General features: G+C 44.2%; 3 protein-coding genes across 12 annotated transcripts; 1 reads left to right on the top strand and 2 right to left on the bottom strand.

The window, feature by feature from the left end:
- Nucleotides 1-161,343: 161,343 nt before the first annotated feature.
- On the bottom strand, nt 161,344-208,305 carry CDC7 (cell division cycle 7). Its single transcript, XM_068239823.1, has 11 exons — nt 208,121-208,305; nt 200,364-200,438; nt 199,065-199,200; nt 195,654-195,747; nt 189,373-189,515; nt 187,651-187,876; nt 185,948-186,031; nt 184,899-185,071; nt 181,994-182,076; nt 164,732-164,881; nt 161,344-161,803 (listed from the first exon to the last, which is right to left on the bottom strand). The coding sequence occupies exons 1-11, from the start codon at nt 208,140-208,142 to the stop codon at nt 161,436-161,438; spliced, it is 1,554 nt and encodes a 517-aa protein (XP_068095924.1). The 5' UTR covers nt 208,143-208,305; the 3' UTR covers nt 161,344-161,435.
- On the top strand, nt 208,154-474,707 carry HFM1 (helicase for meiosis 1). 10 transcript variants are annotated; one of them, XM_068239814.1, is made up of 40 exons: nt 208,154-208,446; nt 237,546-237,649; nt 249,341-249,425; nt 251,636-251,742; nt 256,126-256,402; nt 265,506-265,714; nt 266,213-266,254; nt 275,088-275,158; nt 277,694-277,826; nt 287,682-287,833; nt 295,025-295,102; nt 297,517-297,678; nt 300,778-300,978; nt 301,061-301,149; nt 305,007-305,050; nt 306,955-307,056; nt 309,918-310,063; nt 320,551-320,645; nt 329,208-329,341; nt 331,755-331,802; nt 342,232-342,312; nt 374,092-374,183; nt 374,280-374,386; nt 387,163-387,210; nt 393,595-393,692; nt 393,775-393,906; nt 397,384-397,469; nt 398,997-399,080; nt 407,769-407,926; nt 408,696-408,799; nt 414,235-414,363; nt 417,196-417,285; nt 426,235-426,353; nt 433,746-433,825; nt 447,698-447,801; nt 451,734-451,952; nt 463,731-463,833; nt 466,769-466,859; nt 469,211-469,320; nt 472,962-474,707. In XM_068239814.1, exons 3-40 carry the CDS (start codon nt 249,367-249,369, stop codon nt 473,017-473,019), a joined length of 4,242 nt encoding a protein of 1,413 aa, XP_068095915.1. In that variant the 5' UTR covers nt 208,154-208,446; nt 237,546-237,649; nt 249,341-249,366; the 3' UTR covers nt 473,020-474,707. The 10 variants fall into 10 exon arrangements, with proteins under 10 accessions (XP_068095915.1, XP_068095914.1, XP_068095917.1 ...); XM_068239813.1 differs by having other exon boundaries at nt 237,546-237,639; XM_068239816.1 differs by having other exon boundaries at nt 237,546-237,565.
- Nucleotides 350,256-356,981, bottom strand: LOC137521264 (uncharacterized; the record flags this gene model as incomplete). Its single annotated transcript, XM_068240263.1, has 2 exons — nt 350,256-350,321; nt 355,461-356,981. Coding segments are annotated over 2 exons (1,587 nt in total), but the record flags the coding sequence as incomplete, so codon positions are not given.
- Nucleotides 474,708-514,145: the final 39,438 nt, after the last annotated feature.

Genomic DNA, 514,145 nt, shown 5'->3' on the forward strand with positions numbered 1-514,145 from the left:
GATTGCTATTACACTAAGAGGCCCCTCCATTCCTCCCACCCCAGCCATCACACACTGATTGCTATTACACTAAGAGGCCCCTCCATCCCTCCCACCCCAGCCATCACACACTGATTGCTATTACACTAAGAGGCTCCTCCATCCCTCCCACCCCAGCCATCACACACTGATTGCTATTAGACTAAGAGACCCCTCCTCCATCCCTCCCACCCCAGCTGTCACACACTGATTGCTATTACACTAAGAGGCACCCCAGGGCCCCCAACACCTTAATCTCTAGTTATCTGGCTTGCAATCACTGCCATGTATCCCCTTTTGTTATTTCTCTCTGCTTCAAACACATTGGGGGAATGATAGCTGAGTGAGTTGTGCGCCCCTTCCTACACTGCGCCCTGAGGCTGGAGCCTCTCTCGCCTCTGCCTCGGCCCAGCCCTGGGGCAGAGGAACAAAGAGGGGGAGGGAGAGACAGCATCAGATGGAAGAGAGTGCAGAGGAACAGAGAGAGGGGAGGGAGAGACAGCATAAGATGGAAGAGAGTCCAGAGGAAAAGAGAGGGGAAAGGAAAGAGACAGCATAAGATGGAAGAGGGGGCAGAGGAACAGAGAGGGGAGAGAGAGAGACAGCACTAAAGCACATGTTTACAGCTTTACCAGCCTACAGCCTAACCAGCTTTTAAAGAAAACTAGAATCAAAAGAGCAGGGCACATTCTACCAGTTATAACAGTAATGGGAGTCTGCACACAGGACAGGAAGTTTTCTCAGCATACCTCCTCTTCTGCCTGTGCATGCAGCTTATCATCTCTGGAGCAGAAACTTCCTGGCTCCCGGAGCTGTGTTGATGTCTTGTGCGGGGGGCGGGGCTCCAACAGGACACTTCACATTCTTCTCTCTGTGACTGCATCTGCCCCCTTGCTGTCTTGCTCCAGTGTCTGTGTGCAGCCAGTGACAAAGGTAGGGAGTCAGACTGTCGGGGGCATAAGCTGGCTGGCTGCTGGCTCCTGGTTTGACTGGCAGGGGGCGGAGTCAAAGGCTGGGCCACACGAGGTAAACACTTTACCCGTGTGGCTACTGAGAAGAAGGGGGGGGGGCTTTAAAGGACGAGCCTGGCGGAGAAGAGCAGTATTAATTGCTCTATTGGCTGGGGAGAAGGAGGGGGCGTCTATGGAGGTGGAGGCACTGCTGAGCACATGGGGTAGCGTGCCGAGCACCGGAGTCGGGAGGTTATATTATATATTTTAAAAAAAAAAACATGGTCTCGGTAGCAGCAGCGGGGGAATGCGCCTGACTGCCTCATGTCACCCCAGGCAACCGCCTATACTTGCCTGGTGGGTGAGACGCCCCGGCTAGTGACATTGCTGACAAAAATGCCCAGGCTCTGTACCTGTATAATTTTAAAACTTTATTGGCACATGCACAAATATTGCACACCAAGAAGGTATAAAACCCTTACGTATAGGCCCTTGGTTCTGGGACCCAGCAGCTGTATCAAGCATATTGAAATACACAGGACACCGTCCACCACCACGCCCAACCAGTTTCATTTCCAAAAGCTTCCTCAGGGCTTGCCTAGCTTCTTGAAGTGCAATATTTGTGCAAGCGCCAATAAAGTTTTAAAAGTATACACTGATGGTACCAATACACGGTACAAAAAAACATTCGATTTCCCCGTTTTTTCGACCAAAACAATCAAATTGAATGAAAGTTGAAAATATTCTTTTTTTCCAATCAAAAAAAATTAACAATTATCCCGTTTTTTCTATAAAAATCTGATCAGACATGTTGGAAAAATCTTTATACTTGATCTAACAGAATAATCTAACTTAATTGTCTAATAAAAAAAAAAACAATAAAAAAAATTGTACCATGTAGGGGCACCTTTGGAGGTCATTCTCTCTTTCATTTTTAAAACATATGGCACTATCCTGAATTAAGCCCTGGAAGTATATGCAGGCCCGTTTCTAGGGCCGTGCGGCCCGTGCGGGCGCCCTGGGCACCGAAGGAGTTGTGGGCGCTGTAATGGAGGGGGGAGTCAGCCGCGGGGAGGGCAGCCCGACCTCTCCCTCCCTTCCTCGCCACGGGCCGCCCTCCGTGCTCCCCCCTCCGAGTCTGACTGCAGGGAAGCGCTGTGTAGGGAGGGCAACTCACCTCCCTGGTTCCAATCGCCGCCGGTCTCCTCTTCTCTTCATAGCCGCTGATACACACGCTGCTTCCTGTTTAGCTGGAAGCAGCGTGTGTATCAGCGGCTGTGAGGAGAAGACAGAAGAGGAGACCGGCGGCGATTGGAACCAGGAAGGTGAGTTGCCCTCCCTACACAGCGCTTCCCTGCAGTCAGACTCGGAGGGGGGAGCACGGAGGGCGGCCCGCGGAGAGGAATGGAGGGAGAAGTCAGGCTGCCCTCCCCGCGGCTGACTCCCCCCTCCATACTGGGGGCAGCTACCTATCTAACCTATACTGGGGAGGCACCTACCTAATCTAACCTATACTGGGGGGCACCTACCTAAACTAACCACACGGGGGGGGGGGGGCACCTACCTAATATAACCTATACTGGGGAGGCACCTACCTAATCTAACCACACGGGGGGGGGGGGCACCTACCTAATCTAACCACACTGGAGGGCACCTACCTAATCTAACCACACTGGGGGCACCTACCTAATCTAACCTACCTAATCTAACCTATACTGGGGGGCAGCTACCTAATCTAACCTATACTGGGGGGCAGCTACCTAATCTAACCTATACTGGGGGCACCTACCTAATCTAACCACACTGGGGGGCACCTACCTAATCTAATCACACTGGGGGGCACCTACCTAATCTAACCTATACTGGGGGGCACCAACAAATCTAACCACACTGGGGGGCACCTACCTAACCTATACTGGAGGGCCTCTACCTAACCTGTATTGGGGGCACCTACCTACCTAGCCTATACTGGTGGCAACTATACTGGCTACCTATATTGGAGGCACCTACCTAACTAACCTATACTGGGGGCACCTACCTATCTAACCTAGGCTGGGGGCAACTATTCTGACTCCCTATATTAGAGGCACCCACCTAGCTAACCTGTACTGGGGGCACCTACCTTTCTAACCTATACCGGGGGCACCTGCCTATCTAACCTATACTGGGGGCAACTATATTGGCTACCTATACTGGAGGCACCTACCTGGCTAACCTATACTGGGGCACCTATGCCTGGCTACCTATACTATGCCTAGCTACCTATACTGGGGGGACCTATAGCTGGCTACCTATACTGAGTGCAACTAGGCATGGCTAACCTACACTGCGGGCATGTATACCTGACCCTCGCCCTGGGTGCATTTTAGTCTAGAAACTGCCCTGGGTATATGCAGTGGATCTGTGTGTGTGAGAAGTGGAGGAGACCAGCAGAGAGAGTAGTGGCTGCTGTTCTGTTCTGAGCCTGTTTAGACATTGTGATTCGGGTCTTTCATATCCAGTAAAGATGGCCATACACTGGCCGATTTGCCATCAGATTCAATCAAAAGATAGATCCCTCTCTGATCGAATCTGATCAGAGAGGGATCATACGGCCACCTTACTGCAAACAGATTGTGAATCGATTTCAGGTGAAACCGATCACAATCTGTGGAGCTTCCGCTGCTGCCGCCCCCCCCCCCCCCCCCCCCCTCTGCATACATTACCTGTTCCGGCCGGCGCGAGTCCCCTGGTCCCCGCTGTCTCTTCTCTGCCTGGTCCCGGCATCTTCTCTGCATCGGCTCCTGGCTGGCATCTTCTCCCATCACCTTCCGCAACACATCCGGCATCCGCGTATAACTTTCTGTCACTCCAGTGACAGCGGAAGTTCAAATAGAGCGCCCTCTATTTGTACTTCTGCTGTCACTGCAGTGACACAGGAAGTTATGCCGGATGCCGTGATGCGGAAAAGATGCCAGCCGGGAGGTGACAGTGGTGTGACAGCGGGGACTCGCGCCGGCGGAGCAGGTAATGTATCTCTGCTGTATTGCGTCGGTCGTTGGGCATTCGAACGCCGCTATCGACGCACTCCGACCCGCTGGCGACCAAGAAAAATCTTCCGCACGGATGGATCAACGGGAGTCGACGGGAATGATGGATTTCGGGCGGAAATCCATCGTTCTGTCAGCGGTGTGCGCGGCGATTTCACGGCCGTTTCGATCACTGTGATCGAAATGGCCGTATTTCGGCGGGAAAAACCTTAGGTGTATGGGCCCCTTAAGAGTTTCCATTATCTGGTGTGGTGGTGGATTGTGTCCGTGCTGAGGTCTTTTGATCCATATATGAGGAAGAGTTCCTACTGAATTAACTAAACTTTGGCTGTGATAATATTTTATTGTAGTGTGTATAGCGCGGATTGTGGTTTCTTTTTTCTGTAAGTGATGTACTGCCAGAGGATAAAAAAAGGAAAGATCACAAAACTGGAAAATAAGGTGCATTCCAGAATTATACAAAAATAGCTTAAAGAGTAACTGTTAGCCCCCAAAGTGAAATTTAAATCTCTATTGCAATGTTTTATTTAGTATTTAAAGAGAATCTGTATTGTTAAAATCACACAAAAGTAAACATACCAATGCGTTAGGGGACATCTCCTATTCCCCTCTGTCACAATTTCGCCGCTCCCCGCCGCATTAAAAGTAGTCAAAAACTGTTTTAAAAAGTTTGTTTGTAAACAAACAAAATGGCCACCAAAACAGGAAGTAGGTTGATGTACAGTATGTCCACACATAGAAAATACATCCATACACAAGCAGGCTGTATACAGCCTTCCTTTTGAATCTCAAGAGATCATTTGTGTGTTTCTTTCCCCCTGCATCTCTCATGCACTGAAGTTTCAGGCTGCTCTTTTCTTCCTGCAAACAGCTTTGCCCTTGTCTGTAATTCCTCACTATGTGAAAGCCCAGCCAGCTCAGAGGATGATTTATCCAGCTTGTAAAAGATAAGAGAGAAGAGAGAAGCTGCTCTAATCTAAATAACACACAGGCAGTGTGCATAGAGGGGCCTGGAAGGGGGAGTTCATAGCAGAACCACAACACTGAAGAACTTGGCAGCCTTCCAGACAGAGGCTGACAAGTCTGACAAGAGAGAGATAAGTTGATTTATTACAGAGACTGTTATAGTACAAAGTGCTGCAGTAAGCCAGAACACATTAGAATAGCTTTTGGAACTTGTAGGATGATAAAAAACAGGATGCAATTTTTGTTACGGAGTCTCTTTAAGTGAGCCAAAAAGCCAATGCAGAACTTAAAAATCAATCTAATTTTTTTTACTATGTAGCCTTTTGCCCAGAGCAGCTGCCGCCGAGTCACATGTGAGAGAATCACATGTGAGAGAGATGCACGGCGGCGGCTGCTCTGCGGTGGCGGCGCTGGAAGTGCTTCCGCTCTCTCTCCGTGTCAGAGCGGTCAGCTGTTTGATGTGAGAATATATCGGCACCTGGTCCTGGGGGGGAGAGGGGGTCGGGCAGACATAGGCATGCTCTGCATGCTCATCAGTATCTGATATGCGGCTTTGCGTCCGGAGCTTGGGCAAAAGGCTACATAGTAAAAAAATTCGATTGATTTTTAAGTTCTGCATTGGCTTTTTGGCTCACTTAAATACTAAATAAAACATTGCAATAGAGATTTAAATTTCACTTTGGGGGCTAACAGTTAGTCTTTAAAGGACCACTATCGCGAAAATTGTAAAATGTAAAATACAGGTAAACTGTAACGAATGGTGTCAGCACACAAAGTGTATCTGATTATTGATGATCTGAAGTATAACCAACAATACAGATGTTATACCTGATTATATGGTGATCTGCAGAATCACCAATAATACAAGTATAGCTTGACACAGGACACCTAATGTAGTGTGAGTGTTTGGTGCAACAGTAAAAAAGGTTATCTCCTGAGGAGCGGGAGATACAGACACTACTGCAGCCAAGGATTCCCTGAAGAGCAGGGGATTGGACTGCACTGCAGCCAGTGGACACCTGAGGTGCAGGTGGCCTCTGACTGTGTAGACACTAACCTCCTTAAGAGGAGGAGATGGAGATTGTACTGCAGCCAGGGATTCCCTGATGGATCGGGAATCAGACTGTACTGCAGCCAAGGATTCCCTGATGGGCTGGGAATCAGACTGTACTGCAGCCAGTGGACTTCTATGGGGTAAAGTCCCCTGACTGGACTGTAAGGCGGTCTTCCTGCGGAGCAGGCAGCCTTTACAGCTAATTGACACCTAGAGAGTTGGTGTCACAAGGAGTACAGTGAGGCTGCTCACCCAAGGGACGAGTGACAGCCAGAAGGGTCATATAGGCCAGGTCGGCAACACACAAGCAGATAAAGTACAGAGACAGAAGACTGATAAGGTATCCGGGTACAGGCAAGGTTGGCAATGGGTAGACAGAGAGGCAAGGTACCGAATCAGTAAGCAGAAGAGTGGTCAACAAAGCCAGAGATCATAACAGTTAACAGTATAGCACATTCCTAGTCTGAGGTGTGAGGTCCTTGGTCTCAACACCTGGGAACTAATCTAAAGTATAACAGTACAATAATACAATAGAGACTAAAGCGGAATCTGGCTAAGTGTGAATTCCCAGCTCCAACTGGTTCTAACACACTGTAAGATCTGACTGAGGTCTGAGTGCTCACACGTGAGTATTCGCGACGGCAGACAACCTGCAACTGACAAGCAAGTCCTATATATACTTACAGCGCTCCGCAGCGCCGCCCCAGCCACTAAGCCAAACCAGAGTCCAGCTGGGATCAGCTGATCGGCCTGATCAGCTGATTCCCCTTCTGCTGGCATAAAGGTACTGTTGCCTGGCGCGCGCGCGCAGTTCTCCATCTGTGTGCACTAGAAGGACCAGGCGAACCAGTGACATGTTGCTGCGGGGAAAAGGCCGCCGGCTTGGACGCGGAGACAGCCGCCCTGCCGCTTGCCAGCGCGGCGGTATCTCCGCTATTCATTACAGTACCCCCCCGAGGAGTGGACTCCGGACACTTCCCACCCGGCTTCCCAGGGTGTAAGTCATGAAATTTTTCCACATGCATGCGACAATGCGGCACCCAAGTTCTCTCCTCCAGACCATACCCTTTCCAGTGGACCAGATACAGCACAGAATTCTGCACTAAGCGAGAGTCTAGAATCTTCTCGATCTCATACTCAGGATGGTCATTGACCATCACGGGGGGGGGGGGGGGGGGGGATCCACGTGCACTGCCGGCTTCAACAGAGACACGTGGAGTGATCTCACACCTCTCATGCTGGCTGGGAGATCAATCACATAAGTGACATTATTAATCTTTCTGGTCACTGGGTATGGTCCTATAAATCTAGGTCCCAGTTTGGGTGACGGTTGTTTTAAAGCTAAATGCCGAGTCGATACCCACACCATGACCCCTGGAGAAAACTTCCACTCTACAGACCACCTTTTATCTGCCTGTTTCTTCTGAGTCTGGAAAGCTTTCCCCAAGTTCCTCTTAACCATTCCCCAAATTTCCCTCAATGCTCCTGCCAATCCTCCAAGGCCGGAAATGGGGTAGATGCCACAGGTAACGGGGCAAACTTGGGTGATCTCCCTGAAACTACCTGAAATGGGAAAAATCCAGAAGAGGAACTCTTCAGATTGTTATGTGCAAATTCCGCAAATGGCAAAAATTTTACCCAATCGGACTGTGCATCTGCCACATAACATCTGAGAAATTGCTCAAGGGACTGGTTAACTCTCTCGGTCTGGCCATTGGTCTGTGGGTGGTAGCCTGATGAAAATGAAAGGTTCATACCCAGCTGATGGCAAAAGGCTTTCCAAAACTTCGACACAAACTGGACTCCCCGATCTGACACCACATTCTCCGGAATGCCATGCAGCCGGAAAACGTGCTGGATGAAGAGAACAGCCAACTCCTGGGCGGAGGGGAGTCCTTTCAATGGAACAAAATGAGACATCTTACTGAACCTATCTACTACCACCCAAATGACCGTCTTGCCCTCAGACCTGGGGAGTTCTCCTACAAAATCCACTGACAAATGAGTCCATGGTTCATTTGGCACTGGTAAGGGTTGTAGTGTACCCACAGGTGCCTGACGGGAGGGCTTGCTTCTAGCACAACTGCACACTCCCTCACAAACTCCTTACAATCTGTTGCTAGTGTAGGCGCGTAGCTCTCCATCTGTGTGCACTAGAAGGACCAGGCGAACCAGTGACATGTTGCTGCGCGGAAAAGGCCGCTGGCTTGAACGCGGAGACAGACGCCCTGCCGCTTGCCCACGCGGCGGTATCTCCGCTATTCATTACATAAACGCATACAAATAAGAAGTACGTTTATTCCCGAGTAAAATGAGACATAAATTACAGACAGAACCGACAGCTTTTGAACTAGCCCATCTCCTCATGGGGGATTCTCAGGGTTTTAATTCGTTTCAAAAGTGAATGGCAGTTGCTCTCTCCAACTGCTAAAAAAGTGTGCAGTGAGCACGGAGGCTGGTCAGCATCATTGTATAAATCCTTTTCGGGTAATGTCTTAATATAGAATTAAAGATTTTGCTGAGTATTCCCCATGAAGAGATGGACAAGCCCAAAATTTGTCGGTTCTGTCAGATTTCTACTATTTACTGTAAGTGACAGAAACATAGGGGAAAGTACTTTATGGCTCATTTTACCCTGGAAGAAACACATTTCTCATGTGTTTATGTTTTACAAGTATTTTAAATGTTACAATTTTTCGTGATAGTGGTCCTTTAACAACTTACAGCTATAAAATAAGACATAAATTACAGACAGAACCGACAGCTTTTGAACTAGCCCATCTCCTCATGGGGGATTCTCAGGGTTTTAATTAGTTTCAAAAGTGAATGGCAGTTGCTCTCTCCAACTGCTAAAAAAGTGTGCAGTGAGCACGGAGGCTGGTCAGCATCATTGTATAAATCCTTTTCAGGTAATGTCTTAATATAGAATTAAAGATTTTGCTGAGTATTCCCCATGAAGAGATGGACAAGCCCAAAATGTGTCGGTTCTGTCAGATTTCTACTCAAGGGCGTAGGGCCCTTGGTCGCAGCGGTCGCCTTGGCGACCGGGCCCGGCTCCTGAGGAGGCGGGGGAGGGGCCCGGGGGGCCCATCTCCGTTTGGAGGGCCATGCGGCCCGTGCGCGCTGGTAGGGGGAGCCGCAGCCACGGGGAGGGCAGCCCGACCTCTCCCTCCCTTCCTCTCCCCGGGGCCCCCCCCCCTCAGATGCAGAGTGAGCTGAGCGGCTCACGGAAGCGCTGTAGGCAGAACTCACCTCCCTGCGTTCCACTCGCTGCTGATCTCCTCTCTGGCTGGCTCTGCATAGATGCTGTTACACACGCAGCTTCCGGCTAAACAGGAAGCTGCGTGTGTAAGCATCTATGCAGAGCCAGCCAGAGAGGAGATCAGCGGCGATTGGAACCAGGGACGGAGGTGAGTTCTGCCTATAGCGCTTCCGTGAGCCGCTCACTCTGCATCTGAGGGGGGGGGGGCCCCGGGGAGAGGAAGGGAGGGAGAGGTCGGGCTGCCCTCCCCGCAGCTGCAGCCCCCCCTCCATTATGGGGACGGGGCACCTACCTACCTAATCTATTCTGGGGGGCAGCTACCTAATCTATCCTGGGGGGCAGCTACCTAATCTATCCTGGGGGGCACCTACCTAATCTAACCTATACTGGGGGGCACCTACCTAATCTATCCTTGGGGGCAGCTACCTAATCTATCCTGGGGGGCAGCTACCTAATCTAACCTAATCCTGGGGGGCAGCTACCTAATCTATCCTGGGGGGCAGCTACCTAATCTATCCTGGGGGGCACCTACCTAATCTAACCTATACTGGGGGGCACCTACCTAATCTATCCTGGGGGGCAGCTACCTAATCTATCCTGGGGGGCAGCTACCTAATCTAACCTATACTGGGGGGCACCTACCTAATCTATCCTGGGGGCAGCTACCTAATCTATCCTGGGGGGCAACTACCTAATCTAATCTAATCCTGGGGGGCAGCTATCTAATCTATCCTGGGGGGCAGCTACCTAATCTATCCTGGGGGGCAGCTACCTAATCTATCCTGGCAGGCAGCTACCTAATCTAACCTATACTGGGGGGGCACCTACCTAATCTAACCTATACTGGGGGGCACCTACCTAATCTATCCTGGGGGCAGCTACCTAATCTATCCTGGGGGGCAGCTACCTAATCTATCCTGGGGGGAAGCTACCTAATCTATCCTGGGGGGCAGCTACCTAATCTAACCTATATTGGGGGGCACCTACCTAATCTATCCTGGGGGCAGCTACCTAATCTATCCTGGGGGGCAGCTACCTAATCTATCCTATACTGGGGGGCAGCTACCTAATCTAACCTAATCCTGGGGGGCAGCTACCTAATCTATCCTGGGGGGCAGCTACCTAATCTAACCTATACTAGGGGGCACCTACCTAATCTATCCTGGGGGCAGCTACCTAATCTATCCTGGGGGGCAGCTACCTAATCTAACCTATACTGGGGGGCACCTACCTAATCTAACCTATACTGGGGGGCACCGACCTAATCTAATTTATACTGGGGGCACCTACCTATCTAACCTATACTGGGGGCACTTACTTATCTAACCTGTATTGGGGGCACCTAGCTAGCCTATACAGGTGGCAACTAAACTGGCTACCTATATTGGAGGCACCTACCTAACTAACCTATACTGGGGGCACCTACCTATCTAACCTACGCTGGGGGCAACTATTCTGGCTACCTATATTAGAGGCACCCACCTAGCTAACCTGTACTGGGGGCACCTATCTATCTAACTTATACCGGCGGCGCCTGCCTATCTCACCTATACCGGGGGCAACTATACTGGCTTACCTATGCCTGACTACCTATACTGGGGGTACCTATAGCTGGCTATAGGGATTTTGATATGTGTGTGCATCCGTCGGGTGTTGCCGGGGGAGGGGGGGCTGTTGTTGCCGGGGGGGGGGGGCCACATCCAGATTCCGCATCGGGGCCCAGAGGTTTGTAGCTACGCCACTGTTTCTACTATTTACTGTAAGTGACAGAAACATAGGGGAAAGTACTTTATGGCTCATTTTACCCTGGAAGAAACACATTTCTCATTTGTTTATGTTTTACAAGTATTTTAAATGTTACAATTTTTCGTGATAGTGGTCCTTTAACAACTTACAGCTAAGGATATTGATCAAACCTTGAAAGTTTTTGATACAAATTTCTACAGACGTCCCAACATTTTCTGATTACTTACAACCCCCTCTGTCTACATAAAGGTAGTGTTGGAACACACTGTGGTAGCATACCCTCATGAGCAGTATTTGAACAGTATGGTAATGTGTTGCTATATAAATGGTTAGAAAAAAGGCAATTAACAATGGAAAAGAGACAGACCATCACAACACTTAAAAGTTTAGGACTTTTCTACAGAGAAATTGCAAAGAAAGCCGTGCTGTCAATGAGTACAGTCTCCTTGACTCTCAAAGGGCACTCGGATACCAGGGTAACCTCTGCCAGGAAGAACTCCGGCAGAATAAATGCCACAACAGCATCAGAAGACAAGTTTCTGAGAGTCAAAAGCTTGCCTGTTAGGAAAACAAATGACAAGATGGCAAGCTTGTAAATATGGAGTGACCAGCACTGTCTCCATAATTAAGCCCCACTGAGCTGGTTTGGGATGACCTGGACAGAAGTGTGTAAGCAAAGTAACCTACATATGTGACATATTTATGGGAACTTCTGCAACAGAGCTGGAAAAACATTCTAAAGAATATTTGATGTCCTTTGTAGTAAACATGCCACAAGTGTGTTCCACGCTTATATCTACCAAACGTGTCTGTTTTGATGAGTTTAGAATACATTTTGGTTTCTACATGGATTCCACGATCTGTTTTTTTGTTTTTAACATCAATTGTTTATTTGTTCTATACTTTTATTTCAGAATACAATAAAACATTGAATTTCAATAAAAAAACCTGTTGTAATTCATGAGGAAGGTATGAATGAATGCTAGATCGTTAAAACAGAGGTTAGATGAGTAATGCAGGTATATTTTCGATCTGTCACTTTAAGCTACCAGTTTTTTAAGCACACAGCTATGTGATTTATTTACAGTTCATCAAGTTGATCTATTTTGGAAAAAAAAAGTGTAGCATTAGTAGTTTTCCAAAATCACTCCCATGTGTCCTCAAACACCAATTTATGGACCAGCTTACTGCCAAGTCCTGATGTACACGGGGATAAGCCTGGATTAGTGATAAAGGCATTGGAGCTGTATTTTTCTTTTTTCTTTTGTGGCAGGGGAGCTGTGTTTCATTATTTTACTAGATGTGTTCTAGTCTATTCCTTTAAAGGGGAACTGAAGTAAGAGCTATATGGAGGCTGCCATATTTATTTCCTTTTAATAAATACCAGTTGCCTGGCAGCCCTGCTGGTCTATTTCTCTGCAGTAGTATCTGAATAACACCAGAAACAAGCATGCAGCTAGTCTTGTCAGATCTGACTTTAAAGTCTGAAACACCTGATCTGCTGCATGTTTGTTCAGGGGCTATGGCTAACAGTATTAGAGGCAGAGGATCAGCAGGGCTGCCAGGCAACTGATATTGCTTAAAAGGAAATACACATGGCAGCCTCCATATACCTCTCACTTCAGTTCTCCTTTAAGAATGAAACAGTACAGAATTAAGGTACAGTGCCTTTCAAATTTGTCTTTACTATGAAATATGTGGGGAAAAGTATTTCACTTTTTTATTGCTGTGTCCCCCAGCTGAGATTTCTGGATACCCTTAAAAATAGAATAGTGAATAGATGTATTTCTATGTGAGGCAGAGCAAGTAACAAAATCAGGCAAAATATTGGGCATAACATATACTGTATTATGTGATCCAAGGCTATTTGTTATATGTTCACTCCCCTTTATTCATATATTACTGAACCAGAAGCCAACATCATTGCTCCTCATGTCAGTGTCATACATCATGAAGAAGATAAAGTAACTTACTAAGCAATCTCAACAGACTATTTCTGGTTTTGTACAGATATTACCTATAACAGGCAGATAAAATGGCATGGAGAGATTACCAATAAAAGCAATAACATGCAGATATCACCACTAACAATCAAATATTAGTGATAAGCAAATAATACCAGTGAGAGGCAGATAGCGATAGATTTTAGTAGTAGTAGTGACTGTCAGGAACCGGCCTGCGTATACGGTTCCCGACTGCGGTTTTGACCAGATCAAGCGGGGAGCAGCCTTATTCGAGCTAAAACAAGGCTGGGACCCCTCAGAACACCTCTCACTGCCACAACTAGCGGTTCGCTAGACACTTCCACTCTGCTGTCGAGTCCTCAGCGCACAATCCGCGTTTTCGTATTCGGGTCAGCTTTGCGCTTAGGCCGAATACGGGAACGCCACGCACCCACACACACACACAGTTGCAATCTTACACTGTAGTAAAGCAAAACCACTAACAGTCGTTCCGAACGATACTGTTAGCCACTCAGCTGTTGAGCTACTCGCACTGGCGTTTTCGTACGTTGGGTCAGCTGCGCGCTTTAGGCCAACGTATGTCAAACGCCCCACACACAATGCAATTACAATCTTATACGGTAGTGTCGCTCAATCATACAATCAGGCACGGACTTATACACACTTCAATCTCTTCTAGGCTATGAGTGTTAGTTTATTACAGCAGAAGTCAAGCTTATTAAATAATAATTTAATAATCCAGGAAAAAAAGTGGAACAATGCAGAACAGAATATATACAAAAGATTACAAAAATAAAGTAAAAAGTTACAAAGATAAAAGTTACAAAAATACACACAAAGCGATTTGCTTACCAAAATAAACGGGGAAATAAACGTACCAGCGTATCGATCTGGCGTTGTTGCGGGAGTACGCACTTTCTGGCCAGGAACCAGGTTAGTTCTAGCCGTGTGTGCTATCTCCAAGAACTACAAGTTGTGGCTATCCTAGCTGCTGTTTTATACTGTGAGATACGCCTGGAGGCTGCAACTTCCTTGGGGAGGGGAGGAACTAGTTTTTAATTAAATCTCAGACATAATTCTATTTCCAGGTAAAAGTCTATACATCAAAAGATTGTGAAGTGAGGATTTTCAATTCCAGGTGAAAACTTGATTAAGGCTTTTTCCTGTCTCCGTTTTTAAAGTCTGCAGAGATTTCCAACCCCTTCCAATAGATGTAATTTACAGGGTATAGTTGCACCTCCACCAATAATTCAATTTCCTCACAATGAAATAGTGTTTAACACACATGTCAACTTTTGGTGAAGAGACTCTTCCTGACTAGTCTAGAGTTCTTCACAATGCTTTAACAGCCTTCCTCAACAGAAGTGTAAATGTTTCAAGTGTCAATGACTTCAACACTTCACTTCTGCCATTGTCTGATTACCCCAGCTCTATTCACTGAAGTCCTCTTAGATGCAAATGTAGGTCTATTGACCCACACACACAATCACATGAACAGTCCATGAATCTAGCCTGGCATATCTACACCTTTGACATAACATAGCAGATATAAAAATGGGAAAATGAAAGAAATATGTTCCTGTATTCCTAACATCATCAGCCTCATAACTAGCTGCTATATTCCTGACAGTGACTGTTAGAGGGGCCCATACACTGGTTGATTTCTGCCATCAAAATATGGCCGACTCGATCGCTCCAATCGAATCAGCTAGAAATTGATGCAGCAGGAAGCATGATCGATCAATTTATGACCGATTTCGATCAATTTACTCAATTGGTCTGAACAGAAAATCTAGGTTTAGGTTGGCTGGCAGCAGATCAATGGCCCATAGAGTTGCATTGGATTGAATAGTGCAACACTGCATTTTGATCGATTTTCAATAGATTCAATTCTGAAATCTATTGGAAATCTGTTCCTAGTGTGTGGCACACATCAGATACATTCCTGTCAGATTTGACCTGACGGACATCTGACATAAATCTATCTGATGGTTGAATCTGCTGCACATTTATAAGTGTATGGGTACCCTTAGAATATGGTGGCTGGACAATGCAGAAGTGGGGGGCTCCTGTCCCTCCTCCTCTAGTGCCACCATGCCCCAGGTGCAGGTTAAAGATGACCTTGATTACCTTGACAATCAAGGTAGCCATACATAACTTGATTTTCCATCGAGAAATTACGCGATCAGCTTTTAATTGGGCAATCAACTACAGTGTGGTTGATTGAAAGTTGATCGACTTGTGGACCACACCACAAGTGATATCCTATGCAATTCTTCTTTAATGGTGATCTGTATATTGTTGTGTCTTAATGATCTGAAACCTAAAATCAATTCTGTGTCGATCAAAACCATGTGAACAGTAGCCGATTTCTTTACAACCAACCAATATCTTCCATCCTGTTGGATCGAGAAAATTGGTTGATTTGACCAGACATCGGCCAATTTCCATTGATCAAGCAGGGTGGAACATAATTGACAAAGTCAGTAACGCTTTGCTCACGCTCATGCTAATCTTTATACAAATATATTCACAGACATCAATCATCCAGGAACCACTGCTATTCCTACAGCTAGGTTAAAAGTCGGGGTCTTGGTACAAAAGAACACATTCTCTTGCATAGTCACCTACACCATGCAGAGGTACCCCAGTATTCGTACTGGCAACCACATGTATCAGGCAATCCCCGGACACTGGAGGTCTTGCTGTATGTAGATATGGGTTTTAGGGTTAAGGTTACTGTATTTGCAGTGGTAAAAATCTGTAAGGGCTATGGCCCACTAGAGCGCTTTTAGCCACTCTCTGCAATTGTCATGTTCCCCTGCGATTCCAAAAGTGCTAGTCAATGCAAATGGAAGGAACTCAGCCCTCAGGAGCGACTTACCGAAATAAGTAGCAAAATCGTTCTCAGTATTTTGAGAGTGATATTGGAATTGCAAGTGAGTGCCCAGTCTAAGTGATTTTCATACTTCACCATTTTATCCAGAACTGAAATATAAATAAGGGTCTTGAGATAATCATTTCTTTTTGGTTGGCCGGATATTTGTTTTTGTTATCCTAATATTTGAATGCCATATCTTAGCAACGGAATTCATTAATTGCATCCTGTAACCAGAATGTATTTTGCTTATTTCTTGTAATGCACTATGAACACACAGTTTCTCACCTGTTGTCAGATTCTGCATGTTCTAATACCTGCAGCCCCTTGCAATTGCCTCATCTAGGCCCAGAGGGCCATTATGCCTCCCTTGAGCATTACTGGTGTGAATTATCTGGTTTTTGTCTGCACTGACGCTTTATTTTGTGAAAGCTGTTTCAGTGTGAGTCATCCTCCTTGGAGAGCCCAGAAAGACCTTCACGTTACCAAACACAATCCCCAAGCTAGGGAATAGCTGTTCCAGAACAGTATTTATCCACATCCTGGTCTCAGAGCTGCGTCCCACACTTTTGACGTTTACAAGTCTCTTGTACAGCTTGGCATCACTCCATAATGTTTCCCATTAACACCTGCTTTTCCTGTTAAGCATAGGTCAGCATTGTTACCCGTTTGGGGTATTTAATATTCCAGGAGAGGATGACTGTTACTTTTTCATTTTCATTCTGCTTTACAGCTTTTATTTTGTATGCGCACAGCTGCTGTCAGATGGTCTCTCTGCTAAATATTCACAGGGAAAAAAAATGTGCCAAACTGCCTTGTCAGTTTGTTACCTCACCCCAATAAAAGCCTCTACAAGTTCAATTAATGTTTTTTTTTTTTTTTCTTCATGCCTTTCCTGTGATCAGTGTCTGGTATTAATGTACTATAATGTAATAAGAACATTTCTTCAGTTTTCTATCTTGTATGCTTCACAATATAACTGTTGAACTTGATATATAAACAGTACTTGCCATAGCTATGAAGGCTGTTATATGGACCTCCTTTAAATAAATGCTGTTTTCCTGACAGCAAATCTTGCTGGTCTTCTCTGCTACTTCTTTGGAGCAAGTATACAAATAAGGATCCCTTCCCTTGATACATAGCTCCCAACTGTCCCTCTTTTGGAGGGACAGTCCCTCTTTGGGAGCCCTGTCCCTCTGTCCCTCTTTCCTTCTCATTTGTCCCTCTTTCAGGACTTTGTCCCTTTTTCTATGTAAATATATATATATATGTTTCTACTAAAAATGTGTTTGATTGACTCTAAACTTTATTCCCATCCTTTAAAGGAATTTTGTAGGGGAGTCAGGGGAAAATGAGTTGAACTTACCCGGGGCTTCTAATGGTCCCCCGCAGACATCCTGTGATCGCGCAGCCACTCACCGATACTCCGGTCCCGCCTCCGGTTCACTTCTGGAATTTCAGACTTTAAAGTCTGAAAACCACTGCGCCTGCGTTGCCGTGTCCTCGCTCCCGCTGACGTCACAGGGAGCGTACTGCACAGGCCCAGTATGGTCTGTGACTGTGCAGTACGCTCCTGCTGACATCACCGGGAGCGAGGACACGGCAACGCAGGTGCAGTGGTTTTCAGACTTTAAAGTCTGAAATTCCAGAAGTGAACCGGAGGCGGGGCCGGAGCATTGGTGAGTGGCTGCGTGGGCACAGGATGTCTGCGGGGGACCATTAGGAGCCCCGGGTAAGTTCAACTCATTTTCCCCCAACCCCCCTACAGTATTCCTTTAAATTGATATATTACTAATTTTAAAATGTTAATATGAAGGAAAATGAATCAGGATAGAATGGACCAGTGTGGTTTGAATTATAAAACAACATATTTTTCTTGTGAAATCTTTATGGTATGTGTGACTAGGGGTGTGATGGGGCGTGATCAGGGGTATGACAGGGGCATGGCCCCTCTTTCTCATCTCAAAAAGCTGGAAGGTATGCTTGATATAGTTGTTCGAGGTAGTAACTCATTACTGCTGCTGACATCTCAGTGCTGTGTATTTGAATGCCAGTGCTGGGTGGTATAATCATAAAATAATACCACAAGGACCTGTGGAGCTGAAATGGAACTTTGCAGAGGACTAATCAGATTTGGGAGCTCCAAGCTTCTGGTTAATTAGATGCCAGCTCTCAAATCTGATTTTCCCATACAAAGTCCTAGTGTAAAACCCTCACAAATTTGAGCTCTCCTGAAATCAAAACTTGAGGTTTCTGATGATGTTTATGCTTATTTCTAGTGCTGAATCCCTAAGCCCCGGCAGTCAATGGGCCACTACATCTAGTGGATGGTGGACTACTTTGCTGCTACTGGCTACCAGATGAATACTATGAACAGATTGTGTAGTTAAGCTCTCATACTACATGGAAGTGATAAAATTGGCCAATCATTGGTCAATCAAAATTGGATGTGTGTATGCAGCCTAAGTCGTTAAACACAGCAGAGGTCAGGGCATGCTGCAACCAGACTTGGTCAGTCAGTATAGCAAAAGGTTGACACAGGTCATAATCAGGCTTGGTAGTTTAATACAGCAAAGGTCAAGGCAAGAAGCAATCAAGTTTAGCTGCTAAACATGGAGGCCAAGGCAGGTGGCAATCAGGTAGGTGAAGTTGGACAACAAGCACAGTCAAGTGCAGGCATGGTGAGTATCAGGAAAACATGAACTAAAAGTAGGCAGATAGCACCAGCAAGGCACATCCAGCTAACCACAGGATATAGCTAGCACTGGTCAAATGCAGAGAGGCCCTATATAGATTAACCTGTGGCCCCTGGTTTGAATTTCCACATATGTTTTATAAGCCAGTACATTTCAATTCTACCGTACTCCCTGACTGTTTGCACAGACACACGGCCCAGTATATAGCTTGCATGCATCGACATACATCCAACGTAGCCAAAAGGTCACAGCTATAGAGCACGCATATGCCCACCAGCCTGCATGCTGCAAGGATGCCACTTAGCATGAGGGTAAGATTGAGACACATAATGGCTCAATAACCTAATTACATAACCCATCTAAATTATATCATTAAAACTACCTAAAATCCCCAAATTGAGCTAGAGCCAGATGTCCTAGGCTACAGCCAAGAGAAGGTGAGTCACTGCAATATGAGATGAACTCAGCTCAGATTATACTGCATGCTGTGTAATGTCAAAGCAGAGGCTTGGATGTAGCTCCATTCACCTTCATGTATTTTCAAGGCTCATGCTGCCGTACTGAGAGTGACATTGCAGGTCCTACAATCTAAGGGTAGGGGTAGGGACACATTAGGTGGAAGTGTAACATAGGTGATCCTGAAGGGATTGATTTTGAGGTCTTGTTTAAAAGTGTTGTCGCGAGTCTGATGGGAGATGGGAGGGAGTTTCATAGGGTGGAGGCAGCTCTTCAAAAGTCCTGCAGGTGTGCATAGGAGTGGGAAATCCCTGGGGTGGTCAGGCGAAGGTCAGTGGAGGACCAGAGGGGGTGGGCAGATACAGGTCTGTGAACAAGTTCAGAGATATAGGTAGGATCAGTTTTGTGCACCGATTTGTAGGCCAGGCACAGAATCTTGAAAATAATCCTGAAGTAGACAATTGTAGAGCTTTGGGGGGAAAAAATCTTTAATACAATTTATGGAAATCTTCACCACTTTGCATTCAAACCTTGTTTCCCATCTATCAGAGCAGTTTTGACAGTTTAGCTATGTCTTTATTTAATCAGAAATAACTTTATCCCTACTTATGAAACAGAAATGAAATAGGTATATATTATTTTTTTCAAGACAAACTAGGCTTTCATTGTATGCCATTTTTTCCCTCAAATAAATTTGTTTTCTATGAATTTTAATGGGAAAACAAGGAAAAAAAATTGAAAAAACATTTCTCAGTTTTACCACTTCCAGTTAAAAAATAAAAAGTTCTACTAGATAAAAAACACAAATTTTGTTTGGCTATTCTTACCACTTATCACAAAACTTAGATTATGTTCCTGTCACAATTTATGGTGAAGATATTTGATTCTGAAATAATGCTACAGAGTGGATTTTTTTTACTATGAACTAAGAAAATAAAAGTATTTTTAATGGTAAAAATAAATCTCATTAGCTCAGGAAACATATATTCCCGTTCACCAATTAGTGCTGCATCAGATAGTGCCAGAAATGTGCACAGGAGCAAGCCCAATCCTGCACAGCACTGCTTCTGCTACAAGACGTATATCTACTGACTCGTGGCTTAGATGAAGTCACAGAGGATGTAGATATAATGTAGTGGTGGATAAAGTGGTTAAAAACACCTTAAATTTTAACCTGGATTAACTTCCAGGGTGCGCAAAAAGAGTTAAGCCTCATTATTTACTTAACCTTCCTAGTGTTAAGGACGAGCCTGACTCATCCAGTTTTAGTATTACTTACCTGCAGTGTTGCTGACGTGTGGGATCCCTCGCCGGCACCTAGCCACTTCCCTGCAAGCGTATTACCATCCTCGCGGCGATCTCCTCTTTTTCCTCTGTCGTTTCATGTCCCACAACGATCATGTCCCTCTGATGACCCTGCATGCACCCCCTGGTGTTAGACACAAGCAGCGTCATCACATCAGACTGCAAATTCAAAGAGCAAACCTACCTGAGGTTGCCCACAGGGCCATGAGCCCCTAACCTCCATAGGGTGCTGTCTGATATAAAAAATTGCTGTGTATTGTTTGGTGTGTGCAGACTGCAGAAGCAAAAGGGGAATCTGCTGGTGCACATGAAGTCAAAATGTGGACAGTCCAATACATATGTTATGTATGTAGAACAAGTATTTATCTACTTATATGTGTTTGTTTTTCTTGGAATAGTATGGCTGTCCCTGTGGCTTTAAGAGGAAAAAAAGAGCTTGAATTTTTTTGCTGTGTGAAAACTTACTTGGCAATACGTAAAAGGAAAGTCTTGTTAAGTAATTATTTTTCCTTGTTGCTTTATTTAAGACATTTACAGGCTTTAAAATTCACAAAAAGCATTGCAGCAAGAAAAAAAAGTTTAACCATAATAATAATTTGCAACGAATAATTGCCTTTGAACATTTAACAGTTTTTTTCTTTTTACACAAAAATCTAAATTGTTGAACAAAACCATTTTACACTGTAAAGAAAGTAAGAATTGATTGCATTTATTTCTATAATTTTGATAATTAATAACAGTTGTAAAGGAAAGTTGGAAGCAGGTGTAAGACGATGCCTGTTTTTGCAGCGTGTAGTATTATTATTTCTTTAATACATGCAAATAGGATTAATAAAATTAACACAGCCTACAGCAATATTTAAATAAAACCTTTGCTAGTAAAACATTCTTAAAGTGGTATGAAACTCCGCAATTCTTCTTTGCCCTCAAAGATTAAAAAATGTAGCAGAAAAGCATTCAAACAGTTAAACACAGCATCCAAAGAGGTGATAATATTATCTTTTGTTTACATTCCTTTGTCTGCTACAATTAGTATATATTCCTAGCTGTGCTGATAATTAGATCTCTGCTCTAGAAGCAGTGAGCTGAGACATGATCACTAGATTCTGATTCTGATAGATTTTAATATATAAATACAGCAACTATGCAATAAACTTCAATGGCTGCTTTCAGAGCAGATAAAGTATACTTTGAGAACTTTTAATTTGTAAACATACAATATTAATTGTGCACACAAGCAAATATAGTAACTGCATGGGTAATAAAAAGTAGGAAAACACATTTTCAATGAATGTTATGTCAGAGTTGTATCTCTCTTTAAGTCCTCACATGGATCAGATTGGACCAGGTTTGTTGTATGTTTAATAGTAGTAAAAATGTTTCTGTACAGTGTTAGCCAAAAAAATTATGTAGGTAGAAAAAAAACAAAGTCTTGTGTAAATTATACCTTTTAATGGCTATCTGATAAAGTTAAATTATGCAAGCTTTCAGGGATCTAGTCCCATTCTTCAGGCATATTTCCAGATGTTAGCTGGAGTAAAACACTGATGCAGGTAAATAGTAATTTTCGTGTACCATCTACATGTTTACTATTTACCTGCTTAAGTGGTTTACTTCAGCTAACATATGGAAATATGCCTGGAGAAGGGGACTAGATCAGATTTTTTTCTACCTACATACGGCGTAGCAATGGGGATAGCGGCCATAGCGTTGGGGTAATCAGCCGCTAGAGGTTCAGCTGCCTCCGGGCTACGCTGTCTCCTCTGTATTGCTGCTCGCACCACTTCCTGGTTTATTGCGAGAAGCAATACAGAGAAGATACCGTAGCCCGGGAAGCAGCTGAACCTCTAGCGGCTGATTACCCCGCCAGCGCTGGAGCTTCCTGAATATGCCGCTCTCTCGCCGCTGATGGAAGGAGGGAGGACCCCAGGTGAGGCGGGGGGGGGGATAGGAGTCGGGCCCCTACCCCACTTACTGCTCAGCTACCTCCCCTCTCACCCCGGCTACCTAATTGCCCACCAGGCTACCCTCCCACCCGGCTACCTAACTGCCCACCCGGCTACCCTCCCACCCGGCTACCTAACTGCCCACTACCTAACTGCCCACCCTCCCACCCGGCTACCTAACTGGCCACCCTCCCACCCGGCTACCTAACATACCTAACTGCCCACCCTCCCACCCGGCTACCTAACTGCCCACCCTCCCACCCGGCTACCTAACTGCCCACTACCTAACTGCCCACCCTCCCACCCGGCTACCTAACTGCCCACTCTCCCACCCGGCTACCTAACTGCGCACTACCTAACTGGCCACCCTCCCACCTGGCTACCTAACTGGCCACCCTCCCACCCGGCTACCTAACTGCCCACTACCTAACTGCCCACCCTCCCACCCGGCTACCTAACTGCCCACTCTCCCACCCGGCTACCTAACTGCCCACTACCTAACTGGCCACCCTCCCACCCGGCTACCTAACTGCCCACCCGGCTACCTAACTGCCCACCTGGCTACCTAACTGCTCACCGTCCCACCCGGCTACCTAACTGCTCACCCTCCCACCCGGCTACCTAACTGCCCACCCTGCCACCCAGCTACCTAACTGCCTACCCTGCCACCCAGCTACCTGACTGCCTACCCTGCCACCCACAGCAACCTAGCTGCCCACCTGGCTACCTATCTGCCTACCCTGCCACCCAGTTGCCTAACTGCCCACCCGGCTACCTAACTGCCCACCCGGATACCTAACTGCCCACCCTCCCACCCGGCTACCTAACTGCCCACCCTCCCACCCGGCTACCTAACTGCCCACCCTGCCACCTAGCTGCCCACCTAGCTACCTATCTGCCTACCCTGCCACCCAGCTACCTAACTGCCCACCCAGCTACCTAACTGCCTACCCTGCCACCCAGCTACCTATCTGCCTACTCTGCTACCTATCTGCCTACCCTTCCACCCAGCTACCTAGCTGCCCACCTGGCTACCTATCTGCCTACCCTGCCACCCTGCTACCTAACTGCCCACCCAGCTACCTACCTGCCCACCCTGCCACCCAGCTACCTAACTGCCCACCCTGCCACCCGGCTACCTAACTGCCCACCCTTCTACCTAACTTCCCACCCGGCTACCTAACTGCCCACCTGTCTACCTATCTGCCTACCCTCCCACCCAGCTACCTAACTGCCTACCCAGTGCAGTGCCTGCACCGCAAATAGTGTGCCAGCCTGCCCAACCACCCTCCCTCCAGGTAATTAATGTTAGCCCACTATAGACCTAACTACAGTGGAGGAAATAATTATTTGACCCCTCACTGATTTTGTAAGTTTGTCCAATGACAAAGAATGAAAAGTCTCAGAACAGTATCATTTCAATGGTAGGTTTATTTTAACAGTGGCAGATAGCACATCAAAAGGAAAATCGAAAAAATAACCTTAAATAAAAGATAGCAACTGATTTGCATTTCATTGAGTGAAATACGTTTTTGAACCCCTACCAACCATTAAGAGTTCTGGCTCCCACAGAGTGGTTAGACACTTCTACTCAATTAGTCACCCTCATTAAGGACACCTGTCTTAACTAGTCACCTGTATAAAAGACACCTGTCCACAGAATCAATCAATCAAGCAGACTCCAAACTCTCCAACATGGGAAAGACCAAAGAGCTGTCCAAGGATGTCAGAGACAAAATTGTAGACCTGCACAAGGCTGGAATGGGCTACAAAACCATTAGCAAGAAGCTGGGAGAGAAGGTGACAACTGTTGGTGCGATTGTTTGAAAATGGAAGGCGCACAAAATGACCATCAATCGACCTCGCTCTGGGGCTCCACGCAAGATCTCACCTCGTGGGGTGTCAATGGTTCTGAGAAAGGTGAAAAAGCATCCTAGAACTACACGGGAGGAGTTAGTGAATGACCTCAAATTAGCTGGGACCACAGTCACCAAGAAAACCATTGGAAACACATTACACCGCAATGGATTAAAATCCTGCAGGGCTCGCAAGGTCCCCCTGCTCAAGAAGGCACATGTTCAGGCCCGTCTGAAGTTTGCCAATGAACACCTGAATGATTCTGTGAGTGACTGGGAGAAGGTGCTGTGGTCTGATGAGACCAAAATAGAGCTCTTTGGCATTAACTCAACTCGCTGTGTTTGGAGGAAGAAAAATGCTGCCTATGACCCCCAAAACACCGTCCCCACCGTCAAGCATGGGGGTGGAAACATTTTGCTTTGGGGGTGTTTTTCTGCTAAGGGCACAGGACAACTTAATCGCATTAACGGGAAAATGGACGGAGCCATGTATCGTGAAATCCTGAACGACAACCTCCTTCCCTCTGCCAGGAAACTGAAAATGGGTCGTGGATGGGTGTTCCAGCACGACAATGACCCAAAACATACAGCAAAGGCAACAAAGGAGTGGCTCAAGAAGAAGCACATTAAGGTCATGGAGTGGCCTAGTCAGTCTCTGGACCTTAATCCAATAGAAAACCTATGGAGGGAGCTCAAGCTCAGAGTTGCACAGAGACAGCCTCGAAACCTTAGGGATTTAGAGATGATCTGCAAAAAGGAGTGGACCAACATTCCTCCTAAAATGTGTGCAAACTTGGTCATCAATTACAAGAAACGTTTGACCTCTGTGCTTGCAAACAAGGGTGTTTCCACTAAGTATTAAGTCTTTTATTGTTAGAGGGTTCAAAAACTTATTTCACTCAATGAAATGCAAATCAGTTGCTATCTTTTATTTAAGGTTATTTTTTCGATTTTCCTTTTGATGTGCTATCTGCCACTGTTAAAATAAACCTACCATTAAAATGATACTGTTCTGAGACTTTCATTTCTTTGTCGTTGGACAAACTTACAAAATCAGTGAGGGGTCAAATAATTATTTCCTTCACTGTACATATACTGTATTTTGTGGGGAAATCTGGCGACAATCTGATTGCATTTTGTGGGGAAATTTGGCGACAATTTGATTGCAATTTGTCAGGAAATCTGCCAACAATCTGGTTGCATTTTGTGGGGAAATCTGCCAACAATCTGGTTGCATATGGTAGGGAAATCTGTCAACAATCTGGTTGCATTTTGTGGGGAAATCTGCCGCTAATCTGGTTGCATTTTGTTGGGAAATCTGCCGACAATCTGGTTGCATATTGTAGGGAAATCTGCCAACAATCTGGTTGCATATTGTAGGGAAATCTGCCAAAAATCTGGTTGCATTTTGTGGGGAATCTGCCGACAATCTGGTTGCATATTGTGTGGAAATCTGCCGATAATCTGGTTGCATTTTGTTGGGAAATCTGCCGACAATCTGGTTGCATATTGTAGGGAAATCTGCCGACAATCTGGTTGCATTTTGTGGGGAAATCTGCCGACAATCTGGTTGCATTTTGTGGGGAAATCTGCCGACAATCTGGTTGCATTTTGTGGGGAAATCTGCCGACAATCTGGTTGCATATTGTGTGGAAATCTGCCGACAATCTGGTTGCATATTGTGTGGAAATCTGCCGACAATCTGGTTGCATTTTGTTGTGAAATCTGCCGACAATCTGGTTGCATATTGTGTGGAAATCTGCCGACAAACTGGTTGCATATTGTGTGGAAATCTGCCGACAATCTGGTTGCATATTGTAGGGAAATCTGCCGACAATCTGGTTGCATTTTGTGTGGAAATCAGATTTCCCCACAAAATGTTTGGGTGGGAGGTCCGAGGTCCGTGGGGTTGGAAGGTCGTGGGGGGGGGGGGGGGGGGGGCATCATTTTTTCTTGCTATGGGGCCCAGTCATTTCTAGCTACGCCCCTGATTGTATGCCTAATGAATAAGCAGCTGATGATTTCAATCACCTGCATTGCAAGGTTTATTGGTGATTTTTATTAATGGCTGTCGATACTTTGTTAAAGTGGACCTCCAGACTAAAAATGGACTCAGCAGCACTGAAAAGGCTTTGTGTTTCTTTAACAGTTTCACAGTATCAGAACTTTGTTTCTCTTATACAAGCCTCATTTTTAGCTGCACCGAAGAAAACTGCCCGGGCTTTTTTTCGCTGATGCTGTGCAAAGCATGATGGGATTTCTGATTTTGTTGTTCTTGTTCTGCTGTTTTGGTGCAATTTTTTTTTTACATTTCAATTTGACATTTGAAGCCTAGCCTAGCGTGTGCAGCTGGGAGGTGTAATCAGGACACAGGGTAGTTGGAACTGTGTCTCCTGCTCCTTGTCACCTCCTTTCAACCAAAAAGATGGCTGCCCCCATGACAAAGATGGCAGCCCCCATGAATCACAAAAATGTGCCTGTTCTTTTAAAACAGGATGGGTAAGAGATTATATTACCTATCTATTCTAATTAACATAACTAATTTAACTTGATGACAGTATGTTTTTTTAGGCTGAAGTTCCCCTTTAATCAGACCATTGTCTACTTTTAATTATTTTGGTTAACTTATTATTAGTTTCTGCATTGTGGCTTTTATTAGTAGAGATACATAAGTAATCATTTTGAAAAGTTAGTTGCATCTGTTATATTAACCACTTTTCTGCCAAGCTTTGGCCAGCATTACTGAAGATTAGCGTGACATTCTACAAGTTTATTACCAAAGTGTCAAGATAATTTGGGAATTTGAGTACAGAACAGCAGAACCTTTTGGCCCTGTACAATACAGAGGAACACTTTTTCAGTATGCCAAATGTGCCCAAGCCCTCCTTAAACAGTAACTAAAGTAAAACAAAGCCACTTACCTGTGGCTTCTTCCAGCACCCTGTAGTCCTTCAGGTCCCTCGCAGTCGTTCAGCTCTGCACCAGCAGTAGTGTCCCTCTGAAAGCTGGCCAACCAGGACAGTTGTGGGCTACTGCGCATGTACGGCCACGCCTCCTTGAATCACCCTCCCAAAGCTGGGAGCATTCGATGCATGCGCAGATGCAAATCGTTACAAAATGAGCAAGCGTAGAATGCTTCTGGACACCGATGTGCAATCGAGGAGGCACCCAGACCGGGGCCTCACATGCAGCTTTCGGAGGGGCACAGCTGCTGCTGAATGGAGGAGTGCGGAAAGACTCTGAGAGACCAGGGGGACTACAGGGGGCTAGAGGAAACCCCAAGTAACTTAAACTGTCCACCTTTGTTTCATTTTAGGTTTCCTTTAAAGCCAAGTTCACCCGTACAGATTTTTCATTGTTAGTAAAGATGAATATGAGTCTATTCCATTACTCACACAATTTTCATATTTGATGGAGCTGTTCCAATAAATTTCCTTTAGAAAAGACAGTGGTCATTAGGGTAGGAGTGCCTACTTCCCAGCTCCTCCCTGATGCGTACCTGTTAGGAGGACACCGGTGAGTTGTGCCAGGGTGAGCTGAATGATGGCTCTCCCTGCTGCCACTAAACTCCCCGGTGGCATTAAATACTATTCCCCCTCCTAGTTGTAGCAACTCTAGGCGCCTGCGGCAAAGTTACCTGCTTCACTCCCTTATATCTCATGTTGTCTATTTGATAATTGGATGGGGAGGAGTTTACACAGGTCTTTTGACATTAGCTAAGGAAGTCACTACTGCAATCCATTAAAAAAATAACAATGCACAAAACTTTGTGTATTGCAAGTTATGATATATTCCACACAGTTTGCATAAAAAAGACATAAGCCTGAACGATGGATTTAAGGTGGACATGGATTGCTGAATATTTCCGGCACGTTCAATAATTTTGATTACAACTGCTGTTGATATATCCCAACATATCTCATCAATACACATTTAGTTGATTTCAGTTAGCTCATTGACTAAGAGTATGGTAAGGCATGGGGCCATATCCTATTCAAGTTGATAAGTAGCTTGCAGATGCGAGCGACTTATCACTTTGCCATCGCATGAGGATTATCGGCAAATCCTATTGCCCATATCCTTCGCGCGATGGCCAATCGTTAGGGAGCATTACTCAGGTGAAAGCCTGCTCGATGCTCCCTTTTAGTGGGCGACGGGGAGTGAGGTTTACGCTGTGGTTCTGTCCTTCAGCACCACGGCCTCGCTCCCCACACAAATCAAAGTGCGGGGTTCTCCTCCTACAAAGTCACTGGACCTGACCGGATCCTGGGCGGGACAATTGGAGTGGCCGTTAGTTTTGGGGTAGCGCGAGTAAGTTAGTAGTAAATGCTACAGCAGTAGCGTGTCTACTTTGAAAATTTTACTTGCGCGGCCACACTAAGCTGCACTGCTTGAGCAGTGTAACTTAGTGAATCAACCCCTACTGATTTGTCTGTGAGCAGGATGTAGCCATCAAAAGAGCCACATCTGGCTGCCCCCAGCCATAGATTCCTTACCCCTGCTATAGAGCAAACGTTCACAGAAGATCAGAATTTTTACTCATATCAAGTCAAGCCTAGCCAGAGCAGGAGCATAACTAGAGGGGAGTGGCCCATGCAAACGCAGAGGGGCCCAGAGCTGTTTTCAGGCCCCAAATACTACCCTTCCCTTTCTCTGATACAGGGGACTATACTTCGGAACAAGTGTTTTTGTGGCTACACTTGTTATGGGTGTGAAGATCATGATGGCCACACTTGTTTTATGACCCTTGTAAGATGAGCACCAAGGCCATGAAGGGCACCAAGAGGAGGCAAGGGAAGGGATGTGAACATTGGGGGTTAATCAAAGTTTTGTTGGGGGCCCCTTAAATTGTAGTTATGCCACTGAGCCAGAGGCTTACAGAATTATTGTGGTGTGTTGCCCTTCCTACAGGAGAAAACATGCAGGAGAAACAGATTATGCTACTTAAAACCAGCGCATGTTAAGTTTGCATGCATATCTGCTTTCTACAAAGGTTTAGGCTGGTTTCACACCAGGACGTTGCGTTTTAGGGGACGTTATGGTCGCATAACGTGCCCCTAACGCAACGCCTGGTGCTCCCTGCTTTGGACGTCAGAGTGAGCCGCATTGTGCAGCTCACTCTGGCGTCCGTGATGCCGTGATGTGTACTCTTGGACGCATGCGGCATCACGTGGTCCCACCGGCCAATCGCCGCACAGAGCGGCCGCTCCAGGAAGTAAACCCTGCACGTCACTGAGTGCAGTGAATATTAATTAGCCATGTGCCTGGCCGCTCTCCGCTCCTCCCTAACGTTACTGAGCATGTGCAAACAGTCTAACGCGGCTCTGCCGCTTACAAAGTACTGCATGCAGTACGTTATATTATGGCGCAGCGTTACACTGTAACGCAACGTGGGCACTGTGAACAGCCCATTGATTTTTCATTGCTGTGCGGTGGGGTGCGTTACAGGCTGCTCTAACGTGCGCCTGTAACGTCCCACTGTGAAACCAGCCTTAAGCTAAGCAAGCCACGTACTGGCTGAATCAGTGTCTTCATCCTGCTCTCCAGTCCTGACCTGTACTTGTCCTAAAAGTAGATTACCCACCTGGGAAGAAAAGCTGGCTCACAGTGTGTTTGCTGTAAGTGCAAGGTCTGCTCTCTGCAGGCTTCAGCATCAGCCACGACATTTCACCACACTCAAGTTTTGTTGTGATTGTTTTTAAGATAACTTGACGGCAGGGAAGTTTCCATAGGGAAAATCGGCTTCAGCTAGAGACAAATGTGTATTTTCTCCAGAAATGCTTGAATCCAGATTATTGGAATTGATTAAAGTTCCTTCTCCGCAGCTTAAAACATTGTTATTGTGCAGTATCATAAATTAAACAGTACAGACTGTATGTCGTTTAGCCACTGTTCCATCAATCATTGTCTGTAATTTATGGGTAGCGAGTGTTCTGCACATAAACCTGTGGTGCACTGGTGGCTAAAGGTGGAGTTTGTGATTGGGCTTGGATTCCTAGTGAGAGGTAAAGGTTTCCCACTTTCCTAGTTGAGATGTTAATTCACTTGTCCTTTGTCTGACCACAGGAATTGGAATTAGCAGGGCAAACCATGTGTTCATTTTAGATCTCTAAGCTTCTCATTTATAGAGTAAGCCAACAAAGAAAAATAAAGTGCCAGGGTCCCCTACAGCTTTATTCCCCTCCTCCCCCAGGTATGGAAGTTGGTAACAAGCAGAGGAGGTTTCAGGGGTCATGGATGTCCTCCTCAGACAGACACACAGAACATTTATATTGTGCTTTTCTCTTGGCAGACTCAAAGCGCCAGAGCGGCAGCCACTAGGACACGCTCCATAGGCAGTAGCAGTGTTATGGAGTCTTGCCCAAGGTCTCCTACTGAATAGGTGCTGGCTTACTGAACAGGAAGTGCCGAGAATTCAGACCTTGGTCTTCTGTGTCAGAGGCAGAGCCCTTAACCAGTACACCATCCACTGTCCTCAGCTTTAGGTATAGTTCTTATGATGTTTAGCAATAGAGAGGTACCTTGCAAAACACTTCCTCTTTGCAAAGCACCATGTCGATTGTTGGTGGGTCCATTCCCTCTTAGCTCTTCTTTCCATCTACTCTACTGCTGCCTATACAGTATATATCTATATATGTTAACAACCCAAATGGGTTATGCAGCAGGGTGATATGGCTAGCCTATGATAGCTGTGGCAAGAAATTCCTGCTGTTGTTGATTGTAGACCAAAGGGCTCATTGAAATTTCCTGCCAAACATCAGCTATATCACTCAGTTGAGTTAGTAAGTATAGGCAGGGCTGGCAAAAGTATAGTAGTTAAGCATAAAAGCTAGTAAAGGACAGATAATTCACCTAGTTTGTCACACGCCTGAATGGAGAAACAGGGTTTGACCACAGTTTGCAGTAAACAGACACTGGAACCAGGGAATAAGGTGCAAAAATAATGATTTATTGAGAATGCACACATACAAACGTGAATGCAAATATCATGCAAACCCATGCACAGCACACAATATATACAATGACCCGGGAAAGCAGTGGTAAATATATATATACCACCCTGACTAACTATCTAACTAACTATATACAGAAAATATATATACAATCACAGTACAAAAGGGATCAGGCAGCATATCAGAGTCAGCAGGAGAGCAAGGTCAGCAACAGGTTATCAGAGAAGCACGGGACCAGGGTTTAAACAAAAGCAAGGTCTCAGACAGAATAAACAGGTTCGGAAACAGGAAGGCATACACAGGAATCAGGGCAAGGAACAGGAACCAGGGTGTCCAAAAGCTCAAACCTGGGAGCTCAAAGTTTTGGCAATTAGCAGAGGGAAGAGGCATAAATAGCCTTAAATGGTCCAAGTGATAACAGGATGCATGTGATGAGTTGCAGAATATTAGGGCTGCTCACAGTCCACAGAGTCCTCTGCTCGTGGCAGGGTCCCAAGAGGTGGCAGGCAGCAAACATCTTGGCAGGATGGACAGTGAATGACAAAACTGGGTGGGCAGGGAAGGGTAGGGAAAGGAGGGAAACAGAAAACAACTTTTAAAACCTTGGATTTCAGGATGCTGGAGTTCCCCAGGCAAGGAGGCAGGTTGGACAAGGGAATGAAAAACATCAAACAAGGCAGCGGACTGGTGGTAGGCATCAGGCAGAATCCAGTAGACAATTAATAGGGCCGCAGATAGCAGATACCAAACCTGGGTGGGCAGGGAGGGCAACAATCCAAGGCAAAACATGACTAGAACTAGTTGGACAGCAGGTAATTTTGAACTCTGGACAACAGGAAGCAGGAATGTAGCCCAGAGACCATCAGACAGAGGAACAGATAAAACAGGAGACTGGAGGACATCAGGCAAGGTATCAGGCTGGCAGGTCTCAGGCAACCAAGCGGACTGGCAGGCATCAAGCTGAACAGGAGACTGGTAGGCATCAGGCTGGACAGGAATTTGGCAGGCATCAGGCTGGACAGGAGTCTGGAGACTGGCAGGCATCAGGCTGGACAGGAGACTGGCAGGCATAAGGCTGGACAGGAGACTGGCAGGCATCAGGCTGGACAGGAGGCTGGCAGGCATCAGGCTGGACAGGAGACTGGCAGGCATTAGGCTGGACAGGAGGATGGCAAGCATCAGGCTGGAAAGGAGGCTGGATACCATCAGGCTGGACAGGAGGCTGGATACCATCAGGCTGGACAGGAGGCTGGATACCATCAGACTGGACAGGAGGCTGCATACCATCAGGCTTGGCAAGAGACTGTGCACCATCAGGCTGAGCACCATCAGGAGCATTGGCAACATATTGAGGACAGCGGCAGAAGTCTGTGATGGCTGGGCAGCAGCAGAAGTCTGTTAAGGCTGGGCAGCAGCAGAAGTCTGTTAAGGCTGGGCAGCAGCAGAAGTCTGTGATGGCTGGGCAGCAGCAGAAGTCTGTGACGGCTGGACAGCAGCAGAAGTCTGTGATGGCTGGGCAGAAGCAGAAGTCTGTGACGGCTGGGCAGCAGCAGAAGTCTGTGATGGCTGGGCAGCAGCAGAAGTCTGTGACGGCTGGTCAGCAGACTGGAAAACTTCAGGTACTGCAGCAGACAGAGTAGCTAAAGGCTGGATAGCTGTAGACAGGGTGGCGACAAGCAGGAGAGCTTCAGACAGGGTGGCGACAGGCTGGAGAGCTTCAGACAGGGTGGCAACAGGCTGGAGTGCTTCAGAAAGGGTGGCAACAGGCTGGAGAGCTTCAGAAAGGGTGGCAACAGGCTGGATAGATTCAGACAGGGTGGCAACAGGGTGGAGAGCTTCAGACAGGGTGGCAACAGGCTGGAGAGCTTCAGACAGGGTGGCAAAAGGCTGGAGAGCTTCAGACAGGGCAGCAGCAGACTGAATAGCTTCAGGGGTCTGGGCCATCAGCTGAGCACCTGGCTGGGCCGTTGGCTGAGCACCTGGCTGGGCCTTTGGCTGACACCCCGATACAGTCTGTGCGGGCTGGAGCAAAGACTGTGCGGGCTGGAACTGAGCCTGTGCGGGCTGGAGCGGAGTCTGTGCGGGATGGAAACAAAGTTCTGTAGACTGGATGCAAGTTTCTGCAGACTGAATGCAAATTTCTGCAGATTAAGGCAAAGTCTCTGCAGGCTGGAAGCAAAGTTCTGTAGACTGGGAATATGGCTCTGCAGACTGGATGCAAGATTCTGCAGGCTGGGAACAAGGCTCTGCAGACTGGATACAAATTTCTTTAGATTTGGGCAAAGTCTCTGTAGGCTGGATACAAGTTTCTGTTGATAAACAAATTGCTGGGTTGGGTTCTGCTGTATGTAAAATCTGCAAGAGTTGAGAAATGAAGGCTAGAGTTTGTATAACTTGTGCCGCAGGAACATTGCCTGGAGGCTGCACCGGACAGGAGTGTGTGGAAGGCTGCACCGGACAGGAGTCTGTTGGAGGCTGCACCGGACAGGAGTCTGTTGGAGGCTGCACCGGACAGGAGTCTGTTGGAGGCTGCACCGGACAGGAGTCTGTTGGAGGCTGCACCGGACAGGAGTCTGTTGGAGGCTGCACCGGACAGGAGTCTGTTGGAGGCTGCACCGGGCAGTAGTCGGTTGGAGGCTGCACCGGACAGGAGTCGGTTGGAGGCTGCAACGGACAGGAGTCTGTTGGAGGCTGCACCGGACAGGAGTCTGTTGGAGGCTGCAACGGACAGGAGTCTGTTGGAGGCTGCAACGGACAGGAGTCTGTTGGAGGCTGCACCGGACAGGAGTCTGTTGGAGGCTGCACCGGACAGGAGTCTGTTGGAGGCTGCACCGGACAGGAGTCTGTTGGAGGCTACACCGGACAGGAGTCGGTTGGAGGCTGCATCGGACAGAAGTCTGTTGGAGGCTGCACCGGACAGGAGTCTGTTGGAGGCTGCACCGGACAGGAGTCTGTTGGAGGCTTCACCGGACAGGAGTCTGTTGGAGGCTTCACCGGGCAGTAGTCGGTTGGAGGCTGCAACAGACAGGAACTGACTGGAGTAATGGATGCTGTTGGAAAGTATTTGCGTATTGTTTTATGGACCAATCTGGAAAACGGTAACAGGTTCTTGTGAAGTAACCGGACACTGCCATGACCAAGGTGTGGACCTGATGGTGGTTTGTAATTTTACAGGCTTTTTACTTTTTACAGGTTCTGAGCTCTGGACATGGTAAGATGCATAAGAAGGGTGAGCAGAAGGAAGAGAGTGGAAACAAGAGGAAAGGATCTCACACCACACAGCAACCAAAACAGAAGCAGATTCACACTTGCAAAGCTTATGCTTAATCAATGACTCAGTTGCATGTACACAGGTGGACACAAAACCTTACTCTTCTCACAATAATATTCACAAAACCTTCCCTATCCCTCTTCAGAAAATCAAATAAATAATCAATCAGTTCGGAGTCAAAAATAAAGTTTAATTGTTCTTTGCTGGGAGACTAGAATTGGGACTGCTTAACTGCAGTGGACTGGGAGTTCTGAACTAGGTGAGCGGCATTCAGAGGGTTAACAGAAGGTTTACCTAAGGGCAGGATCTCTGAATAGGCAGCAATTAAGGCAGCAGCTGGTTCATGCTTACAACATTTCTGATGCATTAAATTTTCCATGCCATTCTTACAACCTGAGACAAATTCAGTAGACTGTCTGGAATAGAATTCAAAGAAAGCACTTCTATCCCTCTTCAGATAACTATAGTACATATCTACCTGTTCAGATGTGAAATCAACATTAACAGGGTTTTTAGCAGGTAAAGCAGAAGCTACAGAACATGACGCAGAGACAATTCTCTGCCATGCAGTCAGCAAGAAGGTGGCTTTCCCATACTTGCATATTCCCTGATTGATCAGGGATTGGAGGGAATCTATGCAAGTTTGCACAGTCTGCTTATCTTTGTTTGAATAATGTGATGTCTGATGCAAACACACACAATGGTTATACTCACAAGGACGGGTCGCCTCCAAGGCAACCACTGGATAAGCAGGCGGGGAGAATTGTAACCTGACCCCGCTCAGGGTTAAGAAGTCGCTCTCTGTAGATAGAAGGAAATGGGGATACACCCCTCCACCAAGGGTGGACTAAACAGTTATGTGGTATAACAGAGGCGCCAAGTAGAGTAAAATTAGTTAAAATTGTTAAAAAGGGGGAAGTGGGTGGACTCACCTCCCTTCTGAAAAAATGGCCAGACAACGGGCAGGTTACTTCAAGTTTAAAGTAACATTTATTATGAGCTCCAAAAGTGCAACGCGTTTCACGGGTAACAGTCCCGCTTCTTCAGGCAAACAATTTTTGGAGGGAGCAAAGTCGGGTCAAGAGCCAGATATAGCGCCTCTGTGCCACATAATTATTGTAAAAATGAAGCACTTTTTTATTACATTATTTTCACTGGAGTTCCAATTTAAGTTTCTTCCTCTGTTGAGTTCAGCGTGCCACGCACTGTGCAGTGTGCTACACACTGCTCTCAGCAGAAGAAGAAACTTAAAGGACCACTATTACAAAAAAATGTACAATTTAAAATATATGTAAATGCATACAAATAAAAAGTATATTTATTCCAAAGTAACATGAGCTATACATTATTTTCTCCTATGTTGCTGTCACTTACAACAGATAGTAGAAATCTGACAGAACTGACAGGTTTTTGACTTGTCCATTTCTTCATAGGGGATTCTCTTTATTTAAAGAGGCACTGAAGCGAAAAAAAAATGATGATATTATGATTTGTATGTGTAGCACAGCTAAGAAATAAAACATTAAAGGTGGCCATACACTGGCCCGATTCGCGGCCGTTTCGACAGCAGATTCGATCCTGGGATCGAATCTGCTGCCAATCGTTCGCGCTAAATGCACCCGCCGATCCGATTTCCTCCCGGATCGCCCGGGAGCCAGCTTCAGGTAATGTATACGGGGGGGGGGGGGGGCACAGGCGGCAGGAGCAGCTCAACAGATTGTGATCGGTTTCAGGCTGAAATCGATTCACAATCTGTTTGCAGTAAAGGCAGCCATACGATCCCTCTCTGATCAGATTCGATCAGATAGGGATCTGTCAGCTGGTCGATCTAATGGCAAATCGACCAGTGTATGGCTACCTTAAGATCAAATACATCAGTCTAATTGTTTCCAGTACAGGAAGAGTTGAGAAACTCCAGTTGTTATCTCTATGCAAACAAGCCATTAAGCTCTCCGACTAAGTTAGTCGTGGAGAGGGCTGTTATCTGACTTTTATTATCTCAACTGTTCCTGGACTATTTACTTTTCCTCTGCTAGAGGAGAGGTCATTACTTCAGACTGCTTTGAAAGACTCATTTTGAATGCTGAGTGTTGTGTAATCTGCACATATTATAGAATGATGCAATGTTAGAAAAAACACTTTATACCTGAAAATAAAAGTATGAGAATATTTTCTTTGCTGCTAATCTTCTAGTAATTATTCATAGTACACAACCAATTCACTATATCATATTTTTTTTTCGCTTCAGTGTCTCTTTAATTTATGCTTTACAAAAGTACTCCCTGGAAAGCATCTAGAAAAGAATTTTAAAGGAATTTAAAACACATGCAAATAACAGGTTTTGGGTTAGTCCATCTCTTTATGGGGGATTCTCAGCATGGCCTTTATTCTTTATAAAGACATTCCATGAAAAAGATTTATACAAAGGTGCTGGCAAGCTTCCCTGCTCACTGCACACTTTTTTGGCGTTTGGATGGAGCAACTGCCATTCACTAAGTGCTTTTAAAAATAAAGAAAACCCTGAGAACCCCACCATGAGAAGATGGGCTAGTCGGAAACTTGAGAGATTGTGGCGCAAATCTCAGTCCCCAGAAGACAAACATGCCTTAAAGTGGACCCAAATTAAAAATACAAGATTTCAGAAATAAAATCTATTTTCTAAATTATAATAATTAATAGCATCCTTTTTTCGGCTGCATGATGACAAATATAAAATATTTTACATTTATTGGAGGAACCCCTCCCTTCCTTTCAAATTGCCGGCATTTTCCGGCAAACTGGTGGAGTAGATGGTGTCCGGCAATGGAGGAATTGCTAATGGCTGCCCCCAGTATAACCCTAGCTATGAAAAGAGAAGGGTGAAAAGCATGCACTGAAATTATCATAGGTTTGAAGGAGTGTTCATTTATCTTTGTATGTGTCAGAGTGGTGCAACTAAATATTTTTAATAAAAAAAATGTTTGGTTTGGGTCCACTTTAATCCTCCACTTGAAGAGCTACCAAAAGGTAATCACGGGAAAAAAATCATCCTTTTTTATCACAAGAGATTGCAAATGCAGTTAACAAACCAGCCCACCTGTTCCGCACAGTGGAAAAACTCTGCAAAGGACCTCTGTGACCAATTTGCCCATTTCTTCACAGACAAAGTCTCCGCTATAAGGTCCGCCATCCAACTTACAGCATCTGAGCCTAATATGGTGCCGAAGACCATTAGCAGAGACAATGTAACACCTTGGTCAAACTTCAAAGAAATTGATGAAGAAGTCACATCAAGCATCCTCCTTCACGTCCGCCTAACTACCTGTGACCTGGATCCTGGCCCAACATATTTCATGTTGAACTGCCCCGACCTGTTCGTACCGGTATTCCTAAAAATGGTTAACTGTTCCTTACAATCAGGCCTCTCCTCAAAAAACCCTCCCTGGACCCAGATGCAATGACCTGCTACAGGCCACGCCTCCCTTCGAAAAAGCCGGTAGACCCGGCGAAACATGTCAGGGCTGCCGGCGTGGTGTTAGCACATGACTGCCTTGCTCTGCCACCCGCCCACCCTCCGCATCCACCCTCTGCTGGCCTGAGGCACTTTTCTGACCTCCACCTGGAAAGGCTACTAGCTTCCTGCACACATGGGACTTTGCCATATGGGACTCTGCTTGATCATTACAGCCATCACAGCCTGCTATACCAGCATATTGGACCTGACTCCTTTACTGGATTCTTAATCACTCCCCCAGCCTTGGGCTTCTACACATGGGGCTGAGCGACCAGACAACCTTCAGGAGCTAACTGGACTCCGCATCGCTGTACCAGGATTGGGTATAGTATGGCTCATGTTTTATGCCATTCCTTTTGATCTGTGCTTGTTGCTACTTGCATTCCATCTGTCCATGCTGGCTGTGCTGTTTCATCTGAACTGTTGATTTGCAGATGCGATATTGGCTTTCTAGCCTCTGCTGGATGCATTGACTCACTCTGCTTCTGTTATCTGTACCGGCCTGCTTCAACCATCATTTTCCTATTACCCCCATTTTTTTACTACATACTTGTCTAGGCCTATTTTTTATTTGGGATCCCTGACCATACTAGGTGGTCTCAGGCAGTGGTGTGTTTGATGTGTGATTGGTGGCCGAGCGTGGCTTCTTGGCAGGTTACATTGGTGCTTTTTTAATATGTTTAATTATAACATTAATAAATTTTTGTAAATTTTCACTTATTTTTGGATTTCGTTATTTGTGACATATGCTTCCCGACCCTCCTTTTTCCTTATGCTGCTACAGACCTGTCTCTAACCTCCCCTTTCTGGACAAGCTAATTGAAAAAGCTGTTTACCTCCAGCTAGAAGCCAAAATCCTACAAAACAACAGTTATGACCCATTCCAGTCTGGCTTCAGGAAACACCACAGCACTGAAACTGCCCTCATCCAAATATGCAACCACCTGCTCATGGCAAGAGATAGAGGAGAGTGCTCGATCCTCATACTGCTAGACCTTTCTGCAGCCTTTGATACAGTTGACCATGACATCTTGATAAACAGGCTACAGGAATACTGCGGCATTGATGGCATAGTTCTTCAGTGGTTCCAATCCTTCTTGAGTGGCAGAACCCACAAAGTGTCTATGGGGCCCTTCCTGTCCACCCCTGTATCACTTAAGTATGGGGTGCCCTAGGGCTCAATCCTCTCTCCCCTGCTTTTCACGATTTACATGTTACCGCTGGGAAAACTAATCCAAAAATCTGGCCTGACATACCACTGCTATGCAGACGACACCCAACTATATCTTTCCTTCAAGCCTGGTGTAACAGACCCAACTCTAACTATAAACGCCTGCTTACGTGAACTACAGAAATGGATGAATGACAACTGGCTGAAACTAAATGCAGACAAAACTGAAGTCCTTCTGATTGGAGGGCAGAGCATGATAACAAAACAACTTAACTTGCAGTCTTCACCACTGGGAATAGCAGGCACGGATCTACGCAGCTCTAATCATGTGCGTAGCCTGGGAGTTCTTATTGATGGGGATTTAAACTTCAGAACTCAAATCTCTGCTGTGGTGAAATCATCCTATTTTCACCTGAAGAACATTGCACAAATCAAGCACATCATACCCCCAGAAGATCTGCCAACCTTAGTCCACGCCTTCATCACATCCTGACTGGACTACTGCAATGCTCTCTACATTGGCCTTCCAAAAAAGGTCTTGTACCGCCTACAGCTGATACAGAATACTGCTGCCAGACTGCTAACCAACCAACCCCGTCACTGCCACATAACGCCAGTCCTGCACTCCCTTCACTGGCTACCTATAGAATGGAGGGTCCTATTCAAGATCGGCCTACTGACATTTAAATCTCTGAATAATCTAGGCCCTGGATACATGAAAGATATGTTGCAGCTGCATAGCAATCCCCGCATTCTCAGATCAACAGGTTCTAATAATCTAGTCATACCCAGAGTCCACTTGGAAACTGTAACGGTTGTGGAACTTTCTCCGTGATCAGCGCACAACGCGTGCGCTGACACGGCAGAAATCCTCCACAAGCGTATATTTGCAGGCACCCAGCAAAAGGTGCTACGCACCCGTAGAGGGACAATTCCTGTCGGCAGATGGCGCTGGGGAGTGCAGAGGAACCAATCCTCTGTACCTCCACAAATGCCAGACAGGAATTGTACGAAGCACAGAGCGCAATCGCAAGAGAGGCGATTGCGAATGAGACGAGCAAAGGGGCAGGTTGTATGTGTGTGCGCCAACCTAGTCGCCACCCCGCGACAGTGCACACACAACAGCAGGTATGAAACAGGAACGCGATCGCGAGAGGTGCGATAGCCAGACGTGACACAAGGCAGATCAGGACAGAATACGAGGTTAGCAAAGGCACAGCAAATAATACAATGAGGAGATACAGAAAATAACAAACGCTAGCTAACCGCGAACACTGCACTCATTCGCAACAGTGCATGCGGTTATCCACGTGATAAGCACAATAGAGACAAGCACGCCTAACTAACCATTAAAAGACAAACATGAAACAGAGGACGCGAGCACTTGCTTAACGGTTACCTCACCGAGCCTCCAGCAAGCGTAGCAGACAAGACAGACACACGAAAACAGGGACAAGCGAGAGATAGGATCCACGGCACTAGCGAAAGTGGCTAGCGCGATCCAGGTACAGAGTAGCAGAACAGAAGGATCCACAGCACTAGCGGAAAGTGGCTAGCGTGATCCCAGGAGACAGAACAGAAGGATCCACAGCGCTAGCGAAAAGTGGCTAGCGCGATCCAAGGAGACAGAACAGAAGGATCCACAGCGCTAGCGAAAAGTGGCTAGCGCGATCCCAGGAGACAGAACAGAATGATCCACAGCGCTAGCGAAAAGTGGCTAGCGCGATCCAAAGAGACAGATCAGAAGAGATAGCTGGTAGCAACCGCTGCACCAGCTATACTCCAAGAACAGAGATCAGAACCATTTCCTGTCGACCACCGTTGGGACAGGACAATGACAACAGAACAAACAAACAGATAAACAATCCTAACTGCACTAGGGAAAACCTGCCTAGCGCAGATTCAGGAATTACTCTAAGCTGATCTTCAAACAGAGAGTAAGGCTGACACCCCACCAGGAGTGTTACATAGGACGAAATCCTTATGAACAGCCAAGCATTGTGGGAAAGACATAGTACTTATAGTACATGCCTCCAATGAATGTGGCCAGGCAATTTGCATGACAACGTATGCAAATTCCTCAGCAAGCACAAGCTGCAAAACTGACAGAAGCTCTTCTTTCCAGAGTCCTGCAGCATGCAAACCTAAACAATGGTCAAGAAGCTGCCTGCCTGCACAGGCAGCTGAGCAGATCATTACAGAAACTTTTGGTCCCAGAGCCTTCTGTCATGCTGCCCCTACGTTTTGTAACTCCTTACCTCAACAGATCAGGACAGCTCCATCCCTGGACGTGTTTAAATCCAGACTGAAAACCCACCTGTTCAGTTTGGCATTTGCAGAAATATAACTTTTGTTGTGTGAATACTTCATCCTATTAATTACTGAATCTGAGAGAGCCTAAGCGCTTTGAGTCCTATGGGAGAAAAGCGCTATAGAAATGTTATTGTATTGTATTGTATTGTATAGTCCAAAATCTGACTGTCAGTAATGTCAGTTCTACTGCTTACTGTAAGTGACAGCAACATAGGAGAAAAGTAATTTATGGCTCATTTTACTCTGGAAGAAACATGCTTCTTATTTGTATATGTTTACGTGTATTTTACATTTTAAGATTTTCGCGTCAGAGGTCCTTTAACCACTTCACCACTGAGGGGTTTTACCCCTTGAGCACCAGAGCAATTTTCACCTTTCAGCGCACCTTCCATTCATTTGTCTATAACTTTATCATTACTTATCTCAATGAAATGAACTATATCTTGTTTTTTTCGCCACCAATTAGGCTTTCTTTAGGTGGGACATTATGCCAAGAATTATTTTATTCTAAAAATGTTTTAATGGGAAAATAGGAAAAAATGTGGGAAAAAATCATTATTTTTCAGTTTTTCGGCCATTATAGTTCTTAAATAATGCATGCTACTGTAATTAAAACCCATGAAATGTATTTGCCCATTTCTCCCGGTTATAAAACCGTTTAAATTATGTCCCTATCACAATGTTTGGCGCCAATATTTGATTTGGAAATAAAGGTGCATTTTTTTCAGTTTTGCGTCCACCCCTAATTACAAGCCCATACTTTATATAGTTACAGTGTTATACCCTCTTGACATAAATATTTAAAAAGTTCAGTCCCTAAGGTAACTATTTATGTATTTTTTTTAATTGTAATTTTTTTTTTTTAAGTACAAAAATATAATAATTGGGGAGTGTGGGAGGTAATGAGTTATTTTTTTGTGTAAAACTAATGTATTTGAATATGAAAAATGCTTTAGGGTGTATTTTTACTATTTGGCCACAAGATGGACACAGTAACTTTTTGTTTATGCAACCTGCAAGCGTCGGAAGGACACTTGCAGGAAGTGCTATGAGGCTGGGAAACTTTTTTTTCTCCCACAATGATCGCGCTGCTTCTTATAGAAGCAGCGGATCATTGCGGGGCTTAGATCAACAAACGGGAACGTTTTTTCCCGTTCATTGATCTCCAGGCGAGCGGGTGGCGGCGTGCATGAGAGCGGGAGTGCGCGCACAAGCAAGCGGGAGTGCGGAAGGTAAGGATATCTCCGTCCCTGATGGTGAAAGGATGGAAAAAGGGACGGAGATATCCGTACGGCTGGGGGTAAAGTGGTTAAATAAACAGACCGATCAACATGGATTGTCTAGGAGAAGACCAGTAAGCTGCAGTATATGCTAATAAATGCACAGGATACCACAATTCATTGCAGTCTTATTAAATTAACTCCTTTGATTCCAGGCAAACATTTTGCCAAGAACCGTAAAGCAGACTTTTCTCATACAGTATTTATTTTCTCGCATATGTATTCTAAATTGGCATGTATAAATTGCTTTCATTGAAAAGTATACACTACCAAAATGTTGAATGTACTCTATAAAGCAATGTGGAAAATATGTCAGCACTGTATTATTATTAATAACAACAATATAATTTTGGCAAGAAACAATATGTTCCATTTGCAGCCTTGGCATTTGTGGATCACTTTGCTATGGCAATGAAATTTACATTTTAACTCCACACACACACACACACACACACATATATGTACAGTATATACCTTCAAGATAGCTTTGTCCATTTTTCTTCCAGAGATAAAAAGTATTAGCAATTTACCTGCTTTCATTTTTTGTCTATTTACCTCTGTTAGCTCACAAGGGAGCTACAGAGAGTTACAAATAGGTGTGCATGACGGATGTACATGATCAGTCTGCATGTATTTCAGCAAATAAAAATGGTATAATTAAAAACCTGCAAATGTGACTAGGCATAACTATATGCATGAACCACTCATTGCAGATATAAATGAGGATGCCAAAATGGAATTTTGGGATGGTTATGTCCACCAAACTCTGGGCTGTTGCTAAGGCTGTAAGAAACCATAATTTCCCATGTCAAGAAAACAAGCGCATCAATGTAGCACAATTTTACTCTATCACATCTGTAGTATCATTTATTTAACCAAACTGGAATTAAACTGTGTCCAGCTGCTAGAATGTCTTAGCCTAGGGCCCATTTACACTTATTGCGTTGGTACACAATGCATTTTTTTTTCTCCATAGCCCTGCATTATGAAAAAAAGCTTTCAGTTAAAACGCATATAGTGGGAACTGAGCCATAGGAAAAGATGGGCATTACTTTGAAAATCAGTTGTCTTTTAGTTATAACTGAGAGCATCTGATTAAGTAGAAAAGAACCCCAACGGTCCTGTCCTTGTTTTCCTATGGCTTAGTTCCCACTATACGCGTTTTAACTGAAAGCATTTTCACAATGCACTGCTATGGAAGAAAAAAAGCGTACCAACGCAAACTAACGCAAGCCAATGCAATAAGTGTAAAAGGGACCTAAGATGATTTCTCATTTGTGGGTGGAAATCCAGCATCTGTACAGGTGTTTCACACTGTCGTTTAGCTATCTGCTGTGGTCGACTATTAAATCACCGGTATGGATTACTGTTATTGTTTGTCACTTCTTGCTTGTCCACCACTTTGTGAGACTTCCATCTTCTCTCTCCACACTATGGAAAGCAGGCTGATGAGCTGTAGCTGAGCAGTATCTGTACAGTCAGCATTCCTAAAACTGTCACTTGGAATGGTGACCAATGACTATTCCAGGCAACTTAGCATCTGGACCGGTCACTCATACAATACAGCGGACATCCAGCATATAACACAGATTCAACCGATCTCCTTCTCTTTTAAATGTATAATTACATGCCAGGTCTTCCACATGTAAACAAGTCCCAGGACTCCCTGACTGCTGACTTCCTGTGCATAGCTCTGCCCCCAGCTGGAAACCACCAATGGGTTTTCTCTATTTCAAGTAGAGAAAACCCATTGGTGGTTTCCAGCGGGGGCGGGTCTATGTACCGGAGGTCGGCTGACATGGAGCCCTGGGACTCATTCACAAAAGGAATACCTGCCAGGTAATTATAAGTTACAGGAGAAGAGGTTCTGTTGAATATGTGTTATATGCTGGATATCTACTTTAACCACTTGAGGACCACAGTCTTTTCGCCCCTTAAAGGGAAGGTTCAGGGAGGGTGGGTAAAAAATAAAAATCAATTTCCACTTACCTGGGGCTTCCTCCAGCCCGTGGCAGGCAGGAGGTGCCCTCGCTGCCGCTCCGCAGGCTCCCGGTGGTCTCCGGTGGCCGACCCGACCTGGCCAGGCCGGCTGCCAGGTCGGGCTCTTCTGCGCTCCAAGGCCCGGAACTTCTGCGTCCCACGCCGGCGCGCTGACGTCATCGGACGTCCGCCGGGCTGTGCTGCGCAGGCGCAGAACTACTGCGCCTGCGCAGTAGAGCCCGGAGGACGTCCGATGACGTCAGCGCGCCGGCGTGGGACGCAGAAGTTCCGGGCCTTGGAGCGCAGAAGAGCCCGACCTGGCAGCCGGCCTGGCCAGGTCGGGTCGGCCACCGGAGACCACCGGGAGACTGCGGAGCGGCGGCGAGGGCACCTCCTGCCTGCCACGGGCTGGAGGAAGCCCCAGGTAAGTGGAAATTGATTTTTATTTTTTACCCACCCTCCCTGAACCTTCCCTTTAAGGACCAGAGCCTTTTTTTCCATTCAGATCACTGCAGCTTTCACGGTTTATTGCTCGGTCATACAACCTACCACCTAAATAATTTTTACCTCCTTTTCTCGTCACTAATACAGCTTTCTTTTGGTGCTATTTGATTGCTGCTGCGAGTTTTAGTTTTTATTATATTCATCAAAAAAGACATGAACTTTGTCAAAAAAATAACTTTTTTAACTTTCTGTGCTGACATTTTTCAAATAAAGTAAAATTTCCTATACATTTGAGCGCGAAAGTTATTCTGCTACATGTCTTTGATTAAAAAAAAAAACCATTCAGTGTATATTTATTGGTTTGGGTAAAAGTTATAGCGTTTACAAACTATGGTGCAAAAAGTGAATTTTCCCATTTTAAAGCATCTCTGACTTTTCTGACCACCTGTCAAGTTTCACGAGGTGCTAAAATTCCAGGATGGTATAAATACCCCCCAAATGATCCCATTTTGGAAAGAAGACATCCCAAAGTATTCACAAAGAGGCGTGGTGAGTTCATAGAAGATTTTATTTTTTGTCACAAGTTAGCGGAAAATGACACTTTGTGACAAAAAAAAAAAAAAAGTTTCCATTTCTTCTAACTTGCGACAAAAAAAAATGAAATCTGCCACACACTCACTATGCTCCTCTCTGAATACCTTGAAGTGTCTACTTTCCAAAATGGACAATTATTCAGACATACCACCAATTTACCCGTTCAGATCACCTCCATCACAGGGACTAACCCTACACCCACCACCTCAGGGGACACACCAACCAATACAACATCTGATTCAATCCCCATTGCAGTGAAAGACTCAAAGCCAACGAGCCAACAGCTCTCTATAGTGAATGACCCACAGAACAAAGAGGACGATGGGAACTGCTCACAATATAGTATTTACAACACCCAGGAATGCCTGACTTCCCTGGCCCACCTGGAGACTCCTAACCAGAACATAGACGTCCTTGACCCATTAATACCCACTTCTCCGGTTCTGGACAGTCCAAGCGAACAGTCAGAGTCTTTTTTAGACCTTCCATCGATTTTCACGAACCACCAATTGGACCCACTACATACACAACTCCCCAGCCCCAAAGCCTCCAATATTGTCTTACAACCGAAAAGCATGCGCAAACGACCCTACAAAAACACAGGAAAAGAGGATCAAGGGGAAAGGGGAAAAAGAAACAAAACATAACCATACCCACCAACTGTGAAACCAAATCTATCTTCAATCTTTCTGATTACACACTCAAAGAAAATGAAATAAAAGTACTAAGTAAGGGTCTGTCTTTTTGTCCCACTAATATGGCCCAATTAAGCGAACTTTTTGTAGATCTGAACACTTTTATACGTAAATTGACTCTAAAGAGACATTTCGCCATGAAAAAAGTAGGGGGTTGCAATAGACCAATTCTTACCCAAGACCCAAACATACCCATTGTGACTGTTAATGACCAGGAACTCCACCTTGAAAAATGTATAACAACTTCCCTTAAGGCTCGATCTAGATTTTACCCAACAGCGTCGAAAGGAAATTTTATAGAAACCTTTTATGCACTCACCCTTGAAGATCTACAAAAACTATGCCAGGAACACGATATGCCCCCAATGAACCTTACCCCACCTGAAAAGAAAGCCATTAATCATCTAAAAAACAATAAGAATCTGGTAATAAAAACAGCGGATAAAGGGGGCGGTATAGTCATACTCAATAGGGACGATTACATCAAGGAGGCACTTCGCCTACTGCAAGACCCTGTCAGTTACTGTATTCTCCCAGCAGACCCCACCACCATATACAATACGGCACTTAAAACCTTTATCAATCATGCCCTGATGGAAGGTGTTATCACCAAGGATGAAAGAAATTTCATACTTATCGAACAACCTACCGTTCCATATTTCTATCAACTGCCCAAGATACACAAATGCCTACATAATCCCCCGGGTAGACCCATTATATCCGGCATCAATTCAATTACCAGCAACTTATCCAAATTTATAGACCAACACTTGCAAAAACATGTACGAAAATTGGATTCCTACACCAGGGACTCTCAACACCTCATCAAAATACTAAAGGATCATGAATGGAAAACGAATTACACCTGGCTAACATGTGACGTCTCTGCGCTCTATACCAACATAACACACGAATTTGGTATGGAAGCAACTCAATTCTACTTACGATCAGATCCAGACATGCCGCAAAAACAAAAACTCTTCCTACTACAGTGCGTAGAGTTTATACTCACACACAACTATTTTACATTTATGGATACTACATACCAACAAATAGGGGGCACGGCGATGGGCAGTAGCTTCGCGCCAAGCTATGCCAATCTAGCCATGGGCCTTTTGGAAACCATATATATCCTGAACAATAACCCATTCAAAGAACACATTGTGTTATACAGACGCTATATAGACGATCTAATTTTCATTTGGCAGGGAGATACTACCTTCATTCCATCATTTGTCGAGTATCTCAACTCCAACAGGGCCCATCTTTCATTCACGTTCCAATATAGTAACATATCCCTTGAGTTCCTGGATTTGGTCTTATTTCATGACCACAATACTATCAAAACCAAAACTCATTTTAAAGAGGTGGATTCCAACAGTTATATTCACTTCAGCAGCTTTCATCACAAACCATGGACTACCAATACCCCCTATAACCAATTCAAACGCATTTACCAAAACTGTACAGATGTCCGAGACTATGAAATACAATCCAAAATATTAGTTAATAAATTCAAAGAAAGAAAATACCCCAAAAAGCTCATCCAGAATGCAAAACAAAAAGCGAAATGTCATCAAGAAACATACACAACACAGGACAGATCAGATATATCTAAATCCGATACCGTATTACGATTTATCACAAAATACAACGCCCAACATACAGCTATTAGAGACATTCTCACTCGCAGATGGGAGATACTACAACAGGACCCTTTCCTTTGTGAACTCATCCCTAGCAGACCCATCATAACATACCGCAGAGCACCTAACCTCCGCAGTTTATTGGCTCCCAGTAAGCTCAAATCCCACACCAGAAAGGACTATCTACCTGTAGGATCATCTGTGTGCCTCAAAAAACGGTGTCTAGCTTGTAACTTCATCACTACTACTGACCATGTCATATCTCACAGCAACAAACTAGTTTACCCTATACACAAACACATTAACTGCACCACCAGATTCGTAATCTATGTTGCCACTTGCCCATGTTTGATACAGTACGTGGGCCGCACTAGCCAACAATTCAAAGACAGAATAGGTCAACACAGACGCAACATCCAGAACGGACTGGCTACCCACAGCCTATCCAGGCATTTTGACCAGATTCATAACAGAAATGTATCTGAAGTATCCTTCATAGCACTGGAATCTTTAAATCCCATGGCTCCAAATGCCATTCAAACACTTAAAAACAGAGAGATGTACTGGATTCAGACACTCAAAACACTCACTCCTTTGGGGCTAAATGAACAACTTGAAAAGACTTTCTAATTTCCACCCCCACCAATGCCATTGATACAATTAGATGCACCTATAACTAAGACATTTCACAACAGTCGCTCTCTTTTAATTTTCATCATTATTTAATCTTTTATCTAATATTGTGCGTATATATGTTTGGTTTTATGTACACATGTGTACACACATATATATATGTGTATGTATATGTGTGTATATGTCTTTATATGCCCATTTTATATGCTCGCGTGTGTGTGCATGGGTATATGTGTATATGTATGTATGTGTATGCTTTTTATGTATATATGTATATGTATGTATATATGTATATATGTGCATATTTTTATATTTTACATTTTGGTATGTTTATACTTCCATTCTTAGTTTGCACCTCCTTATGTATATTGTATATATTTCTCTTACGTTCTTACTTGTCACCTGTGAGATAAAACTATAAACAGGCTGGTGCAACACACATATATACTACCATCTAGCATCATCGGCCACTAGAGGGAATATAGAGCTCCCTAGTGGTACACCAGCATGTGCATATACAGGCATGGGTAGGTGCATCACTAATTGCTCACATGCACATAGGTACCTTTATGACGATGGAGCTTGTATGTGTGACTTACAGTGTATGTGAGAGGATACATGAATTAGGGATAGTCACTCATGTGGTGACTACACATTTACACGTCCATAAGAACTCCCCCTCCCCTTTCTAACCCCCCCCCCTGCCTATTATGCCTTTTTATAATTTTATATAAAATATAAATAATTATTATCTCTTACCCTCCCTCCTTCCCCTATATCCATATCGAGTTATTTTTGGACCTATAATTCATCAGCCTCAATGGAGATAAAACAGAGACCCCGACCTCCGCATAAAATTGCCACATGCCCGCTATGTATATTCCCCTACCATATAAATCCCGTCAGTAGCGCCCTCTATATAGATGGCCATAGACCATTCCCTCTCCTATACGCTACAACTTCACATTATATCTATGGGTAAGCGTAGCCTGCCCACAATACAAATGGAGACACAAGCTCCTTGCCCTCACATGACGCATTTCCGCTGGGACGTACGCCCTACCAGCGGAAATACATAGCGTACTTCACAGCCACCCATACCCCGCCTCTTGGGAACACGTCATCTGTTACCCAACCAATGGAGGATATAAATCCATAGGCGAAAGTGGCGCCAAACTACAGCGGAGGCGCCACTCGTATCTGCACAGATATACTGGTAAGTCCTATTACTTCCTCCTTCCCTCTTATTTCTTCCTGACGGAACACCATCGCCACGGGTCACCGCAGTCATCCATAACCCCATATCCTGGTGAAGGAGCGTATGTTCACTCCTTCTAGGGGCTCATCATGCGCCCTAACGCCCTGGGCTCCCTATCAGCATTTCATTATAATCCTGTCACTGCATGCAGATGTGCATGCAGATGATGGATCATGTTAGCACACACCCATTAACACATGGGGGGATTACTACCCATATGATGGGGGGATCATCATGGCTCATGCATGGGGTATACACACATATATATACATATATATGAGACTCATGCTGTTATGCCAATCAGTATGGGGGCCCCGCACATGAATGTTGATATACATAGTACCCCATTTTTCTACATGCAATGTATATATTTCTTTCATATATTTGTTCATGTGCTTCTGGTTTTTTATGTCTCCTGTGTGCTCGCACATATGGGGACCCTACGTGTATATGTATATGTATGTGTATAGATGTATTTATAATTATGGATATGCAGTCATCATTACCCTATGTTGTGTAAATGTATCTATCCATATTTATGGACAAAGATTTGCATTGATGATCTTCTCTCTCTTTTTGCTTGCGGACTATGACATAGATCCTTTGTTTTTGTTTTTGTCTTTTTCTGTGTTTGCATTTTAGTTGCTCCTGCTTGTGTATATTTTCCTTTGCCTAAGGAAGCGGACTTGGGATCCGTGAAACGCGTTGCAAATATTTTGTTTTTATGAGGAGTAATAATTAAATTATATTTTACACTACACAGATTCAGTGTCTGTGCTCTTTGTTGGGTAGGCAAGTCCACCATTGCCTCCCACCATCTTATCATTTTAAATTTGATTTTTTTATCCTTCTGGCGCCTCCATATATTGAATACTTTCCAAAATGGGGTCATTTGTGGTGTGTGTTCACTGTCCTGGCATTTTGGGGGGTGCCTAATTGTAAGCACCCCTGTAAAGCCTAAAGATGCTCATTGGACTTTGGGCCAATGCAAAAAAGTGCCACACATGTGGTATTGCCGTACTCAAGAGAAGTAGTATAATGTGTTTTGGGGTGTATTTTTACACATACCCATGCTGGGTGGGAGAAATATCTCCGTAAATGACAATTTTTTTTACACACAATTGTCTATTTACAGAGATATTTCTCCCACTCAGCATGGGTATGTGAAAAATACACCCCAAAACACATTATACTACTTCTCCTGAGTACGGCGATACCACATGTGTGGCACTTTTTTGCACCCTAACTGCGCTAAGGGGCCCAAGGTCCAATTAGTACCTTTAGGATTTCACAGGTCATTTTGCTACATTTGGTTTCAAGACTACTCCTCACGGTTTAGGGCCCCTAAAATGCCAGGGCAGTATAGGAACCCCACAAATGACCCCATTTTAGAAAGAAGACACCCCAAGGTATTCAGTTAGGAGTATGGTGAGTTCATAGAAGATTTTTTTTTTTTGTCACAAGTTAGCGGAAATTGATTTTAATTGTTTTTTTTCACAAAGTATCATTTTCCGCTAACTTGTGACAAAAAATAAAATCTTCTATGAACTCACCATACTCCTAACGGAATACCTTTGGGTGTCTTCTTTCTAAAATGGGGTCATTTGTGGGGTTCCTATACTGCCCTGGCATTTTAGGGGCCCTAAACCGCGAGGAGTAGTCTTGAAACCAAATGTCGCAAAATGACCTGTGAAATCTTAAAGGTACTCATTGGACTTTGGGCCCCTTAGCGCACTTAGGGTGCAAAAAAGTGCCACACATGTGGTACCGCCGTACTCAGGAGAAGAAGTATAATATGTTTTGTGGTGTATTTTTACACATACAGATGCTGGGTGGGAGAAATATCTCTGTAAATGACAATTTTTTTATTTTTTTTTACACACAATTGTCCATTTACAGAGAGATTTCTCCCACCCCGCATGGGTATGTATAAAAATACACCCCAAAACACATTATACTACGTCTTCTGGGTACGGCGATACCACATGTGTGACACTTTTTTGCAACCTAGGTGCGCTAAGGGGCCTAACGTCCTATTCACAGGTCATTTTGAGGCATTTGGATTCTAGACTACTCATCACGGTTTAGGGCCCCTAAAATGCCAGGGCAGTATAGGAACCCCACAAGTGACCCCATTTTAGAAAGAAGACACCCAAGGTATTCTGTTAGGAGTATGGTGAATTCATAGAAGATTTTTTTTTTGTCACAAGTTAGCGGAAAATGACACTTTGTGAAAAAAAAACCCAATACAAATCAATTTCCGGTAACTTGTGACAAAAAATAAAATCTTCTATGAACTCATCATACACCTAACAGAATACCTTGGGGTGTCTTCTTTCTAAAATGTGGTCACTTGTGGGGTTCCTATACTGCCCTGGCAGTTTCTTAAAATTTCTTAAAATGACTGTTCAGGGGTATAAGCATCTGCAAATTTTGATGACAGGTGGTCTATGAGGGGGCGAATTTTGTGGAACCGGTCATAAGCAGGGTGGCCTCTTAGATGACAGGTTGTATTGGGCCTGATCTGATGGATAGGAGTGCTAGGGGGGGTGACAGGAGGTGATTGATGGGTGTCTCAGGGGGTGGTTAGAGGGGAAAATAGATGCAATCAATGCACTGGGGAGGTGATCAGAAGGGGGTCTGAGGGGGATCTGAGGGTTTGGCCGAGTGATCAGGAGCTCACACGGGGCAAATTAGGGCCTGATCTGATGGGTAGGTGTGCTAGGGGGTGACAGGTGGTGACAGGAGGTGATTGATGGGTGTCTCAAGGTGTGATTAGAGGGGGGAAATAGATGCAAGCAATGTACTGGAGAGGTGATCAGTGCTGTGGTCTGAGGGCGTTCTGAGGGTGTGGGCGGGTGATTGGGGGCCCTAGGGGCAGATAGGGGTCTAATCTGATGGGTATCAGTGACAGGGGCTGATTGATGGGTGATTGATGGGTGATCAGTGGGTGATTAGATGGCAGAACAGATGTAAACAATGCACTTTGGAGGTGATCTGAGGGTAGGTCTAGGGCAATCTAATGGTGTGAGTGGGTGATCAGATTGCCCGCAAGGGGCAGGTTAGGGGCTGATTGATGGGTGGCAGTGACAGGGGGTGATTGATGGGTGGCAGTGACAGGGGGTGATTGACAGGTGATTGACAGGTGATCAGTGGATTATTACAGGGAAGAACAGATGTAAATAATGCACTGGCGAATTGATAAGGGGGGGTCTGAGGGCAATCTGAGCGTGTGGGCGGGTGATTGGGTGCCCGCAAGGGGCAGATTAGGGTCTAATTTGATGGGTAACAGTGACAGGTTTGATGGGTAATTAGTGGGTGTTTAGGGTAGAGAACAGATGTAAACACTGCACTTGGGAGGTGATCGGACGTCGGATCTGCGGGCGATCTATTGGTGTGGGTGGGTGATCATATTGCCTGCAAGGGGCAGGTTAGGGGCTGATTGATGGGTGGCAGTGAAAGGGGGTGATTGATGGGTGATTGACAGGTGATTGACAGGTGATTGACAGGTGATCAGTGGGATAGATGCATACAGTACTCAGGGGGGGGGGGGGGTCTGGGGAGAGTCTGAGGGGTGGGGGGTGATCAGGAGGGAGCAGGGGCAGTTTAGGGAATAAAAAAAAAATAGCATTGACAGATAGTGACAGGGAGTGATTGATGGGTGATTAGGGGGGTGATTGGGTGCAAACAGTGGTTCGGGGTGGGGTGGGCGGGGGGGGGGGGGGTCTGAGGGGTGCTGTGGGCGATCAGGGGGCAGGGGGGGAAATCAGTGTGCTTGGGTGCAGACTAGGGTGGCTGCAGCCTGCCCTGGTGGTCCCTCGGACACTGGGACCACCAGGGCAGGAGGCAGCCTGTATAATACACTTTGTATACATTACAAAGTGTATTATACACTTTGTATGCGGCGATCCGGGTGCTAGTAACCCGCCGGCGCTTCCGAACTGATTGATGGGTAATTAGTGGGTGTTTAGAGGAGAGAACAGATGTAAACACTGCACTTGGGAGGTGATCTGATGTCGGATCTGCGGGCGATCTATTGGTGTGGATCAGATTGCCCGCAAGGGGCGGGTTAGGGGCTGATTGATGGGTGGCAGTGACAGGGGGTGATTGACGGGTGATTGACAGGTGATTGACAGGTGTTCAGTGGGTTATTACAGGGGGGATAGAGGCATACAGTACACAGGGGGGTCTGGGGAGAATCTGAGGGGTGGGGGTGATCAGGAGGGAGCAGGGGGCAGTTTAGGGTTAAAAAAAATAGCGTTGACAGATAGTGACAGGGAGTGATTGATGGGTGATTAGGGGGGTGACTGGGTGCAAACAGTGGTCTAGGGGGTGGGCAGGGGGGGGGGTCTGAGGGGTGCTGTGGGCGATCAGGGGGCAGGGGGGGGGGAATCAGTGTGCTTGGGTGAAGACTAGGGTTGCTGCAGCCTGCCCTGGTGGTCCCTCGGACACTGGGACCACCAGGGCAGGAGGCAGCCTGTATAATAGGCTTTGTATATATTACAAAGCCTATTATACGTTTGTCATGCGGTGATGCGGGTGCTAGTAACCCGCCGGCGCTTCCGAACGGCCGGCGGGTTACAGCGTGAGGGGGGCGGAGCCAGTCGCCGGCGGCTGATCGCGTCATGAATGACGTGATCGCAGCATAACCACGCCCGCCTCCGCCGATGGGCGTATTGCGGTCGTTTAGGCCCAGTCTTTGCCGCCGCCCATCGGCTGGGGGCGGTCGGCAAGTGGTTAAAGTGAACTAAGCAGCATTTTTAGCACCCAGGGCATCTCAATAACACATTAAATGTTAAATGCATGCCAATAATGTGGCTCATTACTCAAAAAATGTCATATTTACCTCTTCTTTTTAGCTTTTAAAGTTTAGAAGAGGCGTTTATCCCTTTTATTGTACACTTTAGCAAAGAGCAAACAAAAGCTTCCATCAGCAAGGGGGTGGGAACATAGGACACCCATGCTTCAAAGATTTTATAGAAGTCACAGATGCTATCTTCACACTTTCCCATCGATAAATAATGGGCAGCTAGAAGAGAAATGGGTAACATGGCAGCTCCTATAGCTATTAGAAACCAGGAAAAAAATTATGCTTGTTCCCTTTAAGGATAACCTTAAATACTCACATTTGGAGAGTAATATTATCTAACAGGTAAATTCTACATGTAGAGACAGATGCATGCATGGAACAAAACACACACAAAAAAGTCCAAACTAAAAATAAATAAATAAATAAATAAAATCATACTATTTGATTATTTGATGGAACCACAACAATATCCTCATCTGGTCTTATTTATTGTATACATTCAAATTTAAATCAAGATTTTGTAGACCAATAAAATTGCCTCATTAAATATTGGTTTAAATTTCAGTCAATGCAGAATGTGTAGTGGAGCATCCTTACATGGCTAGTAACTGTTGAAGTGTACTAAGTGCAGAGTATACAGTACGTTCTCTACCACCAGGTTGTCAATGGCTCCTGCATCCCTAATTAAGGCTACTATCAGCAAATCATGCTGGAGAGGGACTCCTAAGGCTCTGTTCACATTGAGCAGCACGTCGCTCCTGCACTGCGTTACGCTCCGTGAAGCGGAGCGGAAGTATCGTGCAGGTCGAGAACGTCCGCTCCGACGAGTGGAACGCAGGGAGCAGAACATAGCAATGTGAACTTTCCCATTGGGAAAGCATTGCTTCCGCTGCTACGTTCCGCTCATCGGAACCGAGCCTAAGTCCACAGGTCTTCTCCCTTCACTGATTCCCACCCACAATGACAATGACTTCCATCAGCTTCATGTGCTGCTTCTCTGTTTTCTGTGTTCTCTACTGTAGAAATCCTCCAATCTATACTCTGAGTCTCATTCTTCATTTCTTATACACATCTTCAAATCAGCAGTGGAGACCACTGATAGGTCAGCATACAAATTAGTGCAAAAGAATCACCCATCTTCCACCTGTGGTGCAGGTGCTAAAACTTCACTTTTGTCCAATGGCTTAGTACTTGGTGGCAAAACCCTTGTTGAAAATCACAAAGGTCAGACGTTTCTTGTAGTTGTCCACCAGGTTTGCACACATCTCTGGAGCTAAAAAACAGAAGTTGGAGGAGCACTCATCCATAGAAAGGAACTATTGTGTGCCCAAGCCTTGGATCCCTGTATCCTCAGAATCAGGGCCGGCCCGCCCATGAGGCGGGGTGAGGCGGGTTCCTCAGGCGGCAGGAAGTGGAGGGGCGGCACCAGATGAATGGCTGTGACTGAGCGGGGGGGGGGGGGAGCCAGAGCCGCGGTGAGGGCATCCCGACCTCTCCCTCCCTCTCCCCGGGCCGCCCTCCATGCTCCCCCCTCGGACTTTAGGCAGCAGAGTTAGCGCGCAGGGAAGCGCTGCTGTACACAGTCACAGCCTGTTACTCACCTCCCTGGATCCGATCGCCGCTCCCGCCCTGCTGGTCTCCTCTCTGCAATGTAGCCGCTGAAACATTACACACGCGGCTGCTTCCTGTTTACACAGGAAGCAGCCGCGTGTGTATCAGCCGGCTAGGCAGAGAGGAGACCAGCAGGGCGGGAGCGGCGATCGGATCCAGGGAGGTGAGTAACAGGCTGTGACTGTGTACAGCAGCGCTTCCCTGCGCGCTAACTCTGCTGCCTAAAGTCCGAGGGGGGGGCATGGAGGGCGGCCCGGGGAGAGGGAGGGAGAGGTCGGGCTGCCCTCACCGCGGCTCCGGCTCCCCCCTCCGCCATTATGAGGGGGCACCTACCTGGGCAAGCTACCTATCTATCCTATACTGGGGGGCACCTACCTAATCTAACCTGTTTTGGGGGCAGCTACCTATTTATCCTATACTGGGGGGCACCTATCTAATCTAACCTGTACTGGGGCAGCTACCTATCTATCCTATACTGGGGGGCACCTACCTAATCTAACCTATACTGGGGGCCAGCTACCTATCTATCCTATACTGGGGGGCAGCTACCTATCTAACCTATACTGGGGGGGCAGCTACCTATCTATCCTATACTGGGGGGCACCTACCTAATCTAACCTATACTGGGGGCCAGCTACCTATCTATCCTATACTGGGGGGCACCTACCTAATCTAACCTATACTGGGGGCCAGCTACCTATCTATCCTATACTGGGGGGCAGCTACCTATCTAACCTATACTGGGGGGCAGCTACCTATCTATCCTATACTGGGGGGCACCTACCTAATCTAACCTGTTTTGGGGGCAGCTACCTATCTATCCTATACTGGGGGGCACCTACCTAATCTAACCTGTACTAGGGGCAGCTACCTATCTATCCTATACTGGGGGGCACCTACCTAATCTAACCTATACTGGGGGCCAGCTACCTATCTAACCTATACTGGGGGGCAGCTACCTATCTAACCTATACTGGGGGGCAGCTACCTATCTAACCTATACTGGGGGGCAGCTACCTATCTAACCTATACTGGGGGGCAGCTACCTATCTAACCTATACTGGGGGGCAGCTACCTATCTATCCTATACTGGGGGGCAGCTACCTATCTAACCTACACTGGGGGGCAGCTACCTATCTAACCTACACTGGGGGGCAGCTACCTATCTAACCTATACTGGGGGCAGCTACCTATCTATCCTATACTGGGGGGCACCTACCTAATCTAACCTGTACTGGGGGCAGCTACCTATCTATCCTATACTGGGGGGCACCTACCTAATCTAACCTGTACTGGGGGGCAGCTACCTATCTAACCTATACTGGGGGGCAGCTACCTATCTATCCTATACTGGGGGGCACCTACCTAATCTAACCTGTACTGGGGGCAGCTACCTATCTATCCTATACTGGGGGGCACCTACCTAATCTAACCTGTACTGGGGGGCAGCTACCTATCTAACCTATGCTGGGGGGCAGCTACCTATCTAACCTATGCTGGGGGGCAGCTACCTGTCTAACCTATGCTGGGGGCAGCTACCTATCTAATCTATACTGGGGGCACCTACCTAATCTAACCTGTACTGGGGGCACCTACCTAATCTAACCTATACTGAAGGGCAGCGACCTAATCTAACCTACACTGGGGGGAAGCTACCTATCTAACCTATACTGGGGGCACTTATCTAACCTGTATTGGGGGCACCTACCTACCTAGCTAGCCTATACAGGTGGCAACTATACTGGCTACCTATACTGGGGGCACCTACCTAAGTAACCTATACTGGGGGTACCTACCTATCTAACCTATGCTGGGGGCAACTATACTGGCTACCTATATTGGAGGCACCTACCTAGCTAACCTGTACTGGGGGCACCTACTTATCTAACTTATACCGGGGGGGGGGTGCCTGCCTATCTAACATACTGGGGGCAACTATACTGGCTACCTATACTGGAGGCAACTACCTGGCTAACCTATACTGGGGGCAACTTTACTGGCTCACCCATGCCTGGCCACCTATACTCTGGGGGGACCTATAGCTGGTTACCTATACCGGGGGGGCGCAATTTTTACACCCTCGCCCTGGGTGCATTTTAGCCTAGAAACTGCACTGTTGCCGCCGGCCTCCGAGTCCGATGACTCTGAGCTCTGCGGCCTCTCCTGTCTCCTCCAAGGCTGCATGCTGGTGACGCTGCCTAGTGCCTAAGCCTGCTGATTTGATGGCGGCGGCTGCCGCCCGCTCTGCTGCCCTGGCTGCGGCTGATTGTCACGGTCAGTCACTGAGCAGCGAGCGCCGCCGACGTGTCGATAATGATGATAAGGCTGGCTGGCTGCCGCCGGCTGCCGCCGGCCGCCGCTCATGTTTTGTAGAAATATTGGGGGGGGGGGGGGGCGCCTTTACGATCTTTGCCTCAGGCAGCAGAAAGTCCAGGACCGGCCCTGCTCAGAATCCTCAGTAGTCAAATGTAGAAAGGAGGCTGGCACCACCAAAAGTAGAAAAGTAAAAATTAGCTCTTTATCCCTCCTGGCGGTTTGCAAAAAATCCGCCAGGGGGCAGCAAACTCTTTTTTTAAAAAAAAAATTTTTTCTTTTCATGTAGCGAGACAAAGTCTCGCTACATGATAGCCGCAGCTCAGCGGCATCCCCCCAGCCCCTCCGATCGCCGCCGGCGATCGGAGATCAGGGGATCCCGTTTAAAGAACGGGATCTCCTGGAGGGCTTCCCCCGTCGCCATGGCGACGGGCGGCATGACGTCACCGACGTCATCGACGTCGTGACGTCATTGGGAGTCCCGGCCTACCCCTTAGCGCTGCCTGGCACTGATTGGCCAGGCAGCGCACGGGGTCTGGGGGGGGGGCGGCGCGGCGAGCGGAGGCACCTAATCGGTGCGGAGCGGCGGCGATCAGACTGCACACGCAGCTAGCAAAGTGCTAGCTGCGTGTTGCAAAACAAAAAGTGTACAAATCGGCCCAGCAGGGCCTGAGAAATCCCCCTGCGCGGCATAGCCCGTGCTCAGCACGGGCTTACCGCCAGGGAGGTTATTGATCAGTCATAAAATGACAGCATGGTCAAAAATAAGGCTTATGCGGCGACAGCCCGCTGTTTCGAGCTGATTGGGTTCTGTATTTGTACCCCTTGCCCAATATGTAGACCGGTTACTTCAACCTATTGTTACCTCTCTTGCATCCTACATTAGAGATACTGACATGTTCCTTACCAAACTGAGATCACTTGACATCTCTGGAGATGAGACTCTTCTTGTTACTCTTGATGTCGAGAGCCTCTAAACCTCCATCCCTCACGATGGGGGTGTAGAGGCTGTAGAATGGTACTTGATGCAATATGCAGATATGTCTGAACCTCAGAGACAGTTAATTGTGAAATTGTTGAATATTATTTTGAGACGTAATTATTTTTCTTTTCAGGATTCCTTTTATGTCCAGCGGCGAGGTACGGCGATGGGGTCGAATGTGGCCCCGTCCTATGCGGGACTTTTCATGGGTCAGTATGACCCATGTAAGTGCTGGTGGAGATATATTGAATTTGTTGCCTCTTTACATTCTTGTTGTCCAGCAATTAGACTAACTGTACATGCGGACAGCTGTGAGGCAACTTTTCTCGACACACGCATTATTAGGAGACAGGATAAATTAATTACCGATTTGTATGTAAAACCCACCGATAGAAGTTCATTGCTACACTACCAAAGTTTCCACCCTCCCCCAATAAAAAATGCCATTCCAACCGGCCAGTTAAAACGTGTTGAAAAAATAGTCTCCTGTGATGCTGAGGCAGCAACTCAGAAGAATATATTGAAACAAAAGTTTTTGGACAGGGGTTATCCTGATAGGACCCTGATTCCAAGAAATCACAAAACTCGTCGTGATTTTAAGCAATTTCGTATGCCATTTGTCTCTACATACAACACGTGTAGCGAACTGGTTGGACGGGCAATTCAACATCATTGGCATCTGTTACAAGATGCGTTCCCTACGATACCTGAATTTAGGTACCCCCCATTAATGTCTTTCAAAAGGGCCCCCACTTTTAGAGCCAAGGTTTTCCATCATCGCCAGCCGAGGACACAAGTCATACAAAATAGACATGGTACTTTTCCGTGCCTCAATTGCCATCTTTGTAGCCATATAGCTAAGGGTGGGTCTTTCACGCATCCCACCACAGGGGAAAGATTCACGGTTAGACACAGATATACCTGTGATTCTAGTTAGTTCACGTAGTGTATTTAATTAAATGCCCCTGTGGATTGGGATACGTGGGTATGACCACCAATGCTCTGAAGGTTAGAATGTCTGGCCATAAGACGGCCATACGTGGCAAGGATATGACCCAGGCTGTGTCCAGCCATTTTGTTTCAGCCAGACACAATTTGTCCCAATTTAAAGTTCAGGTTATTGACAGTGTTCCGAGCAACTGGCGAGGGAGATTAAATAGACAGGATGAGTTGGCCAAAAGAGAGGCTTGGTGGATTAAAAAGTTGCATGTGATGGGAAAGGGAGGACTCAATAGGGAAAACGATCTAAGTTTCTGTGTTTAAATTTTCCTGTTGAACCTGTAAATAGTGATGCGGGATATTTACTATGATAAGAGGCAGCTGTTATGCTGTGCTAGGGGGTGTGGAACACTGGTTGGGAGCATTACAACTTTTTGAATACTTTGATATTTTTGCAGTGATGTGTTTTTCTTCTTCTTTTTTAGTCCCTGTGGGCTGATGGAGGGAAGAACATTGTGGCCTGGTGAGAACTGTCCTCTTTAGCTATGCGACTTCTTTGTGTATAGTGTTGTGCACTAGTATAAGGCGTGACTTGATATGAGTTACGCCATTTTTCGTGCACCCGGTAGGCATTTTTGCGTCGTTTTTTACGCATTAATATGGCAATGGTATGAGCAGTATGCGACTATGGTGTCCAGTATCACGCGTTAAGCGTCTTTTTGTACGCGTCCATCATATGGTTATGCGCCCAGGGGGCGTTTTTACGTCAGTTTGTACGCATTATTGTAGCGTTAGTAGCGGTATGCGGCTACTTCGCGTCCATTATTACGCATTATGCGTCTTTTTGTACGCATCCTTTTGATAATGCGTTTGGATGGCGAGTTATGACGGCTAGTATGCATTAATATCGCGTCTATGGGACGCGTACTATGCGGACGTTTGCACGCATATACCATACCATACTTTGAAGGCTGGGCTGTTGGAGCCTGTTCCTATTGGTGCATGTGATCTTTGTTTACAATGCACATCTTGCTTTCACATATGAGGCTTTCTCTACCATGCTGTGATGGGCTGCCTTTGGTCAGCTGACTGGGAGGTATGTTCTGATGACATCACACACTGCCTGTTCCCCATCAGGTCCATCCACACGCCCTTGCACTCTGATTGGTGCTTCTGATTTTGAAATGATTGGCTAATTGATGTATAGACCAGTATATAAGTGAGTGGTCATTGTTGCTAACATTTTATGGGCTGTTCGGCTTGAGAAAGAGCTATATCAGCTCGAAACAGCGGGCTGTCGCCGCATAAGCCTTATTTTTGACCATGCTGTCATTTTATGACTGATCAATAAAGAGCTAATTTTTACTTTTCTACTTTTGGTGGTGCCAGCCTCCATTCTACATTTGACATCTCTGGAGCTATTTTGTTGAATCCTCTTGGCAGATCCTCTCCAAATACAAAAGGTTTTGAGGCTGATGTTTGGCAACTCTAACCTTCAGGTCCCTCTACATATTTTCTATTGGATCAAAGTCTCGAGACTGACTGGGCCACTCTAGGACCTTCATGTGCCCCTTCTTGTGCCACTCCTTTGTTGCCTTGGTCAAAATACTTCTTTCCCTCACTGTGTACTAGTGTCTTTGGTTTTTTGTAGCAATATTTTCCAGTGCCAGCACCTGAGACATATGTCAAGTATTACTAATTATACTTTAGCTTTTTTGATTACTTTCTTTGCTTCCCTGCTCTACTCTACAATTGAAGGGAGAGACCACTACCAGAGGGCAGATATCACACCAATATTGTTCTATCGGAATCCAGCAGTAGAATATTGCTAATTGTAGCGATATTCTACTAGCGGCAATCCGCTACACCCTTTTTGCCAGCTGCCTTTTTTCATGTATGCTTTTTTAACAAGTGTAGATTCTAACTTTGTGAGAGTCATTATAGTGGACCTTTACTGTCTTGGGCAAAGCGAAGCTCCTCACACTGTTTTTCAATTACATAAAGATGAAAATGCAGCCTAGATTTCAGGCACTGAAGGAAGTAAACAAGATATCATTTCAAAGGGGTAGAGTGAGTTGAATAGTGTCTGGGGAGAACCTCGCACTGTCTGGATTCCTCCAGAGCTGTGTTTGTCATCAGAGGAACATTTTCCTTTGAATGTAAAATACGTCAGATTTTACTATTCTCTTTACAACTTTCTGTTGCTTAAAAAGGGCACATTATGCAACAGAAAACAATATCTCCATTTTTTTGCAGTGCAGTAAAATCTAATATTTATATGTCCATTTTTACATCTGATGTTTGTCTTTGAGTGCTATCTCAGAAGAAGTTTAGCGCTGTCCCCAGAGTTTTAGAAGAGATGTGCATGATGTATGTATGATGTAACTGATGGTGGAAAGAAGGGAGAAAGCGTAACGCTATAATTTCTCTCCACTACAGCTGTGTGCAGAACCGTGTATCTGAACAGAGCAGTTGTCTTTGTTATTATTATTTATGTACAGGTAATTTATGGTCCTGATGTGAGTCTGGAGGTTTAAATTGATTGTGAAAAAATAACATACTGCAAACATATTACTAACCTAATTTTAGGAATCATTCAAATAAACTTCTATTCCCAGAATATCACTATTAGCAGCAAACTGACACAACAGTACATTGCAAGCTAAAACTCAGATGATAACAAAAGAGCAGTACATCACTCTAGTGACAAAAAGTGGCCTAGGTGGTCAAAGGTTATTCCAGTGATGCATAGTTAAAAACCAGTGATGAGCTTACACTTTTAAAGAGAGTCTGAAGCCATAATTAAAATGGCTTTTTTCCTTATATATAGCAGGGGCATGTGTGCCCCCAGCTAAAACGCCACTATGCCGCGGCTAAACGAGGGTCCTTTCCCCTCCAAATCCCCCTTGTGCTGCCCGGGGAGCGCTTCCGTGTGAGGCGGGGCTATGAGCTGCAGCCCTGCCTCACACGTGTCTATCAGCGGCGGATCTTCGCCTCTCCCCCGCCCCTCTCAGTCTTCCTTCACTGAGAGGGGCGGGGGAGAGGCGGAGATCAGCCGCTGATAGACGCTTGTGAGGCAGGGCTGCAGCTCATAGCCTTGCCTCACACGGAAGCGCACAGGGGTAGCAAAATCTACGACCAAGTTGGTCGTGATTTTGCAGGGGGGGATTTGGAGGGGAAAGGACCCTCGTTCAGCCGCGGGATAGCGGCATTTTAGCAGGGGCACACATGCCCCTGCTATATATAAGCAAAAACGCCATTTTTATTATGGCTTCAGACTCTCTTTAAATGCAGTAATTTACAAGATAGGAAAATATGTATGGGTGGAGTAATGCAAAATCTGCTTATACAAACATTCTGCTTTAAGGCCCAGTGCACACCAAAACCGCTAGCGGATCGTCAAAACGCTAGCGGTCTTGGGAGCAGAGAGCCAATATTTGCCGGGTGCACACCGAGCGGATTTTGTATGTGATCTGCCGGCCGCATCCGCATCAGCATCCGCGTGGCTAAAGTATCTCTATGGGCTGGTGCACACCGGCGGTTTGAGGTTTGAAGCAAACCGCAAACGTGCAGCAAGAGGCACGTTTGTGGCTTGCTAAAAACCTCAAACCGCCGGTGTGCACCAGCCCATAGAGATACATAAGCCACGCGGATTTTCAAGCGGATGCGGCCGGCGGATCCGCCCAGTGTGCACTCAGTCTAGGAAGTTGTCAATAAAAAAGTACTGGCATATACTGCAGTTGGACAAAGTCAATGGTCATCTGTTCAAAGAATATCCTTTATTTTCTTACAAATGGGGTGTACCATTATGGACTTGGTGACACCAGAAGCGGTAATGTGGGTAAGGAGGACTTAGGACATACAATGAAAAAAAACACCATTCCTTGTTTATCTTGTGGAAAAATACAGCCTTCATCAAATGGGACCATATTTTTCCCCCTTCAGGGCAAATTGGTTCAAGCCTTGTAAGGGTTTTTCATGTTTATCTGCATCAACTAGGATATGTAAAGGTGCATGCTAGTGTTAGTGTTATGCCAGTACCATACTTTCTGGCTGAACTCGATAGACAAATGTTATTTTTCAACCCAACTAACTATGTAACCATGTAATGCATCCTCGTAAAAGGCAACAAAATATCAAACACCTGACAAGGGATGAAGACCTGACACTGGTTTAACACAATTTGAGAATCTTACACCTAAGAGAGTGTATTCCTGCTACCCCAACCCTCACTAACATTCAAGTGTGGGTAGCCTTAATTGCAGGGGTGACATTACAACCCCCTGTGAATCTTGTGGATCCTCTTTGCACCATCCAGCCCATCACACATGCTGCACTTCTATCCATATACTGAATGGAGGAAGTGGAAGAAGCTTGAGAGGTGGGCTGGCAAACCCCCACCATCCCCGCCCTTAACTTGCAGCACAGCCGACAATAGGGCTGTACCCTAGCTGCCTCTTGCACCTCATGCCATGGTATCACTCCCTATCAAAACATTGAATAAGGAGGTGGCTGATGAAGCAATATCCTTCTCCAATTAAAGTAAAGGAGAATGATGAGAGGTCAAAGTCATGCCTATTTCTCAGTGGCACTGTGGGAAGTTGGGCTGTTGTTAACACCCTCCATCAGAACGCCTTAGCTAAGAAAATGCTGACTGCTGTGAAATATGGTAAGTATAGGTTGGTTTATTTTCTTTTATTTGGGGGGGGGGGGGGTGCTTGTTTACTGACTAGACATGAAGATCATCAGGTGATGGCCAGCGACAAGAATTCTAGCTGTCCACTTTAAGTAAATCTGGCTACAAACCATGTATGAATTATATTTTACAGCTTGGTTCACACTGGCACGATGGAAAACTGATCCGTGTAAAAACTGATCTGTAGATTGCATTAGTTTTCCATCTCCCAAGCTCCGTTCCATTAGCGCGGGGTCATTGCAACGCATCCGTCAATCCAGAAAAACGATTGCACATCCAAACTTGCAGTCCGTTCAGCAGAGCGTGCAGAACAGATCCGTTTGAACGATACAATGTGAACGGATCCATAGATTAAGATTGGATCCATTTCGTTACAATCCGCAAACTGAACTTTTTGTAGTGCCAGTGTGGCCCAGACCTAACATAACAGTGTAAAGCAATCCTCAACAATGACTGATATTATCATTTATAACTGATTTACATTACATCAGTTTACCATGGTCACCACACCAGTCAGAATACTACATGTTTCTGGGTTTCGAAATGTTAACACTAAATGTGACCCTCTTAGGTTTATAGTATCTATAGCAACCAATCAGAATGGATATTGTACTGGAAGTAATCTGGCTTCAGAAGCTTGACCTCTGTGATTCACTGCACTTTGTGCATCACATTATTTATTGAATAAATCTGTACTTCATTTTATCCTCCTTGCAGGAGACTTGTCCTCATACAAACTCTGTTGTTAGCATTAGAATTTTGGCACACAAGTAAAGAAGCCATAATCTACTGGAGTTTTATGTCTTTGTACTAAGGTTAGTTAACTCTTTTTGTGTTTGTGTTCTCTGCTACTTTTCTTTATGACAACAATCTGGTTAAAATTTGTAGTGAGCTCTTCCTTTTGTTAGAAGAGAGTAATGGTGGATGTTTTTTGGATGGCAGCAAGCAGTATGATTTAGAATGGTAGATATAATGCAAACAATCTGTGCATGTGGTGTCAGCCTCAGCACGTCCTCTGCACACACATGGACTGTGAGTACACAGTGTCTACACTATAGCAGAGCATCAGCAGGTTTATTAGTAGCAGTCAGAGCAAACAGCAGTTTGGATACAGAAAGTGCAGCAACACTTAGCACAAAGCAGTTCATTTAGGTGCCCGGCGCCAAGCACCGAAGCTGGGCACCGTCATAGCAGCAATGCTATGCTGCAGGTCCCACGTAAGGGTAATTCGGAGCTCTGGCAGATGCCAGACCCCAAATTACTTCTCCCTCCGAGTTGCTACAACTCAGAGGTGAGAATAGCATTTAACACCACCAGGGAGTTTAGCGGCAGCAGGGAGAGCCGTCATTTGGCTCTTCCTGCGCCGAACTGCGCAGCACCGTAATTACATGCTAGCCATATTTTAGAAAGCAAAGTTAAAATGAATGAATGGTGAATTCTGCTTAGTTAGATTAACTTTTGTAACATATAAGAACAGGAAAAGATAATTATCATTGCCCATAACTAGTGTTGGGCCGAACAGTTCGCCTGGCGAACCTCTCTGGGCCTCTTACTACTTCCGGGTCGCAATGACCCGGAGTAGTACGCCTGCACTGCCCGGCGGGAGCGCGTCCTAGATCGCGCTCCTGTTGCCGGGCACTCTCTGCGCATGAGCGTGACGTCACTCATGACGTCACGCACATGCGCAGAGAGTGCCCGGCAACGGGAGCACGATCTAGGACGCGCTCCGCCGGGCAGCGCAGGCGTACTACTCCGGGTCATTGCGACCCGGAAGTAGTAAGAGGCCCATGGATTTAGAGATGTTCGCCACATCGCTACCCATAACATCCAGATGTAACCATGTTCATCATTTACTGATAGGTAAACCACTGGCTCTGCATCCTGTCTTGAAAAAAAAACAAATACACAAGACCTGATATATAATACACACACTAAATTTAACCTGTAACAGGAAATGTGTTTGTAATGTATTTATTGTACTTAGCATTGGCACCTTGGCACTAAGCACTTTTTTCCCCTGACAAAGCCCTCCATTGAGGGGGTGAAACATGTAGGATTGGTGTTATGGCTTATTTCCTATATGTACCGACAGTCATTTGACAGCAGGAAGTGAGGGGCTGATCCGTGTAGACAGACAAGTCGTGTGGCATATATATGTACCTGTGTCCGTCCCCCCCCCCCCCCCCCCCCCCCCGCAAGTGTTTACATATATTTAAAACAATACGATTTTTCATGTTAGTGGTCCTTTCTCATTATCGTAGGATAGGCCCTGTGACTTTGTGTAGAGCCAAGATCAAAAAGGGTGGCAGTAAGACGAGGAACTTAGAGCATTTGTGAGGACTGTGGATATTCTCAGATAGTCATCTTGTGAACTCTGCTAAAGCTATGTAACAAATACATTTAAGGCACACAAAAATGGTATTTATTTTTTGAAAGAAATATGTTCTTTGTGTACGTTATGCAGGTGTAGGGAAGCATTGACAGAAAAACGACAGGAAAGCTGCTCTTGCACTTTAAATGAAATTTCCATTTGGCAGGGAAAAAGACACAGCTCAGGAGAGAAGACAGCGCTGTCAAGTATTGCACATTAATTAGCATCATCACACTTTAGCACTTCTAATTTGGTGAGCCATTTCTACAAATGCTGCCAAATGGAGGAAGTTTTAAAACTAGATTGGAAAAGATGCAAATAAATAAAAAAATACACAGTAAAAGGTTGCAGTAATGCCAATTCATATGTTTTTTATGACCTCTTGGTGCAATATATTTGAGCACTGGCGACTGAAGCCATGAACTCACTGCAGTGCGGCGTGTAACACTGGCATACTATGATAATTAGTCACCCCAAACCTGAGCCATAATCCATCTGAATAATAAATACTCTGAGTTCCTAAGGACCTGAGCCCACTAACGCAGCTGTGCGCAGTTGTACGCAGTTGTGTCCGCTTTTCAGCATCTGTAACATTGATATGTTGCTGAAAAGCGGACACAACTGCGCACAACTGCATTAGGGGGCTCAGGCCCTTAGTGTAAACCTCCCTAAAATTATATTCCAACTCAATGATCTGATTGCCAACCTGAATGTGAAATTCTATTCCCTTTGATTGCTTAGGGTGAATGGGGAGGGGGCAACAAACCAGTTCCAAACATACAAACATAATCACCTATGGAATAGCCCCCCCCCCCACCAAGACTAATTGCCCATTCGAGAAAAAAAGATAGAACACCTTCTCCACCAGCAAATTTCAGTATTCCCACAACCCTCGAAAATTTGCTGGTGCAGAAAGCGAGAACACCTTGACACTGAAGCAAATTGTCTTGGTGGTAATTTAATGAGCCATTTCACTACAGAACACTGTTTTAATATGCCATATTTAAATGGGGAAATGTATGATTTTTGCGTTTTTAAGAGATACCGTACCTAGAATAGTTATGGAAGTTGTATCATTTGATTCGTGGTGTCTCGCTGAACATTTTGGTACCTCTTTTAAGGAGCTATGATAAGCCACGCCCACGTTATTAAACTTCTAATTAACTGAGTATCGTAAAATACTCGTGTCTAATGTCAATGAGACCAATATTTTCTGAGGATTGTAAATGTATTATTTTTATTTGTGTGCAATACACAGGGTCTGCTATATGAAAATGTCATATTTTTTGGACCCAAATTTCCCACCGAAAATAAAAACACACCCAAACTCCAGCGCAGGTTCTGCCTTCGGGTCCCGTCCTAAAATCTGGATCATTCAAAAGAAACAGGCTGAAATTTAATCTAAGTCCTCCATTTTACCATCGTATAAGGATTGCAAGCAGCTAGTCTGAGGACCTAGTTAGGCTGCCATCTTGTCTGAACTTTAATTCTGAAACAAAGGACTTTCTTGGACATCTCCCCTTCAACCTTTAAGTATCTATTTTCATTTGTTTTTCCCTTTCTATTTTATATTGGGCTATTCTTTTCTATAACTGTTACTTTTAATAATGTTCTGTATATATTATTTATATTGCATTCATAATAAAAATACTTTTCAGTCATTTTTTCTCAGCTGCAAACCTGCTTTCAGCCAGGCAGAAAGAATCCTAGCCTTTCTGAAGATTCGCTACCCTGAAAGATTGTGTTGTTTTAGCCAGAGTAGAGTGTATTAACATTTCTTTATTCCCATGTTTTAGATTCAGTCAGAGAAGCCCTCTGTCCTTTACAGAGATGGTGGCAGCAGATACCTGAAATAGTGTGTAGTTTGTGTTACTGTAGCTCACAAGCTCCCTTCTAGCCTGTATGCTGCTCAATTCCAGTGGTTTCAGTGTACCGATTGCATCTACGAGGTTTGATGGTCTGTGTGTTGAAATAGATTGGAAGGCATTGAGCTGTCCGGCCACTAGGTGGCGTGTGACACTGGGGCCTCCCATGTTCTATACCATTCAGACTCCTGAAGAACAGCCTTTCCTAATCAATGTTCTAATTATAAAATGATTGAGCATCAGTCATGGTGGCTGTCCATTTTAATAGATTTTTGCTAGATTTCTTTTTTCACCACTCTATTTTCTAATCCATAAAAATGAGGGGATGCTGTGTTTTCTTAAAAGGTATTGCTATTGTATCATGGAGTACAATAACTAACTGCAAACCAAATAGATAGCATACAATGAACTGTAGTACAGGTATAAGTGTTAAAATTGCCACTAATGAAACATATTTTACTATTTATTGTTCCAAAGCACAGAGACTTGTTCATATATATATATATATATATATATTATATATACAGTATATATATATATATATATATCATATACAGTGGAGGAAATAATTATTTGACCCCTCACTGATTTTGTAAGTTTGTCCAATGACAAAGAAATTAAAAGTCTCAGAACAGTATCATTTCAATGGTAGGTTTATTTTAACAGTGGCAGATAGCACATCAAAAGGAAAATCGAAAAAATAACCTTAAATAAAAGATAGCAACTGATTTGCATTTCATTGAGTGAAATAAGTTTTTGAACCCCTACCAACCATTAAGAGTTCTGGCTCCCACAGAGTGGTTAGACACTTCTACTCAATTAGTCACCCTCATTAAGGACACCTGTCTTAACTAGTCACCTGTATAAAAGACACCTGTCCACAGAATCAATCAATCAAGCAGACTCCAAACTCTCCAACATGGGAAAGACCAAAGAGCTGTCCAAGGATGTCAGAGACAAAATTGTAGACCTGCACAAGGCTGGAATGGGCTACAAAACCATTAGCAAGAAGCTGGGAGAGAAAGTGACAACCGTTGGTGCGATTGTTCGAAAATGGAAGGAGCACAAAATGACCATCAATTGACCTCGCTCTGGGGCTCCATGCAAGATCTTACCTCGTGGGGTGTCAATGGTTCTGAGAAAGGTGAAAAAGGTTCTAGGTGAATCCTAGAACTACACGGGAGGAGTTAGTGAATGACCTCAAATTAGCAGGGACCACAGTCACCAAGAAAACCATTGGAAACACATTACACCGCAATGGATTAAAATCCTGCAGGGCTCGCAAGGTCCCCCTGCTCAAGAAGGCACATGTGCAGGCCCGTCTGAAGTTTGCCAATGAACACCTGAATGATTAAGTGAGTGACTGGGAGAAGGTGCTGTGGTCTGATGAGACCAAAATAGAGCTCTTTGGCATTAACTCAACTCGCTGTGTTTGGAGGAAGAAAAATGCTGCCTATGACCCCCAAAACACCGTCCCCACCGTCAAGCATGGGGGTGGAAACATTTTGCTTTGGGGGTGTTTTTCTGCTAAGGGCACAGGACAACTTAATCGCATTAACGGGAAAATGGACGGAGCCATGTATCGTGAAATCCTGAATGACAACCTCCTTCCCTCTGCCAGGAAACTGAAAATGGGTCGTGGATGGGTGTTCCAGCACGACAATGACCCAAAACATACAGCAAAGGCAACAAAGGAGTGGCTCAAGAAGAAGCACATTAAGGTCATGGAGTGGCCTAGTCAGTCTCCGGACCTTAATCCAATGGAAAACCTATGGAGGGAGCTCAAGCTCAGAGTTGCACAGAGACAGCCTCGAAACCTTAGGGATTTAGAGATGATCTGCAAAGAGGAGTGGACCAAAATTCCTCCTAAAATGTGTGCAAACTTGGTCATCAATTACAAGAAAAGTTTGACCTCTGTGCTTGCAAACAAGGGTTTTTCCACTAAGTACTAAGTCTTTTATTGTTAGAGGGTTCAAAAACTTATTTCACTCAATGAAATGCAAATCAGTTGCTATCTTTTATTTAAGGTTATTTTTTCGATTTTCCTTTTGATGTGCTATCTGCCACTGTTAAAATAAACCTAACATTGAAATGATACTGTTCTGAGACTTTTCATTTCTTTGTCATTGGACAAACTTACAAAATCAGTGAGGGGTCAAATAATTATTTCCTCCACTGTATACAGTGTACAGTATGTATATATATATATATATATATATATATATATATATATATATATATATATATATATATATAAGCCAAGGGATGAGCAGCACAAACCGAATTTTATGCAATACTATGCAAAGCATGCACGCAGCACTGGGACCTCCAGTGCTGCGTGCATGCTTTGCATTGTATTGCATAAAATACGGTTTGTGCTGCTCATTCCTTGTCTTATGTTATTTTCCCCTGTGAGCGTGCATAACCACACCCATCTCTAGCACAATTAAGCATATAAATGAGCGGTGCTCATAGTTCAGTTAGTAGCTAGTAGAAGGTGAGGTGTTTTTAATTTCATTTCTCCCATTTAGCTGACCCCTGGGCTTTTGGCATGGTTCCCACTAGAACGTTGATAAAAACTAGCTTTTTTGCCTGGTTAGAGTAGGACTCACCAGATCGGGGACACTTTGGCGCAGTTGGTGAGCTTAAACGCGTTAAAGCGTAACCAAGAGCCCCTGTCACTGTTTTCCTGTTGTGTGCTGCAGCACCCTCTGTATATGTATATATATATATATATATATATATATATATATATATATATATATATATATATATATATATATATATACATTTTACTGCATCTTAGTGCAAAGGCCAAGTTACATCAGTAATGACGGCTCACCGTGCTGCCGCTGAAATTCTGGGTAGTGTTAAATACTTCTCCCATTCTGAGTCGTAGCAACTCGGAGGGAGAAGTAAATTGGGGTCTGGCTATTGCCGTCACCAAAATTACATTTAAAATCCTGCTGTGCTGCTATAGACATAATAACATTATTATTAATTATTTATAAAGCGCCAACATATTCTGTGACGCTGTACAAAATAGGAAAACAAACAAGGGGTACATAATGATACAGACAATGATATACATCAAATATGGACACTGGTACCAAATACAGAACTGGTGATTACACTGACAGATGTAGCATGATGAATAAAATGTATAACAGAGAGCAAGCTATTAAATGAATAACATTCCAAGACACAAAAGGGTGAGAGAGCGCCGCCCTTCCAAGCTTACAATCTAAAGGAATGGGGGGTAAACAAGTGCACCGTGCTTTGGGAACTAAAGTTATAGGGTGTTTATTAACATTTATTGTAATATCAGGTGGAGAGGTGGACAGAGATGGTGGAAAGATGATTAGTTCAGTTTTATTCATATTAAGTTTGAAGCGTGAAGACATGAAAGAGGATATAGCAGACAGACAGTCAGGAACCCGTGTTAGAAGGGAGTTGAGGTCTGGGGCCGAGAGGTACAGTTGTGTATCATCTGCGTATAGGTGGTATTGAAAGCCATTGATTAAGTTACTAAGGCCCTGCATGTAGATGGAAAAGAGGAGAGGACTGAGGACAGAGTCTTGAGGTACTCCTACAGACAAAGGATGTGGAGAGAAGGTCTGATCTGAGTAAGAAACGGTGAAAGACCTTCCAGAGAGCTAGGAAGATATCCAGGAGAGAGCGAGGTCCTTTATGCCTATAGATGAAAGAATCTGTAGGAGTAAGGTGTGGTCGACAGTATCAAAAGCTGATGACAGGTCAAGAAGGATGAGCATCGAATAATAGCTTTTGGATTTAGCTGTGAGAAGATCATTGGCCACTTTAGTAAGGGCTGTTTCTGTGGAGTGGATTGCCCGGAAGCCAGACTGGAAATGATCAAGCAGGGAATGAGCAGATAAATAATGGCTTAGTTCAGCATGAATAATTAATTAATAGTTCAAGTAATTTTGATGCAAATGGGAGAAGTGACACTGGGCAGTAGTTGGCGAGCACAGTGGGATCTAGTGATGGTTTTTTAAGTAGTGTTGTTACAACAGCCTTCTTGAGTGTGGATGGAAAATACGAGTGGAGAGGGATAGGTTAAATGGCGATATTAGGGCAGGGATGAGGAAAGCTGCAGAATGAAATGGGAGGGGATATGATCCAAAGAACAGGTGGTTTGATGAGATTTGGAGAGTAGAGAAGAGAGAGAATGTACGGAGAGTGGAGAGAAGGCAAAAAGAGAGCAATCGACTAGGGGGGTGAAGATGGGGTCTGGATGGAAAAACCACTTCGGATTTTGGCAATTTTGTCAGTGAAATACATTGCAAATTCTTCATCTGATAAGCATGAAGGAGGAGGAGGAGGGGGTGGACGGAGAAAGGAGTTCAAAGTGCTGAACAGGCGCTTTGGATTATGTGAGTGGGCGGATATGAGTGAGAAAAAATATGACTGTTTTGCAGAAGAGAGCATTTCTAAAATTTTCAAGCCTTTCTTGTACGAAATAAAGTCTTCATTTGAATTGGTTTTTCTCCAATGCCGTCTCCAACATTACGTCTATGGCAGTGCCCAGGTCAGGCACTATATGGCTGGCAGTGCGCACCATGAAAACCTGTCTCATTTCCTATTGCCTTGTTGATTCCCAGATAGTTTTCCTTTACCAGAGGTCAACCCAAGGACAAATGCACTCACACAGAAACTGCAATGGGAAACAAGATATACAAAGATTATTTATCTGTTTAAATGCTATGTATAGAATACCCAGATAGCTCGTTATCTTTTATCTTTGTGTCATAACAGTGTTGGTGGGATTTATAAGGCAACTTGCAGCTTTAAGACACATATATAGCATGTTAAATTATCCCAATACCTTTTATTTTAAAGGGAATCTGAAGTAAAAATAAACTTATGATATAATGATTTGTATGCGTAGTACAACTAAGAAATAAAACTTACCGCTAGCACAGATATGAATCTAATATTCACCATCAGTTCTCAAAGCGCTCTAGTTCTATCTCCACTGTACATGGGGGTGCGCCTACACCTTTAAGTATGGCAAATACTGAATAGTTGTTTACATTTATAGATCCAGCGCACATCCCCTTTATGTACCCCTATATAGACAGTTCATTATATTATATACAGTACATTATTCATTATTGCTGCAGCCCATGCTGTTTCTTGCTGCTATTAAACTGTGATAGATCCTCCACCAGATAACACCCAATTGGAAACAGATTCACCGAGTCAATAGTGACCACTGCTAGACTGGTCAAAGATCGCATGTACCCAGGATACCCCAGTGCATCAGGTCCTGGTCCAATATCAGTATCTCTGCTTCATACGTTCCACTACCTCAAAGTTAAAAACTTTCCATAGCGTGATACCGTTTTAAAATATCACACTCGCATGTCTCCAGGTTTTTCAATCGCATACAGTTTTATCCTACGGGCTCTCCCCCGATGGCCAGTGCTGGGCCCTACTGTGCTGCTCTTTGTATCCTGCGTGCGTCTGGCCAGCCGTTTGTGCCACACTGTGTGTGTCCTGCCAGCCGTTCCACCGATCAACTCCTGGTGCGTACAATCCCAATTAGAAGCATATACAGAGTGTAAATTGTAAACTGCAAATATTAGAGAATGACGCAATGTTATAGAAAAACAGCTATATAACTGAAAATAAAGACTCTTTTCTCTGCTACTAATGTTCTATTAATTAACCATACTACACATACAATTCATTATATCAGAAGTTTATTTTCGTTTTAGTGTCACTTTAAGAAGGCAAATTTATATTCCATGTTTTTGTTTTGTTTTTTAGTAAGAGGGCTTTTCAGTTTCTTTTAGCCCCTTATTCTTTTCTGGGCCACCAGGAGCTATCTAGGAATTCTGTAGAGGCAATAAGGAAATAGAAGAGAAGTTGCACCAGGCCCCCCATTGTTCTTGGGGACTACTGCCCAGGAGGGATTTCAGGAAAGTGAATTAGTGATCATGATAATGGATGGCTTTTTCTAAAAATACATAATACATTTTAAACTAAATATACCTCCCCCCTCATAGATATTACTGGACATGTTTTTCACATCAGGAATAACTTTCTGTCCATTAGTAGTTACATTTACAACCTGTTGCTCTTGGATGTTGACGTAAGCAGTTGGAAATCATGGATTCGGCCTGAAATTTGGAACAGCATGGAACTTCATCAAATCTGTTTTTGATCATAATAAATGAAAGTGATGTCATCTTCAGTTACAAATCTTAATAGATAAATAAGAAACTTCTGTAGAAAGACAACTGGAGATGATTTTCATTCTGTAAGAGGCAATGCTCACTGGAAAATATTAGTAAACAAAAGAGTTATTTTTACTCCATCTCTATTGTTCAGTCACACATTTACTATAAATTCTTGGGTTGAAGTTGGATGACATATTATTGGAGTGCTTTTTTCCAAGTCACATGTACATTGCACATGTAGGTAGTACCTTTGAAATAACCGTAATTCAGTCCCCTGACAAAGCTCATTAAAATCATTCTGGGGAGAGGATTGTGACTAAAGGCTTGTACACACATTCCAGTGAAATCATTCAAAATGAACGATCAACGAACAATCAACGAAGGCAACCACATTGTGTACTCTATTTTATACACACATGTTTAGCACATCTGATAACTGCAAAGAGAAAGTGCGTGCGCAGGCGGAAGTGATGTTCCTGCAGCCGCACTTTTCAGTATTGCTGTTATTATTTTTAATAGCATATATTCTGTCATACATTTTATTTGCTCCTTTCTGTTCCTTGCCTGAGGAAGCGGGTGAATGACCCACGAAACGTGTTGCCGATTGTATTGGCGTAAGAAATAACCAATTGTTCTTCTTTATTGATACGATACTGTGTGTCATCTGTGGGGAGGTAAGACCGCCTTATTTTCAAGCTGCTTTTAATACTGTATACAGTATGTTACTCTTTACTGGCGCCTCTGTATACACAAAGTTCCTGGATACATTGTTCATGATCTGATGATTTTTGTACACACAGTAGTCTATAAACAACAATTGTCTTCTGAAATGAACTGCAAGGCAAATCAGGAAAAGTAAGCAAGAATCATCAGTTATCGTTCATCTTAATGGTTGTTGGTGAAAGCATTGCAATGCATAATTTATCGTTCATTTTAAATGATTGAGATTGGATGTGTATACAGGGCTTTACTTACAGTTGCCTTGCTAATGCATTAAAAAGGCAATATGTGTTTTTTCAGTTTCCGAAGAACAGCCTGGCTACTTGTGTGAACAAGGTGGTCTTCTCTATAAAAGTATGCTTCAGGATTTTATATAAGGACTTTTATTTCCACCTATAATAAACAATTCTCTCGAGTGTCCTCCTTCTTTTTGTCTAAGCACACAAGGAAGTCATTAGATGGGGAGAGAAATAAATAAATTAAGCTTCTTGTTCTGAGCATAGAATGTGCAATCATTCATCAACTGAAGTAGTGATGAGCAAAAATGACAATATTCTTTTTGCATTCATTCTCATGAAATTAATGTTAAATTCCATTTTCGATCGAAAATGCCAGGGAAACAAAAGGTTTTTTTTCCCGTGTTTTTCACAAATTTTTGCTGAAAAATATTGATTTTTCACGTTTTAACTGTAAAAAAAATTGCTTTAAAAATATTTTCCCGTCTTTTCGCACTTTTTTGCAAATTATTGCTGTAAAATAGCAATTTTTTGTGTTTTATAAAATGCAAAAATGATCTGAAGAATTGTTTTGCTCAGAGATTATATTAAGAAATGATGTGGGCAGAAACAGCCGTATCAGTCTGACGACAGAGCGTACACACGCCGGACTGTCGCTGGCACGCCCACCCAGCGGGAGGCAACGACGGACTCGTCGTTGCCTAAAGTCCGGCGTGTGTACGGACCTTTAAGCTTTGACATTTGGTACCTCCAAGCCCATAAAACAACTAATTCTTTTAGCAGTAGGAACAAAAGCACTACGAATCACCATATATATTCTTGTAAAATGAAAAGCCTTTGCCTTTGTGGGTGGAATAAATGCATTAAATAACTTATCACTGTAGCCTCCCCACCTTGATTATTTAAGCCGAAGCAGCTGCAAAAACAAATAAAGCTCTGAGATGTATAAAGAGGTAGATAGAAACTCAAGAAGATGCAAGTATAGTATTACCTCTGTGTATAAGTTTCAAGGCCGCACATTCTGAATATGAATGCAGTGTAATCGTGGGTGTTAGCAGTAGGAAGAGTAAAGAGTCGCTACCTTGTTGCCTAGAGACTGTGAAAACTTCAAAACTTACACGATGAGTGGCTCTCAAGCACCTTTAATTAGTAATACAGTCCTTGATTCAAACTGATGAAACTTTATTTGTAATAACTTGACACTGTTTCCTGCAGCACAGTCCCAGCTTCCTCTCTATCTTTTGGCTTACATGCATATTTTTAACAGGAGAATGTATTACAATTTTTTTTACAACAAACAAGAGCTAAATAAAAAATGGTTCAATGTAGCAACCACACAAATACAGCTTTGCAGGGCCCAATTCACCAGTTAAACACAGTATTGAAGGTAACTAGCTATCTAGAAAGTGTTACCAAATGCAGCGTAGAGTGACATCAGGCCCTGGAATGAGGCGTCAGCAATGAAAAAGAAAGAAAAAAAGGGAGGGGGGAGATGGGAAGAAACAAGTAGGGAAGAGGGAAAGGTATAGTGGCTAAAGGTGCCCATTAACAGTACAATATTTTCCTCAGGAAATCTTTTGATCAGATTTGCGGGGTCAAAAGTAATCAAAAGGAAATTATCGATTCTACCCCCAAATTTAGAGGATGCATGTAGATGGCAGTAGTACAAAGCATTAGGATAATTGAACTCCCTGCTTGAGCACATTAAAGGACTTAAAGAGAAACTGTAAGCAAAAATGTCATCCCAATCAGTTGCGGATTCCCCCTTTCTCATGAGAAATGTATTCCTTTTCTCAAACAGATCATCAGGGGGCTCTGTATGCCTGATCTTGTGGTGAAACCCCTCCCACAATGTGATGTCAGTGCCTTACAGCACTGAGGTCTTGACATCACATTGTGGGAGCCTTGTTGCATTGCGGGAAATAACAGCTGTTTACAGCTGTTTCCAACTGCCAAAAAAGCAAGAATCATCTCCTTCCACTGACATCACCCGCCAGTAGTAAAAATATCAGCATGTGATAAATGTCAGAATGTAAATCAGGGAGAGGAAAGATTTTACAATGGGCAAACACTGACTAAATCATTTATATATAATTCATGTAAAAATGAAGCACTTTTTTATTACATTATTTTCACTGGAGTTCCTCTTTAAGGCCGTTCTTTAGTAGAGAAGTCAAATAGGCGGGAACTACCCTATAGAGGAGTCTGGGTGACCAGTGATTGGTGGCAAATAGTAGCAAGTCTGGCAATCATCCAGGTATGTATGGTAGTCCTCATATGTGTAGTGACTCTAGGGTGAGAGGCAGGTCCCCTGAACAACATACATTAAAAAGAGTTGCATGTTAATTTGGGCTCTGGCATTGCAGTTATTTGATTATCATTAACGATATTCAAATAATGGTTTACTGTCAATTAATTCCATGCTGCTATTCCCATCATTGTTATGTGTATTGGTAAATTAATCTGCTCCCTACCCATCTCCTAACACTAATCCTACTCTAACTACCCCTAACACTAACCTCTTCTCTGGCGCTCAACTTTAGCATTGACGAGTGCCCACCACCACACCCGAAGCCAAAATACCCCCACCCCTGTGCTAAGCTACATTATGGCTGAGCGTACAGCCCCACAGCTGATGCTCACCTCCGCTGAACATCGGGCACCGTTGACGAACCCCCTACTGGAGCCAAGAAGCTGCCCCACAAAGTTGGCAGTGTAGTTAAAGCTGCTGCCAAACACCGCTTCCGTTGGAGCCAAAGTCTGAGCAGAAGTGTGACGCTGAGCCAAGCCGAGCACAGACACCCAATTTATGTGCTTCACCCTGAACACCAGAAAGGATCATTGTTAATAAGAACCTAAGACTGCATTTTCAACATTGATTGGTGAATTTTAAAAGCTCTGAGAGAATCACCATCACACTGTGACAGCTCAAGCCACCAAGTGATAGTTTGGCATATGTGGGGCAGCCAATCCTCCTCTATGAATGGGGAGTTGTGTGCTCAGGGCTTTTCTTAGGGATTTTTTTCCACCATATAAGTTAGTAACGGTTTTGCAAACAAAACATTTCGCAATCCAGCTAGGTTCTTGACTTAATACAGTAAATATAGATATTTAGGAGCAAAGACCATTTTATTTATATTTATCCTGCCTATCTAGGACAGTGATATTTTATCTCAGACCGTACAGTTTCTATCAATGCTTTCTATCAATGGATCTATGTTGAGGGATTGATATTTGGTAAGATGTTTATGAGCCAGGACCCCAAGATACTTAAAAGTGTACAACCACTCTAGAGGGGAAGGTATTGTCCCTACCTTTGCATCAGGGTCAATTGGAAATTTGGAGGATCTGCTTCAGTTAACCCCCAGGGCTAAGTCATTGTTTCCTTTCTCTCTCTCTTTTTTTTGTAGTTTAATACACACATTCACCAGGTTTACTATATCGGTTTAGTATAACTGGCAAAATGTTGGCAAAATGTTTTCTACCGCAGCAGATCATTTCGGTGTGAGCTTTTCCATGCGCGGTGGATGGCATGGGCGCGACATGTCATGTCTATGGCCATGCAGCAGTGTATTTGGGTGCTGGACCCAGAATTACTTCTCCCTCCAAGTTGCTACGACTCGGAGGGGGAATAGTAATTAACATTGCCCAGAATTTGCGTGGTAGCAGGGTGACCCAACATTTGGCTCACCCTGCACCAAAATGACAGAGCATACACATTTTCTGTTGACCCGCAGTGGATGTGAATGAGTTAAATTGGTTGGAGACTTACTTACAATTTAATTTGATCACATCCATATTTTCTATGCATCATATTTTATGACCAAATTTAAATTGCTGGATGGATTTTTTTGTATTTTTTTAAAAAAAGAATATGTACTTTGTCTTACATAATTATATCAACATTCCATTCATAATAAGCAATTCACATCTGATTACTCAGGAACCATGCAAAAGCAGCCCTACTTTATGAAGACCATCCTCCATTCCAACGGCGTCACATGCTGAAAATGGCCATCGACCCAACCCAACATATGGATCACTCATTTTTCATAATGAAAATCTACCATATGTACGCAACACTTCACATTTCAAAGCTATGATATTATCACATGAAAAGTTTGCGTTTTCTCCATTTCAGCAATTCAATCCATAATTACAACTTTTAACTAAGCCACTCTCTCTTTGATTAAATGATCACATTAAGTCTTTGTATTAACCCCAGCTCAGGCACTCAATCCCTAATTAAAACCTTTCACTATTCCAGTCTGAGCATTGGAGAATTACAGGACTAGGAATGTCTGTAGTTTGACTCAATTCTGCATATATTCTTTCTTTTTTTTTTTAAACAAAGGTAACTGTCTAGGTCCTCTCGTCCCACCTTGGAATACAGCACATGTTATTTATTGAGTAGTGGAAGTTATGCAACTGAGCGAGCAATGCTTGCCCGGAGAGGAAAGATAACTGATGCCTGAACAAATGATAGAGTGATAATAGACGCTATGCAAACCTGCATGTTGCGATGAATAATATAGTGTGTGGAAAATACAGGAATGAAACACTGGATCTGCGCCAAGGTTGTATTTTCCCAATTTTTAAATGCATGTTTCAATAAAGAGCAAGTTGGATTCCCTTTGATGGGTCAACTGTGCGTGCAAAGCAATTACATCACGGCAGGTTAAAGGTGAGAAAACTGCAATCTCTCAAGAAGCATAACAATTAATTATACTGTAGCTCAACAAAAAAAGATGAGTGATTAAAAGAACAATAAAAGAAAATAAGTACTGTGGCCACTGCTTCTAATGTATCAGTTTTATCTCTTAGATTGTATGTGTGATAGGGCAGGGTCCTTGCTGTATAATCTATGCATAGGAGTGCTATTTAAATGTGAATAAATAGGGAAACGTGGTTCTTTTTTTTTTTTTTTTAGGAAAACAAAACGTTCCTTTTGACTACGGCAACTGGCCAATTGCAATTGGTCATAACAAAGTGAGAAGAGTACCGTTTTTTTTTTCTGAAAAATTTGGCTTATACATGTATATATATGGTAATTTGGATTAAGTTGATTAATTTACCTACCACTTCAATAGTTTGCTGGATGCATTCAACAACAATTGAAAATAGCCAATCAGCAACTGGTAACAATCGTTCCCTTTCAGATTATTTCCTTTTACTGTTAAAAACTCCCAAGTTTTTATTAAAAATCTAATTGTTTATTCATCAAGACATGATTGACCCAAAAATAGCTTACAATGTACTAGTCCACTAAAATGGATCAAACATCTACAACCACTTCAACTAATAAAATAATAGATTCAATACAGAAAATTATGTTTAAATGGAAAATACAAATTTGTAAGTATGAACAACTGACTTTTCACAGATTAACCTATTTCTTGAACTGGTGAGTTGAATTGGAATACACCATGTGTGAACAACTTTAAAGGGAATACCTCAGTAATTTATATTTATAAAAGCTAAGTTCATACATATTTTAGAGTGTTAAAAAGGGGCCTTTAAACACCTTTAAGTCCATGTACCAAAGGTAAATCAGAATCAGAAATGGTAAACCATTGTGTGCATACAGTACATGAGCCCTTTTCATACTGAAGTCATTTCAAAGAGGAAAACTAGAAAGCATTGGGTGAAAATAAAATATAAGTATTAAAGGCTGATAAATGCCAATGTTTTTTAAAATGCTTCCATTTTGTATTGAGGATAAGATTTTCTGAAGCACATGGTGCTGAAATCAGAATATTGATAACATATATTGGTAACATAACCAATACTGTATTATTTTTCTGTTAATGACTTTTTTCTTTTACATTTGTTTCTTATGCTTTCTGCCTAACACTAACCTTGCTACTCAAACAGTAGCCGAATGTTCCTGCCGATACGCCTGATACTATCCCAACACTTCCTATACTTGACAAATCTTCCTGTACTTCTTGCCAAACACACTGTGTAATTGATGTAAGGATTCGCTCCTCTCGGCCGCAGTATGGTCTGAGGCGACGATTGAGGTAGAGTCAGCTAACACTTAGCAGGGGTTTATTTTAATAATATAAAATTATAGTTTCTGACCGTGCCTAGGATTGAACCCTGGTCTCCCACATCAGAGGTGGTGAGCTTGACCACTGTGCAATGGTTAATACTCTCAGAAAGCTTTGCTGGTCAGCATTGGGTGGGTCAGCTGACCTGTTGTGGTCATCTGTTTCAGCTGATCTCACTGTCAGCTGATTTATGCCTGCGTGTGATTGGCTGCTGTATGCATGTGGCCGGCCACTGATTGGTTGCATGTAGTATATAAGTCTGCTGAGTGCTTCCTGTCATTGCCCGTGATAGCGTTAGCTAGTCTAGCTGCTGGGTGCGTGTATCCTGGTTGGAAAAATATTCTTTGTTGGATTACTTGGCTTTTTGACCTCTGCCTGATTTTGGACCTTCCTTGCTCGCTGCCTGAACTGACCCCGGAAACTCTCGACTACTCTCTTGCCTGCTCCTTCTGTACTGCGAATCTCGGATACCTGTGTTTGACCCCGGACTGTTATTGGACTCTGCTTTTGTTTCTTGTTTGGTGTTGGTGATCTATCTATACCCACCCTGCATTCAGCCTCAATATCTTGCGCCCTAAAGGCCTGGGTGTAACCGAAGTCGGGTAGGTGTTGTCTCTCACCTCCCGTTCAAGCGGGGACGCGCCACACAAGGCGAAGACGGCGGAGGTAGATTGGGACATTGAGGCTGATTCGTGGGTGGATAGGTTGCCAGGCCTTACATTATCACGGGCCACTACAATTATTATCATGGAGGAGCTCCAACGCCAGATATTGCTACTTACTGGAGCCGTTAACCAGCTTACAGAACGGGTTAATACTCTACAAAACCAGCAAGCTAATCTGCCGGCTCAACCTGTGGACAACGCAGGGTCTCTTCCCGCTTCGGTCTCGGGGACGTCTGCGGAACCAAAGCTACCACTGCCAGAGAAATTTTCAGGTACCAGGAGTCAGTTTAGTAACTTTATGAACTCTTGTCAAATGTATTTTCATGTCAGACCAATTGCTTCTGGTTCCGAAACTCAACGTGTGGCTCTTATCATTTCACTGCTCCAAGGGGATCCCCAATCTTGGGCCTTTGGCCTTCCACATGGACATGTGGCCCTTTCTTCTGTTGATGAATTTTTTAAGGCCATGGCAGTATTATACTCAGATCCTGATCTCTCCACTACAGCCGTTCAGAAATTAAGAGATTTGAGACAAGGCCGCAGACCTGCTGAGGAATACGCTGCAGAATTCCGCAGGTGGTCAGTCTCTACCAACTGGAATGATCCTGCCTTACTTGATCAGTTCCTGCTTGGTCTGTCGGAGACTGTAAAAGACATATTGGTCAGTCATCCAGTTCCTGAAACGCTTGAGGATGCTATTACCCTTGCCATTCGGGTGGACCGGAGAGTCCGGCAGAGACGCCAGGGGAGAACTTTCTTTCCTACCGTCACTTCTGTCCCTCAAGTCACTTTGCCCCCTGAAGAACCGATGCAACTTGGTTTCTCTAAACTGACTCCTACTGAGAAATTAAGGAGACGTTCTGAGGGTCTGTGTCTCTATTGCGCAGGCAAGGGACATATGGCCAAGGATTGTCCTGTAAAAAAGAGGCCGGAAAACTCCAGCGCCTAGGTGGGTCCGAGGAAACTCACCTAGGCGAGCAGGTACTTCCTCTTGAATTAAAACGCATTTTATTACCTGTAAGCATTTTTTGGGGTGACAAGTGTCATTCATGTGAAGCATTTCTTGATTGTGGTGCTGCAGGTAATTTCATTGATTGTTCACTGGCCACTAAATTGGGCATTCCTGCCTTGGAATTACAGGACAGGATCTGTGTGACTGCTATAGATGGTTCTCCTCTACAGGAGAATTGTCCGATAGCGATCACTCCAGAAATCTCGTTTAACCACTTGAGGACCTAGGGCTTTACCCCCCTTAAGGACCGGCCACTTTTTTTCCATTCAGACCACTGCAGCTTTCACGGTTTATTGCTCGCTCATACAACCTACCACCTAAATGAATTTTGGCTCCTTTTCTTGTCACTAATAAAGCTTTCTTTTGATGCTATTTGATTGCTCCTGCGATTTTTACTTTTTATTATATTCATCAAAAAAGACATGAATTTTGGCAAAAAAATGATTTTTTTAACTTTCTGTGCTGACAGTTTTCAAATAAAGTAAAATTTCTGTATACATGCAGCGCGAAAAATGTGGACAAACATGTTTTTGATAAAAAAAAAACCATTCAGTGTATATTTATTGGTTTGGGTAAAAGTTATAGCGTTTACAAACTATGGTGCCAAAAGTGAATTTTCCCATTTTCAAGCATCTCTGACTTTTCTGACCCCCTGTCATGTTTCATGAGGGGCTAGAATTCCAGGATAGTATAAATACCCCCCAAATGACCCCATTTTGGAAAGAAGACATCCCAAAGTATTCACTGAGAGGCATAGTGAGTTCATAGAAGATATTATTTTTTGTCACAAGTAAGCGGAAAATGACACTTTGTGAGGAAAAAAAAAAAAAAAAAAAGTTTCCATTTCTTCTAACTTGCGACAAAAAAAAATGAAATCTGCCACGGACTCACCATGCCCCTCTCTGAATACCTTGAAGGGTCTACTTTCCAAAATGGGATCATTTGTGGGGTGTGTTTACTGTCCTGACATTTTGGGGGGTGCTAAATTGTAAGCACCCCTGTAAAGCCTAAAGGTGCTCATTGGACTTTGGACCCCTTAGCGCAGTTAGGCTGCAAAAAAGTGCCACACATGTGGTATTGCCGTACTCAGGAGAAGTAGTATAATGTGTTTTGGGGTGTATTTTTACACATACCCATGCTGGGTGGGAGAAATATCTCTGTAAATGACAATTTGTTAATTTTTTTTACACACAATTGTCCATTTACAGAGATATTTCTCCCACTCAGCATGGGTATGTGTAAAAATACACCACAAAACACATTATACTACTTCTCCTGAGTACGGCGATACCACATGTGTGGCACTTTTTTGCACCCTAACTGCGCTAAAGGGCCCAAAGTCCAATGAGTACCTTTAGGATTTCACAGGTCATTTTGAGAAATTTCGTTTCAAGACTACTCCTCACGGTTTAGGGCCCCTAAAATGCCAGGGCAGTATAGGAACCCCACAAATGACCCCATTTTAGAAAGAAGACACCCCAAGGTATTCCGTTAGTAGTATGGCGAGTTCATAGAAGATTTTATTTTTTGTCACAAGTTAGCGGAAAATGACACTTTGTGAAAAAACACAATTAAAATCAATTTCCGCTAACTTTTGACAAAAAATAAAATCTTCTATGAACTCACCATACTCCTAACGGAATACCTTGGGGTGTCTTCTTTCTAAAATGGGGTCATTTGTGGGGTTCCTATACTGCCCTGGCATTTTAGGGGCCCTAAACCGTGAGGAGTAGTCTTGAAACCAAATGTCGCAAAATGACCTGTGAAATCCTAAAGGTACTCATTGGACTTTGGGCCCTTTAGCGCAGTTAGGGTGCAAAAAAGTGCCACACATGTGGTATCGCCATACTCGGGAGAAGTAGTACAATGTGTTTTGGGGTGTATTTTTACACATACCCATGCTGGGTGGGAGAAATACCTCTGTAAATGGACAATTGTGTGTAAAAAAAATCAAAAGATTGTCATTTACAGAGGTATTTCTCCCACCCAGCATGGGTATGTGTAAAAATACACCCCAAAACACATTGTACTACTTCTCCCGAGTACGGCGATACCACATGTGTGGCACTTTTTTGCACCCTAACTGCACTAAGGGGCCCAAAGTCCAATGAGTACCTTTAGGATTTCACAGGTCATTTTTGTTTCAAGACTACTCCTCACGGTTTAGGGCCCCTAAAATGCCAGGGCAGTATAGGAACCCCACTAATGACCCCATTTTAGAAAGAAGACACCCCAAGGTATTCCGTTAGGAGTATGGTGAGTTCATAGAAGTTTTTATTTTTTTGTCACAAGTTAGCGGAAATTGATTTTAATAGTTTTTTTTCACAAAGTGTCATTTTCCGCTAACTTGTGACAAAAAATAAAATCTTCTATGAACTCACCATACTCCGTACGGAATACCTTTGGGTGTCTTCTTTCTAGAATGGGGTCATTTGTGGGGTTCCTATACTGCCCTGGCATTTTAGGGGCCCTAAACCGTGAGGAGTAGTCTTGAAACCAAATGTCGCAAAATGACCTGTGAAATCCTAAAGGTACTCATTGGACTTTGGGCCCCTTAGCGTACTTAGGGTGTAAAAAAGTGCCACACATGTGGTACCGCTGTACTCAGGAGAAGTAGTATAATGCGTTTTGGGGTGTATTTTTACACATACCCATGCTAAGTGGGAGAAATATCTCTGTAAATGACAATTGTTTGATTTTTTTACACACAATTGTCCATTTACATAGAAATTTCTCCCACCCAGCATGGGTATGTGTAAAAATACACCCCAAAACACATTATACTACTTTTCCTGAGTACGGCGGTACCACATGTGTGACACTTTTTTGCAGCCTAGGTGCGCTAAGGGGCCCAACGTCCTATTCACAGGTCATTTTGAAGCATTTGTTTTCTAGACTACTCCTCGCGGTTTAGGGCCCCTAAAATGCCAGGGCAGTATAGGAACCCCACAAGTGACCCCATTTTAGAAAGAAGACACCCCAAGGTATTCCGTTAGGTGTATGGCGAGTTCATAGAAGATTTTATTTTTTGTCACAAGTTAGTGAAAAATGACACTTTGTGAAAAAAAACCAATAAAAATTAATTTCCGCTAACTTTTGACAAAAAATTAAATCTTCTATGAACTCGTCATACACCTAACATAATACCTTGGGGTGTCTTTTTTTTCTAAAATGGGGTCACTTGTGGGGTTCCTATACCGCCCTGGCATTTTACAGGCCCAAAACCGTGAGTAGTCTGGAAACCAAATGTCTCAAAATGACTGTTCAGGGGTATAAGCATCTGCAAATTTTGATGACAGGTGGTCTATGAGGGGGCGAATTTTGTGGAACCGGTCATAAGCAGGGTGGCCTTTTAGATGACAGGTTGTATTAGGCCTGATCTGATGGATAGGAGTGCTAGGGGGGTGACAGGAGGTGATTGATGGGTGTCTCAGGGGGTGGTTAGAGGGGAAAATAGATGCAATCCATGCACTGGGGAGGTGATCGGAAGGGGGTCTGAGGGTTTGGCCGAGTGATCAGGAGCCCACACGGGGCAAATTGGGGCCTGATCTGATGGGTAGGTGTGCTAGGGGGTGACAGGAGGTGATTGATGGGTGTCTCAAGGTGTGATTAGAGGGGGGAATGGATGCAAGCAATGCACTGGCGAGGTGATCAGGGCTGGGGTCTGAGGGCATTCTGAGGGTGTGGGCGGGTGATTGAGTGCCCTAGGGGCAGATAGGGGTCTAATCTGATAGGTAGCAGTGACAGGGGGTGATTGATGGGTAATTAGTGGGTGTTTAGGGTAGAGAATAGATGGAAACACTGCGCTTGGGTGGTGATCTGATGTCGGATCTGCGGGCGATCTATTGGTGTGGGTGGGTGATCAGTTTGCCCGCAAGGGGCAGGTTAGGGGCTGATTGATGGGTGGCAGTGACAGGGGGTGATTGATGGGTGGCAGTGACAGGGGGTGATTGATGGGTGGCAGTGACAGGGGGTGATTGATGGGTGATTGATAGGTGATTGACAGGTAATCAGTGGGTTATTACAGGGGAGAACAGATGTAAATATTGCACTGGCGAATTGATAAGGGGGGGTCTGAGGGCAATCTGAGCGTGTAGGCGGGCGATTGGGTGCCCGCAAGGGGCAGATTAGGGTCTGATCTGATAGGTAACAGTGACAGGTGGTGATAGGGAGTGATTGATGGGTAATTAGTGGGTGTTTAGAGGAGAGAATAGATGGAAACACTGCGCTTGGGTGGTGATCTGATGTCGGATCTGCGGGCGATCTATTGGTGTGGGTGGGTGATCAGATTGCCCGCAAGGGGCAGGTTAGGGGCTGATTGTTGGGTGGCAGTGACAGGGGGTGATTGATGGGTGATAGGTGATTGGCAGGTGATTGACAGGTGATCAGTGGGTTATTACAGGGAAGGACAGATGTAATTAATGCACTGGCGAATTGATAAGGGGGGGGGGGGGTCTGAGGGCAATCTGAGCGTGTGGGCGGGTGATTGGGTGCCCGCAAGGGGCAGATTAGGGTCTGATCTGATAGGTAACAGTGACAGGTGGTGATAGGGGGTGATTGATGGGTAATTAGTGGGTGTTTAGAGAAGATAACAGATGTAAACGATACATTTGGGAGGTAATCTGACGGCGGGTTTGCGGGCGATCTAATGGTGTGGGTGGGTGATCAGATTGCCCGCAAGGGGCAGGTTAGGGGCTGATTGATGGGTGGCAGTGACAGGGGGTGACAGGGGGTGATTGATGGGTGATAGGTGATTGGCAGGTGATTGACAGGTGATCAGTGGGTTATTACAGGGAAGAACAGATGTAATTAATGCACTGGTGAATTGATAAGGGGGGGTCAGAGGGCAATCTGAGCGTGTGGGCGGGTGATTGGGTGCCCGCAAGGGGCAGATTAGGGTCTGATCTGATAGGTAAAAGTGACAAGTGGTGATAGGGGGTGATTGATGGGTGATTGATGGGTAATTAGTGGGTGTTTAGAGGAGAGAATAGATGTAAACAATGGATTTGGGAGGTGATCTGATGTCGGATCTGTGGGCGATCTATTGGTGTGGGGGGGTGATCAGATTGCCCGCAAGGGGCAGGTTAGGGGCTGATTGATGGGTGGCAGTGACAGGGGGTGATTGACGGGTGATTGATGGGTGATTGACGGGTGATTGACAGGTGATTGACAGGTGATTGACAGGTGATCAGGGGGATAGATGCATACAGTAAACAGGGGGGGGTGGTCTGGGGGGGGGGGGGTCTGGGGAGAATCTGAGGGGTGGGGGGTGATCAGGAGGGGGCAGGGAGCAGGGGGGGGGGATAAAAAAAAAATAGCGTTGACAGATAGTGACAGGGAGTGATTGATGGGTGATTAGGGGGGTGATTGGGTGCAAACAGGGGTCTGGGGGGTGGGCAGGGGGGGGGTCTGATGGGTGCTGTGGGCGATCTGGGGCAGGGGGGGGAGAAATCAGTGTGCTTGGGTGCAGACTAGGGTGGCTGCAGCCTGCCCTGGTGGTCCCTCGGACACTGGGACCACCAGGGCAGGAGGCAGCATGTATAATACACTTTGTAAACATTACAAAGTGTATTATACACTTTGTATGCGGCGATCGCGGGGTTAACATCCCGCCGGCGCTTCCGTATAGCCGGCGGGATGTTGCGGCGAGCGAACGGTGACAGGCGCCGGCGGAGGATCGCGTCACGGATGACGCGATCGCTCCGCCCATGCCCTTAAATGGACCGCCGCCTCTGTGGGTGAGGCCGTCCTGCAGGGCTCCACTTCCCCGCCGCCCCTGTGTAGTGGGCGGTCGGGAAGTGGTTAAAGTTGGTGCATTGCATATTGAGTCTCAGTCATTTTATATACTGAAAATGCCTACCTGTTCTATGGTGTTGGGGTTGCCATGGTTGCAGAAGCACAATCCGCAGATCGATTGGACTTCTGGGCAACTTACTAGCTGGTCCCCCTTTTGCCATAAACATTGTTTGAAACTTGTTCCTTTGCATGGGGTTGAGATAACTTTTGATACATTACCTATTTGTTACAGAGAATTTGTTGACGTATTTTCTCCTCAGGCTGCTGACAAGCTCCCACCCCATAGATCTTACGATTGCCCTATTGATCTTCTTCCTGGTACTATGCCTCCTCGAGGACGTCTTTACAATCTCTCTGGTCCTGAAGATCGGGCTATGAGGGAGTATATCAAGGAAAATCTCAGTAAGGGTTTCATTCGTCCATCCACTTCTCCTGCAGTAGCGGGGTTTTTCTTCGTGGAGAAGAAGGATGGCGGATTGCGGCCCTGCATTGATTATAGAGGTCTGAATAAGATTACTGTTAAGAATAAATACCCATTACCTCTCATTGACGATTTGTTTGCCCAGGTCACAGGAGCTCGGATCTTTACCAAACTTGATTTAAGAGGAGCGTACAATTTGATCAGAATTCGTCAAGGTAAGATGCTTTAGAGAGCTCTGAGCTATATAGCTCAGAGCTCTGTCGGGTCCGTGCAGGACACTAAGTCCCCGCCGGCTCCGCTGCCCTCCCCGCCTCTCCCACATGTCACCCACATGTGGGTGACAGATGTGGGCGGGGTGGACAGCGGGAGCTGAGGGGACTTAACGTCCTGCACGGACGCGTAAGTGTATGCTGCGGCGGCTGAGCGGCGAGTGACGTCGGGTGCGGCGTAGTTACAATGTAACAAAGTTGTTACATTGTAATAACTTTGTTACATTGTAACTGATAGAACATTTCCGAGGCTATTTCGAGGGATCATTTATTTAAAGGGACAGGTAAGTATTAATGGTTAATTAAGAATATTAAAGGACTTTTTTCGTGGTTATGTTTTTTGTTCAAGTAAAATACTTTTTCTAAGTGTTTGTGTGTTTATTTACTTTTAACTCTTAAAGGAAATGGGTAAGGGGTACAAGTACCTCTATACTTATTTCTCCTGGGAGGGGGGGTGGGCATCTGGGGGACCCCTTTTTAAAGGGGACTCCCAGATTCCACCATGAACCCCCCCCAGGAAATCGCGGCCTCCACCTCCACCGCCCATCGGAGGTGGAGAAGAGCCCCTTGTCCTTGGATTGGACAAGGGCTCGGAGGGGGAGGGGAAAGCTTGGCTGCCCCTCCCCTTCCGAGACCCCCCAATCCATGGACCATGCGGGCTGGTATAGTCAGGGTGCGGAGCCCCACGCGGTCGGTGCTCCGCATTCTGGCTATCCCAGCCTGCATGGGGGACAATGGGTTAAAGAGGTCTGGGAGGGGGGACCCCACGTCGTTTTTTTTTTTATATTTCCCACACTCAGAACGAAGTAAGTAAAACTCTTCCCACTTGGGGGAATCTATGAAAATAATACGCTATTGTTACCTGTGCAAAAAAAACTGACATTTTCCGCATTTAAAAGACATTTTCGCCCTTGAAACTTAACCACTTCACCACTGAGGGGTTTTACCCCCTGAGCACCAGAGCAATTTTCACCTTTCAGCGCTCCTTCCATTCATTCGTCTATAACTTTATTATTACTTATCGCAATGAAATGAACTATATCTTGTTTTTTTCGCCACCAATTAGGCTTTCTTTAGGTGGGACATTATGCCAAGAATTATTTTTTTCTAAATGTGTTTTAATGGGAAAATAGGAAAAATGTGTGGAAAAAAATAATTATTTTTCAGGTTTCGGCCATTATAGTTTTTAAATAATGCATGCTACTGTAATTAAAACCCATGAAACGTATTTGCCCTTTTGTCCCGGTTATAAAACCATTTAAATTATGTCCCTATCACAATGTTTGGCGCCAATATTTTATTTGGAAATAAAGGTGCATTTTTTTCAGTTTTGCGTCCATCCCTAATTACAAGCCCATAGTTTATAAAGTAACAGTGTTATACCCTCTTGACATAAATATTTAAAAAGTTCAGTCCCTAAGGTAACTATTTATGTATTTTTTTTAATTGTAAATTTTTTTTTTTTTTTTAATTACAAAATAAAAAAAAATGGGGAGTGTGGGAGGTAATGAGTTAATTTTATGTGTAAAAGTCATTTATTTGTATGTGAAAAATGTGTAGGGTGTAGTTTACTATTTGGCCACAAGATGGCCACAGTAACTTTTTGTTTTAATGCGACCTCCAAGCTTCCTTCCGGAAGCTTGGAGGAAGTATAATGAGCATGGACACGTGAGTTTTTTCTCACAATGATCGCGCTGCCCATAGGAGAGCAGCTGACCATTGCGGGGCTTAGATCAACGAACGGGAATGGATTTTCCCGTTCATTGATCTCTGGGCGAGCGGGCGGCGGCGGTTTTACTAGCGGCGGGCGGCGTGTTTACGAGCGGGAGCGCGGGCAGCGTCACCGTCCCTGGTTTTTAAAGGATGGAAAAAGGGGCGGAGAAATACGTACGCGCGGGGGTAAAGTGGTTAAAAATCGATTTTCTCAAAAACTATAAGGTCTTTTTGAAAAAAAAAATGTCCTCTTATTCCCACTGATCCCCTTAATATAGCCTGGGAATTTGGTGTTCCTAAACTTTAAGCAGGCTTTGCTATTAACCGTTAAAGTCGGCGGGTTTTTAAATGTTTACATTTTTCCTTTGAAACTTTAACATCGATTTTCTCAAAAACTATAAGGTCTTTTTGAAAAAAATGTTTCCTCTTATTCCTCCTGATCTCCTTAATATATTCTCCAAATTTGAGGCTCTTAGCATTTAAGGGGGCTTTGCTATTAACCCTTAAAGTCGGCGGCTTTTTTATATTATACGGAGCATTACGGTTTAACGCGAAATTACGGTAGCGTTTAATGCGAAATTACGGCATGAACGAAACGCGAAATTACGCGTTGAAAATTACGCTTACGGTATTTTCAATTACGATTTTAATGGCAATTACGCTACTGTAATTTCGCATCGTAATCGCAAATTTCGCATGCGTAATTTTAGTAATGCGAACTTACGAAAATTTCAGCTCAACTCTAAATCTGCAACCACTTCCCATCCCTGATAGGCCTTGGACTCATGTGTCGATGGATTTTATTGTAGATTTACCTTGCTCTCAGGGGAATACTGTTATATGAGTAGTGGTTGACAGATTTAGTAAAATGGCTCACTTTGTTCCCTTGAGTAAGTTACCCTCTGCAAAAGAATTGGCAGAATTGTTTATTGTCCATGTTTTCCGTCTGCATGGTATCCCTGAAAACATTGGGCTTGATTCACAAAGCGGTGCAAAGTGTTTGCACGCCTGTGAAAAGCCCTTTATCACGCCTAAACTCAGTTTAGGAGTGATAAGAAGAAACTCGCGCGATGTCCCGCGCGCAAAGTTTTGCGCGCGTAGCGCACCGCGCTGCGCGCGCAGTGTGCCCTGCTTCGCGCGCAGCGTCCATTGAGCCCTATGGGACTTTGCGCGCGCAGCGCGGTGCGCTACGCGCGCAAAACTTTGCGCGCGGGAGCTTCGCGCGAAGAGCAGCACAAATCGGTGATAACTCAGCTTTGCACCGCTTATCACGCCTAAAGTCTTTTAGGCGTGATAACTGAGTTATCACCGCTTTGTGAATCAAGCCCATTGTCTCTGACAGAGGAGTACAATTCGTCTCGCAATTTTGGCGAGCATTTTGTTCTCGTATTGGTATATCATTGTCATTTTCCTCTGGATTTCATCCTGAGACTAATGGACAAACCGAGAGAACAAACCAGTCTTTGGAGCAATATCTCCGGTGTTTTGTATCTGATTGTCAGGACCAATGGTTTGAAGTTCTACCGTATGCAGAATTTGCTTTTAACAACCTTGCTAGTACCTCTACTAAAATGTCCCCATTTCAGATTGTCACAGGTTTAAATCCTAAGTTTGCTTCCCTATCAGGTACGTCTTCTGGGTTTCCAGTGTTGGAGGATTGGCTGTCACATATGGTTTCGTTATGGGACCAGGTTAAAAGAAATTTAGAGGTGGCAGTCAAACAGCAGAAAAAATTTGCTGATAAACATAGTTTTCAGGAATTTTCCTTTTCACCTGGTGATTTAGTCTGGGTCTCCACCCGTAACCTTTCTTTACGGCAGCTTTCTTCCAAACTGGGTCCCAGATATATAGGTCCTTACCCTGTAACAGAAAAAAATCAATAACGTCACCTACAGGATTTCATTGCCTCAATCCATGCGGGGAGTCAATTCATTTCATGTTTCTCTGCTGAAACCGGCAGTTAATACCATGATATCTGACTCTCCACCACCTCCAGTCGTTAATGGAGAACCAGAATACGAAATTGAAAAAATTCTGGATTCTGGTAAAGTACGTAATTCTTTACAATACCTTGTTGACTGGAAGGGCTATGGCCCAGAAGAAAGATGTTGGGTCCCAGCACGTCAGGTACATGCTAAAGAATTAATCCATCAATTTCATTTGAAATTTCCAGATAAACCAAGGTTGGAGTGTTCGTAGACCACTCCTCAGGAGAGGGGTGCTGTAAGGATCCGCTCCTCTCGGCCGCAGTATGGTCTGAGGCGACGATTGAGGTAGAGTCAGCTAACACTTAGCAGGGGTTTATTTTAATAATATAAAGTTATAGTTTCTGACCGTGCCTCGGATTGAACCCTGGTCTCCCACATCAGAGGTGGTGAGCTTAGAGATGAGCGTAATGACCTAATTACGATTTTGCGAAATTTCGCGTAATTAGTGTAATTACGATTATGGCCGTAAGTACATAATCGTAATGAAGAAGGATTTCGCGAAATTTCGCGTAAGCGTAATTTTCACGTAATTTTCGCATTACAGTCGTATCATGCCGTAATTTCGCATTAAACGCTACCGTAATTTCGCGTTAAACCGTAACGCTCCGTATAATATAAAAAAGCCGCCGACTTTAAGGGTTAATAGCAAAGCCCCCTTAAATGCTAAGAGCCTCAAATTTGGAGAATATATTAAGGAGATCAGGAGGAATAAGAGGAAAAAATTTTTTTTCAAAAAGACCTTATAGTTTTTGAGAAAATCGATGTTAAAGTTTCAAAGGAAAAATTTAAACATTTAAAAACCCGCCGACTTTAACGGTTAATAGCAAAGCCTGCTTAAAGTTTAGGAACACCAAATTCCCAGGGTATATTAAGGGGATCAGTGGGAATAAGAGGAAAAATTTTTTTTTCAAAAAGACCTTATAGTTTTTGAGAAAATCGATTTTTAAGTTTCAAGGGCGAAAATGTCTTTTAAATGCGGAAAATGTCAGGTTTTTTTGCACAGGTAACAATAGTGTATTATTTTCATAGATTCCCCCAAGTGGGAAGAGTTTTACTTACTTCGTTCTGAGTGTGGGAAATATAAAAAAAAAACGACGTGGGGTCCCCCCTCCCAGACCTCTTTAACCCCTTGTCTCCCATGCAGGCTGGGATAGCCAGAATGCGGAGCACCGGCCGCGTGGGGCTCCGCACCCTGACTATACCAGCCCGCATGGTCCATGGATTGGGGGGTCTCGGAAGGGGAGGGGCAGCCAAGCTTTCCCCTCCCCCTCCGAGCCCTTGTCCAATCCAAGGACAAGGGGCTCTTCTCCACCTCCGATGGGCGGTGGAGGTGGAGGCCGCGATTTCCTGGGTGGCGGGTTCATGGTGGAATCTGGGAGTCCCCTTTAAAAAGGGGTCCCCCAGATGCCCACCCCCCCTCCCAGGAGAAATGAGTATAGAGGTACTTGTAGTACCCCTTACCCATTTCCTTTAAGAGTTAAAAGTAAATAAACACACAAACACATAGAAAAAGTATTTTAATTGAACAAAAAACATAACCACGAAAAAAGTCCTTTAATATTCTTAATTAACCATTAATACTTACCTGTCCCTTTAAATAAATGATCCCACGCAATATCCTCGGAAATGTTCTATCAGTTACAATGTAACAAAGTTATTATGTAACAACTTTGTTACATTGTAACTACGCCGCACCCGACGCCACTCGGCTCTCAGCCGCCGCATACGCGTCCGTGCAGGACGCTAAGTCCCCGCAGCTCCCGCTGTCCACCCCGCCCACATCTGTCACCCACATGTCACCCACATGTGGGTGACATGTGGGTGACATGTGGGAGAGGCGGGGAGGGCAGCGGAGCCGGCGGGGACTTAGCGTCCTGCACGGACCCGACAGAGCTCTGAGCTATATAGCTCAGAGCTCTGAGAAGCATCTTTGTATTTGGGCTCCAAGGAGCCCCATTGGTCCTTAGCAGACCAATGGGGTTCCTTCAAATCAGAAGGAACCCCATTGGTCTGCTAAGGACCAATGGGGCTCCTTGGAGCCCAAATACAAAGATGCTTTCGAGAGCTCTGAGCTATAGCTCAGAGCTCTGTCGGGTCCTGCAGCGCAGACGCGGCGGCGGCGGCGGTGAGTGACGTCGGGTGCGGCGTAGTTACAATGTAACAAAGTTGTTATATTGTAATAACTTTGTTACATTGTAACTGATAGAACATTTCCGAGGATATTGCGTGGGATCATTTATTTAAAGGGACAGGTAAGTATTAATGGTTAATTAAGAATATTAAAGGACTTTTTTCGTGGTTATGTTTTTTGTTCAATTAAAATACTTTTTCTATGTGTTTGTGTGTTTATTTACTTTTAACTCTTAAAGGAAATGGGTAAGGGGTACTACAAGTACCTCTATACTCATTTCTCCTGGGAGGGGGGTGGGCATCTGGGGGACCCCTTTTTAAAGGGGACTCCCAGATTCCACCATGAACCCCCCACCCAGGAAATCGCGGCCTCCACCTCCACCGCCCATCGGAGGTGGAGAAGAGCCCCTTGTCCTTGGATTGGACAAGGGCTCGGAGGGGGAGGGGAAAGCTTGGCTGCCCCTCCCCTTCCGAGACCCCCCAATCCATGGACCATGCGGGCTGGTATAGTCAGGGTGCGGAGCCCCACGCGGCCGGTGCTCCGCATTCTGGCTATCCCAGCCTGCATGGGGGACAAGGGGTTAAAGAGGTCTGGGAGGGGGGACCCCACGTCGTTTTTTTTTTATATTTCCCACACTCAGAACGAAGTAAGTAAAACTCTTCCCACTTGGGGGAATCTATGAAAATAATACACTATTGTTACCTGTGCAAAAAAAACTGACATTTTCCGCATTTAAAAGACATTTTTGCCCTTGAAACTTAAAAATCGATTTTCTCAAAAACTATAAGGTCTTTTTGAAAAAAAAATTTTTCCTCTTATTCCCACTGATCCCCTTAATATACCCTAGGAATTTGGTGTTCCTAAACTTTAAGCAGGCTTTGCTATTAACCGTTAAAGTCGGCGGGTTTTTAAATGTATACATTTTTACTTTGAAACTTTAACATCGATTTTCTCAAAAACTATAAGGTCTTTTTGGAAAAAAAAATTTTCCTCTTATTCCTCCTGATCTCCTTAATATATTCTCCAAATTTGAGGCTCTTAGCATTTAAGGGGGCTTTGCTATTAACCCTTAAAGTCGGCGGCTTTTTTATATTATACGGAGCGTTACGGTTTAACGCGAAATTACGGTAGCGTTTAATGCGAAATTACGGCATGAACGAAACGCGAAATTTCGCGTTGAAAATTACGCTTACGGTATTTTCAATTACGATTTTAATGGCAATTTCGCTACGCTAATTTCGCATCGTAATCGCAAATTTCGCATGCGTAATTATAGTAATGCGAAATTACGAAAATTTCAGCTCAACTCTAGGTGAGCTTGACCACTGTGCTATGGTTAATACTCTCAGAAAGCTTTGCTGGTCAGCATTGGGTGGGTCAGCTGACCTGTTGTGGTCATCTGTTTCAGCTGATCTCACTGTCAGCTGATTTATGCCTGCGTGTGATTGGCTGCTGTATGCATGTGGCCGGCCACTGATTGGTTGCATGTAGTATATAAGTCTGCTGAGTGCTTCCTGTCATTGCCCGTGATAGCGTTAGCTAGTCTAGCTGCTGGGTGCGTGTATCCTGGTTGGAAAACTATTCTTTGTTGGATTACTTGGCTTTTTGACCTCTGCCTGATTTTGGACCTTCCTTGCTCGCTGCCTGAACTGACCCCGGAAACTCTCGACTACTCTCTTGCCTGCTCCTTCTGTACTGCGAATCTCGGATACCTGTGTTTGACCCCGGACTGTTATTGGACTCTGCTTTTGTTTCTTGTTTGGTGTTGGTGATCTATCTATACCCACCCTGCATTCAGCCTCAATATCTTGCGCCCTAAAGGCCTGGGTGTAACCGAAGTCGGGTAGGTGTTGTCTCTCACCTCCCGTTCAAGCGGGGACGCGCCACACAAGGTGAAGACGGCGGAGGTAGATTGGGACATTGAGGCTGATTCGTGGGTGGATAGGTTGCCAGGCCTTACATTTGAATACCTGTAACGATTGTGGAATTCTCTCCGTGATCAGCGCACAAGACGTGTGCTGACACTGCGGAAATCCTCCACAAGCGTGTAATTTGAGGGAACCCAGCAAAAGGTGCAATGCACCTGTAGAGGGAAATTCCTGTCGGCAGGTGGAGCTGTGGAGTGCAGAGGAACAGCTCCTCTGCCCTGCCACAGACGCAAGACAGGAATTGCACGAAGGGAAAAAACGCAGGGCAAGATAGCCCTGAAGGAGAGAGAGCAAAGCGACAGAGGGTATGTGTGTGCACCAATCTAGTCACCAACCCGCGACAGTGCATACACAACCATGAAGAACAGGAGAGAAGGCAATCGCCAAAGATGGCGATTGCTAACAGCGACACAAGACTGAATAAGCACAGATGAGGAATGTATGTATGTCCACCAATCTAGCCGCCACCCTGCAACGGCGGACATACAACAAAGGAAACCAAGTGAGAATGCAATCGCAAGAGAAGCGATTGTGAAAGAGGATGAGCACAGGGACAGATTGTATGTGTGTGCACCAAACTAGTCGCCAACCCGCGACGGTGCATACACAACAGCAGATATGAAGTAGGAACGCAATCGCGAGAGAGGCGATTGCCAGAGGTGACACAAGGCTACAGCAAGGCAGAGCATGAGAGTAGCAAAGGCACAGCAAATCATACAATGAGAGGATAAGGAAAATAAGAAACGCTAGCTAAACGCGAACACCGCACTCATTCGCAACAGTGCACGCGTTTATGCGCGGTCTCCGCGTGTTAAGCACAAAAGAGACAAGCACGCCTAACTAACCACCGACAGACAAACATGAAACAGAGGACGCGAGCGCTTGCTTAACGGTTACCTCACCGAGCCTCCAGCAAGCGTTCGTAGCAGACAAGACGGACACACGAAAACAGGAACAAGCGAGAGATAGGATCCACATCACCAGCGCAAGAGGCTAGTGCGATCCAGGAAGACAGGACAGAAGGATCCACAGCACTAGCGCTAGGCGAGTGCGATCCAGGCAAGACAGATCAGAAGGGGCTACCAGTAACAACCGCTGTTCAGGTTAGCACCCAGACACACAGAACGATTTCCTGTCGACCACCACAGGACAATTGCAACAGACAAACAAAACAGATAAGCAATCCTAACTGCACTAGGGAAACCTTCCTAGTGCAGTCCCAGGAATTACTCTAAGATAATCTTCAAACAATGAGCAAGGCTGATACTCCAGGAGTGTTACACAGGACTAAATCCTTATGACCAGCAAAGGACTCTGGGAAACATAGCTCTTTATACTGCCAGTCATCAAAGGAGGCAGGTAGGGGATTTGCATAACGAGTGTATGCAAATTCCTCAGCAGCAGAACAGACCAGAAACTTGTAATGGAAAGACAGGTCTCTCTTGCAGAGACCTGCAGCCCACAGACTAGAGGAATGGTCAAACAGCTGTTTGCCAGTGCATCCAGCTGAGCGGATCATTACAATACCCTTGCTGATAACCTTGAGCCAGAAAAAAAACACTCAGCGACCGTACCCGAACTCACAACAATCATTCACAATGGTTGCCAAAAAGAACCTCCTTGCAGTCTATAAAAGCTGGTAATCACATCGCTAAAATGAAATGCTTTGTGTTTGAATGGCCACTTAAAGAGGAACTCCAGTGAAAATAATGTAATAAAAAAAGTGCTTCATTTTTACAATAATTATGTATAAATGATTTAGTCAGTGTTTGCTCATTGTAAAATATTTTAAATCCCTGATTTATATTCTGACATTTATCACATGGTGACATTTTTACTGCTGGCAAGTGATGTAGCTGCTGCTTGCTGGTTTGGCAGTTGGAAACAGCTGTAAACAGCTATTTCCCACAATGCAACAGGGTTCACAGACAGGAAACTGCCAAGAATACGTACTCAGAATTTCTTTGGGGGTGGGGGTTTCAACACAACATCAGCCATACAGCTCCCCCTGATGGTCTGTTTGTGAAAAGGAATAGATTTCTCACGTAAAAGGGAGTATCAACTACTGATTGTAATAAAGTTTAATTCTTGGTCAGAGTTTCTCTTTAAATGTACACATGAACATAGCTGAAAGATTTTTTTTTTCGTTTAAGATTCTACAGGCGATAACTTTTGAGCACTCTCTCTTTGGTCTGCTGGCCAACTCACCTATATTTCGGGCAGGATAGAACTAGAGAAACACATTATTTGCTTTAACTCTTCAAGGACAACACAATGGCTGGGCTTTATCTGAGAGAAGGTTTGTATGACTATCAACATAGCAGGAGGCGTAAGAAAACATAAATCACAATAGCAAAAACGAGAGGACAACCAGACAGGAGAGCCTCATCAGTAATATTTAATAGTAGACTTAACCAAAGGATGAAAAAGTGAGAATTTATAAAGTGAGAAATTGGGGGCGTGGCCGGAAGTCCATGGAGTAGGACGCAGCAGCGGTGAGCTCCCGCTTCAGTACCCGAAAATAATATCCGAATACAAAGCCTGTTGGTTTCCCAAATGCACAAATCTCACCTGCAACTAGACAACAGCATCACCGACCACTGGGCCAAATTCCATGATGACCCGGCGTGGATCTGAGGCGGCAGCCAAACTCCAGAAGTTCAGGCTAGATGCCCAAGATGACGACGCCCAAGATGGAGTCAGCATGGAGGAAGAAGCTCCCCAGCCCTCTCTGAAGGAAATCCTCTGAGGGATAACAGCCTGCCAGGAAGCGCTCACCCACATTACCACCAGACTGGAGGAGGTGAAATCCAACGTCTCGCTACTCAGGGCAGACATGCAGACACTACGCACTAGAGTCACATCGGTGGAAGATCGTGTGAGCGCCATTGAAGACAGGGTAAAACCCCTAGAGCGATACTCCTCTCAAACACAGCGCAATGTCCGTATATTAAAGGAGCATCACGAAGACCTTGAGAACCGTAACAGATGTTTAAATATCCGCATTGTGGGCCTACCGGAGAAGGTAGAGGGAAATGCCCCTGAGAACTTTGCAGAACAACTTTTAATAGATCTATTTGGCAGATCGGCGTTCTCAACAGCCTTAATTATAGAACAGGCTCACAGGGTATCATCTAAAATTCCTGCTCCTGGTCAGGTACCAAGAACCTTCATCGTGAAACTTCTTAATTATCGTGACCGTGACGCCATACTGCGCACAGCGCGTGACAAGGGGGACGTTATACATAGCAATGCGTGCCTTTCCTTCTACCCAGACTTCTCTATTGACCTGCAGCGCCAGAGAGCACAATTCATCAACGCTAAGAAGAGACTGTGAGACATGGGTCTTCAATATGCAATGCTCTACCCCACGAAGCTGCGTGTGATTGATGGAGACCGCACTCATTTCTTCACGACTCCTGAAGCAGTGCAAAGCTGTCTAGATGCAAGGCCTGGCGCTCCAGCAACCTCTACAGACTCTTCCAAAAGCCCCTAATGGTTGTGAGTATGACTCTTAATTTGCTTTTTCCTTTTTGCCGCCTGCACGAACTAAATGCTGGTAGAGCTGATATTCCCTTGAAGCTGAAACCAAGGAACTCTTAAAAACTCCCTTCTTTTTTCCTCTTTTGAACTTTTTTTCTCTTTTTTTTTATGCATTTTTCATTCTTTTATTGTCACCAGCACAATATTTGTGGCTAAGAACACTAACCGCTCAAATCCATGCTGCAACCCCACGCGGTTTGGTAGTACTCTAACTGCTCGCACATGGGAACTGTGTTTGTACCCGCCAAGTCCCGGCATCTGCCGTCTGCAACACCGGATCACAAAACATGCCGGGTGATAACCACACTCCTATAACCCCTTGGCTTTTTATCCTTTTCGATATAATGTATATGCATCTTTATTCATATGCAATATGTCACTGTTTGTTAATGTATTGAATCTATGATCTAATGTGTCTTCACTGTTGAAAAATTTTTGATGTACGCCACATGGGTATTGGCGTGACGTCCTCCTCAAGCTGCGGGGTTGGGAGACGCCCAAACCATGCTCCCTTAATCTACTGCCCGATGCAACCCCATGCCCTGTCCATTACTGCCTACACCCTAGAGTGCTTCGGTGCTCCCTGCCACTGGGCTTCCTAATTACCTCTTTCCAAACAACTCCAGGGTGTCCCTCCCCCCCCCCTGCAGCGCGAGGGACATTTACGTGCATAGGTTGAATTTAAGTTACCTTAGATACAATACGCTATATGACCTGTAGGTTGCACTATCCCTGCCATGATGTACTCTCATTAGCTACACAATGGCACGCAAACAGTACAATATCTTCTCTTATACATTAGGTTTGATCTAACTGTGCTCCACCACAAATAGATGTATTGTTGTTCTTCAATCTAATAAGGTACCACAGGCATTATCTTCACAATGACACTGGCGGTAGCTCGCCATTCAGAAGTGGTGAGTTACAATCCCCTGTATCTTTCTTCTTTTTCGTTTTGCTTTTGTAATTTCAATGTCTGGGACAAGGACATATCTACGTTTTGATGGGTCAGGGTGGGATAAGGGGTGTTGGTTGTTTTTATTTTTCTTACAAGGTTTATGATATGCTATGTGTTCAGATAAATCCAAACAGTTGGTCATGGTACCATTTCCACTACATGCAAAACTACAGGGCAAAACGCACCCACCATAAACGTAGTGAACTTAGTAAATGGCATTAAGTAAATTGAAAGCCATTAGAACGTCCGAGGTCTAACTGACCCTGTGAAATGTCAGATGATTATGACTTATCTGCAGCGTCACAAACCAGACATAACAGCATTTCAGGAAACCCATTTTACGGGTGGTAGGGCGCAGGCATTAAAACGAGGCTGGATAGGCTGGGCCTACCACTTCTCCTACTCCCAATACTCCAGGGGACTCGGGGAGTTTCTTTACTCATCAAGAAATCCCTTATATTTCAAATACTTACAGCTAAAGAAGATTACTTGGAGAGATACATCTTCATACACTGCAAAATCTCTGGTATCCCCATGTTAATTCTTAATGTCTACACTCCACCTCCCTATAACTCCTCGGTCATTAAAGAAGGTGTTCAATTCATTCTTGCGCATCCCAGTGATTTTATATTATGGATGGGAGACTTCAATGCAGTATGCAACCCCCTATATGATAGACACCCTCCCAAGCAAGATAAACTCACTAATTTCGCCGATCTTATGTTAGAATTGCAGTATATGGACACTTGGAGTCATTTTCACTCGACTCAATCCAATATACGTATCACTCTGTCACTTATGCAGCCTCCTCCCGCCTGGACTATTTTTTCACCTCCCCTTTACTCCTGCAGGCAACCACGAGCATAGGTATGCTACCCAGATTAGTTTCAGATCACACGCCTATCTACTTAGAATTCACATGGGGTCAACAACCCCCTTTCCGCTTCTGGAAGTTAAATACAATTTGGCTGGATCTTATTACTTCACATGACCTAATAACCAAACATGTAAACAACTTTCTCTTTATACACAGAGAGGAGGAGGAGGAGGATGTGTCGTTGGTATGGAACACCTTTAAATCTTTTTTGCAGGGTGTGTTTATTGCGGCGGGTGGCAAACTGCAAAAGCGACACAAAAAAAACGTGAGCAAGAGCTGATACACCAAATTGATAATATGCGTAATTTATATTTTTCTAGTCGTGACCCAACTCATTTAGGAGCATGGTGCACAGCACTTGGCAACCACAAATCCCTCATAGAAGAAATTACCAAAAGTTAGCTATTTTTTAATAAACAGGCCTTTTTTGAGCAGGGGGAGAGAGCGGGAACCCTTCTGGCTAAAATTTCTAAGACATACACCTCCCCACCAGTAATAACCCACATTGCTAATAGTCAGGGAGTAACAGTATAAGGCAGCGCTGAAATCAACCAGACGTTCTAGCAAAGCTACAACTACCTCGTCTATCCACGGAACAAAGCACTAGACGCTTCCCTTTCAGTGGAAGAACTTAATACAGCAATTGCAAGTTTTCCCAACAAAAAAGCCCCAGGCTTGGACGGCCTCCCTATTGAAATCTATTAAAAAAAATGACGAGACCTTCACAAACGCATTTGACTCTGGCTCCCTTCCTAGCTCTATGCAAGAAGCTCTGATCATTGTCCTCCCCAATCCTGGCAAGGACTCTCTTTACTGTGACTCTTATAGGCCAATCTCCCTCCTACCAACAGATATTAAGATCCTAGCTAAGACTCTGGCCATTAGGCTACATTCAGTAATACTATCCCTTATTCATCTAGACCAAACAGGCCTTATGCCTGGCAAAAACACTGCTATGAATGTAAGACGCTTATGGACAAATATACAAGCAAGCCACCTTAACTCTGGTAATAGAGTAGTGGCCTCTTTGGACATGGCCAAAGTTTTCGATACAGTGGAATGGCCTTACCTTAGGGCAGTCCTTGCAAGGTTTGGGTTTGGAGAGACCTTTTGTAAATGGGTACACATGCTCTACGAGTCCCCAAAGCCAGGGTATGCACCAATGGCTGGAACTCGGAGTCCTTTTCTTCGGGACGTGGTACACGTGAGGGGTGCCCCCTCTCTTCTCTACTCTATGCCTTAGCTGTGGAACCACTGGCCTGCCACATTAGAGCCCACCCTCAAATCTGTGGTTTCTGCACTGCGTACACTGAGGAAAAGATAGGGTTGTATGCTGACGACACGATCCTCTACCTTGTCGACCCGGGAAAATCCCTGGCCTGTGCACTTGCTACCATTGAGAAATCAGGCTACTACTCTGGTCTTAAACTTAACAAAACCAAGTCAGTCCTTATGTACATAGACCAAACATCTGCTGATGCTGGCCCCTCTAACCAAGAGCTCTGCGTAGTCCAATCATTTAAATACCTAGGTGTCCATATAAGCCTCCCTCCACACACATATCTACACACAGATCTCCCTCTGTTACAGTTAGTCCAATCCAAATGTAAAACGTGGTCCAAACTATCTATCACAGGTAAAATTAGCCTAGTCAAAATGGCACTGTTATCCAAAATTTTATACATTTTGCATCAATCTTCCATATACATTCCAATGCACTTTTTTAAACGGCTTCGCTCACTTATCTCCGCATTTGTGTGGAACAACAGACGAGTTAGAATTAAGCACTCTTTGCTTATTAACCCCAAAGATATGGGCAGTCTTGCTCTCCCATCAATGCAACACTACTACCTAGCGGCCCAACTGCAACACACAGCCCCCTGGTTTGTAACTGGTGGCTTGTATAACTCTGAAACTTTGGGATATAGCTTGGACCACACTAAGGATAGCGCAGCTTTAGATATGCTTAAAGGAGTAAGATCCACCAACACTATTCTAATACAAGCTCAAGTTATACTCACCTCACAACTATGATCCACACACCCCAATATGAGGCAACCCACACCTCCCTGAATTTACCACAATACCAAATCCCTATTACTGGAAGAGAGAGGGTATATTCTTCCTGGGACAAATAGTAGACCAGGGGAAATTGATATCCATATCTAATTTAAAAAAACAATTCCCAACTTTTACTCCCCAACAATTTCGGTACACTCAATTGCAACATGCTTTTCGTAGACAATTCACAAACACGCTGGTTCGTATTGCTCCACACCCTCTCCTAACACTTCTTAAAAAAGGCCCGACCAAACACCTTATTGATGACCTATACAAGGAGATGGTGTCGTGCACTTGACCGTATGGAACCAGTAAAAGAAAAATGGTTGAAAGAGGGACTGGTATTGCAAAATGATGATTGGGGTGATGCACTGGAAGCTCCCCAAAAGGTCTCAGTGTGCATCAAAGATAGAGCTACTCAAGTGTACATCCTACATCAAGCATATCTTACCCCTGGCAGACTAATCAAATACAAACGAGGTGCCTCTGATATTTGTACCCTAAATGTGGTACCCAGTCACCCACATTTTTCCATCTGATATGGCAGTGCCCTCCAATTAAAGCCTTTTGGCTACAAGTAGTAAACTTTTAACATGACAAAATGGACTGCCCAGTAACTCTCGATCCTAATCTATGCGTGCTGAGTATTATATCATATGATAGTTTACAACCCAACATCAAAACATTTATTCATGAAACCCTATTCGCAGCTAGACAGGAAATTGCGCTTGACTGGTTAGCAACCACATCCCCCTCTTTTGCACGCTGGCAGAAAAGGCTAAATAGGGGTTTGCCCTATTAAAAACTGGTATACCAACACAGAGAAAAAAATTTCACTTAATATTATTATTAATTGGATTTATAGAGCGCCAACATATTACACATCGCTGTACAATAAATAGGATTACAGACAATGATAACAGGGGTGACAGCACAATACAGGTAATAGAAAATAGATACAACAATACAGGTAATTAGCAATAAGATACACAACACAATGCAGATAGTAATACAATGCCAGATTCACACTGGAGTGGTAGTGGTAAAAATACAAGTTCAAAATTCTGGGTAAAGTGCACACAGTCATATATGATACACAAGGGGAGAGGGCCCTGCCAAAGGCTTACAATCTAGAGGGAGGGGTTGGTGACACAAAAGGAGGGGTTGCATCATGAAGTTCTTGGGACAGGTGGAAGGACAAGTCTTGAACCCTAACACATTTACTATTATTAGCTGCAGCTGTATCATTTTACACCTCTGATTTTGTTAAACTACATCTTCGGACTCTCCAGCCTCTTACACTCCCAGCATGTACAAGCAATCGTATCCTTAATTGTGGAATGGAATCATATCCGCCTATCTAAAGTGTATATGCTGTGTTCTGTTTTATCCCAAGATTTTACATTTCAGTAACCCATTTCTGTAAGTCACTCGGTTTTGATGTAACGCCTACCCATAATGTTCGCTTTGATGTGCACCTGTAACATGGAAATGCCCACACTGTATTCTGTATACCATGACATTCCTTTTATTGATCAATAAAATGTTTTGTTTTTTCAAAAAAAAAAATAAAGCGAGAAATTAAAAGTTATGAGTTGATGTTATATGAGGTTACCACTATGCCCTCACAGCAGGGGCGTAGCTAGGGGGGGTCGGGGTAGGACACGTGCCCCCGGGCGCTAGGTCCCCAAGGGCGCCCAGCTGAGCTGCAGGGCTTTTTTTGGGGGGGGAGGGGAGCAGCGCAGAGAAGAGGGAGAGCTGTGAGCAGCGGTGGAGAAGGGGGGCCATCTCCTCCCCCCCCCCCTTCCCTCACCTTAGTGCTCTCCCTCCCTCACTCTCCCCTCCACAACTAATGTCCGGGTGGCTGGTGCAGCGGGCGGGACTTACCTCCGTCTCGCTCCAGCGCCGGAAGTTCGGGTCCTGCAGCCGCTGCTCTGGTCTGGACCAGACCAGAGTAGTGGCAAATCCATCCCGCGCTGCGACGAGACGCAGGTACGTTCCGCCCGCCGCTGCCAGCCACCCGGACATTAGTTGTGGAGGGGACAGCGAGGGAGGGAGAGCCCCCTAAGGTGAGGGAAGGGGGGGAGATGTCCGCCCTTCCCCACTGTCCCCATAGCTCTCCCTCCACTGCGCTTCTCCCCTCCTGCTGAGTGGACACCTGGCTACCTAATCTGGGGACATATACCCCTGCCGACATATACTCCTGCTTACATATACTGGCCACATATACCCCTGACTACATATACTGGGACATATACCCACTGACTACATATACTGGGCACATATACCCCTGTCTACATATACTGGGACATATACCCCTGCCTACATATACTGGGGCATATACCCCTGCCTACATATACTGGGACATATACACATGCCTACATATACTGGGACATATACACATGCCTACATATACTGGGACATATACACATGCCTACATATACTGGGACATATACACATGCCTACATATACTGGGACATATACCTCTGCCTACATATACTGGGACATATACCCCTGCCTACATATACTGGGCACATATACACCTGGCTACATATACTGGGCACATATACCCCTGGCTATGTATACTGGGCACATATACCCCTGGCTACATATACTGGGCACATATACCCCTGGCTACATATACTGGGCATATATAACCCTGACTACACATACTGGGCACATATACCCCTGGCTACATATACTGGGCACATATACCCCTGGCTACCTGTTCTGTGGACATCTCTACCCCTGGCTACCTGTTCTGGGGACATCTATACCGCTGGCCACCTATTCTGGGGACATCTATACTGCTGGCCACCTATTCTGGGGACACCTATAGACCTGGGGCTACCTATTTTTGGGGAACCACTGCTGTCGGATTGAGTGTATTTTGGGGAACTGCTGCCAGGTGAGGTGTCTACCATATTAAGGGGGCATTCTGCCTATTTATGTGAAATGCTGTCTATTTATGTACTCCATGACTGCTGAATTTGTCTTGTTGGGGGCCTCATGGTTACTGAATTTGTCTTGTTGGGGGCCTCATGATTTGTTGGGGGCCTCAAGATCGCTGAATTTGTCTTGTTGGGGGCCTCATGATTGCTGAATTTGTCTTGTTGGGGGCCTCATGATTGCTGAGTTGGTCATGTTGGGGGCCTCATGATTGCTGAACTTGTCTTGATGGGGGGGGGGCTCATGATTGCTGAATTTGTCTTGGAACATGCTGGAAGGTACATACTGAGGGAGGGTGGGTGAGCGTGAACCTGCTAACTTCCTGTACATTTGGCTCCACCCATAACCACACCCACATTATATGTGGCCACGCCCCTTTTTGGCGCTGCGTGCGCCACAGCCTTCACCTTAGGGGGCGCATTAATAGTATTTGTCCCCGGGCGCTGAAAGCCCTAGCTACGCCTCTGCCTCACAGACTTGGAAGTCTGGTCACCCTCTAGAAAGAAAGGTAAAATCTTGCAGGTGCCACCATACCCCAGCCAGCAGGGTCTAAGAGATATGCAACAGGTAAAACTACATGTGGGTAAGAAGCATCAGAAAATATGGTAATTAAAAAAGGCTAGAATTAAAGAGACACTGAAGCGAAACAAAAAATATGATATAATGAATTAGTTGTGTACTATGAATAATTACTAGAAGATTAGCAGCAAAGAAAATATTCTCATACATTTATTTTCAGGTATATAGTGTTTTTTCTAACATTGCATCATTCTATAATATGTGCAGATTACACAACACTCAGCATTCAAAATGATTCTTTCAGAGCAGTCTGTGAAGTAATGACCTCTCCTCTAGCAGAGGAAAAGTAAATAGTCCAGGAACAGTTGAGACAATAAAAGTCAGATAACAGCCCTCTCCACGACTAACTTAATGGCTTGTTTGCATAGAGATAACAACTGGAGTTTCTCAACTCTTCCTGTACTGGAAACAATTACACTGATGTATCTGATCTTAATGTTCTATTTCTTAGCTGTGCTACACATACAAATCATAATATCATCATTTTTTTTTTCGCTTCAGTGTCTCTTTAAAGAGGTCTTAACTCTATAGTGAAATTGCTGGTAAAAGTAATTGCAATGTTGGCTTACTTACCTATAGTAAAAGCCAACTACACAGGGGCGTAACTACAGGGGATCAGCCCATGCGATCACAGGAGGGCCCAGAGCTGTAAGGGGGCCCCATCTACTAACCTTCCCCTCCTCCAATACCGGGGACTATACTTCAGATCAGGTGTTTTTGTGGCTATACCGGTTATGGGTGTAAATATCATGATGGCCACACGTGTTTTATGACCCTTGTGAGATGGTTCCCAAGGCCATAAGGGGCACCGAAGAGAGGCAAGAGAACATTGGGGGGAGGGGGGCCATCAGTTTTTCCTGGGAAGCCCCATGAAATGTAGTGATGCCACTGCAACTATACCATTACCAAAGGGCTAGGTTCACAGTGGGACATTATGATGTATTCCCTGTAAAGCAGGAAAACAAGGCAACGGTATATGAAAGTTGTACCACACATTACCTGACTATTGCAATGCATACAGTGAAGCATACATCAATGAAAAGTATGCTTCAATGTCATGGTTGATGGACATTGACAGTCTTTGACGGTTATCATATTGCTGGATTGTTCCTGTAACTGCTCACGTACTTTAATGTTTATGATGTTGAACATTTTGTAATAAAGATTTCTATGAGTTTTGGAAGAAATCCCTGAATGTGCTGGTCCTTGTGGACTTTATACTGTTAACACGTGCATTTTACATGCAGTGTGTTGGGATGCTGCATGGAGTTACACTGCACTGTAAACATCGCACAGGTGATCCAATGCAGCGCAGCAAGCTGCGTTACAAATCAGTCTTTACATCACAATGCACCACAGTTAACTTAACCTAATTCAATTTGAACGCTTCTATCCAACACCTAGCTGGTTTTAAAAAGAGCTGTAACTTAATGCTCCAGCGGGTATCTGTTAGTTGTCAAGCAGGCTAGAGAACTAAAGATCCATACAGAGGTTACAAGTACTATATGCGGAGGTGTGAGTGGTGTATGTATGGTATTAAGTTTAGAATTCTTATACATGTTTTTTTTGTGTAAGCCATGACCTCTGCAGCTGCCCTGGGACTGATCAGGTTCCAATTGGATTATTACATATTTGGCCTTTAGCTTATGCTCTTTCTCCTAGTTTAAGCCTATTTTATCCGGTCTTAGGGCTGACTGTTCCCTAGCTGAGAATGGTTGATATGGCTGACAGATAGAGGACACAAGGGAAAATGTGTTTATTTCTTCTGACAAAAACACATGACCTAATTTTCTGATGGGCCATATCACTTTCCCAGGCAGCCCTGCATGTGCGGAGAGGCCACACAGGCCAGCGCTTACATCAGCAGCATTTCAGGCTGTACCTGCCTTCTTTCAAATATCACATTTTTTAGTAAGCATTACAAGAAAAAAAACAAGACGTTATCTGTAGTACGAGTATGTGTGATGCACATAAATAATCACAAGAGTGAAGCATTGTAGGTTGACTGCTAAATGAGCTGCACAAATAACTTGTGAAAAAAATGCAGTACAAGGATAAGGGGCAATTAAAGAGTCCGGACAAGCAGTGCAAGAATGTCTAATAAAATCTGAAAATGTATTTAAAGCATAACTAATAGTTAAATTATAAAGTATAAAAAAATACAGAAACTTCTCTCTTTTCCTTTTTTTACCGTTACTTTCAAACATGAATTTACATTACATAGCACGTGTTGAGTACAGCTGAGCATGACAGCAGTTTCACTTTACTAGCACTAAGGAATACCCAGACAGCTCATAAAGGGCTTAAAGAGACAAAACCGCTCTATTATATTAATATTAATCCATAGTTACATAGTTACATAGTTATTTTGTTTGAAAAAAGACATACGTCCATCGAGTTCAACCAGTACAAAGTACAACTCCAGCCCGTCCCCCACATACCCCTGTTGATCCAGAGGAAGGCGAAAAAAAACCCACAAGGCATGGTCCAATTAGCCCCAAAAGGGAAAAATTCCTTCCTGACTCCAGATGGCAATCAGATAAAATCCCTGGATCAACATCATTAGGCATAACCTAGTAATTGTAGCCATGGATGTCTTTTAACGCAAGGAAAGCATCTAAGCCCCCTTTAAATGCAGGTATAGAGTTTGCCATAACGACTTTCTGTGGCAATGCATTCCACATCTTAACCACTCTTACTGTAAAGAACCCTTTCCTAAATAAATGGCTAAAACGTTTTTCCTCCATGCGCAGATCATGTCCTCTAGTCCTTTGAGAAGGCCTAGGGACAAAAAGCTCATCCGCCAAGCTATTATATTGCCCTCTGATGTATTTATACATGTTAATTAGATCTCCTCTAAGGCGTCTTTTCTCTAGACTAAATAAACCCAGTTTATCTAACCTTTCTTGGTAAATGAGACCTTCCATCCCACGTATCAATTTTGTAGCTCGTCTCTGCACCTGCTCTAAAACTGCAATATCTTTTTTGTATTGTGGTGCCCAGAACTGAATTCCATATTCCAGATGTGGCCTTACTAGAGAGTTAAACAGGGGCAATATTATGCTAGCATCTCGAGTTTTTATTTCCCTTTTAATGCATCCCAAAATCTTGTTCGCTTTAGCTGCAGCAGCTTGGCATTGAGTACGATTATTTAACTTGTTGTCGATGAGTACTCCTAAGTCCTTCTCCAAGTTTGATGTCCCCAACTGTATCCCATTTATTTTGTATGGTGCTAGACCATTGGTACGACCAAAATGCATGACTTTACATTTGTCAACATTGAACTTCATCTGCCATGTAGGTGCCCATATAGCCATCCTATCCAGATCCTGTTGCAATATGACACTATCTTCCTGAGAGTTGATGATTCTGCACAATTTTGTATCATCTGCAAAAATAGCAACATTGCTCACTACTGCATCTACTAGGTCATTAATAAATAAATTGAAGAGCACTGGACCCAGTACAGACCCCTGTGGGACCCCACTGCTAACAGTCTCCCATTTTGAGTACGATCCATTGACCACAACTCTTTGTTTTCTGTCCATTAGCCAGTTCCCTATCCATGCACACAAACTCTTCCCCAGTCCTTGCATCCTCAACTTTTGCACCAGACTTCTGTGGGGAAAAGTGTCGAAGGCCTTTGCAAAGTCCAAGAATATCACATCTACAGCATTTCCAATATCCATATTAGCATTCACTACCTCATAAAAGCTGAGCATGTTAGTCAAACAGGACCTGTCTTTAGTAAACCCATGTTGATGCTGAGAAATAAGATTATTTTCTACTATGAAGTCATGTATAGTATCTCTTAGTAACCCCTCAAATAGTTTGCATACAACTGATGTTAAGCTTACAGGTCTATAATTTCCTGGATCAGATTTTTTGCCCATCTTAAATAATGGGTAAACGTGGGCTGTACACCAATCCACTGGGACTCTGCCAGTTGCAAGAGAGTCACAAAAGATAAGATAAAGGGGCTTAGCTATAACTGAACTTAATTCCCTTAGGACCCGAGGATGCATGCCATCCGGGCCAGGTGCCTTGTCTATTTTTAATTTATTTAGTCTTGCCTTTACTTCTTCCTGCGTTAAGTATTTAATATTACAGTTAGAAGATTGAGACTCTTCTGCCTCTGTAATTTGCAACAGTGCTGTTTCCTTTGTGAAGACAGAAGTAAAGAAAGCATTTAATAACTCTGCCTTAGCTTGGTCATCCACCATTGAGTTCCCACCCTCATCCTTTAGGAGTCCTATACAGTCAACCTTTCTTTTTTTAGAGTTGATGTACTTGTAAAACTTTTTTGGGTTAGATTTGATATCCCTAGCGATTTGATTTTCAGCTTCGATCTTTGCCAGCCTAATTTATTTTTTACAATTTTTATTGCACTCCTTATAATTGCTTAGTGCAGCCTCGGTCCCCTCCTGTTTTAGGACCTTATAGGCATTCCTTTTCCTCTTAATGTTATCCCTAACCTTTCTATTCATCCATAGAGGCCTTTTTTTATTCCTAGACATTTTGTTTCCATATGGGATATACATACTACAATATTGATTGAGAATAAGTTTAAAAGCTTGCCATTTCCCTTCAGTGTCCTCCCCTTGTAGTACATTATCCCAGTTCACCAAACTTAGTGCCTGCCTAATTTGATTGAACTTTGCTTTTCTAAAATTCATAGTTTTAGTGGTCCCGCTGCCCCGTGGCCTATCAGTCACCAGATCAAACGTTATCATGTTGTGATCACTATTTGCCAAATGTTCTTGAACCTGCACATTTGATACATTATCTGGTCTATTAGAAATGATCAGATCCAGTAACGCATTCCCCCTAGTTGGTTCCGTTACCATTTGAGTCAAGTAATTGTCCTGTAGTGCTGCCAGAAATCTGCTGCTTTTACCAGAATGGGTAGCCTCAATACTCCAGTCAATGTCTGGAAAGTTGAAGTCGCCCATAATTATGACCTCATTTTTACTTGCAGCTTTTTCAATCTGCTGTAGTAATCGTAGTTCTGCAGCTTCATTAATAAGAGGTGGTCTGTAGCATACCCCAATAAGCAATTGGCAACTTTTATTTCCACCATGAATATTTACCCAAACGGACTCCACATCTTCGCAATATTCCTCCATCTCATCGTTGAGGACAGCTGTAAAAGAATTCTTAACAAAGAGACAACCCCCTCCACCTTTTTTCCCTGTTCTATCCCTCCTAAACACATTGTATCCTTTTAAATTAGCTATCCAGTCATGGCTTTCATCCATCCATGTCTCAGTTATTCCCACAATGTCATAGCCTTTGTCATTCAGAATGAACTCTAGTTCGTCTATTTTATTTGCAAGGCTCTGAGCATTGGTTACCATGCACTTTATATTTTTACCACCACATTTACCAATTTTGTTTACACAAAATGGGCTACTTGAAGTTTTACCAACCTCCTTAATCTTTACACTGTCCCTCCCCCCTCTCCACCCCCCATAATGTTAGGCTCCCACTGTCTTTTTACCTTATCTTGTCTACATATTAAGACTTTATCCTCCCGCCTCCCCCCAGATCCTAGTTTAAAATCTCCTCCAACCGTTTAGCCATCTTCTCCCCCAATGCAGCTGCACCCTCCCCATTAAGGTGCAGCCCATCCCTGCTGTAGAACCTGTAGCCGACTGCAAAGTCTGCCCAGTTCTCCAGGAACCCAAACCCTTCCTTCCTACACCAATTTCTCAGCCACTTATTTAACTCCCTAAGCTCCCTCTGTCTCTCAGATGTAGCACGTGGCACTGGCAGTATTTCAGAGAACACCACCTTGGAGGTCCTTGCTTTAAGTTTATCTCCAAGTACCTGAAAATCATTTTTGAGGACCTTCCATCTCCCACTAACTTTGTCATTGGTGCCAATGTGTACCATGACAGCTGGGTCTTCCCCAGCCCCACCCAATAATCTGTCAATTCTTTCTGCTACATGCCGAACCCGAGCACCCGGGAGGCAACAGACTGTACGGCATTCACGGTTTCTTCGACAGATTACCCTATCTGTGTGCCTAATAATTGAATGCCCTACCAACAGCACCTGTCTAGCCTTAGCTGCACTCCTATTCCCTTTCTCGTTACAGCAGTCTGCCCCTTGGTTGCTAAGGAGCACATCCTGCTGCAGCAATGCTACTCTTGAATCATCCTCCCCAATATTACGCAAACAAGCATACTTATTAGTGAGGGACAACTCGGGACTAGCCTCCCTGCCACTTTTTCCCCTACCCCTTCTAACTGTGACCCAACTAGCGGCTACCTCTGCTTCTTGCTCCGACTTTACTCCACCCACCTCAACTTCACCAATTCCATCCAGTGTCTGGATCGTGAGATCCAAGCCCATCTCCATGTTGTGTATGCGTCTCAGTGTTGCGAGATGCTTATTTAGCTCTGCGACTTCCGCCTCTAACTGAGCAACACGCACACACCCAGGGCAACAGTAAACACCCTCAATCCGCTGATCAGGGCATGCATACATGTCACAAGATGTACACTGTACAGCATAGTCCAACATGATGACTATTGTGTGAAATTAAAAACAATGGTGCATGAGCCAGCCAGGGAAATTTTATTTAAAGTAAACTGTGGCGGTAAAAGTGGAAACTTGAGAGGGAGTGAAGTTCGGGAGTGGGTGCAGCTGGGGTGGTAGAGGGGGAGGGGTGGAGGAGGGGGAGTGAGTGAAGTTGGGGTGGAGGAGGGGGAGGGGAGGAGGGGGAGTGAGTGAAGTTGGAGTGGAGGAGGGGGAGGGGAGGAGGGGGAGTGAGTGAAGTTGGAGTGGAGGAGGGGGAGTGAGTAAAGTTGGGGTGGAGGAGGGGGAGGGGAAGAGGGGGAGTGAGTGAAGCTGGGGTGGAGTCCTCAAAACTTAAAGACTACACCACAACGTGTTAGCACATCCTGACCAATGCAAAGAACCGCAATATTGTTTAAAGTTGTTTTTTTTTTTTTTTAAGTCCTTACCTGCTTCCTCTCACCTCTCTGTTTGTGCCTGTGTTGTAACGCCTGTTTTTAACGCCTATGCCACTTGTGTCGAAGCCACAGACTGAGCAAGCTCAGTACTGAGTCCTGAAGCTGACCAAATACCTCCTGTTACAGCTAATCCCTCCCCCTAGCTAATTACCTGCCTGTTGCAAGCACACTAGAGAAAAAAAATGTACTTTTAAAAACTTTTAAAACTAACACTTGCTGCTAGATATCTGATGAACTGCAACGCACAAGCCTACCAGATTTCAAAGCAGCAAAACACAAATTTACAAACAACAGCAATATAATATAATCAGAGCTCACAATTCCCAGCAGTGAAGTGAAGTGAAACAGCCCTCCACCAATCCAGAGATTGAAGAATGATTGCAGTCTAAGGGGTGCTGTTCTCACTTGCCTATGGAGTCCCACAGGGTTCTGTGCTATCACTGTTACCCTTTGAAGTCTACATGCTCCCAGTGGACAAAATAGTCCAGACCTATGGCCTAGGATACTATTGTTACGCAGACGACACACAACTGTATCTTGTCCTTCAAGCCTGGCACACAAGACCCATCAGCATCCATCAATGCCTGTACAGAGGAATTGCACAAGTGGATGAACACCAGCTGGTTGAGGCTGAACTCTGACAAAACAGAGGTGTTGGTGGCAGGCGGTCCACACATGATGGATAAAGTCCAAAACTCTCCCCACGTCAAACTAGCAACTGGAGGAGATGCCATGCAGTATAAAGACTCTGGCCCATATGCAATTCACTTTTTTACCTGAGTTTTCTCCTAGGAGATAATTTTTCATCTTCAATTTAAATGAACTTTTTCGCACTTTGCAATGGAAAAAGTACCAATAAATAGGTGAAAAAGTACTGTCAAAATTATTTTGAGTATTTGTTTACTTGCTGGTGGTGTAAAAGGCATTTTATTTACAAGTTGGGAAAATATCACCAAGGAGAAAACTCAGGTGAAAAAGTGAATTGCATATGGGCCCCTGTGTGAAACCTGGGGGTGATCCTGGATGGAAAGCTAACACTCAAACAGCAGGTACCGGCTGGCGTCAAGTTCTCATTCTTCCATCTGAGAAATATAGCGAGAATCAAAAACCTTATATATCCCAGCTGAAGACCTACCTGCGCTGGTTCATGCATTTGTATCCTCCCGCCTGGACTACTGCAATGCCTTGTTTGTCGGATCCCTGGATAAGGTTCTGTGCCCCCTACAACTAGTACAGAATGCACAGCCAGACTCATAGCTCACACATTTCCCCAGTATTGCAAATTCTTCACTTGTTGCCAGTAAAATGGAGAATTCATTATAAGATCTGCCTGCTGACATAAAAGGCTCAACATACACCACATGGGACCCAAGTACATAGCAGATCCATTGGAACTATATGCCCCATCCACGCACACCCTCCGCTCTGCCAGCAAGATGAATTTGGTTATTCCCGGGATTAACTTAAAAACATTTGGTGCTCGGGCCTTTTCCCATGCAGCCCCTACTCTATGGAACTCACTTCCACAATCTGTGTGAGAGGCTCCTTCTCTGGACAGCTTTAACCTCCTTGACGGTTATCCCGAACTCAGTTCGGGGTAACCTGCGCAGGAGGATTTCTCAGGCCCCGCTGGGCCGATTTGCATAATTTTTTTTTTATTACAAGCAGCTAGCACTTTGCTAGCTGCTTGTAACTTCCGATCGCCACCGCTCACCGCCGATCCGCTGCAATCCGCCGCGCCGCTCCCCCCGCCCCAAACCCCTGCGCTGCCTGGCCAATCAGTGCCAGGCAGCGTTGAGGGGCGGATCGGGATTCCCTATGACGTCCCGACGTCCATGACGTCATCCCGCCCCGTCGCCATGGCGACTGGGGAAGCCCTGCAGGAAATCCCGTTCTGAACGGAATTTCCTGCTTACTCTGGTCGCCAAAGGCGTTTGGAGTGGGTGGGGGGATGCGCCGCTCAGCGGCTATCATGTAGCGAGCCCTACCTGCGCTGCCTCCTTGCCGGAGAAATTGAACCTCCTGCACTGCCTCCTTGCCGGAGGAATTGAACCGGCATGGAGGTTAAGAAAAGGCTAAAAACCCACCTCTTCTCCTGAGCCTTTAAAAATGCATAATGCAGGTCACAGCGCTTTGAGTCCCTAAGGAGAAAAGTGCTATAAAAATATTATTATTAAAAGCCATGATTTGCAGCAAAGAATGTAAACTTCAGCGCCCGGCAGGAGCCGCCATAAAAGGGTTAGGCACAGGGGGGTGTTAAGAGCCACCAGAGGGGATTAAGGGTGTTAGGCATTGGTAGTAGAGGGTTCTGTGGGAGAGCAAAGTTAGGTTTAGCCATGGTAAAATATCAGTAAAGATTCCAATTTTTCTATTGGAATCCAGTAGTAGAATATCACTAATTTTAGCAACATTCTACTAGCTGCAATGCCATGCGCCCATTTTTCATGTATGTCACCAATCTAACATACATATAGCCTGTTTCAGACTTAATGGTCCTCATTAGTGCATGGTATGGATTGATACAGCTCTATGGTATAGGGCTTGCTTGGACCAGTACTAAGGAATACCCAGATAGTTCAGTGACCCAGAACCAGCTGGAAGGTACAAAGAGCTTAAAGATACCAAAAGGCACTATATTAAAAGCAATTCTAAATGTAATTTTGCCTTCTTAAAATAGAAGTTATTTGCGATAATTCCGCTGTAAGAAAGCAACAGTGGTTTCCCGTGATGCATAACTCCCAAATATGCAAATCATCACATTACTAGCACCTCCTCTAAAAGAGAGTTACAGTAACAGGTACAATGGGTCGTATTCACTAAACTACATTAAAGGGGAACTGAAGAGAGAGGTATATGGAGGCTGTCATGTTTATTTCCTTTTAATCAATACCAGTTGCCTGGCAGCCCTGCTGGTCTATTTCTCTGCAGTAGTATCTGATTAAAACCAGAAACAAGCATGCAGCTAGTCTTGTCAGATCAGACTTATAAGTCTGAACCACTGAAACACCTGATCTGCTGCATGCTTGTTCAGGGGCTATGGCTAATAGTATTAGAGGCAGAGGATCAGCAGGGCTGCCAGGCAACTGGTATTGTCTAAAAGGAAATAAACATGATAGCCTCCATATACCTCTCTCTTCAGTTCCCCTTTAAGTGCAATAACATGCGTAAAGTCTTACTCACCATGAGAAGAGCATTGCATGTAATGTATTGCACTCTGCTCTACTCATGGTGCGGTACGATTTTACCCACATCATGCTTAATCACTTCACAACTGAGGGGTTTTACCCCTTGAGCACCAGAGCAATTTTCACCTTTCAGCGCTCCTTCCATTCATTCGTCTATAACTATCATTACTTATCACAATGAAATGAACTATATCTTGTTTTTTTCGCCACCAGTTAGGCTTTCTTTAGGTGGGACATTATACCAAGAATTATTTTATTCTAAATGTGTTTTAATGGGAAAATAGGAAAAAATGTGGGAAAAAAACATTTTTCAGTTTTCGGCCATTAGTTTTTAAATAATGCATGCTACTGTAATTAAAACCCATGAAATGTATTTGCCCATTTGTCCCGGTTATAAAACCGGTTAAATTATGTCCCTATCACAATGTTTGGTGCTAATATTTTATTTGGAAATAAAAGTGCATGTTTTTCAGTTTTGCGTCCATCCCTAATTACAAGCCCATAGTTTATAAAGTAACAGTGTTATACCCACTTGACATAAATATTTAAAAAGTTCAGTCTGTAAGGTAACCATTTATGTATTTTTTTTATTGTAATCTTTTTTTGTTATTACAAAAAAAAAATGGGGAGTGTGGAAGGTAATGAGTTAATTTTTAGTGTAAAACTGTTGTATTTGTATATGAAAAATGCTTTAAGGTGTAGTTTTACTATTTGGCCACAAGATGGCCACAGTAACTTTTTGTTTATGCGACCTGCAAGCATATTATTACTATTATTATTATTTAGTATTTATATAGCGCCGACATATTACGCAGCGCTGTACAGTGTATTATATATATATCTTGTCACTAACTGTCCCTCAAAGGAGCTCACAATCTAATCCCTACCATTGCCATATGTCTATATTATGTAGTGTAAGTACTGTTGTCAAGGGCTAGTGTTGGGCGAACAGTGTTCGCCACTGTTCGGGTTCTGCAGAACATCACCCTGTTCGGGTGATGTTCGGGTTCGGCCGAACACCTGATGGTGTTCGGCCAAACTGTTCGGCCATATGGCCGAACTAAGAGCGCATGGCCGAACGTTACCCGAACGTTCGGCTAGCGCTGTGATTGGCCGAACGGGTCACGTGTAGTGTTGGGCGAACATCTAGATGTTCGGGTTCGGGCCGAACATGGCCGAACTCCGAACATAATGGAAGTCAATGGGGACCCGAACTTTCGTGCTTTGTAAAGCCTCCTTATATGCTACATACCCCAAATTTACAGGGTATGTGCACCTTGGGAGTGGGTACAAGAGGAAAACAAATTTAGCAAAAAGAGCTTATAGTTTTTGAGAAAATCGATTTTAAATTTTCAAAGGGAAAACTGTCTTTTAAATGCGGGAAATGTCTGTTTTCTTTGCACAGGTAACATGCTTTTTGGCGGCATGCAGTCATAAATGTAATACATATAAGAGGTTCCAGGAAAAGGGACCGGTAACGCTAACCCAGCAGCAGCACACGTGATGGAACAGGAGGAGGGTGGCGCAGGAGGAGAAGGCCACGCTTTGAGACACAACAACCCAGGCCTTGCATGAGGACAAGAAGCGTGCGGATAGCAATTTGCATTTTGTCGCCATGCAGTCATAAATGTAATACAGATGAGAGGTTCAATAAACAGGGACCGGAAACGCTAACCCATCACAGATGTTCATTGTTCATGTTACTTGGTTGGGGTCCGGGAGTGTTGCGTAGTCGTTTCCAATCCAGGATTGATTCATTTTAATTTGAGTCAGACGGTCTGCATTTTCTGTGGAGAGGCGGATACGCCGCCGATCTGTGACGATGCCTCCGGCAGCACTGAAACAGCGTTCCGACATAACGCTGGCTGCCGGGCAAGCCAGCACCTCTATTGCGTACATTGCCAGTTTGTGCCAGATGTCTAGCTTCGATACCCAATAGTTGAAGGGTGCAGATGGATTGTTCAACACAGCTACGCCATCTGACATGTAGTCCTTGACCATCTTCTCCAGGCGATCGGTGTTGGAGGTGGATCTGCACGCTTGCTGTTCTGTGTGCTGCTGCATGGGTGTCAGAAAATTTTCCCACTCCAAGGACACTGCCGATACCATTCCCTTTTGGGCACTAGCTGCGGCTTGTGTTGTTTGCTGCCCTCCTGGTCGTCCTGGGTTTGCGGAAGTCAGTCTGTCGGCGTACAACTGGCTAGAGGAGGAGGAGGATGTCAATCTCCTCTCTAAAGTCTCCACAAGGGCCTGCTGGTATTCTTCCATTTTGACCTGTCTGGCTCTTTCTTCAAGCAGTTTTGGAACATTGTGTTTGTTGTACCGTGGATCCAGAAGGGTATAAACCCAGTAAATGGTGTTGTCCAGAATGCGCACAATGCGTGGGTCGCGTTCAATGCAGTCCTAGGCCGAAGAGGTCATAGCCTAGGGTCACAAAACCTGTTTATTTGGGCAATTTCAATGGTGGCGAGTCTGACGTACATAAATCGCAGCAATGGCAGTTAGCAACGTCTGAATCTCACGAAATGTCTCATGCAGGTAGAAGCCATATTGTTAGACTTGGGCTCCAAAGATGGGTTCCCTACATCTCTGCAAACCAGAGTTACAGGGCTCCAAATTTGGTAAAATCCCCCATAGGCTTTCATTGGGCCTCCTATTTACAGTTCCAAAATCTCACATCTTTTCAAAGGGCAATTACTCAGCAGTGGCAAATTTTCTAGCATTGTAGGGACCCTTAAGGCCCGTACTCACGGGCTGCAAAACTCGCCTGTCGCCAGCACACGTGAGCGTGTGGGCGACAGGCCGGCGACAGCTTCTCGCCAGGTCCCTCCGCGTACACATGCGGAAGAGGGACCAGCGGCAAGGCGGAAGCTGTCGCTGACGTTCCTCCTCCCCCCGCCGGAAGGTCTGTGAACCTCAATGGAGGTTGCTGTCGCTAGTCCGCGTACTCACGCGGACTAGCGACAGTTGCGGCGGGGGGGCAGCGGCGACTGTCGCCATGCGATTGAAAGTTTCAATCGCATGGCGACATAGCGACGGGCGACAGTTCGGGGGCGCGCGGGCGTGCGACGGCCCATACTCACGGGCGACCTGTCGCCGCAACACGCGCGCGCCGCGTGTTGAGGCGACAAAAGTCCCTCGTGAGTATGGGCCATTAGGGGGAACATGACTGGTGAGTTTCGGGCCCCTAGGCCAAAGAGGTCATAGCCTAGGGTCACAAAAACCTGTTTATTTGGGCTATTTCAATGGTAGTGATGGTGACGTACATCAATCGCAGCAATGGCCGTTAGCAAAGTCTGAATCTCACGAAATGTCTCATGCAGGTAGAAGACATATTGTTAGACTTGGATTCCAAAGATGGGGTCCCTACATCTCTGCAAACCAGAGTTACAGGGGTCCAAAATTGGTAAAATCCCCCATAGGATTTCATTGCCTCCCTATTTCACTTTCCAAAATCTCACATCTTTTCAAAGGGCAATGGCTCAGCAGTACCAAATTTTCTAGCATTGTAGGGACCCATAGGGGGAACATGACTGGTGAGTTTCGGGCCCCTAGGCCGAAGAGGTCATAGCCTAGGGTCACAAAAACCTGTTTATTTGGGCTATTTCAATGGTAGTGATGGTGGCGCACATAAATCTCAGCAATGGCCGTTAGCAAAGTCTGAATCTCACGAAATGTCTCATGCAGGTAGAAGACATATTGTTAGACTTGGATTCCAAAGATGGGGTCCCTACATCTCTGCAAACCAGAGTTACAGGGGTCCAAAATTGGTAAAATCCCCCATAGGATTTCATTGCCTCCCTATTTCACTTTCCAAAATCTCACATCTTTTCAAAGGGCAATGGCTCAGCAGTACCAAATTTTCTAGCATTGTAGGGACCCTTAGGGGGAACATGACTGGTGAGTTTCGGGCCCCTAGGCCGAAGAGGTCATAGCCTAGGGTCACAAAAACCTGTTTATTTGGGCTATTTCAATGGTAGTGATGGTGACGTGCATAAATCGCAGCAATGGCCGCTAGCAAAGTCTGAATCTCACGAAATGTCTCATGCGGGTAGAAGACATATTGTTAGACTTGGATTCCAAAGATGGGGTCCCTACATCTCTGCAAACCAGAGTTACAGGGGTCCAAAATTGGTAAAATCCCCCATAGGATTTCATTGCCTCCCTATTTCACTTTCCAAAATCTCACATCTTTTCAAAGGGCAATGGCTCAGCAGTACCAAATTTTCTAGCATTGTAGGGACCCTTAGGGGGAACATGACTGGTGAGTTTCGGGCCCCTAGGCCGAAGAGGTCATAGCCTAGGGTCACAAAAACCTGTTTATTTGGGCTATTTCAATGGTAGTGATGGTGGCGTACATAAATCGCAGCAATGGCCGTTAGCAAAGTCTGAATCTCACGAAATGTCTCATGCAGGTAGAAGACATATTGTTAGACTTGGATTCCAAAGATGGGGTCCCTACATCTCTGCAAACCAGAGTTACAGGGGTCCAAAATTGGTAAAATCCCCCATAGGATTTCATTGCCTCCCTATTTCACTTTCCAAAATCTCACATCTTTTCAAAGGGCAATGGCTCAGCAGTACCAAATTTTCTAGCATTGTAGGGACCCTTAGGGGGAACATGACTGGTGAGTTTCGGGCCCCTAGGCCGAAGAGGTCAAAGCCTAGGGTCACAAAAACCTGTTTATTTGGGCTATTTCAATGGTAGTGATGGTGACGTACATAAATCACAGCAATGGCCGTTAGCAACGTCTGAATCTCACGAAATGTCTCATGCACAAGGGCGTAGGGCCCGTGGTCACAGCGGTCGCCTTGGCGACCGGGCCCGGCTCCTGAGGAGGCGGGGGAGGGGCCCGGGGGGCCCATCTCCGTTTGGAGGGCCATGCGCCCGTGCGCGCTGGTAGGAGGGAGCCGCAGCCGCGGGGAGGGCAGCCCGACCTCTCCCTCCCTTCCTCTCCCCGGGCCCCCCCCCCCTCAGATGCAGAGTGAGCGGCTCACGGAAGCGCTGTAGGCAGAACTCACCTCCCTGCGTTCCACTCGCCGCTGATCTCCTCTCTGGCTGGCTCTGCATAGATGTTGTTACACACGCAGCTTCCGGCTAAACAGGAAGCTGCGTGTGTAAGCATCTATGCAGAGCCAGCCAGAGAGGAGATCAGCGGCGATTGGAACCAGGGACGGAGGTGAGTTCTGCCTACAGCGCTTCCGTGAGTCGCTCACTCTGCATCTGAGGGGGGGGGGCCCCGGGGAGAGGAAGGGAGGGAGAGGTCGGGCTGCCCTCCCCGCGGCTGCGGCCCCCCCCTCCATTATGGGGACGGGGCAGCTACCTAATCTATCCTGGGGGGCAGCTACCTAATCTATCCTGGGGGGCACCTACCTAATCTAACCTATCCTGGGGGGCACCTACCTAATCTATCCTGGGGGGCAGCTACCTAATCTAACCTAATCCTGGGGGGCAGCTACCTAATCTATCCTGGGGGGCAGCTACCTAATCTATCCTGGGGGGCACCTACCTAATCTATCCTGGGGGGCACCTACCTAATCTATCCTGGGGGGCACCTACCTAATCTATCCTGGGGGGCAGCTACCTAATCTATCCTGGGGGGCAGCTACCTAATCTAACCTAATCCTGGGGGGCAGCTACCTAATCTATCCTGGGGGGCAGCTACCTAATCTATCCTGGGGGGCACCTACCTAATCTAACCTATACTGGGGGGCACCTACCTAATCTATCCTGGGGGCAGCTACCTAATCTATCCTGGGGGGCACCTACCTAATCTAACCTAATCCTGGGGGGCAGCTACCTAATCTAACCTATACTGGGGGGCACCTACCTAATCTATCCTGGGGGGCAGCTACCTAATCTATTCTGGGGGGCAGCTACCTAATCTAACCTATACTGGGGGGCACCTACCTAATCTATCCTGGGGGCATCTACCTAATCTATCCTGGGGGGCAGCTACCTAATCTAACCTAATCCTGGGGGGCAGCTACCTAATCTATCCTGGGGGGCACCTACCTATTCTAACCTAATCCTGGGGGGCAGCTATCTAATCTATCCTGGGGGGCAGCTACATAATCTATCCTGGGGGGCAGCTACCTAATCTAACCTATACTGGGGGGCACCTACCTAATCTATCCTGGGGGGCAGCTACCTAATCTATCCTGGGGGCAGCTACCTAATCTATCCTGGGGGGCAGCTACCTAATCTATCCTGGGGGGAAGCTACCTAATCTATCCTGGGGGGCAGCTACCTCATCTAACCTATACTGGGGGGCACCTACCTAATCTATCCTGGGGGCAGCTACCTAATCTATCCTGGGGGGCAGCTACCTAATCTAACCTATACTGGGGGGCAGCTACCTAATCTAACATATACTAGGGGGCACCGACCTAATCTAATTTATACTGGGGGCACCTACCTATCTAACCTATACTGGGGGCACTTACTTATCTAACCTGTATTGGGGGCACCTAGCTAGCCTATACAGGTGGCAACTAAACTGGCTACCTATATTGGAGGCACCTACCTAACTAACTTATACTGGGGGCACCTACCTATCTAACCTACGCTGGGGGCAACTATTCTGGCTACCTATATTAGAGGCACCCACCTAGCTAACCTGTACTGGGGGCACCTATCTATCTAACTTATACCGGCGGCGCCTGCCTATCTCACCTATTACGGGGGCAACTATACTGGCTTACCTATGCCTGACTACCTATACTGGGGGTACCTATAGCTGGCTATAGGGATTTTGATATGTGTGTGCATCCGTCGGGTGTTGCCGGGGGAAGGGGGGCTGTTGTTGCCGGGGGGGGGGGGGCCCACATCCAGATTCCGCATCGGGGCCCAGAGGTTTGTAGCTACGCCACTGCTCATGCAGGTAGAAGACATATTGTTAGACTTGGATTCCAAAGATGGGGTCCCTACATCTCTGCAAACCAGAGTTTCAGGGGTCCAAAATTGGTAAAATCCCCCATAGGATTTCATTGCCTCTCTATTTCACTTTCCAAAATCTCACATCTTTTCAAAGGGCAATGGCTCAGCAGTACCAAATTTTCTAGCATTGTAGGGACCCTTAGGGGGATCATGACTGATGAGTTTTGCCACTGCTGAGCCATTGCCCTTTGAAATGGTGTGAGATTTTGGAACGGTAAATAGGAGGCCCAATGAAAGCCTATGGGGGATTTTACCAATTTTGGACCCCTGTAACTCTGGTTTGCAGAGATGTAGGGACCCCATCTTTGGAATCCAAGTCTAACAATATGTCTTCTACCTGCATGAGACATTTCGTGAGATTCAGACGTTGCTAACGGCCATGGCTGAGATTTATGTACGCCACCATCACTACCATTGAAATAGCCCAAATAAACAGGTTTTTGTGACCCTAGGCTATGACCTCTTCGGCCTAGGGGCCCGAAACTCACCAGTCATGTTCCCCCTAAGGGTCCCTACAATGCTAGAAAATTTGGTACTGCTGAGCCATTGCCCTTTGAAAAGATGTGAGATTTTGGAAAGTGAAATAGGGAGGCAATGAAATCCTATAGGGGATTTTACCAATTTTGGACCCCTGTAACTCTGGTTTGCAGAGATGTAGGGACCCCATCTTTGGAATCCAAGTCTAACAATATGTCTTCTACCTGCATGAGACATTTCGTGAGATTCAGACTTTGCTAACGGCCATTGCTGCGATTTATGTACGCCACCATCACTACCATTGAAATAGCCCAAATAAACAGGTTTTTGTGACCCTAGGCTATGACCTCTTCGGCCTAGGGGCCCAAAACTCACCAGTCATGTTCCCCCTAAGGGTCCCTACAATGCTAGAAAATTTGGTACTGCTGAGCCATTGCCCTTTGAAAAGATGTGAGATTTTGGAAAGTGAAATAGGGAGGCAATGAAATCCTATGGGGGATTTTACCAATTTTGGACCCCTGTAACTCTGGTTTGCAGAGATGTAGGGACCCCATCTTTGGAATCCAAGTCTAACAATATGTCTTCTACCTGCATGAGACATTTCGTGAGATTCAGACGTTGCTAACGGCCATGGCTGAGATTTATGTACGCCACCATCACTACCATTGAAATAGCCCAAATAAACAGGTTTTTGTGACCCTAGGCTATGACCTCTTCGGCCTAGGGGCCCGAAACTCACCAGTCATGTTCCCCCTAAGGGTCCCTACAATGCAAGAAAATTTGGTACTGCTGAGCCATTGCCCTTTGAAAAGATGTGAGATTTTGGAAAGTGAAATAGGGAGGCAATGAAATCCTATGGGGGATTTTACCAATTTTGGACCCCTGTAACTCTGGTTTGCAGAGATGTAGGGACCCCATCTTTGGAATCCAAGTCTAACAATATGTCTTCTACCTGCATGAGACATTTCGTGAGATTCAGACTTTGCTAACGGCCATTGCTGCGATTTATGTACGCCACCATCACTACCATTGAAATAGCCCAAATAAACAGGTTTTTGTGACCCTAGGCTATGACCTCTTCGGCCTAGGGGCCCGAAACTCACCAGTCATGTTCCCCCTAAGGGTCCCTACAATGCTAGAAAATTTGGTACTGCTGAGCCATTGCCCTTTGAAAAGATGTGAGATTTTGGAAAGTGAAATAGGGAGGCAATGAAATCCTATGGGGGATTTTACCAATTTTGGACCCCTGTAACTCTGGTTTGCAGAGATGTAGGGACCCCATCTTTGGAATCCAAGTCTAACAATATGTCTTCTACCTGCATGAGACATTTCGTGAGATTCAGACTTTGCTAACGGCCATTGCTGCGATTTATGTACGCCACCATCACTACCATTGAAATAGCCCAAATAAACAGGTTTTTGTGACCCTAGGCTATGACCTCTTCGGCCTAGGGGCCCGAAACTCACCAGTCATGTTCCCCCTAAGGGTCCCTACAATGCTAGAAAATTTGGTACTGCTGAGCCATTGCCCTTTGAAAAGATGTGAGATTTTGGAAAGTGAAATAGGGAGGCAATGAAATCCTATGGGGGATTTTACCAATTTTGGACCCCTGTAACTCTGGTTTGCAGAGATGTAGGGACCCCATCTTTGGAATCCAAGTCTAACAATATGTCTTCTACCTGCATGAGACATTTCGTGAGATTCAGACGTTGCTAATGGCCATGGCTGAGATTTATGTACGCCACCATCACTACCATTGAAATAGCCCAAATAAACAGGTTTTTGTGACCCTAGGCTATGAGCTCTTCGGCCTAGGGGCCCGAAACTCACCAGTCATGTTCCCCCTAAGGGTCCCTACAATGCTAGAAAATTTGGTACTGCTGAGCCATTGCCCTTTGAAAAGATGTGAGATTTTGGAAAGTGAAATAGGGAGGCAATGAAATCCTATGGGGGATTTTACCAATTTTGGACCCCTGTAACTCTGGTTTGCAGAGATGTAGGGACCCCATCTTTGGAATCCAAGTCTAACAATATGTCTTCTACCTGCATGAGACATTTCGTGAGATTCAGACTTTGCTAACGGCCATTGCTGCGATTTATGTACGCCACCATCACTACCATTGAAATAGCCCAAATAAACAGGTTTTTGTGACCCTAGGCTATGACCTCTTCGGCCTAGGGGCCCGAAACTCACCAGTCATGTTCCCCCTAAGGGTCCCTACAATGCTAGAAAATTTGGTACTGCTGAGCCATTGCCCTTTGAAAAGATGTGAGATTTTGGAAAGTGAAATAGGGAGGCAATGAAATCCTATGGGGGATTTTACCAAATTTGGACCCCTGTAACTCTGGTTTGCAGAGATGTAGGGACCCCATCTTTGGAATCCAAGTCTAACAATATGTCTTCTACCTGCATGAGACATTTCGTGAGATTCAGACTTTGCTAACGGCCATTGCGATTTATGTACGTCACCATCACTACCATTGAAATAGCCCAAATAAACAGGTTTTTGTGACCCTAGGCTATGACCTCTTTGGCCTAGGGGCCCGAAACTCACCAGTCATGTTCCCCCTAAGGGTCCCTACAATGCTAGAAAATTTGGTACTGCTGAGTAATTGCCCTTTGAAAAGATGTGAGATTTTGGAACTGTAAATAGGAGGCCCAATGAAAGCCTATGGGGGATTTTACCAAATTTGGAGCCCTGTAACTCTGGTTTGCAGAGATGTAGGGAACCCATCTTTGGAGCCCAAGTCTAACAATATGTCTTCTACCTGCATGAGACATTTCGTGAGATTCAGACGTTGCTAACGGCCATTGCTGCGATTTATGTACGTCAGACTCGCCACCATTGAAATTGCCCAAATAAACAGGTTTTGTGACCCTAGGCTATGACCTCTTCGGCCTAGGACTGCATTGAACGCGACCCACGCATTGTGCGCATTCTGGACAACACCAATTACTGGGTTTATACCCTTCTGGATCCACGGTACAAACACAATGTTCCAAAACTGCTTGAAAAAAGAGCCAGACAGGTCAAAATGGAAGAATACCAGCAGGCCCTTGTGGAGACTTTAGAGAGGAGATTGACATCCTCCCCCTCCTCTAGCCAGTTGTACGCCGACAGACTGACTTCCGCAAACCCAGGACGACCAGGAGGGCAGCAAACAACACAAGCCGCAGCTAGTGCCCAAAAGGGAATGGTATCGGCAGTGTCCTTGGAGTGGGAAAATTTTCTGACACCCATGCAGCAGCACACAGAACAGCAAGCGTGCAGATCCACCTCCAACACCGATCGCCTGGAGAAGATGGTCAAGGACTACATGTCAGATGGCGTAGCTGTGTTGAACAATCCATCTGCACCCTTCAACTATTGAGTATCGAAGCTAGACACCTGGCACAAACTGGCAATGTACGCAATAGAGGTGCTGGCTTGCCCGGCAGCCAGCGTTGTGTCGGAACCCTGTTTCAGTGCTGCCGGAGGCATCGTCACAGATCGGCGGCGTATCCGCCTCTCCACAGAAAATGCAGACCGTCTGACTCAAATTAAAATGAATCAATCCTGGATTGGAAACGACTACGCAACACTCCCGGACCCCAACCAAGTAACATGAACAATGAACATCTGTGATGGGTTAGCGTTTCCGGTCCCTGTTTATTGAACCTCTCATCTGTATTACATTTATGACTGCATGGCGACAAAATGCAAATTGCTATCCGCACGCTTCTTGTCCTCATGCAAGGCCTGGGTTGTTGTGTCTCAAAGCGTGGCCTTCTCCTCCTGCACCACCCTCCTCCTGTTCCATCACGTGTGCTGCTGCTGGGTTAGCGTTACCGGTCCCTTTTCCTGGAACCTCTTATATGTATTACATTTATGACTGCATGCCGACAAAAAGCATGTTACCTGTGCAAAGAAAACAGACATTTCCCGCATTTAAAAGACAGTTTTCCCTTTGAAACTTTAAAATCGATTTTCTCAAAAACTATAAGCTCTTTTTGCTAAATTTTTTTCCCTCTTGTACCCACTCCCAAGGTGCACATACCCTGTAAATTTGGGGTATGTAGCATGTAAGGAGGCTTTACAAAGCACAAAAGTTCGGATCCCCATTGACTTCCATTATGTTCGGAGTTCGGGTCGAACACCCGAACATCGCGGCCATGTTCGGCCCGAACCCGAACATCTAGATGTTCGCCCAACACTATCTAGGGCCACTTTTAGGAGGAGACAATTAACTTATCTGTATGTTTTTGGAATGTGGGAGGAAACAAGGAGGGCCAGGAGGAAACCCACGCAGACACTGAGAGAACATACAAACTCTTTGCAGATAGTGCCCTGGTTGGGATTCGAACCAGGGACCCAGCGCTGCAAGGCGAGAGAGCTAACCACTACGCATACAGGAAGTATGCTTGCAGGAAGTGTTATGAGGCTGGGAAACTGTTTTTTTATTTCACAATGATCGCTGCTTCTCATAGAAGCAGCCGATCATTGCAGGGGCTTAGATCAACGAACGGGAACGGTTTTTCCCGTTAAGTGATCTCCGGGCGAGCGGGCGGCGGCGTGCACGAGAGCAGGAGCACGCGCACGAGCGAGGGCAGCGCGGGAGGTGCGGATATCTCCGTCCTCGGGGATGAAAGGATGGAAAAAGAGACAGAGATATCCGCACCGCTGGGGGTAAAGTGGTTAAAGGAGTTAAGCCATTTTCTGTGTAGGTACAGTGGTATTCCTCATGGGTAGGTGCAGCAAGAAGACCCAGCGGCCTAATGAAATCTGTGTTTGTTTACATAATTTTGCTTATTTCTTTCCAAAATGATTCAGGTTTTGGACAAAACCAGAAAATATGAGCCAAAGTACCCTACATTCCACACTTCCTCCAACATAGATCTGAAATATCCTGTGAAGACATTTTGGGGTCGGATATCGATGGAATAAGAGCTTTTAAATATTATCACATAGATAAAAGTGTGATGTGCATTTTCCCAGATTTTTAACCATTGTTGAATAGTCATGGTTTTATTAAAACATTGTTCCCATGTGAACATGTACTTATGACTGCAGAATATATCTAATGGTGTCATATGTAACATTTCCTCACAATGCAAAGAATTTGTCCTGATTTTTTTCCTGAAATTCCTGTAATTGGGGATATTGGGGTGGGGGGAGGGGGTATTAAATCACGGGACAAAAACTCAACATAGTGTCTAACCCCACAGATAGTCAAAAAAAATTTCTGTAACTTTTTGACACTAGCAGGTAACTTCTAGAGTGATAGTTTCCCGATATTGCTACACCTTCATTTTAGCGAGGCCTTTTTGAATTAATACATATTGTCAACCACTGATACGTCCCATTTTTCTTTAAAGGTGCACTACAGTGAAAAACTGTAAAATTGTGCTAAGATATACAAATAAGTACATTTTTTTCCAGAGTAAAATGAGCCATAAATCACTTTTCTCCTATGTTGCTGTCACTTACAGTAGGTAGTAGAAATCTGACAGAAGTGACAGGTTTTGGACTAGTCCATCTCTTTATAGGGGATTCTCAGGGATATATTTATTTTCAGAAGCACTTAGTGAATGGCAGTTGCTCTGTCCAACTGTCAAAAACTGTGTAGCGAGCAGGGACGCTGGCCAGCATCATGGTTTACATTTTTTTCTGGGAATAACTTTATAAAGAATTAAAGCCTTGCTGAGAATCCCTTATGAAGAGCTGGACTAGTCCAAAACCTGTCACTTGTCAGATTTATGGCTCATTTTACTCTGGAAAAATGTACTTCTTATTTGTATATGTTTGCACATATTTTAAATGTTACAGTTTTTCGCTGTAGTGCCCCTTTAACTATCCATGTGGAGTAAAATCAAGCTACTGTCAAATTTAAAAATCCTATCAATTCCAGGTAGGATTGATTGTTTCTGCATACATATTATTCAGTTATATAAAATATTCCTGCAGGTCACTAGAGCCTGTTCCTGATTCATATGTGATTGCCCCTCACCCATTCCGTTGACTCATGCTGCCTTCTCTTAGCTTACTCAGCATTGGTCGTCAGATGCTGAAAATGGGGAGTGGTATGTTGCAATCAACAGATTTGATAGGATAAGATAGGAGAAAAGATATTCAGGGCAAGAAACTGCTTCTGTGTTGTCATTAAAACACTTTGGTTTTGGGGTGTAGCAGTGCAAAAGTCCACTATAGGGTTACTTTAGTTAAAGGCTTCAGTGAAAACCAGCAGACAACACTGCTTTATATGCATGCATGTTATATGGAAGACTGTTCTTTCCACGGCACTGCAATCTCTAATCCCTTTAAGCCCCTATTCACGTGTTAAGATTTTAACACCTAATTACACTGTAAAAATTAAAACCTGTAAGAAATAACAGGAAACAGACTTCTCAATGTATAACATCAAAACTTAACTATTAAATTATTTTGAATTATCTTTTGTATGCTGAAGCATTATAATCATTTTTTTCTAAAACCGTTCTTTAAAAAAAGTTATCAAAATCATTTTAGAAATCAAGTGGTAAAACTTACCAATTATTGGTATATCAAGTTTGGATTGGTGTATGGACCCCGGGTGTAAATTGTTATTCTGAGAACAGTATAAAGCCATACCTAGCCTGTGGCTTTATACTGTTCTCAGAATAAAGCTTAACGCAGTAGAAGTGGCCAGCCAAAGGAGTCTCTTCTGTGAATCTCAAGTCTGTACAGCCATACCCCGATAGATCCCTGAAAGATTCACACTGCCAGATAACCTTGGAAGACCATGAGCCCTCCTCCTATCTCCATAACAACAGAACATGTTGCTCATCTTAAAGAGAAACCGTGACCAAGAATTGAACTTCATCCCAATCAGTAGCGGATACCCCCTTTCCCAGGAGACATCTTTTTCTTTTCACAAATGGATCATCAGGGGGCTCTATATGGCCAATATTGTGGTGAAACCCCTCTCACAATGATGTAATGGTCCTGACAGTTTCCAGTCTGTGAACCTCATTGCATTGTGGGAAATAACAGCTGTTTACAGCTGGGTCCAAGTGCCAAAAAAGCAAGCAGCATCTCCTTCCACTGACATCACCTGCCAGCAGTAAAAATGTCACCATATGGTAAATGTCAGAATGTAAATAGATTTTATAATGGGAAAAAACTGACTAAATCATTTATACATAATTATAGTAAAAATGAAGTACTTATTTAATTACATTATTTTCACTGAAGTTCCTCTTTAAATCTAGAAATGAATTTGTACAGCACTTGGCCCAAACTGTTGCCCAAGGGATCTAGTAGAGAACCCTATGGCCGGCAGTCATTGTGAATGTATGCTGTCTATGCACTGTCTGATATCCCTGTGTACTGCACACAGATACGAGTTACTGAAATCCACTCAGCAATGCAAGTGTTCCCATTCCACAAGTCAGTGGTGGAAGCCAAGGATGCCTGCATACCACCAGGCATTCAGTATTGCATATGGTGCAAATGCAGAGGATGCACATGGCTGTAATACAAAGTGAATGATCAAACCTGTCTTTTCTGGACCTTCCAAAATCAGGCGTACACATCTAAACTGAACATGAAGGTCAGTTTCTGGGATGGACCACCCAATGCACAAGTCAGACACGGAGCTGGCAATGGGTCTAGAGCTGCAGATACTCAGTTGCTCATGGGTCTCTTTCTTGTGACAAATATAGTCTTTGCAAGCCAAAAACCAATAAACAGGGGACCGTTTGTGTTGTAAGTAAGGCAGGTTCTCACGACTCAACTAATACTTGGAAGTGTGGACCTCGGGGAATTTGTTTCACAGAGCGCATAACTCCTGACACTGTTATTAATGAGATATTTGATTGGAAAGCCTGTGAATCACACCAGAAACAATACATTCCCATCATTGTCCATAGGGAAATCTCTTGACATGAAACAAGCATTTTTATTTTGGAACGCAATGCTATTGACAGCATAGCACTTTGCTGCAACAATGTTTGTTTGCATCTTACTTTCAGCAGCAAGAAAAAATTAGGATAAACATTCAGCATAGAAAAAAATGTGCAGTTTCCAACTATGGTACATACAAGTGCCTATTAGCCCATCATATGTTTGGCTTGCTTTAGGAAAGCATATTTAGGGATCACCTATATAATTAGACCAAAATACACAACTGTCGCAATAGCACATATAAAAAAACACTTTAATGTTGCCATGGCAGGGTTAATAACACTGTACATTAAAATCATTAAAAACGCTTACTCTTACTCAGCGCGCTAGAGTACAATTACCAATGGCTTGTCAGTCTATGAGTGCAACGGTCGCCCAGCGTTATCCTACGCAAATCGTTCACACTGCTGTCATTATGGTCTATTGGTATTCCACCACCGAATGCTTACACCCCACACATTGACATGCAGCTTTCCCTTGTCTAGCTTAGGGGCAATATCAATTGTATGGATGCTCATGAAAGATTTTCAACTATGCAGGTCAGTTCCACTTGTAATATATACTTGGTTGTATTATGACAGCAAACAGCCCCCTTCATGTTAGGCAATCTGAACCTGTTGTATCGCAGTTCCTCTTACCACTCCCAACTCTCGGGTAGATCACCGTCTACTTGGCTCCAGCGGTTTCTTCCCCACGTCTGAGCCTTGGTCCGGATCGATGACTCTCGTGGGAAGTGGGGGGAGGGACCGCCTCCACAAGTCTGTGTTTTGGTCAGCACCATACACAGCCACCATGTGCAGGGAATCCTTGTCTCCCGTTATCGCTACTGAATTTTTCAGCTGCTGGTCTTGGCATTTAGCAGCATCAAGCAGTGATGTGTAAGCCGCGCGTCATGTTAAGGCCACGCCCACAGACCTTTCGCCCCGCCTAGGGGCTTTCTCAAGGCACGGATTGGCTTCGGAGGAAGCTCTCACACTCCCTCTTTGTACCTCCCGGTCACTGGTGCATTTCCTAAGGGGATTCAGCACTATGCAGTGTATACTTCATATATTTGTTTTTCAAAGCCTTACTGCATATATGTCTTTCTGACCCCGCTTCTTCTTAGATGCTATCTTGAGGATGAACATACACTTGATGTTTAAGTGAGACGATCTTCAAATTTACATGGGCCAGATGTTCGGCATGTTCGGCCCGAACGCCGAACTCAATGGAAGTCAATGGGACCCCCGAACATGCCCATTTTGGGGGCCCTATGGGGTCACAGGCATAAGGGGGGAGCATGCCCCGATCGCGGGGGGGGGTGTCAGAAATTCCCCCCACCCCCTCCGCTAGCGCTCCCCCCTCTGCCCGCTTCCCCATAAAAAAAGTTTAAGGCAAGTTAAATAGTACTTGGTGGCTGGCACTGGCAGTGGAGTGAGGAGGAGGAGGAGTCCGAGTAGCAGAGTGACGCGTTGAGGCCGGGCAGCGGGCGGTTCAGCGGTAGTACCCTTGTGGTACTTCCGCCCTTTCTCTGACCTCACGTCCTCTACGTGATGACGCGTACCCTCGTATGCAGAGGACGTGAGGTCAGAGAAAGGGCGGAAGTACCACAAGGGTACTACCGCTGAACCGCCCGCTGCCCGGCCTCAACGCGTCACTCTGCTACTCGGACTCCTCCTCCTCCTCACTCCACTGCCAGTGCCAGCCACCAAGTACTATTTAACTTGCCTTAAACTTTTGTATGGGGAAGCGGGCAGAGGGGGGAGCGCTAGCGGAGGGGGTGGGGGGAATTTCCGACCACCCCCGCGATCGGGGCATGCTCCCCCCTTATGCCTGCGACCCCATAGGGGGGCCGTATTGCAGCATGTTCGGGCGAACAGGGCCCTGTTCGGCCGAACAGGGGCCCTGTTCGGCCCTGTTCGGCGGCCATTCAGTAGTTCGGGGCGAACCCGAACTTAAAAGGCCGAACACCATCAGGTGTTTGGCCGAACTCGAACATCACCCGAACAGGGTGATGTTCTGCAGAACCCGAACAGTGGCGAACACTGTTCGCCCAACACTACCTGGGAGCAGCGCAGCGTTACCTGAGACACTCACACCTGAGACAGTGGATCAGAAGGACAGCCAGGTACTTTTCAATGTTTAAAAGGACCACTATCGCGAAAATATTCAAATTTAAAATATATGTAAACATATACCGTACAGATGAGAAGTATATTTCTCACAGAGTAAAATGAGCCATCCATTACTTTTCTCCTATGTTGCTGTCACTTACAGTAAGTAGTAGAAATCCGACAGAACCGACAGGTTTTGGACTAGCCCATCTCCGCATGGGGAATTCTCAGGGATTTCTTTATTTTTAAAAGCTGTGGATGGCAGTTGCTCCATCCAACTGCCAAAAAAAAGTGTACGGTGAGCAGGGTGGCTGGCCAGCATCTTTTTCAGGGAATGTCTTTATAAAGAATAAAGGTCATGCTGAGAATCCCTTATGGAGAGATGGACTGGCCCAAAACCTGTCGGTAATGTCAGATATCTACTCCTTACTGTAAGTGACAGCAACATAGGTGAAAAGTAATTGATGGCTCATTTTACTCTGGAAGAAACGTACTTCTTATTTGTATCTATTTATACATATTTTAAAATTTTAGCAACAGTGGTCCTATAAAAGGAAGGACATATGTCAGTCTCTCTCTTCAGGTGTCCTCCGAGGCTAGGTGCACACTGGGGCATTGTGTACCGTCAAAACAGGATTGCAGTGCGGAGGGGAAAAGTCACATTGTGCATTACCTATGCATGCAGTGAAACCATTTATGAAAAGGCAGACCTCAGATCAGCCGCCATACTGTAGCACAGGCTGGATAGCCATTAAAACTGAAAGGCAACACAGACTTCAGAGCTCTGAGGAAGCCAATTTACATTGATGAATCACGATAGCAGGGACCAGCAGCATCTTCATGGGTTAAGTTCTCCCCTTAAAGAGAACCAGAGACGAAGCACCCTCATGTATTTTATTACATTTATCAGTGGGAACATGACAGTAAACACCTATGCTGCTTTTAGTTTTATTCTCAGTCTAATCTATCTGTTATCAACTGTGATAAGAATCCACCGACTATTCAGTCGAGGTTTGACCTGGAATCATTATAGCTGAGTCACTCTTCTGTGGAGTCTTTTCAAGCCCAAGCCTTCCCCCTCCTGGATCAAATTTCATGCTTTACATACTGAGAGCTGTGATGACATGGGAGGGGTTGCTGCTGCAGGAAAAATCTCTGTCTAACAGACAAGTGTGGCTGTGTGATCTGTGTGCTCTGTCTGTGCAGCCTGTCATTATTATCTACTGTATGCAGTTTCATTACTATGAGAGACACTTCCTACAGGCAGCCACAAAGCATACCAGAGTATGAAGTTGAAAGCACACAGATGAAAGCCTACAGCAGCCCTGCTTGTCTATAGTCTCATATAGCCTAGACAGCACATCCAGAACACCTCATAACCTGGAAGCAGAAGAAATATGAGCCGGTGGCCATATTGGATATTTCCTGGAGCAATAATGGATAAATAGCACTCAAAAAGGCACACCAGAGTGGCGAAATTATCGGGTAGAGCATTTATTCTTTACAAGCTATCAACTGATATGTTTATTTTGTGTGAATCGTTCATCTCTGGTTCCCTTTAACAGCACTTTCCATTTCATAGCACACTTATCACCCATGCTTCTCTCACTCTCACCTATCCCCTTCTCACATAGAACCTTCCCCTGGTGGCGCCAAACCCTTAGGACCCCCCCCCCCCCGGTTGTGCCTAACCTCAAAACCCCCCAGGTGGTGCCTAACCCTACTCAGCTACCCCCTAAACCTATAAACCTAACCCTCCCTGGTGGCACCTAACCCTAATTCCCCCCCCCTAAAGCTACCGTCCTCTTACGGAAAGCCGTGATATGCGGCTTTGAAGGTAAAACTGGGAACCCGATTAGCAGCAAGAGGCACCATTTGTTGCAGAGAGGCTTTGCAGAAAATAAATGGCTTGCGGATAACTACATTGCATATCAGTGCATAGCGGGCGTGGTAAAATTGGGCTCCCTAAGGGCGCCTGCGCCATGTGCCCAAATTTCAATTCAATGCCACTGAAAGCATTTTTCATCATAGGCGCCTATTGTGGCACCATCTTTTCCGTAAGGGCTCCTGCACCCTTTTTTCCTGCTTTGGTTGCTCACAGTTTAAGGAATCTTGCTCAGTAGCCTTCATCTAAGCATGTTTTGGCACAAATGTTTTGCCCATGTTCCTGCTAATTTAACTTAACATGAGTCACATCTCATTTATTTATTTTTATGTTTAAGAGGAGCTCCCTCACATCACTTTTGGCCTACAAAAGGATAGAGAGGCGAAAAACAAAAATATAATTTAACTCTGTCTTTTACATACAGTATACTAGTATTGTAAAAAATAGTACCAGTTTAGAAGCAGAGACTGCACTCTATGAGACTATGGACTAGCTTTGTTTTGCAGTTCCATAGGAGGATTAACGTGCTGCTCGATCCTCTCTTGAAACCAACTTTCCTCTGTGCACCACTTGTTTAAAAAGCCACAGAAGCTCCGCTTCCTATCTTCCAGCCAACACAGAGCACCATCTTGCCTATTGTCAACATGTCCCTCTGGCAAAATTGCATTTTTAGACAAACCACCTGTCAACCAAAGGCATTAATAGCTGCTTCACAAAGTTGTCTCCTGGGTCCTTCCTTGCCCGTAAGTCTTGCAGGCAGGAAACCATTAAAGCTGAGGGGAGTAGTAAGCTCACACACACATTATATACATGGACTGGAATTAATTCTAGCCTGTGTTTCATTGCAGGGAAGGGCCAGAGTACGATCACTGATTGTCGTCATGGAGGACATAGGCCTTGATTCATAAAAGTTAGTGCGGTGGTTCAGAGAAGGGCGGGAAATTACCGCTAGTGGTAAATGAGGGTTTTTGCACTGAATTCATTTAAAAAATCCAGAGTGCGAGGTGATTGCGATAGCAGTCGGCAAGTGTGCGGTGTGTTGTGGAAAGCTGTCGGTATAATTTTCTGAGTGCGGTAGTTTACCACTGACTTCCTAATGACAAGGTGCATGCTGGGTAGAAGTGGGCAGTTTTAGACACACGTGACCTATTTTTTATAAATTATAAATATATAAATGTATATATACAGGGAGTGCAGAATTTTTAGGCAAGTTGTATTTTTGAGGAATAATTTTATTATTGAACAACAACCATGTTCTCAATGAACCCAAAAAACTCATTAATATCAAAGCTGAATATTTTTGAAAGTAGTTTTTAGTTTGTTTTTAGTTTTAGCTATTTTAGCTGGATATCTGTGTGTGCAGGTGACTATTACTGTGCATAATTATTAGGCAACTTAACAAAAAAACAAATATATACCCATTTCAATGATTTATTTTTACCAGTGAAACCAATATAACATCTCAACATTCACAAATATACATTTCTGACATTCAAAAACAAAACAAAAACAAATCAGTGACCAATATAGCCACCTTTCTTTGCAAGGACACTCAAAAGCCTGCCATCCATGGATTCTGTCAGTGTTTTGATCTGTTCACCATCAGCATTGCGTGCAGCAGCAACCACAGCCTCCCAGACACTGTTCAGAGAGGTGTACTGTTTTCCCTCCTTGTAAATCTCACATTTTATGATGGACCACAGGTTCTCAATGGGGTTCAGATCAGGTGAACAAGGAGGCCATGTCATTAGTTTTTCTTCTTTTATACCCTTTCTTGCCAGCCACGCTGTGGAGTACTTGGACGCGTGTGATGGAGCATTGTCCTGCATAACAATCATGTTTTTCTTGAAGGATGCAGACTTCTTCCTGTACCACTGCTTAAAGAAGGTGTCTTCCAGAAACTCGCAGTAGGACTGGGAGTTGAGCTTGACTCCATCCTCAACCCGAAAAGGCCCCACAAGCTCATCTTTGATGATACCAGCCCAAACCAGTACTCCACCTCCACCTTGCTGGCATCTGAGTCGGACTGGAGCTCTCTGCCCTTTACCAATCCAGCCACGGGCCCATCCATCTGGCCCATCAAGACTCACTCTTATTTCATCAGTCCATAAAACCTTAGAAAAATCAGTCTTGAGATATTCCTTGGCCCAGTCTTGACGTTTCAGCTTGTGTGTCTTGTTCAGTGGTGGTCGTCTTTCAGCCTTTCTTACCTTGGCCATGTCTCTGAGTATTGCACACCCTGTGTTTTTGGGCACTCCAGTGATGTTGCAGCTCTGAAATATGGCCAAACTGGTGGCAAGTAGCATCTTGGCAGCTGCACGCTTGACTTTTCTCAGTTTATGGGCAGTTATTTTGCTCCTTGGTTTTTCCACACGCTTCTTGCGACCCTGTTGACTATTTTGAATGAAACGCTTGATTGTTCGATGATCACACTTCAGAAGCTTTGCAATTTTAAGAGTGTTGCATCCCTCTGCAAGATATCTCACTATTTTTGACTTTTCTGAGCCTGTCAAGTCCTTTTTTTGACCCATTTTGCCAAAGGAAAGGAAGTTGCCTAATAATTATGCACACCTGATATAGGGTGTTGATGTCATTAGACCACACTCCTTCTCATTACAGAGATGCAAATCACCTAATATGCTTAATTGTTAGTAGGCTTTCGAGCTTATACAGCTTGGAGTATGACAACATGCATAAAGAGGATGATGTGGTCAAAATACTAATTTGCCTAATAATTCTGCACTCTCTGTATATATATATTTCTATATATATTTATTATTCTTATAAATTATCTAACTCTGTACGATTTCTAAAAACCTGGGTGATATTACAACCACCCTTTTCTCTGTATCCTTAAAAATTCCATTACATTAAGTTGAAAGGGCTCCATTTGTCACCTAAAATGCTACTGAGTAGAACAAACTCGCCAGGTCTTTGTTGGTGATAACAACACATTATTTATCACTTCTTTACTCCTTTTTTTTTCTCATGAATTCACTTCAGTTTACCAGACAAACAACGTTTTCATTACCGCACTATTACCGCATGCAGTAAAACATGCGTTAAAAACAGACGTAAAATTTTATGAATCCACTATCAATAACATACCATGCGGTAATTTACCACTTTGGCGATAATGCATGCAGTAATCGTTTATGAATTGAGGTCATAGGGAGTAAAGTTATTTGAATAGGGGCCAAGCAGTCTGAGGGTTGGTGGTGAAAATCCCTGGCCTACGCATTTACAGACTTGGAAAGTAATGCACATATAACAGCAGTTTACTGGCAACAGAACAGTTCTAAACAGTAGTGTTTCCTGGGGAGCTGAAGCTTAATCGTGATGGAAAAATGAAGCTACAAAAGACTGCCTACTTTGTGCAATTTAAGCCTTCATTTTTCCATTTTGGCCAGAGTACCTTTCCATGACTGTATATTACAGATGCAATTGCACCCAATCCGCATATATAAAAAGAGCTAATAGGATGTTAACACAGCCCTATAAACAAACACTCACTTACGCTGTCTTAGTATTTTTCTCATTTTAGTAGTTTTCATGGATATTGAGCTTGCATAAACCTTATTAATTAGTAAAACCAGAGCATCAATTCATACTGCGGTTAACATACTTCCCAGAATTAACAGTACATTACCAAGAAAAAAAATGAGGCTTAAAAAGATAAATAAAACAGGAAAGCCAGGTAATGATTCCAGCAAGAAAACGAGAGTGAATGTGTGATTAAAGTATAGGAAAACCACAAGCTGCACGAGCTGTGTTGGAGGAAACAATAAGTCTGTAGGCACTGGCAGACGCATAGGCCTGCCAAATTTGGCCTCTGCTCCTTTAGATAAATAACATTTCAGTGACGTGCTGTGCTGAAATTACATAAACAGCAGAAATTACAAAGATCTGGGCCCCAGGGTTTTGTGGGTTTCAACATCTTATGCAATCAATACTCCAACATCTGCAAGCATTTTTCTTTAGCAGCCTGTGCCAGAAAGAGTACATGATTAACATTACTTAGTGATGTTAAAGAAAATCAAGGCGAATGTTTGATTATACTGTAATAATCATTCTTTACCCGCACTGCCGATAAGGAGACATGTTTTCATAAAGTCACCTTATATGGAGACCTTGTAAGAATCAGAAAGCCATAAAGTAGTTTCATTTGGTGGTGTTTACATTCAGAAATCAGAAATAACAAAACTGTTTACTGGAACATAACCTAGATGCAAAAAGCTCTTATTTGGCAGGACATTGTTCTGATTCAACTTTCATTGAGAATGTTACGCCTTGTAAGGAGAAGTTATTGTTTTGCCCACAGCAACTACATGCCAACTGATTTCTAGTACAAGTAGGAAAATGAAAGCAGAGTTTGAGATACTGCCATGAGCAGCACATTGACTGTCATTACACAGAGGCAGGATAAAACATTCAAACCCCACCCCTAATTCTGCTTTCCCCCAAAAGGCAAAAAAAAAATAATAATAATAATAATAATAATGTTCACAAGTACCCTTTAAGTGGTCTGATAGCCAGCATTCCTACTTTGCGCTAAAAGATTCCTCACAGCTTGAAAGCTACTACCCCAGAAAAAAAATCTAGCAGAACATCACTGAAATGGTTAAACAAAGTACTTTCTCCTGCTATTCAGCTTCAAATCTGCATCCAAACTGGAGATAACAGTATATTTTTTACTTGTTAAACACAAATGTATCAACACTGGAATGTAAACAAACACTCTCTGAGAAACTGTCTCTGCTTCAGGCACAGGCAGTGTTCAGAATGGTAACAGTAAATTCGGGCGCCTGAGGCTAGTGGACAAATCGGGCGCCGCCATTCACTCCTATAATAAATATCGTTTAATGGGCGCCCGATAGGAAAAAAGGGCGCTGGTGAAAAATAACGTTTTAAAAGCGGCGCCCGGGGACTTAATGTTTTATTACTGCTTCTCATGATTACACATTATTTAATGATTTATACATTTTTAAATATTATTTTTAAACGAAAAACAGTACAATATTTTTTTTAAAACATTTTTAAACGAAAAACAGTACATTTTTTTTTTTCCTTACATTATTTTTAAACGAAAAAACCAACAGGGGGGTCTTAGGTTTAGGCACCAACAGGGGGGTCTTAGGTTTAGGCACCAACAGGGGGGGTCTTAGGTTTAGGCACCAACAGGGGGTCTTAGGTTTAGGCACCAAAAGGGGGGTCTTAGGTTTAGGCACCAACAGGGGGGTCTTAGGTTTAGGCACCAACAGGGGGTCTTAGGTTTAGGCACCAACAGGGGGGTCTTAGGTTTAGGCACCAACAGGGGGGTCTTAGGTTTAGGCACCAACAGGGGGGTCTTAGGTTTAGGCACCAACAGGGGGGTCTAGGGGTTAGGGGTAGGTACAGGGAGGGTTACTTAGGCACCAACAGGGGGGGTCTTAGGTTTAGGCATCAACAGGGGGGTCTAGGGGTTAGGGGTAGGTACAGGGAGGGTTACTTAGTAATTTTTTTTTTAAACGTTATTATATGTTTCAGTATTTAAACGAAAGATTAACGTTTTTACAATTGCCGATTTAATGCACATTATTTAATGATTTATAACTTTAAAAAACATTAATTTTAAACGAAATACAGTACAATACATTTTTAAACGTTATCCATGCTTATCGTTAAAAACCCGGCGCCCTTTTTTCCCAGCGCCCCTTTTTAACGTACGCGCTCAGAATAGCTCATTAGAATATTTTAATATATAATAAAAAGCCATTACAGAAAAAGAATAAAATGCAATGCTAGCTTTTAGGGTAAGAAAAACTACACTTCGGGAAACCTGTAATTTGTAAACAGACAATATTACGTGTGCAAATATGAAAATTGTATGCGTAATAAAAAGTAGGAAAACACATTTTTATTGAATGTTATGTCAGAGTTTCAGACCACTTTAAAAAGAACTCCACTTTGTGAGATTTATACATATGGTTATGTGAAACATTCTGGAGTAGAAATAGCCCCAAAATAACTAACAAATGTTTAATTCATACCATGTCAATTTTTATGCAACCATTTATGTGGCTTGTCAAATAGGACTGTATTTTCTGACAGCAATTCAACCTGGTGGAGGCTCACAAGAATGGTTTGTGACAATCCCTAGTAGGGATAGCAATGCTTAGGAAAACTTAGAGCAAATGTCATCCCATATCACTGCAGCAGAAAGATTACACTTTGCACTCTCCTCCCCAGAACAAGACCTTGGAATTTGGGATGGCAATGCCTAGATCTCACAGAGAAGCAGGTGATCAGCTGATAGATTTGTAAGGTTTTTTTCTCGAGCCGTCATACGGGACAGCAGAGTTCTGGGCCCGCCCCAGTCAATTAGTGGAAACATTAAAAAAAAAAAAAAAAAAAATGTATTAATAGCCCTCCCCCTCCCCCGGCTTCTCAGTTTCATTGTGGTTCTGTCCTTGAAACACCCAAGAAAAGAAGCTCTTATGTTTTTTTTATTTTTGTAATGTCCCACTAGTGGTGGGATAGATTCTGACCAGCAGTTCTTTTCCTTACTGATTTGTAGGTGTATGGCGGAGGATCGCGGTGCTGGGCTCTCTGGTGTCCCTCTGTTCCTAAACATTCAGGTAACATGAATGGAGCATGCTCTCTCCCTTGGCAGCATCTAGGGAACAGCTGTGAGCAGGCACAAGGGCAGAAGTGAGGTCAACAGTGATTCGCAGGGGGAGAGAGAAGGAGGAGAACCAGTATTTAATCAGAGACTACTCCTGGTGTCCCCGCTCCACACCGACACTATGGAGGGAGAAAGGAAAACAGATCCGTGGCAGAATCATGAGCGTAAATTGTTTTATTCCCAAAGCGACGAAAAGGAAGTAACTGACATAGATCAGTGGCTTAAATGTCTGAAATTAGGCACAATCTTTTTTCAGGGATGACTTTGGTGGCAAACAGATCTTATAAAGGTTTTTACCTACGCAAGTGCTTGGGGATGGGGAGCAACAACTCAGGGAAAGCAAGCTCAGGGCCATTGGTCCTCACATATAGCAAACAAATCCTCCAACTACAGGGAAATGAAAGCTATAAGTTTGGCGCTTTTAGAATTCCAGGATCTGCTAGTGGGGAGGCATGTCCGAATTTATTCAGACAACATGAAGTCTGTAATTTACCTGTCAAAACAGGAAGGAACCAGGTCCCCAATGTTGATGAACCTGGTGACAGAGATTCTAAACTGGGGGAAAAAGTATCTCCTCTCTCTCTCAGCTGCTCAAATTAAAGGAGTTCTCAATTATCAGGCAGATTTTCTCAGCAGACAGCAGGTGGACCAAGCAGAGTTGGAACTCCACAAGGAGGTATTTGATCTGGTGATAGACAAAATTTGGAGTGCCAGAGATAGATCTCTTTGCATCTCCCAACAACGCGTAAGTCTTCCTTGGTGTTTTCAATTCAGTTACGCCTTTCCTCCTCTAAACCTTCTTTCTCAGGTTCTAGAGAAGGTGCAGAGTGAGGGCCAAGATCATACTAATAGCTCCTGCTTGGCCCAAAAGAGCTAAGTTTTCCAACATTCTAAGGTTAGCTGTACAACCAGCCTTCCCTCTTCCCAAAAGACCGGATCTGCTGAAGCAGGGTCCGTTATTTCATCCTAAACCAGAACTGTTCAACCTCACTGCATGGATCCTGAAAGGATGATCATGAAAAATAAAGGGGGTATCAGATAGCGTAATCAACACTATTATGCACTACTGTAAACCAGTTACTGAGGCTATTTATAGAAAAGTTTGGAAAGTATATAGCTATTGGTGTGCTACCCATAACAAGTCTCAAGGAGAATTGGGAGCAGTACTAGATTTCCTTCATGATGGCCTGGAGATAAAGATTAGCTTTGAGTACCTTGAAGGTCCAATGTTCCACTCTGTTGATCTTGCTGGATAGACAGCCAGCACTGGGGGGAAAGGGCTGTGGTTTCAGTGCAAAAATCATCCGTCTCCTCAGTTAATAAAACCACAGACTAACTCCAGGTACCCAAAGTTGCTCCAACTCCTCAACTCTGACTTCAGAGCCCTGCAGGGGGGTTTGGTTAAGTATTCCTTTAAGGCAGTACAAAGATTGGAGCTTATCAAGCAAAAACATTTTTCCTCAATGGGACTTGTTTGGTCCTTAACCTCCCTGGTGGTAAGCCCGAGCTGAGCTCGGGCTATACCGCGCAGTAGGATTTCTCCGGCCCTGGTGGGGCGATTTAACCCATTCAAAGTGCTGTGCGCGCAGCCAGCACTTTGCTAGCCGCGCGCACAGCTTGATCGCCGCCACTCTGCGGCGATCGCCCGCACGCAGCGGCGAAAGAGGGCCCCCGCCAGAGCCCTGCGCTGCCCGGACCAATGAGTTCCGGGCAGCGCTATGGGCTAGATCGGGTGCGCCTGACGTCAGGACGTCGGCTGACGTCCATGACGTCATTCCGATCGTCGCCATGGCGACAGAAGCCAAACAGGGGAACGCGTTATATACGCGCTCCCCTGTTTGCTATTAGTGCCGGCGACGATCGCACTAGAGGGACACATGCGCCCTCTAGTGGTGTTTCATGTAGCTACCACTCTGGTAGCTTTACATGAAACAAAAAAGAAAAATAAAAAAAAAAAAGATTTTTGCTGATTTAAAAAATAAATAAATAATTAACCGCCAGGGAGGTTAATTGTCTAACTAAATCACAGTTTGAACCAGTATCTGACACTGATATAAAGCTGCTCACCTTTAAGCATGTTTTTTTTGTAGTAATCACTACAGCCAGGAGGTTGGGGGACCTCCACACCCTTTCAATTAACCCATTCGCGTTCCGTCGTTTTCACTTGAGAAATGTTCACCTCCCATTCATTAGCCTATAACTTTATCACTACTTATCACAATTAACTGATCTATATCTTGTTTTTTCCGCCACCAATTAGACTTTCTTTGGGGGGGTACATTTTGCTAAGAGCCACTTTACTGTAAATGCATTTTAACAGGAAGAATAAGAAAAAAATGGAAAAAATTCATTATTTCTCAGTTTTCAGCCATTATAGTTTTAAACTAATACATGCCTCCATAATTAAAACTCACGTATTGTATTTGCCCATATGTCCCGGTTATTACACCGTTAAAATTATGTCCCTATCACAATGTATGGCGACAATATTTTATTTGGAAATAAAGGTGCATTTTTTCCGTTTTGCATCTATCACTATTTACAAGTTTAAAATAAAAAAAAATATAGAAATATTTCATTTAAAAAGTTTAGACCCTTAGGTAAATATTTACGTTTGTTTGTTTTTTAATTGTAATTTTTTTTTATAGTAAACATTTTATTTGGGTAGTTTTGGGAGGGTGGGAGGTAAACAATAGGTTTATAATGTAAATGTGTGTTAATTTTAATTTTTTTTAACATTTAGTTGTAGTATTACTTTTTGGCCACAAGATGGCGGCCATGAGTTTGTTTACATGACGTCACTCTAAGCGTAACACACGCTTAGAGCGACGCATGGGGGAGGTAACAAGCCAGAAAAGGCGCAGCTTCCGAGAGAAGCTGTCGCTTTTTCAGCGGGGGAGAGCAATCAGTGATCGGGCACCATAGCCCGATTCACCGATTGCCTGGCTAACGAACTGCGGCTGGGAGCGCGCGTGCACGCGCGCGATCGGCCACGGGAGCGCGCGGTAGCGCGCATGGTTCCTGGACGTAGTTTCTACGTCCAGGAACCAAAATAGGTTAAGGACCCATTTATGACTATTTTTGCAGACAAGGTGGTTCTTAATCTGGATTCAAATTATTTACTAAAATGTCCCTACCTACTTTCATAGAGCACAGACTATTGTACTGCCATCTTTCTGCGCCAAGGAAGCAAAATTCCATTGTCTAGACGTCAGTCATTACTTATTTGGACAGGACTAAAGAATTTAGGAAGTCCAGTCAAATGTTTGTGTTGTTTGGAGGAAAGAACAAAGGCCAGCAGGCCTCTAAACAGACTAACTTGATGGATCAGACAGACAATTGCTCTGGTCTATGAATTGAGCAATACTCCATCTCAGATTAGCATTAAAGCTAATGGGATCCCATATTTAAATAAAAAAAAAAAGTCAGATACTCACCTGAGAGGGAAGGCTCGGTCCTATTGAACCTTCCCTCTCCTCTCCCGGGGCCCCCGGTGCTGTGCTGGCTCCCCCGTTCACATCCCCTGCCGAGGGGACTTCGGAAGTCTTCGGGAGCAGAGTCCTCCCGAAGACAGGCGGCTCAATACTGCGCACGCGAGAGTGCATCATAGTGGGCGCTTGCGCAGTGTAGAGCGGCCCCTCTTCGGCAGCACTCAGGCTCCCGAAGCATTTTCAAAGCCTCCCTTCGGCTGGGAAACAGCGGTATTTGACCGAAACAGCCGAATACCGCTACGGGGGAGCCAGCGCAACAGCGGGCGACGGGAGAGGAGAGGGGATGCTCTATGGGACCCAGAGCCTCCCTCTCCTTACGTATCTGACTTTATTTAAATATGGGTTCCCATTCACTTTAAGGCTCATTCAACTTGGTCCTTAGCTAGTTCCTGGGGAGAGTAGAAGCTACAGTTCAACAGATCTGTCAGATGGCAACCTGGGCTAATACCTCTACTTTCATCAAGGACTACAGAGTGGAAAGCCTATCACAACAGGATGTGTCGTTTGGCAGGAAAGTTCTCCAGGCTGTGTCTTTTTTAGACTACTTGCTTATCTCTCCGCTGTCCAGTATGACGGCTGGAGCAAGCTCCAGTTAGACTTACCGGTAACGGTATTTCTAGATGTCATACGGGACAATACCTAACCCACCTCTATTTCAATCACACTTTTCTGACTATGTGATAAGAGGTCTGTATAGTACACTTCCTTGGAGGTGCCTCGTTTTCCCTCTTCTCTTCTCAGTGTTAGTTACTTTCATTACACTGAGGAGCCAGGGGGCTCTTAACCATCCTGGCGGTATGGACGAGCTCAGCTCGTCCATCACCGCCGGAGGCTGCCGCTCAGGCCCTGCTGGGCCGATTTTTTTCAAATAAAAAGCAGCACACGCAGCCGGCACTTTGCCAGCCGCGTGTGCTACCTGATCGCCGCCGCAGCGCGGCGATCCGCCGCGTGCAGTGGCGAAAGAGGGTCCCCCCAGCCGCCGGAGCCCAGCGCAGCCAAAACAAATAGTTCCGGCCAACGCTAAGGGCTGGATCGGAGGCGGCTGACGTCAGCTGACGTCACTCCGCTCATCGCCATGGCGACGAGGCAAGCAAAACAAGGGAGGCTGCTCATTGCAACCTTCCTTGTTAATTCTGATCTTACGCTTCAGGAGCGCCCTCCAGTGGGCTTTCATGCAGCCAACTTTCAGTTGGCTGCATGTAATAGTCTTTTTTTTATTTAAAAAAACCCTCCCGCAGCCGCCCTGGCGATATTAATATAACGCCAGGGTGGTTAATACTCTTTTTAGGCGTTTCCACTAATTGACTGTGGCGGGCCCAGATCTCCGCTGTCCCGTATGACCTGTGGAAATACAGTTACCGGTAAGTCTAACTGGAGCTTTCATTTGTACTTAAATGGCCGTTTCAAGTCGTGTTCAGAATCAGAATCATTTATTTTGCAAAGTACAAAGCGGGGGATGTACCCGGAAATTGGTTTTGGCTGATACAGGTTCGGGAAGGAGTGTGGGGTTGGATGGTAAGAGTAATGGGGGAAAAATGTCAGAAAGCCAAGAGCCAAGGCTGCCATATCACAGCAGCACAGTCGCTCTTGGCAATCATCTGTTAACCCCTAAGGGGGAGGGGGGGGCAGAGTGAGGTGAAGGGTCAGCAGTGATGGCCCAGTTCTTCATGATAGAAACCGACAGTGATGGTGGACGCTGCCGAGGATCCCAATTGCCAACATCTGGCAGCGCTGGACAAGGTGTTCCACTTCAAAAGGTGCAGTAGTGTTCATTTCTGTGATGGGTCCCAACTCGTGGGCAGCATTTGGCAGGGCTGTTCAAGATAATCTGGTTGTCACAGAAGCGCCTGACCACGGTGGCCCTTACTTCCGGATTAGTGGCTAGCATCATGGAGGGGCTGAACCAAAGGTGTCCCTGCTGCGATGGTGCAGCAGCAGTTAATGGATGAATGAAGTCAGCATCCAGCAAGGCCAAAGGTTTCCCGATCGGTGCAGTGTCTCCCGACCTCAGTGAAGCCCCGACCTCCTAGGTAGCAGCAGTGGACAAATCTGTACCTGCACAGACATTGGACCCAGGCAGGGGTGAGGCGGAAAAAACTCCAGGTCCCGAACTCCCCACAACACACTAATGTACCAATCTACCCCAGACCACACTGCAAACCTTCAAGGGGGAAAACAAGGTGAATTGGTAGGGAACAGGGAAGGAAAACAAGAAAAGAGCAGAATCCTGTGGCCGTGGCTGCCAAATAAGGTGCCATCTTCCTGAACGGCAGTTTAACAGTTTAACAGTTTTTTTATATAGAATAAAACTGTTCTCAGATGGCTTCCGAGTTCAATCTCCCCACTCATGCTCGAATTTGGTACTTCCAACTTAGACATACAGCTACTCCTCAATTTGGTGGTTTCACTAACTCTGGGCACTGTGGAAAGTTGACTTCTGGAAAGTGAAACAATTCATTTTTAGATACTATTCTAACCTAATGGAGTAGAAAACCCTGTTAGAACTTACCGATAGCGGTATTTCAACTAATCCTCCAGGATGGCATATACAAGAGAGGAAGCCTGCTCCACTCCCAAAGGAAACACCCTCTAAATCAATTAGTCAGTCCCTATAAATCCTCCCCTGACTTGGTCTCCCCAGTTATAATAGGGTAAACCCCAGAAGGACCAACCAGGAAGAGGAAACATGTTTAGGTATTATCTTAAAGTGAATCTCCGGACTAAAAATTGACTCGGCAGCACTGAAAAGGCCTGGTGTTTCTTTAACAGTTTCACAGCATCAGAACTTTGTTTTTCTTACCCAAGCCTCATTTTAGCTGCACAGAAGAAAACTGCCCGGGCTTTTTTCCCCTGATGCTGTGCAAAGCATGATGGGATTTCTGATTTTGATGTTCTCGTTCTGCTGTTTGTGCAATTTTTTTTTTTTTTACATTTTGAATTTGACATTTGAAGCCTAGGGTGTGCAGCTGGGAGGGGTAATCAGGACACAGGACAGTTGGAACTGTGTCTCCTGCTCCTTGTCACCTCCTTTCAACCAAAAAGATGGCTGCCCCCATGACAAAGATGGCAGCCCCCGTGATTCACAAACATTTGCCTGTTCTTTTAAAACAGGATGGGTAAGAGATTATATTACCTATCTATTCTAATTAACATAACTAATGTAACTTAATGACAGTATGTTTGTTTAGGCTGAAGTTCCCCTTTAACAGATATAATGATATAATTAATACCTCCCAAAGATAGGGAGGGAACTAAGGTGGCCATCCTGGAGGATTTGTAGAAATACCGCTAACGGTAAGTTCTAACAGAGTTTGAACAACTCTTCCTCCAGGATGGCCTATACAAGAGAGACCAACCAGAAGTTTAGTAAAGTTACCTTAGGGAGGGATGACATTCTGTAGAACCTTTCTCCCAAAAGATAAGTCTTGGCTTGATAGCAGATCAACTCTGTAGTGCCTCACAAAAGTCTGATGACTAGACCAGGTCGCTGCTTTACAAATCTGCTCTAAAGAGGCCCCTGACCTTTCAGCCCAGGACATGGCAAGGGATCTAGTAGAATGTGCATTTACAGTTTGGGGAATAGGTTGTCCTGCTTTGCTATAGGCTAAAGTGATAACTTCTCTAATCCATCTCGCTATAGTGCTTTTTGAAACTTGTAGTCCCTTCCTTGACCCTGCAAAGGCTACGAAAAGGTGATTTGACCTTCTGAAAGACTTTTAAACTTCCAGATAGGACAGCAGAATTCTTCTGACATCTAGTTTGTTGAATTTTTCCTCCTTCTGATTGGAAGGGGGAATCACAGAAAGAGGGAATAATAATGTATTGGGATCTGTGAAAAACGGAAGAGACCTTAGGGAGATAAGTGGGATCTGTTCTGAACACTATCCTATTCAGAAATACAGTCATGTACGGGTCTTTTATCAAAAGGGCTTGAATGTCTCAAACCCTCCTTGCCGACATTATGGCAACTAAAAAAGCTGCCTTGAAAGTTAACAATTTTAACGAAATTGAGTAGAGGGGTTCAAAAGGAGAATCGATTAGGCAATTTAAAACTAAACTTAAGTCCCATGGAGGTATTAACTTTGACGGAATTGGCTTTGATCTCGATACTGCTTTCAGAAAATCAATAATTGACTGTTCCTTGGCAAGTTTAAAATTAAGAAAAAAGGATAGAGCTGCTACCTGGACTCTTAAAGAGAACCCGAGGTGGGAATTACTTTTACTATTGGGGCACAGAGGCTGGTTGTGCGCACTAAGACCAGCCTCTGTTGCCCCATCGTGTGTCTCCATGTCCCCCCTGCTCACCGCTATACCCCCCGCATTGCTGGCGACACGCAGCGTGTCGCCAGCTCAATGTTTACCTTGCGCTGTCAGTCAGCGCTGCTCCCCTGCCTCCTCCGCATCGGCGCACCCGCCCGTGTCCCTTCCCTCCCGCTGATAGGAGGGAAGTGACGCGGCGGGTGGCGCCGATGCGGAGGAGGCGGGGGAGCGGCGCTGACAGACAGCGCAAGGTAAACATTGAGCTGGCGACACGCTGCGTGTCGCCAGCAATGCGGGGGGTATAGCGGCGAGCAGGGGGGACATGGAGGCACACGATGGGGCAACAGAGGCTGGTCTTAGTGCGCACAACCAGCCTCTGTGCCCCAATAGTAAAAGTAATTCCCACCTCGGGTTCTCTTTAAGGTACTTGTGGCTAGACCTAGCTCAACGCCATCTTGCAAAAAATCCAATAGGTAACGTAGTTTTTTATGCTTTTCTTCCTTTTCCAAGAAGCAAATACTCTCCAAATTTTCCAATAAATCTTTCTTGTAGTCAACTTCCGGCAATTGACTAACGTAGAAATGACTCTTTTTGAGAACCCTCTTAATCTCAGAGATTCCCGCTCAAGAGCCAGGCCGCTAGGGCAAATTTCTGAGGGTTCGGGTGCAAAGTTTCTGCTTGTGACAAAAGATCCATCCTGGGAGGTAGAAACAAAAAGGTCCCTGTACAGAGAGTTGAAGTATTTTCAAAAACCACGCTTTTCTCGGCCAGTGGGGAGCCACAAAAATTACTAGAGCTGCCTCCTGCTCTATTTTCCGCAGAGCTCTCGCTATTAAATTGAAGGGAGGGAAAGCATATAGAAGGCCTTTCGGCCACTGTACTGCTAGCGCATCCAAGTGTGAAAGTCTGGATGAGGGATGAAGGGAAAAGAAAATTTTGACTTTCGCATTCTGTGGCTCCAAAAAGCAGAAGAAAGGGCCTTGCACATCCCTTATAAAACTTCACTTTTAATTGAATCAAGTAAAAAACATACTTTACATGTCCAGTAACAAATCAAGAGAGGTACAGGCAAGCAGGGAGGTCGACAGCCATTTCGCGCCAGTTAAAAGCAGTGGCGCATAATCAGGACCTGGTCCTGATGATGCGCCACTGCTTTTAACTGGCGCGAAAGTATACACTATTTTATTTACCAATTGTAAAAAATCGGACATTGTTCATGCTTTTATCTTCATTATCTTTCAGCATGTATAATGACATTTGAAGTCTTTTCACTGTACTTGTTCTTTTGAACCACTAGATGGCAGCAAACACACCACTGTGCTCCATGTTCCCTTTCTAAACACTGCCCTGTGCATGCAGAGAAAGCATGCATGTTATGTAAGACCACATGCACACCAATCTACTCCTTACAGCTGGCAGCAGCTGATTGGAGGATTCTCTGTCACCATGGCCACTGACTCCACCCACTGACAACACCGCCCTGTGCATGCAGAGAAAGCATGCATATTATGTAAGACCACATGCACACCAATCTACTCCTTACAGCTGGCAGCAGCTGATTGGAGGACTCTCTGTCACCATGACCACTGACTCCACCCACCCACACTGGAGCAGCTTCTGGATAGGCCAGAGCTGCCAGCATTAACACATTTAAAGCAGCAAGCGACATCACAACAGTACAGAGGTGCTCTGCTTGCTATAACTAAATTGCTGGTAAGTCTTTATCTTTATTTTTAACCACTACACATGCCTTTTTTTCTCTCTTGCCAGCTACAACTTATTCCATTCCCTACCTTCTACTGAAATATACCTAAAGCGGTCAATTTGATACCAACTTAATCTGATTTACTAACTACCTTTTACCACTGTTATCTAGTCCATTCCCCTATACACATTATGTAGTTTACACCGACCCATTCCTTGCAATCACCCCCCTACTAAAACATATCACTAAACAGTATGTTTGAAATACTATTCTTATTACACTAAATAATAATCCATTTGTATCTTTTTATGGCAACATTTATAGCTATGCCTCTGTCTTTTGTTTACAGTTGTTTATCCCCTGCTTATTGCCTGAAGAAGTGGGCTATGCCCGCGAAACGCGTTGCATCTTTGGGGTATTTTCAATAAATGTGTATATCTATACATTTACAGTCCTTGGTGTCTGCTTTAACGGAGGCGAGTCCACCACTTCCTCCCAGCAATTTTTTTAAAAATGTTATGTACTTTTATCCTTCTGGCGCCTCTGTTCACCTACCAATATATTTGAGTCCACCCCAGGTGGAGGGGTGATCTACCCCCTTTCTTCCTATCTACATAGAGCGACTTCTTAATCCTGAGTGAGGACAGGTCTAATCTCCTCACCTGCCTAATGAGTGGTTACCTAGGTGGTAACCCGTGTTTGTGAGTATTACCATCTCACTGTTTCATTTATCCAATCAATTTTGACATACTACACCATATTGGGCTCTCGATTTCTCTTCAACTTTATACATGACTGAATAGTAGAAGTCTCCCCACGACCATCTCCCTGCCACTTATTTTCTTTTGGATTTGAGGTGGCTGGCTTGTTAAATAGAAAGGGGGTTCTTGATTTTGTAGAATTGTATGTCCATTTTTTTCTCGGGGGTTGAGACTTCGTATCCCTCTGGGCAAATTGACTTTTGCCCTGAAAGTTTTTCAGAAAAGGCTGTTTTTTTTCTTTTGTCTGGAAACTTTTTCCCCTTTCCCGAAGATCTCTCTAAGGCTTCCAAGCCTTTACCAAATGAAAAAAATAAAAACATATATCCAGGCACATCACCTCTAGTTAGGACATTAAATAAGTTATTAAGGAAAGGGAGGTGCTGAAGGGGGTGTGGCTAGAAAACAGCAAAAATCTATTAACCCTATTTAATGTCCTAACTAGAGGCGATGTGCCTTGATATATGTATTTTTTTCTTGTTACTGACCCCTGTGGCTAGGGTCTAATTCAGTGCACTCCCTCCTTCCCCTGTATGTATTTGTCAGCATGCACACAGCTTATGCTGGTGTATGTGCATGGTGCACATGGACACAACGTTAGCTCCCTTGTGCGATTGGTAAGATGCACTGCCTGTCCCAGGAGAGGACGTCAGGATGTGTGCTCCTAATCCATTGATAGGTTTGATGCAATGAATGTGTTTGCATGTCTGCACTATGCATGTTACAGGGCCAGAGTTAGGACACCTATGTTTACCTGGGTACTTCTGCGCAGTATAGGTGACGAAGCATAACAATGCATTCTTCTGTGAACTAAAACCCCGGCTTTTAACTTAGCTGTAGGGATAACAGTTGTGCCAGGATGAGTGAATCTGTGAATGCATTTGTTTGAACATTTGCATGCAAGAGTGCGAAGGGTTAATACATTTTTACCAAATAAAAGGTCACCATCAAATTTCATGGAACATTATTTCTGTTTGGAAACTAAGTCACCTTCCCAGGTGTTTAACAATAGGGCCCGCCTTGCTGTATTGATTAAGGCTAAAGCTCTGGCTGCTGATTTTAGGGATTCAGTAGCTGCATCCGCTAAAAAACGCTACTGAGCGTGCGATTACCGGAAAAGATTCTAGAATAGTGGCATGAGGTGTACCATCCACCAGGTGTTTATTAAGCCCTGCTAGCCACTTGTTTAAATTACGTGATAAGCAAATAGCCGAGATCGCCGGCTTAAAAGAAAAAGAAATAGCCTCCCATGTTCTTTTTAGCGAATTTTCAGCCTTTTTATCCATAGGGTTTTTCAGGACCCCTGCGTCCTCAAAAGACAAATTAGAGTTTTTAGAATATTGCGATAAAGCAGCATCCAGTCTGGGACACTTTTCCCACAAAGCAATGTCCTCCTCCTTAAAGGGAAATCTACGTTTAAAAGACATAGGAACAGGCCTTTTTTCCGGGTCTTACCACTGAGATAAAATAATTTTCTGAATGGCCGGATGTACCGGAAAGGTTCTAGCTTCTGAACACTCCAACCCCAAATAAATATCATCCCGTGCAGATGACGAAGTCGCTGGCTCAGCCAGCTGTTCCGCCTCATACACCGCTGTAAGTAGTTCTGAGGTTTCTTCCGCGTTAAACAGATATTTTGAAACTTGAGGAATATCCTCCAAATCTAAATTAGGCTCACTCCTCTCCTCACCCTCCTCTAAAGAATCATCAGCAGATGAAGCAATTGCAAAATCCTGTACCCCAGAAACCGAAAGGGTCTCACGAGGGTTAGCCGATGTATCAGTAGGAGGAGGAGGCTTGAGGAGAGGGCTGCGTTCCTGATTGAACAGCCGGGGCCGGCACCAAGGGTGGAGGCATCTGAGGTACAGTCCATTGAGCAGGGAAAGACATAATGGATCTGAATGTTTTAAATGTGGAAGAGAACTCCTTCTGCATAGATTCCATAAACTTCATTACCACTGAGGGGTCTGGAGGTTTAGGGGTAGAAGAGGACTTTAAACATTTCTCACAATGAGATCTAGCCCAAGGTTTGGGCAATTTAACATCACAATGTTTGCAGCGCCTGGACTTGTCAACAGCTTTTTGAGGCTGGCTAGTCATCAGGTAGCGATGGGACAGTCTGCAAAACATGATAAAACATTGACCTATAAGACCTGTGAACGCTAATTGTAGATGTAGTATACACAGGTTATCAGGTACAACATTGCCCAAGCCCCAAGCAGCAATCAAATTACAGAAAATATAATTTCTCTGTGGACAGACTCCAGCAATGCTTTACCACAAAGCCTCCGTCTGTCCACCTCTCACCTGCCCTGTTGTCTGTGAGGTGACTGCCGCAGGTCCGCTAGGCTCAGAGGGTAAAGCGTCTGACTGATCCATGCCTTCCCTCTCACTCGCTCTGCTGCCAGATTTCAATGGCGCATAGACGCCGAAATACTTTCCGCATTGAGCGGAAGTGCGTCATTACGCTACTTCCTCCTCCCTCTAATCACCTGATCGGAGTCTCGCGCGAACACACCTGACTCCGACAGGCCGAACGTTCTGTTTGTCCACAGATGCGGGCGGCTAAGACTCTCCGCCAAAGCCACCGCCACCCCCGGATGCAAGAGGCCCCTCTGCCAAGCTCCAAGAGCGGGAAGAGCTCACAGGCAGTCCCATCCGCAGAGAAAAGAGGAAGGAGAGAAAAAGAAAACTTGTCAGAGACAGGACATCTACAGGTACTATCCTGCCTCATGTCTAGGTGTCCTTCAGGTGGGAAACACACTAAAACTGGGGAGACCAAGTCAGGGGAGGATTTATAGGGACTGACTAATTGATTTAGAGGGTGTTTCCTTTGGGGGTGGAGCAGGCTTCCTCTCTTGTATAGGCCATCCTGGAGGACGAGTTGTTAAATACATGTATGGAATGCACAGGGCAAGGAATCTGTTGGAGAAATGGTTGGAGAGGTTATTTCTTCTGAGGAATGGTCTAATTTCAAGGAGACTTATATGAAGACACTAATATGTTCCCGGGATAAACAAATTTAAATTGCGCTGGTTAAATTAATTGTATTTTACCCCTATAATATCTAAAATTATTACAAGATATTAATGAACTCTGCTGGAGATGTGGTATTCATTTACATGGTACATTGCCCACATATCCAAGCATTCTGGAATAAAGTTCTTAAAAAAACTCTGAAGCCAAATAAAATCAATGCTTTTAACTTTTATGAATGTTAAGCACTATAGCTAGTGCTAAAACGCCGCATCCCCATGACAAAAAGGGGTGTTTATACCACCCAAATCCCTTGTGCAAAATCCACAACTTTCTTGGTCGTGGATTATGCTGCCAATGGAGGCAGAGCTTTGCACTGCAGCTCTGCCTCCATTCCCATCAATCTGCCCGCGGAGAGGCGCCGATCAGCGGGGATTGACACGCAAAGAGGCAGAGCAACAGCCCTAAGCTCTGCCTCAATCAGAAAGTCACTGATAAAGAGCACCCAGATACTGTGCTCGTATATATGGATTATTGACAGTAGTAATATCAGGGATAATCCCAGTAGACAAGCATTAACCACAATCAAGTCCTTTTAAGACAAATGTAATTGATGGGAGCGCTCTTCCTAGATGTGTGCACCATCTGTCAATGTTCTAAATTCAATTGGATACGCGCTCAGCAATACGGCGGTTTCTGGGGATGCAGGGATCAATCTGCACTCAGCCAATGGCAAGGCACACACCCAATGGCACTCAGTCAATGGCAAGGCATCCGGCGGGTGCTGTGCGTACTAACGTCACTCCCAGGGAGTGACGTTAGTACGCACAGCACCCACCGGACGCGGCAGGGTTGTATGTGCGGGAGGCAGCTTTGTTTTTTCCGGCCAGAGGGTTACTGCACGGGGCAAGTGAGTGAGCTTGACGGCAGAGGTGTGTGCCTTGCCATTGGCTGAGTGCAGATTGATCCCTGCATCCCATGAAACCGCCGTAATAGCGGTATGTTGTGAGCTGAAGGGGCTGGCTGTGCATGTGGATATATTCACGTCGTGAAGTTTTTTTACTTTTAAAGTTTTTATGTAAAAGTTTTTTAATAGACTTAAACGCTTTTACGCCATGAGGAGGCCCCTTTTTTGCCTTTTGCCCACACAGACCAGAAGCATCTGAAAGCTGATTGCTGGTGAGGCTGCGGGGTGGCCAATACGCCGAAGGCGAGAATGAGCCCAGGAGGCCGCAGGATCTGGCGAGTCTCTCCCCGAAGGGGGGGTCTGCTTTCATTAGCTCAATCAGGAAGTGCTCCCCGCAGTTAGCACAGGGGATTTGGGGGGTATAAACCCCTCGGTTTGCCACGGGGATGCGGCGTTTTAGCACTAGCTATAGTGCTTAACATTAAAAGTTAAAAGCATTGATTTTATTTGGCTTCAGAGTCTCTAACTTTATGAAGAATAAATTAAATCTACCTGTTATCTTTTACCTATAAATTAAGCCTGCTGTGGGTGGTAGAGGAACTTAATTCTGCCCTTCTCTTGCACAAGTTGACCTGGTTGGCTGGGGGTTTGGGTGCTAAATTCTATAAGGTTTGGAACCCATGGTTAAAGAGTTAATTCAGCTTTCACAAATTTAGATATTACACCTAGCATTATGGATAGTTTATGAGATCCATGACTTTTTAGTCTATACCTCTGGCATTCCCTCGATTTACTTTGCTGAATTTTCCTTATGCTTTGGTCTGCAGGTTGTTATGGTTTATACACCTCCCATATTGGGACAGTCCATTATATGTCCCATGGTATTATGTACCCATTATATTTTTTGGTATGTTCTTTTTGTGATTCACAATGTTGTCATTAATACTCTGATATGACTTTAGGCAGTATTTATATGTTATGCACTGTCACTTGACGGTTTGTTTGTGGTTTGTCCACTTTATGCATTTAAAAAGCAATAAAAAGATTATCAAAAGGAAGTTCCAATTTTCTGTACACCGTAAACACCAAGTATCAGCACAGGTATATTTACATAGCTCTGGCATCTTCGGCAGCACTTTTACAGAGTATATAGTAGTTACTTAAAATCTAGGCTTGTCCTCTTTGGCATTGCTTTTCCATCAAAACACAAATTGTATAGTCACCACCAAATGTGCCCCTACCTGTGTCTACCGAGTGTAAATCTAATCTTTATTGTTCACCAAAGAGAACACCTTTTCTATTAACTTGAGATTTAAGTACTGACACAGAAGCACTTTAGAAAGTCCTGGATAATGGGTGTATTCAGCTGTAGTAGAAATATCAGCCAGGTATAAAAACAACAACGCACAAAACTTCCATTTTCGAACTGAGAATGGTTATTAATGTGCTGCAAAATATGTTCACTAGGCTTGTAAGCGAACATACATAAATGCATCAATAGCTTTTATACAAGTTGTCTGTCAGCTTTCAAAACCACAAATGGTAAACGCTTTAGCTGAAAAATAATTTATTAGAAAATTGATCTATACATATGTAAAACTGCATAAAATTCATTTATTCTAGTCCATCTGCCTCAAAACACTCATACTAGATCACTAAAGAGTGGATGGGCAACGGCTTCTTCTGCAGTGATTCGTGTAGCTGGATTCATATCAAGCAGCCTGTCTAGTAGATGGTAGGCTTCATCCGGTACGCGGTCCCAACCTTTCATACTTAAATGCTGATGGTCCATGCCAATAGTGGGTGGATTATTTAAACTGTGAGCAGCATCAGTCTGCTCAACAAACCACGAATCTTGGCTTTCCATTATTTGCAGCTGCAGTTCTGCTCTGTGCGCTCGGACTGCTGCATCATTACCATTGGCAGGGGCCATGCAAACATGCCTCAGGCCTTCACATAGTTGTCGTAAATCTTTTGCAGGAATATCTTTGCTACAAGTCACAGTCTTACCTGGGTAGGGAATAGAAAAGTTCAAGAAATCAAATGAAAGGTTAGTTTTTACATCACACAATAATACACGCCTAGCCAAATTCTGAAAGGATAACATTACTTACAACATACAGTAGCAATAAAAAGTATGTGAACCCTTTGGAATTCTGTGGATTTCTGCACAAATTGGTCATCCTATTATTAGCGTTCCAAGCCTCGCTGCCATCACTTCTTCCTTTAAGCTGGAAGGAGGAAGTGACGGCAGCAGGGCTTGGAACGCTAATAATAGGACGCATGGATCTATATGAAGCACGGGGAGGAAGCAGATTTATGGGTAAATAACCCTTTCATTCTCTGTCGCTCAGCTGCTGTAATTAAACCTCATTTGAATCCTGAGTAACCACCATGGTGATGCATTGTGGGACACCTCAGAGCTCACTCCAACCTGCATTACTGTAAATGCCTTCTGTTTTAAAGTGCTCCTGATGCTATAGGGAAAAACAAAACAAAAAAATACAACAGACACTCACCTAAGGAGAGGGAAGGCTATAGAGCCTTCCAGTTACTTTCACAGTCTCCACGTTTCAGCACTGAATTCCCCGTTGTGGCCCATACTCACGGGCTACAATTGTCACCGCAACCACGTGGCGCGCGCGTGTTGCGGCGACAGGTCGCCCGTGAGTATGAGGCGCACACCCCGAACCATCGCCAGGCGATTGGCGGTGGTCAATCGCATGGCGACAGTTGCTGCCGCAACTGTCACTAGTCCGTGTGTGTATGCGGACTAGCGACAGCAACCCAATAGCCGGAGCATTGAGTTTCCGGCAGGGGGGAGGAATGTCGGCGACAGCTTCCGTCGCCATCCCTAGTCCCACTTCCGCGTGTATGCGGAGGGACCTGGCGACGAGCTGTCGCCGAACTGTCGCGCACACGCTCCAGTGTGCTAGCGACATGCTAGAAAAGTAGCCCATGAGTATGGGCCATTAGTCTTCGACTGATGGGTCGGAGACTGCCCTCTGCCGCTGTGGGAGGCTTTGACAGCCCGAGTACTCCCAAAGATGGGCAGATCCATACTGTGCATTCTCATGCACTTGTGCATGCGCAGTACGGAGTCACCTGTCTTTTGGAGCAGTTGGGCTCTCGAAGACTGCCAAAGACTCCCGTGCCAGGGGATTTGAACGGGGATCCTGCCCTGGAACGAGTGGACCATGAGAGGAACGGGAAGGCTTAGTAAAGAGGGTTTTTGATTTCTTTCAGCCTCTAACACCCTTAGCTTGCTGGGCAACTCAGCATGTAAAAAGGTCAAATACTGTCTTTCCCCATCACCTCTGAAGCCTCTCAATTTATGATGGATGGATGGCTTGCCTGACAGCAGGGAAACTTTACAGCTCCTCCTTCCTTTCCCCAGATCTCAGCAGCCTGCATTCCTACACTGCAGAGCACTGACACACAGAAGGTAGTCTCTTACTAATATTATTCCCAATGACCACTTTGTATTACGGTACTCAGGTTTGTTTTGAAAAGGAACTCGTCTTATTTTTTTTAAGCTTTGAGCAGAGTGTAAAAACCTTACAGAGGTTCTAACCCTTTCAATTTTGCCTTCACTAATGGAGATATTTTCTGTTCTGAGAATCTCACGTGGACAGGAAGTGTGGGAAACCTTTTATATGGCTCAGAGAATATTTGAGTATGGAGACAAAAATTGCAAAATTTTGACCTGGTACATTCTCTGTTGCAAAGGAGCAACTCTGTCCTCCCATTGGAGGTACAGTAAAAGCACTTGCACATTTGGTGGACTATAAGGATAAATAGACCTTAAGGCTGCATAGCCAGGCTGGACAAATTGCTGGTACAAAACCAGGGCTCCTTAACCTCCCTAGCGGTATGGACAGAAATGTCCGTTCAAAAAAACATGCTGTGAACAGTATAAACATGCATACACATCAATACTCTCCTGCACTGTATACTAGACCCTTGCTTGACACATTTTGGCAAGTTACAGGGAAAAAAAAGTTTTAAAAATAAATTTTATCACTGTTTGCACAGAAATCCTGGGGAAATTGAACGCTGGGAAGGTTAAAAATGTCAGCCATCACTGAATAAAGGTAGCCACTTGCTTTCTGTTAGTGGCTCCGATACCTCTGCAGGAAGGACTTGCAGCACGTGTCCTGCAAAACTTTCTGCTCACACTTGCCTCAATCATGAACCCTCTCTTTAAAATTCAAACATTCATGATATGAGAGTGGCTCCAATACATCCACAGACAGGACTTCACATTCCTCTCCACTGCCAGTTTTGCAGCAAATAGACCCGCTCTGGTCTGTGCTACAAGTGAAAGTAGCCTGTACTGCGCTCCACACACTACCAGGATTAGCATCAGAAGAGATGCCTGGGAGTGCTTACAAACCCATGGGAGGATTGTGACGATACTTTTATTGGTGACTGCAAAGTGGAAGTGGTAATGCTGCATGCTCTTTTTTTTACATTCACATTATTACTCATTTTCCCCAGGCTGCTTATTTTTACAGTACTGTATATCCAGTGCCTTCCTTCTTGTCTTACAAATGTTGTTATCAGGCATCAACTCACAACTGGCCTGGAGAGAGCAGCAGACCATGGGTTTCACACTGGCATACAATGCATGCACCGCCCACTTTTTACTATTTCCAGAGTCAGCGTCACGTAAAGGCCAAAAAACATTTTTACTATAACAGAAGTTTTATTATAACAGCGTTTACTATACCAGGTGTTGCTCCCATACACTTATAATGGAGATTGGCTGGGACTTAGAGAGGTAGTTTACTGTACCCAAATGTTTACTATACCTGAATTAATTATAACAAGCTTATACAGTACAATCTGTCAACAAACTAAAATGATACGACTACGAATGTGCTACAGCAGCTGCACAGGCCTTGTTCTAAAATAAGATGTCCATTGAATGCTTACCAAACTGTTTAGCAGCTTTAATAGTCTCCTGTGTGCCACGGATGGATATAATTTGTGCCAGAGCATTCATATCGTCATCACCATTGAAGAAATAATTTCTCCCACTGAGCAGGGAGAGGAAGATGATGCCTGCTGACCATATGTCAAGAGCTGTGATAGAGAAGAGAATTAGAACAGACCTCTGAGTTTATGAATCCTTTTGAAGGCCAGGAAAAAAAAAAAAAAAAAAAAAAAAGACGCACAATAATGCAGAAGAGGAAAGGGCATATCTATAAACAAGTAAAACAAATACACTGGTGTATTTCACATTTTTAAAGAGGATTCAAAAAGGGAAAAATAAAAACGTTTGTCCAAAACAACCCACAGCATTCCTTCACCAACAGGGGCAGTTTCTGCTACATGGTCTAAATAATGCTGCTGCAAGAATATCAACTCAGAGCCAGCATTCCATTCACCCTAACAGTTAATTTAGACTTTTAAGGCCTGTATTCAATATTTGCAGATTCACGGCGTTTTCCACACATGCGAGTGGGGCGGAAAAACACGCTCTTTAAAGACTTGCCTTCCAAATCGCACTGCAGTATGGATCTAAACAGCATGCTGCAGATTTCAGCAGCAGGTACCCCAATAGTCCGGCATGGCTAAGCGATTCGGGCAGCAGAACAAAGTTGCAGATCCTAGTGGAAATAAACCCAAAATCTGAAGTGCTTGATATTTATTAAAATATCTGAAATAGGGGCACATGCCTGTGAGGAATGCCGCAACTTCCGGGGCTATAACACTGTAAAATTTCTTCAAATACTTTGCCACAACTGAATAAACAGTTTGTGCATGTCGAGGAGAGAAAAAAAAAATCCTCCCTGGCTCATCAATTTGTAAGAGACGATTTTACTTGGGCCCTCTGTCAGCATGACATCTCAAAATGGCGACCAGAGGTCTCACCTGTCTCAAGACCTGCTTCTTGAAGACACGGAGAAGTGTTGGTCCCATGTATACAGGCTCAGGGTCCCGAGGGGTTGTCATCTCTCCCACCCAACTTAAGTTGATAAACTGTTTGAGGCCTTTTACTAGAGTCTATATACCGCCAATACCTCTCCCTCTCCTGACCTTATTAAAAGTGGGATCCTTGCTCCTGCCCTGTTGACCATGGACCAGGTTGAGACTGTGGGTAGACCCATAACTGATGATCACATGATAAACTTAGGGCAGCCATTCATTCCCTGAAAAACTCAAGCCCCGTGGCTGATGTAGTACACAGACTTTTAGTCATCCACGTCGGAAGGAGCTTTTTAATCAGGTATTGGCTCGTAATCCATTTACAAGTGAGATGCTTCTTTCTATTATGTCTCTCATCCCCAAACAAACCATACACAACCTACAAACCAATCTCAGTCCTCAACAAGCGTACGAGAGGAATCCTCGCCAGAGACTTGGGCGCAGGATACAGCCGGTATATGGCTTATCCTGCTGCTGCACAAGTCCCGGCCGTGTTTAATACTATTCCCCTCTCCAGGCCGCCATGGATGGTGGGGAATGAAATAATTCCGCTTTCAGCAATTGCTGGAAGCCTAATTATTGTGTTGTAAAAGTAACTTCAGCTCTGTCTTCTGACGGCACCGAAGTTACTCCCTGTGCGCCCAAGTCTCCTGCGCTGGATTCACTGTGTTCACTTAACAATGATACTAAGCTTCTGGCCAAAATCCTGGCCCCAGTTTAAATTTAGTAATTCGCTCCCTGGTTTCCTCCTCTCAAACAGGATTCTTAACTGGGAGACAGCCAACTGACAATACATGCCTGGCCATTATTATACAAGACAAATGGATAACAGGTGAACGTTTAATTCTGCTGAGTTTCGACCAGATCAAGGCATTTGATTCAGTGCTTTGAGCCAATATGTACGCATCTCTACAACATGCTGGTATTCCTGACCCCGTTTTAGGGTTCATTAAATCCCTTTACTACTCTCAGCAGACTGTGATGAGGATCCCAGGGGCTTATTCTCTACCAATTGTTATGTAAAAAGTTACCAGTCAGGGGTGACTGCTGTCCCACTGATATTTTCTCTCATGATTGAACCTCTGGTGGGACCATTAAAGTGTACCAGAGAGACCAAAGAATAGAAAAAATCAATACTTACCTTCAGCTTCCTCCAGCCCCCATAGGCATGTCTAAGTATCGATTCTTTCTATCCTTTGGTCTCTGGTTTACTTTAAGTCCAACCTGAACATTATAGGTTATAAGAAGGGTTCTCGTGCCTATAAAATGATATTGTATGTAGATGCTGCTGCTCATTTGTTACCCAGCCTCTCACATGCCTAACCTGTTCAGTACTTTTGCTGAATTATCCAGCCTGAAAATTAACACTCAAGTAAAAAAAAAAAAATGCCTATTAACTTCCCTCCGCAGGTATACAAGGTCTACCAGGTTAACTTCAATTTTGATTGGTCATTGGACAAACCATATCTGGGGATTAATCTTAACTCATCCTATGGAAACCTTCAACAATTCCCCTATTTGTTTGCTACTATTCTGGGTTCTCTCAGGGAATGGATCACGTATAAGGTCTCATGGATGGGAAAGATGACTGCCTATAAAAAGGACCCTCCTGCTGAGACTCAGGATATCTCGTGTTCTACCAATACCTGTGTCTAGATCTATTCTGTTCAAAGTCATATCCTGAAATTTGTATGGAACAGACCCTCCTCCTGGGTAAATATCTTTAACAGCCTAGATGCATGGGTGGGTTGGGCACTATTATCTTGCATCCTAGTTCGCCCAGCTTACTAGTTGGTATGCCACAAGTGATTGCCCCCTCTGGGTTTGCTTTGAGAGCGAATCCCTGGGCCCTTATAACCTCTTATCTCTGTTGCCCTCTGGGAAGAATCTTACATGATTCTTGATAAGTTGTAACAAAGTATTCTCCTATAGTCTATCTTTATGGAAACATGCACCGTCACTGTCTCCTGCCTGCCTACCTGTTCTGTATACTCTCGACTGGTCATCCTGATTTTGCCCCTGCATTTGAGGATCCTGGCTCTTTTGAGAGGTGGAGTGCTAATGATATGCACTTTGCAAAGATATGGTTTAGTTAATTTTATTCCGTTACAACAGTTGAAATTGAATAAGGATATTCCGAGATCTGAGTACTTTAGATACCTGTAAATACTGCACTTTCTCCACAGGAGGGGAATGGGGGGGTCGGCTGCCCCCTCTTTGTTTGTTGAGGCAGCTTCTTGGGTAAAAGGATAATTTTCTCTATGAGGATATGATGTTGGCTTTGGCCGACCCAAAGCCTAAATACTTGCAGGACTAGGAGTGTGAGCTGGGGGCAGCACTCTCCAATAAACAATAGACTACTATGGAATAGGGAAGGAGAGGTCTTCCTAATCCTTTTAAAAATGGCAGAGACTGCTATTAAAGTGGGATAAAATTATGACATAACATTTAATAAAAATGCATTTTCCTACTTGTTATTCCCCATACTGTTACCATATTTGCTTTTGAGCACAAGTTGTCTGTTTACAAATTACAAGTTCCCAAAGTACAGTTTATCTGCTCTAAAAGCGGTCACTGCATTTTACTGCATAGCTGCTGTATTTATATATTAAAATCTATTTAGTAATCACATCTCAGCTCTCTGCTACAACACAGCTAGGAATGTATACTAATTGTAGCAAAGGAATGTAAACAAAAGATAATGTTATCACCTCCTCTGAAGCTTTCCATTGAAGCAGAGCTCTGCTAAACTTTTAAATGGTGTTCTGCTACAATGTTTTGTTAGTAGATTTTATGTTGTAAATATTTTAGAGCAAAAAAGAAATACTGGGTTTCATACCAATTTAAGCTTATGACAAGATGGTATAATACTCTTGAAATTGCATAGGATATTTTCAACCCACCACCCCTTGTTTTTAGGGTTGTGGTGTTGCAGGCAGTCAGTCTCCTGCATGTCTTTTGTTAATGTACTATAGCACAATTCTGGACGTGAGTTTGGAATGTCTTTAAAGGGAAGGTTCAGGGAGGGTGGGTAAAAAATAAAAATCAATTTCCACTTACCTGGGGCTTCCTCCAGCCCGTGGCAGGCAGGAGGTGCCCTTGCCGCCGCTCCGCAGGCTCCCGGTGGTCTCCGGTGGCCGACCCGACCTGGCCAGGCCGGCTGCCAGGTCGGGCTCTTCTGCGCTCCAAGGCCCGGAACTTCTGCGTCTCACGCCGGCGCTCTGACGTCATCGGACGTCCTCCGGGCTCTACTGCGTAGGCGCAGAACTACTGCGCATGCGCAGTAGAGCCCGGAGGACGTCCGATGACGTCAGCGCGCCGGCGTGGGACGCAGAAGTTCCGGGCCTTGGAGCGCAGAAGAGCCCGACCTGGCAGCCGGCCTGGCCAGGTCGGGTCGGCCACCGAAGACCACCGGGAGCCTGCGGAGCGGCGGCGAGGGCACCTCCTGCCTGCCACGGGCTGGAGGAAGCCCCAGGTAAGTGGAAATTGATTTTTATTTTTTACCCACCCTCCCTGAACCTTTCCTTTAAAGGACAACTGTAGCAAGAGGGAGGCTGCCATATTTATTTCCTTTTAAACAATACCAGTTGCCTGGCAGCCCTGCTGATCTACTTGGATGCAGTAGTGTCTGAATCACACTAGAAACACGTATGCAGCTAATCTTGCCAGATCTGATAATGTCAGAAACACTTGATCTGCATATGCTTGTTCAGGGTCTGTGGCTAAAAGTCTTAGAGGCAGAGGATCAGCAGGACAGCCAGGCAAATTGTTTTTACTTAAAACTAAATAAATGTTGCAGCCCCCATAACCTTCTTGCTACAGTTGTCCTTTACGAAAGAGATCATTGTCTCTGTGTCTTGCACTTCAGGCCCTCTTATATGCCAATGCTGCACAAGTCCCTAGTGCATTTAGGAGACTTTACTCTCAGTGTCCACTGGCTGCCCAATGAGTTATCACATATAAATGGAAGTCACCCACCCTTCCCTTCCTGCAATTTGAACAGAGTGAATCTGCTTATGGATACAGATAGGTTGGCCCAAGCCACATCATCTACTACTGTAGTAAAAAAAATACCAATTTGATTGGACAGAATGGTCTACCTATAGGTCCCTGTGACCTCCTATATATCTGTATCAGTCCACTGCATATTATGTCAGCATTTTGTGAACTGCATGTTTGGAGCAATTTTGTTTTGTTGTTACTTTATGTCCATTTGTTGGTCATCTAAATAGGTTCTTCATGTATGCCATGTATTCCTCTTTGGTGTGAATTTATATATAATTGATGGCATTCTGTTCAGTAAACATGCTTGTAAACAAAAATATCTGCAAAATACCATGGTAAATGAAAAGTTACTAATGTGGTATTTCACAGATATTTTAATACAGATTAAGCACATCCACTTAAGCGGTTTCATTTTTGTCAGTTGCAGAACGAGGTTGTCTACAATCATGCGCAGGTTGACAGTTTTTCGCCCTTTTTGATGCAGCCAAAGTGATCTAACTAATGAATCTAGCACGAGTACAGCAGCCTCCGATGCCTTGGTCCATATTGAGATATTGTAGATAGCAGACAAGGAATTGAGTTGAGTTATTGACTGGTGCAGTGGAAATCTATTTCCCAAATGCAGCAATTTAATCACTTGCATACTTTGTGTCTCTGGCCTCTTAATGACCAGAGACGTTTTCTTTAAAAACAAGCTGTGGTCACGATTATGATCAGCTCACATTGATCACAGGGTCAGAAGCCAATGAAAAGTGGGAAGGAAAGGGGGAGGGTGCGAGCGCGGCCAAGCTCTTGTCTGATATTTCCTGGGGATCCACACAGGAACAGTGGGGGCCAGGAGGATGTGGGAAGACTTTGCAGGTTTTAATTTTATGCCACCTCAGGTACACTTTAAATGCATGTTAAAATAAACATGTTCATTGTTCAGCTTTGACTATGCTTTATGCTGGGATGTAGACAAGCTAAATTAGACTCCTATAAATAAGATTGCATTACTTTCACACGCATTGCAGCACACATGCATTGTGCTGCATAGAAACTTGTTTACTTCATGACAGCTGGCTTCTACAAGTAAACAAGCTAAAAGTCTAAACATTTACATAAAAGTTTCCAAAAAGCAAATGAATCAAATTTTACTATTACAAGTCTGGAGGTCATTATATTCCAGATGTTCTCCAAATGATGCATGTTCTCTTTCCTACTTAACAATATTTATGCTGGCCGAAAGTGGATTCACTACTCAATGCACTCCTCCTCCTCCCCCTGATAATCTCCTCCCACCAGACCACTTTAGGACAGATACCAAGTTCTCTGGTGCTGAAATCACCTGCTCTGAAGAATCACAAATAACCATGGATTCTCCCTGATGGCTGTTTATTTAAATTGGGGGATCTTTTAGATTTTGTTTTTAAGCCTAACCACTTCCCGACCGCCTAACGCACAGAGGCGGCCGGGAAGTGGACCCCACAAGGACCAGCTCATGCCCAAAGGCGGCGGTCCTTGTAGGGTCATGGGCGGAGCGATCGCGTCATCAGTGACGCGATCCTCCGCCGGGAGTCGGAAGCCCGGCATTTTGTCTCCGCTCGCCGGCCACTTAGCAGCGCCGGCGAGCGGAGGAATCCGTGCATGGGGCCAATCAGAATGTATAAGGCACTTTGTTAGGTAAACAAAGTGCCTTATACGTGCTTCCTCCTCGCCTCGTGGTTTCATTGTTGCAGAGACCACCAGCGAGGAGGAAGCCTTTTGTGAGTACTACAGCACACGTGTTTTTTTGACCTACAGCCCCCCTGATCTCCCACCCCAGGCCTCATTCCCCCCCTGATCACCGCAGCAGACCCCTGCCTAGCACCCTTGCAAAACCCCCGCCCCCCCACCTGCCACTAACTAGCGACGCTGCCCCTTAGTTTAGGTCCCTAACTGCCTCCTAGTCACCCCTGATCCCCCCCCTACCTTTAGATCACCCCCAGACCCCATCCCAGACTACCCCCCTGTATACTGTATACATCTGTATACAGCTACCTTACCCCCTGATCCCCCTCTGATCACCTGTCTATCACCTGTCCATCACCCCTCAGCACCCCCACCCATCAGAGCAGACCCTAACTGCCCCGCGGGGGTAACCGATCACCTGCCCAGGCCCTCGATTGCCCTCATACCCCCCTCCTGATTACATCCCCTGCTCTTTGTTTACCCAGCAATCACTAACTGATCTGCGATCAGTAACCCCTGTGTCTGCCTCTCATCAGATCAGGACTCAGTCTGCCCCGTGCGGGCTCCTGATCAACCCCCCACCCCCTCAAATCGCCCTCAGGCCCCCCCCCCCTAATTACCGTCCAAGTGCATTGTATTTGACTGTGCTTTGATTGTATCGATTGTGCTGCGCTTGTATTTGATTGTGCTGCGATTGTATTTGATTGTCCCGTGATCTGCTTGGATTGTCCCGTGATTGTTTGATTGCCTCTGAGACCCCACTTCCCGCCACACCCAACCCCACCCTCCCCCAATCACCTTCCGAGTGCATTAGATTTGCTTGTGCTGTGATTGTATTCGATTGTGCTGTAATTGTATTTGATTGTCCCGTGATCGGCTTCGATTGCCCCGTGATTGTTTGATTGCCTCTGAGACCCCACTTCCTGCCACACCCAACCCCACCCTCCCCCCACCCACCACCTCCAACCACCACCTTCCAAATGCATCAGATTTGCTTGTGCTGCGATTGTATTCGATTGTGCTGTAATTGTATTTGATTGTCCCGTGATCGGCTTCGATTGTCCCATGATTGTTTGATTGCCTCTGAGACCCCACTTCCCGCCACACCCAACCCCACCCTCCCCCCCCACCACCTCCAACCACCACCTTCCGAGTGCATCAGATTTGCTTGTGCTGCGATTGTATTAGATTGTGCTGTAATTGTATTTGATTGTCCCGTGATCGGCTTCGATTGTCCCGTGATTGCTTGATTGCCTGTGAGACCCCACTTCCTGCCACACCCAACCCCACCCTCCCCCCATCACCTTCCGAGTGCATCAGATTTGATTGTGCTGTGATTGGATTCGATTGTGCTGTAATTGTATTTGATTGTCCCATGATCGGCTTCGATTGCCCCGTGATTGTTTGATTGCCTGAGACCCCACTTCCCGCCACACCCAACCCCACCCTCCCCCCCACCACACCCAACCCCACCCTCCCCCCCACCACTTCCAACCACCACCTTCCGAGTGCATCAGATTTGCTTGTGCTGTGATTGGAGTCGATTGTGCTGTAATTGTATTTGATTGTCCCGTGATTGTTTGATTGCCTCTGAGACCCCACTTCCCACCAACCCCAATACCTCTCAAATACTCCCTTTTTGCTAGGTAGGTGCTCTTTTTTTCTGGGTAGTCTCGGAGGAAAACCCTATAAATTTAGCAATCCACAATGGCAAGAAGGGGGCTTTCCGATGACGAGGTATACAGGTACATGGACCAGTTGGATGAGTTCTTTTGGGAAGAATCATCCGTCGAATCTTCCGGGTCCGAATTTGAACCTGTAGAAAGCAGTGGTTCCCTGACCGAAAGTGATGACGAGGCTTTGGTCCCGGCTAGAGCCAGGCGTACCAGACCCCAAGTCGTTAGACCGCAGGTGGCGCAGGATCCGCCTCAAGGGCAGCAGGGTGGTGCTAGCGCTGTTGATAGTTTTCTTGGTGAGGCAAGCACCAGCAGCGCAGCATCTCCTGGACTTGGTACCAGTACTTCTGTAGACCCTGGCGAAGTGGTGAGCGTCAGCATGGAAGTTGAAACTGGTACGGTGGCAAGTGCAGTAGTACCCCCGTCGCAGCCACCAAGAAGAAGACGGGCCCGTAGTACCCATAGACTCCCAGAGGTGCTGGCACAACCAGATTGGCAATCCCCTGATTCCGCCGCACCCGTAGTGCCCCCTTTCACCGCCCAGTCTGGAGTCCAGGTGGCGACAGCTCATCTAGGAACGGCTCTAGACTTTTTGCAGCTGTTCATCACCCAGGTTCTCTTGGACTTAATTGTGGTTGAGACCAACCGTAAAGCCACACAATTCATCACCGAGCACCCGGAGAGCATGTATGCCCAGCCTTTCCGGTGGAAACCAGTCCAAGTTTCCGACATTAAAATCTTTTTGGCCCTTATCCTTCACTTGGGACTAATGAAACAGAATGTACTGCGGTCGTATTGGTCTACGAACCCAGTAAATCATGTTCCCTTGTACCCTGCTGCCATGTCCAGGACACGATTTGAGTCCATCCTGCGCTTCCTGCACTTCAACGACGACGAAACCTGTCATGAAAAGGGCCACCCTGCTCCACAAAATTCGGCCCCTCATAGACCACCTGTCATCAACATTTGCAGATGCTTATATCCCTGAACAGAACATCTGCGTAGACAAGTCCCTCTTACGCTTTACCAGGCGCGTTGGCATCAAACAGTACATCCCAAGCAAGCGCGCCCGGTATGGGGTGAAACTGTATAAGCTCTGTGAAAGGGCCACAGGCTATACATGTCGTTTTAGGGTCTATGAGGGAAAAGACTCAAAATTGGAGCCGGTCGGATGCCCTGACTACCTGGGGAGCAGTGGAAAGGTTGTGTGGGACTTGGTGTCACCCTTGTTCCGGAAGGGGTACCATCTTTTTGTGGACAATTATTACACAAGTGTGGCCCTCTTTCAGCACTTAAAGTTAGAAGGAATCCGATGCTGTGGCACTGCGCGGCCTAGTCGCCAGGGCTTCCCCCAACGGCTCGTTACCACCAAACTTGAACGGGGGCAGAGGGCCGCCTTGCGTACTGAAGACCTGCTCGCAGTGAAATGGAGGGACAAGAGGGACGTTTACTTTCTGTCCACCATTCACACAGACACGACAGTCCAAATTCAACGGGCAACTGCGGTCATTGAAAAGCCCCTTGTCGTCCACGAATATAATGTCAACATGGGAGGGGTGGACTTCAATGACCAGAGGTTAGCGCCCTATTTAGTTACCCGGAAAACAAGACGCTGGTATAAGAAAGTGTCTTTTTATCTGATTCAATTGGCAGTATACAACAGCTTTGTTCTCTACAGTAAGGCTGGGAGAACTGGATCTTTCCTTCAATTTCAGGAACAGATCATTCTGGACATCCTGTATCCAGGAGGTGTCAGGGTCCCCCCCCCCCAGATGCAACTAGCCGATTGCATGGAAGGCATTACGCCTATCAGATTCAGAGTACCCCAGGTCAACGCATCCGAAGAAAACGTTGTCGTGTCTGCAGCAGTGCTAGAAGAAGGACTGACACCGTTTATTGTCCCAAATGTCCTGACCACCCTGGCCTATGCGTAGGGGAGTGTTTTGAGAGGTACCACGAGCAGGTACACTATTAGAACCTAGGGAACTCCAGACACAGGAGTAGGCACACACTCAGTGGTCTTTCGCACATTGTCGCAGGGAGAGGAGAGGTAAGCTTGAAAACCAAACGGGTAAGCATAAAAGTCGGAAGAAGGATCGGTTTCCATGCTTGATATTGCTGATCTGTCCTGGGTTGGCGATATAAGACGGCATGTTTGAATTTCCCTTGAGTGTGGACACCCCCGGTTTATATGTGATTTGGGCCTATGATGATGCTTTAATGCCACACAGAGTCATCTCTATTGGCAGGCATATTGCTGTATCCTACAGGCATAATGCTGTATACTAAAGTTCTGAGGCCCAGTCACATAAGTTGGTGGCTCACCCTGAGTGCAGGGTGGCACGGGGTGTCTCTCTCCTGAGGTTATCACTGCCATTGATGTGGAGGAAGATCTGCCATTGATGTGGAGCAAGGTATGTTTGCCGTTCATTTTTCCTTTCAGCCCAGAGTGCATTACCCGTATACCCAATATAAGGAGTATAGCAGAAACTCCTAATACTGGCCATACATGTAATGATTGCAGAGACCCTAAAATGCCAGGACAGACTTCACAAATGACCCCATTTTGGAAAGAGGACACCCTAAAGTATTATGTGAGGTGCACGGTGAGTTCATTTTCCGTTTACTTGTGACAAAAAATAAAATTTTCAATGACCTCACCATTACCCTCATGGAATACCTTGTTGTGTATTCTTTCCAAAATGGGGTCATTTGTGGGGTTTGTTAACTGTCCTGGCAAGTGGGCGGGGTGCTAAATTGTGAGCACCCCTGTAAAGCCTAAAGGTACTCATTGGACTTTGGGCCCTTTAGCGCAGTTAGGGTGCAAAAAAGTGCCACACGTGGTATCGCCGTACTCGGGAGAAGTAGTACAATGTGTTTTGGGGTGTATTTTTACACATACCCATGCTGGGTGGGAGAAATACCTCTGTAAATGACAATCTTTTGATTTTTTTACACACAATTGTCCATTTACAGAGTTATTTCTCCCACCCAGCATGGGTATGTGTAAAAATACACCCCAAAACACATTGTACTACTTCTCCCGAGTACGGCGATACCACGTGTGGCACTTTTTTGCACCCTAACTGCGCTAAAGGGCCCAAAGTCCAATGAGTACCTTTAGGATTTCACAGGTCATTTTGCGGAATTTGATTTCCAGACTACTCCTCACGGCTTAGGGCCCCTAAAATGCCAGGGCAGTATAGGAACCCCACAAATGACCCCATTTTAGAAAGAAGACACCCCAAGGTATTCCGTTAGGAGTATGGCGAATTCATAGAAGATTTTATTTTTTGTCAAAAGTTAGCGGAAAATTGATTTTTATTGTTTTTTTCACAAAGTGTCATTTTCCACTAACTTGTGACAAAAAAAAAAATCTTCTATGAACTCACCATACTCCTAACGTAATACCTTGGGGTGTCTTCTTTCTAAAATGGGGTCATTTGTGGGGTTCCTATACTGCCCTGGCATTTTAGGGGCCCTAAACCGCAAGGAGTAGTCTGGAAATCAAATTCCGCAAAATGACCTGTGAAATCCTAAAGGTACTCATTGGACTTTGGGCCCTTTAGCGCAGTTAGGGTGCAAAAAAGTGCCACACATGTGGTATTGCCGTACTCGGGAGAAGTAGTACAATGTGTTTTGGGGTGTATTTTTACACATACCCATGCTGGGTGGGAGAAATAACTCTGTAAATGGACAATTGTGTGTAAAAAAAATTAACAAATTGTCATTTACAGAGATATTTCTCCCACCCAGCATGGGTATGTGTAAAAATACACATTATACTACTTCTCCTGAGTACGGCAATACCACATGTGTGGCACTTTTTTGCAGCCTAACTGCGCTACGGGGTCCAAAGTCCAATGAGCACCTTTAGGCTTTACAGGGGTGCTTACAATTTAGCACCCCCCAAAATGTCAGGACAGTAAACACACCCCACAAATGACCCCATTTTGGAAAGTAGACCCTTCAAGGTATTCAGAGAGGGGCATGGTGAGCCCGTGGCAGATTTCATTTTTTTTGTAATAGAAACCTTTTTTTTTTGTCACAAAGTGTCATTTTCCGCTTACTTGTGACAAAAAATATCTTCTATGAACTCACTATGCCTCTCAGTGAATACTTTGGGATGTCTTCTTTCCAAAATGGGGTCATTTGGGGGGTATTTATACTATCCTGGAATTCTAGCCCCTCATGAAACATGACAGGGGGTCAGAAAAGTCATAGATGCTTGAAAATGGGAAAATTCACTTTTTGCACCATAGTTTGTAAATGCTATAACTTTTACCCAAACCAATAAATATACGCTGAATGGGGTTTTTTTTTTATCAAAAACATGTATGTCCACATTTTTCGCGCTGCATGTATACAGAAATTTTACTTTATTTGAAAACTGTCAGCACAGAAAGTTAAAAAAATCATTTTTTTGCCAAAATTCATGTCTTTTTTGATGAATATAATAAAAAGTAAAAATCGCAGGAGCAATCAAATAGCACCAAAAAAAAGCTTTATTAGTGACAAGAAAAGGAGCCAAAATTCATTTAGGTGGTAGGTTGTATGAGCGAGCAATAAACCGTGAAAGCTGCAGTGGTCTGAATGGAAAAAAAGTGGCCGGTCCTTAAGGGGTAGAAAGCCCTAGGTCCTCAAGTGGCTAATGTACTGCCATCTTAGGAAACAAAATGCAACAGATAAAATAAAGCAACATACTTATGTCGACTTGGTAACATGATCACAGTTGCCAGGCTGGTGATGAGTTCTACCACTATGGAGGGATGATATACGGAATGTGTAGGAGCGGGCAGAGGGAAGCAGCCAGTATATTCTGCAGCTCTGTCCAGTAAGGTTAAATGACACACATTCATAAAACCATGTTATTTATGCATGTAGGAGATAGCAAAGGAGAGACCAATTGAATAAGAGTTTTAGTTCAGGTTTGCTTTAGACCAAGTCCAGGCATGAATCACAAGAGAAGCCAGAAAGGTATAATCTGCACTTAGGAATCTGAAAGATACTCTGGTAAAAAAGTATGAATGTGGTCTCTCATGGTCAATAACTAACTACAACATATCACTGGAGCAGCCAAGCTCTCAGCCATATGTGCTCTGAGGAGGAGCAGAAAAGCACACCAGTTACAGTATCATTGTTCTGGGTACTCAACACTTATTCCAGATTTGTGATGCAATAGTGTGACCATACAAAAAAAAAATAGCTACAATTTTTTTTTTATTAACCATTTAAGGACTGCAGCCTTAAAGAAAACCTGAACTGAAAATTAAAAGTCAAAATAAACATACACAAGTCATACTTACCTCCTGTGTAGTCTACTCCTCAATCTATTTTTCCTCTCCTGTGTCCTGTTTGTCCACTGTGATCAATGGAATTCTCCGTCCTCCATTTTGAAAATAGCCAGTACACCATAACAGCTTTCTGGTCAGCACACAGTTAAACTGTAACATCGCCCACTTGAGCCATAGGGAAACATGGACACATCAGTTCTCCTCTCAGGTGTAACTGACAGCAACTGATATATTTCAGTTCTGACAAAATGTTGTCAGAACTGGAAGGGTTCACTGTAAGAAGAAAATGGTGAGCTTCTGAGAGGAACTGATGGCAAGGTGACTATGTAATGTTCATTTGAAGTTACCTCATGTGTTTATTTTAAATAATTTTACTCAGTACAGGTTCTCTTTAAAACCCCTTAAAGAAAACCTGAACTGGAAATTAAAAGTCAAAATAAACATACACAAGTCATACTTACCTTCCATGTAGTCTACTCCTCAGTGTCTTTCTCCTGTCCCGCGTCCTATTTGTTCACTGTGATCAAGAGAATTTTCCGTCCTCCATTTTGAAAATGGCCATTACCCATAACAGCTTTCTGGTCAGCACACAGTTAAACTAACATCGCCCACTTGAGCCATAGGGAAACATGGACATTACCTGGTACATCAGTTTTCCTCTCAGCTATAACTGACAGCAACTGATATTTTACTGACAGCAACTGATATATTTCAGATCTGACAAAATATTGTCAGAACTGGAAGGGATTATTGTCAGCAGAAAATGGTGAGCTTCTGAGAGGAACTGATGGTAAGGTAACTATGCAATGTTCATTTGAAGTTACCTCATGTGTTTATTTTAAATATTTTTACTCAGTACAGGTTCTCTTTAAGGACCAGACACTTTTTCCATTCAGACCACTGCAGCTTTAACGGCTTATTGCTCGGTCATACAACGTACTATCTAAATTAATTTTACCTCCTTTTCTTGTCACTAATACAGCTTACTTTTGGTGCTATTTGATTGCTGCTGTGACTTAGTTTTTATTATATTTATCAAAAAAGACATGAATTTTGTCAAAAAAAATATTTGTTTAACTTTAAGTGCTGACATTTTTTAAATAAAGTAACATTTCTATATACATTTTTGTCTAAATTTATTGTGCTACATGTCTTTGATCAAATAGAATCTTATTGGATTTTTTTTTGTTTGGGTAAAAGTTACAGCGTTTACAAACTATGGTGCAAAAAGTGAATTTCCCCAGTTTGAAGCATCTCTGACTTTTCTGAGCACCTGTCATGTTTCATGAGGTGCTAGAATTCCAGGATAGTACAAATACCCCGCAAATGACCCCATTTTGGAAAGAAGACATCCCAAAGTATTCACTAAGAGGCATGGTGAGTTCATAGAAGATTTTATTTTTTTGTCACAAGTTAGCGGAAAATGACACTGTGACCAAAAAAATAAAATAAATTTTCCATTTCTGCTAACTTGTGCCAAAAAAATCTGCCATGGACTCACCATGCCCCTCTCTGAATACTTTGGGATGTCTACTTTCCAAAATGGGGTCATTTGTGGGGTGTGTTTACTGTCCTGGCATTTTGGGGGTGCTAAATTGTAAGCACCCCTGTAAAGCCTAAAGGTGCTCATAGGACTTTGGGCCCCTTAGCGCACCTACGCTGCAAAAAAGTGTCACACATGTGGTATCGCCATACTCAGGAGAAATAGTATAATGTGTTTTAGGGTGTATTTTTACACATACCCATACTGTGTGGGAGAAATATCTCTGTAAACTAGTTTTTTTTATTTTTTTTACACACACACACACACACACACGTCATTTACAGAGATATTTCTCCCACCCAGCATAGTTCGCCATAGTGCTCCTTTAAGGACATCAGACTAGCACGTTTTTCGTGTCTGTGCTTGAGAGCTGCAGCCACTAAGAGTGCGCTCAATAGGCCACCCTAGAGCATTAGCAAGTCTTGTCCAAGGACTCCTTACTGGATAGGTAACTAACTGCAGCCAGGATTCAAACTCTGGTCTCCCCTGTCAGAGGTGGTGTCTAACCAGTACACTATCCAGCCGCCCTCTTTAAAGGGGAACTGAAGAGAGAGGTATATGGAGGCTGTCATGTTTATTTCCTTTTAGACAATACCAGTTGCCTGGCAGCCCTGCTGATCCCCTGCCCCTAATACTATTAGCCATAGCCCCTAAACAAGCATGCAGCAGATCAGGTGTTTAAGTGGTTCAGACTTATAAGTCTGATCTGACAAGACTAGCTGCATGCTTGTTTCTGGTTTTAATCAGATACTACTGCAGAGAAATAGACCAGCAGGGCTGCCAGGCAACTGGTATTGATTAAAAGGAAATAAACATGACAGCCTCCATATACCTCTCTCTTCAGTTCCCCTTTAACCACTTAAAGACCCACCCTTTACCCCCCCTTAAGGACCAGCGTTATTTTTTGTGATCTGTGCTGGGTGGGCTCTGCAGCCCCCAGCACAGATCATGTTTCATGCAGAGCGATCAGATCGCCCCCCCATTTCCCCCCTATGGGGATGATGTGCAGGGGGGGTCTTATCGATCCGGTGGGCTGGCATGTTGCGGGGGGGGGCACCTCAAAGCCCCCCTCCGCGGCGAAATTCCCCCCTCCCTCTCCTACCTGCTCATCCCAGGTGATCGGGGCTGCACAGGACGCTATCCGTCCTGTGCAGCCAGTGACAGGCTGTCCCCTGTCACATGGCGGCGATCCCCAGCCGCTGATTGGCCGGGGATCGCCGATCTGCCTTACGGCGCTGCTGCGCAGCAGCGCCGTACAATGTAAACAAAGGAGACAAATGTCTCCTACGTTTACATTTAGTCTGCGAGCCGCAATCAGCGGCTCGCAGGCTATTCACGGAGACCCGCTCCGTGATCTAACAGGAAACGGCCGCTCGCGCGAGCGGCCTTTCCTGATTAATTAGGGAGGCACCTGGCGACGCACAGTTGCATCGCTGGTCCTCTAGCTACCACTTTGCCGCCGCACGGTATGAGTGTGCGGTCGGCAAGTGGTTAAAGGATACCCGAAGTGACATGTGACATGATGAGATAGACATGGGTATGTACAGTGTCAAGCACACAAATAACTATGCTGTGTTCTTTTTCTGTCTGAAAGAGTTAAATATCAGGCATGTAAGTGGCTGACTCAGTCAGGAAGTGACTACAGTGTGACCTTCACTGATAAAAAAAATTCTCCTTTTTATCTTTTTCCTGCTCTCAGAAGCCATTTTCTGCTAGGAACGTGTTTTATAGTTGGAATTTCTTATCAGTGAGGGTCACACTGTAGTCACTTCCTGTCTGAGTCAGGACTGAGTGAGCCACTTACATGCCTGATATTTAACTCTTTCAGACAGAGAAAGGAAAAAAAGGAACACAGCATAGTTATTTGTGTGCTATACACTGTACATACACAAGTCTATCTCATGTCACCTCGGGTTTCCTTTAAGGTGCAGTTGCCTTTACATCAAAGCTGTGTGAGTGAATCCGCTCCCCACACCATAACAGATGGTACAGCTGGGTTTATTTTATAATAAGCAAATAAGACATGAACAATAGTTACCAGGAGTTTGATTGGGGCACTTCATTAAGACTTCTGGAGCACGAAAACCAGGTGTACCAGCTCTTGAAGCTATCTGCTTGGCTCTGTGCAGGAACAGCAGATATTTTGGTTAGTTAGCAAATTTATACAGTATACCAAAATATTCTGTTTATGAAATTCTCTTTTTAAACCAGGCTGCATAACAAATCTTCATACCAAATATGTCTTAAGGCTAACCTGTGAAGAAGAACTACCCCACCGCGGCTTGCTGGTTGCGCTCATGTCTGTGTACAAGCGCAGTTGCAGGAACATATTTAACAAGGCTTGTCGAATATGTTCAGAGGGTCCCGGCACTGGAACAGCGAAGGTTGAAAAGGATGCCTGAGGACCATGTAGATAATTCCTTCTGTGGCAAGTATCTAAGTTTTGCTGAAATTTTGGCTTCAGGTTCACTTTAAGGTGGCCATACAAGCAGAGCCACTGCTCCCAAGACATAGGGCCTTTAAAATATGGTCACAAGCATGGATGCCAGAAATTCTTTTCTGGTGTTCATGCTTGTGACCATATTTTAAAGGCACTTGTATTGCCCTGAAGAAGCAGGTTGATACCCATGAAACGTGTTGTCCTTTTAATTGTGCTGAATAAATAATTTAATCTTTCTACATTTACTTTGTGGTTTGGGTTCTTACATCTGGAGTGGTAAAAATGCCTCCCTCCCCATTATTTTTTATTTCATTACCTATTTTTGGCACATAGTGCATTACTGCATCACAGATTTCAAATCCCCCAAAAGTGCATGCGTGCTCAAAAGTGCTTCACTCGTGATCAAATGGGTTAGTTTCTCCTTCCCTCATCCCAATGCCATACAGTTTGCCCTCCAGTTCGGGGGATTTTGGGGGAATTTTTTGGAGGTGACTAAAGTGTTCCTCCCTATCAAGCACCAGGGGCCCCCCCTGCCCCTACTCGAGGGTCTACAGGACGAAACGCGTAGGGCGTGACCAGGAGCGCTGACGTCACTGGGCTTTAGATGAGACGCGGATGGTGAGGAGAGAGGCTGCCACGAGGAGCGGAAATCGGGACGCCGGTACCGCTAGCAGAGGAGACCTACTGTTGGGCTGTGATGCCCGTGATGCCTGATATCCTCCTACATACGTGAGTGCAGTGAAACTGCGCAGGCCATAACTTTTTATCAAAATTGTTTTACGCTATGTATCTTTTTATACTATTTTTTACATGTGGAACTATTAAACGCGGAATATCCGACTGTGGAAAAAAGCATTGTGGAAACTGTTATTGGAGTTGGCCGCTCTAAGGCTAAGCATTAGACCCACCTGGAATGTGAGGTGGTGTCAATCTGGTGAGCTGCTAATGTGAAGGGGTGCAGAGATCACGAGTGAAGCACTTTTGAGCACGCATGCACTTTTGGGGGATTTGAAATCTGTGATGCAGTAATGCACTATGTGCGGTTGTCTATTTCTGTTTAAATTGTAGAAAGGAAGAGGAGCGCTGTCACACCAATATAGACTGTATCCAAGGCCCTGTGATAGCGAATACTCGATCCAAGTATCTGCTACTGACTACACCGAATTTGTATTGTGACATTTTCATCTATTGAAGTGCAGCTTTTCCGGGCAGGCGCAGTTTGTGTTTATTATAATTACCTATTTTTGGGCACCTAGTCCCATATACTTATAATAGTGTTTTGGAAACAAAGGTAGAAGGCTGCGCATCCCTCACCCAATACTGTACAAATGAATGGTTAATAGCTATGGCGCACACCGCCCCTCCTGGACTGAAATGTGCGCCCGCATCCAAACATTGCAAATCTATGGAGAAAGTTTAGCTTCCATTATAGTTTTGCATGCAAAATTACAATATACTGGACACCTGCACCAACGTTGAGGTAAATCTCCAGAGCAGGTGTCCTACACTATCTAAATTAAATTGAAAGCAAATGTCTTTACTCTCGGAGCAGCTACGCTACAATGTGTAACTTACATTCAATACAGACAAAGCAAGCGCTCACCAACATGGGCTGCATCTGAATGACTCTGTTCTGTAACTACCAGGCTAGCAGCGCCCATTGTTCTATCCTGTTTTGCATGGTAAGTATTTAGTTAGGCATATGTTTTGCATCTGTCTGATTGCTGAGTGTGTATTTGAGCTATATAAGCGGTGCATATGAGGTGATGAGTCATTCAGATGCAGCCCATGTTGGTGAGCGCTTGCTTTGTTTTTTGCTGTCTGTATTGAATGTAAGTTACACATTGTAGCGTAGCTGCTCCCAGGGTAAAGACATTTGCTTTTAATTTAGTTTAGACAGTGTAGGTAGGACACCTGCTCTGGAGATTTACCTCAACGTTGGTGCAGGTGTCCAGTATATTGTAATTTTGCATGCAAAACTATAATGGAAGGTAAACTTTCTCCCTAGACTTGCATTGTTTGGATGCGGGCGCACATTTCAGTCCAGGAGGGGCGATGTGCGCCATAGCGATTAACCATTCATTTGTACAGTATTGGCTCAGGGATGCGCAGCCTTCTACCTTTATTTGTTTCCATAGTTCTGTAACTACCAGGCTAGCAGCGCCCACTGTTTTGCATGGTAAGTATTTAGTTATGCATATGTTTTGCATCTGTCTGATTGCTGAGTGTGTATTTGAGCTATATAAACGGTGCATATGAGGTGATGAGTCATTCAGATGCAGCCCATGTTGGTGAGCGCTTGCTTTGTTTTTTGCTGTTATAATAGTGTTTGGCTGGGTCCTGTACATTTAGTTTACTATACCCAAAGTTTCATCACAGTTTACTATAACGAGATTACACTGTATGAGCCCCCCAGAGCTTTTCTATACCAACTTCAGGTGTGTAATGCAAATGAGGTTCTAAATTTGCTAAAAACTTCTGCTTATAGTAATTAATACATTACCTCCGAAGGCAAACTACACATATCTGTTCTTTTCCATAACAATTACAGGTGTTCCCTGCAAGGCAGGTGCCAATAGGCTTTAAGGTCGGGTCAGCACTGGCCTTCTTTGCAATGGTCTTTTTGGGGGGCAATTTTTTGGATGCTACATCTGAAGCCTTAGACTGTTTAATGCTCTGCAAAAGAACAGAACAGTAGTTAATATTCTACATTCATAGAACTAACATTTTACAGTTCTTTTAACAATCTAATCCCTACAATAGTCCTAGTCTAATCTCCCTACCATGTCTTAAATCCTCTAACACATGTTCATTAACCATGGGGCATGGTAGAAAATCTTAAGATGGGTACACATGCACCACTATAAGGAACGACGGGTCCGTCAGACCCTCCCACTGAGTGGATCGTTTAGAACCAGCGTTATCAGTCTTCCGACACACGCTGTACTGTCGCTGGAATGCCCGCCCAGCGGGAGGGTCTGACGGACCTGTCGTTCCTTTAGTAGTGCGTGTGTACGCACCTTTAAAGGACAACTGAAGCGAGAGGTATATGGAGGCTGCCATTTTTATTTCCTTTTAAGTAATACCAGTTGCCTGGCTGTTCTGCTGATCCTCTTCCACTAATACTTTAGCCACAGACCCTGAATAAGCATGCAGCAGATCAGACGTTTGACATTATTGTCAGATCTGACAAGATAAGCTGCATACTTATTTCTGGTGTTATCCAGACACTATTGCTGGACTGCCAGGCAACTGGTATTGTTTAAAAAGGAAATAAACATGGCAGCCTCCATAGTTTTCTCACCGCAGTTGTCCTTTAACTTAAAATGTGGAAAAAGTGCAAGTTGGCACAGAATGCAGCCAAAATCTTAGTGGACACTCAAATCTGATAGCTTTGCTTTGAAGAGGAAGTGAAATTCCTTATGGTTTTAGAGGAATTAAAGACACTCCGCAATAGGACTTTACATGGTGTCTGGTATTATTGGTACTCATTTCTTGTAGATGAAGAAATACTTGCATGTTGTGCATTTAGATTGCTTGACTGTAACTTACGGTGTCTGCTGTGACTTCATGTGAGGAAGTACCGTGAACATTAAGGTTCTTCTCTCCAAGAATAGTTTCGCCAAGAAGTGCTTCCTAGAAGACACATCCCAATGGAGCCCAATAAGAATTCTCTGTCACTTTATAACACCAGATAATTACATATTTGGGGAGTGAAATAAACCGAGAACAGCTGCTTGCATGATTTTAGGCATAAGGTAAAAACGCATTCCATGTGTAGAAAGAAAAAAGTCTAGACAGAGCAATAAACAGCATAATGAGTATCAACACAAACATGCTGGAATAAACAATACTCAAAACAAAGCAGACATATAGCACCGCAGACCAATTTAAAACAGCACAGTACTGACTCAAATTAGGTACATGCAAATTAAAGATTCTAAGTTAGAAGAACTACATCACACTCAAAGTGTAAACAAGTGGCATCTGTGTGCTTTGCTGCATTCACAGCTTTTGTCTAGAAAACGTGTGGGGAAAGGGAATGTTATGTTAGCCTCCATAGCGGTAATCCCAAATCAGGCTTGGGACGGAAATCCGCAGCTCAGAGCGGTAATCCTGTGCCTGAGCGAGTTTATATGCAGGAGCTGCTGCAGATCTCTGTGGTATGTTTTTATTTCTGGTTTTTAGGGTCTAAAAGCTTGAGAAAAAAAATGCACGGCTTTTAGACCCTAAATCTGAAAATAATCATAATGCCAGGGAGGTTAATTGGTAATACAGAGAACACTATAGTGACGTGTCTCATACTCATTACAGTGGACCAAATTCAAGTGTAGTGGCACCTCATCAATCCAAGCGGAGGGTGCATGATCAGAGAGCGATTGGTTTCCCCTAAAACAAATACATATATCCAGGAAAGTTCAGTACACCAACGATATGTTCAATTGTACTTTTAATCAGTCATCAACTGCAATCACCGACAATTGTTTCTGGGGGCCTTGCAGTGTACTGCTTTATCAAGGCACACAGAGGATATCCCACTCATCTTTGTGTGCCTTGATAAAGAAGGACCCCCAAAACTGTTGTCAGTGATTGCAGTTGACTGATTAAAAGCATAATTGAATATATTGTTGGAGTGCTGATCTTTCCTGGATATACTTTAGAGCGGACTGGAAAACACTAGAAGTAACCTTGCAAGAACAAAGTTGCATCTGAGCAGCTTCCTGTCCCTTAGGGCCCGTTTTCAGGTAACAGGTTTGTCATTGAGATGGTAAAAGTTGCACAGAAAAATGCAGAGATTGCAGTTTTCCTCCAGGTTTGAAGATTTTGCCGTGGAAACAAGCCCTTAATCCTCACCCTCCATGCCTAGCTTATGAGGTTGGTGCGCTGTGGTAAGGCAAAAATCTGGCATGTCAGGTTTACTTCTGCCTTGCCCAATTGGAAGGTGGAAAATTGAACTGAATCAGGCACATAGGCAGGCCATGGCATCATCAGAAACAAGGAGTACCAGGGTTTACAGATCCTGGTACTCAGCCGCTTCTGCAGCACTAAGGCGACACCTTGGAAAAGGATTTATTTGGAAACTTTTTTTTTTTTTTTAAATGTAAAGCATGACCATGGGAAAAAAAATAAAGCAACGCAAATACCACTTATGGCACACTTACCCTATAGTGAGATCTGTAACACTAATATGTTAAAAGATTACTGCCTTGTGTTAGTATTTCAGCATTAACAGAAAGTATTAAAAGGTTCAAAACCTTTCCAGTGTTTCCCGCTTTTATCTGTGAATGTGACCAATTTCTTTTAACAGAATGTTTTGCCGAGGATGGTAGTACAACATCTCTAGATACTGGTATATTTCCTGAAATTTTGTGAAGTTTATTGAGTGCACAACTCCCCTGTTTTTTAGCTTGAAGGACTTTCAGAAGCTCTATCTTTGTGCCTGGCATTCCCTGAGCCAATCCAAAATCTACCAATGCGTACCTGCAATAAAAAAGGGAGGGGGGGGGGGGGGGGGGGGATATCAGTGGAAAAGTACAAAAAAAAAAGAAAAAAGAAAAAGGGGAGCATAGAGGAACTGGGTTAAATTATTTTTTTTATTTAAACAAAAAAGGCGTTATTGCAGAGTATGCAGCATTCAACAGAGTAAAAGCATAATACATTTTATAAACACTGTGTTTGTTAATGCTCTTTCACAAGTATATTAAAGATAGGATCATCTCAAAATGGGTAAACCTCACTCAGACTTTGGGGACCTTGAGGAGATCAGAAAGTAATAAGTGTTCAACATGGTTACTCCGATCAACCAACCAACTGTACTTTTAACACACTAAACTCCAAGGGGATGATTCTGAAAAGGTATGTCTATTTGACTTGATATAACCCAATTTTGTGTGTGAAGAAATCCAACTCTAAATCAACCAACAAACGTTTCGGGCCACGGCGGGTCCCCTTTGTCAAGATATTCTACAGAATGAGCATTGAATGTACATTTGGCTTGTTATGTTATGAATAAATAAACTGAATTGCAGACTGAGTGTGCGGACCTTTGGATTTCTTCGTACAGAGCTTGGCTGTTCCTAATACATGGTGTGCGACTCGCTCTTGAAAGTGTGTGTGTGTACAAATTAAAAAATTACGTAGTTAATTTTGTGTGAGTTGCTGAAGTGACAATTTCAGTTCTAAGGAGAAGGAAATACTGTATATTATGGCATAGTACTTTTTAACCCTTGAAAATCTTCTGAAAAGTCAGGGGTCGTCTTATACGCCGGGTGTCATTGATGCCGGGTGATACGCCCTATCCTGTTACCGCCTCTCAGATCTCGCTGCTGAGGTCTGTAGAGAAGCAGCACAGGCCAGCATGTACGAGATCTGAGAGGAAGAGGTAAATAGGATACAAGGGTGGGCCAGAAGGGTGAAAGAGGCATGTTTTATGGGCACAGCACAATCTATTCTTCCATACTGCTCTGATAAACAGGGAGTTGACCAATCCAACCAGTCAAATCACCTATATACTGTTCTGTACTCTATGTGGTACCCAGTATCTGTTTATACATAGCACCAGTAGACATGTTTTATTTATTTGGTGTGTGTTGGAAGAGGTAGTCTTATATGGTGAGTGTATCCCAAACTCTATATTTTAACTGGTAAAGTTGGGGGGGGGGGGGGACGTCTTATATGCTGGGAAATACGGTACCTAGTTACTTCTGTGTAGACGTAATTCACGCCTGAAAAATGAAGGTCAATTACCTAGGTTAATAATTGCAACTCTGTAGGGAGGGAGGGGAGGGAGAAGGGAGGCAAGAAAGCCGCTAGAGGAATGTGGTCGGCAGTGGAAAAAGTTTGCCCACCCCTAACAATTTAAAACACGGGGAGGAAAAAAGAAAAAGTAGAATTTTTTTTGAAATGATTAAGTCATGTAGCTCATTAGTTTACTGACCTATGAAATAATGAAATATCATAAATACAACAAAACTTACTGCTTTAGCAGTCTGTTATACAAAAAGTTGCTTGGTTTGACATCTCTGTGGACTATACCAAAGCGGTGGATTCGTTTAAGCGCTCTTAAGAGGTTAAAAATATACTCCTTCGCTTCTTGAAACGTAAGAGAATGTAAAATTTCCTATGGGGGAGGGAGGAGGGGAAAAATAAAAGGATTAGCAAAACAAACTCTCACTCAACATGAAAATATACAATTCCAGTTTATTTAAAAGGGAACCTTACCTGATAATAAAATACAAGAGTTTCACTTACCTGGTGCTTCGATCAGCCCTCAGCAGCTGTTGCGTGCTGAAACGATCCGCTTAGTCGGCGGTCCACTACGTGGCCCTAGCCACGTACACCCTCGTATGCGTTCACGTCGGCAAACATTCTGTGCAGGCGCAGTAAGAGTTCTCTTACTGCGCCTGACGCATATGTGTACAAGAATGCATGTGGCTAGGGCCCCGTGAGATCAGTCAGCCGAAACTAAACCAAGCTAAAACAGGGGAAAGGAGGATCGGTTTGGCATGCCGCGGGCACAAGACGCCTGCTGTGGGCTGGTGGAAGCCCTGGTAAGTGAAACTCTTATTTTCAGTTAAGGTTCACTTTAAATGTATCTTTCACACTTTAAAACCCTGCAGCTAGGAAAACTAGATTACTCAGATCCATATTTATCCAGAAGGAAGTTAGTTAATAGAGGAGTCAAATGAGGAAAACACCGCTGATTGGCAAGAATGATTCTACTTTATTCTTAAAGGAATACTGTAGGGTGTCGGGGGAAAATGAGTTGAACTTACCCGGGGCTTCTAATGGTCCCCCGCAGACATCCTGTGCCGCCACTCACCGATGCTCCGGCCCCGCCTCCGGTTCACTTCTGGAATTTCAGACTTTAAAGTTGGAAAATCACTGCGCCTGCGCGGCCATGTCCTCGCTCCCGCTGAGGTCACCAGGAGTGTATTGCGCAGGCCCAGTATGGTCTGTGCCTGCTCAGTACAGTCCTGGTGACATCAGCAGGAGTGAGGACACGGCAACCCAGGCACAGTGGTTTTCAGACTTTAAAGTCTGAAATTCCAGAAGTGAACCGGAGGCGGGGCCGGAGTATCGGTGAGTGGCTGTGCGGGCACAGGATGTCTGCGGGGGACCATTAGAAGCCCCGGGTAAGTTCAACTCATTTTCCCCCGACCCCCCTACAGTATTCCTTTAACAGTACTGGTTAAAGAGTCACTGTCGGGCATAAAAAAAAAAATAAAAAAATCAATTCTTTATTTTTATCTGGTAAACCAGTAATAAGGATGCTAACCAGGCAATACAAAAGTTAAAATCACTATTACTTTTCTTGTTGATAAATGATCATTCCCCAGTTTACCTGACTCTTATTTGGTAAACACAAAATATGATACACAAAAAGGAAGTTGCTGGCCATGCTGGATTGTCCTTTTTTGCTTCTCTATTTCCCCTCAGACTTAACTAATGCACCCTGATTGGCTGAAGTCTCTTTCCTTTCTGTTTTCCCCTCCCACACCTCTGTGCCTCTCCAATTGGCCAATATTTCTCATGTTGAGACAATGCACTTTCTATAGTAAAGGGCAGGCAAATCAGACAGAGGAGACTAAGGGAGGAAATTACACCAGAATTGGCTTCAAAATAGCCACACTTAAAATGGTAAATGCTAAGAATGATTTTCTTTTTTTACTGTAGAAAAATCACTAAAATCAAACCGTAGCCAGTGCAATACATGTGCTATGCAAGTAAAGCAAGTATGTATATTTCTATTTGTGTTTTTTTTTCTGAGAGAGTATGGCTGACAGCTCCGCTTTAACCATTTAATCCGCCTGGACGTGATTGTCACGTCCAGGCGGCGGCTGCTGCGCTTCTGCGCACCCCCCCCCCCCCCCGGTGCCCAGAGATCAATGAATGGGAACATAGTTACCCTTCATGGATCTAAGTCCCCCGCAGAAAACCGACGGCTTCTCAACATAGGCCTCGGTCTTTCTGACAAAAAAAAAAAAAAGTTTTGCTTACTCCTTATGCTTCCTGGAAGGAGTGTCTTGTAGCCAAATAGTAAAACTACATCTACATACATTTTTTTATAAAATAAACCCACATTATTACATTTAAAATTAACTGTTTACCTCCCACACCAAAAATTGCCCAAATCAAATTTTTAATGGGAAAAAAAAATTACAATAAAAAAAACAAAAAAACAAATAGTTACCTAAGGGTCTGAACTTTATTGCTATGCATGTGAAGAGGGTATATTGCGAACATTTTTTTAAATTATAAGCTTGTAAATAGTGATGGACACAAAACTAAACAAAAACGCACCTTTATTTCCAAATAAAATATTGGCACCATACATTGCGATAGGGACACAAATTAAATGGTGTAATAATGGGACAGATGGGCAAATAAAATACATACGTTTTAATTATGGTAGCATGTATTATTTTAAAGCTATAATGGCAGAAAATCAAGAAATAATGCATTTGTTAAATTTTTTTCCTTAATATTCCTGTTAAAATGCATTTAGAAAAAAAAATTCTTAGCAATAAAAAATAAACAAGAAATGGAAAAGATATAGATCAATTCATTGTGATAATTACTGATAAAGTGATTGGCGAATGAATGGGAGGTGAAAATTGTTCAGATGCAGAAAGGTGAAAAGTACCCGGGGGCTGAAATGGTTAATGTATATAAACTCTATATACAGTACCTAGACTCAAATATCCTTGCTTTTACGATATAGAATTCTGTACTCCAAACCACTAAAGCCATGATTGCAAACAAATGAAAATTAGGCTTCTTGTCAATTGTAGAAAATCAGTTTACTGCACACTAATACAGAACGTTCCCCCCCCCCCCCCCCTTATAACTCGATGAACGTATGACTTTTTTCAACCTAAATAACTTTGTAACTATGTATCACTTAAAGGTGCGTGTGATGAATGATACCGAAATCGAGACAATTAGCGATTCTGTATCGTTCCGCAGAGCGGAATGACTTTTCTTTTTTAAACGTACAACTGATGTCTTTTCCTCTCTGCTGCTTGAAAGCAAACCCCTCACTCACATTTAATTCACTTGTTCAAAAGAATTCCTTGCTGGCCAGGGACCCAGAGGTGTGAAACCTAGTCAGAATCTGGGTTTTGTATCTGGTCACGCTTAGATGCTAATTAACACACCAAAAGTTCCTTTCAACTAAAGGAAGCTAGCTCCCAGGAGTCCACTGAAGGGCTCAGACACAGTGGCTCCGATTAGGAACAGATTGAAATGCATGTAGTTTTTGATTTTGGTCTGTTAAATGAAAACAGTGTATAGAACAGCTATGAAATTAATATAGTCTGATTCGTTAAAATCTGCCCAATGTGCTGATATAAAATTCATAACAATAACCCATCCGGTTATTGGTGTACAAACCTCCTGGAGACCGCTCAGCCTAACGCACTCATGCAAGATGTCAAATTAATCTGTATTTTCTGACAATTATGAATCTGCTATCCACCCAAATATGACATGTATAGGTTATGGAGTTACAGTATTTTACAGTTAAAGCTCAACATCCTCCTAGGAGGAGGTGGACTGTCATTGGTGGGTAATTAAGAGGGGGCAGGCGTTGCCACACCCCCAAACCAGCTTCATCAAAAGCACATTGCCAGCAGGCGGACTTAAGTCCTCCATTTTAACATCTGGATTAAAACACGACCTGCTGCTGCTAACCAGAGGACCATGTGGTTAGCAGCCATCTTGAAACCGTAACTTCAGTTTGGATTACAAAGTATACCTAAAGACCTCTGATTCTGAAACCAAGGACTTTGAATTTATTCTCCCAGAAGAAAATATCCCCACGCAGATTGCATTTCGTGCTAAGTAAACCTTTTCACAATTATTCCCTTTTATTTTAAGCTTTGTGGGTATATGTAAATTAGTGTATGTAAATGTGTGTAATGCATTTTTGTTTAAAAATCGTTTAGCGGTTATGACCTGCTCCTGAACATACACAATTGTACTTACTCCTCCAAAAACGTTACCTTGTGTTCTAGGAGTATCCTGTAATTATAAACCGTGTTCTTGAATCGGGCACAGATAAACAGGTCTGGCGCCGATCCCTGCATACAGCTAAGGGTTAACTTACAGTGTTCGCAATGTGCTAAAATATTTACAGTCCTGTGCTGACTCACAGGTGGTGGCTAGCTTTTGAATTGTACGTGTGTGGTGAATCCTTTGGAGTCAGGATGCTCCTCTCGGCTAGTAGGGTCATAGACTCTACATATGGGCATCTATGCGCAAAGCGACAGCGAGACTGAGTTTCTGACTGAGTGATCGACCAGATCAAGGTTAACGAACGAGATAGGGACTGTAGGTTCATCCTTAACCTGAATCAGTTCTAAAGTCGGAACATTGTGCCATCTCTGCCCCCTGTACCTCCGTTGTGCCTCCAGTGTCCCCATCTGTGTCACCTCTGCCCTCAGTACTTGTAGTTTTTGTAGGCTTTTAAACTTGTATAAACAAGTCCAATTTAAAAAAAATAAAATATATATATATATATATATATATATATATATATATATATATATATATATATATATATATATATATATATATATATATATATATATATGTTTGACTTATTCCCATGGAAACACAGAATACATGCCGTTCATATTGGCAGTTCGTTCGTAAAGTCAGGCATTTCGTAAGTCGGGGACTATCTGTGTGTATAGAGAATATGTATAGTTTATATTTTAGAAATGCATCACCAACTGTAATTATTTCCACCACTTTTGGTCTAGATAGGAAATGCTGAAATCTCTTCAGAAGGACCAAAACATTTTTGTTGAATAGTGAAGAATTACAATCCCACAGAAAAAAAGCCTCGGCTCACATTAAGCCAGAACCAGCACAAAAACAGATAACTGGTTTCAGATATCCATAAGTAAGAGTAAGTTACGACAAGGACATTTCCTCATTCTGGTCAATACCAGTGCATCCTACGCAATTGTTCAAAATTAGAACCAGACTAGACTCACTTTCTGTCTCGTTTCAAGCTTTCATAGTGAAGCCACTAAAAATCCATGAAATTCCAGACAGTGACTGTAGAATTAGCAATGTGTGGGCAGTATGGTGAAGTAAGCAGAAAGCAGTCAAATTTAACGCGGAGCAAATGAAACAAACTAAAACAAAAATCTGGAATCACCAGTGGCCCATCGACTTGATTATATTTGTACCAGAGCATACTTGTGTGCGCCCACTGTGCCCTGCCCAAGTGTGGCAAGTTAATATGAATATTGAATAAAAATATTTTCTAAAATAAAAAAATTAGAGCAAGCCACCAAATGAATTGGAGGCTAAAACAGGTATAAATGCATGTTGAATTTACCTTTAACTGAGCACTATGTATGCATTTCCCAACAGGCTCCGAGCAGGTTACAGTATTACATAGGGACGGCTCACAGACCCCTCTCTTCCGGTTGGGCTGTGGAAGTTGTGTTGGATCACTCCAACAGCCTACAAGACTAGAAGAGGCAGCATTCATCAACTCCAAATTGAATGCAGAGGTGCAGCACTGTCAGTCAGCAGGCACCTAATAGACGCATGTTGCCTCTGCTGGTCCCATGGGTGCTGGGAAGCCATTGAAGTAATCTGACCCAACCTCCACACCCCCAAAGGGAGGGAAAGCTATTACCATAAGTAGCTCATTTAAAGAGACAGGGAAGCGGGAAAAAAAATCTATGATATAATGATTTGTATGTGTAGTACAGCTAAGAAATAAAACATTAGGAGCAGAGAAATAATAATATGGTTTCCAGTACAGGAAAAGTTAAACTCCAGTTGTCTATACAAAAGAGCCATTGAGCTCTACGACTTTCAAAGTCGCAGAGAGCTGTGTTTTCTGAAGCTTATTATCTCAAGTGTCTGGCACTGCATTTTCTTTTTCTCTGCATAGAAGGGTTCAAAAGTTCACTTGCCTGCTCTGTAAAATTATTTAGAATACAGAGTAGTGTGTATACTGCAAATATTAGAGAGTTATGCAATGTTATAATACAAAATAAATAAAAAAAAAACCTATATAACTGAAAATAAAAAAATGAGAATATTTTCTTTGCTACTAATGTTTTAGTAATTATCCGTTGTACACACCCAATTCATCATATCAATTTTTTTTTTCGCTTCAGTGTCTCTAAATACAAAACACATTTACACATGTTTGAGTAATTTTAATATTAAAATGTAATTTTGCCACAAAGCCCCTGTAAGTTTGAAATGGATACAAACTCCTTACCGAAAAACTATCATGGTCCAAATAAGGCATAACTATAACAACATGATCATTTTTTCGATAGCAGTACTTTACTCCCATGACATTGTCTTCACCCCTATAAAAAAATAAAAGAATATATGTTTGAATAATAGTAATAATAAAAAAAACACATTCAAGACATGCACAAAACACAATACAGTTGTTAAAGCAGAACTAAAAAGAAAACATAGCAAGCAAGTACTGTATATACAGTAACAAGCATATTGTATATACACTCGAATATAAACCAAACCAAGTATGCTGAAAACGTTGTCTGGGTGTCACCCTGGACTCCGCACTCTCCTTCACTCCCCACATCCAAAACCTCACAAAGTCCTGCAACTTCCACCTTCGTAACATCTGTAAGATTCGCCCTTTCCTGACCTCTGCCACCACCAAACTCCTCATCCATGCCCTCATAATTTCCCGCCTTGACTACTGAAATGCCCTGCTGTCTGGTCTCCCTATGACCCGAACAGCCCCACTGCAGTCCATCATGAATGCGGCAGCCAGAATTATTCACTGCTCCCATCGCTCCACCACGGCGGATCCCCTCCTAGAGTCCCTCCACTGGCTTCCTATCCAGTCCAGAATCAGATTCAAGATACTGTGTCTGACCTACAAATCTGTCCACAAAACCTGTCCAACCTACATTTCCGATCTTACTCAGAGGTACACACCTAGCCGCTCACTCCGCTCTTCCAATGAACTTCTAACCGCCCCCCCCCCCCCCCCCGCATCACCCAGTCCCATGCACGCCTCCAGGACTTCTCAAGAGCTGCTCCAACACTATGGAACTCCCTGCCTCCACCCATTAGGGCAGCCCCCTCCTTCAACATCTTCAAGAAAGCCCTCAAAACTCACCTTTTCACTCTGGCCTACTACCCCTCACAAGTGCTCTAAACCCACAACTGAACTCTGGTCCCCTACCTCTCGTGTCCCTACCTCTCCCTCTAGATTGTAAGCCTTTGGGCAGGGTCCTCCTCCTTTTGTGTCCTACCTGATCATGCACCTCCATTACTGTGAACCCATGCTATGCATCTGAGTGAACCCAACTTGCCTAATCTCCATGCTCCCCTCCAGTGACTGACTAAACATTACCTTGTACTCATATTGTGCTGTGGGATCTGGTTTTTCTTGTATTCATGTATTGTCATTTTGCTGTATGTCACCCCTAAATACTGTCTGTAACCTAAACTAATGTCCAGCGCTGCATAATATGTTGGCGCTTTATAAATACAATAAATAAATAATAGAGGTACAGATAGTCCCCTGCTTCCAAACAGCTCAAGTTTTATAATAAAAAGTCTTTATAGGAATACTATCGATTAAAACAACTTTTTTTCTCACTTATGTATGTTAGGGCACACATTACTAGGAGCAATTTCCTTCCTCACACTGCTCTGTTTCTCTGCTGTAAATTCCTCCATCAGTTTTAGATACAAAAGCGTCGGGCTGTTCTGCTAGGTAAACACAATTAGATTTTTCAGTAAATTTTCTGTCCGATCAATTTTCTTATCAATTTCCATTCACTTTTATGAGAAATCTTTCCGAAAAATTATTAATATTAAAATCGGACATTACGGAAATTGTCCATCGAACCAGCTTTCTGCCAAACTAATGCTAGGTACACACCATAAGATAGAGGACTAGACCATGTCCCTGCACAGGGGGGTTGCTATCAACTCCTCAGTCTATAGTTTAATAATCACTTTGCTCAAAGAATATTATTCAGGTGGTAGGATGTGTGTTTATTAGCTTTGCTTCTCTGACTGATAAAGATCCTATGTAAACAGCATCCACGCAGTACTGAGTCCCTCATCTTTGGGAGCACTCACACAGAAGTTCACAACCCGGGCCTGGGTTGGAGTCCTTCTGAAAGTGACAGTAGGACAGCGAGGGAACGCACAGACTTCTAGGGGCTTGAAGAAGCCCCAGGTAAAGACTTTTTTTTTTTGCCGGTTTCACACCTATTACTAGTGGTGCAAGCACGGCATGACAGAAACCAGCCTTCATATGACCCTGCGACAGGGTCATATGCATAGTGCCATCCCCTAGCTAGTGACGTACTCCCCTGCTGGGGAGGAAGTACATCACTGAAATTGTAGACGTTTACACTTGCTGTGTCGCCAATAGACTTGCATTGCTGTATAATCTGTGCGGCATGAATCATGCGGAAATGCAGACTTTGCGTCAGGAATGCAGCGGTATGGATACTTCCGAAGCACCACGTCACATTGCGTTAAGTCTCCACAGACTTGCATGGCCCTTGCGGCGAGGATGCGCAACAAGGGGCGATGCAGTGGCCAAACGTAAAAGGTGCCTAAAAGGACAATGATTCACCTTTGGATGGCACTTGTTTACATTCTATGTAAAAATCACATAGATATAATTAGGATAGGATATGGAATAAAATACTGTATTTGCTGCCGTATAAGACACTTTTTCTCCCTAAAAAAATGGGGAGAAAGTCCCTGCATCTCATAATGCAAAGGAATCCCCGACTTACGAATGCCCGCCGATAGGAACTGCCGTCACATTGGGGGTTCCCTGCCTGTGTGCCTGCTCTGTCCTGCGCCTCTGCTTTCCCCCTCCGTGTAGCTGCTTCCCTCCCTCGTGTACCCGCTACCTCCTGTGTCCACGATTCCTTCCCCCACGTCCTCTCTCCCCATTTAAATGTATATAGTGTGTAGTGGCAGGCTCTTACCTCCCCAGCAGCCCCCGCAGGAGTAGTCGACATCTTCACCGCCGCACTTCTCACTCTAGCGAACGTAGCTTGTACTGATGACCAAGGGAAAGCTGAGCAGGAGGAACGACAAGTGGAAATTCGGGGTAACCGGCACTTGATCCCCACTGCTCCAACACTAGAGCCAAAAGTGGGGCGGTGAAGAGGTCGGCTATCCCCGCGAGCATAGCTAGAGAGATAAAAGCCTGCCACTATACATTTAAACGAGAAGCAGGGACACAAGGGAACAGTAGCAGGGACAAAGAGGGGAGAGAAACGTGGACACATGGGAGGTAGCAGGGACACAGGGGTAGGGAAACATGGACACAGGGTAGGTAGAGTGGATACCAGGGAGGACAGAAGAGAGGAAACAAGGGGGGGTGGGGGGACACCTGGAAGGACAAATGAGGATTCCAATTGGGGAGAACATCTACAAGATGCTCCTGGAACATAGACGCAGCAGGTTTTATATATTTTTTCCCCCAGGTTGCCCTCTAAACCTAAGTGCGTCTTATATTTTGGAGCATCTTATACAGCAAAGAATACGGCTACTTCTGTCATGTTAAGTGAGACATGAGTTTGTCAGTTTCAAAGACTAATGTAGTCTTTCAAGCACCACATTTCCAAATGAATACTCACAGAAAGGGAGAACTCTGTTCACTACTTACCCAGCTACCATCAGACACTGTAGCTCAGCTGCGATTCTAGAGGGGTGACTCGTAGGAATTAGGTGTTTCAAAGCAAATTTCATATCTTCTCCAGATTGTAATCTTGCCATAGCTAAATATACATTACTGAACGTACCTACAAGAACAAAAAACAGTTATTCCATAAGCAATTCTGAATTTTATCTGCCACATGTCTGCCCGTGTAGCCATACTGTCAAGATCCTTCTCCATGTATGTCACGATCCTGTGTAGAGTGTTGATAATTCTATATTGTCTGCAAAGATAGCAACATTACTCTATATTCCATCCACCTTACTGGATCTTCATAAGTTTCCTATTTTGAGTATGAGCAATTTTCTATGCTTTCCCTTCTGTCCCAGGCAGATAGCCATCTGTGTATACACAGTTTCCCTCTTGTCCCTGCATCCTCTGCACCGGGCTAATGTGAGGAACAGTGTGAAAAGTCTTTGCAAAGTCCAAATATACTTCATCCATTGCTTTCCAAATGTCTATAAAGTATTTTTTATGAAGTGATGAATGCTAACTATTTGCTGGCAGGGAGCAGGATTGGACCTCTTGGGTGACAGTTCGGTGCAGAGTTGGTACAGACATATTGCTAGCCTTTGGGCTACCGACTCACTCTGTTGCCATGCAGGAGGGCCGACAGTGTGGGGCACGAAGCAGTCGGGTTAAGTAGAAACACAATGTTAACATGTCTGTTAAAATCTCATCAAGGCTTTGATTATGCCTTATGAACCTACATCAGCTGCAGGTGGTCATTGAGATGCATAGTAATTTTATGCATTTTTAAGCTGAAAACTTTTTCATACAATTTCATTGACCAACTTTAATTACAGAAATACATTTGGCTTGATAAATCTTTGAACTACTACTGATTTTAGTAGCAGAGAGCAAAAAATGCTAATATACTAATCTCCATTCCGCCCAGGCAATTAAATGGATTCAAATACTTGGTGGTAAATTAGGTATCTGCCAGCTAACTGATAACAGCTCCTAGATTTTAGTACCTCAGTTTCTTTCTGTTCCCCCTTAGTCAGTTAAAGTTGCATTCTGGAGAATCTGTTCATCGAGAGTTTTCAGCATGCAGAAATTGCATAATGTCTCAATAAATAACATCAAGTGCCCAGGGCTGTGGAATCGGTACAAAAATCATCCGAATCAGTTTATGAAACCACCGACTCCAGGTACCCAGAAATTGCTCCAACTCCAAAGCCCTGCAAGTGCCTCCACTTATTCTTCCAATTTCTAACCTTTACCATAAGCACAATTAATGCTTACCTTCTCCAATTTTGCTCATTATGCAGAAGACATTTCGAAGTTGAGGAACGGCTGCGTAGAGCTTTTCAATCTCTTCTGCAAATAAAAGTTAGAATAATTACAATATGCGTGAAACACACACACAATGCAAAGGATATTTTCACGCCGACACGTTCAATTGGAAAACATAATAGCATGAAAAACCAACAGGACTGTCCCATTGGCGGGTTAGCAGTGAAACAAAATTATTTAGAACTAGAGGAAATTAAATTCTTAAGTACAGGTGTCCGGCTGCAGTACGTGCCACAGGAGCAGGTCTTTGGAGTCCGCTACAAAAATCATCTGACTCCTCAGTTATGAAACCACCGACACCGACTGACTCCAGGTACCCAAAATTGCTCCTACTCCTCGACTCCTTAGTCTAATTTTTACAAAGGCTATGGATTTGGCTCAGAAATAATACAACTCAGTTTATTGAAACCACTGACTCCAGCTCCAGGTACCCAAAATTGCTCCAGCTCCTCGACTGCACAGCCCTGCACAGGAGAGCTGCGCTAGGCGAGAGATACATTTCAGCATCGCTTCCCACTACGCACCTCTGGTGGCAAAGTCAAAACTGGTGGCAGAGTGGACATACATACACTGTAGTGCTCGTGATAAGTGGGTAAACTCAAACTTTTAGACAGAGCATGCCGAATTGATTCAAGCAGTAGTGCTGAGCTATTCGTGTACAACTTTGTCCACCATGCATGAGCGGCTCCGTGTAGTGCAGCTGCGCTTGTTCACGGACAGGAGCAGTGGCCACAAAAGAGGGTCCTGGCAACCAGTGGTGGGCTCAGGCAGAAGATCCAGATATTACCATCTGCTGGAAGAAAAGCATGTATGTGTATGTATATGTGTATATATATATAAATATATATATATATATATATATATATATATATATATATATATATATATATATATATAAATATATATATATATATATATATATATATATATATATATATATATATATATATATATACATATACAGTGGAGGAAATAATTATTTGACCCCTCACTGATTTTGTAAGTTTGTCCAATGACAAAGAAATGAAAAGTCTCAGAACAGTATCATTTCAATGGTAGGTTTATGTTAACAGTGGCAGATAGCACATCAAAAGGAAAATCGAAAAAAATAACCTTAAATAAAAGATAGCAACTGATTTGCATTTCATTGAGTGAAATAAGTTTTTGAACCCTCTAACAATAAAAGACTTAATACTTAGTGGAAAAACCGTTGTTTGCAAGCACAGAGGTCAAACGTTTCTTGTAATTGATGACCAAGTTTGCACACATTTTAGGAGGAATGTTGGTCCACTCCTCTTTGCAGATCATCTCTAAATCCCTAAGGTTTCGAGGCTGTCTCTGTGCAACTCTGAGCTTGAGCTCCCTCCATAGGTTTTCTATTGGATTAAGGTCCGGAGACTGATTAGGCCACTCCATGACCTTAATGTGCTTCTTCTTGAGCCACTCCTTTGTTGCCTTTGCTGTATGTTTTGGGTCATTGTCGTGCTGGAACACCCATCCACGACCCATTTTCAGTTTCCTGGCAGAGGGAAGGAGGTTGTCGTTCAGGATTTCACGATACATGGCTCCGTCCATTTTCCCGTTAATGCGATTAAGTTGTCCTGTGCCCTTAGCAGAAAAACACCCCCAAAGCAAAATGTTTCCACCCCCATGCTTGACGGTGGGGACGGTGTTTTGGGGGTCATAGGCAGCATTTTTCTTCCTCCAAACACAGCGAGTTGAGTTAATGTCAAAGAGCTCTATTTTGGTCTCACCAGACCACAGCACCTTCTCCCAGTCACTCACAGAAACATTTAGGTGTTCATTGGCAAACTTCAGACAGGCCTGCACATGTGCCTTCTTGAGCAGGGGGACCTTGCGAGCCCTGCAGGATTTTAATCCATTGCGGTGTAATGTGTTTCCAATGGTTTTCTTGGTGACTGTGGTCCCTGCTAATTTGAGGTCATTCCCTTACTCCTCCCGTGTAGTTCTAGGATGCTTTTTCACCTTTCTCAGAACCATTGAAACCCCACTAGGTGAGATCTTGCGTGGAGCCCCAGAGCGAGGTCGATTGATGGTCATTTTGTGCTCCTTCCATTTTCGAACAATCACACCAACAGTTGTCACCTTTTCTACCAGCTTCTTGCTAATGGTTTTGTAGCCCATTCCAGCCTTGTGCAGGTCTACAATTTTGTCTCTGACATCCTTGGACAGCTCTTTGGTCTTTCCCATGTTGGAGAGTTTGGAGTCTGCTTGATTGATTGATTCTGTGGACAGGTGTCTTTTATACAGGTGACTAGTTAAGACAGGTGTCCTTAATGAGGGTGACTAATTGAGTAGAAGTGTCTAACCACTCTGTGGGAGCCAGAACTCTTAATGGTTGGTAGGGGTTCAAAACTTATTTCACTCAATGAAATGCAAATCAGTTGCTATCTTTTATATAAGGTTATTTTTTCGATTTTCCTTTTGATGTGCTATCTGCCACTGTTAAAATAAACCTACCATTGAAATGATACTGTTCTGAGACTTTTCATTTCTTTGTCATTGGACAAACTTACAAAATCAGTGAGGGGTCAAATAATTATTTCCTCCACTGTGCATATATATATATATATATATATATATATATATATATATATATATATATATATATATATATATATATATATATATATATATATATTTTTTTTTTTTTGTTCTTTTTAAACTCACAGGTTTGTGTTAAAGGAAACACACCAGGTATTTCAATAAAAACCAGATCTGCGCAGAAGCCACCAACCTTGATAGGCGGCTGCTGCGGATGGAACCCCAGGACACCGTCTTGAAGAAGCGCTGCAGCGAGGGACACATTGGCAGTGGCTGAAGGAAGTCCCAGGTAAGTAGATCTGGTTTTTATTGAAATGCCTGAGATTTCCTTTAAAGTGAACCCGAGGTGAAAATAAACTGATGAGATAAACAATTGTATTTATGCTCCTACCCCTAAAAATGGCTTTTTTAGACATCTCATGGTTTAATTTTATATTTAAACATTTACAAACTAGATTGAATGTTCTGTTGCTCCTGTTCCATGCCAGCCTAATAAGTGTCCCGGAGTTACAAAAAGGTTAATAATTCATGTATTTTATCTCCCTCTGCTCTCAAAAGTTTTATTTTGCCAGGAAAACGTTTATGGCTGTATTTAGCTTATCAGTGATGTTTACTATATTCCTGACAAGCTACTGACAAGACAAAAGCTGTCACTTCAATGCCTAGAAATTAACTCTTTCAGGCAGTAAAATAAAACAAGTAAAAGATCCTGATTATTAATATGCTTTGTACTGTACATACACATGCCTATCTCATCACGTCAAATGTCACCTCAGGTACACTTTAAGAAAGCAAATTTATTTAAAGGGTACCTGAAGGAACAAAATTGTGCCCCTAGAGGGTACTTACCTCAGCAGGGGAAAGCCTCTGGATCCTAAGGCTTACCCCATCCTCCTCAGCAGAGGGGATCAAGTGCTGGTTACCCCAAATTGCCACTTGTCGCTCCTAGCCGACCCCAATCAGGTCTGCTCAGGCACAAGCTGTCTGCGAGGTAGAGTGGTCAACTCTGCTGCACAGGCGCAGACAGCTTATGCCTGCGCTGTAGAACAGACTCAATCGGGCTTGGCTATTTCCACAAGAGCCCAAGGTAAAATCGCTATTGCCCCTGCGCATTCTCCTGTATTCCAGAATTTGAGTTTTTGTGAACGAGGTCTTTCAAATGTTAACACTTACTGCAACAAGTTCGTTCTGAACCAGCACTGTACAGTTGCAAGTAGGACAAAGTTTTCAGGGGAACTAAATGTCACACTCACTGTGGAAGTCAAAAGGGCACACACTTCTAACCAGGGATATGTGTACACGGTATCTCTAACCACTTTCAGTTATCCCTTCTCATATCTGTACATACATTTATCCAAGTTTGATTTCAGTTTAGCTTAACCTTTTCGGGACCATGTGCATTAGATTCTACGCCGCACTTGTGGCTGTTCTAGCCTGATGCGGCGTAGAATCTACGCCGGCCCGCAATTTCCGCTCCCGACGCGATCGTGCGCACCCGGAGGGGGAGATTAAGCTGTCATATGACAGCCAACATCTCCCCCGAGTGATCAGCAGCCATCGCGTATGGCTGCTGATCACGTGATCACTATGATCGCCGTCGGATCACAGTGATCAGTTTGACAGCTGCGGCGGCAGGGGGGAAAAGAAGAGGATCCACTCACCTCCCTGCCGTTCCCGCGGCGATCGGCACCCCCCTGCGCTCTGGCTGGCATCTCCGCTCCGTCTGACGTCAGCGCCGGGTCCCGGCTTGATGACGTCATCAAGCCGCGACCCGGAACTGATCGTCAGACAGAACGGAGATGCCGGCCGGAGAAGAGGGTCCCGTGCGGCTCATCGCTGGAGCCTGGAAGGTAAGTGAAGGCTGCTGGCAGAAGGGGGGGCCCAGGCCACCATGGGAGGACACAAATCCAGGCAGCCACAGACGGGATCCGGCCGCCTGACCCCCCCCCCCAAATGCGCACACCCCATTCCCGCGCAAAATGCCTGGTCCTTAAAGAGACTCTGTAACAATTTTTTCAGCCTTAGTTCTTCTATCCTATAAGTTCCTATGCCTGTTCTAATCTGCTCTGGCTTACTGCAGTCTTTACTAACTGCACTGTCTCTGTAATAAATCAATGTATCTTTCCTCTGTCCTGTTTGTCGGGCTAAAGCTTGATTATGTGGAATGTGCAGGGCTGCTTGTGATTGGTAGAAGCGATACACACCCTCTGCAGGCCCCCTGCATACTCTGAATGACTCATACACTATGCTTAGCTGAGCCTATTAGAAGCTGGTTAGTTTGTTTGTAAACACTGCCTAAAACTGTTAATTACAAGCCAGGATTGCAGCAGAGAGTGGCAGAAACAGCACAGAGGGGCACAGGAGAAAATAATGAATAGAATGGTATGCTTTTTATTGTAAGAATATTAGAGTACAGATTCTCTTTAAGGGGGGGTAGGTGGCCGGTCCCGAAAAGGTTAAAGTGGACCTCGTCTTTTGCAGAGCACAGAAAGAAAACAATAGAGAAACACACATGTAGGCCCAGTGCACACCAAAAACCTCTAGCAGATCCGCAAAACGCTAGAGGTTTTTGAAGCAGATTTCAGAGCAATTCTAAGCATTTTTAGAGAGGTTCCCCTTAAAGAGAACCTTAACCGTGGATATAAAAAAAAAAAGTTTCACTTACCTGGGGCTTTCCCAAGCCTCCTGCAGTGAAACTTTTTTTTATTATTCACGGTTAAGGTTCCCTTTAACGTGTCAAGCAGCTGTTACTGAACAGCTTCTGTAACAAAAACGCCCGTTTTCCACCTATACTTTAACATTGAGGCAGAAACGCCTCAGAAATCTAAAAAATGCTGCAGCCCCAGAGTTTGTGTTTGTGGAAAAAACGAACCGCTCAGGTGTGCACCATCCCATTCACTTTCATTAGCCAAGTGTTTTACCCCTGCAAGCATCTCAAAAAACACTACAGAACCGCTCTGGTGTGCACCAGCCCGTATTTGGGGCTTGGTAACACTAAGGGCGTTTTCAGGATTTTTAAAATTGCCCTAAAAGCTCTTGTGCAATCATTCCCTATGAGTGTTCACACATGAGGCTAGATTCTGATCCGCTCACCAAAGCGCTGCCTGTACCATTTTCGGCACGATTTGCCTCAATGGAAGGTATAGGGAAATCGCAAAGCGCTTTGTATAGCGATTTCCCGAGCGCTTTTAAGAATAAATACTGTATATTCTGGAGTATAAGACTACTGTTTAACCCAGGAAAATCATCTCAAAAGTTGGGGGTAGTGTAATACGCCGGGGGTCGTCGGGTGCTGAAGCTTCAGAGCCGGACTGGAGAATCGGTTGCCGCATACGGTGGGGGAAGCTCAAAACCGTCCACGGCCGCATCTCCACCATATGCAGCGACCATATGCAAGCAGCAAGGGCGGTGCTGTATATATATGGTAAAAGAAAATCCACTCACCAGGATTCCTGGAAAGAAGTGACTTAATACGGTCCTGATGACGAGATGAGGGGACACCTCACTGGGAAGGCTTTGTATATGTTACGGCCAGAACCCGAAGTGTGGCCACTTCTAGTTCTGGCCGGCCACTTCGGGTTCTGGCCGGCCAATGCGCGAAGTGGCCGCAGCGCTGCGGCCAATGTGAGAAATGTTTTGTTGACGCCGTCTCGCCGCGGCCAAATTGATGATGCTTAATTGTAATGAAATGTAGCCGGCGGCAATGTCATAGATGAAGCCGCCGGCTTTCGCGCACTGCCTCTCCCCGATCCACCCTCCCTCCTCTCCCCGCCTCCCATTACAATACATAGCAGCCGGGCGGGGACATGCAGCCGGAGAGTCGTTCGTCGCGGCAGGGGAATCCTGCCGTTCCTGCAGAGCGGGGTGCTGGCAGAAGCGATGTCTGCAGCCTCCCCCGCTCTGCTGCCCCTGCTGCGACGAACGACTCTCCGGCTGCATGTCCCCGCCCGGCTGCTACGTATTGTAATGGGAGGCGGCGGCGAGAGGAGGGAGGGGGGGATCGGGGAGAGGCAGTGCGCGAAAGCCGGCGGCTTCATCTATTCTATGACATTGCCGCCGGCTACATTTAATTAAAATTAAGCAAGTTTGTCATCAATTTGGCCGGGCGAGACGGCTGTAAACATTCCATTTCTCACATTGGCCGCAGCGCTGCGGCCACTTCGCATATTGGCCGGCCAGAACCCGAAGTGGCCGGCCAGAACTAGAAGTGGCCACACTTCGGGTTCTGGCCGTAACATCTACAACAACCAGCCAATCTTCGGTAAGGTACATTGCTTGCCGTGATTGGTTGGTTGTTGTATACTGGGTACCACATACAGTACAGCACCAGTATCTGTACCTGTTTATACAGTATAGCACCAGTACTTACAGTGGAAAATAAAAATGTTCAAGAGTCAAGAGGGGGTAGTCTTATAGGGCGAGTAGCTCTCGAAAATATATATTTTAACTGAAAAAAGTTGGGGGGTCATCTTATACGCCAAGTCATCTTATATGCCGGAATATATGGTACATTGTATTTATTCTTATCCAGGTCAAAGTTCACTTCCTGACCAACATCAGCAAGTGAAAGAAAACAACTCGCTCTGCAAAAGCACTTAGAAAAGCACTGTACAAAAACCGCTAATGTGCAGGTAAGCGCTACGAAAAAAAATAATTGTGCACAAAATCGCAAACCGCTGGCATCAACGATTCATAATGTGAACAAGGCCTAAGAGAGTTTAGCCTCTCTAATCCTCCCTCATATGTTCATTCACAAGTTGTAAATTGATCTCAGCTGACTACCACTGCAGAGCAGCTAATTGGTAAACACAGGGTGTGTGTGTGTGCGTGCGTGCGTGCATATAATATATCTGCTGCCATGAAAACAGGAAGTGGACCTAATGTAGATTTATATCAGCTGCACCAAATCTTTTTCTTTAATGATTAGTATGTTGTTGCTTATCTTTTAGAGCAGAGAGGAAGTTCAGAGTTTAACAGCCAGCTTTAAAAAAAACTACCATTGTTCTAATGTGCAGCAACCATCTACCAACACAAATATAAACAACTCGCGAGTGATAATTCTGGTCTGGCACTGCGCACACAGCAGACGTAACAATTAGCGTATGCTGCGGTGTTACGTAGCGGAGCGGTTAGGAACTAACCTGCTTCATAGCCGCCGACCATCGTACCGGAGCCCCGAATTCTGCACAAAGGCGCCAAAGCGAGCTGACGGTACGTCAGCCGTGCAGCATAGAAAGCTCCCGCCTTCACAGGAGAGGCGGGGAACTCGCAGCAGCGCCAGAGCTATTGGAGAAGGACAGGAGGCTGCGCTGCAAAAAGTGAAGCGCTCGTGCGCGGATTCCGGAAACATGACTGGCTGTGAGGCGATGTTGGGCGGGGTCACGTGCTGTGTGAGGTCGGGTTGAGACTTGAGAGAAGTTCTGTGTGACACTGTGACAATCAGGCAGCAGCCTGCGTGTGGAGACAGGTGGGTAGGCTGACGTTACTGTGGAAAGCTCTGCAGATGTCTCACGTCAGTTCGAGTCTCTGCACACCTGATGTATGAGAGTCTGTATGTATGTATGAGAGTGATAGAATTATAGGTTTGTATGAATGCCATTTTGAATCTAAGAAAATACATTCTTGCATTACATTGTTGGTCAGCGCGTCGCTTCCATCTTATCCTTTTGTTTTACGCATCAGAGGGCCCATCGTGTCACATGGGATGTAATTATTTTGTTTTGTGTGTAAATTACAAAAAAGAACCCCCCCCCCCCCCTTCCAAAAAAACATTGTGCTATCCACGTTATGATTACTGTGAATTTTATTAAGGAAACGCAGAAAATCCTATTCTAGGCAGTGGCCATCTTGCCAAGCTAATGCTGACATCATATCCTCCCTGACTCTTGTCCCCCCCCCCCCTTTTCTCTTGCTCATTGTGTATTCATTAGCTGCCCTCCTCCCAGAGTCTTCAGATGCTCCCATTGAGGTGTATACTAGCAACTGCACTGTCTTATCCTCCAATCTCTGACTCAGATACAGATAAGGTAATTGGCTTCCCCCTAAATTGGCCCTAGTCTGCAATACATACACTACACGATACATACATAGACATATGACTATGGTAGGGCTTAGATTGTGAGCCCCCCTGAGGGACAGTTAAGTGACATGACAATAAACTGTACAGCGCTGTGAAAGATTACTGTTATTTATTGGATTTATAAAGCACCAACATATTACACAGCGCTGTACAATATATAAGATTGCAGACGATGATATCAGGGGTGACCGACAATACGGTACATGTATTAAGCAATAAGATACACAATACTGGTAGTAATACAATGTCAGATCATACAGTGGAGTGGTAGTCCCAATAATACACGTTCGCATTATTCTCGATAGAGTGCACAATCAAGTTGATACACAAGAAGAGAGGGCCCTGCCAAAGGCTTTACAATCTAGAGGGAGGGGGTGATCACACCAAAGGAGGGGCACTGCATCGTGAGGTTCTTGGCAGAGAAAGGTAGGACAGCATTGAAGTGGGGTAGGCCTTGAAGAAGTGAGTTTTGAGGGCTTGTTTGAAGGTGTTGAAGAAGGGGGCAAGCCTGATGGGCAGTGGGAGAGAATTCCATGTGATGCAAGCAGATCTAGTGAAGTCATGTATTCATGCATGGGAGTGCGAGATGCATGGGTTGGTTAGGAGGAGGTTGTTGGAGGAGCGAAGTGGGTCACCAGATGTGTATCTGCTGACCAGGTCGGAGATGTAGGTTGGGCAGGACTTGTGTATAGATTTGTAGGCCAAACATAGGATCCAAAAGAGACTCTGTAACAAAATGTTCAGCCTTATTTCTTCTATCCTATAAGTTCCTATACCTGTTCTAATGTGGTCTGTCTTACTGCAGCCTTTCCTAGTTGCACAGTGGCTGTATTATCTCTGTTATATAATTGTAATAGATAGCGGAGATGCTGCCGCGGAGGTGAGTGGCATGGCGGCTGTCTCCGCGTCTCAGCCGGCGGCCTCCGCCGCGCAGTTACATGTTGGAGTTTTGCCTGGTCCCTCAGTTGCACATAGACTGAGGGCTACGCGCGCGCCAGGCGACAGGACCTTTATGCGAGTAGAAGGGGAGTCAGCCGGTCAGCTAACTCCAGCAGTGCTCCGGATTGGCTGAGTGACTGGGGCGGCGCTGTGGAGCGCTCTTAGTATATATAGGACCTGCCTGTCAGTTGCTCTTCAATCACAAGTAAGACCGGCACCACTGGAGATGAATAGTATCAATAAGCTCTTTTAATCACACAAACATGGCTTCAGCAAGACAGACGCTGTTTCGGGCATAGCCCTTTCTCAATTGCAGTAGCCTACAAATAACACCACTACATGTGTCCTTAAATATCCCTCCCCCACTAAAAACACCAATCGGTGTCCTGCTGGGCGGGGTGTAGCATGGCGGACCTGATGGGGAACAGACAACTTAATATGCAAATCACCTTGGGGAGACATAACTTCCATTTACCTGTCACCTGTAGCGAACGACAATCAAGACACGCGCAATGGGAGCCGGCATCCTCCTCCAATTACGTCATCACCCCTCCTCCCCGTGCGCCGCATCCATCAAGCAGCGGCAGCACGCAGGGGGCGGGTACCATGCGTATCGATGGAGCGCAACACTGCGCTCCATCAAAAGGCCCGAACTTCCGGAACAACCGGAAGAAACCTCCACTTAGCACGCAGAGTCCGATGGTCACTAGGCAACAAGCCTAAGTGTACACAATCGGGTTCTGCAGCTTGATACTATGCGTGCGCCCAGTCCACAGCCTAGGAAACGCCACTTGCCGCCAAAAGAACGTGAAAAAACGTAAAAAAGAGTCCGGCCACACAATAACTACTGTGGACACAGGACATGTCAAGCGAAAATGCATACAAGAACGTAAATATCCCGACTTAGGACAAGGCGCACGCCAGATACAAGAAACAAGAACCCAAAACAATAAAGAAAAATATAAATGTATAGAGAACTATATATAAAAAAAAGGAAAAATAAAAATCAAAAATTAGATCAAAATATAAAAATATAAAAATATTGTGTCAGGCAAATGGATGAATGTCACACCATGTGTCAGGATGGCAATACATACCACCCAGAAGAAACCTAAATCAGGACGGCCATACACACCACCCAGGGGAACCTAAAAACACAAAACACAAAAGAGCAATAGGTATATGGAAATTGCAACATCACAAAATAATGTAATAAAATGATGGAGAAAAAGGCAAGATAATAAGAATATCACCAGCTGACATTAAGTTAACGGTTATGAACACAAAACCCTAGATCGTACTCACGATTCATACCCTTAGGTTCTAATGTGTCCAGCTTTCTAATCCAAGCTGCCTCTCTTTTCAATAATGCCGTTTCTCTATTACCCCCTTGCCAGTTGACGGGGACAGAGTCAATAACTGTCACCCTCAACTGCGACACTGAGTGTCCCTTTAAGGCAAAATGTTCGGAGACAGACTGACCCCGCACTTTGTTACGGATCGCAGACTTATGGGACGAAATACGGTCCTTCAACCGCTGGGTAGTCATACCCACATACCCAAGGCCACAAGGGCACTTGAGTAAGTAGACCACAAAACTGGAATCACACGTATAACGTCGATTAAGAAAAAAAGTTGTGCCTTGGGATGGATGTGTGAATCTGTTGCCTTTAAGCACCATCCCACACATATGACATCCCAGGCATGGAAACATACCAGCATGTTTACTGTTGACCTGTGCATTTTTTTGGGTCAATTTGTCACGGATCGTCGGTGCCCTTTTAAACGACATAATGGGGGGAAAACGAAATTCAGGAACGAATGGAAATCCTTCAGTGAGGATCCTCCAGTGCCTGCGGATCACTCGCGATACTGCGTCACTGCAGGCACTGAAGGTCGACACAAAAGGAATGCGTGGGCCAATCTGTCTCCGCCTCCCACCAACACGAGGCACAAACGTAGATGGGGGATAGCCCCTCCTGCGGAACTTCAACGTCATTTGTTCTTTCTGGAAACCACATCTAGACTCGTCACTGACAATTTTGTCCACCCTACCCAACTGGCTAAGTGGAATGCTGTTTTTGGTACTTGTTGGATGAAAACTTCTGTAATGCAAAAGTGAGTTGCGATCAGTATCCTTGGTATAGAGGTCAGTGGAGAGTCGGTCACCCACCCTGATGACCAACGTGTCCAAAAACGAAATAGACACTGAATCATGGTGGGACGTCAGTCGTATAAAGGGACACGAATCATGCATCTGGGTCACAAAATCCATAAGGGTCGAACGGGGCCCCCTCCAAATGCAAAAGATATCGTCAATAAAACGCCACCAGCATAGTGAATGCTGGTGGAACAAGGAATTACCATAAACAAAGGCCTCTTCATAGAGGCCCATGTATAAATTTGCATAGGAGGGAGCCACGTTCGACCCCATGGCGGTCCCGCGTAGCTGTAAGTAAAACTGTCCCCCAAACTCAAAATAATTACATTGAAGTACAACCTGTAATAACTTAGTGCAAAACATCCTTTGCTGAACCGTCAGATCTGTACGAGTCATGAGAAACCAGTCTACGGCCTCCACACCCCCATCATGTGGGATGGAGGTGTAGAGGCTCTCGACGTCAAAGGTCACCAGGAGGACATCCTCTCCAGGGAGTGTGACACCACTCAACTTTTCCAAAAACATAGAAGTGTCTCTCAGGTATGAAGGGGTGGCCTGGACTAATGGCTGAAAAATAGAATCCAAAAATTTGGCCAATGGTACAAAGATTGAGCCAACACCAGCCACAATGGGTCGGCCAGGAGGATTCATTAAACACTTGTGAATTTTAGGGAGGGTGTATAATTTTGGTGTCACTGGGTAGTCTTCCCTAAGAAACTTAAAAAGTCCCTGGTCTATGATACCCTTCTCAAGAGCGTCAGTCAGGAGGTCATCTACTTTCTTGCGGATCCACACAAGCGGATCTCCTGGTATGGGCTGATAAATTCCCTGGTCAGATAACTGTCTCCTGATCTCTGCCACATACATGTTTGTGTCCATCACCACCACAGCCCCACCCTTATCGGCAGGGCGGATGGTGATGGACACATCCTGCTGCAATGAGGATAACGCCCCTTTCTCTAGTTTAGTAAGATTCTGAGGTACAAAAAAACCACCCTTTTTACTCCCCTCCTCTATATTTTTGATATCCCCCTGCACTTTGGAAACAAAACTATCTATGATGGGGTGACTCGGTGGTAGGAAAGAACTAGGGTTTCTAAAGCCCATAGCTTTGAGTCTGAAACATGTATGTGGCAGAGATCAGGAGACAGTTATCTGACCAGGGAATTTATCAGCCCATACCAGGAGATCCGCTTGTGTGGATCCGCAAGAAAGTAGATGACCTCCTGACTGACGCTCTTGAGAAGGGTATCATAGACCAGGGACTTTTTAAGTTTCTTAGGGAAGACTACCCAGTGACACCAAAATTATACACCCTCCCTAAAATTCACAAGTGTTTAATGAATCCTCATGGCCGACCCATTGTGGCTGGTGTTGGCTCAATCTTTGTACCATTGGCCAAATTTTTGGATTCTATTTTTCAGCCATTAGTCCAGGCCACCCCTTCATACCTGAGAGACACTTCTATGTTTTTGGAAAAGTTGAGTGGTGTCACACTCCCTGGAGAGGATGTCCTCCTGGTGACCTTTGACGTCGAGAGCCTCTACACCTCCATCCCACATGATGGGGGTGTGGAGGCCGTAGACTGGTTTCTCATGACTCGTACAGATCTGACGGTTCAGCAAAGGATGTTTTGCACTAAGTTATTACAGGTTGTACTTCAATGTAATTATTTTGAGTTTGGGGGACAGTTTTACTTACAGCTACGCGGGACCGCCATGGGGTCGAACGTGGCTCCCTCCTATGCAAATTTATACATGGGCCTCTATGAAGAGGCCTTTGTTTATGGTAATTCCTTGTTCCACCAGCATTCACTATGCTGGTGGCGTTTTATTGACGATATCTTTTGCATTTGGAGGGGGCCCCGTTCGACCCTTATGGATTTTGTGACCCAGATGCATGATTCGTGTCCCTTTATACGACTGACGTCCCACCATGATTCAGTGTCTATTTCGTTTTTGGACACGTTGGTCATCAGGGTGGGTGACCGACTCTCCACTGACCTCTATACCAAGGATACTGATCGCAACTCACTTTTGCATTACAGAAGTTTTCATCCAACAAGTACCAAAAACAGCATTCCACTTAGCCAGTTGGGTAGGGTGGACAAAATTGTCAGTGACGAGTCTAGATGTGGTTTCCAGAAAGAACAAATGACGTTGAAGTTCCGCAGGAGGGGCTATCCCCCATCTACGTTTGTGCCTCGTGTTGGTGGGAGGCGGAGACAGATTGGCCCACGCATTCCTTTTGTGTCGACCTTCAGTGCCTGCAGTGACGCAGTATCGCGAGTGATCCGCAGGCACTGGAGGATCCTCACTGAAGGATTTCCATTCGTTCCTGAATTTCGTTTTCCCCCCATTATGTCGTTTAAAAGGGCACCGACGATCCGTGACAAATTGACCCAAAAAAATGCACAGGTCAACAGTAAACATGCTGGTATGTTTCCATGCCTGGGATGTCATATGTGTGGGATGGTGCTTAAAGGCAACAGATTCACACATCCATCCCAAGGCACAACTTTTTTTCTTAATCGACGTTATACGTGTGATTCCAGTTTTGTGGTCTACTTACTCAAGTGCCCTTGTGGCCTTGGGTATGTGGGTATGACTACCCAGCGGTTGAAGGACCGTATTTCGTCCCATAAGTCTGCGATCCGTAACAAAGTGCGGGGTCAGTCTGTCTCCGAACATTTTGCCTTAAAGGGACACTCAGTGTCGCAGTTGAGGGTGACAGTTATTGACTCTGTCCCCGTCAACTGGCAAGGGGGTAATAGAGAAACGGCATTATTGAAAAGAGAGGCAGCTTGGATTAGAAAGCTGGACACATTAGAACCTAAGGGTATGAATCGTGAGTACGATCTAGGGTTTTGTGTTCATAACCGTTAACTTAATGTCAGCTGGTGATATTCTTATTATCTTGCCTTTTTCTCCATCATTTTATTACATTATTTTGTGATGTTGCAATTTCCATATACCTATTGCTCTTTTGTGTTTTGTGTTTTTAGGTTCCCCTGGGTGGTGTGTATGGCCGTCCTGATTTAGGTTTCTTCTGGGTGGTATGTATTGCCATCCTGACACATGGTGTGACATTCATCCATTTGCCTGACACAATATTTTTATATTTTGATCTAATTTTTGATTTTTATTTTTCCTTTTTTTTATATATAGTTCTCTATACATTTATATTTTTCTTTATTGTTTTGGGTTCTTGTTTCTTGTATCTGGCGTGCGCCTTGTCCTAAGTCGGGATATTTACGTTCTTGTATGCATTTTCGCTTGACATGTCCTGTGTCCACAGTAGTTATTGTGTGGCCGGACTCTTTTTTACGTTTTTTCACGTTCTTTTGGCGGCAAGTGGCGTTTCCTAGGCTGTGGACTGGGCGCACGCATAGTATCAAGCTGCAGAACCCGATTGTGTACACTTAGGCTTGTTGCCTAGTGACCATCGGACTCTGCGTGCTAAGTGGAGGTTTCTTCCGGTTGTTCCGGAAGTTCGGGCCTTTTGATGGAGCGCAGTGTTGCGCTCCATCGATACGCATGGTACCCGCCCCCTGCGTGCTGCCGCTGCTTGATGGATGCGGCGCACGGGGAGGAGGGGTGATGACGTAATTGGAGGAGGATGCCGGCTCCCATTGCGCGTGTCTTGATTGTCGTTCGCTACAGGTGACAGGTAAATGGAAGTTATGTCTCCCCAAGGTGATTTGCATATTAAGTTGTCTGTTCCCCATCAGGTCCGCCATGCTACACCCCGCCCAGCAGGACACCGATTGGTGTTTTTAGTGGGGGAGGGATATTTAAGGACACATGTAGTGGTGTTATTTGTAGGCTACTGCAATTGAGAAAGGGCTATGCCCGAAACAGCGTCTGTCTTGCTGAAGCCATGTTTGTGTGATTAAAAGAGCTTATTGATACTATTCATCTCCAGTGGTGCCGGTCTTACTTGTGATTGGACTGTTGTTGGTCTCTAATGGCACAGAGGCCTTGACCGTGGCACACGTCAAGCTTACCTTATTATTGGTGCTCCTCCTGAAAGTGTTTGTCAGTTGCTCTTCGTCTGCTGTTGCAAATGCTACGTTTTAGCACTCAGACCTTAGTCAGATCCCAAAGTGTGCTAGAACCAGCAGGAGCTGGGGATCCACACTTAGCCAGATTCTGTTGATAGCTTAAAGTACTAATTGAATTGTATTATTTGTTATGACCCTCTGCTAGCCTCGACTACTCTTCTGCCTACTGATTCTGTGCCTATGCCTATCTGATCTTGTTGCCGACTCAGCTTGAACCTTACTCTGATTCAGTCTTCTGTCTTTGTACCGTATCTGTCCGTGTGTTGCCGAATCTGCATGTCTGACTCTCCTGCCCTCACCAGTGAGCTTAGTTCTGGTGAGGGATTCTCAGTATAGTAATCACCTGCTCCTCAGGTTGATAGCTGCAGTAGAGTCTTAATCACCTGCGCCTCATGTTGATAGCTGCAGTACAGTCTTAATCACCTGCTCCTCAGGTTGATAGCTGAAGTACAGTCTTAATCACCCGCTCCTCAGGTGGATAGCTGCAGTACAGTCTTAATCACCTGCTCCTCAGGTTGATAGCTACAGTACAGTCTGAATCACCCGCTCCTCGGGTGATAAGTACCTTCTGTTTTACTGTGCATCACCCGCTCCTCGGGTGAACCGATCACTAATTCATCTGCGTCTCCAGCTTGCTGGAGTACTGATTCCAGTCTTCTATAGAGATACCTTCCTCTACCACAGGGGTAGGGAACCTTTTTTGCTGAGAGAGCCATAAACACGACATATTTTAAATTGTAACTCCGTGCGAGCCATACAATATTAACTCCGTGCGAGCCATACAATATTAACACTAAATACAAAGAAATGTGTGCATTTGTAGATGGGTAAGGGTGGTGGGTGGGGAAGGCAGGTAAGGGTGGTGGGTGGGGAAGGCAGGTAAGGGTGGTGGCTGGGGAAGGCGGGTAAGGGTGGTGGGTGGGGAAGGCCGGTGAGGGTGCTGAGTGGGGGAAGGCAGGTCAGGATGCTGGGTGAGGGAAGGCAGGTCAGGATGCTGGGTGGGAGAAGCAGGTCAGGATGGAAGCAGCAGGTCAGCTAGCAGGGTGGGAGAGGCTGGTCAGGATGGGAGCAGCAGGTCAGGTTGCAGGGTGGGGGGAGGCAGGTCAGGATGTTGGGAGGGAGAGGCTGGTCAGGATGGGACCAGTAGGTCAGGTTGCAGGGTGGGGGAGGCAGGTCAGGATGCTGGGTGGGAGAGGCAGGTCAGGATGGAAGCAGCAGGTCAGGTAGCAGGGTGGGAGAGGCTGGTCAGGGTGGGAGCAGCAGGTCAGGTTGCAGGGTGGGGGAGAGGCAGGTAAGGGTGCAGGGTGTGAGAGGCAGGTCAGGATGGGAGCAGCAGGTCTGGTTGTAGGGTGAGGAGGCAGGTCAGGATGCTGGGTGGGAGAGGCTGGTCAGGATGGGAGCAGCAGGTCAGGTTTCAGGGTGGGGGGAGGCAGGTCAGGTTGCAGGGTGGGAGCAGCAGGTCAGGTTGCAGGGTGGGGGGAGGCAGGTCAGGTTGCAGGATGGGAGCAGCAGGTCAGGTTGCAGGGTGGGGTGAGGCAGGTAATGTTGCAGGGTGGGAACAGCAGGTCAGGTTGCAGGGTGGGGGTGAGGAAGGTAAGGTTGCAGGGTGGGAGCAGCAGGTCAGGTTGCAGGGTGGGGGGAGGCAGGTCAGGTTGCAGGGTGGGAGCAGCAGGTCAGGTTGCAAGGTGGGGGGAGGCAGGTCAGGTGGCAGGGTGGGAGCAGCAGGTCAGTGAGAGGAAGCGGTGCAGTGCAGGGAGGAGGCGGGCATGTGAGGAGGGGGCGGCGGCGCATTAATTTCAAATTTACCCCATTCTCCCTGACCACTCTGTCACCCATTCTTTAGTGAGCCGGAGACTCATCTGATAGAGTCTATCTTCTGATCTCATCCTCCCCCTTTCACGGAACCGCAGATAGACGCAAGGAGGAGGCGGCGGCAGCACATTGATTTAAATTTAACTCCGTCTCCCTGGCCGCTCTGTCACACATGTTTTAGCAAGCCAGAGAGCCATATGAAGGGGCGAAAAGAGCCATATGTGGCTCGCGAGCCATAGGTTCCCGACCCCTGCTCTACCAGCTCCTCTGGGAAAGTGGGTATCTCTATCTATATTTACTGTTGCACCAAACACTTATCTTACACCTGTTTGTCCTGTGTTTTGCTATACTCGCATTATTGGTGATTCTGCAGATCACCACATAATCAGGTATAGCATCTGTATTATTGGTGATACTGCAGATCACCAATGATCAGAAAATCTGTCCTTGCTGACACCAATCGTTACAGAACAGCAGACCAAACATTATGGACGCACTGTATAGTCAGGTTGAAGTCCTGACCACCGCGGTAAACAATTTTATCGGGGTGATCAATGTCCAACAGACTCAGATCAATCAACTGTCTGGGACAGTACAGGTACTTCAAACGACTATTGATACAGTGCGATCCCCTTCAGTCACGGACCTTCGTATGTCCGTACCCGAAAAGTTTTCTGGGCATAGATCTGACTTTCAGAATTTCAGAAACCGTGTGCTATCCTATTTTGAGTTGAGGCTTAATCTGTCAGGATCTGAGAACCAGAGGGTAACCTTTATAAAGACCCTTTTGTCAGGAGATTCACAAACATGGGCATATAGTCTTCACACAGAGCATGAGTCATTATCCTCAGTTCAGGAGTTTTTTAAGGCTATGGCCGTTATATACGATGATCCGGATATTGCCATCACGGCTGAGAGGAAACTAAAGACTCTCAGGCAGGGTCGTAATCCAGTGGAGGTTTATGCCGCAGAGTTAAGGAGATGGGCTGTATCAGCTAGATGGGGAACGTATGCTTTGTTAGACTTTGTTCCTGTCAGGACTATCCGATGCAGTTTCTGATTTGATGTTAGGTCATCCTTGTGATGAATAGCGGAAAAGCCGCCGCATGTTCTGACAGTAAGGCGGCTGATTCCGCGTCTGATGCGGCAGTTTGTCCGCGTCAGCATGCGTCTGGGTTGTCTGGATCTGGTGGTGCACATGGGAGGAATGGCGTGGGGGCCGCCGCTGTTCTGACGGTAAGGCGGCGGATTCCGCGTCCAGTGCGGCGGTTTCCCAGCAGCAACATGTGTCTAGGCTGTCTGGACCTAGTAGTGCAAACAGATGGAGAGCTACGCGCGCGCGCGCTGCAAGACAAGCTCTTTATACCAATAGGAGGAAGATCAGCTGATCAGGGCGGTCAGCTGATCCCTGCTCAGTCAGTGATTGGTTGATGGGAGCTGGGCGGCGCTGTGGAGCGCTTTACTATATATATCTCCTGCTGTTTAGTTGCTGGTTGTCAGGCGTTGCGAATGCCTATGTGTTAGCACTCAGACCTTAGTCAGATCCTTCAGTGTGGTGGAACCAGGAGGACCTGGGAATCCACACTTAGCCAGTTACTGTATATCATCTGTGTTATTCTCTAACATAGTTCCAGGGTGTTGAGATCACGGCCCTCACACCCCAGACTAGGAATACTGTATATCATCTGTGTTATTTTCTAGCATAGTTCCAGGGTGTTGAGATCACGGCCCTCACACCCCAGACTAGGAATACTGTATATCATCTGTGTTATTCTCTAGCATAGTTCCAGGGTGTTGAGATCACGGCCCTCACACCCCAGACTTGGAATACTGTATATCATCTGTGTTATTCTCTAGCATAGTTCCAGGGTGTTGAGATCACGGACCTCACACCTCAGACTAGGCCTTGTTCTGATATCTGTTATGACCTGTAGCGTTCCTGACTATTCTTCTGATCTCTTATTTGGTACTTTGCATATCTGATACTCTGTTGCCGACCAGGCCTGTCTGAACTTCTGGCTGTCACCCCCGTCAGGGTGTCCAGCCTTTCCGCAGGGGTCCCCTGCTCTACAGAGGGGACACTGCTCCTTATCAGTCAGGGACTCCCTCTCCAGGTGTCCTTGACTGCAGTAGAGTCTTCTCTACTTATTGGACCACCTGCTACCCCGGTGGTCCAAAGGTTACTGTTGCACCAAAACACTTACTCACTCAGGTGTCTAGAGGTTAGACATATTTGATTATTGGCGATTCTGCAGATCCCCAATAATCAGGTATATCTGTATTCTTGGGGATACTGCAGATCGCCAAGAATCAGATTCTCTCTCTGGTTGCTGACACCTATCGTTACAATCCTGAGCCTAAATCTCTAGACGAAGCAATTTCATTGGCTGTGCAAGTTGACTGCCGCCTTCGCTATCAAAGACAAACCCGGGGGACAAATGCTGTAAGATCTGTTCTCTATGCCTCTTCTCCACCCATGTCACCTCAGGACGAACCGATGCAGATCGGTCAGTCTAGGTTAACTCAAGTGGAGAAGAATCGCAGAAGGTCAGGAAGACTGTCAATACTGTGCTGAGGAGGGTCACATTGTCCAGAATTGCCCTAAAAAAGTCGGGAAACGCTGCCACCTAGGTGTAGTCAGAGGTAATACCCTAGGCGAGCCGGGTTTACCTTTAGTTAATAACCGCTTACTCCTCCCTTTCTCCATTACCTGGGAGGGTCGGGCCACGGCCACAGAGGCATTCGTAGACTCAGGTTCTGCAGCCAATTTTATAGATTATGACTTTGTCAAAAAAGTGGGGATTCCCTTACTCCCGGTAGACCGTCAGATTCTGATCACAGCGGTAGATGACTCTCCGTTACAGTGTAGACAGCCTCTTTCCCAGACTCCCTTGTTGTTGTGTAAAATAGGGGTTCTACATAAGGAGAAACGACAGTTCTTTGTCCTGCAAATGGCAACCTCTACCATAATCCTCGGTATGCCCTGGTTGCAACTACACTCCCCTCAGATCGACTGGGCTTCAGGCCAGCTACAGAGCTGGTCAGCCCATTGTCATGATTGTTTGGAGAAAGTTGCTGTTTGTGCCACCAAGGTTCAGGTGAAAGGGGTGCCAGTGCAGTACGCAGAATTTTCTGACGTGTTTTGTCCAAAATCAGCAAAGAAACTCCCACCACACCGGAGCTTCGACTGTCCCATAGAGTTAAGATCAAGTTGTATGCCCCCTAGAGGTCATCTCTATAATCTGTCGGGGCCAGAGAAGCTGGCTATGCAGGAATACATTAAGGAAAACTTGGCCAAGGGCTTTATCCGTCCTTCCCGGTCACCAGCAGGGGCTGGGTTCTTTTTTGTACAGAAAAAGGACGGTGGGCTTCGACCTTGTATTGACTATCGGGGGTTAAATAAGATCACAGTAAAGAATCGTTATCCACTGCCTTTGATTGACGATTTGTTTGCTCAAGTGACCAATGCCAGTATATTCTCTAAGTTAGACCTACGAGGGGCATACAACCTTGTACGCATTAGGGACGGTGATGAATGGAAGACGGCATTCAACACGCCCGATGGGCACTACGAGTATCTGGTCATGCCCTTCGGGTTGTGTAATGCCCCTGCCGTCTTTCAAGAGTTGATCAATGAAGTCTTTAGAGAAGTTCTGGGAAAATTTGTGCTGGTATATCTGGATGATATACTGATTTTCTCACCCAATTTAACAGAACATCGGAAACACGGGAAGTTTGTTTTAAGAAAATTGAGGCAGAACTCGTTGTATGCGAAGTTAGAGAAATGCCTTTTCGAAAGTCACTAAAGTCCCTTTCTTGGGATATATTATTTCCACTTCAGGTCTCTCCATGGATCCTGAAAAAGTCTCTGCTGTATTAGAGTGGCCTCAACCTGTGGGATTGAAGGCACTCCAAAGATTTCTGGGCTTCGCCAATTACTACAGGAAGTTCATCTAAGGGTTTTCTTCTGTAGTGTCACCCCTCACCAACCTTACCAAGAAAGGGGCTGACACTTACCATTGGTCAACAGTCACAGTCTGCCTTTGCTACGTTAAAAAGGTTATTTTGTTCTGCTCCCATTTTGAGACACATGGATGTCACCTTCCCCTTCATTGTTGAGGTGGATGCATCAGAGATTGGGGTTGGGGCTGTGCTGTCTCAGCGCTCTGGCCTTCAAGGCAAACTACATCCCTGTGCCTTCTTTTCTCGTAGGTTCTCTCCAGCCAAGAGGAACTACGATATCGGCAATCGGGAGCTCTTGGCCATTAAACTAGCCTTTGAAGAATGGCGCCATTGGATTGAAGGGGCAGAACATACGATCACGGTCTATACTGATCATAAAAATTTGGAGTACATCGAAGGGGCCAAAAGACTTAGCCCCTGACAGGCTCGCTGGTCCTTGTTCTTTTCAAGGTTCAGATTTGTTATAACGTATACACCGGGAAGTAAGAATGTCAAAGCAGATGCATTATATAGGTGTTTTGAGCCCGAGACAGTTCAGCCATCAATCCCTGAGACCATCTTACCTCAAAGACTGGTGGTGGCAGCCACGGAAACCTGGCAGGATAGGGCGGTTACCCTAGGGCCTTACCAGCAGGATATCCCAGAAGGGAAGCCCGAGGGGGTTCTGTTTGTGCCACTTCCCTTTCGCTTACAACTCCTACAATTGTTTCACGCCCATAAGAATGCAGGGCATCCCGGGGCTGCTCGAACTCAGGACCTACTGGCCAGATGTGTATGGTGGCCTTCTTTGGCACTTGATTGCAAAGAGTTTGTGAGAGAGTGCTCTGTGTGTGCCAGAAATAAGCCCTCTCGTCAAGCACTAGTAGGTACGCTACAACCTTTGCCAGTGCCAAGTGAGCCATGCACTCATTTGTCTATGGACTTTGTAGGAGAACTCCCCAGGTCTGTGGGCAAGACGGTCATCTGGGTGGTAGTTGATAGGTACAGTAAAATGGCTCATTTCGTCCCACTGAAAGGACTCCCCTCGGCCCAGGCTGATATCTTCATTCAGCACATTTTCTGGCGGCATGGAATTCCGGAGAATGTGGAGTCAGATAGGGGAGTCCAGTTTGTGTCTGAATTCTGGAGAGACTTTTGCCACCAGCTTGGTATGGACCTGTCATTTTCATCAGGCTGCCACCCACAGACCAATGGACAGACCGAAAGGGTTAACCAGTCCCTGGAGCAATTTCTCAGGTGTTATGTGGCAGATGCACAGTCAGATTGGGTAAAGTTCCTGCCATTTGCAGAATTTGCACATAATAATCTGAAGAGTTCCTCTTTAGGTTTTTCTCCTTTCCAGGTGGTTTCGGGGAGATCTCCCAAATTCTCTCCAATACCAGTGGCATCTTCTCCTTTTCCGGCTCTAGAGGATTGGCATAGGGCATTAAAGGAGATTTAGGTGCTAGTTAAAAGGAATCTGGGGAAAGCCTTCCAGACTCAGAAAAAACAGGCGGATAGGGATGCGAGTAGAAGGGGAGTCAGCTGATCAGCCGGTCAGCTGACTCCAGCAGTGCTCCGGATTGGCTGAGTGACTGGGGCGGCGCTGTGGAGCGCTCTTAGTATATATAGGACCTGCCTGTCAGTTGCTCTTCGTCTGCTGTTGGAAATGCTACGTGTTAGCACTCAGACCTTAGTCAGATCCCAAAGTGTGCTAGAACCAGCAGGAGCTGGGGATCCACACTTAGCCTGATTCTGTTGATAGCTTAAAGCACTAATTGAATTGTATTATTTGTTATGACCCTCTGCTAGCCTCGACTACTCTTCTGCCTACTGATTCTGTGCCTATGCCTATCTGATCTTGTTGCCGACTCAGCTTGAACCTTACTCTGATTCAGTCTTCTGTCTTTGTACCGTATCTGTCCGTGTGTTGCCGAATCTGCTTGTCTGACTCTCCTGCCCTCACCAGTGAGCTTAGTTCTGGTGAGGTATTCTCAGTATAGTAATCACCTGCTCCTCAGGTTGATAGCTGCAGTACAGTCTTAATCACCTGCGCCTCATGTTGATAGCTGCAGTACAGTCTTAATCACCTGCTCCTCAGGTTGATAGCTGCAGTACAGTCTTAATCACCTGCTCCTCAGGTTGATAGTTGCAGTACAGTCTTAATCACCTGCTCCTCAGGTTGATAGCTACAGTACAGTCTGAATCACCCGCTCCTCGGGTGATAAGTACCTTCTGTTTTACTGTGCATCACCCGCTCCTCGGGTGAACCGATCACTAATTCATCTGCGTCTCCAGCCTGCTGGAGTACTGATTCCAGTGTTCTATAGAGATACCTCCCTCTACCAGCCCCTCTGGGAAAGTGGGTATCTCTATCTATATTTACTGTTGCACCAAACACTTATCTTACACCTGTTTGTCCTGTGTCTTGCTATACTCGCATTATTGGTGATTCTGCAGATCACCACATAATCAGGTATAGCATCTGTATTATTGGTGATACTGCAGATCACCAATAATCAGAAAATCTGTCCTTGCTGACACCAATCGTTACAATAATCTAATCTTCTTTCCTTTGTCGGCTCAGGCAGGAATGTGCTGCTCTGCAGTGATAAGTAGATGCTATGCACACCCCCTCCACGCCCCCTGCAGGCTCTGTATGAGTCACAGACTGAGCTTCTCTCAGCCTATCACATGCTGGTTAGCAGCCATGTTTTTTGTTTGTAAATACTGCCTAAAACTGGCAATTACAAGCCAGGATTGCAGCAGGGAGTGGCAGAAACAGCAAAGAGGGGCCCAGGAGAACATAATGAATAGAATGGTATGATTTTTATTGTAAGAATTTTAGAGTACATATTCTCTTTAAAGCTAATTCTGAAGTAGATTGAAAGCTAGTGAAGGGATTTGCATAGGGAAGTCATGGAGACAGAACGATGGGAGGAGTACTTCAGTAGATGGTGACAACAATAAAACATCAATGGGACAATGCCCCCCCAACGTGAAGAGACTCACCAGACTTTCTGGCCTTACTGGGCCCGATATCGCCTTAGGGGTATAGGCCACCCCTCCGCCTCTCTGGCAACCTCTGGACGTCAGTGTCAGTGGCCCCTGAGGAGTTGCCATAGCGACGAAACGCGTAGGGCGGAGCTACGGAGCCGTGATACGTCTGACGTCCCCGGACACGGTGACTGGTTTGACGCGCCAATACTGTCTACTGAGCAGCGGGGATCACAGGTTTGCGAGTCGGGGTGACGCTGCAGCGGCCGAGTACTGAGCGCATTCAGCTTTTGCTGTCCCCCACTCCTGTGTAGCCGCTAGCTTTAACTTTGTACAGGTTTCGCCTGTTTTTTAAAACATTTTTTTAAATAAACGTGGGACGATTCCCTTAAAGCACTTTTACGCTATGTGAGGCTTCTCTTTTTGTATGGAGGTTAGAGCAACAAACACCTGATAAGTAAAGTGGAAGCGGAAGGTGCTGACGTCCAGAGAGGCTGAGGGGTGGCCTATACCCCTAAGGTATATTGACCTTTTCAATTCCAACGCCTTCACCTTCTTTGGGGTCACAGAAACATGTCTGACTCCTTCTGACACGGTCTCACCTGCCGCCCTCTCTTATGGGGGATTCCACTTTAGTCACACACCTAGAAGTGGGAATAAACATGGCGGTGGTGTGGGCATTCTTTTCTCTGATAGGTGCTCCTTCAAGCCACTCACCCCCATTCCTTCTCTTTCTCTACCTTCCTTTGAAGTCCATGCAGTCCGTCTATATTCTCCCTCTAACCTCCAGATCGCAATAATCTACCGCCCTCCTGGCCCTGCTTCCTTTTTCCTAGATCACTTCTCTGCATGGCTCCTCCAGTTCCTGTCCTCCGATATCCCTACCATCATTATGGGCGACTTTAACATTCATGTGGACACTAACAATTCTGCTGCCACTAAACTTCTGTCACTTACTTCCTCCTACTGCCTGTCTCAGTGGTCCACTGCTCCAACTCACTCTAATGGTCATACACTTGACCTCATATTCACTCGTCTCTGTTCTATCACTGATTTCACTAATACTCCTCTCCCGCTCTCTGATCATAACTTACTAAACTTCTCTCTCTCCTCCTCTCTTCCTGCCACGCTGCCTCAAGCATGCTCACACATACGCAGGAACTACCGCAAAAGACATGCAATCTGTCTCTGATGCCCTGGCACCTCTCCTCACACAACCATTCACTCACCCTGACTCAGCAGCTGCACACTATCACAGCTCAATCACGCAAGTCATGGATGCAATCGCACCCCTCATCAATGTCCGCCCATACCGTGTCAGTTGCCAACCCTGGCTGACCAAAGCTACTAAACAGCTAAAGGGGTGCTCTAGGGTAGTTGAACTCCATTTGAGAAAAACTAATACTAATGAGGATTTCATTACTTACAAAAAATAGTTGAACAAGTTTAAAACCGCTCTCTCTTCTACAAAACAATCATACTTTCCCTTCCTCATATCCTCCCACTTGCACAATCCAAAGCGCCTGTTCAGTACTTTCAACTCCCTTCTCCGTCCACCCCCTCCTCCTCCTTCTTCATGCTTATCAGCTGAAGAATTTGCAACATACTTTACAGATGAAATTGCTAAAATCTGTAGTGTGTTTTGCATGCAGACATCAAACTCCATCTCCACTCCTCTTGTTGACTTCTCTCTTTCCAGTTTCTTTCCACTCTCCGAACATTCGCTCTCTTCTCTTATCTCCAAATCCCATCTAACCACCTGTTCTTTGGATCCTATCCTATCACATCTCTATCCACAGCTATCCGCATCCCTCATCCCTGCCCTAACATCGCTGTTTAACCCATCCCTCTCCACTGGAATTTTTCCATCCTCACTCAAGAAGGTTGTTGTAACACCACTAAAACTAAACCATCTCTAGACTCCACCGAACTTGCTAACTACCGCCCAATGTCACTTCTCCCATTTGCATCTAAATTACTTGAACGCCACATTCATGCTGAACTAAGTCAGTATTTATCTGCAAATTCCTTGCTTGATCAGTTCCAGTCTGGCTTCCGGCCAAACCACTCCACAGAAACATCCCTCACCAAAGTAGCTAATGATCTCCTCACAGCTAAATCCAAAGACTATTATTCCATACTCATCCTTCTAGATCTGTCATCAGCATTCAACACTGTCGACCACGCTCTACTCCTACAGATCCTTTCATCTATAGGAATAAAGGACCTTGCTCTGTCCTGGATATCTTCCTACCTCTCTGGAAGGTCTTTCACTGTTTCTTATTCAGATCAGGCCTCCTCTTCATATCCTTTGTCTGTAGGGGTACCTCAAGGCTCTGTCCTCGGTCCCCTCCTCTTCTCCATCTACATGCACGGTCTTGGTAACTTAATCAACTCATTTGGTTTTCAATACCACCTATATGCAGATGATACACAACTGTACCTCTCGGGCCCAGACCTTAACTCCCTCCTCACACGGGTTCCAGACTGCCTGTCCGCTATTTCCTCTTTCATGTCATCTCGCTTCTTAAAACTTAATATGAATAAAACTGAACTAATAGTCTTTCCACCATCCCTGTCCACCTCTTTGCCTGATATTACAATAAATGTTAACAACACGTCTATAACTTCAGTTCCCAAAGCACGGTGCTTAGGGGTAATATTTTATTCTTCTCTCTCATTTACTCCTCACATTACCTCCCTAACCAGCTCCTGCCATCTCCAACTCAAAAACATAGCACGTATCCGACCTTTTCTTTCCCATGACACAACCAAAATGTTAGTACATGCTCTTATTATATCTCGATTGGACTATTGCAATATATTGCTTGGTGGACTTCCAAAGCAGACTAGCACCGCTCAATTCTGTACTGAACTCTGCTGCTCGACTTATTCATCTCTCCTCTCGCTCTTCCTCTGCTGCTCCTCTATGTCAAGCTCTTCACTGGCTACCAATTAACGAGAGGATTTAGTTCAAACTTTTAACCCTAACCTACGAAGCTCTCCACAATCTCTCTCCCCTGTACATCTCCTCACTAGTCTCCAGATACCAACCCAACCGCAATCTCAGATCTGCACACAAGCTTCTTTTATCCTCTTCTACAATTACCTCCTCACATTCACGTGTACAAGACTTCTCACGTGCCTCACCCCTCCTCTGGAATGCCCTTCCACAGCACATCCACCACTCTCCCACCTTTGAAATCTTTAAACGCTTCCTCAAAACCCACCTTTTCCGACAAGCATATTCTCTAGCTTAGGCCATGCACCCACTAAATAACCTAATTGCGCACTGCCTGTACATATACTGTATACTTCCCCACCTCTTGTTTCCACCCCATTCCTTTAGATTGTAAGCTCGCAAGGGCATGGCTCTCACCCTTTTGTGTCATGGAATGTTATTAATTTAATTGCTTGCACTCTGTTAGACATTTATACATTTTAGTCATCATGTTAAATCAAATTGTAATCAGCAGTGCTGTATTGTTTATCAGTGTTCATATTTGATGTATATCATTGTCTGTATCATTATGTATCCCTTGTTTGTTTTCTTACATTGTACAGCGCCACGGAATATGTTGGCGCTTTATAAATAAATAATAATAATAATATCGGGCCCAGTAAGGCCAGAAAGTCTGGTGAGTCTCTTCACGTTGGGGGGCATTGTCCCATTGATGTTTTATTGTTGTCACCATCTGCTGAATGCAGAAACAGATGACAGCAGAGACTTTTTTGAGCGCTTACTCAATTGTATAATTTAAAAGCTATTCACAAATAGTCAGGCAGCGCTCCACAGTTTCTGGACTGGTGTTCACTAAGGCTCTTAAGACTGGTGTTTTACGAGTGTTATCTTTTTATTCCTGTGAGCGCTTATGTACAACTTGTTTTTTATAACAGTATCAGCATTCAAGCATGTGTTGTATAAACCCGAGAGTGTCAGCAGGGTTAGCAGGATCCAGATATGCAGTACAATCTAAAGGGTGTGTTATGTCAGAATAAAACATTTTTAATGGCTATCACTAGCATCATGCCCCTTTTTTTTCTTTATGCAAAAAAACACATTCATGCCCAGCCATGTATAGTCCTCTTAGACTAATGGCTGCAGGCCTACCCAGGCTTGTGGTCCCACACTGTTTGGCTATCAATTTGGTGGTAAAGCAACATACTCTGCTAACCCTGCTGGCAATATATATGGTGATAGTGGACCAAATGTAGAATCACCTAATTCCAACCAGGTAATTGTGGTGTCCATTTTATCGGACATGTCATAAATACCACCATTATGCATGACAAGTCCGATTTCTAGAAAAGTTGTGCAAGACAACTACTTTCCACTACTGCAATGTAGACAATGTACAACACAGACCTATTTCATTTTAAAGGTTTTTGTTTTCTTTTGCAATACAAGAAAATAACATTAACCACACGATTGTTTTCACCTTATGGACACGAGGAATTTTCACATTTCAGTACTCCTCCCTTTCATTCCCCAATAACGTTATCACTACTTATCACAACAAAATTATCTATACTTTGTTTTTTCTGCCACCAATTAGGGTTTCTTTGGGTGGTACATTATGCTAAGAATTATTTTATTCTAAATGCATTTTAATGGGAATAAAAAGAAAAAAATGAGAAAAATTCATGATTTCTCAGTTTTCGGCTATTATGGTTTTAAAATAAAACCTACTGTTGATAAAAGCCACACATTTTATTTGCCCATTTGTCCCGGTTATTGCAACGTTTAAATTATATCCCTAGTACAACAGAACAAGAGAAGGGGTGGGACAGCACCCATGTACAAGAGAAAGGAGTGCCCAAGCAGATAGGCATACATTTTATTTAAACAATTATTGCCCACTTTCTGTAAATCCAATAAACTTCATTTCACTTCTCAAATATCACTATGTGTGTCTCCTATATGATATATTTAACTGACATTTTTTATTCTAACAACCAACAATTTATACAGGAAAATCATGACGGTTACCCAAACTTTCACATCCCACTTTAAAAAAGGTCACAGTGTTAGACCATGAGCCGAGTTTCCTGTCCAGTAGAGCAATAACATAGAAATAGGAATGAGATCCTAACACAGTGGTACCATACACCGGGCAGACTCCACCAAATGTATCCTAGTTCTACCCCCCTCTGTTGGAGATGCTCAGCCCATACTGGTTGTCTTTTACATATATTCTGGAGTTGCCCGGCCATTGGCCCATTCTGGGACTGTGTAAAGGCCATCATCACACAGGTGACTGGGGTTGAAGCTTCTGATGACCCTGCTTACTATCTATTACACAATTCTCTGAGAAGGCTTGGAAAATACAAAAAATTGCTCTCTAAACATTTGATTAACGCTGCTCGTATAATCATACCACAGACGTGGAAGTCTCCCCAGGCCCCCTCGGTGACTGACTGGCTGCTTGAAATTAAATCCATTGAACGAATGGAAGATTTAACTCAATCCATTCACTTAAGAAATGAACAGTATATTCGAACATGGAGACCCTGCTTCGAATTTGCTGAATCAGAGGACTACAAAACGCTTCTAGGGAACTAAGGATATATAACAATGCAACCTCTGATGTCAATTGGGTGTCGTGCCCTTGCTAAACCTCAATAAAGGACTTGGAGACTTAAGGTTTAAGGAATGCTTCTGCAGTTCCTTGGATACATTGAATTGGCCATATTTATTTTTTCTTTTCTTTCTTCATCCTTTCCACTTCTTACCTTGCTCTTTTCTCTTCCTCTTTCTTCTCTTTGTTAATAGCATAACTAGTTAATCACCTTAACCTTTCATTTTTATTCATATGCTTGACACAATGGGCTTGATTCACAAAAGAGTGCTAACTGTTAGCACGGCCGTTTTCGCGCGAATTTTCGCATTGCATGCGCTCACGAATTTTCGCGCGAAACGATAACGTTTTCGTGCAGAAACGTGAATTTTACCACAAAATCGATATAGTTTTCGCGCGAAAATTCACATATGCGCACGAAAACGTTATCGTTTAGCACAAAAATTTGCGATCGCGCGCAATGCGAAAATTCGCGCGAAAACGGCCGTGCTAACAGTTAGCACTCTTTTGTGAATCAAGCCCAATGTGTTGTTCTTCTTCTTTCACTGTTGTATTGAAAAATGTCTTCAAAAATAAAAATCTTTAAAAAATAAATAGGAATGAGACTAATTAAAAATGCAATACAAGCATACAACATCAGAAAGGCTCAGATAAAAATAATATAGGATAATACCACATTGTCCACATGGTCAACCCATGGGTCAAGTTTGGTAAACCAAGGCTTGCGATCCCCAACCACAGCTAACATACGTTCATATATCATCAAGAGATGAGTGCATGAGACAGCTAGGGCAACATTGAGAGATGAGGATTTCCATTTAGAAGCTAAATAGGATGCAGCAGAGTCAGCTATATGTTGAACTAGGCGATGGGTCGGGTGTTGCAAAGTATTCGGCTTATTATTGCCTAGGAGGCGAACCAAGGGGTCTTTAGAGAATGTTTTGCCAATGACCTTAAAGATCAAACTAGATACATGGACCCAAGAGTGAGATATCCAAGGACAGTCCTACCACATGGGAAAAAAAGGAACCCCAGGTTCCGCAGCCCCTGTAGCACCAATCTAAAGCATGAGGATAAATCTTGAACTCTTTAAATGGGGTTAAAGAGGTCAGATGGAGCTACCTGTCATACGGGTCCCACAGCAGTGGCCCCACTTGGCTGCAGAAAAGTACAAGCCCAGGTCTTCATGACATTTATCAACAATTGATGACTTGTTTGGGACAAGCTGCTATGAGGCCCTTTAGGTAACAGATATTTCATCCATCCAGAGGAGAGTCACTACACCATCGTTCAAAGTAAGTGGATGTGGAGTCTAGGGAGGAGGAACCAAGGGAGGCCCAATAATGATATATCTGATTAAAGTGACAGACCTGGTGAGGCCTAATGCTGGGAATAAACAGTTTGTTTTTAGGTGATTAGATGGTTCGTTAGATAATTTCCGACATGTCCGATCTCCCTTTCGATTCTTTTGCTGCTCGATTTCTGAGAGAAGTGAATTGAAAATAAGAAAAATGAGCGGAAGATAAGAGAATCAATTGCAGAATTGAGCAGCAAAAACGATCGAGAGGAGAAACGTACGGCAGAAACAAACCGTGTATTCCAAGCATAAGGTTATGTAGGCTGAGCAGTATGTCAAGGGGGATCAATTTATCTTGCAAAAAGTCGGCCACAATACAGACATTGAAATGCATCCTGTAGATAACATAGGATCAGGAGACGTCCATTTGTCCATTGGTTTCTGCTTCAGAGAATGGTCTGTTTTGGCTTCCAGTGCCAGTACATACAAGTAAAAAGTTAGGAACTTATTTGAACTTTTTCTTTAAATGCTAAGCAAACTTTTTTAGCTGGTACAGCCACATGCATGGCAGATTTTAAGCAGGTTTTCCATTTTGTCCTCTGAATCCATGCATGTTGAAATTGCCAACTCCATGTTGCGTTGCCTGTGGCAGTTTTGCTTTGCATGAACATCTGTTTTAAAATAAACAGGCCTTTACATTTAAGGTAATGCTACTAATAGAAATATTTTTTCAGGCAATTGCTCCTTTGCTTTTTTTGTCCTTCTCTGACTCAAACACCAAAAACACATTAAATATACAAGAACACATTAAATATACAGTGCACAGACTCTTAACAGCTCCAAGACAGTTTAATTTTTGATTTCCCCCAAGTCCAACACCTGATCTGCCATATGCTTTGAATCCTTGTAGCTTCAAAGATTACAGGCTGGTCCCAGGGGGTGAATAGTTAGAGCAGAGTGACAGATCATTTACAGAGGAAGGTCTCAGCTCAAAATATTTTAAGGCACTACATTGAATGTAAAAACTATGAATGAAGTAATGGACTTTACTACAGCTTTATAGCACTGAAGCAACTGTCTTTTTCCTTATCCCTCTGGGTCCCAGCATTTGGGGGGAGGGGGGTAAATTTTGATGTCCCGTACATATTAGGTGTTGTACTGTAACTTGCTAAAAAAATACTTGATGCAGTATACAGAGTACTGCAACAACCTTACTTGCACAGCCATGAATCATGGCAATCAGAAGTGCTGATCGCTTAGGCAACCAATTGGAAAAGCAAAGTCAAAAGCTGCATTTGTATTTCAGTAGGAATGCAGGTAACTTTGCTGCACCATTACTGGCATTTCCTGGAGTTTGTGGAAGGACTGAGGAGGTGCACATTAGTCCGTTTGAAATTAAAATATGATTTTTAACAGGAACTACAATCTGCAGCCTGATAAGAATTTTTAAACTGGCAGTAAGCTAAAATTGCTATTATTTACTACCCTGCAAATAGTATGCTGTGCTGTTGCCGTGAGACTATTTAGAAACTTTCAACTTGCAGATATAATTAGTTGCACAGGTTAGGAGACTTTGGCCTTGATTAAAGCAACGCAGCTTAATGTGAGGAAGCACTCACTATGCATGCCTTACATAGCAGTGCTCATAACTATAACTGCAGGTGGTCGTGTGAAGTATCGCTACTTCACTAGTGGCCGCTACTATGTGAATTAACCTATTTACTACTATGTTAATTATTTTGTGCAGGCGCATACCTGCTTGCAATGTGCATTTGGGGCTGGGGGGGGGGCTATTGGCAGGCCACAACCCATGTGCGGGTGTATATACACGACACATATAAATATACAACAATTAAATAATAGAAACTGCATTATATATGAAATGTGTCAGGAGCAGATGCTCCCCTCCTCACTCTTTCCATGTTCATCCTCCATCCAGTAACATCAGATATAGCCTTTTTTGTGTGCAGGTCCACCATCAGGGTGAAACATTGCCGTATAGGGCCCATGGAGAGTCTGCAGCAAGAACAGTGACAGCGCCACACGGGCCCCAGCTAGGAATTACCGTGTGTAAAGCTCCCACAGTGCAACTCTTTTAAGCTGCAGGAGTTCAGCCCGCAGACTCCACTACCGTGTATTTCTCTCCAAACTCCACCCCCACATGCTAGTGAGGCTAGTACGGTAGGAGCTTTCTACCACACTGCTGAAGAGGCCCCCCTCCACTTGAGATAGGGAATAGAGCCAGGGGCTTTCCACCATATGGTAGAAGAGGTCCCGCGCCTTCAAGGATGATGGAGAGCTAAGAGCACATCAACCAACTTACTCCTGGGGAGTTCCTGCCAATCCACTAACACCAGGGATCACGTGAGAGCCTGTCTGTTACCCCATATCACTTCCATCTGCTAGTACAGCTAGCTGTCACTGCTTGTTAACCTCTGTATGTCTCCACTCATCATCTGCTTCTTGTCACTATAGTCATCTGCTATCTGCCACTAGTTGTCATCCTTTACTACTTGCCATGCTCACTATTCGCTTTACACTATGTACCACTATTTGCCATCTGCTATGTACTTATCATCAGCTATGCACCACAACTCATTATCCACTATGTACTCTATTTGTCATCCGCTATGTACCACTATTTGCCATCCGCTAGGCACCACTACCCGCCAACCACTATGTACCACTACTTGTCAAGAGGGATAGGAGGGAAAGGGCATATGAATATCTCTACTCTTGTCACTTAACACAACATAGGTGTACTGACTCCAATCAGGGGCAGACTGACAACTCATGAGGCCCCGGGCAATAGGAGACAATGGGGCCCTGTACACCCGCAAGCCACACCCACCTATCCTCAAGCCCCACACACACACAGCCCCACCCACATAACCTACACCCACCCACATAACCTACACTTGTTACAAAATTTCTCTTCCCTCTTCACTATGTTTAAAATAAATGTAGTTGCCTCCAGTATAGGGTAACCCATATATTTGCCACCCGTATAGGTTAGATAAGTAGGTGTCTCCAGTGTAGGTTAGATAGGTAGGTGCCTCCAGTATAGGTTAGATAGGTAGGTGCCTCCAGCATAGGTTAGATAGGTAGGTGCCCTGAGTATAGGTTAGATAGGTAGGTGCCCCGAGTATAGGTTAGATAGGTAGGTGCCCCAAGTATAGGTTAGATAGGTAGGTGCCCCGAGTATAGGTTAGATAGGTAGGTGCCCCGAGTATAGGTTAGATAGGTAGGTGCCCAGAGTATAGGTTAGATAGGTAGGTGCCCCGAGTATAGGTTAGATAGGTAGGTGCCCCGAGTATAGGTTAGATAGGTAGGTGCCCCGAGTATAGGTTAGATAGGTAGGTGCCCCGAGTATAGGTTAGATAGGTAGGTGCCCCAAGTATGTTTTATATTGAAAAACGCAATGGCAAACGCGACATTTCTCTGCAATTGCTTTGTGCAATTTTTACTGAATGAATTGGATCACACTAATTTAAAAGTGTTCCTGAGAGTTACATTAGTTTGCTGATGCTGCTCTGAAAGGATTGCAAAACACAGCAAATCATTACAACAGTGGTATAAAACAGACATGGAGCCACTGTCAGTCTCTTACTACTGTGTTTACCTCTATTGTAGTGAATTTTCTCTCCCTTCCTGGCTTTATGACATGTGTGATGGACATGAAGTTAGTGAAATTTATTCAGATATTTTAACCCTTCTTCATTATAGCAAAAAAAAGTTTCCTAAGTGCTGTTCCAATGTTGTGTGAAGATTTATACCCTAATTTCTGTCCTTTGGGACACCCATTTAGACACCTGTTGGAGCGACAGTGACCCCACATGCTGTAATAAAGATCTGTAAGCAGTTCTTTGTCTCACTTTCTCTGAAAACCCCAAATAACAGTTGTGCTTTGCAGCAGGCTTCAACCAGATTGATTGTCACCTTTCCTCTAAGGAGGCATGTTTTCAGTAGCAAAGAGAAAATGTTAAAGATTTTATTTTCCCTTTATATTTTAGTAGATTTCGTCAGTTTGTAAAATGTACCACTAGATGGCGCTCTGGGCTTATTTATGAAAACGTTTTACTGTAACAGTGTTTGCATAGCATAGTTTTCTTTTTTTGTTCTACTACTGTAGCAATGTTCAGATGGTTTCAGATGTTGTTTCCCTGTGCAGTAGATCTCAGGATCAAAATAGAAAGCGACTCTAAACAATAGCTATAATCAAGGGAGCCATAGATACCATGCAGTTGTCAGCTGTGCCAGCCAAATATGGTTGTATTCAAGATTCTCTGTCCTACAGCTTTTTTGGCGTATTTATTTTCGCAAGGAATACGATAATCTACTAACGGTTGGGAGACAGTCATCTTATGTCTCTAGATAGATGTCATTATTTGTTAAAACTTGTGAGATGGTTGTAGTTTATACAAGAAGCTTTAGAAATGGATAAAATGCCTCAATGTTATCTTAATGGATGTTTTTACAAGCATTGCTAAGTTTATTAGGTTTATACCATGTGTCCCAAACCTAAGCCCAGCTTCTGTGATTGTTGCAATTGTTGCATTTAAACCAGGGAAGAAGCACTGTGGCACTGTTAGATACTCATAAGAACTCCTGTTAAAGTGCTTATACATCAGACGATGTATTGGCAGATCAACCAAGAGACAGATCTCTATCTGACTGTATCTGATCAGAGAGAGATCAATTGGGCACCATAAACCTCAGGCCGGTTCCTGATTAATTTCAGAATAAAATCACCCAGGCGCTTTTCCCCCTAGTGTAAAATGTGCCCCATACATGCATACTCTACCTGTCACTGGCTCCGTGCTCTGTCCACATACATGCGCCCCACGTGGTTGCCATATATACTCCGCCAACCACATGGGCACGTGTATGTGGACGGAGCCAGCGGCGGACACTGACAGGTAATGTATGTATGCAGGGGAAACCTTTTACATTAGGAAGGTAGTGCCGAGGGGGACCGTCAGGTTTGCTGCTCATCCCGATATTGCACAGCACTACCGCCGCGCACCCAATCATACAGCTTGCAGCAGGTTGTATCAATACAAGTGACCACTTTTGGCCTGAAATTGGTCACATTGTTGATTGAGCATGCTTGGCGGCACCGATTTTTATCCGATTCGATTATAATAAATAAATCAGATGGTTGATTGGCCACCAAGTCGCCTGATCTATGCCCACTTTTACTGTTTTTGCTAGATGTTAATCTATAAACACATTAAACACTGGAACAAAAGTGAGTCAAGTGAACTATCAGAATCCTTACTATATGCAAAATCAGTTAACAATTTGCACACTCATTCAAATGCTTTCATGCAGATTAATCACCCAGGAACCACTACTATCCCTACAGGTAAGTTTAAAAAGAATGCACTCTCTTGCGTAGTCACAAGAGGCTCCCCAGAGTTTGTATGTGTCCTAACTCTGGCCCTGTAACATGCACAGTGCAAACATGCAAGCAAACAGTGCATCAACCTATCTAAAGATTAGGAGCACGTATCCTAATGCCTTCTATTGGGACATACTAAGGGAGCTACAAAATCCATCCATGCGCACTATACACATACCAACATAAGCTTTGTGCATACTGACAGGGGTCATAGACCATAGACACTGCCCCTGGTACCCTGCCCCCTTCTTACACTATCTCTCTGATGTATTTGTATTATCTACTTTTTGCAGAGCCAGATGAAGCACTGAAGGTAGATTGACCAGAAAGAAGACAATTCTCATGCATTTAGATCAAAGCAGATACGGTTCTGGGTTTTTGACACAGGTATTCTGTAGTATGTACATTTTATCTTAATTACATGGAAGGGGGTTCCAGGCCCAATCATGTCCCACCCATCCCCCTTCAGTTGTACCCACAATTTGCGATGGAGCAGTGTAACATTACCTGTCTTCAGCACTAGGTTGGGGATTATGGAAGAACGCCAGAGAGTATCAACCATACCAAGGCTGGATATTTTTTTTTGTTACTACGGTACTAAGGCATTTTCATACTCTTGAAAATACAGTATTTCTTCATAGAGCTAACCTAAAACATGATTTGTTTTTCATGCAAGTCTTGGAATTACATAAGTACTAAGAATTCAGTTAAACAAAATGAGTCCAAAACATGTCTCTTCATTTATTTATTTAGTTAAACTAACCAAAGTTACATATTTTTTTATGGAAAAATTATATGTACAGCTAGCATTATCATTTGATAAGGGAATTTGTAGTGGTTTTATTGAAATGGTGAGCATTTGTAAGAGTAGTAAAAAAAAAATCGAATTCTTTGCTATCAAGTCTTGATGTAAGGATCACCGCCTTATATGAGTCCCTATGCCCCAATCTACCTCCACAAGTCACACACGGATATCAGATGATGGTCAATTATAACCATAAGCAATATTAAAGTCAGCAAGTCAGGGGTCATACACATATCAGTTGGCAGTAAATCCCAGTTGTAGCAATCTCAAAGTCAGCAAGGCAGGAGGTCACACAGATATATCAGATGGCTGTCAATCACAATCGCAAGCAATCTCAAAGTCATCCAGCCAGGTGTCATACAGATATATCAGACAAAAAACAGGGATAGACAAAAGTGGTCAGGCAGGCAAGAGTCAGTCCAGGCAATAGGTAACAGAATAGTCAGTGTACAGGCAAAGGTTCAGACAAGGTATCAGGTAAGTAACAGGAGGCAACAGCAAGGGAAGCCCAGCAGCTAGCTCTAGTGACTTATCGCTATCACGGGTAACTAACAAGTGCACCATCCTCACTTAAATACTAGCAACAGCCAATCAGGAAGTCTAACAACCGCAGCTAGCCAATGAAAAGCCAAACTTGCCTCTAGTGATTGACTCAGCACGAGCCACTTTCTGGTTCAAAAACGCTGAACCCATGTGCAGAGCAGCTCACCCATCCGTGCTTACCCCAGAGACCCCCACTCCATTACTGGACCCAGACTGGGGTAAGATCCTGACATCTGATCTTCACAAAATAGGTGTTTTTTTGAATGTGAGGCATGGCTTGAACAAAGGTGATTTCTGGGGAACACCAAAAAACAAATATAAGAGTTTGAAAGGCTACCATCAGTTGAACAGTGTACAACAATTATGTACATGACAGGTTTGCTAGGTAGAATACATTTTTATAGAAAAATAAATAAACAGAAAATGTGGATAAACCAGAAGGCTAGTGGAAGAAGTTCTGTAGATGTTTGAGTCAAATACACAGTATTTTAGCTTGATTGAATGTCTGCAAAAGTCAAACACAGCATTGCTACATCAGAACCACCCCTCACCTGGTACAACATGAAAAAATGGTCATGGCCATATGATGGTTTGTGTGAGAACGCGGAAAAGCCGCCGCGAGTGTTCAGAGCAAGGCGGCTGATTCCGCGTCCAACGTGGCAGGTTGCGCGCATGGGCCTGCATCTGCTGGCATGACTGAACGCGGAAAAACCGCCGCATGTCCTAAGAACAAGGCGGCGGATTCCGTGTCCGACACGGCAGTTTGCATAGGCCTACATCTGACAGTATGGCGGAACGCGGAGGAACCGCCGCATGCTCTGATAGCGGTGCGGCTGGTTCCGCGCCCAGCACAGCGGATGGTTTACAGCATAGGTCTGGTGTGGCTGGGACTGATAGTCCACACAGGTTTAGAAGGACGCGCGCGCGCGTTGAGAGGCAGAGCTTTTATGACAGCCAGAAGGGAGTCAGCTGACCAAGCCGGTCAGCTAACAATTCCACCATTTCCCATTGGTCCAGCACTTAGGGGAGGCGCTGGAGAGCGCCTTGCTATATATACTGGGTGCTGGTCATTCTCTGGTTGTCTGCCCGCTGCGATCACTACGTGGTAGCACTCAGACCTTGCCAGTATCTGTGATAATATCTGTGTTATTATCTAGACCAGTTCCTGGGTGTTGACGATCAAGGACCTCACACCTCAGTCTAGGGAAAACTGTATATTATCTATGTTATTACCTAGACTAGTTCCAGGGTGTTGATGATCAAGGAGCTCACACCCAAGACTAGGCATTGTTGATTATTTGTTGTGACCTTCTGCTTTCCTCACTACTCTTCTGATCTCTGAATAGGCACTTCGCTATATCTACTACTCCGTTGCCGAACTCTGCTTGTCTTAGGATTCCGCATCTGTCTCCTGTCTCTGTCCCTGATCTGTCTGTCTGTTGCCGACCCGGCTTGTCCGACCTTGAGAGCTATCTCCCCAGTTTAGAGATAGCTCACAGACCTGGGGGTGACACCCTTCCTTGGTGTCACTCACACTCTGTCCTTCCTACCCCTAGCCTGATCCCTCCCTCGGGGGAGTCTCAGGCTTACGGAAGGAACGTGTTACTGTGTAGTACACCTTACTGCTGTGCACCTGCTCCTCAGGTGCAGTCCTCAAAGTATTTCTGTTGCACCAAACACTCTTATTACTCAGGTGTCCAGAGGTTAGAGATATATCTGATTATCGGTGATACTGCAGATCATCAATAATCGGGTATATATCTGTATTCTCGGTGATACTGCAGATCACCGGTAATCAGACCCTCTCTGTGTTACACCGATCGTTACAGTTTGGGTCTGCTTTGATGCCAGTGGATTAGGAGTGGATCACTGATAGAACTATGGTTTCTGATTAGTTTTGCAGATGAATACCAGGATGTCTGTGAACTGCAGTTACAAAAAAAATCTGAGGTTCATACATTCCTCATTTTTTTCACTAAATAATTGAAAAAACATAATGCATTTGGTAAATTAGTTTATCATTATCCAGCTTTATGACTAAAAAACAGATCATCTTTTCCATTTCATGAATGCAGAAATCAGAATCACAGGTTTGATTCTTGGCCAGGACTCTATCTGCATGAGGTTTCCATGTTCTCCATATGTTCATATGGGCTTCCTCCAAGCACTCTGGTTTCCTTCCACACACAAAAAAACAGACTGATAAATTGGTTCCCTCCCCCCCAAAAAAAATTGGCCTTAGAAATAAGACTATAAGGACATAAAACTATGACCAGGGGGTCAGTTAGTCACATGACTATGTCTACTGTAAAGCACTGTGGATGATGTCAGCACTACATAAATGCATAAAATGTGACCTTTTATATACATGGATAACGGAAGGCTTCCAAGAATATTAGCCTCCATTCTGAAGGTGGCTACTAATATCAGAATCAGAATCAAGTTTAATGGCCAAGTACAGGGGTTTGTACCTGGAATTATTTTTAGCACATACAAGCTCAAGTAGTACACAAGACAAGATATACAGTAATGTAGGCTAACAGATAGGCAATAGTAGTACCGAAAGACAATAGAGTACTTAGTAGGTCAAGACCACGTAAGGAGGTGTAACGTCGGCGAGTGACTACCCTGGTGTGAGCGCTGGAGCAAGGGAGTGTGGTTGGGAGGGACGGTTGAGGAGATCAATGGCTTGGGGGAAGAAAGTGTTCCTGTGTCTTGTTGTCCTGGTGGGTAAGGACCTATAGCGGCGACCTAAGGGGAGAAGATTGAAGTAGCAGTTGCCAGGGTGAGTGGGGTCTCTTGCTATCCTAGCGGCCCTTGAGCGCAGTCTAGAGCAGTAGAGGAGGTTGAGTGATGGGAGGGGAGTACCGATGATCCTTTCCGCAGACTTCCTACCCCTAGCCTGATCCCTCCCTCGGGAGAGTCTCAGGCTTACGGAAGAAACGTGTTACTGTGCAGTACACCTTACTGCTGTGCAGATTATTGCTTGTAAATAATCGCCGTTGATGGGCACAATCAACATACGATTATAAAAACAGTCGTCTGATTAGATTTTCGTTGAACCAAAATGTATATTTTCTTGTTGGTTGTGATGGATAGGAAGCAAAGATTGGTTCGTTGAAGGTGTAGTGAATGATTTCACTTCTGATCAGAATTTCTGACTGCTCGAATGATTTTTTGCTATAAATTGGATCGTTAGTGGCCACATTAATATGTTCAGAATCCAGGTGTCCATGGAATACCATAAGATTGGTAGAAACTATAACAAATCAAGGCTTGTTGCAAACTAAAGGTGGCCACTAACAGTCCAATTTCTAGCAAAAAATTGTTCGGGCGATCAGAAATTCTGATCGGATTGGTTGTAAATAATCTCCGTTGATGGGCACAATTGATTACGAACAATTATAAAAATAGTCGTCCGATTGGATTTTCACAAACCAAAATGTGGATTTTCTTATTGGTTGTGATAGATAGGAAGCAAAGTTTGGTTCGTTGATGGTGTGAACAATTTTTTTTCCAATCAGAATTATCTGATCGCTCGAACGATTTTTCGCTAAAAATTGGATCGTTAGTGGCCACCTTAAAAGACCATGGGAACCAAGATTAAAAAGAGATAGTGGTAGTGCATAGGACATAATCTACACCCATAATCTACACCGTACACCCTCTATATTGTAAGCTTGCAAGGGCAGGGACCTCCTCCTAGTGTTTCTCATACCGCTGTAATTTTAACATATGCACTTGTACCAACTACACATCAACTATGTATGTATTTGTATTTATTCTATTCAATGTCATGACTGTACAGTGTCTTTTACTTCTCATGTATATTTGTTCCCCATTATTTGTTTGTACTATGTACAGCGCTACGGAAGATGTTGGCGCTATATAAATAAAAAAACAATAATAATAATACACCAACAGTATAGAGCAGTGGAAAGAAACAGTTCTGGAGTAAAACCCCCAAGGTTTAAAAATCATCATAATTTCCCTCAAACAAGCACAAATAGCATGTCCCCTATGCAGCAATTGCCTAAAACATGAAGAGCAAGTTCAGATATGACTATCACATAGTAAGTATAGATATCATGTTCACCACATAGTTGAAGAGAACCTGATAAATGTGTATGTACAGGGAGTGCAGAATTATTAGGCAAATTAGTATTTTGACCACATCATCCTCTTTATGCATGTTGTCATACTCCAAGCTGTATAAGCTCAAAAGCCTACTAACAATTAAGCATATTAGGTGATTTGCATCTCTGTAATGAGAAGGAGTGTGGTCTAATGACATCAACACCCTATATCAGGTGTGCATAATTATTAGGCAACTTCCTTTCCTTTGGCAAAATGTGTCAAAAGAAGGACTTGACAGGCTCAGAAAAGTCAAAAATAGTGAGATATCTTGCAGAGGGATGCAACACATTCAAAATAGTCCACAGGGTCGCAAGAAGCGTGTGGAAAAACCAAGGAGCAAAATAACTGCCCATAAACTGAGAAAAGTCAAGCGTGCAGCTGCCAAGATGCTACTTGCCACCAGTTTGGCCATATTTCAGAGCTGCAACATCACTGGAGTGCCCAAAAGCACAGGGTGTGCAATACTCAGAGACATGGCCAAGGTAAGAAAGGCTGAAAGACGACCACCACTGAACAAGACACACAAGCTGAAACGTCAAGACTGGGCCAAGGAATATCTCAAGACTGATTTTTCTAAGGTTTTATGGACTGATGAAATAAGAGTGAGTCTTGATGGGCCAGATGGATGGGCCCGTGGCTGGATTGGTAAAGGGCAGAGAGCTCCAGTCCGACTCAGATGCCAGCAAGGTGGAGGTGGAGTACTGGTTTGGGCTGGTATCATCAAAGATGAGCTTGTGGGGCCTTTTCGGGTTGAGGATGGAGTCAAGCTCAACTCCCAGTCCTACTGCGAGTTTCTGGAAGACACCTTCTTTAAGCAGTGGTACAGGAAGAAGTCTGCATCCTTCAAGAAAAACATGATTGTTATGCAGGACAATGCTCCATCACACGCGTCCAAGTACTCCACAGCGTGGCTGGCAAGAAAGGGTATAAAAGAAGAAAAACTAATGACATGGCCTCCTTGTTCACCTGATCTGAACCCCATTGAGAACCTGTGGTCCATCATAAAATGTGAGATTTACAAGGAGGGAAAACAGTACACCTCTCTGAACAGTGTCTGGGAGGCTGTGGTTGCTGCTGCACGCAATGCTGATGGTGAACAGATCAAAACACTGACAGAATCCATGGATGGCAGGCTTTTGAGTGTCCTTGCAAAGAAAGGTGGCTATATTGGTCACTGATTTGTTTTTGTTTTGTTTTTGAATGTCAGAAATGTATATTTGTGAATGTTGAGATGTTATATTGGTTTCACTGGTAAAAATAAATCATTGAAATGGGTATATATTTGTTTTTTTGTTAAGTTGCCTAATAATTATGCACAGTAATAGTCACCTGCACACACAGATATCCAGCTAAAATAGCTAAAACTAAAAACAAACTAAAAACTACTTTCAAAAATATTCAGCTTTGATATTAATGAGTTTTTTGGGTTCATTGAGAACATGGTTGTTGTTCAATAATAAAATTATTCCTCAAAAATACAACTTGCCTAAAAATTCTGCACTCCCTGTATAGTGCTAAGTTACTAGTCTTTTTTTTTTCTCACAATGTGGATTAAGAATTGAGGGCCCTAAATGGCAGTTTCTCTGCAATCAAAAAGCCTATTCAGTTGTAATAACACATAGATCCTCTTGTACAATATTACCTAATAAAAGCCCTGGGATCTGCGTCCATGGGCGGTGTCCGTGTGAGCCCTAATGTGTTCCAGTGCAACTTATATTTACCAATATAACAGGCATCCCCTTTCCACAATATGCATTAGCCATTGTAATTTACAAAACATTAGCCCATGCACCAGCCGGTGCTTTGAGGTAATCTATGCGGGCCCAGAGTAGCCAGCCCGCCCACTGACCACGGTCCAAGGGTCTCTGACTGACATATAATGCATGAGCCCTCCCTTTCTACTATTGCTGGATACAGCATACCGCAGGGACAAAAAAAAAAAAACAGATTCACTATAACAGAACTTCTATAATATATGGGTTTACTATACAAGGTGTTACTCCCATTTACTTATAATGGCGCTTGGCCAGGACCTAGACCCTTAGTAGTTTACTATGCCCGAATTTCTATTGGATTAGAGTTTATTATAATTATTATACAGTATTTGTTATTATAGCCTATCAAGCATCAATGTATTGGCCTCGATTCATAAAAAGCAGTGCAATAAAGAAAATGTTGTCTGTAAAATACTGCACTCGGTATTTTCCCGGTCTGTGTGCTAATTCATAAAGCTTTTCCCTGCTCACATTGAAGCTCGGTAAATTACCGCAGCCCATTGAGCGGTAGAGTAGAGCAGTGTGGCGATATCACTCTTTTGCCCTGCACAGATGACTCACACAGACTTTCCCTGTCTGCACAGATGACTCGCACAGACGACTCACACAGACTTTCCCTGCCTTCACAGATGACTTGCACAGACGACTCACACAGACTTTTCCTGCCTGCACAGATGACTCGCACAGAGGACTCACACAGACTTTCCCTGCCTGCAAAGATGACTCGCACAGACGACTCACGCAGACTTTCCCTGCCTGCAAAGATGACTCGCACAGACGACTCACGCAGACTTTCCCTGCCTGCACAGATGACTCGCACAGACGACTCACACAGACTTTCCCAGCCTGCACAGATGACACGTACAGATGACTCGCACAGACGACTCACACAGACTTTCCCTGCCTGCAAAGATGACTCGCACAGACGACTCACACAGACTTTCCCTGCCTGCACAGATGACTCGCACAGACGACTCACACAGACTTTCCCTGCCTGCACAGATGACACGTACAGATGACTCGCACAGACCACTCACACAGATGACTCACACAGACTTTCCCTGCCTGCACAGATGACTCGCACAGACGACTTGCGCAGACTTTCCCTGCCTGCACAGATGACTCACACAGACGGCTCTCTGCACAGATGACTCACACAGACGGCTCTCTGCACAGATGACTCACACAGACTTTGGCTCCCTGCACTTTGCATTGTTAACACCTCACCAGAGGTGTCGGTAACTTGTTAAGACCTCACCAGAGGTGTCGGTAACTATACACACAATTGATCCCTACAGAAGTCTATTAAAATATAACTTTTATTATTTTGTTTAAAAAGTTTTTCCTTATTTATTTTGTTTTCTCATAATACACATAACCAGGATGGGACCACAAGTACGTTTGAAAGCACCTGCACAAGTGTTACTGACCGTGCTTATAGGTCCCAACACTGGACTAAATTAGCCTTAACTTCCTACATATAGATAAAAACCCCCCACCAATCCGACATGTTTCGACCCCTTAATTGGAGTCGTCGTCAGGGAAAAGAAAGTGCTTAGTGCAAAGAGGTGCTAGTGCATCAAGAATTATAAAGCATTGTGTATATACATTCTATCAAGAAAACAAAAAATAAGAGCGAAGTGCTCTCTTGCTCTGTCAGCATAGCATAGCATGGCATGCTGACAGAGCAAGAGAGCACTTCGCTCTTATTTTTTGTTTTCTTGATAGAATGTATATACACAATGCTTCATAATTCTTGATGCACTAGCACCTCTTTGCACTAAGCACTTTCTTTTCCCTGACGCCGACTCCAATTAAGGGGTCGAAACATGTCGGATTGGTGGGGGGTTTTTATCTATATGTAGGAAGTTAAGGCTAATTTAGTCCAGTGTTGGGACCTATAAGCACGGTCACATAAAAAGTGTAAAACTTGTGCAGGTGCTTTCAAACGTACTTGTGGTCCCATCCTGGTTATGTGTATTATGAGAGAACAAAATAAATAAGGAAAAACTTTTTAAACAAAATAATAAAAGTTATATTTTAATAGACTTCTGTAGGGATCAATTGTGTGTATTTAAATAAAAATCAGGTTTGTGAATTGTGTTGGTAACTATGTCAGGCTTACTGCTTGTTGAAGGCTTTATGATTTGACATTTGCTGACAATTACTGACGTGTGTTGGAGGTAACTACAGCCAAGTCGGTAATTTATCTCCCTGGTCAGTAATGTCAGCTTTTCATGCGGTAACAGCCTTTATGAATTGACATATTGCTAAGTGCTCGGGAAAGTCTGCTGTTTTCAGCATTACCACATGCGGTAATGCTTTATGAATTGAGGCCATTATGTATTGCTGTATAATTATTAATTGGTAGTGAAACTTGTATAGATAGCAAATTCACAGTATAACCTAAGAGGAGAAGAAGACCCCACCCAGTCCAGCTTACAGACGAAAATGAAGGGAGTATACTGGCATACAATAGGCAAGGGAAATAAGATAAGCAAGGTTGAGGATACAGAAACAGATGGAACTATAGAAATCTACATAATGGGTAGAAGCAGAACTGGAAGCTATGGTGGGACAATCTTGCTAGTAAAGACCCCTAAACATATCAGAAACCAGTGAATCACTCATACCACCACAATAATCTATATTTCACCAAAATATTGTTGTAGTAAAATCAATCTTTATTTTTACCTGTAGTAATTTCGTATATAGCTGTGTAACACCGACAGGGTCTTTTCATTGGTACCAATGAGATTACAGCCTTGTTTCATTGTTTATATAGAAGTAGTTGTTTAGTAGTCACAATAGCAAAATTAACATTTTGCTGTCGTATGTAAATGAGTCTATTATAGTTTTACCACAAGCAAAAGGGATACATAATTAGAAAGCCACACTTGTTTGTTACTCGCATTTCTCTGCAACATCAGTGCTTATCACACTGCATGAAGATATACCTGATAATGTATGAGCCCATGGCAATCTCCACACACGTTCTCTTCCCTTAGAACTGAATGAGATGCTTAAGTAAAGTAATGTCAGTATTTGGTGTTAATTGTTGATTGCCACTTTGCTTGTTTTAAAACATTGCTGTTCACTTTGCATAGGGAAATGGTAGTTTTTCTCTTTTGATCACAATACAAGAAAATCTACAATCTGGAAATGCTTGTGTAATTACTGTTATTGAAGTTCAGGTCATGGAAAAAAATATTTGAGATCTGTATAGCCTGGAAGGGGTTTGAAACTTTGACCACTTGAGGACTGCAGTGTTAATTTTTTGTATTGATACATTTTTGTATTTTTTTTTTTAATTTTTATCCCGCTCCCTCCCCCCTCCGGCCAATCAGCGTGTCTGGCTGTCATAGGCTTCAGCCTATGACAGCGGATCACTTCCACACTGACGGAGGGGACAGCTGTGTCACACGGCTGTCCCCAGTACAGCGCTGCCTTAGATCACAGCACTGTACTACACTATTAGACCACGGTTTTGCCATCTAACAGTCTCCGAATGGCGATCCAAGCCTTCCAAGCAGGAGATGCGTGTGCAGCCTGTGCGCGCTCTCCTGCTAGCCCCATAGAAGGCCGTTCACGCCAGTCGGCGTGGAGCGGTCCTGGGGCTGCCGCCACATTCACGCCAATTGGCGTGGAGCGTTTGGCAAGAGGTTTTAAGGACCACTATCATGAAAATCATAAAATTTAAAATTCATGTAAACACTTACAAATGAGAAGTTCGTTTCTTCCACAGTAAAATGAGCCATAAATTACTTTTCTCCTATGTTGATGTCACTTACAGTAGGTAGTAGTAGAAATCTGACAAACGACAGGTTTTGAACTAGCCCATCATCATATCATAAGTTTATTTTCACTTCAGATTTTCTTTAACTACCTTACGATCGTGTCACGTCAATGGGCGTGAACGCGACGGCAGCCCCAGGACCGCCTAACGGCAATTGGCGTCAAGTCCTGGAGCTGCAGTTTCCCAGGGAATGGCTGCGCATGCACGATCGTTCCCTGCCCTTTCACGAAGCGGAGCTCCGTGATTAGCCTGCTAGCCACAGATCGTGGCTAGCAGACTATTTGTAAACGAAAGGGGAAAGAAATCCCCTTTGTTTACATCCGTACAGCTCTGCGGTCTCCAGCAGCGCTGTACGAGATCGGCGATCCCCGGCCCCTGATTAGCCGGGGATCGCTGTCCTCTCATAGGCTAATGCCTATGAGAGGCGGAGAAACAGGAAGGATCGCCCTCCTGTTCAAACCTTGAGGTGGAGGGGAGGGAGGAAGGAGAGGGAGGGGGACGGCGACAATGAGAGTCTCTATGAGGCAAAAAGAAAAAAAGAAAAAACAAGTGGGGCAGCGATCGGACACCTCCAGCAGCATTTCCCCCTAGGGACAAAAAAAAGGAGGTGAGTCCGATCGCCATGCTCCTTAGCTGGGCTGTGCAGGAGGCTGAAAAGCCTGCACAGCCCAGTGCACCAAAAAAGGGCTGGTCATTAGGTGGGTTTAGCACTGTAGTCCTCAAGTGGTTAAATGTACATTTTCATCACTACCTCTTATTTTTTTTATTTTAACTGTGTTTTACCTCCAACCCTGACTGATACTCACCTTCTGTTTTCTTTGATAGCAGATGTATAATTTATGTTCTGGCACTCAGCTCTCAGCAAAACACCAGCTATAGACCACAGTGCATAAATTGAGTATCCACATTCTATTCATAAACCTGGCACCCACATGAACTGCTAAGGAGTAGAGGATATTATTTTCATCAATGTTTTTGAAACTGATGTTTCATAATCCAAAACAAAAGTTTAATTCGTGCCTTCAATTTTAGGTATTAATTTGAAACGATCATAAAATATGGAGGAACTTTCACTGGACGATTTATTTTTTGATGGATCAACTAATACTGCAAGAAGGTAAGCAGCATCATATGATCAGCATATTTTTGTCAATTCAGTCTATTCCTGTCTTTGAGGATTCATACATTTTTTCTTTCTTAATACATGATATAAAATCATTTTAGGTTATCTCCTGTTATGTGTATTGACAGCCATTAATCCCCCCTCTGGGTGCCACTGTAGAAATATTGGGTACTGACTTTAGCTTTCCAGCTGAAAAGATCAGGAAATATTTGTAAAGTAAAATCTAAAGTGTGTACTTGATGTTAGCTAATCCTGAAACTGACAGTAAGTTACAATTTTTCACATTACCTGCTTAAACAGAACCTGAGGTGAGAGACATATGGTGGGTGACATTTATTTCCTTTCAAACAATGTACATTGCCCGGCTGTCCTGCTGATCCTCTGCCTCTAATACTTATAGCCATAGGCCCTGGACAAGCACTGACAAAAATCTGACAAGATTAGCTGCATGCATGTTTCAGATTTGTGATTCAGACACTGCTGCAGCCAAATAGATCAGCAGGACTGGCAGGCAACTGGCATTGTTTAAAAGGAAATAAACATGGCAGTCTCCATATGCCTCTTACCTCGGGTTCCTTTTAAAGAGTAAATATAATCAGTGAATCTTGTTTGAAGTAAGAATAAGTAGTAGCAGTAGGGTATTGTACCGTGTTACAATAACACAGTAAGAATAAGAGTGTGACCTAAGGTTGACTGATGCCCAAAGGTTTTGTAAGTAGTTTTAGCTGCACACCGGTCTGCACGGGGGGAGGTTAGTGTTATTTTAGGGCACACATATCCGGCTTCAGGGAATATTCACTTGCGCTGGCTATATGGGATTTTACTACAATTATTTTATTTCTTAAAGGATGTGATGCAAGCTTATGAGTCTTAGTGAACTGCACATGCGCAGAACGCTCCGGGGGACACAGGAGCGTGATCAAGGAGGTGTGCCGCCAGGTCAGCATATGTTCAGTTAACTAAGTCACGGATGTTACTGAGCCACACAGCAGATCAAGGAAGGGCACCGGGAGGACAGAAGGGACCTGCAAGACTACGGGGGCTGGAGGAAGCCCCAGGTAAGTAAAAGGGGACACTTTCACTATGGCTCTGGTATCCTTTAAGTCAGCAGTTTTTTTTTAATTAAATGACTGTAAGGCTACATTCACAGTGGTGCGTTGCGGTCCGGCATATCAGCCACATTGTAACGTGGCTTTCCACACTGCAATGCACCATCTATGCGATGTTTACAGTGCTGTTGTGGTATAACGGTGTGCGACATCCCTACACACAGTATGCAGTGCGTTACCGCAAAACACGCATGTTAACGGTGACAGTGAAGTATACTTTTCATTGACTGCAGGCTTCACTGTGTGCGACACAATGCGTGGATTCAGAGCGGGGCCATTTTCCCATTCCCATGCCTTCCTGCTGTTACAGGGAACACAACGCAGTTCCCACTGTGCACCTAGCCTTACCCAAAGACTGGTACAGAGAGTGCCACTTTCCAGATCCGGTTTATTTATCAGGCAGATAGGAACAACTTGCCTTATAGCTATTGTGTACACCTTCAATAGGATAATCAATACTTTGGAGGCCAAATGATTGCTCCCCATGTCATAAACAGGAGCTACTCAGTTTAGCTAAGCACTCCTTTTAACACACAGAATGCCTTGAAGGCAGTCAGATCATGCCAGAGTTCTAAAGAAAGTCTATACATTGAGTCCTCTGTCTTCTTTCTTAAGGTGGTCACACACTCGATAAAAAAGATTGGATTTCCCAAAAAATCTAAAGCTTTTTTTTTTTTTACATTCGGGCAAGAAATCTGATCGGATTTCCCATTTTTATTCAACAGAAGTTGATCAGGAATGGTGGATTTTTCTAATCAGTTTTTATGAAAATTAAATGGTGCGTGGTAGATTGTCAATTTATTAATATAAAATATCCCCAATCAATTTTCTCAGTTTCCAATCATTTTTATCATAATTGAGGAAAAATACACATTGGTCAGATTTTTGAGATGTTACAATCAGTCAGAAAAAATGATTGCTATTCTTGAATTGAACAGATATTTAAAAAATGGTATGGTGTGTGGCTGCCTTTACATTCATCGCTCACTGTTAGCCTTCAATCAAGTAGAAATGCATACTGTATAAGTCTAGTATTTGGCCTATACTAGAGTGCTGTGTATATACAATACATTTCTGTTTATCTTAAAATGCTAGTCTAGATAAAGAAAACATAAAGAGCTGGCTTCGTACTCCAGTTCCTTGTATTGATGATATTCCACAGACTCCAGATCTGCAAAAGGAAATAGAAAACCAGCCTGCAGGTAAAAACACTAAAACACTGTATGTGTTCATGAATGTAAAACTGGAGATAACTTATACATGAAAGCAGACCTGAACTCAGAATTTCCTCTCTGCTCTAAAAGATAAGCAACAACATAATAACCTGTAAAGAAAAACATTTATTTGTTACAGATGATATAAATACTGCAGTAAATCTGCAGTGTTTCTACTTCCTGCTTTCATGGATGCAGACATATTGTTAACATCCTGTGCTTTCAAAGGAACCTATCTGCCATGGCAGTTAGCTGACAGATCAAATTACAACTTGTGATTAGACAGAGATGAGGGGGAATTATACTGGCTAAACTTTCTAAATACATACAGGGTACATTTCTCTGTTTTCCTGCTGTCCTGTGCAAGAGTTCAGGTCCACTTTAAAAAAAAAAAAAAGTCTAAAACATGGATAAAATACTACTGATGGAGTTAAGCTAAACATAATAAAACATGGGATACATCTTTAAATTGAGAGAGCTTTATCTACTCTCTGGAATGGCAGAACATACAAAGATAAATGGTTTCCTTTTACCTGCGTATAATCCCTCCTTCCTGTTTCATGTGCCTAATTACCAAATTCAAGCAAATCATAGCACCGCTGCTGCGGTAATGCATGTGGTGCTAATGGGCTAACGGGATGAGCTCCCCCAGCATTAGTACCTGTAAAATTGCTTTGCGCTACCTGCCCATGGCAACTTTACTGTTGTATAGTGCGTCAGGCCCCATAGTCACTTTAAAAAGTTAATGCGCCCCATGGAATTCTCTAGTTTTTCATCACACAGATATTGAATCTTTATTACAAAATTATTGACAAAAGTGCTATAATATAATAAGTAGAATTCACCAATAGCATTTTGGATTCCTTTTTTTTTAAAATCTTGAACAAGCATTTTGCATGTTGAAAGATGAGGTATGCCCCTGAATCTTTTTGTACCTGAAATACCTAGAAAACCTGTAAGATCAAAAATTTAGATACTTACCTCAGGAGAGGGAAGTCTCTGGAGCCTCCTGAGGTAAGTACCCAAATTGGGTCATTTCTTCCCTTTCAGGTTTACTTTACAGCGCACCTGAAAATTACATTTTGTGCTAAAGGTACATATAGTACAAGTCCTAATAAGAAAATTTTTGAAATACCTTTATTTTTTTTAGTACATAAAATGTTAAAAATACCTGTTAACCCTCCCTTACCTCCTTTCTCCCCCCCTCCCATCCCCAACCTTTCCTCCCTTCCCCCCAAAATTACATGGTGCAATTGGTATATAACCAGATGTTTCAAATAACAATTTCAAAGTGATAACGTTTTGTACTTCACTAGACTCATGCTAGTTTCTTGTTCTGTACCTAAATAAAAATTAATTTTGGGGGGAAAAAAATACTTGTTATCTGTGCAAATGGGGTTGTTGAAGAGCTTGTCAAATTTAGTCAGGTTTATTGAAAAGTAACTAGAAGCAAAAAGGCTATTACTTCTGGGGGAAATGGCTTCTGATAAGGTTTTAGTTCAGGAAATTTCAAAGAGTCATTATTTCTGTTCCTTATAAGCTCAGCAAGGCAGGGTTTGGATTTAAAAGAAAACCCAAGGCCTCAAAAATGTAAAAAAGTAAAAACTTACCTAAGGTCTTTTGCGGTCTGGGACCCTCCTTAACCTATTCTGGCATGAACAAGACCGAGCAGGCGCGGCCGTACTCATGCAGGCACAGCACAACTGTGTTCATGATAGAAGTAGTGCCTAGCCGTGATGTCAGTAATCTAGGATCTGCGAGTGGCAACGCGGGTCTGGATGATGCCGTGGTAAGCATCTATAGAATCCAGAGGTAATCTTCCTAGGTAAGTATGTGATTTTGTGTTTGAGTACACTTTAAACAGCACCTGTGACAGTCTGAAGCAATCTTAAAAATGATGCCATTAATCTGACAAAAATATGAGTTTCTATTTTATGTTACTGATGTTCTATTTAAAGGGGCACAATGGCGAAAATTTTTAAAATGTAAAATATGTGCAAACATAAATAAATAAAAAGTACGGTTTTTTCCAGACTAACATGAGCCATAAATTACTTTTCTCCTATGTTGCTGTCACTTACAGTAAGTAGTAGAAATCTGAGACAAGGGACAGGTTTTGGACTAGTCCATCTCTTCATGGGGGGATTCTCAGGGATTTATTTATTTTCAAAAGCACTTAGTGAATGGCAGCTGCTCTGTCCAACTGCCAAAAAACTGTGTAGTAAACAGAGAAGCTAGTCAGCATCATTGTTTAAATCCTTTTTAGGGAATATTTTTATAAAGAATAAAAGCCATGCTGAGAATCCCCTATGAAGAGATGGGCTAGCCCAAAACCTGTCACTTCTGTCAGATTTCTACTACCTACTGTAAGTGACAGCAACATAGGAAAAAAGTAGTTTATGGCTCATTTTACTTTGGAAAAAACGTACTTCTTATTTGTCTGTTTGCCCCTATTTTAAATGTTTCGCCATAGTGCACCTTTAACATCATTACTGCACATGCTACTATGTCTCTCGCAAGTTTATCTTATGCTTCAGGTTTGTTTAAACTTTCTGTTCTTACAACTCAGACATTGTTGACAAGTGCGTAGTTTCACAGTGGTTGCTTAAAAAAAGTTCTTGAAGCCTACAGAATGAATACCATAGATAGCTATGAGTCTCAGAAGGGAAAGTATCAGCTGGCTGCAATTTGGCAAAGCCCAGCCAGTTGATCAACATGTAGAAGTTGATCCTTATGCATTAAAAAGATGCTTGACACTAAAACTAATCACTGTGGCACTCAAGAGGACATGAGAAAACAATTTTGTTACCACTGAAGTGGATTGTCATTAAAGAGGAGCTGTTAGGTATAAGGTCTCAGAGAAAATAAACACATATATCAGTAGCTAAAGATTGGCTGTACTTACATTACATATGCATTTCACTGTCCACGTTTGGATTTCACAGAATTTGTATATAGTATATGCAGAGAATGATGCTCCTGACAGCTCATGGCAGGTTCCATGTTTGTGAAGCCAAATGTGTCGTCATGTCCTGCCTGCTTCTGATCACAGAACAGCTCATACTGAATAACACTAGTTTGCAGTGAATATTAATGAGCCATGTGGCTAGGAACAATAGCGGACTCCTGCAGTGTACGCTGCCCCGAGATTTATCTGTGCTGTGGCTGGACTGAGTTTTAGAAGCTGCTGAAACTTGATCCCGTCTTCTCCTTAGCAGCCGAGGGGAGGGCCCCAGAATGCTTTGCAGTATGTTATGCGGCTTGCGTCCTGCTTAGCTCTAAGCTTTGCTGATAAGCATACATCAAAGGTAAGAGAGATCTTTATCTTCAGTAATGTCTTTTTGGCTTCCTTCTAAACTGTTTAACACAGGAGACTAGAGGTTTAAATTAGCTTCTGCAGCCTGACAGTTACTCTTTAAGTACAATAACATTTTTTGGAAGTAGGTTTACTTGTTATCCTTCTTTTACACTGTTTCTAATTGTTTTAAAACAAAGTCTCCTTTTTGTTTTATCTTTATTCTGTTGGGCTTTATTCCCACTCCCCCTTCATTTAGAGCGTGACAGTACTGTGGGATTTTTCCAAGTGAGGGGATGGGCTTGTTCTCCCCACCAGCCTTGTGGTTAGTTTTTAAGGTGACCTACTGTATGTCACACACAAACATACCACATCAAGGATGGACTTCCTATTGCCGGTAAATAATGTTGTGCGTTCTTCTTATACTGTGGGCGCCGCAAAAGCCATTAAATAACATTGTACTCTATGCAGTGCCCTTTTTAACCTCTTGCCGTATGGGCCCTTTTTATCTTCTTCAGCGTGGTGAGCCACTGCCGGAGTCTGCCTGTATACTAGCGCTCATGACTAGTCTTTTGTGCGCCACCCTGTACTTGAATCTAACATAGCAGTGCTCACGCAGACACATCATCAAGCAAAACATCAACATTGGAAGTTGGTACTCTGAAATTTAGTAGTCCTGTTAAACAACTTGAAATAAAAAGGGGAATAAATACTATTTATGTAATTGTTTATTTTTTGCCTTGGCTTAAATTATCCACCTGGCTAAATAATGTTGATAAGAATAGAGATGCATTTTTATTAAATTACTTTTGTAAATATTAAATATGTTAGGTTTGTTTTTTTCATAATGGAAGCAGTGTTTTGTTTAAAACATAGTGGATTATAATAGCATTATTTATCTGTGCTGTTAGCATGAGTATTTTAAGAAAAATATCACGCGCAATTAATTATAAGCTGTCTCACATTTTTACCTTGGGGGCAGATGTCACACAATTGTGAACAGCCTTCCTCTCTGTTACTAAATCATTTGCATAATACGCTAAATAATGTTTTTATTCTTTCTTTTTTTTTTTAAGTTACGATGAGAACACAAAAAAAGTTTATGCCACTGTTAAATAAAGTAACTGCAGTAGAAAACAAAACTCCAGGACCATATGCTACCCAGCATGGCATTCATTCTAACACAAAATTGACACCAAACACAGGAAATACAAGCACGGAGAATGTGACATTAACATATCCCTGGTTTTCATGTGGTGACAATGAAGCTCCAGGCACAGATTTTCTGCCTCCTGAACAGAATCTTCTACAAAGCCAACACATCAATGACAGATCAAGTATGCTTCGAAAAAGGTAATAATTTGTTTTTTTCTGCCTCCAACGAATTTTAGAGGCTAAAGTTGCTGTTATAAGTACCAAAGATATATATTTCTTACAATGTTGTGACACAAATTGTGTATTAGGTACATGTGCTAATTATGTATCACACCTCACATAATTCCTTTTTGGTAATGGTAGTTGGGTTTCAGGTTATATATTCTGAATAGGTTGCTATTTTTAATGGATCAAATGCCCGATTCAGTTGTAGGTATTAAAAAGCTTGCTGCATGAGAGATTTCTATTGCCCTGCACTGCATAGAGTTTACTGTCTGTTTCAACTGTCAGTTTAAAGCTTGCTATGTCTGTGCAATTTGCATCTGTAACAGTAAACTAATTATCTTGCATATTAGAAAGCATATTAGGCATATTGGTGGGCTATTTCAATTGCTTTATATTGAAAATGAAAAACAGATCCCTCCTTTCCCAAGCATGCAGGCTGGTATTCCCAGTAGGGTTAAAGAGACTCTGTAACAACATTTTTAGCCTTATTTCTTCTATCCTATAAGTTCCTATACCTGTTCTAACAGAAAACCACGTTAAGCTGCAGAGTGCCTCTGTCACTCTGCATATTAAGATAACTAAGTGCGGGGGGGGGGGGGGGGGGCTTGCCAACACTATTACGGGACGTCGCTGATCAGACAGAGCTGATCAGCTGATCGGGTTGCTGCCAGCTGGCGCAGTTTACGTGTGGTGCGTGGCTGGCCAGTGGACACAGCAAGCCAGCCAGGGGCATAGCTAGAAACCATGAGGCCCCATAGCAAAGTTTTGGTTGGGGCCCCTCCCTTAAAAATTACAAGGCACCTTAGTGTGCATATTACAATTACTTAGTATTACTGCTACATTTGCAGTGGCGACGGGGCAGAGAGGAGAGGGTCACATAAGACTAAATTGGGTGATCCAATAAGTGAGCTTACACTTTAAAACAGCTTAGGTGCATAGGCAGATGAGCTTATAGTTAGGCAGAGGAAAAGTGGGCATTAACAATGCAATTCTCTTGACGACCGACAGTCTGATTCAATAGTAATATCAATCAGAAACGATCATTCTGGATCACTAACAGAAGTAAAGCAGCTAAACAATCCAATCAGATTGATGGAATCGATCCGAAAAATCGATCATTTTCATTAATCTGAATTGTATATAAGCTTCCATTGCAGTAGCAGGCCCGAACAATCGTTTCGATATTGTGATCAAATAAGATGGTTGATCGTCTGGAGAATTTTATTGTTAATGGCCACCATACGCAGGAAATAAGTCAGCATTAGGCATAGGCGAGGGGAGTGTATGGTTATGCCTGGTACACACCAGGCAATTTCCTGTCAGATTTTGGGTCAAATCAATATTCGATTTTCCAATCACTTCTGTCCAAAATCATTCAGAAAAACAATTTGAAATCAGATCTGACCTGCCAAAACTTATTAATTCAACACGAAACCTGACCGGAAATTGCATGGAGTTTACCAGGCATTAGGCAGAGGAGATGAGAGGGGGAGGAGGAGTATGAGACAGCCAGTGCAGTATATGGGGTGTCAAATAAATGCAAGGCAGGTAATCCAGTGATCAAACAAATAGATATGTTAAATTAACAGAAATACTGCAATTGGGTGACAATAACTGCATACAATAGTCTTAACCCTCCTGGCAGTAACCACGACCTGAGCTCGGGGTAGGAAATACATGCTACTAATGGTAACCCCGAGCTCAGGTCGGGGTACCTAAAAATAGCTATGTGCGCTGTGCAGGAGTCCCGCGCGCCGATCGGCGCTGCTCAGCAGGACTCCTGCATCTGTCCCCCGCAATGTGGCATGTGTGTTTGGCCGCCGGGATCCCCAGATCCCCTGTAATCTAGCAGGGACCCAGCGGCCATGTGATCGGGGGTAGTGGCGGCTGGCGGAGGCGGCAAATACCTGCTGTGCGGGAGTCCCTAGCGCGATCGGCGCTCCCCAGGGACTCCTGCCTGGCTCCCCCAGCAGCATCGGCTCTCCCCTCTTCTTCTGCGGCTCTCCCCGCTTCCTCTTCACGGAATTCCGGCCTCAGGGTCCCCTCTCGCCCCAGAATTCTCCTGGGGACCCGGCGGCCAATCAGAGCTCAGCGGCGTTACGTCTGGCGGCGTGACGTCATGGGGGTGGGCGGGAAATTTGAAAATGATAATTTTTCCTTGGCCCTAAAGTGCATTGTATTGGATACACATGTATGAATTACATGTGTATCCAATACACTGTTGCCACTTGCATCCCAGCTGTGAGCTGCTTTGATCTGCTTTGATCTTTGTGATCTGCTGGATTTTTTGGATTTCTGTGTACCGATCTCTGCCTGAACTTAGACCTACGCTCTTTGCCTGCTGATTTTGCCCGATTGGATTTCCGTGTACCGACCTCTGCCTAAACTTTGACCTACGCTCTTTGCCTGCTAATTCTGCCCGATTTGGATTTCTGTGTACCGACCTCTGCCTGGATTTCGACTACTCTGCCTGCCGCCTGTACTGACCTCTGCCTGGATTTTTACGACACTCTTCTCCTGCCACCTGCCCGTCACCTGCTATGGCGTCATCTTCACGGCATCTCACAGCGGAAGCGCTGATGCAGTTAGAGGACAGCGATCCGGATATGCCGTCGTTGGAGGATTCCAGTGACAGTGATGCTCCTGGCAACCTGTCGTCCGACAGTGAGAGTGACAGCGACTCCATCCCCAGCGACACAGAGGTCAGTGACGCACGAGTTTGGTGCCCAGTCAACACCACTCGGGCCCCACCACTGTCCCCCCGTTTCCCTTTTACTGGGGAACCCTGCCTGAAGGTTGCTTGTGAACACTGCCGACTGGCCTACCTGCAGCTGTTCTTCAGTGACGCTGTCATTGGAAAAATCGTGGTGGAGACGAACCGCTACGCCGCACAAGAAATTGCTGCTCCACGAAGGCCCCTTTCCAGGACCAGGATGTGGGAGCCAATTACCAAGGAGGATTTGTGGCGGTTCCTTGGACTGATTATTCTGCAGGGGGTGGTGGGGAAACCCCTGCAGAAATGGTACTAGTCGACCAACAAGGTCATCGCCACCCCGTTCTTTGGCACGGTCATGTCAGAGTACCGCTTTGGACTCATTATGAAATTTCTACATTTCGCAGACAACACTACCTTCGATGAGTCCACCCACCCTGCGCCAAAGCTAAAGAAGATATGGGAGGTTCATCAGCTGGTCATGGAAAACTTCCGCAACACTTATGTACCCCAGATGGACATAAGTGTGGATGAAAGCTTGATGGCCTTCTAGGGCAGACTGTCCTGGATCCAATATATCGCATCCAAGAGGGCCCGGTTTGGAGTAAAGTCCTACACTTTATGCGAGTCTGCCACCGGATACATCTGGAACAGCGTACTGTACACCAGGAAAGGGACACAGTTCAACCCTGCATTCAGCAATTACGGGCTGGCGACTTCATCCGTGCAGTCCTTGGTGGAGCCACTTTTGAATAAGGGTTATTGTTTGACAACGGACAATTTTTATAGTTCACCTGAACTGTTTGAGTTTCTCATCAGGAACAAAACCGACGCCTACGGCACCGTTCGTCCTAACCGGCGAGAAATGCCTACTGCCTTCGCCAAGCAAAAGCTGAAATCTGGGGACATTGTGGCTTGGCAGAAGGGAAAAATGTTGGCACTCCGCTGGCGTGACAAGAGGGATGTGTGTGCGCTCAGCACTGTCCACGATGCATCCTCTGTCACCACCAGAACGCGAGGAGGGAAAGTCCTGGACAAGCCGCAAGTCATCCTGGACTACAACCATACAATGGGTGGGGTGGACCGAGCTGACCAGGCGATGACATACTACCCCGCAGTGCGGAAACAGCAGAAAAAGTACTATAAAAAATGTTTTTGTCATCTGCTGGAACAGGCATTATGGAATGCATTCATCTTGCATAAGCAACACAGTGAAAGGCCAGGATCACATGCTGACTTCATATGGAAACTGTGCGAAACCATATGCCTGAAGTACCGTATATTCCGGCGTATAAGACGACTTTTTGAACCCTGAAAATATTCTGCAAAGTGGGGGGTCGTCTTATACGCCGGGTGTCAGGTGCGGGTTTCAGTATTTGTGCCAGGCAGAGCTTACCGTGTGCAGCAGCCTTGGCGGAAAGGTCCGCTCGTGTCCTGGGTCCTTCTATGTCCTCCGCTGTCCCCCTGCATCATTCGTGTCCGTGTCCCGTGTTTGAAGATTCAAAGCTGCAATACAGTAACTAGCATCTTGCGAGCAGCTGCTCGCGTGTGTAACAGCAGCTTCCTGGTTCCGGGTCACCTGACTGGTGACATGTGCGTAGGAAGCGGAAGACACTGAACTGTGGAGCGCACGTCACCAGTCAGGTGACCCGGAACCAGGAAGCTGCCGTTACCCATGCGAGCGGCTGCTCGCAAGATGCTAGTTACTGTATTGCAGCTTTGAATCTTCAAACACGGGACACGGACATGAATGATGCAGGGGGACAGTGGAGGACATAGAAGGACCCAGGACACGAGCGGACCTTTCCGCCAAGGCTGCTGCCCACGGTAAGCTCTGCCTGGCACAAATACTGACACCCCACACCTGACACCCAGTTCTAAAATCACACAGCCTGAACTTTTTTCCCTCCCCTGGATGACTGCAGCACCCAGTAATATACAAAGGGTGTATACAGGGGTGGGCCAGGAGGACAGAGGAGGCAGGTTGTGAAGAGGAGTAGTCTTATACGGCGAGTATATGGCAAACTCTTTATTTTAACTGGAAAAGTTGGGGGGTCGTCTTATACGCCGGGTCGTCTTATACGCCGGAATATACGGTACCCAACTTCATCATCAGATGTGCGAGTTGGGCGCCGTGCATCATATGTGGTCAATCCGGAGCGCCTAACTGGCCGCCACTTTTCTGAATACATCCCACCCACTCCAAAAAAAGCGACACCAACAAGAATGTGTGTTGTTTGCTGCAGCAAGATGGATAGCAAGGTTAAGAAAGTCCGCAAAGAAACCCATTTTTACTGCCCAGACTGTGATATCGGCCTGTGTCCCGTTCCATGTTTTAAGATTTACCACACACGAGAGGTGTACTAGGGATATACTGTACTAATTATTGTATATACTGTACTGATTATTGTGTATATATAATCTGCTGCTTATTTGTACAGTTTTGCTATTATTTCAGTTTATTGATAAATTTATTTTTTTTTAGCAAATTTGTGTTCCAGTCTTTTATTTATATGTAAAATGTCTACCATGCTTTTATTCTGACATTTTGGTGAGTTATAACTTTTGAATCGGAGGCCCTAAAATTCTTGAAAACAATGTACCGCTTTTGACTCCTAATTCCAGACAGAAATGAACCGCCAGGAGGGTTAAACAAAGAGTGCAAATACTAACACCATAAACCAGGATTACAATAAACTGCAGAACCTGATAGTGCAAACTATACATAAACTAAAAAAAAAATACAGAGAAGGATGAAGGTGTGACAATCCAGCCCAGCGATCCCGTCGAGATCTGCTCCCGTTAGCATACGCAGGAAGTACAGGTGCAGACGGACAACGAAGACCGGTTGCTGGATCATCAGAGGGAAGAAAGAAAAAGCGACAGAGCGTGCCAATCCCGTCTAATCTGCTCCCATTAGCATACGCAGGAAGTACGGTGAACAGACTGACAAAGATTGGTCGCGCAGCTGCCGACAATATGTAATGGGACAAACATCCACCAATCCCGTATTACTAGGCCACTGTTGCCATGCAGGTCTCATGCACTAGAGACTGCTGGAGGCAAATTCACTGTGTGCGTAGTAAACGGTTAAGATTGGTTGGAGGTGCCCATACATGTACAATTCTGATTGTAAATACAATCGGTAAACTAAAAATATCGATTTCGCACTGGAAATCGGGTAAATACACTGCCACCACTCTTTGATTTTGGTTAGGGCAAAGAGACCCCAACGCTATCATAATACGGTAGCCAGCCCAATCACGTTCGACATGCTCCAGTCACCGTTCGGGGAATAGTCACTTCCGACGGCTTATGGACTGTGAGCAATGTGACGTTAAAGAAAGGTTACTGGGTCCAATTATGATGCAATCTCGATTGGATACAATCGAGAAACTAATGTTATCGATTTCGCACAGGAAATCTGGTACTAGCTAATCCTAGAAGGAAGAAACTGTTATTTACAACCTAGCTAGAAAATCAACAATTATAAGCAAATCATAAAACAATGCGGTAGTATGACTGACTCTTCAGAGGGCAGATTCGTTATAGCAGCAATCAGATGACCAGAAAAGGCACACGACTGAACGATAAAAATCGTTAGGTTATTTCTAAACTACATACACACAGCTTATTTTAGAACAGATTGATTTGACAGAGAGAAGAGATGAAAAGAAACAGAATGTCCGAATATACAGTTCAAATACCGTTATTGGTAGTCCATGCGGCAATCGCAAGTCTTTGGCGAAAGTCCGAAATGGCGGTTGCCATGCGGCCAACGGGCCTTTGTTAGAAATAGTTCCAAGATGGAGGTTTTGGCCCGTGTCCTTGCGGGCTGCCAGGATGTTACTAGGCGTCAGATTGAAGGTAAAGGACCTGGACTATTGGGTCATGTCAGTTTTGTTCCTCACTGTAGGTGGGGGGAGTTATGACACATACAAGTCCAGCCTTGTGCAATTTGATTAAGGCAGTGCCCCCTTAGGCAGGGAGAGGTTTTGGGCCAATTCATATTTTGCCCGCTCTCAGCATGCCCGTAGGTAATATCAAGAACCTGAATGAATATTCATAATCAGCGTAAGTGTGTGAATCTGCTAATACCAAACACGAGGAGTCTGGATCGCTAATAGCACCGTCCCCCCCTTTCAACTTACTGGCACTGGTTCCGAAAGATCCAGAGGGCTGAAAATCTCTCAGGACCAGTGTCATGTGGAATCTAATAAATTCCTTGAATTTGAGGGAACTGCGATCTTGGGAACACCAGAAATATTACCAAACTGTGCCTATTTATTAAATATAGTTTCTAAGGTTTGTTGAATCTTTGGGTGTCCCCAGATGGCGTGAAAGGATCATGCCTGTCTCCTTTCAACTCAGGCCACAAGGCAGCTACGTGTCGGACTCCTGCTGGGTCGGGGCCAAGCCGTCTACCAGTGGAGGCCTAAATTGATTCTGTCAGGCTGATATCTCACCTTCCTCTGATGGATGAGCTATATAACTACCCCACAAGGCTAGGTGACAAATTCCACCCTTGGATGCGAGAAGCTATGTAGTTAGCCAGTGTTTGTTAGCAGCCAGAGAGTAAGAGAAAAAAAAGGGGTTGGTTTAAGCCAAAATGTCATTTTTACTATTTTGCAATGGAATGTGCGCTTATGACGGCATGATGCATTCGATATGTCATATCGAAGGCGTCACAGAAGGAAGAGCTGACAGCTAGTGCAGGCTCAGCCCTGTGCTGGGATAAGGAGACAGTAACATTGTGTGCACAGAGGGGAGGGGGAAAGACAGTGTGCAGGACAGAGGGTGGGAGAGATAACAGAATACCTGCGGGCAATGGAAGTCCGTGGAGGAGGTGGACCTGCTGGAGCAGAGACATATCTGCTGGCTGATTCAAACCACGCGGGCTGGGGCAGCTTCCTCAATGATGTGCAGGTGGGGGCGGGGCCTCTCCCAGTAACGAGACTCCCTCCCTCTCTGGCTGTATTCCCCTCTGCAACTCCATCCGGTCTTTGCTGTAGAGCGGAGGGGGAGGGGGCGGAGCCACGTCCTCTGCAGTGTGTTCCCAGCCGGAACTATAAACTAATTAGGAGCAGGGATCTCAGAGAGGCGAAACGTGAAATAGTCCCTTTCACCTGTCTGCCTGCCTCTCTGTAACAATCTTTGGGAGGTTTTTACTTATGGAATTTGCAGCCTAGTGGCTGCACTTAAGAAAAAAAGTTAAATAAAAAAAAAAAAAGCACACAGGCAGCTAGGACTGAAGGGCCATCTTGTGGTCGCGATGCCTGCTATCCCTACGCCACTGAAGCCAGCACAGCTGATGCTGCATACCCCCTGGGGTACGCAAACCACGTGTTGAGAACCACTGGTCTATGGTATTGAGAAAGTGACATTTCCTTAGAAACAAAATACAATTACAGCTTACTATCCCATGTTATAAACCATGGCTAACAAGCTCTCCCGATCTTTTTAATATTTAGGAGTCTTTTCTTCCATAGTCTATGTACACAGCTTTGGGGTTAGTTACTTCCATGTCCCTCAGCATGAGGTGTAAATGAACCCTTTGTCTTAGATATGGAAACAGGGATTTTCCTAGATTACCATCCTTTTCTTGCATTGCCCCACTCTGTATTGGACCATGTGGGTTAATATTCTTCAAGTCTCAGCTGTTCTGTCAATACCAGCTTGCATAGGGGGAAGGGATTAAAAGAGGCTTAGGATAAAGGGAAAATCTAATTAAAAGTAAAAAACAAACAAACATTAAATCTTTTCAAGAAACTGGTGGAAAACGTATTTTTGTGATAAATCCACCAAAGAATAAATGGCCATTGCAAAGCCTTAAGGTTCATGCACACCTACCAACTATCTGTCCAACTATCTGCCAAACTTGTCTGTAAACCCCATACAACTTGTGTTGTGAAACAAGTTGAAACACCTAAAAAAAAGTATTTTGATATTGTTCAAACAGCTGATAAGACTGATAAGAAGTCAATCCAACAAATGGATTGACTTCTTATCAGTCTTATCAGCTTTTTGAACAATAGCAAAAAAATTTTTTTTGTTGTTTCAACTTGTCTGACAACAAAAGTGTGCTGCATAAGAGACCGCTGTTGAGCGTGTGAATGGGGCTTAACAGACAAGTTTGGCAGATAGTTGGACAGATAGTTGATAAGTGTATATGAACCTTTACTGTAGAATAATGCCATGTTTTGGAGCATTCATTCACCAATCAATAACGGTGTCTGTTATATAAGCCATGTGCCAGGGTGCTTGCTGTCCTTGATTCTTATTCAGACTTGTACTTTATGGCCAGTCTTATGCATATCAGGACAATTTTATTGTCAACTCCGATCTGTATTTTTTTTTTTCTAGCTTGTTTAAACAATGCAGGTTTAATGAAAGTCAAATTTCAACAAGCAGCTCCATGACCACAGAGAAAGCATGTAAAAAAGAAGTGACCAGCTCTGTCCATGAAGATCTATTTGTCAGTGGTGAGAAGAATGAAGCTCCTGAACTCTGTCACACAGCAGATGAAGAAATATTTTCTTTCCGTTCATCTTTAGCACTACTTACAGGAAAAGGTAGCAATCCTTTTCTATTCTATTGCTATTACTTAGACATTTGGTTGTCCCATATATTAAGAGACCAAATACGTTTAAAGCAGAGGTAGCCAAGTTCTTAATAGTGCAAGTAGTTTTATCTGATTGTTCACATATATTATTGCTGATTTTCCTACTAAATTTATAACCAGATTTAAAGTAAAAGTAATGTGCAATTAACTTACACTTGCATGAGTGTCTGTTTTTTCAATCATCTGGGGCATAAAAATATTTAATAAGCAGTACAGATACTTTTTCAGCAGTAGTACTAAGTTTCGGCTATGCACTGTTGTAAACAGGCTCATTCATGCAGTATCTTGAATGGCAAGATATTAGACCAGATTTCCTTTTGTTTTTTTAGCAGTAGAATGTTAGTAATAGTTAGTAGAGTAATTCAGCCATTGCTAGTAATACAAGTATGTTCCCTGTGCTGGAATCTGTTTGACACAAATAAGTAACATTTTTTAATTTTATTCTTAGGTGAAACACAATGCGAAGTTCTAAGGCCTGTCTCTGAAATTCGTATCCTTCTTTTCTATGTACATGCAGTTGTACATAATAAATGACGGTCACATCACCACTCATCCACTCGTTACATTTGGTTCCACGGCTGTTGCTGACACCACCACTCCAATGCAGTGGAGAAGCGCTGGTATACAGATCAGAGCCCTGGCAGAAGCATATGGTGTTTCCCATTGGATTGCAACAGACCAATGGGAATTCTCTCTCCAGCAGGGATGATTCCCACTGGTCCACCACTCTGTGAACTTATGAGTATCTTCCCTGGGGAGAGACGATTTCCATTGGTCTGTTGCAATCCAATGGGAATCTAAACTGATTTGTATACTAGCACTTCTCCCCTGCAGTTGACCGAGGGACGGTGGCAGCAGCGGTGTTGAAACCAAATGTGACAGCGGCAGATCAATAAAGTTAGCAAAAGTGCAACGACAAGCCTAGTGAAAACAGACACTGTCCATTCCCATAGGCTTCCACAGATTTGGTCAGCATCTGCTTCATCGCTAATGTGTATCTGGAATTATTGCAAATTGTGCAAACTCATGTTCTACACCGGCCAGACCGTATCCATTGTATCCTATTGCTTTGCATAGGATCCGTATGCATATCGGTCGATCCGTTTTGTTCCGCTACAATAAGCAGGCGGTTTTTATGGCCAGTGTGAAGCCTGCCTAAATTCTAACCAGAGGCCATGAAAGCCTGATGTAAAATCTGCATTATTCAGCTGCAAAACAAAATGAGGTAATGACCCTTTACATTTTCCAGCACTAAAGCCTTATCAGCATTTTTTCCTCAGCCAGATAAAAATGTTTTGTCTTTTATTTAATTTTCAGGATATCAGCTAAAATTGACATTCTGTTTGACTGACTGTGAGGATCCGCTCGGCTGCCTGCGCAGGCAGACAGCTTTTTGACCACTGTTCAGGTCTGCATTCTGCAGGTCTCTGGAAGAGAGACCTTTTGTCAGTTTTGCAGCTTGCTGCTGCTGAGGAATTTGCATACGTTGGTCATGCAAATTTCCTAGCCACATCCTCTGGAGGTTTGTACTATAAATACCATGTGATATCACAGACCTGGGCTGGTCATAAGGGTTAGTCCTGTGAAACACTCCTGGAGTGTCAGCCTTGCTCATTGTTTAAAGATTAGCCTAGAGTAATTCCTGGGACTGCACTAGGCAGATTCCCTAGTGCAGTTAAGATTGCATATCTGTTTTGTTTGTCTGTTGCGATTGTTCTGTCCCAGCGGTGGTCGACAGGAAGTCGTTCTGATCTTTGTTCTTGGAGTATAGCTGGAGCAGCGGTTGCTACCAGCTATCTCATCTAATCTGTCTTGCCTGGATCGCACTCGCCTAGCGCTAGTGCTGTGGATCCGTCTAATCTCCATCTCTCTTGCTGTTATCTCTCACTTATTCCTGTTTTCGTGTATCTGTCTTGTCTGCTACGAACGCTTGCTGTAGGCTCGGTGAGGTAACCGTTACGTTAAGCAAGCGCTCACGTCCTCTGTTTCATGTTTGTCTGTCGGTGGTTAGTTAGGCGTGCTTGTCTCTGTTGTGCTTAACAGGCGGGGACCGCACATAAACGCGTGCACTGTTGCGAATGAGTGCGGTGTTCGCGTTTAGTTAGCGTTTGTTATTTTCCTTATCTTCTCATTGTTTGATTTGCTGTGCCTTTGCTACTCTCGTGCTCTGCCTTGCTGTAGCCTTGTGTCACCTCTGGCAATCGCCTCTCTCGCGATTGCGTTCCTACTTCATATCTGCTGTTGTGTGTGCACCGTCGCGGGTTGGCGACTAGTTTGGTGCACACACATACAATCTGTCCCTTTGCTCAATCTCATTCGCAATCGCTTCTCAGGCGATTGCGTTCTCACTCGGTTTCCTTTGTTGTGTGTCCACCGTCGCAGGTTGGCGACTAGATTGGTGCACACACATACATTCCTCCTCTGTGCTTATTCTGTCTTGTGTCGCTGTTAGCAATCGCCATCTCCTGCGATTGCCTTCTTACCTTATCTTCATGGTTGTGTGTTCATCGTCGCAGGCTGGCGACTAGATTGGTGGACACGCATACCCTCTGTCACTTTGTTCTCTCTCTTTCAGGGCTATCTTGCCCTGCGTTTCTTCCCTTCGTACAATTCCTGTCTGGCGTCTGTGGCAGGGCAAAGGAGCTGTTCCTCTGCACTCCACAGCTCTACCTGTCGACAGGAATTTCCCTCTACAGGTGCATTGCACCTTTTGCTGGGTTCCCTCAAATCATACGCTTGTGGAGGATTTCCGCAGTGTCAGCGCATGTCTTGTGCGCTGATCATGGAGATTATTCCGCAATCGTTACAGTATGACCAGCCAAACCGAAATTCCCAGTGCAGAGGGAATTTCCGATTTGTACGATTTGGTCAAATATGGGTCCTGTATCTTTAAGAGGTTTAAGATACTGGACTCTGAAACTAGAGATGAGTTCATATCAGAATGTTCCAGATTCTTGGCAAATCCTGAATTTCAGGCCACCAATATTTCCACTTGGAGTGGTCAGATTGCTTACAATCTTTTCCAAGGGGATCTGTTCGTGTGGGCTGATGAGTATGCCAGACACAAGAATCTGAGACATAACCCTCGCAGATTTCTGACTCATGTGTTTTCTCGTAAGCTTGGAACTTGCATGCCAAGTTATTTCTATGAGTTTTTTCCTGCAGTACATGATGCTGATCAGATTAGGTTATGCAACATTTCTGTGTCATTACCATATGTTAATGAATTGGTGCTTGCAGGCCAATCTGCTGATACGGCTTGTCAGCCAAAAGATTCGTTGACCATAGCAACCACAAATAAAACACTCCCTAATGATGTGTACAATGATGTTGCTCAGTCTCCGGGTTTTTTGCCCCAATCCAAAGCTTATGTGGATCCTATTATAGGTAGGATCGCACACTATATTAAAGCAGTTAAAAAATCTGTTCTGGTTCCTGATCTCCACCCGTATGGAGATTATCTAGATACTGGCTTGTTTGAACCTCCATTTGCCTCATGGGACATTGGGGCCTTGATGGAGGAATTTGATTTTGATTGGAAAGCCTTTCACGATTTTTATATCGCAAAAAGCGAAGATGTCTTGAATGATTGTCTCGATTCTATGTACCTTTTGATTGATTCCGATGAATGTGACGAGGGTGATGTGGATCTAGTGATTTACGTGTGGCAGACGATTTTGGATGAGTTGCATACACACCAATCAATTGATTCCAATAAAGAGACATTGTTGTCGGATGATTGTTACTGCCTTTCTGGGTTAAAGCATGTGAGTCTTGACATTGTGCGATCTGAAATGAATGGGTGTACCACTGTGGTTGATTCCTGTGTGAATCCTGAAAGATTCTCTCTTGACTGTGTGCAGTTTGAATCTATGCAATCTAATGCCTGTTTCTCGGATGTTCCTGCAGATTGTGATCAGCATGAATGTGCCAGTTTTCTCAAGGATGTGTGGGACCCCTTGTCATTTAGAGACAGATCTTTAAGATCTTCCATCTGTGATCCTGCTATGGGGAGAATTCCTAAATCATGCAGCATCAAAAGTAAAATTAATATGTCTAATAAAGTTTTTCCTGATGTTGTCGCTATTTCTACTGCTAATGCGTCTTTCTCTCACCCTGTTCACACCTGTAAGGGCCCGTTGCCTGGTGACAGTTGCTCCAGTGTTTCTGTCCTGAACGCCTTACAGTCTGGCCCCCAAATCACGTAGGTTTGCGCTATGGAAGCGTCAGTTTCACAACCTAAAGCGATTTTTGATTCGCAAGTTTTGCGTTCTGACTCCTCGGATTTGACATTGTTAGCCGAATCTAAGAGTGAGACAGCGCTTCGGTTTTGCAAATCTGATGCTGAAGCTTCTTTGCTTTGCCCAGAGAAGCTTTCTCTGAATCTGCCCTGTACCATGAATAAAAACATGATCTCCACTCGCACTGACATTTGTGAGTCCCTTTCTTGTTCTGAGGAAAATGCTGATTCTGCACCCTGTACTCTGGATGAGTTAATATGGCTTTGTTTAGAGTGTCCTGCAGTGTCCCTAGAGGCTCGTCTAGGTATTGCTACTATACTCACCTGTTTTTCTGCAGTTTTGGAGTTGCAAGCTAGTTTGACTGCTACGCAGAATTCTGGGTGCAGTGAGATTAAAGTTAGGGAGTCAGTGTGTGTTCCAGTAAATATTCCTGTACGTTCCGCTCATGCTGATGAAATTCAGTCTCAGTTTATGGTGGAACTTTCCCTGGGACATCTGCCCTGTCCACAAAATAAAGTTCCAGTTTTGCCCTGTAACATGGATAGTTCAGAATCCTTCTTAGAAAACTTGGAAAATGATGTTCCTGAGGTCTTGTCTGATGTCCTGGAGACCTCCGAGTTCCTCCCAAAGGGTGCAGAACTTGTAGGAGATGTCTCCTGCCCCCCAAGTCCGTCTGAGGTGTTGCCCACTTCAGTAGGCATTGCTGTTGTGCTGACTACCTTTGCAGCTCTGGTGGAGCTTCACTCATATGTAGTCAATGATGATATTATTGTCACAGAGATTTCTAGGTTTGAGTCCAAGGCTTCTTTTGAAAGTCCAGTGCTTGTGACCACTACTCGTGATGATTCTCTGCCCGGTTCTGGTTTTGGTCTTGTCGTGACGGACTCTGAGGTTGGCAGTTCCTCGACGTGTCCTGAGGTCCCCCTTGGGCGAGTGTACCCCGATGTGTTCTGTGACCCAGAAAGCCCAAGTGTGTCTCGGTTGCCAGCCTGCTCAGATGCTTCCTCGGTAGAAACCTGTTTAGATGTTGCCTGGATGCATGCCCAGAGGTGGTCCCTGAAGGCCCTGGTCTTGATGCTTGTCCTGGTAATTCTGAATCTGGAATTGTCATTGGTTCCATAGGGGTTCTTAATTGTTCTCCGTGTGAGCCTGGTGATCGTTCTGCCCTCCTGGGATCTCTGCGGAGCTTCAAAGTGTTCTGGGAGATCCTGGGAGAAATATTTCCTGATTCCTTGGATGAGATCAGCAGTGGGTGCTTTGTGGAAAGGGACACTTCGAATGGGTATTGTGGCAGGTTTGGTATTTTTGGACGGTCCCTGGAAGGTGGTGGGCATGGCTCGGTGTGTGTCGATGGCTTCTTCTCTGGCATTCACAGTCCTGATGGGTGTTACTCTGAGACTTGTGGTACTGATGGGCATGTTTCGGTGGCTTCTCCTTCCGATGAGGTCGGTTTCGGGTGGGCTGACTCTGGAATTGGGCCTTGTCGGGCTGTCTTGACTTTCATGAGTCTTCAGTTAGAGTCTTTTGCAAATATCAGGTTAGAGGCTCGTCTGGAATCCGACCCTAGAGGGGGGGGGGGGTACTGTGAGGATCCGCTCGGCTGCCTGCGCAGGCAGGCAGCTTTTTGACCACTGTTCAGGTCTGCATTCTGCAGGTCTCTGGAAGAGAGACCTTTTGTCAGTTTTGCAGCTTGCTGCTGCTGAGGAATTTGCATACGTTGGTCATGCAAATTTCCTAGCCCCATCCTCTGGAGATTTGTACTATAAATACCATGTGATATCACAGACCTGGGCTGGTCATAAGGGTTAGTCCTGTGAAACACTCCTGGAGTGTCAGCCTTGCTCATTGTTTAAAGATTAGCCTAGAGCAGGGGTCGGCAACCCGCGGCTCCGGAGCCGCAAGCGGCTCTTTTTCACTTTTGCCGCGGCTCCTAGACCGCGGCTCAGGCGCGGCTCCGGTGCTGCAGGGCTGCCCATTCTGACACTACACCGGTAGTGAGTGTCAGTGGCTGCGGCGCACTTGTTACATGTGCGCGTGTGACGTGTGCTGCCAGCTGGCCGGCAGCCTATCAGAGAGGCCGCCGGACCAGTGCAGGGCTTCGGGCGGCCATTTTCCCGTAGCCCTGCAGTGTAGTGCAGGCAGGACGTGACGTCGGGAAGGAAGGAAGAGGAGCCGAGGGAGTTGCGCGCCACAAGGAGGTCGGGACCGGAGGTCGGGACAGGAGGAGATCGTGACAGGAGTACTTCTGACTAGGTGAGTAAATGGGTTTTTCTTTTCAGATCTGCTGAAGGATTTGTGCATATTGGGGTCCATATCTGCTAACGATTTGTGCATATTGGGGTCATATCTGCATATTGGGGTCATATCTGCTAACGATTTGTGCATATTGGGGTCATATCTGCAAATTGGGGTCATATCTGCTAATGATTTGTGCATATTGGGGTCATAGCTGCTAACGATTTGTGCATATTGGGGTCATATCTGCTAACGATTTGTGCATATTGGGGACATATCTGCTAACGATTTGTGCATATTGGGGACATATCTGCTAACGATTTGTGCATATTGGGGACATATCTGCTAACGATTTGTGCGTATTGGGGACATATCTGCTAACGATTTGTGCATACTGGGGTCATATCTGCATATTGGGGACATATCTGCTAACGATTTGTGCATATTGGGGTCATATCTGCATATTGGGGTCATATCTGCTAACGATTTGTGCATATTGGGGTCATATCTAACGATTTGTGCATATTGGGGACATATCTGCTAACGATTTGTGCATATTGGGGACATATCTGCTAACGATTTGTGCATATTGGGGACATATCTGCTAACGATTTGTGCATATTGGGGACATATCTGCTAACGATTTGTGCGTATTGGGGACATATCTGCTAACGATTTGTGCGTATTGGGGACATATCTGCTAACGATTTGTGCATATTAGGGTCATATCTGTTTTATAATGGCTTTGCGGTTCCCAGTTTTTATTCTCTTTTCGGAAACGGGTCCAAGTGGCTCTTTGATTCTTAAAGGTTGCAGACCCCTGGCCTAGAGTAATTCCTGGGACTGCACTAGGCAGATTCCCTAGTGCAGTTAGGATTGCATATCTGTTTTGTTTGTCTGTTGCGAGCATATAGCTGGAGCAGCGGTTGCTACCAGCTATCATCTAATCTGTCTTGCCTGGATCGCACTCGCCTAGCGCTAGTGCTGTGGATCCGTCTAATCTCCGTCTCTCTTGCTGTTATCTCTCACTTATTCCTGTTTTCGTGTATCTGTCTCGTCTGCTACGAACGCTTGCTGTAGGCTCGGTGAGGTAACCGTTAAGCAAGCGCTCACGTCCTCTGTTTCATGTTTGTCTGTCGGTGGTTAGTTAGGCGTGCTTGTCTCTGTTGTGCTTAACAGGCGGAGACCGCGCATAAACGCGTGCACTGTTGCGAATGAGTGCAGTGTTCGCGTTTAGTTAGCGTTTGTTATTTTCCTTATCTTCTCATTGTTTGATTTGCTGTGCCTTTGCTACTCTCGTGCTCTGCCTTGCTGTAGCCTTGTGTCACCTCTGGCAATCGCCTCTCTCGCGATTGCGTTCCTACTTCATATCTGCTGTTGTGTGTGCACCGTCGCAGGTTGGCGACTAGTTTGGTGCACACACATACAATCTGTCCCTTTGCTCAATCTCATTCGCAATCGCTTCTCAGACGATTGCGTTCTCACTCGGTTTCCTTTGTTGTGTGTCCACCGTCGCAGGTTGGCGACTAGATTGGTGCACACACATACATTCCTCCTCTGTGCTTATTCTGTCTTGTGTCGCTGTTAGCAATCGCCATCTCCTGCGATTGCCTTCTTACCTTATCTTCATGGTTGTGTGTTCATCGTCGCAGGGTGGCGACTAGATTGGTGGACACGCATACCCTCTGTCACTTTGCTCTCTCTCTTTCAGGGCTATCTTGCCCTGCGTTTCTTCCCTTCGTACAATTCCTGTCTGGCGTCTGTGGCAGGGCAGAGGAGCTGTTCCTCTGCACTCCACAGCTCCACCTGTCGACAGGAATTTCCCTCTACAGGTGCATTGCACCTTTTGCTGGGTTCCCTCAAATCATACGCTTGTGGAGGATTTCCGCAGTGTCAGCGCACGTCTTGTGCGCTGATCACGGAGATTATTCCGCAATCGTTACACTGACTCATTTGCATAGATAACAGGTCTAGTTTTTGTACACTTGCTGTACAGGAAAACAGAATGGAACTTCATACAATTTTTTATTAGAACTAGTACTATATGTATCTATGTTTATCTCATCATGTCATATGTTGTTTCATGCATTCTTTAATAAGAATTGTATTTTCTAGGAAGATTCAGTTTTGTAGTATGACCAGATACTGTAAACAGCAAAAGGACCTGGACCAGTCTGCATTTTCAGCAAATAGGGAGACCTATTTAATTGTAGGAAGGAAGTCAATGCTCTTGCAATTTAAAATAAGTTAACAGATAAAAGGCATTTATATATCAGGTTATAGGAAATGTTCCTTTGCCACATTTGAAGGCCCAGCTCTTGGTCACATTTGTTTTGAAAATTTAGTATCCAGGACAAATCTTCCATACAATCATGCTAGAAAAATAGAGATGTTCTTCTTGATGTCAGTGCTTGTATAAAATCTCTTAAGGTATGAAGGGTCATGTAAAGGGGGTGCCCACGACAATACAAGCTAGGACATAAGACAGGGAGGATTTGGACTACGTCGGGTGGAGAGGTTAGAGATCCACTATGGCTGTACTCTGCAGGGGGTTTGTGGGATCACTGTTAGTTTGCACAGGAAGGAGAGACAGTGTGGTGGAAGAGACCTGACACAGGCCCGAATATGTATTTTTGTTCATAAGACACCAAGGCACTTCAGACACACACACACATATACACTTACAGAAACACACACATTTAGAGTGGGAAAAGTGTCTCATGGAGCAAAGAAGATCCTCCGCTCCATTAATTCTTTATCTTCTGTATGCTCAAGGTGCATTTTACTGTTTATGACTGTGCACACAAATGCATTTTTCAGTAGTCTTTATTTTCCTTAATGTGACAGCTAAACCATTCAGAAGCATCTTCAAAGAATTTCCATTTTTTAATTATATACAATCAAAGGCCTTGGATGATGTATGTATTTTACTATTCACAGTATCTTTACACCTTTTAAAAATTCCAGTATCCAATTGATTATATATAACTTTTATCTTATCCCCCTCTAGGTTTGCAGTAATAATATTCTGTTCACAACTGACCACAACAGACTTGTCCTTCTTGATAGCTCATGCTGATTAATGTTTGTGCATTTATACGGTGAATCGTGTACCCTGAGGCGATATGTGAAATGATGAGATAAACATGTGTATGTACAGTACAAACATATTGATAACCAGGCTGTTTTACGTGTTTTATTTTTGCTGTCTGAAAGAGTTAATTTCTAGGCATGGAAGTGACAGCTTCTGTCTTGTCAGGAATATAGTAAACATCACTGATAAGCAAATTACAGCCATAAAAGTTTTCCTGGAAGAAAACAACTTCTGAGGATAGAAAAATGTAAATAGTTTATGTATTTTAACTCCAGGACACTTAATAGGCTGGCACTGATTAGATACAGTAAAACATTCAGCCTATTTTGTAAATGTTTAAATAAAAGAAAACCCCTGGGATACTTAAAAAAGTATTTTTTTAGGAGTAGGAAGATAAATATAATTGTTTATCTCATCAGTTACTCTTCACCTCAGGTTCACTTTAAGCCTTTATATTGGCTAACGGCAGTGAGCGTATGTCCACACTACATACAGATATTCAAAAACAAATGCTCGAGGTGCACAAGGCTAATGGTGGGGCAGCTCTCATCATCTCGCTGAACTAAGTCAATCAATCAAAGCCAGCACCATCATAAATCTTCAGACATACATTTTATTACATCCAGACAGAACATGGTAAATCCAAAATTTCGAGACCGCCCTGGATCTCTGATAATCTGCATGCAGGCAGTGTACAGTATTCAGCAGGGAAGTTAGTGCTAAAAGACAAGCCAGGGAGGTGAATGGGGTTTAATACCTCTGAACACTTGTAGATGCAATGTGAACGCATCATGTGGCTGCTGCAGTCTGCTTACCGTATATACTCGCATATAAGGTGACCCGCGTATAAGCCAAAGTACCCTCTTTTCCATCAGAAACCAGGAAAAAGTGATTGACTCTTATATAATCTCCCTCCCCAGTACAGCCCCCTCCACAGTAGCCAGATGTGCCCCTAGTACAAGTCATTCCTTCTCCCCATAGCCAGATGTGCCCCAGGGATGATACAGCTGTGTCTCAAGATGGCACAAGATGATGTTATAGATATAAGATACAGTGATTACCACACAGGAAGAACACCCAATCATTTCTCCGCTAATACATTGCTTGCACATTTCACTCCACAAGCCAGTCTTGAGCAGCGCACTCTGCACACCATGTTGCAGGGGATGGGTGGCACAGACACAGCAGGGAGCCAGCTGACAAGAGCAGGATCACTAATGCACGATCCTTATACTCCTCTGCCAGCAACAAAAACTCCTCCACCATCTGCCCTGCTTCATTGACTCGAAGCCGAGGGGGTAACTTTTCAGCACATTTTTTGTGCTGAAAAATTATGCTTATACGCGAGTTTATAAGGTATATTGGTGAAGGTGTGTTAAGGTTGGCCATTAACCATACAATCCTGCAGCCGCTTGATAGTTTCTGAGTTTTTGGAAATATTCGGTCATTCCCACTAATAGCTGAATTCCTGCTAAACAATCTGATCCGATCGATGGGATGGGTTTGAAAAGAAAATGGATAGAGTTCATTAATCCATGTAATTTGTTAGCAGGAATTTGGCCATTAGTAGGCATGACCGATCGTTTTCAATCAATTTCCACAGCGATTGAAAGCTGTAGATCGACCGCAGGGTTGTATCTTTAATGACCACCTTTATTATTATTTTTTTTTATTTATATGGTTTAATCAACTTCAGCAAAACTATAAACCGTCCCGGTAAGAAAAAAATCAGGCGCACACTACAGAGGTAGTAAACAAGAAAATGTGTCAGAATTATTAATATACGAGACTGAAGACACTTGGGTTCTGCCTCCATGATCAGTGGTAAGTGTAATGGCTCCAGGTATGTGCAGACCCTCAGTTGATAGATCCACCCCTCCTGTACATAGCCATACATATGCCGTGTAGGTCCTCCAAAGAGGGAGAGGGAAAGCAACAGCAATAAACAAAAGCAGCTGGATACTACACTCCATATCAAGGACCAGGCATGGCTTCGTTGAAATTAATAGGAAATCTGTGTACACCTGTGCACAGTTCCCTATCTATTACCAGGCGTGACAGTGAGCAGTGGGTAGGCTGCTCCTACAATTTAAGAGCTAAAAATGTGGTGTGCAATGTGATGGCCAGCAATGCCCTTTTGTGACATCAGTGTGGGATTTTATTTCATGAAATTTGCATGCAAGCCATAATTATTGACGTTTCATTGACTATCTCTCTCCTATAGTTATACATCTCATAGCAAGGTAGATTTGTAACCAATACTAAAGCGTGGTTGTGAAAAAGATACGGTGGCTAAAATGTTATGTTTCCCATCAATCTTTAATGCTACTTTCATGTTTTATTATAAATATCTACCTAGCTTCTGTATTCAAATAAAAATGTTGTGATGTGTGCTCCAACTGGATCCGGAAAGACAGTGATTTTTGAAATCGCAATTGTACGGTTATTGATGGAAGTGCCAGCTCCTTGGACAAATGTCAAAATTGTATACAGTAAGTACAGCACAGATGAAACAAATATCACCTGTAGACCATAAAAGATTACATAGATTGAAATCTGACTTTCTTCATTACTGCAAGCACTGTTTTGCACTGTTAATTAAATTAATTATTTAAATACATAATAATAATAATCTAACACTTGTATAGTACTTTTCTCCTATCGGACTCAAAGCACTTGAGAGCTACAGCCACTAAGGGCACGCTCCGTAGGCCCCTCTGCAGTGTTAGGCATTCTTCCCCTATGACTCCTTACTGTGAGAAAACGCGGAAAAGCCGCCGCAAGTACTCAGAGTAAGGCAGCTGATTCCGCGTTCAACATGCCAGTTTGCGCGCAGAGACCTGCATTCACTGGCTTGTCGGAGCGCAGAGAAACCGCCGCATGCCCAGAGAACAGGGCGGCGGATTCCATGTCCGACGCGGCGGTTTGCACGCATAGGCCTACTTCTGTCAGTACTGCTGAACGCGGAGAAAACGCTGCATGCTCGGACAGCGGTGCGGCGGATTCCGCATCCAAAACAGCAGAGGCATTACAACACATGTCTGGTGTGGCTGGGACTGATAGTCCACACAGGTTCAGAAGGACGCGTGCGTGCGCGGAGAGGCAGAGCATTTATGACAGCCAGAGGGGTGTCAGCTGACCAGGCCGGTCAGCTGACAATTCTTTCAGTTTTCATTGGTCCAGCACTTAGGGGAGGCGCAGGAGAGCGCTGGTGTATATATACTGGGTGCTGGTCATTCCTCTGGTGTCTGGCGTTGCGATTACTACGTGGTAGCACTCAGACCTTGTCAGTATCTGTGTTACATTAGACCAGTTTCCAAGGTGTTGATGACCAAGGAACTCACACTTTAGTCTAGGAATTCTGTTATCATCTGTGTTATTATCTAGACCAGTTTCCAAGGTGTTGATGACCAAGGAACTCACACCTTAGTCTAGGAACCGTTGATTATTTGTTATGACCTTCTGCTTTCCTGACCATTCTTCTGATCTCTGATTTTGTACCTTTGTCATTCTGATGCTCTGTTGCCAAACTCGGCTAGTCTTAGGATTCTGCATCTGTCTCCTGTCTCTGTACTTTATCTGTCCGTGTGTTAACGACCTGGCCTGCCCGACCTCGAGAACTATCTCTCCTGTCGAGAGATAGTTCACTGATCTGTCAGTGACACTCCCTCATTGGTGTCACTCTCGTTCTGTCCTTCCCACTGTCGGCCTGACTCCTCCCTGCGGAGAGTTCAGACCAACGGAAGGAACTTGCTGCGGAGCAGTACTCCTTATTGCTCTAGCACCTGATATTCAGGTGCGGTCCTCAAAGTATTACTGTTGCACCAAAACACTCTCATCACTCAGGTGTCCAGAGGTTAGAGATATATCTGATTATCGGTGATACTGCAGATCATCAATAATCGGGTATATATCTGCATTCTCGGTGATACTGCAGATCACGGGTAATCAGATCCTCTCTGTGTTACACCGATCGTTACACTTACTGGATATGTGCTGGCTTACTGAACATAAAGAGCTGAGATTTAAACCCAGGAGTCCTGCATCAAAGGCATTAAAAGACTTCCATTGCTGATATAATTTTAAATATGGCAGATTACTACCTGACATGATTTGTTGGCTTTTCTAAACCACATACAAGGAACAAATATGCAGATCACTTGCTTTGAGTATCCTGGAGTATCCTTGGCCTATACATATTCTAGATGCTATTCCTGTACACATTTGTATCAGATGAGTAACTCAGAAAGTATATGAACAACAGGATCAGCATTATGCCTGGTACAGACCATGCAATTATCCCATAATATTGACAGGAAATGTTTCATCTTTCAGTCCAAGTAAGGATAATCCTTCTCTGCATCTAAAAATCTCCCAGCTGTTCTCATATGATCTGTGAAAAGGTAGGTGTGGCAGAAACAAACAGTAAATCATTCCTCTGTGAATAGTGACAGAGAAGTGTAGCCTAGCTACATGGTATTGAAAATTGCGCAAAAGGTGGATCAGCGCAACACCAGGCCGCCTCCGAATGGCCTCCATCAGAGATGCGCTGAGCCCCCCCAGGAACTACAAACGCACCTTGAACCCGAACAGAAGCTCTGCATATACACCAAAAGCATGGCTGTTAAGTGGGAGCAGCTGACCAAAAACGAATTACATTAGTACATAGCAAGGAAATGAGCAGCGCTACTTAAGAACAGACTTGTGCCTACCTGCAAAAGAGTGCAAGCCCCACTTGTGGGGTCGAATACACACCGAGCATACACATGACCTGTCTACCACTAGAGGAGGATGTTGGTTTCCATTAACAGCTTGCATGCAACCTATTAAGTACTCGTCCCTCCCACTGCGAATAAGTCAATCCTCCATGGGAGGGGCCTAACACTAACTAAATCCTAACCTATGTATATGCATAGCCTGGGTGCGGCTAATCAAATAAAATCGAAAATTTAAAATTGCGCAAAAGGTGGATCAGCGCAACACCAGGCCGCCTCCGAATGGCCTCCATCAGAGATGCGCTGAGCCCCCCTAGGAACTACAAACGCACCTTGAACCCAAACAGAAGCTCTGCATATACACCAAAAGCATGGCTGCTAAGTGGGAGCAGCTGACCAAAAACGAATTACTATTCGCTATTTCGCAGCGCTATTTAAAAACAGACTTGTGCCTACCTGCAAAAGAGTGCAAGCCCCACTTGTGGGGTCGAATACACACCATAGTGGGGCTTGCACTCTTTTGCAGGTAGGCACAAGTCTGTTTTTAAGTAGCGCTGCTCATTTCCTTGCTATGTACTAATGTAATTCGTTTTTGGTCAGCTGCTCAGGTCATGTGTATGCTCGGTGTGTATTCGACCCCACAAGTGGGGCTTGCACTCTTTTGCAGGTAGGCACAAGTCTGTTTTAAGTAGCGCTGCTCATTTCCTTGCTATGTAGCTACATGGTATGGCTCTAGCATCGACATCAACACAAATTGTTACATACAGCTGGTAAACAAGGCATTTGTTTCTCACAGACTATGATGAGAAACCTCTAAAAAACTTTAAAAGGTTTACAGAAGAGCAGATACTTGTTCTTTAATACTAAGTCTTGGTTCAACAGCAATTTAAGACGACTCCGGAAAATCAAGGAAGTGGCGCACAAGTCTGGCACCCCAGAAGAGTTCAGAGAAGCCAGGAAACCCTGAATTGCAAACTGAAAGTCACAAAGAGGGCCTACTCTGAGAGGGTGGGCCTCAGCCTCCAGTCCAAAAACTCACAGGAAGTATGGAAGGGCCTCAGAGCTGCCACAAACTTCAAACCACCCCATCAACAGGCGCCCCCCAGCATCCAACTGGCCGAGGAGCTAAGTGAGTTGTACAGCAAATTTGAGCTCCAACCAAAGCAGCTTGAAGTCCCGGGATCCACGACAGAGGCAACCTGTGTGGACCAGCTGACTCCTGTCCTCACCTCTTTATTCAATAAGTCCCTATCAGAAGGAAAGATTCCTTCTTGCTTCAAAAGGTCTACAATCATCCCAGTCCCCAAAAAGTAGTGAAACACAGATCTCAATAACTTTAGAACCATAGCCCTAACCCCCGCCATCATGAAAATCTTTGAGCGACTGGTGCTGGCCCACCTGAAGCACACCACCCATGTCTTTCTCGAGCCACATAAATTCGCTTGGAGGGCAAACCGGTCAGTGGATGATGCCATCAAACAGCCGCCTTCAGGGCATCACAGGGGGACTGCTGTATTGGGCCCGAGTAGATCTGGGGCCCGGCGAACAGTGCCACACTCATTACTGTGGTGAGAAGTGTCGAGAGGCTAAGCCAGGAGTTACATTAGTCAGTTAGTGAATAAAGTAAACCTGAGACGAATGGGAGAAATTGAATTTTACATACCTGGGGCTCCTTCCAGCCCCCTGTAGTCCGTTTGTTCCCTTTAAAAACCTTCTGGTCTGATCTGTTGAGCTCCTGTGAAGTTTGCACAATCCAGCTAGGTTGCAGGCACTACGCATGCCTTGTTCTGGGATGCGCGCCTCCTCCATCGCACACCAAATAGCTGGGAGCCTTCTGTAAGGGCACAGTTATAGTCTTAATGAGCTGAGCATGCACAGAACGCTTCCTCCATGGGAGAGCATGAAAAGCAGACACACAGACGTTAGTGTGTTCAGGCTTTCAAAAATTGTCATTTGCCATGTGGGGGGCAGAGGGGAGTGAGGGGGCCCAGTAGGTTTGCCCGGTGTGGGGCCTTAATATTTCTGATGGTGGCCCTGCATCAATGTCAGCCTGGCATACATCACGGAACACCTCGACAGACCACCAGGGTTCTGTTCTAGGACTGTAGCTCTGCCTTTACCACCATCTGCCCGGACATCTTGCTCAACAATCTTGTGCAACTCGGAGTGGACTCTTCTACTTTTTGCAGGTGGGTCAAGGACTTCCTCTCCACAGATCGCAATGGGTTAAGCTCGGTAACTGCATCTCCAGTGAGAGAATCATCAACATAGACGCTCCACAAGGGTGTTTGCTGTCCCCACTACTGTTCTCTCTGTACACCAACTGTACCTCATCCACGGACTCCGTCAAGGTCATGAAATTTGCAGATGACACAATGCTAATTGGCCTCATCGGCAGAAACAGAGAGGATGCATACAAAGAAGAGATCAAGAGGATCTACAATTGGTGTAAGGACAACAAACTGGTCCTTAACCTTAACCGCAGCTATGAGCGGTAATCCCGACCTCTGCTCGGGGTAGCCGCCGGAGGCTGTGTGCAGATTGTAGCGTGCAGCGTGCGTTATTACATACCTCCCAGGGGATCCCGACGTCGGACACCATTCTTCCTCTCCTCCAGGGCTCTGCTTCCTGCTGGTGTGATTGCTGTAATGACGACAGCCGGCAATTTCACTTTAGAGTTGCAGCGCCACCTGGAGGATGGAGGCATAACTGCAGCGCTGGAGCCAGGGAGGTGAGTGATTGAAAAACTGTCTACCTGGTAGCATGATTTTTTCCAGGTTTTAGGGTCTGAAAGGGTGCAAAACAATTGCAAAAAGACCCTAAAATACGGAAAGAATCATAACGCCACAGGCGTACTACTTTATAGTACTTTTTTTTCAATTTCTAAGTGCTGAAAAGTTATTTTTTAGATAAGATGAAAAATTATCTCCTGGGAGAAGACTTGGGGATAAGGACCTTTTTTCTTGCACCAACTGTAAATTATGGGAAACGTCCATGATGATCTGGGGTGCTACAGCAAGGTTGAAAACTGGCAGATGTATCTTTGTGAATGACGCATTAGTCAAGCCACATTCAAGGTTATGAACAGTAGATTGGAACAGAGGCACCAGTAAAAATATAAAATCTATTAAAAAAAGTTTAAAAGAGGAGGTAGTGGTGGACTTACCTCCCCAAAGTAGACACCATTCTGTTGATTTTTTGTCAACAAGTAACTTTATTCAAATACTCCACAGTGCAACACGTTTCACCGGTACAATCCTGCTTCATTAAGCAGTATTTGGAGTAAACTATTACAGGTTCGCTTGGAAGCCAAGCACTTTTCACAGAGAAGAAAAAAATATTTGGCTGGATACTGTACTGGTTAACCACTTAAGGACTGCAGTCATAAAACCCCTTAAGGACCAGAGCCTTTTTTTCCATTCAGACCACTGCAGCTTTAACGGTTTATTGCTCGGTCATACAACCTACCATCTAAATGAATTTTACCTCCTTTTCTTGTCACTAATACAGCTTTCTTTTGGTGTTATTTGATTGCTGCTGCGATTTTTACTTTTTATTATATTCATCAAAAAAGACATGAATTTTGTCAAAAAAATGACTTTTTTAACTTTCTGTGCTGACATTTTTCAAATAAAGTAAAATTTCCTATACATTTGAGCGCAAAAGTTATTCTGCTACATGTCTTTGATTAAAAAAAAAACATTCAGTGTATATTTATTGGTTTGGGTAAAAGTTATAGCGTTTACAAACTATGGTGCAAAAAGTGAATTTTTCCATTTTGAAGCATCTCCGACTTTTCTGAGCACCTGTCATGATTCATGAGGTGCTAAAATTCCAGGATAGTACAAATACCCCCCAAATGACCCCATTTTGGAAAGAAGACATCCCAAAGTATTCATAGAGGGGCATGGTGAGTCCATGGCAGATTTTTTTGTCACAAGTTAGCAGAAATGGAAACTTTGTTTTATTTTTTTTTGTCACAAAGTGTCATTTTCCGCTAACTTGTGATAACATAGTGAGTTCATAGAAGATTTTATTTTTTGTCACAAGTTAGCGGAAAATGACACTTTGTGACAAAAAAAAAGGAAAAAAAAAGTTTCCATTACTTCTAACTTGCGACAAAAAAAATGAAATCTACCACGGACTCACTATGCTCCTCTCTGTATACCTTGAAGTGTCTACTTTCCAAAATGGGGTCAATTTTGGGGTGTGTTTACTGTCCTGGCATTTTAGGGGGTGCTAAATTGTAAGCACCCCTGTAAAGCCTAAAGGTGCTCATTGGACTTAGGGCCCCTTAGCGCAGTTAGGCTGCAAAAAAGTGCCACACATGTGGTATTGCCGTACTCAGGAGAAGTAGTATAATGTGTTTTGGGGTGTATTTTTACACATACCCATGCTGGGTGGGAGAAATATCTCTGTAAATGACAATTTTTTATTTTTTTTTTTACATACAATTGTCCATTTACAGACATATTTCTCCCACTCAGCATGGGTATGTCTAAAAATACACCCCAAAACACATTATACTACTTCTCCTGAGTACGGCGATACCACATGTGTGGCACTTTTTTGCACCCTAACTGCGCTAAGGGGCCCAAAGTCCAATGAGTACCTTTAGGATTTCACAGGTCATTTTGCGACATTTGGTTTCAAGACTACTCCTCACGGTTTATTGCCCCTAAAATGCCAGGGCAGTATAGGAACCCCACAAATGACCCCATTTTAGAAAGAAGACACCCCAAGGTATTCCGTTAGGTGTATGGTAGGTTCATAGAAGATTTTATTTTTTGTCACAAGTAAGCGGAAATTGATTTTAATAGTTTTTTTTTCACAAAGTGTCATTTTCCGCTAACTTGTGACAAAAAATAAAATCTTCTATGAACTCACCATACTCCTAACGGAATACTTTGGGGTGTCTTCTTTCTAAAATGGGGTCATTTGTGGTGTTCCTATACTGCCCTGGCATTTTAGGGGCCCTAAACCGTGAGGAGTAGTCTTGAAACCAAATGTCGCAAAATGACCTGTGAAATCCTAAAGGTACTCATTGGACTTTGGGCCCCTTAGCGCAGTTAGGGTGCAAAAATTGCCACACATGTGGTACCGCTGTACTCAGGAGAAGTAGTATAATGTGTTTTGGGGTGTATTTTTCACATACCCATGCTGAGTGGGAGAAATATCTCTGTAAATGACAATTTTTTGATTTTTTTTTTTACACACAATTGTCCATTTACAGAGAGATTTCTCCAACCCAGCATGGGTATGTGTAAAAATACACCCCAAAACACATTATACTACTTCTCCTGAGTACGGCGATACGACATGTGTGACATTTTTTTGCAGCCGAGGTGCGCTAAGGGGCCCAACGTCCTATTCACAGGTCATTTTGAGGCATTTGTTTGCTAGACTACTCCTCACGGTTTAGGGCCCCTAAAATGCCAGGGCAGTATAGGAACACCACAAGTGACCCCATTTTAGAAAGAAGACACCCCAAAGTATTCCGTTAGGAGTATGGTGAGTTCATAGAAGATCTTATTTTTTTGTCACAAGTTAGTGAATAATGAAACTTCGTGAAAAAACAATAAAAATCAATTTCCGCTAACTTTTGACAAAAAATAAAATCTTCTATGAACGCTTCATACACTTAACAGAATACCTTGGGGTGTCTTTTTTCTAAAAAGGGGTCACTTGTGGAGTTCCTATACTGCCCTGGCATTTTACAGGCCCAAAACCGTGAGTAGTCTGGAAACCAAATGTCTCAAAATGACTGTTCAGGGGTATAAGCATCTGCAAATTTTGATGGCAGGTTGTCTATGAGGGGACGAATTTTGTGGAACCGGTCATAAGCAGGGTGGCCTCTTACATGACAGGTTGTATTGGGCCTGATCTGATGGATAGGAGTGCTAGGGGGGTGACAGGAGGTGATTGATGGGTGTCTCAGGGGGTGGTTAGAGGGGAAAATAGATGCAATCAATGCACTGGGGAGGTGATCGGAAGGGGGTCTGAGGGGGATCTGAGGGTTTGGCCGAGTGATCAAGAGCCCACACGGGGCAAATTAGGGCCTGATTTGATGGGTAGGTGTGTTAGGGGGTGACAGGAGGTGATTGATGGGTATCTCAAGGTGTGATTAGTGGGGGGAATAGAGGCTAGCAATGCACTGGCGAGGTGATCGGGGCTGGGGTCTGAGGGCGTTCTGAGGGTCTGGGCGGGTGATTGGGTGCCCTAGGGGCAGATAGGGTGCTAATCTGATGGGTAGCAGTGACAGGGGGTGATTGATGGGTAATTAGTGGGTGTTTAGGGTAGAGAACAGATGTAAACAGTGCACTTGGGAGGTGATCTGACGTCGGGTCTGCAGGCGATCTAATGGTGTGGGTGGGTAATCAGATTGCCCGCAAGGGGCAGGTTAGGGTCTGATAGATGGGTGGTAGTGACAGGGGGTGATTGATGGGGGGCAGTGACAGGGGGTGATTGATAGGTGATTGACAGGTGATCAGTGGGTTATTACAGGGAAGAACAGATGTAAATAATGCACTGGCGAATTGATAAGGGGGTGTCTGAGGGAAATCTGAGCGTGTGGGCGGGTGATTGGGTGCCCGCAAGGGGCAGATTAGGGTCTAATCTGATGTGTAACAGTGATAGGGGGTGATTGATGGGTAATTAGTGGGTGTTTAGAGGAGAGAACAGATGTAAACAGTGCCCTTGGGAGGTGATCTGACGTTGGGTCTGCAGGCGATCTAATGGTGTGGGTGGGTGATTAGATTGCCCGCAAGGGGCAGGTTAGGGGCTGATTGATGGGTGGCAGTGACAGGGGGTGATTGATGGGTTATTGACAGGTAATCAGGGGGATAGATGCATATAGTACACAGGGGGGGGGGGTCTGGGGAGAATCTGAGGGGTGGGGGGTGATCAGGAGTCCCCAGGGGGCAGTTTAGGGACTAAAAAAAATATAGCGTTGACAGATAGTGACAGGGGGTGATTGATGGGTGATTAGGGGGGTGATTGGGTGCAAACAGTGGTCTGGGGGGTGGGCAGAGGGGTTCTGGGGGGTGCTGTGGGCGATCAGGGGGCAGGGGGGGCAGATCAGTGTGTTTGGGTGCAGACTAGGGTGGCTGCAGCCTGCCCTGGTGGTCCCTCGGACACTGGGACCACCAGGGCAGGAGGCAGCCTGTATAACACACTTTGTAAACATTACATAGCGTATTATACGCTTCCTATGCGGCGATCGTCGGGTTAACAACCCGCCGGTGCTTCCGATTGGCCGGCGGGTGGGCGGAGCCTATTGCCGGCGGATACACGCGCATTCCAGCGCGCGATCCCCGGCCAAACAGTGCCCCAGGACCTGACGCCATTCTGCGTTACGTGGTCCTGGGGCTGCCACTTTGCCGCCGCCAATATGCAGTAGGCGGTCGGCAAGTGGTTAAGGGCTCTGCCTCTGATACAGGAGACCAAGGTTTCAATCTTGGATCTTCCAGTTCAGTAAGCCAGCACCTATTCAGTGAGGACACCTTGGGTAAGACTCCCTAACACTGCCACTGCCTCTAGAAATGCCCTAGCGGCTGCATCTCTGGCACTTTGGGTCCACAAGGAAAAAAGTGCAATATAAATGTTCTGTGTCTTTGCCTATTGTTATTCCAGTGGCACCCATAAAAGCGTTATGTGGCCAACGATTAGAGGACTGGACGGAAAAATTTGAACCCATTGGATTAAAGTGTAAGGAGCTGACAGGAGATACTGAGATGGATGACCTACTTGAGATTCAGCATGCTCACATTATCATGACAACCCCTGTAAGTATGCACTGCAGAACAGAACAATAAGTGCTAGCTAGGAAATCATTCATAAAATAAATAAAATAAAAATCGCTATTACATTGCCAAAGTTATTTTAAAGCGGATCCGAGATGAAAAACTAACTATAACAAGTAACTTGTCTATATATCTTATCTAAAGTTTAGATAGTTAACACAGCATATCTAGCTGCAAACAGCTTCAAAAGTTTATGATTATTTATTCCTGTGATACAATGAGGGCACCCGATGTTCTGTTTGTCACAGGCTGAGGGCTGGAGATGCTTTCAGCTATCCTGTGTGTAAATTCAGCCCTCTCTCCTCCTCCCCTCTGCCTCTGAAATCATTGGCTAGTAACCTCTTCCTCCTCCTGCCCAGACTTAGCTCCCATAAGCCCTTGCTACAGTGCCAAGGCACAAAAGGATCTGTGGGCAAGGCTTGTTTAGTTCATAGGGAATTAGAGTATTAAAACAAAACAAAAAAAGTATTTGGCTTGAGGAATGCCTTATAAACTATATGAAAGAAACACAATTATGCAATGAGTAAAAGTTTATTTTTGCTTAAAAACCAGAGCAATTTTCACATTTCAGCGCTCCTCCCATTCATTCACCAATAACTTTATTGCTACTCATCAGATGTAAATGATCTATATCTTGTTTTTTTTTGCCACACATTATGAGGGTGATATTTGCTTTTAGTAATTATGTTATTATCTGTGCATTTTAAAGGGAAAAATGAGAAAAAAAAGAAAAAATACACTATTTCTCCATTTCCATCCACTATAGTTTTCAAATAAACAATGTTACCATAGGTAAAACTCACACATTGTATTTGCTAATTTGTCCTTGTTATCTCAACATTTAAATAATGTTCCTCATACAATGTATGGCGATAATATATTCGTTTCTGGTTTGTGTTTTATGTTTTCTCATTGTACTCTATCAGTAATTAAAAGCCCTTATCTTCATGATTAACAGTAATACCATAGCAGTAGGAGAACAGAGGCGCCAGCAGGATAAAAGCGGATAAAAACTTTAAAATTTGCTGGGAGGAAGCGGTGGACTTACCTCCATAAAGCAGACACAAAAGACTGTCTGAATAGTAGCAATCACATTTATTAACTAGTACCCCAAAACAGTGCAATGCGTTTCGCAGGCCCAGCCCGCTTCATCAGGCAATAAACATGGGGACAAGACAGAATTTCAGCAATAGCAGGTGTAGCGCCTCAGTGTGGCTCTACACCTGCTATTGCTGAAATTCTGTCTTGTCCCCATGTTTATTGCCTGATGAAGCGGGCTGGGCCTGCGAAACGCGTTGCACTGTTTTGGGGTACTAGTTAATAAATGTGATTGCTACTATTCAGACAGTCTTTCGTGTCTGCTTTATGGAGGTAAGTCCACCGCTTCCTCCCAGCAAATTTTAAAGTTTTTATCCGCTTTTATCCTGCTGGCGCCTCTGTTCTCCTACTGCTATACCGTGTCCACCCCTGGTGGAGGGGTGATCTACCCCCTTTCGCATCTACAGAGAGCGACTTCTTATCCCTGAGTGAGGACAGGCTCCTCACCTGCCTATACAGTGGTTGCCTTTGTGGTAACCCACGTTTGTGAGTATAATTTTCTCACGATAACCTTTACTTCATTTATACTTAACATACTACACTATATTGGGCTCTCAGTTTCTCTACACTTTAACAGTAATACCATGGCATACATATTTTAAAAGCTAAGTCCCTAGGGTAACTATGTATTCTCTTTTCAATGCTGTCACTTTTGGTTTTTTTTTACAAGTATTTATTTAGGGGTATAGAGTACATGAAAATAACAGTTTTATTGCTTTTCATTCAGTTTTCCGGTAAAAAAAATCACATGACTTAGCCCTCAGTTGTCAAACAACACAAAATCTATTCTCTCACTTGTCACGGTTAAAATGATACCCTATATACATAATTAGATGGCTTATTGGGCATACAGCACACTGTTTACCACAAGTACGCCTATCTACTCCCCTGAGCTTCAGATGAAGTATTGAGGGGAGTAGATAAGCGTAGCAAGGGATTCAAAGTGGTTAAGAGTTACTCAGCATTTTGAGCTGTGTCAAGTACATTGGACATCTCTTTAACCAGATAATCTTTGAATGTAGTGTGTTTTGGCTACATTATAAAGGAAATGATAAAAGTTTTTAAGTAACTATAAGTGCATGATTTTCTGCAGATGAAAATGCAATAAAATTAATCTGCGTTCATGCAGAATATGCAATTTACTACACTGAAATGTTAAACAATACTTGTTCTGCACATAATTGCATTTTACCTGGAAGTAGATTTGTGATGCAACATCCTTTTTACACGCGTTCATATTTGCCTACTGTATGCGGATCAAGGTGTTGAGTAAGCTATTTTACCAACTGGCTGCTAAGATCAGGCCAAAGGCATTGTTGCATTCAAGAAAATATACAGCGGAGTCCTGGTTATCCAAAACTTAACTAACCAGCAGACTCAATCAATCAACACAAATTGCCAGCAGAATTCACATTGGTGAAGGCCAATTTCTTTCATGGCTCTTTTAATAACTGTATTTTAACATATAATACCAAGTTCATGGTATGTACTGTATGTATATGTAGTGGGGTATGGTACTATATTAGTTAGGCCTATTTTTAACATTGAGTCTCAAGCAACCTAAAAGCACACTTTTCTGGCATCAGACAATACCTCTCGGTGCTGGATAACCGAAACTCTACTGTACTGTAGTAAGCTAATTATGAATGGTCTTTATACAACATTGTTATGAGCCTGAGTGGATGCGCTCCAGCACGCCATATTTACACGTGCAGGTCCTTTTGGAGCTGTGACGTGCACAGCTCCACCCCCTAACTGGCTGGAACTCACTCGGATTAGCCTTTACGGCGTTTTATAACCTCGGGACAGGGACGGATGTCGTCTCTTACAGTTCGTGGATGCGCACACCGCGCATGGAACTGGCGTGGAGTATTCACTTTCTTTTAAACACAGGTAATGCACTAATTTTCCTATGGAAAGGTTCTTCCTTTGCACCATATTGGTTGGTATTTCAGAACTATTTTGCAAAAAGGGTGTGTGCATCAAACACCAAGTGAATCTGTCACGATCGGTGTAGCAGAGAGGGTCTGATTCTCGGTGATCTGCAGTATCACTGGGAATACAGATATATATCCGATTATGGATGATCTGCAGTATCACCGATAAACCGATATAACGCTAACCTCTGAACACCTGAGTAGTGTGAGTGCTTGGTGCAACAGTAATACCGTGAGGACTAAGCCTCAGAAACAAGTGCCGTACTGCAGCAATACAGATTCCTTCCGAAGGCCTGGACTCTCCCGGAGGAGGAATCAGGCGGAGCGTAGGAAGGACAGAACGTGAGTGACACCTAGGAGAGGGCGTCACTAACAGATCTGGGAACTGCCTCTAACAGCAAGGTCAGTTCTCGAAGTCGGGCAAGCCAGGTCGTAACACACGGACAGATACAGTACAGATACAGAAAGCAGAGGCGGAGTCTAATAAACAGGCAGGGTTCGGCAACAGGGTATCAGAAATATCGGGGTACAAGATCAGAATACAGAAGAATAGTAACAAGCATGGGGAACCTGAGGAGCGAGTTCCCAATGAATACAGGATGGGCCCCGAGGCAGCAAATACAGAGCTGGCCCTGTGGAGCAGGTGCCCAGAACATACAAGGCATGAACTTTCTCCTAGTGATAGAGATAGTTCTCAGGGTCAGGAAGGCCCTGGGGCGCAGGTGCCCAGCGAATACAGAGCTGGCCCTGTGGAGCAGGTGCCCAGCGAATACAGAGCTGGCCCTGTGAAGCAGGTGCCCAGTACATACAGAACTGGCCCTGTGGAGCAGGTGCCCAGAACATACAAAGCATGAACTATCTCCTAGTGATAGAGATAGTTCTCAGGGTCAGGAAGGCCCTGGGGCGCAGGTGCCCAGCGAATACAGAGCTGGCCCTGTGGAGCAGGTGCCCAGCGAATACAGAGCTGGCCCTGTGGAGCAGGTGCCCAGCGAATACAGAGCTGGCCCTGTGGAGCAGGTGCCCAGCGAATACAGAGCTGGCCCTGTGAAGCAGGTGCCCAGTACATACAGAACTGGCCCTGTGGAGCAGGTGCCCAGAACATACAAAGCATGAACTATCTCCTAGTGATAGAGATAGTTCTCAGGGTCGGGAAGTCCCTGGGGCGCAGGTGCCCAGCGAATACAGAGCTGGCCCTGTGAAGCAGGTGCCCAGCACATACAGAGCTGGCCCTGTGAAGCAGGTGCCCAGCGAATACAGAGCTGGCCCTGTGAAGCAGGTGCCCAGCGAATACAGAGCTGGCCCTGTGGAGCAGGTGCCCAGCGAATACAGAGCTGGCCCTGTGAAGCAGGTGCCCAGCGAATACAGAGCTGGCCCTGTGAAGCAGGTGCCCAGCACATACAGAGATGGCCCTGTGAAGCAGGTGCCCAGCACATACAAGGCATGAACTATCTCCTAGTGATAGAGATAGTCCTCAGGGTCGGGAAGGCCAGGTCGGCAACTCACAGACAAACAAAGTACGGGATCAGAAGACAGAGGCAGAATCAGGGGCAAGCGGAGGTTGGCAACGGAGTATCAGAAAGGCAAGGTGCAGAATCAGATATAAGGAGAGTAGTCAGACAGGCAGAAAGTCATAACAGATAATCACAATCAAACTAGTACTTTAAGCTATCAACAGAATCTAGCTAAGTGTAGGATTACAGCTCCAGCTGGTCCCGGCACACTTAAGGATCTGACTAAGGGTCTGCGTGCTCCCACATTGTGATCGCAACGACAGGCAACCAGCAACTGACCAAGCAGCAGAATATATAGTTGCTGGACACTGCCGCCCCGCCCGAACCATTCAGCCAATCATGAGTCCTGCAGGAATCAGCTGACCTTCCTGATCAGCTGACACTTCCCTTGCTAGTATAAAAGTCCTGGATTCAGGCCCGCGCGTGCATAGCTCTCCATCTGCCTAAGTGCACTAACAGACCCAGCCACACCAAGCACACGCTGCTGCATGCAAACAGCCGCTTTGCTGTCAGGACATGCGGCGGCTTTTCTGCGTTCCACCACACACCCAAACGCGAGCAAACCGCCGCGTAGGACGCGGAGTCAGCCGCCTAGCTCTTGGCACACGCGGCGGCTTTCCGCGTTTCCTCACAGAACCCTTATATACCTGGCTTTGCAGATAAGGCCTAATTAGCTTATTCATGAGACATTGTTCAAGCAAATCTGCATTCGCTTTCGCATGTCAGGATATGCAGGGTTTTGCCAACTAACTCACCGCAAAATGTATTGCCCTGCAGGGGATTAGTTAGCGCAGCATTTCGGAACTATTGTTATTTTAATGGATGCTACTATGGCATGGCTCCCTATTGTGTAGTATACATAGGGTTCATAGAACTATATGCACTGGTGATATAATGGTAACAGAGGGATTGATTTTATTGGTCTCATGGGACCTGTTGACATACAGTGTACAGATAATTGATGCTTCATATTGGTCCCGGTGGACCCCTTATACTGCTGACACTTGTGCGCTGGCGTTGTGGCAGGCCTCTTGAATTTTGGGGGATATGTATGATGTACATACTTCTAGTAACTAATTTGCACTAATCTGTCAGCACTTTTCAGCATTATATACACTTTGGTACTTTTCTATGGTGACGAATGTGGTACTCTGGGGGTTCGCTTTGTGCTCTCAACATATGGGGTCTGGATGTTTGTTATATTTAAGGTATATCCATTTCACTCATCACGGTGGTTTTTTACCAGTAATAGGTGTTGGTTGCACCCATCCAACCCCCCCCCCCCCTTTCCTGGCATTTAGTTTATCTAATGATTTATATTTACTGTATACTTTTCTAGATTGTGGCTACATATGGTCTACTGCTGGTAAGATAAGATTGTTTGGCTTTTTTGGCCGATTCCTAAATGCGCATATTTCTTGAATGGGTATGTACCTGACTCAAACGGTTTATATTGTATGTTTTTTAACAGATGTTTGTATACAGTGTGCCTCGAGGAAGCGTTTTTTTGACCGTGAAACACGTGTCAGGCAGTCTTTTATGTGATTTGGAATCCTGTATTGATGTCCATACGTACAGTCTGCAACTGTAACGAAACAGACCACGTACCTGCAGTATTGGAGTCTGAAGTGTGGAGGGCAGCGGCTCTTGCAAGTCACCCCACAGAACCTCTGAAGTGAGGACAGAGTTTCTGGGAGGCAAAGGGCAGAAGCGCTAGCAGACTAAGCGGCGTGACCAGGATGAATCTGCAGCACTTCCGCGGGCTGAGTACGGGTGTGCAATAACTCAGCAACCGATGCAGTAGTTGGATAGTGAGGCAACAGCGTAGTCTTGATCCTTTTCCAGAGGTCAGCAACGGAGCGGGTTCTCATACAGGCCAGGGTCGATAACAGAGCAGGTAGTCGTCCAGAGCAGGAATCGGTAACAAATCGGGTAGTCAGACAAGCAGAGGTCGGTAACAAGGCGGGTAGTCGTAACAGGCAGAAGTCGGTAACCAGGCAGGCAATCATATAACAGGAATACAGGAACAAGGGCAGAGTCAAAGCTCACGTCACGGGAGAACCTCTCACTTGCTGCAATACAACAGCACTGAGGCCATGTTCTCTTTGGACTTATATAGGCCGTTTGACGCATGGCCGCGTCAACGCGTCCAAACGTACGCGTGCGCGTGCATGCGTAATTACGTCATGTACACGCGGACGTCCCTCCGAAACGCGCCTGCGCAGCACACTCAACCCGCGCCTTCCGGCGCTGAGGCCAATGCCACCGCACATGACGCGAACGGACGCAAACCGCCAAGACCCCACGCCTAATGGAGCGGCGGCCTGCCCCAGGACGCACGCGGACATCCGTTCGTGTCAGCCGCCGAGTCCATACAGGTAGGTGACCGTGACAGCAACTTTGAAGACATTGTTGACTGAAGAATAAATAGAGAAATTGTTCATATAAAACCCAGTGTTTTTCTGGTTTGGTGGAAACTGTGTACGGTTATATTGTGGAGTGGAACAGAACTACTGATCTTATTGTATTGTTGATGCTTTAATTATGAATGGCTGATGTTGATACTTTGATTATTTTTTATCTTAATCCATTTTTTATCTAAATAAACTGGCCTTTATATATTGTAGGAAAAGTGGGACAGCATGAGCAGAAAATGGAGGGACAACACCATGGTTCAGCTTGTAAGGCTTTTTCTTATAGATGAGGTACATTAGTCATGAACATGTAATTGACACATACTGTAAAGAATCTATTAGAAAATGTCCCTTCAATTAAAAATGGTGCTAAATGTTTAACATTTACAAATTATGTTATATAATCTGCTTTCCCTTGTTCTTTTAATCTGAATACTTTTATCTCATTTGTAACCTCAAAGTGTATGCAGTAAACTGCGTTAAGCAGAATTACGTGTGTAAAGTCTTACCGCACAATGAGTAGAGCAGAATGCAATAGAATACATGCCATGCATTATTATGCAGGAGAACAGAGGCACCAAAAGGATAAAAGGAAGCTAAATTAGCTTAAAAAACAAATTCTTGGTAAATAGAGGAGGTAGTGGTGGACGTATCTCCTCCAAGTAGACACACAACGACTGTAGTAAAGACAGTCAATATATTTTATTTATGAACTTCAATTATACAGCATAATTGGAGTTCATAAATAGAATATATTGACTGTCTTTACTACAGTCGTTGTGTGTCTACTTGGAGGAGGGTAGTCCACCACTACCTCCTCTATTTACCAAGAATTTGGTTTTTAAGTTCATTTATCTTCCTTGTATCCTTTTGGCGCCTCTGTTCTCCTGCATAATATTGAGTCCACCCTGGGTGGAGGGTTGAACTCATGGCCGGCCTTAGGTTTCCAGTATAGGAAGTCAGTTGTAGGCCTCCCCCATAGGTAGCCAGGCGTAGGTGCCTCCAGTATAGGTAGCCAGGTGTTTGTGCCCTCAGTATAGGTAGCCAGCTATAGGTGCCCTCAGTATAGGAAGTCAGGTGTAGGTGCCCCCAGTATAGGAAGTCAGGTGTAGGTGCCCTCAGTATAGGTAGCCAGCTATAGGTGCCCTCTGTATAGTAAATCAGGTGTAGGTGCCCTCAGTATAATTAGCCAGCTATAGGTGCCCCCTTTGAAGCCGGCTCCTTGAGCGACCGCTCCGGACGCTCAGGTCAAAGGCCGGCTATGGTTGAACCCCCTTTTTCTCATCTACAGAGAGCGACTTCTTATTCCTGAGTGGGGTCAGGAAAATCTCCCCACCTGCCCTTACAGTGGTTGCCTAATGGTAACCCTGGTTTGTGAGTATTAATATTTACTCTATCTAGTAACCATTTACCAGTACATATTACACTATTGGGGCTCTTGGTGTTCCTTGTTTTTATGCCATGCATTATGCTCTACTCATCATGCGGTAAGACATTACGCACGTAATCCTGCTTAATACAGTTTATTGCATACATCCCCTTATTTCTCGTTCTGGATACTTTCATGCCTGTAACGTCATGTTTACCTGTATACTTCTATCATCTTCCATGATTTTCTTATTTTCTTATTTTCTTCTTATGCCTTGATAGCAGAGTTGATTGCTGTAGGAGCATTGCCATAGTAGTGCTGCCAGGACCACCCATACTGCCTCAATATAAAAAAGGGAGAACTAGCAAAAAGCAGCTTTCAATCACTGCTGGGGCTCAGCATTGGTCCATTAATTGTACCAATTATAATCTTCCCTAAAGATGATTCCCACTAGTCAGATCAAAGGACCAGTAAGTTGTCATGGTGACAGATTCAAAGGTCATTTATGCCGAGGCCCCTTATATTTTTCTATTGAGACTATACTAAAAACCCCAACAAAATAATTTTTGACATTTCTGTCAGATTTTCCTGTTGGTCTATTCATTAACTAGTGTCTACCCAGTACCCAGTACATAGACCACTGAAAAATTACAGTGGTAAAATCAAATATATAGATATAGCCTCAAAAGGAAATTGTATGTTGCTTCATCATAACTTGCCAACAGGGCTCCCCATTGGACCTTTGATCTGACCAATAGATATCCTTCTCAGGGAGGATTCTCACTCATCCAGTCAATGGACCAGTGGAGTGCCACAGTGAGAACTTTAACAAAATGTTTTTGTTTTTTTTAATAGTGCAAAAAGCACAATTTAAAGATAAACAAGACGCCATACCACCTGTGAAAGTACGTGATAAGCTTAGCAATCCTAATTATTTTGTATGTTAAACAACACCTCTCCATCTTCAATGTACTCACTGAATTAGTTGTTATGCATACATAATACTGTATCAAAGCACAACACTCAAAATAAGGGCATGTACCACCAACCCAGCAACATTGCATTAGACTGGGAGAGAGTTTTAAGGTATGTATGAATAAATTTGCTTTAACAGCTTCTACCGTACCTAAAATGTGCCAGTAAGGGGTGGTGCTTTCCTGAAGTGTTCAGAAATACTGCATAATTTAGGTGTAACATTTATTTTACAGTTAATTGTGTTTTTTTAACAGTCTTATGATAAATTATGTTATAGGAATACAGTATTTTCAGGTGCCACTGGCTATGAGAAGCAGTTGGTGACTATGTTATGTGTTATTGAGAATCTGCTGTGTTGCAGGTGCACACAGTGAAGGATGAGAGCAGAGGAGCAACACTTGAGGTTGTGGTCAGTAGGATGAAAACAGTGAAAGCTTCTTTGTTACGCACTGCTAAAGATACAGATGTACTGCTGCCTATGAGATTTGTGGCTGTTTCAGCAACAATTCCCAATGCTGATGATGTAAGTCATTTTAGTGTTAAATGATCAATCACCATATTGCCTTGTTGATTGCTTTATTGAAGAGTTTACCTTCTCTAATCTATATTAACTGGTGTAAAATATTATATTACAGTAGAATTTTGTTATAGTATAGATTTACTAAACCTCTGGATATAGTAAACTCAGTCCTCAGGTCCCACCAATTGCATCTGTATAAATATACAATCTATTACCAATTCAGATATAGTATACCTCTGATAAAGTAAACTACTTTTCCTGGTCCTTTGCAGTTTACTATAAAGGGATTCTACTGTATTGGCATACTGAGACACACAGGAAGACTGTAAATACCATTAAGAAGCAAAAAACTTGAGAAAACAAACGCTGCATAGTTACATAGTTATTTGGGTTGAAAAAAAGACATACATCCATTGAGTTTAACCAGAAAACATGGTACAACACTAGCCTGCACCCACACATATCTAAAAAATCCCCTAATGCTAGGTACACACGATTCAGTTTCCCATCCGAATGATGGGAATCGGATAATTATTTCCAACATGTCTGATCGGTTTCTGATCGATGAAGGGATCGATATTGCAAAGTTATCATCAGAAAATTGAACCCTTTATTGATTGGGAGCAGTTGGACGTGTACACATGATACAACTTCCTGTCAGATTACCCGTCAATAGGACAGGAAATTGAATTGTTTACCTAGCATTACAAGGCTTGGACCATTTATCCCTGAAAGGGAAAAAAAAAACATCGGGACTCCAGATTGTAATCAGCTAAAATCCCTGGGTCAACTCTGCCAGTAATTATATAGTAATTATAGCAATGGGTGTCTTTCAATCCAAGGAAAGCATCCAAGCCCCCCTTAAATGCAGATATAGAATTTGCCATAATGCCATAGCTACTTCCAATGATAACACATTTCACATCTTAACCTTTTGGGGACCGCCTCTATTAGATCCTACGCCACACTTGTGGCTGTTCTAGTCTGATGCAGCGTAGGATCTACGCCGTCCGCCGTTCCCGCTCCCTACGTTATCATGCGCACCCGAGAGAGGAGATTAAGCTGTCATATGACAGCTGACATCTCCCCTCAGTGATCAGAAGCCATTGCGTATGGCTTCTGATCCCTATGATTGCCGGTGGATCATAGTGATCACTGTGACAGCTGCGGCGATAGGGGAGGAAGCAGAGGATCCACTCACCTCCCTGCCGTTCCTCGACAATCAGCGCTCCCCACCGCTCTGGCCAGCATCCCCACTCGCTCTGACAGCAGTGCCGGGTCCCGGCTTGATGACGTCATCAAGCCGCGACCTGGAACTGAGCGGCAGTACGAGCGGCGATGCCGGCCGGAACAGAGGGGTCCACTACGGCTCATCGCTGGAGCCTGGGAGGTGAGTAAATGCTGCTGCATACAGGGGGGACACACAACCCAGCTAGCCACAGAGCGGATATGGCTGCTTGACCCCCCCAAATTCGCCCCCCCGTATGCAAATTCACCTAGTCCTTAAGGGGAGGTTAGGCGGCTAGTCCCCAAAGGGTTAATCTTACTGTAAACAACACTTTTCTAAATAAAGGGCAAAAACTTTTTTCCTCAATGTGCAGATGAGGTAGTAACCAGCAAAGGAGTACTGTCACAAATGTCTGTGATGCTTTTTTTTTAGCACTAATATCAGCAATAATACCACGCGGTCGTTCACACGGGTGTTGCTGTGACGCTGTGTCACAAATGTCAGATACTAAATTACTTTTGCGTAGTGATGGTGGGCTATAGCAGTGACGCAGCCACACACCGTACGGTCACATGGTTGTTGATGTGACACGGTAACAGTACACATTGATCACACAGCAGGCAGTAACCAGCAAAGGATTATTGTCACAAATGTCTGTGACACTTTTGTTTTGCACACTGTTACCTCAAAATGTTTACAGTTGTCCCCAGTACAAAAATGTCAGTGTAAATTACTTTTTCCTCCCAGGAGTAACATTATTATTTCCTGTTCTGTGTAATTAAAAGCTATGTTTTGCTAATTGTTGTACTATTACTTACAGGCCGTTAAAGGGCAACTGAAGTGAGAAGAATGTGGAGGCTGCCATATTATATTTAATTCCTTTTAAACAATACCAGTTGCCTGGCAGCCCTGCTGATCTATTTGGCTGGGGTGGTGTCTAAATCAAACACCAGAAACAAGCATGCAGCTAATCTTGTCAGATCTGACAATAATGTCAGAAGCCCCTGATCTGCTGCATGCTTGTTCAGGGTCTATGGATACAAGTATTAGAGGCAGAGGATCAGCAGGGCAGCCAGGCATCTGGTATTGCTTTTAAAGGAAATACATATGGCAGCCTCCATGTCCCTCTCACTTCAGTTGTCCATTAAATCTTCACCTGTTTGTTTGTTTTTTGTTTGCTTATAATTATGACAGAGGTTCTAACCCTTCCCTGCTTTCAGGCTTCTTTCCCACTAAGATGTTGCGTTAGGTGCTACGTTAAGGTCACATAACGTGCACCTAACGCAATGCATAGTGGGGTTGAAGCTGGACGTCAGATCGAGCTGCGTTATGCAGCTCTTCATGCGTCCTGTGATGCGTACTCTTGGACGCATGCGGCATCACGTGGTCCCGCCAGCCAATTGCCGCACAGAGCGGCACTCCAGGAAGTAAACACTGCACGTCACACTGTGCAGTTAATATTAATTAGCCATGTGGCTGGCCAAGGAGGAGGAGGGGAGACCTTCTCCTCCAGCATCACAGAGCATGTGCAAACAGTCTAACGCGGCTTAGCCACTTAGAACACACAGCATGCTGCACTTTCATAGAACGTGCAACGTTACAATGTAACGCAACGTGGGCACTGTGAACAGCCCATTGATTTTTCATTACTGTGAGTTGAGCTGCGTTACAGGCTGCACTAACGTGCGCCTGTAACGTCTAACTGTGAAAGCAGCCTAAAACTAAAAAAAAAAAAATCTTTGGCATGTTGTTCTTATTTAAGCAAATAGGTAATATGGTAACAAAAAATTGCATTTATTATGGTACGTTGTTCAGTTTTTATGTATTACACTGAATTAAAAAAAAAATCCAACTCAAAAATATGTTTATTTCAGATTGCAGAGTGGCTCTCCGATGGACGGTGCCCAGCCATCTGTATAAAAATGGATGAATGTCATCGGCCGGTGAAACTACGCAAAGTAGTGTTGGGATATCCTAGTGGCAGTAATCAAACAGAATACAAATTTGATCTAACCCTTAACTATAAGGTAGCAGGTGTTATACAGACTTACTCCGATCAGAAGCCAACACTCGTGGTAAACATTTTCCTTGTACCGCTATCTGTTTTTTCTCTCTGTGATACATAAGCTCATTCTAAAAGAATGTGTTTTGTTTTAGTTTTGTGCTACTAGGAAAGGAGTACAGCTAGCTGCCTCCATCCTTGCAAAAGATGCCAGGTTTTTTATGAGTACTGAACATAAACAAAGGTTTGTTTCTACTAACTGTAAGGGTTTGAAACATTTAAATTCTTCTTGCTCCACCACAGTTTGGGACTGATGCAGCAGTAATGTTGCGGTTACTACTGCAGCAGTGTAACCTAGCCTTGTGTGCAGATGCACATTTTATTTAACCACTTAAGGACCAGGGTATTTTCTTCTGATCGGTGCTGCGTGGACTCTACAGCCCGCAGCACCGATCAGGAAATAGCCAGGGCGATCAGACTTCCCCCCTTTTTTCCCCACTAGGGGGATGTCCTGCTGGGGGGGTCTGATCGCCGTCGGCTACCCGCACTTTCCGGGGGGGGGGCTTTTCAAAGCCCCACTCCGGAGCGCTTTCCGCCCTCCCCGGCTTTCCCTCCCTCTCCCTTACCCTGTGAGTGGCGTAGGACGGAGTTCCGTCCTGCGCCTGATAGGATAGGCTTCTGCCTATCAGATGCCGGCGATCCCCGGCCAATCAGAGGCCGGGGATCGCCGATCTACGTCACGGCAGCAGCGCCGTGTGATGTAAACAGTGGGGATTTCTTCCCCGGATGTTTACATTATGCGTGCGAGCCGCGATCGGCGGCTCGCACACTGTTCACGGAGACAGTCTCCGTGAACTGGCATGGAAAGGCCGCTCGATCCATGCTATACCACTAACGACCCGCCGACGCCTATCGGCGTTAGGCGGTCGTTAAGTGGTTAACCTACCCTATAAGTGCAACCCTCAGTACTGGAGTAATTCAAGTGTTTCTACGGTAATGTGCATTGTCATAGCAACACCCACAGTAAAATGCTGGGGTTGTACCGATAATATTGCCCTGCGCTGTCTCCTCACCGCAATATTTCTGCTAGTCCAACTCAGCTGACAGAGCTTGGGCAGACATTTATTATTTAGGGCAGAGAGGGCTGCTTGCAGGAAGGAAGGAAGGCTAATAGCAGCTGACAAAAGTATATCTGTGGGCAATATTTTGTAATGCCTTAAAGGAAACCAGAAGTCAGAAGAATATGAAGGATGCCATCTATATTATCTTTGAGAAAATGCTGCTTGCCCTACTGTTGTGTGGATCCTCTACTTCTAATGCCTTCTCAGTCACTGACCCAAAATGAAGTTGCAGATTGCGGTGTTCATGTTTATGTTGGTCTCCATTGCCTGTATGCCTGTTCCAGGTGCAGACACTACTGAAGTCAAAACATCAGAGTAACATCCAGGCAACTGGTATTTTTCTAAAAGGAATATACAGTTGATGACAGCATTAATTTTCCCTTACATCTGGTTTCACTTAAAGGACAACCGAGGTGACGTGACATGATGAGATAGACATGTGTATGTGCAGTGCCAATCACACAAATTACTATGCTGTTTCCTTTTTTTCTTTCTCTGCCTGAAAGAGTTAAACATCAGGGCCCATATGCAATTCACTTTTTCACTTGAGTTTTCTCCTAGGTGATATTTTTAAACTTGTCAATAAAATGCCTTTTAACCTCCTTGGCGGTTAATTTTTTTTTAAAAAATGGGCAAAAATCCTTTTTTTTTGTATTTTTTTTTTTTTGTTTCATGTAAAGCTACCAGAGTGGTAGCTACATGAAACACCACTAGAGGGCGCATGTGGCCCTCTAGTGCGATCGTCGCCGGCATCAATAGCAAACAGGGGAGCGCGTATATAACGCGTTCCCCTGTTTGGCTTCTCCTGTCGCCATGGCGACGATCGGCATGACGTCATGGACGTCAGCCGACGTCCTGACGTCATGCGCACTCGATCCAGCCCATAGCGCTGCCCGGAACTCATTGGTCCGGGCAGCGCAGGGCTCTGGCGGGGGGGGGGCCCTCTTTCGCCGCTGCGTGCGGGCGATCGCCGCAGAGCGGCGGTGATCGAGCTGTGCGCGCGGCTAGCAAAGTGCTGGCTGCGCGCACAGCACTTTGAATTGGGGCGAATCGCCCCAGCAGGCCCTGAGAAATCCTCCGGCGCGGCATAGCCCGAGCTCAGCTCGGGCTTACCGCCAGGGAGGTTAAGCCCCCGGAAGGCAAGAAAATGCTTAAAATAATTTTGTTAGTACTTTTCCCCCAACTTTTTGGTACTTTTTTAGTTGCAAAGTACTGGAAAGTTATTGAAAATCAAAGATGAAAAATTATCTCCTAAGAGAAAACTCAGGTGAAAAAGAGAATTGCATATGGCCCCAGGTATGCAAGTGACAGTTTCTGTCCAGGTCGGGACTGGGTCAGATAATTGCATAACCCTCATTGATAAGGAATTACAGCCATAAAACACTTTCCTGTCAGTAAATGGCTTCTGAGGGCAGGAAAGAGATAAAAAGCATCAATAGTTCAATTTGAGCTCTGGCATACATCAATGCATTGAGCAGAGGCAATGAAACAATCAAAACTTAAAAACTAGATTTAAATATAAAATAAAGCCCTGGGATATCTAAAAAAGTCATTTTTAGGAGATAAAGTATAGATACAATTGGTATCTCATTAGTTTATTAGTCCTTTAACTTCTTGGCAACCGCTCCACGGCAATTGGCGTGAACGCGGCGGCAGCCACAGGACCGCTCAATGCAAAATGGCGTGAAGTCCTGGGGGCGGATATTGCAGGGGATCGCGCGCGCCCATGACTGCTATGAGGCCGTCTATTTACAATGTACAGCACTGCGACCTAAGGCAGCGCTGTACTGGGGACAGCCGTGTGACATGGCTGTGCCCCTGGGAGGCACAGAAGCGATCGGCTGTCATAGGCCGATGCCTATGACAGCCGATTGCGGTCATTGGCTGACGGGGGAGGGAGGGGCGGGTACAAAAAAAAAAGCACACCAGAGCCCACCAACTTAAAGCTCTGTTGATGAGCAGATAAGAAGGGGGGGGGGGGAATCACTTGTGTGCTTAGTTGTACAGCCCTGCAGCAAGCCCTTAAAGAGACTCTGTAACAAAATGTTCAGCCTTAAGGTGCCCATACACTCGTCAGATTAGCAGCAGATAGATAAGAAATGCATCTGATGATCTATCTGATGTGTTTTTAGAACATTTTTTACCAGGATAGAATTCCAATAGATTTCAGTTTGAAATCTATTGAAATTCGATCTGATGGCATTTTTTTGCCATCATATTTCCATTAGGGCCAATGCAAAATGATAAGCAATCTCATCAGATCGACCTAGATTTTCCACCCTGCCAGTTCTATGGAAATCCATCGAAATCGATCGAAATTGGCCATCGATCGGTCGATTGGCCAACCGATTTGCGATCGATCGATTTTGATCGATCGGTCGGCCAGAAAATCGGCTGAGTGTATGGGCCCCTTTAGTTCTTCTATCCTATAAGTTCCTTTGCCTGTTCTAATGTGCTCTGGCTCACTGCAGCTTTTCCTAATTGCACAGTGGCTGTGTTATCTCTGTTAGATGATCTAATCTGTTTTCTTCTGTCTGCACAGTCGGGCTAAGGCTGGAATGTGTGGAATGTGCAGGGCTGCTTGTGATTGGTAGAAGCTATACACTCCCCCTCCAGGCCCCTTGCACACTCTGTATGACTCACACACTCTGCTTATGTGAGCCTATCACAAGGTGGTTAGTTTGTTTGTAAACACTGCCTAAAACTGGCAATTACAAGCCAGGTTTGCAGCAGAGAGTGGCAGAAACAGCACAGAGGGGCCCAGGAGAACATAATGAATAGAATGGTATGCTTTTTGCTGTAAGAATTTTAGAGTACAGATTCTCTTTAAAGCTGCAGTGACCTAATTTGTAAAAAAATATCCTGGTCACTAGAGAGGGGGGTAAAGCCTGTGGTCCTTAAGTGGTTAACCTGCAATGTTGTATGGGTGCTTTTGCTATGAAATACCTTTCTTCAGTTTACAATACTGCTATTTTACCAGGTTGCAGAAGACTGCAAATTCTATAAAAGATGGAAAGCTGAGAGGTATGCTCTTCTTTATATTTGATTCAGTCTTTTTACTGTCAGGCAGGAAATCAGTGTACCTGCAGCTGCTTTGCTATACAGCACAGATCACTGGTCATATATCAGGGCCCATTTCCTTAGACCTGGGAAGTAAGTTGTTTTAGGTATGCTGTAGCCCTCATTCAGGGCCTGAGCCCACTAACACAGTTGTGTCCGCTTTCCGGCAACACATCAATGTTACAGATGCTGAAAAGCGGACAGAAGCGGATACAACTGCGCACAACTGCATTAGTGGGCTCAGGCCCTCAAAGACAAGACACAGAACATTTATATCACGTTTTTCTCCTGGAGGACTCAAAGCGCCAGAATGGCAGCCACATAAAGTGCGCTCCACGGGTGACCAGGATTGCCTCCTCATACCTCCTCAGGATTCGAACCCTGGTCAAAGGCTCAAACCCAGCATCAAAGGCAACAGCCTTACTAAGACGCTATCCAGCTTTATCCATGTGCAATTTTTACTGTATCACTTACATGTAGGACATCACCTGTCAGGAGAAGTATATGAGGATAAGAAGTGAAGGACATTATTTGGCTGCAACTAGGATAATTTAATTTAATACCTAGAGGGAAGTGTGTGTGTAGGCCCTGGGCCTCTCACCACCAGGGAATTTACCCCCACTGCCTCTGAACTGATGCTAACTGCAAACCACACAATTGCTCACTATCAGCTAAAGCAATTTCTTACTTTTATTTGGTCAGCAGGCGCCAGTCATCCAATCAGGTGTACTGTTATACACCCTTTGCCTGCCGTACCAAATCTAGCAGAAATTGCATAAATTAGGTAGCATTCAGGTGGGAGGCTTCGGTTGGACGTAATCGTAGATTACATCGCTTGCAGGGACGCCCCATGCAGGCAGATCTCCCACATGGTCCTTTCCCTAACCACTCACCTGTCAACCGCATCCTGGAAGCTGCAAAAAAGAAATTGAAAATCACAAACACTGGTTCGCACGACAGCCGGGGCCCTGGACTCTCTCAGGTGACAGGTAAGTGGTTAGGGGGGGGGGGGGACCGTGTGGGAGATCTGCCTGTCCTTGCAAGCTGTGTACTCTACGATTACATCCAACCGAAGCCTCCCACCTGAATGCTACCTAATTTATGCAATTCCTGCTAGATTTGGTACGGCAGGCAAAGGGTGTATAACAGTACACCTGATTGGCTGACTGGCGCCTGCTGACCAAATAAAGGTAGGAAATTGCTTTAGCTGGGAGTGAGCAATTGTGTGGTTTGCAGTTAGCATTCAGGTCAGAGGCAGTGGGGGTGAATTCCCTGGTGGTGAGAGGCCCAGGGCCCACCCACACTTCCCTCTAGGTATCGCATGGTGGTTTGGGGGCCCCGGCCAGTGAGAGAGTCCGGGACCCCTGGCTGTCGTGCGAACCAGTGTTTGTGATTTTACATTTCTTTTTTTGCAGCTTCCAGGATGCGGTTGACAGGTGAGTGGGTAGGTAGGGGACCGTGTGGGAAATCTGCCTGCATGGGGCGTCCCTGTAAAAGATGTAATCTATGATTACATCCAACCAAAGCCTACCTGAATGCTACCTAATTTATGCAATTCCTGCTAGGTTTGGTACGGCAGGCAAAGGGTGTATAACAGTACACCTGATTGGCTGACTGGCGCCTGCTGACCAAATAAAGGTAGGAAATTGCTTTAGCTGAGAGTGAGCAATTCTGTGGTTTAATTTAATTTTACATAGTTTTTAATTCTTCAGTTGTATGCCGATCCTTTGATCTGTCTTCTTGTTTATTGCTGGAGACACTGTCTGCTTGTTGCGCCAAAAGCTTTCTCATGAGCCTTATTAGTGAAATTCTCATTAGCTTTATTAGGGAAATTACTTACCAGTACTTAGCACATGCCTTCATTGCAGATCTTGTACTTTATGGTGTTGGATTTCACCATGCCGGTATGGAAATGTCTGACAGGAAAATAGTCGAAGGGGCTTTTACACTGGGAGACCTGCCTGTACTGTGTAAGTTTATTATTCTTAATAGTAATTAATAACTCTTTCTATTGAAATGTAAATTAACCAGTTCAGCCCGCGGTGATTTTTCACCTTATGCATCAGAGCAATTTTCACCTCCCATTGATTCGCTAATAACTTTATCACTACTAAACACAATTTATTGATCTATATCTTGTTTTTTCCGCCACTAATTAGGCTTTCTTTGGGTGGTACATATTGCTAAGAATTATTTTTTTTATAAAGGCATCTTAACAGGATTAATAAGAAAAAAATGTATGGCGCCAATATTTTATTTGGAAATAAAGGTGCATTTTTTTCCGTTTTGCGTCCATCACTATTTACAAGCTTATAATTTAAAAAATGTTCGTAGTATACCCCCTTCAAATGCATATTTAACCACTTCAGGATTCGGCGTACGCTTAACTACGCCCCTGAATCCTGAAGTGGATTGCATGGAAACGGCCGCTCGTATGAGCGGCCGTTCCATGTCAGTTCACGGAGGGTGTCTCCGTGAACACCCTGCGAGCCTCCGATCGTGGCTCGCAGGGTAAATGTAAACACACGGGGAAGATCTTCCCCGGTGTTTACATGTATACGGCGCTGCTGCGCAGCAGCGCCGTGGCGGAGATCGGCGATCCCCGGCCTCTGATTGGCCGGGGACCGCCGGCACCTGATAGGCTGAAGCCTATCCTATCCGGCGCAGGACGGAATTCCGTCCTGCGCCGCTCACAGGGGGAGGTAGAGGGAGGGAAGGGGAAGGCGGCCAGGAAGCGCTGCGGAGGGGGGCTTTGAAGAGAGCCCCCCCCCCGCAAGCGCAAGCAGCCGGCGGCGATCAGACCCCCCCAGCAGGACATCCCCCTAGTGGGGAAAAAAGGGGGGAAGTCTGATCGGCCTGGCTGCTAGCTGATCGGTGCTGCGGGCTGGAGAGCCCACGCAGCACCGATCAGCAAAACCACCCGGTATCCGGAAGTGGTTAAAAAGTTCAGACCCTTAGGTAACTATTTATGTTTTGTTTTTTTTTGTTTAATTGTACATTTTTTTTTTACATTAAAAATTTTATTTGTAATGTAAAAAATATGTAGCTGTAGTTTTACTATTTGGCTACAAGATGGCCACCTTGAGTTTATTTTTTTCTCCTTGTGCTTCTCGATCACCGGAAGCACAAGGAGGAGGGGGAAACTATTTTTTGCAGAAAGACTGAAGCCTCTAGTAAGAGTGCTTCGGTTTTTCTGCTGGGGACACGGATCTGTGATCGGGAACCATGTTCCCGTTCACTGATTCCAGGGCTACCGGGGGACAGCACTGGGACGCACCCTTGATCGCGAAGCGCGCACTGCAGCAGAGCAGCCGCCTGGACGTGAGGATCACTTTCGGGCGGCAGAAATGGTTAAATATGGTGTAAGATTATAACCCAGTAATTCATTTTTAATCAAAATGCATAACCAAAACTTGCTTAAAAACGTTTTGATAGTTTTGGATAGAGCAGAAAAGGGTTACATCTGACTTGTGCACAGAGGGCAACTCAAGCAGTGGTTCTCTGTAAGGAGACTGGCCGTCCCTGATATGGGCTGGAAGCTGTTAAGTAAAAGGCTTATTCACAGTGGGATGTTGCGTTGTAATGCGACGTTAAAGGGAACGTAAACTGAGAATGATATGGATTTTTCCTTTTAAAATAATACCAGTTGCCTGAAGCTCCTGCTGAACCTGTGTCTCTAATACCATTAGCCACAGCCCCTCAACAAGCATGCAGATCAGGTGCTCTGACTGAAGTCAGACTGGATTAGCTGCATGCTTGTTTCAGGTGTGTGATTTAGCAACTGCTGCAACCAAAGAGATCAACAGGACTGCCAGGCAAATGGTATTGTTTAAAAGGAAACATCCATATCCCTCTCAGTTAAGGTTCCCTTTAAAGTCACAACTCAGCATTACACCGCAAAAAGGTAGTAATGTACATTAATGCTGCGTTACCGTTGCATACAGTAGGTACAGGAAAGCATACAGGCAATGAAAAGTATGCCCTATGCTTTCCTGTACCTGGTAATGTGTGTTTAGAGGTAACACACTGCAAGCAATGCTTTACCACTACACGTTACAATGCTAACGTTGCACTGTGAACGTCCAATAGGCTTATTATTGCTGTGCGGGAATCTGCTTTATAAGACATTATAACTCAGCTCCGCAACATTCCACTGTGAATGAGGCCTGAACAATACTTTTTCCCTTAAGAGCTCTTTCACACTAAGACGTTGCGTTTGATGCTACGGTAAGGTCGCACAACGTGCCCCTAACGCAGCGCATGTAGGTTATAAAATTGGACGTTATTTTGTACTACGTTATGTGTCTCTTGGTGCGTCGTTTTCGTCGCATGCTGATGGAACAAAAACAGAGCATGCGTTACATTTTTAAAAAAAACCATTTCTGAGCATGTGCAACACACATAACGCAGCAAATGTATTGCTAAACGCATAGCATGCAGCACTTTCTAAATATTGCTACAGGTTACACACAACACAACGTGGGCACTGTGAATGTTGCACAGACTTTGCATTGATGTGCGTTAGTCTGCGTTGGAACATTTTCTAACGTGCGACTTTAACATCGCACTGTGAAAGAGGCCTTAGTGCTACTTGATCCAAACCTTGTAAGGGTTTTTCGCCTTCTTCTGGATCAACAGGGATATGTAGGGTGCTGACTAGTGTTGTACCATATTTTCTGGTTGAACTCAACAGAAGATGTCTTTTTCCAACCAAACTATGTAACTATGTAAAACTTTTGTGCAGTTTAATTTTAAAGTAATGAATTAGGTATGTGCACCTTGCAGCGTTCTTTCTGTTGTACTTTATATTTTGTTAATATCTTTTTCACAGTTACCACCAGTACGTTGGCTATGGGTGTCAACCTCCCAGCCCATCTGGTTATCATAAAATCCACCATGCATTACGTATCAGGAATGTTCCAGGAGTACAGTGAGACAGACATCTTGCAAATGATCGGTAGAGCAGGTAGACCTCAGGTAAACACAGTTTTGTGTGATAACTGGTATTTGCAAATACTTAATTTCAGTTAGACCAGTAATTTCCAAAATCCGGCCCAGGGGACAAATGCGGCGCACCGAGCATTTTCTGGTGGACCCCAAAGCTCTATACAATTACATCCATGCAGCCTGCATGCAGGGGCCACCTTGTGTTGCTGCTCTGCCTCCCTCTTTGCTTGCTTGTAGGTTATCAGCCACCACTGTAGCAATAGCAGCCAATGATTAGCAGCCCCCGCTTTGCCAGCAGCAGTAACAGCCACAGATTAGCAGCCGCCACTATGCTAGCAGCAGTAACAGCCTGTGGGGGACATTTATCAAGAGTGTCTGAGACAAAATATTAGTAGGTTTTTAGAAATCCGTGCAGAACTGTCTCAGACATCTTAAGAAATCACTAGATAGTGCAGATTCCTTCTTAAACTGTTAGGAATAGGAGGAGTTAGGAAGGTCTCTCAGACAGTGCAGTGTGTGAGGGAAATTGTTGTTGCTGAGGTAACCAATACATCTGTTGTCAGCAGGCTCTGAGTGAGGAGGGAGGAGCCCTTCACAAATCATGCCTAGCCTTCACTGCTGCACTATCTGAAGAACTGCTACTAAGCACTTCTTAATCTGCAGCAGTTTAGGAATAGATTTGCATTTTTCTTAACTGTAGTGCAGCTCTAGAAATCCCCGCTAGATTGACTCTATTACGTAGCATTTGAGAAGTTTCTTATTCAGAACAGTTCCTCTGCTTGTTAGAACTGTTAGTAATGCTTTGATAAATCTGGCCCACTGATTAGCAGCTGCCATTGTACCAGCAGCAGCAGTAACAGCTACTGATTAGCAGCAGCCACTGTGCTAACTGCACACGGTATATTTGTTATTTCCTGTGGAAATGTTTTATTTGACAAAGTGTCACATTACTGTGGCTACTTGCCGAACCCCAAAAAGGAGGCCATCACACCCTGAAAAGGAGGACATCGTACTGAGCGTGCCAAAAGTGGGCGCAGTCAAGCATAAAGTGGGCGTGGCCATGGGTGGGGCCAAATATACATGACCTTAGCAGTGGTGTAAATGGTCTGCCGGGGAAGTTTGAGCTCTGCCGTAGTGTAACCCCCAAAAATAGATGTAACCTGACAGCATTTCACCAAAAATACGTGTAATCTGGTAGAAGTTCCTCCAAAATACAAATAATATGGCAGTGGTTCCCCCAAAATAGACAGCAGCAGTTCCCCCCCAACATACATAGAATCTGAAACCAGTTCCCCAAAATACGCGAAACCTGGCAGCGGATCACCCAAAATACACATAACACCCAAAATACATGTAATCTGGCAGCAGGGTCCCCCAAACATACACAATCTGGCAGCAATTCCCCAAAATACGCAAAATCTGGCAGCAGCCGTGCCCCTAACATACATAATGTGGCAGCGGTTCCCCAAAATACACTTACCGTATATACTCGCAAGCAAGCCGAATTTTTGACCCCCCAAAAGTTGGGGGTCGGCTTGCTTGCGAGTCATGGTCCGTTGGCTACCCCCCCCCCCCCCCCCCCAGCGGCCGCCGCTGCTATTAGCTTACCCAGCGGCCTTCCAATATTTCTCCCTTCGTCTCCTGCACGGGGCATGTAAATAATTCACAGCAGCTCGCCCCACGGCGGCTGCTGTGTGATGACGGAGGAAGCTGTAGGCAGAGCGGTTCCCATAGCAACGGCGATACACATCGCCCATACAGGAAGCCGCTCTGCCTACAGCTTCCTGTCATCACGCAGCAGCCGCCGTGGGGCGAGCTGCTGTGAATTATTTACATGCCCCGTGCAGGAGACGGAGGGAGGAATATTGGAAGCCGCCGGGTAAGCTAGTAGCAGCGGCGGCTGCTGGGGGGGGGGAGGGGCACTATCTACCTATACTGAGCACTGTACTAGCTATACTGGGCACTATCTACTTATACTGAGCACTATACTAGCTATACTGGGGCACTATACTAGCTATACTGGGGCACTATTCTAGCTATACTGGGCACTTTATTAGCTATAATGGGCACTATACTAGCTATACTGGGCACTATACTAGCTATAATGGGCACTATACTAGCTATACTGGGCACTATCTACTTATACTGAGCACTATACTAGCTATACTGGGGCACTATACTAGCTATACTGGGGCACTATTCTAGCTATACTGGGCACTTTATTAGCTATACTGGGCACTATACTAGCTATACTGAGCACTATACTAGCTATACTGAGCACGCTATAATGAACACTATACTAGCTATACTGAGCACTACCTACCTATACTGAGCACTATACTAGGTAACTATACTAACTATACTAGGCACTATACTAGCTATACTGAGGCACTACCTACCCATACTGGACACTATACTAGCTATACTGGGACACACTGGAGGGAATTACACGGCCAGAATTTCCTTCCCCCGGTTTACATGAGGGTCAATCATTTTTTCCTGTTTTTTTCAGTTAAAAGTTGGGGGGTCGGCTTATATGCGGGTCGGCTTGCTTGCGAGTATATACGGTAATCTGTTAACAGCGGTTCCCCATAAATACAGATAATCTGACAGCAGTTACCCCAAAATAGGTACCCCCAGCATAGGTAGCCAGGTCTATAGGTGTCCCTAGTATAAGTATTCATGAGTATAGTTGTCCCCAGAATAGGTAGCCAGGTGTATAATGTCTCCAGAATAGGTAGCCAGGTCTTTGCGTGTCCCCAGAGTAGTTAGCTAGGTCTATAGATGTCTCCGGTACAGATAGCCAGGTTTTTACGTGTAGTTAGGCAGGTCTATAAGTGTCCCCAGTATATGTAGCCAGGTCTTTGGGCTCCCCCTGCAGCTGCAGTTCCTGTCTCATCCACTGAACTGATTTGGTTCAGTGGATGAGTCGGATCATTAAACTCACAGGAAAGAACAGACTCAAATGACTCATGAACCGGACATCACTACGCAGCGCTTGGAGCGAGGTAGAGGTAAGTTCTGCCTGCTGCCAGTCACCCCAAAACTTTAGTTCTAGAGGGTAGAGCGAGAAAGGGGGAGCCCAAAGGTGAGGAAAGGGGGGGAGATGTCCCCCCTTTCCCACTGCTGTACCTACCGCTCCCTCTTCTCTGCGCTCTCTCCCTCCACACAGCCCAGCGTCCAAAAAGGAGGACATCTGGCCGTCCTTCCTTGCCTTGCGCCGGACGGAGGACAAGCACTCCAAAATCTGGACTGTCCGGCCTAAATCCGGACGGATGGCCACCCAATGTCACATGCATAGTGTCCCTAACGGCAATCAGCAAACGTGCTTAACTTCACTAGTTCAGCCCTCTAGCACTCTCAAGAACGGGGATATGGCCTGTTGACTAAAATGTTTGGACAACATTTTATCTGATTTTATTTGATTGCCATCTGTAGTCGGGAAGGAATTTTTTTCCCTTTTGGGGCTAATTAGACCATGCCTTGTAAGGTTTTTTTCACCTTCCTCTGGATCAACAGGGATATGTGAGGGAGCAGGCTGGTGTTGTACTTTGTTCTCTGGTTGAACTCGATGGACGTATGTCTTTTTTCAACCAAAATAACTATGTAACTATGTAACACTGAGTTAGACCATTGGTTTGCATTATTTTTGCTAATGTGAGTATACATTAGGTATTGCTCCTTTTGTGAGGTCCCACATTTGATCCTTGTAGTTTCAGTAAGTTTAACCTCTTGACGACCAGCTAACGCCGATTGGCGTAAACTGGTCGTCTGCAAGTTTCCATGGAAACGGCCGCTCATTCGAGATCGGCGATCCCCGGCCTCTGATTGGCCGTGGATCGCCGGCATATGATAGGCTGAAGCCTATCCTTCAATGCGCAGGACGGATATCTGTCCTGCGCAGCCCAGGAAGGAAGAGGTAGGGAGGGAGAGGGAGAAAGCACAGAAAACGATGCGGAGGGGGGCTTTGAAGAGCCCCCCCCCCCGCAAAGCGCAGCAAGCCGGCGGCGATCAGACCCCCCCAGCAGGACATCCCTCTAGTGGGGAAAAAAGGGGGGAAGTCTGATCGCCCTGGCATAATACTGATCTGTGCTGCGGGCTGGAGAGCCCACGCAGCACAGATCAGGCAAATCACCCCTGGTCGGCAAGTGGTTAAAGGTCTGTATAATATTAAATCTCAAGTGTACTTTTTACAGCTGCTTTTCTTTGCAGAAATACATACCTTTACTAATCTGTATTAACCACAGAATATCAGGAGCACCAATCTAAATAATCAAAAATAGTGTGCCACTGTCCCACCCCAGTACTCAAGGGGTCACAACAGTTTCTAACTCAAGGACCGGCACCACACAAGGCGAAGTAAACTCAGTTACTTTATTCCCATAAAGACAGCAACAACAGATGCTGTTTCGGCCGCAGGGCCTTTTTCAAGTTGCACAAAATACAACACATGTCACAAACATATATACCAATACACACACCCCCTTAGGGATGTGCATTAACCAATCCTGGCAGCAGAAGAAAAACGGACCTGATGGGAGACTAAGAAAGGTCAAAACAGACCAATGAAGTTGCAAAGTATGAAATATAAACTCACCAATCAGGTTTGCTGCGATGAAACCGCCGCTCTACCGTTAGTCCATATGGCGGCATGACGCTCAACAGTGCGGAGCCACCGCCTCCGATACCCGGAAGCGTCTGGCCACATGACGCGGTCACGTGCTAAGAAGCACATGACCGCGCTACACCAATCACAGCGCCCATCTGTCACCCAATGGACACGGAGAGCCGCTCCAGCGTAGTAGCGGTGGGAGGTGCGGCATAACAATGTCACCATGGTTACCAACAACATTTCACTGTATATGAACCGCATATACTCACGCTAACACCGCCCGCTGGATCAAAGGCCATCGCTGCACGTTTAACTTGCAATGCTGCCAGGTATATACTGTAAAATAAAAACAGACATATAAAAGTTAAAATCAAAACCAGAAATAACGTGATAGAGAATACCAGCATTGATCAATGAGGAATATCAGACAAAGTACAAACTGACACTAAATATGATTCCTATTCAAATAGCAACTAATATGTTTCATATGCAAAAACCTAAATCGTATTCTCTGTTCAAGCCTGCCCTACCCATAGCATCTAGGCGCCTGATCCACCCCGCCTCCCTGCGTAATAGTTCTTTAGTTTTGTCACCCCCCTTCCAACCCAGGGGAACACCATCTATTACCGTGACCCTCAACTGGGAGACACTATGACCACATGCAGAGAAATGTTCTGCCACCGCCTGTCCCCCAGTAGAGTGTCTTATAGCTGTTTTATGAGCCGAAATGCGGCTTTTTAGACTCTGTGTAGTCATGCCAACATATATGCTGCTACACGGGCATTTTAGTAAGTACACAACAAATGTAGAGTCACATGTATATCTTCCCCTGATGTAATAAGTTGTACCAGAGGTTGGGTGTTGAAAGGTATTACCCCTTGTTACATTGCCACACATGTGACATGACATACAAGGGAACATACCAGTTCTACCAGTAAGTGCCTGGGGGGTGGGAGCCGGTCGCACACGTAATTTGTCTCTAACCGTAGGCGCTCTCCGGAATGACATTAAAGGGGGATAGCGGAACTCCGGTACTCGAGGTAGCCCGTCGCGTAAAATGTGCCAATGTTTGCGTAAACTTCTTGTTATCACATCACTGCACGTATTATAAGTAGAAACAAATGGAACGCGCGAAACATTTTTTGATCTAACCCGACGTGTAGAGGTGGAGGTATGCAGAGTTTCCTCTGGATATCCCCTCATCCTAAATTTTTGTGCCAACTGGATCTTCCGTGTCTCACACACCCCAGGCTCACTGACTATTTTACTGACCCTAATAAATTGACTCCGGGGAATACTTCTTTTAACCCCCTCAGGATGAAAACTAGCAAAATGTAATGTTGAATTTCTGTCCGTGGGTTTTGAGAAGAGATCAGTAGCTATTCCATCTACCCCACGATAGACCCGGACATCCAAAAAGGAAATGCTGTTATGGTCACAATCAGCTGTGAGTCTAATGGGTGGGCATTGCTCATGGACCTGCTGGATGAAAGCATCCAGTGTAGAACGTGGCCCCCTCCACACGCAAAAAATGTCATCAATGTAACGCCACCAGCAAACAGAGTGCCGGCGGAACAGGGGATTGAGATAAACAAATGTCTCCTCATACAATCCCATAAATAAATTTGCGTAGGAGGGGGCCACGTTCGATCCCATGGCTGTACCCCGTAGTTGACCAAAGAACCGCCCCTTAAACTCAAAGTAATTATGAAACAAAACAATTCTAAGCAACTCAATCAAAAACTTGCGTTGTGCCTCCGTACAATCTGTATGTGTCATGATGTACCAGTCAATTGCCTCTACACCTCCATCATGAGGGATGGAGGTGTAGAGGCTTTCCACATCCAAAGTCACAAAAAACATGTCATCTTCCAGAGGAGGCAAGGAATGTAACTTGTCCAAAAACATTCCTGTATCCCTTAGATAGGAATCAATAGACTGGACGATAGGCTGCAAGAGTCTATCAAGGTATTGGGCCAAAGGGACAAAGACAGAACCCACTCCCGCCACAATAGGACGTCCAGGAGGACGTAATAGTGTCTTATGAATTTTGGGTAAAATATAAAAATGTGACGTGGAGGGGTTCTGCCGTTGCAAAAATCGGCCCAAATCCTCATCAGTCAAATCCCTTGACATCGCCATCTGTACCACCCTGGAAATATGACGTTGTATACATGGTAATGGATCATGTGGTAAAAGAACATAAACATTGGAATCTGACAATTGTCGTTCAATTTCTTGGTCGTATTGCAAACGATCCATGACAACCACCGCCCCGCCTTTGTCAGCTGGGCATACAATAATATCTGGGTTCTCATGGAGGGAACGTAATGCAGAATATTCTATTTTAGTGAGATTCCTATTAATTCTAAAATGACCATCTCTAAAGTTCTTCTCAAGTACCATCAAATCATCATTAACCTTGTTGATGTATGTGTCAATAAGAGCGTGACTTGGAGGTTTAAAAGTACTATTATTGCGCAAACCAGCATCACCCCCAAGACGTAGGAGGAGACGGGGGGGCCGCCGGTGGAGGTCCAAAAGGAAAGCCTCCGGTGAAAGCCATGAACCTCAGACCCAGGAGGGGCCATTAACAGAGGGGACATTAGTGGTAAATATCTCTTCTTATGGTTTAACTGCAATAGAGGAACAGGTTTTGAACTATGGATTATCCTTCAGTCTGACTAATTTACCTGATTTCTTCCAGTTGGAACAGGATTTGTATCGCTTTTTCCGTACTTTGAAATTGAAGCAATTCTTTAGTAACTTGCCCCCTATGCGATCCTTTAGTGGTGAAGAAAGTCATGAGGACACTAGGTTGTATTTGCGTGATGCTGGTTTGCGCAATAATAGTACTTTTAAACCTCCAAGTCACGCTCTTATTGACACATACATCAACAAGGTTAATGATGATTTGATGGTACTTGAGAAGAACTTTAGAGATGGTCATTTTAGAATTAATAGGAATCTCACTAAAATAGAATATTCTGCATTACGTTCCCTCCATGAGAACCCAGATATTATTGTATGCCCAGCTGACAAAGGCGGGGCGGTGGTTGTCATGGATCGTTTGCAATACGACCAAGAAATTGAACGACAATTGTCAGATTCCAATGTTTATGTTCTTTTACCACATGATCCATTACCATGTATACAACGTCATATTTCCAGGGTGGTACAGATGGCGATGTCAAGGGATTTGATTGATGAGGATTTGGGCCGATTTTTGCAACGGCAGAACCCCTCCACGCCACATTTTTATATTTTACCCAAAATTCATAAGACACTATTACGTCCTCCTGGACGTCCTATTGTGGCGGGAGTGGGTTCTGTCTTTGTCCCTTTGGCCCAATACCTTGATAGACTCTTGCAGCCTATCGTCCAGTCTATTGATTCCTATCTAAGGGATACAGGAATGTTTTTGGACAAGTTGCATTCCTTGCCTCCTCTGGAGGATGACATGTTTTTTGTGACTTTGGATGTGGAAAGCCTCTACACCTCCATCCCTCATGATGGAGGTGTAGAGGCAATTGACTGGTACATCATGACACATACAGATTGTACGGAGGCACAACGCAAGTTTTTGATTGAGTTGCTTAGAATTGTTTTGTTTCATAATTACTTTGAGTTTAAGGGGCGGTTCTTTGGTCAACTACGGGGTACAGCCATGGGATCGAACGTGGCCCCCTCCTACGCAAATTTATTTATGGGATTGTATGAGGAGACATTTGTTTATCTCAATCCCCTGTTCCGCCGGCACTCTGTTTGCTGGTGGCGTTACATTGATGACATTTTTTGCGTGTGGAGGGGGCCACGTTCTACACTGGATGCTTTCATCCAGCAGGTCCATGAGCAATGTCCACCCATTAGACTCACAGCTGATTGTGACCATAACAGCATTTCCTTTTTGGATGTCCGGGTCTATCGTGGGGTAGATGGAATAGCTACTGATCTCTTCTCAAAACCCACGGACAGAAATTCAACATTACATTTTGCTAGTTTTCATCCTGAGGGGGTTAAAAGAAGTATTCCCCGGAGTCAATTTATTAGGGTCAGTAAAATAGTCAGTGAGCCTGGGGTGTGTGAGACACGGAAGATCCAGTTGGCACAAAAATTTAGGATGAGGGGATATCCAGAGGAAACTCTGCATACCTCCACCTCTACACGTCGGGTTAGATCAAAAAATGTTTCGCGCGTTCCATTTGTTTCTACTTATAATACGTGCAGTGATGTGATAACAAGAAGTTTACGCAAACATTGGCACATTTTACGCGACAGGCTACCTCGAGTACCGGAGTTCCGCTATCCCCCTTTAATGTCATTCCGGAGAGCGCCTACGGTTAGAGACAAATTACGTGTGCGACCGGCTCCCACCCCCCAGGCACTTACTGGTAGAACTGGTATGTTCCCTTGTATGTCATGTCACATGTGTGGCAATGTAACAAGGGGTAATACCTTTCAACACCCAACCTCTGGTACAACTTATTACATCAGGGGAAGATATACATGTGACTCTACATTTGTTGTGTACTTACTAAAATGCCCGTGTAGCAGCATATATGTTGGCATGACTACACAGAGTCTAAAAAGCCGCATTTCGGCTCATAAAACAGCTATAAGACACTCTACTGGGGGACAGGCGGTGGCAGAACATTTCTCTGCATGTGGTCATAGTGTCTCCCAGTTGAGGGTCACGGTAATAGATGGTGTTCCCCTGGGTTGGAAGGGGGGTGACAAAACTAAAGAACTATTACGCAGGGAGGCGGGGTGGATCAGGCGCCTAGATGCTATGGGTAGGGCAGGCTTGAACAGAGAATACGATTTAGGTTTTTGCATATGAAACATATTAGTTGCTATTTGAATATGAATCATATTTAGTGTCAGTTTGTACTTTGTCTGATATTCCTCATTGATCAATGCTGGTATTCTCTATCACGTTATTTCTGGTTTTGATTTTAACTTTTATATGTCTGTTTTTATTTTACAGTATATACCTGGCAGCATTGCAAGTTAAACGTGCAGCGATGGCCTTTGATCCAGCGGGCGGTGTTAGCGTGAGTATATGCGGTTCATATACAGTGAAATGTTGTTGGTAACCATGGTGACATTGTTATGCCGCACCTCCCACCGCTACTACGCTGGAGCGGCTCTCCGTGTCCATTGGGTGACAGATGGGCGCTGTGATTGGTGTAGCGCGGTCATGTGCTTCTTAGCACGTGACCGCGTCATGTGGCCAGACGCTTCCGGGTATCGGAGGCGGTGGCTCCGCACTGTTGAGCGTCATGCCGCCATATGGACTAACGGTAGAGCGGCGGTTTCATCGCAGCAAACCTGATTGGTGAGTTTATATTTCATACTTTGCAACTTCATTGGTCTGTTTTGACCTTTCTTAGTCTCCCATCAGGTCCGTTTTTCTTCTGCTGCCAGGATTGGTTAATGCACATCCCTAAGGGGGTGTGTGTATTGGTATATATGTTTGTTACTAATCTGTATTGTGAGAGTATTATCAACAGTGAGAATCTGTATTACCTAATAATGTTACTCTGTATATTAGGGCCCGTTTCCATTGTCGTGGAAACGGCCACGAATCCGCAGAGTTTCCCTGCAGGCAAATCACGCGGGGAAACTCTGCCATAGGGGATAACAGCGCCGCCGGCCGAATCGCTTGCAGTAGCGATTTGGCCGGAACCCCCTACAGAATTCGTGGCGGAGGCTGCGATTCCCATAGCCGTGCATGGCACGGCTCATGGGGTTCGCCTGCAATCCCGCCCACCCGCTCAGTGCCGGCGTGCGTCTACGAGACGCACGCCGCACTAGTGGAAACGAGCCCTTACTCTTCTATATCAAAATGCATGGATATCTTCATAATGTAATGTACATTAATAAAAGCTTTTATTTGCCACAGTTTGATTCTACAGCCACAGCTGTTATCATGACTAGGTTAAGCACTAAAGAGAAGTACATGCACATGTTAGATGGAGCTGATACAATTGAAAGCAGGTCAGTAATTATCTTATTTGCACCAAAAATGTAAATGAGTCTAAAGTCAAATGTTTGGTATACAGCTGCCACCAGTATGTTTGTTGGTAAAGCAGTCCTGAAAGAAAACCTGAACTGAAAATTAAAAGTCAAAATAAACACACACACGTCATACTTACCTCCCGTGTAGTGTACTCATCAATCTTTTTTTTTTTCTCTCCTGTGCCCTGTTTGTCCACCTTGATCAATGGAATTCAGCATCCTCCATTTTTAAAATGGCCATGAATTTATAACAACTTCTTGGTCAGCACATTGTTAAACTGTAATAGTGCCCACTTGAGCCTTAGGGAAACGTGGACATCACCTTGCTCATTAGATGTCCTTTCAATTATAACTGACAGCAACTGATATATAACTGACAGCAACTGATATTTTTCAGTTCTGACAAAATTCAGAAAAATGGTGAGCTTCTGAGAGGAACTGACGGCAAGGTGTAATATTAATTTGCTAGTACATCATGTGTTTATTTTAAATAATTTTACTTAATTCAGGTTTACTAGAAGTCAAAACTGAAATTCTCGTGTCTGTCACTCTGGAGTACACATCAAAAAGGAAGGGTTATTAAAAAAAAGGCTTTACTTTTTCATAGTTTTTCCTGTAAAAGTGCTGGTCAGGGGGTGTCTGCTTATGTCATAAGTTAACTGTCCAATGACATCTAGGTCTCTTGCACTTTCCCAGTCATGTGAGCACCGCAGGAAGCTACATTATTTTATGTTCCTGGTACCACATATGCAACAGGGCAACTGGTGACCTGTTTAACGTCTAAGTGCCAAGTTTTAACATCAACCTAAAGGGGCAGGCGCACTAGTATGGTGTGTGTACACTCATGCGCATGGAAAATCAGGGATCCATAAGGATCCAGCATGTCAGATCCTTAATCACCCTTGATACCTGAGCAGGACCATTTTCAACCTCTAAACCGATGGAAGCTCATCCATTGTGCCTCTGCCTCCCCCCCCCCCCCCCCTCCCTCCATAGAAACAGAGCACATTGCTAGCCTCAAAGCTAGGGATATGTCTGAACCGCATAGTTCCCAGAATTCTAGCCCGAGGGATCGTTTCCTGATTCCAGATGGGCAACAGTTATCGCATGTGTGTACGTAGCTGTGTTGGCCAATCAGCCGGATGCTGCTGTGGAAAGTGTTCACTTCTCTGCCTTGCCAGTTAGTTACCGTATTTTTCGGCATATAAGACGCACTTTTTCTCCCCCAAAAATAGGAAGAAAAAGTGCCTGCGTCTTATATTCCAAAGGCAGGGAATCCCCGACTTCAGAACCACAGAACCGCCTGCCGATACGAACCGCCGATCCCCCGCATTGTCGGGGACTCCCTGCCTTGTCCCCCTGTGTGGTCTGCCGGGTCCCCGCTCCCCCGGTAACAATAACTGCAGAGCAACTCACCTTCCTATGGATTCCAGCGCTGTGTGGTCCTCCGCCTCCAGCATGTCAGCTACACCTGTAAATGAAAAGTTAGCGGCAGAGAAGCTCACCTACTCAGTGGCGGCGGCTACGATCTGCAGACATCTTGGTCCCGGGCGGCTTCCCCTAGTGACGGCTCCTGCTAATGACTCATTGAGTCATGGGGAATGACTCATTGAATCATTAACAGGAGCCGTCACTAGGGGAAGCTGCCCGGACCGAGATGTCTGCAGATCGTCGCTGCCGCCGCCGAGTAGGTGAGCTTCTCTGCCGCTAACTTCATTTACAGGTGTAGCTGACATGCTGGAGGTGGAGGACCACACAGCAGACCACACAGCACTGGAATCCATAGGAAGGTGAGTTGCTCTGCCATCATTGTTGCCAAGGGAGAGCTTCGACATATGGGGGGGGAGACAGAGGACAGGATGGAGACTGGGGTGGGCGCACACATAGACATGCACAGGAGGGGGCACACACAGGAGGACAGGAGGGGACACAGTGACTGGAGGACCACAGGGGGGGGGGGGGGGGGGGTGAAGGGGACACAGAAACACACACAAGGGGGGCAGGAGGGGACACAGACACATACACACACAGGGGGACATGAGTGGACACAAGGTGGCATGAGGACCACACAAGGTGGCAGGAAGGGATGCCACACACAGGGGGACAGAAAGGGACACATAGTGGACACAAGAGGACAATGGGGAGAACATGTACTGTACAATGCGATCCTGGAATATGGACGCACCAGGTTTAGTATATAATGTATACATTTTTTTCCCAGATTTTTGCCCTCTAAACCTAGGTGCGTCTTATATTCCAGAGCGTCTTACATTCCGAAAAATACGGTAATTACCAACTGATTGATGAATTATGCATAGAACTATGCAACAAGGAAGAAAAACTGTAGCTTGTGCACATAGCTTGTTACTGCTGCACATAGCTTGTTATTTCCTCCTCATACATTTCCAGTTATCTGCCCACTGTCAGTCAGCAGGGCGGCATGGCTTCAGCTGACAGGGAAATCACTCTCTCCCATTCAAGTCTATGTGAGTGATTTTCACTGTAAGGGTGTGTGCTGGCTGGCAGTGTCAGTTGCTGAGGATCTATGAACTAAACAGGTAGTTCGTATTTTGTTTTGCAAACTGCATATTTTTGTTTTTACTAAACATCTTATGCATAATTAATTTGAAATAATGTTCTGTTAAATGCATATAAAAAATTAAACTGTGCTTGAACTTGGGTCAGGAAAAGGGGCAGACCTGTCACCTCCGGCACAGATGTGAGTTTCAGCACATAAACTATGTGCTATAAAATATTCTGTTTGCTTCTGCACACGATTGTCTCTGTTTACATAGCTAAGTCTCGCTTCAGGTTCACTTTCAGCATCGACTTCAGATCTGCTTCTCGTCTTCTGGAAGCAAATGAGTTGAGCCCTGCCACTTTAGCTTTGCGTGTTTACATTAATGTTTAATATCTTGCTATCTTGTTATACTAAGAATGTTCTGCTCAACTCTTCCCTGTTCTCCTTCTCTATGTACCCTTTATCTTTTTTAGCTATGATAGAGTAAAGATACACAAGAGGTTTTTTAATTGCTCATTAGCACATGATTAACCTCATTTACAGCACACTAGAATTGCAAAACACATAAAGTGACTTTGACTAAGTGGGTATTCTCCTGCTACTTTGCAATGATAGCTCTCCTGTGTAGTTCAGAGCATAACCTTTACATTGTGGTATGTTAATGGTATAGCTAGAAGGGAAGGATATCCATAGCAGTATATGGATGGGAGTTATCTTTGTTTGGCTTACTAAGTAAAGGCCTATTTGGTGCAGTAAAAATTGTTTCTTTGGTTGCTATGAATTATTATTAAAGCGGTATAAAACCCTGACATAATATTCAATAAAAACATGTTTTACTACTTTGTATATGCCATACAGTTATCATATTTGCTTTTGTGCATAAGTATTATTATTCATTCAGAAATGATACGTTCCCAAAGTACACTTTTTTTCTCTGAGAGCTGACTTTGCATTTTATTTATAACTGCTTTATTCATGTTCTAACGTAAGCAGAAATGCTTTCTGATTGTCTGACTTTGTTCAGCAGAGCCTGCACTGTCAAAGAAGTGTTTTTTTTACTTTCCTCACTTGATACAATTAAATACAAGATAACATTATCTCCACTTCCCTGCTTTGCTGGCAGGGAACTTTTACGTCCTGTGTGTAACCCTTCGAATGCTGTTCTAGTAAAAGAAAAATGCTAGTTGTATATAATATGCTGTAAATAATCTATTAGAGCAAAGAAGAAATGCTGGGTTTCATTCCGCTTTAACCTCCTTGCCGTTCTAAAAAATCCGGCAAGGAGGCAGCGCCGCACTTTTTTTTAAATTTTTTTTTTTTTAAATCATGTAGCGAGCCCAGGGCTCGCTACATGATAGCCGCTGAGCGGCGGCATCCCCCCACCCACTCCGATCGCCTTCGGCGATCAGAGTATGCAGGAAATCCCGTTGAGAACGGGATTTCCTGCAGGGCGGGCGGGATGACGTCACCGACGTCATGGACGTCGTGACGTCAGAGGGAATCCCGATCCGCCCCTTAGCGCTGCCTGGCACTGATTGGCCAGGCTGCGCAGGGGGGGGGGGCGGCTCGGCGCGGCGGGTAGCGGCGAGCGGCGGCGAGCGCGTACTACACGCAGCTAGCAAAGTGCTAGCTGCGTGTAGGAAAAAAAAATTATGCAAATCGGCCCAGCGGGGCCTGAGAAATCCTCCTGCGCAGGTTACCCCGAACAGTGTTTGGGATAACCGGCAAGGAGGTTAAGAGCTGTACAGAGTATATAGTAGTCTTGTCACTTGTGGCTACAGTGGCTGGATAGTGTACTGGTTAAGGGCTCTGCCTGTGATACAGGAGACCTGGGTATGACCCCCTAGCACTGCTACTGCCTATAGAGCGTGTCCTAGTGGCTGCAGCTCTGGTGCTTTGAGTTCGCCAGGAGAAAAGCGAGAAAAAAAAGAGAAAGTTGTCATTCACAATCTAATCCCTGTCCATCATAGTCTAGGGCCAATTTTGAATATTATGAATTGCTGCACTTCAGATCATCACTGCTTTTTGAGCTGCCTTACTGACTAAATCCTATTGCGGACCTGGCAACATGTAAATATGTGCACAGGAAGCCATGGGATATGGGTAATATATACAGCCAGTGGCATAGCTACAGAGACATTATTATTATTATTATTATTATTTATTAGATTTATATAGCGCCAACATATTACGCAGCGCTGTACAATAAATAGGATTACAGACAATCATAACAGGGTTGACAGAACAATACAGGTAACAGACCATAGATACAACAATACAGGTAATAGCAATAAGATACGCAACACAATGCAGATAATAGTACAATGCCAGATCATAAACTGGAATGGTAGTGGTAAAAAATTACCAGTTCCAAATTCTGGGTAAAGTGCACATAGTCAAGTATGATACACAAGGGAAGAGGGCCCTGCTAAAGGCTTACAATCTAGAGGGAGGGGCTGGTGACACAAAAGGAGGGGGTGCATCAAGAAGTTATTGGCAGAAAGGATTAGGGTAGTGTTGAGTTGATGTAGGCCTCCTTGAAGAAGTGAGTTTTGAGTGCTTTTTTGAAGGTGTTGAAGGTGGGAGCGAGCCTGATGGGAAGCGGGAGAGAGTTCCACAGGATAGGGGCAGCTCTAGTGAAGTCCTGCAGTCTGGCATGGGAGTGCGAGATGCGTGGGGTGGTTAAGAGGAGGTCGTTGGAGGAGCGAAGTGGGCGGCCAGGTATATATCTGCTGACCAGGTCAGAGATGTAGGTTGGGCAGGACTTGTGTAAGGATTTGTATGCCAAACATAGGATCTTGAAGCTGATTCTGAAGTGAATTGGAAGCCAATGAAGGGATTTGCGTAGGGGAGTTGTGGAGACAGAGCGGTGGGAGGAGTAGATGAGTCTGGCTGCTGCGTTCATGATGGATTTTAGGGGGGCGATGCGGTTTTGAGGAAGGCCTGACAAGAGGGAGTTGCAGTAGTCCAGGCGGGAGATGATGAGGGCATGGACAAGGAGTTTGGTAGTGTCTGGGGTCAGGAAAGGCCGGATCTTGGAGATGTTGCGTAAATGGAAATAGCAGGCTCTAGCTACGGTTTGGATGTGGGAGGTGAAGGAGAGGGCCGAGTCTAGGGTGACACCCAGGCAGCGGGCTTGTGTGGTTGGATGAATGATTGTGCCATTGACAGTGACATAGAGGTCAGTGGGGGGTGAAGCAGCACGGGGCGGGAAGATTAGGAGCTCAGTCTTATCCAGGTTTAATTTTAGGAACCTGGCAGACATCCACGATGAAATAGCTGAGAGACCAGAGGATACCTTCTCCATGGTGGTGGTGGAGAGGTCAGTGGTATGGAGGTAAATCTGGGTGTCATCTGCATATAGGTGATAGTTGAAACCCAGAGAGGAGATGAGTTTTCCGATGGAGGCGGTGTAAATGGAGAACAGCAGGGGACCAAGAACAGAGCCTTGGGGGACCCCAACTAAAAGTGGGAAGGAGGTTGAGGAGGAACCATTGAAGGAGGTCTTGAAGGAGCGATTTGAGAGGTAGGAGGAAAACCATGCTAGGGCACGGTCTTGGATACCCACAGATTGCAGGGACTGGAGTAGCAGGGAGTGATCAACAGTAGCAGGGAGTGATCAACAGTGTCGAATGCTGAGGAGAGGTCTAGGAGGAGAAGGATAGTGTATTTTCCTTCGGCCTTGGCAAGCGTGAGGTCATTGACGACCTTGGTGAGGGCAGTCTCGGTGGAGTGGCCTGGCCGAAATCCTGATTGTAGGGGATCAAACAGGGAGTTGGAGTCAAGGTAATGGGTCATGCGTTGGTGGACTAAACGCTCTAGGAGTTTAGATGCAAAAGGGAGTAAGGAGATGGGACGGTAGCTGGATGGAAGTGAGGGGTCTAGTGAGGGTTTTTTAAGTAGGGGAAGTACAGTGGCCTGTTTGAAGTCAGAGGGGAAGGTACCCGTGGATAGGGAGAGGTTAAACAGAGTGGTGAGGACAGGAGCCAGAACAGGGAAGTGAGGACGGAGGCATTTGGATGGCACAGGGTCTAGGGGGCTGGAGGTGGCAGGAGAAGTGGCTAGGAGACGGCTGACTTGGTCCTCTGTGATAGGAGTAAAGGCAGTGAGTGGTGGGTGGGGTGGGGAATAGGTATTGGTGGGGGAGGAAGAGGTGGTGGAGTGGAGGCATGAGATTTCCCGTCGGATGCTGGCTATTTTGTCGGTAAAGTGGGTGGACAGATCAGTGGCTGAGAGGGCGGAGGTGGGGGGAGGAGTGGTGGGGTTAAGGAGGGAGTTGAAGGTGGCGAAGAGGTGCCGAGGGTTGGAGGCTTGGGATCCTATCAAGGCAGCAAAGTATTTTTGTTTAGCATCAGTTAATGTGGAATAGAACAGCTGCAGGTTGGCCTTGTACGCCAAGAAGTCTGAGTTGTTGCGAGACATAGGCACTAGTGCGGATTTTGTCCACCAGTTCAATTTTACACTGGGGACCCCTAGCACTGCACTGATTGGGAAACAATTATGTATGTATTACCCCTCTGAAAAGCACACATAGTGGCAATGATAACCACTGTAACACCAATTAAAATGACCACAACCCCATTGTAACAGGGATCCAGTTCTGGTTGTAACCTCTGCAATCCCTTTACCTTTGCTACTGTATATAACCTTATTTAGTATATGCTATTTATTGCCATACAGAGAATTTAAAGTGATCTTGTAGAATGTACTGCTTCCCTATATGGTATTTAGTCTATATAGCTATATGCCACTTTACTATTTCAATAGCATTGGGTACTATCTCAGAAGGGGCTTAACCATGCCCCTTTAAATCCCCATACTATTAGAATCCAGCTATGACCTAACCAATATCTCCCGCCCTTTGACACCTGACATTGGCCTGGCCTTAGTATTGGATTAGGGGCAATGAGCATATCAACAAGGGGGCCTGGAGGGCACATAGGAGTGGGAGAAGACATGGAAAGGACTATTAGAATCAGAAACTCCAGCTAAACTCTGGACTGAAGTTCAGTAGAGACTTAATGAGGATCCTGTGCTGTTGAGGTAGTAGGGCTTTTCGGCTATATCAGTAAGCAGTAACCCATTACAGGGTCACTTTGTCACTGGCCTAACAATAAATCATCTGCTGAGATGAACTTCGACATTAGTGACCAAGACCAGTATCTTTGCATTGTCAGGACGTTTCTGCAGTTGACCTGGGGAGCAGTAATACCTGGCTATTCTACAATATACAAATACTAAGTTTTGGTTAGATCTGCACTGAGGCATAGCCACACTGTACCCTACAATGCAGTGACAGGTATCTCTAAATCGTCCGCTAAGAATTCACATATTTAGAGGTGGTATCGGTGTGTTTCAGATCAAATTTTACCAAATGAGCAATTGCTCTGGAGCATTCTAGTATCATTCTAAACAATCAGGTTCAACCCGGACACCCTTGGTATATGGCATGCAAAGATAAACAGAATGCTCAAGCCATAACAGAGTGCTCAGGTTGATTGACAGCATCACCTTTCACAATCCATAAACAAATGTAGTAAACTGCCATGCCCACAAATAGTATACTGCATTTGTTCAGCAGACATAAGCAAATGTTTCTTGACACGGAGGACCCTTATTCAGGGCAAACAAGTCTGTCAAATATATGTAATGTCATCAGTGCTATCAATTGATGTGATTCCTCCGGTGGCCACAGCACATCAGGCTTATGTCTGCTGAATAAATAGTATCATTCTGATCAGCAATAAACAGTATTGTGGTATTCCCTACAAAAAATAATGTGTATTTAGCTCTATTTGTCCTCTCCTCTAACTTATATTTCAGCCTCATGGGCAATAAACTCAAAAATAATAAATGTCATCATTTTATTTTGATTGATACTAAATGTCACAGAAGTAGGGGAATAAATGTGTATAAGTGATCGATTACAAAAACAAACATAAAACATTGTATTTGCATATAGATTGGAATAGTAAAAACAGTTATGAAAGTAAAGTACTGTTTGTCTACTTTTATGTCAGCTTGCACAGACATCTTGTGGAACATCTAAATGCAGAAATAACACTGCATACCATCACAGATGTTAATATTGCACTGGAGTGGATCCGATCCACTTTTTTATACATAAGGACCATGAAGAATCCCTCCTACTATGGTATTGTATACAGGATGTCTTATTGTTGTGTGTGTATTTGCCAAATAACTTGTCAGTTCTGCATTCTTCAATACATGGCATCAGTAATTTTTTTTTTTTTACTTTAACCCACTCGCGTTCCGTCGTTTTCACTTGAGAAATGTTCACCTCCCATTCATTAGCTATAACTTTATCACTACTTATCACAATGAACTGATCTATATCTTGTTTTTTCCGCCACCAATTAGGCTTTCTTTGGGGGGTACATTTTGCTAAGAGCCACTTTACTGTAAATGCATTTTAACAGGAAGAATAAGAAAAAAACGGAAAAAATAATTATTTCTCAGTTTTCAGCCATTATAGTTTTAAAATAATACATGCCTCCATAATTAAAAGTCACGTATTGTATTTGCCCATATGTCCCGGTTATTACACCGTTAAAATTATGTCCCTATCACAATGTATGGCGACAATATTTTATTCGGAAATAAAGGAGCATTTTTTCCGTTTTGCATCTATCACTATTTACAAGTTTAAAATCAAAAAAATATAGAAATATATCATCTTTACATTGATATTTAAAAAGTTTAGACCCCTAGGTAAATATTTACATGTTTTTTTTTATTGTAATGTTTTTTTTTTATATTAAACATTTTATTTGGGTAGTTTTGGGAGGGTGGGATGTAAACAATAGGTTTAAAATGTAAATGTGTGTTGATTTTAATTTTTTTTTAACTTTTGGTTGTAGTATTACTTTTTGGCCACAAGATGGCGGCCATGAGTTTGTTTACACGCTTAGAGCGACACATGGGGGAGGTAACAGCCAGAAAAGGCGAAGCTTCCGAGAGAAGCTGTCGCTTTTTCAGCAGGGGAGAGGAATCAGTGATCGGGCACCATAGCCCGATTCACTGATTGCCTGGCTAACGAACCGCGGGCCGGGAGAGCACGTGCACGCGCGCGATCGGCCGCGGGAGCGCGTGGTAGCGCGCATGGTTCCTGGACGTAGTTTCTACGTCCAGGAACCAAAATAGGTTAACTACATTTTCTTTGTAATAACATTAACCCTGTCCAATCCTTTGTCGGACTATGTTAAACTTTGGCCTTTTTTGCTATAGGTCCCATGTCAGACATAGTCTAACATAGGGAAAAGTGGCTGCGCTGGATGATTTAGGCCTCATTCTCACTATACCCGATGCCCTGTGCATTTCGGCAGCACGTATAGTTTGCGACATGCAAGAACGGTAGAAATGCATAGACAGCACTTGTACCGTTCCCGTCTTATGTGCTGCGCAGCAGTGCAATGTGCTATCGCACTACTGCATGCATTTTTCAAGAATCGCAGCACTGACCCATTCACTGTAATAAATGGGATCAGCAGCGCATGTTGGCTTGCGATCGTACGTGTTGCGTTCCGATCGCACAGCTATCTGCGCTAATAGATGTGAACGAGGCCTAAAGCGAAGCCTAAATATTGTGTGGTGCATTTTGAGATGATTATAAGGGTGCTGTTGCCAGATGGCACTGGAGAGGGTGTGAGGAGACCTGGACACAGAAGAGGAGCAGTGGGGACGAGAGGGAACATTATTGGGTAGTTGAATATCACCTTTTCTCCTCACAGGTCTTATACCGGCCTAGAGGTAGGTTTTCATACTTTATAATAAACCCTATAGACACCACCCAGGGATGATACTAAGGCTGTGTTGGGTGCCACATGTGGAAAAAGATTTCTTAAAGAGATCCCTAGGCAAACCTTGGGGGAAAAATCAAATACATACCTAAGACCTCCGCTGCTGCCCAGGACCCTCCAGAACATCGGGGCTACACTACTCTTCTGGCACAAGCACGGCCATGCTTGCAGTACAGCCACGCTTGTTCCAGAAAATTAGAGCAGGCCCTATGATCGCTCTGACAAGCCCTTGTTGGAATTCTTTGGAGGAGGTGCTTGACAACAGGGAAAACGGAGGATGGCGTGCAAAGTCTCTATAGCTTCCAGAGGCCTCCCTCTTCTTAGACAAGTATGTTTTTTCTACCCGAGGTTCACCTTGGGTACACTTTCATGTCTGTGCACACTTGTCCTTAAACCTGTGGATTATTGTGGGGATAAATTAGGACTTTTGTTTACTCTAAATTTTGTTTGTTCAGTTTTGTGAAGCATAAGTTGTAAAAATGTTGAATGGGAATTTACATCTTATTTAATTACCGTAAACATTACTGTGGCTACAGAAACTATTATGCATGTGACTGCATGTTAGGTTGTAGAAGAAGATGCAGCAGATCAGAGAACTGATAATAGGAACTTACACGAGGCAATTGTTTTTCCCATACACTGAAGTCGAGAATTTGCTGAAACAAATGAACAAATGCTTTCATATATTTGTCAGTGTAAATGGTTTGATTCACTTGTCACTGTGCCTTACACATTATTATCTTATAGGTTTCCAAGCAGGATTAGACAGAATGGGGATTGAAGCAAAATTACAAGGTATAGTGAGCAGCAACTTTCTGCATTTTATGGTCACGATAGCAAACTATATATTTTTTCATCGCATTGCCAACATTGCTCCCACTTTTCTCCATCTTCCATGCTTAAAGGGAACCTAAACTGAGAGGGATATGGATGTTTACTTTTAAACAATACCAATTGCCTGGCAGCCTGCTGATCCCTTTGGCTACAGTAGTGGCTGAATCACACACCTGAACCAAGCATGCAGCTAATTCAGTCTGATTTCAGTCAGAGCACCTGATCTGCATGCTTGTTGAGGGGCTGTGGCTAAAAGTATTAGAGACACAGGATCAGCAGGAGAGTCAGGCAACTGGTATTATTTTAAAAGGAAAAGTCCATATCCTTCTCAGTTTAGGCACAGACTAACCAGCAAGCTCATGGTGACCCAGAACTCATTGGAGTGTGTAAGGGACTACAATGGTCCTAAAAGCCCCCTTACTAAGATGTTAAGAAAAACAAAAGTTTGCTTTCCTAAAACAGAAAGAATTTGCGATAATTCAGGTTGGAGTGAGCTTGAGATGTCTCCCAGAGCAACACTGCTGAATATATGCAAATTAACCATTACCCTTAGAAGCTAAACACACCTCCAGAACCGCTGGATTGCAATGATGTGTCAGCTTGTTAATTTGTACAGAGCCATAATAATCCAACATGCATACAGACTGTTTCGGACTGTTTGATCCTCATCAGTGCATGGCATGGATTAATTTGGCTCTATGGAGTAGGGCTTGTGAATTGTGATTTGTGAATTGTGATTCACAAGCCCTACTCCATAGAGCCAAATTAATCCATGCCATGCACTGATGAGGATCAAACAGTCCGAAACAGTCTGTATGCATGTTGGATTATTATGGCTCTGTACAAATTAACAAGCTGACACATCATTGCAATCCAGCGGTTCTGGAGGTGTGTTTAGCTTCTAAGGGTACAATGGTTAATTTGCATATATTCAGCAGTGTTGCTCTGGGAGACATCTCAAGCTCACTCCAACCTGAATTATCGCAAATTCTTTCTGTTTTAGGAAAGCAAACTTTTGTTCTTCTCAGTTTAGGTTCCCTTTAAGAGATAAAGCTGAAAAAAAAAAGATCAACAAAATATATTGATTATTATGTTTAATACTATAACTGTTGCCTTGCACAAAAAGGGTGGGAAAGATTTATCAAAACTAATGCAAGGGAAATTGAAACAAATGTGCTCACAAAGTTGGGCAGTTACTTGGGATCAGAATGCTTGGTCTGGGCATCTGCTCCATAATTCCATCAGTGTTACTCCAATTTACCTTGAGCTGTTTTTGTTAATTCTGCATAAATAACCTCTCACCTTGACCTTTGAAATATATAATTGAGGTAAACGAGTTTGGAGTATTGGAGTATTCCTAGATATGACAATGCTCTATTATAGGAAACTAGTAAAAACGGGCGCTAGGCCACGGCCGCTACCCCCTCCCCCGCATCACCCCGCAACGTGCACACAGACGCGTCCCGCTCACCTGTCCCCCACCGCTGTCCAAAGTATTATTATTATTATTAATTGTATTTATATAGCGCCAACATATTACGCAGCGCTGCACAATAGATAAAAGGGGTAACATACAAGGTAGAACATACAGGAAACTCACAACAAAACAAGATCATGCAATGATTTGATAATACAGTGTCATAGGTCAAAATAGAGATTGTTCTAGTCCACAAAAGGGGTGATTGTCAGTAAGATTGCATAATCAAGCTGGAAACACTAAGGGAGAGGGCCCTGCCAGAGGCTTACAATCTAAAGGGTGGGGGTGGAGACAATAGGTGCATCTGTTGAGAGGGTGTCTAACAGAACATATTATGGTGCTGGTGTAGGGGGGTATGCGAGCATGAAAGAGTGAGTCTTGAGAGCTTGTGTGAAGGTATTAAAGGTGGGGGCGAGTCTGGTGGCTGGAGGGAGTGAGTTCCAGAGAGTAGGGGCAGCCCTGGTGAGGTCCTGCAATCATGCATGTTTGTTTTTATTTGATGGAGTGGCTTGTGGGCTGTGCAGTTCAGATTCAAAGGCAGAGATGATCTAGTTAGATAGCAATAGTGTTCAGCAATACAAGTAAATCACAACAAAGATAATGTTACCTTAATGTGGTGCTTATTTCTGCTAAATTACTGGTGAATTCTGGTAAATTCATTTTTTCGCCCTTTGAAAGCTGCCTGTAAGGCTTGGTGGTGTATTCTCCACAGTCAGCATGCAACGCATGAGCTGGCGTGGAGGAGGTACACACACTAGCACCAGGAAACAGGCTATCCCTAGTATAGTGGAGGGGAGGACTGACTCCAATAGGAGATTGTGGCGCACAGAGCCGGTGCAGATCTGACAGCCACAAACAATGCTTTCGTTATAACGTCTCAGCGCAAAGTAGCGCTGAGCGCACAAACCAGAACTGAGGAGATCAGGACAGGTAGACAGAATGAACGCTTGCTAGCTAGCGGCTACTTAGCGACAGCAAGCGTCCAAAACCAGACAGACTGGAATGAGGCAGCCAATGCGTTGCGGCGATGGCGTGCCTCACAAAGACAGGACAGGATAGTCAGAAAATAGCAGGATCAAGATAGATGAACGTAACACAGATAAATATACAATAAGTATGTTTTCCTAGCGTATTACAATTACAGCTATCAATGAAACTATTTGTAACGTCTGACTAACATATGTATATATCGGCAATGAACCGATATATGACATAAGCAGGAACGCTGACTAGGACTGGAGTAATACAGGGAACAGGACTCAGAAGGATTCGCTATCTCTTCGCAGAGATGAACGCAATCCACAAACCGTAACAGAACAGGATTCAGAAGGACTCGTTATCTCTTCGCAGAGATGAACGCAATCCACAAACAGGACCAGGAACAGGATAACTAGCTCAGCACGGGTGCTCACGGTACGCGCAAACTACCAAAACGTGCTGGAAAACTGACTAACTGAACACAGGAAATAAACAGTTCGTGTACGTATATATCAGCGACACTGATGTATCAACGTAACACGAATACAAGGAAAATAATAAACGTGCTGGTATGCATATATATTGGCAATGAACCAATATATGATGCAAAAACCAGCAAAGTATCTTTAGAACAAGAAACACGATCGGGGGCTGAAGCGACAGCAAGACGGGCTTAAACTGAAGCTATGAAAACCCAAGGAAACCCTGCAGGAAGCAGATCTTTATACTGAGGTCATCCAATGGGAGCAGACATGCAGATTCCCACACAGGTGAATGATAATCAGTCACAAGCTGACAGCAGGGAAAGACAGACAAAGCTATGCAGCTTGCATGGAAATAGATCAGAACTGCCTGAGCTGCAGCACTACTACTTCCAGCAACAGCTGCTGCAGCAGCGATCATCACAGTACCCCCGCCCTTAAAAGCGGATTCCAGACGCTTTTCAAAACTGAAATTCCCAACAAAACAGTCCGACTGATAATTCATGATGACCGGGACAGCCCGGCAAGACCGAATTCCAGAATCAGTCCCCACAAGACTGGACCCATCAGAACCAGAACCTACAGAACCATGCCCATCAGTAGTACAAGCCCCAATGTGACACCCATCAGAACCATGAATTCCAGAAGGAAGCCCTCCGAAATTCCCTGAGCGATACCCACCGCCTTCCAGGAACCGTTCAGAAATGCCAAAGCCTTTGCAATGCCCACCGGTACTGTCTTTACCAACACAAAACCCACTGTTGAACCAGTCCAAGGCACCAGGACAAGTTTTCTCAGAGACCTCCCAGAACACCTTGAAGCTCCAAAGAGATCCCCATAGGTCAGAATGCCCCTTAGGCTCACATGGAGAACTATCAAGAACCCCTATGGAACCTAGGGCAATTCCCGAGTCAGGGCCACAAGGACAAACATCAATATCAGGGCTTTCAGGGACCAGCACCATCTCTGGGCATGCAGGCAGACTGGCAACATCAGAACGTGTTCCCACTAAGGAAGCATCAGAGCACGCTAACACCTTAGACACACTTGGGCATTCTGGCACACAAAGAACATCTGGGCACACCGGCACAAGAGAAACCTCTGGGCATGTCAAGGAACTGTGAGCCTCAGGGTCAGCCAGGACAGGACCAAAACCAGGACTGGCCAAAAAAAAATCATCATGACTAAACTTCGCAACTACTGGACTTTTACACGAGAATGCTGGATCAGACTTAGATGTCGCTGACTCCAGCAAAGTCAGTAACAAATCAGATTCAGGGGCACTAACAAGACAGGACAAATCTTCTGATGTATGCACTGAACCAGATAGGGACTCCACAACTACCTCTGGACTGGACAGAGACTCATTTAACCTGCTGGGCGGTCTGGACGAGCACAGCTCGTCCAGTACCGCCGGAGGCTGCCGCTCAGGCCCTGCTGGGCCGATTTGGCTGAAATAAAAAGCAGCACACGCAGCCGGCACTTTGCCAGCCGCGTGTGCTGCCTGATCGCCGCCGCTCTGCGGCGATTCGCCGCGAGCAGCGGCGAAAGAGGGCCCCCCTAGCCGCCTGAGCCCTGCGCAGCCGGAACAAAAAGTTCCGGCCAGCGCTAAGGGCTGGATCGGAGGCGGCTGACGTCACGACGTCGGCTGACGTCGATGACGTCACTCCGCTCGTCGCTATGGCGACGATATAAGCAAAACAAGGAAGGCCGCTCATTGCGGCCTTCCTTGTTTATTCTGGGCGCCGGAGGCGATCGGAAGATCGCCTCCGGAGCGCCCTCTAGTGGGCTTTCATGCAGCCAACTTTCAGTTGGCTGCATGAAATAGTTTTTTTTTTATTAAAAAAAAACCCTCCCGCAGCCTGCCTGGCGATCTTAATAGAACGCCAGGCAGGTTAATACATTGGATTGGAGCTCATGAGGCGCTGCAGAACAAGTCAGTATTGCAGCAGCCCCCACTGGACTAGGCAAAACTGAGGAATTCCCTGGACAGGAAGGGGACTCTGGAACCTCTGCCACAGCGGCCAGAGAACCAGAATCTTTCAGGATACAGGGCTGAGTTTCAGGAACACTCATCAGACCGGACTGAAATTCTGAGATTTCTATTATTTTGACCAGAGAATCAGAATTATCCATGTTACAGGGCAAGACTTCTGAAACATTCAGAGGACAGGGCTGGAGTTCCTCGGCTGTTACAACACTGGAGAGGGACTCAACAACATTGGTTAAATCAGACTGTGTACAGGGCAAGGTATCTAACACACTTGCTGACGAGGACAATATTTCAATGGCTTCTGCTTTGCTGGGCAGAAATTCATCAAGTTTTATTAGAGCAGACTGTAATTCCAAAACAGCTGCTAGACAAGTGAATATTACTGCAACACCAACTGAGGTAAGCAGTGCCTCAGACTGCTCTGCTAGAGGGTTTGAAATATCCAAAGTACTGGGTGAAGCATAAGACTCTGTGACCACAGCTTCACTGGACAGGATCACTGAACAGTCCATATTGCAGGGCAAAACCATGGAAGCACCTGCTGGACAGCATAATGATTCTGTGACCTGAGTTTCATTGGAGAGATCTACTGCACAATTCATGGTACAGGGCAAATTTATTGGAACATTTTCTGAACAAGGTAATAATTCTGCGATTTCAGGTTCACAGAGCAGATGCTCTGAGCTATTCACGAAACTAGAGCGAGGTGTAGAAACAGGAAGATCAAGACACAATGTTTGCACATCTGAATCACCATTCAATTGTAAAATTGGAAAATTCAGATGCTGGGGTTCTGAGGTTTCTGGACAGGATTGCTGGGACTCGGAAACTGATGTAGTGCATCTATTGGCATCTGCTGGATCAGACAGGAGTTGAACTTTATTAACACGGGTAATTTCTGCAGAAGTGTTTGCAGAGACAGGCAAGATTTTTCTGGTGTCTGTTTCACTGAACAAAGACTCATGAGTACTGGCTAGGCTGGACTCAGAAGTCAGCAGGACCTCTGGATTCTCTGCTGAGAAATTTGTGCAGGGCAAAGTTAAGAAAGTATCAGTGGCTTCTGTTTTACTGGGAAGTAACACTGAGTTATCCATGGTACAGGGTGGAGTTACAGGAACATTCACAAGACATGGCAGGGACTCAGTAACTGGAGAAATGGGACAGTCTCCAATTGACAGTGTGTCTTCCCTGGTATCAACTGATTGAATCGCATAAAAATCATCCAAAATCATTTTCCACACATCGATCAATGGAGCCACAAAGTCATACCCACACACACCAGTTTTTATTAGGTTATAGGCAGACTTAATGCATGCATTCAATACTAATTCGCTTTTTGCACTGTAAAATTGACAAAATGAACTTGAATCATTCTTCCATTCATTGACCAGAGCTTCCATCTCTCCTTTCTCAAATGGAGGATTCCAAGCATACTTAACAGGCAGATCACAGTTTGCAGATATGATTGTGGCAGGGACATATATTGGGTTAATTAGCAGGTGATTGGCAGATTCCTTATTCTTAAGAATCTCTAATACCTGTAGCAAGTGTTGAACTGTAGTGTATGCAAACTTTCCTTGCTTCACAAATAAGTTGATTTGTTCAATACTCTGTAATATCTCCTCATAATCATACTCAGATAATTCTTTTAAACAAAAATCTTTATTTTCCCTAGCCAGTGATGAAAGTTCATTAATAGTTTCATAAGTCCATTTAACTCCCCTGAAAGACAATTGCATTTCATTATCTGTTAATGGCAGAATCTCATTATAGGTCTCAGTCGCTAAGGATAACGACTCTGAAGATCGGACACGTTTCTTAGAACGTTTGCGTTTTGCCTTAGACCCTGCTGTTTTCCCTGCTGTTTTTGGTGATTTATTCAAGGCTGCAGGAAAATTATCAGTAACACTTTCTGCTTGCTGATCATTTTTGCAAACAATTGAAGGAGCAGCTGATTGGCCTGCTGCCAGGAGTTCATTTAGAGGAAAAGGCAATGGATCTATGCGCAACCAGTTATGGATCACAAACGCTAGAAATTCCAGCGGTCTCTGATTCAAATCGGAATGATTGAGAACATCACATGCCCACTGAAGCAATTGCCCTTTAAACAAAATATAAACTAGCTGGAGTGCCCAGGTTGAAACAGGAGTCGCTTGGAGATCGGGATTGGCCAGGAACCTGGCACATTCAGAGAAAAACTCATTTTCTGTTTCAGGGTTAAGTTCTTCAAATTTCTTAAAGGAACAGGAACCATAATTAACTGTGTCATACTTTCTGGGAATCCCCCCCACAATGGGGATTGGTAATGGGGTTTTCATAATGTAAGGCTTGGTGGTGTATTCTCCACAGTCAGCATGCAACGCATGAGCTGGCGTGGAGGAGGTACACACACTAGCACCAGGAAACAGGCTATCCCTAGTATAGTGGAGGGGAGGACTGACTCCAATAGGAGATTGTGGCGCACAGAGCCGGTGCAGATCTGACAGCCACAAACAATGCTTTCGTTATAACGTCTCACGCAAAGTAGCGCTGAGCGCACAAACCAGAACTGAGGAGATCAGGACAGGTAGACAGAATGAACGCTTGCTAGCTAGCGGCTACTTAGCGACAGCAAGCGTCCAAAACCAGACAGACTGGAATGAGGCAGCCAATGCGTTGCGGCGATGGCGTGCCTCACAAAGACAGGACAGGATAGTCAGAAAATAGCAGGATCAAGATAGATGAACGTAACACAGATAAATATACAATAAGTATGTTTTCCTAGCGTATTACAATTACAGCTATCAATGAAACTATTTGTAACGTCTGACTAACATATGTATATATCGGCAATGAACCGATATATGACATAAGCAGGAACGCTGACTAGGACTGGAGTAATACAGGGAACAGGACTCAGAAGGATTCGCTATCCCTTCGCAGAGATGAATGCAATCCACAAACAGTAACAGAACAGGATTCAGAAGGACTCGTTATCTCTTCGCAGAGATGAACGCAATCCACAAACAGGACCAGGAACAGGATAACTAGCTCAGCACGGGTGCTCACGGTACGCGCAAACTACCAAAACGTGCTGGAAAACTGACTAACTGAACACAGGAAATAAACAGTTCGTGTACGTATATATCAGCGACACTGATGTATCAACGTAACACGAATACAAGGAAAATAATAAACGTGCTGGTATGCATATATATTGGCAATGAACCAATATATGATGCAAAAACCAGCAAAGTATCTTTAGAACAAGAAACACGATCGGGGGCTGAAGCGACAGCAAGACGGGCTTAAACTGAAGCTATGAAAACCCAAGGAAACCCTGCAGGAAGCAGATCTTTATACTGAGGTCATCCAATGGGAGCAGACATGCAGATTCCCACACAGGTGAATGATAATCAGTCACAAGCTGACAGCAGGGAAAGACAGACAAAGCTATGCAGCTTGCATGGAAATAGATCAGAACTGCCTGAGCTGCAGCACTACTACTTCCAGCAACAGCTGCTGCAGCAGCGATCATCACACTGCCCTTAGAAAGCGAACCTATTTGTCGGTGAACCGACAAAAGAATGAGCTCTCAGATACACAGAGCTAATCAGGAAGGCCTGGTCAGCTGGCAGACAATATGCTAATTAATAGAGGTGGGCTTGTCTCCTGCAAGTTCAAACAGATCTGTATGTGATACAGGCTTTGATGGAAATTGCAGGCCAGCCACCAGGAAGTAAAGTGTGAACAAACAATGCCAGAATTCAATAGTAATTACAATAATGTCTGTAATGTTACTCAGGTGCTTACACTATTACAGAGGAAGATCAAGAAAGCAAAAGTGATCAAATACAAAAGATGGAAATTATCAGACATACACAGGCAATGCAGGATGAGATTAAGCGTGTGGTTGCAGATTTCAGTGCAGTTCAGATTCAAACATGGAAATTATCAGACATACACAGGCAATGCAGGATGAGATTAAGCATGTGGTTGCAGATTTCAGTGCAGTTCAGATTCAAAGATGGAAATTATCAGACATACACAGGCAATGCAGGATGAGATTAAGCGTGTGGTTGCAGATTTCAGTGCAGTTCAGATTCAAAGATGGAAATTATCAGACATACACAGGCAATGCAGGATGAGATTAAGCGTGTGGTTGCAGATTTCAGTGCAGTTCAGATTCAAAGATGGAAATTATCAGACATACCTGTTGAGAAAGGATGAAGATGATCAGGAAAAATCAGGGAAATTGCAGATCGGGTTGCAGATGCAAGTATTATGAGTCATAGATGAGTCAGTGGGTTAGGAGTCATAAATTGAATTCTGGTAAATTCATTTTTTCGCCCTTTAAAAGCTGCCCACAGGGAGATGCCGCTTGCTTGGCAGTTGGAAAAAGCTGATATTTGCCACAATGCAATGAGGTTCACAAACAGCAAACTGTCAGGTCTGGAAGCAGAGACACAGGAGGACGCAGGGACACAGGGGTTTTATTATATAGGATTATACAGTTAGGGTCAGCTCACACTATGCCATATACCTTTTAACTGATATGTTACACAGTCTGTTAAATGGACAGAAAAGGTTTACACAGCTTTGCATTGACATATAATGGATCTGCTGCCTGGAAAAAAATGGTTACTGTAGGACTTTTCTACAACAGAACACAGGAGGAATATAAATAGAATGGAGATATGTAAAAGCTCATTGGCAATTACAAAGGTGAAGTTGACAATTGAAAGTCTATTCTTAAATTGTCACTCACAAAGTCACACCCTCTGCCAATCTAAAAACTGTAATGTGTTCCCTCCTACTGAGGGTAAAGGAGGGAAGACATCTGCAGTGACTGCAGAAAGTTTGACCACTGTGCTGATGCACCAACCCTCATCCAGAAGCAGAAGAAGACCCAGAAGTAAGCTCCAGCGTGACATTATCTTTAGGGTTTTAGGGTTCCAGTTGAGTAAAATGAGGGGCTTTGGAGGAAGTGATACCAGCTTTGTGTTTCTTAGTGTGAAGACTCTGGTCTGCCTATATTTAAAATGGGGGGGGGGGGGATCACTATTGATGCTAGAAAACATCACCTTAAGACCTTTGTACATTATTGTGAACTAGTCATTTGAATAAATGAGCGCTAGATTGACAGACATCGTTCACACCTACCCTAGCACATCCATGTACGCCCACGTGCAAACCTGCGATTGCGTGCACGTCACGTCCGCCGTGCACATGGCAACGTCCACAGCACTGCGCCTTCACACACGACGCCTGACACAGAAGCAGATTCCTGAGCTTTTATTGGGTAGGATTTGAAAGAGATCATAAACCTTTCCTACAGTGTAAAAAATAGCTTTTGGTAAATTCTGTTTCTTAGTGATAAAAATATATCTACTCTTTCTTTTGCCCTGTCCACTTCCTCATTCTGCTTTAAATTTAATCCTTGAGTATGTAGATTACAGTTGTATTTCTTTTTTACAACAGAACTTTGTATAAAAAATTTAAATGATTTATCATCTGTTGGATTAATTCGAATGGACGATGAAGCTAATTTTAAGCCTACAGGTAAACAAATGGCTGTTGCTTTACTCTGTCTGCTTCTATAATTAAAAAAATAAGAGCCTGCATTGTGAAACATATTTTAATATTTCCTCCTAATTAAGCCTATCAACGTGAATCAGAAAAGTAAGTATAAATGATTTGGCAATTTATGTGTACATTCAAGGCACCTCATAATCTGTATATCAGTAGTTTTACTCAGAGATACACTGGATTTGATTCATTAAATTTTCAAAATGCTTTAACACCTGTTTTATCTCACATTGTAAGGATTTTTCTGACGTCTTTTTATCTTATTCATTAACAATAAACACCCAGGAGAAAAAATGTACACCTATGTGGAGAATCAAATATCTCAGTGGTCTCTCATGTGTTATTTAAAGAGACACTGAAGGGGAAAAAAAATGATTATATAATGATTTGTATGTGTAGTACAGCTAAGATATAAAACAGGAGCAGAGACATAAGTCTAATATTGTTTCCAGTACAGGAAAAGTTAAGAAATTCCAGTTGTTATCTATGCAAAAGATTGGGTGTGAGCTCCGTAATCATCAACACCCTGGAACTAGTCTGAAGTATAACAGAGATAACACAGATTCTGACAATATGGTCTGAGTGCTACCACGTAGTGATCGCAACGGCAGACAACCAGAGAATGACCAGCACACAGTATATATAGCAAAGCGCCCTCCAGCGCCTCCCCTAAGTGCTGGACCAATGGGAAGTAGTAGAACCGTCAGCTCACCGGCCTGGTCAGCTGACTCCCTTCTGGCTGTCATATAAGTTCAGCCTCTCAGCGCGCGCACGCGTCCTTCTGAACCTTTGTGGACTATCAGTCTCAGCCACACCAGACATGTGTTGCAAAGCACCCGCCGCGCTGGATGCGGAATCCGCCGCACCGCCATCAAAGCATGCGGCGGTTTCTCCGCGTTTGGCCATACCACCAGATGTAGACCCATGCGTGCCAACCGCCGCGTTGGACGCGGAATCAGCTGCCTTGTTCTGAGTACATGCGGCGGCTTTTCCGCGTTTTCTCACAGTACCCCCCTCCTGAGGAGTGGACTCCGGACAGCTCCTACCCGGTTTCTCAGGATGTAGGGTGTGGAATTCCTTCTTTAATTCATCTGCATGCATACGGCAATCAGGTACCCATGTTCTTTCCTCAATGCCATAACCCTTCCAGTGAACCAAATACTGTACCGAGTTCTGCGCTATACGTGAGTCTACAATTTTTTCCACTTCATACTCAGGTTGGTCATCCACCATCACAGGAGGAGGAGGAGTGGAACCTACATGTACTGCTGGCTTAAGCAGGGACACATGGAACGATCTTACACCACGCATGCTGGCAGGAAGATCAATGGCATAAGTGACATTGTTGATTTTCCTGGTTACTGGGAAAGGGCCCACAAATCTGGGTCCTAACTTGGGCGAAGGCTGTTTTAAAGTGAAATGACGAGTGGACACCCAGACCAAGTCTCCTGGCTGGAACTTCCACTCTATGGAACGTTTCTTGTCAGCTTGACCTTTCTGACTCTGAAAGGCCTTCTCTAGATTTTCTTTCACGATCCCCCAAATGTTCTTAAATGACTTTTGCCAAGCCTCCAAAGCTGGAAACGGAGTGGAAGCTACTGGCAGGGGGGAGAACTTAGGCAACTTTCCAGTTACCACCTGAAATAGAGAGAATCCAGAAGAAGAGCTTTTTAAATTATTGTGCGCAAATTCCACAAACGGCAAGAACCTGACCCAATCACTTTGCGCATCCGAGACATAACACCTAAGAAACTATTCCAGTGACTGGTTAATTCTCTAGGTCTGACCATTGACAGTTCCATGCCCAATTGATGACAAAATGCCTTCCAAAATTTAGAAACAAATTGGACTCCCCGATCTGACACTATATTTTCCGGGATGCCCTGTAGCCGGAAAATGTGCATGATGAAAATATCGGCCAACTCCTAGGCTGAGGGGAGTCCTTTCAGGGGCACAAAATGGGCCATTTTACTAAATCTGTTGACTACCACCCAAATGACCGACATGCCTTCAGACCTCGGGAGCTCACCCACAAAATCCATGGACAAGTGGGTCCATGGTTTACTCGGGGTGGGCAAAGGCTGCAATGTTCCCACAGGTGCCAGACGGGAGGGTTTGCTTTTTGCACACACTGCACATTCTCTCACATACTCTTTGCAATCAGTTGCCAATGAAGGCCACCAAGCGCACCTAGCAACAAGGTCCTGTGTTCTGGCGGCCCCAGGATGTCCAGCATTTTTGTGGGAGTGGAACATCTGCAATATCTGGAGACGAAACGGCAATGGTACAAACATGACCCCTTCAGGCTTTCCCTCAGGAACATCCTGCTGGAAGGGACCCAAAGTCTCCTTCCAGTTCTTCCAGGTCTCTGTGGCTGCCAATACCACTTTCTGTGGGATAATAGTCTCTGGGTCTGAGGGCTGTGCTGTCTCTGGCTCAAAGCATCTGGATAAAGCATCTGCTTTAATGTTTTTACTACCCGGAGTATACGTAATTACAAATCTGAATCTCGAGAAAAACAGTGACCATCGAGCCTGTCGGGGACTCAATCTCTTAGCCCCCTCAATGTATTCCAAATTTTTGTGATCAGTGTAAACTGTAATCGTATGTTCTGCTCCTTCAAGCCAATGACGCCATTCTTCAAAGGCCAATTTAATGGCTAGGAGCTCCCTGTTGCCTATATCGTAGTTTCTCTCTGCTGGTGAAAACCTACGAGAAAAATAGGCACACGGGTGTAATCTTCCCTGCAACCCAGAACGCTGAGACAGCACAGCCCCCACCCCAACCTTTGAGGCATCCACCTCTACAATAAAGGGATAGGATGTGTCGACATGTCTCAAAATGGGTGCAGAACAAAATAGTTCTTTCAGAGTGGAGAAAGCAGTCAAAGCTTCAGGGGACCAGTGGTTGGTATCTGCCCCTTTCTTTGTGAGACTGTTGAGGGGTGCAATGACTGTGGAGTACCCTTTTATGAACCTTCTATAGTAATTTGCGAACCCTAAGAACCTCTGGAGAGCCTTCAGTCCTATTGGCTGAGGCCACTCCAGGACAGCAGAGACTTTGGCAGGGTCCATAGAAAGGCTCGAGGTAGAAATTATGTACCCCAAAAAAGCGACAGATGTTACCTCAAAAATGCATTTCTCCAATTTAGCATAAAGCATGTTCTGTCTTAGCTTGTGCAGCACAAATCTGACATGAGCCCTGTGCTCTGAGAGGTTATCTGAGAAGATAAGTATATCATCCAGATATACCAGGACAAATTTACCCAAAACCTCCCTGAACACCTCATTAATGAGTTCCTGAAAGACGGCCGGAGCATTACACAACCCGAAAGGCATCACCAGATACTCGTAATGCCCATCGGGTGTGTTAAAGGCCGTCTTCCACTCATCACCCTCTCTGATCCGCACCAGGTTGTATGCACCCCGCAAATCCAATTTTGAGAAAATCTTAGCATTGGTGATCTTAGTAAATAAATCGTCTATCAAAGGCAAAGGATAGCGATTTTTTTATTGTGATTTTATTCAGACCCCGATAATCAATGCACGGTCGTAGACCTCCGTCTTTTTTCTTTACAAAAAAGAAACCTGCTCTAGCAGGTGACCGGGAAGGGCGAATTAACCCTTTTGCTAAATTTTCACGGATGTACTCCTGCATGGCCAACTTTTCCGGCCCAGATAAATTGTAGAGATGACCTCTAGGGGGCATACAACCAGACCGGAGATCAATAGGACAATCGAAAGGGAGATGTGGAGGAAGTTTATCGGCTGATTTAGGACAAAACACGTCTGAAAATTCAGTATACTGATCTGGTACTCCCTCCAATCTTGGTCTGGCCCAAGGTTACCTTCCCTAAACAATGATGAAAGCAATGGGACGACCAGCTCGTTAGTTGACCAGAGGCCCAATCAATCAGAGGGGAGTGACGTTGTAACCAGGGCATGCCAAGAATGATCGTGGAGGTAGTCATGTGTAACACAAAAAAATGCAAATTTTCCTTATGCAGCACCCCTATAGTGACTCCCACCTCTGGAGTCTGCGACAGAGATCTGTTACCCTGCAGAGGGGAATCATCCACTGCCGTAACCTGAATAGGTGGTTTTACCGGGGTGAGCGGAATACCCAATTTTTTTGCAAATTCGTAATCCATGAAATTATCCGCTGAGCCTGAGTCAATGAAGGCCTCAGTGACTTCAAATTTATCTTCCCATAAAATGGTACAAGGAAGAAGCAACCGTTTCTCATCTAGGGGTAAAAATTGCACGCCTGGGGTATTACCCCCAACTACTCCTAGGCAGTAGCATTTCCCGATTTCTTAGGGCAATTCTGTACTCTGTGACCCCCCTCTGCACAATAAAGACAAAGTTGCTCTGATATCCTGCATCTCCGCTCCACTTGAGACAACTTAGACCGACCAATCTGCATTGGCTCAGATGGAGGTGAAGCGGGAGGAGGTGGACCCACAGGGGGCGCAGCGTGGGACACCATTCTCACATGGTTTCTACCCCGGGTCTGTTTCTGATAGCGTAGTCGGCGATCTATTCTGATGGCTGATGAAATGGCCTCATCGATGGACTTTGGTTCAGGCTAACTCAACATAAGATCGGAGACCTCATCTGACAACCCTGATAAAAAACAATCTAAAAGGACAAATGTGTCCCACCTAGCTGAAACTGACCACCTCCTAAATTCAGCAGCATAACCTTCAACCTGACTCTTGCCTTGACGCAACATTTTGAGCTTCCGCTCAGAAGTCGAGGCGATGTCTGGGTCATCGTAAATTATCGCCATAGCTTTAAAAAATTCCTCGACAGAGGTTAGGGCCGGGTGTTCGTCGGGCAGACTGTACGCCCAGGTCTGGGAATCACCTGATAACAAAGTTTTAATAAACGTAACCCTTTGGGTCATAGTCCCTGTAGAATTAGGTCTTAACTCAAAGTATGATAACACTCTACTCCTAAAATTTCGGAAGTCAGATCTGTGACCAGAAAACCTTTCAGGTACAGGCATGCGTATGTCATTGCTAGGAGGAGATCGCACTTCATCCACAGCCATCTGGAGGGTTTGTATAGACCCGGACAAAGCATCAATTAACGCCCGGTGACTACCCAGCACTTGGTTGATGTTATCCACCGAAGTGGTAAGTGTGCCCAGACGGCTGAGTGCGTCCATTTGTGTTTGGTCTGCCGTTCTGTAACGATCGGTGTAACACAGAGAGGATCTGATTATCGGTGATCTGCAGTATCACCGAGACTCAGATATATCTCTAACCTCTGGACACCTGAGTAATAGGAGTGTTTGGTGCAACAGTAATACTTTGAGGAGAGCACCCGTCTCGAGGGTGCCAGGCAGTAAGAGATACTGCCCAAGAACAAGCTCCTTCCAATGGCCTGAGGCTCCCCAAGGGGAGGAGTCAGGCTGAGAGAGGGAAGGACAGAGTGTGAGTGACACCAATGGTGAGATGTCACTGACAGATCTGTGAACTATCTCTAAACAGAGGAGATAGATCTCGAGGTCGGACAAGCCAGGTCGGCATCAGACAGACAGATGAGATACAGAGGGAAGAGACTGAATCAAAGTCCTAAGGCAAGCAAGGTTTGGCAACGGAGTATCAGATATAGCGAAGTACCAAATCAGAGATCAGAAGAGAGGTCAGGGAAGGAGAAGGTCATAACAAATAATCAACAATGTCTAGTCTCTAGGTGTGAGCTCCTAGATCATCAACACCCTGGAACTAGTCTGAAGTATAACAGGATGGTAAAGCTAATTCCTAATCTTGGGTGTGAGCTCCGTAGTCATCAACACCCTGGAACTAGTCTGAAGTATAACACAGAAAATACACAGTATTCCTAGTCTTGGGTGTGAGCTCCGTAATCATCAACACCCTGGAACTAGTCTGAAGTATAACCGGATGGTAAAGCTAATTCCTAATCTTGGGTGTGAGCTCCGTAGTCATCAACACCCTGGAACTAGTCTGAAGTATAACAGGATGGTAAAGCTAATTCCTAATCTTGAGTGTGAGCTCCGTAGTCATCAACACCCTGGAACTAGTCTGAAGTATAACACAGAAAATACACAGTATTCCTAGTCTTGGGTGTGAGCTCCGTAATCATCAACACCCTGGAACTAGTCTGAAGTATAACAGAGATAACACAGATTCTGACAATATGGTCTGAGTGCTACCACGTAGTGATCGCAACGGCAGACAACCAGAGAATGACCAGCACCCAGTATATATAGCAAAGCGCCCTCCAGTGCCTCCCCTAAGTGCTGGACCAATGGGAAGTAGTAGAACCATCAGCTGACCGGCCTGGTCAGCTGACTCCCTTCTGGCTGTCATATAAGTTCAGACTCTCAGTGCGCGCGCGCATCCTTCTGAACCTGTGTGGACTATCAGTCCCAGCCACACCAGACATGTGTTGCAAAGCACCCGCCGCGCTGGACGGGGAATCCGCCGCACCGCCATCAAAGCATGCGGCGGTTTCTCCGCGTTTGGCCATACCACCAGATGTAGACCCACGCGTGCCAACCGCCGCGTTGGACGCGGAATCAGCCGCCTTGTTCTGAGTACATGCGGCGGCTTTTCCACGTTTTCTCACAAAGATCTTATGTGATGAAAATATTGTACTGTTAATGGGCATCTTAATACAAATCTGACAAGATTAGCTGCATGCTTGTTTCAGGTGTGTGATTAACACACTACTGACCAGAAAGATGAGCAGGACTGACAAGCAACTGGTATTGAAACCAAATAGCCGCGCTCACAGTTCACAGACTGAGGAAAGTAAAAATTATATGATAATATCACCGTCCACAAAAAGTCCTTTTATTCCACTCAAGAATCAGGAAATCGGGAGATGGGACACTCCAGGAGCTGTATACAATCCTCCAGTCCGAACCCTCATAGCATGTATAAAAAAGAAAAGAACATTGAAGGGATCATAGCGCGATCAGCCTAACAACACATCCCTCCACCTTCCTAGTGCCAGAATCCACCTTCACCGTGTTTCTCTCCGTGTCAGGACACACTCCCCCTATGTGCCCGCACTCACCTAACTGGCCTCCAATTTCTCCGGAGGTAGGATTCAATCGCATATGGGGGGTGCATAAGTTTGCGTTGATCCTTTAGTCACTAAAACTAAAACAGCCTCATATAGCGTAAAACCATTTAATAACAATTAAAAGATGTTGGAAATACACTCACAAACGTCAGAGGTTTAAGCGCATTGTACATATGTGCCAGCGAGTCCCGGGCGCCGCCTACACACACGCTGCCTTAGGTCCCTCCGCGTCCTCCGAGCTGCATCCACTGCCGGTCACGTGGGACGTGGCTCCGCCCAACGCGTTTCGTCAATAATGACTCATCAGGGGCTAACGTATCCTCAATATGCCGGCCATTAAATTCAGTACCTGAACCCACCCACACTCCACCCACCAATCTACCCATTGGATAAAATCTAGGATCTTCAGCTTGCATGTGTGTCCACAGCGCTGACGGAATCCGTATTACAATATAATGTTCACACACCTCCGCCTCACTCCGGAAATCCGTAAAACTACACAATACAATCCCTACACAATTCCGTCTTGCTGAGAAAACCGAACAGCAGTACATATCTCATCCACCATAATACAATACAATACAATGCCTGTGTATCTAGTCCCCAACCCACTCATTACGGACAATACGCCCGCTCCATACAGACCCTCACAGAGCCACAATTCAATCCATAAATATACAATATAAAAATTTTGAAAAAGATCAAAATTAGCACAATGACTCGTACCTTATTCCATTGAGGCGAGACTTCACTCTACCCCATCCACCCAATGAAAATTACATCACCCCCTCAAACTACAATATAAAATGGTAATACACCCCTGGGCAATTCATATCAGTAGGAAGTCCCGCCTCATTATGGAACAAGGTCAAATATCCCTATATCAACCCCCTCATGAATTGGAGATGAAGCAGTTAACATCTAATTCCACATTGAAAAAGTATCATAAAGAAGGTATAATCCCAAAGAAATTAAGGTGGGATGTTACACCTGACGATGGGGAGGACACTGAGGAAAATACTAAAGAATGGGAGGAGTTCTTTAATGGAAGTGGTCTAAAATTTATGGAGTTGCTAATTAAGAGAAAGACGGGTCGGCTCCAGAGGTTGGAGACAGAGATAGAGGCCATAAGGGAAAAAATTGAACCATATAAGAATACAGACCAGTATATTGCTAGGACTAAGAAAATTCAGGAAAATCTAACTCAGGGAGAAAAAAACATCATTGTTGTCAGGAACCGGCCCGCGGCACGCCTGCGTATACGGTTCCCGACTGCGGGTTTGACCAGATTAAGCGGGGAACAGCCTTATTTAAGCTACAAACAAGGCTGGAACCCCTCAAACACTTCCCACTGCCACCACTAGCGTTGCTAGACACGTTCACTCAGCTATTGAGTGCTCAATACGCAATCTGCGTTTTCGTATTTGGGTCAGCTTTGCGCTTAGGCCAAATATGGGAACGCCACGCACCCACACACACACACAGTTGCAATCCCCAACTTCTTTCAGTCCACTGCCGGCCCCCCAATCCAGGTGGACCAAGGCGGTGGGTATGGCTGGGGTGACACCCCCAATTCCTCTGACAGCAATCATTTTCCCAGGTATGTACTGCTCCGGGTTCACAAGCTGGGGATGTATGAGAGTCACTTCTGCTCCAGTGTCTCTCAGCCCAGTGGCAACTGTACCCCCAACCGTGACACGCTGCAGATTCTCTGCATAGCCAGTGGCATTCCTGGTGGCACACAGAGCAGTTGGGACTTCACGGGGGTTTGAGGCCTCACTGGATTTTGGGGCCTCCCTCTTCCTCTCTGGGCAAGTCGTGCTGATATGACCCACCCTGTCACATACAAAGCATTTCCGAGTGTCAGGTTGCTTGAATCCAGGAGACAGCGGTGCTCGTCTCCTCTGGGTGCTGGGTGAAACAGGTTTAGCCATCTGTTCTCCTCTCCAGCTGGGCGTAGTAGTCCTCCGGGACTCAGGTGCTCTATGGGCGGTGTAGGCATCGGCCATTTCCGCAGCCTCATCCACTGTCTTTGGTTCTCGATCCAGCACAAACAGCCGGACCTCAACAGGACAGGTGTGTAGGAACTGGTCTTTTATCATCAGCTCCTGCAGGGCATCCAAGGTTTTAACTGACAGTCCTTTTAGCCACTGCTGGAAGGCAGTGCGCAGGTTGCAAGCATGATCCAGGTAGCTGTCATTAGGACCTCGCTGCACTGTCCTGAAACGTTTTCGATACACCTCTGGCGTGAGGTGGTATCGTGCAATGATGGCTTTCTTAATTGCCTCAAAGTCTGTTTCTTCCTCCTGGGGGAGACTCACAAATGCCTCCAGGGCCTTGCCTCTCAGCCCTGGGGTGAGGTATCTTGCCCACTGCTCACGGGGCACCCCATACTGCCGACAAGTCCTTTCAAACCCCTGTAGGAAAGTGTCTATGTCAGAGTCCTTGTCCATAGCGGGGAACTTATCCAGGGGGATTCTGTGGACTCGCTCACCTTCGCGTTCTGCGGGTCCAGCAGACCGGTTCTGCTGCTGAAGTTTAGCCAGCTCCAGCTGGTGTCTCCGTTCAGCACTTTCCCTCTCGGCCTGGTGTCGCCGTTCAGCCTTTCCCTCCTCTGCCTGTCGTATTTCCCTCTCTGCTTGCCGATGTTCCAGAATCAGCTTTAGGCGCAGTTCGGGCTCAGCCGAACCTAGTAGCTGTAGGTCGGCTTCCAGAGATGTCATCTCCGTGTTCGGTGGATCATCCAGGACATCGTCTCCACTTGCATCCTGTGGCGGGAGCGATTCCTCCTCTGGCGTGTCGTGAGCTGCATCCGCTGATGTTGAAGCACGGGCTCGTTCTGCCTCATCATGCTCCTCGAGCGCACGAACTAACTGCTCCTTAGTCTGGCCGCTCACCGTCTCGATGCCTCTGTGCTCACACAGGTTGAGTAGCATCTCTTTGTTTTGCCTTGCATAGCTGGATGCTTTCTGAGCCATCATGTTGCAAAAAAGAAAAAGAAAAAAGGGGGGGAGGGAAAGCAAACACCAAGTGTGTATCTTTGAACAAAAAAAAAAAAGTATATAGATTCTGCACTGAGTAGACTTCTGTAGGCTAGTTGCTTCTAGCAAGCTTCCAGCCTTTAGTACTCAGAATAGCGAGCTAAACTGCGTACTAATGTACTAAACGATGCCACCACTGCCAGCCATTATGTCAGGAACCGGCCCGCGGCACGCCTGCGTATACGGTTCCCGACTGCGGGTTTGACCAGATTAAGCGGGGAACAGCCTTATTTAAGCTACAAACAAGGCTGGAACCCCTCAAACACTTCCCACTGCCACCACTAGCGTTGCTAGACACGTTCACTCAGCTATTGAGTGCTCAATACGCAATCTGCGTTTTCGTATTTGGGTCAGCTTTGCGCTAGGCCAAATATGGGAACGCCACGCACCCACACACACACACAGTTGCAATCTTACACTGTCGTGAAGCAAAGACCCACTAACAGTCGTTCCGAACGATACTGTTAGCCACTCTGCTGTCGCTACTCGCACTGGCGTTGTTCGTACGTTGGGTCAGCTGCGCGCTTAGGCCAACGTATGACAAACGCCCCCACACACAATGCAATTACAATTTCATACGGTAGTGTTGCTCAAGCGTACAATTAGGCATGAACTTATACACGGTTACACTTCAGTCTCTTCTAGGCTATGAGTGTTAGTTTAGTACGGCAGAAGTCAAACTTATTAAATAATAATTTAATATTCTAGAAAAACATAGAACAATGCAGAACTTAATATATACAAAAAGATTACAAAAAGACAAAGTAAAAAAGTTACACAATTAAGAGTTACAAAGATACCACACACGGATATTTGCGTAAAAATAAACGGGGGAAAAAAGAACGTTACCAGCTTCGGTTAGAACGTTGTTTGACGGGAGGACGCCGGTTCGACCAGGAGTCGCGATCCTCCCTAGCTATTCGCTACCTCCGAGAGAAGACACTGGTGGCTGTCCTGGGCCACCTTAAATAGTCCGAAGTGTCCCCTGGGGCATTTAATGTCCAGCCCCCAGGAACTAATGCAGTTTCCCCGTTTGTGACATCACCGAACGCTTGTCATAATCCTTCTTGTGATATGCACTTCAAAGGGGGTTCCTGTTTTAGCTTCTTGAAGTTTGGCAGGACACAATGTCACCCATTGAACTCTGCAGACATCAAAAAGCTTCCTCCACATTATTTCCTTGGTTAAAGTGTATTTTAGCACATCCATGAAAAGATCGAATTTTGGTTACAGGTAGCAGTTTGCCTGTAATCCTGTTTACACTTACAGATTTCAAAGCAATTCCACTTCCGTTTTTAAAGTCTGTAGAAATTTCCAACCCCTTCCATGTAAATTTCCAACCTTCAGGTGTCCGCTTCCCATCCCCAACACTCTGGCAAGCTTGCTTTGTATGATGGGACAATGGCTGATTCCAGTTCAAAAGCCATGCCGACCAGCCTATTCTTCCTCAATTGGCCGCTAATTAGCAGTACACACAGTTTCCCCGGCTGGACAATGAGGGCAGAGGTAATGTACATTTACATGCAGACTTACATTATCCTTCAGATTACTCTGGCCAGGTGGCCAATTACTACCAAGCACAATACACATCTGAGGTTTTTCCCAGTAGACCGAAAAAGGACAGAAATATGTTCTGTTATTATCCTTAACATTATCAGCACCCCAATATATCACCACACCTCCCCTCTTTAGAATGGGGCAAGGCAGATGATCTTCCCAGATTATCCTGCCTGCGCCTACATTGTTGGTTCTGCTTGACGGGACAGCCCATCAGCATTCCCATGATTGCTCCCCTTCCGATAGCGCTGGCAGGTGATTCTAACGAATCATCCTGCCAAAGCCTACATTGACGGCCTGGCCGGGTAGGGTAACCCTTTAGCATCCTCAGGAGGGTTCCCCACCTGTCAGTTAGCTCCAAGCTACACGACTGGAAAGCTAGGTCAGGTTGCTGCAATGTGTCGTTGCCCTTGGCAACCTGACGTAACCAACCAGGGGAATGTGGGTCAGTGACGACCGTGAATTCGCGACCATAGAGACAGTGCTGCAGCTGGGGGAGGGTTCCAACCGTCGCTACACGCACTTTCTCTATAGTGGCAGGAGCTATCTCTCGGTCCCTTTGGGGAACGATTATCTGCCGGTCTGCCTCTTCCCCTTCGGACAGCTTCGAGGGAATAACTTCCCAGAACCCTCTCAGCCCGCCCCTCCCAGCTAGTGACCTGCTGGCCAGACCCCTGAGCTGTTCCAGGCGGCTGTCAAATCGAACAGCCCTAGAGAGCTCAGGGCTGCCTGTCACACATTCTAGGAAGGCTGCAGACGGAGAGGCTCCTGGGCCCTCAGAGCCAGGTTCCGAAGTGGATGTTGCTGACCCAGCAACATTTGCCACTTTAGTGGACAGTCCCTCTGCTGTAGACTCGCTAGCGCTGCGGGTTACCACTGCAGCGGAGGGAGCGTCCACATTACACGTATCATAAACCACATCACCTTTGGTCTGGAAACCATCTGAAGGGGAAGGATCTGGCCTAGTGCCATCTGCCCCTTCAGTGGACAGTCCACCCGCTGCAGCCCAGCGAGCGCCGCTGGTTACTCCTGCAGCTGACGGAGTGTCCACATGACACCCCGCATTTTGTAGCACAACACATATGACATCAGCATTATCAGCCCTACATATATTGTCCTTTGGGACATCACATAAAACATCAACATTATCTGCAGCATTACACTCATTTCTACTCAGCACTTCACAATTATCATCAACAGTTCCTGCCTCGATCGCCTCGATAGTCCGTGCGTCATAAATGACCTCATCCGTTTCTGCATTCTTGGTATCAACAGGTTCCACTCCAGGCCTAGGCACTGGAGACTCACTAGGGCTGGCTCCTAGTACACAGTCCATAGCCCCTGGGGCCTCGCCAGCATTCCCCACTTGCACAGCATTATCAAACAGTACCTTGCAAGAGTCCTGAACTTCTGCTGGGGGTGCAGGCCCCACAGGGTTTGGAGCAGGCTCATACCGGGCCACTAACCGTCCCAGGTCAGTACCCAGCAAAACGTTGGTGGGGATTTTGTCAGTTACCCCAACTTCTTTCAGTCCACTGCCGGCCCCCCAATCCAGGTGGACCAAGGCGGTGGGTATGGCTGGGGTGACACCCCCAATTCCTCTGACAGCAATCATTTTCCCAGGTATGTACTGCTCCGGGTTCACAAGCTGGGGATGTATGAGAGTCACTTCTGCTCCAGTGTCTCTCAGCCCAGTGGCAACTGTACCCCCAACCGTGACACGCTGCAGATTCTCTGCATAGCCAGTGGCATTCCTGGTGGCACACAGAGCAGTTGGGACTTCACGGGGGTTTGAGGCCTCACTGGATTTTGGGGCCTCCCTCTTCCTCTCTGGGCAAGTCGTGCTGATATGACCCACCCTGTCACATACAAAGCATTTCCGAGTGTCAGGTTGCTTGAATCCAGGAGACAGCGGTGCTCGTCTCCTCTGGGTGCTGGGTGAAACAGGTTTAGCCATCTGTTCTCCTCTCCAGCTGGGCGTAGTAGTCCTCCGGGACTCAGGTGCTCTATGGGCGGTGTAGGCATCGGCCATTTCCGCAGCCTCATCCACTGTCTTTGGTTCTCGATCCAGCACAAACAGCCGGACCTCAACAGGACAGGTGTGTAGGAACTGGTCTTTTATCATCAGCTCCTGCAGGGCATCCAAGGTTTTAACTGACAGTCCTTTTAGCCACTGCTGGAAGGCAGTGCGCAGGTTGCAAGCATGATCCAGGTAGCTGTCATTAGGACCTCGCTGCACTGTCCTGAAACGTTTTCGATACACCTCTGGCGTGAGGTGGTATCGTGCAATGATGGCTTTCTTAATTGCCTCAAAGTCTGTTTCTTCCTCCTGGGGGAGACTCACAAATGCCTCCAGGGCCTTGCCTCTCAGCCCTGGGGTGAGGTATCTTGCCCACTGCTCACGGGGCACCCCATACTGCCGACAAGTCCTTTCAAACCCCTGTAGGAAAGTGTCTATGTCAGAGTCCTTGTCCATAGCGGGGAACTTATCCAGGGGGATTCTGTGGACTCGCTCACCTTCGCGTTCTGCGGGTCCAGCAGACCGGTTCTGCTGCTGAAGTTTAGCCAGCTCCAGCTGGTGTCTCCGTTCAGCACTTTCCCTCTCGGCCTGGTGTCGCCGTTCAGCTCTTCCCTCCTCTGCCTGTCGTATTTCCCTCTCTGCTTGCCGATGTTCCAGAATCAGCTTTAGGCGCAGTTCGGGCTCAGCCGAACCTAGTAGCTGTAGGTCGGCTTCCAGAGATGTCATCTCCGTGTTCGGTGGATCATCCAGGACATCGTCTCCACTTGCATCCTGTGGCGGGAGCGATTCCTCCTCTGGCGTGTCGTGAGCTGCATCCGCTGATGTTGAAGCACGGGCTCGTTCTGCCTCATCATGCTCCTCGAGCGCACGAACTAACTGCTCCTTAGTCTGGCCGCTCACCGTCTCGATGCCTCTGTGCTCACACAGGTTGAGTAGCATCTCTTTGTTTTGCCTTGCATAGCTGGATGCTTTCTGAGCCATCATGTTGCAAAAAAGAAAAAGAAAAAAGGGGGGGAGGGAAAGCAAACACCAAGTGTGTATCTTTGAACAAAAAAAAAAAAGTATATAGATTCTGCACTGAGTAGACTTCTGTAGGCTAGTTGCTTCTAGCAAGCTTCCAGCCTTTAGTACTCAGAATAGCGAGCTAAACTGCGTACTAATGTACTAAACGATGCCACCACTGCCAGCCATTATGTCAGGAACCGGCCCGCGGCACGCCTGCGTATACGGTTCCCGACTGCGGGTTTGACCAGATTAAGCGGGGAACAGCCTTATTTAAGCTACAAACAAGGCTGGAACCCCTCAAACACTTCCCACTGCCACCACTAGCGTTGCTAGACACGTTCACTCAGCTATTGAGTGCTCAATACGCAATCTGCGTTTTCGTATTTGGGTCAGCTTTGCGCTAGGCCAAATATGGGAACGCCACGCACCCACACACACACACAGTTGCAATCTTACACTGTCGTGAAGCAAAGACCCACTAACAGTCGTTCCGAACGATACTGTTAGCCACTCTGCTGTCGCTACTCGCACTGGCGTTGTTCGTACGTTGGGTCAGCTGCGCGCTTAGGCCAACGTATGACAAACGCCCCCACACACAATGCAATTACAATTTCATACGGTAGTGTTGCTCAAGCGTACAATTAGGCATGAACTTATACACGGTTACACTTCAGTCTCTTCTAGGCTATGAGTGTTAGTTTAGTACGGCAGAAGTCAAACTTATTAAATAATAATTTAATATTCTAGAAAAACATAGAACAATGCAGAACTTAATATATACAAAAAGATTACAAAAAGACAAAGTAAAAAAGTTACACAATTAAGAGTTACAAAGATACCACACACGGATATTTGCGTAAAAATAAACGGGGGAAAAAAGAACGTTACCAGCTTCGGTTAGAACGTTGTTTGACGGGAGGACGCCGGTTCGACCAGGAGTCGCGATCCTCCCTAGCTATTCGCTACCTCCGAGAGAAGACACTGGTGGCTGTCCTGGGCCACCTTAAATAGTCCGAAGTGTCCCCTGGGGCATTTAATGTCCAGCCCCCAGGAACTAATGCAGTTTCCCCGTTTGTGACATCACCGAACGCTTGTCATAATCCTTCTTGTGATATGCACTTCAAAGGGGGTTCCTGTTTTAGCTTCTTGAAGTTTGGCAGGACACAATGTCACCCATTGAACTCTGCAGACATCAAAAAGCTTCCTCCACATTATTTCCTTGGTTAAAGTGTATTTTAGCACATCCATGAAAAGATCGAATTTTGGTTACAGGTAGCAGTTTGCCTGTAATCCTGTTTACACTTACAGATTTCAAAGCAATTCCACTTCCGTTTTTAAAGTCTGTAGAAATTTCCAACCCCTTCCATGTAAATTTCCAACCTTCAGGTGTCCGCTTCCCATCCCCAACACTCTGGCAAGCTTGCTTTGTATGATGGGACAATGGCTGATTCCAGTTCAAAAGCCATGCCGACCAGCCTATTCTTCCTCAATTGGCCGCTAATTAGCAGTACACACAGTTTCCCCGGCTGGACAATGAGGGCAGAGGTAATGTACATTTACATGCAGACTTACATTATCCTTCAGATTACTCTGGCCAGGTGGCCAATTACTACCAAGCACAATACACATCTGAGGTTTTTCCCAGTAGACCGAAAAAGGACAGAAATATGTTCTGTTATTATCCTTAACATTATCAGCACCCCAATATATCACCACAATTGTAGTTAAGCAAAAAAAGTTTGCTCGAGATAATGAGGCACATAAGAAAAAAATGCCTTATAAATGGCAACCCATTGTCCAGAAACGGCTAGCAGACAAAGCGGTAGCGAATACTGCACAACAGGTAAGTATAGGTGAACAACCCCCATCCCGGGAGAATCCCCAACCACTGGTGGCAGGAGGAGCCCAGGGAGGTGAGGGACAGGTTAGACCCCAGGATCCAAGAAATGGTGCAATAAATAAATTGCCGGGTGCAGGGATAGTGAGAAGGGGAGGAGGGCACCCGCATAATGACCAAAGATATGGGAACCCTTGGAATAAGAGAGGGGGACAACAACAGTTTAATAACAGACCAAATTATCCAGTGCAGACATATAATCGCTTCCAACCACTGGGAGAAGAGAGAAATCTGGGTCAGCCGCATTTTTTAGCCCCTCGCCCCCGGTATTGGAGAGAAGGATGGGAGGAGGAAGAATACCAGGGGGCGCAACAATACACCCCAAGAAAAAGAGGCGCAGAAGGGGTAGGAGAGCCGGGAGGCGGGAACAAAAGAAGAAGGCAGTGATAGGGGCAGGTATCTTCAATTTGAGTGGTGTTGAGCTGAATAGAAATTAGATAAAATTGCTTGATCAGGGTTTGAAATATGCTCCTAAAAAGTGTCTGAATAAATTTAATGCTTTTATTGATGTACAGAAGTACACAAGGAAATTAAATCTAAAGAAATATTTTATCCAAAAGGAGGGCCCAACCACTAGAACCAACTGTGTGGGAACCCGACCTAAAATGTTATTTAGGAATGCTTCCACATTTAATCCACAGGACGCCTCCAATCAGAATGCAGTTGAGAATTTTAAGGAGAGGGTGGTCCACGATTTGAGGAAAATGGAAATAAAACGGAGTAACCATGATGGGAAAATTGTTGAAAGTTTACTAAAAGAAAAAGAATTGGTGATTCGTTCAGCTGATAAGGGTGGTGTGTGTGTGGGGGGGGGGGGGGGTGGTAGTGTTGAAAAAAGACCAGTATTTTGAAGAACTGGACAGGTTGATTTTTGATACAGAAACATATGAAAGATTGCCAGGTGATCCAACATTAAAATATAAAAGGGATCTAACCCTCTTGTTGGATGAAGGGCTCTTACAGGGTCTGGTGGATAAGAGGGAAAGTGATTTCCTCGTTCCATCAGCACCAAGAATTCCAGTGATGTACCAACTTCCGAAAGTACATAAGGATCCAATAAACCCCCCAGGACGCCCGATCCTAAGTGGAGTGGGATCTGTTACCCACCGTCTGGGACAATTCATAGATAGTTATTTGCAACCTTTGATCCCTAATCTGCCTTGTATTCTGTTGGATACTAAACATACTATCCAGCTGCTTGAGGGACTGACCATTGAGGGGGATATTTTGATGGCAACTGCTGACGTAAGTTCATTGTACACAAATATCCCCCATGAGGAAGGGATTGAGGCGGTTAGGACTGTTTTACGACGAGATACTAATATGTCGGGTATACGGATGGAGTTTATTTTATCGCTTTTGGATTTTTGCCTCAATAAGAACTATTTTTGGCACAAGGGTCAGTTTTTCAGGCAGATATATGGATGTGCGATGGGGGCTTCGTTTGCCCCCAGTCTAGCAAATATTTACATGTCATTGTGGGAGGAGGAAGCTTTAAGGATGGGGGGTACTAAAGTAGTTTTTTGGCGGAGGTATATAGATGACCTCCTGATCTTCTGGAAAGGAGATGAGGAGGAATTCAAACATTTCATTGCAGAACTTAATAATTTGAGGGAGAATATCAAATTGACAGTGGAAATTAATAAGGTGAGTATTCATTTTTTGGATCTAACTATCAAACGTGAAGGGCAGGGGTTTATTACTAAGTGTTTCTTTAAGACTACGGACCGAAATGGATACATAGACACCTCCAGTTGTCATCACCCGAACTGGTTAAAAGGGGTTCCAAAGGGTCAATTTGTAAGGGTAAGGAGGAACTGTTCACGATTGGAAGACTATTTCTTACAGTCCGAAATCTTGAAAACTAGGTTTTTGGAAAAAGGTTATGAAAGGGCCTGGCTGGATGAAGTACAGGGGGAGGTGGGGAATATGGAAAGAGGTGAACTGATTCGGACCACAAGAAGGAGGAATGAAGGTGAGTCTAAAGAGTTCTCTTTTTTGAGTGATTTCTCGATCCAATACAGGCAAATTGAGCATATTTTTGGGAAACATTGGAACATACTACAGAGTGACCATGTTCTTGGGAAGGTGCTACCCTCTAAGCCTAATTTTATTTATAGACGTGCCCCAAATTTGAAAAATCAAATTTCCCCAAGTTGCGTTGCACCCCCGGAGTCAAGACCTCTTTCAGGTTGGCAGACACCTGGTTTCCTCCCATGTAGGGGGTGCAGGTGTTGCCAAGTGGCAAATGGACACAGACTTAATGAAATTAATTCTTTCTCGAATGGTAATAGGTTCAAAATTAAAGATTTTATAACGTGCGCCACTACGTTTGTGGTGTACGTTATCTGGTGTGATTGTGGACTGCAATACGTGGTCCGCACCACCAGATCACTGAAGGAAAGAATAGGGGAACATTTAAACAATATAAAAAATGGTTTTGAATCGCACAGCTTATCATCTCATTTTAGGTTGAAACATAATCGTGACCCTGCCCACATGCATTTTTGTGCAGTAGATAAACTTACACCAAATTGGAGAGGCTGCAATAGGACTAGAGAGATTTCTAAAAAAGAAACAATGTGGATTTTTAATTTGGATACACTGACCCCTAGTGGATTAAATGTGGAATTAGATGTTAACTGCTTCATCTCCAATTCATGAGGGGGTTGATATAGGGATATTTGACCTTGTTCCATAATGAGGCGGGACTTCCTACTGATATGAATTGCCCAGGGGTGTATTATCATTTTCTTTTGTAGTTTGAGGGGGTGATGTAATTTTCATTGGGTGGATGGGGTAGAGTGAAGTCTCGCCTCAATGGAATAAGGTACGAGTCATTGTGCTAATTTTGATCTTTTTCAAAATTTTTATATTGTATATTTAAGGATTGAATTGTGGCTCTGTGAGGGTCTGTATGGAGTGGGCGTATTGTCCGTAATGAGTGGGTTGGGGACTAGATACACAGGCATTGTATTGTATTGTATTATGGTGGATGAGATATGTACTGCTGTTCGGTTTTCTCAGCAAGACGGAATTGTGTAGGGATTGTATTGTGTAGTTTTACGGATTTCCGGAGTGAGGCGGAGGTGTGTGAACATTATATTGTAATACGGATTCCGTGAGCGCTGTGGACACACATGCAAGCTGAAGATCCTAGATTTTATCCAATGGGTAGATTGGTGGGTGGAGTGTGGGTGGGTTCAGGTACTGAATTTAATGGCCGGCATATTGAGGATACGTTAGCCCCTGATGAGTCATTATTGACGAAACGCGTTGGGCGGAGCCACGTCCCAAGTGACCGGCAGTGGATGCAGCTCGGAGGACGCGGACGGACCTAAGGCAGCGTGTGTGTAGGCGGCGCCCGGGACTCGCTGGCACATATGTACAATGCGCTTAAACCTCTGACGTTTGTGAGTGTATTTCCAACATCTTTTAATTGTTATTAAATGGTTTTACGCTATATGAGGCTGTTTTAGTGACTAAAGGATCAACGCGAACTTATGCACCCCCCATATGCGATTGAATCCTACCTCCGGAGAAATTGGAGGCCAGTTAGGTGAGTGCGGGCACATAGGGGGAGTGTGTCCTGGCACGGAGAGAAACACGGTGAAGGTGGATTCTGGCACTAGGAAGGTGGAGGGATGTGTTGTTAAGCTGATCGCGCTATGATCCCTTCAATGTTCTTTTCTTTTTTATACATGCTATGAGGGTTCGGACTGGAGGATTGTATACAGCTCCTGGAGTGTCCCATCTCCCGATTTCCTGATTCTTGAGTGGAATAAAAGGACTTTTTGTGGACGGTGATATTATCATATAATTTTTACTTTCCTCAGTCTGTGAACTGTGAGCGCGGCTATTTGGTTTCATTTACATTGTTTCACTTATACTGGTGGTTGTGGCCAGCGCACCATACTGTTACATATTTTTCCATCAGCGCAAGTTTTTGTGTATTTTATTGCTTTTGATTGTAATTTGAAGGATTGCAGCTATGGATTTGTTTGAGAAAAGAAATAGAAGGTCTTTTGATCTAGATGAGATTTTTAATGAGACAGCTATTGGGGTTGTAGATTTGGAAGGGGATTTTAGGGCCTTACAAGGAACCATGACAAAGGAACAGCAGACATGGTGGGATATTGCTACATTGAAAAAGTATCATAAAGAAGGTATAATCCCAAAGAAATTAAGGTGGGATGTTACACCTGACGATGGGGAGGACACTGAGGAAAATACTAAAGAATGGGAGGAGTTCTTTAATGGAAGTGGTCTAAAATTTATGGAGTTCCTAATTAAGAGAAAGACGGGTCGGCTCCAGAGGTTGGAGACAGAGATAGAGGCCATAAGGGAAAAAATTGAACCATATAAGAATACAGACCAGTATATTGCTAGGACTAAGAAAATTCAGGAAAATCTAACTCAGGGAGAAAAAAACATCATTGTAGTTAAGCAAAAAAAGTTTGCTCGAGATAATGAGGCACATAAGAAAAAAGTGCCTTATAAATGGCAACCCATTGTCCAGAAACGGCTAGCAGACAAAGCGGTAGCGAATACTGCACAACAGGTAAGTATAGGTGAACAACCCCCATCCCGGGAGAATCCCCAACCACTGGTGGCAGGAGGAGCCCAGGGAGGTGAGGGACAGGTTAGACCCGAGGATCCAAGAAATGGTGCAATAAATAAATTGCCGGGTGCAGGGATAGTGAGAAGGGGAGGAGGGCACCCGCATAATGACCAAAGATATGGGAACCCTTGGAATAAGAGAGGGGGACAACAACAGTTTAATAACAGACCAAATTATCCAGTGCAGACATATAATCGCTTCCAACCACTGGGAGAAGAGAGAAATCTGGGTCAGCCGCATTTTTTAGCCCCTCGCCCCCGGTATTGGAGAGAAGGATGGGAGGAGGAAGAATACCAGGGGGCGCAACAATACACCCCAAGAAAAAGAGGCGCAGAAGGGGTAGGAGAGCCGGGAGGCGGGAACAAAAGAAGAAGGCAGTGATAGGGGCAGGTATCTTCAATTTGAGTGGTGTTGAGCTGAATAGAAATGAGATAAAATTGCTTGATCAGGGTTTAAAATATGCTCCTAAAAAGTGTCTGAATAAATTTAATGCTTTTATTGATGTACAGAAGTACACAAGGAAATTAAATCTAAAGAAATATTTTATCCAAAAGGAGGGCCCAACCACTAGAACCAACTGTGTGGGAACCCGACCTAAAATGTTATTTAGGAATGCTTCCACATTTAATCCACAGGACGCCTCCAATCAGAATGCAGTTGAGAATTTTAAGGAGAGGGTGGTCCACGATTTGAGGAAAATGGAAATAAAACGGAGTAACCATGATGGGAAAATTGTTGAAAGTTTACTAAAAGAAAAAGAATTGGTGATTCGTTCAGCTGATAAGGGTGGGGGGGTGGTAGTGTTGAAAAAAGACCAGTATTTTGAAGAACTGAACAGGTTGATTTTTGATACAGAAACATATGAAAGATTGCCAGGTGATCCAACATTAAAATATAAAAGGGATCTAACCCTCTTGTTGGATGAAGGGCTCTTACAGGGTCTGGTGGATAAGAGGGAAAGTGATTTCCTCGTTCCATCAGCACCAAGAATTCCAGTGATGTACCAACTTCCGAAAGTACATAAGGATCCAATAAACCCCCCAGGACGCCCGATCCTAAGTGGAGTGGGATCTGTTAACCACCGTCTAGGACAATTCATAGATAGTTATTTGCAACCTTTGATCCCTAATCTGCCTTGTATTCTGTTGGATACTAAACATACTATCCAGCTGCTTGAGGGACTGACCATTGAGGGGGATATTTTGATGGCAACTGCTGACGTAAGTTCATTGTACACAAATATCCCCCATGAGGAAGGGATTGAGGCGGTTAGGACTGTTTTACGACGAGATACTGATATGTCGGGTATACGGATGGAGTTTATTTTATCGCTTTTGGATTTTTGCCTCAATAAGAACTATTTTTGGCACAAGGGTCAGTTTTTCAGGCAGATATATGGATGTGCGATGGGGGCTTCGTTTGCCCCCAGTCTAGCAAATATTTACATGTCCTTGTGGGAGGAGGAAGCTTTAAGGATGGGGGGTACTAAAGTAGTTTTTTGGCGGAGGTATATAGATGGCCTCCTGATCTTCTGGAAAGGAGATGAGGAGGAATTCAAACATTTCATTGCAGAACTTAATAATTTGAGGGAGAATATCAAATTGACAGTGGAAATTAATAAGGTGAGTATTCATTTTTTGGATCTAACTATCACACGTGAAGGGCAGGGGTTTATTACTAAGTGTTTCTTTAAGACTACGGACCGAAATGGATACATAGACACCTCCAGTTGTCATCACCCGAACTGGTTAAAAGGGGTTCCAAAGGGTCAATTTGTAAGGGTAAGGAGGAACTGTTCACGATTGGAAGACTATTTCTTACAGTCAGAAATCTTGAAAACTAGGTTTTTGGAAAAAGGTTATGAAAGGGCCTGGCTGGATGAAGTACAGGGGGAGGTGGGGAATATGGAAAGAGGTGAACTGATTCGGACCACAAGAAGGAGGAATGAAGGTGAGTCTAAAGAGTTCTCTTTTTTGAGTGATTTCTCGATCCAATACAGGCAAATTGAGCATATTTTTGGGAAACATTGGAACATACTACAGAGTGACCATGTTCTTGGGAAGGTGCTACCCTCTAAGCCTAATTTTATTTATAGACGTGCCCCAAATTTGAAAAATCAAATTTCCCCAAGTTGCGTTGCACCCCCGGAGTCAAGACCTCTTTCAGGTTGGCAGACACCTGGTTTCCTCCCATGTAGGGGGTGCAGGTGTTGCCAAGTGGCAAATGGACACAGACTTAATGAAATTAATTTTTTCTTGAATGGTAATAGGTTCAAAATTAAAGATTTTATAACGTGCGCCACTACGTTTGTGGTGTACGTTATCTGGTGTGATTGTGGACTGCAATACGTGGTCCGCACCACCAGATCACTGAAGGAAAGAATAGGGGAACATTTAAACAATATAAAAAATGGTTTTGAATCGCACAGCTTATCATCTCATTTTAGGTTGAAACATAATCGTGACCCTGCCCACATGCATTTTTGTGCAGTAAATAAACTTACACCAAATTGGAGAGGCTGCAATAGGACTAGAGAGATTTCTAAAAAAGAAACAATGTGGATTTTTAATTTGGATACACTGACCCCTAGTGGATTAAATGTGGAATTAGATGTTAACTGCTTCATCTCCAATTCATAAGGGGGTTGATATAGGGATAATTGACCTTGTTCCTTAATGAGGCGGGACTTCCTACTGATATGAATTGCCCAGGGGTGTATTATCATTTTCTTTTGTAGTTTGAGGGGGTGATGTAATTTTCATTGGGTGGATGGGGTAGAGTGAAGTCTCGCCTCAATGGAATAAGGTACGAGTCATTGTGCTAATTTTGATCTTTTTCAAAATTTTTATATTGTATATTTATGGATTGAATTGTGGCTCTGTGAGGGTCTGTATGGAGCGGGCGTATTGTCCGTAATGAGTGGGTTGGGGACTAGATACACAGGCATTGTATTGTATTGTATTATGGTGGATGAGATATGTACTGCTGTTCGGTTTTCTCAGCAAGACGGAATTGTGTAGGGATTGTATTGTGTAGTTTTACGGATTTCCGGAGTGAGGCGGAGGTGTGTGAACATTGTATTGTAATACGGATTCCGTGAGCGCTGTGGACACACATGCAAGCTGAAGATCCTAGATTTTATCCAATGGGTAGATTGGTGGGTGGAGTGTGGGTGGGTTCAGGTACTGAATTTAATGGCCGGCATATTGAGGATACGTTAGCCCCTGATGAGTCATTATTGACGAAACGCGTTGGGCGGAGCCACGTCCCACGTGACCGGCAGTGGATGCAGCTCGGAGAACGCGGAGGGACCTAAGGCAGCGTGTGTGTAGGCGGCGCCCGGGACTCGCTGGCACATATGTACAATGCGCTTAAACCTCTGACGTTTGTGAGTGTATTTCCAATATCTTTTAATTGTTATTAAATGGTTTTACGCTATATGAGGCTGTTTTAGTTTTAGTGACTAAAGGATCAACGCGAACTTATGCACCCCCCATAAGCGATTGAATCCTACCTCCGGAGAAATTGGAGGCCAGTTAGGTGAGTGCGGGCACATAGGGGGAGTGTGTCCTGGCACGGAGAGAAACACGGTGAAGGTGGATTCTGGCACTAGGAAGGTGGAGGGATGTGTTGTTAGGCTGATCGCGATATGATCCCTTCAATGTTCTTTTCTTTTTTATACATGCTATGAGGGTTCGGACTGGAGGATTGTATACAGCTCCTGGAGTGTCCCATCTCCCGATTTCCTGATTCTTGAGTGGAATAAAAGGACTTTTTGTGGACGGTGATATTATCATATAATTTTTACTTTCCTCAGTCTGTGAACTGTGAGCGCGGCTATTTGGTTTCATTTACATTGTTTCACTTATACTGGTGGTTGTGGCCAGCGCACCATACTGTTACATATTTTTCCATCAGCGCAAGTTTTTGTGTATTTTAAGCAACTGGTATTGTTTAAAATAAATAAATATGGCAGCCTCCATAGACCTCTCTCATCAGGGTCTCTTCAAGGTCCTCCTTTTGTCCTCTAGATCAGAGTTCCCCAACCCTGCCCTCAAGGCCCACCAACAGTACATGTTTTGCAGAAAACCACAAACATGCACAGGTGAGGTAATTAGTGTCTCAGCAGAGCTGATTAACTACCTCTGTGGATTTCCACAAAACATGCACTGTTGGTGGGCCTTGAGGACAGGGTTGGGGAACACTGCAGATTGTAAGCCTTTGGGCAGGGTGCTCCTCCTTTTGTGTCCTACCTAATCATACACCTCCATTACTGTGAACCCATGCTATGCATTTGAGTGAACTCAACTTGCCTAATCTCCATGCTCCCATCCAATGACTGACTAAGCATTACCTTGTACTCATACTGTGCTGCGTGATCTGGTTTTCTTGTATTTCTGTATTGTCATATTGCTGTATGTCACCCCTAAATATTGTCTGTAACCTAAACTAATGTCCAGAGCTGCGTAATATGTTGGAGCTTTATAAATACAATAAATAATAAGGTCTATCATGACACCTGTCTAAAGCAGGTCTTATAGGATATCCAAGGTGATAGGTACATATACAGCTTTTCACAGCAAGAGTGTGTGCCCCGCAGGGCAAAATTTTAGTTGTAAGTGCCTACATATTCTGGCAAGCGAAAGCAAATGCAAATTTGCATGAGCAATGCCTCTTGATTAAGCCAATTAGGCCAAGTTTGCAAAGCCAGATATTCAGGTTTCACTTGGTGTTTGATGCACTCACTCTTTTGTGAAATGTCACATTTTTTTTCTTTCTGGAGGTGGGTGGTGGATGGCCCTCTCTAGGTGAGCCGTCTGCACCTATCCTCCCCCCCCCCCGGATGCGTGGTTGACACCCCTGAACCTTAACCAGCTCGGGGTGGCCCATGCTTCACGCCTCTCTTTAGTAGTGCCTCCCAAGTCGTGCTCATTTGGCTGATTCTACATGGTACACATGGACGCAGTGCGTTACAAGGTAGGTACCTATCCTTTGGGAGGAGCCATGTGTGGATGGCTCTTCCTGGCACTGGCCATGCTTGGAGGGGTCGCCTACACTTCTCAGCCTCCCCCCGCGGGGTGCAGCTACAGGGTCTCTGAGCAGTGAGAGGGCTTGGAGCTCTATTAATGCGGCACCCCGTTTCATGGGGGAATCGGTGGGGCGCCTACCTGCGGCGCCCATTAAAGTGTTAAATGGGGTAAAATTGTGCTGTGTAATTTGTGTAGTTCACAAACACTGGTCCACATGACAGCCCAGGGGCCCCAGGTCTCTCTCACTCGCTAATCTATGTAATTCCTGCTAGGTATGGTACAGCAGGCAAAGGGTGTATGACAGTGCACCTGATTGGCTGACTAGCGTCTGCTGGCCAGATAGAGGCAGGATATTGCTCTGACTGGAAGTTAGCAATTGTGTTTGTTGCAGTTGGCATTCAGTTTAGAGGTGGTGGGGTGAGTTCCCTGGAGGTGAGAGGTCCAGGGCTTGCCCGCACTTCCCTCTAGGTGTCGCATGGTGGTTTGGGGGCCCCAGTGAGTGAGAGAGACCTGGGGCCCCTGGGCTGTCATGTGGACCAGTGTTTGTGATTTTAAATTTATTTTTTGCAGCTTCTAGGATGCGGTTGACAGGTGAGTGGTTAGGGAGGGGACCGTGTGGGAGATGTGCCTACACGGGGCGTCCCTGTAAACGACGCAATTCACGATTGCGTCCAACCGAAGCCTCCCACCTGAATGCTAATCTATGTAATTCCTGCTAGGTATGGTACAGCAGGCAAAGGGTGTATGACAGTGCACCTGATTGGCTGACTAGCGTCTGCTTGCCAGATAGAGGCAGGATATTGCTCTGACTGGAAGTTAGCAATTGTGTTTGTTGTTAATTTGTGTAGTTGTAAGACCCTGCATATTCTGGCAAGCGAAGGCAAATGCAAATTTGCATGAGCAATGCCTCTTGATTAAGCCAATTAGGCCAAGTTTGCAAAGCCAGATATTCAGGTTTCACTTGGTGTTTGATGCACACAGTCTGTTGTGAATTGTCACATATAAAGCTTTACTTACCTGGGGCTTGTTACAGCCACTGCAAGTCTGTGTGGTCTCTTGCCGCAGTTATGGGAGCATTCTGCACATGCGCGGTACTACTGAGCTTGCACAGAATGCTCCTGGTGACAGGAGCATGAACGCGAGTGGCACACCCTTATGGAGTGAATAGGTGATCACTGGAGCACAGCGGAACTGCAGTGAGGGACCACACAGATGTCTTGGGGCTGGAAAAAGCCCTAGGTAAATAAAGCATTATATATACCTGTCACCATGGATATCCTTTAAGAAATTATGAACAGCCAAGCTTTACCTTTCCTGAGGTAAGTACCCAAATTGGGGTATTTTTTTTCTTTTCAGGGTCCCTTTAAGTAGACCTCTGTATTCATCCTGGGTGGAACTACTTATCTTATTGCGTTTATATTTGAGGAATTGACTTGCACCATAATCCTTTACCAGGCACCCCACTGGGCCATGGTTTATCCTAATGGGCATGATGGTTTGTGAGGAGGGGAAGGATTTGCCACCACCCTTTAAGGCACCACCCTACTATTAATGGACATAGTGGATTTGTAACTAGACCTATGAAAGATACGTTAGCTTGCTGAGTCTCTCTCTGTTCAGTTCCAGTTAATATGGCTGGAGGACAGTGGCTAATCTAGTGTCATTGGGGCACCTCCATGCTATTTTTTTGTACCTTTAAAGGTGAACATTTTCAGCACTTTGAAAAGTTTCTGCCTGCAGTAACTGAACCAGAAGGCTCAGATGGTTCATCCGATAACAACTCATCCGATAACAACTGTTGCTGAGTCTCAGTGCACTACCTTGCACATCAGATCTATCTCATGTTAGTAATAATTAATTGGGTGTCCACTAAGGTGCTGTATCCTGCCATAATTGCTGTCTGATTGAACTATCATTAATCATCCCTACTTTTCCGTCTTAGACTGTATGCAGCTAAAAATAGACTGTATGCAGCTAAAAATATCTTCCAAGTTAGGAAAAACTAAAGCCCCCTCTGCACCATTCAATTCCAGGCACGATTGATAGAATTCGATTGGATAGAATTCGATTAAGTCCAACATGTCCGATCAGGATTCCATCGATTGTGTGATCAATTTGCATTGAAAAGTAGCCAAAATTGATCACACGGTTAATCGAATCCTGATCGGACATGTCGGATTAAATCGATCCAATCAAATTTGATCGATCGTGCCTGGAATTGAATGGTGTAGAGGAGACTTTAGCTTAAAGCGGAATATAACCCTGCATTTCAACTTTGCTCTAGAACATTATTTACAGCATATTATATGCAACCAGCATTTTTTTTTTACTAGACCAGCATTGGAAGGGTTACACAGAGCTTTCAAGTTCCTGCACAGAACTGCAGACGCACCCAAAGCTGACATAGATACATTTTGTTTACATAAATGTATCTAAGTGTTGAATGTGACTCATCTCTCTAACTGAGAAGGAGCTGGAGGACAGCCAAAGAGTGTAACATTTATCACTGGTTACATTCTATTTAGTTAAATGTATCTAAATGAACTTCTGCATATCTCTCCACGGAACTTTAAACCTCTGTGTATAACCCTTCCAATGCTGGTCTAGTAAAAAAAAAAAAATGCTGGTTGCATATAATATGCTGTAAATAATGTTTTAGAGCAAAGTTGAAATGCAGGGTTATATTCCGCTTTAAATACATGACTCATTGAAATAAAAAAAAACAACAACACTATTTAATGCTGGTTTAACCTATTTTGGTTCCTGGACGTAGAAACTAAGTCCAGGAACCATGCGCGCTACCGCACGCTCCAGCGGCCGATCGCGCGCGTGCACGCGCACTCCCGGCCGCGGATTTGGTAGCCAAGGAATCAATGTATCGGGCTATGGTGCCCGATCACTGATTCCTCTCCCCCGCTGAAAAAGCGACAGCTTCTCTCGGAAGCTGTGCTTTTTCTGGCCGTTCCCTTCCCGATGAGTCACTCTAAGCGTGTGTTACGCTTAGAGTGACGTCATGTAAACAAACTCATGGCCGCCATCTTGTGGCCAAAAAGTAAAACTACAACTAAAATTTTAAAAAAATTAAAAATAACACACAATTACATTACAAAACTATACTTTACATCCCACCCTCCCAAAAATACCCAAATAAAATGTTTAATATAAAAAAAAACAACATTACAATAAAAAAAAAAACATGTAAATATTTACCTAAGGGTCTAAACTTTTTATATATCAATGTAAAGATGAAATATTTCTATATTTTTTTTATTTTAAACTTGTAAATAGTGATAGATGCAAAACTGAAAAAATGCACCTTTATTTCCGAATAAAATATTGTCGCCATACATTGTGATAGGGACATAATTTTAACGGTGTAATAACCGGGACATATGGGCAAATACAATACGTGACTTTTAATTATGGAGGCATGTATTATTTTAAAACTATAATGGCTGAAAACTGAGAAATAATTATTTTTTTCCGTTTTTTTCTTATTCTTCCTGTTAAAATGCATTTACAGTAAAGTGGCTCTTAGCAAAATGTACCCCCCAAAGAAAGCCTAATTGGTGGCGGAAAAAAACAAGATATAGATCAGTTCATTGTGATAAGTAGTGATAAAGTTATAGGCTAATGAATGGGAGGTGAACATTTCTCAAGTGAAAACGATGGAACCTGAATGGGTTAAGGACGTAGATTAGTGTCACATATTATTGAAATCTGATGTAATGGATGTATATTTAAAAGTGGTATCTATTAAAAGGCTTACTTATTGTCTGGAAAAATTGTTACTTAAGCGCTGCGGAAGAGTTCCTCCATGTCTTCAATATAAGCAACTTTTAGCTAATACCAGAAAATGTGGATTTATCCCTTCTCTGTACCTTTTGCTGCAAAGGTTTTACCTTTAACGATAAAATTAGCAACATGTTGTTCTGCAGGCCAGTAGTCTGGAGATTGTACCTTTTCTATTTTAGATTGTTTTACCATTGAATGTGTAAAGTATTCCTCCTGATTTAAAAATTATTTTCCTAGAACCATTGCTAGCATGAGCAGTGCCAAATATGAGAAAAAAGGTCATAGACTTGTAGTAAGCAATATATACTTCATAATAAGCAAACAGCCTCAAGCAGAGTTTTAAATCATCAAATGTTTTAAAATCCATGTTTCTAGTTCAGGTTAGAACATGGCTGTGAAGAACAACTTTCTGTCGTACACCAAAAGTATAGAGATGTTCAATCAGTTTATAACTTGGGAAACACAATTTATAAGTCACGCACAGCATGATGCCCTTCTGTTTGGCCTAAAAATAGAGGTTTTGATGCCTATAAAAAATGTGTTACAACAGTAAACTAAATACAATTAAACTGAGTGGAAATAATATACTACAAATGCTGTTACTTATCCTGTAATATATTGCTAAGCTGTTAAAACAGAACCCAATTGAAAGTCCTTCACAGCAGTACATAATACACAGTAGAAAGACTTGAAGCGAAATTAGTGTGTTATAAAACCTGTATCCCAACTCCATTATTTCTCCTCTAGTTATCCTACTTACCTTTGTCCCAAAATAATACAATTTATGTAAAATGACAATTCTCCTAAGTACTGTTCAGTTGGTGGTGGAAGAAGCCATGTGGTATATGTAGCTCATATTCTATTCGGAAGAATGTGAACATGAGAGGAAAAAGTACCCTTCTGTTTATGATCAGTGTAGCTGTCATATCAGTCACCAAGATAACTCAGATAATATTGTAAACATGCTGCTGTTCATGCATTTAGCAAAGGCAAATCTCCTGCACAGCAGGGGGTGGAGACTCAGCTCACTTTGCAGAAATATCACTATTGATGTTGCTACGCAGGTATGAAGCAATTCAAAGAGTTGGTGCTATCCAGAAATTAGATTTAGACAGAACTGTAAGGTGACCATACATTTGGTGACTTGGCGGCCAATCGACCATCCAATTTGATTCATATAATCGAATCGGATGAAAATCTGTGCCGCCAAGAGCATGCCTGATCGACGATGCGGCCGAAATTGGTCACATGTATGAATCGGACTTGCTGCAAGAATTAGGGCCGACATGCTCAATTGAGTATGCGGCAGTTGAGGCGTGCGATATCGGGCACATGTGCACTGTCACAAACGCACCCATGTTATGCTGGCAAACAGGTGGGGCGCGTCTATGAGGACGGAGCCAGTGGTGAACATCGATAGGTAAAGTTTTCATGTACGGGGCACATTTTACACTAGGAGGACAGTGTCGGAGGCGGCGGATGCAGCATCCAAGGCCTATTACCGAGATATTTCATGCCAAAATCGATCGGGAATCGGCCTACAGTGTATGAGCAGGCAACAGATCTGTCTGATCAGATTCGATCAGAGAGAGAGATCTGTCTCTTGGTTGATCTGCCCATAAATCATCTGTTGTATGGGCACCTTTAATGTTTTGTGATATTTGAAGTAACTTCGTACTGTTGAAAAATATTGTTTGTGTTAACTAGCATTACATTTCTTTTCAGAATCTGGTAAACTGATAGCCTCACATTATATTGCCTTCGAAACAGCCAAACTGTTCTTCAGTCTTCAGGGGAAGGAGATCCTGTCTGAACTGGTAACCGTGTTGATTTTTTGTTGTACTGTAAGATATCTGTTTGCATTCAAATACAAATTGTTTTTCTTTATTGTGTCTTCAATATCTCACATCCAGATCACAATAATATCTACCTGTAAAGAATTCTCTGATGTCCAGCTGAGAATGAGTGAGAAGAGAATACTAAATACACTTAACAAGGACAAAAATAGAGTAACTATTAGGTAAAGTTTCAGATTTACATTCTGGACACAATTCCAAGCATTTAAAGACACTCTGTAACAACATTTTCAGCCTCATTTCTTTTATCCTATAAGTTCCTATACCTGTTCTAATGTGGTCTGTCTTACTGCAGCCTTTCCTAGTTGCACAGTGGCTGGTTTATCTCTGTTATATAATCTAATCTTCTTTCCTCTGACTGCTTTGTCAGGCTCAGGCATTCAGGAAGGAATGTGCTGGTCTGCTTGTGATAGGATAGAAGCTATACACACCCTCTCCACGCCCCCTGCAGGCTCTGTGTGAGTCACAGACTGAGCTCCTCTCAGACTATCACATGCTGTTAGCAGCCATGTCTTTTGCTTGTAAACACTACCTAAAACTGGCAATTACAAGCCAGGATCACAGTAGGGAGTGGCAGAAACAGCACAGAGGGGCCCAGGAGAACATAATGAATAGAATGGTATGCTTTTTATTGTAAGAATTTTAGCGTACAGATTCTCTTTAAAGTAAAACTTAAAGAGGAACTCTAGTGAAAATAATGTAATAAAAAGTGCTTCATTTTTACAATAATTATGTATAAATGATTTAGTCAGTGTTTGCCCATTGTAAAATCTTTCCTCTCCCTGATTTACATTCTGACATTTATCACATGGTGACGTTTTTACTGCTGGCAGGTGATGTCAGTGGAAGTAGCTGCTGTGTAACGTTTGCGGAATTATCTCCGTGGTCAGTGCGCAACATGTGCGCCGACACTGCGGAAACCCTCCACAAGCGTTTAGATAAGGGAACCGGGGGGCGTGGCTTGCCATGGTGGAGAGAGGACGCAGCTGAGAGAGCTCCTCTGTGAAACACGCTACCGCAAAACTTCAGAAGCAAAATAAGGGAGATTAAGAACCTGCCACAAAGGGTCATGACATCCAAGAAGGGAAGAGGAGGCAAGAGAGGTGATAAAGCGGCCCCAGACACTCACCACATCCGCCGATACTTCCAGGACGGCAGGCCAGAACGCGCCATGCTGTCCAAGATGGCGCAGGGCAGAGACGCTCAGCATTCAGGACGGGAAGAAGACTCCCCGGAGATAGAAGGACCCCGGCTATCTCAAGTACGCACAAGAGGCCAGAGCAGTAAAAAGCAACTTTACCAAACGGACTCGGAAGGAGAAGGCTCAGATCTCCATTCAGAGGTGGGTGAACGTGCATATGGCAGCAAGCAAGCAATACGCCAGTCAGCTTCTCCGCACCACACTAAAGGCCCCTATATGGATGTAGAGCTAAGGGAATACATCCTAGGCCTCCCCACTCTGAAAGACCTTGATTCTTTCGCAGCACGGCTCGAGAAATCTTTCCGCCGTGAGTTTGATGACCTGCATAAGGACATGGTCGGCATAGGTCAGAGAGTAGCCGCCATGGAGGAAAGGGAAGACACCTCCCTAACAGCAATGGCGGCGATACGCGATCGTACTAAGGCACAAGACCTAGACCTAGAAACACTGAAAACACAACTAGACGATTATGAAAACAGAGCTCGCAGGAAAAATATAAGAATCAGGGGCCTGCCAGAAGCATCAGGACAAGAAGAACTACGACCGACAGTGACAGACATATTTAACATCATCCTAGAACAACCTGCACAGACTCCTATAGAAATAGAAAGAGTACACAGAGCACTTCTCCCTAAGAACATAGACCCTCAGAAGCCGAGAGACATCATATGCAAGCTCCTGCGCTTCATGGATGTTGAAAACATATTCAAGAAAATGAGGGACAGAGATGAGCTGGACTTTGACGGGGCAAAGATTACTCTCTTCCCCGACCTCTCGAAACGTACACTGCTCCAAAGAAAAACTGTTAAACCACTACTGGAAGAGATCAAGAAGGCTGGAGGCTCGTATAAGTGGGGTCACCCCTTTGCTTTAATAGCGCGAGTTGGAGAGAAATCGGCAACTTTACGCACTAAACAAGATTTAGACGAATTTATTCAAAAACTGGGTCTGCCAGAAACAGACTTTGAGGACTGGCGTGATATCACAAAGCTCCCTCCGCTACCCCAAAGAGAGAAATGGCAGACACCATCTTCCCAGAAGAGAAAAGGCACCCCAGCACAAACTCCGCGCTAAGGTGCACACTCATCTCTGAAAACACCCGGGGTAACTGACAGAGACGTGACCTGTCTTACCTATAATCAGGCACCTCTGTTAGACCCAGGGACTACGCTTTAGTGATACAGAAAAGAAACAGTCTCACTCCTCATAAGGAGGGTAACTCTGATCGTTTTTATTAATGTCAATGACTAACTGTGATTCTCCCTAGGACACTACGATTGCGTGTGTTAAAATGCTCCCAAGGTTGTGAGCCGGCTGTCTGCCATGCGGCACAAAAACCCCAATAGGGTTTCCCTAGTCAAGAGGGAAATTTTGAGCTATAAGCTCACCGGTTGCCATAGTGTTGTTATTTGTTCCAATGTTTTATTAGTTATGTACATTAGTCGATATCAAATACTTGACATCTTTTCATCTGTTCTAAATGTTAAAAGGTAAACTAAAAATACTGTCCTATAACGTCAGAGGTTTAGGGTCACCTTCAAAGAGAAGTAAATTATGGCTAGAACTAAAACGTATACGCCCCCAAGTAGTCATGCTACAGGAAACTTATTTTAAAAAAGACTACACCCCACGACTCCCACTGACTCAATTTGATAGATGGTTTCTAGGGCACTCCCCAATCAGGAGAGCGAAAGGAGTTGCCATTGCACTAAGCAAAGACAGTCCCATTAAAATCATAGATACCCTTATTGATGACATGGGGAGATACGTGATGCTCAAAGGGGAACATGCTGGGAAAAAATACACCTTTGTTAATATTTACGCCCCCAATGTCAGGCAAGCAGCCTTCCTTTCAAAAGTGATTAACAAACTGTCCGCTTTCAGGAAGGGCTGCTTGGTTATAGGGGGAGACCACAACTTAGTGAGCAACCCAGCAATAGACACTTCCTCAGGAAAAACGACAACACAAAGGTCACTGATCACTAGATATACACAACTACTCCGGTCTGCTCATCTTATAGATAGTTGGAGATATCTCCACCCACTGGAAAGAAATTATTCATATTATTCACAAGTTCACAAACTTTATACCAGAATAGACAGGATATATATTGATCAATATTATCTAAGCTCCCTTAAGTCAGCAAAAATTGAGCCTATAACCATATCCGACCACTCTGCAGTGTGGATATCAGTAGATCTAGGAAATGTCCCGAGCTCTCAGTGGCACTGGAGACTAAATGAAGCTTTACTTGAGGACAAAGAAGTTTCCCAAAAAATAACTAATACATTAAAACATTTCTTTAAGGAAAACTGTACAGAGGGAATGCAAGACGGCATCATATGGGAAAGCCATAAATCAGTCATCAGAGGGGAGCTGATAGCAATAGGATCTCGGAAAAAGAGGGAAGAAATGGCGTGGATTCAACGCCTACTGGATAATTTAGAAACAGTGGAGCTAGAACACAAAAAACAGAGCTCAGAAGAGAAAGCCAAATTAATAACAGAGGCCAAAATAAAACTCTTAAAAGCAATGGAAAATAAGGTCAAAAGACAACAGAGACTTTGGATCGCTAAGGCATTTGAATATGGGAATAAAAGTGGGAAACAACTGGCGAGGGCAATAGCAAAAAAAAGGGAGAGAACCTTTGTGCATCAAGTAAGAGATGTAAATGGACAATTAGAAATGCAATCCCAAAAGATAGCAGAAATCTTCCGAATGTACTATGCCAAGTTATATAATATTAAAGATCAACCATCTCAGTCTGACACAGATTCTCTTCAAGCTAAAATAAAACAATACTTGAATAGAGTACACATGCCCCACTTATCAGAAGAAATCTGTACTATGTTAGACCAATCTATCACTACAGAAGAAGTTGGTGAGGTCCTAAACGCATTACCAAATGGCAAAAGCCCTGGCCCAGATGGGCTAACGAAAAAATACTACAAAATGTTCTCACATCTCTTGCTTGGTCCCCTTACAAAGTTCCTAAACAACTTAGCGGAAGATGAAACTTTTCCTACTCAAAGCTTAGAGGCACATATTTCAGTCCTACCGAAGGAAGGAAAAGACCCTGCCTGGTGCCAAAGTTACCGCCCTATATCTCTCATAAACCTTGACGTAAAAATCTTCTCTAAAGTTATTGCTAACAGATTAAGAGATCATATCCCAAATCTAGTAGATGTTGACCAAGCAGGCTTTGTGAGGGGTAGAGAGGCAAGAGACAACACGAGTAAGGCCCTAAATCTCATACACTGGGCCCATAAGACCAGTTCACCCTTGATGCTACTATCCACAGATGCTGAAAAAGCATTTGATAGGGTGAACTGGTCTCTACTCAAAGGGGTCATACACCACATTGGTCTCCAAAACAATATGGTAAAATGGATCATGTCTCTCTACTCCTCCCCCAGGGTCAGGGTGAATGGTATTCTTTCCAACTCCTTAACAATTGGAAATGGCACCAGGCAGGGTTGCCCACTTTCACCCCTCTTGTTTATTTTGACACTTGAACCACTGCTACGGAGTATACGAAGCAACCAAGACATAAAAGGGGCATGGGTTGGTGAAAGGGAATACAAATTATCGGCATTTGCAGATGACGTTCTTCTGTATATCTCAGAACCCCATATTTCCCTACCAAATCTACTTAGAGAATTTCAGATCTATGGCTCCCTATCGAACTTTAAAATAAACCCTTCCAAATCCGAGTTCATATCAATCAATATTCCAAAGGAAAAACTCCTACAAATACAACATAATTTCCCTTTCCCTTACAGAGAACAAGCATTAAAATACTTGGGAATTATGTTACCTAAAGATTTGAAAGACCTGTATAGCCTCAACTTCCAACCTATGCTGGAAACTCTAGGGAAAGATTTACAAAGATGGGATAGAGATCAATTCACATGGTTTGGGCGCGTAAGCATTTTAAAAATGAATGTGATGCCAAGGATTCTCTTTCTTCTGAACACTATTCCTATACCGTTACCAAAATATTTTTTTAATAAATTAAAGACTCTGTTTATACAGTATGTCTGGAGGAAACGCCCACCTAGACTGGCATACTCAATCCTAATTAGGAACAAAAGCTCAGGAGGCCTTGGTCTCCCAGACCCAAAGACCTATTACAAAGCGATAGCTTTTAACAGGTTGTTAGACTGGACTTACGAACTCAAAACAAAAAGCTGGATACTCCTAGAGAAAACTTTAGCAGGTAGAGACTTAGCTAAAGCCCAATGGGTACCAAGTAATAAAAGAGGCTTATTCGATCTTTGCCCTATATGGGTTACACATTCATTGAAAATGATAGATATAACAAATAAGAAAACAAAATGGTTTACACCAATATCCCTCATGTCCCCGCTAGAAGGTTACCCCTTGTTCCCACCGGGCTTAGAAAAGGGCTTCTTTGGGCTATGGAAAAGGGAAAGTTTAGTGGTACTAGGTCAACTATGGCAAGGGAGCAAGCTTTTAACAATACAGGAGCTTAGGACAATACATGGTAGCTACCCCATGGACTTCTGGAGGCTGAGGCAAATTAACACCTGGTGTCAATCAAATAATCTCAAATGTAATGATAACCTACAAGCAGGGAAATGGGTGGCGCTCTTTATTAAAAAATCTAAAATAGAACATGCAGTATCTGCCCTGTATAAACTGATAAGGGAGGAAGAGGACTCAGCACCCTTATTATATCTAAGAGCGTGGGAGAGAGAAATAGGGGAGTTATTGGAGGACCACCAAAAAACCACTATAGTTAGCAACGCACACGTATCATCCATAAGCACCAGAATCCAGGAAAATAACTTCAAAATTCTGTCTAGGTGGTATAAAACCCCAGATAGATTAGCCCTTATATATAAATCTACAGACGATAAATGCTGGAGAGGATGTGGAGAGAGGGGAACGCTATTACACTTACTTTGGTCATGTCCCAAGATAAGAAGCTATTGGAGGACAATCTTAGACATAAGTAGGAGGGTGTCTACCCAGAAGGTAGAGGAGAATCCTTGGCATGCTCTTATGCACCTAAACTCGAATAGAGGCTACAAAAGATCATTACTACCCCGTCTCCTTAACGCAGCTAAATCTTTCATCCCATTAAAATGGAAATCAGAAACGAGCCCTTCTGTCAAGGAATGGGTCAAAAAGGTGAACGAGGCCCAAGAAATTGAGGAAACAGTAATGACAAGTAGAGACAAATATGACAAACATTATGCGACTTGGGCGCTTTGGTTGGACTTTAAAGAGTCACAAGAATATGGCGACATAATGACGGATAGGACCTGACTCTACCATTTCCTTTTAAACAATTTCTAGATATAAGCTAAATGACAGATGATGTCGACTTAGGTATAGTAACTATGTTGTTCGGGTTTTGTTATCTTATTTTATTGAAGAAGAAATATTACAAGTATCTCTTACCTTGATGATTTCCATAAGGAGCTAACCATAAGTTATTAGAACTGTTGTTAGTTACGCTGCCTATGGGTAAGCCGTTGTAGTTTTCAGGGATCTTCTTGGTCAAAACAAAACATGTTTTCTACCATAAATTAAGATATACCTCTACTGTATGATAACGGAAAAGATCCTACAAATAGTATAAATTGTGAAAATGTTTAAGTGATAACATGTCATTTTGGTGAGATAATTCTGTATCAAGCTTTTGATGTTCTATAAGCAAACCCTTAATATTTCACATGTAATGTAAACGCTCTACTCTTTATCATCTTCAATAAAATTTGATTATGTTAAAAAAAGATAAGGGAACCCAGCTTTGGTGCAAATGCACCTGTAGAGAGGAATTCCAACCGGCAGATGGAGCTGTGGAGTGCAGAGGAATAAACCCTCTGCACAACCACAGATGCCAGATAGAAATTGTACGAAGTGAAGCGATACAGGGCAAGATAGCCTCTCTCTCTTGAGAGAGTGAGCACAGAGACAGAATGTATGTATGTCCACCAATCTAGTCGCCACCCAGCGACGGTTGACATACAACAGTGAAGACTAAAGTAAGAAAGCAATCGCAAGAATAGCGATTGCTAGCAGAGACACAAGACGGAGCAAAGACAGAACATAGAATGAATAAAGACAGAACCAATTAGCAAACTGCAATCCAATACGAAGGAACTGACAGGACTAGCTAAACGAGGTCACCACACGTTAATCGCAATAGCGACAAAGCGCGTTCAAGCCACGGTCGCCGCACGTTAAGCACAACAGCAACAAAGTGTACCAACACTAACTAACTATTGAACACAGAAAAAAAAGACAAACAGATGGCAAGAACGCTTTGCTAATCGGTTGCCTAACACCAGACAACAACAAGTGTTCACACCAGACAAAAGCTCAGGCCCACACTCCAGGAACATAGATCAGAAGGATCCACTGCCTCTACCGCTAATGCGAATGCGATCCAAACAGACAGACAGATGGAGCAACCAGTAGCAACCGCTGCTCTGGCTTACACTCCAAGACAGAGTACAGAAGGATCCACCGCCTCTACCGCTAGAGCGAATGCGATCCAAACAGACAGACCGATTCACTATCAGCCGCTGTTGGAGAAAGTGCAATCGCAACAGATAAGACAAGACAGAACCAGGCCATACAAATAAATAACAATCTGACTGCACTAGAAGGAATGCTAGTGCACTCCCAAGGATAACTACTCTAAAACAATATTAGCAAACAATCAACAGAGGGGCTGAAACTCAAGGTAAGTCCAGCAGAATCAAACCTTTATGACCAGCAGGGAATTCTGGGAGGAAATGGCATTTATACTGCAAGCCTTCAAAAGAGGCAGAGCTATCAATAACCAGATGAGTGAATGCAAATCCCTCACCAGAACAGAAAGTCTGAAACTTGCAGAGTGAAAACAGGTCTCCTTTCCAGGGACCTGCAGCATGCAGACCTGAAAAATGGTCAAAAAGCTGCCTGCCTGTGCAGACAGCAGAGCAGATCATTACATGCTGCTTGCTTTTTTGGCAGTTGGAAACAGCTGTAAACTGGTATTTCCCACAATGCAATAAGGTTCACAGACAGGAAACTGCCAGGACCATGGTCCTCACAGTTTCCTGTGGGAGGAGTTTCGCCACAATATCAGCCATACAGAGCCCCCTGATTATCCGTTTGAGAAAAGGAATACATTTCTCATGTAAAAGGGGGTATCAGCTACTGATTGGGATGAAGTTCAAGTCTTGGTTACGGTTTCTCTTTAATCCACCTGAAAAAAAAAATAGTAGATAGTTACATATGGAGAAGAACAGCTCTGGATCCTAAAGATGATCCTGATGTTCTCTCTATGTGCCCTTGGTGCATCACTGTCTTCCCCTCTCCCCTCCATCCATTGAGGTTATTCAACAAACTGGTCAAATTCATCTTCGAGAGTCCTTGTGAAGGCTTCAGAAGAACTTGCGTCCCGGAGTACTTCTGAAGACAAGCAGATCAGTACCGCACATGTACAAGTCTTTGAATGTAATTGCCCCTCCGAGTACTTACGAGGACGTGCGCAAGTGTATGCACAGTACAGAGTGGCCCATCTCTGGAAGCACTTGGGGACATGAGTGCTTCCGAGGACTCCTGAAGGCGCAGAATTTCAACAGGGGACAATGGTGGACTGAGGGCACAGAAAGGAACAGGAAAGCTCTATGATATTCTCCATAGGTGAATATCTAACTTTTATGGCTTGGGAAATTTACATGCCTGAGCCATGTGGACCAGAACTGGAAAGGGGGGGGGGGGGACAGGCAAGTAACTGGCCACACGCTATGTATTTTGTAGTAGATCTGGGAAATTGCCACTGGACGCTGCGCTCCATTCTCCTGACATCTTCCTTCACAGCCGCAACTTCTACTGTAAAAGAGGTAGTGTCGGGAAGACCTAACTCTCTCTGCCTGCCGCCCCCTCCACGTACACATGTGGATACTGTTTCACTAGTGAATCTGTGCTTGCTCATCCCTGCTAATCACCAAAAGCATATCATACAACTAGTATTCCTAAAACCAACCAAAGGAAAGAAATGATGGAAATATTCATAAGAATTGTTTCTCTGGTCTCCCATCATGCACCACTTGTTATCTGATAATCTGATCCAATATTGACCTTGTCAGTGCTAACTGTATACTGCTCAATGTGTGTAAAGCCATGCAGCCATCAAAATATGCACCACTGGCCTCCTGATTGCTAAAAGAAGGGCCTTTCCTGATCAATGTTTAATTGATAAAATGATTGACTATCGATTGGAAAGGTCTTTGGTTTTTTTTTTCTCAAAAACATTTTCATTATACTTATTGCTTATAGTGAATCTCTTGTCTGTAAAAAATATTGAACAATGTGTGATCACCATAAACTAAGCAAATGGTTTATGAATATTTTGTATATTTATAACATTTACTTCAACAGACGAAGTAAGACCTGATCTAGTAAGGTGGAGCGTGAGCTTCAAGTTATAAATCTCAATTATAAAACTTCCTTTATGAAAGGCCAGAAGCTTTTGCTGCTTTTTTTCCATAGCTTCTTTAATATACGATAACATCAAACAAACTAAAATGTGCCGACATGTAATGAATGTTGAAAAGAGAGAGATACAATGAGATACGTTATATGGTATCCCATTTGTTTGGTTGTGGATACGATTTAGGATTGTAATACATACCGTATATTAAACGTACAGGTATCCTCAAGTCATACAAGAAAATTTGAATTGACTCAGGGGACACAATCTACCTGCTGATACTCATCCTGGTATTTATCTTCTTTACTTGGCTGTCCTGCTAACTAAATCCCCATAGTTTCTAATATCCATGTCTTTGGAATAGCAATGAACATGTGCATGTAAAAATGCAGGTCAGTGTGTTCCATAGTTCCAGTATAATTTCCTCTCACATCATTGGCAGTCCTGAGGATCTGCATGAGGCCCAGTTGTCTTTTTCATGTAGATGTAAAATTGAAACTGAAATTTGAATGATCTTGAGAATAGTGGTCAATTCATTTACACTCTTTACATTGCAAAAATCAACAGCAGGGATAGTCAAGGAGATGAGAATAATTCAGACATGATGCACGAATATGCAATGTTTTATGCTTGAAAATAGACCATCCGAATCCCACCTTGGCTTTATTCAATTTGCATACAAAATGTGCATAGACGTTTGTATAATTCTCCATCATCTCTGAATTATTTGCACCTCATTGACCATCCCTAATTAACAGCAAACAATATTGCTGTTTTTGTGTTGTGTGTGTACTCAAAAAAATATTGCAAAGTGTTCTCTACAGTCCAGAAAACAACAGTGAACTGATTTTCCACTTTTAAGGATAAGAGTACTAAGGTCCTGTTTCCCACTAAACACGTTTTTTCAAGTTTTCAAATAAGTATCCACTTTATGATTCACAATGTTTTTTTCTCATAGAAGGGTCATGTTGTCATACTCCTCTCTATTTTAATTCAGTACATGAATGTCCCACATTCTGCATTTTAGGGCATTTGTGATACCTCCTCATTCAGTGTAGTGTTGAATGGGATCTGGAAATGCACTACAAAATGCATTGCTATAGCACACAAAAATACATTTTTGTCTTCCTGTGCATTTATAATTTTGTATTGGAAATGTTACCTCAGGCAGGTCCGTACACCTCCATTCTTTCCCTTTCAGAGCACATGAGATAATCACTTTGTTCTCCTGCTGATTGTGTGCCAGTTTGTCAGGTATAGCAGCCTACTGTAATTGTGCATACACTTGTGCTATTAGTGTCGTCCATCAGGATCGAGCTCAGCTCTGTGGCAGCACTGTAGGGAACAAGCAGTGTACAGACATGTACTGTTGTTATGGGAAGGAGGGACAACAGCCCCATCACACAATTAAAGGTGGATTTTGTAATGAAGGGAAAATGTGCTTGGGAGTTGATGCTACTTAAAGGATACCCGAGGTGACATGCGACACGATGAGATAGACATGTGTATGTACAGTGCCTAGCACACTAATAACTATGCTGTGTTCCTTTTTTTCTTTCTCTGCCTGAAAAAGTTACATATCCGGTATGTAAGTGGCTGACTCAGTCCTGACTCAGACAGGAAGTGACTACAGTGTGACCCTCACTGATAAGAAATTCCAACTATAAAACTCTTTACTTCCTAGCAGAAAATGGCATCTGAGGGCCGGAAAGAGATAAAAAGGGTCAATAGTTCATGCATTTTAGCTCTGGCATACTTCAATGAATGTGTCATTGATCAAAAACAATAAAACAGTTAAAACGTAAAAAGTGGATTTAAAGTGAATGGGAACCCGCATTTAAAATAAATGAAGCAAATGCTTACCTAAGGAGAGAGAAGGCTCTGGGTTGTATAGAGCCTTCCGTGTCCTCTCTCAGTGCTCTCTATGCTGTTCTGGCTCCCCTCCGTTTCAATCCCCCTCCGAAAGGGTATTTGGAAGTGTTGGGGGGCCATGTCCTCCCGAAGACGTGCGGCTCCATACTGCACAGGCGTGAGCGTGCAAGAGAGCGTGCTTGCGCAGGCGCAGTACAGGGCCGCCCTTCTTCAGGAGCACTCAGGCTCCCTGAAGACTTCTGAAGCCTCCTTCGGCCGGGTAAAGCTGTATTTGACTGATTTAGTCAAATACTGCTACCGGGCGAGCCAGCACTGGAACGAGGGGACCAGGAGAGGAGCGGGAAGGCTCTATAGGACCCAGAGCCTTCCCTCTCCTTGGGTAAGTATCTGTCTCATTTTTTTTAAATGCGGTTCCCATTCACTTTAAACATAAAATAAAACTGTGAAATATCTTAAAAAGTAATTTTTAGGAGAAGGAAGATAGATACAATCGTTTATTTCATTAGTTTATTTTCGCTTCGGGCGTCCTTTAAAGATGCAGAGTAACGCAAGGCCAACATTTGATAATAAACAGGAGCACTTCTGCACCTTCACTGTTTTAATAACTGTGTGTGCATTCTAAATACAGGTACAGTACAGTATATACCGTAGTTTTATTTTTTTTATTTTTTGAGACCTTGCCTGTTCTGAGTAAACACGACCATAAGGGTTTTGATCAATTTAGTAAAAAAAAAAAAAGTTGACATTTATTTAGTTTTGAAAAATTCAGGGGTTAGACAAGGGTAACACTCCTGGGCCGCTAACGCAGCACAACCGATTGAGCAAGTAGCCCCTACTAATCTTGCAGCATTTCCAACCAATACTTGTGACCAATTCCAGCTTGAAATTGGTTGCATCATCAATCGGGCATGCACTTGGCAGCACCGATTTTCATCCGATTCACTTTATAATAATCAAATTATTGTTGATCGCTGCCGAATCACCTGATATATGGCCACCTTTAGGAGAATGAGTGATTTGAATAAGGGCCCTGGAGTCACTCGGTTTTAATTTTTCATGCTTATAAATTGGCTATTATTTCACTTAATTGACTTGTTCTGTCTTGCACAGCCACACATGCACTCCATATGGTTGTGTCACTCACACCATTATTGTTTTCTTTTTTATCATGGCTGCCTGATATGTTCCTTTATCATAGTTCTTTTCACCTGGTCACAGTAATAATGAAAACCAGAGATTTTATGACTTAATCTAGAACTCCTCTTTTATAACAAATCCAACAGTTTTACACAAAACATGTTATATCTAGTTTAGAAAGAGTTTTGAAGCTGCAAAATATAATCTGCTATGTTGTGTTTAAACATGTAGTGATCAATTCATCATCCAATATTTTTATTTTCTAATGTAGATTTCCATTGGAAGGGAAAATAAAGACTAGAGAGATGAAAGTGAACTGGTAAATGAAAAACGTGTCCGTGTTTAGAAAATAATAAATGAATAAGTACTGAGTAAGGTAAAGCCAATTGCCTTCCTTAGTGTATGTGAGATGAAAGCTGGTTCCGTGAAACATTTATACTGTTATTCCCTAGTTATTGGTGATCAAGATATGTAAACAAATTGTCAAGAAAATGTTCCTTTAGGGTACCCATCCACAATGCAATCTTGATTGTACAGTTTTACCAAATCTATGTGGTAGAAGGGTAAACTAGGGCTCGGCTCACAAGGGTGTCCAGTGACGTCTTGCTCAAATGCTTTTCTGCTAGCAAGCAGAAAAGCATTTGGCAGCTTTCAGTGGCACTTCCCAGTGAGCATTGGGATCACAGAATTTCCTCAGATGACAGGAAGAATCGGGAATCGAAACGTGGCACTGGCGCAAACAGTGGTAAACAACAGCACCGCTGCTGTCTATTCATTTGAATGGACAGTGCATAAGCAGTTAGTGCTGCGGCTCTTAATTATAGCTGTACAGACCCCCATGTGAACCAAGCCTAAGGCCCTTTTACACTTAGGGCTCATTCACACCAATGCGCTTCTGTGTGCTTTTTTTCAGCAACATGTATCTGTAACATTGGTGTGCTGAAAAAAAGCGCAGAGAAGTGCACAAAGTGTGAATGTGGCCTTAATCAGTTGGTCTCAGTTATAACTGAAAGAAAACTGATTTTCAAAGTAATGTCCATGTTTCCCTATGGCCTCTTTTACACTATATGCGGTTTAAAGGGACACTATCGATTGACATGTTTTTTTCAATTGAGATAGGAAATGTTTTAAATCCTGTGCATGTACCTGTCGCGCCGGAATCCAACACCTCTCCTCTGGTCCATACCCTTTCTAATCGATCAGGTACTGTAAAGAGTTCCTAACTCTCCTTGAATCCAAAATTTTCTCCACCTCATATTCTGTTTCACCTTGCACCGTCACGGGGGGAGGTGAGGAGGTGGAGGCCTGGGAATTTTTCACTGATTTTAGTAGCGAAATGTGAATCCCCAACTTTCAGAGAATAAGGTAACTTGACCTTGTATGTCAATTTGTTCAATCTTTTAATAATGGGGAATGGTCCAATATATCAAGGACCTAACTTTGGCGTTAATTGTCGCAAGGGGATGTTCTTAGTTGACACCCAGACCAAATCTCCCGGAGAGAATTCCGGTTCTGGTGACCGATGTTTGTCAAAGGAACATTTCTCTTTCCTGATGGCATTTTTTAGGTTCTCTTGAACCTTTTTCCACTGTTCTGACATGTGTGTCATCCAGTCCTCTAGCATTGGTAGCTTAGAGGGTGATCCAGACAGAGGGAAAAATTTTGGATTAATTCCAGTGACCACCTGAAAAGGAGACATGCCAGTCGAGGACTCACTTGATTGTTAAATGCAAATTTTGCAAACGGTATATATGTTGCCCATTCTTCCTGATTACCAGACACATAACAGCGTAAATACTGCTCTAAAGACTGGTTTGTCCTCTCAGTCTGGCCGTTCGTTTCTGGATGAAACTCGGAAGACAATGACAAGATGATGCCCAAACGTGAACAAAACGAACGCCAGAACTGAGAGACAAACTGGACTCCCCTATCAGAGACGATTCTCTCAGGGATTCCATGAAGTCACCACACCCAGCGAGATAGAAGTTCCAGGGTCTTGGTTTCTCCAGGGTGACCCGCTGACTTGTCATCATGGAACTGTTGCAAGACTTTAAACGTCCATGGGGGGGGGGGGACATAAATGCGGTTGGCAGGTTTTCCCAGAGGAGCATCACCTTGAAAAGGAGACAGAACGTCCATTAAATCTTTATCTGGGGCAGGTGTAGTTACAGCTGCAACAATGCATTGTACAGTTACAATAGGTTCGGGAGCCTGAATTTCAGGGGAGCCTGGCTTAAAGTAACGTGACAAGGCATTTCCGCCTTCACGTTTTTGGACCCTGGTTTATATGTAATAGTGAATTTGAATCTGGAGAAAAACAGGGCCCATCGAGCCTGCCTGGGATTCAACCTCTTAGCAGACTCGGATGTACTCCAGATTCTTGTGGTCCGTGTACACCATGACCGGATATGCAGCACCCTCCAGCCATTGTCTCCATTCCTCAAATGCCCACTTTATCCCCAACAACTCCCTGTTCCCGATGTCATAATTCCGCTCCACAGAGGAAAATTTCTTAGATAGGAAGGCGCACTGGTGCAACCTTTCGGGAGTCCCCCCAAACTCGGAAGCGTCAACCTCGATAATAAAGGCCCGGGAAACATCGGGATGCACCAGGATGGGTGCTGAGCAAAAAGCCTCTTTCAGTGTTTTGAAGGCGAGGTGAGCCTGTGTGGACCACTGACTTGGGTCAGCCCCCTTTTTTGTTAGATCAGTTAACGGTGCCACTTTGAGGGAAAATCCCTTGATAAATTTGCAATAGAAATTTGCGAACCCTAAGAATCTCTGTAGGGATTTTAAATTGACGGGTCATGGCCAATTGAGAACTGCCGACACCTTTGCTGGGTCCATTGTTAACCCTGAGTTCGAAACAATGTACCCCAGGAACGGAACTTGCTGGGTTTCAAAAGTGCACTTCTCGAGCTTGGCATACAAATGGTGCTCTCTCAGTTTTTGTATCACTGCCCGGACATGATCCCGATGCTCTGAGAGGGAGTGAGAAAAATTTACGATGTCATCCAAATAGACAATGACAAATTTTCCCAAAAAGTCCCTGAAGACGTCATTGACGAATTCCTGGAAGACTTCAGGAGCATTACAGAACCCAAAGGGCATCTCTAAATACTCATAATGTCCATCATAAGTATTGAATGCAGTCTTCCATTCGTCCCCTTGTCTGATTCGAATGAGATTATAGGCTCCCCTAAGGTCTAGCTTGGTGAACACCTGAGCCTCTGAGACCTGCCCAAATAGATCATCAATTAATGGAAGAGGGTAGCGTTTTTTTATCCTGATTTTATTCAGACCCCTGTAATCAATACAGGGTCTGAGCCCCCCATCTTTCTTCTCTACAAAGAAAAACCCAGCCCCTGCGAATGAACCCCCTTTCCAAGTTCTCCTTGATGTATTCTCTCATAGCTGATCGTTCAGGAGTTGAGAGACTATACAAATGACCACGAGGGGGCATGGTTCCTGGCAATAGGTCGATTGGGCAGTCATATGGGCGGTGTGGGGGAAACTCATCAGCAGCACAAGGTGAAAATACATCAGAAAAGGCCCTGTAACTCTCTGGTATCTGCTGAGGGACTAAATGAGTACTGAGAAGTGGCAGAGTGGCGAGGCAGTTCTTTTGGCAGAACCCAGACCAACTAACCAGTTGTCCCGAATGCCATTCCAAATTTGGGTTGTGTCGTTTCAACCAGGGCAAACCTAGTACTAACGGGGTAGAAGGCATATTTACCAGGAAAATGATTTTTTTTGGAATGTAGAGCCCCAACCTTGAGGTGTAATTCGGGGGTTATGGCCATGGGAGTAGCCAGCTGTAAAGGTGAATCATCAATGGCCGTAATTTGGAGTGGGCTACATAAGGGTAGTGATGGGATGTTTAATCGTTTGGCCAACGATATATCCAAACATTTCCCTGCAGCCCCACTGTCAATGAAAGCTCGCCCTGTTGTCCCCTTATCATGCCAATCGAGACAAAACAGTAACAAATAACGTTGTTCGTTAGGAGGAATTACCTGCCCGCCTAGGTGAACTTCCTCTAATTCATCTAGGCACTGGAGTTTCCCGATTTGTTCTCCGGACAGGTACGAACCATATGGCCGGCACCTCCACAGTAAAGGCACAGACCTTGGGATCATCACCGTGTCTTCTCAGCAGGAGATAGTTTGGAAGACCCCATCTGCATGGGTTCTTCCATAGTCGCAGGAGGACTATCCTGAAAGCCCATGCCTGTGGATCCCCTTGTAACAAGGAGATCACCAAAGCCACCTTCTGTGTTTTGGTTCCCGAGGCTCTAGGCCTCACAAAGAAATACATCAAGCATGAGTTCCTGAAATTACTGAAAGTACTACGATCCCCAGAAAATTTTTCTGGGAGCGGGAGTTTGGTCGCTGACGCCGGCATTATTGGAGGAACTGGTACAGGTACCTCTGGAGGTGCTGGTGGAGCATTATCACCAGGCTCGAGATTCATTGCAGTGGGAACAGTGGCGGCAGTAGCAGCAGCCTGTGCTAGCGGGGTGACCATATCAGCAAGGCCCTTAACCGCTTCTGTCAGCTGATCTATCTGCCACTGTAGATCCTCCATGTGATATATATACATTTTGTGGGTCTGTTATAATGTAACGGTCGGGGGACCGGGACGTACAATGACCCTTCTCTGCTGCCCTGGTAATGCGGAGGCAGTAGTGAGGCAGGAGTCCAGGAGAGAGATTCAAGCGTATGAGACTCCCATCGTGGCACTCAAAAATGCCACAATGAGTATACAGGAGGATAATCAGGATTCACACCACGTCATGCACAGATTATCAATAACAGGATTGCTGGGATAAGGCAAACAGGTAGTCTAAAATTCAAGCCAGGTCATACACAGATTATCAATAACAAGGTTGCTAGGATAAGGCAAACGGGTAGTCTAAAGTTCAAGCCGGGTCATACACAGATTATCAGTAATATGCAGGTGTTTACACAAGAGCAGCAAGGAACAACCTAGAAACGGCGAAATACACGCTATATCAGGCGTGGAGCCACGTCCCAGAAGTATTTATATACACTGTGGCTGCATCACTTCCAGTACACCTGCCGCCTGGTTGCATAGAGCGGACGCGTACTCTGACACGTCTGTCTCATGCGCCCCTTGGAACGCATGCGCCTGCGCAGAGCCGCCGGAGGAGACATCGTGGGACGCAATCCGGAAGCGCCCGGCTCGTCACAGGCTCGTTGACCAGGTAGTATTCTTACAATTATCTATCAGAATCACACACTTTTCCCTTGTATAGTGTTATTATCTATCAGAATCACACACCTTTCCCTTGTATAGTGTTATTATCTATCAGAATCACACACTTTTCCCTTGTATAGTGTTATTATCTATCGGAATCACACACTTTTCCCTTGTATAGCGTTATTATCTATCAGAATCACACACTTTTCCCTTGTATATTGTTATTATCTATCAGAATCACACAGTTTTCCCTTGTATAGTGTTATTATCTATCAGAATGTTTCTCCTCTGTATGTCAGTGTATATAAGCTGTGTTTTTCAGTTTTGGTCAGGAACCAGTCCGACGAAGGCTTTTTATAAGTCGAAAGCTCACTGTTTATCCATCTCTAAGTTAGCCAATAAATGGTATCATCCTGATTCAAAACTTCTTGCTTTTATCTATCAGAATCACACACTTTTCCCCTCTATAGTGTTATTATCTATCAGAATCACACACTTTTCCCTTGTATAGCGTTATTATCTATCAGAATCACACACTTTTCCCTTGTATATTGTTATTATCTATCAGAATCACACACTTTTCCCTTGTATAGTGTTATTTATCTATCAGAATCACACACTTTTCCCTTGTATATTGTTATTATCTATCAGAATCACACACTTTTCCCTTGTATAGTGTTATTATTTATCAGAATCACACACTTTTCCCTTGTATAGTGTTATCTATCAGAATCACACACTTTTCCCTTGTATAGTGTTATTATCTATCAGAATCACACACTTTTCCCTTGTATAGTGTTATCTATCAGAATCACACACTTTTCCCTTGTATAGTGTTATTATCTATCAGAATCACACAGTTTTCCCTTGTATCGTGTTATTATTTATCAGAATCACACACTTTTCCCCTCTATAGTGTTATCTATCAGAATCACACACTTTTCCCCTCTATAGTGTTATTATCTAACAGAATCACACACAATTTTTTCTTGTACAGTATATTGTCATCTTTCAAATAGGTGCCACTCGACCAGGCAGCTATACTTCCCCTGCATTTTCCTTGTCTAAACATTGGGGTTCATGCAATATTTTCTTTACATCCTGGGAGAAAAATGAGTATGATGGTGCCATATGAGGAGGATACAAAGGAACACATATTTTTAAAGACCTGGCATGCATACAGTAGCTATAGGAAATAATTACTGCTTGGGGTTTTGAGGATTCTGTTGTTGTTAGTCAGTCTCACAGCTACAATAAACCTACAATTACAATTATACAATAGTCATTTCTTGATCAGAAGGCAACGAGGAAAATCAGCAGGGGATCAGATACTTCTTCCCCTCACTGTATGTCCTGTCACAGAGTTCTGTAGATAATGCCAACAAACGTACTGCAGCATGTGTATATTTTTATGTTACCTGCTAGTTCCAGAAGTATAAAATGTTTTTAATAACCCTTGTATTTTTTTCTTTAACATCAGTCTTATACAAGCCCAGCTCGGGTGCATTCCCGTTCAAGAGTTCTCACTGACACAGGATATGACAAAGATTTTTAGACAAGGCATCCGAGTGACTAAATGTATGTTTTTTTGTGTGTTTTATTCATAGTTATTAATACAAAAATATGAAAGAGTTCATAACTAACTATGCTACAACTGCAGGTCTATATGAGTTTTTGGCATTACAAGACAAAAAATTTGCTGCATTCCTGAATGCCTTGACCTTGGCTAAATGCTTCCGATGTAAGATATGGGAAAATTCATCACACGTGTCCAAGCAACTTGAAAAGATTGGTAAGTAGAACTAAGACGGGTTTATTATAGAAAGATCTAAAGTATTTGATTGTCTGAGATGTAAAATAGCAGATACACGTAATATGCAATTACTTCATGGGAAGTCAGGAGAGATGGTATATTAATGGTTTCCACCCTTTTGCTTGTTATGATTTATAACAGCTAACAGATTCTACACTTTACTAGGATGGGTTTATCACAAGAGAAATAGGGCCTGCTGCAGAAAACTGTGGTAATATTGCCGTTCACAGACATCGCATGGCAATATTACCCTTACTAACGTCACTGTATACCATGAGTTATGCTATAAACGCAACCCGCTGGTCAAGTACCATGGGTAATAGCGTAACTCGTGGTACATAGTGCCGTTAGTAAGGGTAACATTGCCGTGTGATGTCTGTGCAGGGCATTATTACTGTGGTTTACTGCATCAGGCCCATAGTGAGGCTGCCATTAGTAACATTGTTGGTTTCTGCTTGTAATGCTGATCCTGTGACTATAAAATATTGTAAACTCCTTTCCTAGAACTAGTATGTAGATCAGATATGCTTACTTTCCTTGTCTGCTTTCTTCTTTCTAACTGAGAGACTATGAAAGTATTACAGCTAAAGGAGCAGCATGGACAACCAAGAAAGCAGCATTTTTTGAAGTACAAATGCATTTTTCCACAATGTGGGGAAAAATCCAAAGGTGAGGTCAGAAGACAGACTGAGGACAGGGCAGGATGATAACAAGCAGAGTCAAGATTGCAGGCTTAAGTTATGTCAGGTGGATAGCAAGCTTGGGTGAGGTCACAGGCTAAGCAGGTAGCAGGAAAACTTAGTCAAGGTCACAAGCCAAGGGCTGGACAGCCGCACCACTAGTAAGGTCAAAGTGAAAGCCTAAGGTTAGATCAGAAGAGCGGATCCAGAATAGTCTGACAACTCTGGTCGAGAACAGGTGTAATGATTACAGGTAAGCAATAAGCCACAGAGCACTGACAGCACCACACAAGGTGAAGCACAATCACACAAGCTGACAAAAGTCAGCATTGGGTGTAATCTGGAGGAGGTTTTTAAAGAAAAGCTGCTGGAACTTTGTTGTGCATTTCTGTGCGCCATACATGCATTTCGCCAAATCCAGAGCCTGTGACTCGATGTCATGCTGCACATACAGTACATGTAGACACCTCTAGCCATAAGACTGTGGCCAGGTACATCCAGAGTGGGAGCGTGGACAGTTAGGTGTTACAAAATTCTTTCTTTTTCTCTGTTGGGAGTGTTCACGCCTGTGGTCAGATATATTTTCAGTCAATATAGAAACAGTGTTTTATAAGTGTAGCTGCACTTTTAAAGAGGAACTCCAATCAAGAATTTAACTTTATCCCAATCAGTAGCTGATACCCCCTTTTACATGAGAAATATATTGCTTTTCACAAACAGACCATCAGGGGGCGCTGTATGACTGATATTGTGGTGAAACCCCTCCCACAAGAAGCCCTGAGGACCGCAGTGCACCTGGCAAACTGCCACAATGTAACACTGTTCACAGACAGGAAATAGCTGCTTACAGCTGTCTCTAACAGCCAAAACAGCTAGCAGCAGCTACATAACCTGCCCACAGTAAAAATGTCACCATGTATCAGGTGACATTTTTACATGTCAGAATGTAAATCAGGGAGAGGAAACATTTTACAATGGGAAAACACTGACTTAATCATTTATACATAATTATTGTAAAAATGAAGCACTTTTTTTATTACATTATTTTCACTGGAGTTCCTCTTTAAGTACACCTGCACCTGGCCCTTCTAACCCAATCCATGTAAGCAGCATTAGGCACTTTCTTACTTCCCCACCCCATGGGCCCCAGAGCAGGCTAGCCCCCCCCCCCCCCCTTCAAGTCTCCTATACCACTTCAGATGTATACAGGTCCCTGGGGCCCTTACAGAGTCTTGCATGGGAATGACTCGCCTGTCCAGCCTGTGCGCTCCTCCATACATCCCTGTGCCTCCACATCTTTATCCCTTCTGGTACGTCATCTCAGCGACCCCAACCCCCCCCCCCCCCCCCCCACATGTAATTCACGCAACATGCCACCGGGTCACTGAAAAGATGCGGCCAGCAGGGATGAAGACGGGGAGCATGCAGACTGATGGTGGAGCGAGCTGGCCAGACAGGTGATTTGTTTCGATGCCAAACTCTGCATGGACCCCGGGGACCCACTATACACTTAGGGAGGGGTTGGGAAGAGGGTGCTTCAGTTGGTTCAGGGGCCCTGAGCAATAACCCAGGTCACCTCTATGGAAACGCTGGCCCTGGTATCATACCATATTTAGATAGCATTCCGTGAAATGAATTGCCACCCAGCTATTATTTTATTTATCCCTTTTAAGTTCCTGGAATAATTGTAAAAAAAAACAGCATCTAGTTAGCTGCTCATATGATTATGCCCAAAACTTCTTTTGTACACCAATGCTAGGACATGTGACTGTAGGAAGAAGCTGCAAGGTGAATCCAGCCGTCTTTGTTCCACTGTAAGTGGATCATCATATTCACATACAGTAGGTTTGTAAAAATGAACATTTTTTACGAAATGAAAAACTAACTATAACAAGTAACTTGTATATATATCTTATCTAAAGTTTAGATTGTTTACACATCAAATTTAGCTGCAGACAGCTTTAATAGAATATGATTATTTCTTCCTGTGATACAATGACAGCAGCCATGTAGTTTGTAAACATTACACAGAGGCAGGCTTATCTGCATCTTGAGCAAAAAAAACCTAATCCCCCCTCCTCCTCCCCTCTGCCTCTGAAATCTCTGGCCAGTAATACCTCCCACTCCTCCTGCCCAGACTGAGCTCCCATGAGCCCTTGCTACTGTCTGAAAGTGCCTTGGCTCTCTGAAAACCTGTGGGCGTGGCTTGTTTAGTTTATAGGGAGAGTATTAAAACAAAAACAAAAAAGTATTTGGCTTGAGGAATGCCCTATAAACAATAGGAAAGAAACACAATTATGCAATGAGTAAAAGTTCATCTTGGATCCACTTTAACCACTTGACGCCCACAGTGTTAACACCCCCTAACGACCAGGCTCTGTTTTGCTTTGCTGGGCCGTGCAGTTTCTTCAGCCTCCTGCACAGCCCAGCTATGGAGCCCAGCGATCGGATTCACCTCTTTTTTTTTTGTCCCTAAGGGGACATGCCGCCGGAGGGGTCCGATCGCTGTGGCAGCAGAGGTTGTTTTTTTTTTCCAGGCTGTTTCACTCTCCCTCTCTCCCGTTCCCTCCTCCCCTCCGTGCGCTCCATTTGAACAGGACGGCGATCCGCCCTGTTCCGCCTCTCATAGGCATCAGCTTGTACAGCGCTTCCGGAGACCGCAGTGCTGTACAGTTGTACAGCAAGGCGGTCTTGAAGTAGTTAAATAACTTTTGATCTAAGTGGTATTGTAAGTGAATGTATTGTGTGACTGATACAGGCTTCTGATTACTCACAGGTGTCAGCTTCTCTAATGCAATGGTGAATGCAGGACTGACTTCTTTCAAAAAAATTGAAGACAAAAACCCCAGAGAGCTAGAGCTGGTATTTAGAATGTGTATTCACCGTATATGTTTGTATTTTAATGTAAACCTATACTGGAAGTTAAATGGAGGCTGCCATGTATTTTGAACATTTTCTCTGACATTTTTATCATGTGCGCAGTGCTATCAAAAGTAAAATTGCTGGCCGTTACAATGCAAAGCCTCTCTGCATTTATTGAACATGAGTGGGTGGAACAACACCTGGTTACTGCGATTGCTCGCCATGTATAGGGAAAAGTGAACACGTGCTTGTTGATAGGTTTCCCTTTCTTGTTCAGCAAGGACTTCTCTATGTATTTCTTGCCGTCTTTAGTCTTGCTTGAAGAGGGTCTGGAGGAGTCCTGTCCTCTTCAAGGTCTTCTACTCAGCTTCCTTCTTGTGTTTGTAAAGCAGGAAGGTGTACAGGGGTGTGGAGTGCTGGCACCGGAGGTGGTGACCATGGTGAGTTGAACCCCATTGCCCCGGCCTGGGTCAACTAACGCTCAAGTGAAACTGAATTTTGCTTCCACCTGCTCATCCTCATCCCAGACTTACCATTTTTGTCATTCATTAGAACCCACTACATATGCACTGATCTTTTATAATATTTTAAATCTTTACCACTTAAACGTCATTCTGCAAAAAGGTTATAAAATCATAAATTATATAACCTTAAAGAGACACTGAAGCGAAAAAAAAATTAATATAATAAATTGGTTGTGTTGTACGAATAATTACTAGAAAATTAGTAACAAAGAAAATATTCTCATATTTTTCTTTTCAGTTACTGTATATATATATATATATTTTTTTTTTTATAACATTGCATCATTCTCTAATATTTGCAGTTTACACACTACTCAGCATTCTAAATGATTTTACAAAGCAGGCTAGTGAACTTTTGAACTGTCCTCTGCAGGAAAAAAAACAATACAGTGAATGACACTTGAGATAACAAGCTGCAGAAGACAGAGCTCTCTGCGACTTGCATAGATAACAACTGGAGTTTCCTAACTCTTTCTGTACTGGAAACAATATTAGACTTATGTCTCTGCTCTTAATGTTTTATTTCTTAGCTGTACTATACATACAAATCATTATATTATTTTTTTTTCTCGCTTCAGTGTCTCTTTAAGGCCCTATTCACACAGGGTTTTTTTTCTGCAGCATTTCAGCTGGCAATCAGCTAAGTACTGTGTACAATCTACCTCTATGAGACTGTATTCACTGCAAACACACCGTATATAACATTGTTGTGCATATAGCATTGCTGGAGCAATCCCAATGCGATTCTCGTTCCCCGAATAGGAATTGCCAAGCGCAAGTGCTGCACAAATCACGCTCATTTTACGATTGTGTTCTGAGTGTGAACCAGACCTAATACCTGGTGTGAAAAGTATTTGGAGTTGTGTTTTTTTTTTTTTTAATGGCATTACTGCAGTTACCTTGAGGAAGCCTGTATAAAACGGATTTAAATGTTAATAGTCCTTGCAAAGAAAATAGTTTTTTTCCTTTATTATTACTTCTTTTTCTTTATGTGGTTTTTCAGATTGTTAATCGACACCCTCCATTTGGGAATCAAATAATAGAATCTGTGTTGCATCTTCCAGAGTACCAGCTTAGCATTGAACAGGTCAGAATTCATGAATGAATAAATTATAAGTACTCATAATTAAATGTACATAAAATGTCTAAAAAAAGGCGGGGGGGGGGGGGGTTCTGAAAAATAGTGCAATAAACTTGCATAATCTATTTCGTCTAATTTTTAAGATACAGGCATGTGATCCCCTGTATGTACAGCATTAACTGTTACTGTGAGAAAACGCGGAAAAGCCGCCGCGGGTGCTCAGAGCAAGGCGGCTGATTCCGCGTCCAACACGGCAGGTTGCGCGTGTGGGCCTGCATCTGCTAGCATGACTGAACGCAGAGAAACCGCCGCATGTCCTGAGAACAAAGCGGCAGATTCCGCGTCCGACGCGGCGGTTTGCACGCATAGGCCTACATCTGGCAGTATGGCTGAACGCGGAGGAACCGCCGCATGCTCTGATAGCGATGCGGCTGGTTCCGCGCTCAGCACAGCGGATGGTTTGCAGCACAGGTCTGGTGTGGCTAGGACTGATAGTCCACACAGGTTCAGAAGGACGCGCGCGCGCTGAGAGGCAGGGCTTTTATGACAGCCAGAAGGGAGTCAGCTGACCAAGCCGGTCAGCTGACAATTCCACCACTTCCCATTGGTCCAGCACTTAGGAGAGGCGCTGGAGAGCGCCTTGCTATATATACTGGGTGCTGGTCATTCTCTGGTTGTCTGCCATTGCGATCACTACGTGGAAGCACTCAGACCTTGTTGTCAGATTCTGTGTTATTCTTTAGACCAGTTCCTGGGTGTTGATGACCAAGGACCTCACACCTCAGATTAGGAATCCTGTATATCATTTGTGTTATTCTCTAGACCAGTTCCAGGGTGTTGATGATCATGGACCTCGCACCCCAGATTAGGAATACTGTATATTATCTGTGTTATTCTTCAGACTAGTTCCAGGGTGTTGATGACTATGGAGCTCACACCCAAGACTAGGAATTAGCTTTACCATTATGTTATATCTTCAGACTAGTTCCAGGGTGTTGATGATCAAGGAGCTCACACCTTTAGACTAGACAATTGTTGATTATTTGTTATGACCTTCTGCTTTTCCTGACCTCTCTTCTGATCTCTGTTTTGGTACTTCGCTATATCTGATACTCCGTTGCCAAACCTTGCTTGCCTTAGGATCTCGTATCAGTCTCTTTCCTCTGTATCTGATCTGTCTGTCTGTTGCCGACCTGGCTTGTCCGACCTCGAGAACTATCTCCTCTGTTTAGAGATAGTTCACAGATCTGTCAGTGACACTCCACCATTGGTGTCACTCACACTCTGGTCCTTCCCACTCTCAGCCTGACTCCTCCCCTTGGGGAGCCTCAGGCCTTTGGAAGGAGCCTGTTCTTTGGGCAGTATCTCTTACTGCCTTGCACCCTCTTTACGGAGGCTCTCCTCAAAGTATTACTGTTGCACCAAACACTCATATTACTCAGGTGTCCAGAGGTTAGAGATATATCTGATTATCGGTGATACTGCAGATCATCAATAATCGGGTATATATCTGTATTCTCGGTGAAACTGCAGATCACCGGTAATCAGATCCTCTCTGTGTTACAACGATCGTTACAGTTACACTGTGCTTATACTCAAAGCAAAAGCTAGAGTGTGACTCCGCCTCTACCGCCCCCCCCCCCCCCTAATTACAGTAGCTCCTGCAGTTGGGAAACATGATCCAACACTATCTTGTGAAGACTAGCTTCACTCTCACATGCTTCTTTTAAAAATACCCAGCAATACCCAACAGGGTTGCAACGGTATGAAAATTCTCGGTATGATAACCGTCTAAAAAATTGCCACGGCATATGGTATTATACAATTTTTTGGACCTAGACCTCCCTCTTACATTAAATAATGTACAACCACACACACACACACACACACACACCAGTATGGCAGACAGATGTGCCCCACTGCTTCAGCATACGTATGCTTACCGGGAGATTTTGGCGCAGGGTAAAGCTGTAAAACAGCTCACCCTGCTCCTGCAAAAGTCCTGACGGCGTTAAATAGTATTCCCCCTCCAAGTCGCCATGGATAGTGGAAAAAGATGTAATTCGGCTTCCAGCTATAGTAATTTGTTCTCTGTCTTTTGACTGCGCCCAAATTACTCACCAAGCGCTGCTATAGCCGTAATTCTTATTATGGCCTATGGCAGCACCTTCTGCGCCCAAATCTCCGGCGCTGTTTTTGCTGAGATCATATAGCTGTCGCTACAGTTGTCCTTTAAGATACACTGTAAATGTGGAACTCCGCTCACACCTCCGTCCACCGACAGTGCAGGAAAGCAGGCTGCCAAGACCTCAGATCCAAGACCGTAGAAAGTGAAGTCCGCACGATGTCGGTAGAATCAATATGGCTTTATTCAATCGTTACACATAACAAGCTAAAAGCCAGCACCACATGCTGACATGTTTCGGGCGTTACACGCCCTTAATCATAGCATAGGCGCACATGAGAAAGGGTGACTCCTATATAGAGTAAGGTTACACCCGATACCACATGCTCAATAGACCCCACCCACAAAGAAAAGTGCATATAAAACAATGGGGGGAGAAAAGGACACACAGAAAGTCCCCACACTGAAATAATCTATTACATAAAAGCATTATAAGAAGCATAAGAATGTAAATGCATGCGATTAAGCACCATATAACATTAGGCAGCATGAGTTAAATCCTCTTCATAAATTTCAAGAGATTCAAGATTTAAACATATATAATCATGTGTAAACAAAAGACAAAGGTGGTCATTTGATCCACTCTAAGTGACTGTGTTGAGGTCCCATCTTGCATTAAGTCCTCCCGGTGAGCGTGTCCCTAATTGGAAGATCCAATAGGCCTCCCTGGTAAGGAGACGTTTGTAAACGTCCCCCCCTCTCACAGGCCTTAGGACACGCTCAATACCCTGGAATGAGAAAGAGGACATGTCACCTGAATGAACTGATCTAAAGTGCTTTGCTACATTGGACACCTCTAGGGTCAGCCAGCCAGCCCCCCTGTAGTGTTCAGCTATACGTTGTTTGAGGTGCCTAGTAGTGCACCCCACATATTGGGTGTGGCATAAGGAACACGAGATAAGATAAATTGTGTACCTCGTGTCACAGTTCATGTATTGTTTGATGGGAAAGGTTTTACCATTGCAAAAAGAAACAATAGAACGGGTGGGTTTGTGGACACTACAATAGTGGCACGTTGAGAAATTGCATCTATATGAGCCAGGGGTGGTCAGCCAACACGGCCGTTGTGTACTGGAAGGGAGAAGGCTAGGTGACAGGATGCTCCCAAGTGTGGGAGCCCTCCTACTGGCAAATCTAACTCCCTGCTTAATGATCTGATTGAGCGTTTCGTCCGCCTGCAGCACAGGAAGAGATTTCCTCACAATCTGCGTGATTTGTTTATATTCCTGGCTATAGGTAGTCACAAAAGTCATGTCTTTGTTGGATCGTGACTGCGTTCGGCGGGAGCCAGGAGTCAATAATTCCTCCCTGGTTCTCATCAAGGCCCGCCTCCTACCCCTCTCTATTATCCACCTGGGGTAGCCACGCTCCCCAAGACGAGAACCCACAGTGCCCAGCTCCACGCCGAGGGCCGAGCCATCAGAACAGTTACGGCGTGCCCGGATCAACTCACCCACGGGAACAGCACGGATGGTATGGGGCGGATGGCAGCTGTTGGCCCTCAGGGTGGAGTTGCCACTACACGGCTTGCGGTACGTGCCTGAAACCACAGAGGCAGAAGAGGGGTCCCCCCTCAGTTTGAGGTCAAGATAGTTGACCTCAGAGGAGGTCCACTGGGAAGTGAACACCAGATTCAGAGAATTCACATTAAGAAACTCCACAAATTGCAGTGCCTCGTCGTGCGTGCCGTCCCAGACGACCAGCAGGTCGTCTATATATCTGGCATACCACACAATGAAACTCGAATAAATATTGGAGTCACTAAACAAGTGGAGCTCCTCCCACCAGCCCATATATAAGTTGGCCAGTGAGGGAGAAAATTTTGCTCCCATTGAAGCTCCACAGCGTTGTACATAAAAATCAGATTCGAAAAGAAAATAATTGTGGGTAAGCAGATATTGGACGGCACGCCCGACGAAGAACTGGAGGTCCGTGGAGAAAGCAGAGTATCTCGCCATATGATAATCTAGTGCGTCCAGAGCGAGAGCATGGGGAATGCAAGAGTATAGTGACTTAACATCAATGGCTATCCAACTGTAGTGGTCATGCCATTGAAAGTGTAGTAGACTACTAAGCACATGCTTAGTGTCTCGTATGTAGCCGGGAAGACGTCGCACTAGGGGTTGTAGGTGTTCATCTACCCAATTGCCCAGGCGCTCCCCCAGAGAGCCAATCCCAGCCACAATTGGCCTGCCCTCTGGGGGAAACCCCTGTTTGTGAATCTTGGGCAGGTGATGAAACACCGGAACAACAGGCGAAGAAACGGCGAGATACTCTGCTAATCGCTTGGAGATTACTCCCAAACTTTCGCCCAAAGACAAGAGCGAAAGCAGCTGTCTGCTATACTCCGCCGTAGGGTCACATCTCAAAGGAGAATAGATGGCCAAATCCCGGAGCTGCCTCAGTGCCTCCATACGATAAACCTCCGTATCCAGGACGACCACTGCTCCTCCCTTATCCGCATTCCTGATAACAATGCGTATATTGTCTTTAAGGGAGGAGAGGGCCTGCTTTTCAGCCGGATAAGGGAGGAGCAGTGGTCGTCCTGGATACGGAGGTTTATCGTATGGAGGCACTGAGGCAGCTCCGGGATTTGGCCACCTATTCTCCTTTGAGATGTGACCCTACGGCGGAGTATAGCAGACAGCTGCTTTCGCTCTTGTCTTTGGGCGAAAGTTTGGGAGTTATCTCCAAGCGATTAGCAGAGTATCTCGCCGTTTCTTCGCCTGTTGTTCCGGTGTTTCATCACCTGCCCAAGATTCACAAACAGGGGTTTCCCCCAGAGGGCAGGCCAATTGTGGCTGGGATTGGCTCTCTGGGGGAGCGCCTGGGCAATTGGGTAGATGAACACCTATAACCCCTAGTGCGACGTCTTCCCGGCTACATACGAGACACTAAGCATGTGCTTAGTAGTCTACTACACTTTCAATGGCATGACCACTACAGTTGGATAGCCATTGATGTTAAGTCACTATACTCTTGCATTCCCCATGCTCTCGCTCTGGACGCACTAGATTATCATATGGCGAGATACTCTGCTTTCTCCACGGACCTCCAGTTCTTCGTCGGGCGTGCCGTCCAATATCTGCTTACCCACAATTATTTTCTTTTCGAATCTGATTTTTATGTACAACGCTGTGGAGCTTCAATGGGAGCAAAATTTTCTCCCTCACTGGCCAACTTATATATGGGCTGGTGGGAGGAGCTCCACTTGTTTAGTGACTCCAATATTTATTCGAGTCACATTGTGTGGTATGGCAGATATATAGACGACCTGCTGGTCGTCTGGGACGGCACGCACGACGAGGCACTGCAATTTGTGGAGTTTCTTAATGTGAATTCTCTGAATCTGGTGTTCACTTCCCAGTGGACCTCCTCTGAGGTCAACTATCTTGACCTCACACTGAGGGGGGACCCCTCTTCTGCCTCTGTGGTTTCAGGCACGTACCGCAAGCCGTGTAGTGGCAACTCCACCCTAAGGGGCCAACAGCTGCCATCCGCCCCATACCATCCGTGCTGTTCCCGTGGGTGAGTTGATCCTGGCACGCCGTAACTGTTCTGATGGCTCGGCCCTCGGCGTGGAGCTGGACACTGTGGGTTCTCGTCTTGGGGAGCGTGGCTACCCCAGGTGGATGATAGAGAGGGGTAGGAGGCGGGCCTTGATGAGAACCAGGGAGGAATTATTGACTCCTTGCTCCCGCCGAACGCAGTCACGATCCAACAAAGACATGACTTTTGTGACTACCTATAGCCAGGAATATAAACAAATCACGCAGATTGTGAGGAAATCTCTTCCTGTGCTGCAGGCGGACGAAACGCTCAATCAGATCATTAAGCAGGGAGTTAGATTTGCCAGTAGGAGGGCTCCCACACTTGGGAGCATCCTGTCACCTAGCCTTCTCCCTTCCAGTACACAACGGCCGTGTTGGCTGACCACCCCTGGCTCATATAGATGCAATTTCTCAACGTGCCACTATTGTAGTGTCCACAAACCCACCCGTTCTATTGTTTCTTTTTGCAATGGTAAAACCTTTCCCATCAAACAATACATGAACTGTGACACGAGGTACACAATTTATCTTATCTCGTGTTCCTTATGCCACACCCAATATGTGGGGTGCACTACTAGGCACCTCAGACAACGTATAGCTGAACACTACAGGGGGGCTGGCTGGCTGACCCTAGAGGTGTCCAATGTAGCAAAGCACTTTAGATCAGTTCATTCAGGTGACATGTCCTCTTTCTCATTCCAGGGTATTGAGCGTGTCCTAAGGCCTGTGAGAGGGGGGGACGTTTACAAACGTCTCCTTACCAGGGAGGCCTATTGGATCTTCCAATTAGGGACACGCTCACCGGGAGGACTTAATGCAAGATGGGACCTCAACACAGTCACTTAGAGTGGATCAAATGACCACCTTTGTCTTTTGTTTACACATGATTATATATGTTTAAATCTTGAATCTCTTGAAATTTATGAAGAGGATTTAACTCATGCTGCCTAATGTTATATGGTGCTTAATCGCATGCATTTACATTCTTATGCTTCTTATAATGCTTTTATGTAATAGATTATTTCAGTGTGGGGACTTTCTGTGTGTCCTTTTCTCCCCCCATTGTTTTATATGCACTTTTCTTTGTGGGTGGGGTCTATTGAGCATGTGGTATCGGGTGTAACCTTACTCTATATAGGAGTCACCCTTTCTCATGTGCGCCTATGCTATGATTAAGGGCGTGTAACGCCCGAAACATGTCAGCATGTGGTGCTGGCTTTTAGCTTGTTCTGTGTAACGATTGAATAAAGCCATATTGATTCTACCGACATCGTGCGGACTTCACTTTCTACAGTTGTCCTTTAAGGGTAAAGTGCAGCCACTGCTTATCATTACTAGGCTCCTGGGGAACCACATTAAAGTGAACCTCCGGACTAAAAATCGACTCAGCAGTACTGAAAAGGCCTGGTGTTTCTTTAATCGTTTCACAGCATCAGAACTTTGTTTTTCTTATACAAGCCTAATTTTTAACTGCACAGAAGAAAACTGCCCGGGCTTTTTCCCCTGATGCTGTGCAAAGCATGATGGGTTTTCTGATTTTGTTGTTCACATTCTGCTGTTTTGGTGCAATTTTTTATTTTTTACATTTTGAATTTGACATTTCGAAGCCTAGCGCATGCAGCTGGGAGGGGTGATCAGAACACAGGACAGTTGGAACTGTGTCTCCAGCTCCCTGTCACCTCCTTTCAACCAAAAAGATGGCTGTCCCCATGACAAAGATGGCAGCCCCCATGAATCACAAACATTTGCCTGTTCTTTTAAAACAGGGTGGGTAAGAGGTTATATTACCTATCTATTCTAATTAACATAACTAATGTAACTTAATGACAGTATGTTTGTTTAGGCTGAAGTTCCCGTTTAATCACAGTGTTTTTTTCTCATGCATGAGCTGTGCCAAAATTCTCCCCCCCCCCCCCCCCCCCGTAACACCGCTAAACCTGGCTGTACAGGCTGGGAGGAGTTATTCTCATCCACCTTCCCCCTCATGACATGTAACAAAGAAAGATCTCCCCATTCAGAGAGCAGCCTGAACAGGCACTTCAATTCTCCCCCAATGATCTACCACAATATTTACATGACTGTTATCATCATCATCATTATCATCATGTTTATTATCATTAGCATCACGATGATAGTCCTTGGCATCATAATGATTATCATCCTCAGCGTCATCCTGAGGTATTTCACCAACCACATCATTGCCATTTGGATATTTCATACTATCCTCAGCACACAGGAACAGAAAAAAATGTCATACTTTTTTTTATTAGGCAAGAAATCTGACGCATTTCTTTTCATACTCTCCCACAGTTTCCAAAACATAGTAAAATTCTGACCCGCAATCACTAGATGTGGCAGATTTCTAACCCTCCATCTTTGTGTCTGACATAGCTATTGGCAGTGGTAAAAGACACTGTCACTAGTGGATAGACCCAGGTATCACTAGGAAGTACACACCCTGCTTCAATCAGCTGCCTCATGAACAAAACGCTTCAGATATTGCTGTCTGTCTGCCTCCAAAACCAGGTATGGACTGTGGTGGAACAGGGACCACCTAGTTTCCTTCCTCCCTGTTCCAGAGCTCTGAGACCCTATAAGCAACATAATAAACATGACAACAGAAGCTTGCCATAATACCGAGGTTCCTTTCCCAGTTCATACCTGTTTTAAAGTGGCAATTGTCTAAAGTAAAGGGAAATACAGTATATCCTTGATTCTGGATATCCACTATATTGCGCAGGGCCGGGGCTGGGGAGGGGCATGTGCATGTCAAATGTGGGCGCGTGTAGTTTGTGGGCGTGCCACTGTTCTTTAGCGCTATTATGTAATGGGCTAAATGACTAATATATACTATGTATAATTAAATATATTTATTTATTGTTACATTCTGTACTGCTTTTTTTCCCATAGGTAGTACAATACATGTTTTGCTTCTTCATATTTATCTCTTCTTTTTAGTTAACGAGATACAGCTCATCACTGGCAGAAATTGTTGTCACTGTCATGTTAACAAACTTTGAAAGACTACAGAAGAAGAGAACAGCTTCAGATTTTCACTATGTTACACTTGTTATTGGAGACTCTGACAACAATATTACCTTTAGGCAGAAAATAATGTGAGTAATGGCTTCCTTTTTAGAATGAGCATCTCTATTTCCACAGAAAATAGGTGTGTCGTTTTTTATTTCAAGATTTTGCAGTGTTATGCATGTTTTTGACAGCTTTGTTTAACATAAATACAAGGGTGCCAATATTTTTGGCCATGATTGTAGCATAAAGTATATTTCTAGTGGCAGAAATACCTTTAAAAGGAACCTGTAATGAGAAACATGTGGAGGCTGCCATATTTATTTCCTTTTAAACAATGCCAGTTGCCTGGCAGTCCTGCTGATCTTTCTGACTTCCGTAGTACCTCAATCACACACCTGGAACAAGCATATGGTTAATGCAGTCAGACTTGAGTCAGAGCACCTGATCTGTATACTGGTTCAGGATCTATGGCTAAAAGTATTAGGGACACAGGATATCCCTCTAACCTCAGGTTCCCCTTTATGAACACTTATGTTTTCTTTGCTCACTATGGAGACCTGTCCCCTCCCCAAACTCTGCCTGTCATACTGCTGAGCTCATACTAAAGGTGTATTGGTCATACTCCACTACATATACATGAAAAGCCTTCTTAAGGTATGTTCCCCAGATGACAGTCCTTAAACCTGTGTACAAGGCTTTAACATTGGTAGAGTGATAGAGTGAGAATTTTTCAGGTTTGGTAGATAACTTTAAAACGTTTTAGCGATTAGCAAACATTGATGCAAGAACTCTTTTGATACCCTTTTGTAAATGAATGTTGAACTTCATCTTCTTACTTCATCATTACATTTCCAGGGACTCTGCTTTGACAAAGACAGGATTGTGGAAAAGGAAAGTTGAAATAAAAAGAGCTTCTCTGTCTGATGAGCTCAGTGTCAATCTGATCAGTTCTGAGTATGGTAAGAAGCTAAAAGTTGAAGACATTTTATCTTTCAGTTGGTAGGATAGACTGCTGTACCTACAAAAAAGCAGAAAAAACTGATATATACTGTAGTTACCTCTAGAGGTATTGTTTTTAAAGAAAAAAATGTAAAGCTCATCGCAAGGCTGAGAAATTGTAAGTAATGAAAAATATAACCAATACATGTCACCTTTGTAGAAAACGTGCAACAAAATAATGAGTGCTATAGTTCTAGATATTTAGGCTGAAAGTCAAGGTAGAGGGAATTGAGCTGGTAAGTTTTCCTATTGGTCAGTTAAAGCATTACTCAAATTAAGGACTGATAGGGAACAAGGAAGGTTCAGACTGGACTCAACATTCAACATTTACCTAAGTAGAGGGAAGGCTTTGGATACCATAGAGCCTTCCTGTTCCTTGGTCCCTTGGTCAAATCCTTAGTCTGTTCCTGCACCTTGTCCGGTTAAAGTTCTGCTAGATCTTCAGTACGCCTCAGGCAGCCTTCGGAAACTACTAGCATCCCAAAGTATTTCCGAAGTCTAGCGCATCCATACCCCGGAAGCATTAGCACAGACTCACAATATGCAGAGTATAGATGCGCTTATTTTGGAAACTATTCGAGATATTAGTAGAGCCAAATACTGTCAGAGGAGTACCAAAGATCTATTTGACCTACAGTGGTGTGAAAAACTATTTGCCCCCTTCCTGATTTCTTATTCTTTTGCATGTTTGTCACACTTAAATGTTTCTGCTCATCAAAAACCGTTAACTATTAGTCAAAGATAACATAATTGAACACAAAATGCAGTTTTAAATGATGTTTTTTATTATTTAGTGAGAAAAAAACTCAAAACCTACATGGCCCTGTGTGAAAAAGAAATTGCCCCCTGAACCTAATAACTGGTTGGGCCACCCTTAGCAGCAATAACTGCAATCAAGCGTTTGCGATAACTTGCAATGAGTCTTTTACAGCACTCTGGAGGAATTTTGGCCCACTCATCTTTGCAGAATTGTTGTAATTCAGCTTTATTTCAGGGTTTTCCAGCATGAACCGCCTTTTTAAGGTCATGCCACAACATCTCAATAGGATTCAGGTCAGGACTTTGACTAGGCCACTCCAAAGTCTTCATTTTGTTTTTCTTCAGCCATTCAGAGGTGAATTTGCTGGTGTGTTTTGGGTCATTGTCCTGCTGCAGCACCCAAGATCGCTTCAGCTTGAGTTGACGAACAGATGGCCGGACATTCTCCTTCAGGATTTTTTGGTAGACAGTAGAATTAATGGTTCCATCTATCACAGCATGCCTTCCAGGTCCTGAAGCAGCAAAACAACCCCAGACCATCACACTACCACCGCCATATTTTACTGTTGGTATGATGTTCTTTTGCTGAAATGCTGTGTTACTTCTACTCCAGATGTAACGGGACACGCACCTTCCAAAAAGTTCAACTTTTGTCTCGTCGGTCCACAAGGTATTTTCCCAAAAGTCTTGGCAATCATTGAGATGTTTTTTTAGCAAAATTGAGACGAGCCTTGATGTTCTTTTTGCTTAGAAGTGGTTTGCGCCTTGGATATCTTCCATGCAGGCCGTTTTTGCCCAGTCTCTTTCTTAAGGTGGAGTCGTGGACACTGACCTTAATTGAGGCAAGTGAGGCCTGCAGTTCTTTAGATGTTGTCCTGGGGTCTTTTGTGGCCTCTCGGATGAGTTTTCTCTGCGCTGTTGGGGTCATTTTGGTCGGCCGGCCACTCCTGGGAAGGTTCATCACTGTTCCATGTGTTTGCCATTTGTGGATAATGGCTCTCACTGCGGTTTGCTGGAGTCCCAAAGCTTTAGAAATGGCTTTATAACCTTTACCAGACTGATAGATTTCAATTACAGTACTTTTGTTCTCATTTGTTCCTGAATTTCTTTGGATCTTGGCATGATGTCTAGCTTTTGCGGTGCTTTTGGTCTACTTCTCTGTGTCAGATAGCTCCTATTTAAGTGATTTCTTGATTGAAACAGGTGTGGCAGTAATCAGGCCTGGGGGTGACTACAGAAATTGAACTCAGGTGTAATAAACCACCTTTAAGTTATTTTTTAACAAGGGGGGCAATCACTTTTTCACACAGGGCCATGTAGATTTGGAGTTTTTTTTCTCACTAAATAATAAAAACCATCATTTAAAACTGCATTTTGTGTTCAATTAGGTTAACTTTGACTAATAGTTAACGGTTTTTGATAACATTTAAGTGTGACAAACATGCAAAAGGATAAGAAATCAGGAAGGGGGCAGATAGTTTTTCACACCACTGTAGCAGTCTGTCATTACAGAATGGTAAAAAGGATATTTCACAATGTAATGCAAGTTCCTCTTTAGCCATTAGATTAGAACCTTTTGCACAATGTGTGGAACTTGGCCTGAGTGCAGATGGTGCATTTACTTTGGATAGAAGCACATAAACCTAACAATATTTTGGCATGTTGGAAGCTTGATGTCCCCACCTGCATTGACAAAATACTACAGGTTTGACTTATGAGATGATCACATTTGGTTAAAGTTCTGCTTGTATTTTCTGGTTGTAGTGTAAATTGAGATTTATATTTTAGATGCATGCTCATGCTTGCCTCCCATGATAACAGTTGGAAAAAACAATGCAAACATTAGCATAACCTTTTTACTAACTGCATGAATTATTGAAATTACACATTTTGGTAGAGTAACTGGTCCTCTGTACAGGTACTTCAGAATGTTTTCTTTATTACAATTAATGTATTCCAAGCAGAAGCAACATGCTGTACTTGAATCCTGGATTAAGAAGAGGTGCAGGCTGTCCAACATCTGCAGAAGGCTTCAAGACCTTTATGGAAATGACACAGTTGACAAGCATAACATGAAATTTTAAAAAGTGGAAACTAGCATTAAACGAACCTCCAGACTAAAAAATCTACTGAGCAGCACTAAAAATGCTTGGTGTTTTCTTAACAGTTTCACAGCATCTGAACTTTGCTTTTCTTACCCAAGCCTCATTTTTAGCTGCAAAGAAGCTAAGCTCTGCCTCATTGAAGAAATCTGGCATTTTTACCCTGATGCTGTGCAAAGCATGGTGGGATTTCTGTTGTTGTTGTTCTTGTTGCCTAGCATGCGCAGCTGGGAAAGGTGATCAGGGCACAGGACAGTTGGAACTGTGTCTCATGCTCCCTGTCACCTCCTTTCAACCCAAAAGATGGATGCCCCTATGTAATCACAAACATTTGCCTGTTCTTTTAAAACAGGGTGGTTAAGAGATTATATTACCTATCTATTTTAATTAACATAACTAATGTAACTTAATGACAGTGTGTTTGTTTAGGCTGAAGCTCCTCTTTAAAGACAAACCACCCAATGGGAAAACATGAATGAACTATCCACCCCTCCTTCATCAAAAACGTAATGATGGCACATTGCTTCTGCTTGGAATTGATTTTTCACCTGCAAAAACATTGTGAAGTGGTACCAGTGTGTGCAATTTCAACCATGTATGCCCATGTTTGCATTTCTTTTTACACAGTGCTTGTAGAACAGAAATTCTGTGCAATTGAAATACATGGAATGTGTTTCAGTGACTGTATAGATCAGCCAGGGGCGTAACTAGAAGTCACTGGGTCCCCCTGCGAAACTTTGGATGGAAACTTTGGATGGGACCCCGCCAAACTACGGAGAGGCTGGGGATACAACAGCGCTGTACACAAGAGCCTGCTAAACTGTGTAGGACTCCTTATTGGTGGCTGAGCAGATGCAGTCATTAGAACAACTGTGCAGAGAGCAGAAAGTTTTTTTTTCTCCTTGCCCTTAGTTGTAAGTCTCTCAGGATGGTGCCCCCATTGGCTTCTGGGCCCCCCTACGGCTGCATCCCTTGCAGGGTCTATTGTTACGCCCCTGAGATCAGCAGTGATCTTCAAGATCATATCAAGAAAATGTATCATGTTGTAGAACTGACATTGGCCTCAATTCACTAAGCTTATCTTCTGTCTTTAATAATGTTTCTAAAGTTATCACCATGGTGATAAGGCATGTAGTATTCAGGATAATAAGGCAAGAGAAAACTTACCACGACACAGTGAGAGAGTTATCTTATCTCTTCATTCCTTAAGTTACCTCCTCTGCTTTACCTCCTCTGTCTTTGCTATTTGCAATCACTCTGCAGTTCAGAGTAGCCCAGGATGTTGTCATGAATCCAGTTGAATTGCAGTCAGACAGCTGTGGATTTCTTACATGCTGGCATGCATTTGTAATGAGAATCCCTGCCTTTCACAGACAGCTTGCAGCCTTCAGTGTAGCACAGGTTTGCATGATTACCATTCAGCTGTGAGGAAATTTGCATGTCTGTTCCCATTGGCTGATGTCCATATAAAAGCCTGCCTCTCATTCCAGACCTCGCCCGGCATAGCGGACAGCTTACCTGAGTTGTTGCTGGGTCCATGCTGTGAAAGGTGTATTTAGAATTGCTTTGCTTTGCATTACCTTGCCTGCGTGGAAGTTTACTGCACCCGTGGGGGTGCAGTAAAGTCTTACCATTCTGTTTGTTGGAGACTGCCTTCACCACGTTGGTGACTGGTAGTTCTCCTGCTAGCTCTGTTCCTGTGGACGGGAATGTAGCAGCGGTTGCTATTAGTTATGCTCCTACCTGTTTGTCTTGTCTGTGTCTGTGTGGATGTTTGCTATTGCTAGGCAAACATTCCTTTTGTTTGTCTGTTCCTGCTAGTCCTGTTCCTGTTAACGTAACTATAGGCTGTGGTTGCTATTAGTTACGCTCTCATATGTTTGTCTTGTCCGAATCAGTGTGGATGCTTGCTATCACTGGGGCAGCGATTAAATTGGCAAGCATTCCGTCTGTCTCTCTATTTTCTGTCTTGTTACTCAGTCAGAAGCTCAGGGCTACAGTCACCCTGAGCAACAAGTGTGTCTTGTTCGCTGACAACCAATCTGTTTGTCTGTCTATTGTTTGTCTTGTTACTCAGAGGCTCAGGGCTGTGGTCGTCCTGAGCAACCTTTGTGTCTTGTTTATATTGTGATGGTTATCGGAAGCCCAGAGCTGCGGTTACTCTGGGAAATCTTGCTCCCTTGTCCATAATTCTTGTGGTGATCTGTGTAGCCTCTTCCATCACCCAGCTACATAGTCTTGTTTGTTCTGGCGGTACTCTGGCTTTCTCGGCCTCAGCTGCTATACCTGCTATCCAAGGCCTGGGTGTAACCGAATTCGGGCAGGTGTTATTTTCTCACTTCCCTTTCAAGTGGAGACGCGCCACATAGGGGGAAAAAGATGGTGTTAGATAGGGGCATACCAGCTGAAAGAAAGCAGGAGATCTGCCAGGCATTACACCAATATACATCTGTGGGGACTATACAGCAAATAGAGATGTATATCTTTTGATGCAGTTGCAAATATTGATGTCTTGTCTTTCTGTTTCTAACAAGTTGGCCTTGATATTCACCAAACCTTCAGAGTTGCTTATTCAGGAACACAGAGATTAGATGGAAATGTAGAATCTAACTGGAAGGCTATGAATACAGATATAAGCAAAAGTAATACACAGCTCAGCTATGGTGAGTATCTGGAAAAGGGGCATTGTCTGTGCATTGCAGCATTCCTTTATCAAATTAGTTATAAATGTAATTTATATCAGTGTTATATAAGTGACAAGTGCACACACAACACACTGCCTCCATTTACACTACTGTCGATAGGGAGTTGTGTAGGCTATTAGATAGCTTTCTGACAAATTATCTATTAGTATATCTATTACACTACTGTAGATAGAGAGTTGTTTAGACTGAGATTATTATGAGTATTTCTATGAGCTGCAACGTTTTACCATTAGCGATGAGCCTAAAGTAATATGCGCCAAAATTTAAGTACCCATTGTTAGGTACCTAAAATAAACATTTAAAAGCATTCCCTGTGTTTTAAAATGTTTTTTTTATGCAAAGAACAGTAAAAGTCTGTACAGCTTTGCTAGAAGCTTTCAGCCTGGCCTCTTCACTCTGCTCCCCTTGCCTAATCTGCTAAAGTGACTCAGCCATTGCCACAGCAATGTGTCTATTCAGCAGATGACGGAGGGGGAACAGAGTGATGAGACCAGGCAGAGAGCTTACCCTGCAATCCAGTGGTCGTGGTTGGGCACTCCATCAAGTATTGTTCGGGTGCTTGATACTAAGGCATAAGCAATGCCCCTTCAATAATCAACAATCCAATGTATCAACACACCAATTTTTCAATCAAACACACTGTTTTATTGAGCCATATGTTTCCACAAGAAGTTAGCTGACAATTGTTTCGGGGGCCGCGCAGGGTCCTCCTAAATAAAGGAGGACCCTGCGCGGCCCCTGAAACAATTGTCGGCTAACTTCTTGTGGAAACATATAGCTCAATATAAATAATAGGATAACAGAGGCACCAACAGGATAAAAAACACTAAAAGAACTTAAAAACCCTTCTTGGTAATAGAGGAGGTAGTGGTGGACTTACCTCCTCCAAGCAGAACATACGACTGGATTTTCAGTCAAAACAATTTTATTGGATACTCCAAATAAAGTGCAACGCCTTTCGCGAGGTACAAACCTGCTTCATCAGGCAATAACAGATAGGAGTAAACAGCATCTGCCAGTATCATCAACGCTGAGCACCTATTATCTACATCAAGTCCACCCTTGGTGGAAGGTTGTACCTTTTCTTCTTCTACTATAGAGAGCGACTTTTTAATCCTGAGTGGGGTCAGTACAATCTCCCCACCTGCTTTGACAGTGGTTGCCTAATTGGTAACCCTGGTTTGTGAGTATTAAATGAATATTATTACTCTTCCAATTATACATTACCAGTACATACTACACTATATTGGGCTCTTGGTGTTCTCTCTTTTTGTCATAGCTCAATATAAGAGCGTGTTTGATTGAAAAATTGGTGTGCTGATACATTGGATTGTTGTAGAGAGCTTAGGAAAAACAATCTAAGAAAGATACATGGAGCGCTCCATAGTGTAAAACCATAAGGAAGTTTAATATGCGCAATTAAAATTGTGCTTACAAGATAAAAGATGCAATAAAGCTCATCGATAGCCTGCAGACACCTCTATCCCTCCTGTAGCGTGGGCACCGCCAGGCTGTGGCCAGCAGCGTGGCGTCCGATGTCTAGGAAAGTCCTCTCACTGGTGGGGGGCGTGTCCGCTTTCACAACGTGCCCCTAGCGTGATGACGCCTTTCGGCATCCCTGCCTTCGTCAGATCACCATCACCATGGTGATCTGACAAAGGCAGGGATGCCGAAACGCGTCATCATGCTAGAGGCACGTTGTGATAGCGGACACGCCCCCCACCAGTGAGAGGACTTTCCTAGACATCGAACGCCGCGCTGCTGGCCACAGCCTGGCAGTGCCCATGCTACAGGAGAGATAGAGGTGTCTGCAGGCTATCGATGACCTTTATTGCATCTTTTATCTTGTAAGTACAATTTTACTTGCGCATATTAAACTTCCTTATGGTTTTACACTATGGAGCGCTCCATGTATCTTTCTAAGATCGTTTTCCTTGCTTTTTACCCAACTGGAGAGCGGCTCCATGGTCACCATCTGATACCTTAGGCGGTGTGGACAGTCTATTGGAGCGCTAGACACATCTTTTTTATTGTAGAGAGCTTACCCTGGCTAGCAATTATTACATTTTTTGATTAGCAGAGCTGTTCAAACCTTTACTGCTCTCTGCATTGAAAGTAAACATTTTTTAACATCCAGATATGTCTCTAAGAGATCCAGTGTGCCAGATAGTCTTGTGAGAGTTTACTCTTCCCTTTCTAACCCAGCATACCAGAAGCCCATCCATCAGGCGCTGTGCCGTCATACCTCCTCCCCCCTCCATAGCAGCAGAATACGTCACTCAGCTGTAGCCTAGTGACATGTCTATACGGCACTTGGCCCTGAACTGTTGCCCGGGGGTTGAGTCCTGATCCCTACAGGCACCAGTCATTGTGTGTGTGTGTGTGTGTGTGTGTGTGTGTATACTGAAGCAAAATCAAAACAAAATGTGTCAGAATTAGCTTCAGTCAAAATAACAGTTTCATTGTAAACCTAAATTACTAACTCCGCTTTAACTCCTTTATTTAGTGGAACATTATAGACTGCATTTGGCCATAGTTCACTACAGCTGAAGTGTACAATGGCTTTCCTGCAGCATTTTCCTCTATAAACAGGCAGTCCCACAGTCTCTGCATACCACAAAAGTAATAGAGGATCAGAGCTATTCATCAGGGCTTGACTGCCAGCCAGTAAATCTATAGTGAATACTTTGTAGTCTGGGAGAGTGTGATATAGCGAGTGTATGTGCCATGCGGTTGTTTGTTTGTCAAACTGCCTAATTCTGACACTTGTTTGTCTTTTATGAAATGTAGGATGCTCCAGCCTGCAGGCAGTGCTAAAAACTGGCATGAGAGAATGTAACCATCACTGCAAAAATAAGGAAGCCTGTGGACATGAATGCTGTGAGTTACTACAGCACGACACTCCTTTAAAAACGTCGAACCACATTTTACTTAAGATACGGAACACTGAAAACTGACAATATAGCTAAATACTTAGTGGACAGTTTACATTTATGAAAAAAAAAATCCTACTGTGTAGACCACACTTGTAGAACCATTAGTACATTAACCTCCCTGGCGTTCAATTTTCCCGGGATTTCTGTGCAAACAGTGATAAAATGTATTTTTAAAACTTTTTTTTTCCTGTAACTTGCCAAAATGTGTCAAGCAAGGGTCTAGTGTACAGTGCAGGAGGGTATTGATGTGTATGCACGTTTATACTGTTCACAGCATGTTTTTTTTGAACGGACATTTCTGTCCGTACCGCTAGGGAGGTTAACTTGTGCTGCAAACAAAACTTTGGCTAACAGCTCCTCTGGGGGCCAGAATGCGATTGCTGGGTTCTAACAATAAACCAAGTACTCACAATGCGACTTTTTGCAACATGTGCACAATTAAACAAACAGTGTTTTGGGATGTGCGGCGATTATGACCATCACGGCGGATCTTTAAGGTCCCCAACAACTCCTGCATAAAGTGCCACGATCGTTTGAACTCTCATTTGCGCCTGTTGTGTGCTGTTGCGTGTTCCTGATGGATAGGGTAACACTCATTCATTGTGTTCCGTCGCTGTGGATTCCCTAATCCATCTTCTGGGGAATATTTACCTTAAAGAAACACTATCCATAAAAAAGATAAAAAGCTGGGCACACACATACAAATGCAATTACAATTTATTATCTTCAACAGTAAAACCAAATTGTTACAGGCTACAGTACCATTACCAGGAGAGGTACAAGCAGTGGGGGTGTCTACAGCCGTTTCAAGCTAAAGTGCTGTGGCGCTTCATCAGGACATCTGGGCATATGCTAGTGAACCCCTTAAATACATATTACATATGAATTAACATAATTGGCCTTATTGAGCAAATCACATACCATTATCATATGTTGCAGGTGTGTAGAGGGAAGGCCCCCAAGTATAGGAGGTACCAAAATCCTTTCCCAGTATAGGGCGGAGCAGCAAACAGATGAGAATATACATATGATTTAAACCATGCCGCATGGCGACCGGCCATGGCGAATAAATTAATTCCATTATATCCTAGGAGCCCGGTGTGGTATTGTATCCCCAAGATACACAAATCTTTGGAGAACCCACTGGGCCATCCTATTGTTTCTGCCATTGGCTCCCTCACGGAACCCCTCTTTCAATATCTCGATTTTCAATTAAGACCCTTGTTGAAATCAATGCCTACCTTTGTGAGGGATACTACAGAGATGATAAACATATTGGAAAATTTTGAATGGCATGAATCCTATCACTTAGTGTCAATTGATGTGGTATCCTTGTATAGTAGAATCTGTCATGCTGATGGATTGGCTGCGGTTGAACATTTTTTACACTTCCTGATGGAGGATGATGCCCTTCAGTGGTTTGTGAAAGCGGGTCTGGAGTTTGTCCTGAGCAGGAACACGTTCCTCTTTGACCGTGAATAGTACCATCAGGAGGTCGGCGCGGCAATGGGGACCCCTGTGGCCCCTACCTATGCCGGCCTCTTCATGGGCCTTTGGGAAGCAAATTACATCTACTCCCCGAGGAACGGGTTCCTGGACCGGATAAAACTCTGGATCCGCTACATTGACGATATCCTGGTTATTTGGTCAGGTGACCAACCAGAATTTGAAGAGTTTGTCCGGGTCATTAATTGTAATGATGTTAACATGGCTTTCACACACCACTGAGGCGATTAACACCTAGAATTTCTTGATTGAAATATCTTTATTCATGAGGGCTTAATCCTCACTAATACTTAGAGGAAGGCTACATCAGCCAACTCATTATTACATGCGCAAAAGGTGGATCAGCGCATCACCAGGCCGCCTCCAAATGGCCTCGAATCAGAGGTGCGCTGAGCCCCCCCAGAAACTGCAAACGCACCTTGAACCCAAACAGAAGCTCTGCATATATACCAAAAGCAAAGCTGTTAAGTGGGAGCAGCTGACCAAAAATGAATTAAATTAGTACATGGCAAGGAAATGAACAGCGCTACTTAAAAACAGACAAGTGCCTACCTGCAAAAGAGTGCAAGCCCCACTTGTGGGATAAAATACACACCTAGCATACACATGACCTGTCTACCACTGGAGGATGTTGGTTTCCGTAACAGCTTGCATGCAACCTATTAAGTACTCGTCCCTCCCACTGCGAAGAAGTCAATCCTCCATGGGAGGGGACCTAACACTAACTTAATCCTAAGTTGTGTATATGCATAGCCTGGGTCCGGCTAATCAAGTAAGATCGAAAATTGAAAATTGCGCAAAAGGTGGATCAGCGCATCACCCGGCCGCCTCCGAATGGCCTCGAATCAGAGGTATGCTGAGCCCCACCAGAAACTGCAAACACACCTTGAACCCAAACAGAAGCTCTGCATATACACCAAAAGCAAAGCTGTTAAGTGGGAGCAGCTGACCAAAAATGAATTAAATTAGTACATGGCAAGGAAATGAACAGCGCTACTTAAAAACAGACAAGTGCCTACCTGCAAAAGAGTGCAAGCCCCACTTGTGGGATAAAATACACACCTAGCATACACATGACCTGTCTACCACTGGAGGATGTTGGTTTCCGTAACAGCTTGCATGCAACCTATTAAGTACTCGTCCCTCCCACTGCAAAGAAGTCAATCCTCCATGGGAGGGGACCTAACACTAACTTCATCCTAAGTTATGTATATGCATAGCCTGGGTGTGGCTAATCAAGTAAAATTGAAAATTGCGCAAAAGGTGGATCAGCGCATCACCCGGCCGCCTCCGAATGGCCTCGAATCAGAGGTGCGCTGAGCCCCCCCAGAAACTGCAAACGCACCTTGAACCTTTGCTTTTGGTGTATATGCAGAGCTTCTGTTTGGGTTCAAGGCACGTTTGCAGTTTCTGGGGGGGCTCAGCGCACCTCTGAATCGAGGCCATTCGGAGGCGGCCTGGTGATGCGCTGATCCACCTTTTGCACAATTTTCAATTTTCGATTTTACTTGATTATCCGCACCCAGGCTATGCATATACATAGGTTAGGATTTAGTTAGTGTTAGGTCCCCTCCCATAGGGAGATGACTTCTTTGCAGTGGGAGGGACGAGTACTTAATAGGTTGCATGCAAGCTGTTACGGAAACCAATGTGGTAGACAGGTCATGTGTATGCCAGGTGTGTATTTTATCCCACAGGTGGGGCTTGAACTCTTTTGCAGGTAGGCACTTGTCTGTTTTTAAGTAGTGCTGTTCATTTCCTTGCCATGTCATTATTACATGCATCTAGTTTTCACCCCCCCCCCCTCCCGCCACCATTAGAAGCCTCCCTTATAGTCAATTTCTGAGGCTCAGACATGTGCTTATTGCCACTGTAGTCGCAGTTGGGGCTGTGTGTGAGGGGAGGAATAATTGTGATCTAAGGTGATGTATTTTACTGCCTACATACCATTTTCTGGTTGCTACCCTTTGAATCTTTAACCAACTCATTTGGGCTGGAGCACCTTACAATTTTAAAGGCACGTCACCTCCTGTTTCTGGTAGGAGATGACGTGCGTTCTTTTTCCTCCCTTCCTCGATGTGAGGCTCGTAGTTGGGACGCAGTGCGCTCCACAACCTAGTTGGCTTCATCACTTCCGGTAATACAGGACATACGGATACATATGGATGCGACGTTAAGGTCGCATGTGGTCTAAATAGATCTGAGCGTGCGTTCCAGGACGGTTGAAGTGTGGCGGTCGCCATGCGGCATGGTTTAAATCATATGTATATTCTCATCTGTTTGCTGCTCTGCCCTATACTGGGAAAGGATTTTGGTACCTCCTATACTTGGGGGCCTTTCCTCTACACACCTGCAACATATGACCATGGTATGTGATTTGCTTAATTATGCCAATTATGTTAATTTATATGTAATATGTATTTAAGGGGTTCACTAGCATATGCTCAGATGTCCTGATGAAGCGCCACAGCACTTTGGCGTGAAATGGCTGTAGACACCCCCAACTGCTTGTACCTCTCCTGGTAACGGTACTGTAGCCTGTAACAATGTGGTTTTATTGTTGAAGAAGATAATAAATTGTAATTGCATTTGGATGTACGTGCCCAGCTTTTTATCTTTTTTTATGAATGCTTGGACTTATATTTGGGCTACAGCACTCCTGCTGTTTTTTGGTCAGGGCCCTGTGCACTGATGTTGCTTCTATCTATCCACTTAAAGGAACACTATCGATTAACATGTTTTTTTCAGTTGAGATAGGAAATGTTTGGGATGTGCTGCTAAGTACTGGTGTATACATTTGAATCCTTATCTCTTTGTTTAATGTTATTTAATTCCTTTCACACTTTTTTTGACAGCAGTCTGCTGTAAACTGACTCCAGAATGAGCCATGAGGGGAGGGGGGAATTCCCTCACAGTGTATCTGTTAACCCTGTGTGTACAAAGAGCTCAGTGTGTGTGTGTGTGTGTGTGTGTGTGTGTGTGTGTGTGTGTGTGTGTGTGTGTGTGTGTGTGTGTGTGTGTGTGTGTGTGTGTGTGTGTGTGTGTGTGTGTGTGTGTGTGTGTGTGTGTGTGTGTGTGTAACCTGATACCTGACAGGATTTTGTTTCAATATTACACTGTTCTTAGCATGTCAGACTGCAGAAATTCATACATTTTCAAATGAGATATTCCAGACATAGCTAAAATCTACTCACAGTGAATTAAAGCTTTTGCCTCTGATATTTAACATGAAAAGTCAGAAAATGTTTACACAGCTTATTATTTGTACATTGTCATTTTAGTACACTTGGGTATTGATAGTGTTCCTTTAAGTAAAGGTAGGATATTAGTTCAAATTGTTAGTTAATGATTATAATTTTCTGTAATTGTTTTTGTTACATTATGATCAAAAGGGGGGAGATGTGATGAGTTTACCATAAAAAATTATTTAATTAAAATATTGAAATAGACAGAAATATACTTAAGATAAGAACTTGTATGATCTAAATTGCTTGTTTCGTTGGATAGCTGAGCCAGGATAAATCATCGATACTGGCTAAAGGTCTTTCTCTATTGCTTTTCCAATTATCTAATAAAGTCTGATAACATATTTGTTGTAGGTAAAATGAGATGGCAAGGAAAAAGGTAGTTGATTAAAAATATTGTGTCATCACAAGTCAAAAATATTAATTTAGCTGACAATGTCACCTGATGTCACATGTTCTGAATGGTATATAAGTAGCCTAGCTGAATAAAGACTGTAGAAGCATTCACAATCCTGATCTGAGTGTCCGTTGTATTGTTTTCCATTATGGTGCAACTAGTCCTCAATTTGGAATCCTCAGGCCAATGTAGATAAGAAGTGTTGGGCCTCTGCATACCATTTATTTGTCTTATCAAACCCTCAGAATGGTCCAGTATTACCCAGGGGAAGGTTGTAAAGTCTTGCCACCTAATTGCAGAGAATTTATAATGAATTTTTATGGCCCACAATGATCTTTGTCCCAGTGATGCTGTAGTAAGTCAGGTGCATATTCTCAATGACAGCTGTTGCAGTGTAACTAAGAAACATAGGGCCATATGCAATTCACTTTTTCACCTGAGTTTTCTCCTAGGTGATATTTTTAAATTCGTCAATAGTATGCATTTTAAGCCCTCAGAAGGCAAGAATATGCTCAAAATAAACAGTCCTTTTTCACCAATGTGTTGGTACTTTTTTAGTTGAAAAGTACTGGAAAGTTATTTAAAATCAAAGATGAAAAATGATCTCCTGGGAGAAAACTCAGGTGAAAAAGAGAATTGCATATGGCCCATAGTGTTCTTTGTGCAAATCAATTAAAAAGAATGTATTTTTTAACCATAATATGGTGTGTTTATTTACTAGTGCTGTCTTACATGTATATCAGTCTATTTCTCAAGAGAATCCCTCCCGTGAAATAAGAAATATTGCTATATTGCACTTCAAATCAGGTTACTTTGAACTTTGGATCATTATACATTTTTTGCCAGTTGTTTATTCTTGAAGGACATAAGAAAAAAATGAAGTGGTACACAGTGTTGTTCTTGTGCTTCTTTTTCTGTTAATACCAGGGATTATAGTATATCAATCTTGAACCTGCTATCTGGGAAATACTACAGTCTTCCCTAATCTACCTTTTTATCATCAGTGAATTTCTCAAATGTGTATTGAACTGAAGACTTTTTCTTCATAATTTATTGATTTAGTGCTGTGTAACCCCATGTTAAGCTGTCCACAGACATGAGATCGCATCTATTTTTTTCCATCCGAGCAAAATGCTTCTGTTGATGGTTGTGTCAGGTAGGAAGTACACCAGTGATTCCCAACCGCTGTGCCGCGGCACACTAGTGTGCCGCGGCATGGTGCCAGGTGTGCCGTCCAGTACGCTGGAGGGGGAAAGCAGCGCTAGAAGGAGGGGCAGTGGAGGCAGCGGTGGGGAGGGGGGAAATATCCCCCCCCTCCCTCACCTGGGACCCCTCCTTCTGCCTCTCTCCCCTCCATTTAGCGTTGGCAAGTGCAGGGCGGCTCGGCGACGGGGAGACATGCGCAGACTTACCACTTCTGCGTTCCAAGCGCCGGCAGCGTCATGTCGTCAGATCTCCGCCTTCAATGTCGCCCACTGTGCTTCCTGATTAGCGGAAGAGCAGTGGGCGGCATTGAAGGCGGAGATCTGACGAAATGACGCTGCCGGCGCTTGGAACGCAGAAGTGGTAAGTCTGGTATACAAAAGGAGATGGAGGCTGGCACGTCCAAAAATAGAAAAGCTCTTTTATTGAAATGACATATTAAAAACTGTGCTGTATAGCCACAGTTTTTAATATGTCATTTCAATAAAAGAGCTTTTCTATTTTTGGACGTGCCAGCCTCCATCTCCTTTTGTATACCTGGTTTGGATCCAAAGGTGTGAGGATCCATTGAGGCTTGGGCACCCTTATCCCTATTGATCGAGTGCTACTCTTTTTATCATTGTGTCGAAGTGGTAAGTCTGCGCATGTCTCCCCGCCGCCGAGCCGCCCTGCACTTGCCACCGCTAAATGGAGGGGGAGAGAGGCAGAAGGAGGGGTCCCAGGTGAGGGAGGGGGGGATATTTCCCCCCTCCCCACCGCTGCCTCCACTGCCCCTCCTTCTAGCGCTGCTTCCCCCCCTCCTGGGCATCTATACTGGGGGGAACTGTACTAGCTATACTGGGGGCAACTAAACTAGCTTTACTGGGGGCAACTAAACTAGCTTTACTGGGGGCAACTAAACTAGCTTTACTGGGGGCAACTAAACTAGCTTTACTGGGGGCAACTAAACTAGCTATACTGGGGGCAACTAAACTAGCTACACTGGGGGCAACTATACTAGCTATACTGGGCACTACCTACCTATGCTAGCTATGCTGGGCACTATGCTAGGTATGCTGGGCACTATACTAGCTATACTGGGTACCATACTAGCTATCTGGGCACTATACTAGCTATACTGGGCACTTTACTGGCTATACTGGGGCACTACCTACCTATACTGGGGCACTACCTATCCATACTGGGACTATACTGGGGCACTATACTAGCTATACTGGGGCACTATGCTGGGGTAACTATACTAACCATACTGGGGCAACTAAACTCCCTATACTGGGGCAACTATGCTAGCTATGCAGCCGCACCCCAGCCCCCCCCCCCATAGCCTGCTACACACGGCACTGTCCACTAGGTCGCGCAAACACCCGCGCGCCCCCCGCCGTTCCCCGGAGAAAAATATGGTCAGAAAGTGTTCCCCGGGCCGGAAAAGGTTGGGAATCACTGAAGTAGACAGTTTCATGGCTGCACTTCTGATCTCTGTCTTTTGGCTGCAACTACTTTTATTGTCCACTTAGGGTAGCCATTGCTGCATTGGGCTTAAAGGAAACCTGAAGTCAGAGGCTTATAATAGCAGCATCAGAGTGTGCAGTGTAGCAGAACTCTGCAGGAAAGGCACAGACATGCTGGTAAAAGTAGTGCACTGGAGTTTGGCTACACTGTAACCAGACTCTGGAGCAAAATAGCAGTGGCTGCGGGGTGGCTAGTGTTAGTTATCGACAGGGGAGGGTTCTTGTTAGGCATCTATAGGGGAGGGTTCTTCTTAGGCATCAATAGGGAAGGGTTCCTGTTAGGCACTGATAAAGGAGGATTCTTGTTAGGCATAGACAGGGGAGGGTTCTTGTTAGGCATCGATGAGTAGGGCTTTTGTTAGGCATAGATAGGGGAGGGTTCTTAAGTATAGGCAGGGGCGGGATCTTGTTATGCATAGGCAGGGAAGGGTTCTTGTTAGGCATCAATAAAGGGTTTTTTTTGTTAGGCATAGACAAGGGAGGATTCTTGTTAGGCATTGACTGGGTACGGTTTTTGTTAGGCATAGATAGGGGAGGGTTCTTGTTAGGCATAGGCAAGGTCTGGGGTTCTTGTTAGGCATCAATAGAGGAAGGTCCTTTTTAGGCATCGATAGGGGAGGGTTCTTGTTAAGCACCGGTAGGGGAGGGTTCATGTGAGAGTTAGGGTACAGAGGGGCATAGTAGAATATTGGTAAAATTACTGAAATCTCTACTGTAGGGGATCGTAAAATATATCAGTAAAATTACAGATATTTTGTTACCGCTATTTCACGCCCATTTTTCCTCACACTTTTTTTTGCATAGAAGAAATACATTTTGTTAATGAGTAGCCAGTCTACATGGTGATCGTACAGTATATATTCACCTAGAGCTCAGCCGTAACTGTAGTTTTATGAGGCTGATGTAAAATGGAGCCTTGTACAAAACTGGTGATGCAATCTGTTTATTTTATGCTTGTTAGAACTTGTGATCTGAAACTGCGACAGTCTGACATTTATGCATTAAAATATAATCTGTTTATTTACAAATAACAGGTAAAACTGGAGTCTCTCACAAGGCTGACAGTAAAACTAATTCAAACTTCTCTTCATATCTGAGTGATCTAAGAAGTCGAAATTCAGTTTCATCGGCTCCACTAGTGAAGAGACTAAAGGTAACATGATCAAAAAGGCAGGACGAGGGAATTCAAAGAACATGTCATTACATAAAATGGCTTTTGCGACATCAGCACATGGATTACTTAATGAATCTTACATTAGCTGGGATAGTTAAACTAACGTCATGCAGAGAGAGAGCAGCGAGCTCGCTATGCCAAGGAGCAGACCCCCACTGTGGCATCCACAACAGCACGAATCTCTATCTGATGTTTATGAGGCAGAAACGTCTCTCGCGCTCCGTCTCTGTGTTGAGTGTCTCTTGCTAGAGCAGTAATTGTTTCCTTTAATTCATGTCTGGGACTCAATTTCAGAGGATGATAAAAGGACAGAAGCGAACTAGAACAAAAGCTAAAGCTAGTAACATAAATTTAATAAAATATGACAAAGCTCCATATAATAGTGCTTTTACTTTATTAAATATGGGTCGACATATTCCTGACAGTATATATTTTTTCCAAAGCTCTTCTTATTTTAGCCCTATTTCTTTGGAAATGCATTATATATACAGTTAGTCTGTAAAATAATGTAATTATTGATTACAGCTTTTGTTTAGTGACAGCATATTAAAGCTTATGTATACTTACAAACTACACCTACCCTAAATGATTCTCATAGCCCCCCACCTAATACCTCCCCATAAGCTCCCAGTACAGTAGTTGGTTCTGCCTCTCTACACCCACAGGGGTAACTGTTTCCACCACTGCACAACCACATACACCAGGGGTTTTGGCATCAATTTAAAAGAGGCACGAGTTAATTTCCATTTTGGTTATCACTTTGCCTCTTCCCCTCCTGATGCGCCGCCTAAAGGGGCTGTGTCTGCTGAGTTGGAGGCTTCTCCCCTGGGGGTTTTGTTAGATGGAGTCTTCGTTGATTTCACTTTTAAAGGAGTACTGTAGGGGGCAAAATGAAAAAACTTGAACTTACCTGGAGCTTCTAATGGTCCCCCGCAGACGTGCTGTGCCCATTCAGCCACTTGCCGATGCTCCGGTCCCCGCCACTGGTTCACTTCCGAAATTTGCCACTGCACCTGTGTGGACTTCTCCTCGCTCCCGCTGACATCACAGGGAGCATACTGCGCAGGCGCATTATGGCCTGCACCTGCGCAATACGCTCCCGGGTACATTAGCGGGAGTGAAGGCAAGGGCGCACAGGTGCAGTGGTTTTACGACTTTAAAGTTGCAAATTCCCGGAAGTGAACCAGCGGTGGGGACTGGAGCAACTCTTTTTCCCCTTTGTCCCCTACAGTACTCCTTTAAGGTTATAGCTGGAGGTTAACTTCCTCTACCCAAAGGACTAGAGAACATGATCTGCGCATGGAGGAAAAACGTTTTAGCCATTTATTTAGGAAAAGGTTCCTTACAGTAAGAGTGATTAAGATGTGGAATGCATTGCCACAGGAAGTCGTTATGGCAAACTCTATACCTGCATTTAAAGGGGGCTTAGATGCTTTCCTTGCGTTGAAAGACATCCATGGCTACAATTACTAGGTAATGCCTAATGATGTTGATCCAGGGATTTTATCTGATTGCCACCCGGAGTCTGGAAGGAATTTTTCCCTTTAGGGGCTAATTGGACCATGCCTTGTAAGGGTTTTTTCGCCTTCCTCTGGATCAACAGGGATATGTGAGGGAGCAGGCTGGTGTTGTACTTTATACAGGTTGAACTCGATGGACGTATGTCTTTTTTCAACCAAAATAACTATATGTAACTAAATCATTTGTCCAGTAACCTCCTGGGTACGGCGATACCAGGTGTGACACTTTTTTGCAGCCTAGGTGCGCTAAGGGGCCCAAAGTCCGTGAGGAGTAGTCTAGAAACCAAATGCCTCAAAATGACCTGTAAAATCCTAAAGGTACTCATAGGACGTTGGGCCTCTTAGCGCGCCTAGGCTGCGAAAAAGTGCCACACATGTGGTATCGCCGTACTCAAGAGTAGTAGTATAATGTGTTTTGGGGTGTATTTTTACACATACTCATGCTGGGTGGGAGAAACATCTCTGTAAATAACAATTTTTTGATTTTTTTTACACACAATTAGCCATTTACAGATATACTGATCTGATGGGTAGGTGTGCTAGGGGGTGACAGGAGATGATTGATGGGTGTCTTAGGGTTTGATTAGAGGGGGAATAGATGCAAGCAATGCACTGGGGAGGTGATTAGGGGGGTCTGAGGGCGATCTGAGTGTGTGGGTGGGTGATTGGGTGCCCGCAAGAGGCAGATGAGGGTCTGATCTGATGGGTATGATGGGAAGCAGTGACAGGGGGTGATTGATGGGTGATCAGGGTGTGATTAGAAGGGAGAATAGATGCAAGCAATGCACTGGCGATGTGATCGGGGGGGGGGGGGGGGTCTGAGGGCGATCTGAGGGTGTGGGCGAGTAATTGGGTGCCCGCAAAGGGCAGATTAGGTTCTGATCTGATGGGTAGCAGTGACATGGGGTGATTGATGGGTGATCAGTAGCTGATTAGAGGGGAGAACAGATGTAAACAATGCACTTGGGAGGTGATCTGAGGGTGGGTCTGTGGGCAATCTGAGGGTGTGGGTGGGTGATCAGGTGCCCGCCATGGGCAGGTTAGGGTCTGATCTGATGGGTGGCAGTGACAGGTGGTGACGGGGTGATTGATGGGCGATTGACAGGTGATTACAGGAGAGAATAGATGTATGCAGTACACAGGGGGGGGATCTGGGGAGGATCTGAGGGTGTGTGGGGGGGTGCTCAGGAACCCCCAGGAGGCAGTTAAGGACCTAATCTAAAATATAGCTTTGACAGATAGTGACAGGGGGTGATTGATGGGTGATTAGGGGTGATTGGGTGCGAACAGTGGTCTGAGGGGGTGATCAGGGGTGGGACTGTGGGCGATCAGGGGGGCAGGGGGACAGGATCAGTTTGTGTGTGTGTGTTTACATACACAGCTGCCTGTATAATACACTTTGTATACATTACAAAGTGTATGATACACTTTGTACGGCGAGATCGGGTATTTACAACCCGCCGGCACTGCTAATTGGCCGGCGGGTTGACATTGCGGGTGGGCGGAGCCTAATGCCGGCGGATGCGTGCACAACGCTGTGCCGGTTAGGGAGTGGACATGGAATAAAAGAGAGCAGAGTTGAATATTACCCCCAAGAACCGTGCTTTGGGAACTGAAGTTATGGGAGTGCTATTAACATTTATTGTTATTTCAGGCAGAGTGGTGGACAGAGACGGTGGAAAAGTGATTAGTTCTGTTTTACTCATATGATGGAGGATATAGCAGACAAGCAATCAGGAACACGTGTGAGGAGGGAGTTAAGGTCTGGGTCCGAGAGGTACAGTTGTGTATCGTCTACATATAGGTGGTATTGAAACCCAAATAAGTTGATTAAGTCACTAAGACCAAAAGAGGAGGGGACCAAGAACAGAGCCTTGAGGAACCCCGACAGACAAAAGATGAGGAGAATAGATCTGATCTGAGTAAGAGACTGTGAAGGACCTTCCAGAGAGGTTGGAAGATAACCATGAGAGAGCCAGGCCCTTTATGCCTACATTTGAAAGTACCTGAGTCCTATGGGAGAAAAGCGCTCTACAAATGTTATTTGTTGTTGTTGTTGTTGTTGTTGTTGATCTGTAGGAGTAAGGTGTGGTCAACAGTATCAAATGCTGATGGCAAGAAAGATGAGTATGGAAAATAGACCTTTGGATTTAGCTGTAAGACGTTCACTGGCCACTTTAGTAAGAGCTGTTTCTGTGGAGTGGTTAGAGTGAAAGCCAGACTAGAACTGATCAAGCAGGGAGTTTGCAGATAAATAATGGCTTAATTCAGCGTGTATATGGCGTTCAAGTAATTTGGATGCAAATGGGAGTGCCACTGGGCGGTAGTTGGTGAGTGCGGTTGGATCTAGAGATGGTTTTTAAAGTAGTGGTGTCATAACAGCCTTTTTAAGTGGGGGACGGAAATATGCCAGTGGAGAGGGACAGGTTAAATAGTGATTTTAGAGCAGGCATGAGAGATGAGGATAGCTGCGGAATGAGGTGGGAGGGAATAGGATCCAAAGAACAGGTGGTTAGATGAGCTTTGGATATTATAGAGGAGAGAGAATGTTCAGAGAATGGAGAGAAGGCAATTAGAGAGCAGTCAATGAGAGATGTTGAGGTAGGTTTGAGGGCTGAATGGAGAATTCACTTCGGATTTTGTCAATTTTATCAGTGAAGTATGTTGCAAATTCTTTAGCTGATAAGCAAGATGAAGGAGGAGGAGGGGATGAAGAATAGAGTTAAAGGTGCTGAACAAGCGCTTTGGATTGTGGAAATGGGTGGATATTAGGGAAGAAAATTAGGACTGTTTTGCCACAGAGAGTACATTTCTGAAGTTGTTCAAGACTTTATATACTCATACATATGCCGTTCAGCTATTCTAGAGCACCGTTTCAACTGTTTAGTGGCTTTGGTCATCCAGGGTGACTGACATGGTGAGGGCGGACATTGGTAAATAGCCAATAGCCAACCAAGGAACAGGAAGTTGACAACCACTGTGAACCAATGAAAACAAATGCAACAGACACGATTTCTTACCGTCTTCAGTAGGGAGATCATAAATGATTAAAAAAAATGCATCCACAGCAAGAGTTTGTTCATGCAAAGAACAAAAATACAGTATGTATCAGTATTTGAAAAGTACAAAAGACATAACTAAACCTCCAGATGAGGTCTATATAGCAATGACATAAGTAATCAAATCCACTGTCACACTGTAAATTCAGAACAGTGTACAAAATTGATATATAAAGCAATGCTGTACTATGAACAATGTGCAAACAAAAAAGAAAACATAAATAAGTCAGATGACTGCAAGGAATATAGAAAGAATGTCTGTATATATAAGATGCTACTGAACTAGATGAAGCTGCGGTGTTTCGCAGTGAGCAAAAGTGTGTACATCAATAGATCACAGTATAAGCAATGGATATACAAAGCAAATATACTGGTGTAGTGAGCTCTAAGAACAGAGAAACTGCAGTTGTGAGTCCATATAATATACAGAAACTGCCAATGAGAGAAATACAATGTGACGGGTAGTAACAACCTACGAAAAAAAAAAAATAGCATTCAGCATACAGACCAAAGATGGATTCCAAAATACAGAACACCACTAGCTTTTCAGAGTAGAGAACTCCTTTGTCAAGACTGCTTATCTCTATAGTATACTATAGATGTTCATATTTACTGTATATGCTATCCATAATTGTAATATGGGCCCCCCCACAGCAGGCTGTTTGGTATGTGCAGACATGCCGCATTGTGCACCTCCGATATCACGGCTGGCCACAACCATCACCAATGTCCTTGCCAACCAAGGAACAGGAAGTTGACAACCACTATGAACCAATGAAAACAGATGCAACAGACATGATTTACTAACATCTTCAGTGGGTAGTTTAAAAATGATAAAAAAAAAAACAAGAACAGAAAACACAAATTCTGTGGCTCGGTAATATAAAAAAATTAACCCTATCTGTCACGTTGACTCCATAGCATATATTCAAATGTAAGTAGATTAAGAAAGAATGAGATTTTATTTTTTGTGTGTGTATTAATTAGTGGCGATGTGACTTCAGCTGCATGCAGCATCCACAGCAAGAGTTTTCTTTTAAAATCCAGAATGGCCTAAGTTTATTAGAAAAAATCTTCTCACAGTGGAAGCCTGCATGAGACTAAAATCACACAACTGTTTATCAACCTTTCAACAATTTTTACCGTGTCAATACAACGGGTGAGGGTTAATGTATCTGATCACCTGACAGCACATTTTAATTTTTTAATCCAGTCCAGGTGTGCTAAATCACTTGTGACAACCCCACTGGGGTGCTTAGAGATGCCTTAGTAAATCAGGGCCTAAATGAACTAATGGTTCACAGCACATAAGGGGGCTGGATGGGTCTGTGGACTAAATCCCTTCTATGTGATATACCATGGAAGAAATAACCTTGCCAATGGAGGATGTGTATAGGGAGAACAGTAGGGGGCCAATGGCTGAGCCTTGGGGGACTCCCACCGAGAGGTGGTTGGGCGTGGATGAGGACTCATTGAAGGAGGTCATGAAGGAGTGGTTGGGGAGGTAGGATGAGAGCCAGGCCAGGGCGAGGTCATGAATGCCCATGGACTGGAGGGATTGAGGGAGTAGGGGATGTGTCAAAAGCTGCTGAAAGGTCAAGGAGGAGGAGAATGGAGTATTTACCTTCAGCTGTAGCTAAGGCTAGGTCATTGACCACTTTGGTGAGAGCTGTTTCGGTTGAGTGGGCAGGCTGAAATGCAGATTGCAGTGGGTCTAGCAGGGAGTTGGCATTGAGGTTCTGGGTCAGGCATTTGTGAACCAGACCCTCAAGGAGTTTTGAGGTAAAGGGGAGGAGGGAGATAGGTTGGTAGTTGGAGGGTAGTAAGGGGTCGAGGGATGGTTTCTTGAGCAGGGGTAGTACAGTGGCCTGCTTGAAGTCTGAGGGGAAGGTGCCTGTGGATAGGGAGAGGTTAAACAAAGCAGTGAGGACTGGGGCCAGATCCAGGAAGTGAGGACGAAGTAAGCCATAAGGGACGGGGTCAAGGGGGGAGGTAGTGGTATGGGAAGTCTGTAGTAGGTGGTTGATTTCCTCAGTGGTAGTAGGAGTGATGGAGGCGAGGGGAGGATAGAGTGGAGGAGGAGCTGGATGGGAGGGGGTGGGAGGTGAGTAGTGAAGGCTGGATATTTCCTGACAAATGGAGACAATTTTGCTGGTAAAGTGGGTGGCTAAATCCGTGGCAGAGAGAGAAGACTCAGGTTTGGGAGGGTTAAGCAGGGAGTTGAAAGTGGCAAAGAGATGCTGGAGGCTCCAAAATGAGCTTGGTGGAGTATACCTGCTTTGCATCAGCAAGGGCAGTGTGGAACTGCAGCAGGTTAGTCTTGTAATGTAGGAAACCCTGGTTAAGTTGAGTTTTACTCCATTTCCATTTAGTGGCACGTGTTACCCTCTGGATGTTGCGAGTATGGTGGTGCGCCAGGACTGGGGGTTAGGGGGGCGGTTGCGCAGAATATCGGGGGAGCAGTTTCTTCTAGGGCTGATGAGTAGGTTTGATGATACTGAGCTGCAGCAATATTATGACAGGTTTGTGTGGGAGAGAGTAGAAGAGGACATGGAGGGGGTCGGCTAGGACACTAGGGTTGAGCTGACGTAGGTCTCGTTGCCATCGACCAGGTGGGTGGACGGGTGGTTTGGAGGTACCTTCTGTGAGGAGGTTGAAGGTGAGAAGGTATATGATGTTAGTGTACTGTACTAATTAGTGTCACTAGAGCTATAGGAGCAAAAACATCAGTGCAGTATGTTTGCATGATTCATGGGGAATGAAGATCCACTGACATTTATTATATTTCTTAGATGCAGGTGCAAAGTGAGATGGCTACTAGCCTACACAAGTTTGCCTTCACACCAAAAAGTTCTATGAATACCTCTTTACGGTAAGAAAATACAGCTTAAAGAGACACTGACGCGAAAAAAAATATATGATATAATGAATTGGTTGTGTACTATGAATAATTACTAGAAGATTAGCAGCAAAGAAAATATTCTCATACTTTTATTTTCAGGTATATAGTGTTTTTTCTAACATTGCATCATTCTATAATATGTGCAGATTACACAACACTCACCATTCAAAATGAGCCTTTCAGAGCAGTCTGTGAAGTAATGAACTCTCCTCTAGCAGAGGAAAAGTAAACAGTTCAATTACAGTTGAGATAATAAAAGTCAGATAACAGCCCTCTCCAGGACTAAGTTAGTTGGAGAGCTTAATAGCTTTTTTGCATAGAGATAACAACTGGAGTTTCTCAACTCTTCCTGTACTGGAAACAATTAGACTGATGTATCTGATCTTAATGTTTTATTTCTTAGCTGTACTACACATACAAATCATAATATCATCATTTTTTTTTTCGCTTCAGTGTCTCTTTAAAATATTGTTGATTGCACAAACAAATGAAGTTAGTCCTTCAGTCTTAAAAGTGAACCTTAGATTCAGGGAAACAGGTATTCATCGTAAAGCTACTCATGCACTATGCAACTGTTTAACCATTTCACTACTGAGGGGTTTTTCCCCTTAAGGACCAGAGCAATTTTCACCTTTCAGCGGTTCTATTAATCGCCAATAACTTTATCACTACTTATCACAACAAATTGATCTATATCTTGGGTTTTTTTCGCAACCTATTAGGCTTTCTTTGGGTAGTACAATTTTGCTAAGAATTATTTTATTCTAAATGATTTTTAACGGTAAATATAAGAAATAATGGAAACAATTCATTATTTCTCATATTTCTACCAATTATAGTTTTAAAATAAAAAGTGCTACTGTGCATAAAACCCACACATTGTATTTGCCCATTTGTCCCGATTATTACAACGTTTAAAATATGTCCCATACAATGTATGGTGATAATATTTTATTTGGAAATAAAGGTGTATTTTTTCCGTTTTGCATCTCTCTGTAATTACTAGCCCATGTTTGCAAATATAACAGTAATGTACCCTCATGAAATACGTATCAAAAAGGTGTATTAATTTATTTTAAATGATATATATATATATATATATGTATGTATATATGTATATATATATATATATATATATATATATATATATATATATATATATATATATATATATATATATATATATATTGCAAATGTTTTATTTTTGTAACTGTGGGAGAGATAAGGGGTTCATTTTAATGGGAAATGCAATTATTAGTGTGTAATGTAATGTGTTAGGGTGTAACATACTATTTGGCTATACTATTTGGCTACTTAATGTTCCCCCACTTTATCTTCCTGTGCTTGGTGTAATTGCCTTCTTAAAACAGAAGGAAATTTGCAATAATTCAGTTATAAATGAACATTTGTGGTTACCCACAACGCACTGCTACTGATTATGCAAATTATCCCTTTTCGCCCTTGTTAAGCCAAACAAGCATACAGAACCGCTGGTATATAGCAAGCCTATAGCTTTAAGTTTTACACAGCCATATCAAACCCACATGTAGACAGCCTGTTTTGGACTTTTGGTCCTCATCAGTACATGACAGGGATTGATAAGGCTGTATGAAATAGGGCTTGGACGAGTACAACAGAGTAACCAAGCAGCTCAGGGTGACCCAAACTACTAGGAATGTATAGGGGGATAAAAGGAACCAAAAAGCCCTCCTACTAAAAAAGCAAAGCTTGGTGTAATTGCCTTCTTAAAACAGAAGGAAATTTGCAATAATTCGGTTATAAATGAACATTTGTGGCTACCCACAATGTACTACCACTATATTTAGTGGTAGTGCATTGTGGGTAACCACAAATGTTCAAATTTCCTTCTGTTTTAAGAAGGCAATTACACCAAGCTTTGCTTTTTTAGTAGGAGGGCTTTCTGGTTCCTTTTATCCCCCTATACATTCCTAGTAGTTTGGGTCACCCTGAGCTGCTTGGTTACTCTGTTATCTTCCTGTGCATACAGTTAGTACGCTAACAGGAAGTAATGCATGTATGTTTTTCATTTATTTTTGTCAAGGACCACAGCATCTAATTGATGCAGATGATCATTGATCACTGGCACTTAGATCGGTGAATAGGCGATGAGAATGCGTGCGGGATCGCGTGGCAGAAGAATAATATCTAAGTCTTTTGGTGGGAACTTAAAGTGACTCTGTAACAAAAATTACAACGTTTTTTCTACCATCCTACAAGTTCCTAAACCTATTCTAATGTGATCTGGCTTGCTGCAGCTCTTTCTACTATAGCCATCTCTGTAATAAATCAATGTATCTTTCCCCTGTCAGACTTGTCGGCCTGTGTCTGGAAGGCTGCCAAGTTCTTCACTGTTGAACTGTTCCTCTATGCACACTCCAGTGTGTGTTTTATTTACATAAGCCAGCAGCTTCTCTGCTATCTTATCAGTGATAGAAGAGAGCTGGATAAAAATCCTCCTCTGGAGGCTGTGAAAGGAGCTGGTCTGTCACATACTAAGGAATTAACGACATAGGCAGAGATGTCTGCAGGAAGCCTGTAATGTTCAGTGCATGAGAGAAGCTGGGGACAGAAGGTAAACACACACAAGTGATCTCTTGAGATTCAGAAGTAAGGCTGTATACAGCCTGCTTGTGTATGGATGTATTTTCTATGTGTGGACATGCTGTACATCAACCTACTTCCTGTTTTGGTGGCCATTTTGTTTGTTTATAAACAAACTTTTTAAAACAGTTTTTGACTACTTTTAATGCGGCGGGGAGCGGTGAAATTGTGACAGAGGGTAATAGGAGATGTCCCCTAACGCACTGGTATGTTTACTTTTGTGCGATTTTAACAATACAGATTCTCTTTAAAGTGGTCTAACACCCAGCATTTCAACTTTGCTTTAAAAGATTGCTTACAGCTTATAAACTATTATGCCAGATTTTTTTTTTAGCAGAAATTCACTGAATGGATTAAACATGACATTTTAGTGCTGCATTTAGCTAGAAATCCTCCTCTGTGCTTGCTTGTTTAGTTACAAATGTATCTATCTACAATGTAACAAACAAACACTGCTCTGAGAGAACAAAGAGGGCTTCCCCGGCAGGCTTTTCAAAGGTCTATTTGTATTCCAAATAAAGATACATTTGTAACTACAGATAAGAACGGATGCGGATTCCTAGTTAAATCCAACACTAAAATGTCATGTATAACCCATTCAGTGAATTTCTGCTTAAAAAAAAATCTGGCATAATAGTTTGTAAGCTGTAAGCAATCTTTTAAAGCAAAGTTGTAATGCTGGGTGTTAAACCGCTTTAAGTCCTGAAGGGCATAGATATACTGTCTTCAAACAGTTAAAGAGGAACTCCAGTGAAAGTAATGTAATATAAAAAAGTGCTTCATTTTCACAATAATAAATGATTTAGTCAGTTTTTTTTCCCATTCTAAAATCTTTCCTCTCCCTGATTTACATTCTGACATTTGCCACATAGTGACATTTTTAATGTTAGCAGGTGATGTCAGTGTAAAGAGATGCTGCTGGCTTTTTTCGCAGTTGGACCCAGCTGTAAACCGTTTTTATTTCCCACAATGCAATGAGGTTCCCAGACAGGAAACTGTCAGGACCTTGGTCCTGACATCACACTGTGGGAGGGGTTTCACCACAATATCAGCCATACACAGAGCCCCCTAATGATCCGTTTGTGAAAAGGAATACATTTATCATGGGAAAGGGGGTATCAGCTACTGATTGGGATGAAGGTCAATTCTTGGTCACGGTTTCTCTTTAAGTGGTTAAATAGATTGGATATTAGATTTAATTAAAAAAGATCCAACCTAAGTGTACATTTACTATAAATGCTGATAAGTTTGGTGCAAGTAGTCTATATTTGGAGCAAGTAGTTATATTACCAATATTATACTATAAATAACAGAATGCTTGCATCAAAGTAATCCTAATCTCTTCTCTCTCACTAACCCTAGTACTCCCATTAAACCTAAATTCTCCTATTCTCACTTCACCTAACATTATCCCTCCTACTACCGCTACTCACTGTAGCTCAGTGTTGAGCCGAAATATTAGTAATTTCATGTTTCCTTAATTACGGCCGTGAATTTTGCCGCTAAAACATGAAATTCGTAATTTCGTAATGGTCATACAAACCGTAATTCGGAATTCCGTAAGCAAAATTTCAGTTTCGTAATTTTGCGTTTTGGCGCAAATTTGCGTTTAACACAAAATTTCGTAATTTCGTGTTTTCTATAGAAACAAAGTTATTTTAATTATGAAAATGGATATAATTTAGTTTCTAATAGTAATTATGCACATTTAGGTAATGACTGAACTCAGGAAAGTCACTCATTGATTGCAATTACTTATTGCATTTACTGATAATGAAAAGGCTCCTGCACGTGCTGTCACTTTAAATGCATCAGGAGGCTCTATCTACAGCCACTTCTAAGTCAGGTGCTCTTTTTCAAGGTGCACTTAGTGGTCATGCATGCTGAGACACTTGGTTTTGGGTCTTGCAATATCTGATAATGCAAAGGTCCCTGCAAGTGCTTTAAATGTATCAGGAGACTCTGGACTGGAACACAATTTCGAGAACGGATTAATTTCCATGTTAAACATGAAATTCTAATTTGTTTGTGCTCTGTATACGATCGTAATTACAAAAAAGATCATAATTTAAAAATTCCCCATAAATGCAAAATTTCGTAATTTCGTGAAGTTCGTGAAATTTCGATTATGGCTGTAATCGTAATTTTGCGAATTACGCAACATTTAGCGTAATCATAATTAGGTCATTACGCTCATCACTACACTACCCTCACTGGCACTACTCTTAACACCAACACTTTCTACTTCTACACTTTACACCAACCTTCTTATCCCTACATCTAACACTACCCTTCCTTCTCCTACTTCCTTACTTACTGATTTAAGATGATGTGCCCTTGCCAATTATTTTATTGTTGCACCAGCGCTTCCTGATTATAATGCTGTTGCACTGCCATTTACTGATTTCAACTCTCCTACTCCCGATAATCGTAGCACTTATCCTCCTACTCCTGCTACACCTAACACTTACCCTCCTACTACCCTATTCACTGCCGCTACACCTGCACTACCCTCACTGCTGCTACTTCTAACAATAACCTTCCTACCGCTACACCTAACACTAACTTACCTACTCCTATACCTAACACTACCCTTCCTTCTCCTACTTCCTTACTTATTGATGTCTGTTTGCCTTCGTGTTGGTTCTTCCCGAATGCAATGTCACTGCGTCGCCACTTACCTAGTCCTGACGAGACTATTGCTGAATGCACCTGAGCACCCCAGGGAACCATAGCTGGAATTAACATTGCAGACTATAGTAATGATGGGGACCTATCCCCTGCGCCAAAAGTGAACTCTTTGCAATCTAATGAACATCTATAAAAATAAAGCTCTGTCAAATTACACTCAATTATTTTATAGATAGAACATTAATCAGGAAAGGACATTCTTTATCTGATTGAGTGGATGAAAGAGCAAGAGGGCCATTTGATCAGCACATACTGCATTGAGCAGTGATGACCTAGTGGTGGATGTCAGGGTCCTGTTGATCTCACCACCAGTGTCAAACATGGGCTCTCAGAGGCTGTGGAGTCTGTTACCACGGGTCTTCACCAAAGCACACTGCCACTGCCCTTGCTCATGCGAAGCAGGAATACTTTACCAAGCTCATCGGAGCACAAGCTTCCAACTCCCGGCGTCTTTTTGCCACTTTCAACTCCCTGCTTAAACCAACCCCCCACCCTCCGTTTCCTCCCTCTCTGCCACAGATTTAGCCAACCACTTCACCTACAAAATTGACTTCATCTGTCAGGAAATATCCAATCTTCAATCTTCACCTCCCACCCCCTCCCAACCAGCTCCTCCACCACCCTATCCTCCCCTCGCCTCCTTCACTCCTACTACCACTGTGGAAGTCAAGCAGACTTCCCATACCACTACTTCCCCCCTTGACCCATCCCTTCTGATTTACTCCAGCCTCACTTCACAGAATTGGCCCCAGTCCTCACTACCCTGTTTAACCTCTCCCTATCCACAGGCACCTTCCCCTCAGACTTCAAGCAGGCCACTGTACTACCCCTGCTCAAGACACCCTCCCTCGACCCTTAGCTACCCTCCACTCAAAACTCCTTGAGTGTCTGGTTCACAAACGCCTGACCGAGTACCTCAATGCCAAATCACTGCTAGACCCACTGCAATCTGGATTTCGGCCTGCCCACTCAACCAAAACTGCTCTCACCAAAGTGGTCAGCTAAAGCTGAAGGTAAACACTCCATTCTCCTCCTCCTTGACCTTTCAGCAGCTTTTGACACAGTAAATCATCCCCTACTCCTCCAGTCCCTCCAGTCCATGGGCATTCACGATCTCGCCCTGACGTGGCTTTCATCCTACCTCTCCAACCACTCCTTCACGACCTCCTTCAATAAGTCCTCGTCCACCCCCAACCACCTCTCGGTGGGAGTCCCCCAAGGCTCGGTCCTTGGCCCCCTACTGTTCTCCCTATACACATCCTCCATTGGCAAGGTTATCTCCTCCATGGGTTTTAACTATCATCTGTATGCAGATGACACCCAGATCTACCTCCACACCCCTGACATATCCACCACTACCATGGACAAGGTCTCCTCCTGCCTATCAGCCTTCTCCTCCTGGATGTCCGCTAGGTTCCTGAAACTAAATCTAGACAAAACGGAATTTATGATCTTCCCACCCCGGCCATCCATGAACCTCCTAGATGTGCATGTCACTGTTAACGACACTATAATTCGCCCTAGCTCTCAAGCCCGCTGTCTGGGTGTCACCCTGGACTCCGCACTCTCCTTCACTCCCCACATCCTCACAAAGTCCTGCAACTTCCACCTTTGTAACATCTGTAAGATTCGTCCTTTCCTGACCTCTGCCACCACTGCAGTTCATCATGAATGCAGCAGCCAGAATTATCCACTCCTCACATCGCTCCACCACGGCGGCTCCCCTCTGTGAATGCCTCCACTGGCTTCCTATCCAGTCCAGAATCAGATTCAAGATACTGTGTCTGACCTATAAATCTGTCCACAAAACCTGTCTAACCTACATTTCCGATCTTACTCAGAGGTACACACCTAGCCGCTCACTCCGCTCTTCCAATGAACTTCGCCTGACCGCCCCAAGCCTCTCCCAGTCCCATGATCGCCTCCAGGACTTCTTAAGAGCTGCTCCAACACTATGGAACTCCCTACCTCCCCCTCCTTCAACATCTTCAACCTGTTCTACACAAGGATCAGAGACTGAAAAAGATATTCCCTGAACCTCCCCTCCTAGCGTTCCGACAGCCACCCAATCTTAAGCAGATGATAGTGAGGAGTGCCTTAAATAGGCAAGAACAGAATGGAACATTCCCCTGCCGAGGGAAAAAGTGTGGGACCTGTAAACACATCCATTCCACTGACAGGATACTAATACCAGGTACACAACAGGAATACAAAGTACAAGGCACCTTTTCCTGCGACTCATCTAATGTGGTATACGTGATCATGTGTGCAAAATGCCCCAAAGGAATTTATGTGGGAGAAACAAGTCAACCACTGCGTGATCGCATGATACACCACAGATCCACTATTAACAGCAGGAAAAAGGATATTGCAAAATATACTGATCTCCCAATACCAACACACTTTTGTTTACCTGGACACAGTTTAAGCGATTTTCTCGTCACTGTATTAATGGGTGGCTTCAAATCGGGAAACATGAGACTAACACAAGAAACTAAGTTTATACATTGGTTCAAAACTGTAGAAGATGGTTTAAACAAGGACTCTAACTTATTGTGCTGGTACGATGGGTTTTAAATGCCACAATTCTTTTAATTTAAATTTTTCTATCTTTTCATTCTTTTTTGTGCCATATGCTGTGTAAGATGGAATTCACTGTCACTATTCATTTTATTTGCTTTCAGGTGCTGGCTTTAAATGCCACAATTCTCTTAAGCTTAGAATTAATGGTGCATGTAACCAGGCCTGTTACCATTTGAATTCGGAATTTACGATGTCTCTTCATCACTAGAGTCTGCTTTATGTCATGTTGAGGATTCTATTGATCTTATCAATTTAGATAGGATGCCTGGGAAAGCCTCCTCAGTAACAGTTAAGGCATCTAATTACATTTATGTTTGCTAAAGAATGGTTCTCCTCTGTATGTCAGTGTATATAAGCTGTGTTTTTCAGTTTTGGTCAGGAACCAGTCCGACGAAGGCTTTTTATAAGTCGAAAGCTCACTGTTTATCCATCTCTAAGTTAGCCAATAAATGGTATCATCCTTATTCAAAACTTCTTGCTTCAACATCTTCAAGAAAGCCCTCAAAACTCACCTTTTCACTCTGGCCTACTACCCCTCACAAGTGCTCTAAACCTACAGCTGAACTCTGGTCCCCTACCTTTCGTGTCCCTACCTCTCCCTCTAGATCAGTGGTAGGGAACCTATGGCTCGGGAGCCAGATGTGGCTCTTTTGATGACTACATCTGGCTCACAGACAAATCAGTAGGAGTTGATTCACTCAGCAGCTCAAGCAGCGCAGCTTAGTGTGACAGTGCAAGTAAAATTTTCAAAGTAGTGCATGCTACTGCTGTAGCATGCAGTACTAACTTACTCATGCTACCCCAAAACGATCGGCTGCTCTGTCAGGTCCAGTGACCCTGTCAGGTCCAGTGACTTTGTAGAACAAGATACCCGCATTTTGATTATCCGAATAGACTGCCTGTCACTTGACAGGTAGCCTATTGGGCCAAAGTGCGGGGATCTTGTCCTACAAAGTGAATCAACCCTCAAGTCAGCTAGCTAATTGTACAAGTTGTTAGTCTGTATTTCTCCTGTCTGGCTCTCTGGTTAATTGCTGATGTTGCTATGTTGCTGGAACCCAAGAGAAGCTGAAGACGTGTCTGACACGTCCGCTGCCTGGCGGATCAACTGTGTACATATCACTATGGCAACAGGGACATGAGCCCTACTGTCCCAGTTTGAAACATACTGTATGGCTTTCACAGAATTACATTTTAAAATATGTGGCGTTTATGGCTCTCTCAGCCAAAAGGTTCCTGACCCCTACTCTAGATTGTAAGCCTTTGGGCAGGGTCCTCCTCCTACCTGATCATGCACCTCCATTACTGTGAACCCATGCTATGCATTTGAGTGAACCTAACTTGCCTAATCTCCATGCTCCCATCCAGTGACTGACTAAGCATTACCTTGTACTCATACTGTGCTGTGTGATCTGGTTTTCTTGTATTCCTGTATTGTCTTATTGCTGTATGTCACCCCTAAATATTGTCTGTAACCTAAACTAATGTCCAGTACTGTGTACTATGTTGGCACTTTATAAATACAATAAATAAATAATAAAATAAAAGCACCTTGCAAGAAATGGACTGCCACCCCTAGTGGATGGCAGACTACTTTGGAACTAATTGTGCAGAGTGCGCAGGGAAGTACTTACTGCATTGTTACTATATTGCTACTATCATGCATTGTTACTGTAACTCCAGTGGCGCACGTGCACCAGGGTCACGCATGACGTTTGGCATACGTGGGCTGCTTGGGTGACAGTAACAACCAGTAATGAGAAAAGATGGAGACCCAGAGCTGCATAGTGGCAGGTGGCTGCAGTATACTGCTAAAAGAAGAGGAGCGCATCTGCATCAACAGGACTGGAGTGAGGGGGAGAGGAGCGTGGAGGCAGAATCAGGTGAGAGCTGAATTGTTAATGTAGTATAGTCTTAGTCCATTACAGTGTAGTGGTAGTATACAGGGAGTGCAGAATTATTAGGCAAGTGGTATTTTTGAGGAATAATTTTATTATTGAACAACAACCATGTTCTCAATGAACCCAAAAAACTCATTAATATCAAAGCTGAATATTTTTGAAAGTAGTTTTTAGTTTGTTTTTAGTTTTAGCTATTTTAGGGGGATATCTGTGTGTGCAGGTGACTATTACTGTGCATAATTATTAGGCATCTTAACAAAAAACAAATATATACCCATTTCAATGATTTATTTTTACCAGTGAAACCAATATAACATCTCAACATTCACAAATATACATTTCTGACATTCAAAAACAAAACAAAAACAAATCAGTGACCAATATAGCCACCTTTCTTTGCAAGGACACTCAAAAGCCTGCCATCCATGGATTCTGTCAGTGTTTTGATCTGTTCACCATCAACATTGCGTGCAGCAGCAACCACAGCCTCCCAGACACTGTTCAGAGAGGTGTACTGTTTTCCCTCCTTGTAAATCTCACATTTTATGATGGACCACAGGTTCTCAATGGGGTTCAGATCAGGTGAACAAGGAGGCCACGTCATTAGTTTTTCTTCTTTTATACCCTTTCTTGCCAGCCACGCTGTGGAGTACTTGGACGCATGCGATGGAGCATTGTCCTGCATGAAAATCATGCTTTTCTTGAAGGATGCAGACTTCTTCCTGTACCACTGCTTGAAGAAGGTGTCTTCCAGAAACTGGCAGTAGGACTGGGAGTTGAGCTTGACTCCATCCTCAACCCGAAAAGGCCCCACAAACTCATCTTTGATGATACTAGCCCAAACCAGTACACCACCTCCACCTTGCTGGCGTCTGAGTCAGACTGGAGCTCTCTGCCCTTTACCAATCCAGCCACGGGCCCACCCATCTGGCCCATCAATACTCACTCTCATTTCATCAGTCCATAAAACCTTAGAAAAATCAGTCTTGAGATATTTCTTGGCCCAGTCTTGACGTTTCAGCTTGTGTGTCTTGTTCAGTGGTGGTCGTCTTTCAGCCTTTCTTACCTTGGCCATGTCTCTGAGTATTGCACACCTTGTGCTTTTGGGCACTCCAGTGATGCTGCAGCTCTGAAATATGGCCAAACTGGTGGCATCTTGGCAGCTGCACGCTTGACTTTTCTCAGTTCATGGGCAGTTATTTTGCGCCTTGGTTTTTCCACACGCTTCTTGCGACCCTGTTGACTATTTTGAATGAAACGCTTGATTATTCGATGATCACACTTCAGAAGCTTTGCCATTTTAAGAGTGCTGCATCCCTTTGCAAGATATCTCACTATTTTTGACTTTTCTGAGCCTGTCAAGTCCTTCTTTTGACCCATTTTGCCAAAGGAAAGGAAGTTGCCTAATAATTATGCACACCTGATATAGGGTGTTGATGTCATGAGATGCACATCACCTAATATGCTTAATTGGTAGTAGACTTTCGAGCCTATACAGCTTGGAGTAAGACAACATGCATAAAGAGGATGATGTGGTCAAAATACTCATTTGCCTAATAATTCTGCACTCCCTGTAGTGTAGTGTTAGTGTAGTGCAGTGCTGTGTAGCTTAGCTGGTGAGGCAGCAGAGGTTAGTGAAGTGTAGGGTATTGGAGTGTAGCTAGTAGGCAGCAGGGGCTGGTGTAGTATGTAGTGTAACTGGTGGGTTCAGCAGGGGTTGGTGTGGTGTAGCTGGGAAGTAGTGCTTAAATAGAGTGACTTAGAGACTGTTTGTGTGTGTTTTTTTTTGTGGGGGGGGGGGGGTACATAAGATGCCCATGCACTATAGACGCACCTAGGTTTAGTATTGTTTTTTTCATGATTTTTGCCTTCTAAACTTAGGTGCTTGTTATAGTATGGGATGTCTTATAGTCCAAAGAATACCGTATATATGGGAAATAGTGATGCTTTTCTAATCTATGTAAGCTACTTTTTGTATGGGTTCCTTTTAATTGATTTTAGATATCAGAAGTGTAAACTTTCTGCAGTGTTACATAGGAGAGTGTGAAGAGAAGAAAATTACTTGTGACTGCTTCTCAACTTAAAACCCTTTCATAGTAATAACTTTGTACTAGGAATGTTTATTATTGAAATTAGCAACTTAGCCAAATGTGAGCTGGCAAATTTGCTGAAAACTAACAATGCCAATTAGCATGCTCTAAATGTGCACAGACATTACAGGATTGCTCTTTAAAACCTGATTATTGCTGTAATCATAAATGAAAGGCAAAACAGTTCACAATTTGCATAGAACCACAGTTTGAAATGTTTTATGAATTCTAGTTAAAGAGGAAGTGCAGTCATGAAAACAAGCACCCAATTAAACTCGTTACCTTGCCTCATCATTTCATAAAACTGTGTCTAGCTTATTTAAAGATAATTGTGATTTTCAGCTGCCTGTCCTGCCAGTAACTAAGCAGTGTTTGCAGTTCCTTCTGCTCTGCAGAGAGCCGAATCATAAGATAGCACAGGGAAATGGTTGGGAGAAGGGCTCTGAACAGAAATGGCGGTTACTTCCTATGAGTACTTCTGTAGAGGCCTGAAAGATAAATCGAATTTAAAACGAAATCGTGATCACCAAGATCACAATAAAACGGTGATTATCACGTTGACGTAATTTCTCCCCCTACCCTCCACATGTCCACGAGTCCAACGCTGTCTGTCCTCTATTGCCGTATGCCAGCTGTTGTCCAACCACGTGTTGGGCCCTCCCGCAGCTGATGCAGGAGCTGCGGGGATTGTTGAAGTAGGGCCACCTGTTCTCATCCCGGCAGAGGTCAGGAGGGGTCGGCGGCTCTACTTCAGCAGGACACCTCTTCTGTTGCAGACACGTGGGTGGCCTCGGCGCAGACTGGATGAGCGATTGCAGGCACTGAGGCGGGTAAGGGCTGAGGCCCCGGTCAGAACCGACCTGCTCTGTGAGACAAGCGATCCTCCCTACCAGCCAGAATCCTTACCGACAATGCGGCCACCCACATAGACTCCGGCATCCACCACTGAGAAGTTTCCCGGCCTCTGGCATCCACCTCAGGGGAAGTTTCCACTGCCCGACCAACTCCACGTCCTGGCTTCGTCGCTCTCGCTCGCTCGCTCTCTCTCTCAGTAGTTCATAAGTCTCCCTTTGCACCCTGCGGCTTTGCTGGTTTCACTGCGGTGACACATTCATGCCATAAGCAGGCTGGATCCTCATATCTGTGGGGTGCTGCAAAGCATACTAAACAGTTAGGAACAATCACTCCAATCTGTGTTTTGAGAGATTCAAGCAGCTTTTCCAGTTGACCATATCATATGGAGACATTCAGGGAAACTCTGTAGAAATCATATGTATGTCACTGTAAGGCAGCTTGTGTTAAAATACTTACAATGCATGTAGATATTTCATAGGGATTGCTTCTTTCCTGGGGGAAGCGGGATTTACTTTGTGTTGTTATTCACCCTTCGTTGCTGGTCTGTTATGATATCTTGAAATGGGGTCCTTTTTGTTATACCATTACTGCTGAATGTATGATCCTTGGATTTGACTATTTTGACTGCAGAGTTATATACATTGCATGAAATAATGAAATATAGCTCTGTCTGTCCTTTGTTTTTATTTTGCTTTGTGAAAGTATTTGTCTTTTGCAGTGGCTGGAGATTGTACTGGTTAAGGGTTCTGCCTCTGACACAGGAGACCAGAGTTTGACTGTAGGCTATACCTGTTCAGTAAGCCTAGAGTCTTTCTGGAGGAGGGGGTCATCAGGAGGTAAAGTGGCGGTGGGGGAATGGGGATCTTGCTACTCTAACAATATATAAGACCTCCCTGAAAATAAGACCTAGCACATGTTTTGAAGGAAAATATAATATAAGACAGTGTCTTATTTTTCAGGGAAACACGGTATATATATATATATATATATATATATATATATATATATATATATATATATATATATATATATATATATAGTGTGTGCCTGTGTGTATCTTTTAATTTTTAATTTACACTTGTTTATTTTCCATTGCCAAGGCCACCAACTTTGACAGCTGCAGCACAATCCACAAGTAATGAGCCTTTGGAAGATGAGGAGAATTGTTATACAGATCATCCACCAGGTGGTGCAGGAGGGTTGAGTAAGTTCTGCAGAAACAAGTTGAATAACTAGTTCTTGAGATTGGATGAGTCTGCATTGAATTATGAGATGACCTAATGATGTTGCCATAGAATATGAAAAATTGCCACTTTGGGAATTTATTCCATTACATACACTTGAATTTTTATCATGCGATACAATAAGCAAAACTAACTTTATTTCATATTGTGCAAGACATCCAATACGATGCTACTCTCATTTCATATATCTGTCTCACACCACAGTTCTGCAGATTAACATTTAAATTAATTTGTCAGATTAGATGAAACAACAATTCACACTAACATGAAAAACTACTCTGGAAGATATAATCATATATAAGACAAATTCCTGTAGATAAATACAGTTAGACTTTGTTCTAAAAAATTATACATTTCAAACATTCTAAATGTACCAATCTCTTATTGTGTTACAAGCATTATTGATTACTCTGTGTGTGTCCCTTTCCAAGTAAATCAAGCACAGAAAAGAAATCCTGCTATAGTTTTCAAATCAGGGAACAAAAAGTTGAAAACTCCTTCCAAGTATGCAAGTAATAAAGTTATCTATGTCTGTATGTGTGTTATATTTACACTAGACCTAAAGCCCATTACAATAACGGGCGCTAGGCCTCTCTCCCCTAACAACCCCCTCCCGCCCCTGTTGCCGCCGCATCACCTGCAGGTCAGCCAGCATACATGCGCAACGCGACGCGCTTCCAGGCCTGCACACTGCACGCACACGCCCGCCCCCTGGCTGCGTCATGCTGTCCCAACGTCTGCTGCATGCTGCGCATGCGCGATAAGCCAAATTCATGAACACAGGGAAAAAGGAGGACACGGGGATTATTATAAAGGATGCTCAGTGTCGGACTGGGAGGTGTTAAAGCTGAGGAAATCCACTTGCTGGACAAGCAGCAGTAATCACCAGCGCTGCGTAATATGTTGGCGCTTTATAAATACAATAAATAAATAAAATAAATAATGTGAAGACTTGCTACAGGCTTCTGTTGGGAGTGGTAACACACTGTTCCTGCTGCTTGATCAGCAGGTGTATTTCCTCAGCTTTTCCACCTCCAAGTCCAACACTATACATGCTAATATGTGCCCTTAGACATAATGCATTTCAAACAGTGGGATTTAGAAGGGCAGACAGTGGGTATTGTAGAAGTGGGTGGGCAAGGAATGTGGGTGATAGTTGGGGGGTTGGCGGGTGGTTGGATAGTGTAGGAGAGGTAAGGAATAAGGAGAGGTAATGTGAATAGAGTAAGGAACAGAGGATAGATGGTAAAAACAATGGAGATGCAGGAGAGGTAGGGAGTATGGATGATCAATGAGATAGTATTTTCTCCTTCAATTCCAATTTCATGTAAATGTATTGCAGCTTGAACTTGTACCAATAAAAATTGACAGGAAGTTATTCTGATTGGTCCAATTTCAAGCTGCATATAGATGAAATTTGAATACAAGGAGAAATTATTTGCATCTCATTGATCATCCCTACTGGGGAGCTCTGAGTTGGGTGGTAATGGTGGTATATGACAGAAGGGATGAGCAAGGAGTTGAACTTAAAGAGAAACTCTGACCAAGAATTGAACTTCATCCCCTTTTACATGAAAAATCTATTCCTTTCCACAAACAGACCATCGGGGGCGCTGTATGACTGAAATTGTGGTGAAACCCCTCCCACAAGAAACCCTGAGTACGTACTCCTGGCAGTTTCCTGTCTGTGAACCTTGCTGCATTGTGGGAAATTGCTGTTTACAGCTGTTTCCAACTGCCAAAGAAGCATGCAGCAGCTACATCACCTGCCAACAGTAAAAATGTTACCATGTAATAAATGTCAGAATGTAAATCAAGGATTTAAAATATATTACAATGGGCAAAAACTGACTAAATCATGTATACATAATTATTGTAAAAATGAAGCACTTTTTTATTACATTATTTTCACTGGAGTTCCTCTTTAATAAGGTTATAGGATCAAGGGATGTACACAGATCATAGTGGGAGTTGGCACAGTGTATTGAGGGTTGAGCGGGGGGAGGGGGGGGGCGGTGAGTACGTGAGAGTTGGGAAAGAGGCCACAGGAAGTGGATGGATACATGAGGGATGGGTTGGTGGGTGAATATATTTTATGTTAGATAAGGGTGAGGGCCTTTGCACACGAGCATTGCAGATTAATTCTCCAAGCGAACTCACTGCCAATACAATTCTATAAGCCTGTTCACAATTCTGTGTTGTACTGGATCATGTTATTCTTACGCGCTGCATACAGGCTTTGAATGAAAGATTATGTCCAGTCTCCATTGCAGTTCCACTCATTGTAACTCTAGATTGTAAGGCTGCAAGGGCAGTGGCCTCTGCCTATTGTTTCTTATTTTGCTGTAATTTATCATATGAACGTGTAACTCCTCCTGTATCTATGTTCCCCAATATTTATTTTGCAATGTTTATTATGCTGGGAATACATGGTAAGTTTCTTGCTTATCAATCGAGCCGCTAATGGCTCGATTGATAATATCCGACAGGTCCGATGACCCGCCGGATAGATTCCCCGCTCGATCCCCGCGGGAGGATAATAACGAGGAATCGAGCGGAAGATAAGGAGCGCCCGCGGGGACGAGCGGGGATCGATACATGCGCTGGCAGGGGACGAGCGGGGATGCGCCGGGATCGAGCCGGCGGCTCGATCCGGCGCATAATTGCATCCGTGTATGCCCAGCATAAGGAAGGGAGGACGTCCAATCCAAAGGAGAAGTCAACTCCCCCTAGAGCTAACTCTATCCTTAACCCTAATCATATAGAAATCTGCTTTACTAAAGAGAAGAAGATGACGATGAGCGATTTGCCTTCTTTTTTTCAGGGAAATATCTAATTTAGAGTGCTTTATGGTGATTATTTATTAAAAAACTTACCATAAAACACCATTGACCATATGCAATTCACTTTTTATCCTGAGTTTTTTCCAAGGAGATAATTTTTCATCTTGTGTTTAAAATAATTTTTCAGCACTTTGCAAATGAAAAATTATGAAAAAGTAGGTGAAAATGTAAATGTACTTTCTCAATTATTTTAAGTATTTTCTTTTCTGGTGGTGGTTTAAAAGCCATTTTATTGACAAGTTTAAAAATATCACCTAGAAATAAACTCAGGAGAAAAAGTTAATTGCATATGGTCCCATGAATTTGTTTGAATTTCCTTGAAAAATGAAATTCAAATTATGATAATTTGCCCAACTTTAAAGTGTACCAGAGACAAATTAAATTAAAAGTTTTATACATACCTGGGCCTTCCTCCAGCCCGATCCGCACGGATTGCTCCTACGCCACCGTCCTCAGTCTTCTCCAGCTCCAGTACCGGGTCCTGTAACTTTGGCCAGTCGTGAGCAGTCTGAGCAAGCGCAGTGCGCTTTGTCTCTCTCCGGTGGAGAATAGTACTGCGGCTGGAAGAAGCCCCAGGTATGTCTAATAAAACTTTTAATTTAACTTGTCTCTGGTTTCCTTTAATTGTTACACTATATGTACAATTTAATTTTTCCATCTGCATGGACTTAATACGTGAGTTGAACCTTAGCAGAAATGCCTACACTTGGATTCATACCATGGTGGTGAATATACCACTGTCTACAGGCTACTGTATATCCATAGAGGCAGACTAATATGTTTGTAGTTTCTTTCCATTCATAAGATAGAAAAATACAAACTTTGTTGTTTGCTGTTATGAAATGACAAGACCCTGTACAAGCATGTAAGACAAAATAGGTAAAGAATACTTATTACAAAACTGTTTCTTATACTGGATTAAAAAAAACAGGAAAGTGTAAAAAGGTAGCATCTAAAATTACAAGACTCTTTGGAATGAGTGTACTTTTCTGAACCTTGTATGTGCTGCTTTTGTGATTTATATTTCTGCATTTTTTTTCTTTGTGCAGGTTGCATGTATTCTGGAAACAAAGATTATGGAAGTAAACAGAGTAAAACTATAACAGAACATCAGGAAGATCTGACAGATACATATGATGACAAAATGTGGTTGATGGAAACTGACAATGTGACATTTGAGTTGGGAGATGATGTCTGGGATGATCTGGATGATGACTGTTTGCTTGTCGCAAGCAGCTCCCCAACAACAATACAGGTGTCAGATTTAGGTAAAGCATCTTAAAATACACAAATTGAATTCATATATAAAAATACTAGCTGGTGGCGTGCAGTGGAGCGCCATCTAACCTGTCAGTGCTCGCACTCCTTAGCTAGATTTTCTTCATCTGCATGGGACTTTGTTTGAAAATCAGGTGATGTTTTAGGTTACTTTTATATAAAATATAGTATATTTAAAATGTTATTTTTAAGCACAACTGAGTATCATGTAGGGAATTACAATTTCTGTTTTGTCCATATTGAGTTTAAGAAAGCGGTAGGACATGAAAGAGAAGTTAGCATACATGCCCAGTTCCCACTAGCCAAAAATACTGTCTGGTTCTGCATCTGAGAAATGGACATGTTCATGGATCCTTTCCTGTACGATCCGTGCACACTTGTCAGTCTACAACAGCTCTGTTGCCGTAAGCGGAGCCCGAATTTTGGACTTGCACGATAATTCGTGGAATGGTGATCATCAAATTGCTAGTTTACCTATGGGAGAATTTACACTGCTGTGTTGCATGGGGTATTTCAGGAACAATCACACTGCAATTCCCATTCCTGACATGAAAATCGCAAACGCAATTACCGGGAAATCACCATGATAAATTATAAGAGCTAGCAATTGCGATTTTTCAGCTTTTTTCGTTGTGAAATAGCCCTTAAAGGAGTTATCAGGCAATAATACGTAAAATAAGAGCTACTTACCCGGGGCTTCCTCCAGCCCCAAGCTCCCAGCATGTCCCTCGCCGCAGCTCGGCCCGTAGCCGTTCGCCGCTCCTGCATCCCGGTCCGCGGTGATGACGTCAGGCCGACCTGGAGGTTGGCCTGTACTGCGCCTGCGCGAGTGGCGCTGTCAATCACCGTCACGTGGACCGAAGCATACTGCACAGGCGCAGTAGTGCGCTCCGGTCCACGTGGCGGTGATTGACAGCGCTGCTCGCGCAGACGCAGTACAGACCGACCTCCAGGTCGGCCTGATGTCATCACCGCGACCAGTTGCACGCATGCGCAGGGGCTCCCTCCGGCTTTATACGCATGCGCCTGCGCAGTACGGAGAGAGCTTTTGTATCATCTTCGTTTCTGGGTCTCTTTAAAGAGAGTCTGAAGCGAGAATAAATCTCGCTTCAGACCTCATAGATAGCAGGGGCATGCGTGCCCCTGCTAAACCGCCGCTATCGCGCCGCTAAACAGGGGTCCCTTACCTCACAAATCCCCTCCGAGCAGCGGGGGATCTCTTCCGGATTGAGGCAGGGCAAACCGCTGCAACCCCGCCTCTTGTGCGTCTGTGAGCGCGTATCTCCGCCTCTCCCCCGCCCCTCTCAGTCTTCCTTTCGCTGATAGACGGCGCTTAGAGGCAGGGCTGCAGTCGTTAGCCCTGCCTCAAGAGCAGCAAAATCTACGGCCAAGTTGGTCGTTGATTTTGCAGGGGTGGGTTTGGGGGTGAAGGGACACCCGTTTAGCCGCGGGATAGCGGCGTTTTAGCAGGGGCACACATGCCCCTGCTGAATATAAGCACTGAAGCGAGATTTATTCTCGCTTCAGTGTCTCTTTAAATGCCCATTAAACCATCAGCAAACAAGAAAGTATGCAAAATAATTTTGACAGCACTTTTTCACCTACTTTTTGGTACTTTTTCAATTGCAAAATGCTTAAAAATTTATTTTTAAAAGAAGTCAAACATTATCTCCTAGGAGAAAACTCAAGGAAAACTGTTTTTTTTTTGCATATGAACCAAGATGTGAAACTATCGACTAGAAGAAAACTTATTAGAGAAAAAGTGAATTGGATTGGGCCAGTGATTCCTAAGTGTAACGGGGAGTATACACAGACTGCGTGACCTTCACATGACAAAGGGAAAAGGCAGGTGTGACTAGACTGAAAGAACAGTGCTCAGGAGCTTAGAAATCAAACTGTTGTTTCAGCCAAGTTAGCGATTGGTGCAGAGGCGTAGCTAGGGTTTTCAGCGCCCGGGGACAAAGACTATTAATGCGCCCCCCAAAGTCAAGGTTGCGCCGCGCCAAAAAGGGGCGTGGTCATATAATAAATGTGGGCGTGTTTATGGGTGGAGCCAAATGTATATGGAGGTTAGCAGGCTCACGCTCACCCACCCTCCCTCAGTATGTACCTTCCAGCATGTTCCAAGACAAATTCAGCAATCATGAGCCCCCCCCCATCAAGACAAATTCAGCAATCATGAGGCCCCCAACATAACCAACTCAGCAATCATGAGGCCCCCAACAAGACAAATTTAGCAATCATGAGGCCCCCAACAAGACAAATTCAGCAATCATGAGGCCCCCAACAAGACAAATTCAGCGATCTTGAGGCCCCCAACAAATCATGAGGCCCCCAACAAGACAAATTCAGTAACCATGAGGCCCACAACAAGACAAATTCAGCAGTCATGAGTCACATAAATAGACAGCATTTCACATAAATAGGTAGAATGCCCCCTTAATATGGTAGACACCTCTCACCTGGCAGCAGTTCTCCAAAATACACTCAATCTGACGTGGTTCCCCAAAAATAGGTAGCCCCAGGTCTATAGTTGTCCCCAGAATAGGTGGCCAGCAGTATAGATGTCCCCAGAATAGGTGGCCAGCGGTATAGATGTCCCCAGAACAGGTAGCCAGGGGTAGAGATGTCCACAGAACAGGTAGCCAGGGGTATATGTGCCCAGTATATGTAGGCAGGGGTATGTGTGCCCAGTATATGTAGCCAGAGGTATATGTGCCCAGTATATGTAGCCAGGGGTATATATGCCCAGTATATGTAGCCAGGGGTATATATGCCCAGTATATGTAGCCAGGGGTATATATGCCCAGTATATGTAGCCAGGGGTATATATGCCCAGTATATGTAGTCAGGGGGTATATATGCCCAGTATATGTAGCCAGGGGTATATATGCCCAGTATATGTAGCCAGGGGGTATATATGCCCAGTATATGTAGCCAGGGGTATATATGCCCAGTATATGTAGCCAGGGGGTATATATGCCCAGTATATGTAGCCAGGGGGTATATATGCCCAGTATATGTAGCCAGGGGGTATATATGCCCAGTATATGTAGCCAGGGGATATATATGCCCAGTATATGTAGCCAGGGGTATATATGCCCAGTATATGTAGCCAGGGGGTATATATGCCCAGTATATGTAGCCAGGGGGTATATATGCCCAGTATATGTAGCCAGGGGTATATATGCCCAGTATATGTAGCCAGGGGTATATATGCCCAGTATATGTAGCCAGGGGGTATATATGCCCAGTATATGTAGCCAGGGGGTATATATGCCCAGTCCATTTAGCCAGGGGGTATATATGCCCAGTATATGTAGCCAGGGGGTATATATGCCCAGTATATGTAGCCAGGGGGTATATATGCCCAGTATATGTAGCCAGGGGGTATATATGCCCAGTATATGTAGCCAGGGGGTATATATGCCCAGTATATGTAGCCAGGGGTGTATATATGCCCAGTATATGTAGCCAGGGGGTATATATGCCCAGTATATGTAGCCAGGGCGTATATATGCCCAGTATATGTAGCCAGGGGTATATATGCCCAGTCTATTTAGCCAGGGGGTATATATTCCCAGTATATGTAGCCAGGGGTATATATGCCCAGTATATGTAGGCAGGGGTATATATGCCCAGAGTAGGTAACCAGGTGCCCCCCTCCCTGGCTCCCCAGCAGGAGGGGAGCAGCCTGCTCCCCTCCTGCTGGGGAGCCAGGGAGGGGGGCACCTGCCTTTGGTCCTGGGCTCAGCTCAGCTTCACCTAACCTGGGCCTCCACGAGTCCACGCTCACGCTGTCTGCGGCCGGCTGCCTGTTTGTTTAGCCTCGCAGCCTCGCTCTAGGCCTAGGGATGGCTGGGGCTCAGGGCCGGTGTGGTGTGCTGGGCTGGGCTGGCGGCGCCTCTTCCACTCACTTGCCGCAGAGGCGTAGCTAGGGTTTTCAGCGCCCGGGGACAAAGACTATTAATGCGCCCCCCAAAGTCAAGGTTGCGCCGCGCCAAAAAGGGGCGTGGTCATATAATAAATGTGGGCGTGTTTATGGGTGGAGCCAAATGTATATGGAGGTTAGCAGGCTCACGCTCACCCACCCTCCCTCAGTATGTACCTTCCAGCATGTTCCAAGACAAATTCAGCAATCATGAGCCCCCCCCCCATCAAGACAAATTCAGCAATCATGAGGCCCCCAACATAACCAACTCAGCAATCATGAGGCCCCCAACAAGACAAATTTAGCAATCATGAGGCCCCCAACAAGACAAATTCAGCAATCATGAGGCCCCCAACAAGACAAATTCAGCGATCTTGAGGCCCCCAACAAATCATGAGGCCCCCAACAAGACAAATTCAGTAACCATGAGGCCCACAACAAGACAAATTCAGCAGTCATGAGTCACATAAATAGACAGCATTTCACATAAATAGGTAGAATGCCCCCTTAATATGGTAGACACCTCTCACCTGGCAGCAGTTCTCCAAAATACACTCAATCTGACGTGGTTCCCCAAAAATAGGTAGCCCCAGGTCTATAGTTGTCCCCAGAATAGGTGGCCAGCAGTATAGATGTCCCCAGAATAGGTGGCCAGCGGTATAGATGTCCCCAGAACAGGTAGCCAGGGGTAGAGATGTCCACAGAACAGGTAGCCAGGGGTATATGTGCCCAGTATATGTAGGCAGGGGTATGTGTGCCCAGTATATGTAGCCAGAGGTATATGTGCCCAGTATATGTAGCCAGGGGTATATATGCCCAGTATATGTAGCCAGGGGTATATATGCCCAGTATATGTAGCCAGGGGTATATATGCCCAGTATATGTAGCCAGGGGTATATATGCCCAGTATATGTAGTCAGGGGGTATATATGCCCAGTATATGTAGCCAGGGGTATATATGCCCAGTATATGTAGCCAGGGGGTATATATGCCCAGTATATGTAGCCAGGGGTATATATGCCCAGTATATGTAGCCAGGGGGTATATATGCCCAGTATATGTAGCCAGGGGGTATATATGCCCAGTATATGTAGCCAGGGGGTATATATGCCCAGTATATGTAGCCAGGGGATATATATGCCCAGTATATGTAGCCAGGGGTATATATGCCCAGTATATGTAGCCAGGGGGTATATATGCCCAGTATATGTAGCCAGGGGGTATATATGCCCAGTATATGTAGCCAGGGGTATATATGCCCAGTATATGTAGCCAGGGGTATATATGCCCAGTATATGTAGCCAGGGGGTATATATGCCCAGTATATGTAGCCAGGGGGTATATATGCCCAGTCCATTTAGCCAGGGGGTATATATGCCCAGTATATGTAGCCAGGGGGTATATATGCCCAGTATATGTAGCCAGGGGGTATATATGCCCAGTATATGTAGCCAGGGGGTATATATGCCCAGTATATGTAGCCAGGGGGTATATATGCCCAGTATATGTAGCCAGGGGTGTATATATGCCCAGTATATGTAGCCAGGGGGTATATATGCCCAGTATATGTAGCCAGGGCGTATATATGCCCAGTATATGTAGCCAGGGGTATATATGCCCAGTCTATTTAGCCAGGGGGTATATATTCCCAGTATATGTAGCCAGGGGTATATATGCCCAGTATATGTAGGCAGGGGTATATATGCCCAGAGTAGGTAACCAGGTGCCCCCCTCCCTGGCTCCCCAGCAGGAGGGGAGCAGCCTGCTCCCCTCCTGCTGGGGAGCCAGGGAGGGGGGCACCTGCCTTTGGTCCTGGGCTCAGCTCAGCTTCACCTAACCTGGGCCTCCACGAGTCCACGCTCACGCTGTCTGCGGCCGGCTGCCTGTTTGTTTAGCCTCGCAGCCTCGCTCTAGGCCTAGGGATGGCTGGGGCTCAGGGCCGGTGTGGTGTGCTGGGCTGGGCTGGCGGCGCCTCTTCCACTCACTTGCCGGCTGCCGCTCTGCGCAGCGTTCCACTAGTATATGGACGCTGCGCGGCGGTGCGGCGCCGGCGATCATGACGTGTGACGTCAGTGACGTCACTCGCTGAGTGGGGGAGATCCGGGCGGCCCGGCGGTGAGCGGCTGAGCGCTGCGTAGCAGCGTATAATAAATAAATGATATAAATAAAAAAACACTGCAGCTGAGGAGCTGGCGGCGCCCTCGGGGACCTAGCGCCCCGGGGCACTTGTCCTACCCCGACCCCCCCTAGCTCCGCGCCTGACTTGCCGGCTGCCGCTCTGCGCAGCGTTCCACTAGTATATGGACGCTGCGCGGCGGTGCGGCGCCGGCGATCATGACGTGTGACGTCAGTGACGTCACTCGCTGAGTGGGGGAGATCCGGGCGGCCCGGCGGTGAGCGGCTGAGCGCTGCGTAGCAGCGTATAATAAATAAATGATATAAATAAAAAAACACTGCAGCTGAGGAGCTGGCGGCGCCCTCGGGGACCTAGCGCCCCGGGGCACTTGTCCTACCCCGACCCCCCCTAGCTCCGCGCCTGGATTGGTGACACCTCTGTTAAGGCTTTCTTCTTACAAAGTTTCTGTAGACTTTAGTCTGTCTAAACTTTGTGCAGCACAGGGTGCACTGAGCACCAGCATTACAAGAAGTGACAATGCTATGGTTTAGCACAGAATGTTTTAAGCGATGCATTAAAGCATTAAAGGCAGTGAAAGCTTTCCTTTGAAATGTAAGCGGGAATGATTACAGGCACAGAAATAAAATCATATTGCTAGCACATAATGGCTGTCACATATTTCAAGATCTCATGCACGGCAGGCTTTGTTATCGTTAACAATCTGTTTCTTTATAAGATTCCCTTTGAAGAAGCTGGCAAAATGCAGTACATAATTATGTCATTGATGCCTAATTAGATGCCATGAAATGACACCGGTGTATTTCCAGCACAGGAGATGAAAACTTTTCCAATTATACATTTGATATGTAATCCTGTATATACATTTGATTCTGTGTCATGTTATTTAGCATGCATGAAGCACATTTCTGCAGATGGATTAATTAGTTATTATGAGCAGATATAGAAAGTTTTGATATCATCTACTGTACCATGCAGAGCAAAGTAGGTGTACCTCATTCTCCATGGTCACTGGATCTTTATGTGACATCCTAAACAAAGTTAATAAGCAGATTATTTTCTCACTGTTATAGGAGATTTTTATTTGTTTGCTCAAAGAAAAAAAAGTACTTAGTTTTTTTTTTTTTAACAATTTTGTTAGTATATAGACTTAAAAATATTAATTATTCCAACTAGTTGTTTTGCTTTAAAGCAAATCTGAAGCGAAATAAATAGACTTTTAGATAGTGAATTGTATGTGTAGTACAGCTAAGAAATAGAACATTAGTTGCAAAGAAAAAAGTCTCATGTTGTTTTCCAGTACAGGAAGCGTTAAAAAACCTCAGTTATTATCTATGCAAAACAGCTTCTCTGAGCTCTTCGATCCACTGAGTCAAATAAAGTGTTGTTTTCTGAAGCACTTCTAACAGCCAGGAAACAGTGAGAGAGCGTTTGAGATAAGAATTTACTGCAGGAACGTTCAATGGGTCATTATTTCTACCTTGTATTATAGCTTAAAATACAGAGTATGGTTTCTAAACTGCAAATATGACTGAATGATGCAATGTTTTAAAAAAAAAACAACTATATAACTAAAAATAAAAATATGAGACACTTTTCTTTGCTACTAATGTTCTATTAATCATCCGTACTACACATAAAATGCATTATATCATATTTTTTTTGCTTCATGTTTGCTATAAGGCATCCTACACCCTTACGGTGGTTTGCAAAAGTATTCGCCCCCTTGAAGTTTTCCACATTTTGTCATATTACTGCCACAAACATGCATCAATTTTATTGGCAATCCACGTGAAAGACCAATACAAAGTGGTGTACATGTGAGAAGTGGATCGAAAATCATACACCATTCCAAACATTGTTTACAAATAAATAAATGCAAAGTGGGGTGTGTGTAATTATTCAGCCCCCTGAGTCAATACTTTGTAGAACCACCTTTTGCTGCAATTACAGCTGCCAGTCTTTTAGGGTATGTCTCTACCAGCTTTGCACATCTAGAGACTGAAATCATTGCCCATTCTTCTTTGCAAATCAGCTCCAGCTCAGTCAGATTAGATGGACAGCGTTTGTGAACAGCAGTTTTCAGATCTTGCCATAGATTTTCGATTGGATTTAGATCTAGACTTTGACTGGGCCATTCTAACACATGGATATGTTTTGTTTTAAACCATTCCATTGTTGCCCTGGCTTTATGTTTAGGATTGTTGTCCTGCTGGAAGGTGAACCTCTGCCCCAGTCTCAAGTCTTTTGCAGACTCCAAGAGGTTTTCTTCCAAGATTGCCCTGTATTTGGCTCCATCCATCTTCCCATAAACTCTGACCAGCTATTACAGAGACAGTGCAACTAGAAAAGGCTGCAGTAATCCAGACCACATTAGAACAGGTATAGGAACTTATAGGATAGAAGAAATAAGGCTGAAAATGTTGTTAGTCTCTTTAAAAGTGTGACTTGACTCCAGGACTTCATGTGCCTTCTCCACTTCCCTTCCTCGTATGTGCCCTGGCCATGCTCCTCAGCAGGCTCAACTTCCTGGCCATTCTTTTTTTGCCTGCCACATTGAATATCAACCCATCTGCACCCCAGCCAGGCAAACCCTCTCATGTGCGGCATTTGTTTGGTTGATACGCTCTTGTCCAGTCCTGTCTTTCTGCTTTATAGGTCAACTAGGCGGCTAGGCCTATGGCCCCTTTAAAAACGGGCGCTATGCTCTGGCCGCGACCCCCCGCACTGCCTCTCTCCCCCAAAAGCAGCGCGCGCATGCTGTATGCACACCCCAGCGCACAAGCATGTCTCCCCTGGCCCCATCCTCCTCCTGCTCTAACTGCCGCCCGCGTGCCGCGCATGCGTGGAACACAACAGCATGGACACCCAGGAGGCGGACGCAGCGACACAGGGGATTTATTATATAGGATACTAATTTATTTATATTTATTTACTGGCACCAAATATAGTCTTTAGGTTGTATTAGGCACCAAATCATGTGGTATCTATCTGTGAGAGAACGCGGAAAAGCCGCCGCGTGTGCTGACAGCAAGGCGGCTAATTCCGCGTCCAGCGCGGCGGTTTGCACACAGAAGCATGCGTCTGGTACTGGGAGAGAACGCGGAAAAGCCGCCGCGTGTACTGATAGCAAGGCGGCTGGTTCCGCGTCCAGTGCGGCGGTTTGCACGCAGCAGCATGCGTCTGGTGTGGCTGGGTCTGTTACTGCACACAGGTTGAGGAATACGCGCGCGCGCGCGCTGAGAGGCAGAACCTTTATGACACACGAGGAGGGATCAGCTGACCAGCTTGGTCAGCTGACCTCAAGGCAAGTGACTATTGGTTGATCACTGATGGGTGGCGCCAGAGAGCGCTGCGCTATATATAGTCACTGCTGGTCACTTTCAGGTTGTCTGCCATTGCAAACACTACGTGGAAGCACTCAGACCTTAGTCAGATCCAACAGTGTGTTTGAACCAGGAGGACCTGGGAATTCACACTGAGCCAGATTACTACTGTGCTTATTACTGTGTTATATTTCAGACTAGTACCAGGGTGTTGAGACCACAGACCTCACACCCAAGATTAGGGAACTTGTGTATCATCCTGTTATATTTCAGACTTGTTCCAGGGTGTAGAGACCACGGACCTCACACCCAAGATTAGGGAACTTGTGTATCGTTCTGTTATACTTCAGACTAGTTCCAGGGTGTTGAGACCACGGATCTCACACCCAAGACTAGGGAACTTGTGTATCACTCTGTTATACTTCAGACTAGTTCCAGATGTTGAGACCGCGGACCTCACACCCCAGATTAGGGAACTTGTGTATCTTTCTGTTATACGTCAGACTAGTTCCAGGGTGTAGAGACCACGGACCTCACACCCAAGACTAGGCATTGTTTGATATCTGTTATGACCTGTTGCTTTCCTGACTATCCCTCCGCTCGCTGATTCGGTACCACGCATATCTGATATTCCGTTGCCAACCCAGCCTGCCTTGGATACCGAATCAGTCTTCTGTCTCTGTACTTTGTCTGTCCGTGTGTTGCCGACCTGGCTTGCCTGACCTCGAGAGCTATCTCTCCCCTTTAGGAGATAGTCTCCAGATCAGCTAGTGACATCCACCTTCAGGTGTCACTCATTCACTGGTCCTTCCTACCTTCAGCCTGAGACTCCATCCCTGGGAAGATCTCAGGCTGCTGGAAGGTTCTTGTGCTTCTCTAAAGAGCAGTGTTGCCCACACTGCCAAGGACCACCTGCTCATCAGGTGGATCACTCAAAGTATACTGTTGCACCAAATACTCACGATATATACAGGTGTCCAGAGGTTAGTACTATATCTGTATTATTGGTGATTCTGCAGATCATCAATAATCAGGTATATATCTGTATTCTTGGTGATACTGCAGATCACCAATAATCAGATTCTCTCTGTGTGCTGACACCGATCGTTACACTATCATTTTAAAACCTGTAACAACTGTTCCATTCACAGGCTGCCTGAGAACAGCTAGATCACACTTTTGGTGCTGTGCTTGCAGCAGAAGACTTAGGCCCGGGTCACATCTGCGTTTTGAGCCAAAACAGATCCGGTGGCCCGTTTACATAGTGAAAACGGATCTGATCAATGATTGATCGGATCCATTTTCACTCAGCAAATACATACCTAATCTTGTGCAGCAGCCGGCAGTAGAGGCCTCCTATTCTACCGCTGTGATTACACAGCGCGTCATGTGACTAGTCACATGACGCGTCACATGACGCAGAAGAAGTCGGAAGCCTCTACCGCCGGCCGCTGCACAAGATTAGGTATGTATTTAGCCTCCCTAGCTCACCTGCCTGGCTGCAGCACCCTCTCCTCAAACCCCCCCCCCCCCCCCCCCCCCGTCGCTCAGGATTCCCCCGTGGAGAAACGTTCTTTCTGTTTCCCATTGCCCCCAATGCTGCAGCATTTTTTCCAGGATCCGTTCCACTAGGCAGAACGGTCCGGAAAATTAGGGACTGCGGCATTTTTTGGATCCAGGGGCCGGTACGTACCCATACCAACGGACGCGTGTGAATGGATCCATAGGTTAACATTGGATCCATTTAGATCCGTTCCGTTTGTACAGTATGCGTTCCGCTTACGTTTTGGAAAAAAAGGCTGATGTGAACCGGGCCTTAATACTTTTGTACATGAGGTTAGCAGTAAAGCCTCATACACATGCTCGAGGACCGCCACCAGCCAGGGATTGCACAGGCGACAGTTTGGGACAGAGGAGGTAGAGATGTATTTCTAGCCTGCAGGCTAGGAATGTGTTCTGTTGCTATGCACACAATGGAGCGGTACGGAACAGGCAGGGTGAATAGAGAACAAAGCTGTTAGCCTGCGCTCGACAAAGAGAATCCACCAGGCGAATCGCTTGCTAACACACCATGTTGGATCGGGGGCCGCGTTGCACATTGGTAAATTCTTGGAGAGGCAGTCTGGACAGGCCGCCTCGGCCAGTAACCATCTAGCATGTGTACAAGGCTTTAGGTTTGTTTTTATTATAACTTCTATCTATTTGAAAAGAAAAGAACCAACTTCCAGAATTAGCTTTGGTCTGCCAAATTCTTCCACATCTTTTCAGTGCTTTTAATGTTTACGCTATTACTGTACACAGGTTGTTGATCCTACAGAATTATGGCATATTATCAATAAGTATTTGTATTTGACCTATAATTCCATTTACTCTTTAGGTTCCAGCAACAGAAGTATATCATGTAATAGTAAAACAGCAACAAATTGCTTATCTTCCGCTGCTCAGCTGCTGGAGACTGGCTATAATACTATGGATCTTAAGTAAGTGCCATTAAAGTATGTGTAAATCACAAAGCTACTGTCTACTTATTAACTGGCAAAAGTTTAAAACTTTTTGCATGTTTTCTTGCTATCTGTGTTTATTGAGAATGTTTCCCATACGCTTCCTGTTCTTCTATTAAAGAGAATATGTATTGTTAAAATCACACAAAAGTAAACATACCAGTGTGTTAGGGGACATCTCCTATTCCCCTCTGTCACAATCTCGCCGCTCCCCGTAGTCAAAAACAGTTGTCAAAAACAGTTTTTAAAAGTTTGTTTGTAAACAAACAAAATGGCCACCAAAACAGGAAGTAGGTTGATGTACAGTATGTCCACACATAGAAAATACATCCATACACAATCAGGCTGTATACAGCCTTCCTTTTGAATCTCAAGAGATCATTTGTGTGTTTCTTTCCCCCTGCAGCTCACTGAAGAGTTACAAGCTGATTGTTTTTTCTTGCAGACAGCTCTGCCCGGTTGTCTGTAATTCTGCAGTATGTGACTCATCAGTATGTGAACAGAGGATTTATCCAGCTTGTAAAAGATAAGAGAGCAGAGAAAAGCTGGCTAATGTAAATAACACACACACACACAGGGGAGTGTGCATAGAGGGGGCATGCATAGCAGATCACACTGAAGAGTTGGCAGCCTTCCAGACACAGGACGACAAGTCCGACAGGGGAAAGATAAGCTGATTTATTACAGAGATGGTGATAGTAGAAAGTGCTGCAGTAAGCCAGAACACATTATAATAGGTTTAGGAACCTGTAGGATGGTAGAAAACACAATGACATTTTTGTTACAGAGTCCCTTTAAGTGGAGCAAAAACAAAATGTGAAGAGGAATAATTCCAGAGGGGGGACACAGGCAGCAATAAACACAACAGACTTCTTCATCTTCTCCCTTTTATTTACATTTTATCTGATTTAAAATATACTATTTTTAATCAGATACCATTTTAAAGGGGGTAATTACAGCCACTTAATACTTAGATGCATACTTCAGTATATGTATAGCTTACTAGTGCTACAGTATTTCAGATGAAATGTAATAGATTACAATGCAAAGAAATGTTCGGTATCACCATCATACAAAAGATAAACACATCTAGATAAATGTACACAGTACTGGAACCAGTAACAGCAAACCACATTACTAAGCAAAGAAAGTAAGGCACATAATAATAAGGCCACATTTCTAAAAGAAGTTTAGCTCACCTCCGGGGTACTATTAAGAGGGTGTGAAGAGGATGGGGAGAATTTGTAAGACCGAGGTGACCAAATAGCATCAAAGTTCTCATCCTGATTGGACAAAGACAGTGTAATTTTTTCCATCCAGAAAAAATCTGTCATTTTATGAGTCAACATTATAGGAGCTATAGAGGAAGATTTACATTCCCTAGCTACAACAGCATTGGCCACATTACAAAAGTGAACCAGAAGCTTGTTAGCATGTTTAGATGGGAGAGGAGCCCTTTGGTTAAACAAAGTTATCCATGGGTTCGGGGCTAAGTCTTTTCTTACTGAAGAAGCTACCCTGAAACATACAACCCAAAACTCCTTGACAACAGGTCACTCTCGCCAACAATGAACTTGATCTGCCACTGAGCCACAACCCCATATAACACAAATTGGGAGGAAGAAGCCCCTGCCATTAAGAAGAGATGGCATCCTGTACCAGTCATACAATATTTTATAACCTCTCTCACTCGTTAAACTATTTTTTGGAGGATTTAGCTAGACCTAGAAATAGAACCTAAAATCAATTCCCACTCCTCACCTGACCAATCGGAACGAAGACGTTCCTGCCATTTAAGCATAAAGGGAGTGAGCTTTTCCAAATCCTGATACAAGATCTCACAATAAAAAAGAAATACAGTATAAGATTAGGGGTATGTTGGTATGCGTGCAGTTCCTTCTCCATAGAAGGTGGGGCCCTCTCAAGTCCCTCTCGAACAAATCCTGTTCTTAAAGTGAACCTCCAGACTAAAAATCGACTCAGCAGCACTGAAAAGGCCTGGTGTTTCTTTAACAGTTTCACAGCATCAGAACTTTGTTTCTCTTATACAAGCCTCATTTTTAGCTGCACAGAAGAAAACTGCCCGGGCAGTTTTCCCCTTATGCTGTGCAAAGCATGATGGGATTTCTGATGTTGTTGTTGTCATTCTGCTGTTTTGGTGCAATTTTTTTTTTTTTACATTTTGAATTTGAAATTTGAAGCCTAGTGTGTGCAGCTGGGAGGGGTTATCAGGACACAGGACAGTTGGAACTGTGTCTCCTGCTCCCTGTCACCTCCTTTCAACCAAAAAGATGGCTGCCCCCATGACAAAGATGGCAGCCCCCATGAATCACAAACATTTGCCTGTTCTTTTAAAACAGGGTGGGTAAAAGATTATATTACCTATCTATTCTAATTAACATAACTAATGTAACTTAATAACAGTATGTTTGTTTAGGCTGAAGTTCCCCTTTAAAGCATACCCGAAGTGACATGTCTAGGTATGATCAGTGAGATGCAAATAATTTCTCCTTGCATAACATTTACGTGAAATTTAAATGTAACTTGAATATGGATTGCTACAAATTTACAGAAAGTTATTCTGATGCAATTTCAAGCTGCATCTAATTTACATGAAGTTTGAATGCATGGAGAAAAAAGGTTTTTTTTTCGGTTTAGTAGCTCAAGTGTAGGTAGCTGGATTTCATTTGTTTGTGTTATGAGTAACAGCAAAACTAACTATTTGTTATACTGTAGATACAATTTACTTATGACAAAAGAAAAACATGAAAGTTTCCCGTTGGGCATGGTGGCTACTTCAAGAACCTAAATAAGCAATAATCACGTCTTGTTTTTTGTTTTTTTATGTAATATAAAATGTGCAAAGTAAATTATATGACTTTTAAAGGCAGTATGATAGGATTTATAATTTTAGGTGTTCTCATTTTAGTAAGAATGTTCCTCAGAAATGTGCAGTGTTAAGGGACATGGGAGCGACAAACTACAGTCTACATGGGAAGATAACTGTAAGTCAATAGACTTAATATACTATGACTTTTCCAGGGATTTCCAAGCACCACCACTAAGGATAAGCGTTGAGTAAACATGGACTATATTTTATTAACCACTTAAGGACTACAGGCTTACACGCCCCCCCTAGTGACCAGGCTATTTGTTTACAAGCTTTAAGGGCTCAGCCACACTATAAGTGCTTTTTTGAGCGCTGCGTGATTGATTAGCGCTTTCTGAACGCTTTTTAAAAATCGCTCCCATTCATTTTTATTAAAATCGCAGTAAAAATCGTGTACGCAAAAAATTACAGCAATTTTTACCATGATTTTAATGAAAGTGAATGGGAGCAATTTTTAAAAAGTGTTCAGAAAGTGCTAATCAATCACAAGCGCTCAGAAAAGGATTTATAATGTGGCTGAGTGTATTTCTTGACCATACAGCTTAGCAGCCAAATAAATGTTACCTCCTTTTCTTGCCACCAACAGAGCTTTCTGTTGGTGGCATCTGATTGCTGCTGCGTTTTGTATTTTTTTTTTAATTAATTCAATAGTTGTTTTTTTTTTTTTTTTTTTTTTTTAATAAAATGTGCTTTTTAAAAAAAAATGTTTTCCTCCCTAACTACCCCCTTGATCCAATAGTAGCCATCAGCCTATGAGAGCCATCGATTTGTGAGCCGCTCCAGGGGACAGCCAAGTGACAGAGCTGTCGCCAGTACAGCGCTGCGGTAGATCGCAGCGCAGTACAATGTAAATAAACCACCGTTTACTTTTGTTTCAGTCTGCCAGCAACATCCGCTCGTGCATTCCCCGGTAATCTGCAGCTACAGGACTTGACGCCAATCGGCATTAGGCAGTCCTGTAGCTGCCACCCTCCCGCTGCCAATCGGCATTAGGCAGTCAGGAGATCATTGATCTTCCATTGTTAACCATGGTGACCAGCAAAGAAACGCATGCAGCCATCATTGCGTTGCATAAAAATGGCTTCACAGGCAAGGATATTGTGGCTACTAAGATTGCACCTAAATCAACATTTTATAGGATCATCAAGGACTTCAAGGAAAGAGGTTCAATTCTTGTTAAGAAGGCTTCAGGGCGTCCTAAGAAAGTCCAGCAAGTGCCAGGATCGTCTAAAGACGATTCAGCTGCGGGAACGGAGTGCAACAATGCAAAGGTTGCTCAGGAATGGCAGGAGGCAGGTGTGAACGCATCTGCACGCACAGTGAGGCGAAGACTTTTGGAAGATGGCCTGGTGTCAAGAAGGGAAACAAAGAAGCCACTTCTCTCCCAAAAAAACATCAGGGACAGATTGATATTTTGCAGAAAGTATGGTGAATGGACTGCTGAGGACTGGGGCAAAGTCATATTCTCTGATGAAGCCTCTTTCCGATTGTTTGGTACATCTGGAAAAAGGCTTGTCAGGAGAAGAAAAGGTGAGCACTACCATCAGTCCTGTGTCATGCCAACAGTAAAGCATCCTCAGACCATTCATGTGTGGAGTGGCTTCTCATCCAAGGGAGGGGGCTCACTCACAATTTTGCCAAAAAACACAGCCATGAATAACAAATGGTACCAAAACACCCTCCGACAGCAACTTCTTCCAACAATCCAACAACAGTTTGGTGAAGAACAATGCATTTTCCAGCACAATGGAGCACCGTGTCATAATGCAAAAGTGATAACTAAATGGCTTGGGGACCAAAATGTTGAAATTTTGGGTCCATGGCCTGGAAACTCCCCAGATCTTAATCCCATTGAGAACTTGTGCTCATTCCTCAAGAGGCGGGTGGACAAACAAAAACCAACTCATTCTGAGAGAAGAAGTGATTATGAAAGAATGGGTTGCAATCGATCAGGATTTGGCCCAGAAGTTGATTGAGAGCATGCCCAGTCGAATTGCAGAGGTCCTGAAAAAGAAGGACCAACACTGCAAATACTGACTATTTGCATAAAGCTCATGTGATTGTCAATAAAAGCCTTTGAAACGTATGAAGTGCTTATAATTATATTTCAGTACATCACATAAACAACTGAAACAAAGATCTAAAAGCAGTTTAGCAGCAAACTTTGTGAAAACTCATATTTTTGACAGTCCCAAAACTTTTGGCCAGTACTGTACTAACTCACAAACCTTGAAGCAAACTAGACTGTGAGGTGCTATGACCCAGGTGAGGATAGCCAGTCAGTCCTAACCTCTTTAAATCAGAGATGTTCATTAATTGAATCCAAGTTCATTGGATCTAGGATGATAGTAACACTGGAGATGCTTTAGTAAATCAGGCTCAATATGTTCTTGTTCAGATGCATACACACATTTATTATGCTAATTATAGCATCTCCTGAAAGAATGTTTATAAACTCTATATCAGGAAACTGCTGATGACTGGAGACATTTGGAGAAACGAAAGCGTGCCAGGGGGATGACTGAAGGTCATCATCATCAGGACTTTTTTGTCAATCATGTTACAGACCATGGAAGGTAAGATTACTTAAACATTGTAATAGCTACTTATGAAGGTACAAGGAGGGGACGTAGAGTTACATCAAATATTTTTTCTTCCATTTGGGATAGAGTGAGAATGGGTTATAACGCTGGTCAGATTTGTACTGTCTATACCACTGCTGTAGAGATATTGCTACAATTCCAGATCCTGTTGACAACTGTTACACCAGATTTTAGGAGAATTCTTAGTTGCTTCACAGCAAAAACCTAACCCATTTCTAAAGCCTAGCCCTTTTCCAATCAACTGTTTAACATTATTTTTGTAGTTCCCTTGCAGAAGATGTTCCTGTATTTCCTCTTTCTGATCTGAACTGCCAGGGCAGTTTTTAGGCTAAACAGTTGTCAGGACAAGAAAAAAGAAAATAAGTTTCTATGGTGGACTGCCAGGTGCTTCAGTATTTTTGTAGAAGATGCCACGTTCATCCTTAACCACTTCCGGACCTTGATGATTGAAACCCATACCCTGTTTTGATCCTGTTATACCTGCCAGGGTGTAGATTTCGATCATTCCGCCTCACGCTAAAGCCAATCATGTCGCTCTCTTCCCACAGCAGATCACTCCCCCTGCCATCTATATGATGGCAGAGCTGTGTGAGCCGGTCAGGAGCCAATTTAATTGGTTCCTGACCCTGTCATCACTGTAAGCCTATCCCATTGGCTTACATTGATGGACAGCATCAGGAACCAATGAAAGCGGTTCCTGACCAACTCACACAGCTCTGCCGTGATAGTGACGGCAGAGAGAGGGGCCTGCAGTGATGGAGGAGTGGCGTGACCAGCGGGTATGTGTGGCGATTCGTTGGGTGGCGTTGTTCTTTGGTACCAGCAGTGTCTGGTCCTTAAGTGTCTGGTTCCTAAAGAGGAACTTTAACCAAGGATAAACTTCATTCCAACCAGTAGCTGATATCACCTTTCCCACAAAAAATCCTTACCTTTTCTCAAAAAGATCATCGGGCGGGGGGGGGGGGGGGGGGGGGGGGTCTGTATGGCTGACCTCGTGGCGAAACCCCAGTGGGATGTCATGACCAAGGTCCTGATAGTTTGCTGTTTGTGAACCTTGTTACATTGTGGGGAATAATGGCTTTTTCCAACTGCCAAGCAAGCAATAGCTCCCTCTATGCATAGAACTCTCAGTAACGAACATTGCGTACAGATCACCTGACAAAACTGTACATGTCACCCCCAGTGATACATTCAGGGAGAGGAATTATTTTACAATGGGCAAAAACTGACTAAATAATCTATAAATACGTATTCTATAAAATAAGCAATTTTATTGATTATGTTATTTTCACTACAGTTCACTCCACTCATTACATTCAATACATTATGTTCTGTGTATCAGAAAAATGGGTTGTGTGTAATGTTTCTTGTAAGCCTTTATGAATAATTATGCAAACAGAGCGTGACTTATTCCAGCTGCTACAACAACCTTTGTAATTCTTATCCTGCACTTGCAGTGGATGAGCACTTCTGTTTTATTGGCATTCTGTGTGAGATGTGACAGTTTTTCCATTTCAGTCTTCTCTAATGCATCCATATAAAAAGATGCCATTTAGGTACTTCCTCACATCTCTAGATTAGAGATGGTCAATGAGATACTAGTAATTTCAAGTTGATGCAAAAGTTACATTACTTCTAGGCAAACTTATGTAGCTTGTAATTGGGCCAGTTCATATTTTTCTGTGATCTGTCCAATTTAAAGCTGCATAAATTTGCATAAAATTAATAAACTGTGTAGTGTATCAACTCTAAATAATTAGCATGTCATTGGCCATTTATATTCCAGATGTGCAATGTAACATCTAATCACAATAATTTAGGCAATTTCATTTAACTAATTAAAGCGCCGGGGAACAGAGGATCGTGGAGGACCAGCGCCGGACAGGACGGCTGCTGGGGGCTTGCAGAAGCCCCAGGTAAGTGAAACTGTTTGTTTTAATACTATCTTCAGTTCCGCTTTAATTACATTTAATTTAATTAGACTATTCTATATATTTTAACAGGCATTGGCCACATTTTGATCACTCCATGGGCCATATGCAATTCACTTTTTCACCTGAGTTTTCTCCTAGGAGATCATTTTTCATCTTCAATTTAAAATAATTTTCCAACACTTTTCAACTAAAAAAGTATCAAAAGTAGGTAAAAAAAAGTACTATCAAAATTATTTTTAGTATTTTCTTGCTTTCTGTTGGCTTAAAGGGCATTTTATTGACAAGTTTAAAAATATCTCCATGTCTGATAATTACAGGTGAAACTCGAAAAAAGATGAATTAGAATATAGTGCAAAAGTCAATTTATTTCAGTAATTCAACTTAAAAGGTGAAACCAATTTATGAAATAGGAACTCTTTGCAGGTGTTTTGGATCAATTAGCTTATTAAAATCTGACACTTTGAGATGAGACTATCGAACATTTTCACAATATTCTAATAGTCTTAGACTTTGATTTTGGGGTTTTCATAAGCTTTGAGCCATAATCATCAAAATTATAACAAATAAAAGCTTAAAATATCTCACTTTGCATGTAATGAGTCTATTTCATATATCATTTTCATCTTTTAAGTTGAATTAGTTTACGGAACGGATCCTAATGAATGCGACGGCATCCAATGTTAATTTATGGATCTAGGGGCAAACCCAGGATTTTCAAGGGGGGAGTCCTGAAAGGTCTCCCTCAGCCACGCATAATACAGTATAATAATATGGTAAGACATCATGCTGGGTACACACAATGCAATTTCCTGTCTGACTGACAGGATCTGACAATTATTTTCCCAACATGTCTGATCTGCTCCCAATCGACAACGGGATTGATCAGGTGCAGTTTGGATACCGATAATAATGAAGACCTGCCGACATTGGTAATGAAAGGGAAAGTGAAGCATTCATACAGCAGGGGCACAGGGCTGTGCTCATACCTGGCTCTGTGCTCTGTTAAGTTCCCCAGAGCTGCTCCATGCTCTGTACACACACTGCTGCTCCATGCTCTGTACACACGCTGCTTCTCCATGCTCTGTGCACACGCTGCTGCTCCATGCTCTGTACACATACTGCTGCTACATCTAAAGTCAACTGTAGCTGGGAAAGAAAGGGGGAAGTGCTGTGAGCTGCAGGATGCCTGAAAATATTCTGAACTTGTGCCTGTCCCCAGATACTGTACAGGCTCTGGTCTGAGGAGATTCTGGGCAGCTGTAATTCCCTCCTGAACTTGACTATGATCCGTTCACATTGGTCTGTTAGAACTGACCGGACTGTAAATTTGGTTCTGCAGCTATTTTTTTAGACTGCTGAGCCCAGCACAACGGGAACAGAAGCTGAAGCTCTGCATTGGGGGCTATGAGAAAATGGAATGTTTCTTCACACTAGTGAAGAAACATACCGTTCTAGTCAGCAAAATTCACTTTGGTGAGGGGTCTGGAGGGGATACGATAAAATGGATCGGAAGCAGCTGAACGGCAATGGAGTGAAAATGGATATATTATCTGATAATTATTGTTGTATACAGTAGTGTCTACGGAAACTCTGTGTCTAGTATTTTTGCAATAATTTTCAGCAGTGACAGGAGTATAATTGATGTTTTTTTTGTTATTTACTTTCTTGTTTGTTTTCCAGTGGCAGTCTAGATGAAGAAGCCCAGGCCTTTATTGGCATATTTGATGGAATATTTTGAAGATATTATCAATAACAAACATGGAGAGATCGAGATGCGTTATTTAGCTTCCAGTTTATGTTTCAGCTCTTATAACAAATTCCATTTTACAGACTTTTCAGTTGCATGGTTTACTGTACTCATCAGTTTACAAATATTGCTGTACTGTGACACTTGTTTGTTTCCTACAGTTACAAAGTTTTGTTTTTTGGATTCCTTTTTTTTCTTTAGATAGCGTAAAGTGATCCTGTGGTGACAGACTCCTGAGCTGCCATTGCTGAGCTATATTTGCCATCTCCAGGACTGTCATGCTTATCTGATACTTTGTTATTCTCTCCTAACCCAGAAGCTGCCTGAAAGTCATCAGTAATGGTGCCTTCAGTGTTTCATTTCGAGAAATGTTATTCAGTTCCTTTCCTTCTCATGGATGTCACAAAAGAAAGGATATGAGAGAACCTCTCTTCATCTGGAACACATGCAGCAATAACAAACTAACAATCATTCTAACTCTTTCCTACGCTATTTAGAGTTAACCTGAGAAAAAACTTGGGTCAAAAAGGAGATACTTACATAAAAATTGGGAAGTGTCTGGATGCTATGGAAGCTTCCCCGGTCTTCCTCGCTCCTGTTTCCACTCGCGGGCACACTCCTTAACATTAGGGCCATGCTCCACTTCTGGTGTCGTGTTGCAAAAGCACAAGCACGGGCGTGCCTGCGCAGTAGCATAGATCCAGTCCTGCTTGAAGAGGAGTGCAGTCCCAATCACATTACCCACAAGCCTTAAATCTTTGGGGGTTCTACAAACGGTAACAAGTGACCAGGGGATTCTGTGGGAAGCACCTATAGCAGCCTTTCTCAACCTTTGTACCCTGGAGGAACCCTTCAAATAATTTTTGGATCCCAAGGAACCCCTGCAAATATTTTTTTTGATCTTGAGGAACCCCTGCATTCATTTTGCAGGAGGCATGGACTTTAAATATAGGTGAGGCTGTTTATTTCACTACCCCCTATTACTCTGCCACTCATATATACTGTCACCGTATCCTAGTGCTTTTTATTAAGGTGCTCATTATTATTATTCATTTTACAGTACCCCTATTATAATGTACTCTATTATACTTCCCTCACGATGGGCGAACCTCTGCAGAGTACTCAAGGAACCCTGTGGTTCCAGGGACCCCTGGTTGAGAAAGCCTGCCCTATAGTATCCAGAGATTCTTAGGTTAGTATTTCCTTTTTGACCCGAGCTCGGTCCATGTACACTTTAAACCTAGAAAAATATGTTTTGGCTACAGTTGGGCTTTAAGTCTGCTTTGAACAATAAAATATGTGTAAGCATGATGTGTGGAAATGGAGAAGAGATTCCAAACCAATATAAACCTCCTTATTAGTCGGGGATATGGTTAAGGGACCAACACATACATATGTATATTATGCAGACTACAGGTGTTCCCATATACATATTAAAGCCAATTTCTATCATCTGTGGTATACACTTATTGCTACCATATATTTACTTTCACATGAGTCAGGTTTATTTTTCATTAACGACATGACTTTTATTTAAAAAGTGTTTGTAAGCATATTACTTTTATTGCAAACATTTGCATAGAAACCCTTTTTTCCTGGTTTGCTGCTGCAAATAAATACAGATATGAGGCTGTATATAAGCAGTGGATTTCCGCAATAAAGTGTGTGCAAATTGTTAATGTGTTCTTCTGTGTCACTTTAAATGAGGGCTGGGCGGGGTAGCCTTAATAATACTACTTTAGAGTGCGTACTATTAATAAATCCAAGAGTGCAATCTGCTTGAAAGTACATTTTGGAATAATGGAAAAGTACCTCTGAAAAAATATTTAAAATGGTTATGTTTAAACTCTTGTTAGAATACCAGCCACATGTTCTGAATTATAGTACAATTTTCCGCAAAAGTATTGAGTGTTAACTACTTGTTCCAAATGTTAGTTTTAAGCATGCAATTTAAACACGCAACGTTCGTAATCATAAACAGCTGAGTGTTTCTTTGTCAATTCTTCATTAGTTGAGGGCTTTTTTTTTCACATATAACACTGTTCCAGTATTACAGTCTCAAGTCCTCACAACATTTAATGGGAGAATAATGAAAGTGTTATTTTCTTGATTTGGCATTTTATTCTAGTACATTGTGTGGGTTTTTTTTTCATTGGTTGTTAAAAATAAAAGAGGATATGGTTGTCTTCGCGTATGTCTGTGTTATCTACTTGGATCTGTACATGAAAGTCCATATTAGGCAATAGAACAGAATTGAAGGTGTTTAGAACATAATAAACATTTTTATGGTGGGTCGAGAGAATGTGAAATGTCTAAAACAAACCTTAAAGTGGGACTTAAAGGGACTCCGAGCAGTGCAGAAACTATAGAAAGATGCATATCATTTTAAAGCTCTCTTTCTCCTCTTTCCAATGATATATAAACCACCGCCCTAGGCCTTTTAGTTTTCGCTATTTTCGCGATTGAAATTGCCGCGGCCGCGTTTTCAATCGCGAAAATAAAATGATATCCATCTTTCCATAGTTACTTGTATTACACAGGACGACACTTTCCCCAGTGTCAGCAGCTCCATTTAGCAGAAAAAGTCGGCCTGTGTAATACAATGTAACTATGGAAAGATGGATATCATTTTAAAGCTCTTTTTCTCCTCTTTCTGGCGACACCTAAATCGTTGCCCTTCCCCCTTTTAGTTTTCTTTATTTTCGCGATTGAAATCACGAAAATAGCGAAAACTAAAAGGAGTAGGGCAGCGGTTTCTATATCATTGGAAAGCGGAGAAAAAGAGCTTTAAAATGATATGCATCTTTCCATAGTTTCTGCACTGCTCGGAGTCCCTTTAACTCAGAACTTTCTCTCTGCTCTAAAATATCAGCTGATAACTTTTAAGGAAAAATGTCTTCATTACAGTTTATGGAAAGCCCCCCCAAAAAACATGAAGTTTCACTTGGATTCACGTTACTAAAAGCACTGAAAGGGTTAAGTCTGTGTTAACACAGAGCAGAGAGCTGGTGTGGGACAGCTCACACACAGCTCACAGCTATGATTCACAACTGCTGATAAGAAACTGTGATCTATCTAAACAAGCCCAGAGCACAGTCCATTGAATTTAATCAGCAACCATATGTGAAATTAAGACTTTTTATTGTGTGATGTATTAGAGTTCAGGTCCACTTTAAGTAACAATAAACTGATAGTATAGATAAAATAGGATAACATAGGACACTAGCAGAATATGGGTAATACTGCTGATATTCTACGATACATAGCAGAAGATAATAGAATATTGGTGAAATTACCGGTAGTCTACTAACCATAATATCTGTAAGGTATTGTACCATGTTAGCCATCAGTAAAAGCAAGAAGTTTGGAATCAGGATGATACCATTTATTGAATCAGGATGATACCATTTATTGGCTAACGTAAGTTAGCCAATAAATGGTATCATCCTGATTCAAAACGTCTAACCATAATATTTCACACCCATTTTTTTTATCAAGGCTCTTTGATCGGCATGCTGTGGGTAGGTATGTCCTAAACTGTTTATGTAGCAGTTACTCACCATGGATGATCATTTGTGCTGCAATCTCTTATGGTGGGGTGTGAATGTGATTGTTTTCATTGCATTTTCACATTTTTGCCAGTAATATATCAATAAATCCTAATATTATGAAGAACAATATGAATAAATCCACAGAAGGCCCAGCACCACACAGTGTATTGTATAGCTCTTTAGTGTTAGTGCAAGCATAATAGCAACAACAGACACTGTTTCGGCCTCCTTAGGCCTTTTCAAGTTGCTTAGTAAGCAACTTGAAAAAGGCCTAAGGAGGCCGAAACAGCGTCTGTTGTTGCTATCATGCTTGCACTAATAAAACTCTAAAGAGCTATACAATACGCTGTGTGGTGCCGGTCCTTCTGTGGATTTATTGCTGTGACCCCTAGGTACCAGAGTGAGGACCTTGGCACACCGCTTCTTTTATTGGAGCCTTTGGTGGTGCTCCTGGGCACTTGAAGAATAGAAGAACAATATGAAAAATTAATGTTCTCAGCAGAGATATGTTTTAACCTCATGCAGCTGCTGGCTCGAACAGTTTTTTCCCTTTTTTTAAGATGTGCAGAACTGCTTTGTTTCAGTTAACAGAGCTGCTTCTCAAAATGACAGAGGCCACCTAGTGGTTGCAGCGGCAGCACCAGAGAGACTAGGGAAGAGATAAGTCCCAGACCACCACTGCTGCTGCACTGATCTGTGCACAGACAAGGGAAGCGCGGAGGAAGAAGTCTGGGCCCGTCCTCCATCTTCAGTCTGCTCTTCTAATAGTGCAAAAAATAATGCTAAATTATTGAGCATTTATTCTGTACAGCCACGATTGACACAGTGTATAGCATGTGCCTTTATTATATGCTGAGACCTGGCTGCTTCATGACATTTTACATTCAACATTATTGTAAAATAGGAGCTCTGGAAAAAAATCATATTCAGAGCTCCCATCAGGGCACCCCATTGATTCATTAAGACCTTTTTGTTGGGGCCCCTATTTTACATTGTACTAAAGAGTGGCTGCAGTGATGGTCCCGGCAGGTTGCCGCAGATGTAGGTGGGGAGCAGCGGTGCCAGGGGAGCCTGGCATGTAGTGGCAGATGTTGGGACATGTGGCGGTACATTAGAAGTGGGCGTGGTGGTGAGACAGAATACCAAAAATTGCACAAAGTATGATTATCAAAAAGGCCAAGTTTTGTCTCAGACCAAAGAACCGTGTTACAACTTTGTTCCTAAGTGTGGTCATGGGTGGAGATGTGGAGGAGGTGTACTCTGTAATGTCATGGAGCACCAGAGTCACTAAGATTTTTGTAGCAGCTCAAATGATTTGTATATTCAACCATGATTAATTTTGGTGTTAACTTCTTCCTCAAAATAAGCTGAACACCGTGTATAATTTACTCAGTAAAGGAGGCCAGGAAGCGCTGCGGAGGGGGGCTTTGAAGAGCCCCCCCACGCAAGTGCAAGCAGCCGGCGGCGATCAGACCCCCCCAGCAGGACATCCTCCTAGTGGGGAAAAAAGGGGGGAAGTCTGATCGGCCTGGCTGCTATCTGATCAGTGCTGTGGCCCGGAGAGCCCACGCAGCACCGATCAGCTAAAAACCACGTGGTACAGAAGTGGTTAAAGGAGTCCTGGTTCCCTAGGCAGCGGCGGTGTGGAGCCACGTGGGTCATCCAAGGCTGCGTGGTGTCCCAGTCATGGCGATGGAGGGCTGGATCAGCGGCCGGGGGACCGTGTCTACAGTGTTCCAGGCAGCGGCGGCGAAGAGTCTCCAGGCAGCGGTGGTGAAGTGGGCAGCAGGGAGGAGATCGGGGCGGCCGGTGTTGAAGCCGCAGCAGCATGGAACCCTCCCACAGGCAGTGCTAGCGATGTCCCTGGGCAGCGGCGATGAAGTGGCTGATCAGCGCCAGCGGGGAACTGCTCATCGGACCCTCCAGGTCAAGCGGCGGCCCAGGCAGCGCGAGTGAGGAGTCCCAGACGGTGGCGGCAAAGAGGCAGCGGTGAAGCGACACGGAGTGGCTGGGGCCGGCACCACGTGGGCCATCAGCTAAGCCGACCAGTGAGCCGAACCTCAGCAAGTGTGCCCTGTCGCCGGAGTCCGGGGAGCCAGAGTGTCCCCCAACCTCCCGATGGTGTGGCAGAGCTGGAGGGACACCACCAGTGCAGTCATGGCCGTGAGTCCAGGGGGGAAGGGTGGAAAAAAGTTAGATTTAGCCGGAGCCCTGTGGCCGTGGCTACCAGTCAGGCGCCATCAGTGTTATGAGTTGTAAGAGGACTCTGAGCACTCCTCTGAGCCTAAAAGTGCCCATAAACAGAACAATTCTTTGAAAACATTCTTATTTTTGATAAGATCATTCAGATTGAAAAAAAATATTTAGAATTAAAGAATCAAACTATTTTTCCAATGGAAAGCATTGTTTGTTATTCTGCCTGTTGTCTCAATAAAAGCTTTTTGAAATAATAAAAAAAAAAAATCAAACTATTTCCAATATTAAAACTGGTTTAGATTGTATCTATGAAAAATGATTGACCAGTTCTTTAAAGTGTAAGTAAACTTGCTAAATTAAAATTTAAGTACCTACTGTTAAGCACATAAAAGAATATTTAAAAGTGTTCCCTGTGTATAGAAATGTACAGGGAGAATGCAGAGAGACATGTCTATTGAGCAGAGTGAAGAGACCAGGCATATAGGGACTCCTGGTTAGCAATTATTACATTAGCACAGTAGTACAAACTTCTACTGCTTTCTGCATTCAACGTAAACAGTATGCTTTTAATGTTCTTTTATGTACCTATGAGTAGGGATGGCAATGCTTAGAAGAACTCACGGAGAAGCATGTAATCAGTTTAGTCGGGTGATAGATTTGTAAGGTTCTGATTTGCTGTGATGACTTCCCAGTTTAGCACATGATCATGACCAGCAAATCAAAGCTTTACAATCTATTAACTGGTCACATGCTTCTTCATGAGTTCTCCTAAGCATTGTCATCCCTACCTATGAGCAGGTACTTACATTTTAGTTTAGTGAGTTTAAACTATCAATAATGTGATCATTTATGATCAGTTGGCCCTACCAGCTTCTCTTCATTCATAGAATAACTACTTAAATATGTTATTGAAATTTGATTACTCACTTTTAAGTGCTAATTAACAGTACAATTTTTCGGTGAACATTCTTTTCCTATTAGATTATTCAGATCATATTGCAAGACTACAGAGGAACTGGTGGGCCCAACTAATCCTCAATGATTCTATTAAGGATTGTTTCCTTAAAGGAATACGGTAGGGCGGTCTGGGAAAAATGAGTTGAACTTACCCGGGGCTTCTAATGGTTCCCCGCAGACGTCCTGTGCCCGCACAGCCACTCACCTATGCTCCGGCCCCGCCTTCGGTTCACTTCCAAAATTTCAGACCTTAAAGTCTGAAAACCACTGTGCCTGCGTTGCCGTGTCCTTGCTCCCGCTGATAATCCAGGAGCGTACTGCCCTGGCCCAGTATGGTCTGTGCCTGCCCAGTACGCTTCCGGTGACGTTAGCGGGAGCGAGGACACGACAATGCAGGCGCAGTGGTTTTCAGACTTCAAAGTCAGAAATTCCAAAAGTGAACCAGAGGCGGGGCCAGAGCATCGGTGAGTGGCTGCGCGGGCACAAGATGTCTGCAGGGGACCATTAGAAGCCCCGGGTAAGTTCAACTCATTTTCCCCGACCCCCTACAGTATTCCTTTAATTACTTAATGCCATACATTAAAGTGTTAAAATGTGTGCGCATTCATTTTGGCAAAATGGACTTTATACTGTATAAACTTCCTATATGCACTAATGATGCATACATTTATAAATGTCCATTTTTCATAAAGTGGTTAACCACTTGCCGACCGCCTACTTCATATTGGCGGCGGCAAAGTGGCAGCCCCAGGACCACGTAACGCAGATTGGCGTCAGGTCCTGGGGCACTCTCTGGCCGGGGATCGCGCGCTGGGATGCGCGCGCATCCACCGGCAATAGGCTCCGCCCACCCGCGACGTCAACCCGCCGGCCAATCGGAAGCGCCGGCGGGTTGTTAACCCGACGATCCCCGGATAGGAAGCGTATAATACGCTTTGTAATGTTTACAAAGTGTATTATACAGGCTGCCTCCTGCCCTGGTGGTCCCAGTGTCCGAGGGACCACCAGGGCAGGCTGCAGCCACCCTAGTCTGCACCCAAACACACTGATCTGCCCCCTGATCGCCCACAGTACCCCTCAGACCCCCCCCTGCCCACCCCCCAGACCACCATTTGCACACAATCACCCCCCAATCACCCATCAATCACTCCCTGTCACTATCTGTCAACGCTATTTTTTTTTTAGTCCCTAAACTGCCCCCTGCTCCCTCCTGATCACCCCCCCACCCCTCATATTCTCCCCAGACCCCCCCCCCCCCTGTGTACTGTATGCATCTATCCCCCCTGATCACCTGTCAATCACCCGTCAATCACCCGTCAATCACCCCCTGTCACTGCCACCCATCAATCAGCCCCTAACCTGCCCCTTGCGGGCAATCTGATCACCCACCCACACCAATAGATCGCCCGCAGATCCGACATCAGATCACCTCCCAAATCCATCGTTTACATCTATTCTCTCCTCTAAACACCCACTAATTACCCATCAATCACCCATCAATCACCCCCTATCACCACCTGTCACTGTTACCCATCAGATTAGACCCTTGCGGGCACCCAATCGCCCGCCCACACGCTCAGATTGCCCTCAACCCCCCCCCCCCCCTTATCGATTCGCCAGTGCATTATTTACATCCGTTCTTCCCTGTAATAACCCACTGATCACCTGTCAATCACCCCCTGTCACTGCCACCCATCAATCACCCCCTGTCACTGCCACCCATCAATCAGCCCCTAACCTGCCCCTTGCGGGCAATCTGATCACCCACCCACACCAATAAATCGCCCGCAGATCCGACATCAGATCACCTCCCAAATCCATCGTTTACATCTATTCTCTCCTCTAAACACCCACTAATTACCCATCAATCACCCATCAATCACCCCCTATCACCACCTGTCACTGTTACCCATCAGATTAGACCCTTGCGGGCACCCAATCGCCCGCCCACACGCTCAGATTGCCCTCAACCCCCCCCCCTTATCGATTCGCCAGTGCATTATTTACATCCGTTCTTCCCTGTACTAACCCACTGATCACCTGTCAATCACCCCCTGTCACTGCCACCCATCAATCACCCCCTGTCACTGCCACCCATCAATCAGCCCCTAACCTGCCCCTTGCGGGCAATCTGATCACCCACCCACACCAATAGATCGCCCGCAGATCCGACATCAGATCACCTCCCAAATCCATCGTTTACATCTATTCTCTCCTCTAAACACCCACTAATTACCCATCAATCACCCCCTATCACCACCTGTCACTGTTACCCATCAGATTAGACCCTAATCTGCCCCTTGCGGGCACCCAATCACCCGCCCACACGCTCAGATTGCCCTCAGACCCCCCCCTTATCAATTCGCCAGTGCAATATTTACATCTGTTATTCCCTGTAATAACCCACTGATCACCTGTCAATCACCCATCAATCACCCCCTGTCACTGCCACCCATCAATCACCCCCTGTCACTGCCACCCATCAATCAGCCCCTAACCTGCCCCTTGCGGGCAATCTGATCACCCACCCACACCAATAGATCGCCCGCAGATCCGACATCAGATCACCTCCCAAGTGCAGTGTTTACATCTCTTCTCTCCTCTAAACACCCACTAATTACCCATCAATCACCCCCTATCACCACCTGTCACTGTTACCCATCAGATTAGACCCTAATCTGCCCCTTGCGGGCACCCAATCACCTGCCCACACCTCAGAACGCCCTCAGACCCCAGCCCTGATCACCTCGCTAGTGCATTGCTTGCATCTATTTCCCCCCTCTAATCACACCTTGAGACACCCATAAATCACCTCCTGTCACCCCCTAGCACACCTACCCATCAGATCAGGCCCTAATTTGCCCCGTGTGGGCCCTGATCACTCGGCCAAACCCTCAGACCCCCTTCCGATCACCTCCCCAGTGCATTGATTGCATCTATTTTCCCCTCTAACCGCCCCCTGAGACACCCATCAATCACCTCCTGTCACCCCCCTAGCACTCCTATCCATCAGATCAAGCCCAATTCATCCTGTCATCTAAGAGGCCACCCTGCTTATGACCGTTTCCACAAAATTTGCCCCCTCATAGACCACCTGTCATCAAAATTTGCAGATGCTTATACCCCTGAACAGTCATTTTGAGAAATTTGGTTTCCAGACTACTCACAGTTTTGGGCCCGTAAAATGCCAGGGCAGTATAGGAACCCCACAAGTGACCCCATTTTAGAAAGAAGACACCCCAAGGTATTCTGTTAGGTGTATGATGAGTTCATAGAAGATTTTATTTTTTGTCAAAATTGGATTTTTATTGTTTTTTTCACAAAGTGTCATTTTTCACTAACTTGTGACAAAAAATAAAATCTTCTATGAACTCACCATACCCCTAACGGAATACCTTGGGGTGTCGTCTTTCTAAAATGGGGTCACTTGTGGGGTTCCTATACTGCCCTGGCATTTTAGGGGCCCTAAACCGTAGGGAGTAGTCTAGAAAACAAATGCCTCAAAATGACCTGTGAATAGGACGTTGGGCCCCTTAGCGCACCTAGGCTGCAAAAAAGTGTCACACATGTAGTATCGCCATACTCAGGAGAAGTAGTATAATGTGTTTTGTGGTGTATTTTTACACATACCCATGCTGGGTGGGAGAAATCTCTCTGTAAATGGACAATTGTGTGTAAAAAAAATCAAAAATGTGTCATTTACAGAGATATTTCTCCCACCCAGCATGGTTATATGTAAAAATACACCACAAAACACATTATACTACTTCTTCTGAGTACGGCGATACCACATGTGTGACACTTTTTTGCAGCCTAACTGTGCTAAGGGGCCCAAAGTCCAATGAGTACCTTTAGGATTTCACAGGTCATTTTGAGACATTTGGGTTCAAGACTACTCCTCACGGTTTAGGGCCCCTAAATTGCCAGGGCAGTATTGGAACCCCACAAATGACCCCATTCTAGAAAGAAGACACCCCAAGGTATTCCGTTAGGAGTATGGTGAGTTCATAGAAGATTTTATTTTTTGTCACAAGTTAGCGGAAATTGATATGTATTGTTTTTTTGTTGTTGTTTTTTTTGTGTCATTTTCCGCTAACTTGTGACAAAAAAAAAATCTTCTATGAACTCACCATACCCCTAACGGAATACCTTGGGGTGTCTTCTTTCTAAAATGGGGTCACTTGTGAGGTTCCTATACTGCCCTGGCATTTTAGGGGCCCTAAACCGTGAGGAGTAGTCTAGAATCCAAATGCCTCAAAATGACCTGTGAATAGGACGTTAGGCCCCTTAGCGCACCTAGGTTGCAAAAAAGTGTCACACATGTGGTATCGCCGTACTCAGAAGAAGTAGTATAATGTGTTTTGAGGTGTATTTTTATACATACCCATGCTGGGTGGGAGAAATCTCTCTGTAAATGGACAATTGTGTGTAAAAAAAATCAAATAATTGTCATTTACAGAGATATTTCTCCCACCTAGCATCTGTATGTGTAAAAATACACCCCAAAACACATTATACTACTTCTCCTGAGTACGGCGGTACCACATGTGTGGCACTTTTTTGCACCCTAAGTGCGCTAAGGGGCCCAAAGTCCAATGAGTACCTTTAGGATTTCACAGGTCATTTTGCGACATTTGGTTTCAAGACTACTCCTCACGGTTTAGGGCCCCTAAAATGCCAGGGCAGTATAGGAACCCCACAAATGACCCCATTTTAGAAAGAAGACACCCCAAGGTATTCCGTTAGGAGTATGGTGAGTTCATAGAAGATTTTATTTTTGTCACAAGTTAGCAGAAAATGACACTTTGTGAAAAAAAACAATTCAAATCAATTTCCGCTAACTTGTGACAAAAAAAAAAAATCTTCTATGAACTCACCATCCTCCTAATGGAATACCTTGGGGTGTCTTCTTTCTAAAATGGGGTAATTTGTGGGATTCCTATACTGTCCTGGCATTTTAGGGGCCCTAAACCGTGAGGAGCAGTCTTGAAACGAAATTTCTCAAAATGACCTGTGAAATCCTAAAGGTACTCATTGGACTTTGGGCCCCTTAGCGCAGTTAGGGTGCAAAAAAGTGCCACACATGTGGTATCGCCGTACTCAGGAGAAGTAGTATAATGTGTTTTGGGGTGTATTTTTCCACATACCCATGCTGAGTGGGAGAAATATCTCTATAAATTGACAATTGTGTGTAAAAAAAATAAAACAATTGTCATTTACGGAGATATTTCTCCCACCCAGCATGGGTATGTGTAAAAATACACCCCAAAACACATTATACTACTTCTCCTGAGTACGGCAATACCACATGTGTGGCACTTTTTTGCAGCCTAACTGCGCTAAGGGGCCCAAAGTCCAATGAGCATCTTTAGGCTTTACAGGGGTGCTTACAATTAGGCAACCCCCAAAATGCCAGGACAGTGAACACACCCCACAAATGACCCCATTTTGGAAAGTAGACACTTCAAGGTATTCAGAGAGTAGCATAGTGAGTCCGTGGCAGATTTCATTTTTTTTTGTCGCAAGTTAGAAGAAATGGAAACTTTTTTTTTTTGTTTTTTTGTTACAAAGTGTCATTTTCCGCTAACTTGTGACAAAAAATAAAATCTTCTATGAACTCACCATGCCTCTCACTGAATACTTTGGGATGTCTTCTTTCCAAAATGGGGTCATTTGGGGGGTATTTGTACTATCCTGGAATTTTAGCCCCTCATGAAACCTGACATTTACATTGTAATGTTCTGTCTTTTATTGCACTGTATACTATAGAGGCACCTGTTACTGTGGCTCTGCTCAACTGCCTTCGCTGCGTTTCCTACTCTCGGCTTATACATGAGTCAATCAATTTTACCTTCTTTTTTTTTTTTTTTTTATAGGTAACACTTTTACCCGAGTTGGCTTATACAGGAGTATGTACAGCAGTTAAAGAGACACTGAAGCGAAACAAAAAATATGATGATAAATGGGATACAGTTGGGAACATCAAACTTGGAGAAGGACTTAGGAGTACTCATCGACAACAAGTTAAATAATCGTACTCAATGCCAAGCCGCTGCAGCTAAAGCGAACAAAATTTTGGGATGCATTAAAAGGGAAATAAAAACTCGAGATGCTAGCATAATATTGCCCCTGTTTAACTCTCTAGTAAGGCCACATCTGGAATATGGAATTCAGTTCTGGGCACCACATTACAAAAAAGATATTGCAGTTTTAGAGCAGGTGCAGAGACGAGCTACAAAATTGATACGTGGGATGGAAGGTGCGCAGAAAAGTCAGAGATGCTTGAAAATAGGAAAATTCACTTTTGGCACCATAGTTTGTAAACGCTATAACTTTTACCCAATCCAATAAATATACACTGAATGTTTTTTTTTTTATCAAAGACATGTAGCAGAATAACTTTCGCGCTCAAATGTATAGGAAATTTTACTTTATTTGAAAAATGTCAGCACAGAAAGTTAAAAAAGTCATTTTTTTGACAAAATTCATGTCTTTTTTGATGAATATAATAAAAAGTAAAACTCGCAGCAGCAATCAAATAGCACCGAAAGAAAGCTGTATTAGTGACAAGAAAAGGAGGTAAAATTCATTTAGGTGGTAGGTTGTATGACTGAGCAATAAACCGTGAAAGCTGCAGTGGTCTGAATGGAAAAAAAGGCTCTGGTCCTTAAGGGGTTTTATGACTGCAGTCCTTAAGTGGTTAAAGATCTGGTTCACCTTTTTAGGTGAATTATTTCATAGATAGGATCGCAACTGATTTTGGTATATCTCCACAGAAGAAGTTGGCTCCAGAGATCAGCCCGAGCTCACTTATCTGGTGGTGCTTATTGAATTTGCAGGAATGGCGGTATATCTACGCTCTTCATCTAAAGTCCCAGGGGTGTCGATTTTCACCTTCCACTTCCTATGCGCACCCCTATCACCGTTCGTTAGAGCACAGATTGATGAATGGGAATTTGTGTTCCCAAAGCCTATCAAAGTGCCTGATTCATAAATGATCACTGCTGTAACCAACAGCAGCAATCATTCATTGAAAGTCTGTAAAACCATACAAACTTTTTACTTTCCTTTTAGATAAGAATGCTGTGATTTAGCGTTCTAAGCAGGAAGGAGACATCTAGTGGATACATTTATTAGTGCATAACATTTCTTATTTGTTACATTTCCTTGCTACGAATTAGTACTGCTGTAATGTGTATTTATGGCCACTTCTCACTAGGGGGGAGTGTGAGACAACAACAAAGGACTTATGCTTTGAATTTGTTTATCCTCTGCTAGCAGAGAGATATTAAAGCATTCTGAAAATTTACAGCACGACGAGTTCTGAAGGCTGAGGTCAAAAGCAGTGGTCTCAAACAAGAAAATTCCTTTGAAGCTGCTAATGAGTTAAAAGAAAATACATAAATTGTTATGTTAGGGACTTAGCTTTTTATAAATGAGTGCCATGAGGGTCTATTTTTGCAAATTAGCGCTTGTAATTATGTATAGAGTACAATAAGAAAACTAAAAACACAAAATGAAAAAATACACAAGTCAAATGCAAGGGACAAGCAGGATGATTCCTGTCAGCGCGGTCCAGAGAAAAGGAGCGCACCACTGTGTGTCACCGTGCTAATGCTGGGCGGGCACTCACGTGAATGGGGGAAGCACACACCACTGTGCATTGCGCTGAAAATTATGGGGGGGCACTCCGATAAAGTGAAGAAGAATGCGATTATGCTGTACATGACTCTGCAAGTGCCTGGAGGCAGTTGGGCAGTGTTTGTGTAGGGGAGACTTTTTCATTGTCACTATTGTGCAATAAATGTGGCGGGGGCACTCGGGCAGTGTTTGTTTAGGAGAGACAATGTCATTATTGTGCAATGCATGTAGCGGAGGCACTCGGGCAGTGTTCGTGTAGGGAAGACTTTTTCATTGTCCCTATTGTGCAATATACTGTATGTGGCGGGGCACTCAGACAGTGTTTGTGTAGGGCAGACTTTTTCATTGTCACTGTTGTGCAAAACATGCGGTGAGGGGCACGTGGGCAGTGTTTGTGTAAGGGGGAATTTTCATTGTCACCATTGTGTTTAACATGTGGCGGGTGGGGGGGGGGCACTCATGTGGGGTGACAATTTTTATGCTGTGGGGCACTCGAGGAGTGTGTGTGTGTGGGGGGGTTACATTGTAACCATTTACATTTACATTGTAATGTTCTGTCTTTTATTGCACTGTATACTATAGAGGCACCTGTTACTGTGGCTCTGCTCAACTGCCTTCGCTGCGTTTCCTACTCTCGGCTTATACATGAGTCAATCAATTTTACCTTTTTTTTTTTTTTTTTATAGGTAACACTTTTACCCGAGTTGGCTTATACAGGAGTATGTACAGCAGTTAAAGAGACACTGAAGCGAAACAAAAAATATGATGATAAATGGGATACAGTTGGGAACATCAAACTTGGAGAAGGACTTAGGAGTACTCATCGACAACAAGTTAAATAATCGTACTCAATGCCAAGCCGCTGCAGCTAAAGCGAACAGAATTTTGGGATGCATTAAAAGGGAAATAAAAACTCGAGATGCTAGCATAATATTGCCCCTGTTTAACTCTCTAGTAAGGCCACATCTGGAATATGGAATTCAGTTCTGGGCACCACATTACAAAAAAGATATTGCAGTTTTAGAGCAGGTGCAGAGACGAGCTACAAAATTGATACGTGGGATGGAAGGTCTCGCTTACCAAGAAAGGTTAGATAAACTGGGTTTATTTAGTCTAGAGAAAAGACGCCTTAGAGGAGATCTAATTAACATGTATAAATACATCAGAGGGCAATATAATAGCTTGGCGGATGAGCTTTTTGTCCCTAGGCCTTCTCAAAGGACTAGAGGACATGAGCTGCGCATGGAGAAAAAACGTTTTAGCCATTTATTTAGGAAAGGGTTCTTTACAGTAAGAGTGATTAAGATGTGGAATGCATTGCCACAGGAAGTCGTTATGGCAAACTCTATACCTGCATTTAAAGGGGGCTTAGATGATTTCCTTGCGTTGAAAGACATCCATGGCTACAATTACTAGGTTATGCCTAATGATGTTGATCCAGGGATTTTATCTGATTGCCATCTGGAGTCAGGAAGGAATTTTTCCCTTTTGGGGCTAATTGGACCATGCCTTGTGGGGGTTTTTTCGCCTTCCTCTGGATCAACAGGGGTATGTGGGGGACAGGCTGGAGTTGTACTTTGTACTGGTTGAACTCGATGGACGTATGTCTTTTTTCAACCAAAATAACTATGTAACTGTGTAATATTATGATTTGTATGTGTAGCACAGCTAAGAAATAAAACATTAAGATCAGATACATCAGTCTAATTGTTTCCAGTACAGGAAGAGTTGAGAAACTCCAGTTGTTATCTCTATGCAAACAAGCCATTAAGCTCTCCGACTAGTCGTGGAGAGGGCTGTTATCTGACTTTTATTATCTCAACTGTAAGTGAACTGTTTACTTTTTCTCTGCTAGAGGAGAGGTCATTACTTCACAGACTGCTCTGAAAGACTCATTTTGAATGCTGAGTGTTGTGTAATCTGCACATATTATAGAATGATGCAATGTTAGAAAAAAACACTATATACCTGAAAAAAGTATGAGAATATTTTCTTTGCTGCTCATCTTCTAGTAATTATTCATAGTACACAACCAATTCACTATATCATATTTTTTTTTTCGCTTCAGTGTCTCTTTAATACTCATGTAAATAAATATTTTTGTTAAAATAATATCAACAGTATCTTGTGTCTGCTTGGAGGAGTTACCGGTAAGTCCACCTTGACCTCCTCTAATTTTAAATTTTCTAGCAATTTTGATCCTTTTTGCACCTCTGTTTTTGCCTAGAAATAATCCAAAGGCTATTCAGAGACTCTAGTGTTATTCTGTTCATCCCCCTAATTGTCTTCATGGTGTAAATTATATTATTGCACTAGTTCACCAGAAGATGGACAAATGTATTTATATACAGGCATTGTATCAAGACTAGAGATGATTAATTCATCTACAAGGATTTCTACTGCAAGGATAGTTCAAGGAGAAACACATTATCTATTTATCAGGGGACTGATTTGAACTTGTCTGATTGGCTCGTCATTATCACTCTACATAGGAAGCAGAAATGAGACATGATTACATGACCATAACAAGCCAATAGAAGAAGCAAAATCTATTACCCAAATTTATTCTACAGTAGAATATACTGCAAAATTCCTGTCACCAACTGTCCTTCAGAGGAGCTTACAATCTATTGTCACTAACAGTCATAATATAATGTGCCAGCCAACCAATATTGAACTGCAAGGTTTTTTTGGGAATGAGATGAATACAGATATATATATATATATATATATATATATATATATATATATATATATATATATATATATATATATATATATATATATATATATATACATATATATATACTTCCTTTTGCCTTTCTTACCATCTCACCATCTTTCCAAACAAGACAACGATAACAAAATCCACACTGTACAAAAGAGCCATGTGACTAGAAAAGATAAATTATGCTTTGTTTTGTTATTTAAACAAAACTTTCAGATGCCATCCATCTTTCAAGCTAAAAACAAAAGCATGTGTCTGCCGAAGGGAAAAAAGATATATTTTCTCTCCCTCCACAGTATCAGTGACAAATTCAGTTTATGGAATTTTATTACTAAGTGCAAATAATTCCCACAGTTGTAACAAACAAGAAACAGGTGCGGAGCCGAGCCTCATTTGCATATAAATGAAATCATTTCGGTGCAAGAGAGAATATTAGAAAATATACATTTTTATGCCGAAGTCCTGATAGACTCGCAAATATTAAGGTTATACATTGCAATTTTGAAAAGCATGTTGCATATCAATGACAATGCCATATAACGAAAATCCAATTATATTTAGTCTGTTTCGGTGTAATCCACTCCAAGAAGATACATTTTAATAAAAAACACGTTGAAATACAACTGCTAAATAATTGCATTCACCCAGGTCAACAAGGTATATCAAGGTTGACAGGTATTTTTTTTTTAGACATTTAAAATTAAAATGGCAGAAAGTGCCTGATGGAAATATATTAAAGATACAACGTTATTACTCATGTTTGAAAGGTGATGGAACGGCCCTGCGCAGTGTGTAATTAGCTAAATCAACCTGCACCGTGGGATATAAGATTGTCATTTTACGATGTGATTAATGTACATAATGATGAAGAAATATTCCGTCAATGAAAGGTAAGTCACGGTTTGGATAGCTTCATTCTGTCACTGGGTTTCTTTCCATTTATGGCACTGGAGAGCCTTGCCTTTCTACAAAACAGCACTTGTTCAAATCTATGCAGATGGAAATGCATGTACAAGTGCTCATAAAGAGTGATAACTTCTAAATGTCACAGTATGGATTATACAAATGTTGAAGGGAAATTAATATTTGAAGATGGCAAACCCAATAGCAGCCATTGTGATCATGCTCTTTTTCACATAATGAAAGCTAAGTGGACTGCATAAAAAGCCATCTTCAAAATTTCTTCTGGGACTGCTTTAAATCATAACTTTTAGAGCAAGAATGCTTTAAAATGGATTCCTAATCAGTATTGCAAAAATTTCCATTGCTACATTTGACATGTAATAAAATTTCACAGGTCAGCAGCTGAAATTCTCTTAAAGCAGACCTCCGGTGTGAAAATAAAACCACACTATCAGCACAGGCAACAGAAAATTCTAATAGAGTAGCAGGAAAAAAATGTCTAAAAACTGACCACCACGAAGAATCCACAGCACCACGTCAGTGATGTATAGCTTTTTTATTGTTTAAAATGACAAAGAGATAGCCATAACAGCAACAGACGCTGTTTCGGACAAAGTCCTTCCTCAAGTTGTGTCAGGCTCTCTCTGAAATGTAGCACAAATGCTACCCTTATATATACCAACCATGAGTACAAAGTAACCAATCGGGATGCAGAGAGAACCCGGAGGACCTGATGGGGAACTGCAGAAAAGCCAAGTAAGTTCCACCCCCTATGACACAAATCAAACTGACCAATCACACAATGACATAGAAATGTAAAATCCTCCTTACCTCCTAACTCCAACTGTCTAGCACAAGAGGACCTGATGGGGAACTGCGGTTCGCCCTCCCATGTGTCACGCCAGACAACTTCCTGAAAACGTCATGCTGACCACATGACGTACACATAGACGCACGCGTAAAAACTTCAGTGCATGCGTAAAAAGGTATGTGTTCCTGTATGCGTAAATGTGTCTGTGCACGTGTAAAAACATGCGTAGTTCCCGCAGTGAGAAACAATAAATTACAAGACCAAATGCAAAAAAAAATGCATACGAATGTGACGCGTAAACTCGTAATCGAACGCGTAAAGAAATTTGAATGACAAAGTCAATGGCCAGACACATGAGGGTACCTAAAATACCTGCCAAAAGTGTAAACACATATAGCTACGTGTAGAAATATCTATCACCCCCTTCCACATGAGCCACACAGGGCACACGTGAAATGGCTAGTGACGCACATAGGTAATTTAATAACTAGAAAATTGGCATATCTAAGAAGGTCAAAACAAAAATAACGGTCTAGCCGTGTCCCCCTGCACCCCAAGTACATAAAAGAGACACACATCACACCATATTTAGAAGCTCTGGATATAAACCAACTTCTACTTGCCCTAATAAGGGAAAGAGATATGTGGATCACAATGTATCACTAGCATGTTATACCCACACCCCCACCAATAACCAATTCAATCCAAGTGTCAAAGACAACAAAGCTACACGCAAAAAGAGAGATCGTAATCTCTATTCAATCCACTATTACCTAATGTTCCCAGGCGTTTGATCCAAAACGCCTCCCTCCTGAGGAGTTCCCTAGATCTATCGCACCTGAAATCACTGGGGACCCCATCTATGGCTTGGACTGTTAATTGCAAGACTGAATGGCGGCACATAGTAAAATGCTGTGAAACAGCTTGTTCCATATTGCTTGTCCTAATGGCTGATTTGTGAGATACGTTCGTGCAACCGCTGTGTGGTTTCACCCACATAAACCAACCCACAAGGGCATCTAAGTAAGTATACAACATACGAGGAATCACAGGTGTAGAGGCTCCGTATAGAGAACCTCTCACACCTGGATGGATGCCCAAACGTATCTCCCCTCACAATATGGCTGCATAAATGGCAGCTTAAGCATGGAAAGGTGCTCCGTCTAGAAGTCGACGCAGGGGTAACACGTCTAGGTTTAATTGTATTTCTCACTGTAGGGGGCCGTTTAAATAAAAAAAGGGGTGGGTAACGGAACTCCTCAATATGAGGAAAAGATTGTTTCAAGAGGCCCCAATGTTTCCTCACAATAGACCCCAGCTGATTGCTGCAGGTATTGTAATGGGAAACAAAGGGGAGTCTTGGCCCGGAAACACGTTTCCTAAGTGAAGGCAACTGCTCCAAAGTATATTCCGGATAACCTCTACGTCTGAACTTTTCCCTCATTTCTACAATATGGTTCTCTCTGACAACAGGATCTGAGACAATGCGTCTTACTCTACCCAACTGACCCCCCCCCCCCCCCCCGGAATATGTTTTCTTTTTTTAAACAATCTTTATTTGGGTTTTAGACATGACATTCGACCTCAAACAGAAGTGATAACCGTAATAACATTTGTTATGTCACAGGGTTCCATGTACATGTCCTCTAATGCCCTCCCTCCCCCCTCTCCACCCCCCACCCTTGGTCAGACTGTGCCACTAGACTATTTGAATACTGTATCAATATCAATATAGGTTCCTCCACTGTATTTGTTGTCAATTACGTCCCACCACTTTGAGTTTACCCAGAGTTCCACTTATGTCTTCAAGACAGTACCAAGAGGTTAATACAAAGTCTCTCATTAGAGCTGTAATTTGCTGATGCGAGAGTTGGTTGAGCACAAAGTTCCTCCAAATTTTTAAAAAGTTCTTAGTTTTCAATTTCTTGGCCTGGAGAGTAGCTAGGCGCTCCATATTGAAGATGTAGAGAAGTTCCTTATGTACTGAAGGGATGTCCGGGGATGTGGACTCCAACCATTTACACAAAATAGATCTTCTCGCGGCTATCATAATGATGTGATAGAGGTTAGACGGAGGGCTAACGGTGGAATTTGCTGGAGAGTTATAATAATTAAAAAGCGATAACATATATGATTTATACAACTTTTTCTTGCACATTTTATTTGCATATTTGAAAACCTTGTCCCAAAACGTTTGAATTGTCGGACAAGACCACATACAATGATAAAGGTCAGCATTTTTAAGTGCACATTTTGGACATTGAGGGGTATATCCACTGGGTGGCGTTCTGTATTTAATATTAAAAGCATATTTGCCTCTATGGATAAATAATAAATGTGAAGCTCTCCATTTCTCGTCTGTAATCACTTTTCTGACCACCATATTCCCTTCTAATATTTGATCCCCTACGTTTTGTTCCTGTAGGATATCATCCCACTTCCTCATTGCATTAGTGGCTATCTTTTGGTTGTCTATCTCCAGTGGCGTAGCCAAGGAGCAGTGGGCCCCGATGCAAGTTTTACAATGGGGCCCCCCTAGCACTCTATACGTAACAATTGATACGGTGCATCAAAACCTGCCAAGGGCAACTACAGTGTCAAAGGTACAAGAAGGGGATGGGAACAGTTTGTTAAGGATTACCACTATTCAAAGTATCTATAGAAGTGATTATTATGAGCACAGGACCAATAGAGAGCTTATACTGTAGTTGAGGGAGGGCCGTTCGGGGCCCCTCTGGCCCAAGGGCCCCGATGCGGTCGCTACCTCTGCAACCCCTATTGCTACGCCACTGTCTATCTCTCTGATTGCCAAATAGAAATCAGCTAGTGATCTGTCAGCTATTCCAGGTTTTAGGATATGATCAAAATTTGTGGGTAAAATAATAGGAGTCTGAGAGCGTAGATTTCTGCTCACTAATGAGCGGATTTGTGTATATGGCAAGAAATCTCCAGAGTGTAAATTATATTTTGCTCTTAGCTCAACAAAAGATAACCACTTCCCCTCCCGTATGTTAAACATATTACCTAAGTTTTTCAAGCCTCTGTCATCCCATTTAGCATTTGTTGAATGCTAGAAGGGAAGTTGGGGTTGCCCCAAATTGGGAGGTACTTAGATATTTTGTAGGGAAGTTTACACTTTTTCCTAACTGCCTTCCAGGTTGCAGCGGTATCTCTGAAGATTATGTTGTTCTCAGTGGCGTAGCTAAGGAGCTGTGGGCCCCGATGCAAGTTTTACAACGGGGCCCCCCAAGCGTTCTATACTTAATAATTGATACAGCACACCAAAAACTGCCAATGGCACCTACAGTGCAAGAAGGGGATGGGGAACAGCTTGTTAATGATCCCTACTATTCAAAGTATCTATAGAAGTGATTATTATGAGCACAGGACCAATAGAGAGCTAATACTGCAGTTGAGGGAGGGCCCTTTCGGGGCCCCTCTGGCCCAAGGGCCCCAATGCGGTCGCTACCTCTGCAACCCCTATTGCTACGCCCCTGGTTGTTCTTTAACAACATTTCTTTAGCATTTCTTTAGCATAGAAGCTAGATTGTAATCTCTTATGGAAGGGAGATTTAAACCTCCCAGGTTTTTGGGGAGGGACAATTTGGGCCTGGCTACCCTAGATTTTTTCCCGTGCCAAATGAATTTGGTCCAGGCTGCATAAACATCATTAATGTCTTTATGTTTGAGTAGGAGCGAGAGCGTCTGAAGGGGATATAGTAACTTGCCCATTGATACCATTTTTATGAAAGCTACCCGCCCTGCAAAGCCCAAGGGGAGATTATGCCATCTTTCCAGTTGGGATTTGATATTACGAATTAGAGGGGTATAATTGAGGTTGTATAATTGGGTAGGATCTCTAGAGATGTTTATCCCCAAATACTTGATGACGTGAGGGTTTAATTTGACTCCCAGTTGCATCCAATTAGCAGTGTCCGCTCTAGATGACAGTGGTAACAGTTCACTTTTGCTTGGATTGATTACAAATCCAGAGCATGCACCCACCTCTCTAATAGTGTCTAATGCTATTGGGACTTGGGTACTCGGGTCAGATAGAAATAGTAAGATGTCGTCGGTGAACATTGCCTGTTGAACCATCTTTTCCCCAATTTTTATCCCTTTCGAGTCTTTTCCGCAGAAGAATAGCCAGTGGTTCCAGGGCTAAGTTAAAGAGCAGTGGAGACAAGGGACATCCCTGTCTTGTGCCTCTCTTCAGATTTATGTATTTAGACAAAAAACCTGGCAAAGCCACCTGGGCCCTTGGTCTCAAATACATGGCTTTTAAGGCAGTTAAAAAGTGGACCTGGAACCCCTGAATTCTTAAGACTTCAAATAACCAGTCCCATTCTATTTGGTCAAAAGCCTTTTCCGCGTCTATGCTGAGTAAGGCTGCTGATTTATGCGTCAGAGGATAAGCCCGCACCTGCTCGAGGACAGTGATTACCTTCCTAATATTTGTTACCGCGGAGCGTTGTCTCGTGAAACCTACTTGGTTTGGATGTATTAACCTTGGCATAATGTCCGCTAGATGATTGGCTAGTATTTTGGACAGTAGCTTAACGTCCAGGTCGATCAGGGAGATAGGGCGAAAAGAGCCCACTTCTTCAGTGTCTCTTCCCTCCTTGGGGATAAACTTGATGTGTGCTAAGTGTCCTGTTGATGGGAATTCCCCTTTAGAAAGAATTTTATTAAAAACTTGAACCAAGACAGGTGACACTTCTTCTTTAAGAATTTTAAAATACTCGGAGGAGAGGCCATCGGGTCCCGGGGCTTTCCCCAAAGCAAGGGAAGTTATGGCAGTTTTTACTTCAGGGAGAGTGACATCTGCATTCAATAGTTCTAACTCATCCTCTGTCAGTTTTTTGAGTGGTATTTTTTGTAATAGATTGTGGATATCTGTTAGTGGGGGGGATTTAGAGGAATAAAGTTGCTGATAGTAGTCAGCAAAGGTATCACAAACCTCTGCCGGGTGGTGAACAAGCACTCCCCTTTTGTCTCTTACCAGTATAGGTTTACGATTTGACAGAGTTTTTTTCGCCAATGAGGCTAAAAGTCTGCCAATTTTCTCGCCATGTTTGTAGTAGTGGAGCTGCCGAAGTGGCCTATATGTTTCCTCCCTAACTCTAAGCCAAGTGTCACAATTTAGTTTACTAGCTATCCACGCCTTTCTATTTATATCCCCCTGGAATATGTTCACGGGTAGAAATGGGATGAAAGCTAGTAAATTCCAGCAAAGAGTTTCGGTCAGTTGGTTTGACAAATAAGTCAGTTTTAAAGGTCATTCCGGATCGGATCACCACAGTGTCTAGGAAGGCAACACGCTCAGAATGCACATGAGCGGTCTAATGAATGCTCATACAGCTCTCGTGGAGATCAGCAAGGAAGACCGCCAGGGCCTCCCGGGACCCACTCCACACGCAAAATATATCATCGATATATCGTAGCCAGCATACAACATGCCTACGATAATACTCATGTGTATAAACAAATGCCTCCTCATAGAGGCCCATAAAAAGATTTGCGTTGGAGGGGCCCATATTGGACCCCATGGCGGTCTCCGTGCATTGCTGATAGTATACACCCTCAAAGACAAAGTAATTTTCCTCTAGTATGATCCTAAGTAAAGAAATTACAAATTTTCTCTGCTCTTCAGAGAGATCCGATTGAGTAAGTAAGAAACAATCTACAGCCTCTACACCCCCATCATGTGGGATGGAGGTGTAGATGCTTTCTACATCAAGAGTAACTAGCAAAATGTCAGAAGATCCAACATTCAATGCATTCAGCTTATTAAGAAACATAGTTGTATCCTTCAGTTATGAATCCAATAATACAACAAAAGGTTGTAACAACCTATCTAGAAATGTTGCCAACGGGACAAAAATCAAACCTACCCCAGCCACAATGGGTCTCCCCAGTGGCCGAAGTAGGTTCTTGTGGATTTTCGGTAGCGTGTAAAACTGGGGGGGGGGGGGGGGGTAGTGGGGTGGTCACAAAACAAAAATCTGCGGAGATCCTCATCAATGATGTTTCTGGAATAAGACTGATCCAGAACAGAAAACAAAATTATTCGAGGGAAAAAAATGGCATACAATAAAAGCCTAGTTTGTCTTGAAAAAAACAATATATATTTCATTTCTTTGTTGTAAGTATGGATAAAGTTATTTCTGATTAAATAAAGACATAGCTAAACTGTCAAAACTGCTCTGGTCCATAAGTGGGAAAAAAGGTCTGGATGCGAAGTGGTTAAAATCCATTTTGGAAATGAATATCATCATGAAAATGTTACATGCCTTTTCTTTAGTACCATGGCAGATTAACCCAAAGAGTATCAGAAGCTAATCTTGCAGATTACGGGGTTGATTCACTAAGAACAATAGCACGAGTAACCTCCTGTTACTTGCGCTTTTTAATCTGTGCGCCTTAATTTTGACTCTCCGCATGCTACGTGTGCTAATGGCAGCATAGCGTGCGTAACTAAGTTTGGTTAGAGGAGCGCTCGCTCAATCAAGGGACATGCAGCCTATTGGGCCAATCAAAGTGCAGGGATCTCGACCTTTGTAGCCACTGGACCCGAAGGCGCTCAGGGCGGGACCAGCAGAGCCCCTGTTATTGGGAAGTAACAGGCGTAAGTTTCTAGCGCTCGCTATGCACAGCAAACGTAATTTTGCACGCTATGCTGCCATTAGCACGTGTAGCATGCAGAGAGTCAAGATTAAGGCACGCATATTAATTAGCGCGAGTAACCAGAGGTTACTATTGCTATTGTTCTTAGTGAATCAACGCCTATACTGTATCTGCTGCTCTGTTGACAATTGCATCTTTGTGGCTGACACCATCTCTCCTATTTTACATTTCTACATTTTACATTTCTATAACAAAAGTGAACAGACTATCATGGAAAGAATTATCTCTAACATAGAAAAAAAACATGGACATATGAAAACTATGGAACGCTCTTCTTGTCTAACTCTTACACACAATTTAAAAGTTGACTAAATTTGGTCATTCACTTCAATTATTACTCAATTTTTTGTTTTCGATCAATATTAGGATCATAATTACAATCAGTATCCTGATTGATGGACACTTTTTTAACCAACTAAAAACCAACATTGTGAATCTTTCTTTTGATCTGTTTTAGCACTTAAAGGGAACCATAACAGAAGTAAAAAAAAAAGAGTTTAACTTACCTGGGGCTTCTACCAGGCCCCTGCAGCTGCCTTGTGCCTGTCCCCACGCCATCACTGAATTATCCTCTCGTCACCTGCAATGCCCCTCTCCCAGTTGGGCAACTCGGCAAGTCAACGGCCACTGTGCAGGTGCGGCATTGGCCATGCACATCCTTGATCACGTTACCATACTGCGCATGCACAGTAGAGATTTCCCTGTACTGCGCATGCGCAAGCAGGAGTAGCATAGACTAGGGCCGCGCATCTAGAAGAAAGAAGGCCGCTGCGGGGGACCGGAGGATCATTCAGTTGCAGTGGCGGCTGCGGGCTGGTGGAAACTTTTTTCTCGTGGCACTATTATCTGTACGCATATCTGGAGCCTCACTGCTTGCTGCCACCAATGTTCGGGGATTGGCTAGTGATAGCCAAACCCAGCAACGCTAATCGCACTTCACCACTGATGTCTTGAGTTTGGCTAATAATAACTGGACCCCGGTGCCTCTTTCTGCTCACTGCCACTGATGTCTGGAGCTTAATTCGTGATTGCTGAGTCTTAAAGGGACACTTAAGCCAGAAAAAAACATGAGTTTTACTCACCTGGGGCTTCTACCAGCCTCCTGCAGCAGTTCTGTGCCCTCGCAGCCACTCACTAATCTTCTGGTCCCCCGCTGCCAGCTAGTTTCGTTTTTGCCGACAGGCCCGTCAGGACTGGCCACGCGTAGCTTTCTCTGCATTCCCGACTGTAATTAGCGCTATTGTGGGGCGTAATGCGTACAAAAATATGCGTTGCCGCATTACGAACACATAGATATGCGGCAACGCGTATTTTTGTACGCGTTGCGGCCCGCAAAAGCGCTAATTGCAGTCAGGAATGCGGAAAAAGCTACGTGTGGCCAGTCCTGTCAGCAAAAACAAAACTAGCTGGCAGCGGGGGACCAGAGGATTACTGAGTGGCTGCGAGGGCACAGGACTGCTGCAGAGGGCTGGTAGAAGCCCCAGGTGAGTAAAACTCATTTTTTTTTCTGAATTAAGGTTCACTTTAACGTGGCTAGCTGCTTATTGCCACTAATGTCAGGAGCTCAGCTGCCATAGATGTCCGGAGCTTGGCTAGTGATAGCCAACCCTCAGTGCCGCTAAACGATCACTGCTGTTGATGTCCAGAGCTCAGCTAGTAATAGCCAAACCCCTACGCTGTTGCCTGCTCACTGCTGTCATTACCGGTAGCTGATTACTCACCGGCATCCAAACAAAGCACAGGGCTCACCTTAACCTTGCAGTGCATGGCAGTGCTACTGTAGTCGATCCCCAGCAGCTAAATGACTCATTCGGTGCCCTATAGCCGCTAAGTAACACTGTGGTCTATGACATGCGTTTGGAAACCGGCGCCCAAATAAACTGATCCACTATTTTCAGCAATCATGGTGCTCTACGCAAGATGCTCACTGGCACCAGCCCGTAACAAATAGTGACTAGTATGTATCCATAAAAACACATCTCAATAAATGGGCCTGTTCAGTGTATGGTACATATGCAGGTTATATATTTGTGAGAATTCTGATGGGCAAGAATAGAAAACATCAGCAGCAGTTTTTTTTGGAGTATCCAAGTGTTTGATGCAGGTTTACAATCAGTTCTTTGTTGATTATTAAGTTTGGTATCCAGGTGTTGAGACAATAAAGAATTAATCTGAAATAATTACAAATTTAATTAGCACATTAATAGCACCATCTATACTATTGTATGTTTATCATGTCATTACTAATTTGCTAATCAGGAGTTTATTATTAACATTTGTGAGTTTAAAATTATGGCGCCTCACTTAAAATACCTATTCAAGATGCTATTTATTATCTATTATTTTTGCAATCTACAAGCATACTAAACTTGATTCCCTGTGATAATTTTAAGTACGCTCCGAGAACAACACATGTAAGCCCTGGGACACTTGTACTGTTGCGTACGTACAAAAAGGGCGCCCGGACAAAAAGGGCGCGGGGTGTAAACGCTAATTAACAATTAATCATTAATAGCGTTTATAAAAATAGTGTGATATATTTCGTTTACAAATAATGTTTAACAAATTTATAAATCGTTAAATAATGTTTATGAAATCGGCAATTGTGAAAACTTTAATCTTCTCTGTTTCAAAAGTGAAACTTAGAATTACGTTTATTAAAATAACGATAATATATGATTAATTGTTATAATTGTTATTATTGTGAATAACCTTCATTTATGGTTTGTTCTTATAATAAAATCTGAAAATATTCTTTATAACGATGATATAAATATAACTACGTTCGTAATAAGTGTTGTAAAACATTAGTAAATATTACTAAAATTGTAGTAAAACTATACCTAAGCCTACTCTCACACAGAACCCTCCCTGTACCTATCCCTAACCCCTAGACCCCCCTGTCGGTGCCTAAACCTAAGACCCCCCTGTTGGTGCCTAAACCTAAGACCCCCCTGTTGGTGCCTAAACCTAAGACCCCCCTGTTGGTGCCTAAACCTAAGACCCCCCTGTTGGTGCCTAAACCTAAGACCCCCCCCTGTTGGTGCCTAAACCTAAGACTCCCCTGGTGGTGCCTAAACCTAAGACTCCCCTGTTGGTGCCTAAACCTAAGACCCCCCTGTTGGTGCCTAAACCTAAGACCCCCCTGTTGGTGCCTAAACCTAAGACTCCCCTGGTGGTGCCTAAACCTAAGACTCCCCTGGTGGTGCCTAAACCTAAGACCCCCCTGGTGGTGCCTAAACCTAAGACCCCCCTGGTGGTGCCTAAACCTAAGACTCCTAAACCTAAGACCCCCCTGGTGGTGCCTAAACCTAAGACTTCCCTGTTGGTGCCTAAACCTAAGACCCCCCTGGTGGTGCCTAAACCTAAGACCCCCCTGTTGGTGCCTAAACCTAAGACTCCCCTGGTGGTGCCTAAACCTAAGACCCCCCTGGTGGTGCCTAAACCTAAGACTCCCCTGGTGGTGCCTAAACCTAAGACTCCCCTGGTGGTGCCTAAACCTAAGACCCCCCTGGTGATGCCTAACCCTAACCACCCCCCTTAGTCATCGCTTTATTATGTGGATAATAATGTTTTACAAATTGTGACTCCAAAAAATATATTGCAATTTACATTACATACTGATCGCTTTATTTTGTGAATAATGTTTTAAAAACAGTAAGGGATAAAACTTTAAATAAAAAAATATATTGCAATTTACATTACGTACTGATCGCTTTATTTTGTGAATAATGTTTTAAAAACAGTAAGGTATAAAACTTTAAATAATGTTTTAATTAGTTAAATAAGATAAATATGTTTAGTATTTTTATAAACGTTATTCGGCACTGGTGCATTTTATAAACATAAATCACCACAAGCTCAGTTATAAATCATTAAACATCTCCGGGCGCCGTTTGTAAACTTTATTTAGCTCCGGCGCCCTTTTTTCCTGTTCGGCGCCCATTAAACGTTATTTATTATGGGAGTGAATGGCGGCGCCCTTTTTGTCCACTAGCTGCCTGCGCCCTTTTTTCCCAGCTCCGTACTGTTTGCTGAGAAACTAGCTACGGTATATGACTTTCTAAAAAGTCCACCCAATATGACACATTATCATTAGGCCTGGTGTCCGACTTCGAGTCATTTACTCTTTGGACCAAAGTGAACACAACCAAACATTGCCAGTATTTGTCTGTGTGTGTTTAGACAGGCAGAGCAGGCTTCTCCATAATGCTCTGGCTCTACCATGCAGTGCTGGTCCATCAGATGAGTGAAGTGCAGGGCTTCTCTTATCCATCCTGATCAGGGGTGTAACTAAGGGAGCAGCCCATGCAATTGCAGGAAAGCCGGGCGCAGTAAGGGGGCCTCAAATACTAGCCTTCACTTCCTCTGATACAGGTGTCTATCCTCCAGGTCACGTGTCTTTGTGGCTACATTTGTTATGGGTGTGAAGATCATGATGGCCACATATTTTTTTTCCGACCCTTCAAAGATGGGTCCTCAGGCTGTGATGGTCACCGAGGAGTGGTGTAGGAAGAGGTGTGGACATTGGGGGGCCTCTTCAAAGTTTTTCTTTGGGCCCCATGATTTGTAGTTATGCGCCTGATCTTGGTGGATGCCTGCCAAACATTACCCAGTCATTGCTTTATAAAAAGAAGATGTGGCCCAGCTGCCATCCATTTTAAAATCTGGTGTTAGTGCAGTTAGGCATAGTTAGGGATAGTGCTGCTGCAGCCAGCTGCTGTATGTTTAGCTAGATAGTGTAGGAGACGGAATACTAATACTTTCACTGATACAGTGTATGTTTAACGAGCGTCTATTCTTAAGTAATATAGCAATGTGACTTCTACACACAGACACAGCAAGATCTGTGGATGTGTTTAATGAAAATGCATGAAAATATTTTTTATTTCAAGTAACGTAGTATTGTGATCTATGAATTCGACCAATTTCAGATTGCTTAAATCTTCGAACGGGCATACTTGTGAGGACACAAATTTTCATTGAATTCAATAATTATCGAATCAGATGGTGGATCGCCCGCCTCAAATCGCTAGATGTATGGCCACCTTTAGTGTACTGTAATCTGTGGCCATTCAGGACTATGGATGACTGAGTAATACATTTCTGTAACTTACTTTCAGCTGATACATGTGTGAGTATGCTAACTTTATCACACCGCATACATGTAAAAATGGCGCCAGGAAATTTGGGCACAACCGATGAATGGGTAACCCTGCTCCTGCACAAGTCCTGGCAGTGTTACTTACTATTCATCCTCCAGGCTGCCATGGATAGTGGGGGAAAGACGTAATTCAGCTGCCAGCTATTACTGGCAGCTGAATTACGCTGTTTTTAATGTAATGTAATTTGGGTTCCGTCTTTCGCCGGCGCCCAAATTACCTTCTGAGCACCACTATAGACATAATTCACATTACAGCCTATGATGGTGCACGGTGTGCCCAAATTTCCCAGCACCTATTTGTTCGGCTTCAGCCACACCACCCATACTTCCTCCGCGGTCAAAGAGGTCAATGTCTCACTCCTTCAAAGCTGTTGTCAGCCTCTTCCCAAACACCTCCACCACTTCTACAGCACTGCAAAAAAACAGTTGAATACTATGAGTACATTTCATTTAGAAAAATATATAAACTCCTTTTCATACTTACTGGAGTAGTATTCATAAAGAAGCATGTCTGTTCAGGCATGTGCTACTCAGTCAGAAAACAAGGCCACAGTTCTGAAGCTACGTTATCTACCTATACCCCTCTAGGAAAGGAATGTTTTTAAAAACTTCTGCTATGGAACGTTATTTTTGATTGTTATATTCCCAATTCTGAAATGCATTCCAGCACAGCTTTATAGAATGTGCAGGCAAGAAACAATAGAGGTTCCTGTGAATACACTAAAACTCATTACAAGACCGGGTTATACTCCCCTCTGGTCCATATTATTCACACAACCTCTAAAACATCAATGCTGGTATGAAATCTGATCCTTATTAAAAAACAGAGTATAATGTTCTGGTGCAGCATTAAGAAAACACTGAATATTAATGTGTAATAGCTGGGATGCGGTTTCAACAAAAGTATCAGAGACCTGCAATTAGCAGAAATCCCGGGGAGTCTCTCTTTGCCAAACACATCAATATGATTTCCATGCTGGAATCCATCTGGACCTGTTACTTTTCAGATTATGCTTGTAAGTTTTAATAGCTAGAGGCTAATCTGCAAAATGTCTATTTTCCTTTTGTAGTTGTTTTTTCTCTTCTCATACAGGTGTCATGGTCAATAGACTAGAATTAATATTACAAGCTTCCAACACCGGTAGAATGGAAATTACTCTGGGCCACTAGTGGATTATAGAAGCAGCTGCTGTTTTTGGAGACTAAACAAATCTGTAAGAGCTGGACAAGGCTGTTTACCAATCAGTGCACAGTATGTCCCTAGCCTTATTATATGCTAATAGGCTAAGTGTGATGGCAAAAAGAATAAGGCCCTTGTGGTAGATATGTTTGATGGCCCTGCTTTACAGTGGGATATCACAGAGAAGAGAAATTGCTTTGCAAAATCAAATGGTGTCAGCTAAGGTGATGTAACTGCAAAAATATCCAATCAGTCAATCATTCAAAAAATTAACCCTGACTGCATACCTCCCAATATTTTAAAAAAGAGGGACACGCCCTTGCCACACCTCTAACCTCGCCCTCACCACAACCCTCCTCATGCATATCACAAAGAATTCAGAAGCAAAAGATGAAGTTTTATTATTGAAACCACACTGGTCCATTCCATCAATATTAGTTTTCCTTAATTTACACATTTGAAAATAAGAAAAATATTTTTTTAACCACTTCAACTTCAGGTTCCGGGGTTTTCACCCCTTAACCCTCCTGGCGGTTTGGCAAAATCCGCCAGGGGGCAGCAAATACGTTTTTTTTTTTTATTTTTTTTTTCATGTAGACGAGGTCTCGCTACATGATAGCCGCTGCTCAGCGGCATCCCCCCAGCCCCTCCGATCTCCGCTGGTGATCGGAGATCAGGAGATCCCGTTCAAAGAACGGGATCTCCTGGAGGGCTTCCCCCGTCGCCATGGCGATGGGGCGGGATGACGTCACCGACGTCGTGACGTCAAAGGGGACTCCGATCCACCCCACGACGCTGCCTGGCACTGATTGGCCAGGCAGCGCACGGGGTCTGGGGGGGGGCGGCTGCGGCGACGCGTATAGCGGCGGATCGGCGGGTAGTGGCGGCGATCGGGCACTGCACGCAGCTAGCAAAGTGCTAGCTGCGTGCAGCAAAAAAAAATTATGCAAATCTGTCCAGCGGGGCCTGAGCGGTGCCTCCCGGCGGCATAGCCGTGCTCAGCACGGGCTTACCGCCAGGGAGGTTAAAGGATACCCTAACTGACATGTGACATGATGAGATAGACATGTGTATGTACAGTGCCTAGCACACAAATAACTAGGCTGTGTTCCTTTTTTTATTTCTCTGCCTAAAAGAGTTAAATATCAGGTATGCAAGTGGCTGACTCAGTCCTGACTCAAACAGGAAGTGACTACAGTGTGACCCTCACTGATAAGAAATTCCAACTATAAAACACTTTCCTAGCAGAAAATGGCTTCTGAGAGCAAGAAAGAGGTAAAAGATGGGAATTTCTTATCAGTGAGGTGTTATAATTTAAGTAGGCCTCAGTTATTTGGACTGAGTTAGTCAAAAAGGCTTGAGGAGCAGACCTGCCCTTTAAGGGATTTTCTCTTAGAGAGAAAATCTGCAGTTCTGTCAGCAGAACTAGAACATACCAAGAAGCTGTTCTATGGACAAGGCCGCAGGTCTCACTGACCTCAGCTTGTACGCCACTAGAACAATAAACATCAGCCATGTTTTATAAACATCCACATTCCAGTAAGTAAAGGAAAGGTGACATTAAAAATTAATCGAGTGGGTGGGTATTATGACATCACGAGGTGGCCCAACCAATAGTCTGGTCTAGGGGAGGGCGAATATGATGTCACATTTAACTCTTTCCTAGTCGGTATTAAACCCGAGGTGGGCGATCAGAGCTCACTCTGCTTCTGACTTTCCCACTAGATCTAAAGGCTGACTGGAACCTCTATTTTTTATTCTATATATAATCTGATATAATGTATGCTGTACATACTGTAGGTAGTCTAGTGTAACGTAGTTAGGAAGAAGGTACCTGATTGACTTCAGCAGGAAGTCTAATCAAGAAGCTTGTAACGCAACATGGAAATCTGCTTTGCCAGGATATGATGAACTATATCTGTATATATGTCTCCTGAATAAACTTCGTGAATATTGAAGAAGCCTGAGAAAAGTCTATCTCCAGCTTGCTGTGTGATCGTGTTTGCAAACTCTTGAGGAGGAGTTTGCTGGTGCCGGAAAAAGGTGAATTAGAACAGTTTATAACAGTGGTGCTGAAACCCCCCTTCACTGCCTAGCAAAACAGGCAGACAGGGGCCAGGGGCCGAAGTTTTCAAGATATTCCACAGCGACACAAGCGGAGTTGACGCGGACTGGAAAGCTTATCAAGAGGATAAGTGGTGTGTGGGAGGCCGCTAGAGAGGCCAACACACGGACTGCAATCCGAGTGATGATCAGCGGCGAGTCATGGACCTGTTTTATTTGGGTTGTGATGTACACGCAATCTAGCCGAACAAAGGATTCCGTGGTGAGGTATCCCAGGCAGAGGTTTTGAGCAAGTTACCTTCGGGACCGGAGAATCCGCTGAGAGAACGCTCAGTAAACGCTCACCGAGGTCCATCGACTCGTGGAAAGAACTTGCCGTCAGCTGATCGGATTGGAAGTCGGTACAAGTCTGTAGAGCCAGGCAAGTATAGCGTTTCATTTGTTTATTTGATTTTGTAGCAGTGTTTGGGGTCTGTTATATGTTAACAGTGTTTTTTTTTTTTTGCTACAGCTGTGTGTTATCTTTCTGTGTTATGCTAAAGTGTGGGCAGCGTATATAGTTTCGTTTTCTCTCTGTGCAGTTATGGGCTGGGAGGGAGGCCAGCGATGTTTGTTTTTCTCTCGTGCTCTGTCACGCAGATGGTGGATGGTGAGGAGAGCAGGTGGAGGGTGAAATGAAGAGAAAAAGTCGGTATAACGAGAGCCCAGAATAGTGGGAAAACGGGTTCCAGGTCAGTGCTATTAGTTAGTTAGTGCTATGTGATGTTTCTGTAATCTCAGCATGATTCAGTGTCATGCGTTTTATTGTTTTTTTCTTGCGGATCGCAGAGCGTAGGTTTAGTGAGAAGGGGGGCCAATACAGGGCATCCTCCCACCCCCCTCTCTACAGATTGGGGGGAAGCACGGTTAAGGTTTGTGTCCGCGGATATATGCTAACAGCTGGAAGATTTGTTCAGGTTCTGTCACTCCGCATTCCAGCAGGGCCGGCGCTACCATTAAGGCAAAGGAGGCAGCTGCCCCAGGGCCCCAGAGCTTGTAGGGGCCCCCAGTGGCTACAAGAGGAAAAAATTTTGGAAATCGGCCTTATAGTTTTTGAGAAAAACGATTTTAAAGTTTCTAAGGGAAAAAAAAACACATTTAAAAACCTGCCGACTTTAATGGTTAATAGCAAATCCACCTTAAATGCTAGAAATCCTAAATTTGCAGGATATGTTAAGGAGATCATTAGGAATAAGAGGAAAAAACAATTTTTCAAAAAGACCTTATAGTTTTTGAGAAAATCTATTTTAAAGTTTAGAAGGAAAAAAGTATAGTTTTAAATGCGGTAAATGTCACTTTTAGTAGCTAACCTAACGGTAGTGTAATTTTACATGCATCAAACGAAAGCGCAATAAATTTCCTGATGGGGTTTCCAGGGGGTCTATACGCAGCTGCAGCGCTTTGGCCAGGGATCGCTATACAGCCGCCATATGGCTGTATGAAGATCCCTGGTATTTTTTTCCTATTTTCCCAATTTTTTTTTATGTTTAGAGTGTGGGAATTTTTTTTTTTTAATTATGTGGGGTCCCCCCTCCTGAAACTTTGTAACCCCTTGTACCCCATGCAGGCTGGGATAGCCAGAATGTGGAGCTCTGACCGATTGGGATTTCACACCCTGACTATACCAGCTGCAAAAAAGGTCCCCTAATGCCGATTTTTGTTCCGGGGTATATGTTGGGGGGGCCCCCCAGGTTTATTTTGCCCTGGGGCCCCATTGTTGCTTAAACCGGCCCTGCATTCCAGGCAAAGGTTTATGATATGAGTAAAGTTTCGGTGTAGTTGTGGAGAATTCCTTCTGTTCAGGATGTTTTTTTGCAGCCATCATAAGATCGGAGTTCTGTGTGAAGCGTTTGAGTGCACGGGGTTGGGTGCATGTTTTTTTTTCCTCTATCTACATGTCCAAGATGATTTGCGTTTTTTTTCTGGGAAGGAGATAGGAAATTTCACACACTGCTGTGTCTGTTCTTGCAGGTATCCGAGAAATATATATGCTGAAATGTTTAGTGTGCATAATATGCCTTGTATGTTCTAACTGTTTTTTTCTGAAGGTGCATAGGATTAAGTGGTTGCTATGGGGGACTGACATAGCAGCCATCTTGGCTGGCATGCCATGATTCAACATGGCGTCGGGTTTCTGAGAAAGCCACTCCCATCTGCATGATGTATCAGGAGGGGAGGGGGCGGGAAGCGCCCACTGATAGGCACGCCCAGATGGCAGGGGGGAGGATGTGCTGGGGGGATCCCACGTCCCATGTCACAGCTGTGCACAAGGCGCCGTGCACGGAAGCAGCTGGTGGGAGGGGGGGGGGTCCAGAGTGGGGACAGAAGAGAGATTCTACTGAGTTTCTCGGCTTCCAGGTGATTTCCTCAGAAGAAGTCTGGGCACAGGGAGTGTCCGCATACGTGAGCCAAGCAAGTTGCAGGGTCACGGATAGGAAGTGTTTCCCAGCTAGGTGCAGGGAGACACGGCGCAGCGCAGATCAGGAAAGTGTCTGTACTGTGTTGCTTATGGGATTATTCCTTTAAGTGAGGCACCTTAAAGTGCGGTGCGGCATGTGTTCCCAATAGAGATAGGGAGGACAGTGCAGAGTTGGAGAGGGGGAAGGGAAAAGAGAGAAAGATAGGAGTTGACCAATCCAGGTGTACTGCCTGCGACTGCAGAGTGTTTTTTTCGGGGGGGGGGTTTTGTGTCAGGGACAGGACCAGAGATTGACAAAGAAGTCATTGCTGGGCTGTTAGCGTGTTTTTCCTCGCCCACCGATTGGTCAAAAATATATATATATTTTTTGTTTCTTTCTCTTCTTTTCTCCAGCTCTGATTCAGTTTAGCACAGAACAGAACTGGTAGCAGTTCATGGTACAATTATACAGATGATAGAATTGCCATTTACAGAGTGACAGTGTATCAGTACGGTGTCTGCCATGCGGCTACCTACCAAGTGGGCATTCATGGATCTGCATACAGGCATTGGACGCTGGAATGCTTAGCCCTGCACCCTGTGTAGTTTAAGTGCAGAGTGCTCCTTCCTACAGGGAGGCGGCCGTTTTTTTTGGTAGTATGAGGGTAGTGGCGCGGCAGACATTGGTCAGAGGGTACAACACACAGAACTTCTAGCAGAGCTGGTATCGCAATGCAGTTCTAGGTAAGTAAATGCGAAAATGAGTAAGAGCATTGCAGGCTCACCTGCAAAGCAACAACAGGTGTGGCATCCGTAATCTGTGCATGCGACGGCCGCGCATGGACAGATGGGGGGGATGTGGAGGGAGCTTGCAATGAGGTGAGAGCTTCCAAAGGTGAAGTTCGCAGGAGCAGATTTTACACAGGTAAGTACTTCGGATAGTACTTAGGTAGGGGAGAGAGGTTTAACTCCAATCTACCAAAAAGAGTAAACAGAGTTCATGAGAACCATAAAGCAACGAGATCAATTACGGCATATATTGATCAAGTTAAAGTGTACAGAGTACAAGCTGCAGGGCGAATCCCAAATCATTAATAAGAATTGATTTGTTTGTATTTCGATTTCAGGAGTTTGGCAATATGGACTCGAGACAGCTGCAGTGCTGGTAGCAAAGATGGAGATGTCAGTCGGATAAGCGAAAGGTTCCAGATGCCAATCTGAGGTTGGAGAACAACGAGATTCCTGAAATTGGAAAGAGACTAAAACACGAGATTCCTGAAATGGGAAAGAGACTAAAACACGAGATTCCTGAGATCGGAAAACGTCTAAAAAAACTGACTGAGCAAAGCATAGGGCAAATTGCTAATGTTTTTCTTTCCCAAGGTGGTGCTTTTATAATGAAGAGTACCGTGCTGATGGTGATCCTAGGTTGCCATTTCGTCCTAGGAGAACGAAGAGAGGACATTCTCATGTATAATAAGGGGTTAATGAGAATGCAAGGCCCAAGCATGTTAATGTTTAGTGACCAAGGTACTAATCCTTTCACACCTCCCTCCGCTTGGCACAGATGGACCAAGCAGGGATGGAGGAAAAGAGCACTTGTGCCAGGAGAAAACAAATTTCATGGCACAATGTGGGTGAAAGGTCTGAAGGGTCAGGTGTGCGGGCAGTGGGAATTGAATGGCAGTGTAAATCTGCTATTGAATGCCACACTCCCAGAATCGATGCACCGATCCAAAGTTTGGTTAAAAGGTACATTGCAGTACAATGGGTACATGCAAAAGGTGGAGTGTGTGATTCAGGGGTACCTTGTCTTGGTTATGCAGAGTGAGATGGTTCCAGATTGGAGAGGAACGAGCAGGAGGCATCAATTCTCCTACCAGAGAGACGCAGGGGACAACATCACACTCTGGAACTACCAACAGAGAGTGCCTCTGAAACCACTATACACACGTAAAGGCTGGAAAGCCGAGGGTTGGTGGTTCTCGAAACAAGAAGTAAAAATCGAGATCAAGCCACATTTCCAGGTGACAAAGAGGGTGGGGAGAGCGGTCCCGGGGGAGGGAAAGCCAACACAGGGAACCCCATTCACACTACACGGGTCACCACAGGGGACTATAGTACACAGTCCATATGCAGCCGCTTATCCTCAGGCTAGTTGGGTAAGTGAAGAGGTACTCTTAATTGAAAGATTGCAGAGAGTACAGTCTTCCCAACCTCTGGTACATAGTGTGCCTCAGGACATAAGGGGGAAAGAGGTCCAATCAGCACAGTTTTGGGGACATATTTTGTCAGGGAGATGCTTAAAGATCCTGTCCAACTGAGATTGGACAAGGGGAAGTATATCGATTTTTCTGGAGAAGGATCTTTTGCATGGAAGCTTCAAGATGTTTTGGTGAACAAATGGAAACGGTGCAACATTCCTTTAGGCACCGTCACTTCCTTAGTTCCCACCTCAACACATGTCTTACACTATGACCTGAGAGGTCAAACTTTTTTGGTGCTAGACGGGGAGGTGAAACGAGTAGAGTTGTCCTCATGCGGGCAATTCTCACCGAGGGACCTGTGTTTGCCGGGGCAAGTCAAATTTAGTGAAGAAGCCTGCAGGCTCCATAACGCAGAATGCGAGGCTACCATTCAAAAGATCCACCCTGAAGCCCAACCGATAGTTCCGGTGGCTGAAGGAAAGGTTTGTTTTTTTAACATAGTGTCTAATGATACATTCAAGGTATATTCTCATAATTTTTCCGATAATGGGGATTTTCCAAGGGGAACATATTGTGGGAGTGGAGATCCCATATGGATCCAGTCATCCAGGTGGGATGACGTTGTTTCTCAAATTGTTAAGAGAACTCTAAAGGTCAAAGTTTCACGGGTAGTTCCCGTCCTGAAAGAGAACACGACATGGGACCAAGGGGAACAGGGTTCGGTTAAACAAACAGTACACTAAGTTAGAAGTAAGATTTCACCATGATCCAGGTGATCTTAACGAGGTAGAACACAAAAATAAGCAGGTGAGTTCCAGTCTGACCTGGTGGAAAAGGTTTCCGGTGATGTTCCAGGGACCCTCGGACTGGGCCTCTGCAGTTCCAAAGTTCTTTCTACACCCACTGGTCGTCTGGATGGGGATGACAACTTTAGGCATCATTATCCAGGTGAGGTTGTGTGTTAAAATTACGTAAAACAAATTAACCTGGTCCAGAGATTGGTGCCTCATAAACAATCTCATGAACCAATATTTTAAATTAAGGGTATAGGTTTAGTAGTACCGGTGATGGAGCTGATTGTATAAAGGCGCTCTTTTAGAAGGCACCTGGCACTGCTCCATTGAGTAACAAACAAACGAGTTTCACTTTTCTGTGGTCATGCAAGTTTGTGAGTGATACGCAAGTGACGCAAATGCTGAGCATGTGGTATAGAGGGATTTAGAAGTAGGGCCTCCCCAGAGAGCCTGGTTACAGGAAGACCAAGAGGTCTTGCTCTCTCTCTTCCAGGGATAACCGCCGAGAGCAGAGAAGTTGTGTGAGCACGAACATCGAAAAGTGAAACATAAAGAAAGAAACCAGGTACTGGTAGGTTCAGAAGCTGGGATCTGCGGGTCAAGCCTTTTTAGGGGGATTGTTATAATTTAAGTAGGCCTCAGTTATTTGGACTGAGTTAGTCAAAAAGGCTTGAGGAGCAGACCTGCCCTTTAAGGGATTTTCTCTTAGAGAGAAAATCTGCAGTTCTGTCAGCAGAACTAGAACATACCAAGAAGCTGTTCTATGGACAAGGGCGCAGGTCTCACTGACCTCAGCTTGTACGCCACTAGAACAATAAACATCAGCCATGTTTTATAAACATCCACATTCCAGTAAGTAAAGGAAAGGTGACATTAAATATTAATCGAGTGGGTGGGTATTATGACACCACGAGGTGGCCCAACCAATAGTCTGGTCTAGGGGAGGGCGAATATGATGTCACAACTCTTTCCTAGCCGGTATTAAACCCGAGGTGGGCGATCAGAGCTCACTCTGCTTCTGACTTTCCCACTAGATCTAAAGGCTGACTGGAACCTCTATTTTTCATTCTATATATAATCTGATATAATGTATGCTGTACATACTGTAGGTAGTCTAGTGTAACGTAGTTAGGAAGAAGGTACCTGATTGACTTCAGCAGGAAGTCTAATCAAGAAGCTTGTAACGCAACATGGAAATCTGCTTTGCCAGGATATGATGAACTATATCTGTATATATGTCTCCTGAATAAACTTTGTGAATATTGAAGAAGCCTGAGAAAAGTCTATCTCCAGCTTGCTGTTTGATCGTGTTTGCAAACTCTTGAGGAGGAGTTTGCTGGTGCCGGAAAAAGGTGAATTAGAACAGTTTATAACATGAGGGTCACACTGTAGTCACTTCCTGTCTGAGTCAGGACTAAGTCAGCCACTTGCATACCTGATATTGAACTCTTTCAGGCAGAGAAATAAAAAAAGGAACACAGCATAGTTATTTGTGTGCTAGGCACTGTACATACTCATGTCTATCTCATCATGTCACATGTCAGTTCGGGTATCCTTTAAGGTTCCAGACAATTTTGGCATATCAGCTGTGTCACCATTTTATTACCTATGCCATCAAAGTGATACATAATATATTGAGAAAAATTACCCCCAAATTACGAATTTTTTCCCCATTTCTAATTCTTACATGACAAGTGTCACCTCAAAATAAATTACTTGGCTCGTCCCGGTTAAAACTATACCATACATGCCATATTTTATCGCTAGTTGGGCATGTAGCACACCATTATAGCCAGC

This window comes from Hyperolius riggenbachi, chromosome 6 (genome assembly GCF_040937935.1).
Source record: "Hyperolius riggenbachi isolate aHypRig1 chromosome 6, aHypRig1.pri, whole genome shotgun sequence".
Taxonomy (NCBI): Eukaryota; Metazoa; Chordata; class Amphibia; order Anura; family Hyperoliidae; genus Hyperolius; species Hyperolius riggenbachi.

Coding starts and splice junctions, on each gene's coding strand:
- HFM1 (XM_068239814.1), top strand. CDS start 249,367: ATGGAGGAACTTTCACTGGACGATTTATTTTTTGATGGATCAACTAAT. Junction 399,081..407,768: donor ACCAGCTTAGCATTGAACAG/GTCAGAATTCAT, acceptor TCTTCTTTTTAG/TTAACGAGATACAGCTCATC. Junction 463,834..466,768: donor TATAATACTATGGATCTTAA/GTAAGTGCCATT, acceptor TTATAATTTTAG/GTGTTCTCATTTTAGTAAGA.
- CDC7 (XM_068239823.1), bottom strand. CDS start 208,142: ATGGTCGGCGGCTATGAAGCAG. Junction 187,877..189,372: donor TATAACAGACTGCTAAAGCA/GTAAGTTTTGTT, acceptor TTTTTATTGCAG/GTACGCATTGGTAGATTTTG. Junction 164,882..181,993: donor GTGCCCCAATCAAACTCCTG/GTAACTATTGTT, acceptor TCTCTATCACAG/CTCTTGACATATGGTCAGCA.